General features: G+C 39.5%; 3 protein-coding genes and 3 long non-coding RNA genes across 8 annotated transcripts; 3 read left to right on the top strand and 3 right to left on the bottom strand.

Moving 5' to 3' along the window:
* Positions 1–69,666: 69,666 nt before the first annotated feature.
* Positions 69,667–150,408, bottom strand: VEGFC (vascular endothelial growth factor C). Its single transcript, XM_031440348.2, has 7 exons — positions 150,132–150,408; positions 99,552–99,765; positions 97,897–98,087; positions 84,028–84,179; positions 73,716–73,822; positions 73,074–73,407; positions 69,667–70,189 (listed from the first exon to the last, which is right to left on the bottom strand). Exons 1-7 carry the CDS (start codon positions 150,273–150,275, stop codon positions 70,075–70,077), a joined length of 1,257 nt encoding a protein of 418 aa, XP_031296208.1. The 5' UTR covers positions 150,276–150,408; the 3' UTR covers positions 69,667–70,074.
* A 4,880-nt stretch (positions 150,409–155,288) lies between these two features.
* On the top strand, positions 155,289–414,915 carry LOC135318854 (uncharacterized). Of its 2 annotated transcripts, none has more exons than XR_010377240.1 (3): positions 155,289–155,407; positions 249,334–249,421; positions 414,776–414,915. It is a non-coding gene; the product is annotated as an uncharacterized LOC135318854 (long non-coding RNA). The 2 variants fall into 2 exon arrangements; XR_010377241.1 differs by lacking the exon at positions 414,776–414,915 and adding an exon at positions 350,042–350,092.
* Positions 414,916–425,482: 10,567 nt separating this feature from the next.
* On the top strand, positions 425,483–463,954 carry LOC135318853 (uncharacterized). Its single transcript, XR_010377238.1, has 4 exons — positions 425,483–425,615; positions 439,390–439,563; positions 448,675–448,851; positions 463,869–463,954. It is a non-coding gene; the product is annotated as an uncharacterized LOC135318853 (long non-coding RNA).
* A 76-nt stretch (positions 463,955–464,030) lies between these two features.
* On the bottom strand, positions 464,031–472,242 carry LOC105084417 (uncharacterized). Its single transcript, XR_004132843.2, has 3 exons — positions 472,195–472,242; positions 471,359–471,451; positions 464,031–464,092 (listed from the first exon to the last, which is right to left on the bottom strand). It is a non-coding gene; the product is annotated as an uncharacterized LOC105084417 (long non-coding RNA).
* A 4,319-nt stretch (positions 472,243–476,561) lies between these two features.
* NEIL3 (nei like DNA glycosylase 3) lies at positions 476,562–507,625 on the top strand. Its single transcript, XM_010974543.3, has 10 exons — positions 476,562–476,788; positions 483,034–483,161; positions 491,989–492,123; positions 492,425–492,638; positions 494,894–494,968; positions 496,531–496,697; positions 499,087–499,256; positions 500,706–501,123; positions 505,455–505,629; positions 507,061–507,625. The coding sequence occupies exons 1-10, from the start codon at positions 476,633–476,635 to the stop codon at positions 507,229–507,231; spliced, it is 1,809 nt and encodes a 602-aa protein (XP_010972845.3). The 5' UTR covers positions 476,562–476,632; the 3' UTR covers positions 507,232–507,625.
* Positions 507,626–555,965: 48,340 nt separating this feature from the next.
* On the bottom strand, positions 555,966–565,675 carry AGA (aspartylglucosaminidase). Of its 2 annotated transcripts, XM_031440341.2 has the most exons (9): positions 565,452–565,670; positions 563,771–563,924; positions 562,896–563,008; positions 561,769–561,881; positions 560,414–560,528; positions 559,464–559,539; positions 558,560–558,667; positions 557,708–557,841; positions 555,966–556,343 (listed from the first exon to the last, which is right to left on the bottom strand). In XM_031440341.2, exons 1-9 carry the CDS (start codon positions 565,591–565,593, stop codon positions 556,243–556,245), a joined length of 1,056 nt encoding a protein of 351 aa, XP_031296201.1. In that variant the 5' UTR covers positions 565,594–565,670; the 3' UTR covers positions 555,966–556,242. The 2 variants fall into 2 exon arrangements, with proteins under 2 accessions (XP_031296201.1, XP_031296202.1); XM_031440342.2 differs by lacking the exon at positions 555,966–556,343 and having other exon boundaries at positions 559,486–559,539; positions 565,452–565,675.
* Positions 565,676–576,716: the final 11,041 nt, after the last annotated feature.

The following is a 576,716-nucleotide window of genomic DNA, read 5'->3' as shown; positions in this document are numbered from 1 at the left end:
CTTGAAGGCATATTAATGTGCTTCAGATGTATTTGATGGAGAAAGTGGAAATTTTCTCTGTTAACTCAGCTGATCAAAAGATATGGCCATGTTGGGTCCTGACCAAGCTAAATCATTGTCCACGTGGGTAGCATCTTACTCTAACTGAAGGTCAAGTTCCTGTCCAAAGCAGTGGTCCCGGAAGCACAGGCCTGTTAAGCAGTGGGCAATGCAGCCTCAACACACTTGCTCTTTGCTAACATTCTACATATTCTCCCCATGAAATACTCTGATCAGGAAAGCCAGGTTTGGGTTTTATGTGAGCTCATATCAGCTCTTTTCAAATGTCTCAACAGACAAAAAAAGTTAAATAGAAGAGTGACTTAATCGCTGTGGCACCAAACAAACTCCGTTCTCTTTCAGTGCTCTCGGGACATCGTGGAATCCCTAGCAGAGGGGAGGGCATTGCTGAATATTATTTGCTTAGGCATATTCTTTGTGGTTACAGCGTTCTGTTTTTAACGATGATAAATAAGGAAATTATTGGCTTAGTTAAAAACCATTGGGGGGTTGCAGGTCTGATGCTGAACTGAAACTTCTAAAGCGTGGGACATGAGGGACATGAGATGTGTCGCTTTCATTCTTTCCTCCCCACGTTCCCACCATTTTTCTCAGCTTCCCCATCTTTGTTTTCTCCTCCACCTGTGGCTTGTTCACTCCTCTCTCATCTTTCTCCTTGTCCTCTGTTAATACAGGCAACAGCAGGGCAGACAGAATTGAGATTCTCTTGAGTGTCAGTTTTCCTGTTTCACAATCTGATTATTTTCCAGAGTTACTTTATGATGTGTGGCTTAAAGTCCATCTTCATGTTCAATTGCCAAAATAGTCCTTATAGCTTTTATGTTAAATTTTACATTGTATAATTAAATGGCGATCATTGGTTTAATGTGTAATGAATTGTTTAATTCACATGTTAAAAGGTGTACTTACAAAAAAAAAACCCTGCCATTTATTCTCCACTGAAAATGTAGTAACACTGTTACACATATTTTAGTTGCCAGATTGGACTGACTGGAAAACAATGAGAAAAGACTTTTTAAACTTTTCTCATCTCAGTTACAGATGAGACAGGGCAGTTTTCTTTCAAGGGGATGTTTTTTAGAAATGCCATAAATCCCAATAAATTTCAATCTACTAAACTGCAAGTTTTAAAGCCAAAAATGGATGGAAGGGTCTGTTTGTTTGTTTGTTTGTTTTGGTACCTTTGTGATTGTTCGAACGTTAGAAGCAGATGAGAAGTCCTGGAACTTAAAATGAGACTAGAACACACTAGATGGTGCTGTTATCCTAACTGCAGTCGCGCGCTGGAGATGGTGCTGGTTAGAATAAAGCCAGAATAAAAGCAATAATATCCAGGGTGCTTACTGGATTTTGTCTTACACCAGAGGAGACACTAATGTTGGATTATAGAACTCGCTTGTATTTTACTGAGAAATGACTTGCTGAGGCTTTGCACTAGCCTTGTGTGAGTAAACACATACGGGTGTGTGTACATGAGCGTGCGTGTGTGTTTGGGGTGGGGCAGCTCTTGCAGTTTTATCTGATCTCATCTCCCATGTCTTCCTTAAAGGCACACAATATCCCAGTCAGCTTTTCTTGGGCACGGCTGATGTCTTCCCATCCGTTTGTCCCACATTTTTCCTTCTGTTTGGGGCGGCTCCATCCACTTCTAATAATGTCTTGCTTATTGTACAAGACCAAGTTCAAATGCCAGGCCTTCGATGAAGCCCTTCCTGATGGCTTCAGTTATTCTTTCTTTCCTTTGAATTTCCATAACTCTCCCTTGTACTCTTCTTATGCACAGCATACTCTGCTTTGTATTATTTGCATGCTTTTCTTACTCCTTGAGAACATGAGCAATTTCTTATGCACATTTTCCTCCCTCCTCTTCCTATGTCAACCTTTACATAAAGCACTACGTTGTGAATGTGTCTGGTGCTCACAGCTGTGCATGCAGTGAAGGAATGGAAGAATGAAGAAACGAGTTGCTATGAGAAGAGCATTTGTTCTGGGTACCTCTTTGCTGTCCGAGCTTCATCACTCTGCTCTAGACCCTGAGAAACTGACCTCTATTGATTACATCAACCATTCTTTCCCAGTTGGCATGGCCAAGAGGAAGCACAACAAGAAATATGAAGATAAAAGTAGAGGTATTTATTCTCCCTCTGAGCAAGCAATGGGTTGGCCAAGCTGCATGTCTCCCTTTAGCCTTGATAAGTATGTGGTAACAACTCCCTTCCTCTGACCCTTGAAGCCCAAGGGTAAGAGTTCTGGACGCTTCACTGCCCCTTTATTAAACTCCCTGCAGTCACTTGTTTTGAGTGTGCCATGACCCATGTACAAACTGTGACCCATAAAAGACCCTTAGAAAATGTGTTATCTCATCTAAGCAATTAATCTTTCTGATAGTGACCAAGGCCTCACATCCTAAAGGACAGTTTATATAACTGAGATTTGATTTGACCTTCACTCTCAGGTCAGGAGACAGCCTACTCTGACGAACACTAAATACTTAACTCTCATTTGCTAAGGTGTCCAAAATAAGCATCTTAATTATTTGAGAACCTTTACTAATTAATGACAGCTTTCCTTGTACATAGCCTGAGTGATATTTACATATTTTCTCGTTTTAAAACATTCTATGTTTTTTTTTTCTGCTGACGCAGAATCACTAACACAAACAACTAAAACAATGGGTTTCAGACCACTTCCTGAGGGACCTAGAATTTGCAACTTAAATTTTGCTTCAACCTAAAAAATGAAATGCATTTGACTCTTAAGCTTTTAGTGAGTATCTGATCAAGATGTGCATCAAGGTATCTGATATTATCTTAAAAGGGCAGTATTAACCACGTCATGTAATAAGATTCAGATGAAAATCTCTTCTGCTCCCCCCGCCAAGAAAAAGACTTAACCCTGGGTGAGAAATCCATTCTTTGACTCTCTTCCAATATAGACAATAGCGTGTGAACTTTCTTCAGCTATAAAACAGCAGTAATTTATGGAACTCACAGAGGTTTTAAAATGATTAAATGGCACAGCAGATACATAGCATCCTGCTCAGAGCTGGCAAAATGTGTCACATGTACCCGTTCTTTCCTTTTCCGTGGTGTCTCAGGGTCCCCTCAAAGCCCAGGCCTCCTGACCTCAAGTTCAGGGCTGGATCTGCCTTACTGAGGGTGCCACAGTTTGCCTCAACATACATTCATTTCTTTTTTCTGTTATAATTTTCTTTTTTTGCAAGTATGTAGAATATAGCATATCAGGAAAACATAGGTTGCAATATGGGTTTTACTCAATATTAGAATTTCTACAATTATTTTGTCTATAAGCATATGCTGTCAGTATTTTAGACATTTGTTCTTCATTTCCCTTCTGATATTTATAAACTATGAAATAAGAAAGCCATAGCCTTTGTAATTATATCATTTGATCTTTCCCTCATAATTTGCTCTTTTTTGAGATTGTGAATTAAATGACCTGTTTGACTATATTTGTATCTCCGGTTTAACCAATAAGGACATTCAGATTCTCAGTTGTCAGTAAGCTGCCTCTTGACTTTCCTGACCCATCTTCTGAGTACCAGAGCCAGAATCACAGGGCCAGCCCCCATCTTCCTAGACTTTATGTGAGGTTTCTGGGAATTAGGATCCAGCCCAACATTTAACCACTGCATTTGGGACCTCACGCCTTACTGCCACTTCCCCAAAGCCTTCACACTTGCCTGCCTCCTGCCTGGATCTCACTGGTTATGTACCTAGAACTTCTCTTCTCCCTACTTTCATGCTCTTCCAACCTTTCCAAAGCCTTTGCAGACTTTGCCGACCAACTTCCTAACACCGGCCACCGAGCTCTAGAAGGATGGCCTGTGGCCTGGTGTGCATCTCCCAGAGTCACAGGCACGTCTGCTTCACTTTCAGGATTCCATTTCCTACTAATCTGACCCATTCTTCATCTGACCAAGTCGTAATTCTGGCATGGGTAGATAAAGCAATTCTAGGGGAGGTGAGTTTTCGAGTTTGGTTTGAATGTGGGCATTTGAGTCAACTGGTATTCCTGGTTAAAGGAAATTTGTAGTTCTTCGTCAACTATTCAGTCTACTTGAGTTGAGTTAAAAATAGAAAACACATCTTGGAGATGGGAAAATCAGTCCAATCAACCCATAGTCAAGGAGCCACTGTGCAACCTGCCTACTTCTAAACCATGACATGGGAAAGAAATAAAACTATCTCTTGTTCAAGCAGATATGTTTCTAACAGCTTTACTGAGATAATTTACAAACCGAAGTTCAAAAGAAAATCAAATTACAACAACCTGATAGGTGCAATTAACCATATTTACTAAAATATCTCTCTGAATACTTGTGAAAACTTACCAGGCTGCTGAATAGAATAAAATACTCTCTTAGTTGAACTTCAAGGATTTAGGAAAATAAAGACTGGTAAATGTGATTTTAAGAAATCAACTTTTAATCTGAAAAATCAAATTAAAATCTTTCCTAGTTCTGAAGATGCTTTCAAGGACATAAAGAACACGCAAATGACCTGCAGAATCTATCTGGGCTGGTATTTCTAGGTTCCTGACTCAAAGAACTATGGAAAAAATTTTAAAGAGATTTATTGAGAATGTTGGTCTCTATACCCTAGAAAGAGATCCAAATGGCCACATCAAATAGTTCTGATAGGAGATTCCATTTCCATTTCCTCTTTGCTGGGAATGCTGACAAGACTTGGTCGTCGTGATTGGGAAAATGACACTGCCCTGGCCCGATTGCCTCCCCTAACGTTCTAATTCTTGTCTGTGCTCCACCAGTGATGTACTGAACTCCTAACATTTAGCTACTTTCAGATTCTCCATCTCTGTTGATGCTCAAAGTTTGCCTCAAACATTAAACATTTACTGCTCACTTTTTATCCACATTTAAAGTGCCCTGGAGAGTGCCGGTTGCCAAGTTGGGAACGTTATCATGGGAATGGCTGTATTCCAAGGTCTCTGCCTCCCTGAGCTTCGTTCTCAGCTCTGCCTGAACTGCCTGCTTCGCTGCAGCAAAGAGGAAGGTTACAGTCCACACAGTCTCATGAGAAGAGTTCCCTCTTGGCTTGAAGTTCAGTTTGTACAGAATAAATCAAACCATATTAAGATGCTTTTCATTTTACACAGTTTAACATCCCTCCTGGTAGCAATGGTTCAGGGAAATATCTGTTTGTATTTTTGCCTGAATTTTTTGCTCATTATGGTGCAGGTTACCATTATATCCTAAGATAAACCTTGTTATCGTATGAATTACAAGAACCCTGTTTGGCTATGGGACCTGATTAATTCAGCACATTTCGTTGATGATTATAAGTTTTAAATGTACAGGGTTTTTGTTGTTGTTCTTATTTTAGGCTTTTTTTTCGTATTCACAACTTCCAGCCTCACTAGGAGAACATCTATAGGAAACAACACTGTCTGTTCTTCAGTCTGTAGTTCAGAATATAGCATGTTTACGTTCTTCTGAAAAAAAAAATGCTTGAGATTCTATTCACTATGACTCTGATCAAAATTCCTTGAGAGATTTTCCTAATCTGTCATATGTTAATCTTCCATGTCCAAAAAGATAACAAAAATTTAAAAAACTAACTTATTAACTAGAGAAGCCAGTCACAAGACTGGTTTGTCACAAGAGAAACCAGATCCAAATTCATCATCGAAGTCTGTTAAAATCTTGTTTAATAAATTAAGAGGTGGAAAGACACATCATGGACTTCAGATGTCTCACTGGGTGCTCGAGCTATTGGCAACGATTCCCCACACAACTGGAAGTCTACCAGTACGGAACATGTTTAAGCTATTAAGTGACTGCATAGCTTTGATTGACAAAAATCCTAATTAAAACGTTTCTGGGAATGGTTTTGTTTGTTTTGGCATGAATGATTATAAACTCGTGTTGCACTGCAAGACAGGACCAAGCAAGCATCACTGCAGCCACCCTTGTCAGGTGCTTCTTGGCCTGGGAGCACACCTGCAGAAGACGAGGAGCAGTACCTTATCCCAAAACGCTGGCATGTGATAAGAGATGGGATGATTGCAAGGAGGATATCAAGAAGAAATGCCTTCAAGTTTCCCTAAAATACAACCTCAACAGTACTGAGTGGGGGTGAATTACTGAGAAAGAGCAATAACATGTAACAATCAACCTGAATCTAAGATAAAGGTGCAAACAGTGTTCGATTGTTGAAAAATATTCTGAGAGCCGTTTATAGCCCCAGGAATATATATTTGTATATACTATATATTGTAAGAAGTATATTATATACCTGGTATATAATGGAAAACACAATTTATCTTTTCTACTGGAACCATACATATATTTAGTGACATAATTAAATAAAATTTATTGTTGTATATTAAGGATCTTAATTGTATTTGGTGAGTTTAATGAAAGCAGATTTTTATGAAACTGTTTAGTCAAAATTTTGAAGTAAATTTCACTTGAATCTGTTACTTTAGCTTAAATCCTAAACTCTCAGCTCTTGGGTTTGTGTGTTTGTGTGTGTGTGTGTAAGGTTTCCAGTTCCTATGGAGACATTTACCTATAGCCTCCTTCTCCACTTTTCTTCATAAAGCCTGTTAGTTCTAAAACCTGCCCTCTTTATTCTACTAGACTTATGTTCTGTACAAATTGATAATAAAGACAAAAATCATAGTTAAATGAACACTAGAATAAGGTTCTGAGTGATTCAATGTCCTGTGCCTTACGTGGTTCCATGAATGTGCTACGATGAAAGGAGAGAAACACCACCTTTAATCTGCACATAAAACATTTTGATGTACTCAAGAGATTTTGGAAAAAGAGATGTGCTTGCTGCTAAGATGTTGACAAATGATTTTGTGCAGAGATTGGCCTCTTAAAGCTGGCATATGTTTGCTTCCTGAGGGCTCTGTGCTGCCTTGATGTATCCCAGAGTGTCGTCGTGGTAGGGTAGGGATGCAGACTCAGACTAACTGCATCTCACTCTCTTACTTACATGTGCTCTCTCTTCCCGCCACCCTCCCCTACACAATGACTGTCTTTTGCTGAAGTCTGAACCTTAGCATTATTGCAGTAATGTAGTTCACTTGAACCAATAACTTGTCAGGAGACATCTGTTCTGTTATGAGACATCTCTCCTAGTAAAGCATCAATCATGTCTCACTTGTAAAGCAAAACACATTTTGGGATCCCTAGATAGCAAGATACTGCTGAGAAAACAAACTGTGCAGAAATATTAACTGTGGCACGTTAATAAATGTATGCTGAGTGTTCGTTGTTTGTCTCCCATTGGTGCCATGTGATTCTGACAGTATGAGCTGCTGACCTCTTGTCTCTGAAACCACAGAGGACTGATCAGTGTCCTCCCTAAAAGCATTGTAACGGGCTGTTTGCCATGGAGATCCACACAATGAGAATACGATGCTGCATTTTAGGCCCTTTGCTCTCCAGTGCTAGAAACAGAATTAAGTAAACTGTTGCAGTTGTCTTGAGTGACTTCCAAGGCTTGGACTCATGTCAAGCTACCTGGGAAGTTTTAGTCAATCATGTAGGTCTTTCCGGGCACTTAGACGCTTTGCTTCATGGATATAAAATATCTGGATGACGGACCTGAGCCTCTACTTGACATCCTGATGGTTTTGTACTTTGCTGTCATGCTCACTGCTTACATTTATAAAATAGGATTCTCTACTTTGAGGCCCAGATGATTACTTTCTAAATTCCAGTTGCCTTCACATACACGGCATGTGTTGAATATATTGCTCTTTGCCTACATCAAGGCTTGAAGTGGGGTATAAAAGAGAAATTAATGTAGTTTGGATAAATATCTCCATGCCAAAAAACCACCTTGGATGTTGTTAGAGCTAAAAGTACTGTGTCAGTCAGCATCCAGCCAGGAAAGCAAAACCATGTGAAGTGTTTCAGGTGGAAGGGAGCTGGATACAAAAGACTTGTGAGAAGTGGCAGAGAAAGGGAGGAAGAAGGCAGTGCCCAGGGAGTGGAAAGGAAGGAATGATGTGTGGAGAGCAGGGTCCGCTGGTGCTCCAGGCTGGATCCCTACAACCTGCACCTGCGCCTGCAGATTTCTCTGTGGACTCTGTCACTACCACAGCTGTGGGGACCACGTGGAGGGAGGCTGCAGGCAGCCAGTCCCTGCTGCCCCAACAGTGACAACCAGAAGCTGCCATCAGCGTGCACTGCGGTGGCAACCAGAGCAGGAAACTTCTCCATTCCTCCTGCTTTCCAGTCTCCTGACCACGTGGTCAAATGACAGATCTGAACAGGAGCTGCATGAACCAGGAGGGAAGTGTAGGAAACGTCCTCTGCAGACCAGCAACCCCGGAAGCCCACGCAGGTTACAGAGGGCCAGGGATGGGGCCAGAGACAACGGGGAAGCAAGCCACTCAAGTGCCCAGGTAGAGACGATGGCGTTTTGCTCAGTCAGCATATTACACTCATGAAATCAGATTATTACTGACATCAAAGACAAGTTACAAACGTTGGGCATGAAGGGAGGTAGAGAAAGGGAGGGATGTTAGAAAAGCAAGTGGTTGGTGGAATATGTAAATGTAGGAAAGACATTTTCCTGTATAGCTTTGGCCTGCCTTTTCATCAAACTAAGACAGCAGAGCTTTTAAAAATTGTTTCTTTTACTTTCTCAAGTAATACATAAACTCTCCTAAGACATTAAATTTTTTAATTTAAGTAAATTTGACATACAATATTATGTTAGTTTCAGGTGTACTGCAGAGTGATCCGACAATCAAGTGTATTATGAAATATTCACCATGACAAGCCCAGCAACCATCTGTCACCATACAAAATTATTCCACTACTATTGCCTGTATTTCTTATCTTGTAATTTATTTATTTTATAACTGGACTTACATATTTTATAGTTGGAAGTTTGTATCTCTTAATCTTCTTCATCTGTTTAGCCCAACCCCCCACCCCCTTCCCTTTGGCAACAGCATTTTGGTCTCTATATCTGAGTCTGTTTCTGTTTTGTTTTGTTTTTAGATTTCACATATAAGTGAGGTCATACAATATTTGTCTTTCTCAGTCTGACTTATTTCACTTAGCATAATATCCTCTAGGTCCATCCATGTTGTCACAAATGACAAGATCTCATTCTTTTTTATGGCTAATAGTCCATTGTATATGTATTCCATATATATTCAGTCATCCATTGATGGGCATTTAGGTTGCTGCCATATCTTGGCTATTATGACTAATGCTGCAGTGAACTTAGGGCTGTATGTATATCTTCAAATTAGTGGGGTTTTTTTTCAGTAAATACCCAGAAGTGGAATTGCTGGATCACATGTTAGTTCTATTTTTAATTTTTTTGAGGAACCTCCATACTGTTTTCTGTAGTGACAGCACCAAATTACATTCCTGCCAACAGTGCATGAGGGTTCCCTTTTTGATGATAGCTATTCTGACAGGTGTGAGGTGATATCTCCTTGTGGTTTTCATTTGCATTTCCCTGATGATTGCTAATGTTGAGCATCTTTTCATGTGAAGACATTAAAATTTATTGATGCAAGTTAATCCTCCTTTGATTACCCAGCCAATCCTAGTCCCTTTCCCAGAAATAAGTGTCCTTTGATGTGTATCCAAAGAGGCTGAAATATCCTTTAGCAGGAAAAGTGACTTTAAGTAAAATGTACCATCATTACAATATGGAATATTTATGCTGCTTTTTTAGAGGACAAAGTAGATGTGTAAAATTTTCATGAATAGCAAGTGAAAAATTGAATGTGCAAGACAGACAGTATGTTCCATTTATGACACGGAGAATGAAGTCTTATTTTAGCTCCAGTGGTGCCTCTAATGTTGTCTTCCCCACGGCTCCTGGTGTACGTCTGGGTCACCTCTCAAATGGACTCTGACTCCACACTCTTCCATCTGTTCCATTTCTGATTCTCTCCGGTATGTCCCACCACACGGTTGACCAGAAAGAAGAGTTAGAGACTTGAAAAAGAGAAAACAAAAGAATAAATGAAAACAAAGCATGGCTACTGGTAACATCCTAGAATTCCTCATTGTTGCAAACAGTTCATCATGGGAAATGGTCTTAAAAATGCCATGGATTCTCGGATTCAGTCAAGAAGTTCACAAATATGTTTTGATTCGTTCTTTCTCCTTTCCTTCCTTCCTTCCTTTTTTCCTCCCTTCCTTCCTTCCTTCTTTCCTTATTAGATCTGTCTATCTCCATGCAAATAATTAAAGTGTCAATTAAAGGAGAAACTTTGTGAAAGATAGTGATTAATCTCTGGGTAAAATCTTTGCTAGATTCCTACAATTACATGCCTAAGGGAAGGATCAATGAAGAAAATGCAGAAAAGTTCAGTTGCATTGAACTTCATTAAACAGCTTAAGCAGCAAGGGACTGTTCCAGTTGTTTCAAGCCGAGTCTTCCCCGAAGCTGACTGAGATTAGCGTGTTGTCAGGGCGTCCACACACAGCATGCTTCCAGGAAGCAGAAGTGAGGGGCTAGTGGAGCGCAGCCGGGAAGGAGGGAGTGTCCATACAGGATGCATCATCGAGTTGGTAATTGCTGCATATGACGGATGCCCATTTTCACCGCGACTTTCTGAGAACCTTCACGACGACGTACATCTCAGAACTGCCAGTCTGAAGGGTGAAAGAGAAAAGAACTTGCTTGTCAGTTTCTCTTCTCCATTTTTCAAGGATTGTCTGGCAGGTTGTCAGTTCTTCTGCATTTTGGGTTGTGAGCCCTGGTTTGTTCAGGCTTCCCGTGCACGTGGTGGGACAAGATACTGGGAGGAGGCTGGAAAGGGTGGGGCGTTTCCCGTTATACCTGTGCCGAGACCATGGTGGCTCACGGGGACCTTGTCACCCCCTGTTGCTGACTGTGAGGCAAGAGAACTTGGACATCAGGGGTACTGATCCATAATTCTTGAACACTGTCCAAATTCATCACCTGACTCATACGTTTGTGGGTGAAGGAGAGTGCTGTATTACACTGAATGTATACGTGATCTGCCTTTCTTCTCCCTTCTGCCGTGATAGGGTGGATGGATTCTAAATGGGCACACATTTAAAATATTCCGCAGTCTAAACATGTATTTGAAAATATGAAGTCCACTCCTTAAGAGCAGGAACTATGTTTCATCTATTTTGCAATTCACATGATTAGTGAAGGGACGGGCAATCAAAAGCACTCAATAAATATTTAACTAGGGGTGTCAATAAAAAGATCTTCAAAGACATTTAAAAAGTCAGATGAATCCACTTCTTTTTTGTTATATTCACTATTTTGTTGTTATTTTTTAGATTCCACATGTAGCTGATACCATACAGTACTTGTCTTTCTCTGTCTGACGTATTTCCCTTAGTATAATACCCTCCAAGTCCTTCCAAGTTGCTGTAAATGGCAAAATTTAATTCTTTTTTATGGTAGTGTATATACACCACATCTTCTTTATCCAGTCATCTGTTGGTGGACACTTAGGTTGCTTCCATGTCTTGGCTATTGTAAATAGTGCCACTGTGAACATTGGGGTGCAGGTGTCTTTCTGAATTAGCATGGAGAACAAACTAGTGCTTACCAGTTGGGAGAGGGCAGCAGGGAGGGGCAATACAGGGGTAGGGGAGTAAGAAGTACAAGCTATTTGGTTTAAAATAAGCTCCAAGGATATATTGTAAGACATGGGGAATATAGCAAATATTTCATAATAACTATAAATGGAGTATAACCTTGAAAAATTGTGACTCACTGTATTGTACATCTGTAATTTACATATTCTGCATCAACTATACTTCAATTTAAAAAAAATAAAGTTAAACAAACAAACAAAAAAGTAAGGTGAATCCAATCCAGTTGCTCCTTGCACTACCATGCAGGTTTGAGGGGCCGAAACTCTTCTCTGTTCATTGTCTACTTTCCTCTTCCTTCTGATAAGTGTGAAGGCAGAAGGGAGGGGTGAATGCTAGAGGAGGGGTGTAGGGTATTGTGGTAGAGTGGAAGAGAATTAAATACTCTGCCAAATATGCTGGACACTTTATAAATCATGTGTCCTGACCCCAGTGAATGGTGTTGGCTCATGTTCAGGCTTTGTTTTTCTCCTCTAGATTTCCTGTCTCATGATCTCCAAAGTCTGCTCATGAGCTCTCAGTCAATTACTACTTTCACGTCCACCCTTTTCAGCTCCTATCTTAGATCATAGCATGAAAATAGTTGTTTGTTTCAGAAGTGGTATGGGCAGAGCTAGAAGTTACGAAGTGGTATCTGGAACTTGCTGTGGGCCACCCTGAATTTCTTGTTATCCTGCCACTAGCTTCTCCACAAACGGCCAGATTTCAGAAAAGTAATCACTTAAATTAGTCAAGTGCAATTCTGAATCAAAGAACGCTGAGTCTCTTGGTTGTCCACACAGCCCCATCTGAGAAGGATGCTGGCTTCTCCTGCTGTTGATCTGTTTATACCAAACTGACTTGATATTTTTATCTGTTTACGAAGTGGTGCAAAATGTTTACATAGCAGTGACCTGGTTCTGCAGATCTGGGAGTGCTGTTTGCAGTAGAGTGTTTTCTAATCTTCCATGAAGCTCTGATCGTTTGCATTCAGTGAGGCCCCCGTTCCAGTTGATGGGAGCTGTTTGGAGAATGGCTCCACTTCAATACCAGCCTTGTTTCCTTTTGTCTTCGAGGGAGTGGTTTTAGAAGAGCTCCCCATGTACCAGACTGCTTGTCTCTTCCATTAGATTTGATTTAAATGAAACACTTTGGATTTCTGAAAATGTGTATTTTTAGCCATGAAGAGTTTGGGATTCTGCCTACACTGTGCAACAGCAGAAAATAGACTAATAGGACCTCTGGTTTGCCACAGTTTTCTCAGAACCATAGTTTCCACTGAAGTGTATGCACCTCATCTTTTGTCTCTATAAATTATTCCTGGATGTATCCTTTGAAAGAGCAATGAGGTTTCGGTACATTTTAACAAGGTATCATCCCCCAGGATTGGGGAACTTTTCACTTAGGGCGAGGTCGTAAATCTTGGTAAGAAAGAAGCGAGCACGGCCTGACTCACCTTGCAGGGCAGATGGGAATAATGAATAATGACTATGACAGCATTTTAGAAGCAGCAGGAAACTGATTATGTATCAGGTTAATATCAATGCACATTATATTTGATTCTAACCCTGAGCTCTGTTCTTGACTTAAATTCATGAGCAGGAAGTGAAATGTATAAAAAGCACCGAAATGGAAATCACAGGCTCTATGTTGTCAACCCCTTTAAGTATATGAATACTATTTGATAAGTCTCTTATCTTTTCAGGACCTCAAACTCCTCACTAGTAAAATTAAGTGGCTGAGTTAAGTGATCTCTAAATTCCTTTCAGCTCTATGACTCTTTGTAGCCACAGCACATATTCCTGAGGAAACAGAAAAGCCTGATGTCATCCTACCCGTTTATGAAAATTCAGCTTTTTATTCACTTTATTTTCCGTTGTCTTGATAGAAGACCTCCTAAAGTGACTTTAAGACATATCCCCTTGCCTGCTAATTCTTATAGCAAAATAATCACATCATATTGGCTCTATGATGTATTATGAAAAAAATCAGCTTTTTAAAGTACAGGACAATTTCCACTTTAATTTAGCAAATTTAGGTAAAGGGGTTCTGGGAATATACAAGCCCCAGCTGTCACTCCTAGCCCCATCCCCCACTCGGGCCAGCAGAGCAGGGGAGGATTGATGATTGGAAGGAGGTGAAGTTTTGTTACTTTTCAAACTGCCCTTCTGACCGGTGTCCCAAAGCTGTTTTCACAGATCACTAGCTTTGTGAGATTTTATAGATAAGGCATGAGAGAAGTTCCACGATGAAGTGAGTTCATGAAACATTGCACTTAATGGATGCAAACGGATTTCCCTACTGTGTAACTTTCTCAGGACTTCTAGACGCTAACGTGCATTCTCCGTCTCCAGCAGAGAGAGGGCGCGTGCTCCACAAGCACGACTGACCATGAGACCCTTTTATTTGAGGACGTCTCATAGGACTAGGTTCCTTGGAGTGCTTGACAAAATTTAGTTCTTGTTTTTAAGGAACTGAAATAAACCGAGGCAAGTAAATATCCACTGAGACGCTAAAGAAAGGGCCCCTTTACGACTGTGATAATTCACCAGTGTGTGCTACTGAGATGGTACAGTTGCCTCAGTCTGAGCAATAGTGAGGATTAGCTCTGTATTTACCTAAGACCCACCTCAGCAGTTAAACTAGTTTGCCTTGCACGGAGCTCAGGATACCACCAAGGGTATGTAGACATTTCATAAATGCTTTGGATGCTGAAGCTGAAAAATTGTGAGACTGGGTTTTGTAGCTGATTAATAACAATTGTATGGTCGCCTTGTTCCTTCCCTCTTTTCTTCCTTCCCTCGGCAAACACTCATTGACTGACTAGTCCAGAGTCTTTTTCCAAGCCCTAGTGCTGCATCATTGACCCCTGAGATGCAGACCCTTCTGCAACAAGCCATGATTTGGTAGGAGAAGCAAGGGTGTATTTTAAAACTGGAATACGAGGTGACAAGTGTAACATTTAAAGCAAGTACAAAGCAGAAAGCCAATGAAGAGAAGAGAGAGCGGTTAATTCTCAAAGAATGAGAAGGAATGCTTTCTAGAGAGAAGCCTACCTGAGTTTTGAAAGCGGAATAGAAGTTTGCTCAATAGAACCTGCCACCAGTTGATTCTGGTACCAAGATTAAAAATGTCAAAGGCGAGATGATGGGAAACAACTTGATGAGATTGGAGAAGCGTAAGGCAGTTGGTATTATTGGAACATGAGGAGCCAAGTTAAATGTACAAGGCTTGAGAACATGGCAAGGGTAGAGTAATAAAGCTTTCTGTGCTTTATAAAATAACTCAGAGTCTGACCCAGTCATTGAAGAACTAGGAGCGGCTGTTAGAAAGGGAGATCATGATGAAACAAGACCTTAAAAGCTGACCTTTAAAGCATTGAAAAGAGGCTAGAGGCGGGGGAATCATCTATCAGTAGGTGTTACAGTTAACCAAGAGAAGAGGATAGACACCTAAACGAAGGTATGAGCAGTGGCCACATATTTGGATGGGACATAACTGAGGTATGGTGGTGGAGGCTTGATAATACTCGTTACTGTTTAGGTCGTATGGAGTAATAGGGACTGGGGAGACTGCCAGGTGTAGGGCTTCTTGCCTGGGAGACTGGTTGGATAATGATGTTTATAATGAGATAGGAAAGTACAGACAAATGGACATCATGTTCAAGTGTAAAAATGTAAGTTCATGTTTCACATGTAAAATCTGAAGTGCTTTGGGGATATACAGGGTGAGACCCTAACAGATGGTTGGTTACATTTGCCTTAAGTCCCGTAGAACCGTTTTGTTTAGTTATATATTTACATGCCTTTAGGCTGTGGATACAATATGCTTGAAATAGAAAATATAGCCTTAGAAGAGAAAACTAAAAGAGACAGAAGAATGAGGGCTGTCATTGTGCCAAAAACAAAGATGTAGAATCATTGAGAGGAGAATGAAAAAGTTCTCGTTCTGAGATCTAGGAATGTGAAATGTGAAGCCTTGGGAAAAGAGAATTTTAAACAGGGAGATGTCCAATAAGAAAAAAAAAAAAAAGAAGCAGCAAAGATCAAATGCCTCAGAGAAGTTTTCTGTGATAAGGTTGAGACTTGGCAACATTGAGTCATTAGCGACCTTTGCTAGAATGATTTCAGTGAAGCTGGATTGCCTCAAGTGGTTAGATACAGGCAAGAACAATGAGTTAGGGTCATTTTTTTCAACGAAAGTTTGGCTAAGAAAAAAGGAAGAGAAAGATAAGAACAGCTAGGGAGGGATGAAGGGTCAAGGGAAAAAATGTGTTTAAAATGTAGTTTGTGTTTGTGTGTGTGTTGCTGTGTGTGTCAGAACGAGGAAGGAAGGAAGGGCCAACGTTTATAGGCTGCAGGATCTGTAAGCCTCGGCAGGTAATACGCTGTGTGCAGGCGTGTTGGGAGGTGATGGAGTGTCTTGTGCTTTGTAGGGTGTTTAGCAGCATCCATGGCCCCTGTGCACTGGATGCCGGTAGCATCCTGACCAGATCCTAGTACAGTAGCATCTCATTGTGACGATCAAAAATGACAGCACCAACTACCCTGGGGAGGGAGGCAAAATTATTCCTGGATGAGAACCACTGGGCTAGAAGAGAAGGGCAGTAGAAAAGATTGCCCATATAAGATACAAGAAATGAAAGAGAAAGAAGAGAAAAAATAATGCAGAATGCATTACTGAGGTAGGAGGAGTCTCTGGGACTCAGAACAAGCCGTTTCTTTGTATAGAAGAGACCTATCTTCCTCTGACACCAAAGTGAAAGAGAAAAAGAGGATAAGGATGCCAGGAAATTTGCATTTGGGGATGGAATGGTAGTCAGGAAAGCAAGGGATGACTTCTCTTTCCTCTGTGAGTTAAGGAAATGAGGTCATTTGGTAACAACGAACAAGCAGCAATGTGGGTGGGAGGAATGGGGAAGTAGAAACCATTCAGAATGATGAAGCTGGAGTGAATGTGAGGGGAAAGGCCCAAAATTGTAAAAGTCTTGAAGAATGTAGGCGAGGTCATCTATTTGGAAAGCATGCACTTGGATGAATCCCAGTTCTAGTGCATGACTCTTCCTCCCTTCGCCACATCTAGCCTCCTGATTATAGAAATGAGGAGGGCTGCCTGTAGTATTTCTACAGTGTTGGGTGGCTGTGGGTCAGGTAGGGAAGACGGCAGAGTAAAACAGCTTGGATCACAGACAGACAAATACAAGGTAACCACACATCTCTTCAGAGATTAGTGGATCTTAGGCAATACCTGTTCAGTGGTTCCTGCCCTAGAGTCAATCAACGGAAAGTTGTTAAAAAAAAAAAAAATCAAATGTTAGCTCTTCAATCCTTAACTCCAGAGGTGCTATCTGAACATTTGCATGAGACTGAGTATAGTTCATATTTTAAAAGCCATTTGAATAGCCTTTTCTGGTTACTGTATTTTCATATTTAACTACTTAAAAATAATTTGCTTACCTTTTACCTGTTGATTTGCCAGATATCTTTACATACTAAAGAAATTAACCCCATGTGATAAGTATTACAGATATGTGTCTTGCTTTTCTGTTTGTCTTCTGACTTTATCTTTGGTTTTATTCAGCAATTTCTAAATTAGTATGTATCAAATATATCAAATGTCCTTCCATAGAAGTTTTGTGACATACTCAGGAAAGGTTTCCCCATACAGATATGATAAAACCATTCTCTATGTTTTCTTCTAAAACTTTATAGTTTTGTTTTTTATACACTTACATTTGTAGGCCATCTGGAAATTTATTTTGACCTAATAAGTAAGCTGGGAATGCAATTAAGTTAGGTTTAAGAGGGTATCAATCACCCAAACATAATTTATTAAATGCAATCTTCATAATATGGTTCTGTGATGCTACTTTTTCCATAAAAATAAATGCACACAGTTATTTGGGTCTGTTCATATACCTCCATTAATTCCATTAATATGTTTGTTTATTTTTGGATATGAGTATACTTAAGAGCTCCATGAGTAATAAACAAGATGATAGAGTCACTGATTAGGCTTAACTGCTCGTTTTATGATGAGGCCCAGAGAAATTAAGTGGTTTATCGGAGATCATCCAGGTAGTTAGTGGGGAAGCCCACTGGAACCCAAGAGTCATGTTTCTCTGTTGAGTTCGGGTTACACTAATGACCTTCTAGCTTTTTATGAACTAATGAGTTATTCTGTTATCACACATTGACTAGGTCTGAGATGAGTCTGTCATCTTGAGTGATTAGTCATTATGATTAGTCATTAGTCACTAAGATGACCAGATGTGGGAGTCCAACAAATGGCTGATAGGAAGAGAAAATGTTTCGAGAAAATGACTACTCAAAAGGCATGAAAGTGCCTTATTTTTCATATTATGTTGCAACTGAAGGCAAAGAACTGTGAATTCTTGGGGTTATGGTGGAAATATTGGATTGAGATTGTGTGGCCATGGAATTGTAACTTGGAGATGTGCCCAAAGAAGAATAGATAGATATTTAACATTGAGCTAAATGTTCAATGGTTTGTGTGAAAGTGTTTCTCAACAAAAATTATCCATTGGTTTCAGTTCTTGGAAGACTTTTCCCTTTGTGCTAGTATAAAGAAGAAAAAAGAACATTCTGTTCATTTGTTGTTCTTTTGTAGTTCTTGCTCCAGAGTTATAAAATCAATTTGAATTTCTCAATTTAGAATGTATTAATATTATTAAACAGATAGGTATTGGACTATAGTTCTTTGAAATTATTTTTAAAATTTAGGAAAATAAGTGACCCACACAACTTTTAGAACTGTCCCCAAATGGTAGAGAAGTTACTTGATCATTTAAGTGTTTGTGTATGATTAACAAATCACCATACAGGTCTTTGAATATATGAAATGCCAATTACACGTCAACTGTGTTGATAAATCAAAGTAGGAGATGAAGGAGTGGTTCAAACTCCATTAAATCCTGAGCAAAGAGATCATTTAGGGTGTCATTCCCAGTCAACATGAGCAGATATGTGCAGTAGTAGTAGAAAGATTACCTGCATAGACTTTACCCTTGCAGGTCGTGAGGGTGGGATTATCATGATGGGATTAGTGCCTTTATAAGGAGGGACCAGAGAGCTCTCTCCACCAAGAGAGGACACGCTGCAAGTGAGGGAGAGACTCACCAGGAACACAACTGACCAGCACCTTGATCTTGGATTTCCAGGCTTCAAAACTGTGAGAAACGAATGATCTAGGGAATTTGAGAAAGTTTGGGAGGCATCAGTGAAGGTTCCATAAGCTGAGTGGCAGCAGCAAAAACAAGAAGTCAATGGCTGTAATGTCAAACAGAAGTTATCTTCAAGAACATGGTAGTGAACTTCCTTCACCATGTGTCTTTACAGACCTGAGTGAGACATGTTTGTTGGATAACCCCAGAGAGAGAAGGCTACTAATGGGTATAAATATATTAATTTAGCTAAAACGGTCAGATTACCACTGGATTCCACCAGTTTCCTGGTCTCACCCACATGGCGTCTCCCCTGGCTTTGCCATCCCATCTTGTGGAATATCGAGTTGTCACTATTTTGTTCAGTGGAAAATAGCAACTCGTCACTCTAGTTAAATAAAGGTAAGTAAAATGAAACTTATTTTCATTTGCTTTACTTTCTTCTTGTAGTCTGAGAATTTCTTGACTCAGTCCTTCATTCATTCACTTCATTCTGTGAAATCTTTTCTTGGGAACGAGAACAGGTCTGTGGGATCTCTGACACCAAAATAAACAAACACAAACAAACAAGACGGATTCCCCCGGGTGGATTCAGATAAGAATTTTGTGGCTTTCTCTGTTGTAGATTTATGGTCTTTTGCTCTCGTTCAACCTCAAGAAAAGTAAAAATCTGTGTACAGTCTGCAAAGATTATTTCCATGATGACTCTATTAAGTACCAGCACTAATCCAGGACATGGAATTAGAGTGAGAGAGGACATTTTTCCTACCTTTATTTTAAAAGACTCCCTATTTCTTGGCTGAGGAGGAGAAACAGGCAAAGAAACATGGATGGTGATGAAAGCAAAATGAGGCCCCATCAGCCTCGGGGATGTTTTTCGAGAACATTTTATCCTTTAAAAAATGTTGCTCTTGTTTCATTGCCAAGGTCAGTGAGAACTTGGATAATCCCCCAGGTATGAGCTAACTGTTTAAATGTGACCTGGCAAGTAACTTATTCATTCCGTGCTCTTTAACTTGAAAGTATTTGCAGCATTTCTTATTCATGATATGTTAAAATACATTTTACCACACCTGCTCACTTTTGTCCTATGCTTTTTTGTTCTAGACAAAGACAGTAGATACATTTTCTCTTCAGAACTGCACAAATGTACTTTGTATGTGGCTCTGAGGAGGAAAATTCCACATAAATTGTCCAAAACATAGATGGAGGATAGGTGGATTTGAAATGATTCTTCAGCATTCAACAGCATTTTCAAAAAAAAAAATAAATAAATAAAGAGAGAGGAAGGTAAGCAAATGAAGTTTAGAAGAACCACAGAAGGATCATTTGGAAAAAGAGCCATAAATGTGTGCGGATTTCTGATGTGGACACTAAAAAGAGAGCATCCCACGTCTTGCACGGTGACTGGCCCACGCAGCAAAGGACTTTCGTGCCAGCATTGGGAAGTCTCTGCCACCAGGCTCCTACGTCCTCTTTAACTGGGCACATTTAATGGGTGTAATATCCTTCCATGCCAGCCACCTCCCACCCTCCTCCGATGGAGAAAAGAGTGGCCACAAACAGCAGGATGACAGCTCTTCATGTTGCAGTGTGTCCCAGGGCCGGTACCTGGCTCAGACTGGGTGACCCTAAAGCAGACATCCCTACTGTGAGGACTCAGTGACGTAACCTGTGAACGGAGCCTCGGTGAAGGCACCTGCCTTTTAGCCTCTTGGCTAAAACGGTGCTGTAGGCTCTTCTCACTACGCGGAGCAGCTGTGTCCCTGGACAGCCTGGCCACACGCAGCCGGGACCATTTCAGCTCTGTCTCGGGAGTTCTCTTTTCTCTCGAGGTCTAAGCCAGACCTGCCTTCAGGCTGCTTCTTAGAGACATTACCACCTGTCCTCCGTGGCAGAGACCTCCTACCAGATACAGAGGACCCAAATTGTCTGACGTTATGTAAAAACGTGTGCTTTCCTTAATCTCCGCAGATGTGTGCATTTGAGGTCCTGAAACTCTGTTTTTGGTTTCAGTCATAAGAGAGCACCTTATAAATATTTATCCGAAGGGCAAATTACTCTCGCTATTGGGAACGTTATGTGATAGCTTCTCTGGGAGTTTGTTCACTCATCCCCAACCCCCTCCCCTACTGTATACTGGCTTCCAGGTGCTGTGCCCCAGACCAGGAATTACAAGATAAATAGCCCGGACCAGGCGTACGTTCCTCCATCAAGGAGTGTTAGGCTGTTTGGAGAAATAAGAAGCAAACATAAATGTCAAGTGGAACATTTAGTTGGTATGTGGACTCCACAGTCACTGATGACTCCCAGACATCAGGCTTGTTTGGATGTGGTGAGGTGTTTGGATGTGGGAGGACGATGAGCTGAGTGCATGAGGACAGGCGAGTGTGAGGCTGAATGTGGCTCCCCGGGGATTGAACGTCCTGACAGTCTGAGGACGAGAGCCTCTGGGATTCACAGAGTCACTCTGCTTTGTGGCCCGGTCGCCAAGCTTGCCCAGTAATGCAGAAGTGGAATTATTTTAGCGAAACAGAGTTGTTTTCGGAATGGAGTGGAATCAGGCCTGTGATTTTTGGATACAACTGCAGCCAAAACTGCACCATCAAGAGACGTGGCGGATGGTCACACGGCCATTCCTAACTTCAAAAGCTGAGGAAGTGTAATCCTTTCCTGTACCGGAAGCAGGACAGGGCCAGAGACCGCACACCTGTAGGGGTGCCTGCCGCCCCAGAGAGCACAGCTGTCTTATGGTCCGTGTCTAGTTATCCTAACATGGTGAGTTTCTCTGTTATTTTGAGAGCATCGTATCGTGGGGGTTTATCTACTTATATACCAGGTTATTTTTGATGGTGTAATGGTCGTGGTAGTTGAAAAATTATTTCCAAGAGATTCTGAGGACTAATATAGCCGTACTATACCACAGAGAGGACGTTCATTAGCTCTGCCAGGCACCTCTGGGCACTACCAGTCTGGCAGTCCATGAAAAATGAAAGCTTCGGAATATATAACTTTGGGCTGCAAGGCTGCACAAAGGCTGACTAATTTCTAGTTCAGAGCAAGCCGGGGTGTGGATAGCCCTTGGCTCCCAGATTCAATTGGAAGAAGACGCAAACTGATTCTCCATGTTGCGTAGTCCCTGGGATTTGTTCCCTTCTTCCTGAAAAGCCGCCCAACCAGAGCTTGGCCTGGTAGCTGTTTCTTCTGATGGGCACATGCCCTCAGGCTGTGCTAGGCTTACCGCTCTGGAATACGGCCTTTGTTCATATTTTGGTCCCATAATCCTCCACTTTCTTTTCAGTGTCTTAAAAAATATTAACTTCCATTTCATTGATGCAGTTGGAAGTTGAGTCAAACGATTTCATTTGCTGTGAAGCAGAAGCCCCTGACCAAGGCTTTTTCCTGTCTTAGCTCTATGGACATTATGTGGTGGATAATTCTTTTCTGGAGGGAGGGCACAGTCCTGGGTCTTGTAAGTTGCTCAGCAGTATCACTAATTTCCACCAACTAGATGCCAGTAGCAACACCTACCAGCCATGACGATCAAAGTGTCTCCAGACATTGCCACATATCCCGCAGCGGGCAAAAACAGTCTTGCGTTGAGAACCACTGCCCTAGAATATTGATAGTTTAATGTAAACATCTCTAAAAATATTTGCATTGTATTAGGAATGAAAAATAATTGTATTTTGTGCATTTGCTTCAGATTCAGCTTTGTGATGTTGAAGAAGAGTGCCTTAGAAATCCAATGGGAAATTACTGAATAATGTGCTGTAGTAGAAACATTAACTTAACGTCTGGGCCAGACAGAATTGGATTCTAAAGCTGCCTCAACTACTTGCTTTGACAGACTGCTAATTGCATGGCCTCAGGCAAGTTACTTAACCTCTTCACCCTTACCTTTTACTTCTGGAAATTACGACCCTCAAAGGGTTGTTTGTAAGTCGTGCCCTTCAATTATTCCGTCGCAGCACGTGCTACACGTAAGTGCTAAGTAACTTCTTTTTTCTTTTTCAGGTATTTCCTCAAGTACAGACTCTTTCACCAAAGGCTTTATTGTTAAAAAGTTGGGGAAAAGAATCCCACTGAATTAAATATGGGAATCCACAAAATACTGTATTTCATTTGGATTCTTAAAGAGCCTTCCAGGTGAGCCTCAACTTCAGTATTGCTTTTAAAAAAAAGTATGGGTTGGGGAAAAAAAGGCAGAAATATTTTACACAAGGCTAAAATACCACCCTCCAAAATGTGTACTTTATCTTGAGGTTTTATTGCATTAGTGTATACGGGTGGGAAATGAGAACTTTTTTTGTGTGTAAGACAAGTAACAAACACAAGTTTTGTTTGTTTCCTTGTCAGCTCAAGTCAGAGAAGTCAACGTCTCCTCGATGGTTCTAGAAAGAAAGCCTCCTGAGCACGGGTTGCCAGCACCGTGGTAAGTGGATTCTACGTGTTACCTACTTGATTTTCATTAAGAACATCTGGAGTAGGTGCTCTCGCCGTTTTACAGATGCAGGAATCTCAGCGTATTGAAGCTGTATATCCGCACTCATCCAACTCAGAGTAAATAATCCCAGCTCTGCTTGTGTCGGGTCCAGCGTTCTTAAACCAGACATCACGCTGCCTCTGATAACCAAACGGAAGAGGAGAAATAAAGACATATGGACACCAGAGGGTACTGTCCTACTGGAGGAAGCATGAACCTTGTGGAACACAATGGGAAGGGTTTTGGGGGAAAGACAGAGGTTCAGGATCTGAAAAACAGAAGTCAGAAATAAACAAGGGAAAAGGGATGGAAGGTGGGCCCAGAGGCAGGGTTTACAGAAAACTCCTAACACTTATCAGATTAAAGGAAACATCTTTATTTTTAGTTAAACAGAAACTCCCACAACATCTATTCAATTTTCTGTGTTTAAATATAGGATTATAAATGATACCCTCCTGCCCACCAAGAGTTTACTTACGGGAAATGAGCCTCCCTTTGACACAGAGACAGGCTTCTTAATCATCAGCTGACTCCGACATTTGGACGTTTTTGGAGCCAGGGAATTATATTTCAGAGCTTCTGCTGAGCGCGGGAGTGCTCAGTGGGCATTTTGTCTCAGCTAGAAGCAGAGATCTTGGCTCACAGATCTTGGATGGAAAAGACCTTTGAGACTCTCAGGTGGATTTTCTTGCCAGGCCAGAAGAAGTAATGAAAGCTGTTACGCGGAGCCTCTGAAGAGCGTCCTTCCGCAGCAGCTGCTTAGTAATACCTAACACTTCAGACCGTGCCTGTCACGTGAAGATGAAGTGGACCCTAAGCCGCTTCAGAGTTCCACTCCCATTTAACGCGGGATCAGATCTGCTGTCCCTGTTTAGAGCGGACACTTTCTCCCAAGAATGGTGATAAAAGGGCGAGAAAAATGGTGAACACCTGTTTAGTTAGGGTAACTTTTCCCTCTGGGCAGCTACGTATTTCTGAATAGTTTGGTTCTCTATTTACCACCTGGTATTAGATGGAGTTTATCCTCAGATATGTGGACCTCCAATAGGGGCTGAATTTATAGGGTTATAGGAGTTTTTCAGGAGAAACCAGAAGCTGATATTTAGATGTGCTATTTCCCTAGTTTTAGTTATTTGCAGCCACTTCCCATATTTGTAGGTACGCACAGTCTTTCTGTGATGTCAGCAGGTTCGAGGGCTGCCAAGTTTTACACCACTAAAAGCAAACAAATTCAGATGAGACTGAGTTTACCTAGGCAAGCCTTCTGAATGTCCCACAATAGAAAGAGGAGAAAAAAGAGTGAGATTTGGAGCCACACTGTTTTAGGAATTAATGGCTGTGTGTTTTGGGGCCAGTTACTTAAATCTTTCTTGTCCTCTGTTTCATTGTTGGAAAAATAGGGTCATGGGACCTGTCTCACTTGTGAGGAATGAATAAAAGTTCACAGTATGTGGCTCAAAATATGCAAATGAGCATCAGCTCAATTCACATTTCAATCCTTCAGTAGGTTCCAGAGATGATCAGTTTATTGAGAGAGTGATCAGAGTTCATTTTGGCAGCTCAAGGAATTTGGTACCCACGAAAGTTTCACGTAGAGAGGAAGAAGGGGGTAGAAAGAAACATGATGTGAGACTATGAAGAGTTGGGCTTAGTGCAGAGCTGATTTATGAATGAAAAGTCAACTCTACCCGAATTCAAAGGGATTATTTGTTTTCCCGTTCCTCGTTGGTTCAGTGAAGCCAGCTTCCTCAATCATTGCCTCCTTCCCTCTCGTTTCTGGGGGTTTGGAGTTTGATGGTCAGTCACATCCTCCGTCCTGACAGCAGCCTCAAGCTCCTTCTCCCTCAGGCAGTACCCGGACCTCGAGCTCCTTCTCCCTCAGTCAGTACCCGGTCCTTTGCTCTCCTCTGCAGCCTTTGTCTGTGAGGGTGCTGAGGATGCGTACAGCAGAAGTGTAATCCAGACTCTGCTGAACTTGAGAGACGATGGAACTTGAGAGATGATGAAGCTTGAGGAAGCTGGTGCCCATCAGCAAAGGGTTACCTTCCTCTGCCTGCCGTTGTGTGTGGCCATCGTGCGGCTGTTTTGAAGTTTCCTAGCAACCCACTGCCTTCCATCGTTCTTAGTTTTCTCTGAGATGTCAAGGAACAGGACGGGAAAGCTGCTTCTGAGTGGGATTCAATCCAAAACAATAGGGGCAATTTTTTTTCCAAGCTGGGGTCCACTGCTGGGATTGAAGGGTAACTTGGGATTGAAAACTGGTATAACACGTGAATGATGCTTTTTAAATGAGAACACTAGTTTCATGAATTCTCTCGATCTATAAAGCCTGAATTTTTAAGTATATATTTTAAGAGAATAATGTGTGTATACCTACACACACCTACATATTTTACTGCCAAATTATAAAATTCAGGCATGCTGTAGAGTATCCAGAAAGTCTATACATTACAAAAAAACAAATCTCAAATGGAAGTACTATGTGGAATCCAAATCTATTTCAGGAAGGTGGAACAGATGGCAATTGAAAACCACTCAACTGTAACTCTAATGAGTATCAGAGTTCAGTTTGCTGCATGGCATGCAGATAGTTTATTTGCTATTTGAAAAACCAAGTTTAAAATAAAATTGAATGTATAATGACGCTTAGATTTGAAATATTTTTCATGGTGTTGTCCTGATGTTCTAAACCTAGTCATTGATTGTGCTCCTTGATTTTAATTCATCCTCTGCTAAACTTCCTCCAGAACTTCCTCCAACTAACTACTTTAATCCTTCATTCATACAATTATATTTGAATACTTGCTGACCTGCCACGTGCCAATTGGCTCACAGAATTTCCAGTGAGTTTCACTGTCATGATTTTCAGCTTGCTGTGCCTTAGCTCCAGAAGGCTCTTAGCTGAAGTTCTGTCAGTTACAACCTGTTGAATATTGGTATACAGTTGGGATTGCTGCTTAGAATGAATAAGCCTTTAAGTGGCTCTCCAAGAGCAGGTAACTGTCGTGAACTCTTTCGTGCAGTGGGAAGCAACTCTTCCAGCAGTCATTTGAGATAAGGATTTTCTTGTAAATACCACTCTTGTATATAAATTTAAATTGAGAAAACATTGAAAAGATGCCTTTATCACGTAATGAGGGAGTTGACTTTTATTTCTATAATATACCTCTATTAATGGCCTGGGAAGGGGTGTGGGCATAGTATAATAAAACATGTGATGGGGGAATTTTTAAACATGATATATCTAATTATAAGACCCATGAGCGAGCCCCCCAAAAGCAATTTTATTTCTGTAAGCTATTTTCTATACCTCAGTAAGTCGTACTTTAAAGAAGTAAAGTCTGGTGTGAACTTGAACTTGTACATTTAAGTTAAAAATCTTAGTCAGTGATACATTGCAGAAGATAAGACGCAGTTTTCTCTTCCAAAACATATATACACTCCTCTCTCCACTCCTTTGGCTAGTTTGTCCTATTTCATGGTATGGTTGAAATATTTCAAGCAAAGATAACAAAGTCAAGTTCGAGATCTTCCTAGCACAACTTGGGGAGATGCCAAGCCTAGCAGCTTGTTGTTCTTGACAGGTACAACTCCATCAGCTTCTTAAGGGAGAGGAAGATTTGCCGAGCATTCCATAAGGAAATGGAGCAGATGCCTCGTTGAGTTACAATCACTGAGCTATATTCCTTGGCACACTGCGTTGTATCTTTTTATAGCACCATTAAAAAAAGGTGGTGGGATGGAAAATGAAAGCAGATCTTAGTAAAAAGGCTTCTATCTGGTCACTCAGTACTACTAGAGATTGTAAGATTGCTGGGACTCACCCTAGAATGAATTATCTTCTTTGAGCTCTTATTAGCACTCTAAATAAACACAACATTGAATTGTGGATGTAACTAATGTTGCTAGACCTTTTCTTTTGGCAACTAACAGACTGTGGGCTGTACCAACAGTCAAGACATGTCCCTCAAGGATATTTCCAATGTGCATCGTTATTATTTCACTGTCAGACTCTATAGCTCATCCTAGGATGTGGGCTAGTCGTTTCTGAATTAGTTGTACAAGGTTTTAGTCTGTGTGTCATCAGTGAGTAAGGATGGGAGCTTCTCCAGGGATATAGCCTCAGACACTTGTCAGCCAACCTTCAGCTTATCTGAGGCTTTTAAGTGAAAACTCAACATTTAGAAAATCAGCATTGCTTTCCTTTGGCATAGCTGCCTTCGCCTTTACTCTGCTCAAGAGAGCAAAAAATTGGGGAAAACACCAGATTGTCCTAGTAGACTGTATACTTAAAACAGGAAATATGTTGTTTTTTTTCTTGTATTGCTTGTAGGCATCAGGCAGCTTCTAGTCAACCATGCTGGGCAGATGGAAATCTAAGCTATTAAGAATTATCGGCTGAGGAACACACTTCACAGCTGCCCATTTAGTTAATGTGGACTATTTTTAATGTCATTTTTAATGCATTAGATATTATTTTGCACAGACAGTGCCCAAACATAAGCCCATCATCACAATAAGATATAATTATCTAGAAGAAATACTTAAAAAGTAAATGGTCATTCCTGCTATTTTAAGACAACAAAGCCAAGGTATACCCATGAACATTTGAACAGTGGGTTGAAATATTTAGAATCATCATTAAAGCCACCTACAGAAAATGAGTTAATTCTAGGAGACATTTTACACAATGAAAGTAGTAGGCACAGGTGGGTAGGGACAGTGTTTGTAGGTGTCCTGCTCGAAGCCTGGGGCATGCTGGCATTTTCTTCATTTTGCTAATCCAAGTGAATCAAGCCCATGACCTCATAGTACAAGGTAATATGCACAAGAGGTTATGTTACCCCTGTTCAAGTGCCCTTAAAGACATGTATGGGTGGGCTCAGAATTCCTGATTGCTTCCCTAGGCTCACAAGATTGTTCCCTCTCCATTCACAAAAGCAAATTTCTGCAAGTACACAGAACAGTGGAATGGAGTTTAGTTAATGACCAACCTTGTCAAGCCATAGTGACTCCTCAGTCTTTGCCTGGTTACAGCTGGATTCTCAACAGTCTGTGGCTGGGCCCTCTTCCTTCACTGTTTAGTATCCTAAATAATTGGGTTAGATGTATTTTACATTCATCAAATCACCATGTAAGTGTTCTGAACTATAAATAAGGAGCTAGCATTAGTCATTCCAACTGATGAATTTTTACTGTCAAAAATAATCAAAGCAGAGGGAAGTCAGAAATATAAAACAATTTTTGCATGAAAATGATACTTAATTCAGTTTTATTGCATATATACGATTTGCATAGAAAAAAAGTGACCTGACTAAAATTCCATGACCTTGATTATGCTATAAATATGAGATTATGGTTCATTTGTGTTTGGAAACTTTGCTTTGGAGATGAATGGACCCACTTGGATCCAATCCACAACGAGGAGCAGCTGAAAAACATTGGGCAGAAACTTGGTTTAGGGGCCAAACAGATAGTCTGAAAAATTGTTTCTTCCATTATCTTGTATTACAGCCTTGGGCCCATCACTTCATCAGTTAGCCTCAGATTTTTTTTTTTAAACTCTAAATTGGTCTTTGTTTTCTCATTTTCCTCATGCAATAGTTTTAAATTGCAGAGTTCATGTCAGGATTAAAGACATAATGTATGTAAACACGTGGTGCACAGTTATGTCTCTGAGGAGTAGTCAAGTGCACTAGCTAAGAGCGCAGATTCTAGAGTAGCAGTGCCTGGGTGTCGATCCTGGACCTGCCTCTTATTGTCTCTGTCCTTAGGCAAGTTTCTTAACCCTTATGCTACATTTTTTTCTCCTATATAAGAGGAATAATAGTAATGACTAGGGTTGTTATGATGATTAAATGAGTTATTATATGTAAAGCACTTAGAACAATATTTGGCATGTAGTAAGTATTCAATAGCAGTGACAAATATTTATTATTATAAATAAGCATTATGAATTCTACTGCTCTTATGTCACTTGATGGCGATGATAACTTTGCAGGTCTGGGTTCTTGCTTTGCCTCTAGTTTACATTTACTTGTAGCGTAGGATCCCGGTTTGAGAGGGATGACTGATACAGCAGCAGGCAAGAGTCACTAGGTCCTCCACCATGGAATCACATATGGTGTTTTCTGGAGCCCCCTTCACCATGAACTTGTGCTCAGCTGGATACCTTGAAGGTCAGCAATGCACAGAGGAAACATAGTTGTGATGTTAATGGGAGACTGTGATGGTTAATTACATTATGTTTCAAGTTGACCAGGCCATGGGGTACTCAGACATTTACTCAGACATTATTCTGGGTGTGTCTGTGTTTCTGGGTGAGATCAAAATTTGACTCAGTAGACTGAGTAAAGCAGATTGCCCTCTCTTAAGTGGGTGGGCCTCATCCAATCAGTTGAAGACCTGAATAGAACAGAAAGGACTCTAAGAGGGAATTCCTCCTGCCTGAAGACTTTCAAACTGGGTCATTGGGTTTTTCTTGTCTTTGAACTCAAGCTGAAACATTGGCGCTTCCTGGATCTTGAGGTCTTGAGCCTGCGGGTCTTCAGATTAGAACTATACCATTGGCTCTCCTGGGTCATGGTCTTTGGACTTGAACTAGAACTAAACTGTCAGCTCTCCTGGGTCTCAAGCTTGCTGACTCACCTTGAAGACCTTGGGACTTGTCAGTCTACAAAAGTGCATGAACCAAATTTTATATATATAATCGGGTCTGTTTCTCTGGAAAACCCTGACTAATACAGAGTTGAAGAGAGTTTCATTTAATATTATTTAAATTTTTTCCAATTAATCTTTCTCTCTTGCCTGTGGAATTACTCTTTCTAACAAAGATTTTATTTTATCAAAAACATGTATCTAACACTATCCATTCATTTATTCAGCAAAAATGCATTTAGGGTCTATTATATACTAGGCACTATGCTAATCTCTGGTGTGTAAAAGGGAAGATGGTTCTTACCCTTGCAGAGATTACAGTCTGGGAGAGGAGAGAAGCAATGCAGGAAGTACCACATTTATCATTTCTATACTTTATGTTTTTCTGAGAAAGACATCTTCTGCAGAGATGCCAGCTAAGCTGAGCACTGAAAGATGAGAAAGTTTTGATCACATCAGCAATAAGAGGAGGGGAATTCCAGACAGAGAGCCTCTCGAAAATCCAGAGTGGGATGTGGGCATGCTGGGGAAGTTGAGAGGAAGAGTTCTGGCTGAGTCATTGTGGACTCAACGGAAACAGCAGGAGGAGGGGTCAGGAGGAAGGCAGTGGGGAAGGAGGGCATGGTTTGGAGTAAAGAGACGTTTACAAGAGATGAATGTGGAGCTGTGGAAGGATTTTAAGTGATGGATTAACATGACCCAATTCATGTTTTTTAAAAAAAATTCCAGGCTACTGAGAAAAGAACTGATTGTTCTGGGCAGGATGGAAGCGGGAAGGCCAGGGTGCTGGCTGGGTGGTGCAGTGGATGGTGGGGATGTCGTGTCCCAGGTGAGAGTGGCGGCGGTGGCAGGTCGGAGAGAGAAGCAGCGTTGGGAAGTTCATGTTCTCTAGATCACTGCTAGTCCTCATTCAGACCTCGTCTTCACACAATTTCACTTCCTTCAGAGGGATTCCTCTCTCACAAGCTGCCCAGAATAGATCAGGGACCACCACCACCTCCTTGTTGCAATTTTCATGACACGTCACAGTGGGTTAATTAAAATTCTTAAGGGCAATTTATCTGTTTTTCTCAGCATTATATTTCTGGGCTCTAGCAGAGTATACAGCTTACAATTCTAACTCAACACATTTGTTGAATGAGTAAAAGAAAGGAGTACTTTATACTCTGTTAGGAAAGAGAGAAGTCCGCATTTCCAGAGAAATTGTAGGAAATGACCGAAGCAGAGAGTAAGAAGCTTGTTGAATCTGCTGTTCAAACTTGGTTGAGACATAAATTCTAGAAACATTAGGTGGGAAAATCAGGCCAAAACATAAATGTCTTAGTAGTGAAACAGCCCTTGACTCTGAGCGCTGGTGGGACATTAGACCAGAAGGTGGGATCCTGTTGAAAGCACTCGAGTCCCTCTTTCTCTCCTGTGCTTTTCCTGGTGCAGCTGCACTGACCAGCAGCGGCCAGTTACACCTGCCACAGGCGCAGCCAGGCCGGGGAGCTCCAGGGCTTAGGGCTTTGGGAGGCACGCTGCAGGAGCAGCCCTGATGGCAAAGCAGTGAGGACGCTGCCTCTGAGAGCTTTGAAACCTGGGGCGCTTTTCTCTGCAGCATCGCGCAGCTTTGATCGAGGCTTTGCCTGCCTTTCAGCCTGGGGACCAGTCCCTGCTCCCAGTAAGAGCAGGAGTCTTTACCGTCAGGAGTACCTTTTTCTCCAACTTTTTTCTGCCAGTTAGAGAGGAGAATCAAGCCTCCATTGCTGAGGATTTATGTGGCTTCTGTGTGCGCTGTTTGACTGGTTAGTTCACGTAACCTGTGTGAATGACTTATTTCCCACTGGGTTAACCAGTAGCTTAAATCAGGCAACATTGTTGTTGGTGGCTTTGGGTTAACAGACTGTGGTCAGGATTCAGGATCAATAGTCAGTGTGAAAAGACAGATCACTTAGATTGAAATACGTGCTTTTTAAGCCTGTGTGGGAAGAAAATGTGTAAAGAGGGTTCATGGCAGCCTCCTCTTCTGAAAAAAATGAGGAACCTCAACCTGTTAGCAGCGACCTGTAAACTGGAAAAGGAACGTGTACCGAAGAGCACGCAAAAGCTCGCACCTGGAAACCACCCAGCGTGCTTCAGCAGGCGGATGGGTAAACGCACCGCGTCCGCTCACACCGTGGAGAACTGGACAGGCAGCCGTGCTTCACGGGGTGAATCACAGCAATCCAGTGTTAAAGGGAAGAGTTAAAAACAGGTGCAATGTTTACATTTCCATTTCAGGAAAATACATATCGTGAAGCCACATAAAAATGAAAGCAAGGGGTTCTGGATGGTGGCTACCTTAGGTTGCCTGGAGGCAATGACGGCGTGGAGCCAGGGGAACCCCAAGTTCAGATGTAGATGACCGTCCTCCTTTTAGCTCTATTTGCACAGTAGAGATTTGTGGGTGCTAAGTATATTGTTAGAAAGAAGGGGAGAAGAAAAGGGAAGGAGAAAGGAAAGGAGGGAAAAGGGGCCTTGCCTGTGTCAATATGATAAACCCAGTTTATGCCCTCAGGTCACAAAGACACAGAACACACAGCCAGTGATCAGAAAGCCTTTTCTTGGAACACCAGGCAAAGGTCTTGTTCTCACTTTACCTGGTTAGCCGGGATGGGCTGGGGACCAAAGCCAGAAGAGAGTAACTTGTTTTTCCTGACCCTCCTGCCTGTATTTCTGTGCATCTTATCAGAGTTGAGGCCATCACTCTTCGGAAAATCTTAACGGAACGAGTTTACCCTACGCTGTCACTGCATCCCCCTCTCCCTTGTGTCTGTTCTGTGTCCTACAAGCTCCACCCTCTGGATGTCTCCCCAAGTCTCCATCCTTGTCCACCTTGCAGGCCAGGCAGCCGCCTCTCAGCGGCTCTGGTCGCTGCCCGTTTCTGATGCTGGTCTTGTCTTCTAAAGAGTAGCCATTGTTTTCTGTCTGATGGGAAACTCTGCACCACACCCTGCTCAAAGCCTTTCATGAAAGTGTAGGCTACAGCCAGCACCTTAGGATGGTGGGTGAGACCTTTTGTAAGCAGGCCAGCCTCACCACCCCCCTCGCCCGCACTGCCAGCAAATGGCCGTTTTACCCTGACTGTCACGACCGCTCTTGTTCTGGTATTTGCTCTCCTTCTTTGCTCCAGTTAGTGCGCTCCTCTCTCTGTCTCCCTGACCAATTCCTGCTCCCCCTCAAGTGGTGCCTTCTTCATTTTAGGAAGGGGTTGCTTCCAGACATTCCCCAGGTACTGCCTTCTTGGCCTCTCTCTGCCCCCTGGGCCCCCCGGAGCACGTGGGCTGAGGGCAGTACCGTCGTGAGCCCAGCGTCCACAGCAGAGGGTCTGACGGCCTGTAAACATCCGGTCAGTGTGTGCAGAGCAGGTGCACGGGTTAAAAACAATTCTATCTGCTTGACCTGCTTCGAGGATAAAAATGGCTCTTTTCTCATTCCTTCTTCAGTTGAATATATTTCTCAGCAGAGAATCCTGACAATACTCCTTTTCTCAAAATAAATTTCAGTTAAGCGTTGTGGACTAAAAGCTCAGAAGACTAGAATATTCTCTAAGGTAGAAGTAGACAGGATGTATTGAAAGTGCAACCACATTTTGTGTAAAATTTATACTATATTTTTTAGCATACAGAAATGCTCCTCATTGTTTCAAACATTCGTATCAATGTTTAAGCAATGGTTTAACTAACAGTGGTCTGTTTATTCAAAATACAATGTGTTATATGTATACTGTCTAATTCTAGAGGGACCAACAAGGGGGAAATATGTACTCATGACAATTATAGTAAACAAATCCATATTTGAAAAGTAGTACCCTCAAATTATAGTGCTACCAAACTCCAGGAGGATCAATTGAACAGCAACTATTAAACTAAAAAGAGCTCCATCAAAATTACTTTTAAACGGAGAAAACACAGGTGCCTGTTGTTCTGGGGTTGTGGATATTCAGGGGTTTGCTGCTGTGAGGGCTGAATGAAGCCTGGATGTGACTCGGGATTTCTGAGACCTCACGGCTTAAACCTCCTTCTTCCTTGGGGATTTGATGATCCAGATGGACCCCTGGTACTTTCAGGCCTTTGTGGCTGCAGGTGGAACAGCAAGAACCAAAGGGCCCCCGCAGGAAAGGCTGGAACCTGAATCTGCTTTAGCAACTATTTGTCTGTCGTGGTCATTTTCTTTCCTTAGCTTGTTGGGCTTTCCCTAGTCTGACGGAGCTGCCATTCAACTTTCATAAGCTCTTTGCCCACAGAGGGGAATCTGGTTTCGACAGAAGAAAGTGGTTCTTTTCAGTTCTTTGCCCACGTCTTCCCCCTCTTCCTGCTGAGTTCTGATATGTGTAGCTCATGGTTCTGTACACTCTGGGCAGCTCATTGTCTATTTCTCAGTAGCATATTTCCTCTGGCAATGGTCTCTGAAGTTGCGTTAACACGTGCTCCATGAAATTTAGGCAGTATTTGAAGTTTCAGCTGAAGCTTCTGAATCTCTTTCAAACTCTGAATTTTTGGTCTGCAAAAATGCTCACTCAGTTTGAAGATTTTTTTTCTTTTACTTGTCCTGTAAATTCTTCCTTATTTGATGGTCTTGTCTTCAAATTTTTTTTGAATATTTCTTTCTTGCCTTCCAGCCTTTTAAAAGAAACATTAACAGCATCAATTAGTTTTTTCAAGTCAACTTCTGACTGACAGAGTAGCTGAATCTCCGTTGTCTAAAGTCACTCTTTTTCTCTAATTCCAAGGTGCTGTTGTCCCTGGAGATCAGGCACATTGACAACCTTCAGTCCAGTTTCAGTTGGAGATTTTAACTGGCTCTCTTTCTCATTCATGACCTGCTTCATTTGTGTGTTTGGGTTTTCAAGCATGTTTTTCTGTTCCTTCAGCTGGAAGGTCCTCTTTGCTTTCATGTTGCAGTTTCCCAGGCAAGCAGTCTTAGACTTCTCTGAAGATGAGTGATTTCATTCAAATCATGCAATATTTTCTTCTGAAGTTGCATTCTCCTGAGATGCTAAGCTATTCTTTGCGTAGGTCACTGGGAATTAGAAGGATGTTGGTGCCTCTTCCAGTGGCTGGCTTTTCCTGAAGTCTTAGCCATCATCAGTCCAGGAAGATTTTATTATTTATTATTTATTGTTTGGCCAAGCAGAGTACCTGGTTTATTTCTGATGCAGGTGAATCTCAAGACAGTGGCAGATTCTGGGACAAGGGGGTGGGTGTAGGAACTGGCGCTGGAACGCCACCTTGCTGGCCAGGAAAGCATGGTCCTGCACTGTCACGGTACTGTCGCTGTCCAGCACCTAATGCCTAGCGCCCAGCGCTGTGTGCCTGCTGGTACCCCGCGCACGCAGAAGGGCGATGCCGATGCAAGGTGGGGATCTGGGTCCCCTGCCAGTCATGGTCCTCTACTGCTTGCTGGCCAGCAGTATCCAGTGTCGCCCGCGTGTCCTCCTCCTTGCACTGGTCCAGGCCCCCTGGGGACAAGCAGAGCAGGCAGACCTGCCCAGAGAACTCCTCACCCACCTCCAACAGGCAGGTAGGCCGGGGAGTCAGGCAGCGCCGCCCGTCTACCTGGAAGGACCTTGAGTGGCCGTCTTAGGGAACCAAGGACTTTCTAAACAAGGTCGCCCTTCGTCACTGAGTTCACCTGGTCCCCCCAGCCAGACCCTGGGCTTTGCCTGTGGCAGGGCCAGGTTTGGGGTGGGCTGGGACTTGGGGTGTGAGAGGCTTTGGTCGGCCAGGCCTGCTGGGGGCAGCTCTCAGGCTCTGAGTCCGAGTCTGCAGTCCCGGGAGGGCAGGCAGGGGGCCGAGTCAGTCAGGGTGGATGGCGTTTCGTCCTTGCAGCTGCCGGGGTCATGGGTGGTGGCGCATCTGACGTCTTTGCGGGGCTCAAACTGCCTGTGTGTCACAAGGCCCAGATCGTGGCTCAGGGAGCCTCGTGGTGCCCGTGGCGGAGGTGACAGCTCCTCCTGGGAGGAGATGAGGCCTCCCTCTTCTGTTCTTTTTTGAGAACGTGTACTGTGTCCTCAAGTAAAGACCTGTTCAGGTTTTTATTAAGTGCTGCCAAAGCCGGAGTCTGTACCTGGACAGGACTGGCTTCTGCCCTTGGCGACTTGAGGATTTTGTAGGCTTGTGCCATTGACTTTGGGATAGTCTTCAACTCAGGCAGATAATCTTATGGCTGATTCTCTTCCTCTCCCGAAAGCATGTGGGCTTTTTGTTATGAAAACAGCCAGGGCAGTACGTAACCAGGATCTTCCGGGGACACCCAGAGAGACCTGGGCCTTGTCTCAAAGATTCGGACGGCACCAGCAGAGACCCCACGGCTGCTCCAGGACCGGCTGGGGAGACATTTTTGTGAGGTCAGCAGGCCCTCCCTGGCTCCAGAGGGCACTGCCGTTCTCCTCTGTCGGCCAGTATCCTGTCAGCCACAGCTGACCACACGGAGCTCTGTATAATGCCCTGTCTCTAACGAAACAAGTGACCGGCAAGCCGGACAGACCATCAGTTGGGCTGGCGGAGGGGAGACCGGCCAGGTTCTATAAAACAGGGCTCGCATTATGCTGCCGGCTGTACCTGTGGACAGTGGTGTTACTTGTGGGGTGCATTTAAGGAGGTGGAAAGGGCTGATTGCAGCCAGAGTCCAGCCTGGAACTCAGGCCACTTTGCCCCGCCCCTGCCGGGCCCTACAGCAAACCTGGAGGATGGAAGCAGTGCCAGGCCTCGCCCCCTCCTGCACACGAGCATGTGCATGTCCAGGCACCATGGAGGGGCTGTGGCACGGACTCATGAGACCACGTCCCTGCGTGAAGCTCAGTCCCTTGATTTTAAGTGTCCTTCTGCAGCAGGGAAGCCTGCTTCTAAGTGCAGAGGTCACAGGGCTCCCCCTCCCCTGAAGTCTCCCATCCCCGTTGTGCTGGTCGCTCAGGCGGGCACAGCACGGTGTCATCAGAGGGGCTTTGCACTTATGAGAACTCCGGGAAAATCAGTGACACTGGCAAGGTCTTAACATTTTATAGGTTTTCCGTGGAGCTGGTTTGTCCTGTTCAACCCTAGTTCCTGGATGGGGTGGCACTCCTCTTGGGGAACTCAACGGCTCGGGCTCCCTCCTTCAGGTGGCTCCTGCCATCTTAGCACGTGCCTCCCAAGGTGGCCATGGGATGGTCTCCAATCCACTGAGGCATCTCAGAAGTGTGCCTCAGGGGAGAGACTGGGTCCTTCTTTTGGCTAAATTTGCCAACTTTTATTTTTCAAACCACATCTCCTTCTCCAGCTTCAGGCTCAGAGACTCCTTGCCTGACACCTGGGACTCTGCCATGAATGACTGGTCCCCAGGGCCGCTCCCAGGACTCTGTCTGTCTGTGTTCTCATCTGGGTCAGAAAAAGGCCTCCGGGCGTCTGGGTAGGGTCCACTCTCTCCACTGTCTCCTCTGGAGGGAACATGGATACGTGCATCTGTGCTCACAAACCTGCACTGAGGGTGTGTTCTGCTCACAGTGACGCTTCCCGCTGCTGACACAGAAGGAGACCCAGGAAGGATGTGGTCTGCCCAGGAACGCAAGGATGCTTCTCTTCCTGGGCCCCAGCAGCTGGACCTCAGGGCGTCAGCTGCACAGTCGTACTGCAGACCACAAGGTGCTGAGCACCGAGAGGTAAAGGTGCCTGGAGTAGCAGAGCTGCCCCGAGGGGCCGCCAGAGCTCAGGGCTGATTGAGTAATCCTCGTGGGGAACCATCAGCCCACAATGTGGAGGTAACGAGGATGTGGGGGCTGGGAAGCCTGAAATCCATAGGGCAAATGGGCAGGCTAGAAGTGTAGATAGGAGCTGATTACACAGTCTTGAGTCTGAAATCTGTAGGGGGGGGCCAGGCAGGCTGGAAACGCAGGCACGCTTTTCCAAGTCTTAGCCTTTGAGGTTGAATTCCTTCTTATTTTTTGATGTATAATATTACTTCCATATACCGGACAAGAGGCAGACTTTCAAAAAAGGACCGAGGATACTATCACAAGCAACTACAGGCAGAATGAATTTGGAGAGAAGAACCTCCGTTCACGAGTCAGAGGGACCGCCCACAGTGTATCTCAGAAAGCAAGGGGAGAGACAAGTGCCCCACTTGGCCTAACCCTGAGAGCACAGTTTAGGATGGCGATGGCCTTCCTGAGCCCCAGGGCCCCCACCTGAAGTCTCTAAAACGCAGTCCTCTGCCTTGGGAAGGGAGAGAAAACGATTACGGCTGTCAATCCCGCAGGTTCCTTCAGGCTTGAGAAAGGAAGCCATCGCCCCTGGTGTGGGGAGTAGCTGCTGGTCTGGCTCTAGCTCCTTGAACTTGAGTGTAGGGGTTTCCCAGCTCAGTGGATGTGACAATACGTAGACGCTGACGCGGGAGCTGTTGACCTGGTTGGCCCCGAGGCCTGCTCCGAGCAGATTTCCTGCAATGAGTTGGGTCAAGGAAAGTTTTTCACTGATGCTTAATTTATTTTATATGGCCACGTTGCCGTCTTCCGTCTTTGGGAGTGCCGTGAACAAAACACTTCTCAGTGCTCGCTGCCCCGATGTGAGACGCGTCAGTTTCTTTGTATAGCCCCGGTTCGCCTGTGAAGGATGTTTGTTATTTCAGCAGCCTTCAAACAGGTAATAAATAAATTTCCACTGGGTTGGCACTTCCTCTCATTTCCTGAAGGAGGGGCTGATTGTTCTAACAGCTCCCCAGGGATCGTCCAGGCTCTCTCCAAATGACCGCAGTGAGCACTGTGTCTTCCCTCGTGGCCTGTCACATGGAAAGCCCAGGGAAGGGCATTTATGGCATCAGCACCAGGGCTGGGATGGCCTGCCTTGGAATTGTTCTGAAGCTGGAGAAATCACTGAATGGAGTTACTGCAGAAAATGGTAGAAGATGCCTAAAATAAAACCTGTTGAGATGCTCTTTTAAGAATACGGGACTTGCATCATGGCATCTGCAGAAGAATAGAAAGGCCTAGCAACTTCTGGAGAGCATGAGGGCAGTGTGACTTGGAGCATAGCTCATCCTGCCTGACGCGGGACCGGCAAGCGTTAACCCAGGTTTGCAAAGGTCAAGGTGGCTTCTGGAAGAAGACTGCTTCCCTGCAGAGATGCATTACAGTTAGATGTGAGCGCATGTGGAAAGGAAGGGAGCAGAGATCTAAAAGCTGTGCTGCTGCCCACTCAAAACGATTAAGTGATTATGCAAAAGAAGATTCCTCAGAAGTGAGGAATGTGCCGGACTCGCCTGCTTCCAGGCCTGAAATAAGGAACTATAATCCGACAGTCACTTAAATGGGCATTTCTTTCAAAACTAATTCCCTGCTTATTTTGTAAATGAGCCCCAAATTGTCAGTCCCAGTAACTCTCTAAACTTTCCTAACACCCTAATTTCAGCAATTTAATTATATAATTAAAAAGCGATCAAGGTAACACACAAAAACAATTCCATACAAATTATCTTGAGGATTCACTGGGTCTAAAATGGCAACATTATTGGAATTATTATTAACATGAGTTTATGAAATACTTATCCTCCTAAGTGCCAAAATCAATGTTCTCTTTTAAGCTTTTCTGTAAGGGGATGATCAACTCTCTTTTCTAAAGAAGAGAGCTAGGAAAAAAACCCCTCTTTTCCTGCCCCAAATTTGAGCTGATTTAGATGTTAAAGATTAGTGACTTGGTGAATGCTATATTGTCTCCTTTTTTTTTTTACTGCAAACCCTATGTTATTTTACTCCTTTCTCATTGCCAAATCATTCAAAAATAAGTCTCAACTATCTAGAAAATATAGATAAATTAGAGTAGAGAAGTAAAATATGCTGAAATGCCAGCCCCACACCACAGCACTATAATTTTATCATGGAAAGAAGCCCTAGTCCAATTATATTAAATGCTACAGACATTCACTGCAATATAGCAGTGGCACAACCTTGGCCCATGGGGTGCATCTGATGTGAGATTATTATGGATAATTTACATATATAATTTTTTCCAAATGCAGGCTTAGGAGTTAGTCCTTGGGTCACACCGTTGGTTCTGTCAGTCACAGCCATGTGAGCGTTAGCAAATTACTCTTCTATTCTCCAGTTTCTTCTTCTGATAAAATGTGAATAGCAGTGCATCTACTTCATAAGGTTATTGTGAAGATTATATGAATTAATACTTGAAAGCACTTAGAATACTGCTTACCTTCTAGTATGAATTCAGGACGTTTAGCCATCCTGATAGTGACAATCATAGTAATGTACAAGATAAATAACTTGGTTAAGTAACTCAGTGCTTATAGAAAACTGAATAAGGTCTAATTCTTTTTTTTTTTTTTTTGGACTTACTTATTTTATTTATTTTTTCAACAACTTTATTGTGATAATATAAGGTCCAATTCTTGCCTTCAGTGGGTTTCTAGTGGATAAGACAAGTACGTACATGACAATAATGTAAAGATAAGAAAACTAAGTAGGAAAATTCTGAAGAGCTTGGTACTACATCAGGTTCAAAGAATCATTAATTCAACAAAGCATTCATTCGTTCATTTCAGTTTGATAAATTATTGATCACAATACAGTGTTAAAATGAATATATGCTAGTTAATTGCAAGGAAATGTTTAATACGTAAGTAACTAGTAAGCCAGGATGTCCCTCAAATGATGATCTTTAATATACGTAACTATCAGATATTTTAAAGATGAAGTTTTATAGAATTTTTTTCCATCAAGGTGTTATCTTTGCTTTCATGATGATTAAGTTTTATGGCCAATTTCATGTACTTCAGCATGCTTCTGTTGCTTATAGTCCTTTTCCATATATGCATCAACTATTGATATTTGTTGAAAGCCTCCTATATATTTACCACTATAATTGCTGCTCAAAAGAAGTGGAGATATATATATATATATTTATAGAGGTATAGTCAATTACAGTATGTCCATTTCTAGTGTGCAGCACAATGTCCCAGTCATGCATATACATACATATTTTTATTTTTGTATTTTTTTCATTAAAAGTTATTACAACATATTAAACATAGTTCCCTTTGCTATACAGAGGAAACTTGTTAAAATCTATTTTTATATATAGTGGCTAACATTTGTAAATCTCAAACTCCCAAAGTTATCTCTTCCCACCCCCTTTTCCCGGTTACCATAAGATTGTTTACTAAGTCTGGGAGTCTGTTTCTGTTTTGTAGATGAGTTCATAGTGTTCTTTTTTTTTTTTTTTATTTTAGAAGTGGATATATTTTTAAGTGTAACAACAAGATGAAAGCCCATTAGAAAAAATATTGCAAGTTTTGATTATGTATGCAATAAAAACAAATTCCAGTTAGCAAAAAAATTATAACAAAGCAATTGAATAAAAATACTCTCAGTGTGTCACTCTAAAAGAGCTAGAATCCTAATTCTGGTTTTTAAAGCCCTTTCAAATCAATAAGGAAAAATATTCAGAGTAGAAAATGGGTTGGAACATGAGAAGACAGTTTACAATTTTAGAAATACAATAGTCACTAAATATATCCAATGTGTTCAATTTCATTAGTGATAAAAAGTGCCAGTTTAGCTGAAAATTAAATGCACTGTTCAGCTGTTATATTTGCAAACAATAATAACTACTGTTGATGAAAATGCAAAGAAATGGGCACTCTTGTCTGGTGGAATCATAAATTAACACAACCCATTCGAAACCACATTTCTTAGGAATTTTCTATTAAAATAAATATCAATGTATATAAATATCTATCTATAAGAAACTTCTCTAGAGAATCTTATAATAGGGAAAATAGGTTTGTTTAGGAAAGGATGTACTTTAGAAATGAAGTGAAATTAATATTTATTGGTACTGAAGAATGCTCACAGCTGTTCAACATCCCACTTTTAGGACCAAAACGTTCCATCCCCTAAGTGTTTCAGGAATGCTTTGGGGCCACTTACGGCTCACAGCTGAGTTCCCCTGGGAACTGGCTCACTAAGGTCGCGCACACTGCTGGGGGCAGCCAGCATCCTCTGACTCATCGATGCAGGCAGACAAAGGTCCAGCTCCCTGTTTCAGTTCTGGGCCACTCTGTTGGGGAATCCCAACTCAAGATTTCTTCTAAGACTGCATTAGATTTTCACTTCTCCCTCTGGCTTATCCTGTTTCCTTCACTTCCTTATAGGTATTGTTCTTAATAGCCCAATAAACTTCCTCCAGACACATCTCCATCTCAAAATCTGTCTTCCAGGAAACCAGCTCAAGACAGCTGGTGCCAGAAGGGGACTGAAGAGGAAACCAGCGGTGGGCTGGTGAGTGTTCAATGAGTGGCTGTCTGGGAAAAATACGCCGTGATTCGCAGCACTTACCCATTCCCGTGGTGTAAAGACGCCCGCCTTGGAAGGTCTTCCTGAGGACAGAATTGGGAAGGGGTGTATCCATTTGCTTCTCGTGTAGTGGTGCAGTCAGCTCCAGCAGTCTCCAAGAAGGAGCAGGCTCTATCATGAGATTTGGAGCTCCATTACTCACCACTGACTGCTTGCAGGCAGTGAGTACTCCACCCAGTTAGCAGGTGGCGAGTTAATTGCCCCAGGTCTGTTGTAGCACTGCGGTGGTGAGGACTTTCATTCCTGGTGAACTGGGCTGGGCTGTGGGGAGAAAGGAGTGGTCTGCTGTGCATAGTGGTGCCATACAGGTGTTTAAAAGTTGGGAGCAAATAGTGATTATGAGAACAGTGGCTTAGATGGCTTCTCTTGAGTACCATGGGTGGACTGGAGAATGAAAATGAGAGCCTGAAGGGTATTAATCGCCAGTTGAAACAGGTGTGAAAGTCAGAGGGTCTCCTTGGCCGCAGCTATAGGGACCTTCACCTCTTGCATCCAAAGAGCAGAAAAACAAGCTGACTTACTTATAAACCCAAGGACATAATTCTGTTGTGAGTGTTTCTTGGTGACTTTTGGGTTTCTCATGCCAGAGGTAAGCAGGCAAGGGGAGAAGTCACATGGGCAACTGGCTAAGGCAATCGGCCGTGTTTATCAGGAGCAGTTAAGGCTACTGCTCTGCCACGTGAGCAGAAAAGACCGTCTTTGACACCTAGGTCATCTGCTAGGCATCCTTGATCGTCATTCCCTTGCCCACGTTTGACTAGAAAGGGAAAAGGGCTGCAGCCACCACCTGAGACAGTCATGGAATTCAGAAGCAGAACTTCAGGGAGGGAAGTTTGGGTCCCTCCGCTAGATAAGCCTCCTCGTTTAGTGGAGCTGTGAGCCCAGGATGAGAGAATCTAGAACGAGTATTGACAGAGGAACATGATGGATGTCACGGGTGGTCCTGAAACCAGGTGCCGCAGGAGGGGCTGGAGTTTGTTCTAATAACCTAAGTCCGGTTAATTTCCTCTCATGCACCATTTAGCGGCATCTCTGACCTCTACCCACTGTCTCCTTACTTGTGACAACTGATAATGTCTCCATAACATTGTCAAGGGTTCCTCGGGGGACAAAATTACCTCCAATCGAGAACCACTTATGTAAATATACGTAAGAAGCGAGAGCACAGAGGACAGAACAGTGACGTTTATTTGACTGTATCAGGAAAGGCTTCAGGCAGCAGGTAATGCTTGATGCTGTTAAGGACTCTAGCAATCAGTACACTTGGGGGAAGGATCCACAGTGAGCCATTAGTAAAAGAAACTTGGAAATGCTGTTTATTAAGCTAAGTCATTAGATGGGACGATTTCCAGGTGAGTTCGTTTGTAAACTGAGGATCTTTATGTTTGTTTAGATTTGTAGGATGTCAACATAATCAAAAAAACAATCATTGCTACTATCGAGAATGAAAGAACCACACATCTTGATTAAATTGCCCATTTTAGTGACCCTGAAATGTCAAACAAGGGCACAAATGCAAAAAAGGGCACAGATGTCATGAGTGGAATTTTTCTTACACTTGGATTTGTGACTGCAAACAGATGGTGGAAAAGCCTAAGAATGGCCTTGTTGAAACTATATATTCCAGTGCATATACACAAATATTAGATTCTAAGTCATATTTTTGGGAAATATTTGAGCTCTTTTAATATTACCCCTTCTCTTCACCCACTCTCATTTTCCTCTTTAGTGTGCATTTTTATGTAAATGTGTTGCACACCAAAAATTGATGCTAAACTCAAGACCATGCTTATATATAGTCAGTATCTTGATAATTAGAAACAACCACATGATTGATTGTAAAGCTGTTTTTCATTCACAGTCTTGGTCCCCAGTAAATACAACACCACAAGTCACCTTTAGACAGATCATGCCTTTTCAGACTTCTTACACTAAATACCAGATCCTTTACACTGAACTGCTCTCTGCACCATTCAGAACATTTGTATTCTTGTGGCCAATTCTCGTTTCGTTTTCCACATCTTTGTTTTTATGACGTGAGAACCTCTGAAGTGAAAAGAACGTGGACTCAGATTATTTTCTCATCTGGGATGCAAGGCGTTCTTTATGAGCCTCAGTGCTCTGCTTATCAACTCTATTCCTCCGGGGGAAGTTCTCTAGATGACTTTCACCTTGATAACCCAGTTGATAAAGTCGGATGGTAATAATAATCACAAACTGAACAAACTGTGGGAAAAGTCACTCAGTTCAGGCTGGAGACGCAGAGGCATTTCTCACGTCCTACGTTTCCCCCCTTTCCCATCAAGAAGACCAGGGAACGATCATTTTGGGGTCATCTGCCGGCAGTGTTCTGTTCTTCACGTAAATTTTGGGTAATTGGAAATATACTAACATGTAGGATTACTGTCTAGGCCAGCAGGCCTTTAGTTGTAACAGTGCTCTTTAACAGTGTTTTCTACATGTCGGTTTCCAGTAGTAATTCCACGTGAGGATTCTCCACCAGTCATTTCAACTTGGGGCTCGTGGTATGTTGTAAAACCACTGATAATGTGAATTTTTCCACTTACGCCGTCAAGAGAGCAGCATTTAAAAATGCCACCATAGGACTTCACTTCTGGGAAGAAGAAAAAGACATACTGTTCCCTATTTCTCCCTCTAAGGACAACTAAACACAGGACAACCACAGCCATTATATACAAAACAAACTCTGAAAACTGGAGAGAAGAAGGACTGGCTGGGAAGCTGGGGGCCCCATGATCAGAACAGGGGTGCATTCTCCAGGTTTCCTTTTAGCCTCATATATCCCAGACCTGGAGATGAAGAAGTCAGCCATCCAGACCCACCAGCAGGTGTGGACAGAGAAGCCCCAGCAAAAGTCTCCTCTCTCTCGTAAAGGGACAGGGAAAGGGCAGCCTAGCAAGAAAACTTTCGGACAATAACCACTCTGCTCCAGCCAAAAACCACAGAAAAGACTGGCCCCACTCCCACCCATGCCAGTAAATGTGGAGTGAGTAGCCTAGACCTCCACCCTCGTCAGGCTGTAATGAGGGACCCAGCCCCCCGGGAGGGCGATGTCCAAGAAGGTCAAGTAAGGGGCTGGAACTTCCATCTCTGCCGGGTGGTAATGACGCGCCCCTCCCCACACGGTGCAGGTGAAGATGGCTGAGGATCAGGGGTTCCAGCCCCATCAGTCAGCAGTGAGGCAACGCTCCCACTTCCTGCTGAAGTGACGTCACTGGATTTTCACCCCAACCAGGGACAGTGAGCCCCACTCCGTGGTGTCAGTGGAGGACAAATGGGGAGCAGCAAAGAAGGAATTCCTGCCCCTCCCGTCGAGTGGTATCAGTGGAGACCCAGAGGGAAGATGGAACTCCTGCCCACCCAGAAGTGAAAGGAACCTCTCTTCTCCCTTCTCCTTATTGCCCAGTTGTCTACAAAGCCGGGTGGATTTCTACCCCAACCCTGCAGTGACACGGTGGCACGCCCCACTTCCACTGTGGAAGCAGTGTAAGGGGAAACCAGCTGACGCAACAGGTTTAACTAAACCCCAGGGTCTCATCACTTAATACACACTGTTTTCAGGTTTTAACTGAAAATCACTTATCATACCAAGATCCAATTTAAATTAAAAAAAAACCCAACAACAAATACGTACTACCAACAAGATGGTAGTGATATTAGAATAATCTGAAAAAATTTTAACGCAACCACCATAAAAGTGCTTCAGTGAACAACCATGAACACATTTGAAATAAATGAAAAAATAGAAATCCTCGCCACAAAGTACAAAGTATCAGCAAATAAATAGAAGATATCAAGAAGAAACAAATGGCAATCTTGGAACTAGTAATATTAAAAGTGAAATAAAAAGCTCAGTAGACGGGATTAAGAGCAGACTGGAGAAGACAGGAGAGAATCAGTGACTGGAAGATAGAACAAGAGAAATCAATCTGAAAATCAGAGAGAAAATAGACTTGGGGGGGTGGAAATGAGCAGAGCCTAAGGGATCCCTGAGACTGCAGCAGAATGTCTAACATTTGTGTCGTAGAAGTCCTGGGAGGCCAGGAGAAAGAGGGTGGGGCTGAAAAGGAACTCGAACAGATAATTGCTGAACACATTTACTATACAGCAAAAGCTAAAACTGATAAGATGGATGAGATCACGTTACCCAGTTTCAAGATTTACTGTGTAGTTACAGTAATCAAGGCTGGGTTGTATTGGTGGCAATAGAGATACAGGGATCAATGCAACAGAATAGAGATCCCAGAAATAGATCCAAAGAAATAAGCCCAACTGATTTCTGACAAAGTTACAAAAGCAATTCAAAGGGAAGTCTAAACATACTTTTATTTTTTTCTCAAAAAAAAAAAAGGGGGGGGACATGAATAGATGAAATAAAACAAAATGGTTTCTCATCTGCTTGGCAAATCCGCTGGGTTTACCGAAACCCATCTCCTCCTGAATCATCAGTATGTCTCCAAAGTTTATTCGAAGCCTTTCCTGAAAAGGTCACCATGTATAAAATTTAATGTCGTGGCTTCTCGAGCTGTTATGGAACATCTAACATATAAGGTACATCATTTGTTCAGGATTCAAGACAAGATATTTCTCACGGATGCCAACAAAGTGGCAATTTCAGAAAGTCTCTTAGTATTCAGCAGTTTTAACATAATTGCAGAGAAAATGAATATTTTACATTTGTATGTCTAGGGAGTTCTCATTAATCAGTAATGTTAGTTATAGAAGGAAATATTTAATATTTATTTTCTTCAATAAGTTCTCCCCCCACTTTCTTTTTTTTAAACAAAAGAAGTCGTTTTAGTAACAGTGAGATGGGAAGAATAGAAAAAGAGGTGAGTTGGGTGATATTTTCTTGAGACAAAAGTACAAAGTCCATTATTAAATTAATTCTCCCTTTTTTTCACCACCGACATTATTCATCTTTCCTTATGAAAGTGAATTGTACAAATGTGTCATATATATTGACCAAGTTTCTGGGAAGTTGGGAACTTGAACTTTTTTGCCACCAACTTTGCCCAAATTGAATTGGATATTCCTTTATGTTCTACAAAAATCAATGAGAATCAGTGTAAAATCTATTTATCCTCCTCACCTATTACATTTTTTTCTTGACCTTTACACTTTCCTGGTATCAGAAAACTCCATGGAGCTAACAAAATGTCTAAAATTTGGCCTCACAATTTTGTCTGGTAATAATATTATCACATTGCTTCTTTAATTACTTTATTTGTCATCCTAAAAGTTGATTTGGGGGTGAAGGCATACATCTTCTCTCTTTTTCACATTCACATACTTTCCAAACTTACACCCGTTTCAAATCCTGTTTTCTTAGACATATGGAGTCGTATAGAAATAGACATACATAAATTTGTGTGCAAAAGATTCCCAAAGTGTTACTCCTCTGTAGCACAATGAAACACCCGCAGATCTCAGGTTCTTGTACATTCGTGAAATGTGCATGTTCTATAGCAGAGAAATCCGTTTTTACAAATTGACACAGTATTAGGGAAAGGTGTATAACTTGCAAAATATTTCAAGAGTAGTGTTTCCATCTTAGACTTGTTGAATTTTTCTGTGAAAGAGGACAGATTTATGAACTGCCTTAGCACACATGATGAACAGCTTAATCTAGTATCTCTTACTTTTAACCAGCTGCCTGAGGCCACACAATATTCTGGAAAGAAACTGAAAAAGATCAGGGAATTTGTTTTAGCCTCTCCCACTTCCCCAAGACTTGTTAGGCATTAAGTAAACCTTTGTGTTTCAATTTCCTTGTCTTGTAAACTTGATAATATTCGCTCTGCTAATCTCCTACAGATCTGAAATAGATCCGCACTTGTTACAGGGTTGGCAGTGTTCTGAGTACTTTACATGGGTGGCAGTGGGGAAATGGTGATTTATATTACTGCCCTCAGGTAGAGACTCGTACAGTGGTGATACAAGCAATCTGATGAGATTTTTTAGTTGGTTTTTTAAATAGACTTTTGAACCTCAGGGCAGAGTAAGTGTCATTGCATGTCATTGAGAAAAGCCTTTTTTTTTTTTTAATCTGTATCTATTGAACAGCAAGAGCGATGGTTTCCCATCTAAACAATAAGCAAAGAATATAGAGTGAGGGCTGTTCCCGCCCCTTGGCTCACTGGGGAAAAAAAAAAAGAGAGATAGAAAAGAAAAGGCTTGATAAGGTGCATTTGCTTCTGGAGTTTTGAAAACCATGTCTGTGTTTCTCAGCGTCCCCCAAGGGATCTCAAGTTGGTTGAAAATGAGGTCTCATAGAGTCGAGTCAGGGACTGACCAGCAGCTGGGGAACACCAGGAAGTCTGGCATCTCAGCCCAGGCCAGGGTGCCTGGCTGACCCCACCCACGGGCTGAAATGCACAGTAACTCACAGAGGGCTCCCTGTAAACAGATGTCCGTATCCAGCAATACATGGATATCTCCCGATGCCAAGATGAGATGTAGATTCCTCACAGTCGAGAAACTACCTACCTGGGTGAATATAAGGTCTGGGATGACTGAGTTCTTTCACGGTTGGCCAATATTTATTTTTGTCATCAGACACATCTTGCCTCAAAAGAGATACAATCATAGTGTAGAAAAAGATTGTATTTGGGGCATTACTGAATAAATAAAATGAAAGACATGGAGGAATCGTGAATGCATACGACTCCATGAAAGAAGCCAATCTGAAAAGGCTATGTACTGTAGGATTCCAGCTGTGGGACGTTCTGGAAAAGGCAAAACGATGGAGACAGTAGACAGATCAGTGGTTGCCAGGGGCTGAAAGGATGTGAGGAGGACGGATGTCACAGGTAAAGCACAGAGCACTTTTCAGGCGGAGAAAGTACTCTGTGACGCTGTAATGATGGATACGTGTCGCTTCCTGTATTTCCAAACACAGCCTGTATGACATCAGGAGTGAGGTCCAAGGTAAACTAGGGACTCCGGGCGATGATGTGTCGCCAGGTTCATGAGTTGTAACAAATGTGCCCCCTGGCGGGGGTGCTGCTCCCGGGGGAGGCCCCACGTGTTGGGAGGCGGGAGTGTGTGTATTCGGGACATCTCTGTACCGTCCGGTCAGTTTTGCTGTGAACCTTAAACTGCTCTAAAAATATAGTCCTAATGAAAAAAACAGGTGACAAATTGTGTTATTTCTGGAATATGGTACTTCTTTACTGTCTTTATAGGAGACCATTTAATTTAAGGGAAATAATGTGATTTTCTGGTGAGGAATAGAAGTATATTGAAAAAAGAAAAAAAAGAAGTATATTGAGAGATTTCTGGAATACCTTTATAGAAAAGTAAAGTGCATTTTATATTCCTATAAGCTAAGCTCTGAATAAAAATTTCAATTGAGAAAATAAAATCTATGCAGAATTAATCGAAGTGAAAAATTCTGGATAAAACTAAGGTGGATATGTCAACTTCTTAAATGAGCTAACATTTTAAAAGGTAACTAAAATAGATTACAGATAAGAATAGATTTTCCTGATCTGTTGAGAATCCGTTTTGTCACTTCCATGGTAACTGAGAGAACTATTAAAACATTTAACTCAGTTTCAGTATTTAAAATGTGTTGATTACTATGTCATAACGTTAGAAATAATTTCATTACCTTTTTATACATGTGGCTATTTTTCTTAAATTATTAATGTTTTGTAATGTCTAGCAATGTCAGTGTGGAAACCTAGAGAAAGCAAAAAGTGTAAATTAATACCTACAGACTTGTTGTAATAATTGAGTTAGAATTTCTTGAATGAATCCACACTCTCCACCCACCCCTCCCCCAATACAGTGGTTTCTGTGAAATTGAAATAGAAGAGAGCTGGGACAGAAGGTGGAAGGGACTGGGTAGGGAGAATTGGTAAATGAAAGCAGAAGTGAGAAAGAAAAAGGAAGATTTATGTTCTCTATTCAAGGGGAACATAACTGCTAGCCGGGTACAGTCATCTCCAGTTTAAACTACAGTCTATCCTGGGGCCACCTTTGCAAACACCATGTGGTTTGTCACCTCTAGATCTCCTTGCAACGGAGGAATTATTTTTATTCCCTAGTTGAGCTGGAAACTGCAGGGTTCCATCATGCAGAGAGGTTTGAAAGTCACTGATGTTTTAGTGACTTAGTTAAATTTTGTATAACATTTTGTTTCATATAAGAAAAACAGCTAAGAAAATCTGTCACCGAAACAATGTATTTAATAATGGGTAAATGATTATATTAATAATAGCATTATTGCATAATTAATTTATAATTATATTAATTAATAATTAACAAATAGTAACCACATATGGATTATCATATAAATAATATAAATAAACATTGATTAGGACAAGTTGACTCAGAGAAGACTCTAAAAAGGAAGATGGTTCAAGAGAGAGAGAAGTTTCTCTAAAACAAAACAAATTCTGATAATAATATCTTTAAAATGATCCATGTGAGCAAGACATCAAAGCCAGGATGTTGACCGCATGGGAAAATCTCTGAATGGGCACCGACTCGTGTGTTTCACACCCGAGCGGTGGAGGCTCCCCATTAAAGCAGGGTGCGGTAATCTCTCGGAGACACGAAGCTGCACCTGTGGTTCATGGTCTCTGACTCACGGTTTAAGAAACCGACTTTGATTTTTAAATGCGCACTTACAAAACCAGGACTAGTCAGGAGCATCTGGTGTGTTCTGCCACTAGCTTCTTGTAGAGCACCGGCTACGCACAAAACCGCAATATATTACTGATGGTACCCTGCTCTGCGTGACTGCTCGCCACACTCCGTGCTGGGTGCAGCGGGGTACACAAAGGTGATTGATACACAGAGAAATAATCAACGAATGAGGTGTGAAAAGATATACATTAGCATGTCTATGATGCAGTTGCTAATGAAAATACAGCTTATGAGATACTACGTGCAGCATGAGACCATTTTTGAAGTGTGTATCGTAACAAAATTTAAAGCCTGTCAGGAAGGTTGCATCAGAACGTTAACCGTGAGTATGACTTGGCGATAGAGTTAGAGTGAATTTAAAATCTACTCCTATGTTCATTTATTTTCTGAGTGTTATATAATGGAGTTACATTCTTTTTATAATCTGGTTTGATATGAAAATAGTTTCTGAGATGATGTGGCATTACTAGAAAGGTAAGATATCAATAAAGTGAGGAGGATGGGACAGGCCAGCCCCAGGCAGGAAAGTGTTGTGTGGGGAAAAGGCAGCGATATTCAGGGGTAGTTGAGGTCCAGCCCAAAGTAATCAAAATCTGGGCAGTGGTGGAAAAACCCTATGGGGATTTCTGTGGAGCACTTAGAATGCTCAAAGGATTCTGCTTCTGATCCAGAAGGCAACGTTGTACATGCTTAGGCAGGTAATAGAGTCAGAGTAGTGTTTTAGGAATATTCCTGTACTTGTGGTGATTAACTTGAAATATAGTGGAAAATGGGGGAGAGGAGCCTGGATAAAATAATGCTAAGTTATTTGTTCTTTACTGAGAAGAATAAAGGATCCTTAATCAGGTATACAAACTAATTTGAGAGACAAGCCAGCTTTACCGAGGATAAGGAATAAAACTAATATAATAAGTAACATCTAATTGTACTACATTCTCCCTGAATAAGAGACCTAGGTGTTTCTCTGTAGACCTTAGGAAAACAGCGCCGGTTACACAGGAGTTAGTTTCCATATTCTAGGTCTTCCTTAATAAAGTCTTTGCCATATAAACTAGTTATAAAAACTAGTAAAACTTCCGTCTCGTAAACTGACAGTGTTTCTTTGACTGGCACTTTGGATTGCTAGTGACTTTGCAATGAAATAGAGCTTTCAGCCCCACATGAGTGCTAAGTAGCTTGAGTTCTTCCACTGGAAATACACTGGCCAACCGAAAAGAATAAGCAAAGAATCAGAGAGAATTTGGACAAAATATCCAAATAGGAAAACAATTTGCCTTTGCCTCTTGAAAGCTAATTTTAAATTTTATCTGCATTTGTGTGACTCCTCAATATATAAATGGTCATTTTTTATTAATAATCAAATTTCTAATTTTTGAATTCACCTACATTTCCAAAATTAGAAAATTTCCAAAAAAATTGAAAAACTTGTCTTCAATTGGGAAATAAAATTTTAGAGTTCTCCTTGGTAATCTCAGTAATCTATTTCCCAAATCCTTTCAAGCTTCTCTTTTTTTTCGCTTTCCAAATGCCAATGATGGAAGCCAGCTCTGTGCTTCCAAATTTCTGGAATAGTTGCGGATGAGTCAAGGTAAACGCCAGCTTTCTGGTCTGGTCTTGTACAGTTATTTTGGTGGTAGTTTTTCATACTCGGGGCTTTTGAATCCATTTACAGGAGAAATGCAGCTTTTATTCACTTTTATTGTTTTGGAGAAAATTCACTCAAGCAAGACATGTTTTCCTAAGCATCTTTTTTTTTTTTTTTTTTTCAGTATCGGTGGAAAAAAACCCAGAAACATCTGTTTTCCTTCAGATCTCTGTGACTTTCCACATCCATTCCTCAGTTATTACCAACAACTGACTATAAAGTAGGTGATTTTTCTAGGATGCTCTGTACAGAAAAACAGGAATAAGTAAACTCGGGAAGAAGACATTTCTGAGCCCATAAGACACGCACTTTGGATTGGCAAGCAGTTCTCAGTTCTTAACCAAACTGTGACTTTGGTTAACTTGCGATTTGAATCTGGTTTGTGCTTATCTCACTTCAACAAGCGGTGCCCATGCTTTCCAGGGTGGAAACGTCTGGGAGAGGTGAGAATGACGCCGAGGGCAGCATTATGGCCCAGGGGTTTGTGTGAGACCTGGGGCCTCTGCAGTAGGAGATGACTATTCTGAAATTTTCCAGACGCTCCATTAGCCTAGTTAACGATCCTAGAGGAGCTACTGAAATTGTCCCCAAATTTCATCAACAGAATGGGAGTAAGTACACTTAACTACCTCACTGGCATTTTCTGAACCATAACAAATATGGGTATAACTCACTTTATAAATTAACAGAGGAAGAGGTATGATTAATACCAGAGTCCATGCTTCAAAAAAATAAGATGGTTCTAACACTAACAGAACCTTTCCAGGGCTCATTGGCATTACAGTTGAAATCAAATTTACCAGAAGTGTATTATTTTATCTCTTACACATGTCAAGTTCTCCCACTAAATATACACTGATATGAACTGGTGTAGGCCAACTCCATAAATACTGGTATACCCCAGATTAAATGTAAACACTCATCTGCGGGTGATTTATTGCTCGGCCTTAATTTGAGTATTACGTGAAGCAAAGGTTGACACACAATGGGTGCTCATAAAAGGATACGGATCAAAAATGCTGAATACCTGAGGTGATGGGGTGGACAGTGTGTTCATAGCTCACCTGTAATTTTATAGAAGGGCAGAGCTTGGGGGTCTCTTTTGCATGCTCACTAGGTAAAAAAGCATAGGATGAGATTTTTTAAATACTTATCAGCGCAGAAAATTTTCATAAAACCCCTATGTAATGTGTATTATTTCCTCCTTTCCTCCCCAAATGTAGTGTGAAAATGGCTATGCCTGTCTGCAGAGTTGGTCAGAGGCAGAAGGGGACCTCAGAGTATGCTTTCTGACTCTGGGACTCAGACCCCGTTGACAGGCCAGTGTGGACGAGTGAAGCTGGCGATCAAAATAGGGAGAGATGAAGGCAAGTGAGTGGATCTTCCCCCCTTTTTTTAATAACGTGGTTCACTGACGTTAGGATGACTCATCAGGTCACCGTAACACAGGGAGGTGACAGACGCGGGCCCGGCCCATCACAGGAGCCTGTTGGAGCTTTCTCCAGCCAGTTGCCGAAGACTAGGTCACAGCGGTTCTAAGCATGAGAGGGGTTCTCTGCGGGGAGTCAACTGCTGCTGAGAACAGCCCTCCAGGAGGAAGGGAATTCTGCCAGCAACGTGAATGAGCTGAGAAGCGGATTCTTGCCCAGACCCCCAGGGAGTCCAGCCCAGCCAGCATGAGCCTTGAGGGGCCTGAGCAAAGGAGTCAGCCCTTCTGGACTTCCGATCCATGGAGGTGAGTCAATAAGGAGGTGGTGTTTGAGGCTCAGGTTCTGGTCATTTGTCCTGCAGCAATGGAGACCTCATGCATTGGGTGAAACTGTTTGCACTTGGGGACACACGACACTGTTCCTCACGATACAGTCATGAACTTGGTTGCCTCATTGGAAAGTTGCATCCATTTGTCATTGTTTTTTAGGATGAAGAGACTTGCTCATCTGGAGTCTTGTTCCCTTTACGCAAGCAGGTAGGCATGTGCCGGGCGGGTCAGAATAGTAAGTTGATTGTCACCTTTTAAAACATTTTTACAAAGAGGACATAATTTGTTTTAAAACCTAGTATTTCTTATATACACCAATCATGAGCCATGTTTTCAACAAGACCTGGGCGATGGTAGCCTGCTGCCTGTCCGATGCACACGTGTGCATCTGTGAAAGGAAAGGTGTTACCGCGGAAAAAGCATCTTCTGTGCTGTTAGGAATTAAAAATGCTTTGAATCCACTGGACTATCTGGCAACTTTGCTAGAAGGCTTGTTTCCATTAAAATGGTTCGGGCTGAACCTTTCTTTGACAATTTAAAATTCCTTTCCGCTCTCCCTCCTCCTCTCTTCCAGCCTCCTTGCTTAAAACATCACTGATATTTTGGCAACTCAGGCAGACTTGACTACTTGCTTACATTCTGTCAGGCGTCTGTCTAATAATCACACAAAAAGATCCCGCCGGGCACCCTTCCCCACGCTGCCGTTGTGCGCATACTTGACTTTCCCTTATTCCTCCTGAGCCGCGTGTATCACACGTAGCGCTAGGCGGGCTCGGGACCCGTTCCCAGGACCCCCACGTCCCATGAGAAGCCCAGGCTGACATTGCTGAGAAGCGCCAGCAGCATCAGTTGTAGTGCTCATGTCTGTTTACCTCTCTGACGTTTCTTTTGTCACTTCTTCCTTTACTTCTGTCCTCTATGATCTGTCCTCGTTTTGGTTATGAGTGCTGGGTAACAAAGCGTCCTTGTTTATTACTGTAAAACTGCGATAACTGTCTCACGGTGCCTGATGCTATGGGTCAGGAATTCAGGGAGGGCACAGCAGGGGCAGCTCGTGACCACCACGTCACGGCCGGAGCCTCTGCTAAGTTTCAAGTATCTAAGGGCTGGAGTCTCCTTGAGGAGTCTTCACTCATGTGTCTGGTATCCGGCCTGGGGTGACTCAGAGGCTGGACTCAGCTGGGGCTGTGGACAGGGGCACGTACCCGCGGCCTCTCCATGTGTAGCGGAGGCACACGCCACGGGAGGGGGATCTGGGAGAGAACGTCCCAGAGGCAGTGTCCGGGGAGGGAAAGGCTCAAATGGCCCAGACCATAAAAACCGGTGGTGTGAGTCACCCAGCTTGGAAGCCACAGAGCAGCACCTGCTCTGCCCTCCATTGACCAAAACCACCACAAGCCCACCCAGAGGTAAGGGCAGGAGCACAGACTGCATTTCCTGAAGGCAGGGTCGCCAAGCACACTTCAGAAAAGCGTTTTGTGTGGGATGTAGTTGGTGGCCATCTTCAGGAAATACAGTACGGCAAATTTGACCTCAGGCCACAATGATTCAAACCTCACAGCTGCAAATAAAGTGACTCTCTCTTGGGACACCCCCCACCCTACCCTGCCCCACAAAGTCTCATTCTATTTTTGCTTCCATCTCAGGCGCAAGGTCCAAAATCTAAATCAGGTTGCATGGAGATAAGACATCTTGAATGCAGTTCCTTGAGTGTGGTGTCTCTCAGTGTGACCTGAGAACAAAAGAGACAGGTTATCTGTCCCCAAAACAGCAAATATGCAGTGGTCAAGCATTTAGGATGACCGCAGTGGACCCTCTTATTTAAGGACAGAATCACTGTCCCATAGCAGTTCTGAAATCCAGCAGGTCCCTTGATGAAGGCTTAGACCTACGGCCTGGAAGAGGTGCTCGACAGACTTGGGACCATCCTGGGCTGTTTGTTCCACCCCCTAACACCTTCTTTTTCATAAGCTGTAGCCCATATTTACAGCTGAGCAGATTTTTGTTTCTTTATTTTTGTTTTTCTCCTGCATTTTGTCTGTAGAAGTTCAGAGATTCAAAGACTTTTAATTTTGTACTATCTCTGTTCCTTTTTGTCTCAGCAAATACAATTTCTTTAAAACCTCTGTGGATTTGTTGTATGTCAACTTATGAACCTCACCCTTTAGACAAATCTATATTCACGAATCTCTTAGAGATAAGCCCATTTCTACATTGGACCCTTTGTGCAACTTCTGTGGAATAACATCCTTAAGATTTAATTAAAATCCTAATTTGTTCCTTAACAGAGGCAGCTGAAGAGCATTCGAAAGCTGTCCGTCTGAACATGTCCACGGGTCAGGAACGTCCGTCCTTCTGAGGTCTTCTTGAGGCTTTCACAGTCGTACCTAAGGTGTCATCTTTACTCAGAGTCGTTGTTTTCCTGCTAGCATTTGAACCAAAGATCCTTTCTTATTTAAGATCCTTCTGTTCTGAATTGCTTTCTTAAGCCCTTTGTAGTTGCTCTCGATACCTGAGGGTCGTTCGTCTGTTAGCTCATCTCTCTGCTCTGCCTTCTGCCACAACCAGCTAGAGGAGCCACACACGCACCCACTCCTCCCCTAAAGCCTCCTTCCCCAGCTTACAGAGGTCACTGGTGTATTTTTTTAAACTATATTCACATTTTATTTCTTAACCTGGATGGCAGGTACATGGGTATCTGTCATATTCGTCTTTACATGGTTTGGTGGGATAGATTTAGAATAAATATTTCAAAGCTAGCATCGCAGCCCTGGCGTAAGGGGAGATAAGAAATCAGGTCTAATGAGGCCTCCCCGCCTGGGGCGCCTGCGGGCTGACAGCAGGTGCTGGTTTCCCCGTCTCCCCAGCTCTCCCTTCCTGGGGGGCCTGCCTCTGTGTGCCAGGGCGTGTGGTGCAGACGCAGACTCACAGAGGCTGTGCCGGGCCCCTCCAGTCATCTCGAAGAAGCAGGCTCCCAGGGCAGGGCTGGGTTTGGTGGAGGAAGCAGCCCGCATCCTGCCCTGTCCACCGTAATGTACATGTTGGTGTATTTCCAATTTTCCCCAGGACTGAGGCTTCCTTTCCTCTAGCTTCCAGTGACAATCTCTTCAACCTCTTTCGAACCTTCATGGACTACCTTTCTCAGGGCTGCTGCTTTCCTGTCACGGCTCTCACAAATTATCACAAGCTGAATGGGTTGAAAACAATAGAGATTCCTTCTCTCGCAGCTCTGGAGTCGAAAATTAGTCTCACTGGGCAGAATCCAGGTGTCGCTAGGGCTGAGTTCCCTCTGAAAACTCTAGCAGGGAATCCATTCTTTGCCTCCCCCAACTTCTGTGGTTGAGGCTGATCCCTCCCATCTCTGCCTGTTGTCACATGGCCTTCTCCCCTCTGTGTATTGTGATGGCTTTTAAGTCCCACCTGGATACTCTATAATCCGCCCTCCCCCATACAAGATCTTTAATTTCAGCACGTCTGCTAAGAACTTTACATAATGAAATAGTCTAGGATCCAGGAATGAGGATGAGGGTATCTTTGGGGGGCTGTTGTTCAGCTTACCACAGGCTTTCCAGACTTCTGCCTCACACAGAGTCTAAAAACAAATGCTGCCTGTTTTAGGTTTTGTTTGGCAGTGCTTCGTTTCCTGGCACCCAATTCTATTCAGTTTACTATTACTGCATACACAGAGCAGTAATAGTAAAAAAAAAAAAATTTTGTAATTTGTTAAAAAAAAATCCTGATCTTTTTATTTTCCTCATAGACTCAGGCAGAGCGCAGCAAGATGTCTCATCTCTGCTCCATAGTGTCTGGGGCCTCTGTGGGGTCAATGTGATGGGGCCTCTGTGGGGTTGATTGGAGTCACACATCTGTCTGCATCTGGGCTGGGATGACCAGTGTGTGGATGGAGCACCAGTGTGTGGCTTCTCCATGTTGCTCAGGCTCCTCCCAGCGTGAGAGCATCTGGGGAGCCATGTGATCCCACTGTGCTTTATTGGCTGAACAGTGAGTCACACCATCATCATCCCCACCACCATCATCATTCTCACCACCATCATCATCCCCATCATCATCATCACTAACATCATCATCACCACCATCATCATCACCACCATCACCACCATCATCATCACCACTAACATCACCACCACCATCATCATCACTAATGTCATCATCACCACCAGCATCATCATCACCATCACCACCATCATCATCACCACTAACATCATCACCATCATCACCATCACCACTATCATCATCACCACTAACATCACCACCACCATCATCACCACTGTCATCATCACTAACATCATCATCACCATCATCACCACCATCATCATCACCACCATCACCACCATCACTATTGATATTTTTGTCCAGTCCAGGGTGGCCACAGTTCTGTAGCAGCAAGGGGTCCAGCACCTTCACTTCTGCAGGTGCTCCTTTCCCAGTGGGTCCCTTGGTTGTGTCACCTGTGTGTGTTCTTGATTTGTAGGCTCTCTCCCTGCTAACATCCTGGTTTGTTCCATTTCTTTGGCGTGTAGGAGTATCCTGATAGCTTTTGTTTGGTGGTATGTGACCCTTGAAATGCTCTTTGTGTGCTTTGCAGTCAAAACTCTGTTCAGCTGAAACTGAACATTGTTTTCTGTTATTTATAACGACATGGGAGCAAGATTAGATCTCTCACATCATTATTTCAAATTTGGCAGATTCTTGAACTGCATTTGAAATGATTAGAAGAAAAAAAGCCCTTTTTGAGCAAAATACTGCTTTGTTCTGATTTTGGAGTGCTTTTGCACTCAGAACAACTAAAATATGTATGTAAGTGTATCAAGAAGTTGATATTTCTGAATTCTAGAAGTTGCCTTACTTCTCTTCAGCTTTTGAAGAACAGTGTTCCAAAGGACATTTGACTTGCTACCTGGACACAAACCCTTAAAATATGTGGGTCAACAAATACTGAAATAAAGGGCTGATGCAGGCAACTGCAAACTAAATAAGAAGAGGGTAGTTACTGATATCAGACAATGTAGTTCTTTAAGATGAAAAACACTGAATAGAATGCTGAATGAGGATATTGCATAAAACATTTCCATTCCAGTTTGACATAAAAGCACATCACTTTAAAGGGCAAAAGTATCTTCTTCATAATTAAACAAGTAGTTGAAATTAGTGCCCACTGACCATGTACACAAACAGGTGCCAGATGCTTCTGTTCAAACTATACTCATTTGGGAATGTTCTGATCCTGAGCAGCCTGATATTCTGGTGTCACTTGGTAGACAGCTTTGGGTATAGTATTTCCAGTATAGAAACAGATGAATACTTATGACCAGTGTTTCAATTTATTTAATGCTGTAAATGATAAAAATATACCGAGTCTCATTTGTCAATTGCATGGCTTTTGAACAGTGCCTTAAACTAACTTGTCATTCCAGTGACAAATATCCTGTACATCAATGCAAGACACACTCACCTCCCAAATGACAATGACATCCACCCTCTTTCTCCAGTAGTTGAACTTTCTGACGCTTTTTCTACAGCTTGAGTTGAAATTCACTTGTGACCATTTCATTTCTAATTGAATCAGACTCTGTGTTACACACAATAGTTCTATCAGGCAATGTATTGAAAACAGGAAACATTTCAATGAAACCCATTCCTTTAGTCTGGGGCAGCTGAAAAGTTCTTTTTAGATATTATCTCAAAAGTTAACTTGTTGAGTTTACTTGGCTATAGAGAAAGCATTGCAGAGAATATGAAATTACATAGAAATGTCTGGTTCAGTATGAAGAGAGCTATGTGGCCCAGACCTCATGAGACCATGAGGGGTTCAAAGTTATTTTGTTCTAGAAAAGCAGACTTGGCCAACAGGCTGCACATATGAAGGAACAAAAGCAGCCAGGAAAATAATAGAGTTGACAACCTGGCAATATCCTTGCAGAGCTTGACGGGACACAAGATGGAGAAGGTGGTGTCTGAAATTCTGAAACTACATTTCATCCACAGTAAACTATGGGCAGAAAACACAGATTCCATTGGTGATGAAGGAAAAACTGGCAGACTGCACTAAATATTGTTAAATTGAGTAGATCAGATTAACCTTTGAATACTTCAGTCGGTCTGAGGGGCAAACACACAAAATAAAATAATGGTTAGAGAGGTATTAAAAGTTGTATCTAAAATCAAGCTTGACAGCTGAAGCAATGGCTCCCCAGCAAAAGGGCACATCTGAGGGTGGTTGATTAGGAAGTTTTCTCAGAGGGTTAACATACAAAAAGAGGAAGACAACAAGGAAAGAAAGAAAAATAAAATCTGAGATGATTTCTCCTACGGTTCTTCCTTTCAAATATGACTTGTTCATAACATTATGTGAAAGAAAACTACATGGAAGGCTGCCCAGCATGATGTTTTAAATCTACTGTGTCATCTACGACTGACTTGACTTCTGTTTGGAATCACACAAGGTGTCTATTTGAGTTACAAAAAGAATTGATTTTCTCAAGTTTATAGAATTGTATGATCTAAACTTGGTCATCTCCACGTGGTAGGTTATTCCATGAAATGAATGAATGCATATTTATTCAGTGTTTCCAGTTGAAAATAACCATAATATATGGAAAAATTAATATGAACTCCAAGAAAACTGAAAGTTTAGGAAAGGCTCAGTCAAGGAGAGTCAATAAGAAAACCATGTCCAATTCTGTCTGGGTAAGCCAGCTATCAACGTTTGGGGCAAATGTAACAGAAGAATTTTCTTTTTTTCAGTTTGCCTTGCAAGTGACTTTAATTTCTTAATCCCTTCTAATCAAATAAAAACTCCAAAACTCCAGAGATTATCCATAGTAAGACCCTTCCAGGCCAACAGGTTTTAATCTTCAGGCACAAATTATACCACAAGCAGAGTCTAAAGACCCTTATTATCTTAATGTCTTTAAATTGGACAATGAAAATTAAGCACCTCACACATTCCACACCTATTGCCAGAATTAATGCCAAAGGGGGTGTGTAATTTGCCCAAAAAATCTCAACTGAGATTCTGTTCACATTTTCACTCAGAGGGTCCTGTTTTCCCCACTCCTTCTAATTCTCCTCCCACCCTCCCAGAGGGTCCTGTTTTCCCCACTCCTTCTAATTCTCCTCCCAAACTGTTTTTTTACATTTAACAGAGAGGTTTTATATTCCTATGTAAAGACCAACAGCCCAAAATGCCGTTAGAGAGGAAGACGCACTCTTTTAATTTTCTTAGTAGAAAACATCTTCCCAAGGAGCCTTTGGAAGTTATCTGGTTGGTGGTGCCAGTGCTGGTGTCAGTCCTGTCACCATCGCTGAGAGTCCCTCCCACTCAGAAGTCATTAAGACGGCCATTTCCAAGTGCAGGCATGCTCACCCTCAGCATGTCGAGAAGACAGTGTAAGGTGTGACTTCTTCCAGTAACTGTGTTCCATAAGCATTACGGTCCTAAGAGGCAGCAGGACTTGGGCATAAAATACCACCTGCCCTCTGGCGGCCCCTCCATCACTCACTTCTCTCAACTTTGTAATGAAATTCTTCTGAGGACCAGTGAAGACTGGCACATGATAGGTAGTGCCTGGGGAGAATTCACCCAAACTAGAGGGCTGAATGGATTTTTTAAAAAGCTGGCGATGGACTCAGTCCTTTTGCCTTCTGAAATAATGTAGACAGGAGGACCTGAACAAAACAGACAGGCATGGTGGAATTCTCCCACAGTGCGACCACTGGCTTGCGAGACCACCAAGGCACAAGGCAGCTCTCCTCTTTTGTCTTGATGCTCATTTGGAAGTGACTAGGATAATACTCTCCCTTTTTTCCATCCTTACATATATTTCTGAGATTATAATTTCTAGAAAATGCCAGTCAGGGAGGTTGTGGGGTGATGGATGTTACGTCTTAAGAGGCAAAATCTCTGTGACTTCCAGGGGCTGAGAAAATTAGGCAAAGGAAGAGAAAGGAGGGGTGCCTGCTGTGCTTAAGAGATCACAGCACTGATGAAAGGATCAAAAACAGGTGGATAACAAAGAGTAGATGGCCTTGGAAGCAAGCAAGATGGTGTAATAATACAGAACAGATACACAGAGCAAGACCGCAGACACAGGAGGGGATAAGTATTTTAAAATATTGATGGAGCAATTGACTAAATAATCGAAGCAAAAGTTAAATTAAGCCACACACTAAAATAAGTTTCTGATGGTTTAAAAAGTTAAATTTTATAAATGTCCCCATTAAGGAACCATTTAGTTTTTTATAATAAGATTTTTTCTAAGATGAAATAACGAACATTTTATGTCATAGGTGCTCTGGCAAACCTACCTGTAAGTTTGTTTTCTCCTCTTGATCATTTTACTTCCTTATACCAGATATTCTGCTACTCTAGGAATTTATAGGGACACTGACTGTACAGTGAAATTATCCGTGGGGACAACCTGATTGTGCCTTCCAGGAAAACCAAACACCCCTCTTGGAGAACCATGGAAGAAAAAGAGGCTTGAAATTGGACTTGCCTGTAGAGCGTTCCCCGACTCCAAGGAGCGCAGATTCAGTTCCCATCCCAGCTTCAATCTTACGCTACCTCGTAGATGTTCTTTGTGATGACTGACACCATTTTCTCTGTCACTTTCATCATCCTAAAATATCTTCCGACTCCTGCCAAAGGAAGGAGGCTTAACATAAATGAAATGAAAAAGAGCAGAGAGAAAAAAATGGTTTGACTCCATAAAATTTTTATACACAAAGACAACATGAACTGCATGACCAGGCCAACAGCGAGCCAAGGAAAATACGCGGACAAGCAGAAAAGTCAAAATTTAAAAAGTATTACTGTTTAGAAAGTTCAAACAACTCGATAAGCAGAATGATTCAAAAATTGACAAAGACTGCAGAGAGCGGTCAGAGAAATGATTTGTTAACATATGAAAGTATATTCTACCTTGCTATTGATCAAAAGAATTACAAATTAAAATAAAAAGATATCTTGTTAGCCCTCGAATTAGCTGAGATTTTTTTAAGGATAATATTAATCGAGTTATGATGGAAATTTATTAAAGCTCTCTCAGAATCATAGTGACAACCTTTCCAGAGGACAGTACTGGGGCCTTGTACCAAGATCCTTAAAAGATTAATACTTTTAACCATAGGTTCTACACATCGGAAGTAGCCCAAAGAAATACACCTATGACAATAATGCAAAAAAGAATTACAAGTTATAATTGTAATAGTAGAACTGACTATTACAAGCTAATTAAATAAATGTTCAAATGTAATAGAATCACGAAAAAAATTTTGTGATTTCAGCTATAACATTATGCTGTAATGCAAATTTGAAATATTGTAAAAGAAAAAGGGATGCACAAAAATTAAGCACTAAATCCATGGGACAAATCTGTGTAAATCATATGATCCCACTTTTGTACTTCGTGAGAATAGTCATAAAAATGTACACCAGGTGCCATCATGATTATGTTTGTACATAGGCCACTTTAATTTTCTTATAGATAAACATCTCTCAATTTTCTACTATAGCCAGGTATTTTTTCCAGAAATATTACGTTTAAAAAGACAGGAGATGAAAGAAATAATAGTGTATCATAGACATTTTTAGATAGATTCTTATTTCATGTTATCTGCAGTCTTGGTATTTTTTTATCCTGCAAGATAGAATGTGCTTAGCATCTAGCACCCTAGTGCGATGTTTTCTATCTCCTTCTTTTCCTGATCCTTCCCCACCACCACCACCTTGAACCGACTTAAAGCAAGTGCCAACTGATGCTAATAGGGAGGATCTTGTGGGATCTGACTAACAGAGTTGATCTTTCTGCAAAGGAGTAAACAAATGTGGAGAAAATGAAATAGACCATCACCTTACGATGTGCCTGATTCCAAAGCACGTGCACACAGGATGAATGAGGTTTTGAATACATGTTTAGTGAGCATCTGTTACCTGCAAAATCTACTGTTGTGGCCCTTATATACACTGTTGCATGGGAGCTGAATGGCAATGCTGGTATCAGGACAGATTAAGGAACTGAGGCTTAGTGAGGTCAAGTGATCCTACATCTTTTGAAGAGAGTCAGGATTCAGACAGTGCTCTTCCTACTAAACCAAGTGAACTTCTGCTAAAACTGTTGATTTTGGTCAATCTATTCTTTTTTTGCATTTTATGTTGAGATAATGAGATATGTAGAGTATTGCTTGGTAATTATTTAAACACAGTTTTAAAATACTGTTATTTCTATGTGTGGGTGTTTTTCCAAAATGGTAAGATCACTTAGAAATGTGGGTACCCAGCCACCCTCAAACTTTGAATTAAAGTCTGCAAGGTTTGTGGTGGGCTAATCAAAATTCATAGATGAGTGTTTTATTTCAAGACCAGCTTAGTTCCCTAATGTGCACCGAGTGAGTTATTACAGAAGAGTTTGATATGGTTACAGTAAAATAAAAATTATTCCCTGAAGGCTGAATCTTATTGATAACATCTAGGCTTTCTTGGGATTTGTAGTACGTGGAAGACGGTCTATATTTTTAATTAACATTACAGTAGAGGCCTGTTTACTTTTAATTTGTCTGTCAGCATGTTAACACCATATGTGCGCACATTCTTTGGTCTGCTGAGCTTTACAGTTTATTTTTCAATTACTACCTCCCCTCCTCCAAGCTGTCATAATTCCAAACTTTGATCTTTAACCCCTCTCAGCAAACCATGCTTGAAACACCTAGATTGAGACGTCTGTTGCTCATCTTTTAGAAGAGGTCCTCTGGATTTCCATAGATCTCTATACATTTATTTTTTGGGGGTGGGGGAAGGAAAAGAGTAAAAAATTAAATTCAAATCTGCTAGAAATGGGTGAAAATTCCCAACATAGCTATTTTTGAGTTATGGTATTTTTTTCTCCAACAACTGTTTAATAGTCACATCTAATCTTATGAGCAAGTTGTATATTAAGGACACAGCACTGCCTCCTTTGTTCAGTTTAAAGCACAGGAACATTATGCATTTCTCAGTGACATTTTCCAGATCATGTGCCCTTTAAAAATGCAGTAAGAATTCTCTCACAGTTAATGTTTGAGAAGTGCTGATTCAAACTGAATTTCTAAGGCTTATAAGTAAAGTGCATTTTATTCAAATGAAGGAAATTCCCACCAAAATTATATGAGAAATTCTTAATCGAATAGAAATTTGAATACAAAAATCCATTTTTTTCTTCTTTTAAAACTATTTATACATTTTATTTGTAAAATTAAGTATTTCTGCTGGAGACAATGTCGAGTTCTTTCTTACCCAGCCAGTCACGATTTAGTGAATTTCAAAGATGTTTTTAAATGAGGGTCTCACAGTAGTTTCTATCAGCTCAGAACAGCTGTATGGTTGTCCCTGTGGTCAGTCCCCGGGCAGCACTGGGCGTTCCGACCTCTGTACTTCCGGACACGTAGATACCAGACCCTGACGGTGAGGCCCAGTTTGGAATCAAACTCTGTCATCGGAATCCCAGCTGGAACTGTGCTGGAAGGCAATTTCTGCTTCAGCAGCCTCGCCTGGGTGAAACACAGGATGTGTGCCTCTGACTGAGTTTTGGAAGCTGTGGGCAGGAGTCTCAGTTTTTGCTTTCCTGTGAAAGTTGCTTGGGTTTGTTTTCTGAGATATTTACTTTTTCCAATAGTTGAAAGAAAATTTCCCCAGTCTCCAGGTGGGACCACCTTTGATAGGAAGAAATCAGGAAGACTAATGTTTTGAGCTATCTGAATTAGTTAGAATTTAAGAAGTAGATTTAGAATAGTATTAAGGGAGACAGAGTTTTCAGTTATAATTTCTTACAAGAAACAGCTTGAAAAGATTAGTATTTCCTCTTAATGGGATTAGTAACGTCAAGATTGTGGCTTCACAGAAGTTTGTTTTTTTGGTATGAAGTCCTTGAAAACGTCCTTTTCCTTTTGTCCCCCACTCTGTGTGAAGTTTAGTACAAACTTCATAACTTCGGAGGCAGAGTGTCTTACATTACTTATTTCAACTTCCTCCTTTCACAGATTAAGAGGCTGGGACTCGAGGATTTTGGTGATTGTTGAGCACAGATTAAGGACAAAACAGAAAAGTCAGGATTACAAGCTGGCCTACAATCCCCAGTTCAGTGTTCCTTCTATTACGGTAGGTTTTTTTTTTTTACAGCAATGTGTTGTTGGGTATGGAACAAAGAGAAAAGAGCATGTAACATTTTGATTTAAAATTTTTTTCAAAATATCAAACCCAGTTTACAGTTTCAAGTTAACAGACAGCTATTCCCTACTAAAAAGAATAGCCAAGATACCCCACATTCAAACACAAACAGATTAGCTAGTACGTACTTTACAAGGTACGTGCTGGGGACATCTTCACCGGTTCTCTGGGGAACTCTGTGGTTCCTTAGGATACGATCATTGGGTCTATTCAGAACTTCTGCGATTCACCTAGATAAAAAAACGAGACCTGTCAACGCACTCTCTCTTCCACTGCAGCAAAGGGAAATACTATTTTTATGTTATTCTCACTTTCGGTTCAAAAGGTCAAGTCCCTAAAAAGTGGCCTTTGAAACATCTGCTCACGCAGCTCACACCGTCAGGGAGGGCAGAGGAAGGCAGGAAACGCGGAGCCGGGAGACCTTTGTTCCCCACCTGGCCCAGCGCTCCCAGGCAGGTGAGAGCAGGGACGCGACCGCCTCAGGAGCTGCGTGAACCTCGGCAGCAGGAACAGGTGCTGTCCTAGGAACCCTCTCGCCTGGTGGGTCGGCTTCAGAATTCCCTCAGGGCAGGGAGCCCCAGAGGCACCCTACGCTGTGAATGTGAGTGAGCGACCGCTTTTCCTTCGCTTAAAGGTGTGCACTCGGGGTATCCGCTGATGGTCACCACTCAGACTTCTGAAAGTAAAAAAAATACAGAGGACAAAGATTATTTTTAGAAATTCTAATAATGGAATCTGTTTCACTCCAACAGTTAGCCAATGTCAACCCCCCCTTCCAAAACAAACAAACAAAATCTGGAAGCCAAATCTTATAACTGCTTACCAAAATATTTTGCTCCTTGAGTCTTTTCAACGAAGTATGTGGTGTTAGGTTTCTAGACATAAAATTCTGTTTAGAAATTTTCCATGATCTGGATATATTAACTGTTGCCGAAAGCTTCCAGCGTTTCCTCGCCTTTGTCCTTTAGATTCCACTGGACTGGTAGCTGGCGACTCCTGCAGGGTTTACGAACAGGTGCACGTATATTTTAGCTTCTTGCTGAATCCCATTTGTTAATGTTCGAAGTGACTGTTGAGCTTGCTGTCCAGTCCATCTTCTTAACTGGCACCAGAAAAATCTCAACTATTATCATGTAGTGAAGTGAGATTTTTATGGTCCACATAACATTGTTTGCAAGAATCTCTGGCCAAATATTGTCTTTGTTGATGTTACTTTTGCTTTTCATCAAAATTATTACATCTCCAGGGACAAATTAAATGCTATTTTTTCTGGCATGCTTCACGCTTTAAATTTTGATCTAGTGATTTTTTTTTTTTGGCGTACCCATATATTCTGAGACACTAACTGTGAACACATAGTTTAAGATTTTTTTAAGCTGATGGCTTGTTAGGGCTTTGTTATCAGGTTCTAATATTCTCTACCTGGCCTCAGAGGGGCTCATGTGAAACTTAGAATAGATTTTCTTTTCTAAATTAGCTAAAAGATTAATATAATTAAAATGTATCAAGACTAAAAATGATTGATCAGATCAACATAACAGATTGCATAATGTTTGTTTGCTTACGTCCCTGGCTGAAATGTGATGATAGTTTATTAAATGGAATCTCAGCTGCATTGAATAGATGGTGACCATTTTATGCACAAAGGGAGTGTGTCTCCTCATCGGGTGGAAAGATGTTACTGCCTGTGAGTCTGTGTTTCCCTCTGTGATGACCCCTGAATTTGTTCTCTTGGGGAAATTCTGATAAAACTGCAGCTGTTGTCAAATTCACTTACCTTTTCTTTTTATATTGTTAGTATTAGTTGCTGTTCTCAAGTTTGGAAATTGGCTGGACTTTAGTGGTTCAGAGACTGTACAATGCACGTATTTTCTGCCTAAAGGCTTCAGATTCATCTTTACTAGAAAATAGGAAGATGGTCCATGAATGTATAATGAGAGAATGTAAGACAACTACTTCTTTTTCCTAACACACAAAAAAGCTGACTTTATGACCTAGATGTTAACATCGTGCAGAGCACATAACCAGAATTCAGTAGACGTTGCATGTAACATTGTTTTGAAAGTCAGTATTGAAAACTCAGTGTTTTAATATTTTTGGAACATCAACCTTCTAATCAAATACTTTTAAAAAATAAATCATTGTATAGCAAAACACATAGATACTAATATTTTGTGCTATGCGAAGTAGTCTCCTATACCATATTAAAATGTTTTTGTTGTATTAAATGTGTAAGGTTTAAGAGACTTAATTTTACATACCTGTAGATTTTTTTCTCCTTTCAGGACTACTTATTTTTACGTATTTGCTAGTAGCTATGTGTTTTTATTTGTTAGTATCCGTATCATACCAGAAAATAATCAATCCTCTGTCACTTACTTGGTTGTATTTATGTAGGCAAATATTTGTTCCCAGAAAAAAAGTATTTTAGTGTGCTGTCTTTTTAAACAGATGAAACAAGCACTTTGTGTGACTGAAATGTTTCCTTTTTTAACACATATGAGCATTTAGATGTCATTTCTAGTTTATTTTATATGTGATGGATAGGGGCACTTCAGCTTACAGAAAGTATTTTAGCTGGTTGGAAGAAGTTAAATATTTGGAAAAGATTCTTTTTGAGTAGAATATTTTAAAGCCACTTTAATACATTCTGAGAGATATTATTCCAGGTTAAGTCTGCTGCCGGAGCACTGAATAACTCTCCGTCAAGTGGACGTGCTAAGCAGACTGTCTTCTCAGATGATATGTTCCCTACTGATTCATCGGGCTATAAATTCAAGAATGCCACGTGCTGAAATGTTTATAATTCACTAACTCTAGTAAGGGGTGAATTTAACTAAAACGGAACAGCCATTGCTGTCCCTCTGAAGCCTTCTTTTACAGGCCCGCATTCTTCCACAGCAGTCAAAACCTGACATCTGCCTAGAGGAAAAGGAAGAGGTAACAGGGAGACGAATGTTTTCACAATCTCAAGTTTTGCTCATAGGGTAAGACGGTAATGGACTGAACTTACCAGCTTATCATACAGTTTTCATTTTATTTTAAACATATTTTGCATGATATAAAAATACTGATCACAGTGAGCTTTACCAGTTGTTATCGCTATAAAAATGAAGGCGGAAACAATATTTTTAGTGGAAATAAATTATATAGTCATTATTCTTTCTTTTTTTTTTTTTTTCTTTTTTTTAAATCACAAGAGAAAAACCTCAGATGTTCGGTCACTGGCAGAAAACCAGCATTTTAAAGAGGTCCTTTGCAGATAAGCTCCAGTCCATTTCTGTAACATGTGTCCACATGGTTCAGGAAACTGACTTTCAGCTTTGTTACCAGGGTCCCACAAAGTGTCTCTGTTCATGGTTCTAAGGTGGTGATGACACAGTTTCCCATGCTAGGAAAATGACGAACTAGAAAAGAGGACCATCTCAATTCATGTGCGGTCTTTTCCAGTAAGACGGGACGCAGCGACACACTTCTTCACTAAATGAAAGTCCCTGCTCGCAGTGCTTCACTCGATTCGTACAGGGCCGTCTGTAACAACTGGGGGACAAGGAGGAACATGCTTCCGTTAGAGACCAAGGAGATGAAGTTTGTTCTGCTACGAATGCACTTCTCTGCTTTTCTAAGTTTCAAAGTAGACCAAAATTACTCATTTTATCATAAAATTGTCCTTCAGTTTATAAAATGCTAAAGTTTGTGCCTGGAATTACAAACTTTAAGAGGAATGGAAAAACCTTTAAAAAAAAAGTCTTGCTTGCAGATATAACAAATGGGAGAACGAGGTGTTGTTAGCATGAGCTCTTTTGAAGTGCTCTCTGCCTTGTGGATGAAAGTAACATAAAACATAAAAAATTCTCAGAGCAAATATTTAGCGTGATCACATAAGCGTGGCAGAATTCACAAGAATCTGGGACTCGTTTGGAACCCAGACTTCGGAGTGATTAAACCCAGCCATTCTGGCAGGGCTGTGGTCCGCAGTGAGGGCCCCACCCTCACTGTGTCTTGGCAGGGCCGGCAGCTGGCTGGCTGCAGGCTGGTGGCCCTCCCTGCCTTCTACACGTGGGCTCCATGTGACAACAGTGAGGGCCGGGGGAGGGCCAGGGAGGGACCATATTCATTGTGGGTAGAGTCCCTCTCCTTACCCTGAATGTCCAGTAGTGGTGAAAGGACAAAAGACCCAAAAGCCAATAACATCATTGGCCCTGTTGCTCCGCTGAGCGGCAGCTACTCTGAAGGACTTTTTGGAGGGCGTGTAAACATAACGTGGCAGTGGGGATGGATGTGCGGAGGAAAATGCCAGGTAACCTGGAAATCAAAAATGCTCGACAGAAAAACCATGCGTGTGATTCTGAAATTTAAAATTTCATTTCTTTTGCTCCAGAAAGCATACCTAGTTAAAATGGTACTTATTTGTTTGTTTATTTTTACTTCTAAATACAAACGCATCACTGTAAGGCCACTGGCACTGCTTTACTAAAACGATGCCATTCTCAACGGTCAGTGAGACTTGCTGGCTCAGGCAATGACCCACAGAACGTGTGCTCTGCCCGCCGCACGTTCGGAATAAATAGGAAGAGGAAATGAGGAGCAGACATATTTTCAAAATACTAAACTCTTTTTTTGCTTCAATATACGCATAAAACCTGGAATTACATACTTAGAAAAATGAGCATGGGGAGAGTTTCAGCACATAGAAAGCCATTAAGAAACAATGTATGATCTGAGGAGCAACACAGTGATAGAAATCTTTTCTACCGAGTTGATACAAGAATTCTGCAGAAAAATATAATGGCTGGTTAGTTTTACGTGAACAGGAGTTTCAGGCTTTTCAATATAAACTGGGTTCACTTGGATTCAGCATGCAAAAGGGTTTAATAATCTTTAATAAGATTTTGCGTCTATATTCTGCCGCATTTTCGAAATTATCCTTTTGGTAATTAGAGTAGGGTATGCAAGTACAATTGGAATACAGTTATTGCTCAAGACAGTCTAAAAAGGAAATAAAAGGGTCCCAATAAGGTCTTCTGAAATGATCAGGAAGGAAAATGTCATCAGCGAGACACCTAGGTTCATGGACGTCTCCTTAATGCAGCAGCTAACGTGTCAGTGTGGATGGAGCATCGGAAATACACATTGTCATGGGAGCACAAACTCTTGACAATCAAAAAGAAGGACACTGCATTTACTGAAGAAAAAAGTAATAATGAACATTCATGCAGACACTAAACCGTACGTCAGCGAAAGCTAAGTTTTAAGTCGTGTTAATAGTAATCATCTGCTGAAAGGGCGTTATTTCCATCTGCAAAGAGTGGGAGAAGGAAGAGATCCCAGTGAGGGGGATGGAGAACAAGTGGCCCGAAAACTAAAGGACAACCAGGAACACGCAACGTTGTCTCAGCCAACGACGAGGAGGGCCCAAAGAAAAGCCACAGAAAACACAGGTTACGGAAAGACCAAATTGTCCCCTGGATTTGGGGACGAAGGGCCTCCTCATACCTTAAACAGAACATTACCATGAAATCAGGGCACAAACCAGGTTGCAGCTGGTTGACCAAGTGAGAGAAGAAAAGAGGTGAGCACACAAATGCCAAATGCCTGGTTGGGAGACAAGGACAGAGCACGGCTGCTAAGGAATGCTCAGAATCAAAGTAAGATGCAAACAAAATAGAAGAAATTTGGGCACGTTTATAGATCGAGGGGAAAGGATAGCAGTTGAGGACATTGTAGGTATGGAAGAGAAAAGGCGTGGCCAGCAGAGCAACGCTGAAGGAAAGTGGGAGGAAATGTCAAAATCCCAGGCCTGGCTTATTCCCAGATCTAAGAGGAGGAAGTTCAGGGATTCACACCGAAAGTGTTTTGAGTCCAGGGGACTCATTTTTCTCTTGGTGAAGAAGGAAGCAAAATCGAGGTTTAAGGAACGTCTTGAGTGACCTTTAATAACATATTACTTCGTTTGTCTAAGTCCATTACAGAGTTAGCTTAACTATTTTCCCTTCCAGATACCACCCTGTCCCCTGTAAGTCTGGTGCCACGGACCCTGCACCTAGAACAGCTGTCCGGAGTGACAACTGACGGCATCACCGTTGTTGGTGGGGGCAGGTGGCACCGCCTGGAAGATCCTGAAAATCCTCCACGGGTGGCCGTCCTAGGCCTCTGTCCCCTACGTCACGCTGAGAGCTCAGCCTCAGCCTCTGGGGCCGTCAGGTTTGCATTCCGAGCTGGGACCTGGGTTTGGTTCGCAGGGCTCCTGTCTTGCTCTCTGAGGGGAGCAAACACAGTCTCACGAGCGTTTAGCATTGGTTACAAAATATCAGAATTCACCCTCCAATTTTAACCGGTCCCATTCCAACAAGGGACTGATGTTTTGGTTGAGAAAACGATTTCCAGTAAGAGGACATGAATACTCTTTAAGAAGGCCCCTTACCTGCATGTTTGATGCTGAAACTTCTTTCCTTTTAAGAAGCATTTCTGTGGCGTTTCTGTACATTCACAGACACATTTCCCAGGGTTCAGGGGCTGGTTTCTTGGGCAGGTTCTTTTACACACGCACTGGCACGTGTTTTCATCAAACTCTCTGTTGGCCCCACACGCGCTGGGGAAGAGTCTGTTTTTACAGACACACTGGCACGAGTGTCTGTCCAGCTCCCTGTGGGGCCCACAGCTGGGAGGCCGAGGCCCGCCTCTGCAGACACACTGGCAGGTCTCCTCGTCCAGCTCCTTGCGGGGCCCGCAGACGTCGTGGAATCCGCCTGCAGGGTCTAGACAGACACAGTCAGAACATCTTTACTCTGCCTTACCTGGTGCTGGGGGTGGTGTGAAACGATAAAAAGCCATTTAAAAGTGTCTTCCTTTCCATGTTGTTCATGAAAGGGTTGTGTACGAACCCGGGTAAGGTCCTCTACAAAGACATTCAAAATAATACCAATACGAAGCAGGCGATGTCCTGTTTTGTCGTGACTTATTTCAAAGCATGATGACATTGGACGGGTGACTTTAATGTTACAATATGTGTTAATCAAAAATAGAGACCCCAGGCGTGTAGTCTGTAAAGCATCAGTTGGCTTACCGTCTCCAGCGTTAGAGGGAAAAATAAAATCTTGCTGCGCCAGGCACCTGCAGACGTGACTGTTCCATACGTAATCCGTGGGGCAGGTCTTGTTTGCAGCCTGGCACCTGTGGGAGAGACAGACGGGCTAGGCAGGAGTGTAAGCGGTACACAGAGCATCTCTTTCCTTACCTGTGAATTGCAAAATCGATGCATCCATGCTTGTGAAAAAGCCTTAAGATGATGTAAGAATATGTGAAATGAAATGGGAACATTCCCACACACCAGCACAACCACAATCCTGCTTATCATCTGTACGGAGGACAAAGATGCTTTTCTAATAATTATTTCATTAATTATTTAAAACCTTCACTCGACTGGTTTGCTAGCTATTGCTTTTTTTGCTAATTAAAACCAGCGGACAAAAATTTAAGGGTATGTGTGCTAGAGAATAGAATTATTGATAAAAATCTTATTTTGCCATTGATCTCCCTTCTGAAATTTTAAAAGATTAATCTTTCCAAGTATGTTGTTAGATTAAATTCTGCATGCTGGGTGACAATTACTGCTCCTGTGCCCTGAACATCATGGTCGGCTATTTTGTGCATACAGTTTTTTGGATTCTCATCTTCTCTACTTTCTGGCACTGGGGTTTTTATAGACTTGCAAATTCCCTGACCCTCCAAGTCAGTACTTAAGGAATGGAGACACACTACTGCCTCTGTCTGGCATTAGTTGGAGCTGAGCTGAAATGGTATTCTACCTGTGTGTTTTCCTCTTTTAAATTTAATTGTTTTGGTATTTGCTTGGATACAAGGTTGAGAGAAGTATGGTAGGTTGAAACAATGGGAATCTAGGAGTTACTGCCTTTATCAGTTTGTCATATTTAAATTAACAGAATTAGAACAGAGAAATGGGAAAACGTAACCAGGAACTCAGTAAAAACGTCCGTCAGTAGTCACTGGTCTCATTAGCTCATCACAGCCACATTTCATTCACAAACAAAAACACAAACAAAGCAAAACAATGACAACAAAAGAACACCTGCTGAGGGCATCAGAGGGCTGATAAGACATCAAAATGACTGACTGATGGCCATGTTTCAGGGGAAGAGGGGCAGGGCTGAACAGCTGGAGTACAGGGGACTTTTGGGCAGTGAAACATTCTGTATGAGAATATAATGGTGGCTGTCATTATACATCTGATAAAATCCATGCAATGTGCAACAAAAAGATACTAATGTAAATAATGGATTTTAGTTAATACGGTATCAATATTGGCTCATCAGTGGTCACAAACGTACCACACTAAGGCAAGATGCTAGTAACGGGAAACTAGGGGAGGAGAGTAACGGGGAACTCTACTTTCTGCTCAGGTTTTCTATAAACCGAAAATTGCTTTTTAAAAAAGTTTATTGAAATTTTTAGAAAATGACTGGTAGATTTGGTCTAATACTATGGACATTTATTAAAAATAATCATCAAGGTGATTTGGATGAACTTGAAATTAAGCTTCACAAAATCTCTGCTCTAATAGCCCCTTTCTATGGGTAACATTACAGACACAGCCTTAGTGCAGACAATGTACTGATGAAATCTGCTCTGCCATGTACTTTTTGCTGTAATTTCTGCCAGTCGGTTAGTGAGCCATAGGAAAGCCGTGCTTTGCATCGTTATCTTTTAGGAAGCAGAAACAAGACGGCCCAAAGGCCTGAGTTCCATTGGTAAATCCATTCATATCACAGGTAGGTGCTCAAATGGTATTAGACAATATTTAGGTCATCAGCTTTGTAGGGAGGGTGAATAGACATACTAATTAAGGTCTCAAAAATAACTGCATATGGACCTAAGGGGGTTGAACTTGCAAAAAGGACATTTTCAGGGCAAAATAAAAATGCATGCTTTAAAATGCTGGGGAAAAAAGGTAGTTTCTGACCAACTGGTGCAAGATTCTGTCCAATTTAATTGGCAGATATTTTACCCCTGCATTCCTGCTCTGATATAGTTTATTAAAATTAAACTATAATTGCTATTCTGTTTATCTCCATTTTTAAACAAAGCAACACTGTACAATTTTCAAATTAAAAGGGAAAAAAAAACAAATGGGAAAAAAAACCTCATGGACATTCAAGCTTTTAAGCATTAGGACTGAGGATCTGTTACAGATTAATAGTCCAAAGACACTCAAATTCCAAGTCAAACGTTGTCTCGGCTATAAAATGACTGTTTCTTGGAGAAAAGATGAGTTCTCACAAGAATGAAATTTTCCTAATAAGCTTGAATAACTCTAACTTCTTAGAAGAAAGTCTGCTTTATTGGGTATCTTAGTAAAACAATGTCAACATTTGTGTAAAAGAAATGAAAAACAGTAAACAAGCAAAATCACAAATTAGCCTTCAGGTTAGATTTATCAGTTTTCTCATCTTTTTTCACTCCTCCGTTCTGTCTTTCTGACCACAGCATGACCTTCTCCCAGAGACTGAGAGAGCCTCCTAGTCAGGCTGAAATAGTACACATCCTCTAGCTTCACTACCCATGAACGCAACTCCAGGTACCTGGGCCATGTGAACAGTCTGCCTTTCCTCTACCCAGAAACTCCCTGTGCTTCTCCACCACCTCTAAGAGACACGGCAGGTGAGACGTGGGCTGGTGCTTCAGCCTCCAGGAGCAAAGTCTTACGCTGTCCTTGTGATTTATCTCCTATTGCTCTCTTAGATCAAAACCCGACGGAATTATTCGAGTCTATTCCCTAGAATGTGCTATTTCCTTTAGGAACACTGTCAATGAAAACCGATTAACTAACCAATAAATTTACTACAGGATAAAGTTAACTTCACGGCACTGTCTCTCAAATGTGGTAAGTCATTTGATTTTGTTCTTTTCCCAATGGGTGGTATCTTGCCTTCCCTATGGTATGTTGTCACAGAATAAGCGTGAAAAAGTTCTTCCTATCTATCTATCCATCCATCCATCCATCCATCCAGTGGAAAACTATACAGCTATTGAACAAACTAGACCTACAGATATCAATATGATTATACACACTTTTTTGAGACAAAAAAGTGATGTCACAATTTTAACTTACAAAATTTAAACACTCACATCTGTACTATGTAATCTCTTGTGGTATGTCAGTACACCCACATGCCATAAAAGTAGGAAAGTCTAAATGAAAATAATACAGTTTCTGAGTAGTGGTTATCTCTGGAAATAGAGGATGAAGAACGGTGACTGGGGCTTTGGGTTGTATCTTAAGTGAATATGACAAAATGTTTCTTAAATTTTGAACTGGGGTAGAAGGATATGTCATTTTTTTTTGTCCTTTATTTGTAGGTTTTTTTCTTTTTAATTTAAAGAAATTAAAAATGCAGTGATGACAGCATCCCCAAAGGAATGGACTGGCTCCAGATTTAGCCTGGATCTGCTTTGCTACATTTTCAGTTGTGTGATGTTGGGGAGTCACTTGATCTCTTGGCTTCAGTTTCTCCTGAAATTGGGAACTCCTCTCTCTCTCTCACTCTCGTTTTCTCTCCCTCTTCCTCAAACCACACCCTCCCTCTCTGTGCCTAGCACACAGTAGGTGATTAATAAACACATGTTATCTCTATCTCATGTCCTTCAGCTCATGGAGTTGGTCCTAATCACTCTGAAGCTTTTTCTGATATTTGATCCTCTCACCACTTCTTTCCTTGAACTCTCGTTGGCTTTTGCAATAGTTTTTGGATTTGGTAATACACCTCTCTCCCAGTTGTTATGCCTAATTCTTCTGACTGCCTTCCCTCACTCCATCTCTTGCATGTCTGTTGTTTCTCCGTTTCCTAAATATTCATATTCCCCATGATACTGTTCCTTGGTTGGGTTCATCTCTTCCAGTGGCTCTAAGTACCAGTCCATACTGGTAGCTACCCTGTGTGCATGCCCCCCAGTGTCTCCCTGCTCCATGTTCACTGTCTCCTGAACGTTTCGCCTTGATTTCTTAGAGATACCACAGAAACCTAACGTACATGTATGTGAAGACTCAGCTGTCCTTTTCAGCCCTGTGCTTCCCGGGAACAGGCGCTCCCTGTCTTTCTGAACATCATCCACGCGGTTTCACCCTCCGCTTCTCGCGCTTTGTCGTCCCACACACGCCACTCCCAAGTCATACGCTTTCTTTTGGTTCAAGTGTCTTTCCACCTGTTTTCTTCCCATCCTCACTACCCACTGCCTTGGTTCCCACTCCTATCATTCCTCTCTTGGATTATTTCCGAAGCTTCCTCTCCAATTTTTCCAAGTCCTGTTTTGCTTCTCCAGTCTACCTACTACGTTGCCTCCAGGCTGTTCTTTCTATAACATAAAGTGTAAATATCCCATCCCTACATGTATCGTCTAGAGGTTCCCGAGAGGCTTGACGAGAAGGAGAGAAGAAGTCCACCCTTGGGGTGGAGCATGCAATTCTGCTTTCTCTCTGAGCCCTGCCGACAGTCTCCATCACACTCTGAGCTCCAGCCGAACATCCGGCACAACCTCCTCTACCACATGAATTCCAGTCTTCTGTGTACAGTCTGACTCACTCACAGGATGTCTTTTGGGGCAGCAATCCTGTCTATCTTTCTATTTCTGTAGCCGAGCACAACAGTAGCACCTAGCAGGCACACAAAAACTGTTTGTTGAATGACTGAGTGAAGCAGGGCATTGTGTATTATATACTTACTATGTTAGATAGATTTGTGTGTATTTGTACTCTGGTACATAAGCTGCTTTAGTTAAGAAATAATATTATCCATTTTAAAAATATCCTACGTTTCCTATTACACTACTATGCACCGAGAAGACTCAACATAAATATGAATGAGTGAGTGAACACTGCCTCTACCAAGCAGAAGATCCTAAGGCATCACTTCTTAATCACAGGTGGCTCCCTCCATAAAAGGAGAGTCTCCATTTTGAAAGGGGCCGTGGAAATTCATGGAATTCAATTTGCAGGAAAATACAAGAAGAAATCATTGGGAAAAGAATAATCTGTGAGAACATCAATATGAAAATTGATGGCTAACTTTTCTGTTAGAAAGACCCTCTTCTGGAATTCATGATTTTTCGGTGCTGCTGACACTGAGACTGCTCAGTGGAACCCGTGTTGTCCCTGGACCGTGAGTGCCCTGCGGTCAGACGCAGCCAAGCTGGTCTCTGTCCTCTCTCACGGTACCTAGAGACATCCTCTGTCCATTTTAGAGGCTCAATAATTATTTTATGCATGACTCACTTTGTGGATGGTTCTTTTAATTACTTAGTTATGCTTGTTCATAAATAATGCAAAACAGATGGTCTGTTTCTTATTTAACTTCATAAAAATGTAAATAGTGTATTGTCCATTTGGAAAAGACATGCCTTGTCTTCTTCCCGACCGTGGTGCGTGAGGGCAGGGAGGGAACAGAACTGGGACATTGTTGCCTCTGAGTGAAATTTCAACCCCTACATAAAGCAGTGCTGGGTAGCCCTCCCACTAGTGTCACCATAAAGATCTTGGGACATCTACCATTTTGAACCTAAAGCTAATTTCAAAATGACAGTTAATAAAAGGGGTCTTTTTCTCTTGGCATTCAAAAATCAGTTTTATGGAGGAATAATTTGCATCCAGTAAAATCTCCTATTCTAAATTCATTGTCTTTTTACAAATGTACGCACCCATGTAACTATCACCACCATCAAAATATAGAGCATTTCTATCACCTCAGAAAGTTCCCTTTGCTCCTCCCAGTCAATGTCCACCACCAGCATCTTCAGGTAACTAATGAATTGTTTTCTCTGAGTCTAAATTATATTTGTGTTTTCTAAGGTTTCATGTAAATTGAATCATACAGTATGTATTCTTTGTAGCTTAGCTTCTTTCAGTTGGCTTACTGTCTGTGAGATCCATTCATGCTGTTGTGTGTATCAACAGTTCATCCTTTTTAGACTGTTCAGTAACACTCCACTGTGCGGACACACTACAAGTTGTTTATTCATTTACCTTTGAGGGCTAGTTGGATTATTCCCAGTTATTGGCTAATAAAGCTTATATGAACATTTGTCTACAAATCATTGTGTGGAAGTATGTTTCTATTTCTCCTGGGTAAATACCTAGGAAGAGAAGTTATCGATCACATTGTAAGTATGTGTTCAAGTTTACAAGCGTCTGCCAAAATGTTTGCCAAGTGGTGACACCATTTTACATTCCCGTCTGTGATACACGAGTGTGCCAACTGCACCACGTCATCGCCCACACTTGGTTTTGTTCGTCCTCTTCATTTTAACCATGGTGCTGGCCTTTCCTCTTAACTCTTAACAAAGGTAATGATTTTAAAACACAGTTTTGCATTTATCAACATGTACCCATGTTACATTATCACTGTAACAGTTTTTTAATTAAATTGTGAGTCACAATTCATAATAGGTTGAGACCAACATTTTAAAAAAGAGAAACAATAGGAAAAAAAAAGTATTGGAGTGCATCCCATGGAATAAGGCATGCCTTTGTAATGGGAATATTATCAACGGTAAGGAGGGGGAAACTGGGTGCTGGGGAGGAGGAACCTTAGATCTGACAGTGGCCTCTGGCCCTTCAAAACCAACAAAATCTCATTCTTTAGTATTTAATTTCTACTGAGTTTTACTGGCTATCACATGAATGTTGGCACTGGAAGATACCCCAAGTGTATGCAGGACAAGGCTACAAAGTTGTAGTGAATAAATGGCTGTGACTGGAGGACCTCCCCTGGGCCAGGTGCTCCATCTCAGAGTCACAGAGTGGGGGGTGCCTGGGTGTGTCCGTGGGCTGCCTTGTGGCCACTGCTTATGCTTGATCCTTTTTGCATGTGACTTGAGCTTTAAGAAGTTTTTTAAGTTTAGAATTATCTTATTATTCAATTCTACAAAAGTTACTCAAACCATTGCTATGTCAAATGCTGAGAAGAAAAAAAGTCCAAACTATCTAAATGAGTATCTCGTAACTATACAAGTTTAACATCGTTTTCTCATATGGAGCGGAAGTTTAAAATTTTTAATTTTTCTAAACATTTTTAAAGAAATTATTGAAAAAAATTATTTTACTTTTGCTGGAAAATGATTATTTAGAATGTTTTAAGGATTATTATGTTTGCATTGTTATACATTTATACCAGTTGCTAATTTCCATATGTAATTTGATACATTACCATTTATATAAGTAAATAAATTACTTTAAATGTTTCTCAGCAAACAGTTATACAGTTATGTTCAATGTTAATCACTTTTACATTTTTAATTAAACTTTCACTGTAAAAATTTTATTTTGTCATTTTCAATCCTACAGTGAATAAAAAAGGATGCTTTCTACTTCATTTTTAATGTACAAAGCCCAGATATACTTTAAGTATGTAAAGAGATATAAATATGTCTGGTATTAAAATTTCATAGGGGAGGTGATTAGAAAAAAATGTCTGTAAAAGAATCCTTAGGGGGTGATAATGAAAAAAAGTTGAACAGCACTACAATACAGGAAGTATTTTAAAACAATACTTTGTTTACTTTTATAGGACTAACTATATATTATGGTATATAGTTGTCTACTTTAAATTATGTATGTAACATATATGACACACATCCATATTTATACATATGGATATTACATACACACGTAGTTATGTGGATACTGGCTTGGAATAGAAAATACATTTCTTATTGTATGTAGTAAAGCATACTGAAAAGCACACAGACAAGGAAATGAATCCAACATGAATCTTAACGGTAATAATCAATCTGCCCTTTACTGACTGACCGGTAGATGGCCGGGCACTATGCTAACCAGTCACTGCAAAAGCATTCAGTATTTCCTCCAATACTCTTTACATCCTTACATTTCAAATACAAGCAAACTGAGGTTCAGAGACATGAAATTCCCAATCTTAAACTGCTAACTAGTGGCAGACCTTAATTCAGCTCTGGCCTTTTCTAAGATCCAAGCTCTTTTTGCTCTAAACATTTGTCTTTTCTTGACCTTAAACAGGATTTAGTATCGTAGTTATATGAATAAGTGATGATGGACACATGAGTAAAATTGGCAATTGCTCTGAGCTATATACAGATAAGTAAGTTATTTTATTTAACAAGCCATTTGTTGATCAGTGCAGTGTATCTGTTTAGCCCCTAAGTTTAGAGTGTGATTACCTGCTTCATCTGTAAAGTAAGGCTCTTACTACTACTAACTTCATAGATGATTTTTGTCAAGGTTAAATGAGACCGTGTGTGTTACAAGCTGAAAGTAGTAATGGCTTGATTATTTTTAAGTGTTATTAGCTGGACACTATAGAAGACATAAACCTACCTAAAACACTCTTCCAGTCCAGGTTCACGTGCAACTTGTACAGACCCCTAAACATCGGTGCAAGGACAAAGTAAAGATAGTCATCGCTCTGGGTATTCCAGACGGAGAGGTGGCCGTGGCATTCAGACAAGACAAATGCAGGAGAAAGACCTTTACCTGAACTCTGAGAAACGGAGAGGGCTTTGGAAAGGCAGAAAAGAAAGGAAATTTATTTTAAGCCAGGCTGGAATAGAAACAAGATACAGAGCAGGAAATGAGCTTAGTGTTCGGGGAATCAGACTTTGTGAAACACAGACTTGGTGAATAATGGGAAGAAAAACGAGAAAAAAAGGCTGATACCAGAAGAGAGAGGTGGAAAATCTGTGCCCAGTTTTTTCAGAAGCCGTTTCTGGTCAGATGAATGCGATGATGCCTTCGAAAGCTTACTTGCGACATCACAGAGGAGCTGGGGACATAGTTGATACAAGGAAGCTAGTATCGAAGCCACTACATTAAATCAGAAATGCAGACCGAACAAAGCGGATAAGGATGGCAGTGACGGAAGTGGAACTGAAGTTCAGGTCAGAGCGGATGTCTCCCCTCTCCCCTCAAGTAATCAACAGTGTTTGGGGACATTATAAGGAAAGAAGTAAGTAATGACACCTGTGTGATTTCAAGGCCTCAAAGAATATGAGAGAACACTGTTCTGAATAATGCAGAGGTAAATAAAAGGGCTTGATAAATCTTTGATTTTTCATGTGTTATGTCTGATATAAACACAGAGACATAAAAGAGACTTAGATAAAGTATTATAAGTCACCAGTATGGTCCTCCTGAACTGTAATTGTGGAAACCGTCAGCATGTAGATAAGGACTGACGTGCTTAGAATGGATGAGTTGCCAAGGGAGAAGGGTGACCAGAACTCCCAGGGCTGTGTGCATGAAATGGCAGGTCCTGATTCAGGGCCCTTGTCTCCCCCTGCGTCAGCGTGAATGTATGCACAGATGCCTGTAAGAACTTCTCTTTCTGTCTGCCAAATCAGGTGATCCTTGAGTTTTTCCTCCAGTGTCCCTGGAAAGATAAGGCTTCCTGTATGTCACACTAAATAAAGCAGCCCCAAGAGAACCAACAGGGAAAACTGCTAATTAGCACATCACGTTTATTGTCAAGTCCCCTAAAGTGCATGGTTTCTAAAAAAGATCTTCTGTAATATATATGTTTGCCCATCCATTTATTTATGCCTTTGTTACAAATGCTAGAGTTATGTCAGGTTTGTTTACACGCACATTCCACATGCACTGTCTGTCCTAAAGAACAAAGAGCTGCACACTCATTTTGGGGGCAGAACGCAGAAAGTTCCTAGATCTCAGACGGCAGGCCATAATAATTCATTATAAACTATTCAATACCTGGTGGTCTATCTAGGTCCTTCTATAAGATCTACTGAAGCACATACAGCCATTTACCAAACTAATAAATAGGATGGGAAGGAAATCTGAATGGCCAATGTTACTTTGTTAATTAGAGGTAATAGTAAAAGAAAATTACTTCAAGTATTAATCAATACCTCAATATTCAATCCGTGCTGAAATTAAAAAAAAAAAAGATAGAGAGAGAAAAACAGATTGAGATTGGAGAAAGGAGACTGAATGCTAATATATGTAAAATAATTTATTTATATTTACTTTTTGTTGTGGACCAAACATTTTGGGCTCAAACATTTTCAGTTTTAGTATCTGTGAGTTTGCACACCCAACTTCATGAACGCTGAATGTGGGATGCTGGTGTCTTATGTGTCATTCCATAGAAATACTTCTTACATATTGTGAGCTATTTTGTCTGTAGCGTGGGTTTTCCTGTTTCAGTTTAATTTTATTTTCATGGTGTGCTTTTAAATTTATCTTCTTTTTTATTTGGTGCAGAAGTATATCATAGCAGATTTCACAAAAATTCTTTTAATCAACTGTGCTTACTTGGAAATAATTTTATATTAGTAGAGGATGCAGAAAAAAAGCAGATTTAATTCATACTCACTGTGGTAGTGTTGCTGGCAGGGAGCGTCTAATAATGGAATGGACTTGTCTGTAAACATCCAGCTTAGACATGCATCGGCAGGAAGTGTGATTGGCAAAACTGACTGTTACTGGTTTGGGGCCTTGAGAGAGAGGCACTGTAATTTCAAACAACTACAAAGAAGGGACAAAAAGAAGAAACAATTACATAGATGCTATAAAGCATTTTTATGGTAAATGTTGGAGTCCAAAAAGAGTGAGATTAACTCTTTATAATTCAGTAGTGCTGCATAATATATGAAGGATGCTAAAGGTTTTATTTTTATGATTACAACATAAAACTGTTTTGCACCAGACGCAATCTGATCAATATCCTTTATCAGCTCAATATTATTCTGATCAATATCCTTTATCAGAATAATCAATAGTCCATATGCTTATCTCATGTCCCTATTATAAAGCATATTAGAATTTTGATAACCAACTAATGATATCGGAGCAGAGATTGACACACCAAGGTGCTCAAGGGAAAAAGGACCATCTCCAGTCCTAGATTATTCCAGGGGCTTAAAAAGTGGCACAAACATAAATATCTTTGTGATGTAAGAGCAAAGCTATTGGTCACACAACCTAGAAATGGTTGGCTAAGTCCTATTTTATGTAAACCACAGACATCAAATACAGAGACGTAAAATTGATTTTCATTCCAAATTAAATTTCAAACTCAAAGTAGCCTTGCAGGTATCTGAGATAGCTTATGAATTTATTATGTTTAAAAGAAAAATAAACACAGTCATGATTTAACAGGTAAAGCATTGTTTCTGCTACGCTGACAAAGGCATTATGAAAATATAAGTTTAAAATAGGGTAGGACATTATACATGACGGTGAATTAGTTTCAGCATTTAGTGTAACTAAAATCTCATTCTGATTGCCTTATTTATGGAGAACTTCAGTTTTCCTCTTCCTTCCTTAAAAACAGTGTTTTAAGTTGAATACACAAATATATCAGTGATTAAGTAAAATGTAGTGGATTTAAACACCAAGGGGTCTGAAATCTAAATGATGATCAGTAATAATGGTAAAAGTGAAATCCTGGCCATTACCTGCCTGATAAGATCAGTTCACTGTCATTTAACTATAGTTGAATCACACATTATCTGGTACCTTTCTGGAAATCTAAGTGGTGCTAAAAAGAGATGACACACTTCAGAGCCTTGTGGTTTGGCTCCTTGCTGTAATTTAATGCCGACAGTTGAAGATCATTGAAAATATTTAGGGAATAGAATTAGTTGCCCATTTTGTCCAAGCCTACAGGAGGATTTATTGAAATGAATTTTGAAGAATGAAATACGGAAATATCTAAATTATAAAATGCACCCTTTCTTCACTTGAAATGTATTCATCGTATTTTCAAATAAAAGTTCAGCTCCTCCTTAGCAAAGTGCTTCGGGAGGAACGGACACAGGACCACACCCAGACAGGGTGCTGTCATTTGCAACCCCACTAATAAGTTGTGTGAACTTGGAAAGTTCATTTAACTTCTCAAAGCTGAATATTTATTCAAAAACCAGTCAACTGAGAACAAAATTTGACCCATTCACGAGACTTTTAAAAATTATATAAGCTAATGTATATGATTGTGATGTGTTGTTTCATTACTGCGTAGATGGGAGTTATTATCATTTGCATATATTCTCAAGATTCTAGATATTTTCCAAAGTACTTTCTGTTCTACACAAATAATCTCAACACATGACCTCGGCGTAACCCAGTATTATGATTTTGACCAGTTTCCTCTAAAGACATTTGTTTATGTGGTTTGGATGAAACCTCTTATTAGGTAAAATGTCCCATTGGTGAAATCCTTTGCACTAGGTAGAACTATTGTAAGATAGATAATTCTGAACTATCTACATACACTACAGTTTTTCTATTATGACACCTCTGGACTCTACATTTAAGAACCAGCATTGCAGAAGAAATAAAAGGAGGTTTAGAAAATAAACAATTTTTAGAATAAATTGCTTATTTAATTTTTATATTTATATGATTTCTAAATTGCTTAAATTCTGTCATAGTGGAAATGGCAGGAAAATGTGCAGGTCAGCTTACGAAAGCCGAAGACTCTATGTCTATTCGGCAGCTGAATACGCACCTAGAGCTTCAGAGAGCCGCTGGAAGGCCACTGGTATTAAAGGGAGAATTAAAGCCTCGGGGACTGCCCAGATTACTTGGTGAGGTCATTCTGAATGAAAACAGAACATGTCTAATAATGGAAATCCGGGCAGTAGGAACATGTAAGGGGTGGAAGAAGGCAAATGAACCAGTAAAGAGGTCTGGGAAGAGGAGCGACCCGACAGGCAGAACCAGAGATGGTATCATAAAGCCGAAGACAGGAGAGCTTCAGGTGGGTGTGTGTGGTCGCAGGGTCGAAGGCCTTCAGGGAGGACGAGGACGCAGTGAGGACAGCGGGGCACCAGCGCGGCTCTGAGCGCCGTGGCGGGGCAGGGGCTGCGGGCAGGAGCGGCCGCAGGGCGGACGAGCAAGGAGAGAGGCTGCGCCAGGCTCGGAGAGCCCGGCCCGGGGGGCACGGCTGCCGACAGCGCGCGTGCGGTCGCGGCGGGACGTGCTAACTGTCCGCAGTGACACAAGGCAGAGCAGGGCTGGCAGTGAGGGATGAGGCACCATTCGCGGTCACAGCTGGTGCAGAAGAGCAGGGAGTGTCTCCGCCCACAAACCTCAGCAGCATCAGTCCTACCCTCAGCGACGGCTGCCCTTCCAGCTTCCACCCTGGCGTGACTGCCGGAGGGGGGAGATCGCAGGGGGCGGGCGTTACCAGTGACCGTGGGCAGACGCCGGCCACTCCTGGGGGGATAATGTCCACACTCAGGCCCCGCCCCGAAGCGCCAAGCGTGCACTCAGGAACGAGGGCTCTGGAGAGTGTTCTAGGGAGATGCAGGGAGTCAGTAAAATGCACATTAAAAAAGCATCTTCCTCTAAAATAAGCTGGTCCCTCACTCTCAAAGGGTGGAGGAAATCTGTGTGGGTGAGCACACTGACTAAAGGAATAAAGGGACAGGTAAAGAGACATTTAAAAAAAAATCATGTTTAGAGAACTGTTTTTTCCCCCCTATAAATTGATGATTTTCATAAAGCATTAAAATTGTGGTGCAGTTTAAGACAAAAAATTAGAGTTGAACTAATTAAATAAAACAAAATTATCAATATTATAGAAATGTCTCTGGTTTGAATGTAGGTAGACAACTGGCCAGCTGAATTCAACTAATTTGATCAAAAGGAATAAGCAGTCTAAAAATGAAAGTAAAAAACCTTTTCTTGAAACACATCTGTTACCTCCGAATTTTGACCTGAGTGTTTCAGGTAGTTTCCTTAACTTTCTACTTGCCTGTGTCAGTGTGGAAAAACTTAAAGGTCCAGAGAGAAGTGTCTTTGATCAACACTAAAAGAAGAAAGATATGTGATAATTGAGTTTTATTCATTTATCAACTTCAGAAAAATGAGAAACACGTCCTCAGAGTGCACCACACATGTGGGCATCGGGACAGGCTTGTGCCTACGCTAGGTGTGCCATACACTCAAGGGGTCTCGTTCATTTTCCAACTTCTTTCTGTACTACTATTCAGTGTACATATTGACGACTTTTTTTTCACTTAAAATGATTAACTATGGCTTCTACTCCTTTTTGTTTTCTTCTTTACACATCAATTTGTAAATTTTATATTGCAATATTTAGTCCCTATGTTACTAAGGATGTCCATAGGCCTTTTTTCCTAATCAGATAGTATGTGCTCAGAAAATGTAAACTTCTTTTGAACTGAAATATATTAACAATTAGAATCACATTATAAACTCACATGTCTACATAAACAAACAAATAAACAAACTTTTCAAACAACTGGCAACTTCCCTTTTCTACTAGGGATTTAAGAATAACAAGATCTTAGTTTTAAAAACAGACAGACATCAGCTAGAGTCCTGCATCTGAAATTTGCTGCTTCTGTGACTTGGAAAAATTACCTAACTTCCCTCAGCCTCCGTTTCATTATCTATAAATTAGGGATAATAATGGCAGTGATTTCATGGTGGGGTTGCTTGGATGATTCTCCTTCTTCAAAACTAAGCTGAATCTTTGTTAGAGGAATTACAATTTTTTAACTTGTTTAACATCTTTCTTTGTTTTCAGTAACTGTGTATTGAGAATCTGGAAGACACCAAATGCCTTGCCAGACTCTCAAGGTAACAGTCATCAATCAATGACTCTTTGCTCCTCTGTAACTCACAGTGAAGCGAAATGAAAGATGAGAGTGAATTAGAGGAAAAAACCTTATATATATATAGATACGTATTTATATATAAATATATATAATGATACTAGGTTGGAATTTTAAACATATCAGGTAATTTACCACAAATGCTGTTGGTCAGTAAGAACCTGTAGTTTAGGGGTAGAGTGCATGCTCAGCATGCACAAGGTCCTGGGTTCAATCCCCAGTGCCTCCATTAAAAAAAAAATAAATAAATCGAATTAAACCCTCCCCAAAATAGGAAAACATTTTTTAAAAATAAGAACCTGCAGTTTAGCCCCCTTATAAAATCTGTGCTTGTCATTATGTAAAGACCCGAACCAACACAGTGAATATAATTTTCTTTCAAAGAGTCAAGGTCTATCCAAACACATCAGTGTTTGAAACAATAAACAGATTCTTCATACTTTAATATAATAAAACCCCTTAAACTGCTGTCAGATTGTTCTGGGCTTTAATGTTGCAAGACAATACCTTCTATTCTAGATCTGAGCTCACAGAGCGCAACATTTGTGTACTATGCTCAGCGTTAGCTAATAATTCCATGTATATGCGTGTGATTAGTAAATACTAATTGATGGTAACAATTATAATTTGATATTTTGAATATGGTTTTCCTAAAATAGTTTTATGCCATAAAGGGAATTGTTCTTGAACAATAGATGGTGTTAGCTTGTATATAATTTAGGATCTAAATAAAAATAAAATTCATTATGGAGACTGATGGTGATTCTCTCAGTAGTTGTCTGTTAAAACAGTTGCTGGTTTTGGAGGAGATCAAAAGAATTTACATAAAGATGGCATTTAAACAATGCTGGAAACTGAAAAATATTTTGATTGTGTATTCTGTAAAACTGTAATAAACAAGAGGAAATGACAAACATTTCCAACTGAGAGGCTCCCATTTGATGTCTACTGGAATTCTTTAATAAGAATATTTAACAGTCCATTCCCACCAACAAGAATGGACTTCAAATAAACCACATTTTGAAACAATAGATTGTTTACACCAGCATAGCAACAGCTCTTAAGTAACAATTCCCATTTCTACTTATCTTACAGGCTATTCAAGAAGAAGGTGTAGAACTTCCTTATTGAGAAGGTCCTGGATGACAGTTTAGCACCAAATTCTAAAGAACACTTGTGTGAATACAGATATGACACAAAAAGTTCCTTCCTTTACAACTTCTTTATATCCCAAAATACGACCAGTTTCTCTTCAGAGCATAATACCTCACTACCCTATTTAATTTAAATAGTCTAAACTTGGGTCCATTAATTAAGTATAGATGCAGCCTGTAGCCCCTGGAAAGATGGTTAATAACTGTAAAGTCAGACAGAAAAACTACATAACATTTAAAGAAATACTCACTAAAAATGGGAAAAGATTCAAAAATTGAGGGTTTACTATTAACAATTCAACTGAGAATACTAACCACCTGGCCAGCTATCAGGGGTCTATAGAACTTAAATTGAGACTGGGAAGAACATGAGACAACAGGTCCTAACAGATTTACATCTAGTATTGAATTAATTTTACATGTTGTCTTACTTAAAATGTAAATACAGTGCCACAATTAAAATAAAAAGTCCAAACAGGGGTTTTAGAAAGACTGAATAAAATTTGTGGACTTGATCAGAACCTTCGGTTGGAAAAAAGTGGTATGTTTAATAGATGCATTCATTTTCTTCTTAAGGCAAATGTTATTCTTAAACTTCTGATAACGGGTTTTCCACATCTGGATAAAACCTGATTTCCAACAACCGTGCTTGCCAAATACTACTTAGCTAAAGATTCCAAACAAATTGCATTCCACTTGTTAAATGCATATGCATGTGATAAATTAATCCTTCAGACTGGCAGCATTCTGTTTAATTAATGTAAGAACTATCTCTGTTGGCAGTGCAAAACAGTACCTCTAAGTTTCATTCCAGAGCTGAACATTGTACTTAGGTTTACTATGAATTTTGCAGTAAAAGACAATTTTAGGAAACAGTTTAACTCAAGTATAATCAGGAATGCTTTTGGTAATATATAGGCAATTACATTATGCCTTTATAAAATAACACAAAATTAGAATGGCTTTTTCTTTTTAAGATGGCAATGCAGAATTATAAATAGTGTGGCTCATGCATATCTGAATGGGGAAAGGATGTTTCTCAGACTGAGGGAATTCTTCCACTGGCACTGGTGAACACACACCATTTCCTTGGTTCTAACCCCAAGATGTTCAAGGAAAACCCGTGGATTTCAGTCCTATCTTCAGTACCAACATTTAAATAACTTTTTGTCCAAATGTTTGACTCAAAAGCAGGTGACTTTCCTCTGCTTCTACTTTAGTCAAATAATTTACGTTGTGCAAAATTCAGTTTCTAATTTTTGGTTATACGTCTTAAACATACAACTTCTCACGAGAAAATATACTTAGAGCATGTGTTTAGGAAAGAGGTCAACAAGACATCCGATCTGTGTAGCTTTTCAAAGTCACTTAGATATTCGTCGGGAAGGACTTTGAAGCAGTTGGTACCGATTAGCTCGCTCTGGAATGTTTAGTGCATGTGTTTCTACTTTTCAGCTAACGGCTGGCTTCCTCACACACGCTGATAACCTGCCCTTCGTGGAGCCTCACAAAAACATTTTCTATGAAGTTTTTAATAAAAACTTGGGTTTTACATTAGGTACATAAGGTACATTGTCCTTACAGTTTATACAATTTTAATTGGTGACTTGTTGCCAAAAGATGTGTCTGGAATTCCTGTAACAAAATAAAACCTTTTTATTTTCCTTCAGAAAATATCAGTAAGAGACCTTGTTTTATGTTTGAAAGAAACTGTCACATGCTCCCATTTATACTACATCGAAAATATAATAAAACACATAAACTCAGGAAAAAGTGTTACCTAAATACAGGCTTTTACAAGCTGTAACATTAGTAAAAATATCAAAGACAGATGCAAACAGTGCCTCCAGGAGTTTTCACGTCTTGCTCCTCTTGGTTTGTGAACCTCTTGATAAGCACCACATAGTACGTGTTCCACCACACTTAAGCTTAACTGAATTAAAATTCCAGATTATCCCTTTTACTGTAAAATAAAAGCCAAGTGGATTTTTTGGGTGGGAGAAGGGCATGATATTAGAAAACCAAAGGGAGAAATGGAAGGTACTGTCAATGATGGCACATTGGCTTTCCCTTGGGATTGGTTTTCCACCCACTCTCTCCAAGACGAGAATTCTCTACGTAGTAACAACCACATCAAGGCTTCAAACAGTATTGATCAACATGAGGTTTCCTCTCAAACTGAGAGCTCGCTGCTGCAGACTTCTAGAATTAGATGCCCAATCTCCTCTACCTGGATACCACTCGGATGCTTCAAAATCAGCCTATTCAAAACCCTACCTTTGACCTCAAATCTGTGTTTATTCTATTTGGTACCTAGTGTGCTAACTACTGCACTGTTATGCCCCATGGTGATGCTCAAAGACAATTTTTGCCTTCATGGAGTTTAGAGCATAGAGAATAAAACAATCTGCCAGACAGATAAGGCAATGATGCCAAAATATGGGCAATCAACGATGCTCCTGGACCACAGGACAGGATGCTGTGAAGGTGGCAGTTATGCCTCGGCCTAAGGATGAGCAGAAATTAGCTACATAAGTGAGGATGTAGGGATGGTGTGGAAGGAGATGTTTCAAACACAGGATAAAGTATTGGAATGACTTGGAGGTAAGAGATGCTGACGCAGTTTAAGGGGTAAGAGAATTTGGGTACCCGTGGGAAGTCGTGTTTGAGGGGAGGAAGAGTGAAAACTGAGGCTGCAGATTTAAGTAGCAGCCGGATCATGAAGGGCCCCGGAAACCATATTAAAGGATTTAACCTAGAGAAGACCCCTAAGGAAGAGTGCCATTCAAAACATTTAACAACTTAGAACGTTCGCATCAACTGATTAGAACAGATGCTAGCTTGAGCAAGCCAATTAGAAAACACTGGCTTATTAATACACTTGCTGGATGCTGGCTTAGTCTCAATACGCAACATTACTCAAGAGGCTGGAGCAGTATCTGATTTATCATTTAGAAAAGAAAAAAAAAAAAAAACCTCGCTGCTACAATGTGGCAAATGGACTGGAGGGAAGTAAAAATGGAGGTAAGACAGCAGTTAGTAGGCTGGGGCATGTGTACTGGTCCAGGTGATGGATGGATGTGACCCAGACCAGAGAGGGGTCACCATAAGGAACACGCTGACGGGTTCCAGAGATGTTTGGAAGGTAGATTTAACAGGAATTATTGATTGGGCTTTTGGTGAAAGAAAAGAATAATTGGATTCACCGACTAGAAGAATGGCATCACTTACTAAGACAGAGAACACTGAAAAAAAGAAAAAGATTTATTGAGTTGCTTGTTTACTGGTGAGGGTGGAGTGGGGGTGGGAAAACAGGTGTGACGCTGACCGACTCTGACCGGTCTGGGGGAAGACAAGACACAAAGATGAGTAGGGTGTGTGGAAACCATAAGAGAGAGGAGTCTGAGGTAGAGATAAAGATTTGGAAGTGACCATGAAGAGCAAAAAGAGAAGACGAGGGGGTCCATGGAAAGGGTGTGGAGTCAGAGGAGTGTGTTCTGGAGCAGATCCCTGAAGACTAAATATCTTGTTCCCCATTAACTTCAAATTCCAAAAATCTGCAAATCTTTTAAAAAACTGAAATGCTAAAATGAATCTCCTTTGCTATTATAATGATATAAACATTTAAAACTCACTGCTTTGCAGATCAGAATTTATAAGGATTGTAATTATTCCCACTATCACAAAGGATCGAAACAAAATTTGAAAACATTATAAACCAACCATAAGAAACCGGACAAACTTCAAAAATTCTGTCGGCAAATCCTGATTTTCTTCATACGAACAGAAAATTGGGAGGAGGCAGGTACAATGAATAATATCACCATCATAAGCATATTGTAAAAGTAATCCTAAATTCTGTGAAGGCTGGAGGTGAAAGAAGATGAAACACAGCAAGAACTAATTCCATAAGATCTAACGTAGACGTCATTTTCTTATAGGAAAAAATACCATATTTGACATGTATGTTCCGAGGCTACTGGATCAAATTCTATTGCAACCACACAGCACTTAAACCTAGCACTAAGTGCTCTTCTTGGCTCTGAAGACTTACAATTTCTGAAGCCTAACCCCCTAGAAGACCTCCACCTTGACAGAGCAGTTTGTATGCTGTCACACGTACGACATTCTCTGTTCCTCTCCTTCATGTAAACACTTTTACTCTGAAACCAGTTAGGTGACTAGGGGACCGAATGGGACCAATATAGGGAATACATACACAGGGGTCACAAAAAACCCACAAACGGTTAACCGAAGATGAAATCTATATACTTTGCTTACTAATAATGCACTGATTTTCTGTTTTCCAAGTTCAGATTTTACCCAAGGCTCTCCCATCTGGCACACGTGTCAGCATGTGTTAGTAAACCCATAGTAAAAGAAATAACAGAATGCTGACTTCTGCTAATATTAACTATGAATGGGGAAAAAAGAATCCTCTCTTCTGTTTATTAAATAAAAGATATTTTTTAAAAAGGCTGAGCTATGATTTACAGCACATACTTTTGTTTGGTAAAAAATAATCAATTCATTTAAAAATTACACAAGTGTGTTAATCAACTCTTTTATTATTATTAAACATCAAGAAATTGTTTTAAAATCTGATTCCACACTTAAGGATTAGGGGTCAGAGAACTAACTCCCTGAAACTGGGGGGGAGGAAATGCTGTGGATGTGTCTGTATTTTCAGTTTTCCCCTGGTGAGATGGTCTGTGGTTTTTGTGTGGTTCTGTAAGGGGCTGTGCAATCTGTGGTAGGCACTCGGGTCACCAGTGAATGAAACAGACCTATCTGCCTTTATGAAGGTGACAGGCATTAATCAAATAATGACTGTATGATTATAAACTACATGATTGTACACTATAGTATATGCTTTGAAAGAAAAGTATCAGAAACTAAAAAGCATTTAAAAGAATTACTGAATCTAATCAAGGAGGTAGGAAAATCTCCCCTAGGGCTGCCTCAAGCCACAAGACACGTGAGATGTGAAGGTCTGATACCTTCGTGGGCAGCGAGGACGCAGAGGGACGTGCAATGGCTCTGGGGCAGCGGGGGAATGGGTTCCCAGGACCTGAAGGAAGACCAGGGCACAAAGAGTAAGGTCAAGGGAGAGTTATGTTAGAGGATGTTGTAGAGGAAGGCAGAGGCTGTGATAAAGATTTCTGTCTTATTCAAGGAGCAATGGGGAATCACTGAAAGGCCTTTATACTGGAGATTGTCAACACCAGACATGTGTTTTTAAAGATACCGGCTTGAGGGCCGTTTAGAGAGTGGATTAGGAAGGGGAGACGTGGAAGCAGGGAGAGCAGAGAGGATGTCATTTCATTGGTCGGAAAGAGCATCACATGTGGCTTGGACCTACAGTGATGGTGCTTAAAGACACTTAGGGGATAAAGTGAGCACTTGATTTGGTGAGAGACTGGATTTGTGACAAGAGGTGTCAAAGACAATCCCTATGCTTCTGACTAGAGATGAAGCCAAGCAATGTGAGAGGTAAAAACTAGAAGACGAGGTGCTTTTTTTTATGGCGTTTTTTGTTTGGGGTGAGTTTGGTGTCAGGGAGAAAAATCTTGCCTGAGGAGCTATTATACAAAACATTGGAGCATCAGTATCTAACAAAGATATATTTTGAACTACTTACTTTAAATATTAAAGTCATATTTAATTAATATTCTATAAATTGAGACATTTAAAAAAGGATTCATTTAAAAGTTTTTCTCTGTATTAAACTCAACAAGGCATAATCGAAGAATTTGTGGAGGAAATTAGCAATGAAAAATAGCTTGGGATAATGTCAACTGGCAACTTACTTTCACCGAGTAAATAAATTAACAGTAAAAAAAAAAAAGCACAGGAATTTACAGAAATGCACAAAACACACACACATACATAAACATCCTAACACTACAATGATTGTTACTCAGACCTGTATTTCTGTAATATAAGCACTTCAAAAATAAAATTTCATCTAACAACTAAATCCAATAAGGCAATTTTGAAATGATAAATAATCAGCTCTTAATAGATACATTTTGCTTTGTTTGATGAAATAATTCTTCAAAAATCTGTCTTTTGATTCTACTCCATGTCATCCCAATTTTAAAAGAGACACAGCCCTTTGCTTTTTGGAAAAAGCAACTAGTATATCTAGACCTTTTAAAAAAATCAACCAAATTGGTATTTCACTTAAATCAAGCCCTATGATAATAAACAAGACTGTCTAGGACACATTCTACATGGCTTAACTGAATTATTTAAAAAGATACACAATCGAAATTATTCCAATTCCTAAATCACCCATATTTATTTTCTCTGACTTTTAAAATAATAACCTTTTTTCAAGAGACTCAGAAGGCCAAAATTCCTTTTCTAGAGCTTGGCTTAAACATTAAAGCAGCATCATTTTTAATAATATCTTTTTAAAATAAATATTACAGTTTGGAGAATATCCTACTGGCATAAGTATTCCTATTTGATTTAAAAAAAGTGTTTAGTTCCAACAGTTACTAAAAAATTTCTTAAAAACTTCTCTTAAGGATTCTGAAAAGATAAACACACAGTATCTATGAACCCTATTAAATTAGTATATTTTATTCGTAACAGTATATAATAGAAAACTCTAATGTGTTATCTAACAAATGCTCAATTATTGTTTGATAAAAATATGGGAGGAGAAATAAAGGCGAAGTTTGGCTGTGCCCTAACTCTACAATTATGTTATCCATTAAAATGTCAGAATTTTGTCAAGCACTGAAATCTTATCGCATCACCCACAAAGATAAAGTTTCTAAACGCATGAATATATTTAGATTCATACTGGTTTTCTTGTTAACGTATGCTAGAATGAGCCCTATGTTATCTCGCTGTACTTATCGTAATAATAGAGAATAAATTACTTTTGAATACACTTAACCAACTATGATAATAAGAGGAAAGACTTAAGACCCCAAAGCATCACCTTTGATTCTAAAACTTTTTCAGTCTTTAGAGTTTAGGCAGAGGCAATAGAAAACTCAGGTTTCTAATGTACTTTTTGCAAGTCTTCGTATCTGAAGTAGATTGTCCCTTCGTGAAGTGTGTGAGCAATACAAAGATATACGATGCTTTAAAAAAAGCAATTTGGATTGTACAACAGGACAATGTCTCCAAACCTAGAGACCAAATGATCATTACAGTAAAATTTTTAGAAATTTTCAACCAGATGGAAAAATGCAGTTGAAAGAACTGAATTAGTAATCTTTACTTTCATTTCCACTGACTTATATTAAAACAGGACTAGATTTTTGTTAGTGGGAACCATGTAGCTCAGCTGAAGTTTGTATGAGACAAAGTACAGACATTATTTAGTTGAAATGTCGATTTGCTGTTGTTCCACATTGAACACATCAAGTCTAACATGACATTTTTAAAATACTCTCATGTTTCATTCTAAAGGTCAAAGGACAGTTCCAAATGTAGCCAGATTACCTATGCTATTCTCAGCATAGTTTGGAAAAGCCTTTTTGAGCAATCAGTTTTGTCTTTCAGGGAGAACTTTCAGCCCAGCCTACAGCTCTGGGCTTCTCCAAAGATTTCTGGGCAGAAGCCAGTGGCACACACCATTTTAAATGACCCTCTAGGAATCTCCCATCCAAATGAACCTTAAGAGAAGGTTCTTGGTTATTTATTAGAAGCTTAACATGTAAAGGGATGGGACTTGACTGGTTATTCAAGAAAAGGAAAAGGGATATTTCCTTTGCTTTCTAAGTGAACACAATGGATACGCTCAGCGTGATGGCTTATTTCAATACTGCACCGCTGTTTCACAGAACACACACACATATACCAATGCTTCTTGAATATATAATTTGTGCTGCATTTCTATAATCAGAAGGCTTAACCATTTAGAAGTAATTTATTGCTGAATGAAAACATTTGTCTTTCAAGATCAACATATGTATGTGTCTACATGTACCCAGGCATTCATGTGCCTTTTTATCATTTTCTCCACTTGGCTTTGATGCCATAAATAAACAGCTCATAAAGCATCAATTACTTTTTTGTGATACTCTATCATCAAAAACATAAAATATGGAAAAATTAACTTCATTCCCCACAGAAAATATAAGCAACTCTGAACTGAACTAAGTTACCTTTTTTTATATTATTATTGAAGTCTAGTTCGAAAACAGCAAGTTTCTACTGTCTAGCACAGGGAACTGTACACAATATCTTCAAGTAACATACAATGAAAAAGACTATGAAAAGGAATATATGTACATATAGGTATGACTGAAACATTATGCTGTACCCCGGAAATAGCCCAACATGGTAAACTGACTAGACTTCAATAATAATAAACAACCAAGTGACTTTAAAGGGACCAGAGTTGAAGCCAAGGCCGCCCCTTCCCCCACCCCGGGCTGAGGCTCTGACGCGGGCCGGGCAGGGCCGCACACCTACCGTCTTGCTGAGGTAACTTGTGCTGGTGTTCATGCACTGTAGCCCCTCACTGTTGCAGCAGCCCCCACATCTGTAGACGGACACACATGGAGGTTTAAAGAAGGTGTTTGTTGCTGCTCCAAACTCCTTCCCCACATCTATACACACCTCCCGTGGCATGCATTGAGTTTTTCTCCACTCATTATCAATACCTGTCGGGTCACAGGGAAGGTCGTAAGTCATACAGAAGCCACCAAGGCGGAAAAACCCACAGCAGCTGGAAGTCACTCACCTTTGATTTCAGAGTTTAAAGTTTAAGTAAAATACATAACTTTAAAGAAACAGTTGACGGGATCCTAAAGTGCCCTGTGAATTGGAATATGATATGACATTTAACAGAGCAGCTGAAGGTATTTTCTAAAATAAAACTAATTTCTACAGCCATGTAACAAGCTACATTAGGGTTACGCTTTCTTACGACACCAATACTCTCCTGCACTTGTTTGGTTTTCTTTACTTAAGAAAATGAACGTTTAGCACGTAGGTGTTTACAAAACCTGCAGAGATACAGTCATGCTCATTTGCTCTAATATGCAATATTTCTGAGGTCCCAAAGAAACTGTAAACACGTTTAAATTTTCTTTTTAAACTGAGATGTAAAGAAAATGGTTTTGGTTTTGGACTCAATTCAAAACTCATTTTCAGGCAGGCGATTTGGCACCATTGGGTAATGTCATGGTGGTAGCTATTTGAAGTGCAAGTGTATTTTCCATCAACTGGGACATGTATCTTGAACTGTTTTGTTCAGGAAATTCAAAATTTCCTGTTCCTTTCATGCTCTCTCTTGGAATTCCATTTCCAATCAGCCAGTGCTTTACCTACCGCACTGCTGACTCTTTAAAGACCGCCTTACAAATGATGTAATTCTTAAATATTCTAATTTATTTCCCCCCATTTCCTCTAAAATAAAGTTTTTGGGAAAAAAAAAGCATAAACTATTGGTTATTCAACCACGAAACCATTTTGTTCGTTTGCTTTTGTTCTCCAAATAATTTGTAATTTCAAATCTTTACAGCAGTTAACAGCTAACAACTGACAGGAGTTATTCTGTAAAAGTAGCCCACCCGTTGATACTAAGCCATTTTGTGCAACATCATAAATTGTTTGTGACTCTTTCTTCGACATCTCTCGGTAGCTTTACCAAAGTCCAGCTCTTGAGCCAGTTCCCTATCAAGCAACAAGCAAGGAAATGTGCAGTAGCTGACAAGATGATTTAGCAACTAAGCATTTCTATATCCAAATCTAAATAAAATTTATCTGTAATTTTTTTTCATGATACAGAATGTTTTAATAATTAAACTGGTATATAGTGTGTAAGATGTATCTGTATGTTTTAAAAATTCTGCGACTGGATACCACCTCAATTACAAAAACATTAAAGTGTGTTGATATGCATGTACCTCCCTATCTTTACTTTTCAAGAAATCATCTTTACTGCTCACAGTGAAATCATAAAATTCTGTACTTGTAAAATAATTCTTTATTTTCTATTGTATTTACTTTTGGCTCTGAAGATACTCAGTGGTACTATAAATGCTGAAATTAAAGGACAAAGCTGGTGATTTTCAATGGGTTGAAATATGAAGCCTACTCTGTATTTTCTTTCCCATACTTACTTCTCAAGATCTCTGCATTATAATGAGCCGCGGCAAATTTTAGAGTCTCTTCTGTTCTTGCATTGGCGTTGGCCTGTTCTTTATTGTACTGCCAGCCTCCTTTCCTCAACTGACACTTGTACATTTTCCAGTATTCAGGGTAGAGTACAGTCATGAGTTCATCTACACTGGACGCCGACCGCAGCTGCTCCTCCAGGTCTTTGCCTGCATAAGTCTGTCAGAGAAACACGCAAGATCAATTACTTATCAGACTGAGAGATCTGGAAACAGATGCACTAGAAAACCTTCAGGCTTAATGTTACATATGCCAGATCCCTGTTAAATATTATTAATTTTCTAAGTACTTAACTTTTCTTGGTAGAATTATATTCATCTTTTAATTCAAATCAATGCCAAAATTAGAATGAAATTACCACAATTAAAATGTAAAATATATATTTGGCTTTTAGGACAAACATTTTGAGACATCAATTAAAATATTTTTGAAGTTGCTTATTTTATTTATAGCTGTTTTACAAAATTGGTGAATGTATAAGTTTGAAAAATTACACAAGTTTGTATTACCTTCCAACATAAAGTTAAACTGAAATCCACTCTAATGCTTTGCAGTTAGTTATCAGCATCAATAATTAAGCAGGATGCTTGAAATTAGGAATCTCAGTTTTATGGAAACCATTTTAGAATAAGTATTGAAGAATGGAGTGGGATTTTAATAACAGCTTCACAGTAAGGCTGTATTTTGGAAGAACCTCCCAATATTTCCAGAAAACCTGATCAAGATTTATCCTACTACGAAAAAGATGTGAAATAGTCCAGAGAATATTATTCTGCCTATAGTTAACTGTCTATTTAAGAGTATCTAATTAAGTAGAACACTCCAAGTTATATTCAAGTAGTTACCATACCCAGAACAAATATAATTTTTTTTCTAATTTACATTTTGAAATTACAGGAAAATGGGATGTTGTTTAACTTAACCCGTCTGCAAAGTGAAGGACCTCAGATGTTTAACGTTGTCATGATGATCCCAGCCTTAAGTCTAAATCTGTACCTAAATACTTTGGATATTGGTTCTCAAAGGTTTAGCCTGCATTGGAATCAATCAGAGAGCTGTTAAAAATGCAGGAACCTGCCCCCACCTCCCCAGCCAGGCGTCTTCAATGGCACTGTCCACATTCTAATACGTTTTCCCTTTCTAATGTCTGAAGTACAAAATTAACATATTTGCTTTAAAAATCAAAATGCTATTTAACTGAAAGTCTTTCCACCACTACTTTTAGTAACCCAAGTTATTCTGATGTAGATTTTTGTACTGCATTTTGAGAAACATAATCTCATGTCATTTTCTTACGTTATTACAAACCCTCCCAGGCAGTCGATTATGAAATGTGTTCCTCCCTATTATATATTAAAATTAGTTGTGAATTTTGGCATTTTCCCCTTTCTTTACTTCTTGTTTGAATTGAGAATATCATTTCATCTCTTTAGGTCTATGTCATAAAAATATTGATCCTGACACATGGCCTTCTGGAAGGTGCAGGATGATTCCTGACATGTCACACAATGACACAAAATACAATCCTTCTGACGAGATGGAGAGTGGGATGGAGAGGAGGTCTCAGCTTACATGAAAGAGACAAAACATCCTCACACCATCTCCCCACTAAATGTGTATGAAGCATCAGTCTCAAGAAAATTCCACATGTGACACAAAATTCAAGAATCAAACAATGTTTCGGAATCTAAAAGGATTACTACCGGAGAGGAAGATGATAAAAGCACACGGTCTATTTGCAGTCACTTCTGCCTGGAGGAAAACGTCACAGGTGGGCTTCTACTGGCCCCTGCTTGCCTGACTAGCCCTTGAACACGTGGAGACACGAGGCTGTGTAATTGGCGAGTCCCTGGGATTCTTTGCCCCATGACTCAGCTGGAATCAAAGTCAGGTTGTGATATAAACGGACCACACGAATCTCACACGAGACAGGCAGACGTGTTCCCTCTACCAAAAAGGAGCTGCAATACAACATAACAGTGTTCCGTGAGACTATGAAAGATACACAGCAAACTGTTAAGAGGGAAGATCGTGGTGGGAAGGGACTTTCAATTAAGTACGATTTGAAGTTTCAAAGAAAATCACTCACTCTTGTACTTTAAAACTGAACAATAGAAAGTAGCTCTAACAATAGTTCTATCATCAGAGAAAACGTTAAGTTACCCAACAGAGAAACAGGAGAAAAACATAATTCACAACAGAGAAAGTACAATGTAAAAAAAATGAAAAAAAATACTAGAAAATAAAAGTTATTACATTTACACTCTTAGGCTGAAAAAGGCCCTTCTAAAAGTGAATATAAAAATAAATAGCAAACTATCTTTACGGTGGCAAACACTGTAAACAAAATAAAAGACAGACAAATAAAGTAGGAAAACTGTTTGCAATATACATGACAGACGGAAAAGGACTAATATTTTTAAAATATTGCATGAACCTGGCAATAAGAAAATATAAGCAGCTGCTTCAACAGAAAAATGGGCCAAGTACTTGAACTGCATAGTCACAAAGAACAGATACAATTAATGTGTTTGATGACAGCAAAAGTGAAGAAAACTATCGTTCTTTCCAGTCCTGGTGAGAGGGTAAATTTGTACAGCTACTCAAGGAAAATGTGTTCTTTCAAGTTGAAGGACCTTAAAAACAAGCTCCGTTTTAGAGAGCTAATTCACTTTGGAATTACATCTCCTCTCCAACAGAAGCGATAATGTGCCAGAAATGTGTGCAAATTCATCATGCGGCTGCCTGTGGTTGTGAATATGAAAAAATACCTACACAGACAATAATGAGGAATCAATGAAATAATATACACTACAAACAGAAATTAGCACAGAAAGTGATGTCTTGAGGAGAGATACTACCACTTTTATGGAATCACACTTCCCAGTCATAACCTATTTCGAAGAAGTTGAAGAGGTCCCAGTAACCCAGAATGAGTTCTGAACCAGGGACACAAGAAACTCTTTTCAGGTAGAACTTCTATCCATATGAAAGTCAGTTCTTTCTCAATGCTTTCTTGAGTCTTTATGTTCACCAATGTTGTCCAGAATTTTCAAGATCATTTGCTTGAATGTTAATATATTTTTCCAAAGTGATTTGGCATGTCTTAAAATAGAAAGTATCTTACAAATGGATATACAACTGTAACAAAGAAGCCTAAAATGATCTAAAAATAAATCTAATTTTGCCTTCTACCTTAGAGGGATCAATTGGGAAGTTCCAGTAATTACTCTGACATAACTTCAGCATGGACGTATTTTCAAACAGTAACCCACGTGACATTCAGTGGAAGATTCTGAGATGCTATGGGAGTCAAAGTGGAGTGAGCAATGTTGAAGGCAGGGAGCTACAATCAGGCATCCAGCCCTTCTGTGATGATTCATACACCTAAAACATATTCTCTTCTTACTCTACCAGGGGGGAGGATGAAGCAAGATCTCCGATTCTAGAAGTTACACGATGAGAAAGAGCTTTGGAAATTCACTATATAATTCTCTGTAGTCATGATGACTCATAACATGAAGTCAACACGTGAGGTGACCTTGAAAGTGGCCCCTGATCAACTACATGTTACACACATAGCTTACAAAACTGGTTTTCCTCTTGCAGCTCTGTGTTGACCAGGGGTGTGCAGACGTAGGGAGGAAGCACGAGTGCACGTAACTGATACTCCCAGAGCCAATGAGAGGTGGGAGGCCTGAGCTTTCATCTAGGATCAATCCAGCGATGGTCCTGGATTTGTCAGTAAGTGGAAATTAGCTTTTAGAAAACCTGCAAGTCCAATGTCAATCGTCCCTTTGAACAATTGTAAGTTAACCTCTACGCTGTATGTATATTATATATATATTTAATATATAATTTAAGAATTATAATAAACTATATATTAAATATATATATTTAATAATTTTATGAAGTTGAAAATTCATAAGGAAGTGCACATACTTATATTATGGAAAATTTCCTTTTACCTAAAAGCATATACTCTTATCAAATATTCATGATCAGAATGGAAGGAATGGGCAAGAGTCCATCACACAAAGGTTTGATCACACTACATATTTTTATCAAGTGACCAAAAAGGTCATAGGCAAATCTGTCTAATATAGCTATATTTTGGGGGAGAGGGAGAAAAATTACTTAAGGTTCACACTAGCAAATAAGGGATATTTATATTTTTCTTAAACTGTCCATATGCTATTTTAAAAAGTCCGGCTCAAGTAATATTTTATATTTGAAAAAAAATGTTTATTTCCATGGACAATTTCATAAGATAAAGTAAAGGGACAATGAATCGGTTAAATTATCAGTTTAATAAGGTAAGAAATTTACTAAAAAGTTTGAAAAGGAAGTATTTGTCATGTTATTTGTCACATACATCATCTCTGTCCTAAGAAACCAAAATATCAGTAGAGATCAATCTGTCATAAGGCAGTTGGCAAGGTAAGTAACTACACTATCCCTGGGCTTCCTCCTTTCTTCTTTGAAAACAAGTTCCTATCGAATCATTAGAATAAGTGGTTACTGAAGTTATTCTGGCCCTAAACTAGCAAAGAAACTTGCTTATCCAGTCTTCCTTATTTAACAATGGCAGCTGAAAAACAGATGAACGTGTGGGTCATTCTGTTTCCTTCGGCGAACCACTCATGGTAATAAGCAAATCTGTAAACTGTAAAAGTATATTCTAGCCTTTTAAAAATGCCTTTTTAAAGCAAAATCTGGGCTAGGTGGCATAATGGAGAGGGTCTGGATTTGAGAAATTACCCAATACATAGCTACAGGATTCACTTTTTAAAACACCCTGAGGTAGAGAATCGTAAAGAAATATGGAAGATCAAATGATATCCTGCAAAGGAACAGAAATTTGTGACTGCTGTACATAACCTTAGCAAATCGTTTTACCTAATTTTTCAGTGAAGGTGTCAGAGTCAGGATTCTTTCACCCACAGGTCACCCATCATCCATGTCTACACCAACCTGATGTGCCACAGATAGGTAACCCTGGAAGCAGGTATTTAAATTTTAGTTTAACACTGGAAGTTTTAACTTTTAATTTAATTTTTGCCTACTCCTCTGAAACTTTTATTGTAAGTGTTGAAAATAATGCCATAATGAAGAATGGACTCTTTCAAATCCATTGTTGATAGCATAAATCAAGTATCTTTTAAAAAGAAAGGTCTTATAATACCAAAGATACTATATGAAGCTAAGTATATGCCCACCTTTAAGCCATCAGTTCTGTTCTAGTTACACAGCCCCCCAAGGGCATACTATGTCCATCGAAAGACAAGGCAGCATGTAGACTAGATAAACTGCAGAAGTCCACAGAGTGGAAAATGAGACAGCAGAGACATGAACTGCTTCTTACAACGAAGACGAACGTACAAACGTAGGACTGAGAAAAAGGACCCCACACAAAATATTATGTGCTGTATGGTATCATTTATGTAAAACTTGAAAAAGATTAAAAACCAATTATGTTGGTAAAAAAACAGAAATGTAGAAATGTAACAAAATGGTTACATTTGGTGGAGAGCTATAACTGAGAAGGAGGACAAAGAAACTCTCCAGAATGTGGTCAGTGCTCGGCATCTTGGTCTCAGTGTGACTCCAGGGAGCGGTTTATTCTGTCTGTAAAAATCCATCTAACTGTCCTTGTGACCTGTTCACTTTTCTGTATGACTATTACTCATTAATTAAAGCTTTTTATAAAAGTATTATTAATATTACTTTCATAGTAACATTAAATAATTATTATGCTAATGCTATTTTCCTCTTTGGCATTTTAAGGACACAGCTTGATGGACTTGGGGGCCTCTATAACTAGAACAGAATTGATGGCTCATGAGGGGGGCATATACTTAGCTTTCTTTATAAATAACGGCCAAACCATTTTCTAAAGTAATTATTCCAATTTATAATTTGCAACCCTGAGGACAGTGTATACAAGTTCCCTGGCGCCATATCTTTGCCAACAACTAGCAGTGTCAGTTTTTAAATTTTAGCCATTGTCATGAATATGGGATAATATCTCATCGTGGTTTTAACGTGTAGTCCCCGGATGATGGATGACACTAAACACTCTTTCACGTTATTTGGACATTGCATTACTCTAAGAAGTGCCAATTAAAAGCTTTTTATCCATTTGTGTTACTTGTTTTATTTGGTACTGATTTGTAAGCGTTCTTAATGTATTCTGGATATAAGTTCTTCGTCAAAAATGTATTGTGAAGTATTAAAAACATCTTCCACTAGGAAACTTGTATTTTTACTCTCTACATGCTGTTCTTTTATGAATTAAAATTCTTAATATTAATGATGTCTGAATTTTTCTTTATGGTCAGTGCGTTTGGTGTATTTCTTTTTTTTTTAAATCTTCACTTACCATAAAGTCATGAAAATATTATCTTTTATTATCTTCTAGAACTTCTATTATTTTAGTTCTCACACTTGGACCTACAATTAACTTAGAATTGATTTTTTAGTATAGTGTTAAGTAGAGGCCAAGATTCTCTCTTTTCGCATATCTAACTGATCCAGCACCTTTTAATGAAAAGCCCATACTTTGGCCATAGCAGTGTGTTAGTTCCTTTGCTGTGACCCATATGGCTATTGATGTTGGGTCTGCTTTGGGACTTCTGTTCCATCGGTCTTTTTGTCTGCCCTTATGCCAGTTCCACACTACGAGAGCTTTATAGTTAATCTTGACATTAAGTACATTCTGTTTATACCAAAATGCCCCCAATTTTAATATCATTGATGTACAAAAGCTATCTGCAATTCCATCTTCTTTCTTTTCTGTGAGTCGTTTCAATTATGCTGTTTGCAATAAATCCAAGGTATTTGAAGTCATTAAATAATATAAATCAAATACAAAGCTGAGGATAGCTACAGTTTAGTGACAGTAGTAGTGGTGGTAAAAGCAGTAAATATGTGGGCAATAATTATACTAAAGGATAGTCATTAAACTATATAAAAGGTTCAATTATCAAAGCATACTTTAGCATTAATTCTTACTCACTTAAAACCAGGGTTCCTTGTGAAGTCCTGTTTTGTTCCATCTCATGCACACAGTCCTTAAAGTCACATAATGCATAATGCGCACACAGTACTTAAAGTCTAACAAGATATCTAACTGAACTCTGAGTTTTCTAAGACAGATCATGTTTTGGAGAACTACACATGCATCATACAGAATAACACCAAGAACATGTGTTTGGGGCACAGATATTCCCATGTTTGAATCTCAGCTTCACTCACTATGTGTGTGATCTTTGAGGCTCATCTTCCCACATGAAATACCAAGGTTGTTGTAACAATTAAATGAGCTTCTTTGACATAAAGTATGTAAATAGCCCAGTGTTTGTTTATAGTAAGTTTTTAATAAGTGTAGAAAATGATGATATTAATAATTCCCTGAGCCTATGATTTCCCATTTATAAATGCAGGTAATAAAATGTACCTTGCAAAGCTTGTGTGTGTGTGAACGAGACAGTATTTGTAAACGTAAAGCACATAGAGAGAAGGCTGGGACACTAAGCAGTCACTTGTCTCTAGTAAGGTATTTTAAATAAATGGCAAAGGAGGGAAAATGTTATGATTCTACAACTGTTATTGCAAAGTCAAAGACAACATGCCAAAGACTGTGCTAGGCACGCTATTTATAAACAAGGTTTCTCCTTTCATTGAGTTTATATGAAAGGAATTATATATAGTTTTCTGAGCTGAGAATATTGATAAGATCCTCAAATTTGCTTTTTCCAAAGAATTTGCCAATTTTAAGGAATACCTGTTTTGTATATTGCAATTATTTCCAGATGACTTTCTTGTTCCTTATGTGCTTCTGTGTCTAAAAGATTCCAGATTATTTACTAACGTGTCAGGGAGGGGAATTTGTTGCTATGAAACAATGTTGAGTAAAACAAAGTTAAATTATTTAACCAGAAGTGCTGTGTCTAAAAACACAAAAATTCCATCTTTGCATTTTTACTATCCTTTGAGCTGTTAAATTTCTCTTTATAATTAAAACCTATTTAAGAACTTTTTTCAAAATAGCAAAACCATACATTCCACATACGCTTTTATTTATAAATTCATTTACTCAACTACTCATTTTCTTTGATACTGATTTTGGACCATGATTGGAACTCTGGCTCTGGAAGAGGTTTGAGTGTGTGTGTGTGTGTGTGTGTGTGTGTGTGTGTGTGTGTGTGTAGTGGTGGTGGTCGTGGTGGTTGGTTGGAATGTGCTAAGGATATACACTCAGTAAATAAACAAGCTAGAGAAACGACGTAAGTTTACTGCCACGTCTAATTTGGCATAAAGGACTCGCAAAGTTCTTCTGAGGGCAGTATCGCTTATCTTTGGGGAAACCACAGACGCTCCTTTATTGAACCAGGTCTTCCTCAATGCCTAACTGTGACCTTCAGGGACAACTTTGCTCAACCCCGATGAAGTCCTGAAGAACAGTCTTTCTTAGCGTTTTAACAGGTCAGAATAACGTCTTTTAACGATGTTCACCACCAGTTCATTTACCCCAAGCAATTTATTCCCAAGCTAATTTCAAACCATGTCCACTTACTTCCATCCCTCCTTCCTGCATTCAGTGCACAAACTTGCCCCGTACTTTGGAAAGAACAGAAGATGCTACACAGCACCTCACTTACACACAAAACAAACTGTGTCTCCTCATCCTCCCCAAAGCCAGTGTCTCTTCAGGTGCTTGGATGCTTCCTGCTCTAGCAGTAGCAACACTTCTCCTCCTGTTCAGCCTCCCTCTCTCTGTCTGCCTCGCTCTCTGTCTGTCTGTCTGTCTCTTTTTCCAGTAGTGTTCCTGTTAGCATAGGAACTGTGGCTCTCCCAATCTTTTAAAAATAAATACAAACAAAATCATCAACAAGCAGAAGAAAACCCTCTCTAGGTCCATTTCCCTGCTCTCCTTCACAGCTTCATGTCCACATCTGTGATATTCCTCCCCTCCCAGCCACTCGTCAAGGCTCCCACAGTGACTCTGCGGGAACGGGGTCCTCGAAACTTCCGTGCAAGCTCTCTGTGCCCATCATCCTCTCCTCTGTCCTGGCGATCACCCGGCTGTTAGTCCATCAAAACCCGAACCCTGAGGCCACGCTCGCCTCCTAGTCCTTCTCCCTGAGTGACAGTTGTTATGAGTGACCTTTGGACGTCTCTCTCACATGATCCCAAGGGGCTGAGTTCTCAGGGCTCAGAAGTAGTTCCCCTTACATCCTCCTTACACGCCTCTCTGAGTATTCTCATCCATTCCCAACCCTGGAAGAAACAACCTGGGTCCAAGGACTTGACTGTGGATAACCAGACCAAACTTCCCCTCATAGGCACCTGCCGCTGGACTTCTCACCATCTTGCTCCTGGCGCATCTCGGACGGGACCAATGGACCTTGTCCCCCAACTCATCTCCTCCCTGGTTTTTCCCACTTCATTAGAACCTACTAACCTACTGCTCATTCACAAGTCTGGGAATTAACATGTCTTATCTCTCTCTCCCTACTCCTAAATATATTCTATCAGCAAGACCTAATAATCTTACCTCCAAAACACAGCAATTTCCCCCACGTCCACTGCTGGCCTCCTAGTTCAAGCCTCCAATATCGCTTACCTGATTTGTTGCATTAGCTTCATAGCTGACCTTCTCTATTTTCCCCCCAGTTGAGTCTCCATGCACGGATCAGAAGAATCCTTGATGAACACTCATCGATTGAATGAATCCTTGACTGAACACTCACGCAGGCTCCTACGGCTTTACTGTTCGACTTCAAATAGAATCTAACCACCCACTCTACGGCCCTGAGCGATCTGACTCCTGTCAGTGCTCCCATTTCATCTCCTACCATCCCCGCTCTCACCCACAGAACTTTGGTATCTCCAAAACACCAAGCTTTTCGCAAGTTTAAAACCTTAGAAAAGTCCGTTCCCATTGCTAGAACTGTATGTCCCGGCGTTAACAAGGCTGGTGCTGTCTCTCCTTTGAGCTTCAGCTGAAAGGCCACACACTCGCTATGGCTTCCCATCCCCTGTAATTTAATAACCTGATGGATATAAGCTATTTTAGCGCCTTATCTGTTTCCTTCATATCGTTGCAGACGTTGTAAGCACTAGTTATTTACTGCCCCGCATGTCTGCTGCACTGCCTACTGTACACTGCTTTTTGTAGCATGTCTAGAGTATGTTTTTAGTTAAGGAATAAATGAAGGAGCAGGACAGTTACAAGCAGTTTCTTGTCATTTTTCATGTCATGGAAGAACCTTTTAATAATAGTTTCCTAAAACCGAAGAGAAACATTAGAAAATATTTAATGGTCATTTAACTCAAAGATAATGGCCAAAAAGTAATTACTGATAATGATGTATTTGTTTTCTTAAAGTGACTGAGGTATTACTTAGGAAAGTGTTCCCTGCTTAGTCTGAATCGCAAAATAAGAAAATAAACACAATTTTCTTTTAAAAAGTAAGATTGGGAAAATGCACAATATTTTAACTTTAATTATCTCATCATGTTAACACTTAACCTCTTTGACAAGATTATGTCAATGGTAGACAGTAAACAGGAAATTCACACCTTTTCAATTTGAATATTTTTCTCTTTTATTTTCACACTTAAAAATCAATATGGATAGTCAGCTCTTAGGAATAGTTTTAAAATCCTATCTTTTAAAAATATGAATGCAAGAAATACAGAAAAAAGGAAAGACAGAAAGACTGACTCAAACAGATCTCATAAAAAATAATGAAGCAAGTATTTATTCATGCAAAGATTAATCAATTAAAACTGGATTAATGAAGACCCCACTCATTTTATATTTTAAGTGGAAAAATTTTAAGCACTTAATTGCATTCTCCTCCTTTAGGTAATGCAAGGTGAATTAAAGCACAGGGCCTTGGAAATCATTCTGAAAGTCAGTAGTCTGGGGCGTGAACAGGAAAGAAAGAATTATGTTCCAACTGAAACATTTCACCTTTAGCACTTTTCCCACCCCACCCCACCCCCCATATCATAAGTTATCAACTGGATTGCAGGGCTCTACATGGCTGCTGTTAATTTATTGTCTTTTCCTCAAACTCTGGAATCTAAAGTCCAGGACCTTGGAGAACCATCTTTCTCTCACCACCTCTGTGTATAGTACGCAGAGCCTTACTGGACTGTCAAGTACCCTGTCCGCCCCCAACTTCTTATTAGTTACAAAACGAAATAGTTAACAACAATCTGTTTCATCGGAATGGAAGTCCTGCCACACTACAAAATAAAAGTGGAACAAACATAGGCACAGAGGTGGTTTCAAATGACCCAAAGCAAAAAGGATCCCAAATGAAAAAGCAAAATCAACAACCACAAAGTTCACAGAAAGTCTGTGGGTTAAGGACCATGAGTTCAGTATTAGTGAGAGTTAAATGTTTAACTTATATATCCTTCCCTCTGTGATGGGACATCACTGCCATAACATTTCTAACGTGTCGATTCTTACATCAGTTGATGAACAAAAGCAGTCATGGGTCACGACACGGGCGTGATGAAGTGACATAAAATTTTCCATTTGGTTGGTTTCACTTTCCCGATAGAACTGGTGTTTCTACACACATATTGTCAGTTTATTAACAATATTCACTGGCATCAGAGCTAAAACCAAGTCAATCGTGAATGGACAATCAATCTTTCAACTTCTAGTTAAATGTGGCAGGCTCAAAGCAGGTGCATAGCTCTGCTCCCTCCCAAAGCTCTACTAAAAGAGGGGGAATGTATTATAACCACAAAGGCACAAACAACAGGAGAAGAGAGAATGGCAGATGAAAGACACTGATGTACTTTTTAAGCAAAGAAATACATAGAGGTGTAGTCAGAGCAGACAGAGCTGAAAACCGTGTGCCTATAGTTGGGAATGGTTAGAAGAAGCAAGTCATTTTATGCCTCAGATCCACAAGTACATTAACTCACAGGTACCATGCAAAATGGAGGTGAAGAGACAGATAAAAATGGGGAGATTGGATGAAGTTAAAGACTAAATTTGGCCCTCAGATCTCCCATTTACTGTCTCCATCCAGTTAAGCAACTAAATCATCACAATCCTAGCTTGATCCTAGAGGCTCCTTCCATGGAGGAACTGAAAGGGACAGGCTCCAAACCCAGAGTCCCAGTTACAGCCAAGAGCAAGCCGAGACTTACTGAAAAGAAGAGAGGATTAAGAAAAGGTCTGCACAGAAAGCAGTGAACTTGCAAGTTCCCTGCCTCGCTTGGCCCCATGCTGGCCGGTAGCCAGACTTACACTCCCTCAACAGCCCAGCCACCACCACGGTGCACGCCTGCCCCCGCTCCAAATCAGAGAAGTTTTTTTTTCCCTTGGAGAGTCTTTGTGGCCACAGAGAAAAGATATATAGTTGCTTACAGAAGTATTTCCCCCAGTGGGGGGAAAAAACAGACCTCTACCTACTCACTCTATGTTAAATCTTCTCAGCTGACTAGCGTCACAACCTAGAAGGAGCCTCTACGGATTTTTTTTTAGTGACTCAGCCTTGTATATAAACAATAACAACCACAAAGGATGATAAGAAATTTGAGGGAACTCTCCAATGTAAAAGAAAGAAAGAAAACAAATGGAATCTAACAAAACCAGAAAATACAGGAAACAGAAAAAAACGTAATGAAAAACCCTACAGCAGTTTCTAGATATCATTAGAGACATTATTTATGAAACAAGAACATCAGAAGAAATAATACCAAACTGAAACAAACACTTTGAAAGGATAAAGTGGGAATGACACACGTCCCATCTCATTAGATGAGGCCACTGTTACTGATACCAAACATGCTGGAAGGTATCAGGTGCTGAAACCTAGAATACTTGGTTTAAGTTTACACAGTGAGGGAGAGGGAAAATCATCCATCTCTGGTGTGAGTGACAAAGGGTGAGCTGAGAACACTGTGGGAAGATCCATTTTGGACGGGGGCAAATATGATTCATTTTAGACATGAGAGTTTAAGACATCCATGTGGAAATGAGGTGATGGTAGGATATGTGGTTCTATTGATCGGGAGAAGCCCATCCTGTAAATTTAAATACGACCGTTATCAATGTGTCTGGTTGGAAAATGAAGACACGTGTGAGGTTAAGAAGGGAAAGAGTGAGCAGAGAGCTACAGAGAACCTCGGCTGGGGAGCTCCAAGATCTTACATTCAGATTCCAGGGGATGAACCAGTGAAACAGCAAAAGGAAAAGTAGGAAGAGGTGTTGCCATGACATCTAAAGATAAGAGAGTGTTTCTGAAAGGAGGAAACGGGTTAAAGCACTTACATCCACACTTTTAGGATCAAATGTAAGATCGCATTGCAGTCTTGCTACTTCACCTTGGTAAGACTGGTGATGGAACGTGCTTTTACTTTAACGATTTAAATTTTGACAGTATATAATAACTTTCATTACTCAGAACAGTAAAAATCTGTCCACCTTTTGGCTGGAAAAAGATAGAATTCTGACTCAAAGGTCTTTGACCCAGTTCTATTGCTTACACATTATAATACAGAAAAAAAAAAAGAAAAGAAAAAGAAACAAAATATTAGTAGATATAAACCACCACTACCTTTCCTTTTTTCAGCACTGGATGCTTTGGACAGAGGCTTTTAGAGGAAATCTTCCCAGAAACTAAATTCTCTTATCTTTGCCTATTTCGGTTTGTAGGAATTCAGTGCAGCAAGAGATTGTGAAACGTTTAAGAGCTTGCAAATGCAGGATTCTGAATGCTGACACTTTGCATAGAATACTGTAAGGTTTCATCTTGGAGGACCTAAAACGGACTTACAGGTGTGAAGGGACATTGGGTCAGGTAGCATCGCACCTACTGCTTCAGGAGGTGCTCGCCGTTTGGATCACTTCCAGGGTTACTATTTGAAAGAACTATAAAATTGTCTCAGTGAGGTATGATGATTCTTTCTTGTACTCTTTTGAAATCTATACTATGTAAATTGGCACATCTACATAGCCCTCTATAAGATCTAAAATAGAAAAGGCTTTGGAAATTGGCCTTCCCTGAAATAGATGTACCCGTTCACTCCAAAATGGATTTACCTCCACTGTTTCCTTCTGGAGAAAAGGCACCATCTCCACCTCGGAGCCTCATCTCCCCCGTGGAGACTCACGCCTTACTTTCTGGTGAGCAGAGAATTCTGTAAGGGCTCTAGGTCTGGAAGTTATTTCTTGAATAAGAAGAATATTGGAATAATTTGAACCTAAATCATTAATACCAAAATAAAAGTCTGCATGCTTTCAGACAATAAATGGATAGTTTTGAATTTCACTGTTTGTTAAAGTTCACCCATATTTTAAGCAAGCTTTTCATACTAAAGTGATCGTATTTTGTTTAATTATCCTTTAGTTAGATTTTGTGGTGTTTTCTCTTGAATTGTAACTTTAAACAGCTATTAATCTGTCAATGCACTCAATATAGAAATTAAAAGCCTAGATTTTTATTTATTTATTTAATTACTTGTCGGGGGAGGTAATTAGGTTTGTTTATTTAACGGAGGTACTGAGGATGGAACCCAGGACCTCGTGCATGCTAAGCACACACTGGAGCACTGAGCTATATCCTCCCTCCCCTAAAAGCCTGGATTTTTAGATCTAGCCTCAGAGGAAAAAATCAGCTACATATATATTGTTTAGTCTCTTTATGCCTCAATTAATTTGACTGTAAAGACGATATAATAAATGCACCTGCCTCATGAGTTCTGGTGGTGACTAAAAGAGATGACATGACTTAGAATCCAGTATATTTCCTGGTATACATAATAAACACTACATGAGTGTGAAACTGTTTTCTCTGAGGCTCTGAGAGAAGTATGTATTTAAAGTTAAATTTATATACCTGTAAGGAATGAAAGACTCTATCTTAGATATAAATACTCATTTCAATGAGAGTATCTCTCATGATTTTTAAAATGTTCCTTTTATAAAATCCTTAAGTATTTTATAATTGCTTCAACAGTTTTCATATTCCTAAATAGGGTACTGCTCACCAGATTAAAAACAATTCTTAGCTAAACACATAGAGATAGAAGAAACACTTAGAGATAGAAGAAAACTAGAGACTAAATATTTATCAATGAGCTACATAGCGAAGCATAACATTGTATTTTTAAGGATGCATTTAAAAATAATGATTCTTCTAGTTCAACAAATGATAATTGCTTTTAAAAATGATTCTTAAACAAAATCTCTAATGTATCAGTGTACAAATTCTGAATAGTTATACAAAACATGGACTATTTACAAACCTGAGTGGTAGTATTAATTAAAGACAACCCACTTTGTCATATTAACTAATAAACATCCTAAAAATAAAATGTAAACGAACATTTAAAAGGAAATGTAAATGACCACAAAATTTCTATGAGGGGGAGGTTATTATTATGAAAGATGTTTGCTTGAAAATATTCTATAATTGTTAATTTAACAGAAAATGTTAAATTTGAGAGGTTTTTCAGATCAGTAAGATATAGATTAATCCAGAATTTATTCAATGCTTCTAAAAAAATAATTTGTCTTTTACTCTTCATGTGGTTCATGTGATCCTTATAATTAAAAACGATTTGAAATGGAGAAATACCCTTCTTCACTTGATAAAATAGGTCACAAATAACAATATAAACCAGTGTTCTGATCAGAAGAGTCATAAAGATAGCCTAGTTATAAAACTTTTATAGGATAAGTTTGCTTTTTTCCCCAACAAAACACTCCCTGGAAGATCACATGAACTCTTCATAATTTATTTTATCATATTTTATTCCTTAGTGACTAAAATAATCCACGGTTCCATTGTGTGTAATTATATTACCAAATTTAGTTTAAAACATACTTCTATACATTTTAAGCTGCAGATGGAAAAGAAAAAATGAGCAGAATGTTTTGCAAACTTTGAGAGACATTGTTCCACATTCTGTAGTTGCTGAACAGAAGTTCATTGGCTTTGAAGATGATAATAAATTGAACAGAAGTCTCTAATGTCCTCTTGACAGAATATGATGCTAGACTCAGGCCAAAGCTGGGAATACACTAAAGCCTGAAGTCTTGGGAAGAAGGTTTGGACCATTTTAAGAGATAAAACAGAACCAGATAAGTAACAGGTAGAAACTTCTGAATCTTGTCGGCAGGCTAATGTCAGGTCATGCTTTGTAATTTTGTAACTTGCGACGGACAAGTAAACTTGGAGAGATTTTGCAAAAAGGCTGCTCTGGGTTGACGTGCATGTAAGCTGAAATCAAATTTAAGAGTTTAAAGTCACTCTGTGGATCACCTTATGGAAACAAATCGGACAGGGGAGTTTTTGCAAACACCACACTTGAATCACATGGTGACTTGACAGTTTGCACACTGATTTATGGCACTCCTCATCTGTTTATAGCTTGATGATGGTGAGGCTGGTCCTCAAAGAAATCAACCCCAAGGTCCCTTAATCTTGTGCAAGAAAATGTAAGTGAGCTCCAGGCTAGGATCAGTGTTTCTGTTTATAAGTTGTTTGGGGGTTTTGTCCTCAGAGTCTGTGCAAAGGGCTAGGAACACACTACAACCATTGGTTTAAAATTGTTTTCAGAACACAAATGAAAAAATTATCTCATCATTTTATAGTTGTGTAGACACTTTGATCAAAACCAGCCTTCCATAATAACTGGGATACTCACACTATTTACCAGACTTGGCTCCAATGACTTTGGCTGTTATTATATTTGGCATCATTTCGATGATTCAAAAGAAAAAAAAAAAACCTCTCTAGCTCATGGAGACATTTTCTAAAGTAAATATTCCAAAAGTGTCTACAGCAAAAGAAACCTCATTTGTCCCAAGTTCAGATAATTTGTTTTCATTGCACATTAAATAGTCTTCACATAAAGCAGGACCTCAATGACTATTTATTGATTTAAATGAGTAACTCAATGATCAAGGCATGAACAGCAAGCACTCAACCAATGTTTGTTGTATAAAGTTATTAACCTGTTAATTAATGAGGTCTTTGAGAACTCTCTGAATTTGAGAGATAAGCCAAAAAAGTAAAAAAGGGAGCTAACGGATAAATATTTAGCTTTACATCCTTAATTTATCAATGTCACTACCTAACTACTACGGGTTGGATCTTTTTTTGCCACATAGAAAAGTCTGAGTACTCATTTTTAAACCAAAAGCTCCATGTGATGTATTGTCTTTGTAAAATCATCATCTTACATGTAAATTGGAAAGTGAGAGAACACGGGGAAGGCTGTGTTTGTTCGACTTAAATCCTAGGACTGTAGCGTGGAAATGCTCCTAATTGTAAGAAACAGAAAAAAAAAATTCTCATGCTAATTCCAGCTGATTTAGTTGTTGGAATAATGACTTAGTTTACGTAAAGCACTTTAGGGCCCAGGGCTGTACCAGCTGGACAGTCAGTGTTGACAGAGGTTGTTCTGGGACACTCCGTAGGCACATTAAAACTTGAGACCTCCAGGCCAGAGTCCGCTTTGGGGCTTGATTTATCCGGCGTGGCTCTCCTTAGTAACACAGCAATTGGGAAGCTGCCAAATTGCTACTGAATTATGCTGTGTATGTGATGCCTTAGACCTCTAGTTCCTAATTTTTAAACTAATAGGAATGTGCAGTGTGCTGTACATCCTAAAGCACATCATGCTATGAAGAATGAAAAAGATAAAGTGTAACCATCACTTGACAAGCCATTTAACGTGTATTTTAAATGGAAATGTTTGGTGCAACTGTTACTGATCATGCTGCTCCTTAGGGAAAAAAAAATTCTGGACTGTACCCAAGATCTACATAATGGAAAAGAAAGGTAAACTAGAGTGATCATTATGCTTTTTCTTGGCATGTAACCGTATTTAGGAAGAAAAGCTATAAATGATGTAGCATTAAATTAATTCTCTTATTTAGTTAAGTGTTCCTTCTTTTTCTTTCTCTTTCTTCATTGTCCTTAAGTGCATGGTTTAAGGGAAGACCATGAATTTGGGATCAGACAGATCTTGGTTGGAATTCTAGTTCTTCTGGTTCCTTTCTGATTTATCGCCGCATCATTACTAACCATCACTCTGAGTCTCAGTTTTATGTTTAAATGTGTTTTATAACAACTATCATCAGGGTTGTTCTGAAGATTAAATGCTCAGTGTGTTCCACAACTGCAACATCACCAATCACCATGAATTTGGTTGACACTAATCATTAAGTCACAAAATTCTAAAAATAACTCTACTCAATCAGTTCTATTCAAATTCTTCCATGATTAGGGGTGTAAGTCTTGCCCATAATGACGTGAAGGTCCAAGAATTAAATTCATTCCAACAAACATTTATTTGGCGAGAACAGGGCCAGGTGCTAGAGACAGCAGGTGGACAGCGTCTCCTAATTTGAGGCAGCAATGATGCTGACATCAAAGCAACCGAGGTCAGCTAACCACAGAAGGGAAGAGGAAGACCAGATACTAAAGGGCAGGTATTGTCAGCGTGGGACTGGCAGCCTGGGGAAATGAGGAAAGTAAGAAGAGGTCATGAGGGAAGTCAAACAGCGGGAACGGGCCAGGAGTCATGTCACCCGGGTTGAGCTCAGCTGTCCGTTCTCACTGCGCGCCCTCTCCCTCCTGTCCCTGGCAAGGCCATCTGAAGGCGGGGGGCTGAGGGCAGAGCAGACGGTAAGGGCTTGTCTTCAAAGTATCTATTTTCATATGAATAAAATACAAATGCTGAAAATACTCAGGACAAGAAAATCTGTAATAAAGTGTGTATGGAGTATTAGATATGCCCTGCTTACTAAAAAATTAAAATAATATCCAATAAAAATTATACAATATAATCATAAAATAAGAATAAATGATGAAAAACCTAATAATGACAATAGACTATAAACAGGATGTGTCACGCACAGTTATATAGCCATTATACATAAATTCTATGTACCATATAGATAATACACATGTACAAAATAATACATAATATATATGGAGTCATATATCTTCTATTGATGCAATATACACCATATATAACATATGCATGTACACTATATAATTCTAGAAATCCCGCAATTTTATAATTTGCTCATCCCCAGTTATACTGCAGCCTTGATAACTGGGTGCGAGTCTCATACTTTCTGTCTGAATCCTTCCCCACACAACCAGCATTTCTCCCTGTCCAGCTGGTAAGAAGATACACAGACTCTGGTCCAAACGCCAGGTCACCAGGATGAAGATTTCAAAGACAGAGAGCTTGATTCAAAAACCAGCCACTTATCCTTGTGGGTTTCCAAACGCCCCTTTCCCTTGGGAAGCTTTGTCAGCTCCTTTGAGTCCCCCAGATGCTCATCACTTACACATCCACTGCTTCCACCCTCACTATATTAGTGATTCTAAAGCTTTTGTCAAAAAATATACATATATGTTATATATATATATACACACACACACACATATATATACACACACACATATATATGTTTAATATATACACACATATATATATGTTAAAAAGTAAACATCTGGGTCCACCTCCTAGAAATACTGATGTATTATTTCTCTATCACTGGACGTTAGGGTAGACGTGTTACAACTGAAGGCTGCAGACTTTGGCTGGATGATGCTGTGATTTCTACGTGAGTAAAGCAATCGAGAGGAAGTTGGTTACAATACTAAAATTCACAGCCGCGCATCGACAATATTAAACCACTACTGAAATTCCAAGCAACCGTCCAAATTACCAGAAGTCACCAGGTATCAGTTATTCATGTAAAGCCACTGAAGTAGGGCAGACACCTCATGTTGATAAATTCTTGTTTGCTTAATTTATTAACTAGATGCAGAAATTTGCTTACTGCTTGAGCGCTTAGCTTCCAGGGAGACATGCACTGTAAGACTATGTAGACAGGGAGGTACAGTGCCTCACTGCACGCTGAATAAGGGATATGCTTCAGCTCCAGGGCTCCCGTTTCATAATTCAAAGCTTTGACATCAGGAAAATACATCACAGCATTGTATCCAGTGATGTCGTGGGTGCAATTTAACAGCACAGTTACATATGCTTTCAAAGTGGAAGTGGAGGGAAATGAGGTGCCCTTTTTAAAAACGAATCCAGAGGGATACAGACGGAAGTTATGAATGGAATACGTGCTTCTCCACTTGGGCACTGGATTAAAATGAACTGATGTGGATTATTTATACATGAATAATGATGCCAATCTTATTTTGAATGATTAGTAACAGTAAAAATAGAAGCAGAAATAAATTAGAAACAAATTCACTTTTTTTTTTTTTTAAAGAAATGTCATGACCAGTCTTCATTCAAAAACTATAAAGACTGTGATTGTAAATTCTGGGTCAGAAGCAAAGACTGGACGTGTTAAGTACACCATGCAAATAATGATGAGGTTCTGTACAGGTTACAAGGAAAGCAGACGAAATGGGGGTCAGGAAGCAAGGAGAAGCTGGCTTAGACCGAACAATACTTTGCCTGGATACACCTTGATCTTAGCCTAGTATTTTTTTTTAAACATTAAAACAAGTTCTTTGGGATTGGCAAAGGTTTTTTATGTATGTATCAAGACATTTAATAAGTGAACAAAACATCCCAGAAATTTCAGGCTATACTAACACTGCACTAGGTTAGTTTCGTGTAAATCCCAAATTGGTCAGTCACGTTATCTGATGACGTATGTAAAGTGTGTTTTAAAATAAGAGAGGATTTTCTGTGTTTTAAAAACAGCTCTTAGATGTTGAGGTGACAAGTAATTACCTCACTATAAAATAACAAAGCAAATCGACATTGTGGATAGGGCATTAGGTCTGGAATAAACGAAGACCTGAATCCAAATTCAAGCTTGATAAGGTGAGAAGCTATAAAATCTACCGCACCTGGGGCTGCCTCCTAACTTCATTAAGCCTCTGTTTGTTTAACTGTAAAATGGGAACAATAATATCTATATATTTAGGTGGTCTGTGAACTAAATATAAAAAAGCAATTAGTAAAGTGTCTGGATACTAGGTACTAGATAAATAGCATACATATAGATTGAAAGAAATAAAGAAAGAAAAAAGGGAGAGGGGAGGGAGAGAGAAAGAGAGAGAACTAAATTAAATGAACCAATGCCACATTTCATGTTATGTCTCTCTGCTTCAGATTTCTCATCTATAAAATATGACTAACAAGAAAAGCCCATTTTAACTTGCGTTCTGTAAAGTTTGATACGAAATTATTGCTAAATATAATAATGTTTCTTTAAAATAATTTCCATTCAATTGTGTTAAAACTTTTGACCTGGTTCTTTCCTGGAACGGACAGGTCAGTCTCCTCAATCTTAAAGTGGAGGCCTCGACACAATTAATGGAGAAACACTTAGATATTTTAATGCACTAAACAAGCAGAAACTGTCAGAGAGACTGTCCAGAAACCTGCAAGTGCCAGGAAAACATGGGACACATTTTATATGGAAAATAGAGGCGTGGAGAGTAAGTCCTTTTCTGGCGGCTTTTACACAGCTCATCCTGGCACCTGTCTGATCTCCTGACGTTCTGCAGTCTGGGTGTAACAGAGACACGGTCTAACGATATTCTGGCTCTAAAGATGCTAATGACACAGACAACAAAAACCCCATCTTCTCCTTCACTCTCATACCTTACGATGGCATCAAGTCATTTAGATACAAAGGGATGAAATGCAAAGCAGATCATTCCTTCTACTCGTGATAAAAATGGAAATTTCTTCTGCGCCTTTAGTCAGTTCAGTAGTCTTGCAAAGATGAGGACATCCTTTAATAAAAGTCTTCCACGTAAGATGTAAATGTGCACGTTTTATATAACCAAAAAAAGAAAAAAAAGACCAAAAAGGGGTGCTTCACATCCATAAATAAGAAACATGCCTTTCTCACAGAAGAATGGGAGCTTGGCTAATAAAAACAGAGGAGGTATAGAGAACAAGCTGACTTCCAAGTCCATCAGCTCTGCTGCTTACCAGCTAAGCTGGTGACCTAGAGTTCTCAGTCTCCTCATTTGTAAAATAATACCTTTTGTAAATCTGTAAAAATTACAACAACAACAACAAACTATGCCCTGATGCTATTTTAAGGACCAAAACTACAGAGCATGACATACAGTGTGTTCAATCAATGTGGGTTTTGTTACAATTTATGGATGAAGGTCAGGAACTAAACACAGAAACGGGTCCAAAGCAGCTCACTGACATTGACTGCAACGAACCCAGATCCGTAAGGAGGAGAGATTTTGACATACCCTGGCCTGCCCTGCCTCTTTCTGCTGCCTCCAGCCTTTCCTGCTGAGATACAAAGTGACAGATCGCAGCTGTGGCATTCTTAAGGGCTGTCTGATAGTGGTCCTGACTGAAAATCAAACAGCAAATTGTTTATTATTGTTTGGTTTGGGGTTTATTTTTGGTTGGGGTGGGAAGCGGCAGGGGATGTCAAAGAAGGGCTGCATTGCCTCCAGGATAAAAGTCCTGAGCACCAGCGCTTGATGTCAAGGGCTTAAGAAGAGAGAAGGCAGTCACCGCACCTTCTGGAATTCATTAGTGTGTGGATTCCTCACCCCTGATCCTCGTCTGCCTGGGGAATGGCTACAATGCTGCTCGCAGGCACCTCGCTGGGTCACTGGCAGCTAGGATGAGCCTTTCACCAGAGACAGTTTGTTCTTTTCTGGGCCCCCAAAGAGTCTCTGCTAATATTAAGACAGATGCAAAGGAAGACGCAGAATCCAATTTTGCCAAAGTTTTACAGAAGTTACAATCAGAAAACAGTCTTCTAATTCCTCTGAAGTAGATGATGCAGAGTTCAATATCTGATCGTCCACTGAAATGTTTTTTCTCCTACATAAATGAACTCACTTAAAACATTTGTAATAAAGGGATAGAAAAAATGCCATTTAAAAATGTATGATAGAAAAATAACAATGAGATTTTTCACTCAGTAAATAGTCGGTCTTTTAACATAGAGTCATGGCTTGTGCAATGCAAATATAACATATACTTGGCCATTCTGATTCAGAAACACTAAGAAATCTGTAAATTGACTAGAATTATGTGGCTTAATTCGTATCCTTTGCTTTTTTGATTTCAGAGATCAGCTCCCTGGCACTACTGTTTGCTAACAAAGCCATTAAGACTGCATGTAGTATTTTGTAGTCTAGAATGTACTTTCATGCCAACTATCTAAATTGATTATTACAACAAACTCCTGAGACAAGCAAGAATATTGTCACTGCATTCCAGATGATGAACCCAAAGCTAAGAGAAATTAAACATTAACTGAGATCAAATAGAGAGCAATTAGGCAGAATTCCAAACCAGCTCTGCTGTCTCCCATTCCAGTCTTTCCAGTGTTCAAAACATAGCATTTATCACCACACATATACTTGGAAATTGATACGATTTTTTAAAAAAGCAGGTCAATATTTTCTTTTCTCGAGGGGACACAAGCAGCTATGAGTTTGGTTAGGTAGCATGATTTTCCTGTCGCTGCTGGAAGAAATTACCGCCAACTTGGGTGCATGTTCTATACCGATTCCCAGAGCTCCCCAGCGGAATTAAACTCCAGATACTCACAGTGGTGGCTGCCTTGATAATGGACCATTTATTGGATCCTCTCCTATCCTGTCTCTTCTTATCGTTTCCTTATCAGTGTGCCCTGGAATCATCTCCCCAAAAAACTCCTTACCTCAAATCTCCATCTCAAAGTCTACTTCTAGAGGAACCTACATTAAGACAGTCAGAAATAACAATATCCACTGATGCACACGTATCCACAGTCGTGTAACTACGCATGCCCCGCCCATAAACCTATAGCTTTGTGATGAATGCATTACTACATTACTGAATGGCCAGCCTGATATTTTTAGGTTGGTAACTGAGCTAAAAAGATATTAAGACTAATATATCCAAAACAGATAAACAACAAGTTCATACTGTATAGCACAGGGAACTATATTCAATATCTTGCAGTAACTTACGGTGAAAAAGAATGTGAAAACGAATATATGTATGTTCACGTATGACTGAAGCACTGTGCTGTACACCAGAAATTGACACAGCATTGTAAACTGACTATACTTCAATAAAAGTGAATATATATATACACAAAAAACATATATATATTATGTATCCAATAAATGTGTTCTTTGTTGTATAAATACTATATTCTTGTGCCAGATATTATTTTGTAGATACATACTTTGATATTATAATTTAATTGAATAATAACAATATAACTTAATAAAGGTTACATTACAGGTAAGGCTCTCTCCAACAGAGCTGAATTCAAATTCTCACTCTGCTACCGAAATCACTTGATAATCCCGGGTGAAGGTACTTGCCTCCCAAATCTTTGATTTTTTTAATCTGTTACATTACAATAACAGAATTAAACTTATAATGATATTCTGAGAATTATATAATATTTTCGTATTTAATAAAATACACTGAACGCTCATAAGCATTTTTTGAATGTTGGATATGATTCTAGGTTCTGAGCATTCAGCTATGACAAAGTACTCCAAAGTGCCTGGGGTTTTTACTAGGGAGGTAGACTTGATAAAGAAATAAAACAATAAATAAGTAAGAAAATGAAGCAGTGATGACAATAAACTGAGTGTCACGATAGAAGCGGGGCGGCTACTTTCAAATGGTTAAGGAAAGGAGGTCCTCCAAAGAACTGATACTGAAACGGGGACATCAACAACAATGAAAAAGGAGCAGCCGTGCTCATCTAGGAAAGAACATGTGAGGCTCAATGGAAGGAGCGTGTCTGCGTCACAGACAAAGGAAAAGGAGACGCAGTCTTCTGAAAAGAGAGGACGAGGCATAGTGTGGTGGAGGAAGTCAGAGAGGGAGTCAAGGGCCAGGCTGTGATAGGTCTCATTTATAGTCCATGGTAGGGAACTTGGACTTAGGTCTAAATGTGATGGGAGGCAGAAACACTGGTAAGTTGAGACTGAGGAATGACACCATCTCATTTACATTCTGGGAACACAGCCTGCTGCTGCTGTGGAAAGGTTAGATTCAAACGGTGTAAAAAGTGAAAGCAGGTCAAACAGGTCACGCTGCGATCATCAGAGCAAAGGGTGACTGCGGGAGCTGAAACAGCAGAGAGCTGGCTGTTGCTGCTGTTGGGGGGGACGTGACGTGGGGGACACTGTGTGCTATGAATTCTACTGCATGTTATTTTGCCATTAATGTGTGAATAAAAGACAAGAGAATAATATCCTCACATGTATGAGGATTCAAAAATATAATCTATAAACTCCCACATTTTCCCTTAACATTTGTTTCAAAGACATCATTCAGCTGACTCAAAACTGAATCAAAATAAAGAATTTACATTATAAAATAATTGACAGTGAGCTTGGAAATCATTTCACAGGGAATTGAATCTAAATACTTGTCAATGTGGTTGTAAATACATGTACAATGTGGTTGTGAAATTCACTGACATGTAAATTGCTTGTGTAAATTACACATGGTTACATATACTGTCACATGTGTGTGATATACATGTGTAATGTGGTTGTAAAACCTTATCCAATTTTTCATGAAGAAGAGATAAAATGTTAGAAGGAAATGTAACAGGAATTCCACTCTGTAACAAGCTTTTACTGTTTTCATTTCTTATCCAATACTCGCCTTCGCAAGTCTACTCTTCTTTCCTACAACCTAAATAAAACTTTTGGGTGAAACATGGAATGAAAGAAATAGTCCTTTCTCTGGCCGATTTTTCTCTCATGCATAGGCTTTCAAAAAGTCCTATTTATTCCCCAGAAGTATGCCATTCCTTAATAATCTGCTGATTCCAAAACAAAGAACTGTATTTTAAAGAACTGAACAAACACCGTATTGAGGCAGCTCTAAGTGGCATTGATCTCACTTAAGATGCCATCTAAACTTTTTATTACTCAGTACCAGTACTAGTGGTTTGTAAATGGTAAAATCACTCAAGCAAGGTCAGCATAAAGCAGTTTGGCAAGTGACAAGTCCAACTCAACGAGCAAGGTCAGGGGTCCCGGGAATTTAAAGTGATTTGCTCTCTACAGTGAAAAAATTCTGTAGATTCCTGCTATTGATCTAACAAAAGCAAATAACAGTTAAGAAACAATAAACTAAACAGTGTTATGATGACTGATCTTTGATGGAATGTCCTCAAATTGCTAGAAAATTAAATTCTACAACTGATAAGTAAATATATTTATCTCTTCTTGCTATACCTTTTCCCTCAAATACTAGTGAACGTTCTATCTTTAACCTAATATCAGTAAATAGAAGAGCAGGTGCTATCATATAAACTCTTTAGTGACACATGACATGCGTGGGTTTTCTGGGGAACAAATACGGAGTTTTTGTAGGTGTTCCCTAAAAAATAAACCAAGCAACAGACTCAAAAACCGGTCACAGATTTATAAAGATGGAAGGATCTGTAGTGTTGAATATGCATCAGGGACAATAATGAGTTACTCTGTGTGTGTGTGTGTGTGTGTGTGTGTGTGGTGTAGTCTCTGCCTCTGTCAGGCACCTTCCCCAGGCACATCATACACAGCCCATGTAACTACACAGCCCATGTAACATAGAGAAATAAACATATACTTAGCACTAATGCTACTTATATCTTACGGGGCACAAGAATAAGAGAGAGAAGTGCTCGCAGGCTCATCAGAGGCAGATGGTGAGATCAAAGAGGAGAGAGAAGGATCAAATGCGTGGACCGAGAGCACTAGAATTCAGTCGGAATTGGAAGAAGACACTGCCAGGGAAGAAAATCTGGTCAGAGGCAGAGAAAGCTGAGAAAGTGACAGGGAGTGGACCCAGCTGTCTCTGACCTGTTAATTGGTTTCGTTCAGAATAAATGTATTCACTATGACCAAGCAATTTCCCATGCCTTTGGGCCAGCCGTGCTCAGAGAAGTGAAAATCTTCTGTTTCACCCCATGCGTGTGATTAAAGACGCTCATGGCTGTGCAGCTGGCATCTGCAACCAACGTTGATGTCAGAGGCAGACTCAGAATGCTAGTCCCTAAAGTCAGCAGGTCTGAAAGGACAATCTCCAAATCTCTTATAACATATATTAGTCACTTATGCTGACAGTTTGGTAGAAGAGATTCTTTCTGAAAAGGTGCGTCCATCCATTCATCTTTCTATTCTATCCATCTATCAACTTACCTACATACATACGTACATATGTATACTTGTGTGCACATGTGTGAGTGTATGTGTCTCCATATACGGTGAAGATCTGATAAGAAAGTAAATTTTCCGAGGAAGCCAAAAATGATGTGAAAGAGGGAAATCAGAGACGAAACAGGCATTCAAGTGGTACTCACCCTGGGCAACAAATTCTTTATGTGCATTTTTCCAATTAATCCGCACAAAAATCATACGAAAAATGTCTGATTTTCTGATTACAGATGATAAAACTGAACTTTCAGTGGGTAAGTATCTCAACCACAGTGAGTGGAATTCAAACCACGAGGCTATCCAAAAACTTTGTTCCCTTAGTCATTAAGCCATACTAACCGCATGACAATTATTAAGGTGGCTATTCAGTGAATTCCACTTGTAACCAAGATGGAGCAGCTTGTGACAAAACAATGCTCCTGCTAAGAACTAGCAAATATGAGATAAAATTAGAAACAACAAACAACTACTTGAAGATAAAACTGTAGAGACATCTCAGGCTTTAGGGGCCAAGATCTCAGGAGGAAAAAAAAACAGAACTCAGAGAAGTGAACTGATATTTTGAGGGCTACATTTTCCCTTGAGGAATACGTCAGTCCATGGATGGGGAAAAAGGGACAGAGGTTAATTCAAAAACTGCTGTCAACTCCAAGCAAATTAAACCAAAGGAAGCTACATCTAAAAGTGTAACAGAACGACTTAAATCCAAGACAGAAAACCTTAAAAGCCAACCGTGGAAGTCATTTCTTGTTCAAAGAGAACATACTAGGACTGATCAGAAGTTGACGGAAAAAAATCTTTAGGATATGGAAAGAAAATAAATGCCAATCTAGACTAACTTACCCCAAAAAAGTTAGACAGTAAAATACAAAACAAATACCCTTTTCAACAGTTTCAAAAATGTCAAATACCTAGGTACCAACAGGGAAGGTGTGCAAGGCCCCTACGCACACACACACAAAACTTAAAAAAGTTTTTATATAATTGAGAGAAATATTTAAAAGACCTAAATAGAAGGCTCAATATTGCTAATATGTTCTTTTTCCTCAAATCTTTCCCCAATCTTCTGATTCAATGCAATCCCATCCCAGCATATACCACCAAGGCAATATTAAAGAAAGACAGATTGGAAGTGCTTGTGCCATGTATCAAGTCACTCTGAGACTGGCCAATTCTTAGGGAAGGCTCAGCTAAGAGCATGCCTCTGACATACAAACTAACCCACCCAGAGCCTGGCCTCCTTTTCTGGCCCAAATACTCCAGGAGGCAATGTTCCTCTGCCTTAATCATCCCAAGGCCAGGTGCCAGGCAACTAGACCATCTCTCTAGTTTAGAGCCACTGAAATTATTCAAGCTGCCCAGTTCCTAACTGTGCAAGCTGCCCCTGGGAAACCCCAATAAAGGTTCTGGTCTCAGCTCCCCCCTGGCCCCTACTTTCTTTCTCCTCACCAAAACGTTTCCCCTGGGACCTGCATGGCACACAGTGACCCCTTCCTGTGAGTTAATAGACTTTGTTCTCTTGAGCCGCTCTTGTGACTCCTCTTGCGGCCACACTTGATTGACTATTGTATAAAAGAACACAGAACAAGGAATCTTGCTCATTATACACTGGCTTTAGCAACGTGGAGGTCATTGCTATCTTGGAAAGAGCAATGTGTTATTTATATGTAATTAACATGTATTGCGCTAGCAGATATTACATTAATAAATGGATATTTAGATGAACTTTATTCCATCTGTGGACCTTTAATCACAAAAACTCAGTTAAAGACTCTGAAGGCAAGATTGGAAATCATACTGATGGATTTAATGATTCTGCCAGACTCTGGAGAAGGGATGAATATTTTACTGGTAGCCATTGTGAGGCAGGGATTTATAAGAGTTTATGATGCCGTAAAGTATACACTATTTTCCACAGTTTACAGAAACTGACTTAGAAGTGTTAAGATTATACATCTCCTCAGGTGCAGTGCTAAATTCAAATCCAGTCCTGACCCCAAAGTCCATGCTGTTTCAACTATCCAATGTTCTCTAAAAATAAAATAAAATAGAATGATTAAAGAAGGCATACTTGAATTATCTGGGAATCAAATTTGGGCCCTTTCACTCCCTGAAAACACTATTTCCTGGTGACCTATGCAAAAAAAAAAAAAAATCAATAAAACATATTCCTACAAGGCCTGGGAAGAAATGTCTATTTGTTGGAAAGAAGTTTTCAGGCAATTAAAAAAAATCTGATAGTTACATATGATCTTGAAAACAGTAATTCTAAAATAAAATTGAACTAGGTTAAATACCCAAACTTCCAATTATAGATGGTTCTTACTCCTCTTTTCCCATTAAAATGGAAATATTTAGAAAAGTTAAACAAACAAAAACCAGGTTAACTTCCGTCCCCAGCTGCCTAGTGACTTCAGTCAGTATTACTGCTTAAAATCAACAGGCTACGTTAAAAAAAAAAAAATCCTTTGAATTAGTAAAATCCCTTTCTAAACACCTAGCAAGCATATTTGGCTACCCATAAAGTCTCCTTTCAGACTTGCCATGTCATTTCCAAAGCAAAAGGGTAAATCCTAACATTTCCAACATAGTTATTGTGGAAACAGTTTAAGACATTAGTCACTAGAATGATTTCCTAAATATATTTAGCAGGTTTATTTGGCTACATATGAAGCCTCTTTTCAAACCTAACATGTTATTTCCAGTGACCTGAACGGGGTATTTCCCCGAGGAAGCAGAATGGAATAAAGTCTCAGTGCAGACTTTCCAAACAGAGAATGAAAACAGTACCTAATATGTTTTCAACTTTGAAATTATCCGTTTCTATTAGAGTGTCCTCTGGACCGCTGGCCCTGAAAAATAACTGAGCTCCTGTTTAAGCCAGACAGTTGAGTTGGTTTAGAGTGATCAGGATACAGAGTTCAATGAAAGCTCTGGGCATCCCACTGGAGCCGGTGCACATTAACGTCTGGTTTCTTCCCAAACGATGAGCACCTTCTCCAGGGCCCTTCTATCCACAGAGGAGCCGATCGTGATGTGACTTCCGAGGTACCCATGGGAATATGCATTCCTTCATTCCCTCTGCCCTAATGCAACATATTCTTATCTTTCACTGAAATGAAAGCGCAAATAACCTATTAACATGCAAAATCTACTTCCCTCAAGGAAATTTACTTCAAAAACAAAAATCAAAACAAGAATCAGTGCTTAGAATCAAATAATTAAATTCTAATGTGGACTATTTTGAAACATCAGCATGTGTGACAATTGCCCCTAAGGCAGATTAAGAAGAATAATTTAAAACGTTAAGGATAAATAATCCAGTTACAGGGGAAAACGTTTAAAATCATATAAACTGGTCCAATCTTATTAGTGTATCAGATGATGGTCTATGGAAATTAAGCAAGGTAAATACTTGAACTTAAAACATTCTTACAATAGCTGTTTTCTTCTCTGTTTGCAGTGTCTTTTCATGTCAAATTCCCATTACGTTTGATACAGTCTGCTTATTAAAAAAATGTGTTTAACACATGTAGGATTACAAATTTGAATAAGAACATCGAAGGGCAAAATATTAAAGATAAATGAGGAAATAATAGAGAAATTTGCCCCAGGTTTCCATTAGCATCAGTACAGGTTTCCATTAGCATCAGTAAACACATGTTTACGATTTTATGTTTCCTGTTTTCCTTTTTCAGTGAGTAAATGTGTAAGACACAGGAAGAGATGCAGGCAGAAACACTGCAGGGCACAGGTGAAGATCCTTGTATCCGGTAGAGATACTGCGGACACTTCCCCAGGGAGAAGTAACCCCTGTTTCTCCGTTCTGAGGATGACACAGCTGAATCCGTACCGGGTTTACTGGTAGCGCGAAGAAATTTTAATCATCCATCTCCCTCTTATGCTTACCTCTTCCCATTATCTCACAGTGTGTGATCTGGAAATCAGCACAGTAAGGTCAGGATGGTGGCATTCCCTGTTATCAGAGTAGCCTGTGATCTGACAAAAGCTGCCCCCACTTTCCAGACAGACGCTGGGAAGTGTCCACCGACATCAAATTGGTCTCACAAAGGGAACAGCTCAGTGGGAGGAGAGAAGGAACATGATGGCTGAAGAAAGCCCCTGCTGCAGTTAAGCATTAAACAAGGGAGATAAATCCATTAGAAAGAAGTCAAGTGAAATTAGAAAATTTTCTGTTTCCAACCTTACAGAAAATATAGAGTAAAAGGAAAACCAACACCAACATATTAAAGAAAAAATTTAAATAAAAAAGTTGTATTTCTTAACGTGGTGTTATTTAATTTGTCTTATACTGAAATCTACATTACTTGAATGTTTTTCAAGGTCACTAGCTTTCCCAAGTTTTCCCCTTCTGTTACTGAACCTAATTTTGACATCACAAAATTAGTGAATTTAAACTCTCGTAATCTATAAATGTTTCACATAAGAATTCTGCCTCCAAAGTAAACTTTAATCTTTTGAATAGTCAAAAGGTCTTATGTAATAACATTCACATAACTTAAAAATCAGTACTTCAGTAACATTAATCTTTCAGTTGAGTACGTAAGGATGACACCATGTTTGCAAGCGTGAGAAAAAATGAGAAATTTGAGGGGAAGAAGAAATCAAAATTAGAAATCATACTGACACCATGTTACAAACCAAACACTGCTACTCAAAGTCCATTATCCTTTCCTTCCTTACAAGGGGAGTCCCAATCCTCAGAAGTTGCCTACACTTCATTTCTCAGCTTCTCTTGCAGCTAAGGATGGCCAAAAGATAGTTTTGTCCAATAAGAGTAAGTGCAAACCTACTAGAGATTTCTGAGAAAGCATCTGCTTTCCTGTTAAGACACCAGACTCCTGTCTCCTAATTCCTCCCTCCTTGAAATCAGACACAGTGCTGGAGAGGAATCACCTTGCTGCAGTCACAGGGGGAGAAAATGTGGGAGAGTCTGGGACCCTGACAGCGTAGCAGAGCTGCAGGTTGTACCAGCCCTTCACTCCCTGCTGGTGCGAAAAATGAACTCAAATTTGTTTAAGTCCCTGTGGTTAGATTGTTGGTACCTACAGCCAAATCCCATTTTAAATGATATTCTCAAAGTAGGTGTTGAGCTCACCAGAGGCTGAGATAAAATTCTTTTAGGTGGGGGCCATAGCTATAAAAAACAAAAACAAAAAACACCTTTCTAGCATCAAAGAACAGAAGTAGAGGAGACGCCTTGGGAAAAGGAGACAAAGAGAGAACAAAGGTGAATTTTTTAAAGTGCAAAGGCAACTGCAAATAGCAGAGGTGGTAAACAGTGGTGCAGGAAGAGTAATGGGGAAACGCAACCATTCTTGCTTTAATTATAGCTGAGTCATTCAGATGAAGTTATGTATAATGTACTTTAATCAGTACAATAAATTTGAATGATTATACTTAAAATTGCTAACTTTCAGAAGTTCAGAAAATTCACTTATAAAGACAATCTCATTTCTTTAGAATACTGAATAAATGGCAAGAGGCTTTAAAAATAAAATCGGTAATACATATTACATATGGTTGATTTAAAAAGTCGTTACTTGCAACTCGAATAATTTGTTACAGAACTATGTAATATATAATTTTGCATATAATTTTAATAGAATAAAACTGCATGTTAAGTAAAAACTCTAGGTGATATCCTGAATTATCAAACTCAGCAATGAGTGTGAAAATTAATTCTGAGGGTTAGATTTTGAATACGACAGAAAGTAATATGTAGTTAATTATCTCCAGAAGCCAAAATCAAAGAATTTTTATTTCAGAAGACTGCTTATGATTCAGCAAATGTATCATTTATCACTATACCAAGTATCTACATGTGTGGAGTTTGTGGAACTTTTATTTTTGTGGGGAAAAAAAAAGTTTGCATATGTAAAATGTACAATAGGGGAATATGAAACTGAAAGTTTAAATATCAAAGGATTCTAAAATTTTTAAAATATGACCTATTCTAGAAATCAAAATGATCCTCATATAAGCTGGGTAAGTAAAAAATACACTTCAAGGTGCAGATTATGTCTTGAAGGAGTACATGAGAACACATGCTTTACTCAGCATTACTTCTTCTGATGATCGCACCACCACAGACGCATCTTGATTTGCATTAGACCAGAACTAAGACTAATCAGGTTTTAATAACCGATGTGGTCAAAGCGCCCTGAGCAGGGGGGTGCACTGTAAGAATACTGCTCGCTCACAGAAAGTCTAACCATCCATCAGATGGGAAGTAATGTGGCAGAAGGGAATTTAAGATCTTTACCCAGGGGTGGAGGATAATAAATGCACAGCTCTAAGGGGAGCAAGTAACCCACCAGGACAAGGCTTGTCAAGCAGAAAACCTTTCATCCTTCCAGATTACTACAGCTCCGAAATCTTATAGTTGAGGAAAAAAATATCTAACTGAAAAAAAAAAGTGTTTGTACATAAACTATTGTTATTTAAAAAAAAAACTTCCACTGAGGTTATATATCCGTTATTTATTATTTGATGGTGAATTTCTTCCCCAAATGTTAACCTAGAATTCTTCATTAGCATTAAATGGGCTGCACAGATTTAAAATTTGTGTTGGACAGAGTGTTTCTTAAGAATGAGTACTCTGCTTATTAGCCAACCACACTTTTGGAATCACTTCTACACATTCCACTGAGTTTTATAATTGCAGTTAAAATAGTTCACGTGGCATCTGTAAGTGCTTGTTGACAGATGAGCAGATAGTTGTATATGCTGTGGATGGTATTTCCAGCTGTTTTAAGTTTAAATTAGCATTCTTTCCTAATTTCCCTTCCTGATGCCTTGATGACAAATTCAGGCTTGTAAAAGCCTAGAATCAAACACAATTTTTGAATAGTCCAGGTGTTTAATTATTCAGTAATCTGATGGAAGAGATGAAAATACGTTTGCACATTTTTTTCCCTGTCATTTCTGAGGCTTGCCACCCAAATTCCTCTCTCTCTCTAAATCCTATGAGAATTCTCTCCCTCTGTTCCCTCTAGTTGCCATTTTCCAGTTAGAACTGGTCAGGGGTCCATCCCAAGCCACTAACACTTTCAACAGCAATAAGGGAGAAAAGGTATTGCTTTCCTAGCGGAACACTTACTTATTTGGAACATGGTTACCGGCTAAGCCTTCTTGAAGTATTTACAAAATGTAAATAACAACATTTTAAAAGTCCTTCAGCCAGGCAAAGAACGTTAGATTTATAAAGATATTTAATTATTTTAATTCAAAATCAATAGATTAAGGACACAGTACAAGTTTAGAAAGTCTCTCCATCGTCTTGGGCTCACATTAATAATTTTAAAGATATTAGTCTACATAAGTCTAAAAGTGTTCTTTTGATAAGCATAAAGCAATTTTTTTTAATGATAAGAGATTTTCTAATCTCTAGGGAAGAAAGTAAACAGGAAGAAAGGCAGTGCCTATCAGAAAAGCAGAAGTTTCCCTAAAAATCCCCACTAGATTTTGCCTTCTGGATCTCACTGGCCAAAACCATCCTATGGCCAATGCTAGCTCCTAAGAAAGCTGGGAAACACTTTTTTAAGAAAACAAAAAACTGGATACAGGCGACCTCAAACACAGTTTGGTCCCAACTACATTTAAAATTTCCAATGATCCTCTGAATTTCATGTAGGAAGTAAGAACCAGCAGGGCCTAGGCATAAATGATCAACTCTGAAATGACAAAAAGCAGCACTCCGCACCCCGTGATACCTCACAGGTGCTGCCGAGGCCGCCCGCACACCCACCTTCCAAGAGCTACAGCAAAAGGGACGGGGAACCTTTAGGGACAGAGGAGAGTCATCTCTGCCTGGTCCTGACCCCCCGTGGACCAAACCCCAGTGCCAGGGCTGTCTTTTATTAAGTAAAACACAACGCTGTGACCAATGATCATCATTACTATTGTTACTAGGTTATTAGTATTACTTGGGTTTTGCTATATTTTGTCTGGCTTTGTCTTTTTGTTATGTATCAAAATGAACAACTTGGATTGTTAGGTTATAAAAGTTTCATAAAGTGTTACTCTTTATCGTCATTAGGTTATGCCTCCTTTTTTATTGAAGCAGAGTCAATATACAATGCTGTGTTAATTTCTGGTGTACAGCATAGTGATTCTGTTATATATATATAATAATAATATATATATATATATATTCCTTTCCATATTTTTTCATTATAGGCTATAACAAGGTATTGAATAGAGTTCCCTGTGCTACACAGCAGGACCTCGTTATTTATCTAGTTTATACATAGTATTTAGTATCTGCAAATCTCCAACTCCCAATTTATCCCTTCCCACCCTCTTTCCCCTCTGGTAACCATAAGTTTGCTTTCTTTGTGTGAGTCTGTTTCTGTTTTGTCAATAAGTTCATTTGTGCCATTTTTTACATCCCACATATTAGTGATATCATACGGTATTTTTCTTTCTTTCTGGCTTAACATCACTTAGTACGACCATCTATATTGCTGCAAATGGCATTATTTTATTCTTTTTTATGGCCGAGTAGTAGTCTGTTGTATGCATATATACCACAACTTCTCTATCCAGTCATCTGTTGAACATTTCTTATGTATCCTTTCATTAATATTTTTAATTATGAACAACTCAGTTAGTGTTCATTTCATTAAAATATATTTCATACTTTTATATTTATCTTTTAAATACATAAAAGTTTACATCTTGAAATTTTATAGATTTTTTCCCCTCAGATCTTATTTAGTACCTTAAATCTGGCACACAGATAGCAGTAACTGCTTGGTGAACAAATTAATAAATCTTAGAAAGTGACAGATACAGATATAAAAGCAACTCTTGGTCTACATGAGGTATCAATTTCACAGTCAGAATGTGCCTAGAAATCTAGTTCTTTAGCTCTTTCTGTTTGAAGTTATAATCAAAGTCTAAATAATCCTTTAGATCTAAGAACTTGATGTCTAAAATGAAATAGATTTTTATTTTTCCTGCAATTATAATCACCAAAATATTGAACTTTAATCAGAATAATGCATGACTAGGAACAAAACGACAACTGGGGAACAGAAGACAGTATGACTTCACATGCTGATGGTCTAGTTGTGGCCAACTCAGTTTTCTCATGGTACATGCATTCACGGGTGAGCTTTGATGACTAAAACATGCTGGAAGTTAAATTTCTATTGCTATTTGCTGAAAGTCATAATTGGAAGCAAGAAAGACCAAGCCAAAAGTAAAGAAAAAAATATATTTAGGAAAAAAACAAATGATAGGACCCTCTTCTACAAAAGACTGCCCCTGGAGGGAAAATTGTTTCTTAAGATGCTCTAAATTCCTCCAACAATCAGAGCCCACAATCCCAAATTGTTTAGCAGTATGACATCTGTTCTAATCAAATGCTGATTAAGTAGGAATTACCTAATTAAATAATTTTTATTAAATCATCTGGCCTTGAGAGTAATTTACTCTGCTGAACACCTAAAGACCTACAAGGGCTACTGTAAACTATGTTCATCTCTTAATTACCAATCTTATTGAATAGATGTCAGGTTTTGATAACTAAACATAACCCAGATATATTTTAACTATGCTTCAACCTCCGGATGCAAAACATTTGCTCTGATCCAAAACACCTTCTGCTCCACATGCATAGGAACCTACCTTCTCAGTTTCCAGTCAGTGTCTCATTTTCAAATATTCTGTCTCCTCATAAACTCTAGACACATCCCCAAAATTCTCTGATTTCAAATTGTAGCAATGGAATGAATCAGTCTGACAAAATTATTATAAATTTTACATGCTGCCAAAGACTAACTTCCTTCCCCACCACAAAAACCAAAAACCAAGCAAACAAACAAATTAAGTGAGAGTTTGGAAAAAATTCTGGTTCTTCACACCAAATGTATAAACTATATATATACACATACACACACACGTATATATACACACACATTTATAGATAGTGTGTACTTCTATATTTATTGATGCAGTATATACACTAAGTTTTTCAAGCCATAAACCAGCTAATATTACATTAAAATCGAAGCCATCATAATCTAAAAAGATCATTTATGGATCCAAATAGTGCGAAGGTGTACTGAGGTGAAATGACAACAGGGAGTGTAAAATCAGATTTCCCAGAAGAATTTAAGTTCAAATTTAAATCTTACTCTCAGAAATTCTAATCTCACTTTTATAAATGTTAACATTCTTTGTAGCATGACATTTATATGTTGTAGTAAAAGGTGGTATAAACAATGAATAACTCCTGGCAGCGGTGGGCATACATATTTTGTAATGAGGAAAACTTGTCTGCAGTGTATTTAAAAATATTTAACTGCAAAATATTATACATGAGTAAAAAGATGGAATAAAGGGAAAGAAAGGGATGTGCAATTTATACAGAAGAGGAAGTAAATGTGTCTGAAATTTTCGTTTATAAAAGAGTGTTCCTATATCTGTCAGTCCCCAGGGTCATGGCATCAGGTGGAGTACTTTACTTTTCAGTGAAATGTTAATCTCCAAGTCAGGAATCTTTTTAACCTTCAAGGGAGACCAGGATCCTGGAATTACCGTACATTTTCCCTACCATACACAGGGCAGACCAGCCCATGTCAGTGTGAGAACAGAGTACTAAGATAGTAAGAAGGAAATGGATTTAATGAACTGAAGTGATAACAGTTTATGCTTAGCAAACTAGAAACTGTTCTAAAAATAAGACTGAACCTGCATATGGATAGAATGCAATGTTCCACCAAACTACTGGTAAACTCATGCAACTTCAGAGATTTAGGTATGTCCCATTAGGTCCCAATGAAACTCATAGTAACACATACTGAAATCCATGCTTATGATATCTTGGTGATAGTTTATTAAACATTGAAAGGTTTTAAACATACGCATATTTAACTGGAACTCTGTTAAGTTCAGACTACTGGCAACTGGCTGGTTGGCATTTTACAGAGACATCTGTTAACACTCATTATAACCCATTCACTAAGCAAGTCTTTCACACTCACGTGTCACACACAGCGCATGAGGCACAGCACAGAGCTCACTGGAATATCACAGATTTAATGTTAGCAATACATATCTTAGTTTATGAGTTACTATTCTGATTTTTTAACAGAAAGTCGAATTTACACTAGTCTAAGTCCTTTCCTTCCTCCTGGGAGGAGGGAAGGAGGGGTGGAGCTAATAGGTGAGACGGATCAAGTGTATGTGCTCCAATCTCTTCCTACTGTAGACATGCTGTAGAGGTGCAATAAACTTAAAAATCAAAGCTAAGGGCAATTTTAATTAAAAAAATTGGCACATTAAGGCAAATCTGAGTCTCGGGTGCTTTCTGCTAGAGAAAGTTGGAGGGTCCCTGGTGTGACTTGCCCCCAGTTTAAGATTAAGAAGAGTCTGCACTGTCAAATCAGCATGACACCAAAAGGTAATATCGATTTTAAACGTTTCCACCTTTCATTCATTAAGTCATGTACCACGGTATACCATACTACAGTAACATAACTACATACTGTCATCCCTCGGTATCGGCGATGGGTGGGGATTGGTTCCAGGATCCCCGCAAACACCAGAATCTGTGGATGCCCTTATATTACAAACGGCGTAGTACCGCGGCCCTCCCATATACAGTCAACCGACTGGGTGACTGTGAGGTGGGAACCTGCAGATACAGAGGGCTTGGCTGTATGCTATGCTCTACGGCCATGACATGGGTGTGTTTTCCTAAAGTAAAATAGAACCGGTCTCTAACACAGCAGGATGTTTACTGCTACCAATGTTTAGGAGGGAAAAAAAAACCATTTGCACTAAAATGTATGACATCATTATTTGCTTAATCTGTGTATCTAAAGCAGCTTCAAATTACCCAACTTTAAGTTGGGTAATGTTCATGACTCATGAATAATTTGGCCTTGATAAAATTCTAATTTGGCATGGATGGACACCAAAATCAAAAGTCTGGGACCCAAAGAGAACAAACAATGAATCACTATCATTCCCAAAACTAAAATTTTGCCTCTGAGACAAAGGAATTTGTTTGTTTTTTAGGGAAGTCATAAATGTCATGACCCATAAACAAACATGAATCTAAATAAGTGTTCCATTTTTCAAAACGTAAACTTGGAAGAAGACTTTAAAAAGGATAAAGTAACTAAATGCACACAACAGACACAAACAAAAACGAAGGAATTAAAAATATTCCATGTAGGCAATGATATTGCAGTAAAGCAAATCATAGTGGTTTAAAACAGTTTCGCATCTGGTATTTGATATTAACTATCTCCAAGAAACTTTGAGTGAGAGGAAATAACAATCTCCTTTTACAGATTATAGGAATTTAATGATAGAATTCATGGCAGCAGAGTGGTCACTCCATCTGAAACTCAAGATCATTTTCTTTAAGATTTCAGTTTAATTTGCCAAATGTCTCCATTCTTTGTTTAGAATCGAGGGGGTGGTTTGATATTGTAGGGAAAGACAAGACTCCATTTAAGCATAAATAAGGAAAAGAAAAAGTGTACTATTTTCTTAAGGAAAGGTTGTAGGGCCGTTAACAATATGTCTTTTTAAGTAAGGTAATTATTTTTGCCATTTCAGGAAAAGGCATTAAACTTTTGAACACCAGTTGGCTGAGGAGGTGATAAGCGGTCAGTTTTCCATACTCCCAGCCAGTTCCGAGGAGGGAATAAATGCTACCTGTCTTGGAGTGGCACCAACTCTTATTTTAGAATCTTCCTGAACAACCACAATGTCAAAGTCTGCTCTTTTGTTTTGTTTTGTTTTGGAAAATGTTCACCCATTTCAAGCATTTAAGCAAGATGGAAGCAAAAGTATTATTAATTTTATGAATATTTCCTCTATACAAAAAAGAATATTAAATAAGCAATGTTATTTTAATCCTATTTCTGATGCCCCCCAAAATAAGCATAGCTGTTTTATTAGAAAAATTAGGATGAGAATGAAAAACTACTGTGAAGAAAATTGCTTTACATTACAATTTTAAATTGAATAATATAACTGGAGAAATATAACAACACTTAAATATAAACCTTCATTTTATAGAATTACATACAGTTCTAGTCCTAAAATAAATACAAAAAATCACTTTTAAAAAAGATCGTACCAGTATCTCATATAGATTTGTATGGATAATGTACATGGATATGTAAAGACTTGTATAGATAATGTATTATCTAATTCTTTATTCATTTACATATTGCTGAGTTATCTATTTAGTGTTCAATCCTTCGTTTCAGATTCAGTCTGCAAAAAATTCTGTATACATGTGTGTGTGTGTGTGTAATATTTGATCAGCAGTTCCTAAAATACTCCAACTAACATCCGTACTGGAATCCTAAGGAAGTGAATGCTTTCAAGATGTTATTGAGTAAAAACATGTTCTTCGCTCTTGAAGAGCTGGGAACTGTGTCCACCACTTACCCTGAATTTCCTCTTCTTGCCCACTCACACACTTCCAAGGGCTCCCCCAGGACCATCAAGCACCAATTTCAGCACCAAGAAATTCACAGTGTTCACTGACTATCATAGAACCCTCAAGCAAAATCAACTGTTATGAACAAATCCGGGAACTCAGGTAACCCAGACTTACCCTAAGAGAAGGAAAGTATTTACTCCAAGATTCATCTCAGTGACAGCACAGACCAGACACTTTGCTGGTTGCCATTCTAGAAGAGCACCCCAAAGGAGAAGGGCAATCATGCTTTCTAAACAAATTTACCCAAGTTTAACTCTCGCAAATAACCTGGTACCATGACATTTTCATTATATTTTATTTGGTGAAAGTATATTTTTCATCGTTTCGATATTCTGGGATGATTTCACTGTAAATTTAGAATGCATATGAATATCTCTCCTGTGCCAATAAATAATACAAAGATTTGAGATGTTTACATATTAAAGTAGCAACGTTAGCCTGTTTTTAAACAGAGATTTAAAGTTGAAGGTAATTAGGCTTTGAAAGCATTCAGGATGACTTCATGTGAAATTATATGGCATTATAATGCTCTGGGTACCAAAGTCTTTTTTACCCAGTGACTTAAGGATGGAGCACTTTAGGGCACGACCATCATCCCCTTCTCCTGGATTTGGTGGTCTGTGGCCGGAGCTGTCTCCGTCCAGCTCAGACACAAACCCAGGCACGCAGGAGAGGCAGAAGTGTATTATAACAGATCTACAGTACATAGCCTTGCTACATTGAATGATTAAACACCTTGGATTTTCCCCAACTGTCTCAAAATCAAACATGCTGTTCCCATATTGTAGAATTCAGGAAAGCTGTCAGTAAGCTTATAATAAAAAACATGTCATAAGTTAGGTGGGAAGGTGCTGAAGAATCACTGTGAAAAATATCACAGCTACATCACATGCCTAGGAATAGTACTTAACATCTATGGTATTTATCTGAGGATGCAGCCCATCTGTTTAACAAAAAATGTACAGAATGCTTACTATATACCAGTCATAATTCCAACAGGGATTTTATACCTACCTATAGATATTTTAAGTATATATAGTATATACATGTATTTGTTCCCAACCTTCACCACTTATAATAAATGCATTACTACCACGTAAAAGGTGGAGAAAATGGTAATTTGGAGACCAAGTTTTAGGGTAAAATAAATTACAAAATAAATGGCTAATTAAAATCTTTACAAGTATAGAAAATGGCAAACCATGTCTTTCTGAGTTACTCCAAAATAATTATCTTCTCCTTGCTTGTCCAAACCAGGACAATGCTGAAGCTGACCTTGTTGAGTAGTCTGACTTTCAAACCCTGAAGTGTTGTTACATGAGGCTGTGCATCTGAAGACTCCCTCTTTCATTATGTCCATCTTATAATAGTCGTCTTTTGAGGTTGAGTAAATTTTTCTGCCACATTAAAAAAAATTATAAGAGTAACTACAAAAGAATCATACGATTCACTCAATAACTCATTTCTGCCCCTTTTCTGCTCTTACCGCTAGGAGGAATACTTGTAAGCAGATGTGCAATGAAGGAATTGCCAGGACACTTTAGTGTTCTCTCTCTCTTTTTAAAATTTCCAGCTAACTTAGGAATAAATATAAACCATGGAGCATCTAATCTCATATACTATGATTTTTAAATATTCTTTCAATAGATTGTCTAAAAATGTTTGGCTAGTCAAGAAAGAACACCTAAAGCTACTGTCGGCGGTTTGAAGAACCATTAAGAGCTGTGTGTGTGTGTGTGTGTGTGTGTGTGTGTGTGTGTGTGTGTATCTAAGCATGACCACTGTTTACACTTCTTGCTCTGTTTGGAATTCCAGCCCTAAGAGCAAAGATGACTGTTGTTAATATATTGTATAAATGTTTCTGGACAGTACGGTGATGGTGCTTATGTAAGTTAAGTGGTCATCACCATCATCAGCAGAAACCCGGAGCATACAGAGGACTTCAAATAACGTTTATGGGTCCCAGACATGTCAAGGAAGCTTGCAGTTGGAAGTGGCTTCTGGGAAGCTGTTGCCCAGCTTCTAGTCCACTTTTCTTGACACTTCTGCAAAGTGATGCCAGGGTAAGCTCCTGAAAACACAACTCTCAGCATATCACTGAAGAATCTGCAGTGGCTCCTGTTGCTTTCAACCCAGTCTCAAACCTAATTCCTGCTCTTGGGTTTCTTACACTTTCCACAACATTCCCCTAGGATTTCCTTAAAGCTCAGGACTCTTCAGCCAGAGGGGTCTGTTCCCAGGTGCCCGCTGACCACCCTGCCATTACTAACCTCTCTACTTAGCTCTCACACTTCAATATCCTCTCACCCTTTCTACAACCAGCAAACACCCACTTTTCACAACTGACACAACATCATCCCACCTTTCCTCTGCCTGCCCATGCAACCCCCAGAAGCCCAGCCAACAACTTCTGGTAAAGCAGGAGACTCTCGTGCAAAATCTCCCATACTGTCTGCATTCATGGTTTAGCTCTGGTATCATAGCTTAATTTCTGGTATTTTTAATGAGTAAGTTTCTTGTTTCTCAAAAACCACAATATGCTTGTTATAAACAGGAATCACTCACTCTACATTTATAGACAGGAATCAGTCACTCTACATTTTTGCATCATTCAGTGCATTGTAATCTCCTGCTTAGAAATGAAGCTGCCACTAGTGAAAATTAATTAAAATGCCCTTGAATTGAAGTAGATTTAAATATGAGAACTCACAAGGAAAAGCACATAAGCCTGCTTCTAACAGGGAAAGTGGAGGTGGCGGTGTCCCTAGGGTCTCCTTTTTGAGTCCTTCAATTTCCCTTCCAGGCTGTCCCTGAGGTAACAGGTGACTGAGGAAGGGAGCCCGTGGAAAAGACCAGCTCTCCAATCCAGTCCCTTACCATAAGCCCTTAAATTGCATGAACTTCAGATCCTAGAATTTTTCTAGAAATGCAGTATGTATACATTTTAATTCTCCCCGCCTCCCCTAGCAGGGTCCGTGGCAGCATCTCATAAATAAATACTTTGTCTTCAATGAAGTTTAGATACATTCAAATTTAGAGTATAAATGAAGACTATAAATAGCTTTATGTCAGGTCAGATCAAGGTTGTAACACCAAGTAATTTATGAAAATGAGCTTTGGGGCTTCAGAATTTCACAAAAGGAATCATCAGGGATCCCTTCTAACATGTGAAAGCCACTAGGGCGCTATCAATACCAGGAAAGGGGAAGAATCCACCAACATAAGGTTATTTTAAGGCACCTATTTGATTCAGTGACGGATGCCCAATAAAGCAAAATAAATAAAACACAGTCTTTTCTCTCTCCAACAGTTAAGCTACAAATTCTAGGGGGGGGAGAAAAGTAAATTTGTATAGGAACCACTGGAATAATTTGCATGAGTACATTTCAGAAGAGACAATTACCCGGATAAATCTAAACTATTTACAGTAAATTTTTGAATTGCATTATAAATCAAGTTAACTATTATCTCTTATTGTTTAAAGTTCTCTGCTACGTCGGTCTTTTTTAATATGAAAAGTTAACAATACCTTAATCCACAAGTTACACAAATCTGAAGTGACAAATACATGTCTTGAAACACAGAGTAGGCCTGTGCAGTGTCTGGAGGATGCATATCTCCAGGAACAATCTAACTGGTGAAAAGTGGAGCCACACATGTACGTGGGGAAGTTGGCAGAGGCATGACGTCTCTGCCACTCAGGTCTGTTCTGTCCAAATCCAACCATTCCTGAAAGGTCACTGGACGTAGGTAAGATCACAATCTTCCACTTAAGTTATATTAGTTATATATAAGTATGCAGCCATTCCTACGAGAGTGCTATGGACGAGTTTACGATCTGTTTTTAATCAGAGGGCACCATGAGGTAAACCCTGGAAGGAAGTCCAAGTCTCTTCCAGACTGACCCGTTGTGGGGAACTGGGGCCTAAAAAATCGTAACAAGGGGGCCCTCGCACAGACCAGCACTTCTCTCTGTCTCCCTGCACACCGCGTGGCTCACAGGAGGAAGGGAGTGTGGACTATGGGTCCTTCCCAAACCTTGAAGGTGCAAACCCATTACCACACTTTTCTAAAATACATGATGCAAAAGTTTTTTTTTTTTCAAAGGAATAGAAAAGGAAAAGTTTTACTCTTGCTCCTAAGTCATTTGGGTCTTAGGTTTGTCATCTTTAATGAAATATACTCACATCTATCTCACGGAGGTGTAGTGAGAAACAAAGTGAAATTAACAGATAGATCGTCAGGCCATTGCAGGCACAACCTAATGATGTAGTATGTAAACGTCTACTCTGGATGTGGGCACGTGTGGCCCACCATCCAGATCCACCATCCAGAGGGTGAGCTGAACCTGCGAGGAGCCCTGTGGCTGCCAAAGATGGCAGCAATGCTGGGGCAAACAAACCCTCATTCCTCTCGCTCCAGCTCCCGTGTCCTGAACCAGCCGGGGAAATGGCATGCCAGGATGCACCCAGGCTGATCTCAAGGAGACAAAGACCTCCCTCTCAAGGGCCCCAGACCTGGGGGGCCGGAAAGAAATGTCCCAAACCCACACCCTCCACCCTTCTCAGATCAACTCCGAAGGACATGAACAGAGACGCACTGGTCTCACTGATATCGGTAACTAATTGCTTCCTATAAAGCAATTTTGCCGATTATTAACTGTCTAGGGAACCAGTAGCTGACATCAGGTGTTTACAGTTCAGAAGAAGGAATGCAAAGAAGTCGAAACCCAAATGAAAGATGAACTGAGCTTTTTATGTCCCAAGCCATACATCCCCAGCAAACTTCAGAGTAAGACAGGAGATTGGCCACTTAGCCATATAGGCTAAGGAATATTGTAAACATCACAACCATAGAATTGCCATTAAAGAATCAGATACCTGGGAAAAGGGGACAAGACTCCAATCCTTGAGTTACACCATCCTTTGTCCTCCTCTTAGGGAGTCAAACACTGAGCCTCTAACATAAATTGACGCAGAATGAAGCAAAGAGGAGATTGTGCAAAGGTTTCCGCTTTCACAAACATTCCACGTGTCCCTAATATTGAACTTCCTTTCTGAAGATTGATGCTTGGTTGCTGTCAAGAAGCATGAGAATTTGAAGTACATCAGAGGAACGTCATGGGTACTGCAAACATGAAGCACGGAGAAGGCTGCAAGTAAGTGGCTAAAAGTTACAGCCACATGTATGGCCTATTTTTACTTGAATAAAATGTACCTTCTCATTCCCGATGCAGCATAACAGGATATGCATACTGTTAATTTTCCTTTAGGGATTGTAATAAGACCTGTCAAATGCTCAAATAGTCCTTTAAAATATATTACACAGTTTAAATCCTTCCCATGCTTGACAATTATTTTTCTTTAATGGGATGTAAGCATGTAAAGCTGATTTTACTTCTCCAAAGAGTCCTAAGTTTAGTAAAGTCTTAAGTGACTTATGGAATCATGCCTCCATCTTCCAGCATCCATCCATGAAAACTAGTCTCTTCTCTTCCTGGAAGTGCCCTAATCCTACAACTAGAACCAACATTTTGCTATGATTAAAACATTGATGCGAGGTTAATTTCTTCCACTCCCTTATCTTTCATACTAATCAGTCACCAGATCTATAGTGTAGCACCTGTAACAGCTCTTCCTTTGTTCCCACTGCCCCCGCTCTATGCTGACTATGCCTCACTGCCCTTCCAGGCTATTACTATGGCTTCTCAACTAGATTAGGCCCCAGGCAGTTCTTCTGACCTCAAATAAACCCCGTAAATTACTTCAAATGTCTTCATACTATCTATGCCTTTCAGGTGCTTCCGTCATGAATAACCCCTCCAAGACCCAAAGCATGATATTCAAATTCTGTAAACTGGTTCAGGCCATATACATTGTAACCCCATCCACCTCGACAAACTTACTCTTACTTAAGGGTCTTCACTGTTATCCTATATAATCCCACAGCTGCACTCAAATAGTTCTCCTTGTCTTTTCACCTTTGCACACCGTCCAAGACATGAAAGGGACCCCTGAGCTTGATGCAACCATCTGCTGGAAGTTCCTCCCCAAGTTACAGCTCAAGTTCTGCCTTATGTCAAGGCACCCAGACCAACAAGGCCACATGAATGACTCTCTTGCCCAAACTTGAAGACACAGACAATGTTTTGGTATCCTTCCCCTGATAACTCACAGTATTTTTGTGTTACAGTCTTTATTTTTGTTCTACCTGAGTTGTAAGCTCCTTGAAAAAAGAAAAGATGGCTTCTGTCTTTTAAGATGCCCCATGCCTAATACAGTACATCGCAAACGTGACAATTATATAATGAAGATGATAAAAAACAATGAAATTAGTCATTGTTACACATGATGGATCAGTGAGTCTAAGACTGTCATTGCGCATGAGAATGACTTAGGATGCTAGTTAAAAATGTATATTCCTAGACTTAAGTCCATATATTTGGTTGGTCTCAGGTAAGGAGAACAAAAAATTAAAGATCTCTAGGGAACTGTGATGCAGTTAGCACAAAGATGATATTTTGAAAAACATCACCACTGATTAACTTGACATAAAAAATAAAACAAATACAAAATTATGCAGAATTTTAAAAAGATGGAGAAATAAATCTGGTATGTTGCAAAATGGTTGCTATTATTAGAAAGTCTTGTGATAGTCACTATGTGTATTTTTACTATGTTAATTAAAAATAGCTATTCTCATTAAAGCAACTGATATTAATATTAAGCTGATCTATTTTTAGCACTGAAACTATAAATGTAGGTATATTTAAAGTTATGCAAATGACTGAAAATAACATGTTATATTTTTCTATGCAATAATATTAGATTTTCTAGAGTATTCACTTCATTGACACAAGACTGTAAAATCTTTAAGCTTTCTTTTGTTGAGTTCAATCTTTATTAACAATGGCATTTGTGATGTAAGATATGCTTTCCTTGCATTTATTACTCTAAAAATATATAAGGATCTAGGTGCTTAAACTCTCAGTCCAACCAAGTTTTTTGGAATAAAAGGATATTTCATGATACGAAGTAATGAAGTAGTTCTTCCTTTTGTGAATCATAAACCAACTTTTCTCCTAAAACCAAACTCAACTCCAACTAGAGTCAGCTCTATCTAATCTCATGTCAGCAAATGATTGTAGTTAGTAAGCTAGTGCTTTTTCTATGTTCTGTAGTTTTCTTTAGTTTAATGATAATTTTAAATATTTCCTATTTTTCCCCATCATGCCCAGTTAACTTTAATTCTGTAATAGACCATACTTTGCTTGCCTTACTTTACTGATGTTGACTCACTTGCACTAACATCCTTCAGAAAAACACTTTAGGGGTTTTTAGTAAGTCATATATCCATGAATAATTAAAAAGAGGAAGCTAATAAAGGCAAATTTGGGTCGAGGGACAAGGAGATCTTGTTTCCACTTGTGATTTTACCTCCAATTTTTTGTATGGCTCTGGGGATGGGGTGAAGGATGGGATGGCTAAACTTGGTTCATAGCTTGCGAGCTGTTTTCTATTTTTTTAAATATTAAAAAATACTTCCTAAGTGTAAGTTATTAAAAAATCTCTATTGGGGATTATGTATATCTAGAGTCTTCTATTTACTTTCTGAAATTTCCTCTTGGAGTCTATGCAGATCACAGAGACTTAACAATCAGCTCCTGTCCAGGACTAACATCTCAGTGAGTTGCTCGTTTAGTCCACTAGGGAGAGACATGGAGTCTCGGGACCCTGGCATTTTTATGGCCACTAGACAGCAGTTTTGCTGAGGGCATTAACCACACATGCCTTCTACAGCGTCTACCCAACCACTGGGGAACACTTCAGTGCAGGAATAACACTCTGCCCTGCGGTCTGTTGAACTCGGAGACTTAAAACGATGTTCCATCGTGTGGTAAAGAGTTCACACTACATACAGAATACCAAACCATATTCACCATATAGAACATATAAAGATGGCCAAATACGAAAAGCCCAGAAAAAGTGCATACATTTTCATGGCAAAGGTAAAATCTGATTACCAGACCAATGAAGACAATTTTGAAAATGGAAGTAAACGAACGTGCACCTTCCAACCACACACCTGCACATCACACACGCGCGGTAAGCACAAGCGCATGCGCACACACGGGTACATCTATTCAGGATCCACCCGGCAGTTAGCGACTTATACCAGCTCTTGGCTTAACAGGACAGGCTTCTCATTTTACTTCCTACTTCACCCTTTCTCACTGTAAACCAAAGTGAGTTATCATAGGCAAGAGAGGAGTTGCCTTACTAAGTCATACTTTTAATAAAAAGTTTGAACTCTGCAGAAACAAAATGAATCGATATCGTGAAACTCAAGACATTCAAATTATAGGACATGTTAGTGAGTCTAAAACCGCATTTTTTTGTGGCATTTGAGGACAGGGAGACTTTTTCATGACAACAGTTCTACCAATGTAAATATTTGTGTTGAAAACTAGCTTACAGTTCACACAATGCATTCTTTCCTGCTCTTTCATGTCCAAGGTTTTACTCATTTTTTTCTTGACTCCATTGAATGACAAATTCCAATATTTAATCCCCCCCCAAATATAAGATACAAAGGTATTTTGGTTTTTAAAAATTAGTCTTCTCAAATTTTTTTTTAATGAAGGTACTAGGGATTGAACCCAGTACCTTCCTGCAAGCTAAGCACACACTCTACCACCAAGCTATATCTCCCCTCCCTAGGCTTCTCAATCTTAAAAGCCTATTTCAAAATAAAACTGGAAAGGCAATTTAATTTCTACCCATTCAGTATATGTTAATCAGTAAAGTCAACTCAGGGTTGACAGATACACACTTCACCTGCCATGAGCTGAAATAAAGCGCTACAGTATAGCTCCAGCCAGGGGTCCTGCAAGTGTGTGAACCGAGACTTCCCATCTTGTGCGGGACATAAAACTTCTTCAGGAGTTCAAGAACTCTGTGAAGCATTCTCTCCCTCCTATGTCAGATCTGAACTTTTTAGGTAAGTATATTCTCTTTTAGAGGTGCAAGTAAGAAGCAGGCACACATACACGGTATCTGAAAATCAGAATGCCTCAAAAGTATCTTCGCAATATTTCTCAGGCAAAGACTTAAACATCTCATTTAAAAAAACAAACCAACCAACCAGCGAACAAAATTCCCCTTACTCTACTGTGCTTTCCGACCAGATTTCAGAAATGCAGAGTTTATGAAGCTGAAAAGCCAAGCCTGATTATGATCTACTTTAGATTCTGCATCATCTCAAGTTTGACCAACTTCTCCAAGTGAATTTGAAGTCTGATGCCCTCGAGCCCGGTTACTAAATTCCTTTACACTTTTTCTAAAATCGCGCACAGCGCCTCATGCTCCATGTAAGAGGAACACTCCAGGAAAACAAGCCTCGGATGACTGGTTATCCAAGCCCCTGGAGCTGTTTGGAGTCGCGCTAATCTGCCAGGAAAGAAAAGAACACTTCGGATGGGGTTGAACTCGGGCTCTCCGGAGCCGAGACCCCCGCGCGGGGTCGAGACCCGCTGGGCGCACCGGTGGGGACTGCTTCCCAGGTGGTCACGCGATCGCTGTCACCAGCCACCTCTCGGGGCCCTCCACTCGTATAACTTGCTTTCCTATTTAGTAACAACTTTCTTTGAAAAAAGGCAAAGAAAACTTTTCTCCCAGAAAGCGGACACTCAGCTCAGTAACTGTGGCTCCAACATGCACAAGGTGAAGCACGAACCCCACACTCTGCACAGGTTCTGGGTCCTGGGCACCCAAGCCCCGCAGCCCCGCGCAGTCCCATGCCGCAGCGCGCCACCGCGCACCTACCTTGGCCTCGCCCGCGTCCGGCTCCGCGTCCGAGAAGCCGAGTCCCGACTCGAAGGCGGCGGCGGCGGGCGCCTGGCGCGGACCCGGGAGCAGCGCAGCGGCGAGCAGGGAACACGCCAGAGAGAAGAAGCCCAGCAAGTGCATGGTGGAAGGACCGCGAGCGCGCCGGGTCCGCGGGCGGGGCGGGCGCGGGCGCCCCTCTGCAAGGCTGCGCTCGCGGCTCGGCCCTTCCCCGAGGGCCGGGGGGACCCCGCGGCGAGCCGGCGCGGCGGGAGCGGGTCCGGGCTCGGCGCTCCCGACGCGGCGAGCCGCTCTCCCGGCCCGGGCCCGCGGAGGCGACAGGGTCAGGGCAGAGCCTCACAGGAAACCGGACATCCGAGCTCCCCGCGCGTCCGCAGCCCGCGAGGTGAGGCGAGGGCGCGGGAGGACGGCGCCTCGGCGTGCGCTCTGGGGAAGAGGGAGGCCAAGCCGAGCCGCCCCGCGAAGTTCGGGCCGGCAGCGCCCCCGGAGTCCGCGAGCCCCCCCTCCCTCCCCTTCCCCGAAGCGGGACGAGCCGGGCGGCCGGGACGGCGGGAGCGGCGGCGGCGCCGGGGTGGGAGGAGGGCGGCGGGGCACCGGGCGGCGAGGCCGGGGAGCTCGGGGCGCGGGGCCTCGGAGCGCCGGGCTGCGCGGCGGCGGCGGCGGCGGCGGCGGGCGCAGGGGCAGGGCATGGCTGACGCGCCCTCTGCCTGCGCTTATGTGAGAGAAAGCGGCCGAGGGAGGGAGCGTGCCGGGCCCGGCCGCCCTCCCCTCGCACTTGCCTCGGAAGCTCTCTCCCCGGAGCTCCCCGCGGCCCTCGCCGCCTCCCGGCGCCCCTCCTCCCTCCCCCGCCCCCTCCCGGGAGCGCGGCCCGAGGCGCGGGTTCGTCCCGGGGCCCGCGCTCTGCGCTCCGGCTCTGAGGCGACGGCCCCGCGCCCGTCACGGTGGGAGCGGGAGTAAAGGGGTGTGCGGGGAGGGCCGAGCCGCCCCTTTGTCCTCGGTGGCCCCCAGCTCGGCTCCGGTCCGACGCCGGTCAGCCTGGCCCCCAGCGCTCGGCTCGAGGTGTGGAAAGAGCCCGAGAGTTCCAGAAGGTCCGAGAGAAAGTGGGCACCGTGACGGGGCCAGACGCCGGTGGTCCTGGGAACCGGCCGCTGTCCGCTGTCCCCTCGTCTGGGCAACTCGAGGGGCCTGGGGAAGCCAGAACTAGGGGAGCCCTGGGAATGCAGTCCCGGCCATGGGGGTGAGCACCTAGGATCCCTTCGGAATCCAGAACTTGTGGCAGGTGGGGAGGACGGGCCAGACTCTTCATGGAGAAGCTTCTGCAAGAAGTTGGGTTTAAATGAGAAAGGGAGTGAGACACACACGCACACACACACGTGTAGAGCACATTGCAGGAAGGGACATCTGCAGAAAGCGACAGCATCTTCCCCTTGGACAATCACCCAGGGGCTGCGGGCGTGGTGCGGAGGGGCCAAGTGGCCTGGATGCAGACGTCCAAGGTCAGGGGTTTCAAGAGCGCACAGAACAGAAAAAGTCTCACACATACTCCCGAGTAACTTTTAAATGCAGTGGTCATAAAATCTTAGGTGGAGAAGAGACCGTCGTATCTGATTCAGTGCTCCACAAGTTCTGAAACTCCCCTCAGCCCTGATTGACTTGCAGCCTCACATAGCACCTAGGGCAGGGAGCCTGCTGATCTGTGTGGCTGCCCATTCCCTTTCTGATGGTCAGCGTGGTTGAAAAGTGTTTACTTCTGTTAGGTAGTTAGATGGGTGAGGGCAGGGAGATAGGTGGAGGAGAGGCAGGATGGTCTGGAAGATGGTGTTATGCCCGCATTCAGCGTAAAGCGGCTTTACCTCCTCCAAAGGATACCAGCAAGAAAAGGGGTTAGAACCTGACAGCTGAAACTGCCTGGTAGCTGCAAGGACTTAACTGGACATGACCCCATGCTCATTGTAATACAATTAGCCTTGCGCCCCCACCCCCAACCCCCGTGGGTTTTTCTGTGTGCATCATGGGTAAGGACATGCGCAAAGGGGACAAACATGACTAAGCATTCCAGGGGCAAGAGCCGTCAGTCAACCAAAAGACCATCGAGTGAGGGAAGAAGAGACTGGGCATAACAAAGACCACTGCTTTTCCTCCTGTGGATCAACCCGCCTCCCGTTCTGGGAGGTGTACTTTCCCTTTGCTAAATAAACCCTTCAAAATCGTTCCCTACACAATGCTCCATCTCCTGTCTGAATTCGTACCTTTCAGGTAAGACATGAACTGAGGTCTTTTCCTTTCCCCTTTCGGGGTAACACTTCCATCTATCCGTTGCTTCAACTTCTGAATTTTACACCATGAATCTGATCTAACCTCTTTATGTGAATTCATCAAATATTTTGAAAATATGGCATATTCTCCCTACCCCAGCTTTCCTCTCAGCTAAATATCGCAACCCTCACCCCTTCTTAAAGACAACTCCAAGTTCCCTCCTCAGCCATAATCTAATTTGTCCATGTTCCTCTTGTAGTATACTCCTCAGAACGTGACTCAGGACTTAAAGTGTTCCAGCAAGCATGCAGAAAGGGTCCTCCCTGTCCAGACATCATACATTTGCTGATGCAGCCTCAGATGGGGTTTGTTTTCTAGCAGCTGAATCAGTGTTGACTCACACCACACTTAAAAGTCAACTAAATTCCTCAAGATTTTCTTCATGTGGACTGCTGTATAGTCACGGCTGCATCACCCTGCATTTGAAGCCGGTGTACTGTGCCCAAGGTTTGAGCTTTGTTGTTTATCCTTATTGGATTCGCTCCTCTCGGAGTTAGTCCATCATCACAGCTTGCTGAGGTGGTTTGGGATGCTGCTGCCGTGGCTGTGGTAGTCCTCTCGCTATCTAAGCCTGCTGTGTGCCTGTTTGATCAATTTGTCATATCTGTCTTCAGATAACTGAGGAAGCCGTGAAAAGGGAAGCGCTAAGGACAGACTGGGGTAGGATTTAAGCAGACACTGGGGCCTCTTTGTAACCATTCCCTATTACAGTGATTCTCCACTTTGATTGCACTTGAAATACCAAAAGGAGATTTCAAAACCACACGTGCCTGAGTGCACCAGAAGAGATTCCGCTTAATTGGTCTGGAGTAAGAAGTGAGCCTCAGGATGGTGACAGGCAACCAAGTTGGGACTCTGAGGCATTTCCAACCCTCCCGGGGCCTAGCATAGGGTGAAGACCGCGACGTCAACAGAATCAGAACGTATCATATTAAGTATAGTATGTGTTTTATTTGAAATATAGCAGTAAGCACATACAGACTTTTTTTTTTTTTTCTCTCTCAAAAGTGTTGTCTTCCTCCTCCTGTCATTATTTTAAGTAAATGAAATGCTGGCAAAAAGTGTACTTGAGTGAAAAAAAGTCGAGGATCTCAGAAGACAATCCTGCATTAGTGGTTTCAGGGCTTATTTGTTTGATTGTTTATTTGTTTTGGGTTTTGCTTGCTTACCCTCTGAAAGTACTTTCTGCCATCAGTATATTTAGAAGCTTCAGAAGGTTCTTTTTCCTGGTTTGTGAATCCATCACTAGCTTCATACAGGACCTGTTTTACAACAGGTTCTAAGCACTGACTTTTCAAGAAATGTTTCTCAGTGGATGGAAACTGAGGAAAGGGGGTTAGGGAGCAGGGCTCTGATTGCCCTCCCCTCAGGCCCCAGCCAGAGTGACACCTTTTGTCTGTTTCATGTATTCGGTTTCTGTTCTACATGGAGGTGGTGTTTGAAGGCACATGGTGCCAACAGTATATTCATTCTGTGTTTTCCAGTATCCATTATGACAATCTTCTGTAGTTCATTTATTTCTGAATTCACCTATCCTTCCTTCTTGCTTCTTTAATTTTACTCTGTTGCTCTTTTTCAGACTTCTTCATTTGAGTGCTTAGATTGTTTGTCTTTTGGCTTTCTATTTTCTTCTTTTTTTAATTTAAACTTTTTTATTGAGTTGTATTCATTTTACAATGTTGTGTCAAATTCCAGTGTAGAGCACAATTTTTCAGTTATACATGAACATATATATATATTCATTGTCACGTTTTCTATTTTCTGATGAACATATTTTAAAAATATGTTTCCATCTAAATTCTGCTTCTCCTATACATTTGCCACTTTTGGTCTGTTATGCTTTCTTTGTCAAGCAGTTGTATATTTATCTGAATTTCCATGGAATTTTTTTTCTTTAAATGAAAAGTTATTTTATTTTATTTTTTGTTCACAGACTTATGGAATTTTTGTTATTAATTTTTAATTTTATTAACTTAGTGATAAATGATGTTGATTTTAGAAATACATTGAGGCTTTCTTTGTGACTTTGTACATGGTTGATTCCTGGAACTAATTCTCTCCGTGCTTTTAGTTGGATATTAAGTTTGAGTTTATTAATTATAGTATTCAAATTTTGTTTGAAAGTGCCTTGTTGAAATCTCTAGTTATAATTATTGACTGTATTTTCTGTTCCTAACTGTAATTATTTCAGTTATCTCTTTATATAATTTGTGCTATATTGCTCGTCTATGTTCATGATGACTGTATCTTTTTAATCTAACTTTCCTTTTACTGGTGTATAATGTCCATTTTTGTAACTTCTGATGATTTTATTTGAAATTCTATTTCCTCTAATATTAAAGTCTTAGTCTTTGAGAATTGAGACCATCTGTGATCAAGGCTTAAATAAAATGGGACACCTGTGTCAATGTGAATTAGTCATTCCTTCTAGGAAACTTTAGCCTGGGAAAGATAAGATGGTAAACTAATAATTAAGTCCATGGTTTGCTTCAGAAAATGCCCACAAATCTATATACTGAAGACAGAACTCTGACACACAGCCTGCTTGTCAATAGCAGTTTGCTTGTCAAGGCCCTCACTCCCCCATGTCACCAATCCTAAACTACTGCACCCTGAACTCTGCCCAGTCCTGCTCAGTTGCCCACTCTTGCAGACCCACTGTAACCTGCTTGAGTCCAGACCCCAAAGTCCCAATGAGATTCTGCTTCTGACTTAACTCTTCTAAGATGCTGCTTAGAGTCAGTCGAAATAGGATTCTCCCTTACTGCAGTAAGTTCCATTAATGTAACTCTTTTTATTGAAAGGTTTTCTGATGGTATTTTGGGGGAGTTCAACAACCTGGACGTCCTGCTGAGATCCTGTGGACACTTCCCTTGCTGCTGAAGCCTAAGACTGTCAGTTCAGAAACTGGGGACGCCAGGGAGGCCTTCAGTGATGGGGTAAGTCTCACACTGGATCTATTTCAATTTCTCTTCATCAAGCTACCAAACGCTAAGTGTACTTTGTCTCCTAAGATTCCCAATGCATTCCCAAGAATGCTTTGATTATTTGGTCCGATTTGAAAACAGTGTATCTCTGGTGGAAAGCTGCCTTGTCACTAGCAGATTTGTTTTTTGTCACTACTCCTTTCATTCTCCTCTGTTGGTTGTTGATTGCAGGAAGCGAGAGACATTCAGATTTCACAATTGCCTCTCTATTCTATGGAAGAGACAAATGACTACAGCAAAGCAGTTACTTGACTTTGTGTTTCCAACCTAGAGAATTCCAGCCTCTCTCTCCACTATTGGAGGTACTCATGGTACTGGGAGAGTTACTAGAGAACTTTCAAACCCTTGCTGTTTACTCTGAAATCGTATTGTTCCTATCACTTCCAATCTTCATGAAAAGCAGAGAAAGAAAGTCAATGGTGTATTTAAACTCAAATGAGCACTCGCTGACTCTGGCCATAAAAACGTATCACAGGTCTCCCTTTAAGGTTGCATATTCCTCTCCCAATTTGGGGCTCTACCTTGCTTTGGGCAGAGGGGGCGAAACACTTGCAAGGGATTCCTACAATATAATCAGTCTTGCCATCAACAGATCTGAGTTGCATTTGCTTCATATTCTCCCAAGTGGCCGCTACATGACCTAAGAAACAGAGTCTTTGTTATCTGGAAAATACACCAAAAAAGAAAAAAATGGCCTAGGACCCACAATGGAAAGGAATTTTCAGGTAATTCTGACCACTAGGGCAGCAGTTAAACTCGAGAAAGTAAATACCTAGATTCATGTGTCCCAGCTGAAAGGACACAGAGTTTAACCCACTGACAGAAGATATGTGAGTCCTTTTAGGAGATTTAAAATCAGAGATTCTTAAGAATTTTTTAGAGCAGATAGTCTTTGGGTGGAAAGAGCTTCCACCGAAGAGTTTTGTGTCAAGAGAGCAAGTGCAGGACGTGAGCAGCTTCGCCCTAAGCCCTGCAGAGCTAGGGTTAGGTGACTGCGGCCATGCTCAAATCTGCCTGCTTTTTTTGTTTTTTTTTTAAAGCTAGTTTTCTTTAGCTGTTTTTTCACATGATTGTAGCCTTAAGGCTCTGGGTAGATAACCAACCACTGTTATTTCTTAACCAGTGAAAAAGTCAAGGTCTCTAACGTTAATATTTAGTCATCCATTGCTATAACTTGCATGCTAGAAAAATGTGTGCATGATTTGTTAAAAAATAAAACAGTAAAGCTCCGTGTTACGCTCACATTTCCCTGTGAGTGCTTAACAGTTAGCACCAGTCCTTTGTTGGGAGGTATTTGGTTTTATCCATAACTGGATTCAACCACGAACTGGCTTTTTATGTAGAGGAGAACACACCAGGGCAGGTAGCCAAAATTAGAAGCTCCTTAGGACCAGAGGTTTCTACCTCCACTGAAATCACCCTCAAGGACCATTTCTCAGAGATAAAGTCTGTAAACAAGCTTTCATGGAGGAAAGGCTCAGAACGCGAACAAGGAACAGATGGTTTGTATTTAAGACCTGTCTCGCATTTACAGATCTTACAAAGGAGGCTTATCATGGAGGTGACTCTCGACTACCTATCAGATCCACCCTGAGTGACCTTTGGTGAGCCTCTCTCTTCCACATGGAGTTGATGTGAATGCTGTATTAGTTAATTTATGTAAAGAACTTAAAATCATTCTTGGCACACAATAGTCTCTCAGTACATTTTGGAAGGGGCATGAATAATAATTACAAGTTCATATATAATTGCAGTATTATTAATGCCTTGCCTGATATATTAATCTTTCTTTCTTATATTCATTATATTTTTTCTGTCTTTCCACTCTTGTATTTAAGTGATTATTCAGACGGATATAAAACTCTTTTAACACGGATGGTCTTTTCTTAAGCACTTTGAAAATGTTATTCTGCTGTGTTTCTCCATCAAATATCGCTACCAAGAAATCTGAGAACAATAATCGTTCATAGCCATAGCGTGCCTACTAATGTGCCTGGCTGTGTTTTTATGGGTTTCATGGATTGTACTGTATTTGGTACTTCCAACAATCTTGTGATGTGGAAATTATGGAAATTATTATGGTCTGTATTATATAAATGAGGAAACCAAGCTACGGAGAAGTTAAATATCTTGTCTAATTTTAGAGCTAGACCTAGTGTTGGCCAGACGCCTCCTGCCTCCTAAAACGTGTTGGTAGGATGCTTTTCCTGCCCAGGTGATCTGCCATTTCTCCTTGGGATGCTGGGCTGCTTCCTTTGTCTCTGACTTTTGTAAGTTTTACTGTAACATGTCCATGTGATTTATTTATCACCTCTTTGGCACATTTGGTATCTTTCCATGTGAATTCATGTTTGTTTATGTGTCCTTGTGTGATATTGCTGTGAAACTGTGGGTCATATGCCTCCAAATAACTTATGCTGTTTTTCTCCTTACATTTTTCTAGAACTTCTTGTATACAGATATGGACATTTGACCTTTATTTTCATATGTGGTAACTTTTCTTGTACTCTTTCCAGCTATTCATCCTTTCCTCATGCATTCGAGAATTTCTCATCTCATCCCACTGTTTATATCAACGCTTCTCTTCCTTCTCTCTGTGGATATATACACATAGAATTTTCCTGCCATAATACACATGTTTTATACTTCACTTTTTTGACACTTTCCTGTGATTACTAAAAGATTATTGAAATTCCACACGTCACCAATTGGGGTGGTACATCCGACCCTCACACTCAAGAAAGAATATTGGAAAACTAGTTAATAAGTATGATGTTATGATAGAGAAAATCTTGATTGAGTTTTTAAAACTATATGCTTTACAAATATGAGTGGCATAATCATTATAATTAACAACCTGCTTGTGCCCCATCTTATAACTGATTAGAACCATTGGTGGTCATGCTGCTGTTTTTGAATATTCAAGTGCTTGTAGAATTGGTTCCAAACTGCTTACTGTGGGGTTCATTTTCTTTCACTGTATCATCACAGCCTCACCTTTCCAACTTAATTCTCCATTTCTGTCCTTTTATGTGTCCGGTTTGCCAGTGCTGCAAGAGGAATTTTCATTCTCCAGTCACACCAGATAAACTGTCTCACGTCTGGGAGTTTTTCCTGCTATTTCCATAGGAGGAACAGTTCTTCCCAGTCTTGATGTTCATTGAAATACTCTTTTTTTTAAGGTCACGGTCAAATGTTCGTTTCTGATCCATCACAATGAATTCCTTTTCTCCTTTGTCCCACCAGACCACTCTACTATAAATCTTGATTTTCAGTGTGTATTTCATGGTCCATGTGTGTGTTTATCTCCTTGTATGCTGACTTCTTAAGGGTGTCTTCTCAAGGATGAGCTCAGTGCCCGGGATATGATAAACATTTAGTGAATGCTTGTTGCCCTGGTTAACCAGTGCTCGGCTCATTCTTCTTTTCGTGCTCATTCTCTTTCTTCTTTCCTTCTCCTCCTTCCCACCCTCCTGTTCACCCCCTTCTCCAAATCACAGTCTGATAAAAATTGCATTTGCCCCACCTTAGCCCTTGTGTTTAAGTGTAACCAGCTTAAATGTAGGGACTGGATCTCACTCATCATTATCTTCCTTATACCATTAGGGCAGTAGTTTGTTGAATGTAATTAAGAGTGAACAAGGAATTTGAAACAAAACTTATTTATTTACCTATCTATCTGTTGACTGATTGATTCATTTATTACTATTTTTAAGCATTTTTTATTGAGTTATAGTCATTTTACAATGTTGCGTCAAATTCCAGTGTAGAGCACAATTTTTCAGTTATACATGAACATACATACACTCATTGTCACATTTTTTTTCCCTGTGAGCTATCTTGTATCTATTTCCCTGTGCTATACAGTATAATATTGTTTATCTATTCTGCATATGCCTGTCAGTATCTACAGGGGGGTGGGAAGGGATAGACTGGGAGTTCAAAATTTGTAGACTCATTTATTATTTTAACAGCTTTTTTGGAGATATAAGTGGCATACAAAAAACTGCACGTATCTGAACTATGGAATTTGCTAAATTTTGACGTATGCACACACCCATGAAATAATCATCACAATCAGGATTGTGAAGGTATCCATCACCCTCATCCGAGGTTTCTGCATGTCACTCCCTTCTGCTCCCCGGTCTCCAGACAACCACTGATCTGTTCTCTCTCAAATGTGTGCACTTTCTAGAATTACATGTAAATGAAACCATGCAGTATGTACTCCTTTGGGTCTGACCTCTTTTATTCAGCATGATTATTCTGAAATGCATCCCTGTCATTGAATAGATGTAAAGTTCATTTCTTTTTGTTGCTGACTAGTATCCCATCATGAAGACTGAGACACCATACTTTGTTTATCCATTCACCTGTTGATAAACATTTGCATTCCTGTTTTTGGCTACTACCAAGTTTATATGAACATTCATATGCAGTTCTTTATATGACAGAAGGATGAAAGCTTTCATGAAATGATCATGTATATGTTTTTTCCTTTTTAGTTGCTTAATATGGTGAATTACATTGATTGGTTTTTTTTTTTAATGTTAAATGAATCTTTTGTTGCTGAAATAACCCCAAGAGATTGTACAGAATTGGATTCTTTCTTTCTCAGATGTTTGGTGGAATTCACCATTGAAGCCGTCTGGACCTCAAGGGTTCCTTGTGGTGAGATTTTTCATCTATAAATTCAATTTCTTTAATAGATGTGGGTCTCTTCAGATGACTGATTTCCTCTTGAGTAAGTTTTGGTAGTTTTTACCTTTCCAGGATCTCTTTAAGTTGTCACACGTTCATTGGCATAGAATGTTTCATATTATCTCCTTCCTTTTTAAATATGTGCGGTCATCAGCAAGGGGCTTGTTCCTGTATTCGCAACTGGCACCTTCTGTTTCTCTTCCCTGATCAGCCTGGCTAGAAGGTAATCAACTTCATTGATCTTTTCAAAGAATCAACCTTTTGTTTCATGGATTTTTCCCTCAATTTCTGTTTTCTATTCCATGGATACTGATCCTCATTATTTTCTTCTCTTTAGGTTGGGATTAATGTATTTTTAAAAAATTTCCTAAGGTAAAAGGTGTCATTGATTTGAGACCTTCTATCTTTCACAATTTAACGTTTTAGCTATAAATTCCTCTCTGAGTGCTACTTTAGCAGCACACCACACATTTTGATGTGTTGTGCTTCCATTTTTGTTCAGTCAAAAAAAATTTCTAATTTGCCTCTTGATTTCTTCCTTGACACATAGGTTATTTATAATTATGCTTTATACATTCCAAACATTTTTGAATGTTCTCGAGTTCTTTCTGTGACCTTGGATTTACATGGTGAACAGAGAACATAGTATGGTTTGGATATTTTTAAGTTTAGAAAGCCTTGTTTTCTGGCTCAGAATGTGATCTACCTAGGTAAGGGTTCCACATGCACTTGAAAAGAATGCATATATATCCTTCTGTGGTGGGGTGGAATTTTCTGTAAATGTCAGTGCAGTCAAGTTGATTGATAGTGTTGTTCAGTTCCTCTGTATTACTTCTGATTCTTGGTCTACAAGTCCAATCACTTATGCAGAGAGGGGCATTGAAGCTCCAGCTGGATTCGTTCATTTCTCCTTGGCAGTGGTGTCAATTTTTGTTTCATGTATCTTTAATCTCTCTTATGTATGCTATATTTAATCCCAAAAAGACCCTTTTGAGAGTAAAAGGGGCTCTGATAATAATTACACTGTAACAGTAGACATAAACCTCGGTTTGCCCTGGGAGTCCTGGTGCATATAGTCAATCTACTTAAAAAGTGGCAGAGATCTATTTTTTTTTTTTCTTTATGTAACATGAGTCTGTAGGTAAGAAGTACGGGGCTAATGTGATGGCTCCACTTTTCCCAAGGCCACAGAGCCACTCCATCTTTCTGCTTCGCTATCTGTCTCAAGGCTTCACTCTCAAGGTTGCCCTATTACTCCCAAGATAGGAGCTAAAACTTCAGGCTTCATACTCACTGTCCTTGATTTCTCATTCCCACTTGTCATTCAATCATTAAATTCTGTGTATTTCACTTACCCAAACTGGTGCATTGAAAAAGAAAGATTCACAGTGTATAATTAGAAATCCCTTTATTTTTTTTCACTATTACCTGCTTAAACTTACTCCTACCTGTTGCATGAAAACTCATTTCGAGCTCAGTGAATTTTCTGATCATTTTTAAATATTAAAAAGTCTTCCAGTTTATTCTAGACATAGAAACAGCTTGAATTTTGTAATTTATTGCTCTAATTCAGTTTCATGATAATATGTGAAAAAGAATTCCTGTCGTTGTTAAGAATTGCAGCCTTTCTCAACTCTCGGTCCTGGCATGGTCTCACTGCCAGTAGCAGGATGGGCGTGGTTACGGTCACTTCACGTTGCCACTCCCCAGCCTCCGTCTCCCTAGCTTCCTAGCTTCCTAGTTTTTGATGCCTTGAAGTCAAAATGAGGGAAGGGAAAAGAAGAAAGGGGCAATCGGGATAAAAAGGAAGAAAATTATCTCTTGACTTTTACTGGCCTGATAGTCCACCTTCCGGGTTCTCTGAACCTGGCGGATGTCACTCTTGTCTATCGTGGTTATTTTGAAACCCCTTGTCCCAGCAGAAGTGTAGACCCGCAGTTGGCTTGCACCGCCTGGATTCATTACCTTTCCCACTGATGGCTTATGCCTTAGTTCTCAACCAGATCACATAATGCCCCGAAGGAATTCATGGTGATGCAGTGACGCCAACAGACTTCTGCTTTTAAATTAATACCCTTACTACAGTGTTGAAAATGGAATGGAAGAGTTCGTGAACAAACAAGAGTCAGGATTCAATAGTGATAGTTCGGTCAAGAGAGGATACGTGGGAGAGCGGGGGTGGAAGTGGAAATAGGTGGATTGATTGAAGAGAGTTAAAGTTTGCAGAACTTTGTGTTTTACTGGACATAGGAATGAGCAACAGGAAAGCTTAAGGGCTAAATCTCACGTTTTAGCTTTTATCATGGATTTTGGATGGATGATGGTGCCGTTCAGTAAGATACGAAAGCTGAATAGGCCCAGGTGTGTGCAGAGGGGTGACGGGTTCTGAGGAACAGTCACTGGAACCCTCTGTGGACCTGATGACAGGATTTTTGTGCAACATTGAAGCATAAGGCATATTTCAGTAGGTTGAGAAGAGAAAGGGAAGCAAGGAAATAGAGACAGTGAGTATAGCAAATGTTTGGAAAATGTGCATAGGAAGGAGAAGAGGGAGTTTGGGGGTAGTTAGAGTGGGAACGGAGATCAAATTTTGGTACATTCATCTCTAATTAAATATGTCTGCATTGCAATTATGTTTTTGAAGAATGTGAAATTTCATGGACAAATATTCAGGATCAAATGGAAATAAAGTAGGAATACTCATATCTACGTTCACACACCACATGATTGGCGATTTGTTGAATCTGAGGATGAGGAACCTCAGATACACAGGACGACTGTAAAGTTACAGGACTGCTCAGAGGGTCAGCGCCCCAATCCCCATGTTGTTCAACAGTCAACTGTTAAGTAATCTAGAGACGATGTGAAGAATGTGGGAAGATGTGCATAGGTTATGTGCAAATACTAAGCTATTTTATGTAAGAGACTTGAGCATTCACAGAGTTTGGTACCCATGGGCATCCTGGAACCAGTCTCCCTTAGATACTCAGGGACACAGACTATCATTTTTAAATGGCATTTCTTGAATCCAATCCAAAGATTTTATAACCCAAAATTATTGGTAGAAATTCCTTCTTTCCTTCCATCCTGCCTCTTCTCTCCCTCCCACCCTGGCTACCCCCCCTACCTTTCCTCTTTGTTTCTCTCTTCTGTAACTCACTGTCTCCCATCCATCTGTGCATGGCCATCTATCTGGATGGACATCCATCTATATATCCAGTATCTGTTTTTCTCACTTTTTTCCCTACAGAACTTATGTCAGCTTATAGTATTTGAACAGCATATAAATGAAAATCAATTAACGAGAAAGTAAGCTTAGGAAAATATAATGGAGAATGACTAAGAAGGAAAGAATAGAAAGTATGTGAAATAAATGTCACATGTAGCTGAGTGAATTACTTTCAGTGATCATTATTTGTAGCCAGTCAAATGGCTATTTGTGCTTAAATACAAACTTAATATGCTTGACAGAATATATTTAACCAGCTGTTTTTTCTCACAGGTCATTTTTGAGGTTTTAGTTTAAAGAAAACAACGAAGTATTTGTAGGAATTTCATTAGAACAAAATGGTATGCATATAAATATATAGCTGTTTCAGACTTGGAATGATTTCACCCATAGTTGTTATGTTTTAGGATGCAGATAAGCTGCAAAAGAAATAACAGGAAATGCCTCTTTTCTGAAAGAACACTGTAAAATACTGGAGATAACATCACTTGCTGTTTGTGTTGAATAGGTCCTTTAGACTTGACAGCATACATGAGTAATTACGGTTTACCTTATTTTTTTCCTACCGTAATCTATTGTTTAGTAAAATCACATTTATTTTGAGAGAAATTCACAATGTTGTCATGTTTAAAAATGATGATCATATCTAAGAAGGCATTAATAACTCTGAACGTCTGTAAATTAGTTCAAGCCAAAGTTAAGCTGGCAAATAAAAATTCCTTTAAGATGACTGATTGGCAGAAAAATATGGCATGAGTTTTATAATTTTGAATTAATTTTTTTAGCCTGTGCCTACTCACTTCTTTTCCCTGTGTAACGTGAGCTCCTAAATTCACTTAGAAGGAAGAAAGGAGCAAACATGGACAGGAACTGCAGATACCACACACACAGATTCCAGGAAAATATATATTCAAATCCTTCTAGAAGGAAGATACACAGATACCCTGCCTTGGAAACAGCCTTGGTCAGCTTTCTTTCATCACCGTCCTTGAGAAGAATTATTTCTTACATTTGTCAAAATTGTTCATCAGCGTCTCAAACTACATTTCACCTTGAATTATTCTCTGCAGAAGATAAGAGCACCAAGTGACATTCTTTGAAAGATAGTCTCCTCAACTCTAATCACCAGGATAGCTTACATTCAACTTTTTCTTAAATACAGTCTCTTGTATTTATTATTCTTTTACTGATCCTTCTGTATCTTTATTGGGGCTTTGTATTTTGTCCTTATGGCTTCTATCACTTACTTGTCACTTAAACTTTTGCAAGTAAATTCAAAATTAATCTGTTTTCATGTCAGTCAAAGCAATTTTTATTTCAACTAGTAGGGCACCTATGGCATTATTTAATTTATGGCATTATTTAATTTTAACTGCCTACTGGGACTTTTGATTCTCTCTAGGACAGTGTGTCTCAAAGTTTGGTCCCCAGACCAACAGCAATAGCATCACCTGAGAACTTGTTAGAAATACAGATTCTCAGGCCCTACTCTAGCTGCCTACTAAATCAGAAATTCTGGGAGTGGGGCTTGGCAATCTTTAACAAGTCTTCCAGCTGAATCTGGTATACAGTGAAGTTTCAGAAACACTGATTAAAAACCCCCAATACCCAAGCTAAACCCCAGACTGGTTACATCAGAATCTCTGGGGGTGGGGATTGAATATCAGTGATTTTTTTTTAATACTTGGCATTTATGAGCAGCTTTGATTAAGAACCACAACTCCAGGGAGTAATTCCTAAAATGAGATGCTAGGCTTCTGATCATATGATATATTTGTGTCCCTACTTGCTTGATATCCTCTGCACACAGCGGATGGCAGGATCTCCTGTTATATGTGTCGAGGAAATGTACCAGCATGTTCAGACAGTTGTATCAGTAATGCTTAGAAGAAGCAAATACTCAGAACTTAAGTTAATTTTTAATGATCAAATTTGAGATCAATATCTGTCATCAGATCACCTTTACTTTCAATAACCAAATCAGTCCTCAGATTCTGCCTCCTACCTGGTTTCCTCTCCTCCTTTCGAACCCACATGAATTCTGTGAGTAATCTAGCTTATCTTTTTACCCATAGATTTTACTCTGTAAATTTCTTCATCCATGCCACTGGTCTCGCAGAAATTCTTTTTTTTTTTTTCTAGGTAACAAAGCATCATTTTATTTAGTTTATATTAGAAATTCTTACCTGCTTATGTTTCTCTTTTGTTTAAATCCCATTAACAGTTCCTTATCACCTCTGAGAGAAAATGCATGCGTGTTTGTGTAGCTATTTTTCCCCTAGACTGCACTCTGTCTTCTAATGATATTAAATCACTTGGAATTCCTTGAATAAGCTTTGCCTTCATTAATGTGCAGCACATTTTTAAGTTCTAATAAGTGTTTCTTCAATGAATGAATAGAACTACCATTTAGTGTGTTAAAATATAAACAGTGTGGGTTTCAGCTTCCAGTACTGGTGGAGTGGCTTGGTCAGACTAAGCCAGCTGCAGATAACAATTATAAAATGTGTCATCCCTTACTCCCTCAAAACCTCCGAGTATTTGAAGTCACTGAGAGAGCTGCCAAAATCAGACGGAAACTGGAGGAGTATCTACTCTTGAAAGACAAAATGAGTCAGACCTACACTGTACGAAATACTAGGAGAAGCTTGTTAGGCTAGAAGGAAATAACACAATAGATAGAACTTGGATCTGAGGGAAGGAATGGAGATCACTGGAGCTGTCAATATGTAGTTAAATATTTTATAAAAATTAAAAATCTATAAATACACAGTCATGTTTTATTTTCTTAATTTCTTCAACAAAGCACTAATTGTAACATTGAGGGATTTATAATGTGGATAGTTGTAGCGTATATAACAAGAAGAGCACAAAGAACAAGTGAAAACATCACTATACTGTAACAAGTTTCCTTTATGTGGAGTAGTACAATATTAACACTAAGTGGATTGTGTTCATTTAAAGATGCATATTGCAAAGTCTAGAGCAATTACTTTTAAAAACTCCAAAGAAACGCCGAATGCTAATAGAGAAATCAAAGTGAAATACCAAAAAAGAATTGAATTATCCCAAAAGAAACCAGAAAATGAGGAACAAAGGAGCAAAAGACAAATTAAGACCAAAAGAAAACAAATAGTAAAATGGCAGACCTAATTCAAATCATAATGATAATTACATTAAATGTAAATGATTAAACACTCCAATTAAAAGGCAAAGATTTTTCAGACTGATTAAAGAAACAAGACCCAACTATATATTGCCTATAAGAGACATATTTAATTACAAACACAAACAGGGTGAAAATTAGAATTTGGAAAAAAAATGTCATGCAGACTCTAATAATAAGAAAGCTGGAGTGACTATATGATATGTGGGGGGAAATGGACTTCTCGATGACAAGTTTTACCAAAGGTAAAGAGGGACATTGGAATGATAAAACTATCAGTGCAGTGTATCAGGAAAACATAAAAGTTATAAATACATATGATCCTAATAACAGAGATTCAAAATACATGAAGGAAGAAGTGGCATGATGGAATAAAAATAGACACATCCACATGTATTGTTGGAGACTCCCACACCACCAGTAGAACAAGGAGACAAAACTAACCAGTGATGATATACAGGATGTGAATGACTGACTCTATTAATTATGTTGGCCTGACACTATTTTGACACTATTAATCATGTAGATATATATATGGATATTTCCAACATATACAGAATGGAAATTCTTTTCAAGTAAACATGTAACATTCACCAAGGTAGATCATATGCTGAGCCCTAAAAAAGTGTCCTAATACATTTCAATAAATTTTCAAAGATTGAAACCTTCCAGAGTATGTTCTTTGACCATGATGGAATTAGATTAGAAATCATTAATAATTAATATCTAAAAAAGTAGAAAAGCCGAAATATCTGGCAATTTAGAAAAGAATACATTTCAGAATAACTCCTGGGTCAAAGAAGAAATTAAAGGAGTAATTAGGAAATTATTTGTCATTAGGAGAATGGATAAACAAATTGCAGGATATTTGTACAGTGGAATTCTGCTGAGCGTTACGCATGAACTTCTGATCAATGGAACAGCGTGAGTGATTACCTCAGGCATTCTTTGAACGAAAGGAGCCAATGTAAAACAATTTCGAAAAATTAATTCTATGGTTCATTTATTTGAAATTCTGGAACAGGCAAGGCTAATTGCAGGAGAAAAATCAAAACAATGTCCTTGGTGGTGAGGCAGTTGTAACTGGGAAAAGAAACCAGGACATTTTCTGGGGAGATGCCAGTGTTCTGTAGCACAGTGGGTCTGGGTGACACAGCTGTTGTACCCATTTGCCAAAATTTTACTGCTAAAGATTCAGTGCCTTTGTGTGTGTGTGTCTTATACCCAAATTAGACCCCTAATGATAATATGAATAGTCCTTATTCATACCCAGAAAGTAATTGTCATGATCATTGTTACTGTTGATATTATTGAGTGGGAAGTAGGAAATGAATCAAGATGTAGGTATAAGAAAAACAGAATCTTTATAATTATTGAAGCTGAGTCATGGAAGGTGGAAATTCATTGTGCTGTTCTCTTTCCTTTGTATGCATGTGATATTTTCTGTAATTAAAAAGTAAGAAAAAATATAAACCACCTCAGACTTTTTAACACCATTCAGTAATTAGATCATGAGAAAGGTATTGTCAAAGTCAACACAAAGAAACAGTAATGGTCCTTTTCTCCCCAATCCCTTCTGTGGATATTTTTCTGTTTTGTTCAGGAAGCTGTTTTGTTGCTAGTGATTTGAAGTTTAAAAATCTCAATCATAACAACAAAAGATAAAGTTAATAATCTAAATTAATTGTCCACCAATACTATGTTGAGATAGTCCAGAATAGACCACATACACATTATATACAGATCCATCTGTGCTTCACCCAATATTTCACAAAGCTAGTCTGACCCTTGAGAAAGTTACGGAGTAAACTATTTTTATTACATTTTTCCCTTTGGTAGAGACTAGTATATGATACAGAAATAAAACGACTGTGAACAGTTATGTCAAGAATTATTCAATTTACCATTATTGTTTAAGCCGTCTGGGGACTTCATTCTGTTATAAAAGTGAATTAGATTACGCTGACTTTCTTGCTTCTCACCATTCATAATGATTGCTGCCCAGTGTGTAATTCTACTAAAGATCATATCAACTTGAATCTACAGTTCCAGCTTGCAAAATTTAAGAGTATGTTTTATGGTTTTTTATTTCTAGTTGTCCTTGCACTCCAGCCACAATCACTATTTGATACCTTATCACTTAAAGGCTAAATTGTAAAGTTACCTACCAATGACCCACCTGAAATAAAATAGTAGATGCACAGGATAGAGTCAGAAACTAAATTGGCATATAAAAGAACCAGAAAAAAAACCAGTAGGTGGTCATTTCTGCCGCATATTGTGATTCATGATCATAACTGGTCACTTCCTCTTTTTCTCTGCATTTTACATTTGTTTCTCCATCAGGAAGCCCCCCAGCTGGTCAGGATTCATTAAGAGATGATGTCACCTAAACTTTCATTCTGGTAAATTCTGAGCCCTTTTTTTGATCTGCCTATGTGGGTTGCAGTAGTCTTCAATGAACTTTTTCTTTTTTAAAAAATATTTTTAGAGCATTTTTAGGATTATAATAAAATGGAGAGGAAGGCACAGAAATTTCCCAGAGACATCCTGCCCCGATGCATGCCTCCCCGTGGAACATGTTTTACGAAGGATAAACCTACAGTGAACATCATCATCACCCAAAGACCACAGTTTCCACTAGGGTTCCCTCCTGGCATTGCACACTTTATGGGTTTAGACAAATTTATAATGACATGTCTTCATCATTATAATACCGTACCAAGTATGGTATTACATTTTCCTGACTTAAAAATCCTCTATGTTCTGCTTATTCATCCTTTGCCTCTCCTCTCTCCTGGCAACCACCGAGCTTTTTATTGTCTTCATAGTTTTGTTTTTTCCAGAATGCCATAGAGCTGGAACCATACAGTGTGCAGCCTTCTCACACTGGCTTCTTTCGCTTAGTGATATGAACCTAAGTTTGCTCCGTGTCTTTATAGCTTGATGCTCACTTCTTTTTAGCGCTGAATAATATTCCATTGTCTGGATGTACCACAGTTTATTAATCCATTCACCTGCTGAAGGACGTCTTAGTTGTTTCCCAGTTTTTGGCAATGGTGAATAAAGCTGCTGTTAACATCTGTGCGCAGATTTTTGTGTGGACATTAAGTTTTCAGCTCCTTTGGATAAATACCAGGGAGCATGATTGACAGATCGTCTTATATGAAGATGTTTCAGTGACCTTCCCACCCCCAGATAAGGTATTCCCAGGAGGTGGTTCCCTGAAGCCTTGTTAGTCAAAGGGTGGTCTTCCAGCCAACAGCCCGAGCATCACCTAGGAGCTTGTAAGAAATTTGGGATCCAGTGCCGCATCCCAGACCCACTCAATCTAAATCTGCATTTTAACCAGAATCCCCAGGTGAGTCCTGCCACACCCACCGTTTCTTAAACACTGCCCCTAGAGAATCTCTTGAGCTCTTGATGCCAAGTTGCCTGCCTCTGTCTGTAGCAGCATCCCTCTTTCCTGTCAGCCATCTTTAGGTGCCCTCACCAATGTGGTACCTCCTCGTGGTCACGCTGACTTTCTATTTCTGAGACACTTTATACAATATGGGAGTTAGGGGTGCTTCTAACCAGAGGCAAAGTAGCAGCTCTCTAGGTGGAGAGGACTGAGGGGTTGATAACCCCCTACGTCCCCACTACCGTTACAGGTGTCCAACATCCCTTTTGTTTAAGGTAGTGGTGTTGAAATTGCGCTGCGTAGAATGAGGGCATCCTACTGAGGGTCAAGGCACAGCTAAAGCAGATGGCTCCAGATCTCCAGTGCTTCGAGCTGGGCAGCTCCTTCTGTGTCCATTTGATAAATGAGAGTTCCACTTAGGTTTTCTTTGAGAGAGAGAGAAAAAAACAGTTTTTGCTAAATAAAAGAAAAAGTTTAAAATCTCTGGTGTGGCATGTAACCAGAAGCCATTAAATTACATACAGTTCTCAGGAGAGGTAACATATTAACCTATTATCATTTATTGCTTTCAGGAAATATTCAGGTTTTCAGATTCATTACTTAGAGAGATCAGGGTGCTGAAAAGTTAGTTTAGAAAGTTAATTTTTAATGAGAAGAGCCATGATAAGACTGGCCCAACTCTAGTATGTAATAGGGAAATGTGGACAATCAGACAAGCACCTGTGGGGCCAGTTAAGGGTACAAAAAAGATTAAGGGAGACTGCTGGGTGTGTGTGTGTACGTGCATGCACAGATACAGATATTCTGTTACAGATTTTTTAAAACTAAGTTGCCTCTTGGCCTCAATAAACAATATCACGTGGCATGTACTTTTTAGAGAATGGCAGCAGTTTTTCCTAGGGCTCACTGTTTCAAAAAGACAGTTTGCCAGGGTAGCTGGTTTATTCTTATCTTTTGGTCACTATAAATATGTCATCAGATTACGTTTCTCTCTGTTCTCTGTCTGCTATAAAACTCATTGCCAAATATCTGGCCAACCTCTAGCAACGATGTAATAAATTATGTAGTATTGGTCCAGCTTTTCCTTAGCTGCATATTATTTCACGAGTAGTGGCTTCTCTTTGGCCCAGGGTCCTCCTTGGCCTGCTCTCAAACTGATGCTGAATGTCACTTTAGATTTTTACTGTAATTTATCAAAATTTATTGCTAAAGAGTAATTACGTCTAAAAGTTTAAAAAGTGACTATGACTAAGGAAATAGTCTAAGAAATTATTATTTTTAGAAATTATACTTTCTTGTTTTTAGTATGGAAGAGGACATGTAAAGAAAAAGCAAGTTTGTGTGATTAAAAAGGGAGCACTTTCTGTCCTTTGTGAGCGAGAGACTTGGCTAATAGTTGTGGGAGTTGTTATAAAACACTGGTCGTATTGGAGGTTGCAGCTTAAAAATCAGCTCATGTCCCAGATCAGACACATGAATTCTATTACATCAGGTTAATTGGGTGGTGTCTACTTAATAATATATCCTATTTAAAATACAGTTTTTTAAAAAATTTAAATCTCAAGTTAATATTTAAAGTCATTTGTAATATGATGGATGACCCAGCTTGACATCCTCTTCCCAGGTAAGAAAGGATCTAAGTAGGAACTTATTTCAGGATGGAGAAGCCCGAACAGAAATCAGGAGAATAATGTTAATTGTAGTTTGACTACCTTATTTTATAATCCCACCCCAATCCAAATCCAGAATCTGGGAAGGAGAGGCCTGAAACTTATCCCCAGTATTCGGTCCTCGCCAGTCCTCGTCCACTTTTAAAAACTTTGCATCTTCTTAATCATAAGGCTCTATATCAAAACTATGAAAGTAAGCTACCCTGGCTTTTTCATGAATCATCACTCAGCGAGAAGAAAGGATACAGTGATTACATGAAACCATAAAATTTTTAGATCAACCCTGTCCTTAGAAATATAATGTAAGCCACAAATGTGAGCCACCAAAGGTACTTTTAGAACCAGTAAAAGAAGCAGGTGAAATTAATTTTAATAATTAATTTAATATATTTTATTTGACTCAGCGCCTCCAAAATAGTCTCGTTTCAGCCTGAAATCAGTATAAAGTTATTACACGGATGCCTTTTTACAGCCTTTTTATTGTACTAAGTCTTCAGTATCTGGTGTGTATTTTAGAGTCACAGCACATCTCAACCCAGACTGGCGACACTGTAAGTGCTCAGTAGCCACGTGAAGCTCGTGGCTCCCGTAACGCCATGCACAGTTTCGTCTCTCGTTGTTAACTCTGAATTATCTACAAGGTTTCAGTGTTAATGTGAATCACAACTGGAATTTGAATTTTTCGTTCCTTGGTCTCTTCCAGTCAGACTCATTTTGTCTCTCTTCAGCTTTCATCATTCTCCCTTAGGGCCACACTGTGGGCTCTGCATTCGGAGGAAACCTTTACCCTCTGCAGCCTTCCACTTTGGTTCGCTTCTCAGATTACAGCCGCCCGTCTTATCCACTTGGCCAGTCCCTTGTCTTTGCTCTTTGGCCACGTGGAGAACGCAGCCTCCAAACCTTCCATTGTCTCCCTTCAGTTCCCCTCTTCTGCCGCATCACGTTTATTTACCGAGCATGGGTGGTACAAGTTCAAAGAGCGGGTCTGAGGACGGTCTAAGGAACAGATGTCTTGCAGAGCTGCAAACTGCCTCTCCTAATGTGGCATTCTGTCAGAGTGGGTGCTTTGCCTGTGTCCTCTGGTTTCCTCTGCACTAACAGACCCCTAATAGGCCTGGCCACACTGTTTGACTTAAGAGGTGCTCAGGCATAGCTGCTCGCCAGGATTAGCTCAACTTCATTTCAAGCTGCCACATGCCTCTGCACACCCTGCTCCGGCGATTTCAGCAGCCCTGTGGTTCTAAATACCACGTCCCTGCCAGCTCTGGCATCAGCGTTTCCAGTCCTGTCCTGTGTCCCCAGCTCACATGGTTCTTGTCTCCCGCCTGATCTCCCCGGTTGTTGCCTCATCTCTGTGCCTTGTCTTGCATTTTCTCCCCGGTTTCATGTCCTTACTCTCAGGCTCCCCACGTAGGAAGCTGGGAGTTATCCTTTGACAACTTTATCCCTTCACCCCTGCTCTCGTGCGTTGCTGCCAGGATGGGGTCTCTCAGAGGAAATCTTGGTGATCATTCCTGCCTGCTAATCTCTCTGGGGATTTCCTCAGAAGGAAGAGGAAATGAGATCGTGATTGCTTCTTTCACAGACCATACCTCGTCCTTTTACAAACTTTCCCAGCTCTTTCCCAGCAGACCTCGAGTTGCTCTGGGTACAGAGGAGTGGGGCAACAGGCAACCTCTGTCTGCACCAGAGTGTACTCCTCTGGGCTGACTGATGATAGCTGAAACAACAACACAAGACACTTTTAAACAAAGTGACCTAATCGATAACTGAATTCTGGTACTTGTGCTCCAGACATCTCTCTTGCATTTGTCCTCTCTTCTCCCTGTTCATAGTCAGTCCCTTAGTTCTGGCCCTGACCTATAGACTGTTACATGTAACATCAGTACTGCCTCTCTTGGGTCCGGGTGCCAACCCACGTGCCGTGCTCCTGTGAACACACGTAAAAGGATGGATACTCCTCATAGTCTGAGTATGTCAGGTTTGCTTATTCTTTGAAACATTTTGAGAAACAACTTTTCTAAACTTACGTGGAGAAGAGCAGTCATAGATTCTTAAAATCATCAAAGTATGATTATATCCATCAGCACTGTCTTTCAAATTGCTTTTTGCCTGATGGATTGATTTTGTTTTCAGTGACTGAACCCTATGACCTCAACAATAATGAAAGTGGACAATATTAGATTTATAGAGCTTTAAATTTGCAGAATTATATCCATTATAAAGGGAATATCTAAATAAGGAATCTTTTCTAATAAAAACCTAGAATCTAAATGCATACCCTCAAATAGATAAAATGTAAAAAAAAACTGTTTTCTACATAAAAGATTACAAATGTTGGGCCAACGTTATAGACATTTCACATTTTAAAGATTTACATTTATGTGGGAAACTCGCGTTAATTTTTAAATGAAAGAGCTCATTGCTTTCCTATGACAGTTTCAGTTATGGTTAATGTGTTTATTTAAGGAAAACCAACGAGTATGAAGGTAGAATTATTTAGGGGAGTGTCTTCTGAAATGTTCTTGGCAAAACACAGGCAATAAAAGAAGAGGAGTAGATTTTCTGAAAGAAATATTTGTTTTTCACCTGGCATTTCATTGAAGATACTTAAAATAAAGTCCCTTTATTTAAAAGTTGTTTTATTGTTGCTGTTGTTATAGCTGTAATCAGTCAGCCCAAAGGAAGGTGCTTCTGGCGTTGACAAAGGTTGCTGGCTATTCCACTCCTTGGAATCCAGAGCAGCTCACCATTTGCTGGGAAAGAGCTGGGAGACTTTGCGAAACAGCAAGGAACTGCCTGTGGGAAGAAAGTGATTAAGACCCTATTTCCTCTTCCTTTTGAGGAAATCCCCACGGAGATGAGTAGGCAGGAAAGATCACTAAGATTTCCTCTGGGAGATCCCAGCCTGAGAGGGGGTTGAGACTGGCCATTAGGCACAGGGTCAAGACCTAGATTGTTGTGGGGAAGGTCCGATTGTGGAATCAGTTTTCCTGAAGCCAGAAATCTCTCTGGGTCTGGTCTTAATCTTCTTGCCTGATATTAAGAGCATGCTTTGTGTTTAACAGCTATGTGCAGATGATTTTCTAAAAAAACATAAAGGTGGGAGTCCAGTATCTGAAAGTTTAGAGTGGTCAGAGCTGGGGGGAACTTTGGGAGGAGAAGAGTAAGGAGATGTGCTTGCCCGACTCTCCTCCCAGGGCTGCCTTAGAAGGTCTTGCTGGATGAGCAGCGAGAGGCCCACGACTCTCAGCATCGAGGGGAGCCGCGTGCAGTTCGCTGTCCACCCAGTGGTGGCTCTTCCCTGGCTTCTCCTGAGCTGTGTGGACCCGGTACAGCCCTGTGCATCAGGTTTCTATGGCAACGTCATGGCAGAAATTGCTGTGGCCTTGGCTCCTCGAGTTTGTAAAGGCAAAGAAAAAGTGGAATTCCCTAAAACTGCCAGCGCCAAAACATCTCAGCTCAGTTCCCTTCACCAAAGATTCAATAAGGAAGGCTGAGCTTGTTTTCTAGACCCTTAGCTCTCTTTTTCCTCGGCATCTTTACTTCCCATTTTGCCTGAGAGTCTCTTAAAAAGAAAACCAAATTTTAAAGTGACTTGTTAGTGGTACAGACACAGCAGTCCCGAATGCATCAGTGTCACACTAACTGCGTTCGGAAGTGAACATGAGCCCAACGCTGAAAGCACGCGCTGAACGCCTTTCCCCGGTGCATTAATACTCGTAAGCCGCGCGCTTTGAGTGACGAACTCCCTCATGTTTTATCTGCAGTAACCATCACGTGACAGGCAGGTTAAATGGGGCTACAAGAAGATGTATCAGGAATAAAATTAGGAAACACAGCCTTTTCTTAAACGTTTAGAGGCATTCGAGATGTTCCCTTGAAAATTAGGCGTGGCTCACTTTTGCTTGTAGTTAAGTATCAGATCAAGGGCTGAGCCTTTCATTACTGACTGCTGGTCAAGGACTGGGGGCTCCCGTGTCCCCAGCTGCCAGGTATGAGGTCAGCAGGCCGGCCTGGAAGTGTGAGTGAAGAGCTCGCACTTCACTGAGACTCGTGTTCCCCGCTGAGTCCTGTGTCCGTCTGCACGCCGTGGATAAAGGGCATTTTCAGTGCTTTGTGAGATCAAGTCCATCTCTACCTTAAAGCTGACTAATAACAGGGAGTAAGTGATCAGTTAAGAGTATTAAGACCTCTTTCATCAAAGATCAGAGGCTCTGGATTAAACATCCCTGAACTTGAATCAGAGCTCTGCCTGTCACTGGTTCTGTGAGTCGAAGGCTGTTATGTGTTTTCTCTCTTTAGAAAGTGGAGGGAAAACAGTGCACTTTGAGGCCTGTTTAAATGACCACTGCTATGGACTGAATGTGTGTGTCCCCTCGGAAACCATATGTTGGAATTCTAGCCCTCAAGGTCATGGTCCTGGGAGGTGGGGCCATGGGGGGTGAGTAGGTCATGGGGATGAAGCCCCCATGACTGTAAAAGAGACCCCACGCCTATGTCTGTTTTCTTCCTCCATGTGGGGACAGAGAAGCCGTCTGTGAGTGAGGAAGCTGTCCCTCTCCAGACACTGTGTCTACTGCACCTTGATCTGGGATGTTCCAGCCTCCAGAACTTCTCTTAGGCCACTCAGGCAATGACGTTTCATTCCAGCAGCCCCAAGAGGTCTAAGGAAACCACCTATAAAATTTCTTCACACCGCAGCCAAGATGCTTTTAAAAAGGATGATGAGACGGGTATTGGCTTGTTTAAAACATCCCCTCACACTTAGAAAAAGTTCTCACCCCTTCCTCTGATCCCCAGAGCCTCTGATCTGGCCCAGCCCCTTCCAAACTCCTCGCCCACCACTCTCCGGCTCGGTGCCCAGGCCTGGGACTCCTGACCGCTCTCCATCGCGGTCAGCCGCACAAGCCCATGCCTGCCTCGGCTGGTTGTGCAGCTCTATTCTGGTGCATATATGGTGTCTTCTCCTGATCTACTTCTCCAGGCCTCCTGGTGGCCTTCTAGGGCCACGACAGCAAAACCAAGCCTGGATCTCCATGGCGACACTGCCTGCCACCGCCTAGTTGCAAATTCAGTTTCAATGGTATGATTAGCACCAGTATTACCTGCTGTCCCTCGCCCCTAAAATGTAAGCTGTGTGAGAGCAGGGGCTTTTTTAATCCAATGGCCTATACTTGGGGCCTCGTGGTGCCAGATGCAAGGGTGATCCACAATAAAGGTAAATTCTTTCCCCTCACATCATTGATTGAATATCCACTATGAATAAAATGCAGTGTTAGTTTGGGGACTGGAAACTGAAGTCCCTGACTTCAGAAATTTCTGATGCAATGATGAAGTCAGCAACAACAGCAACAAAACTATGAACCTTTAAATGACAAATCAAATTCCAAAGTAGAGTTTTGGTACCTGCCTTGAAATCAAAGTAAATGGACAGGACATGGTGTTGCAGGAGGGCACACATTTTAGGCTGAGGTAACCGGAAAAAAGGTTTTGTGAGACAAGACTGGAATTACGTCTTAAGCCTACGTATTGATATTCTCACAGTGATAATGGAATGAGTGAGAAACTTGAGCGACCAAAAAATTAAGGTGAACTTGAGAAACAGTGATACATTTATACATAGATTATATTTCAGTACAGGAATATATAAGGATATACATAGAATGTGAAATGTAAGCAAAAATACGGTTTTAAGAACTCACTTATAGTTCTATGATTTCTTACCAAATAAATCCCATAAGAAAAAAAAATCTATTTATTCCCCCAAAGAGACTCAGACACTAAACACTGTTGATCAGTGATCATGACCAATGCTAGCATGCTGATACAAATTTTTTTCAATATGAAAATATTTAATAATGCTCTATCAGATAAAACATTGTTTTATTTGGCATAATTTTGATACAGTTTATAAAGCTATATAACCATTGTGTAAAAATAGTTTGTATAAGTGAAAAGATCTTCAAATAAAATAAACAGTTAAATTACTATTACCCAAATAGTTATTAATAGACCTGATGCCTTGCCTTAAAAAAGCCTAATCTGTTAGAGTCTAGGATGATTACACAGTGGAACAAAGCAGTTCAGAAATCAGGGGCTTGGTAGCTTGAGTTTGAATTCCAAAACTCTGTCACATTGTGCAAGTACTTAACCATTTTTGTGCCTCAGTTTTCTCATCTGTAAATTAGGAATGATTATTGTGAAACTAAATCTTACGCTGTTATTAATTAATTGTAAAGCACTTAATCTAGTGCCCGGCACATAGTAAGAACTTTGTAAGTATTGGATGAAACCACATAAAAACGTTCAACTTCAAGATGTCTAGAAATCACCCAAGTGGTACCCTGGAATCTTCCTGATTCTGCTTTAGCCCTAACTCGGGCTGAGGTGATGTGACTGTGATCAAAACAGTGTTGGAGTGGGGTGGCAAACCCCAAATTCTGCATGTAGCGTAGAGAGTGATGGGGTCAGTATTTGGGACACATGAGTTGCTCGGTGAAAAATTGAGGATCAGGAAGAGGCAGAGTGACACCACTTGAAACCAAGGAAGGGAAAGAGTGTGTTGATTTTACCGGGTAGTTTTGGGGACTGTGATGGAGTGGCTGACACTGACCATTCCTGTGAGCCTGGGGTAACGGAGTGGGTGGAAAACCCCGTCATAGCTCCGTAGCTGTGATGGGATCCCTGAAACTGCTCTGTTCTGACTTAGTCCCAGAGCTCAGACTTCACACCCTAGCTCCTCACTTCTTGGATGGCTTGTTAGACTTAAAGGGCCCCTGCCTGTGAATCAGACACGGCGCACACTATCAAGTTTCCTGGCATGGACCCATGGTGTGAGGTAAGATTTGAGAAGAATCCCCAGTTTCTTGGATCAGGAAATTGGTCCATGCCTGCTCCCCATCACTGATGACACCTCAACTCTAGGGAACTTGTCAATAAATAACTTTTGCCAGAACTTTGTAAGAACAATGAATGTTTGTGTTAAGTACGTTTGAGGATACTTGGAAATAAAATAGGAGGGCTGACGAGAGGGATGTCTGGAGTGAAGTACACAAATACTGAGATGCCAGAAAACACACTGGTTGGTAATTTTTTGCAATCAGTTCGATAAATATTTTCTAAGTTCCTATATAAATAATGTGATTTTCTGAGAGTTCACAGAAAATTCTCATGGGAGTGTACTGTCAGAGAAAAATGGACGCATAAAAATGGAAAATAAAATTAATTAAAATAATCATCCATGAAAGTAACTTAGCTGACTTAATGAGTCAGAGCTGAAACCCACAAACAAGTGCCGTAGGTTTTCAAAAAGATTTTGCTCTCCAGTAAAGTAGGCCTAAAGCCCTAAACCAAAATTTGGATAAAAAGTAACATAGGTTATTTGGGGGGGGTGATTAAAGATACTCTTAAATGTTTTGAACTATGTTGGAAAAAGAACTGTTTTCAAAATTGGCAAAATTTTTATCCTGAAGTGAAGCCTTTTTGTCTGTAGTTTACCTTGCTGTTTTAGTTATTTGCTCTTTGAAATGAAGAGGTTGTTCTCTTTATCGGCTATAAATGAATATAATCTCAAATTAAGCACTGCTGTGTTTCCTCTTTAGTTTTCAATTGCAAAATTCTTGATATTTATTACAATTATCTTCTTTAGTGTGACTTTAGAATAACCAACAGATAAAGACATGAACATGGGACGGGGGCAGAGTCGGGCCAGTGGCGGGAGGAACTCAAGCCCAGAGCAAAACTCTGGTCTCACAAAGGCTGACAGAGAGACACAGTTCAGCCTCTTAGGTCTTTGTAGTGACTTCTGACACCAACTGTCTGGATCTGGGCTGTACTTCACAGGTTAGGGACACAGCCCTCCACAAGATTGTTCTCACTTTGGAGACCAGCCACCCGGCCATCTCCACTTCTCACAAGATGGCACCAAATTTGGGGATTTCCACCACCATTTTTCATTTGATGATTCACTAGAATGACTCATAGAATTTAGGGAAGGGCTATACTTACCATTACGGTTTTCTTAGAGCAAAAGGATGCAAATCAGAACCAGGCAAAGGGAGAGGATCATGGGGTGAGATCTGGGAGGTGGGGAGCGGGCAAACGTGAAGCCTCCTCCATCATCCTCTCTGTGGGGTCCCCAGTGGCATCATCTCCTGTCAACTGTGACAGTACTCAAGGAGACACGAACCAGGGAAGCTCACCAATGCTCAGAATTCAGTTTTTCTTGGGGCTTCATTACACAGACATGACTGACAGAATCACTAGCCATGTGACTCAGTCTCCAGCACCCCCCAATCCCCAGCGTCAGACCGATATCACACAGCACCATGAATGCCCCAAGCCTCTACTCACGTGATTGGTCTTTCTGGCCATCTCTTCCTGAGTCATTTCATTAGCATTAACTGTGTAGGTGTCTGTTATCAGTCACCTACTTAGCATCTACCATCAAGTATGGTCTTAGGATATGGACTGAGAGACCCACCGTGAATAACAAAGACTCTCCACTCACTTGGGAAATGTCAAGACTTTAAAGACATCCACCTAGGAACTGGGAACAAAGATCTGTTAAATTCTTTGCAACAGTACTATACAGTGAAAAGTCTCTGAGTTTCTGAAGAAATGGGTTCACTGTTTTCATGATCTCTTCCTGCCTTATTTCTGTTAATAATTGCCTTTCTTCCTGACTTCTACTTTCTTTTCTAGGTTTCTTAGTAGTGCAATCTAACTTGTTTCCTGACTCCTAGACTCTGAAACGAGGGAGAGAACTAGGTAACACAGTAATAGTACACTTACTGAAAAGCGGGCACCATTCTAAGTGCTTCACATGTATCTATCTGTTAATCGTCACAACAGTCCTATGACAGACGTATGTTACTATCCCCGTATCAGTTAGGATCAGATTCGATGTATATATCAGAAAATCAAAACAAAACTAATAACAAGAATGACCTAAACATATAAGAGTTTATTTTTTCACGTAGAAAAGTTGCAGAGTAGGTGGGCCAGGACTGGGAGGGTAACTACGCTGCAGAGAACATGTTCTTCCCACTGTGTTTCACCATGTGGCTGGTGCTCCTGTTCCAGACATCGCAGCTGCACTCTGGGCTTCGGGTCAGAAGATGTAGTGACCTCTCCATGTAAAGGCAGTTTTCCAAAGGACCATGCAGCTTTTATGTGTACCTCTGATTTACAAAAGAACAGTCACAACACCCCAGCTCGTCACCAGGGAGGGAGAATCTTAGCTACGTACTCGCACACTCAGCTTGGACAATGGCAAGAGAAAGCATACCTTACTGACAGCCTTAACGTGGGCTTTTCTATTCTACTGTCTTCACTAGCTTTTTTTTTTTTCTCTCCTTGAACAAATGGTTTGATTATTTATATAGAAACTTCCCTGAAGACCCTTCAGTTCTTCAGTGGAAAGCATCAAGAGACAAATTGCGCTTTAAGCTTCTTTGACTCCTCCTTAAAAATCCTAGTCTTGGTGTTTTCACTAATCCTGGACTGTTGTGTCTTGATTCATACCCAGTCCTAATCAAACCCCTGCTTTGAAAGACCTGCCTTAGATCAAACTTCCGGTTCTCAGTGCCAAAGCGTTTGGAGGTGGTGTTCCCCCTTACCATGTAAGCAATAAACTCAACGCTGCTCAGTCAGTCTGTCTGTCTGTCTGTCTGTCTATCTGTCTGTCTTTGAATTTTGTCTTAGTGTTATGTGAGGAGCCAACTGTTGTCAAGAGGCTTGGAAATAGAGTCTGTATTTGGGTGCACGACTAACGCAAATAAAACTGATTTTGTTGCTAAGAGGGATACAAGTGCTGGGCTGGGTAACTCACATTCTCTACCGCTGCATCTTCTCGTTTTGCAGATAATTAACGTGACACATAGAAAGCTAAGTCACTTATCTAAGACCTTCCATTTAATAAGTAGGACCACCTGTCGAATATTTCTTTTTTTTTTTTGTAAGCATTAGATTTGTCATTGTTATCTAAGAGGAGCCTATGTATAGTATCGTATGTTGATTCAGCTAAAAAATAATTACTGTCTTGAAAAGGCTAGACATTTAGGGAAAGTCTGGGGGAAAGGAGCTGCCTTGAATTTTTAGGAACATCTTAATCTCATTTAGAGAAATAATACCTTTCAGAATTAGATGTACTTTATTCAATATAAATTCACCAAAATAATAGAAAGTAAAAATATATACATACAAAGGAGGAAACATAATTGAAGGGCTCAGATTTATGGTATATAGGTAGATTAGAGGTCTGGGGTGGGTATCTAACATAGGGTTAGTACCTGAGTAAGAAAATGGTTTACAGAATTTTCTTCCTTCTGTAATGCCCCTAGAAGCTTACATCTTTCCTCTTTCTAAAGGTTTTGCGGCATGAGTGCCATCCTGTATGTGTGCTCCTTATTAAACGTGAATGTCTTTTGGAAGAGAGCAATATTTGTGTTTCTTTCCCAGTAATAAAAAAAATAGCATTGATAGTGTTTAGAGAGCATATTCTAAGTAAGTGCTTCCACTCCCAAATGCTTCCAGTATCTGTTAAGATCCCACGATTTTCTCTTCTTTTAGGAATAAGCAGATTACAAATTAAATTTACAGTCAGGAAGGTATTCCCAGATGAATTGTATGCAGCCCCAATTCTGGTAAAACTATGGTATAGTACCTTAGTTTGAAAAGAAACAGGAAGAGAGGGAGCCAATTTCTGTGTAATGAAAGAATTTCCAGACTTGAAAGAGGATGTTAAAGGCCAACGGGTATTTCTGAGAGCTCTAGAGGGCAAAGCAGGCCAAGGACTCGAGAAAATGGCAAAATTCTGCCAGCTCTCCAGGCACAAAATGAGTCAGAATGGTGGTGCTTTTCAGGGATGCACTCTGCCAAAAGCAACAGCACATGCATCTAGATCAATATGTATGTAGAATATGTTTTCTATTATAAAAGTCATATATAAACTATATATACATGTGTGATATTTAGCCAGGAGAATATCAAGAGAAAGTAGAAACTTTAAGTTCTATAACAAACTCCAGACCAAATCATGTAACTATGTGTGTGAGACATAGTTAATTTAAGTTGACTATTCCTCTCCAAGCTCCCAAAAAGAATATAAAAATTCTTACTAGAAAGTGTAAACATTTTCCTTCATGAGTATATGGTAGATCGTTATTTACTGGATCAATAGACACTTCTACAAACAACAGTGTACCAAGTGCATAGTACAAACACAGTGAAAGAGCTGGTTCAGCCTTTATGAACGTTGCTTCGTGTACATTTTTTTGAATTTAGTGTCTTTAATGTTGTCAAATTCCTTACCAAAATGTGTTTAAACCTTCGCCAAAAATGCTTATAATCAAAGTCGTGAACCAAAAACACAAAGGCAGAGAATGACTTATGGAAGTATCACAATGCACAGCTTTAAAAATTTTTTAAAAAGAGAATACCTGCAATACTGGATCTGATCATAGTTTTAACCCATTCATTACTAACACATTCGTAGTGTACTATATAATGAGATAAGGAAAAAAAAAAAACAGAATTACTGGAATTCTAAAGTTGGCCTGAAAATTACTTTTGTGTTTTCATACCAACGTATTACATTTATTTTGTATCCATAAAAGTTTGTCCACAATAAGCTATTGAAGTCAGCAATCTGGTTTAGAATATAACTGGGCCAGTTATCTTTGGCATGTTTTTGAGGCAAGAGTCTGTCGCATACTTTATGTACATTCATGCTAGAATTATTTATTTTTTGTCATATATTTTTAATAATTTTCAGACTATGTAAGTGACTGATTTTAGAAAAAAAAAAGCCAATGGTCCTACACGTTGTTATTTTCTATAAAGTGTTCTATAAAAATTAATTCAGTGTCCTCTCCTGACTTAAAAAACAAGTAAACAAAATAATAGAATGCTATCCAAAAAAGAAAAAAACAAAAAAAGCCTTAACCACCTCACAGAAACTTTTAATTGGTTCAGACATCTGTAGGGATTTTGCTTAGAGTGTGTCAGAGAAAATGATGCAGTAAGCAATTCAAAAGTCCATCCCTCCAAAAAGTCAACAAAATCCTGGCAAAAACTGTCAGAATCAACATTCTCAGAAATCTGGAGTCTAACCAATAGCTTACAGCAACCAGCAGAATGCTTAGTGGGGAAAAAAAAAATAGGGCTGACTTTCAGTAAGAACACAGTACATTGTGGTGTTTTAACTTATTCTGGCCCCATTTCCTACTCACCAGCTTAGCAGTGGCCTTTTAGATAACAGCCCACATTCCTGGTACAGATGCCAGTACTGGAGGGGGCAGAATGGATCTCATCTGCAAAGGATTGTTGTTGTTTGTTTTGATTCATATGGTGCCTAGCTAAAAGGGCCATGTTTGTCAAAAGCAGTTACAGGCAAATGTATTAGTTGCTGCAGCCTAAGGCAGTGGATGAAAGTTGGGGGTAAAAATAGACTATCCGAAGAGGTTAGGAGGAAAGTCTAGGGAGTGAGATATTTTGGGGGACAAGAACTGTAAAAATCTTTGACATATTCCTGAGAATCTGCAAGGTCATGTGTATGCCTAGGGCAGTGAACTTGCTCAGGAATGGCCCAGGGAGCCCCCAAACTCTCACTGGTTCAACATTCAATCTCTAGCTCTGCACAAACAGAAAGTGAAGGCTAAGGCAGAGTTCAGACTAGCTGAGTGTGAAAGGCATGCCCCAGACACACAGAGTGGGTGTACAAACACCAGCCAATCACTAGCTGTCCAGTAACTAACAGAAAGGGAACTTCAGTAGCTGAATATGACAAAGAATACAGATTTACAGAATGAGTTCAGAACAGTAACTAAACAAACAAACGGTAAGTACAATAAGGAGCAGAAGACAGGCCCTGGGAAAGGGAGGGTAGATTTCCAGAGCTGCCATGTCATCATATTTCAAATGTCCAGTTTTCAGAAAAAATAATTATAAGGCATACAAAGTAACAAGAAAGTATGACCAATACACATAGCAATTAATAGAAACTGTCTCTGTGGAAGCCCAGGTATTGAACATAATACATAAAGATGTTAAATCACCTATTTTAAATTTGTTCACATAGATGAAGGAAACCATGGCCAAAGAACTAAAGGAGACCATGGGAATAAGTTTTCATCAAATAGAGAATATCAATGAAGAGATAAAAATTATTGAAAGGAACCAAACAGAAATTCTGGAATTGAAAAGTACAATAATTGAAATGAAAAATTCACCAGAAGGGCTCAGTAGCAGAATTGAGCAGGCAGAGGAAAGAGTCAGTAAACCTGAAGATAAATCAATTGAGATTATCTAGTTTGAATAATGGAAATGTAAAAAGAATGAAGAAAAAAGAACAGAGCCTAAGAGAACTGTGACATGCCATCAAGCCTATCAACACAGCTATAATGGAAGTCCCAGATGAAGAGAAAAGGGGGGAAGAATGTTTGAAGAGGTATTGACGGAAAATAAGGATACATCATGCTCAAACTGTCCAAAACCAAAGACAAAGAGAATCTTGAAAACAGCAAGAGAGAAGCAACTTGTCACATCTAAGGGAGGAATCCTCAGTAAAAGAATAACATCTAATGTTGCCTTGGAAGCCATGAGGCCAGGAGGCAGAGGGATGACATGTTTAAAATACTGAAAGGAAAAACTGTCAACCAAGAAATCTGTATCTGGTAAAGTTATCCTTCTAAATTAAAAAATAAATTAAGAGATTTCCAGATAAATGACAACCAAAAAATGACAGACTTTATTTCTAGTAGACCTACCCTACAAAAAGTGCAGATAGGAATCCTTCAGACTGAAATAGAAGGATTCTGCACATTAATTCAAATCCACATGAATAAATAATGAACTTCAGTAAAGGTAACTGCATAGGTAGAGATAGAAGTCAGTATTAATGTATTTTTGGTTTGTAGTTCTTATTTTCTACTATCTAATTTTTAAAAACTGCATAAATCAATGATTATAAATTATGTTGTTGGACACATTGTGTATCAAGATGTAACTTGAGACAATAGCATAAAGGGGGAACAAACTTTTTATACTATTGAAACTAAGTTGATGTTAATCTGAGCTATATTGTTATAAATTAAGATGTTAATTGTAATCCCCAGGGCAACCACTAAGAATATACCTCACAAATACATAGTGAAAGAAATGACACAAGTTTAAAGTGGTATATAAGAAAATATCTATGTAGTGCAAAAAAGGCAGTAATAGGGGAACAAAAAAAGATACAAAACATAAAGATAAACAGCAAAATGGCAGAAATAAATCCTCCCTTATGCGTAATCACATTAAATGTAAATGTGTTAGACTCTCCAATTCAAATGGATAAATAAAAATGATCCAAATACGCTGTCAATAAGGGACTCACTTCGAATTTAAAGACACAGATATGTGGTAAGCATGTATGGGGAAAGATGTTCTATGCAAACAACTGAGAAAAGAGAGCTGGAGTGGCTACACTTATATTAGACAAAATAGACTTTAACACGAAATTTTTATGAGACACAAAAAAGGACATTATATAATGATAAAAGGGTCAGCCCATCAAGGAAATCTAACAAATATATGTGTGTGTGTGTATATATATATATATTTATCAGAGCCCAAAATGCAAAAGCAAAAACTGACAGAGGGAAGGGAGAAATAAACTGTTCAGTAATAATATTTGGAGACATCACTATTCCACTAAAAATAATGGGTAGAGCAACTGGAGAGATGAGCAAGAAGATAGAATCTTGAACAACACTATATACAAACAAAACCAAACTGACCTTAATAGAATACTCCACCACTAAAAGCAGAGTGCATATATTCGAGTGAAAATAGAATATTATCTAGGATAAACCATATGTTAGGCCACAAAGCAAGGCTCAGTAAGTTTAAAATGACTGTAATCATGTGAAGTGTGTCCTCTTACCACAATGAAATGGAATTAGAAGTCAATTAAATTTCAACTAGAAAGAAATTTGGAAAATTCACAAATATGTGGCAATTAAGCAACAGACTCCTAGCCAGTGGGTCAAAGAGGAAATCATAAGAGAAATTTTAAAAATGACTTTTAGATGAATGGAAGAAATGACGTTATCAAAATGTATGGGATGCAATAAAAGCTGTGCTCTGCAGAAAATCTCCATCTGTAAACACCTACATTATAAAAGAAGAGTGATTTTAAGTAAGTAACCTTGTATTTCACCTTAAGAAACTAGAAAAAGAGAAGTTAACTAAACCTAAAAGAAGCAGAAGGAAGGAAATGAAAAAGTTTAGAGTGGAGATAAATGAATAGGAAATACTGAAACAATAGAGAAAATCAGTAAAATTGAAAGTTGATTCTTTGGAAATATCAACAAAATTGACACACATTACCTAGACTGACCAAGAAAAACAGAGAGAACATGAAAATGATCAAGTTCAGAAAAGATACCAAAGCTAGATAAGACATCACAAGAAAAGAAAACCACTGCCAATATCCCTTATGAGTATACAGTCGTCCTCCAGTATCAGCATGAGACTGGGTCCAGGACCCCTGTGGATACGAAAATCCACGAATCCTCTAGTCCCTTACAGTCAGCCTTTGTACCAGTGGGATTGATCCAAGGTTAATTGAATCCATGAATATTGAAAACATGGAAACAGAGGGCTTTCTATACTTGCAAAAATCTTCCACAAAATACTAGCATACTAAATCCGCAGCATATTAAAAAAATTATACATCATGACCAAATGTTATCTCCCGAATTAAAGTGATGCTCAACATAAAAATTCAATTGATTGTAATACATCATATTAATAGAATGAAGGGAAAACATCTCAGTAGACACACAAACAGAAAGGATTTGACAAAATCTAATACCCTTTTGTGATTAAAAAAAAAAAAAAACAGTCCACAAACAAAGAGTAGAGGGAACCTTCTCTCAACCTGACAAAGAGCATTCATGAAAGGCACAGTGTCAAAAACGTATAATGGCAAGACTAAAATATATCTTCTAAGCATTTAGTATGCAGAACATGTAAAGAGTTCTTACAAATCAGCAACAGAAAGACAAATGACCCAATTACAAAATGAGTGAAGGACTTGAGCAGACATTTCTCTTAAGAAGTCTTACAGATAACCAACAGCACACGAGAAGATGCTCAACATCAGTAATCTTCAGGGAGGCAAATCAAAGCCACAGTGAGCAACTATTTCACAGCAACAGGATGGATGTAGTAGGAAAGCAGAAAATGTAAGTGTTGGTGAGAACGTGGAGACATTGAAACCCTGGTACATTTCTGGTGGGGATGTAAAATGGTACTGCCGCTGTGGGGGACAGTTTGACAGGTCTCCAAAAAAGCTGAACATGGTGTCTCTATGTAACCCAGCAATTTCATTTCTACATATATACCCAAGAGAATTGAAAACAGATACTCAAACAAACATTATATATGAATATTTATAGCAGCATTATTAACAATAGCCAAAGGGTAGAAACAACCCAGATTTCAAGTTTCATCAGCTGATGATGAATGGATGAATAATGATGGTATTGCTATACAATGGAACATAGCCATCTAGCCATAAAAAAAAGAATGGATACTGATACACGATACAATATGGACAAACCTTGAAACCTTTTACTTGTAAGTGAGAGAAGCCAGATACATGAGGTCACATAATGGTAGATTTTGTTTGTATGAAACATCCATAACGGGCAAATCCAGAGATGGCGAAACCCAAAGAGACAAAGAGTGGTTGCTTGGGGCTGGGGGGAGGAAGGAATAGGGAATAGCAGCTCAGTGGATCTGTGGTTTCTTTTTTGGATGATGGAAATTATCTGAAATTAGATAGTGGTGATGGTTGCTCAATATTTTCAATATGCTGTAAGCTACTGAAATGGTACACTTTAAAATGGTGAATTTAAGTTATATGAATTTTATCTCAATTAAAAAAAAAACTACTCTGCTTGGAAGAAAAGTCTTTACTTCAGGCATTCCATCGTCTTTCCAGTCCGAGACCCCACAGCTGCCTCCTCTCAAAAGTTTACATTTTCCTACCAATAACTTTTGAGAAACAAACTGCTTTTTCAAACCATTCTGCTAAAATTCAAGGAAGTGAGAGTTTCCAGTTTTGCTTTGAATCAGTCTGGGGTATATTGTGAAGATGAAGTAAATCTGAATAATTCTGAATAAATTGCTGTAAAATCATGACTTTATTGTTGGTTAAGTGCAGGGAAAATAATGAACCACTAAATTTGGATCCGTTTAAGTTGCTGTTTGTGAATTGCCAGACGAGCTATTTATGTACCATAACTTCTTCAAAGTTTCTATTAGTAAAAATTTTTTTCCCAACGTCTGATCGAAGGACTCCACCTGACAAACATTCACAAAATGAGTGTGTCTGTGGCTTCTTGCAAACACCTCTTTGCAATGTCGGTGGGACCTTGTCATCCTCTAGTGGTTATCCTCAAAAGCTACATTCCAAATGGGTGGTCGCTTGAGTTTTAGCTGGTGCATCCTGCCCTGTAGTCTCCATCGCAGTTCTCTGAGCAGTTTATCCTGCGCGGCTTCCAGGTGATCACATCTCAAGTTCACTGAGCCGACTCTGTTTTAACTACGTTCTAATGGAACAAATTACTCTATGAATCTTTCCTCTCTCACTTTTATTTCTCCAGTCTCTTTATACCCTCTTGAGAATATGCCAAAATATTCTGCAAGATTCTTTTTCTATCTTGAGACACAGTTGTCACTATTTGAAGAGGAAATTTATTAGCAGTGTAGATTCATAATATACTTTTCTCAATAGTTAGGAAAAGTAATGATTATAATAATTAGTGGAAAATATTTCAGTCACCATTTTACACCGAACAGCCACAGCAATGTTTTTTTTCACCCCACATGTGGTCCTCTCAAAAAGCATGTGTATTTTGTATCCCAGAAAGAAATTTATCGAGACATCAAGAAGCAGGTTATATTTTATAAGACTTTGTAATTGGACTTACATTTTCTTACCAAGAAAAAAATAATGTGACTGTAAATTCCTTTAAAAAATCGTTTTATGAAGACAGAAACAGCTGTTTGATTTGAAATTTAATAATTTATACTGTAGTAATAAGAATAACAAAGTTAAATGTCATCTCCCTATATAGGGGTAGCCTGTAGGTTTAACCAATTCAGGAGCTATTCTGGAAATAATGTTTTTAGATTGAATATTCTCTTTTGGTACTAGTTCAATATCATCTTTTAATAACTGAAGCAGAAAGGGTCCCAGGATATTGCTGAAAACATCTGGGGCTAGACTTTTGCTTAATATGAAACATAGTAATAAAACCACATTCCTTCTGAAATTCCCTGTATTTGGTTTTTATTTAAAGGAACTGACTTGCATACGTACTTCTAACGTTCAAAACTTACTACTACTGTTATAGGAATATTACATTAAATAGTTATGTGTAAACCCAGAGAGAGAAAAATCCACATATGCAGTCTTGACTGGCTGTTTATCAAATACCACACTCGAAGTTACTTACATGTAAATTATCTACGTTGTCTTTTGTCTGAATTTCTCACTCTCACTGCACTTTCGGGTCATTATCGTAGTAGACTGGGACCACCAAGACGGTGAACTACGTCCATGAAGGCAAGACTTATAAGATAATGCAGTGTGATTACTGAAGTCGGAGTGGGTTTTCTGTTGCTTTTCGATTATCAAGATTTCGATTCTCTTACTTTTTGATTATCTCTTGCTTTTTGATTAACGAAAATCATTAATTTCCGATTATCGATTTTGCTAGCCAAGACATTTGAGAAGTAGTTTTACAATGGTAAAAGTATGCACAAATATTCTCTTTCATCAACATATTTATAAATATTCTCAGTTACTTCTTTTGGTAACATTGTTGACTTACACTGAAAAATCCCTATTATTTGTAAGTGACTTAACTTTTTTCTAAACACTCCCATAGTATTAAAGAGTGATTTCTAAGGGTTTTACTTATACAGTAAGCTGAATTAGTTACTAGACTGTGAACTATTTAAGAATGTCTTACCTACGTATTCTGTATACTGCCCTCAGAGGGCAGTCAATATTTGCTGAGCACAAGTTAAACCGTTTATAATCACTACAGATTACATCTGTTTGGCATAAATAGATTTTTATGTGTTAGAACTGCTTAAAATTATGTCCAAAATGAAACTCTATGTTTATGTCACAAAGAGATATGCAGTTTGCTTTCTAAAGACTATCCATAAATGAATATTCTATTTTATGGCACAGCTGAGCACTGAAAGTCACTCGGTTAAGTGACGGCACTGCTGAGTCCCTGAGCAGCCTCCCAGGAAAGGAGAATTCTGTTCAGTCTGGTGCTGTGCTGTAACCATACTCCTGTTTATCCCAACTAATGAGAAACAGGCTGTCTGGAAATGTGTCTCTGAGGACCATACTGAGCAAATCTTTAGAAAATGAAGCTCTCGAGACTGATTGAAAAGATAACATTTGATAACATGCTGTAAGCAAAACAGTCAAGCTGGAAAGGAGGCAAATCAGATATAAGAGGTACTTGGATGAATCAAGATCTGTAGAGAGATGTTTGCGTGTATGAGTCTGTTTCCCTCTCCTCTTTCTCTGAGGTCTTATCATTGCCTCCCCCGGCCCCCGGCCCGCCCCACTCCAGTTCTGCTGTCCTGCTGGGACGCCTTCTCTGGTCTTCTTATCTCTTCTTGGGATCAGTCAGGCTGTCTCTGCCTCCTTCTCTTCTGTTATAAGGTGTCTAATAGTTTACAGCCTTTTAATCTTCTGGCTCTTCCTGTAGACAGTTTCAAATAGCTTCTGTAGCTGCTTTAAATCCTTTCATTTGAAAAGCCACTAACATTTGAGTAATAGTCTTCATTACTGGAAAGCTTTACAAAGCTGTCCCTTCCTGAGCATTGATTTTTGTCTTTGGAGAAGACCTTTATCCAAAATATAAATTATTTCGCTTAGGGTAAAATGTGTATTAGCAAGTAAGTGACAAGGCTTGTCTATTTTTCTGTGGTTTCCCATCAAACTCTAAATCTCTTGAGTCTCTCTTCTCTATGCTATTCAACTTCTTGAAAGGACACGAACTACTTCCCAGGCTTTAACTTATGTGTAAATGCACCCGTTTCAGATATTTTCACTAATTCATCCTAAGCAGCCCTCTCCGTGCACCAGTCTCATCTGCTCCTTTCCGTCCTTGGCCATCCCTGAATGTTGGATTGTTTTCCCGATGCTACGAAAAGAGTGGAACCAGCAGTGCCTCCACGTTACCAGATGGTCTTCCTCTAGGAGACATTTATGGGTTTTATTTCTCTATGAGAAGGTGAGAAAGTCTGTACCGAACTTCATTTAGCCAATGTTATTATGTGATATCCTCTGGTGAAAAGTATCCTGTAGTATGATAGAAAATTTTCACTAATTTGAGAATTTTTTCAGTATAATACCTGAAGAACATATGAATTTTGGAGCTATCACACATGCTATGCAGGGCGGGGTCCTCAGGAGAACTGGGGTGTCGGCAAATAACTCGGTCATCCGCTTGGAAGGTTGCTGCTGCTACCTCGACTACCATTATAATTTCACATTTTCACGGCACTGTCTCTTTCCATAGCTTCTATTGCTTCCAACATGGTAATGAAGGAGATCCAGATGACAGCATTGTGAACTCTTTAATGCTTCATCTCATCTGTCCTTCACAGTTGCTTAGTGACAGAGGTACAGCAGGTCAAAGATGTATCATATCAATGCTATTTCAGTGGAGTCTCTGAGAGGTTAAATGAATTACTTCATCAAGGTTCCTAGGTTAGTAGCAGACATCTCCTGACTTCTGTGTTTGTGATCTACCATGGCCAGTGGATCCACATTTGTGAGCCATGGACCTTCAGAGTTTTATAGACATTTCAAAGAGGTTCGTACCCACACATACACATCTGTAAATTAAATATATATCTTACAAAAATATCTTTATGAGTATTTTTCAAGATGATAAACAAAATACAAATTTATTTTTAAATTTTATTGGGTTTACAGTAAATTTGTATTATATTTCTTAAGCAATAATTTTTAAAGATAAAATCACTACCATAGTGTCTAGATTCTTTTTTGATGTTAAAAAGGAATCTTCATACCAAAACATGTTGGGACCCACTCATTAAATCACAGTTGGGGTCTCTGGGCTGCCGATAAATCTGAGGAGAAAGAAGGGACCTCTGCCAATAATAACCATGAAGAAAGCACCTTTCTGATTTCTCACTCATCTTTCTGATAGCTTTTATTCTCATCTGTCACACCCCCCACCTCCTTCCTCTATCTTTCCCCTCCCACCAGGAAAACAAGCAAACAAGCATGATTTTTTATTTATTGAACATTACCTACGTTTTTTACTAACAATATGTATTGAATGTCTTTTGCAGACCTGACCGTGTGCTATTCACTTTATATACATCATTTCGTTTTATTCTTATGTCAGCCATGTAAGGTGGATATTATTATTCATGTCTTGAAGATGAAGAAACCAAGGTTCAGAGAGATTAGCTGCTCTAGGATTACACAGCTGGTGAATTATAAATTCATGATTTAAAAGCCAAGTCTGACAAATCTTAATGCCTGCATTCTCTCAAAGATAAATCTTTGTGCTTATGTATTTTGGAGGCTTACATATGAAGCTCAGTGGTTAAGGTAGTTCTGGAATAAACTACCTATACTACTAGGATTTCATTTTGCAGCTTCAAAATTAGCATCTGTTCTTAAGTGCTAGGGCTGTGTCTTTTATGTTCATCCTTGTGTCTTCAGCCATGAGCAGAATGTCTGGCATGTACCAAATGCCCAGTGAAGCCTTTTTAACTCCTTTCCCACTTCCTACATCCACTTGATCAAATCTTGCTTTTGATTCTGTCTCAAAAAGGTCTTTCAGATGTTATTTCACTTTACTCCCATTGTCCCTTTATTTGTATAGGTCCCTGTTATGAACTGAATTTTGTCCCCGCAAAATCCGTATGTTCGATCTCTTAATTCCCAATATGACTGCATTTGGAGGTAGGACCTTTAGAGAGGTAATTAAGTTTAAAGACGATCAGAAGACCATATTGGTCTAATCCACTATGGCAGGTGTCCTGATAAGAGGAAGAGACACTAGGGAAGTACTTACACAAAGGAAAGGCCATGTGAGGACCCAGTGCCAAGACAGCCATCTGCGCACCCAGGAGGGAGGCCCCAAGAAAACCTGAACCTGCGATCACCTTGGTCTGGGACTTCCAGCCTCCAGATCTATGAGAAAATACGTTTCTTGTTGTTTATACCACCCAGTATGTGGTATTTTGTCACGGCAGTTCTAGCAAATGGATACAGTGCTCATAATTTATCATCAAAGAAACTGAAGTCGTTTTCTGATTTTTCCTCTCTCCTATTTTCTTATTAGGAGGGAACCCCTAGTTCCCTGGTCTCCTGTTTTGATGAGGAGACGTCCCACTGAGGAGCACAGCTGGCTGCTTATTGTGTGATTAGCAGATCTCCATCTTTTATTTTCATTCCGAGGAGGTACCCAGGGCATTCAGAAAAAGCTGACTCTGGGCGTCGCCCAGAGTCCTTTAGATAGGTGTTCAGATCAAGCTCTGCCTTTGTCTTTTATTAGAGTATCCTTCCTTGACACAGAAATTATATTTTTAAAAGCATTTGTATATAATTGTCTCATATGACTTGATCCTTAAAACAAATCTGTAATGTAGATAATGCAGAACTCTCCAGTGCATAGCTGAGAAAAGAGATGCAGAAGGTGAGTAAATTACTCAATGTCTGGCAGACACTGAGGGGCAGAAACAGCCTAGGAAGACTCATTTCAAAGCTCACTGCCCTTTCCACTCCATCACATTTAAGAATGACACACCAGATTATATTCATCTGCTGTGCATGGTGGAGTTGCAGCAAACATATATCTAATTTATTTGAATTAAACTGCAGGAGAAGACCCAAGGCAGAAATCATTTAAATTAAACGTAGACTATAGTGTCAGACCTCTTACTCAGCAAGCATATGCCCAGGCAGTGGAGTCAGTCGGGCTTGAAGGAGTAATTTGGGTTTGGTGAATCCTATGAACAAAAATGCCTGACTCATTTCCAGGGGTTTTAACCATTGATAAAGAAGTAAAATGTGTTTTCCAACCTTAAGTAAGCTAGTGATGATAGAGAAATTGAATAAATTAATTTAGGACTATAGAGAACCATTGATTAAGGAAAAGATATTCTTATGTACAATTGGTCAAGGAGAGCTATTCCCTTTTTGTAAATTTCCCTTGGAAAAGTCACCGATTGACCTTCTGTCCTCTCTATCTTCTATTTCTTTTGGGTGAGATTGGTTGAATAGTTGTAAATAGGTTTTCCAGGGCTAGGTCACCTCCTCTGGTCAAACCAGAGAAACGGACTGGGTACTGGCTACATGTTAAATTACCAAGACATAAATACCCAAATGATAGTATACTGGAATTCCTCTATCTTCTTGACAATAATCAACCAGATTATTCAAATGGAGACATTTCCAATCAATTTTTTTTTTTCACAACTGCGACGACTAATTTTATGTGTCAACTTGACTGGGCTAAGGGGTGCCATGCAGCTGTTAAAACGTTATTTCTGGGTGTTTCTGTGAAGGTGGATCCTGAAGACATTAGCATTTAAATCAGTAGAATGAGTAAAGAAGAGATGCTGTCACCAGTGTGGGTGGATATCCTCCAACCAGTTGAGGACCCCAGTGGAACAAAAAGGCAGAGGAAGAGCGAATTCTCTCTTTGTTCTTGAGCTGGGTAGTCCACTTTCTTCTGCCCTTAAACATAGGAACTCCTAGTTCTCAGGCCTTGAGACTCAGACTGAATTATAGCACACTGGCTTTCATGGTTCTGGAGTTGCAGATAGCAGATCGTGGGATTTCTCAGCCTCCATAACATGTGAGCCAATTCACTCAGTCAGTCAGTCAGTCAATATTTATCTTATTGGCTCTGCTTCTCTGGAGAGCCATGATAATATCCAGCTCTTCTGCTTGTTATTCCAGAACTATTGCTAATGCAAATGCTTATCTGCTGTACCCTCTGGCCCTTGGACCTTTGAAATTTGAGACTTTAAAATTGCTGTACCAATAAATAATGAGTCAGAACAAACATACAGCCATTTTGTGAATTTCATGTATTTTGGAAGAATAGATATAAACCTGTCACAAACCTACTGGAATGATATTAAAAAGGATCCGATTCCTCCTTTCTGCATGTCCCATCTATTCTCTTAATCTCTCCAATTTGTTCTTGTAATTAAGAATGTTTTTCAGTAAAGAGCAACAACACATCTTTATCTCAATCTACTATGAAGACATTTTGTTGTATGTCCAGTTTGCCTTTCTTTTCTGGGCTGGCCAGTTGTTGAATATCATGACTAAATTGAAAGGAAATGAAACGATAGTATGGTTAATCTGTTTTTATTTGATTCAGTTCTCTTTATTTTTATCTTTGGCTAGAAACACACACAAAAAGACAAGCTGTCATTTTCCAATATCTTTTTGTGTATTTTGATGTTTTTTCTGGGTGCATTTCATTTCCTATGCCTGAGTAACTGTCATAATGGACAATATAATTATGTAGATAATTTCTATCTCAGCTATAAATATGAGCAGTGTGAAGGGCATACACATAAAAAACAAATGAAATAACTTCCCTGTAAATACTGATTTTGTGGTATTATAAATGGAATTACTACTACTTAGTGAGAAAAGTTTCTAAATAGACTAGAAGTATTTATGTAAGTATCCATAGATGGCCATTGAAACATTGTGTTAGACATACTGAACAACTTTTTGGAGAATATTAGATGATGTTTAAAAACGCTGGAAATATAAATTATTCCAGTTATTAGAAAAAGAAGTCAAAGGAAAGCTATGCTAAGAGAAGTATGGATATGGTTACATTCTTCATGGGAGACTGCCCCCAGTGAGTTGTGACTAAAGTGATTTCGCCAGCACATTAAGAAACAATCCACTGACTCTCAGGAATGACATCATTCTAGAAGCTTGAATCCTCAATGTAAGGAGAGGATTGTTTATTTTCATTTCAAGCCCATCGTGAAAGTTTTCATGTTAAATACATCAGAATGTTATAATTCTAGCCCAGCGTGGTTTAAGTAAATTACAAATGGCTCAAAAAGAGATCAAAAGTAGATTCTGAATTATTGACTGCTTTACCTTTTTTTAATTGAACAATTCTCTCACATAGATACATTCAGTTCTAGGTTACTTTTGCAAAGTTTCCCGTTGTAACTTTCTGTCTCTAAAAAAAGGGAACTAGACATGATACGCTTGACATCTCTTAAAATGCACAATGACTCTGCCTTTCTGAATGCTCGTCCCAGTGTCATGCTTCTAACAGCTTTGTTCCTTGAGTTTCCAAAATTCGTCAGTGAAGATTCAGATACAGTTGATTAAAACTTGTTCTTACAATTATTAGAATAATGATAGTTATATCAAATTTGTGGATGTGATAAAAAATTTGCTTGCCAGATCTTTAATTAATATGACTGTAATATAAAATTTTGTTATGAAGGATTATCTGGTCATATGACTTCTCATAACCGAGGATGGCAGTAGAGGGGTGAACGTTTTAATGATTTTTAAGAACCTGTTTCTTAGAACTCGTGGCATGACTTGCGCCTAAGCCTTCATTGAATACAGTAATAATAGAGTCACGTATTTCCGGCTTAAAGCATTCCACTAGAATTGTTGTTTCTTTGTTTGTGGGATAATCATGGGAAGTTCACCTAAGGTGGAGCGGTAAGTGTAGACAATTCTGGCTGATTGCAACACCTGGGGACAACATTTGGCCTTCCAATAAAGGATTACTCGGTCCAAAAGTTTTAGCACGCAGCATCTGGTATTCAGGATAACATCATGTTTTTCTAAAAACCCTAGTCAAAGGTCTGGCTGCGGAGCACCCCTGAGTACTTGCAGTACCTCTGCCAGCGTTTCTTGCCCAGGCAATACTGCACTGCCATCGCGCCAGCGGTGTGCAGTTAATACCTGTTAATAGCCTACACACTCTTGTAGACTTAAAAAAGTGAGACCTTTTTTGTAGCTTGGGATTAGATGTGACATGAACCATGATTAATTAACAGGCCACATGGATCGCCATGAAAATAATAGCTTCATGGGTCCTTCAAATCTAATCTAGCATGAAACTTTCCGTGTCAGAGCAAGCTCTTGATAGGCACTTGAGTTAATTTGAAATTAGATGAGTTAGGCTTTCTTTTTATTGTATATAAATTAACTCCTAAAACTTGGGAAAATGACCTTCCCCGGGGTGTTGTGATTGGTGATCACAGTGGAAGACTGTTCAAACGTATTTAAAATACTGATTCAAAAATGAATAATCTTTGAAAGCTTTTATTTTTCATGTCCCTTGGAGAATCAAGTTCTGCAGTTATTCCTAAAGAATATATATGAAATCATCCGTAATTTAGGCCCAACGGGAGCAACAACAAAAGAGACAGGTCTGGGCTTAAATTCTTTATCCCTGACTGGAGCTAGCCATTCTCGGTGCCAAGCCCCTCCTCCTAAAATTGGGTTAATACAGATGCACTGTCCCTTATTCACAATTCTGAAACCCAAACACCACTGAAACAACTTTTTCCTTCCTTGGCAGCAATCCTGGCCTGACCTGAACCCATTGTCAGCAAACCTGACCGGAACTGACATGAGGTTCTTTATGGTTTTTCCTTATTTCACTCTGTATAGGAATTTGTGCGTTTCACTGAGGTAGTATTAACACTGTTGGTTGCTGGGAGAGACCTCACACCCCGAACCTCTAGAGCCACAGTTAGCCAGGGGGATTCCATGTCAAGGGGTTATAACAGTTGTGAGTGTTGGTATGCAGGGTAAGGAAGCCATGGATACTGCTGAAGAGAGCCTGGGACAGAGCAGATGTGCCACAGATGCTCGTCTCCATGTTCCTTCACAGAGAAATGTGCTCTGCAAAATTACATTCACAAGAGACAATTAATTTCCTTCCTTAAACCCCCATAGAAATGTGATGACATCGTTAAAAAAGAATAATTCCAGTTCAGATCTGTAAGATGTAACAAACAAACCACAGTAATTAATTTTGGAGTTTCTACCATAATACTATAATTTTTTAAAAAGGGTATGCCAGGGGTAATTTCTAGTTCCCTACCTCACTGGATACTCAGAGAATGTGCAGTATATGGTGACTAACACACACTGGAGGACCTCTGGGACCCTGAAATGGTGGAAATGACTCCAAAAAAAAAAAAAAAAGAAGTAAAAAGTTAGACAATGGAGTAAATTATTCAGAAGGAAAGCCTAAACATTTCAACTGTTTGAGTTTTTAAAAATGAATTTAAAAAATGGTCTAAAGGGCACATATTTGGAAAACACCTAAACCAAGGTCAGTGAGAGAACTCCTTAATACTAAAGTGAATAACCTTCGAGACAAGTTTTTCTTATTCATCAATTCGAAATGATGATAGGACCATTTACCATTCTGCTTCTAAGACTGACCATCTTCCAAATGCATCTTGGCTGTTGCCTTATGCGTGTGAGGCTCTCAGTGCCTAAGTCCGAGTCAACTGTCCGAAGATAACATAACGAAGCAGTAGCAGCAGTTAGCAAGCTTTGCTTCATCAGCGGAGCTAGTGCTCTTCCCATGAGTATGAGTATGAGGTTAAAAACGCACAAAGAGAAATTTAGGAAGGAAATTAAAAAGTGTTCTCCGAGAAGTCTTCATTTCCAGATGCACTGTGGCATATAGCAGTCACGTCAGTAATATTAATGTTCGGCCAATTAACCCTTCGAGAAAGCTCCAGAAAATCAGTGTAGAAGAATTTAAACTGTCAAGAAATGGGGCATGCAGGCGTGTTACCTTTCCCTGTAGAGGAGGCGAAAGATTACATTAGACACATGAGATTTTCATTGAAGACTGTATTTCAGTGTTAAAAAGATCTCTCTTTTTTAACAACATCGACTTGAACAGATAATCCAATTATAATGAGAGGAATATTAACGAGGTCTAACATGGTGAAAATTCGACAGTGGCATTTTATATCCCAGAGAACGGATGTCATGACCTCTGCTCCGAGTGCTCCCTTACAGAATGTCAGGACCGTCTTACTGTGTCGCTCTAGACAGTAAAGAAGAGGAAGCTAGTTGGCTGTTGATGAGGATATTAAGCCTGGTTTAAAAAGAGAATGGAAGTCAAATGTTTGTGGGAGTAAAAGAGAGCGAAGTAGAGGACACCAGTCTTTCTGAAAAGAGATTTCACCAAAAAAAAAAAAAAAAAGAGTTGTAATTAATAGCCACCATTTCCTTGACTTGGTGACTCACAGACTTCTAAAAAGTTTCCTTATATACTCCTAGGAATGTCTCAACATGTGCTTTGAGGAGTAATGTGCTGTATCAGTGTGATGGTTAGTTTTATGTGTCACCTCGGCTGTAGTCGCCAATGATTTAATCAAACACGAATCTGGGTGTTGCTGTGGAGATATTTCGGCCATGTGGTTAACATCTACAATCAGGTGACTTTAGATAAAGGAGATGACTAGATAATTTGGGTGGGCCTCATCCAATCAGCTGAAATCCTTGAGAGCAAAAACTGAACTTTCCTTGGGGGAGAAGAAATTCTGCCTCAGTCCTGCGACCATCACTCTTGCCTGAGTTTCCAGCCTACCTTCCTACCCTACAGATTTCACTTTGGAAGCCCTCACAGTTCCGTCAACCGGTTCTTTAATCCTGTTTCACTGGAAAACCCCTGACTCACATCACTTTCAACCAATATGTTCTATGTCATATTCAGGAAATGTGTAGACAGAAATGACAGAAAATTTCAAATGCCTGGCAGTTGAACCATTCTCAGTCTTTCATGGTTGTAGACTAATACCTTAAATTTGTCCTGAGAAGACAGGGACCTTCATAAACCGAAGGTTGGTGTATTATTCATTCTCACTGATCACTGAATAAGATTATTGAGGACTTGATCAATTAAAATTTATCTTCCTAATACAGAAAGTTTCTTCCGCCACATATGCTCTTTTTTAAATGGTGAGAAAAAATTGGGAGCTCAGGTCCCTGGCTATATGAATATAATGCCAAACATCTGCGAGAAAATGAAACAGTCAATGCAGGTACATAGCATTGCATTGGTCCAGCATCCAAATAATGTAAATATTGCCGTGATTAGTCCCAGGCAAATTAAACAGAAACACGTTTTTAAAAAGTAGTTAGTCTACAAATCCTAAAACGTCATACAGGCTGCCTGTCTCAGCCTTGCTCTGTGTATGAGCGTAAGAGAAAGTTTTGAAACTGAACGAGCTTGGGACTGAATTTCCCATTGCTGCTTTCTGTCTGGATAAGCCAAGATGGTCAGTTGGTCACTTTGCGTCTTAGCTTCCTCATCTATAAAATGGGGGTCATGGCACCTACTTCCAGTTGTGAAGATACACAAGGCCCTGAGTTCAATCCCCAGTACCTCCATTAAATAAATTAATTAATTAAATAAACCTAATTACCTCCAGTTGTGAGGACTGATGAGATAAGACCTGGCATCGGTACTCAGTAATGATAGCTTTCAATCTAGTTTCTTACTCTAATTATTAGAATTTGCTGGTTTGACATCTGTATTTAAGGCAGTGGAAGCCAGGCCAGTGAACATGGTGGGAGCTTCTGTCAGGGGAACAAGCCTACACCTTCTTTCAGTCAAACTGCCTGTGTTTCTTGGTTCCCTCTTTTGCCTTCTGTCCACTCTTCCTTGAACTTGGTTTCTTTGCACGTACATTATTCTGATACAGGTTTGTCTCCGCATGTCCTTGTAATCCCCCTGGCAGACGGTGACAGCTGGGCTCAGTTCCCCTTGCGCTGGCCTTGCTTCCTGCCCCTTGTTTTATCTCTTTCACTTGGTATTATTGTTCTTTCCTGATGCAGTGCAGCTAAAATGTAGCTCAAGATGCAAAACATTTCAAAATAAATTTCCATTCAAGATTATTAAAACTTCATAGGCATAACTTATTCTTGCTTTATATTTCATCGTGAAAAAGCTAGATTTTTATTATTTGAAAAAAATGGAAAATCTGCAGGAGCTAAACAAGGATCACACGTGTGTACTAACAAGTAGAGTGTGTTCTGTGTAATCTCTGCAGCGGTCACGTACCACGTCCTCACAGATGTCCCAGTACATAATGTGTAATGGGGAGTGACAGTAGGTAGACGTGTATTACACTGGGGACATAAGAGTAATAAATAAATGTATAAATCCGTTTCATTCCTTCCATTTGCAGTCTGTAGAAATTAAAACTAAGTCAGACCTCGTGTACCCCCTTTTCTATTTGAGGAAAATGGTTGATGATGGGCCGTTTTGCCTGGCTTGCTCTTACCAGGATACTCATGTCATTAAAGACAATGACACTAATGAATCTGATACGTTCCACTTCTGGCCAAGGTTCAGTCGCAGGGACTGGATTTTCCCGCCTGCTAAGACAAACGTGAAGCGGGCGAGATACATGAAAAATGCTTCGCAAGACACTGGACATCAGACAAGAGGCAGTGATTTCTGACAGACAGAAAACAAACAGGGCAGTCTTACAGTTATGTCAGTGTACTGCTGTCATTGAATTTCCAGCCTCAGGGCAAGGCGGGGAAACCCAGGCAGAAGCCTGTGGGGCCCCCTTAGATGGAAGAGGCTGAGTTAAGGATCCATGGAAGGCAAGGCACCGAGAGTCCAGACAGAGCATTTACTGGGGAAAAGAGGACTGAGCAGATGAGGAACTCTGGAAACCTGGGTAGGTCTCCCCTGAGTATTCAACAAACTACTGACCAGGGTGTGCCGCGTGGGAGCAGACTTCCGGAGTCTGGGGGAAGGGCCATGACAAGAACCACAGGGGCTGGAGGGGTAACTGCCTCCACAACCAAACCGAAACCCTCAAGAGTTACGGGGCCCTGGGCAGAGTAGGCCAAAGAGCCTTGCCTCTGTAGGGTGGATGATTTAGCCCTGGACTAAGCACAGCTCTGATTCCACTGGAAAAAAAAATCTTAAAAACAAAACCTTAAAGTTTCAACCTGTTTCCAAGTAACATGACTGTGTTCCAAAACAAAGCACAAGTGTATTTATAGGATTCCAAAAACATCTAGCTCCTAATAAGATAAAATCATTATTTTCTGGCAATAAAAAATTATCCAGCATGTAAAATGTGGAAAGTGTGACAAATGAGTAGGAGAAACAATTGATCAAAAATCACTGAGAACTGACGGAGACATTATATAATTAGCATACAGATATTAAATAGTTATTGTATGTATATTTGTACAATACATTCATATATACTGTATTTGAAAGTTAAGTAGAGAAATGGAAGATGTGAAAAAGCTATAATGAGATCAAAAATTACCCTACAGAGGATTAAGGGCAGATTAAACTTTTGAGAATAAAAGATTAGTAAACTTCAAGACATAGCAGTAGAAACTACTCAAAAGAAATATATAAAGAGAGTTTTGAAAAAATACCCACAGCATCAGTAAGCTGTAGGACAATTTCACAAACACATATGGTTAGAGTTCCTGAAGAAGAGAAGTGTGTGGGGCAGAAAACTATTTAAAGAATTAGTGGTTGAGAAATTTCCAGATTTAATAAAACTCATGAACTCATATACCCAAGAATATGAATTAATCCCAAGTGTGGAAAATAGTATGGAGGTTCTTCATAAAATTACAAATAGAGCTACCATATGATCTAACAGTCCAACTCTTGAGTACATATTCAAAAGAAATGAAATTACTATCTCAAAAAGAAATCTTCATTTCCTTGTTTGGTGCAGCATTATTCATAACAGTCAAGATATGGAAACAACCTAAGTCTCTGTCAACAAGTGAATGGGTAAAAATTATGTGTCACACACACACACACACAACCACTGTTCAGTCAAAAAGAGAAGGAAATGTTTCCATTTGCAATAACATGGGTGAACCTGGAGGGCATTATGCTAAGTGAAATGAGCCAGACAGAAAAAGACGAATACTACATGGCATGACTTATACGGGGAATCTTAAAAAATAAAATTGATTTTATAACAGAAAGTGGAATAGTGGTTTTCAGGAGCTGGGAGGAGAGGGAAGTGGAGAGATGTAGGTCAAAGGGTACAACCTTTCGGTTATTAGGTCAATAATTTCTGAAGATATAATGTACAACATGTGATTATAGTTAACAATACAGTGTTGTATACTTGACATTTACAGAGAGTAGATATTAAATGTTCTCAGCATACACATTAGGCTAAATGTGAAATGGTATAGTATCTCATGGAAGTAGACTATGATAAGTTACAGATGTATGCTATAAAGCCTAAAACAACCCCTAAAATAACCAAACAGGAGATAAAACGGCATTATAAAACATTTAATTAATCTGAAAGAAGGCAGGAAAGATGGGAAAAAGGAATAGAAAAATAGAAAACAAATAGCAAGGTGATAGATTTAAACTTAACCATATTAATAATCACACTCTAAATATAATTGGTCTAAATACTATGTCAGAGTTTGTCAGATTGGATGAAAAAATCTAGACTTATTATTCATAATATGCTATATGTAGACTCTGCAATGATATCATCTCTTTCATTGCTGATATTTGAAATTTTGTATCTTGCCTTCTTTTTATTGATCAATCTGATTAGTTTTATCAGTTTTATTGATCTTGTCAAAGGCCTTTTAGTTCCAATGATTTTCTCTTTTCTGAGGGGATAGAGAAGAATGTGATTGATTTCACTCCTGTTATTAATTTGCATTATATGACGAAGATGAAGGAATAATTGCAGATGTAGTTAAGGTTTCAAATCAGGTGACTCTGGGGTAATCTTAAGGGAGATTACCCTTGGTGGGTCTGACCTAATCAGTTAAGAATTAAAAGGGATTATGTCCAGCCTTAGTCAGGGACTCACAGCATGAGAAAGATTCTACTGCTGGTCTTGGGGAGGTAGGCTGACATGTTGTAAGAGGTTTATGGAAGGGGCCAGGTGACAAAAACCTAGTGGCTTTATTCTCCATGAGCTGACATGTTCCTGGCTGAAAACTAGCAAGACAACATGTCCTCAGTCCTATAGCTTCAAGAAATGGAATTTTTCTAACAACAGTTGATACTCCCATATACTGCTGGTGGGAATGGGAAATGGTACAATGTATTTGTAAAACACTTGACGGTGATACATACAGCTGTCATGTGATCCAGCATTTCCATTCCAAAGTATTTACTCAAGAGAAAGGAAAGCATATGTTCCTACAAAGAATTGCACATGAATGTTCATGGCAACACTGCGATAACCACAAACTGGATACAACCCAAATGTCTATCAGCACATGAGTGGTTAAACCCCCCAGTTGTAACGCCACACAACAGATTACTTCTCAGCAGTGAAACAGAATGAACTGCTGATACTCTAACAAATTAATCTCAAAATAATTATACTGAGTGAAAGAACCTAGGCCACAAAAAATACACATTTTGTAAGTCAATTGATACAAAATCCTAGGAAATGCAGGATAAACCATTGTGACAAACAGCAAATGAGTGGTTGTCTGGGGACCCACGAGGGGTGGTGGCAGGGTGGAGAGGGGCAGGAAGGAGGAATTAATGAGGCATCGGAAGATGTGGGGAGTGACACATTTGCTCTTTTTCTTGACTTTGGTGATGGCTTCAGGGGCATATACTTACGTTAAAATGTGTCATACTGTGCACCTAAACATGTGCCGTTTATTGCATTTCATTTTTTTTTGTACTGCATTTCAATTTTAACTTTATAAAACAGTTTTTAACAATACGCTTTTTTGTTTCAATTCCTGAATTTGCTGTTTTTCGGTCCCCTGAACAGATTCTCAAGCTCTTCAAAGTGAAAACAATGTAAGTGCAGTAGCTTGGTCTGTACCAAAGTGTGGCTTAGCCTTGTTCAGTGGTGAAAACCTGCTATTTGCCTTTGACTTTGGCTTGACATTTGGAACTGATAAGCTATTTAAGTGTCTTCTTTTTTTTTTTTTTTTTTTACTTAGCTGAACTTACTCTACATGATCAATGATTGTGAGATACTACAGGTTGGCATCAAATTGAATCTCAGGAACAAGAATGAGACATGTCATGCTGAGTTATCATTAATATCTGACTACATACTTTCAAATTTATGTAGACATTCTAAATGAGCATCAGATATAACCCATATTGGAATTTTATCAGGCAAGTAAAGTATATATCAGTGTTATAGCAAGATTAAAATCCATAATGATTAATGATGATTATGAAAGCTATTAATTCTATGTACAAATTAATTATTGAGAACTTTCAATCGTCAGCTAGCAAAATCCACTGGCAGTTAACTGGTGTGTAATGAAAGGAAACACAGATAGAAATTCGGTTTTTGTTACCATGAAATCCAATTTAATTGCCCTTTTGCTGCACTGCTATATCCAAGATTTAGTGGTAATTTTTTCCCATGTGATTGTGTGAAATAGGAAATTCAAGAAGAAAGATAAAAACAAACAATCTCAGTGAGGGCAATAACCTTAAATCTACTGCTGAAAATACTTAAGACTTTTTTCAGACAGGGCAGAAAGCTTGTGTGTGGTGTTGCTACAAAGAAACTGTACCAGTATCATTAACCCAGGCTTCAGCTTAAACAAGAATTAGAACAGCGATAGGTCTACATCAGTCGCTATTCTTACAGAGAGGAAGGGAAATGTAACAGCTTAATGGGAGTATTACCAAGAAGTCTACTCCGTTCTTGAGGATGCCTGACCCTCGTAAAGCTACTTATTCCTACTTTTCATTTGCTGTCTCTTCTCTCCAACATCTGAGTCCCTTTGCCAGTCAGGGGGCCCTTCTAGTCTTTGTTTAGTGGAGAAACTAAATCCTTTGACTCTCTTGCTAAATCTCTTACCCCGTTCTTTCTCCGTGAGTGGGACCAGTATGCAGTAATTGCCTATGTGGGCTCGGTGGACAGACTTCCCAGCATTGTTGTGATGGCTCATTAAATGAATAAATACATGCAAAACAACTAGGAGATGGGCAATAAAAAATTATTTGCTATTACAATTACATATAGCTACTTGCTGTGTTTTAGACCTTTCTCATTTGCATAACTGCACCCAAAAGCACAGTGGGGGTTTTAAATTGCGGACGGTGGCTGGGGGGTGGGGGTGGGGGGCAGGTATTCTTTCAAAGTCAGTTAAGGTAAAGTATATGAATGTACCTTGCCCATAATACGTGTCATAACATGTTTTCATGTTGTGGAAAACATGACTTAGAATCATAGAACCTGAGTGTGAATTGCTGAGTTTTGAGAACTTACACACAAAAAATCCATCTCTCAACCTCATGGACGTCCTATGAAAATGGACACATCAGCAACAAATTCATAGACTTGCTGCCAGGAGCGAGTGAAATAATACATACAGAGAATACGTAAATTTTTGTTAAAAAAAACACACAAAACTATCTTTTCTCCTCTTTGTTTTCCTCTGTAGGCTTCATTTTACTTATCTGTAAAATCAGGAAATCCCATTGAATTATCCTAAAGTTTTCTGATTCTGTGTTTACGCTCAGAATGACCTTTCCCTTCTCTGAACTTCCAGAAGAGCACTTTAAATATATGTAACCTTTGGGTCACTTAGCACTTAAACGTACGTGGCCTGGGGTCATCCTCTACTAGTGTCGTCTGAGTCTCTTATCTTTCTTCAGAAATAGCCACTGTATTGATCACTTCCTTTGTGTAGGTTGCCGTGCCAAACAGCGCTGAGCATACACTGGTCCATACCTACTTACTGGCTTATTTAGTGAATAAACCCATAACCAATGAATGAACAGCTACTGGAAGGTGCCAGAACTTTGAAGAGTGGCTAGCACTACATACGTGAAAGATTAATTTCCTTCTATTCTACTGAGTCCTGAACACCTCCCTTGGGTCATTGAATGTATTTCATGTGTTCATTTAAAAGCATAGCAAGGGTGCTCCTTTTCAAGGTCTTAGTGATGGATTTAATGAAGAGGAAAATGGAGGGGTCTAAAGCATGACTCTCAAGCAGGAGATACAGAATGCAGCTGAATGCATTGAAGCGTCTCTTCAGGGCTTCAAATTTTCTGCCCTGAATAACGTTGTATCATTTTACTTCAGCTCACTTAGAAATTTCTCATTTTGAAAGTAACTGAAGTTAGTGTTTTTGATAAGTATATATTATCTCTGATTTCCTAACCTTTCTTCCTTAGCCAAAACATGAAAATATAAGGTATAAAGGATCACGCTTTCTGATGTATAGATATAAATATGTAGAATCTCTTTCAGTGATTTAAGCCTGGGGGTTGGTGGCGCGGGAGGCTGGGGAGGTGGCGGTGGACTCCAGGTTGATTTCCTTCATGTTTGTGCAGATACTTCTCTCTCTCTCTCACACTCTTTCAGTGCTTACATCCTAATGTTGGATCATTTACATCATGCATGATGGGGTAATAAAGTTTACTATAGAGCAACTAAAAATTGTCAGAATTTGTGACAACTTGGATGGACCTAGAGGGGATTATACTAAGTGAAATAAGTCAGACAGAGGAAAACAAATGCTGTATGCTCTCACATATATGTGGAATCTAAGAAAACAAATGAGCAGACAAAACAAAGTGGAAACAGACTCATAGATACTGAGAATAAATGAGCAGCTGCCAGAGGGGCGAGGATGATGGGGAATCGGATGGAGGTGGGTGGAGTGGGGTGCGATGCCCTGAGAGGCGGTGGCAGGGTTCTAGGAGAGAGATGGGGGTCTATAGCAGATGGGTGTCCATGAGTGCAGAGAAGAGTGTCCAGAACGCCAAGCTATTTGGGTGGTAGGACAGACGAGACTGTAGATGGTGGTGTACCTGTGAAGTGTGAGGGAGATGAAGGGCTGGGAAATGGTGCCAAATCGATGGCTCGAGTAACTGCACACGGGATTACTGTCTTCCACTGAGACGAGAAACACAGTAGGAGGTTGGCGGCCAAGAAGATATGATTTCAAGTTGGGACAATATCTTTGAGGCATCGAAATGGGATTTTCAAAAAAAAAAGGAAAAGAAAGATACAAATGGGATTTTCTAGTAGGCAGTCAGATACAGATGCAAAGAAAAACCTGAGTGGAAGAGGAAGACAATAGAGGGCACATGACAGGGTCCTGGAAAATGCCTGCATTGAAGGGGTACACACAGGATGGGGACACTGAGGAGTGTTCAGGAAAAGCACGCCGAGATTAAAGGCAGAAGAAAGAGGCTGAAGATCACGTGGGAAGGGAAGACCTGGGGAGCCCTGTGGAGTTGGCTTGCTGGTCAAACCGGACGAGTCCAGAACCTGGTTGGTGAGACTGGGCAGGACAAGAGTGAGCGGCCAGCGCAGCAGACAGACTGTGGGGGATGAAGGACTGACAGCTCTCTTTTCTCTATGAATTAGGAAAGGAAATGAGTAACTAACAGGGTTAATAAAATGGAGGTTTAAAACAGCCCTTCTGGAGATCTGGCAGATATGCTGAGACGAGAACAGAAGGCTTGGGTTTGCTGAGCTGTGTGACCTTAGAGCCTGTAACAGAAGCAGGAGAGGAAAATGAATGTTGCGAATGGGTGTCCAGTGAGTCCAGCCCAAAGTACATCGCGCCAGGTGTGTGAGGAGGAGGAGAAATGGATGGATTCAAGTTTGGGTTTTTCAGGTGGATCCTATGAGAGACAAATAGAGCAAGAATATAAAGGAAGAAGTCAGGAGAGTGCTTGAATTGATAACTTATGGAAGTCAAAAGACAAGAAGAGGGTTCATCCATAGGTGAACAGTAAAGAACCTCGATGTCTTTAAAAAAGCCAAGAACAGCAGCAGCAAGGTCAGCTGAGAGAGTCCGATGGGACAGAAGCCTGGTCGGTCGGCGGGGTTTGAATTCACGCTCTAAATGCCGGAGCTGGATTATCAAGGTCAGCGAGAAAGCAGTAGAATTTCATCTTAATATAAAAAACAAGTAGAAGCCATCGGCGGTTTTCAAATGGATGTGCTGGGAGAAAAGAAAGTAACAAGAAATGTCTGTGGGTAGACTCTTCCGACAGCTGGTGGCAGTGTTTTGGAAGCAACAGAGAATGGAGTCGAGTATTGAAACCTAAGTCATGGTTTTTGCTCATTGGTTTTCATCCAGGGTCATCCAAGTGTTGTAATATATTGATTTAGGGCTTAATGAGAATCATTTTTGCTTTAAAATGTATTTGCCTTTTGCATATCACAAAGTCGACCTTTAAGCCATGACGGTTAAATGCCAGGCACATTGGTGCCAGGTGGGAACAGTGGTTGATCCAGCGCGGGAGCATGTGCCTCGTTCCCAAGGCACACTGTGCACAAGCTTGGTGCTCGAGGAGTGCGCCCTGAGGCATGTTGTCAGTGAATTAGACGAGGCAGGTGTGGAAGCCCGGGGTCTCGGTTTTAAGCTGCCCTCCTGGTTAAGGAATCACAGCTTGTTTCCACAAGTGTACTTTTGCAAGGGCATTCCAGACAATGATGCCAAATCACTTTTCATAAATCTTCTAACATTGTCTAATATGAAGTCAACAGTGCTTGTAATTATAGAAGAATTAGCAGAGAGCTGCCCGAGGCAAGAAAAGAGTGAACTGAACTTGGCTTGGAATTGCAGTCCTCCCAGGTACATTCATTCAGTAGATTAGAGAAAGATCCTAATTCTTTAAGATTTTGAAATCACTATTTACTGTTAGTTTTAACAGGGAAACAAATCTGATGCCCTTAATGAACGTGCCAAGTCTGTAGATTTAAGATAAATATCAAATCCCACTTTTTATGAACTTTTTTTTCTTCAGAAAAAAAAAAAAAGAATTTATCAGGGAAAAACAAAAGAAAATAACAGTCAACTTTAGCCCAGGATCCATTGTCAGCGATTGCATGAGCTCACCCCCCTTCTGCTTCGTGGAGTGTACGCTGATTGTTTCTTTGGCTTGCCTGTCCCCAGAGTTCAGAAAGTTAGGGAATGTAAAATAATGTAAGGGCAAGCTGCTCGAGTTTTAAAGGACGTTGTTTGAACGACTGTTTTTATTAGTTAAAAGGGAACGACCTTGTCACAGGGAGATCTAATTTCTTTTAATCTCTCTCGTTTGGTCCCTCCTCATGAGTTTTTCTAGAATTACTGACTGTCCGTTTAGGTTCTGTTTGTCTTACATTCTCTTACCCCAGTCTCTACTTTGATTTTTTTCCATCTAAATAACTGGATCTTAAACTACAATAAGTCCATTTTACCCAAACTTCTTTATTATTGTTGTTTTTGGTTGCAGAGTTTTCAACAACAGTGTAAAAAACAATTGTCAAGGCTTGTAACTTGAGAAGTTGCACTTTTTAGGTACTCAGCTCGGAGAAGAGATAATAAATTGACTTCTGAGTATGAATTTGGCTTATTTTATCCAACTGTTGTCCAGTAGATCGAATCATTTTTGAAGCATCTGACCACCTCTCTCCCCTCAGGACTCTGCCTTGATCCCTACACAGTCAGCCCAAAAATCTCATCTCCAGATTTCTTTTCATCTTCAATTTGCATTTACATCCTTGGCTTCTTCCTCTGTTCCCACTGTACCCCAGCCTAGGTCAACTTTACAGCAAAAGATTGTTTCCTTCAGCTCTTTCTGTGTTTACAATTTTTCATTCATCCTTATATCTGCTGCAGACTTTTCTTTTCCCCTTAATTTAGTGCATCAGATAAATTTCCACCATAAAAATAAAATCTGTCTACTCCAAAGGATTCCCTAATTAAATGGAGGTAAGAAATACTTCAAAATATTAAAAAGACTTCCAGTATGTGCTTGTAGTTCCAAAACAACAGATTGAAAAGTGGGAGTTCCACCCATCCATTTGGAACTTTTTGCTGGTGGTGTTTGATTTTGTTTTTACGAAGTTGATTGATTTGGCAAATTATTTTATGGTCTAGGCAAGGCTGTGTGTTCACGTTGCCAACCAACTGGCCAATCCATTAAAGAATCCCTCTGATGAATTTGTTCACATCATAAAGACAAAATAATTTATTGATGGGCCTTTTCATTTTTAAGTCAAGACGTTGGGTGTCGTGTGTATCAAAGATATGTGGAATGTTTGCTCTTTCTATAACAAAAGACATTGTAAGCAGTGGTGTAGCTTTTATTGCAAAATTTCTTTAGATGTTGTACAATTTTGTGTGCTTGTGATGTTTCTATTCTATAATGACTTGTTTTCAAGGAGCTTAGCACGTAATAGATGCTTACTATTTATTAGGGTGATAATGAAGTGCCTTTTCTTGCTGATGTTACTCATTATAAACTTTGAACTGCTGGGTTCTATCTGCCAAACTTACTTTCCAGATTCCTAAATAAATAAACACATTCTGAGTCTTCTGTCTCCTATACAGAAAGATTTTATTTTATGTATTAGTAATGATTCATCCAGAAGGTCTTTGGCAAATGTTACATGAACAGAAACGTTGCCTCTTCCATGTTTTACCACAAATATAGCCCTTACATTCTACAGATATGCATACTGAGGCTCAGAGAAATCAAATTAATTGTCCATGGTCAAGTAATCATTAATGACAGGGAATGTGTGTAAGCCTGGATTTTCTCATTTTAAGTTTAGAATAACATGGGAATAATAAAACCACAGTGTGGCTGGTCTTCAAAGAAGCAAGAGAACATTTTGTAATATGTTCTATGAGAGGAAATTTCATGAAGAAAGTGGCACTATTTAAATTGATGGGCAGGGTTTCAAGAGACAGGAATTGTGTGTGTGTGTGTGTGTGTGTGTGTGTGTTGGTGGGAGCACAACCAAACTGAAAGCCTAGAGATGGGAATGTATGTGGCAAATTTATAGGCATAATCTACAGGTTATGTTAGGCAGTACTAGGGGATTGGGCTCTAAAGAAAGGTTGGTTTTAGATTCCAGAGTACCTTAAATACCAGTTGAGAGAGTTTAGACTAATTAGGAGGCACTAATGAGTAAGGACAGGTTTTAGATTGGAGGGGAAAATATGATTAGAGTTGTGATTCAGGAATACTAGTAAGATCCATCTGAACCATGGGACACTTGAGAAATCCAGATTCGGTGGAAGGTTTCTGCGGTCATGGGAGCTTTACATGGCGGGTGGCTGTTCTGGGCTGACGGCAGTGAGGGGGCAGAGAAGCAGCAGGTGTGCAAGGCTTCCTGAGGTGGAGGATGGACAGGGCAGAGGTTACACGCATGTTGATCCCATAAGACACGGAGAATCATGGTCTCGTTTCTAGAGATTAGGGGACCCTAGGGGACAGAGGCTGATTTATGGAGGGAAAGTGGATTTGATTTGAGATAACGTTCTTCGGACTTAGCAAGACGTGATGTTCCAAAGAGCTAGCAAGTGGTTGCGTTGATGCAAGTGAGGAAGTTTGAGAATCTGGGTTTCCTCAAGATCGGTTTTGTACTTGGCGAAGTAGTTCAGCAGGTGATTCAGTCGTTGACACCTTGTACTGTTCCACCTCTGCCTCTTTCCAAACCCCTGGGCCTCCACTCCGTGCAGCTTTTTCTCTCGTTTTCTCTTTTTCAATCCTAATGAAACCACAGACGCTCCTTGAATCCTCACTCTGTCATAAAGCTTTCCCCAGTCACCCCAAGTGCTGCCTCCCTTTGCTAATCTTTCTTTTCAGAGGCTTTATTTTTTCAGATCAGTTTCAGGTTTGTAACAGAACTGAGAGGCAGGTACAGGGATGTCCCACGTACTCCCTGCTCGCACTCAGGCACGGCCTCCCGCATTATCAACTTCCCTCACCAGAATGGTACTTTTTTTTTTTTAAATCAAGGATAGACCTATATTGACACATCATAATTACTCAAAGTCCATAGCTTACCTTTGGGTTCCCGCTTGGGTTCTGTGGGTTTGGACAACTGTATAATTACATGTATCCATCATTATAATATCATATACAGCATTTTCACTGCCCTATAAGTCCTCTGCACCTTTTGTTCACCTTTTATATGATTTACTGTTTATGAAATTCCTTGGAAAATGAGATAAATGTATTGAATTCTGGAACTGGAGGGTTTATGATATTTTATCTCTTGCTAGTAAATTTTCTTTCTCATTTCCTCTAATGAGAGAAACATCTTCTTTATCCCCCCCAGTGGTATCTATTCACCCCCCACTTCTGAGCGAATGCTCATGCTTCGTATTTTCTTGGGAAAACAGAAGCTCTCAGACCATTTTACCGAATCTTCCCTGCATCCACCTTCAACTTCGTGAAGTTAGAGAAATTAATTCTCTCTGTCTTTTTTGACAGTTACATCTTCTTGAGATGGTTTTTCTCTTAGCTCTGGTGAAATCACTGCCTGCCTCACTGGCCCATATTTGTCTCTTTGGCCACCTTTTCTGCTACCCTGTTTAAAAATATTAAATTGTCCCAAGGCCCATTCTTGGTCCCTTTTCTCTAGATGTACTTATTTCTTAGAAAGTCTCTTCTAGTTCCATGGCTTTAAAATCCACATATGTCATTTATTCCCAGTGACATCTACATACTTAGCCCTCCCTCGAATCCAGGCTTAGATAACAAAATGCCTACCTGACACTTCCAGGTCTAACAGGCAACGGAAACACCTAACACAGCTCCTGACAAACTCTTCCTCCTCTGTGATTACCCAGCTCCGTTTATGGCATCATCACCCACACACTTACCCTAGTCACAGGTCCCTCTTCTTTCTTCTGCTTCTAAATCTAATCGACCAGAACGTGCAGTTGGTTCTACTTTAAATGCACATCTTAAGTATAAGCAATTATCCCGTCGTCCCTCCTGCCTCACTGCTCCAAGCTGCTGTCGCCCATCACCGGCATCACCGCCATAGCTTCCTAACCCACTCACTGTGCTTTTGCCCCCCTAAACTGTGTTCTCCATCCCAAGCCCAAAGTCATTCCGTCACTAAACAGCCCTTTATGGAGAATCCACCAGGCCGTAGGCACTGTCCTAAGCATTGGAGAGAAAGCAGCAAACAAAACAAAATCAGCCCCAAATCTCTGCTCTCTATCCATTTCTATCTTTCGGGGGAACTCAGACAGCCAACACATACACAAATAGACATATGGTATTTCAGATGGTGATTAACAATCAAGCCAGATGGAGAAAACTGAGAGTGCAGAGGTGAGGCGGAATACAAAAATGATTTTATATAGGGCTATGAGAAAAAGATTTGCTCCCGAAGCTGTATTTTATCCAAGACGTGAAGGGAAGGAGGAGTAAATTGTGCAGGTATGAGGGGGGAAGAGCCATCTAGGCAGAACACCACCAGGAGCAGGGGCCTTGAGCAGCTCGGGGGGGTTCCAGGAAGGCGGCCCCCTGTGGGCAGGAGGGCATGGCAGTTGCATCAGTAGAAGATGGATCAGAGAAGTGTCAGCAGGCTACGTCAGGTAGGCTCCTGTGAGTCACTGTAGGGCCTTTAGATTTTATGTTGAGCCAGTGGAGGGTTCTCAGCCACAAACAAACCTTACAACCTTTCACAGTATTGCTCTGGCTGCTACATGAAGAGTAAGGGGCAGGCAGACAGCAAGCAGCAGAGAGGTTTTACACGACCATTATCCAGACTGGAGCTTATGGTAGTTTGGACCAGGTTGCTTGTGCTGTAGGGGAACAACTGGTCAGAGTTTGTGTGTATTTAATAGGTTGAGTCTTTGGGTTCTTTCTGGGGAAGTGCTGTGAGACAGCGAGGCTCCTGGCCTTAGCAGCTGGAAATGCGTTTTTAGGGAAGAATTGGCTAGAATGGAAAGTCTTGACCAAGAGATCAAAAAGTGAACAGGACAAAAATGTTATGCCTAGGACTCTGCACAGTTGGTCCATCCTGTGTTAAGACAAGTATTTGCTCTGTACTCTGCACTCAAGGGACTTTTCTGCTGCACAGATATTTATTGCCAGTGTTTTCAGAATGTCTATTAAAAATTGCATGTGTTGTTCTAGCTCTGTGAGGAGTGTCGTGGGTATCTTGATGGGGGTTGCATTGGATCTGTGGATTGCTTTGGGTAGTGTGGCCATTTGGATAGTGTTGATTCTTCTGATCCAATAGCACAAGAAATCTTTCCATTTCTTTGTATCACTTCTGTTTTCGGAGTATACGTAACCTCCTTGGTTAGGTTTACTTCTGGGTATTTTGTTGTTTTGATGTAATAGAAATGTTTATGCCAGTTATAAAATTCTGGTATTTGAAGTGGGAAAAAAAAGTCAGTGAAGGACTGCAAATGGCAAAGTATCCTTCTTTTTTATGAGTGAGGTGTATTCCGTTACATATATAAGCTGCATCTTCATTATCTATTCAACTACTGATATGCCCTTAGGATGCTTCCATATCTTGACAATCATAAATAATGCTGCTGTTAATAGCAGGGTGTATATATCTTTTTGAATTAATTCTTATTTTGTGGTTGGCTTTATTCCTTTGGTAGCTATGTAAGTTTGCTCTAGAACGTTCTTAGAAACAATGAACAGTACATACATGTAAATTAAAAAATATATGTGCAGTGAAAAAAAAAAGAAAGAAATGAGCTATCAAGCCATGAAAGACATGGAAGAAACTTAAAAGACATATTACTAAATGAAAGAAGCCAGTCTGAAAAGGCTACAAACTGTATGATTCCAACTGATTGACATTCTGGAAAAGGCACAGCCACAGAAACAATAGAAAGATCGTGGTTTCCAGGGGTTTGGGGAGAGGGAGGGAGGGAGGAATGAATAGATGGAGCACAAGGGATTTTTAGGGCAATGAAATTATTCTGTGTGATACCATAGTGGTGGCTACATGTCATTATGCATTTGTCAAAACCCATGGAATGTACATCAAGAGTGAACCCTAATGTAAACTATGGACTTTGGTTGATAGTAATGTGTCCATGTTGGTTCATTGATTGTACCAAACATGCCACACTGATGAGAGATGCTGAGGGTAGAGGAGTATATATGTGTGGGTGGGGAGGGTTACGTATGAACTCTCTGTATTTTCTGTTCAATTCTTCTGTGAACCTGAAACTGCTCTAAAAAAATAAAGTCTATTAATAGAAAATAAAATAAAAAATTGCTCTGTGAGCTACCATAAGATCTTGTGTACATTTCCCTGTGACAATGAATATATATATGCTCATGTGTAACTGAAAAATTATGCTCTACACTGGAATTTGACACAACATTGTAAAATAATTATAAATCAATAAAAAATGTTTAAAAAATTATAAGCCCTCAAACTTGCAATATTAAAAAAAAAAAAGATACACCATTAAAAAAAATTGCGTGTTTTAAGCACAGCTTCATATAAGGTGTTTTTTTGGAAAGCAGGTTCTTACTTTACACTGTTTTGCTCTTTTGGAAGACAGTTATGTCTGACTTCACATCATTTTAAAAGAATATTCCCAGTTTCACAAATCTCTGTTCTAACACAGTGACTAGAGCATGGACGCTCGTATTTGTCAGAGCGTCATGAAGCAGACCAGCTCCTGGGCTTGTTTCATGATAATTACATTTCATAATAATATCCTGGCTGCTCCAGGAGATAGAAATGCTATCTCTGGTGACCTCTGTGCTTCCATTATTTTGTTAAATTAGGCACTTTTAATGATCTAGTTCTTTTTTTTTTTAAGCAATAAATTTGACTATACTTTTTGTAAGCTCTCTCAAATTTTTAAAAGTTGATTTAGATAACTCTTATTAAAATTTAACCTGTATTTTACTTTTGTTTCTTTATAATCTAAGGCTTTTAAAACTCAAAACTTTGTAAATACATTTATCTGTGGAAATTCTATTTCTTGACTGCCAGGATTCATGGATATTCTGGCATAGGAATAAACACATAAACAGAATCCAAAGAACCTAAAACAAAATGTTTAAGGAACAAAAGTTGTCAGTAAATTAAAATGGTGTCTTAACCTTGACTGCTAATAACCAGCATGAGAACAGCTAGTTAGACCTTTCAGGTGGATCCTGGTGTACACTCTATAATCTAATGCTAATTTGTTTTGTAATACGAACAGCAGTCTTATTACAAAATGGAAGTGTATGAACAACAAAGCCACCCACCCGGCCAGCGTCTTGAAGTCACTTATAATAATGAGCCCGTGGAGGTCTTTTCCTGTGTTCTCTAATGGCCTTTCATTCAGAAGTAAATGATTTGGCAGGTGGGATACTTCCACGCCTGATTTAATATACCATATTCCAGAATGTTTGTGGCTGTGATGCCTTTTGCCACTTTTAGTAGACAGTGGCAGCTGTAGAATTAATTAACGTGGACTCACTTTTGGGCCAAATAACATTAAAAATGGAAATGATAACCCCTATGTTCACTAATTTGGCCAAATGAAATGTCTGGAACAATGCCAGAAATGGAAGTTAAGCAGAAAAAGAATCAAAGTTCTCTAAGCAGGTGAAATATTCATTATAAGGCCATTATGTTAGGTCTTTCTGCTTTTCTCCGAGAGTCTTTTAGACAAATGGTCTCGATAATAGTCCATGTTTAGCAGGTGCCAAATGCATGGTACTTTATACCCAATGCTAAGGGATCCCTTTAGTTGACTCCTGATGCACAAGAAATAAACACCAAAGTGTCTACGGAGATGAAGGAAGAAGAGCCTTTTAGGGAAACATGTCTGTCGTGGGGCTGGGGAAGGGAGAAAATGTGTAGTCGGGGAAAAAATAGAAAAAATAAAATAAAAAATAGATGTAAGAACCAACAAACCAAACAGTTTCGGACCCCTGAACGTTGCTTAAAAACACTATAGTGGCACTGAAAACAGCATAGTGTAAAAATGAATACCACAATGACAGTCATGGTTCACCCTGAAATTTAGGGTTTCTGCTTAATCCAAAGAGAAATTAATTAATGCAGATGATTCATATACTGAGAATCAGCCTACCTTTTTTTAAAAAATTTTTTATTGATTTATAATCATTTTACAATGTTGTGTCAAATTCCAGTGTAAAGCACAATTTTTCAGTCATACATGAACATATATATATATTCATTGTCACATTCCTTTCTCTGTGAGCTACCATAAGATCTTGTGTATATTTCCCTGTGCTATACAGTGTAATCTTGTTTATCTATTCTACAAGTTTGAAATCCCATCTATCCCTTCCCACCCTCTGCCCCCGAGAATCAGCCTACTCTCAATGGAAATAACCAACTAGACAGACTAGGTTTATGCTATGGTCAGCCATATTCCATGCTAGTGCTGTTCAGTATAAATACAGTGTGAGCATATATGTAATTTAAAATTTTCTGGTAGTCACATTAAATTAATAAGTTAAGTGAAATTACTTTTAACGGTATATTTTACTTAACCTATATATCCAAAATAATATTTCAATATATAATTCAGTATTAAAAATCATCAGTGAGATATTTTACAAATTGTTTTGTATTGAGTCTTTGAATCCAGTATATATTTTACACTTACATTAAAAATATCTTAATTCAGATGCTAAATATTCACCTGAAATACTTGATCTCTATTTAGACTGTATAAAACTTGCAGCTGAAAAAGTAAACTCACCCACTGAAATTGTTCTAAAGACACTTAAACGTTTTCTAAACATTGAATCAAGTATCAGTTTTTAAATTAAATTTAGGTTGACTGAAATTGAATCAAATTAAAAACTCACTATTTAGTTGTCCTAGCCACATTGCATGTACTCAATAGCCACACATGGCTAGTTGCCACAATATTGGATGGCACTGTCCTGTATGGATGCTTTGGGCAAGATTCCAAAGCCCAAGTAAAAATGTGACAGTAAAACCAAGGATTCAAGGTTTGGAAGAAGTAGGTATATTTATAAAGGACCTGTTATACACTCGTGATTCAGTGAATGAAGGATAAATATTACCATAGAAAATTATACATTTTTATTTTAAAGAAATGAGTTTTAGTTCTGAATTTCATTTACATGGGACATATTGCCCTTATTACTTGACGAATAAGATGTTAGTATATGTAATAAGTGTTAGGTGATAGCGATGCACGGTATATTGACGCAAGAAACTTAGAGAGAAGTGAATTGTTTGAAGTAATTATTCTGAAGGTCTACGGCTGCTTTTGGAAACTTTCATTTCAAGGGGACAGGAAAAATGATCTCTTAAACATATAATTGTTAAGTAGAAATAAACTATCTGACTGATTAACTGTGTCCAAAGGGAAATATTTCATTCTGCCTTTAAATTAGGAAAATACATAAATAAGTCCTTAGTACATGATATTCTGTACAGTGACTTTTAAAAATACATTTCTGGGCATATTTGTGATAAGTTATTTTCAGTTCACTCACGCATATTTGGTGTTTAACTATTGAATGGTGGAGACTTTTTGAACAGCTTTTGAAATGATATAAAAGATATGTGGCAGAAGTTTTTGAACTATATGTAGGTTTGAATTGTATGTAGCTTTGAATTATACGTAGTAGAAGTTGTCTGTAATTGAGTTGTGAACCTGCCTCTTGTAACTGTACCTGGTTATTTCATGTCTTAGTTTCTGTCTTGCCTAATTTTATGCGAAAGCTAACATGAATGTTTCCCCAAGAAAAATGGTTTTTTTAAAGTACAGAAGTACTTTGTTTCCTAGTTCATAAATCCTGGAAACGTTTTTGTAAATAATGCCCTAAAACATTACATAATAATTGCAGTATTTAAAAGTTATAAAGAAGATAAAAAGAGTGTTTTTCTTCACATTAACAGTAAATTTTATTATCATAGATACAGAGGGAGAGAGAGATTTCTAGATAAATCTAATGTATGATTTCCAAGATACATGGTTCATATATATTTTTATGTTTGATCCGTATCTCATCTTTCTGGGTCTTCCAGGCCTTCTCTGTCACCAAGCTTTTCCAAGCAAGGAAGGTCAGGTCGGGAGGTGAAGTAACTTACCCGTGCTGGCTTGTTAGCGATAGAGCTGGAGCCAGAACCCCAGCTTACAAGCCAGGATTTTCTCCACAATTCCTTAGAGCCAAGTTGCAAAGTATTTTTAGCATTTCCACTCACTCCATGTCATTGAGAGCCAACAAATAATGATTTACATAAGGCGATAAAACAATGTATTCTACAGAGAGAAAACTGGGCTCGGGTAGTTTTGGAGAAAGAAGCAAACTCTCTTAAATTGACCTCATTATTTGAGCGTCTTCCCAGGAAACTTCTTTGTAGGCATGATTTTTCCTGACTATGCTTATATAGCCGTAATGAGTTTATCTTTTCTGTATTTTCCTTCTGACCTTTCTTGGGCATGGGGTAGCAGTGGAGCTGTGCGAATAGCCTTTCCGGTCTGGCTGTGGGTCACTGCCCCAGGCTTCAGTGACAGAACCGCTGCTCAGGGCCCCGGGCTTCTGTGGTTCAAATGAGATTACAGTTTGAGCAGCAGCGCAGCTCTAGAAGGCTTCACTCTGGTCCTGTTAGACGCTTCCCGTGGGCCAAGATGAGACACGTGGTCATAGCTTCGAGGAAGGAGTCCAGCCTTCTCTTTTCCAGACTACACTCCAGATACCTGGACCCCAAACTCCCTAACAACTCTTAGCCTGCTTCTGGAACCTGGTTTGTTTTTTTTTTCCATATCAGTCCTTCTTGCATGGGTCACACCACTGTTGTGAGCTCTTCAAGCCCTGAGCTGGCCAAGAGTGATGCTTGTGGTGTATGTGGACCGTGTGGTGGAAGCGACAGCTGGGATGCCCATGCGTGCATGCGTGTGGCCACCTGCAGGGCAGGACAGAGGCAGCCCTGAGAAGAGGTGGGCTGTGTTCCTGAGAGTCCCAAGGAATCTAGACGTCGAAATTTGAACCTGATCCTCTAGGTTTTATGAAGCGATATCTGTTATGAGTTATTTCATTTAAAATTGATGAGCTTAATGAAATGTTAACTGACAGTCAGACTTAGCATCCAGTTAACTGAACGTGTCTTCATCCGTGACTGAGTAGCAGGACCAGAGGGGATGGTGCAGGAACGTCTTCAAGTTTCCCTTCTATTTCTGGGAGAAAGAAAAGCCTCTCAGGCAGTCGTGAGAGGCAGGGGTGTTCTTTCTTAAGCACTGGTACAGAAGTGCTGTGACTCCTATCAGAGACTTCATGCTTCCTTCCTCTAAGTAGGGGATGTAGGAGATCCTGAGGCCCAAGTGAGATCCAAGAATCACAGGAAGAGGAAAGATGTTCCCAGTGAGAGGGGAGTGGAGTGAAATATCCAAAAGGGGAGGAGTAATTCAATTTCAGGAAAGCAAGAGAGATAAAGTCAGAGAAATGAAGTATCTGTCAGGCTAACTTGAAGAGAGGGGAGGTACGGCTGCCAAGTGAATTTCTGGGGGGATTGCTTCTCTGCGGGATGTGTGTGTGTGTGTGTGTTGTACATGCCTTTACTTGTTTTCTGGGTGTGTCTGGGTATGCCTGCAGAGACTGTCAAGTGTGGGTTAGAATCTTGGTGTGGATGATAGTTACTTGCTCTTTGTGAGCCCAGGGGGAGCTTTACCAAATGCAACTCTGGCACAAAGATCTTTACAAGGGAAGGCTGTATTTATTTTTCATTTTATAAGGAAATGTTAAATTCTAATGAAAAAAAAAAGTCTGTTTCTAGGTATTTCCATATAGCTTGCACCAAAAATATTTCAATAAACCTTTTCTTTCTGTCATCTTGGAATTTTTCTCGTACTGAATTGAACTCTCATTTCAAAGAAGATTTCTAGTTTGAAATAAGATCATCCCCACGTGACTATAGCGTTCATCAGTGTCATACATTAAGTTGCTAAATCACATCTTAAGCATAATCTTTGGATTATAGATTTCTGTAACAACCCACTTGGGTTTGAGGAAAACTTGCTTCGTGTTGCATCTGGAATTTAAACTTGGAATTTTCATTTAATGGGCATTCATTCAAGATGCTTGTGATTTAGATTTTTTTCCCACAGCTAATACAACATCAGAATGAAATTTGGTTCAGGCCACTGGCCTTGCTTCCAACCATACAAAGCATATCGTCAGATAAATCAGTGAGTGAACCAGTCATGAGAAAGTAATCAATGTCAATATACCAGCTTTTTCACCTGAATTTGAAAGAGACCCCCTTACTGTCTGTACCGGGGGGGAACCACTCCCATTGCCCTGCCTAGGCATTTCACGTAGAGCTGTAAGCCATTTTCAATGGAGTTTTCTATAGCTTGAAGCAGTGCGCTGCAAAAGTAGCTCTTACAGAGCAGTGAAGTAGTATGAGTCTCACCCCATTTCCAAATGTTTATTGTGCTTAGACATAGTCGTACATTTTATTAACTTCAATAAATATTTTATAATAAATATATAAATAAATAAATGTAGTAATACATGTTATCAGTGATACTGTTTGTGAATAATATTATACGTAATACTTACTGTCAAATTATTTATCCTGTCAAACTCTTAGTTTGTAGTTTTACCATGGGCTACTCACAAAGTAGGTACCAAAATAGCTAATAAACACATGAAGAAGGACTGATCAGTGATCAAGGAAGTGCAAATTAAAATACAAGAAGATACAACTACACGCCCTCAAGAATGATAGCAAGTCAAAAAGACTCTCAGCACCAAGTGTAAGAACCTTCCCTCACTGCTGGTTGGTGTGTAAATCGATACAAAGATTTTAGAGAGTTGTAATTGTCGGGGAAGGCTGTGAACATGCGTACTCTGTGACTTAGCACCCCCATTCCCAGTTCAGTAACCAGTGGAGGTGGGTGCACCGGCACCAAAAGAAATGCACAAGCAGGTTCATAGCAGCATTGCTTACAAACAATGGCAGATCTCAAGGGTAAATGGATGCATAAAATGTGGTATATACTGGATTAAACTGTAGAAACATATTGGATGCAGAAGCCATACACACCAGAGGGCACACCATCTGCGTCCATTTATAAACATGTTCTCAACAGAAGAAACTAGAGGGTTAGGAGTCATGGTGATAGTTGCCTTTGGGAAAGAGGGAAGGGATGGGGGTTGGTAAGTGTATGGGCAGCTTCTAGGGTAGTCACGTAGGCACCTGCTTTTCACTAATTCACTGAGCTGTGCATTTATGTTTTTTGGGCTTCTCAGTGTTACCCATTGTTTTAGTTTCCCCGGGCAGTCATGACAAGTACCTCAAGCTCTGTGGCTTAAAACAACAGAAACTTACCCTCTTAAGGTCTGGAGGATGGAAGTCCAAAGTCACGGTGTCAGTAGAGCCACGCTCCCTCTGAGACTCTGGGTTGGATCCTTCCTGGCTTCTGGCTGTGGCTGTTGGTGCTTGCTGTTCCTTGGCTTCCAGCTATATCACCCCAGTCTCTGCCTCTGTTGTCACATGGTGTCTTTCCTTTGTGTCTCTGTCTCCATATTGTCTTCTTATCAGGACACCAGCCATGCACAGCCCCTCTACTCCAGTGTGGTGCCATCTTTTTTCATTACACCTGGAACGTCCCTGCTTCCCAGTAAAGGTTACATTCTGAGGTGCTTGAGGTTAGGACATCAGTGTTTCTTCTTTGAGGATACAATTCAACCCATGACACTCATCAAAAATAAACAGAAGAAAAAGTTTTCACCTTACTACCTAGCTGTTAATTTTGCTATATCCACTTTCAGATTTCTCTCTCTCCATGATCTATTTGTGAATCATACTATACACAGTGTTTTGGATCTTTTTTCCCACTTAACACTACACTGTAAAAATCTTTCAAAATTACCAAACATTTGGCATCATATTCATGCTATGTAATATTCCATTTTAGGGACTACATAATTTTTTAAACTAGTTAATGATATTAACACTTCTGAGGAGAGCTTCCTAGTCGCTCAATCATTGGACATATTCAGCTATTTTTTGAAGTAAATTCCTACATATAGAAATTTTTGTGGCATCAATTACATGTCTTTTGATAGCTACTAACAAATGGCAGTGTAATATACTTCTGTCAATTTCCATTGCTGTCAGTGGGGTGTGAGAAAACTTGATCATCATATCTACTCACTTCAAAACCCAGGGTTACTATCCTTTTTCACTTTTACTAATTTTTATCAAGAAAATGACATCTCAGTCTTTTAATTCCCATAATGCTCAATTTTCAAAACTTTCTTGCACATACCTATGCAGCTCCTCCAGTTTACAAAGGTCCATTCATTCTTCTTTGTATACTGTTTCTTTTGCTTAATTTGGAAAGTTTTGAAGACCAAATTTTTGTCACTAGGTCTACCATTTGACATCATTCCTAGCCTTTTTAGTTTTAGGATCAATCAACTATAAAAATAAAATCAGAGTTGACAAAAGATTGTCACTTAAGACAGAAAATGCAAACCGGTTAAGAAAGCTGGTTTTAACCATTACTTTTTAAATAAAAAGCTTTTTTAGAAAAAAAAAAAAAAGAATGATATAATTTCAAGTTAAGAGAGTGTTCATTACCTCAAATAAATATAACTTTAATAAAGCTTACTATAATTGTTCTTGTGTTTCTTATACTTTGACAGACAACTGAAAATTTTATTCCAGACTAGCAATGTTTCTCAGATTGGTAATGATTATTATAGGGCAATAATGCCACTGTCCAGCAGGCCACATTCTCATAAAGGCAGGCTGCTTGAGAGGTCTAGCAGGGTAGAGTTTGGGAGGTGACTGGTTTCATTTTGGTGTCAAAAGTATGATCCAAAGATGTCCTTGGAGTGAGGTGTTGTCAGTCATGGTTACGTGTGAGTGTGCATATTTGTCCTTGGTATTGTCATTATGGCCGCTGAATCGCCAAGTGTGTCACTGGATCCTGAATGTAGATGTAAGAGAGCAAAGTCTCAGCTTGGAAAGAAGCCCACTCTGAAGCCATGCTTGTGGGCTCCCTTGGAAAGCATCCTTAAAAGCATTTGTTCCCTAAGGCAGCAATCAAATGTCGTGCTGATTCAACATGGCAGGTGTCCTCGAGAAGGAAGGAACTGCCCAGCAGGATTCATCTCGACTCTTACTTTTAAACTTCACTATATGACATTGCGTTACCACTTCACGTGTCCTCTTGCTTTCCGTAGATTTTTCCAGCTTTTGCCACTTACTACGAGAGAGGATCTTTTCCAGCGTGAGTTGCCCATTACTCTCTCGTTAGCAAACTTCTGTGGACAAAAGTGAACAGTTCTGGTTACTGCTCTTTATCCTTAGCTTGTATCTGGCCTGTTGCCAACACAAATTCTCCTGCTACCATCTTTCAAAATGATTCGAGTGTATTGTGGTTCATGCCAAAATCAACATGAAAATAAGGCACAGCCTAATCATTTGGGTTGACAGAGCAATAATATATTGTTGTTTTTCTTCTGTCTGCACATGGCCTTGCACTTCGGCACTTTCTCTCTCGCAAGTCCAGCCAAATCACGCTTCCTAAGACAGGCTTTGCTTTCCTCTGGGTGTTTCTTTGGATGTCCCTTTGGTATTCAGATGTGAATTCCAAGAAGCCGCTGTAGATCTTATTAAGCATTTTTCAAATGGAGAACAAGTTTTCTCCAATCTTGATCCTTTCTTTAATTAAGATTAATTCATTCTGAGTCAAGTCCAGTGCTGGGCCAGTGGCCAGCACGTGCAAGGTGCACAATATAGATGATTACTGATAAACTGAAAGCTGTTTGGCAGATTCACAGGAAATGAGCTAAATTGCTCAGAAATGTAGTATCAACTCGTTTTTACCTTATTCAAGAAGACACCTTAAACACCTGTCACCAGGAAAGCACATGATAACGATCTCACACTTAGGTCAGTGTTTTCTGTGCTCAGCCTGTAAAAGAGCATTTAGGAAAGGCTTTATTTTACATGAAATTGTCAATTTATGATGCTGCAACCCAAGTCTGTTAAAAAGTCAGTATTGCAGCTGGAATAATTTCTTCCAGGTTTAGTATCCCTTTCCTCAAAACCACAGGAGAAGTTATAACAGTTGTTATAAATAGATTTATGATATTTAGCAAAAACTAGAATATTTTCAAACTGGAAGAATATAATGATTTGATGATTAAGATTTAGAGAGAGTGAGTAATCCTCTGGCCTGGAAGAGGACAAGATGACAATTTCACAAACAGCACCTTGAATAGATACATCCAGCGAGTTATTGTTTCCACTTCCCTTCAGTTGTGGTTGAGGGGAGTGATTCCTATCATGTTCAGAACTTGTGTGTCCTGGGACTAGGAAACAGCAGAAAGGACTGGCCACAGTGCTCTGTGCTGCCCCATAGGACGTGGGGCAGTTAGAGCTCCTTATAAACCTTAATCCTACCACCGTATTTTAGCCAGTGTGCCCACTGTTTGTAACTGGAGCATTGTGTTTAGGACACAATGGGGTACTAGGGCAGGGTGCCTAGATTGGTTTAGTTACATGATATGGAAAACAGTCTGACATTCCTCACGGGCTAGAATCTATATTTAGTATCTGATTAAATAAACTTTCTCTCCCAATTCCTATTTCATATCTGTCCTTTGGACACATCTGAACTGGAAATGAAAAAAATCTCATGAAAATAATTATATACATTAGCTAAAATGAAATTTATAATTGTAGGGTTTTGCTCTTGTTTGTAATAAGTGGTCTCATATATAAAATATAATAATAATAATAATAATAATAATAATAATAACAACAACAACATCTATTTCATAGGAGTTCTGAGTTCAGATCAAAGGGAGATAGCTAAAATCTCTACCTTTAGAATCTTCTACTTCCTAGGCTATGCCTTCTAGATACCAAAATCTGAAACTAGTTAATAATTTCTGAGGATTTATGAAGTTTTAAACTAATTGGCATTTTTATAATTGAATAAAATATAATTTAATTTGTGTACAAAGTTAATGAATTTCTAAGGAAGACTGTTCAGTTTGCCTACTCTGGATACTGTTGGGTGATTGGTAGTAAAACTGGTCTTCACATCAAACGAAAATTTCATTTTGATGGTAGAAAGATTCTTCCCTATGCAAGCAAGAGTGGGCTTCAGAAATTTTTTCTGAAACAGGTTTCAACATTGGCTCCGACACACAGTACCCTGTGAGCTGGAGAAGTCCTTTAACTTGATCTGCTAAATGGGGCAAAGACAGTAGAGGTCTCATAGGACTGCTGGGCAAAACTAAGTAAGGGAGTAAACGGAAAGACCTTACTGTCATATCTGACGAGTAGTTTCTTGGTCAGTGCTTTCCATTATTATGTGATGCCACATGTTTAAGCAATTGTCTTAAAATAAGAATAAACTCAGGGAGGACTGAGTACAAATGAGGTTGTACTCATTTGTCATTTGTCAAAAGTGTATTTTTGTACCATCTAGGTTTCAGACTCTGCCAAAAAACTGAATATAAAGAAAAGAAATAAAAATCAGGTGTTCAGAGGAGAAGAGAGGAGATTGATTAAGCTAGTACTTAGGTAAAAATTACTATAAAGGAAGGAAATACAGATTTATTTCCTTTCATTTCATCTTAAATTATTGGATTTGTACCCCTTTAATTTAGTTCATACCAAAAGGCATCAAGATCTACTCCAGGTTACTAATGGAAAAATGTATCACCTGGCCACATACCCATTGCTAAGACAGAATCCCACAGAGATAATGGGGTCTAGCACAGCAGTGTTTCGGGGATATTTAGGAAAAGAGACTGTTAATATGAGCTTCTTCTCTCAGCTCTACTTACTTGGGACTCCAGATGCTTCGATCTTTTAAGAGCCACAGTAGAAGAAAGTGAAACAATTGTATTTCCCTTTTTATGGTCTCATTGATTGCAATCTCTTTTTGGAAGTGTATTGAATAATGACTTTTAGAACATTTTAACCCCCATGTGCCTCAGAACACAATTATGCAGTAGGGTATTCTGCCTTGTGCTTTCCTATATGAGTAGTGTCCATGATGAGAGATGCTTGATGAAAACATATTATTTTGTCTAGTTCGGTTCCCTGGAGGAAGAACATTCCGGATCCTGATTCTAAGGATGATTTTGTGCAGTATGTGAAGAAGATTAGTTTTACTGTGATTACCTCAAATTCTTTTATGTGTAGAAACACCCCTCTTCTGATCAATGATGAATGGAATAGAACCCAGCCTGTCCCCTGGCTTTTCTCTTTTTACGTGTAAAACAGACAGCACATCTTTAATACTGGCTTTGACGGATGGACTCAGGGACTAGACATAAACTGCAAAAGCCATGGAGTTCAGTGGAGAAGAGCTGTGAGGCAGGGAAAAGCCCCCATTTGGTTTCTGTGCTTTCAGATCCTGCCTGTGCCTGTGACACTTCAGCTTCGTTAGGAAAACATTCATTATCCTGCTTGAGTTTTTACATTCCCAGAGAGTACACTTAACTCCTTATGGGTTGAGTGTATTTTTTAAAATACTGTATTTGTTTAATTTAAAAAATTTATATGAATTGTAACATTTGTTTTATAAAATAAATCCATAAGTTAATACAAGCAGTTGAAATTTATTTGGGTTTATACTAACAACTCCTTATGCACATTTACTTCATTCAGTTAAATTCCATTATCAGTCAGTATGAGTAGAGAATATTTTTAAGATAGGAAAAGTGGAAGGTACAGTGCAGGTCCTCACAAATTGTCATGTCAGAAACTTCTGTCACTGTTACTCTAAGCTCTCCTTGTCCTCTGTTCCTTTTGGGAGTCTCTGGCCATGCTTACTGAGACAAGTGTGCAGAAAAGGGTCCAGCGTTTATGTCTCAGTGAGTGTTGTCAACATTGCCATCTATCCTGGGCAGAAGAAGAAGCAAATTATGTGACATATGTCCATGCCAACTCATGAAATATGTTTTCTTTCCATTTTTTGGATTTTAAGAAAATGTTTAAAGGAAGAGTTCTGAACCATAGCACTCAAAATAGAACAGATTGATTTTTTTAAGCCCAAATGTAAATTAATCCTTTTTTCTACTATTGAAGGCAATATAAATTTAGTAAAAAACAAACAAACCAAAAAAACCCCGCTAGACTTGAAGCTTTCCCTCTTACTGTCGGTGTGGTCCTATGGAAATTCACCAACCTGAGCTCATTTCCCTTATATTTGATGAGATTCTAAGAATAATACAAATCTGTGTGGACTGCATACTTAACTACAGAATGATGGGCAGCAAAAGCTGATTCATAAGTATTATTTAACCTAAGTTGTTTTGATTACAACTTACGTTGAATTAGTTTATGCATTCAAAGCATCACAACTGTCACAAAAAATAAGGAAGGCAGAAGCTGTGTCTTCTACCTTTTGTATTCCTGTAATTTTTGACACAAAACTGGACTTCAAAAGATTCTTACTGAATTATAAATCTAGTACATTTCACTAAATGTTAACATAATGAAATTGGATCTGAAAATATTAGTGACAAGTCTAGAAAGATGTTACAATAAATGAATAGTCCAAGGAAAAACTAATTTATAATCACTAATTTTACAGTAATTTGGAAAATTGATACTGAGCAGTCTGGCTTCTACTCCTTTCCATGACAAGATTTACCAAAAACATTCGAGTGAAATCATCTCTAAATCAGTGATTTATCTTGACTTATAAAATAATAGCCTATTTAGTTTTAGGACAGTTATTCAATTTTAGATCATTTTAATTGTGATATTTAATAGTAATTTGGGCAGGGACTTTTATAGTTTTAAATTCAGGCTATTGTTTCCAAGAATTGCATTTCTAAATTATTTCCTGGGGAAATCTGGTCTTCTGTAATGTACCAAATCCCAGAACAATGCTAAGAGATACAATATTTACTACTAGCAGTCCTTTTTTAGACATATTTTGTCATACTGTTTTAATATTCCTATATTAAGTCCTATTAACCACCCAAACAAGAATCTGAGCTTGAGGCTGCAAAAGAGTATCATTGGATATGTCTAATTTGTAACTACAAGGCGCAGAACTAATTTAAGACTCAAATGCTTTGGGGAGAGATATAAATTATTTATAACGTGTCGGCCAACTAGTCAAGATTGGGTTTGAAAGATGGCCAGAGAGCACTTTGCTGGCTGCATTTCTCCCTTCCCAGCATCATGAACCTCTTTTCAACTGATTTTATGTTTGTGTATGTATTGTACATAATATATAATCAGTATATAATATATGCTGTTTATCTATATGGATAATCAAGGAAAATTTGTTTGTGTAACACACAGACACACAACTCTTGACTTACGTATGAGCCAGCCTACTCTACTTTGACTATCACTGTTAAATATTTCTCTCCTGGTCTCTCTCACTGTTAGTTTGTTCATCTTCCTTGACCTCTAGCCCCCAGTACTTTGTGCTGTGCAATATGGGGTTTGGTGATGGCACGGAGGGAAGAGGAAGAGAGGGCATGGGAGGGAAAATATCTTTCAGTCACCTTAAGACCACTGTTGCTCCTTCTGTCCTTCCCATCTTTAATTTACATGCATTTTGTAGGCTACGCAGTCTGCTTGAGAGTATAAATATTCATCCACCGTCATCTGTCTCTCATTCATCTATTTATCTGCCACCTCTTTAAAAAGGAGACTTGAGGCAGTGTATCAAAAATTACACAACAGAATACAACTTAGAAAGATTAGGAAATTGATTTAAGGGAAAATTTGAATAGGGAAATAAGATGGGGTGATGATATTTTAAGTTCAAGAAAGTGCTGCCTTAGGTACTTAACTAAAAGTGGGCTATGATTCTGCTTCAGGAGTTTTCAGAGAAGTCTCTAGAAAAAGGAGCAGAAGGCTTCCTTGAGGCTCCTCCTCTCCCATCATTCCCCAGCACACACTACTAGGTGGTGCTCTGGTGAGGAGAAGGTTGGGGGGGGCATTCCTCAGCCCTGTGCTCACAGCCCCTCTCTGCCCTTCCCCAACCCAAGCTCCTTCCCATAAATATTGCACTGAAACTCCAGTCCAGTCCAATTCCTTATCTTACTCAGAGCATCTGTTAATACTTAACCTTCCTGGGCATCTGTTCCATTCTTCGCCTTGGTGTCCTTATGCCAGGTCCCCTCGTCCCACCTGCATTTCCTAACATGAGTCTCTCACTTCATGACTTTGTCTCTTCTCTTTCCCGTGTCAAAGCAAAACCTGCGCCATCAGCCCACACAGTCATGCTACCGGTGACTCGGATCAGGATGGCAGTTGGGTGGGAGGAGACAGACACTTCTCTAAAATCACAGCTTGGAATTGTATAAATCTACTTGTCCCTCCTGCCCAGGGAAAACGACACCATCTATATCTTGCCTGAGATCTAGCACACGTTCAGAGAAATTTATTATCCTCCAGCTAAGCTAACACTTGAAGAAGCCGTGCTTTGGCTTTGAACTATGAGACACTTTTATGCCCTGCGTGAGTAAGCAAGGGTATTTCAGGTGGTACAAAAGGTCTGCTGAGCACGTAGCTTTCCCAGGCGCCCAGGTAGCTCAGGACCTCCGTACTAACAAGGAGAAACAACAACTTACCCTCTGAGCTGCTTCTGCAGAAGTACGTGTTATTTTTCTCCTCCCTGAAAAACAGGGATGATGAGGTCTCTAAAGACTTAACTAAAAATAGAAACAAAAACAGAAGACCGGAGAAACAAATGATCAGATGTCTTTTTCTCTCTTTGGCTTTGCTCCCAGCTTTCTTAACAATCAAATGAAGGGAAGATATGTAAATATTATTCATATTCCTTACTGTAAAAATTGTGCTCACCTCAAATATCTAGATGACTGTCATAGCAATAAGTAAAATTTTCCTTGATTTATCTCAAAATGTACTTTGTTTCTTTCTCTTCATAGACACAGACTCAAATTATGTAGAGTAATACTTCCTTAAGATTTATGATGAAATAACTTTTAAAAATAGAAATATTCAAAAATGAAAACTTTAAAACCATTAAAAATAGTATTATAGTATAAATACAGCATTATAATATAACACTACATTATACTATAATAATAATGCCAATAGAAATTAAGATCGGAAAAGAAAACTTTATACACTATTCTGGGTCATTGAGAACTCAACCTGTTTTTACTTTTTTGTGTTTTCATTCAGTCTTTACTCACAGACTTCATAATCTATACAGAGTTAAAATCAAGGGCTAAACATTTTTTTAAGTAGCATTGTCATTTTCTTATTTTGTACATAGGTAATAAAGTTTTTAAAATTTAATTACATGGTTAATACACGAGGTTAATGTTTTATTTTTGAGAAATATGTATAGCTTGGACAGGAAAAAATGATATTTTATGGTAGCGCTTGATAAACTAAAGATCCAGGATTACACAAAACTGTAATTTTAGTTTTTACAATCCAGGCTACATATTTTTTAAATTTATCTTTCCATTGCTTCCTTGTCATGTGATATCCTGTCACACAAATTTTGCTGAAGGCAAGACCTTTAGGATTCCACAAGTACTAGGAACACTTATAGTTAGGGTTTTATGTTTCCCTCTTTGAGTTTATTGATTCTGCAACATTTTCATTAACTCTTCTTTTACTTTTTCAATTATAGTTCTAATTGAAACCTGTTTTAGTAAACTTTTTTGTAAATTATAGGGAAAAAATGTTTCCCAATCCATAATAATGAAGTCTACATATGAGCAACAAAAGCTCGACTAGGTTATGTTGGAAAAAAATAAGCCGCTTTGCAACTATGTATGCAATGTCCCTTGTGAGCCATCCATCTAAGTGATATTAAAAAAAAATGTAATATTCTGAATTATCTGGAGTTGATGGGAGAAAGGTGATGAGAAAAGGCAGGAACTTGGATGGTAGTGCACCTAGATTTGAGTGTGTGTGTGTGTGTGTGTGTGTGTTGTTTTTAGATTATTTAGATTTTAAATAATTTTTTCACTAGAAAGTTAACTTCCCTCTTAGACACTTGTATGAAAATGTGCCAAACTGAGGTGTGCTTCTGTACACTCAAGAGGAATAGCTGATAGAAGAAAAATAAAGAGCTGACAGATGAAACTGTGAGTGTATATTATAGTCTCAGAAACGAGATGAATCTGTATGTCCCAGAAGTGTCGTTAAGTGTGTAAGAAATCTTAGAAATAAAGCCAAGAGAATTAGAGATGAAGGAGGATTGATAGCTGCTATGCTCTTCCTCTTAAGTTTCACGTTATCTGTGAACATCAGTGACTGTGTGGTTAGACACAACTCAGTATAATTACTTAGTTATCATGAGGTTAAAGCTTTGACCTTCTTGGATTCAAGGTTATTGGTGGTCTTACTGATAAAGAAAGTATCATGATAATTCAAATAACTTCCAACTAGCCACTGGTTCTTCTGTCCAGGTACTGTGTTTTACACCCACGTTTTCATTTAATTCATTTATAGTTATCTGAAGTAGACATTCTTAACTGTGCTTTATACATGAAGAACTAGTAGGTAGTGGGTCTGAGGACACTGAAAGCCCTTGAGACTCTAACATCAGAGTGACAAGAGCATACAATACAGCAGGAGAATTGCTTGGCACCAGCTTTTTGTCAGTGTCAGTGAAGTTCCGAGAGGCTACAAATTTCCAACCATAAGAAACAAACTTACATCCTTAGATTAGTGGATAGTAATAGAAAAAAAAAGATTAAACAAGAATTTAGGAATTTTTAACATCATTGTTCTGAAATTCCAGTTTAAAATTGTTTTCTTATGACCCCTAGGTAATTATTAATATTTCTGCTCTACTAATAAATAATTATAAATTTCATCTGCTTTAATCGTCTCCTTTTAAAATAAAGATTTAGATGATACCTACCAAGGATAATAAATATTATCTAACAAGATTTTACCTACTAGGAACATAATAGCGTATTTTCATGATAACTTAACCTCAAAATATAGTGAACTTTTTCAAGTTTAATATAAATTTTTACAGTTTAATATAAAGATATTTTTCAAGTTTTTGTCTGGTAAGTTACTGAGTGTCATGTTGTCTCTGATTTTAAAGGATCTCCCAGCCATTGGGAGCACCAACAGGGACAAAGTATCATTTGGTCACAAGTGCTTTCTGTTTATTATATTTCTATTTGTGCTTTATTTCGTTTCTCTCATTTCCTGACCAGATCCCAATGATATCAGATATTGATCTCTGTGTATATATGTATATATATATATCTCCTGACAATAATCAAGTGCTTGTTAGTAAGTATTTATCCAATCTTTTTTCAGCATAAATTTACAAAAAGCTTTTGGCCTAAATAAGAGAGCCTACCAGTTTGTCCGAGATAGGCTCTGGGAACATCTTCCTTTTTGTAGGCCCATTTCTCTGTTTTAGAGTCTGGAAAAAAGACCTTTTCCAGAAAGTATATTTCCCTTAGACAGTAATCCATAGATAAAGTGCTGTAAAACTAAGCCTTGTTAGTCGCAGATTATCTGGCAGCATGACCTACTAGCTCAGCCTTCCTGCTGAACTTCATGTAAGTGGCCCCAAACACCTTTTTTTAAAGACTGGAGTTACAGTTTTTCTCAGAACATGTAGGCATAATTCATAGTTGGCTAAAGTATTTGGTTTTGTGTTATTAGAAATTATAACAAATCACTCATTACATAGAAAAAAATACATTTTTTGTATATGTAGCATCCAGAAAAAGAAAAGTTAGCTCACTCCTTCCAACTTGTTTCCGCCTGGTCCGCTTGACATTCCTTCACCTTTATTACCGTGATGATAGCCACCTGTTTAAAGCATCAGCATTCACAGGCATTTTAACTGCCCAGTACAACTCATTTGTTCAGTGCACATAATGGTATTACTTGCCAGATTCATACATGACCCCAGTAAAAGCTGGGAGCGTGCGTCATCTTAAATTTCATGGTATAGAATCCAAGAGTAACACGAACATGAAGGGAGTTGGGACAAAGTCCTCCTCACACAGATAATTCTGAGTGATGAGTTTGACCCATCACCTGAGAATTTTGCAACACAGACAGAATAGGAAAATTTAGGACATTTGCTAGTGTACATTTATTGGCAAAAAATAGACTTAATTTAAATACGTATTGTATGTGTGGAGTGTAATTACTGATTACTGATTAAACCATAAGATTAGAGGGAAGCTAAAGAGACTGTCTAGTTCAGACCATCATCTCTGGGCAGGTCTATTTCAACACATAGAAACTACTACTGAAAGGAAGAAGGAAAGGAAGGAAGAAAGAAAGGAAGGAAGGAAGAAAAAAGTGCGTGCAGTGGAAGCTTTGCTGGGGCATCGCTATGGCATTATAATGGATTTAGGGGATTTGAGATTCATTCTACGGATGTTTCATGTGATATACACAAATATTACCAAGCACAGATATTACTAACTAAGTTACAGTAAGTTCAGGAGAAAATGTTAGCTGCTGGCAGGAGCATCCTTTATGTTTATAATATTTTACCCCAAACTATTCTACTACAGTTAAGAGATAAATTATTGCAAATGAATAAGAAGCAAATACGATAAACAGAACCATATAACCTACTTGACTTGTGTTTAGCATAAACGTAAGCATTTTTCTTTTGTTTATGATTCCTAATTGCTGTCTGCCTTTTCCTTCCCCTCTCATTCACAATATATGTTGTAAAACTCACACCCTTTTCACATCTTTGATTAAGACAGTTTTACTATTGCTAGTTGAGTCCTTTGATACTTTTAAAAGAAATGCTAGACAAAACACCGTCTCTGTAGGAAATTCCTAAACTCTAACCTTTCAGGGTCATGGAGAGCAGTTGGTTGTTTTGGAAAGTGACCTCAGTTCAGCTCTTCTCCAAACAAACCTTGGGATGTTATCTGTGTGTTGTCTCAGGATTCTGCACTGCTAATCCATGGAGATCGACAGAGCACGCTTCATTGGGTCTTTCTGTGAACGACATTCAGAGGGAAGAGAATATATAAATGACTCAGAGAGTCTTGCAGACTTTCTAAAACCTCCACCATGATCAATAGAAATCTATAAGATGACATCAAAATGAAATATCAAATTGGAGCTTACAAAGCTAACATTTTTAACTTTAAATTTCTAATTAAACCTGTACATTTACTATACTAGCATTCAATAATTAATATGGTCTCCAGGTAGCTATTCCGGAAAGAGAAAATTTGCACAAAAATCTTTCAGTGTTTTAAGTCTAGACGATGTGTTAGGTTATCTTAAAATTGCAGAACGATTTCAGTGTCATTGAACAGCTTTATAACAATAATTAACTTGAGAAGTTAACTTGCTGAGTAAATATTTTACAATTTCACGTAGCATGAGATAGGCTGTGTGAAAAAAAAATGATGTTTTATTTTCTTCCCTGTGAACTTTAGTGACATAATCACTCATCAAATCAATGTGGTTTATTGGGGTTGAGGGGAAAGCTGCCCAATTGTAGAAGTGTGTGGAGAAAACATTTTAGCTTCTGTCTGTGCTACAAAGCAGCTCCACAAACGTGTCTGCTGTATTATGTGCCATTTTCCTCCCAAAGATTCAGACCTGAAGAGCCCAGTGTGCCCCAGCTGTAAAAGCACATCCGCCAGTTTAAATTGGATTGACAGCTTCTGATAGTCAAGGAGGTTTCAAGCCTCCAGACTCTTTCCACACTTAGTAGCCAAACAAGTCACATTCCAAATTAAGTTTAATCTCGAAAATTAAGGTTTATATCAGCATCTAAATGTTTAGGATCAGTTTACCTAATATATTATTGGTGCATAATTTCAATATATATTTATTTCCATTGTGTTGCTATCGTGCAATGTGATTTGTTTTCGATGTATTGATTATTGAGTTGCATTTAGACAATTTTCAGTTAACCCACCAACTTATTATTTGAAATATGGTGAGGTTAGATCACCATAGTGATTTTGTTTGCTGTGTAAGAGAACTTGAGCTATATAATTTATATTTTCAGTTTAGCCTGCTACTGCATGGCAAATGCCAAATGTGCCAAAGACATGATGGCATAATTTGTATATACAACTTTGTAAACCACATTGTATGTTTTTTTCCCCTAAGCAGTTCCACAATGCCAAAATAAATTCTCTAACATTAGACACCAGGAGGCAGAACCATCTGTCATTTTCCCATAAACAGTGGCCAGACGGTCTTGCCTTCTCCACGCACTTACTCCTGTGTTATTAACGCAGCGTTAGTAAAATCCAACTGTGTAAGGCTCAGATTAGTCGGCAGTTCACAAGGACAAAGCTCTACTTTGCTGGGCCTTATTAGATGCCCGTGTCTACGAAGATCAGTGTCGGTGGAAGAATTTTAAAGGCAGACTGTTTTGAAAAACTCAGTGGTGTTTAGATTTAATAGCACAAAGCAGTACAGTGTGACTACAGTAATCTGTGGCTGTTTTGATCAGAAGATGCTATTGAAGACCCTCTATGTTTTTAATGTAGTAAGATGGTTTCTTATTTTGCTAAAGATTAAAGCACAGTTTGAAACTTCTGTTCTTTGAATCAGCAGCCTAATTTCCTCACCATGTTTCTTTGCCTGTTTGTGTGTGTGTGTGTGTGTGTGTGTGTGTGTGTGTGTGTTTTATGGCTGGGGGAGGTTCCTTTTATTCTTCTCTTTGAATGAATACGGTGCATTGCATCCATGTTTCCTACCTCTTGGTGCAGCACCGCTTTCAAATGGTAATGATTCTTTTTTTCCTCAAACAATAACATTTTTTTTAAGAATAAAAATATTCTTAATTTTTTTCTTTTGGGAATTGTAATCATTGACAGGGCAAACAGAGCTGAAATTTTAAGAATTTCACTTAAGGAACTTTGTTTTTTGTTTCATCAGAACATTACTAAACCAAATTATCTTTTGATGCAGAGGTTTTCACTTATATTAATGACACAGTAAAGTATTGATATCAGTTGTGAGGGCAATGCAAGACATTTCTTACTGTTAACAGTGGATGGCATTCTGTGAATTGGCTTCAGATCTTTGCGGTAACAATGACAGACTTTTTCAAATGCATTCCAGGGTGTGTTTCAGTTGAGAAAGAAGGGTACATTCAGTGAAAGTGTGCCAGAATTGTGCAGTGCACTGAAACCACCTTATCCCCATTGGAGGCTGGAGTGAGTAACCATCACGGTGTATGTACCATGAATGGTTGATGAAACTATGAATTATTGTAGGACTTTTGAGATATTATTTTATAATTTACACTGCTTTAAAAATGTGTTTATGGATCAAATGTTGACAAAGGAGAAGACAGAGAGATGAAGAAACAGGAGTAATGTCAAAGTGTCTGGGGCGTTACAACCAAATCTCTACGCGTGGTAAGGTGTTCCAACAGTAACTGAAGACTACAAGTTGCTGTCAGGGACTTCTTGAATGAGTTACAACCATCATCCTGGAAGAAGTCCAAAAGAACACAGGGAACTTTGAAAATGTATTATAAAAACTTAAATGCATTAAAACAGCGTGGTTATTTCATGTGAATTAGAGTGATACTAAGAATGATAGCAGTGATTACAAACTCAGAAGAAAAGTAGTGGTGTAATTTAGTGTTTAATGTTTCTGTTCATTTTCAGACATGTCAGAGATCTATCTCTAAAGTCTAAAGTTTCTTATGCAGAGAACAAATCATAAGGTACTTACTCTTCTGCAAAAATTGGACTTGCTTATTTTATTAGTGCTACCTGTGAGGTAAAGACCTGAATGAAATTATATATTTTTAACTTTAACTATGGAAAATGCCAAACATATACAAAAATATACAGACTAATGAAGACACATGTACTCTTCATCCAGCTTCAACTGTTATCACTTCAGAGCCAATCTTGTTTTATCTCTTCCACCAACCATTTCCCCACAACCATATTATTTAAAACAAATCACAGATTATAATATCCCATCCATAAATATTTCCATATGCAAACCTAAAAGATAAGAATTACTTTCTCATGCTATTGCAAAATAATTAATTTACCTAAAATGTATGATAATTACTTTTTGATAAATTTCAGGTCAGTGTTCAAATTTCCAGTGACCTCATGAATATAGTCATTTTTCCACATTGGATTGGGGAATGTTTCAAATACTGTCAATATTTCATAATGATTCAGTGTCTCACGTCTCTTTTAAATTTTCCTTAATCTCTGCCTCTCTCTCTCTTTCTTTTTCATGTGCAATTTATTGTTGAAGAAGCCAGGAGGTTATCCTGCAAAGCATCCCACAGTCTGAATGTTACTGATTATGTCCCTGTGCTGTAGTTTAACATGTCTCCCTGGACTCTGATCTGGAGAGGTGGCCACACTTAGATCTGTTTTCTTCATTCTTTGGTAAGAGTAGGATCTTGAGTGGTAATGTGATGTTTCATCAAGAGGCCAATGATACTTATAATAAGTGCCTTATTCTGTGATGTTAGAAATATTTATGCTCAATGCCAAGATCTTTCAGTATGTACATAACAAGGCTGTTTTCATTCTGTTATTCCTTTTTAATTTGTTAATTGGAATACTTCTAAAAAATAGAAGCTTTACCTTATCTATTATTTGGTTTTCTGGTGGCACTATGTGTATATGAAAGCCTGGATAAATGTTTGATTATATCCCTTTATGTACCAGCTATTCAGAAGTATGACTCAGTTCCCTGTCATCTGGAGGTCAATCTTTTATAATTTTCTTGGTAACTGTCCTGAAAGATGTTCTAGGATTTTCTTGACCATTTCTTGACTAAGACCTGGAGTCATCCATTTTTTTAAAGGATGCCTAGCTCGTTTTAGTAAAAGCAGACCTTAGAACTTGATATGAAGTCTGGGTGATATCAGAGCCCCTTGTTATTGAGTGGGTCATTGTTTCTAGACTTCTTCTTTGGAGGGAGCTAGGTAATACAATTTTAAGATAAAACATTTCAGTAGTTTATATTGATACTTGCAATTCAAAACAAAGACCATGGGAGTTTTGTTTAACCTCTTTTATTTTGCATTTTTTTCTTCTTTTTCCCAGAGAATTTGAATTTTCAATAATACCCAAAATTAGCACACCATAAATTACTCATGTTTCACTCTACAATATACATACAAAATCTCATAATAACAATACCAACACCACTTGCAAAAATTGATTACTGAAAATAGTTTAAGTTTTTTTCCCAGGATTTTTTTGACCTTCAAGTTATATCCCTTTGGCAATGTCTAGTCAGATTGTTATGTTTTAACATCATTATAATCACTCTGTCGCTAACTGAATACCTATTTACTTTCCTTTTTTTCATTTTATAATAGATTGTTTTAGAGGAGATTTTTAAAATTGTCTTATGGTTCTGTAAAAATTTTTATATATTTACAAAGTCAAATCTATAAAGCAAGATATGGTCTAAAACGTCTAGCGTCTCTCATCATATCCACCCTATTCCTTGCCTCTTGCTTTAAACCTTTTTTAAAAAAATTATCTATTCTTTCATTATTTGTTGAATTAAAAATCCAAACACACATACAATCAAGTTTTTCCCTTACTTACATGAATAGTGGCTTATATATCTATTTCTCTCTTGTTTCCTTTTTACAAATTCCTTGTATTCCATATGGGGCTGTATAATCCACAGTTTATTTCATAATCTCCTGCTGATGGACGGGTGGATTGTTGCCAGTCTTCTTCTATTAGAATTAGTCATTTAGTAACTGGCCATGAGTATAAATCTCTTCCTGTTTGGCAGGGCATAGCTGGAGTAGTTTTCCAAAAATGGAACTGTTGAGTTAACAGTTTCATGCATATATACTTTTTTGACATCTTGAAGCCATTTACATTTTTATGTGAACTAACTGATAATTATTCTAGTTCATTGTTCTAAACACATTGATCTTTTTCTTCTCTTATCTGAGGGTCTTTATATATTAGGCATATTAACATTGGGTCTGTGATATACATTGCAAATATTTTTTTCAGTTTCATATTTGTCTTTCTATTTTATGTATGGTCCTATTTGCCATGCCAAGATTTTTAAATACCGTCAGTTTTTGTAACATCGTATTATGTAGCTTTACTCTATTGTCTGTTGATTTTGAGTCAAAGATAGGCCATTCACAAGCTACGGAAAGTTTCACACGTGTTGTTACTCCTGGCATACTTTAAGTTGCACTTTTTGCATTTAATTACTTTATCCACTTGGAATATTTTGGTGTCTGATGTCAGGAATTGATCCAACTTTTCCTTTTTCCAAAAGGCTCAGGATTTATTTTTCAAAGTCAAAGACAATCTACAGTTCTCTCAAAATATAAAACAGTCACTCTTTGATCTTGTTTTAAAGACTATTCGTCATTGACCACTCTAGGTCAGAAACTAAATTTTTTTCAAATCCTTTAGAAGGTGAATTATCTAGTGTCAATTTATTGGATTGGCTTAACTTTTTTACTTTACTCTGAAGTGTAGATAATGACTTTTAAGGTTAACCAGCAGCATTATGTAACATTCCTGGTTTTCTTTTGTCTTATAGCCAGGATTTAGCATTCATAGCATTTTCTCCTATAGTTTACAGCCAACCACAGACTTATTTAAAGGAAAATTCCACGCTGTACATGAACTCATGACATTTCTTTGTATGATACAAAATTGTCCTGTATACATTTTCTACAATGGGATGCATTTTAAAAGCAGTAAATAAAGTGCCAAGGGAATCATCATTTTTATTATTCCTTTCCAACCGCACATTTAGAGTCAATTAAGGAGGGGAAATTATGATCCTCCCTTTATACATGTTAGATGAGTGCCTGTTATGTGTGCCAAAGGTGCTGAGCCCACAGCACCTTTCAGTCCCTTTGTCTGCCTCTCCTCACTGCCGCATTCAGGGGGTGGGGAGAGAGGGAAACCAGGGGACTGGTCCTGAGACATGGGTCCAGTGTGGCCACAATTAGGTGTTGCAGTTTACCCACGATAGTTCATAAAAACAATGCTCGTAGCTATATTTACCGAGCACTTAATATATTCTCAGCACGAAGCCAATGATTCACATGTGTTTCCCATTTAATCTTTAAAGCCCTCCTGTAATGTAACATATTCTACACGAAGAAGCTTTACTCAGACCAACTATATATATATATTGCCAAAGATTGTATTAGTAAATAACATGCCTAGAATGTAAATTTAGATCTATTTGAATTAAGCCTGAGTTTTTAACCACCCTGTTGAATTTTCCATGATCATATCTCTGAAAATAAGCTCAAGCTAAAATCCTGAGTATTTGCCAAGAGTCAAATGCAGAAACAAAATACAAACACCAATCTGAAGTGATTAAGTCTACAAATGGGAGAGGGAAAGCCAAGTGCTGGAGGGGAACAGCTTCTTGGTGGGTGTGTTCCAGAAGAACGTTGGTTACCCTCTTTGGGTAACTCAGAAAGCACTGGGGTGCCCATAACTCAGTATCTTTGACCTGGAGTTTGATTTCTGAGGGTTCGGCCTGGCATTTACATAAAAATTTAGTTTGGACATATTCTCAAGATTAGATGGGAGTTTCCCCAGGAGTTTTTAACAGGGGAAAGTAAGATAATATTCATTTAAAAATCAAGGTTGAGGTCCATCCACAGTTGAATATGTTGAATCTTATTTTTATTCAATTACTTTTGTTTGGAAAAAATAATTATTTCTGCAAGTAAGTGTTTTAGTTCAAGGATGAGGTGAAGTTAGAGGGTTTTTTGAAATTACTTTGCATAATAAAGCAGAAATTTGTATGTGCCGTAGTGAGTGACTGTTCTGTATTATGGAACCCCTTACGTGGGGGACAGCAAATACCATTCTTTGACTTCTTCCACAGTATGTTGTTTTGTTTTGTTTTAAGTTTCTTAGCACTCTTGGTGTGGCTTCAAAAATTCTCTGCGGTGTGTCATAAAATGATTTTTGAAAGCAACTTGTAGTTTATTAAAAGTTGGCCATTGGCTACTCATGAGGCCTTCTCATTTTTCCTGTTAAACAGAACAGATTTGAACAACTCGCAGAAGTTTAGAAAAAAATGAGACAGAAAAAGCTTAATTAGTTGTACTTGTAAATTTACATTTTTGACTAAAAGACAACCCTTTAAGGCTTTTTCGAAATGAGATATATGTAGGAGCAAATGAATTTAAACATGAAGTGGCAAGGTGGTTTTGAGAAGCACCTGCATGGATATGGTGAAAAACATTTGGAATGCTGTGTTGGACAAATGAACACACATTTAAAACACATACTTTATTTTCAGGAAAGTGAAGATCAGAAATCTTGCACCAATGGCTTGACTTTACTAAAGTGATATTCTATTTTTCTATCTGATTCTTATTGGGACTACTGTGTCACTGAATTATTTCCATGTCCAGGAACTGTCCTGAGAAATAGTGCTTTCTGAAGAGGGGAGGGTATAGCTCAAGTGGTAGAGCACATGCTTAGCATGCATGAGGTCCCGGGTTCAATCCCCAGTATCTCCTCTTAAAAATAAATAAACCTAATTACCCCCCTCCCAAGTTAAATAATACAATAATAAATTAATAAAATATTAAGAGAAATAGTGCTTTCTGCTCAAAACAGTTTTTTGACAATGCCTGAAATTATTTAACACATCTTGTTCCCAAGGATAAGTGCCATATTTAGCAGCTTTTGATTTTATTTTGTACTTATTGTTTATTTTCTTTATGTCTTCAGAAAAATTTTAATATCTTATTATTTTTGGTATGGAAAGCCTTCTGAAATAATTCTAGAGAATTTATTTACCAAGATTCCATAGCTAAGAGAGATTTTTACTGTTAAGTCCTTAAAAAGAATATCTTCAGAAAATAATTCACTGTCATTCTAGTTCATTTAAATTTAGTGTAATGGAAGAATTACACAGTAGATAAAAATCTTTTCTTTAAAAAAACGGGGAGGGAATTAATTCTTATCTATTGAAAAACAGTAAATTCCATCTTCTCACCTGAAACCTCACAGATAAATGACTAAAATTTCTTTGGTGGATTGAGAGAGAGTAACTGAAAGATGGAAACAAAAGCATTTATTTGGTCAAGTCGGAGGAGGCAAAGGAACTTTTCCAGATCTTTGACACCATTTGAGTACATTCGAAATGATCTTGCCAATGCTAACGGGAGCGGCATGTGTTTCAAAGGACACAAATTATTGTGTCTAAACGGTGGGAAATGGGTTATGAAATGAGTTAAACTAGTCAATGGTTTGGTCAGAATGTTTAAACCAGACAGTGGCAGTTTTCTTTATGGATTAGTATTTGTCACTTTTTAAGATACAGCATTTGGTGATGATTCCTCATATTTGGTTGTTTTAAATGTCTTATTGTGAGAAAGAAAAACATGCTAAAATCTTTATCTCAGGTGAAAAATACAGATGACACAAACTGATTGATTAAATGAAGCCCCAAATTTTAAATAACTGATAATACTCAGTGTCCACAAAAGTATGGACAGACAGACGTCCTCTATTCTCAATGCTGAGACAGTAAAAGTGTAACTAATACAGTATTGTCATAGGTCATTTTTAAATTATCCTGTTTACTTGCTGAAGGTCTGACCTAGACATTCTTCTTCTGAAAATCCATCCTCATTTTACTTCATACAGGTGTGAAGGATGTATATACAAACATATTCACTTAAATTTTGTAATAGCCAAAAAAAAGAAAAGAAAGGAACAGATAACCCATATTTTACCAGAGGTGGTTATATAAATTTAGGTTTATCATGCAATTACATGCTGTGTGGCCATTAAGCATAAACTAGATCTATATACTTAAATGTGGAGAGATGGATATGACAGATTACTGAGTGACAGAAAAATCTTTAATATCTGTAGCAAGAATATAAAAATTATATAAATTATCTTTGAAAATAGGATTTGCATGTGATTGTATGTGTATTTGTTTTGAGAAAAGCATCTTGTACCTAATTGTGTGTGGTTTGGATTTTTATAATAAATTTACATTTCCCAATAATTCTCTTAGGAATTTGAATTTTTCTTAAAGATTTACATCTGTACATTATTGAAATAATTTCCATCTGGTAGCAGCATGCTTGATTTATAGATAATGTGTCAGAAAGGAAATTTTAAAATGAAATAAAGCTCATTTATGCTAAACTAAGAAAACTAGGATGATAAATTAAAAAACAGATCAGAGAGCAGAATTTTAATGCATTTAATTATCACGCAATGTAATAAGAGAAACTGTGCTAAGGAGAATGAATAAAGCTTGATACAACTCTTTGGTTTTGTAAAACTTGAACAAGTATCTTTCAACATCATTTCTGTTTATCATCTCAAACAATGTAAGAAATACAGAAGTAAAAAGGGGTAGATTAAGGATTATAGAGGTAAGAAAATCAGGTATATATTATTTTTGCGTGTTGCATATATTTATTACAAGAAGTTTTAACCACCTTCAGATAAACACCAATTTTAGCACTATACACATTCTTTAAAAACTAACAATAAAAATTTAGTGTCCATTGAAAGGCATTACTGTGTGATTTGAACTGATTATTATAATTTATAATGATGATATTTCAGCTTAAACTCTAGGCATCGAAGAGGTTCAGAAGAGGTTCAGTACTTAAAATTTAAGATTGCAGCAAAGTCCGATCACAATTTTGCCCCAGGAATTGTCTACGCAGGTCAGGTTGGCAGCAGACCAAACCAGAGGCCTACAGACAGTGTCTGTGTTAAGATTTCAGGCTTCAGGGACAAGTGACCAGAGGGCATATTCTAGCTCAGACTCTAATTGTGTTTCAGTTTTCGTCATCCATGAAACGATCTCAGTCTCCTACCTTACAGTCTTACACTCTTCAGTGTCACATGCTGCTTGAATCTAGTTAGTCGATATAAAATTGACAAGGAAGCAAACAGGAAGTGCCAATTAAATATGTAAGGAAATGGTTAATCGCTATGGTCTCATTGCGCTAGGGGCTAGTCACGGAAAAACGCAGCCCGATCGAAAAGTGTAGATATTGTACTGCAAGAGTCTCAGACTCAAGTCGCTACAGGCGGTTTGAACGAGTGACAAGCACTGGATACAAGGTAACAGAAACGGTGGAGGTTGTAGCAGATCTAATTACACCCAGCTGCTTGTTACCACACGGGGCTGTGGATCCATATTGAAAGTTTTTTTTTTTTTTTAATTTTCAGGAGAAGGGAAGAATTAGGAATAATGATTCACAAAATTTCCCAATTTCTAAAATATTATGCTGGTTAAAGAAAGCATACCTGTGGGTTAAATCCAGGCTGTGACTTGCCCATCAGCAACCCCTATTTCCAGGATTAAGTCTGCAAAAACAACCAGAATTAGTGGTATAAAGTCATTTCTCCTTTCGGTGGGTTTGTGGCTTTGAAGATCACATCCTGGAAATGAAATGAAACAGAAACCTATTTATCACACTTACTCAATGTCTGAAAGGAAAACGAAAGAGAAAATTGTGGACCTGATTTTCTTGAATCAACTACACAGCTGCAAACGTGGGAGATGATGGTTCAGCTGATTTGCAATACTGAATTTGTAGTCTCGTGTGTACTGTATATTTCAAGGATAATCAGTTATATGTAATTTTTGTGTGTAATCATGAGACTCAGTAATACCTGTTTACCCTGGCTTAATGCTAGCTCTGTAAATTACAATTCTCTCATCAGACTTTAGGCTTTTTCTTTGCAAAAAAAGAGAGAGAATGACTTTTTCAGTTATACAACTAGCTTTTACATGTAATAAAACTTCCTCTGGCTCTTCACTTTACAAAGGATGTCTTTATGGTACTGTGTGGCCAATAGATTATTTTTGATATGGTTTCTTGCTTGGCCATTACTGGCTTCAAATTGCGTCCAATTCAGACATCTAATAAAATGGATGCATTTCTCTAATTACCTTAAATCAAGGGACCTAACTGATTCTCATTTCTGAAATTTTAAAACTTGCAAATGTTAATCTGTAGTGTTTTACTTAAGTCAATATAGATGACATCTGTTCAGTGTCCCACAATTTAAGTATAAATATACTTAAATTTATCTTTATGATTATGTACTAAGGTCAGCATGCTTTCTAACTTTATAATCAGTATTAAACCGTATAGTATAAACATTAAACACCTGGGCGTGAAATTGAGAACTTAATAAGCTCTCATTGTCATTCGAGAGATTAGAAAGCAAACACATTGATGTGAAGGTAAATTTAAGGTTGGGTATATTGAAATAAAAACTTGCTGTTTGACTTCATCGATCTGTTAGCAAAATCAACTGTATTTCATTTCCTAAAGAGATAAACAGTGCATCACCCCTGGATAAGTATTTCTAATATTTTGAATTAGAGTTGTACAGATTGACTTTTGTTGCTGTTATTATTTGTGGTAAAAGTATTAGTATTAATATTGTTAGGAGGAGTCAACAGTTTTTCTTAAAAGACCAAATAGTAAATATTTTAGGCTTTGCAAGCCCAAGGTCTTTGTTGCAACTACTCAGTCATGCTGTTCTAGCCGAAGGATACCATGGAAAATGCAAAAATCAGCCAGGATGCCTGTGATCCAATAAAATGTTATTTACAAAAGCAGGCAGTTGGACCACAGGTGATAATTTGCCAATCCTTATATTAACATCACTTTATAGTTTCTTAGTGTTTTCGCGTATTCACAGACTCATTAGCACAGCAGCCTTGCATTAGCTAGATACGGATACTTTTTGCAGAGGAGGAAACAAGAGCTCAGACTACTGGCACGTACTAAGCAAAATAAATGAGACTCAAGGCTCCAGATGCTTCTGAAATCTACTGTCTTCAGAAAGTAAGCCGCTCTGAAAGCTGGTATTTATATGTTACTTAATTAACGAGAGACTTTCTTTCCACTTAGCTCTGAACTTTGCCGTCCCAGACCTTGATGACAAGATGACGGTACAAGCTAGAGAGAGGCCGCAGCTCAGACCCCAGCCAGTGGATCTGACGTATGCTTGGAATTTAAGAGTGCAAAGGCTTAGCCACAGTCAGGAAGATTAGCGCAGACGCGGCAGACTGGACGGCTGCTGTTACTTCATTAAGAAGAGTCCGTTCCTCACCCAAATTTTTTTAAAATACTTGTTGAATAATAAATGAATAATATGAAGACATGATTAAATATGTCCTGAAAGAAATGATTAGGAATAATAACAACATAGTTTATGTACAAACTAAAGCACTTGGACTCCATTTATAAATAACAATCACAGAACAATTATTGAACACACGCATTGAGTCAGATATTGTACCAGAGGCTGAGGGAATCCAGGAAAAATTCTTGTGCTCGAAAGGCTAACATATAAAGGGGAGTCATGGGGATTGTTAAGGGCAATCGAAAAGAAAATGTATGTTAGACATGATTAAAAGTATAAGTTTTTAAAAGGTAAAGGACATGATAGTCTATTTTTAAATCTGTATAATTGTCAAAGTATACGTTATCTTTTTAATCTACCAAGTGATCATCAGCTAAAATGTTGCATGTTTTACTGAGGTGGATATCTTTCAAGAAAAATAGGTAAATTAAAGAAGACTATAGAAAAATAATCCAAGTTTCAACGTGAAATAAAAACGGATGCTAAATACCCAAGTCTTTTGACACCGCAAAGAAGGTTATTCTCATGGTTATGCGTGCATGTCTATTCAGTCAGGTGTTCCGTTGTCTAAGCAACTGGTTTAGTCATTTATTTACTTTTTGCCAGAGGGTTGGTATGAGGGTCTTTTGTTGATGTTCTTAAAAGTTTTGAACTTAACTCTTGCTTATTTTTTTTAAAAAAGCTTCCTACATTTTTAATAACGTACGTTTGAACTGCATCAAATTAACTTAAATTAAAATAAAGTAAAAGGGACACACCACAGTGTACTTTTTAAATTTGTTCTTTCAAGGATACGACGTCTGAGGAAAAGTACAAGATGAAGAATAGTCTCTCTGGAACGTGAGGAACAGGATGGAAAAGGCCACAGACACGCCAAGGTAAGCCAGGAGTGTTCCGGCAATTCCTGGTTTTCCTATTTAAGCCTTTATTTCAGTTTTACCTTTTTAAGGCAAAGGGCTGTTCATCTCTTTATGTCCTTTGATTATTGAATTGTGATCCTTGAAGTCCACGATTCAGTTCCTCAGCCAAGAGATGAATGAAGTAATTGCTACGTTTTGTGGTTGCATTGCTTTTCCTGGAGGTCATGAATCTTCGTGGTTGTTGGGCGAGAGGAAATGCAGGATCAAGAGAGCCTCAGGCTCTGGTCCTAAACTTCGGTGGCTCAGGTGTGATTTCTGGCTAGTAAGCCGGCCTCCCTAAACTTTAGTCATCCGCCCGAGAATTCACAGCATCACAGGAAACCAAGAAGTACTCAAGACATTCCCTGAGATTTGAAAAGGAAACTGAATAAAGTCAGGTTATAAATGTGCTGAAAAGGAGTAAGAAATAAATGGTTAACTCAAAAGTGCTGTACGTAACTAATAAGAATTAACATAATTTTCTGAACTGTTTCCTAGTTCACATGTTAGAATTTTCAAAATATATTTTACTTTTCCTCAACAATCGTATTGCGATTAATACTGAAAAAGTTAGAAAAGCATGAGGATGTGAAATATACCAGAAAGCACGTCTGCTGTTTAGAGAGAGGACTTCTCTCCCTGCTGATACAGTAATAGTCAAAGATTCGAGTGTTTAGTGATTCACTGATTTGTTAAAAAACTAGTGGCGGCATTGCTCCTGTGTGCCACGTGTGATCACGGCTGGCCGCGCAGTCTTTTTTCCTCCTTCACTGGTAAACTGAGAATTATAATTACAGCCACCTCATAAATGTGCTGTGCAAATTCAATGTATGAATGCATGCGACGCCTTTTAAAAGTACTTGGGGACAAAGTAATAATACTCAGTAATGGTACGTATCTTATTATAATTAAAATTAATGTTAGGAGAGATGAGAGGGTTTAAATAATTACAGGTAAAGCATCCTGGGCATTCAAAAGAGAAAGAAATGATTTCTTCCGAAGCGCCCCCGCCTCCTTCTCTAGTTCTGTTGTCTTCACTCCTCCTTCCTTCCTTGTCACCTCGGAGGGTAGCCTGACTGGGAAAGAGCTGGAGTTTTCACTCACACAGACCTTGGCGTCTCAGGTCTGCCCCTGAGAGGATCCTTCAGCAGGCTGCTCCTTCTCCCCGAGACCTGGCTTCTTGTTATAAGATGCGTAAAATGTCTGATGCGTGATGACATTCGTGAATGTTGATTTGTCATAAGAGGCCCGTTTTAATAAAACGTTAAGATTGACTTAATGATGTTCTGTGATGTTAGGATAAAAGAAGATTTTGAAAATCAAAGAGAATTCCTTAAGGTACTAATAACTCAATTGACTCTATTAAGACATAAAGAATACGTTGAAGAACATAATAAGGATTACTTAAAACTCATTAGTCACGTGTGGTGACCCTGAAAAGTCAGAATTGTAACTCACAATGAGAAAAATACTATGTTGGCTGTGGGTCTGTCATAAATGGCCTTTGTTATGTTGAGATATGTTTCCTGTGGACCCACTTTGGTGAGGGTGGTTATCATGAATGGATGTTAAATTTTATCAAATGCTTTTTCTGAGTCTGTTGGGATGATCATGTGGTTTTTGCGTTTCCTTTTGTCAGCGTGCTGTATCATACTGATTGACATGCATATGTTGAACCACCCTGGTGACCCGGGAATGAATCCACCTTGACCATGGTGTATGGGCCTTTTTATGTGTTGTTGCATTTGGTTTGCTAAGAGTTTGTTGAGGATTCATGCTGAGCAAAGTAAATGCATTTTATTTTATTACCACTATGATAAAAGGGGCTAGAAGATCTCCTTTCTAAAGTCCGGTTGAGGCTTTAGCATCGATTTTATGAAACTGAGTGAAATCAATGTAGCTAGTCCCCGATAAGCTTTGGATATACCGCTTTTATAGAAACAAACACAGAGTAAAATTTAAAAAGCGATTTTTATAGGGTATTTTAAAAAATCTACTTCATCAGTCTCAGTCTATATTTAATTTATGTACTTAAAAGCAGACTAGATTTTTATTTGTCAAGTTCACTTTTTAGAGGAACTAATATTAAGATCTAAGTACTTGCAATAATAAAATAACTTAACAGATTTTACTTAAATATTTACGATAATTATTTTACAAATTTGTCAATAAGCTATTTTAATGAATTCTAAGAGATTTTATTCCTCCCTTTTTCTTCCTTTCAAAAAGAAAAAAAGTTAAGTTCACCCATTTCTGCCATTGAAAAAATTATTGTGATTAATTGCTCTCATCACATCTGGCCAACTCTGATAATATAAGCCATACGGTTTACATACTGAGGTACTTCTTAACAATGAAACTTTCTCTTCTGAGAGTTGAACTATAGTGAAAAAAAAAAAAAAAAAAAAAAAAAAAAGGATAGTAACTAGAGAACACAGCATGATTAAAGACCAAAGTTTAAAAACAAAGTTTAGATTTTCATGTGGTATAACTTTACACCATTTATATCAGTTTCAATATTTCATCTTACATCCCAAAGGATTTATGAGTGATTCAGCATCACCAACGGACGTGATCTAAAGTTGAACCAGCGTTAATCGGAGCATCTTTTTCTCAAGTATAATACATGCCTATTTTTACAAAGATTACCATGAATCATGAATTTTTACTTAATAGAATATGAAATATATTCGATTTTATTTTATGTGTGTATGTGAGTAAAACAGATATAGATGTGCCACTCTACTTATTTATATATGTTTATACATATCTATATTAATTCCTCTGTGCTAGTTCAGATTCAGTTTTGTACCCTTATTATCTGTCTGTGAATGATTGTCAACGTTCACTTATTTAACAGACCTACAACATTGCATTATTCTTGGGAATAACACCAGTTAATTTATAATTCGTAGAAAAAAAGTGATCCACTAAAGATATATTTTACTGACTAGATTACATTTCATGGGTTTGTATGGGTGGCTAGTCACAAAGTTCTAAATTCCTCTTCTAAATTCACATCAAAAGTGGAGTCAGAGTCGTTATTTCAATTCACTCAGTCAAGGCAGCTTTCAAGCCCCACCACCTGCCCCTCCTGCCACACAACCTGGTAAGAAACCCCAGGAGCTCCCTCCTTTAGTGCCTCTGGGAAGTTCACACCACTCAAGACTAGGATCCAACAAGGGACCCTTCACCCAAACTCCACCCCTTAATCACATTAAAAGCCAAACCAGTCTCCTTACCCTCTTCCCTCAAACCACTTTAGGACCTGACATGGGGCCTCTCGTCTCCCCAGAAAACCTCGCTAAGTGAAGAGTAAACCTTTTCATACCCTCTTGAGGCAAGTGTGGCATCGTCAGCCTTGACATCTGAGCAGACCTTAGCTGGATGTCCACCCAGTATTTTCAGTGTCCACAACTGGTATTATTTAATGAGGTGGTGAGTAAAGAGGGAAGAGAGGGTTCTAAGGAGAAAGGAATTAACCTAGTTTTGGTCATGATGGCTCTGAAGTGGTCCGTGGATATTTAGTGGGTATCTCACGTGCACGGCAGCCACAGGTATGGAGATTGGGGATGGGTCTGGGCAGGTGGCAGTTTGAGGTCATCACACGGTAATCAAGGGTCTGGAGAGGAAGGGATCACTCAGGGGGGTGAATAGAGTTGGGAAAAGAGAGGGCCGGGCCATCGTTTCTGTTGAATTCTAGTCCACGTCGTTCAGTGCTCCTTCTGCTCTTCAGTGTGTCTCCGTGAGACATTCTTCTCAGTACAGCATTCAGCCTTCACTGAGCATCACTTAACTACAACCTAAGTTCAAGTCACAGAGTTAAACAACTACTTGACCAGTATTTGTTTTTAATGTAAAATAACAATTTTACTTCAGCAGATAGAAAAGAATGATGCTTCAAAGTATTGGTTATGCCAGGCTAAAATATATCATTATGTCTATAAGACAAGAAACAAATCATTCTAGCTGGGTAGGGTCTTACGATCAATTGGAAACACCAAACAAGCTAGACCTGTTATTTAGAGCTGTACAGTTATATCTGAGGCTAGTTAAATCTGCTGCTTATTAGTCAAGTTTAAATGTAAATATATATTCAAAAATATACAGGGATGAATTCTAATACTTAATCTTCTAAGTCAATCTCTAAAAATCCTGTTCTCCACATCATAACCAAGACAACTAAACAAAATTTCAAGCTTGGGTCCCAGGCATCAGTAATTTCTAAATCTCTCCGTGTAATTCCCATGTGTACCCGAGGTTCTGAAACATCACTAGAGGTGAATTGACATTGGTAGAAATAAGCAACATTTAAGTTTTAATTTTTAAATTTATATACTGTTTCAGAATGGATTTAAAATATTGCATATGGCTCTGCTGATTGAAATGTAACTGCTCATTTGTAAACAAATCTGTTGATCTCCTGATGCCTCAATATGTCCATTTATATGGTAAAAAAAAAATTGTGGCTTAGAGGGATCAAGCAAAGTACGCACCTCGTGACTAATGGAGAAGTAATTTAATACCAAGTTTTTCTGGTTAGTTTCCATGTTAATTTACCTAGGCAGCATAGCTCAATGAGTCATAGATTAGCAATCCAGGATTTTGAATATTTTGTTCATGAAACACCCTGAAAATTTGCCATATTCCATTTTTAATAAGGCATGAATCAGGAAGCATTATACGATGTTTATACCCTTTTCTTATAAGTGCAACTAACTTTATCTCAATAAAAAGTTCAAATATTTCTACCAAACAGTCATGAGTATTTTCAAATCTATTATAATGTCTTCCCACATCCATAGCTTTGATTCTTGAGAAACAGTCATAACTTTAGACAACTTCAGATATAATTTCTGACCTCTTATACCAACAGGTTTGACATTTTAGTTATTCTTCACTTGGTAGGAGGAAATCCCCAGAGTTTCTTTTTTATGAAACAGCTACAAAATATTTAGTTAAGCTACCATCCAAACATCATCTGGTCAATTTTTGTTACTCAACTACGGGGCCGTTAAAGTCTCTAAGTACAGGGATCATATTTTAAGAAGGAAAAATCAAGCTCTTCCTGGAGAGTTTTCAAAGGAGAATTTAATGGTTTAATACAACTAAGATGATGATTCATATGCTAAATTGGGTTTACAACTTTGTATCATTATAAAAATTTTATTTGGGTTACAAAATCTCTTGGAAAACAATCAAAATATAATTCTGGAAAAAAATACTATAATCACATCGTCCAAATAACTAGATTTGAGCCACAAATAATGGTCAATTAGGTATTTCTGTTATTAAGAATGACTTAAATTTGGCATCATATTTCTTTAGGTTATGCAATAAATGTGTTGTAAATCATTTTTCTCTGAGATAACTTTTCAGTCTATAGTTTGAGAGGCAAAGATGGTAAACTAAAAATATTTGAAACTGTTTAAATTAAGTAAGGTAAATTTTTTCTATAGTTTTTCAAATGCTACCTTGCCAAATTTTTCTGAATATTTAAAATATATTCATCTTTCCTCTTCTAAGATATAAAAGCTAGGAATATTAACTAGCTAGAAGTTAATAAATTCAATGCTATAGCTTATGCTGAGTGAAGAGTCTTGTTGACTTTTTAATTTAAAAATATGTAAGTGATGATGGAATACTTTAAATTATGAAGTTACTACTTACGACCTCAGAATCCTGGTTTGAAGGGTCATGCTGATTGGTCCAAAAGTAATTCCGTCTGTTTGCCAGTGATTGGTCCAGGACCCCAGGCCTAAGCTAGTTGGTGTACAGAATCTCCTGGACATGTGAATTGGTTCAGATGTTTCAAAAAGTGCCTGGAAGAGGATAACAGATGAGAAGCATCTTTTAAGTGAATGGATGTGATACCAAGTTTAACCCCAGTGGGATATGAATTTTGGAAAATAAAGTTGTTTATTCTTAATAATGAACCTCTGTAAAAAAATAATTGCAGTGCTTCTTTCTATAAAATTTTTTATCTATGGAAATAAGGCCAAGAAATTGTAGAACCATCTTCTGCCAGCCTGTGGAAGTTGTCAACACAGAAAATAGAGGCAAGAAAACCTCAGAGAAATTAAGTTAAAAATTAAGGAGAGTTAGAGACTTGACTGACCCTTGATTGATGGTTTCCAATCAGTGACTATTTCACTTATTTTGCTCTATTATTTGAGGCAGTTTAAGTTGGATTTTTCTGTTACTTATTTCCAAAAGCATAATTTTTGGATATAATCTCCCTGTGTTTGTATAGATGTACTGGCAACTGTACACTGCCGAGTCCTCTGTACAATCTCTGACCTGCAGCCTATCCCAGACTTTTTTCCCGTGAGGATTCTCACTGCTTCTTGTCTCCAGGTAACGGAGGCAAGAGGCAATACTGCTGTTAATCCATGTTTCTGCTTCAGATCCCCCTCTCCAGTTGTCCCCCAGATCTTCCCATCTCCTCATTACTGCCCCGGCTCCATTCCAGATCATCGTTCCATCCCTGACCCATCGTAAAAGGGTCTGTGCCTCGTGAAATGTAAAAGCACTTAAAATACCAAGCAGTATTCACATTCTTTATGTCTTCTGAAAAATAGTCTTAGAAAAATGTAAATAATTTAAATGAGTTTGAAGAATACATGTGGAGTGACAAACACACATCATTATAAACACTTTTTGTTTAGTTTCTAAGAGGGCAGTCATTGCCTATGTCTGACAGAACTCCTTAGTTGAAGTAGCCTTTTCATTGTTTGCAAATGAAATCTAGAGTGGGTTGTCTAAACATTTATAAATCCACTGTTGGTATCCACTGGGTGAATTCTCATAGAGATTAAAAATGTTAATGTAAATAAAAGAGGAAAAGCCATTATAGAGGTTAAAATAGGTGATAATTTAAAGTTCAAAGACTGACCAAAAAATAATAGGAAGGTAAAACCATCCTTCAATAAACAAGAAAAATATTTCACCATTTTGAGGGATTAAATTAGAAATACAGTCCAGCTCTTCTGATGTCACTAATAAGTAATGATACCTACTTATTTTTTTTTAACAAAATCTCTTATGAAGGGCAAATAGTAGAGCTGTAGTAAGTTTATTGATGTCAATTTTGTTTAAGTCAGTGCTATGGCCATAAAGCTTTCAGTTCAACAATAACAAAGAAAATGGTGAGGGGATCAATGAACTTTGGATGCAGTGAGAAGAGTGGAGGATTTCGGTATTTGACAAAGTTAATGAATGTCTCCTATGAATATTAATTAGTAATAAAAAGTGTTCTGCCTTTGATTTTTTATTTGATTCTTTTAAGGTGGCTGATAGGCAATGGTTGCATCAAAATGATGATGACATCAAAATGTATTACTTTATTTTAAATCATGCTTTTTTTAATCTGTTTTTCAATTTTGAGAATAGAATATGAAAAGTAAGATCCTTATTTGAAAACTCTTCAGTTGAGGATGGGGTGTCCACATGGTCTACTTTCTTTCAGCTTTGACCATAATAGAGGTGTGGCTACCTGTCCTTAACAATCCCTAAAGACCTTTGACATTTTGTCTTAATGTAGGCAACAAAAGTTAGCCCTGAAAGTGAACGTTCTCACATTATGAGGTAAACAAATAACACTATACTGTATAGTTTACAAACTATACATATGGTATATGTGTATTTATTTATAATCTACTCTATGCCATGTACTCTAAAATTAATTACCATTACACATTGCTAAGGTTTTAGGAATAATCTTAGTGGTTCGAATTGTGTCTGTCTTATTTCAGGCTTTCTTTTTGTCTTCTGTCCTGCAACTCTACATTCTGGTTATTAGAGCTTATATATTAAACACAAACACATAATAATCCTGGTCTATAAGCTATGTATAATTAATACTACAATACCCAAAATTGGGGGCTTTTACACATAGATATTTTTAAAAAGTGTTTTAGAACACCTAGTTAATCACTCCTTACAAGCTGCTTCGACTTTCAACCATCATTTTTAACTTAATCAGTGTAAGACCATTAAAGGATAAAATTATGAAAATTCTGAAAGATACAAGGGAAAAAGATCCTCTATGGCTACACCCAAGATGTAAAGACTGAGATTTTTGTATCTTTCTATGTGCTTTCTATGCTTATCATGTCTAATAATGCAACAAAATAACATGAGATTTTAATATTAGAATCTATATAATCTGTGAAAGTTCTTCTGATGTTTGAAATCTCTTTTTTAAATGGTAGTACTCTCAACGTATCTGAGTATCTATTTGTTAATGGCATCAAGTAACAATCTCTACCCTTATTGGTAATTCATATAACTTTACTTGCATATTTAAAATAGATTATTCTGTCTGTTCCTGTTATTGGCAGCTGTGTTTATTTCTGTTTTCTTTACCCTCAACAAGGTTATTACTTCATATAATCTTGAGATCTAACTGTAAATTTACAGTATAATTTATATGACTAGTACTTAAGCTTAGCCAGGTAGAATTCTCAAGGACATAACTCACTTTTAATTAAATCTTTTAACATATACCACAAACCAAATGGTCAAATAAGACTGCACATTTTGGCATCTTCTTAGATGTTTGCAGCTAAATATAGTTTAGATTTGGGGTAGGGGGTAAACCAATCCTGTCTTTAGTAATGAAACACTAAATTTGAAAGTGGAAGTTTGGCTCCTGTTCCATTCTGTCACTAACTCACCAGATAGTAACTAGAAGTCAGATTCTCTCCCTAAAGAATGTGATGAACAGTGAAGATCTCTGACAATTCTTGGATGGCAAATCTCATTTTATAATCATCATGCCTCCAGAGTAACTTAGATCTGTGAAAGTTGCCTTGCAAAAGGTAAAAGAAAAATTGTAATTTTAAAAAAGAAAGTTGATGTAACTCTATCCTGCATCCTTTAGTGACTTAAATATTTATTGATTCCAACAAACTATGGATTCTCCTACAAAGATGATGCCAGTAGTCAGTTATTTCCACATGTGCTTATACACACACACACAGACACACACACACACGGGTATCATGTTAGTATTCAGTGCCTACAGGTATCGGTGGTCAGCCTAGTATACAAAGTGATAAGGGTATTTCTGGAATTTTTGAGAATTTAATATTATAATAGTGTTCTTCTTTCTGTTTCCTCAAGGGTTTTCTGATTTCCCTAGTGTGATAGGATGAGTAACAGTCCCTCAAAAGATAGCTGTCTTCTAACCCCTGGAATCTGTGAATATGTTACCCTACGTGACAAAAGGGACTTTATAGCTGTGATTAAGGATCTTGAAATGAGGAGATTATCCTGGATTATCCAGATGGGCCCAATATGATCACAAGGGTCTTATAATAAGAGGTAGACAGGAGGGTCAGAGTCAGGGAAGGTGACGTGATAACAGAGGCTAGAAGAATGTCGGATGATGGAAGCAGATGATAGAGTGATACAGGGCAATGAGCCAAGCACTGCAACAGCTTTGAGAGGCTTGGAAGACAAAAACCAGATTCTCCCCTAGAGCATCCAGAAGTTGCCTTGTTCTTCATTTTAGCCCAGTGATACCAGTTTTGAACTTCTGTTCTCCAGAACTACAAGAGGATATACTGCATTGTTTTAAGTGATTAGTTTTTAGTGGTTTGTTTGTTACAGCAGCAAAAGGAGAGTAAAACACTTAGCATCATATTTTCTCCCTTAGCTCTCCAGTTTTATCAGGTGATGATCCCAGTGAATCATTGTCTTCCCAAAATATATTGCCCCATGGGGAATCTCAAACCGGCAGTCTATCTATCCTTATTTTGGAGGGTTTGTTTATTCCAGAAAACTCTACACGTTCATTTGCATTCATAGAGTACATGCAATAAATTGCTTTTGTCTTGGCTTTCAATAGACCGAATTGTCCCTTTTCTTTCTCTTTTTTTTTTCCTTCACACTAAGCAAAACTGGTGAATATAATCTGAAAGATGGTAGCTTTTGCTAGGAGACATATGTCTGTCACAATAATATTTGGACATTTCAGCACATAATAACAATCTTTGGTCATTTTAACAGATCACATCTTCAACACATGGAGAAGTATCTTTATGCCTGTGTATGTGTTTTCAAAAGCTTATACATTTTTCATGCATATAATGCTTTTGCCTTTCCTTTTTATATTTTAATCTTGATTCCTGAAGTGTATACAAATAGTGTTCAAATAACTACAGAAAATATATTGTTAACTTGATCAATTAACTTATTAAACCATCGTTTTCTATGGAGAAGCTACTGTGCTCCACGTAGCAGTGAATGCTGTAGTAATTGTGGTCCGTCCCTCAAATGAATAAACAAATGTTGGCAAATTGGGAGGAAACAGTCTTGAAGACAGCCAGAAAAAATTTAACACAATCATTTTGACAAAAATTATTGAAAACTGTCTGGTAAATAGAGTAGCGGATTAGAAACACCTGATCTTTTGTTTCTGATGTTCCAATAAGATGTGTATGAAAATTCACAGGAGGACAAAAACTGGAAATACTAGTAAGAAGGAAACATCATGTTTGACCCTTCATTGACTGGATTTGATAGAGATGAATGTCTATAAAGGGATAGCTTTGTAACCACTCCAATCTCTACCCTCTCCCATAGAACATTAGAGAGATTCTCCAAGAAGATGTATCAGACTTTGACTCACTCTTTGTATGCTGCTACCTCTGTGAACCAGGGGCATTGCTTGCCAAAAAGAATAAGAACAGCGAAAAAGTGATGCTTCATCCTTTATCAAAAAAAAAGAAAGAGAAAAATATATATGCATTTCTAAGTCCACTTAGAGTTAAATCTCAGTACCTGGCATAGATGGTAAGAAAAAGGGATGAGTGAAACACATGGCACCTTTGGATGTGTAGTCAAGTAGTAAACAGTGTGACACAAAAAGGGACAGAAGCAGCAAAGCTGGAGGAGCAGAGAGCCCTCTGGATGTGGTCTTCCAGTTACTGTGCTGCATCAAACCCACAGGAGACCTGCACCTCTTAGCTGGTGATCTGTTCTTAATCCAGTAGCCTTACGCAGACGAATGAATGCTTGCTAATCTATGATCATATTTTGACCTAAAAATTAGAAAACATCTGAGCGTTGTCCTTTAAAAAAAGATGCAAGGCTACATATGTTCTGAAATAGAGAAGCAGAGTCGTAACTTGAGAACAGCCTGGAAGGAAGGCCGAGACGATGCTCAAAATGCAGAAAACCATCAGGAAACAGTAAGGCACGAAGACAATCAAGACCGTGCTGGGGTGCAGTAAAGAGTGAAATTGCCACCGGAGAAAACTTAAACAGATTTTGGTAGGACAGACCATGGAAAAATCATCCAGCATTAAAAAGGCCAAAAAGAATGAAACACTGAGACGGTTACATTTCTGGAGCAGCGAGAACAAACATCAAATCAAAGACGTAGAGAGGATCCCAAGGATGGAGCCTGAGCCACAGAAGCAGACAGACCGTAACAGTAAGATGCATTTCTAAGGTCAGATTGTCTGCATCCCTGCTCCCATTCAACACCCCCCCGGGTAGCTCCATTTTTGCACGTCGTCAGCTGTAAACAGAGCTTCCTTGATTGCTGTACAGTTTTTTCACTGGCACAGCCATTTCCTAACCAAGAGAAAATGAAACAATTCTTTTCACTCTGGGTCACCATATTTTCTTTCCTTTTATTCTGGCAGTTGGTTATAGACTTAGGCCTACCACCCACCACCTGTCAGAGTTTCTGCTGCAAGAAGTGCCCTTCTGTCCTCTATGCTATTGTGTGTGGTGTTTTCTTGTCATATCCCGTCTACCCCAGTGAAGTGCCGTTGCTAATAAAGCTGTCAACCTGTTTCACGGCTACTTAAAAATGTGTTACGTATTTAGCTGAAATCTTCAAGCATTGCTTTCTACCCAGTATACTGCGGGGGTTGTGTTATTACTGGTAATCTCATTTGAAAAGTATTATTATCAAATGGAAATTTAAAAAGAGGAGGCCAGTTATGTAAAGAACGTCTGTGTGCGTGTCTTAATTATATTCCAGCGTTGTCCTTCTACTTGGCAATAACCGTATTTGAGTTTGAATACCAGAGTACAAGGACATTCTATTTTTGTTTCCAGCATTTGCATTACATTAATTGACGTTCTCAAAAAAGGAAAAAAAGAAATGGTCTGTGTAAGGTCAATAGTTAGCATTTTTGTTGCTCGGACAATAATATGTTTACAGTGCTAACTGCAGTTAACATTGTCATTACACATTAGTCTGATGTATGTGTTTCTCCAGTTGCCTGTAGACAAAAAAAAGCATGCTTCACTGAACTGGTTTATTTAAATTTCTGAGAATAAGTTAACGGGTTACACACATTTCATTGTCCTAAATACAAGGACAAGGACTAACCTCTCCTGTCTAATGCTATTTCTCTTTACTTAAATCCTATGAAAAAAAAAAAAAAGAAATGATTTAATGAACACTGAATTAAGTTTACCTCTAGTAAGATAATAAGAGCATTTGTTTATCATACTTCAAATATGGTGGTTTGAAATATGATATCTGAGCGTTAAGTCTCTATAGTTTCTTTATGAGATTCAGAAGTAGATTTGGATTGATTTCTCCAAAGTCGAAGTATAATGCTTGCTTTTTCTAGTAGAGGAATGATTGGCTTATTTATTCAGTGTCTCCAAAATTTAGATTAAAGATTAATTGCAGCGATGAATAACTAGACATTATGTAATCAGAGCTAGAGTATGTAGGCAAAATTAAAGATTCAGTATTTTCTCAACAGTATTTTCTCCTCGGTCTTACTGTTTAACCACATGATTTCCACATATAGTCCAAGAGTCACCTGAGTAAAGCAATAACGTGTTAGTAACGTTCCACCAATACTTCTCTGAATCTGTTTCAGTTTTCCTATGGCTGTCTGCCTTCTGGTGATCTCTGGTCTCCCTGCAACAGTGTCAGCATATTTATGGTAACAGAACTGGAAAGAAAAGACTAAGGGTGATCGTACAAAGCCCAAGTCAGAGTGGCTGTTGGAGTTTTATGGGAAATGACGTTACAGCCACTTTTCTAGGTTCTGACGAGTATGCAGTTAGCTCTTGTCGCTAACGTGTTTCCCATCCCTGGTGATTAACAGTGTTTCCCACGGCAGGCTGCTCTCTGGAGAGTGTTAAACACACCCCTGAAAGAAACAGCCCCACATACCTAGTTGCACCATTGATGGCACTAAAGCCAATCACGAAAAGTCCAGCCTTGACTTTACAACTTGACATACAAGTAAAAGAAACAACTCGTGTGTCCTGAGGTTTCCAGAGATTCTAATTTAATGCCCTTCTTACAAGCTCTGCTCTTTGTAGACACAACATTTGAAATATATTTCCAAACACTTCATGCTATCTTGAAAAATAAAACAAGGAGACTTAACTGGGAGCCTGTAGCACCAAGTCCGCTTTTTGTATGAAAAGGTACAAACAGTGCTTTCATGTGGAAATAAGGGAACCGATAGCCAGCTTCCAAAGTGACTTCCCCTGGATTCACTTCGCTGGGACTCCATCACAAAGCGGCTGAGGTTTCAGAGAGCGACTTCTCGTTTTGAGTTCAGGAAGCTAAACCTCATTCAAACAGCAGCTCAGTTGTTTCTGTATTTACAGTCTCATGTGGGGAAACATTGTCTTCAGCCTTTAACTCCCACAGACATCAGCTGTAACGCAGTGAAAGGGACAACTTCCTGCTCACACTGGCAGAACAGTCCGGGAGGAAGGTACTGGGTCCACTGTCCAGTGACCCAAGGCACAGTCTTTCCATTTCTTATGTAAATAGAATAAACACGGAGTCTGTGCATCTTGATTGAACTTGACACATAACTTCTTTAGACCCCCAATTTCCTGTGTCTCAGATGCTCTTATCTCATCTTCCCTTTTTAACATCTTTATTAATCAGGAATTCTTGGGCTTCTCTTTTTGTGAAGTGCCATTTAGATAAGCTTTTTCCCCGCTGAGTATTCTTTGGAATTTGTATCCAGACGAGCATACGTATTTGTGATTTGATGTCGTAATGTCACATCCTTGGGCTCTAAAAAATTTACTTGGTTTTAGCATTTTTATGCAGCTGCTCTTCAACTACAGAGTCACGTAGATAGGACTTTGTTTTTGCGATGATTCGTTTTGCTCTTTAGAACTTAATATGTGAAGGATGTCAATTAACACTGCCTCATGGACATGACTGTGTTGAATTTTTGGCAGTGCCTTAGTTCTGTGCTTTCAGACGTTGGCCTTAACAAAGCTGCCTCTTTTCTTGTGCTGTTTCTTCTTTGACTTATTCTTTTGACGGTTGTAAAAATGGCAGAATATTAGCCATGAATAATTTTAATGGTATGCAAAACCGGTAGAAATTTTTAAGAGTTGTGTTAGGAAAAGTAAAGGTTATTAAGGTTTTCACATTCAAAATTTTAAATGCCAACAAATCACTGTATTTGTTGTTTTAGAAATTCCAGAATTGTTAGTCTTTTTATTTTTTTCCACCTGGAAAGACTCAATCCTATAGGATTGATCTAGCAAAACCTATCCAAAGAAAATTCAGACAAATTCATAAGCTATCACCAGAAGAGAAGTAACACTGTGATAAAGCATACAATTAGATTTTTTTTTCTCTAGGAAAGAAGTAACTTTAAAGGAGTTGCTGTACAAACAGTAACATGAATAATTATTTACCAATTTGTGTATCAAAATTATACACTTTGAACAGAAAATTACTAATGTTGGAGAGTGCAGAGAAAAAAAGGCAGAAAGAAAATTTAAATTAATAAGTTTTTCTCAACATGCAGCAATAACCGTTAAAAACTGACCCAACTGGAAATGTCATGCATCTTACAAGTGTGTTAGTTACACAAGGACACACAGATGTGTAAAAATTCACTGAGCTGTATGCTGAAGTTTCATGAATTTTACTATGCATATAATACCTCAAGGGAAAAAAAAGTTTAAAAATTTCAGCTCTGCAGCATTTAGTAATACATGCTCAATATATGACTAAAAATATGCAAACTATATAAAAAGGATGGTTTTAGCAGTGACAAGTGTGATGGCCAAGTTTTAGAAGCATCTCAAGTGTCCATTATGAAATTAACTCATTTTTGTTTTTCTGCATAATGGAGTCCTATACAACTATAAAGTTATATCATTTTAGAGAAAAATGTTCAATGACATTTAAATATCTTCACAATATGTTAATTATTAAATCAATTACAAAAATAGGTCTACAGCATAACCTAGCTTTTTAAACCAAATTTGTGGATATATTAGAAAGCAGACGAGTTTCCTAGAAGGTGTGCACAAACCTTTAATAACGCTCATAATTTTGGTGGGATTAGGGGTGATTATTTTCTTCTTTGGGCTTTTGTGCATTTTCCCAATAGACTATAATAAATAAATGATTCTGATAGAAAAACATAAAAGGAATATAATTTTAAAATATCCATTAGGAGACATCATTATTACTCACTTCTCCATCAGTGAAAGAATGTATTTCTGGCCCTGGTTCTTCCATCTCTGTGATCAGCTCATTCCCAGTGTATCTGGGGGGCTGCTGTTCTCCATCTGGTCCAAGTGGGAATAAAACAGTACTTTGTGATGAGGTACAGGAAACTGGTTTCAAAGTAAATATGAAAACACTGCTTTTTCACAGTAATGTTAATGTGCTTGACAATGTATTAAAAAAGTGTTGAATCCTTAATGTCAGTAAAGAGAGTGTTATACTGTTATCAGTGGGTCTACTTACATCATTCTAGCTACCTGTGCAAGGAATAATTTACAACTGGTATGAAAAAGTAGAACACTTAAAACACCTGGGACATTTTTGGCAAGAAACCACTAAGAGAGACTGACTTTGACCTTTTAATGGATAACTGAAAGGTGCCATGGCTTCGGCCTGGAGTAGGGGGCAGCGGGTATGAAAGGAGAGAGTGAAAAAAAAAAACACCATGGAAGCTGGGATGGGCGGTTCCTCTCCTCGCACCTGTAGTAACTCGCACCCCAGGCCTGGGAGTCCTGGGAGTAAAATCAGTGCTGGGGGGAGCTCTTTGCTTGCGAGGAATGAAGAGATGAGATGGTGACTACCTAGTTCACATCAGGTTGTCACTTTCCCACTGCACCACCACCCCTCCTGGCTCATCACAGAGCGTCTCTTTTGTCTACAAGTATCTCCTTCTAAAGCAGCCCCTCCTTCAAAGGAGATCAGAACCTAAGCAGTTGTTTGTGGAGTTGGGGGTTACTGACATGGTATCTGGCGCTGCAGAACCTGAGAGTCTCCCACTGCATGCTCCCTGAGCCCATGAACAATGACTAGACATGGTGTCTGGCCTTGCTGCACATTGCCTGATAGAGCAGCCAGTACCTCCCAGAGGAAAAATGAGTTCACAGACCAAAATATTATCAAGACATTTGAGGAGCTCAGTTTTTTCAAAAGGCAAACATCTCGCTGTATTATAGATCTCAGCCAAACTGGAAATACTACAAGAGAAGGAACAAGAAAGTAAAATTAGCCTAATAAACATATTAAGAGAATCGACACAACATTGTAAACTGACTCTACTTCAATAAAAATGTATATATATGTAAAACATATTAAAAGAGATGGAAGAAGGCATTAATGTGAAACAAGAATAGAAGACTATGGAAGAAACATAAAAAGGAGAGATATGAAGTAAAAAAATAATACTTTAAGTAAACAGTGTAATATAAGTAGCAGACTCTTTAGAGAAGAAGAATGAATTAAGGCATCAAAAAACCACTTAGGAAAACTCCCTCGGGGAAGGAGGAAAAAGAAAGTAGAACATGTAATAGAGAAGCCGATATGCAAAATTAAAGTATGGTTTCATATCTAGACATGAGTCCCCAAAGAGAGAGAAATGAAATTTCAGAAGAAGAAATCACTTTATTTTAATGGAGATAAATTTTCCATAATTAGAAGGGCAAAAAAATTAAACAATCCAGCTGAGAAGGCCCCTTAGAGTGCCAAAGCAAAGTAGTAAGGAAAAAAATTGCAAGCACCTACTCAAATCATAGTAAAATTTAAGAATACCAGATTGTATTAGAAACAAAACACAGAGATAGACTGTTATTTACACAAACCGAGTATTACTTTACTAGCATGTTTTTCAACAACTCTAGATGCAAGATGACTATGGGTTAGTATTTTCAAAGTAGTAAAGGAAAATAATTCAGAACCTAGAATTTCACAGTCAGTCCAGCTACCCATCATTTGCCATTATTATTAAATAATTTAATGAAAATTACTTCTAGGCATTCAGAACCTGAGAAGTTTTGCCGCACAATGACCCACATGGAAAACAGTTTTGGATAAAGTAATTTAAATAAGGGGAAAATAAAAATCCAGGATATGTTTAAAGATTTACGATGACATAGTTCCCAATATCTCCATACTTAACAATAAAATCTATGGACTAAACTCCCTAGTTGAAAGATGAAGATTGAGAGTTTGATTTTAAAAGGTCCAGATACAGGTCCTTATTTACAAGAAAACGCCAAAAGCATAAGAGTACTAAAAAGTTGAATATAAAGAATGTAAAAAAAAATCAGGAAAACACTGAACAAAAGAAAGTTACTATAATGTGTTAAAGCCAGATAAAATAAACCACCACCAACAGAACATGAAGCTTGGGGAGGCTCATGACCTAATGATAGTACGTTCTCTTAACTAAGAGGATGTAGCAGTGTTAAAGATTATGCATCTAAAATGGTCAAGAAATATATGAGACAAAAGTTGACAAAGCTATAGGAGGAAGTTCCTAAAAGATCATGATGAAAACATTTTTCTTAATCGTTATTGACAGGTGAATAGATTTCAAAAAATAGAATATCTGAAAAATACAGTTAGAGTGACCCACTAAAAACACAGAGTTCTGCACCCCATAATTTTTTAAAATACATATTTTCCCTCTAGCTCTTCAAACATGTATAAAACATGATCAATACTAGGCCACAAAAAGTGCCAAATTTCAGTGAATAGATCATATAGTATGTGACTTTACAAGCCAGGAGTGAATAATGAAAAGAAAAATAGCTTTGCTTTTCCAGCTCTCAGAAGGCAAGGAAAACGCAGTGCAGTAATAACCATCACAGACAGCTGCCTTGTTTTGGTCTTCTCTGTCTGTCTGGTTGCTGTTTTGCTATTATCACTGTTTTTTATAAATGATGAGAATTTTTGTTTATCCTTCTGTCATTTGTGTTTTGCTTGCTTTGCAACTTTACTGCCCCTTAACCCTCCCAAAGTCTCCCTCTTTACATCTCATATTGATTTTCATTTTAAATTGTAGACTAAGCCCTTCAGAGTTTATATCATCATTAAAATGGCCCATGTAAGTTTTATGCTGCAAACTTCAGAGTTTGGCCTTCCTGTGTTTCTAACATCAAAACAAAGACAAAAGAAAAAGCAAACAAAACAAAGAACAAACTTGGCAACTTAATGCAATTATTCAAGAGAGTTAAACAGCCGTATAAATGGAGCATTGGTGGATATTTATAGCTGAAACCAATCACGGGGAAATGGGAGAGTTTACAAAAAAATTTTTTAAATCATTAAATGTACAATTTTAATCTCAGATTCTGCAGAGAGTGACAAATTAGAACAAAACAAGCTATGGGAGTATGATATACAGTTTCCATGATGAACGCTAGCATAGAGTCTATGACTTAGTCAACAGGACAGTTTTCTTTCCTGTGACAAGTTAAGAATTTTTAGAACTCGAGAGGAGTGATTAGCACTGCCGTGCCTCCCAGGAATTACTCAAAATTACTCTTCTTATCCTTGGTTCCTAAGTTTTTACTTCACTTGTTCATTGCCAGCTGGAAGCTAAATGGGGCCACAGAAACTACTCTTAGAAGTAAATGAGAATTCATGGAGGGACACTGAGCTTTCCTGGCTGGTAGTTTGCTTGATTAGTTGCATATAGCATGTGCGCTCGTGTTGTTCTGAGATTTCTCTTGTGCATACTTTCAGATCATGTGTCCCTCTTCCCATATGTTTCTTATCCATATCCTTTCTTCCCCTTGGAAGGAAAAAGTTCCCTATGACAACTGAAGTTATATATTTAGTTCATTTATATTATTTGCTCGAACATTCTTGTTTTCTTCCAGAATGAGGTGGAATGTAACCAAAATATATTCCTGGATCAGCTAAATGTCATCCTCACTTCTCTCCACTAAAAGCTGTGGTTTACTTTGCAAGAATCTGTGCCAGAGGCCAGAGGAAATTTAAGCTAGAGTCTCAGTTAAGATGATCTACTTTTTCTTAATCCAAAATCTCTCAATCAAGATGACGTTACTTTTCTAGATATGTGTGAAAAACTCTACACACATGCACATGCGCATGCACACACACACACACACACACACACACACGTGCAGTCACACACACATGCACAAAGCGTATGCCACAACCTGTGACCGCACATATATTTACAGGAAAAAAAAATTCAAACCCTCAATTCATTTTTGAAATTTAAGACAGTCTGTGAAAACAGAGTATGTGTGTTCACAAAAGCTCTTATTTATAGTTTAAACCTACTTTGGCTCTTCTCTTTTTTCTTATTTCACTTTTTCATAATGAGAATAAATTTCTGCTTGAAATTTAGGGGACATGACTGCAAGTTTTATTTTGTCCACATTTAATTCTATTAATAATATCCTCAACCAAGTGAAATCCTGCAGAGTGAATATTGAACAATCAATTCAGCGTTGTACAGTCCAGTGTCTCACTTAGTAAGATATAAGATCTTTGTGCTAGTTAATACGCTATTTTTCCCTCTGTTGCAAATCCGCTGCTTTGGGATGCTAGGTGGGCACTCTGCAAACCACACTTTCCTTTTGCCGGATGATTCCAGCTGTGCCCATGGAGGTGGTAGAGAGACAGCAGTCACCCAGAGAAGAAGGGGACTCTTCATCCCTGTTTTTAACTCTGTCCCATCAGAGTCTCCCAGCACTGCCCTCTCCCCTGGCAGTGGCCAGCTGGCAGTTTTCTCAGCAGCTTGAGAATCAATACACTCCCTAAGGAGCATCAGCCCCAGGTGGCTGGCTCGCCCTTCTCTTCCATCCCAGTCCCGGCTCCCTGGAGGCTCTGCTCTGAGCTTCGGAGGCGCGAGCACCAGCCTGGTGGTGTCCACTTCAAAGATCTGAGTCTAAGCTCCTACCGATTTCTTAGTTTCCAGACTCCTCCCTATACTCTCTAGTCCTAGGCGTGGCTGCTGGTAGTTGCTTCCTGAAGTTGTCAGCTCTGTGGTACTCCAGTGTTCCCTGTGCTGCCATTTATCTTCTCCAATATCTGGTTAATAATCCTCTATATTAGATTTTTCCTAGAAAAATGAATAGTGCACTTCCGGCCCTTTGACTCATAACTGGAATAATGCATTTTGTTCTCATGTACGGTCAGAGCCTCCACCCCTTACTGAAGGGTAGACATTGTAACACCTACATATCACCTATGTAACACCTCCATATGACAGAGAGCCGTCAACAATTTATATATTTTAAGGGAATGACCTTTGTAACTGAGGCTCCTAGGCACATGATTTGGAAGTTATTAGTAGTACATCTTTTAAGAGTATTTGCTAAAATCAAAAGGGTATTGTAGTTAAGACAAGTTTACTAACCAACTTCTCCATTGAATCTGTTCGCTATATGTGTTATCAGAAAAAAAAGTCATTGAAATATACGGTTGTAAAACCTACAAATTACTCTGTCTATTTTGATCATAAACACTGAGAAGCATTAGTCAAATAACATGTTGATTGTTTTGTTTTCTATCAGCAACCAAGGTATATAAATAAGTATATATTAAGTTACACTGATTAAAAAATAACTATCTGAAACTAGGCTGGCTGTACTATCACACTTAATTTTTAATCTTTTTTTTAGAGCAGTCAACACAGTAAGAGACAAACCAATCTAAAAAGTCAAAATTACATCATTTTCAGGGACACGTTAACCATTGGAAGTTCAGCCACAAATTATTTATAAAACTGAGGAAATACACTGACGCAGTCCAGTGTCTTTCTAATTTGTAAGGTATATACCTTCTTCTCACTGGGAACACGTTCTTTGTCTTACACCACCAGAGCCCACCAGCGTTGTCTCTGACCATGCCACCACCCTCAGGCACCTGCCCTGTGAATAGAAATGCAGCGTATTTTAGGTCATGACGTAGGCGGGTGGTAGACATCCAGGAAAGCACGGAGAGGGGCAGGGGGAAGAGGCGGCAGGAAGCCGGGGCGGAAACAGGGACACATGCTGGAGGCTGGTCGTCGCCTTAACAAGTGTCTCCCCCTTGTCCTTACTCACGGAACCTGTGACGACAGTGTCCTCAGTCCGAGGACTGTGCACCACCCCCCCCAGACGCACGTGAAGCCAGCTTTAACAGGGTAACTAATTTCAGCTGATGAAGTGTCGTCAGAAGTGTTGTGTGGTCCTTCCAGAGTGTTCAAAGAGCAGTGGGTGGAAATTACACTTGGGGGTCGAATAGGCTAGACAGCAGCAGAATAATGACATCTGCGGAAAGCCACTGTGAATCCAGATAAAATCCAGAGGTGAAGTGCTTCCTGGCGGTAGAGACAGGAACTGAGGAGGGAGCTGGACAGCGCTGGTCAGGCGCTCAGCTGAGCTGGAGGGGAAGCTGAGCTGATTATGGCCACCGGCCAAAGGGAAAGAGCTAAGCCTTTAATCCCTTCCTGAGATGGTGGAAGCAAGAGGCTGAAACCAGAGAAGTGTCGACTCCCCCGACTCCGGTTCCCCCATGGCATGGGCGCCCAGTGAAGGTCAGGAGGATCTGCACAGATGTGGGGGTGCCCACAGTTGAGGACACCCGGAGCAAAAGGCCCCCGCAGTTTTATGGACCATGGGGTCGGGTGAGGTCAGGGGAAGTGCAGGGGGGCGGTGCAGGGGGTACAGAGAGACTGGGGAGAAGTGGCTCCCCTTCCCTCATAACGGAGATCTTGGCAGAGCCGCCCAAGGTCTCAGATAAAGAGACCTGGGAGTGACGGCCCTGGGGCTGGGCATTTAAATACGAGAAGTGCATGGCCGTCAGAGGGTCCCAAGTCCTTGACTGCAACTCCCTTCAGAGATTTCACTGCACTGCCTGTGCCCCAGATTCAGATCTGTCAGGGAAAGCCTTGATAATTGCCTATGGTCAGGCTCAAGAAAGCACACAGAGGTTTTCAATCCAGAGCCAGACTCTTCAGAGGTGAAACAATTTCTGCATCGCCTTTACCCGGAGTGGATGGCTCTAGGCAGGCCCGGGGGCTTAGAGTCTAAGCTTTGAGTCCACAGAGGATGCCGCTGGAGGGTAGCAGGAACAACGGAGCTAGAGTGGAATTCATGAGCCCCATGCATGTGGTCAATTTTCCTCTGAAAATATTTGCCAAATTCTGGGCCTTATGGGGCAGGAGATTTAAAAACTGGGTAGGAAGACTCTGAAAAGCATAACAGAGCTCACCAGTCTTATCAAACAGTAATTGCAGGTCAGGACCTGAAGCTGGGAGGGCTCATGGAGAACACCCGAAGCTCTTGGTTGGTCCAGATCAGACCAGCGTAGGATAAGCATCAGTGGGGCCATAAAGCAGCTGTGACTCAGGACAGTTTGAACTAAGCCTCTACTGTCTGAGCACAGTAGGAAAGATAAATACCGTCTGGAGGAACATATCATCTCCTTAAGCCTCTTAATTTGTTTTACTACAGAAAAACCAACATTTAATGAAAATTGATAGAAAAAATTAATATCAAAATTAATATCAAAGCCAAAAGTAAAATAAAATAAATAAAATAGAAACAGGCTCACACATGATTGAGATACTGGTGCTACCTGACAAAGACTTCAAAATAATTATGATCAGTCTATCACAATGCTAGAAATATGATGGAAAAAATGGAGATTTTGGCAGAGAATTTGCATCCATAAAAGGAAAGATGTAGATTTCTAGAACCGAAAATAAATTATCAAAGAGTGGTTATATCAGCGGGATGAAGATAATGGAAGACAAGATTACTGAAACTACGTTAATACAAAATTTAAAGGTGAAGTACATTGAGAAATAAGGAACATTACAAATAGGGGAGTTGTAGGAGATTTGTGAGACAAATGAAAAGGTATAATATACCTGTAACTGGGAGTTCTAAAAGGAGAAAAGGGAAAAATAAGGCAGAGGCAACATTTTAAGAGATAATGGCAGAATTCTGCAAAACATCAAGCGATGCATGGAAGAAGTTCTGCCGCACAGGCAAGATAAATACAGAGAAAGCCTCTCACCCTAGGAAAATCACAGAAAAGCAAAGGCAGTGAACATCGTTAAGCACATGAGGAAAAGAGGCATTGCCTTCAGAGGAACAGCAGTGAGAGGTGGAGCTGAATTTTCAGTAGGCAGTGTGGAAATCCTAAGATAATAGAATAACATATTTAAATTCCTGAAAGATGATAACTGCCAATATAGAATCCATTTGTCAGCAAAAGTTCCTTCAAAAATGAAGTAAAAAGACAGATGTTTTCAGGGGAAATACTGAGATTATTATTCCGTTTACGGCCAGTGGGGGTGCCACAGGACAGCATGAAAGCTGGATGTAAGCAGTCTGTTATCTTTTGAAGACATTTCTAGAATGAAGAAACAAATCCTTGGCTCTCCCCACATTGTTACCATTTTTGGTACTCTTTGTGCACTTGTGTAAATCCCTATTTCTATCTGGTATAATTTCCTTCTACTTCAAGGAAGGACTTCCTTGAACATTTTTTTCTAGTGAAGAACTGTCGGTGATGAGTTCTTTTAAGGTTTTGTATGTGTGACCATACGGAAAAAAGTAGAGCAACTGAAACCCCCATGTACTCCTGGAGGGAATGTAAAAGGTACAATCATGGTGGAAAACTGACAGTTTCTCGGAACAATCCACAAATAGTCTTGATCCTCCCAGTCCACTCCTACCTGGGTGTTTATCCAAGAGATACGAAACTTCATGTCCAGAGATTTGATACAAATGTTCATCATAGCTGTATTTATAATACCCCAAACTGGGGATAACCCAAGTATTTACTATATATATTTATACTGGGGGAGTGGGTAAACAAAGTGTGGCATATCTACACCAAGGAATAGTCCTCAACAACAGAAAGATGATTATTGGTGTACACAATAGATGGATACACTTCAAAATTATTCTGAATGGAAGAAGTCAGGCATCGGTTTCCATTTGGGTAATCTTGTATTCAGCATTTTTTGTACTACATTAAATTTCAAAATGAAAATGATAACATTTTCTATACCTACTCTTTGATACTTTCTACTTTTTTCTCCTTAAATCATTTAATTTTACATAAACATTGGTAAATTAAAGTTGCTTATAATTGGGGCACACTGAAATTTTTCAATGTGTTTTTTAATTCATCTGTATTTATTACAACCTTTTAAAGCAAAATGTGACTTGAGCCCTACATTTCCATTCACAAAACTTGCTGAGTTACTTTTCAATCGTTTTATGTCCTCAGTTATACATAGAAATTAGTTGTTCTCAACTAAGAGTGGAGTATGGTTTTCCCCTTTCCTTCCAAGGGACATTTGGCAAGGTCTGCTGACATTTTTGGTTGTCACAGCTGGGAAGGTACTCCTGGCATCTGATGGGTAGAGGCCAAAATGTTACTAGGTATCCTATGATACACAGCACAGCCCCGCCCTGGCCCCAAGCAAGAAATTATCCATTTATAATGGCAATAGTGCCAAGGACAAGAAACCCGATGTAAATTATGTATTATATATGTATGTATATATGTATGATGTATTATGTTGAATGGTAAAGAAACAAATGGAAATGAACTAATATAGAAAAATCTGTTTTAAATTCAGAAAAAAATACAAATACATACTAAGTTAATTTTGTTTCTTAGTCATAGAATAAATAAAAATTCATAATTTAAGCTACTTTAGGAAGTCCACCCATCTAGTATAATGCAATATTATGGCAATTTTTTTTCAAATAAAAAAGGCTTTTTCATTCCACAGAACAGAATAATTTTTAAGGAGACTTAGAATAACTTCTAAGCATGTTTCCAACCAGCAGTTACATTTTTATAAAGATAGGGGCTCTGATTACATTTTTTAGTAATTTAAATGATCATATCCTAAAGTACCTAAAACAGTGCAAATCTTCATGTGAAATGCTCCCTCTCAATCCCCCAGCTCTCTTCTCAACACGTATCTCTCAAACCCTGTTGTTTTCACTATTAGGTTATTAGCACAGTTTTCATGCAAAGAACAAAGCAAATCTAAGGAAAATTATAGCATAATAAGAATTTACAGTACATTATGAATATTTTGGTATTTCCCCATAAAACCAGATTGTTAGCATAAAAACATTTCATATCAACTTAGTTAATATTTTTCTGAAGATGGTAAATTCAGATGTACTGGTTAAATTCAGACATATTTCTCACAGTAAATTTTAAAAACTTGTATCCTGAAGACAATCTGGACCTTCAGAAATGTCCTGTATTTATTACTATTACTTTCAAAGTAAAAGTTACTTGCCATTTCATTATTGTGTTATCAATCTGGGATAGTCATTTAGGAGAATGTCATAGCTTTAACTCTGTTGATGTATTCTAAACCGACTCTAAAGTTCCGACATAAACATCATGGCACAAGACTAATTGAAGATAAGATATAGGGTATCTTTCTTAACGTTGTTTTAGTTTGCCCAGTGGGAAGGGAGAAACTCTGAAGCTTAATCCTGTTAATTAGCTTTTGGCAAACACAGCTACAAACAGTTTAGAAGTCCTATCTCACTCCAGTGTATGGAAGTTTAATAAAACATGCTGATAGCCGTAGCTTGCCCTTACTGTTCTATTTTTAATCACCCTTCCACTCATTATTGCTGGGGCTCCCATTCTGCAAAGCAGAGAATTAGAGGAAAGGTGGGGCTGGGGTTTATTTTGTAAAGATTAACTTAAAATGTTTCTTAAAAGGGCAACCACACATATCACATTAGCTGTACAACATCTTCTATCAATTTATGGCTTTAACATATTGTGGAATCTGAAGCATCTATGGGAAAATAATGTCCAAAGTTGACTTTCAATCATGGCGCCATGAACGGTTGAGTGGCTCTAACAAGTACAATCGAATGCACCAGACACCTAGGCGAGTGTTGCTTAAATTGAACCTAGTTCTTCTAATCAACCTCAGAGAGCACTGTAGCTCAGTGTGTTTAACCCAGATGGAACAGCCGATAGAAAACACTACAATGAAAGAAATTCAGGAAGAGACAAGCCTAGGAATAGTATTTGTAGTTGTGCAAAGACATCAGAGAATGCAATTCCCATGAGATTTGTCTGTGTTCCATAATTATTTTTAGATGGCAAAGGAAAGCTTTTACTTTGGGCATCTGGATGAATATCTCTAAAGGAAGAGTGTATATGCATGTTGTAAATAAAATCACTAGGCCTCCAATGATAGGGTTAATTGTCTTAAAATAATAGGACCATTGCCCGCACGTGGGCAGGAGATTTTCCATGATGACGTTTAGCTCTTCATGTTTTTGCATCATTAAAGTATATTAAAAATATCCCTGCACATGAATTCCTGTAGCCAACTGTACCTCTGATATTTCAGTCTTTCTCTTTTCTCTTCTTGTTTTCTCTTCTATTAGTTGTTTCCCAGTTTATTTTGGTCTCTTCTGGATTCTATTAACATTTATTGAGAACTTACAAAACACTAGGCATTGTGTTAAGCACTTAAAAATATTTTTTCCTTTCATTCCACAGCAACCTCATGTGACAGTACTATCACATGCCACATAGTTGTGAAAAATGAGGCTTAAATAATTACTCATTCATAGTAAGTGACAGAGTTAGAATTTAAAAGCCCAAACTTTGCCTCCCTGCCACTTCCCGTGCCACTTGCCGCTAACTACCTCCTCACCACCATGCCTTTCTTTTCCCTGAAGGAAAGCAATGTTGCCCAAGTCACGGGATTCAGAAGTGTATTTGTAAAACCCCACGCTGGACTTCCTCTTTGAACCATCTGAATTTCTTTGATATCAGAAGGAACTGGAAGTAGGGAATTTAATTATGGGTAGCTAGATAGCAGAACATGGTAAAGTAGTACCACTATTTTTATTATAAACGGGATGTAGATTACTTTTGCCTAGCTTAAATTGCCTCAGTTTTTAAATTTAAAAATGGTGGTTGACACTGTCAGCTCAAGGGGAAACTGAGATTATTCCAGGGATGTTCTGGACTCCTGTCTGTTTCATAGTAGGCCTCCCATCCAAGGGAAGTGCCACTCCTGAAAGGAAGGCAGACACTAGCCAAAAAAGAGAAGGTCACTGGGCTCCGCATACAGAACATCTGTCAAATTCGGGGCAGTACAGTTCCTGGGATCAGATGTTGCCACCATATCCATCAGTGCAGATGCTAGAGAGCTGGTGACTTAGAAACTGATGTGTGGGTGTCTGGCGGGAATATCTGTGGCTCAACATACTTTCTGAATGGCAGATGTTACCCTAGTTGTTCCCTTTCTAGAGAATTTCGCCATTTATTGTTATTTATAAATAAAGCAGCATTTCTATGTATTTTAGTTATATATTCTCACATGGAATTGTCCTATACTGGGGTAACATACCCACCTATTGGTTTCCTCATTTTTGCCTTTCTCCAACACAAAGGAAGTCACACGCGAATGGCTACTCTAACTCTGCGTCAAAATAGCCGAAGCTTGCCGTAGAAAGGAATCCAAACCATGCAAGGCCCTGGTAACTCTTGCAGAGTTTTATCTCTGAACTTTATTAATGGTTAAAGCATCTTTGAAGGTTTAGATAACTCGGGAACCTGTGATGCACAGGCAGTGCTGTCTTAGCACATTGTTTGCGAACATCTGCTAACTCTGTATTTGCAGGAATGCTCTGCCGGGTTGAGTCCAAGTTGAAAGATAAACTCTGCTGTTCACTTCTGTAGCACAAAGGATTTCCATACCATGTACCGTGGCTGCGTGTGACAGTCATGTGGAACATTAAAGAGTGACAGCCCAGTCATCTGAAATAGTTTAGGTAAAAGGGAGGAATTGTTCGCAGGATAAGATCACTCATGTGGTTGAAGGGAGGGCAGACTTAGAGCCAGGCGGCAGGAGCCGTGGGGACACAGGAAAACTCTCTCTCATCATCTCTCACGTGGGCTTTTTTTCTTTCTGCCGCGGCGCAGCTTCTAACAAACGACAGGAAACGTGGCTTCCACCACCCATGACCCTCAAATCCATGAGGCCCCTACCACAGAAGGATTGACTCGTGCCCAGGAGACCCAAAGAAAGACTTGGACTCCCCAGCTTAGGTCACAGACTCCCCAGCTCAGGTCACAAGCCCACACCACCATGAAGTGACTGTGGCCATGGCAGCATGCAGCCTGTGCTCGTAGTCAGTACAGCACAGCCTTAGTGGGCGTCGTATCGGTCACTGACATACTCCGTTGCCAGGTACGACTCTGAGTAATGCGCCTTTGGTAACAGACCTAATCTCACAGTCCTGGAAGACAGGCACTGCTGTTATCAATCTCACGTTGCAGGCAAGACTCAGCTGAGGCACAGAGAGTTTAAGTAACCTGTTCAAAGTTTGAGTAACTTGCTCGACGAGGCAGCACAGCAGAATCCGGCAATCTTTGAGCTTCAGTCCTATTTAAAACAAACAGAGGTGAGGGCTTTTGAGATCCTGAGTATGGTGTAGTTTATTATATGGTGGTGCTTGGTGGGGGAGCAGAGTGTTTTCTTAGTTCATCATTTTACCAAAATCTGCCTTGGCTCAGTCTTGTGCTGGCCCTAGGATTTGTCTCCAGTTGTCTGTGCGTGAGTCCATTTAAACCCAAAGCCCCCAAGCTACAAGAGATGGGCAGATGTCCTTAAGGCATTTCTTGGCTTTAGAGCACTGTTGCTTTTGTGAGTTATGCTTCCTTATTATTTTTTATCTCCTCTTTTCCAGTCCAGATGTACATGTAAAGAGATTTTATAATATTTTACTTAGCATAAAATTTGATCTTTACCAGTAGAATTGCCAGAAGATGAAGGCCTATTATACATTATATATGTAAACAGCAGCAAAGATTGTTCATTAAGAGTGAACACTTAGAAAAAATTGACAAACCTATTGTGTTATCAAAGATATGGACAGAAAATATCTTATTCTTCACAGAAACATGATATGAGAAGAAATCTGTACCTATAAAAATTCCATATTGGTGGCATCCATCAATTAGTAAATTTGCAAATTATTTAGTGCTTATAAATGGCAGGCACCTAGTAGAAAATCTAAACGTGGAGGTGGCATTATTTTTTACCTTAGTATCGCATTCATCTGTGTTTTTTAACTGGCCAAGGCGTACTCATGTATGGTTTTGGATGTAGATTTTGTATGAGTGTATTGAGGTTGGGTGGTTTGTGTCTGATTTTCTTGAAGATGGGCAAACTGGGAGATGAAGAAGACAGAAGAACAGAGTTCTTCTGATACCTTGGAAATAAAAGCAAAGATAGGAATTATTTGAGGAATGTTAAAAGTCAGTTCAGAATGGGTGCCTTGTAAAATAAATAGAAACAATCATCTTTGAGGTACATACTGGTTTACAGTTCCTTTGGTTGTAATGCAGCTGATATTAGCATCTAAGGGAAGTAAAACCCTCTTCTGTTTTCATAAATATGTGGAATATATTGGAAGACTAATGCTTCTGGAGAAAGCAACTAAAATTTTTATGTAAGATATAAAAAAATACCTTTTCTTGTATCTATTTGTTGACAAGAGAGTCAGGAATGCTAAGTCCAGGGCCTGAGTGAAGGTGGGAACACTCAGAGGCTTTGAAATTATTTTCTTCCTGATCCCACTGAACTTGAACACATGTTTTCACACCCTTTGCAGAGTTTTATGACAGAAGTCGTCAGACTCCCCCACCTCAATAATTCTCAGACTCCAAAAGGGCCATAGCCCAAGGCCGCAGGAGAACTGGAAACAACGCCATTCTACCACAGAGGTCTTCAAGGAAAATGCCTGTGCGGTCATATTTCTCCTGAACAGAGAGGGGGAAAAATTCCCATGAGAACATGTTGTGATAAACCTGTCTTCTCAGAGGATGACAGCCTGAATTCACACATGTGTGTGACACGCACACACACACGCTAAAGCTGTGAATGTGGCTTAGTGAGCCTGACCTATACCTGCAGAGGCAGATGCCAGCCTGTTCTGGAGAGTAGCATCCCAGGCTTCAGATACTTCTGCATGTACAGTTTCAAGCAAATCGAACACCTGATAGTAAAATAAAAGCATAAAAACATATAAAGAAACCAGGCACTCTGAACAATGCTAGAAGAAATGACAATAGCAAAATCTGGGGCCTGGGTATCATGAATGGGAATTATAAGCATCTTATAAAAGTAGAGAGAACTTTAAAATAATCATAAAAAGCAAGAAGATTGGGGGAATTATTTTTTTAATTCCTAGAAATAAAAAATAATAATAATATTTAAGGTTTGAAAGTTGATGAAATCAAATTAAAAACTGAAGAAAATAGCCAGAATTCAGCTCAGAGTAATAGAAGAATAGAAAATAAGACGAACAGATTAAAGATATAGAAAAGTTAAAAGGCTTAATAGTTCCTGATGGAAAGGAGGGGAAAAAATGGGGTAGAAGTATTATCTAAAGGTCTAATGGCTGAGAACTTCCCAGAATTTGAAAGACACCCAAGTGTGTTAATTCAAGAAGCCCAATGAGCTTTAAATAAAAATAAACACTGTGTAAAAAGAAATAACTAAAAAAAAAAAAAAAAAAAAGAAAGAAATCCACGCTTAATGCCATGATAGTGAAATTTAAAACACCAAGAGCAACAGCCTAACATTTAAAGCAGCCAAAGAGAAATTCTGATTATTGAAATGGAGCAGTAATTAGACTGACATCTGACTTTACATTAAGAAAGTGAAAGCTCAGATGCAGTGCAGTAATATCCTCAATATCCTACATGAAGATGACTGTTGATGGCACACTCTGTAGCCAATAAAAATAGTCCTTTTCAAGAAAGAAGGAAAAATAAAGACAAGTGTAGATAATCAAAAACTGTGGTTGCCACCAATAAATTCACATTAAAGAAATTATAGATAGAAAAAAATACTGTTTCTAGGTAGATGGGCTGAGAGGTTAGCTCTTACAAAGCTAAGAAATCTGTGCATTTATGGGGAAGTCAAAGGCAGCATTCACAGGCAGAGGCTCTAAAGAGTGATTATGAGCTTAGACTCTGAAGCCAACAGTGGGCACTGAAAACCTCACTCTGTCATTTAACGGGTGTGATCATGCGAAAATTAATTAACCTCAGTCTGCCCTTTTCTTCTCCTTTGTAAAATGGTGATAATAACACTATTTCCTTTGTGAGTTATTACCAGGAGGATGTGAAAAAGTATTGGAAAAATATCTGAAACACAATATGTGTTAGGATTAAGACCGTATAAAACAATAATGGTAATGTAGTGTGGCGTTTAAAAGATCTTAAATTACACAAGAATAATAATAGCCTTGAAGCCAGGAGTCATGGATGTAATTAAGTTGTTTGGAAAAGGGGAAAGATACTAATTTTTGGCTTAGGTAAGTATGCGTGTTAGAATTTCTAGGGAAACCAGCAAAACAATAAAAATAGAGTTGAATACCTTCCAAAAAGCAAAGGGAAAATAGAATGAGAATCCTTTGGAAAGCTGTCTTGTGAGTGGGTTCAGCCAGTGAGAGGCATGGGAAGGAGACTGGAAGTGAGAGGAAGAGGGAACTGGGGTGTCCCTCCATGCGCTCCCTGCCTTCCCCCACCACAGGCTCGCTGTGGCTCCAGCTTTGGCCCGCTGACCCAGTCGGCTCTATAAACCTGCTTTCTCGTCTGAGAAAAGAAACAAGTTCCTGCTGTTGTTTCTACTGTCTCCTGAGTAGTCAGTCTTTTCCGCTACCAGTGTGACCATGCATTAGACTGTGTCTGCTCAACACTCTGGTTTGTTACCTTTGTTGGCCCTTCCTTATTACTATGCTGAAAGATCCATCAAGGTAAACTAGCAAAAGACAGGAAGTATTTAATAAGTCCTTAATCCCTGCTCTGATTCTCTGCTTACTGAGTCACTTTCTAGCCATAGTGAGATTTTTTTCAAATGGCTTCCTTGAAAGAGACAGTGTGCTCGTTATGTCTGAACAAGTCTGTCAGTCTTCTGGATGTTATTTTCTTGAGTTTCTGTAAATTTCAAAGGGCAAATCCACTATGAGTACTGATGCTTAAATGTCTCATCTTATGATCAGACCCAGAAGAAGGGTTCATTCTATAAGTGAGGCATTTTAACTGATAGCCAATTGGTCTCTCCCAGTGAGCCAGCAACCAGTACTGTTTATTTAGATTTCTTTGTGTAGGTTGTATTTTTGTTTTAAAGGGTGCTACAAATATTTTGAGAAAGATAAGCACATTGGTATTCCTGGTAGAAAATTCAAAGAACACTCTTTTTCTGATACCACTGGAAGTGTGGCTCTTGGAGATAATAAATGCTCTCTCTATCTCTCTAAGGGCTATATAGACTTTAACAGAAAAACAAAGGATTTTAAAAGCCTTCAAGGACAGGACTTTAAATATTTTAGAAAGATCAACTCTTTTTAAAAAGCACTTATCTTTTTATTAGGCAATGTAAAAATTCCCAACTCTAGCTGGTGTATTTCTATAAACAGATGGAAAAGGCACTTTCACAATTATAACTGAACTTTGTTAAGATGTTTGCAGCTCTTAATTAGTGTGCAAAACTTGGATGCCAGTGCTTTCCTCTGCTCAGTGTATTCTCAATACATTATAGTCCGCAGTTGCTTACTGATGGCAGTCAGGAAGGGCCCAGAGGCAACGCCAAAGGAGACGGCACTGAAGGGAAAAATCTTCACGAGCTTCTTAAATGACATATTCCTACCTCCATGGCCAAGAATTCTCAACACAAGATTACATGACAGAAACTATTTTTGGTAAAATAGTAAATTAAAAACGGTTGTCTTTGAGTTAAAAACTGTACGATATTGTTCTTTAGGCACCTTGTGGAATGCCAGTTCCTTGAGTTGTTTTTTTAAGACAAGAAATTAGAGATCTACATGGCAGATAAAAACATTCAGAGTTTTATATTCTTAATGTAGAAAATTTGATGGAGTAGAAAAATAATGAGAATATAAAATTAGAAAACTCAAAAGACACATTGTGTAAAACAGATGAATATCTGAAGAGGAAGACATTTATAAAATCATCTAATAATTAGTTAAAAGATAGGATGAATTGGGGATTTAGAGGAGCCATTCATTTAGAAAGCAAGACAGCTAACTCTCTCATCTGCCTCTTCTGTTATTATAGAATTGGGTCAAGATTGATTTAAGTAATCAGTTGATGAATCTTTGATAAAATAAGTGTTGAAAGAGAAAAAAAAAATACACCAGTAAAAATGATAGAGGATCAAAGTGTTAGAGCAGTGAGGAGCATTCAAGAACTGTTTATCTTATGTATTAAATGCTCCCACATATACCAGAAGCAATTTCAGGAGGTGAATGACTAGCTCACCCTGCCAGCAGCAGAGCCAGGTTTAGAATTTGGGGTACAGGAGCCAGCAGCCTCCAGTGTCACCTGGGAACTTGTTAAAAATGTAGAGGCCCAAGTTCCACCCCAGATCCATTCCACCTGAATCTGCATTTTAACAAGAGCCTGAGGTGACTCTAACCACATTAAAAATGCTCAGAAGCCTTACTCAGTCGTGTCCCCCATTGCTCTTTAGTTGTTTTCCACAGCTGTCCTGGTGCTTGAGCGTGCAGTGTCCCCAAGGGCAGAAATTTGTTCTCTGCTTGTTTGTGTATCTCCTGGCAAGAAGTCATAGCAGGAGCAGGACAACATCTTTTATTCTTGTGTCACTTTGTTTTAGTGAACAAAAATAAAATGCTTAGGAAAAAACATGGCCCTCAACAAATATTCGTTGATTTGTGAGCAGGATTTATTTTTTCAGCTTAATAACTAGAACATTTGACATCTACTGCGCCCCTGGAGAGCAAAGTCTTTTGAAAGAAATGGAGCCACCAGTGTACTAATTTGATTGTATGGATTCTGTAAGATCACGATGAATTGCAATGGGTGGAAAAAACCATCTCAAGAAAGTCACTTCAGATACCTTTTGGGAAATAGGCAAGATAGAAGTAAACTTTTTAAAAACAAACTTGATAATCCTGGCACAAAATGTGCGGTTATTAAATATTCGTTGAGTGGATAAAATGATCAAACCTGCTTTTACTGGACATGTATCGCTGTAACGTCAAAATATTAGCTAAAATTTGGGGGAAGTGAACTCTCTGATTGAATGTTCCTGTGTCTTTTGGTTTTGGGCCCCTGCTGTCTGCCTAGCCTGAGAAACCGAAGGATCTTAGTTTTCTTAAGAGAGCAAAGTTTATGTGATTAATTTTCTCTCGTTTCAGTGTCATGTCTCTAGACTGGTGGGTTCATAGGTGGTGCTGATTGTCAGGTGCCCAAAACTCCATGAGGAAAACATGGCTGTAGGGTTGAGCTTACACAGTTATGGATTTAGTGAGAAATACGCTGGTTTCAGGAAACGAGTAAGAAGTGACTAATCATCCATTTACAGGACACCAAGAGGAACACCTGTCCCCTGTCTCCAGTCTCAGCTTGTTTTTATAGACTCTTCCTCATCTGATTCCCTGCTCAGTGTCCTTAAACTTAAACAAAACTTTATTCCTTGAGCTGATTGGGTTTAATCTATAATTATCTATGCATAACATTTTCATTTTTCATTTTCTCCTATCTCAAATGTCTTGGAGAGGAGGGACACAGAGAGGGCTAATGTTTCACAATCAAAAATTGTTATTAGGATGTTTTCCTCAACGTAGAGTTGTTCTTTTCCAAGGAAAAATTTTTCTCCATCAATGTGAGGAACAGAAATCATGATATATTTCTAAATGAATTCATATAGTGAGGGCCAAGTTTGTGCTAGCTACAACAACAACTCACACTGGGTAACAATTTGATGCATAATACACATAATTCCTAAAACAAGGAAATGAAAATAATTTTAGCTAAACAAGAAGATGTATGATACCCTACTGCCAAAGTCTAACAATGGTACAGTAGAGATGAGAAAGTTAATTGGATAGCAGAGGGGGAAAATGTAATGTAGAACGGAGTAGTTGGTTTGGCTGAGGAAGGAAAATGTGAGCTCAGCCTTGGATTTGAACATGGGAGCTGAGGTATAAGACATGGCAGGTGGAGGTTGACATCATGAAGAAAGATAAGGAGGAATAAATTGTCATGCCTGATTGTGGAGCAGTTTGTAAACTTACAGTGTTTTCATTCTACAGTGACTGTAATTTCAAAAAGAAGCAAAGGATATATAATTTTAAATTCACATACATGTAGGTCGTAAATACGCTTTGATAATTTTAATTATTTAAAATGTTCCTCTTTGATCTCATTCACTGTTTTATAAATTTTACTCAGAATCTCTCACTTACAAAAATTTTGTCCGCCATCAATTTTCCCTGATGTATTAATACAAAAATGTTCAGTGCTGCATTATTTCATGTAGTCCCTTCTTGGGAACATTTTGACAATCTCTCAGCTAAAGCCAAATTTAGCATGACTTTCAATATGATATATTGTCTCATACTCTTTATTCCTAAGTATACTTCTACATACGTTATTTTAATTGAATTTACATTAATGTTAGATGAAGAGAAAAATAAAGACAATAACAAAGAAACCTTTAAAAATGAGCAGTTATCATGGCCTATGAATAAGTTACTAAAATCTCAGTGTGGGCCTCAGCTACGCATTGAAGGCTGCACATTCTGTTGAAGGAATGACAGAAAACAAACATTATTTTGACTGCCTGAATACACTTTATTTTTCAAGGAATTAGAATCAGGTATCTTTATTAGAGCTGTAGGAGAGAAAGATCCTAAGATTGGAGAAGACTATTTCTAAAAAAAGATTTTTCTTCTCTTAAATATTTTGCTTATCTACTACAAAAGATCCTGGAAAGGTGCCAATCTTAGATAAAATCTTAAAGCTTTGATACAAGAAGAGAATGGATTCTGACAATCAGCAATTTGATAGTGTATGTAATAATGAAAATGGAAAAAAAAAGGGAAAAAAAAAAGTAAGAACTGAAAGCATGTCTCTTAACTAGAAAAATTAAAAAGAAATTTTATAAAATTAATTTAGCATGAGTCCAAACTTGTGTTAACTTTAAAATTCATGACTACCACAACAGTGCACATTTTCAAAGCAAGCCCTCAGAAACTCTTCAAAGTCCACACAGTCTGTGGGGAATTATCTCGCAAAAACGAATTTTTAAAGATGTGTATTTAAAGCGTGCCTGTGAATAATCACTTTTTAAAAACCTTCCAAGATTTCAGAGGAAAGGAAATTTTTACTATTGGAAAATTATGTTTCTTAGAGTTTGTTTTACTAAAAGCAGCAGTAAGTATTATTCAATCCATTTTCTAAGGAATTTTGGCAAAATTCTACAGATATGTTTATGTGATTTAATGGTAGTACTCAGCTGAAGTGTTTTTCTTTTACTTCAGTGCTTATTGTTATTGAAATTTATTATAAATCCCAAACAATTTATTTTTATTAAAGAAACAAAACTGAGTGTTCAAACTTTATAGATATTTGAGTTGTATCTATCAAGTGAGAACAATCAATGAAAAGTAAAATTTTTACTAAAATGTGTTTTTAGTATTTCTTTATTTCTACCAGGAGACATATAAATGGTGTGAATTATTTTCATGCTTTTCAAAATTTGTTTCAAAAGCTGAATTCCTGTGAATTATATGAGGACATGCAGCAACAAAGCTCCGCCAGTTGACACACGGAGGTGGTACAGTCTGAGGGTCCTTCCTGCAGAGGGACACACATTTGGTGTGGCTTTGTGTGCTGAGAGTGACTAGGCTGGGACATACGAAAGGACAGCAGAACACTTGGAAGTGAAGATGCTGAAACAGCAGTGCCATCAGGTCAACTTTTCCATCTGGCTCAATTTGGCAACCATGTATATGTCTCTGTTTTGCCAGAATATGACTAAAAATTAAACATAAAAATTTTTGGAGCTAAATCTTGGGCAGTCGAGAGTGATCTTAGAAGGGGAGGACACAATATATTTCTAATTAACGTAAACTCACTATTGGTTAAGATTTTGTTTCCAAAGCTTTATAAAAACACTTGATTTGGCTGTTGCTAAGAGATTTGTAAATTCAATAATATCTACAATCATAAGCAAATACCTTGTTTATAATAAAATAGTGTAAGACAGTAGACACCGTATGTTGTCATACTTTTGGCACATTATCACTAAGATGACTTTATTAATTTCTTCAAAAGCATGTGTATAAAAATTCTGTTAGCCTGAAACCATATTTATAATCCACAAGCCGAAGGAAAAATGTTTAGCTCTGTTATTTCTAAACAATATATTAGAATTCATTGGCTTTCAATTCTTAATCAAGTTACTATTTAACATTCTTCTACCTTGGTCGATTTATACCTCACAACATAAAAAATGATGATATTGGGGGCGTTGACGGTCTTGAGAATAGATCTATAGCCATAAATTCTGTGTAAACCCAGTATAAATTTTTAGGAATTTTGATATCTGTAAAAGTTGCAACTTTTTGCCTATACTTCCACGTGGGGACCTTATAAATTAACTATACACTTAACAGTACAGTGATCTAAATGAGTAATCGAGAATTTATTTCTTGCTTAAATACCCTTTCATTAGTGTAAGCTTCCTTTATGCATGTGCTAACTAGCCCTCAATAAACCAAGTAGCTACGGTTTCTGAAAAATATATACTAAGCCCATTTTAAATAAACAGATTTAAGGGGAAAGGGCACTATTTCTGCCCCCTTTTCTACCTTTCCTGGACTTGTGTTACTTACTCCCTCGAAGCAGGAGGGCTGCTGATCTGATTCATCAGAACTTGAGTGACTAAGTCACAGTTGTTAGTGGTCTGAATCAGTTTACACATACAGAGGAGCCTCCATGAAATTACCAGATTTCTCAGCAGAAACTCTGCAAACCAGAAGGGATTAGGATGACATATTTAAAGTATTGAAAGGAAAAAAACCTGTCAGCCATGAATACTGTCTATGGCAAATCATCCTTTAATGATGAAGGAAAAAATTAAGGCTTTCTGAGATAAACAGTAGCGGAGTGATTTCATTACCACTAGACCTGTTCTACAAGAAATGCTAAAGTGATTCCATCAAATTAAAATGAAAAGGTGATAAATAGCAACATGAAGCTGTATGTAAATATGTTTCTCCAGTAAAGGTAAATAAGGGACAAATACAGTAATCCATACTATCGTAACTTTGGTGCATATAATTTAAATGACAAAAACATTTTTATAAAGTATAAATCTATGTTAATGATTACAGTATACAAATATAGAATTTGATATCAATACTGTAAATTGTGTGGATGAGTAGAGATGTAAAGGAATGGTTTTTGTGTGCAATTGAACTGAAGTTGTTATTAGTCTAGAACAGAATGTTGCAACCTTTCAGGGGATTTCTCTTGTTCTTTTAATTGGGAATGGTTTCTCTGCTTCTTCATCTTGCTCATATGTCTCTGGTACTGTGGCTTATGGAGTATCAGTTATCTATTGTGGTCCTTAAAGGAGTTTATTTATTTATCTATTTAATGCCTATGTAGGAATAAAACAGATTTTTGGCGCCTTTGTCTTTTGAAGAGGACAGTGTTCTGTCAGAGTTCCGCAGGTTCTCTGGTTGGCTGAGTGGGTCCGTAGATGTGAGTCTTGGTGTATCTGTGGGAGAGGGTGAGCTACCTGCGTCCTACTACTCCGCCGTCTTGGCCTCCTCCCCTAGAATGTTGTAACCTTAAGATATTTAATGTAGTTGCAATGGTAACCACAAAGGAAGTATCTATAGAATATACGCAACAGGAAATGAGAAAAAAAAATCAATGAAATACAAAGTAAGGCAGTAAGAGCAGAAAGGAGGGACCAGATAGCTACAAGAAATGCAGAAAACAGCTAATAAAATGTCAATAGTAAGTCCTTCCCTATCATTAATTACTTTTAATGTAAATAGTTTAACTCACCAATCAAAAGCCATAGATTGGCTGGCCATAAAAACCGACAATATGACGCCATTTGCAGCAACATGGATATTCCTGGAGAATGTCATTCTAAGTGACGTAAGCTAGGCAGAGAAAGAAAAATACCATATGAGATCGCTCATATGTGGAATCTAAAACAAACAAACAAAATACAAATACAAAACAGAAACAGACTCATAGACATAGAATACAAACTTGTGGTTGCCAAGGGAGTGGGGGATGGAAAGGGATAGACTGGGATTTCAAAATGTAGAATAGATAAACAAGATTATACTGTATAGCACAGGGAAATATATACAAGATCTTATGGTAGCTCACACAGAAAAAAATGTGACAATGAATATACATATATATATATATATATATATATATGTGTGTGTGTGCGTGTTCATGTATAACTGAAAAATTGTGCTCTACACTGGAATTTGACACAACATTGTAAAATGATTATAAATCAATAAAAAATGTTAAAAAAAAGACATGGATTGGCTGAATAGATTAAAAAACAGCATTTAACTATATGCTGTTTATAAGAGACTCATTTTAGATCTTGATTGAAAGTGGAAGGATGGAAAAAGATACTCCACGCAAATGGTAACCAAGAGAGCAGGGGTGGCTATGCTAATATCAGACAAAGTAGACTTTAAATCAAAAGGTTTTATAAGAGACAAAGAAGGACATTATATAATGATAAAATTGTCAGTTCACAAAAAGATATAACTGTTGTAAATATTTATGCACCAAATCTCAGAACTCCTACATATATGATACAAATTTGGACAAAATTGAAAAGAAGAGTAGACTGAAACATGATAATAGTGGGAGACTTCAATGTCCTACTTTCAATAATGGACTAACAACTAAACAGAGGATCGGTAAGGAAACAGGGGACTTGAACAACACTATCAATCATTTGGACTTAACAGATATATACAGAACACTTCAGTAAACAACAGCAGAAAATATATTCTTCTCAAATGCAGATGGTTTATTCTCAATAATAGACCATGAGTTAGGCCACAAAATAAGCCTTAACAAATGCAGGAAAATTGAAATCATGAAAAATATCTTTTCTGCACAATGGAATAAAATTAGAAATTAATAACCTAAAGAAAACTGGAAAATTTACAAATATGTTGAAATTAAACAACCAGTAAGTCAAAGAGGTTGTAAGGGAAATCAGAAAATACCTTGAGACAAATGTAAATGAAAACACAAAAAACCAAAACTTACAGGTTTCAGTGAAGGCATTGCTAAAAGGGAAGGTTATAGTTGTGAATGCATACATTAAAAAAGAAAATCTCAAAAAAAAAAAAAAAAAAACCAAAAACCTAACTTTATATTTCAAGAAATTAGAAAGAAGAAAAAAATTAAACTCAAAGTTAGCCAAAGGAAGGAAATAATGAAGACTACATCAGCGATAAATAAAGAATATAAAAATATAGAAAAAATTAACAAAACTATGAATTTTTTTAAGATAAACAAAATTGACAAACCCTTAGCTAGACTAAGAAAAAAAGATGTGAGACTCAAATAACTAAAATCAGAAATGAAAGGTAGGATATTACAACTGATGCCACATAAATATAAAGGATTATAAGAGACTACTATGAATATTGTACTCCAACAAACTGAATAACATAAAGAAATAAACAAATTCCTAGAAACACACAATCTACCAAGACTAACTCATGAAAAAATAGGAAATCTGAATAGACAAGTAACAAGTTAGAGATTGAATCAGTAATCAAAAACATCTCCACAAAGAAAAGTCCTGGAGCAGATGGCTTCACTGGAGAATTCTGCTAAACATTTAAAGAATAATTTACACTAATCCTCCTGAAACTCTTCCAAAGAATAGAAGAGGAGGGAACACTTCCCAGATCATTCTTTGAGGCCAGCATTACCCTATTACCAAAACTAGACAAAGATACCACAAAAAAAGAAAACTATAGACCAATGTCCCTATTGAATAGTAATGAAAAATCTTCAACAAAATACTAGCAAACAGAATTCAACAGGCCATTAAAAGAATTATATACCATGATCAGGTAGAATTTATTCTTGGAATGCAAAGATGGTTTGACATGAAAATCAATCATTGTGATCAATTGTATTAATAGAATGAAGGATAAAAATCATATGATCCTCTCAATAGACAGAGAAAAAGCATTTGACAGGGTCAGTAGCCTTTAATAATTAAAACGAAAAACTGGAACAGAAAGAAACTGCCTAAATATAATAAAAACTATTTATGCAAATTCCACAGCTAATGTCATACTCAATGGTGAAATACCTGAGGTTTTCCTCAAAAATCAAGGCAAGAATGTCCACTCTTGCCGCTTCTATTGATATAAGATTAGAAGTCCTAGCCAGAGCAATTAGGAGGGTATGGCTCAAGCGGTAGAGCTCATGCTTAGCATATACAAGGTGCTGGGTTCAGTCCCCAGTACCACCTCCAAAAACAAACAAACAAACAAATAAACCTCATTACCTCCCCCCACCAAAAAAACCTCAAAAAATATAAATAAATAAAGTCACCTAGAAAATGTAAAGAAAAAACAAGTTAAAAATAAATAAATAACATTAAAATAATAAAAAGAATCCAAATTCGAAGTGAAGAAGTAAATTATCTGTGTTCTCAGATGACATAATATTACATGTAGAAAATGCTAAAGATTATATCCACATGCAAAACTGTTAGAACCAATTAACAAATTCAGCAAAGTTGCAAGATGCAAAATCAACATACAAAAATCAGTTGTATTTCTATAGGCTAACGACAAACTCTCCTAGAAAGAAATTGAGAAAACAACCCCATTTACAACAGCATCAGTAAGAATAAAATACTTAGGAATAAAGTTACAAAGCTACCGTAATCAAAACAATGTTGTATGGACATAAAGACAAATAGACCAATGGAATAGAAGAGAGAGGCCAGAAGTAAATCTCTGTGTATGTGACCAAATGATCTTTGTCACGGGTGCCAAGACCACTCAGTGGGGGAAGGGGAGCCTCCTCAACAGATTGTATTGGGGAAGCTGGATATTCACGTGCAAAAGACTGCAGTTAGATGCTAATCTTTTTCCATAAACAAAATTTAACTCAAAATGGATTAAAGACAGAAATTTGAGACCTAAAAGTCTAAAATTCCTAGGAGAAAACATAGGGGGAAATCTTTATGACATTGGACTTGGCAGTGATTTCTTGGATATGACATCAAAGCCTCAGGCAACAAAAGCAAAAATAGAGTAATGGGATTACATCAAACTTAAGAACTTTCGTGTATCATAGGAAATAATCAATAGAGTAAAAGGCAACCTATAGAATGGGAGAAAACCTTTGCAAGCCATGTATCTGACATGGCACTCATATCTAGAATATATAAAGAAATCCTAAAACTGACTCACTATGCTGTCCACCAGAAATTAACACAGCATTGTAAACCAACTGTATTAAAAAAAAGAGAGAAAATTCCCCAACCAGACGAAACTAGTGAAGCCATGTAAACCCGAACTCCATCCAGCTTAATAAGTAAAATTTAATTTAGGTTATTTCTTGTAAATGCTTCTAATAATCATAAACGGAACTTAAGTTGTCCTCCTACAACGGTAGAAAATAATCACTTTTAACCAATCCCCTGCTGGTTGGAAACTCGCGTCGTAATAACCACCAATCTTGGTGAAGGTTAAACAGCCTTATCCTTTTCTCTGTGTAAGCTGTCCTGTAAGGTCAGGCCTCTGAGCCTCAGACCACTTGGGGGTTTGCAGTGTCCCTGTTCGAGAACAGTTTGTTTCTTGCTCAAACTGTTTATATCAAGTAAAGCTTTCTGATTTTTTCTTTTGACACTTAGATAGTAGTTAAAAACAATATTTGTATTATGTTTGCTGTTTCTCTTTTGCAGCTTTTGGGGGGAAGCGTTTTAAAATAAAATTAAAGTGTGCTGTAAGAAATGAACACAGAGTAACTCAACAGTGCAGATAGAAAAATGAAACAGTAAAAGTTTGAATGGGGAACACAACACAGTTATTGAAAACATGGAATTGCCTTGTGGATCTGTGTGCCTTAGAACACTGAGGAAAAGTAATGTTACCGGCTTTACGACTTCGAGAAGGGCATGGAACCAATAAAGCTCCCTTATAGCCATGTTTCCGTTCTGAGGTCACGCTGCACTTGCAGAAAGGGGAAATATCTTTTGATCATTCCTCTTCGTAGTTTGTACTATAGTTTTCTAATGTATACAGAAATGGTTGTTTTAAAACATATACTATTTTATTCTCTTCATTGTAATATCTGAAAGTTGCAATACAGCCTTTGGACAAAGTCAATCAGATTTTTTTCTCAAGTCACATAAACATTTCTTGCCCTTTGCCTGTCCTTCAAACCTATTCCATTTTCACTTTTCCCTTAAAAGTAGGGACTTACCTACCACTGAACCAGTCATTTTGGCTGGGATCATCCAGCCACATGAGATTGTCCTGGATTTGTCTTCCTTCTCCTTAAATCCCACATCGTATCTTTCAACAAATCCTATGGTTCTAACTCCAAAACACATCTCAAGTCAATCTAATTCTTTCTATCTTCACAACCACCCCCTTGGATTGTTCCATCATTATCTCTTGCCTGAAATACTGTGATGATTTCTGGATGCAGGTTCCTGAGCAGAAACACATGGGACATTCGAGCTTGGTAACTGGAGAGGATTTTTAAAAGGGGTTATTTGCAAAGCTGTTGGTAGGGGTTATGCGAAGGCAACACGGGGTGGTGGAGTGGAGTGCTCCAAGAACAGTCACAAGGGGGCAAATGTTGAAAAAGGGTTGTCAGCGCCTGGGCAGAGAGCTGAGTGATGAGGACCATAGGGCGGTTACTTTAGGTGTGGCACACTAGCTGAGAATAAGCCTGGGGAATAAATGCCTTGATATTACTTCCTCCATTTCTCTCATGTCCTGCCCATGATCCCCGCTGGCCAAACAGAGCTGGAAGCCACAGGCAAAGGGATGCTGCCGGGCTGCGGCCCATGTAGCCAGGTCCCCGGGCTCAGGAGAGCGTGGGGCATAGTGGAGAATGGATCTATTTGGATCAATAGAAATACATCCCCACGATCTCCTGTCTGACTGCTGATTTCTACTCTTAGTCCCCATCCTTTTAGCATCTAGAGAGATCTAATTCAAGGACAAAGTGGATTTTCCCTGTCCTCTGCTTGAAAGCCATCACCCCCTCTGACCCAACTTAAAATCCAGAACTCTTAGCATCCTACAAGGCCCAAATAGCGTGGCTCACACCGCCCTCTCCAGCCTCACTTCAGTTCACTTCCTCTTATGCTCACCCCGTGGAAGTCACCTCGTCCTCCTTTGGTTTGCTCTGACACAGCAAATTCTTTTCCACCTGTCTGGACCCTCTGCCCTACAACCTTTCTCTTACTCTGCCCATAGCTGAATTGTTCTTAAAGTTTCCACTTCAATGCAGAACCCCCACCAAAATTACTTGCCTGATTATTTTATCTTACGTAGGTCCAAGCATCCCTCTTCATCACTCACTATCATATTCTGTTTACTAAATTATTTCTAGACCAATTGCTTGCTATTTTGTTTGTATGCTCATTTATTCTCTCTCACTCTAAACTCTGTGTAGTTGGGGATCGTGGGTACCTTATCACTGTTACAGCATTACGTCCTGGCTCGACCCCTGACATACATTTGGGAACCAAAAATACAATTAAATTAATAAGTAAGTGAGTAAATGAATGGTTGCACATTTTTTTTCAAAGTTTCTTGTAACAGCTAGTGAGCTGATCTGCTACCAAATACCTGGCTTAGATGGATTCTAAATTTGTAAACTTGACCTCATGAGCGCCACCCACCAAGTGACTGAGGTTCGTGGTTTGGAGTTCCTACAAAAGAAATACTCTTGTAGCTTAGCCACAAACTCCCTTGTCCCCCTTGCTGTGGGAGTGAAAGAAGGCAGGAACAATGTAAGGGATGAAGGTCAGACTCCTTGAAGCTGCAAAGGATACGGTGATGTGTCTTGTGTGCTGATGGTTCATTTAATGCATCACCTCCTCCCGCTGAAAAAAAGAGAGAGAGAAGGATTTGCAGTCTTTACAGCTGGCACACCTTCTCCTCCTCCTTTAAACTGTCAGCCCCAAAGAGCAGCCATTTCCTTATAGATTTATAACTTGTAACCTCCATCCTCTTCAGCTGTGGAAGAGTAGACTAGTCATAGTTTCTAGAGAATTTAAAGCCTGTTCAATATTTTATTCAATATTTGAGCAATGCTCTGCAGCCCAGGGTCTTCTAGGGATTATCAGAGATACAATAGAAAAGCACTGTTGAATCACGAGCTTCCTGGGGGCGACGACCTGTTCTATGACTGACACACGGAATGCTGATGGTGCAAGCAAGATATTATCAGCAATGGCGAGGTCATAGGACCCCATATTTCAAAGGACACAATCAGTCTTCTCTAGCAAGTGAGAAAAGCACCTGTAACAATGACTAAGTGTCCGTTCAGGAATAAAAGCCTCTCGTCATGATTGTAGAAGGTGATCACGCTCGCCTTCCAGGACGTGTAGTTTCTTCTCTGTCTCTTTGTGTGTGTCCCCTTCTGTGTCTCTCTCTCTTTGTCCTCTGTCTCCCTCCTTTCTTTCTTTTTTTTTTTTTTTTTTTTTACAGAATAGTATCTTCTAAAAACCAAACACACAAATAAGCAAAAAAACAAACCCTTTGTGACTACACAGGTCATGGAATGTATCATATGACCCACACTGAGCTATTAGGTTGTCTTTTGACTTAGTTGAAAAGTTGGAAAGGTTTTTATGTTTTCTTGTTCTTAAAAATTTCCCTAAATCATTATGTTTTAGAGTTGCTGGAGGACTCAGTGATGAGCCATTCAGAAGGTGAAACCAAAGCAAACCAAAGCAAAACGCCTGGCCAGTTATATAACACCCTCGGATGCAGGACAGACTGGGCAGTGAAAGCTCTTCTCCAGCTTTTTAATGCTGTTAATTGGTTCCAGAGAAAGACTGACTGTACACACACACAGTCAGCCGACCACATATTACAGACCCAAGCCAGCGAACAGATTCAAAGCAATTACAGCTACAGAGCCATCAACTTTACACCATCTATTTCTGACGTAAGAGTTTTTAAAAATTCATATGTAGAATAAAAGTGTTTCCATGTACAAAATTCAGTTCATGACTGAATGGAACCCTTGCATAGAATAAAGAGCTTAAAGTAACAGCTTGTATCATATTTGTCCTCACTTCCATTAATGTTCTGAGATAACTTTCCTGCAGTAAATACTGAAGGAAATTAATAGCATTCTTGCAAGGAATCTGATACAGCATCTACAAAGGAGAATTAATGAGAATATTTTATTTCTATAATTAACCAAAATGTAAGTTCTGAAAAGGTATTTCTTTTTCCACCCCCAAATTTTGGCAACTATAAATAAAGGAGCAAAGAACATTCCTTCATTATTACTCTTTTTGTTGGTAAAGGTGGGAGAAGTGATTGAAGCCAAATTCCCCAAGTGACTTAAGAAGATAATATTTTGTTAAGGTATTGAAAGGTCCGTTATGAAAGTTATGAAGGTTATGAAAGTGTCCATTTTGATTTTTTAAAACAAATCATACATCTAATAGTTGATGTAGAAAAGTAATCTCATTACCTAGTTTATACAGATCAATAAGGAAAAATGCATTGGTTACTTTGACTGAAAGCCTCTGTTTTATAAGCTAGGAAACACCTAAGAAGTGCCATGTATCGGTTATGTTTATAAGCTAACCAGGGTCAAGAACTCTGAGGATATGAGATTTTAAACTAATTGCAGTTAACCAGTTACTCTGCCAGTTTCATTGGTGCTGGCAGGTGACATGAGACTCCTGGATTTGAGATAAAGTATTATTCACATCACAGAAAACAACCAGAGCCTAGCACATTCGTATTGGTTCTCCCAGCTTCCCACATTCCATGGGTGTGATGCAGATGGGTCCATGTGGATGCAGACAGGTCCACGTGTGATGTAGACAGGCCCACGTGTGATGCAGATGGGTCCACGTGTGATGCAGATGGGTCCATGTGGATGCAGATGGGTCCATGTGGATGCAGATGGGTCCACGTGTGATGTAGATGGGTCCATGTGGATGCAGACGGGTCCACGTGTGAGGCAGATGGGTCCATGTGTATGCTGCACATGCAGTAGACTATATCACAGCTGAGAACATACACATAGAACCTTCATCTTTTTATGAAGGGCAAAAGCAAACCTGGCCTTTGCTCTGAAAGAAGACATTAACTTTATTACACTGCTGGAAAGGAAAATTTGCCCTTTGCTCCAAATGGAGCAAACACTGTATTTTTCAGGGCTTTTCACTGAACACACATTTTTGAAAGACAGTCTGGGACAACAGGGAAGTTAGTACTTTGCTTGTAAAATGTTCAGAGACACAAGAAACAAATGGCTCCCAAGAATCAGGAGTAGGCTAGTCCTGGAGTGAACTCACAATAATATTATAAGTAACTTCTTAGATGTCACTGAGATGTTTTACCCTCTTTTAATCATATATTCAGTGAATGATAAAGAAGCAACCTCATTTTATATCTGTGCCAGAAGTAAAAATAGAATTGTAAATTTCTTATGAATTCATTGTATTTTACATTTAATATTTATTTGGTTCTGGACATTCAAGAAATGTATTGGGTCAGTGAGTAAATGAATAGTTGCTACGGTTAATCAGGTGTTTACTAGTGGGACAATCTCCAGAATCCCGTATCACTAGACGACCTTTGATGCCAAGGTATTGAAGCGAGGAGAACTAATTTATAGCCAGCGAGCATAATTTTTATGGGCCCTCCCATATAATCTCTGTATTTTAAAGCCAACCGGTTTGGACCCTTAACTGAGCCCGTGGACTCCCTTCAGAGCAATACGTAGATTAACGTGTGAGTGACTGGAAGCAAGTGTGCTCCGGGGGCTGGCAGTTTGGGGGCCACACCAGCCAGCACAGCTTCCTGAAAGTGTCAGAGCTTTACACACTTCTGCACGTTGTACTGCGACCCACTGGGGGCACTTGAGTCTCTGGAGCACCTCCGAGGCCCGGCGCCTGGTCCAGTTCTGCCTGCGCCACGCGGCCCTCCTCAGCCGCTTCCCCTCATCTGCCACAGAGCAGTGGGTGAGCCCAGCTCACTTCAGCCCTCTTCGTGTTTGGGAGAAATCATGTCTTCTTCTCTCCAGCTGTTCCCAGGGCTTTCTCCTTCCCACGCTTCTCTCTGGGAGACCAGCCTTACACGCTCACAGTACAGGAAGAGCAGCCTTGGGGTAGCTTTTGCAAATGCTTCCATGGCAAAGGAATCAAAGGATCTTAAATATTTTAGTAGGATAGGGAAAGAAATAAGATGCAAGAAACAAAACAAAAATTGATATATCAAATTATCACGTCAAAAATAAGTTTATATTGCTGAAGGAAATTGAGGTTGATTCCTTTGGTTTTACAACTAAAAATAAACTGAACCCTGGTCCAGGAAGAAGAACTAACAGTTTGGGGTAGGACTTGAGCTCTGGGCATCTGTCCTATAACAAAGCCCTGAATGAATCTTGTCTGGGGGGGAGAAAAAAGGACTGCAAAGTAAAAAATTTTTAATTCATTTAAAAAATAAATTTTAAAAGGAACAATGTTTTGAGTGTAATAGTTCAGGAGTAGAAGTTTCACACTAGCATTGGTATGGTTCTTGCAAGAACTCTTAAGAGGAGCCTCCGGGCTCACCCCGCAGGGCTCTCTCCCCGTGTGCCTCTCCGTTGACTAACCCCTGCTGTGTCAAAAGGGCTGTGTGCTCAAATAAAGTTGGAAAACATCTGATTTTTTTTTAAAGTTAATTGTTTAATGTACAGCAGGACTTCTAGGGAAAGACAAACCTAGCCTGCTTCTGCCTGGCCGGCAGGCAGATGCTTACTGTCTTTCAAGTCTCCACTTACATACTGACTTCTTCATAAGCCTTTTCCAACATGCCTGGAACCCTCTGCAGCCTGAGCCACCACAGCACCTGATACATCGTCCTCAGTGCAGAAGCTACCAAAGATTCTCACAGTCAGCTGCTGCTCACCTCTTGTCCATCTAAATGGTCTTCATGTTTGTATTCAGAATCTCTGGTTTGATGTCGTGCACACAATATGCACTGGGCATGGTTGTTTAATTCATAATTGCTTGACGAACAAGAAGGGTCCGTGAGCAGGTGGGAGGAGGAGATGAGTGCATAAGGAATAAACATCCCCTTTGGGGATAGAAGGAGGAACAGCTTTGCTTCTAAAATTGGTAATAAGCGGGAGAGACTGTAAAGTAGATATAAACACAGTTGTGGTTCGTTCCTGCTGGCTCTGTTTCTTTATGGCAAAATGGGGTAGGGGGATGCACAATGGAAGGAGGAGTGCGTTTCTAAAGCTTTAGAAATGTAGTTTAGGTTTAAAGTAGTTGTGGGAGATGGAGGAAGGACCTAGCTGGAAACACAGACAATAGTCTCTCAGTGACATCTTAAGAACCTATCTGCGGCAGGATGACATTAATTTTTAAAATGACAAAGCAACAAGACTCAGACCATCTGGGGCAAGCATAGTGACAGTCACCATTCAGTTAGATGAGCACTGTCCCAAGTAGGTGGGAGGCCACGACCCACCTGCTTAGCAATATTCTCGTTGAGGGATAGTTTCCGACATTGTCTATTCACAGTTCATGGACAGCTTACAAGAAGAGAATGTAAGCAATTAATCCTTAAGTTGCTCCACTAACAGACGTCTGGCACTCAACCAGCTGCTATAAATTTTTGAAAAATATACAAGGAGAGGAAATTAGTATGAGGCAGTTCTAATTGTAAAACAATAGATAGTCTGTAGCAATGAGGAGTGTCCAGCTCTCAGAGATAGATCTTCCAAAGGAGGGTATGGAAAATTGCTTTTGATCTAAAAATGTGATGAGTTAAATTTTTATACCAAGCTCTGGAGCTGGGTCATGGTTTGATTCCACTGGAAAATTAATGTGTGTAGTAGGAGAATCCTGAATAGTTATCACATTTCCTTTTCATAAAATTGGATAAATGTAATATTATTTTGCGTAACTTTGGAATAATAGTTTAGAAATGTGAATTTTTATCAAAAAAAAAGAAATTTCCGCACCTCTTCATGCTTGAAAAATGTGATTCATAAGCATTACTAAAAGGTTCCATTTTCCTTTTTACTTAAAGGGAAAATGACTTGTGGCGACTCATTTTAGAATTGCAAACAGCTGGATGATCAACACCAAGTTTGTATCTCTTGCGTAGGTTGCAAGTTGGAAAAGGAAAATTTGTTGTCTTCTTTGCGCATCCCTAAAGAGGATCTTAGAGTGATTTATAGTTTCGTAACTAGATACTTATGAAAATCGATAAAATTCTACTGGGGACTTAGCAACTTCCAGTGTAAAACAAGATTTTTCCTTCATTATTTTGTTCCAAAAATTTTAAGAGATGCTATAATCCACGTTTTTTCCTGAAGCATTCCTAATTGAAGAATAAATCATTTAATGAATTAAAATTATTTTCCATGACCTGTCCTCTTTTTTTTTTTTTTTTTTTTTTTGCTGTTAGCTTCATATTATCTACTACCGAGCTACAATTACAACATAGGCACTAGAGACTCATTCCGGTAAATGCATAATATATTTTAGTTTACTAAGAAAGATTTTAAGGGAAAAAAATCTTCTGTGTTATTCATTACCATGGCCAAAGACTTAAGAGAAGGTGAAGTCCACATCCATGTTTCTTTTTATTGTAGATAGTGATTTCCTGGCCTCTTAGCTTAACTGATACTAATACCAACTAAAACTAAATAACTAACTAAAGACATTGATATGCATCTCCATTATGTGTATCTACTTAATGCTGCAACTCTGGGGTTACAGATCCATTTTTATCTCCAGAGAAATTTCTAATCCATCCATACAATATGGAATCATTACATGAAGGAAATATGAGAAGTTACTTCAATCTAATTCTAGGAAAAGAAGCATGGTACTTCCTGACCAGCCCTGTGTGAATAGCCTTCCAAGCTGGAGAGTATTTCAGTGTAGAATTAACAAAGTGGCCCATTTTGTTAGAATCAGAAAAACTCAACTAGCCACACTCGTCCTCTCAAAACCGCGCATGGAAAGTATCTCTTTCCTTCCCAGATGTCACCCACGGGAAGACTGCCCTGTCTCATACCCCTTCTTCACTCTTTCCCGCCTCTACTAGAATAATTCCGCTTCTCACAGAGTGAATGCTCCGGGCCTCAAAGATAAACAGACAGGAAGACCAGAGAGGCTCACCTTCACACACCCAGCGTTAGCTGTACCTCCAAGACTCTAAACCTGAGAGTAGGTCTCCTGACACCCCAAAGAGGAGGACTATGTGATACCCCAACTTATAGCATCCTGAGCCAACACAAAGTAGCAGAAAGCAAACACACTCTGAATCAAGCCAACAGAGCTTAAACATGCTGTACATCTTTTCCTTTCCTCTGATGGCAGTATCGAGCAGTACAATAGTGTAAATACATCTATGTAACTAGAGAATTTGCACATTTCTGCACTTACAGACACCACAATGAGGAGCAGATTGGTAACCTGTCAGGCTGGAGGACCAGAATCATAGACAATGGGTTCTTTATTTCGAAAGGAATGACTCTATTCATGGGAAATTATAGTTTACTCTTAAATAACTGTATATACTTGTACTCAGAGACACAGTAGATCTAAACAGGGCCATGGTGATCATTATGTTGTGGACCCCCGGAAGGATCTTGAGGACTCCAAGGCCTCTGTGGACCACACTTTGGGAATCAGTGCAAAATATCATAATGATGTGTTCTAGGATTTCTTTCTTTCCCCTTTCTTCTTTTTCTTCCTTCCTCTCTTCCTTCCTTCCTTCTTTCTGTCTTCTCCACATTCCTTTCATTCGAGTTAGACATAGCAAAATATTTGTATTCCTGGTGGTGTGGGTGGCAGGTCTGACCATCTGTTAGCTGTGTGATCTCAGCTGGCATATAGTGGAAGTGGTCGGAGCTGGTGAAGAGTTGGTGCTCTATTTTCAGATGCATCAAAATGCACTGGGCTCCCAATTCCCAGATCTACATGGAGGCTCCACTTTTAGATCTATGCTTTCCAACATGGTAGTCACCAAGCACACTTGAAATGAACACTCTGAGCACTTGAAATGTGGTTAGTCTGAAATGAGATGTGCTGTGAATGTCAAATACCCACCAGATTTTGAAGATGCGCCAAAAAATGTGTAAAATATCTCATTAACATTTTAATATTGATTACATGTTGAAGTGTTTATGTATGGTTTGGATATATTGGGGAAATTTAGATTATATTATTAAATTAATTTAACTTAGTTTTTAGAGTTTGTTTTTTTTTTTTTGGCTTGTGGCTACTAGTATTTAAACTTTCATATGTGGCTTGTTTTATATTTCAGTTCGCTAGTGTTGCTATAGCCATTGGCAATAATGGGATTAAACCAACTTCCATATAAATTAGGGATCATAATTAAGCTGGTTATTTTTATTAACACAGGCTAAAGCTCTGTCAGTTTTCTACGGGAAACTATTGACATTTTATCTCCGTTTTAAACCTCTTAAATAAAATACTCTTAATATCCAGTTGGTGGATATAGATAGGTATGAGGCTGTGGCTATATTTTTTCATTAATACGATTTATTTTTCTTAAGAAATACATAAGTACACATGCATGTGCATATGTGCTCACACTCACTTTTCTAATAAATTATGGCAAAGAGAGAAAGAAAAAAAAGAAGCATCAGTAGCAAAACTTAAGAACCAATGTTCAAGATTTATGATGAGTACTATTTCCTTCTTTGTTCAACTCATCCTCATGATTATGGAATATCGATTTTCTTTTACCAGGAGATTTAATTCTGACCTGAGTTTATTTTATATCACAGATTAGTAGAAGGCACAATTGGCCAAAGAGAGAGTGTTGGAAGAGACCTTTGGGCGCGCCCCCCCGCCCCCCAGGGTGCTGGAAACACCAAATGGTGGTGCTGGTTTTGTACAGACTCACTTTAAACCATTAAAAATAATTCTTACTGGGAAAAAAAGATTAGTAGAAATGAGATATTTGGAAAATGTCTTTATGACATATTTTTCATTTTAAAATGAACTTTGAATCAGACACCTATTTTAAATGTTTACTGTTTCTGTAACAGTGAAAGTTAAAAAGAAATCCATGTGTCTGTCTCTATATGGCCACCTACAGCAGGGATTGTATCTGTTAGGAACTGGGAAGATATGGGTGTCTTTACAAGTCCAAAACATCTAAAATTCACCCACCCTGTGACAATCAGGCCAAGAGACTTACTCTATGGGAAACGTGGTGATGTGGGAAGAGGCGGGAAGTGTGGTCAATCCCTGACTCTGACACTTCGCAGCAAGTTACAGCGCAGTCTGTTCCCTTACCTCAAAAAACGTATACAGTATCTCTGCCTCACAAGGCTTTTTTGAGACTCTGGACAAGATGGAACCATCTGTGAAAGCATCCAGCAAAGGGTGGGAGGTGCCTGGAGACACAGAAGGCACTTGGGAAGTTAGTTCCTTTTCCTACTTTGCTTTTCCAAAATTAGTAAAATGGATGTCTTTCCTGACACTGGTTTTCATTTCTACTTTTATCTCTATCTCTTCTTTTGACCCCAGGAGCCTCCCATCAATTCTCCATCTCTCACTCTGCTTTTTTTCTGATTAAAGTTTTTTGGGTTTTGTTTTTTGTTTTTGTTTTTGTTTTTGTTTTTGTTTTGCCCCATTCTCTTGCACACTGGTATCTAAGCAAACATTGTGTTCTTTGGGGTAAACAGAGTCTCTTAATTCTAGTTCTTACCTCAGAATTTACTGTTCCAGTTCTCTGATGTGAACTGGCCCTTAATAATGTATGATAGGAACCAAGAATATTTGTGAAATTAGCTTTTCAGAAGGAGCATAAAAATCGAAGATGAGCTAGAAAGTTGACTTTATTACGTTCTGTAATGGCTAGGAAATGTTTGGATGGCTGCAAGTGGCATGATAACTTTCAACCTTTTTTTAATTGTTTTAAAGAAATGCATCAAGTCTCAGAATTTTATCATTTTTGAACAGGACATAAATGACATCAGCCACATTAACAAATAGCCATATGGTCAGAGCTTCAGAAGAATCAGACAGGAGCCAAAGACCTCCCCGCCCAGCCCCCAGCAGAGTAAGGATAAGGGAAATCAGAGGTTGAAAATCTCAGAGAAATTTGATAACCTATATTGTGAACTTGGCAGGTTAGATGAAACCAGCTGACTTTTCCTACATGCTTATGAATTTAGCCCAGGCAGACGCATGTGTTCAGGGACATACCCGAGGTTGAGATCATCTTGAACACCCTGAGACTGGCATCAGAACATTTAAGCAGGGCAGGTACAGAACAGAACTGATGAAAGTGTTTATCAGAGGTGCAAATATTTTTGTTAATTATTCGGGACTGCATTATATAATATGGCACCTTAAATTTTAACTTTATTTGGTGTCTTTTAATTTTCTCAGAGCATATGACACCCCTCACATGTTCAGATTAGAAATGGTAACGTGTGTGTACGCGTGTTCCAGATCACACGCATTCCCAGCTTTCTGTTCTAATACTAGCTAGTGCTCCAAATAGGGCCAACCTGACATGACTAGACGTATTACCCTTTTCCCCAACCCTATGCCATAAATATATGCATTCTTATCTGCTCAATGCCATGGGAATTTCCTATGAGGGCTGTACTCTGTGAAGTTTCTCAAAGCTTTCCTCTGATGAGAAACTGTCCATGTCAGTATGAGAAGCATAAATTTCAATCTAATTAATGTCTAGCAAATGGTCACAGGATGCCTGCCTTTGTATGAGAACATGTTGCAAATATACCCCAGCTCGGCTGTGTATCCTGTATCTTTAACAAGCTTGAGGCTCCATGTACTAGATGGACCATCTTAGAGATAGCACTTTATCAATTAGTAAAAGAGACAATTAAGGCACTTTTCACTTGCTAAGTTCCTTATGGCTTGATTCTTATAATGGCATGCCTTAAGTTGAGGATTTTATTCATATGATAATCTCTTACATTTTCTCTAGAGCAGGATATCCTTTCATGTGCTCCAAATTATATTTGTTTATTTTTCTTTTGAGCATCTGTTTCTAAAATGATTTTTGTTATCATTTAATTTCAAACATAACACAGTAAACAGAGAACTGTAATGATGCCAAGCACCAGAAATGTGGTGAGTGTCTCAGCCAAGATAATTAGATCATCTTTTCAAATATCTATTAGCTACATTCTTGGTGTGTCTTCATCGCATTTATATCTGGGAATATTTTCATTTTAGTAATAAAGGAAAAAATACTTCTTTTATCTAACTTCATTAGGAATGCCTGTGATAGTTGAGCTGGTATTTAAGACAAAACATTTCCTTGTGGAAATCCCTTACAGAGAAATTTCAAAAAATTATTCAGTAATGAAATTTCACTTGACTTACAGCGATTCATTTTAGATATGTCCACCTTCACTTTGACCGTTTACCAGTTGCTCTCCCTGGGCCTCACTCTTCTAACTGACCTTCCTTATAAGAGGAGCAAACAGTAATTAATCACTAGCACTTCCCTTAATCTTTCCTCCATCAGGACAAATCCTCAGAGAAAACAGTACGAAAGTTATTTGGAAGGAACGGGAGAATGTATTTCATACCTTACATCTTTGCTGCTGAGCTTTCATTATGGTTTTAGATACATTGTGTGAGTCTTTGGGAAGGTTTTAATTTTATCTGTTAGCTTCTAATTATTTGCAGAGATGGTTATGCAATAAGAAATATCTTGACCAAGTGTTTTGGTTATACTCTGCCATGTAACAAACCATCCCCATATTTGGTAACTTAAATCAAGAAATAGAGTCTGCTTTGCTCATGAATGCACATTTGGGACAGGGCTCCTAGCTGACTGCACGTCTCTGCTCCACACAGCATCCCCTGAAGAGGCTTCTAGGCAGGAGCTGAGGGATCTACGTGCAGCTCTGCCACATGGCTAGCAAGTTGGTGCTGTCTGCTGGCCGGGGCCTCTCCCAACTGGCAAGGTCATTGTTTCCTTCTCTGTGTGGCTCCTCATCGTCCTTCTCACAGCACAGCAGCTGGGCTTCAGGGATGAGTGGTCCAGAGACCTGGGTAGAAGCCATAGGTCTTCTTATGACCTCGCTTCACATCCACTGCATTCTCTCGGCCGAACAAATGAGCACAGCCAGCCTGGATGCCAGGGGAAGGGAATTAGACTCCCTCTCTTAGTGAAAGGAGTGGGAAGGAGTTTGCAACCATGTTTAGTCTCCTTGTCAGCTGTTCCGATGCCACTGATTACCCTTATCTCACATCTGAATTCAAAGACATTTTTGGCAATGGCAGTCCTTGGATTCCATGGTATTTTCTACCAGCTTTGAGTTGACCTCATCTGTCTCTAACTGTTCTCCATCTTTTCAAGAGGGGAGGAGTTCAGCTCCTGGATGAGCCAAAGAGTAAGGGGGTATCATGCACAGAAATGGAGTTTTATTTAAACCAGTTATAATCTCTGTTTCCAATCCCACCATTCTCATACTCCAATAAGTGGAAGGCGGGATATTATCCCAAAGAGTCCATACCAAGAGAGTCTCATGAGGAACACTCGGGAACAAGACAGAGAAGGCTGGCAAGGGAGTGTCAGCTGCCACCGATCTCAAGGGGGGTAGGGAGCCCTCAAACTAGTCTTAAACAGAAATGGATTCAGACAGTGAGAGAATTCATCACACAGCAAAGGTCAACAGCTTGGTGTCAAGCTTCCCCCAAATCCTTACTGACAGGCAGCCTTTCTTGTGCGGTGGGAATGCAGTCAGGTCACATCATATCTGAGGCCACAGCCTTGGGTGGTCATCGTGGACAGGTGTTCCTGAAAGAATTGTCCTTAATCATCTCAATCAGCTGACTTAGTGTACCTCTTGCCTTTTACAGAGAAACCTTTCAAATCATGTCAGGCATGGGAACTCCCCTCATTACATCCAACATTCAGATTTTTGTCACACTCAAAAAATAATTCTAATCTTGTTTTATATAGCCATCACTAAAACCTACCTCGGAGCATTGTTGGAAGTCTCCATTGTATGAGACTGTCATGGGATTTTCCCCACAAGGTACATAATAGCTCATCCCCTCCGCTTCCTCCAGTCAGCGCCTTAGAGATAAGAGGCTTCTCAAGATTTTGGCTCCAACCCTCTTTTCTCACACTCCACACTTTCACTGCATGGACCCATTTACTCAAATAACTTCAACTATCACTTCTACATTGGTGGCTTGAAAATTTGTATCTCAAGTGTGACCCTTTCTCTCAGCTCTTCTGGGGCCATAATTTTCATTTGAATGTCTCTTATGTAATGTCTCTTATCTCAAAGTCAGTAGAGCCCAAACTGAACTTATTTCTTATTCCCCTCTCAAGAAAAACTGGTTTTGCCATTTTCCTGTTCCTGACAAGATTATTGCCTCTATATCCACTTGGGTTTTCTAACGATAGCGCTAGTGTCCTGTGGTTCTCTCTGTGCACCTGAGTCTAGAAGTTTAGCTCAGAAGTGATCTCAGGCTCAGTAGTCCCGACTCTCCTTTAATTCCGACTTAGCTCTGCACCTCAGCTCTTGTGCGTGGCCCATTAGAGTAGCCCTTGACTGCTTCTGCTCTATCCTGACCCTTCTAATCCATCCTCGACACTCAAGATAGCATTATCTTACTAAGTGCACATCTGATTGTATCAGCCCCCTCTCTTACAATTCTTTATAAGTCCAATTACCTTAGCTTATTTGCAGCCGTGATCTGGCCCCAGTTCACCCTTTGGTTTCATTGTCATCTTCTCGCTCTTCCTTCCTCCTGAACTCTGGCCAAAACACAGTTCCCTTAAAGATGCCATAAACTTTCACAATTTGGACTTCACACACTTTATCTACTCTTTCATGAAATTCCTTTCCCCATGCCAACGCTGAAAAAACCCCTCTCATCCCCAAAGACCCAACTCAAAATATCATAGGCTTTGTGAACCATGGCTGTCAGACAGAATTAATCATCTCCTCTTCTTGTTCCCATGGTACTAAATAGCTCCACTCTGGCACTAAGTAATAGTTTCCACATATGTTTTCCCCACTGGGTTAGACAAGGCAGGTTTTTTTTTTTTTTAATTTTCATATTCTTATTTCCTTGTGTAAGGCCTGACATATAGTATGCACTAAATGTTCACTAAATGTCAATTGAATTAATGAAGAATCTGGAGTAAATGATGGCTAAAAATAAATTTCTTTAACATATTTTTAAGGGATTGTGAACTGGTATACCCTTTTAAGAAATCAAGAGACTTTACTGTGTTCATACTTTTTTTTTTTTTCACATTTGGAAATCTATCCTAAGGGAATCATTCTAAATATGTAAAAGGATTTATCACAAACAAAACAGCAAGCTCCTTGAAACCAATTTTTTCTTTTTTATCCATCTTTGTATACACAGCATTTAGCACAATGTTTAACATAAATTATGTATTAAATCCATCAACCAATTAAATAATATTAACCAAAAATTTTTATCATAAAAAATTACCTAAAAGTACACATCTTCAGGGAAATGGTTGATTTTCATACTTACACTTCATGGTATATTATCCAGGCATTAAGAAGAAACCGGTCACTCTATCCTTGGCCTTTAAAGAATGCTGGGCTCCCCATGAATCCTTCTCCAGTGTCAAGTTCATGGAAGGATGAAAGCTCAAACCTCGTTTTCACTCACCTGACTTGCAGCTTGCCTTCTCATCCTGCTTGTTCTCCCTTCCTTACTGCGCTTTTCCTTCGATCTTTATGTGGTTCTCCATGTCTACTCAAATCATATTTTTTAATAATCATTTTTCTAATAAACTGAAAATAAGTGTTGTAGTACTGGTGCCAACACCATTAACCATAAGAGATGATGAGTGTTGGGTGTTTGCTATATGCCAGGTCTTACGTAGGTACCTGTAAATTATCTGGATTACCTAGAAATTTTCCATTTAATCAGCACTGAGGTGACCGCCCTGCTTAAGGTGTGGGAGACTGGAGTCATGTCTTTCTTGACAAATATTTATGTGTCTTCCATTGTTCTCCGGGATTAGAAACTCGTAACTCTTCCTTATCTCCTAATTTATACCGCCCTAGAATAACTTGCAGCCCTATTATCTGAAGTGTTGCCTGAATTATTTGCTTCCTTAACAGGTAGGGCTTGTATGATTTTGATATATCCAGGTCTAATGATGCTGGAAATGAGTGGAATCCAGCTCTGTGTGCCAGGGTGTTAAGAGTTCTTGCAATAAATGCCTGCGATCTCTGTAGGGCTCGTGGAAGATGGGTCCTGGGTGTTACCGAGAGCTCACCAAAAGAAGATCACATCACTGCCTAACAGCAGTTTGCACATACTTTTCTAAATTTACAGCCGTAATTGCATTAGGTTGTCTTTTTTTTTTTAATTTATTTACTTCCTGACCCTGTGCTCACTGCTCATGTTGAATGTGTTACACTGTTAATGCTGGGATAAGGTTGTGAGATGCTGTAGTGGATGACAGAGTTGTTTTATTATTTATCTTTCACTTAAATTTGTTTTTCATTTATATTTCCTTTTCTTTTTCATTATTTCCTTTATTTTTATTTTCACTTAAGTATGTGCTCATTCCCCTGTATGTCACATGTCTCAGGACCAGGAGGTGAGCTGAGAAATATAGGGGTACTTGGCCTCTGCTGTCTCCCCACTACAGCATTTTAACAATTACTAATTTTTTTTTTCAGATTAGGAACAAGCATATTAACAAATCCTCTTTCCCCCAAAAATCTCTTCTGTGGTCCTCTTATCTGTCTACAGTATCCTTTCCTTCATCTTATTTCCGCTCAGTGACTACAGTGGAAACTGTGTCCCTAAGGTCAGCCAGGTGTCACTGAGTGCCAAGAAGTGGACAGTGCACTCAGTTATGAGAGCACAGATGATGGAGAGTCTGCTTCCCGTTGAATCTGGGGGATTCTAGTGGGCAAAGGAGGAAAGTCCAGAATAGAAGGGAGTGGAAGGGGTTTGGGTCAAGGGACAGCACATCGCAGCACGGAAAGGTAACCACAGGGACTTACATTTTGTTATGAGAAAGGCATCTTGGATATCTTAAATGTCGTGGTGTAATTGGCTGTCTTTCGGGATTCCTTTTACTCCAAATGCATAGTTCGAATGAATTGCATTTCCAAGAGAAATCATGGATTAGATATAAGAGTGGCCCTTTAGTGGATGAGGGGTGGTGAGGAGAAAGCAAGGCGGGGGGCTCTCTAGAGAAGGACACTTAGAATCTGCATGTATTAGCATACCTTATGCTTTCAGACAGCTGTTTAGCAGTAGAGAAAGGATTCAAATGAATCTCATTTGGAAGCTGTGTTATTTCCATCGTTTCTCTGTATTGTCCTTTTTCAAATTTTGAGGATGAGACCTACATACCATCAGCCCTCCCTTAGTGCAGGAGAAGGAATAATAAACTTAGTCAGAAGCAACAGGGCACTGGAGACATTCAGACAGTAGCAATCACGGAGAGGTCTGGCAACAGGAGCCAGGAACCCAATTATAAGAAACTGAGACATGCAAGGAGGAAAGCCTAACTCCAAGGATGTCCTTCGGAGGAAATGTTAGGTTTCAAAGATCTGAAAGTAAACACCATTAATGTAACTCAAACTGTATCCTTGAGGCTAGAGGGATGTTGAGGCAGGGAGCCAGATATGCCTTTAGTTACGGTGAAAAGAATGTTTCACTTGGTGTCTAAAATTAAGGGTTTAGCTTCCAGCTCTTCTTGCCACTAGCTGTGTGACTCTGGGTTGAGTCATCTTATCTCTTTCTAGTTTCTCTGAGCTGCAGTTTCCTTAACTACAGATAAAGGTGGTATCTGTTGGACCACTGTGTCTCATGAAGAATAAATTTTCTCATTACAGAGATCAAATTTGTAAAATTTGACAAATTGGAGGCTGTGCTGTACAATGATGCTGTCACCGTCTTGTCCACATTTACCTGGCTCATCTCTTAGTTTGAACGTAACCCTACCCTGACTCATTCCCTCCAGGTGAATATCTTTTCCAGTCTGATTCTCAAGGAGACTCCAGCCTCGTTAGAACCCGCCTTTCTAGCATAAGCTCCTACTGTTTGTCACCATCAAGTACTTCCAGCTAAGGTGGCTGACTGGCCATGAGTTAAGCACATCCAAACTATCATCTCTAATTTTCTCACGTGATTATTTTATAGCAGGTACAGATCTCAGCCCACAAACTCAGCTTTCAAGATTTTTAACTTGATTACACCCAGATTTAACTTCATTAAGAGACTTTCTTCAGGCAGAGCTAGAAACTTAATCTCAGTCAAATTGTCCTTCTTTCTCCCCCCAAAACATACAAAATTGAAAATTGTTCCTCCCTCCTCTCCCTCTCCACAAAAAGTTAAAAAAAAAATCAAGGGTTCCATCTACTTTCCAGAAGAACTCATCTGGTTTGGGTAGTCATCTTTGCAAGCTAGAATTTTCTGAGCTCTCAGTTGCCTACCTGGCACGGGGCAGGTTTGAGTCTCGGTTTCACGCCGCGCTGGGAGCATGAGAGCCTCACTCCCGCAGGGGATCTGGGGATTCTGGGCAGCTTTCTCAGACTCGTCAGCCTTAACACTCCAAACCCTTTCAACTCTGGGATTTTGTTCTTTTCCCAGGAAGTTCCTGTGTATAAGCACAAGATCTCTGTTTTCAGCTACCCCACACTTAAAAAGATTAGTGAAAAGGACACTCCTGGCTCAGTGTCCACTCTCTGATTCGCACCTGCATGCTTCCCCTCCCCGGTTTAGAAGAGCTTTATCTGGGCTGCAGGTGGGCAGCAGGGGTCTGGGCAGGGACTCCTCTCTACTTTCTTACACGTTTGTGGTCTTGGACGTAAGCTCTGCATGTTCCTTTTGAGGGTAGGATTTTGAAACGCTCCCTGTTTTTCGTGTTATCTCTGTAAAATGGAGAAGTGGTTTAGAGATGGAGTGAGGCCCAGGATTCAGCCTGCTCCTATCTCTGGTTGATTGCAACCTTCTTGCCACAGAGATAACTTCAGGAAATGCACAGCAGAGTCAGCCAGTATGATATTACTCTGGACAAAGTGAGTGCTTCAGAAATAAGCCTGGCTTCATTCAGACCAACGGTACGTGAGGGTCTTCTGGGCTAGAATATTCCTCATTCTTCCGGTCCAGCCTATAGAAGCCATTGCTCTTTCTCCTTTGGGGTGATGTGCGGAGCAAGTGAGACATCTGGCACTGCTGCAGCCTTCTTGCCACCTTGGGGGGAGACCATTTTAGGATGAAGCTGACACCATGAAGGTGGAGCTCAGAGGAGAGAGAATGTCTGTGACTCTGTCATTAAGGTGTGGTAGCACCAAAGCCTTGCAACCTTCCAGTTATGTAATACAGTCAGTTCATTTTATTGGTTAAACTGAATGGGGTTAGCTTTTGTGTTATTTTTAACAGGAAAACTCACCAGTGTTATAACTGCTATGTTACTATTAGGTATCTTTTAGTTAGCTTTTCATCTGTTGCTTCTTTTTCATCTAACTCGAGTGTACATTCTTTGAGAGCAGAAGCCACCTCTTCTGTTTCTATTTCTAGCACAGCACCTAACACATTGTAATGACTTATGAATATTTGTTAACTGGATCATAAAGGGGTCTGGCATGACTAGATAGTTTAGGCCACCAGTATAGCCCATTCTAAAAATGGTTTAGATGGCTCTGAATTCTTCTGAAAACAAAATTGAAAACAATCCTTTATTTAAATCAAAGAGTGGTTTATCCTTGACTCAAAACTGGTGCTTTTCAAACTACATGGTTTCCTCGCCCCTTCTTTAAGGTGATCCTTTTCTCCCTAAACACTGTCTTCAGTTTCCTCAAGGTCTGGCTCTCTGCCCAGTTTCCAAGATGGCCAGTGTCCACCCATTGACAGTGGACACACTACATCATCTGGGCAGTAAAACCAGTCATTGAAAACAAAGGTTGTTTTTACTTTGTTATGTTTCTTTAAAAGTATCTGAGGGTTTAAGGGATAAATTGGAAGTTCAAGATTTGCAGATGTTAACTACTATGTGTAAAATAGGTAAACAACAAGTTCATACTGTATAGCACAGGGAACTATATCCAATATCTTGTAGTCACTTATGGTGAAAAAGAATATGAAAACAAATATATGTGTGTTCATGTATGACTGAAGCATTGTGCTGTACACCAGAAATTGACACATTGTAAACTAACTATATGTCAATAAATATATATAATACCAAAAAATGAGCAAAAAAAAAAGTATCTGAGGGTTCATACATTTTCCCTCTATGATGGCAGAACATAAAAAAAGGCATTGTGTGGTCAAATTAAGCATTGCCAAAAACCCCAAATATTTAGGAAATTTTCTCGATGTGTAAACATTGATCTCAAACTTGTTTTGCTTCCTCTGGGGCAGTAAGAGCATGGGTCCTGGCCCAACTACAGACCCTTTGATTTGCTCAGCTCAACCTCATAACTGCTCATGAGAAACCCCTGAAGTAAAATTTATCATTATCTCCGTCAAGTTGTTTGAAAAGTAAATGTTAAGTGAAATAGTTTCATCATATGTTGCAGCTTGTACATTTTCTCCTGTCCTAAAATCCGAATACTACAGCCGAGATCCAGCCAAATGTCCCATTTGAAGCTTTAAAATAATGTATTCATTGAGGTAACCAAATCTCTTGTAAAGAAACTCACGTTGGATTGGAGTGTAGGTGATTATTGTTACTTTTTTTTTTAAAATTGTGGAGTCTAAAGATTGCCAGTTTTTCTTAAACTCTTTCAAGGTTATTTTGTCTTTCCCATTCTTGGCCTGCAGTGTCACAGGGAGCTACCCTCTGTCCTAATTCAGTGCTGCCTCATTGCAGAGGTTTTCGCTATCACTTGCTTTCTGCTGTTTTTCATGAACCCCTTGTTAATTTTCGAGACAGTTGACTCTAGGCTAGAAACTCTTGTCTTATGCCTGTATCTGAAAGACCAAACGGACAAGCATGGAAGAGCTCCAGTTTCTGGTTTTCCTGTTTCTTTTGTTTGTTTATTTTTAGTTTCTGAATATTACTGAGTTTTCTGTAGAAGTTCATACAACAGCCACAGTTTACTAACATCATAACAAAAATGATTTTGAAACCAAATCTTTTCATAAATTTCTCTCTGGAACCTCTGATCCAGGGATTTTAGCCAAAAATAAGCATATTTGTACAGGTTTTAAAATACAAGGCACTTTGTACCATAGCTTCTGACACCACAGAGGTGTGAGCGCCAGTGAGACACTGCCTTTCCAGAGACATGAAGACTCTGAGCATGTTGTTTATTGTTTTCTTCCTTTTGCCTTTTGTCTCTTTTTCCCCCTACTCTTCTTTTCCACTTACAAAACTAAATGAAGCCTATCCCAGAAATCTGGTGGTTTTAAAAAAAAAAGGCACGGTATTATATGACTCACTTAAAGAAGTTGAAAACAGCCCACTTGAGAAATCGGAAGGCAGAGTGACACTGGGAGAGAAGCTGAGCCGGGAGCGCAGAGAACTAGAGGGTCAGGTTTGCAGTAATGGTTGTGATGCTAGACAAGTGTGTGATAGCCATCCATTCTGATTTCACTAAGTACTGGAATTAATCTGTGCCAAGCCCCGCACCAACGGCTATGACTACATGCAGGACAGGAAGGCGGATGGTGTCTGTGGTCACCTGGGTTACATTCTCGTGGGAGAAACACTCTAGTACATGGGCAGTTACATGTGGTCAGTGCTACGGACAGAGAGATAAAGGACTTGCGAGGAACTATGGTAAGGATGACACTCCCCACCTTAGGGGTCAAGGAAGGCTTTTTTAGAGAAAGATGCCCTGTACTCAGAAATTGAATAGTAAGTATGAATTTTGCCAGGTAAACACAGACAGAGAAAGCAAGAGGGCAGAGGGTGAAGGGAACTGCATGAAGTTCAGCATGCATGTATCACAGAGCAGGTGTCTACCTGGAGATCCGGGAGCAAGGGAGCAACGTGAGGGGGCTGGATACGTAAGATAAGGCTGGACAGGAAGCACGGGCAGGAAGTGCTGTTAGAAAGGGGGCAGCAGAAACCGACAGCGTAGAGGGACTCTTGGTCAGTGCTGACAGAACAGTCAGGCCAGAGAACAGGAAGATGGTGGGCACCAGTCTTCAGCATTTGGATTGAGTAAAACATCACATTCAAGAAAACACGTGACACTCTTCCTTGTCTCTGTAGCAATCTTTATTTCTGTTTGATTTCACAAGAATAGGAAAGAGTCAGAAACAGCCATTAAAAAATAACAACAAAGAAAATGCAAATTCCTTGAGATTAACAACTCAACTCTGTTAGCTTTGTCCTGGAATTCTGATACTAAATTTTCCCCACTTGCGAAAACAATGAGGTTTGTGCAAACCATGGTAATTAAGTGGTTCGTGGAAGCATAGAATGGTAGAATGGAAAAGATGGTGAGCAGATGGTTGAAGCTGGGTGTTTTTCGGTGCCTTTGTTTTCTCAATATTAAAACCGTCACATGTTAACATGTTAATATATTTTGGTAGTCACAGGAAAGTGGGAGAAAGGAAAAATATTCACCCTCTTCCACTATCATTTTGGAGTATCCTTCTGGAACACATCTTTAATAAAATAGATATACTTGTGCTTTATGTACAAGCTTCTAAATTTATTTCTCTTAGTGCATGTTATACATAGTTTTCTGTGGTATGACAAGTCCTTTATAATATCTTAATGACTTGTGTAATATACCATAAAGTGTCTCTGTACATATATACACATACACACACATGTATATACCATCTCCCTAAAGATGTGTACACTTAGGATTTTTACATTCTAGACAATTTTGGGTAGTATTATTTAACAGGTTGATTAAGAAGTAATTCATGCTAAACACTGTGCTAAGTGCCACATGTACAATGATTGGTAAGAAGCAAAAATTGGTTGTAAGGAATTTGCTGTCTTCTTGGTCAAAAAGCCCTTCCCATATGGAGGATAATTCCTTTAGGATGGATTTCCAAATGTGAAAAAAAAAAGTTTGAACTTAGTAAAGACTCTTGATTTCTTAAAAGGGTATGCCAGTTCACAGTCCTTTCAGAAATACGTGAAAGAAATGTGTTTGCTGTTATTATTTAATCCAGACTCTTTTCTTTATGACTGACATTAAACTAACTCAAACTGGGGTAAGTTAAAAGAAAACAAAGTGGTGGTGGGTGGGGGGACGAGGACATTGGTATAAGCCCGAATAACTGAATGAGGGCGGGTAGTGTCGGCTCTGGGCATTGAGAGACCCAGTGGCCCAAACAAGGCATCTGGGCTCCCTGCCTTCAGGCTTCACAGCCCTGGTCTTCCCTGTGATGGCTTCACTCAGGCAGGCTCTGTCTATGGGGGAATAGAGATACTCCAGGTTTCCTCCTCCTCATTGCAAGTCTAGCCACCAGAGAGCTGTCTGCACATTTCAGTAGTTCCGAGAAATGTTGACTTTTATTGGCCTGACTTGGTCCTTGGAACAGATCCCTGTGCCATGAAAGGATATCTGCTGATGGACAAGGCCTGGATTTCACGCTCACTCCAAAGACACGAATGAGCATCTGAGAGGAGAGGCTTCATAATTGAAACAAGGCTGAGTCTGCTCCCATCAGAAGAAGAGGGAGTGGGTACTGGGGGCGCAAACGTGATCCCCACCGAAACTGGTAATGTCATCCGTGAAGCAGATGAGAAAGTCGAACGCAAGAGGTGGAATAACTCAATGTCCTCCCGCTAACTAGGCACAGCACGGAGAACAGGGCCCAAATCCATGTCCTCAGACCTCAGTGATGTTTAGATGATGCTACATGCCCTCTTTTCACTGTCAGCAAATAATTGGGTACCTGTCACATGTAAGGTCCTGCTCTTTAAAGTAGCTTTAAATTTAGTTGGAAAAGACATTAAGCCACCTGCTAAAGGACATAAATAGATAGATAGATAGATAAAGTGGAGAGAGGCAGAGGAGAGCCTTACGAATGAGGTGGCAGACGAGGGTAAACCAAAAATTAGACTGTCTTTGTTGTGATAACCAAAGAGATTTTTTTTTTTTGGCAGGGGGCCCTAACATGCCTCCGAAGAAACCCTTCCCCTGAGAATGTCTCAGTCCCCTTTGCCCCACCTTGACGAGCATGTGGCCCTGGCAGCCGTGCGTGGACCACGTCACTTTGAACACCAAGCTCAGGCTATGCTATGCATCCCCCCCAAAATCACATGTGGAAGCCCACATCCCCAGTGTGATGGTGTTTGGAGGTAGGGCCCTTAGGAGGTGACAAAGTCATGAGGGTGGAGCCCCCATGCATGAGATCAGTGCCCTTGTAAGAGGAGACTCAGGAGAGGTGGCCTCTCTCACCTCCACCAGAAGACACATCAAGGTGATGGCCATCTGCAAGCCAGGGGGAGACTGACCACATCCCACCATGTTGGGATCTCGGACATTTCAGCCCAGACCTGTGGGAAACAAACGTCTGTTGTTTAAGCCACCCAGGTTATGATTTCTGTTCCAGCAGCCTGAGCAGACAGGGATTTGGTCAGAGGCGGACACCTGATCCAAACTGGGCCAGTCGAATTCCCTCCCATAGGAACTTGGACAGAGCTATTCGAGACAGTGCTACAGTCTCAACAAGAAACCAGAACTCCCCAGAGGGCTGGGCTTATGTGCAGTTTGATATTCAGACAAGCAGCAGGCTCAAGAGATTACCTGGCCCTAGAGAGACTCCTGGATCTCTGTCGGCTTCTCAGTTTGCGGTTCTGGCTCTTGTGAGGCAGTCAGTTTCTGTGCCTTTAGGACGTTACGTCAGCCCCCATCCTTCGCTGGACTTCTTCAGCTCACTTTCTGGTGTTTCCAAGAAAACATACTGAGTAGACTTTGGTCCTCACGCTCATCTTTTTCTCAGTTGCCATGAGTTGAATCCTAATACTTCCTTACATTACTTCAAAATCCTAAGACGGATCTTGTTGCTACAAGGTTCTGTTGGTTTAATCTCTTTGCTTTCATTCTTCCATAAGCTCCAAACAATTTACAGTATAAATAATTTTGTTCATGGTGTAGTCTTTTCAAACAAGAATAAATAAGTTTCAGCTAATGTGTCCTAAGAAAAGGAATCATTTTTTCAAGCTGGTTAAAGTTTTGCCTGAGTTTCTAAGAGAAGATGCAGTTTGTTGCTCGTAAACAACAATGGACAGTTCTGTTTGGAAGGAATTTTGCTAAGTATTTTACGTAAACACGTCTTCCAGTAACATAAATATCTGCCATTAGCTGACTACTCTTCTTATGCACGAAGCTACCCGATACAGCCACACAAACTCTACCTTTCCCAGGGAAGACCCCTGGGTCTTGATGAATTGCTCAGCCAGAGGCAGGACCTTAGCCGGAAGCACTGTATCTGTACGTGGGGTGCACGCATCCAGGGAAAATCGCGTCCGGTATTCCCACATTCTTTGCCTCAAAACTTTGTTTAAAAATCAAGTTGATTTAAGTAAATATCAAATAAATACCAAGGGCAGCCGTGGTAACAGAACATCGCAGAAAGGCATGCACGAGGATGTAAGCGGTGGGGGGAGCATCCGGAAGTCTTTATTTTGTTCAAGAAGATAAAGCAGGATTGTGTGATTATTGCACGAATGGGGAAATAGGGTCCCCTCTTTTCCCGGGGTCCACCCACCACTACTTCCCTCCATTTTTCCCAATAGAGAATAAAGGGGACCACGGAAAACTAGTACTGGTTTACCTACTCAGGAAGCAAATACGTGCTGAGTAAAGATCGTGTGCTAGCCTCAGTACTGACCAAGGCAGTTCGCGGCGGTGACAAGGGGCACGTGTTTCTGTGACGTCTGCGCCTTCACTCTAGAGGAAGATGCGGGTACTTGCGCAGGGACGGAGGACACAGTGGAGCGTGTGCAGCAGAAGGGGAAGAGCACGTGGCCCAGGGAGCAGAGGCTTTCAGGCAGAAAGTCACATCTTTTCTGGGCATATTCAGGCAGGAAAGGTGGAGAGGGATGGAGACCAGTCCACGCACAGGAAGTGCAGGATCAATCCCCGGAGACAAGAGAGGTCTGGGAAGGTGGTGAGTCTGAAAGTTGTCCAGTCGGCACCAGATTTGCTCAAGTCCGAGGTGCGCCGCCCTAAGTAGGGGCCGGGAGGGGAGCCAGCAGGCAGCGGTAAGGGCTGAGGAGGGCTGTGAGCCCCCCTGAGATGCTGGCTTTACAGGAGGGGTTCAGGCGGGCAGTGATACAGTAAGTATGTAGTTAGAAAGTTTGTTCTCAGAGGATTGTAGAGAGGATATTGAAAGGGGAAAAACCTCAAAGCAGAGAGACCAGAGACCAGATATAGACACTCATCCAGGCTGAAAGGACTGCAGGGAGGCAGTGCAGGTGGACGGATTTGTCAGGGACTGCGTGATGCTTTTGGCACCTGAAATGCCAGCCCTCTGAGCGCTCAGCTGAACGGGTATCCCCGTGTCTTTCAGCATCACTCCCTGTCACCTGAACAGGGCGGTATGCCACTAGGTCACAGCAGAGGCAGGATTCCCTCTTCCTTGTTAGTTGCCCACCTGGAAAATAGATTTGTGACAATCCCCTGTCTCCCTTCTTTCTCCCTAAAAGAAACATGATTTGTTCAGAGAGACCAGGTGGCCACAAAGCTTCTGCTGGCAGATTTCCTTGCCATCAGTGTGGCCCTATGATATATTCTAGCTACGAGAGGGCAGTCTCCTGGGTGGAGCCAAAAAGAGAAAAAGAGGCAGGAAAAATTAAAAAGCCAACTTGCTTTGTTTTGTTTGCTCAGGACCCTCCTTTCTGTCTGTGAAGCACACGTGTTGCCTGGAGGTAGAGCTGCCACCTTGTAACCATGGAAACAAAACCCAAATACTGATGGTGATGCAGAGAGGAAAAGGGAAACTAAGGCACAGATAACTTAGTGGAACCACCTCACCAGCCCCATCTGTCTCCCTCCAGGCTGCTCTTGTGTGAGGAAAAATCAACCTTTGCTTGATTAAGCCCCTGCAGTCTGTCTCTTTTACATTCAGCTGAAAACACAGTTACACTAGCCTTTTTCTTTGCCGTTTGACAGAGCCCTGGTTTTCCTTTGTATTTTCAGTTTTTTACTAAAGTAGTAAAATGAGTGATGTATAAATGAACACACCAGCCCTCCACCTCAGCTTTCCAGGCAGATCTCTGTGAGGGAAACACTTAGGGTGATATCCTCGAGGTCTTCTGAGAAGCTGGGATAATTTTTCTCCAAAAGACCTTGTAGAAGTATTCAGTTCCCTTTCAGAGCTCTGGCCATTTATAGTTTTCACAGTCACAAAGGGAGAATCAAAGGAAATTGGATTTATTCAGGTAAACAAACTCTCTCATTTCCACCAAGTAATAGAGAAGAAAAAAAAGGAAGATAAAGTTTAACTTATTCATTAAACGTGACATATTGTTCCATCCTGCAGACCTGCTGACTGTTTCAGAGACCGCGTCTTGTCCTTGGAGTGGTGCAAGCCCTGCGTGAAGTCTGTGCCCCTGACCTACCAAACCCCAGGGGCACTATTCACTCACTCAGGTGATCTTCCAGTAAACACGAAGGGCCTATACCAACTGCTCACGTTATACTGGCTGTTGGAAATCAAAGACCAGCAGAAGTTCCATCCCTGACTTCAAGGAAGGTACCGTCTGCCACTTAACAAGGGACACTTAACAAGCCACCTGTGGTACAAACCCCCGCACAGCCCAGCGGGCAGGGAGGAGGGGTGGGGGCTCCAGTCGGAGGATAACCACGTGCCCACAGAAGGTGCAGCTCCTGAGTGAGTCTGAGTCAGCAGCATCATTTGCCAGGGGAACAAGGTGTCACTCTCAGCCCCAGGGAGCAGGGTCATTAAAGGCACAAACAGTGACAAAAGGAACATGTCAGGGGCTTGGATGGACATGAGGAACCATGGACACACAGGAAACAGCAATGTGATCAAATCTAAATCTGGGTGTTAGAAGGACTATTCTAGAAGCATTGACATGGACAGTCGTGAGGTCTCTCCCTGGACAAAGAGAAATGATTTACTGTTGCCACACAAGTTTCAGATCATGAGACCTTAAGCTTCCAAGGGTAGAAGCAGTCTGAGGATGAGAGAGCAAAACTTTAAAATGCAGAGAATGTACATGAAAAAAGCTTAGCTCCTGACGGGCAGCAGATGGGAAGGCAGTTCCAGAGAGAAGGCCCACGTTTCCTTTTGGAGGACGTGGTTCATTGTGGTTCTCCTCTCTGAAACAGGAAACGGAGAGGAAGGAGTAGGTTTGAAGGTTTGAGGGAGAAAGATTCTCACTCCGGCTTTAGGCTGGGCACTGATGTGGTCTGGTGGCAGGTGCATTTGGAGGAAAACAGAGTTCAGTTCAAACCCTAGCTCTGTGGTGGAGAGTATGGCCTCTCTTCTCCTGTTCCCTCCCTGAGCCATGATTCCGCCTGTAAAATGAGGGTCATAATTCCTCCCTTGCAGAATCATTTTCTCCAGCACTTCATGTAAGAGGCTAACAGTGTGACTGCGACCATCATTACCTTGGCGGTGGGGTCCCTACGTGAAATCCAGGTGAAATTCTTCTGCGGTTGTTGGAGAGCAGAGAGACGTTAGTGCGTATGTGTTTGTTGGCACCAAATAAGTGTATTAAATTTATGTTCATCTAAAATAAACAAATAAATAATAAAAAATAAATTAAGTTAGTCTAACAGTAAGAGGGACGCAGTGAAGGTCAGGAAAGGGTGGATGTCTTCAGCAAGGAAGGAAACATCTATTTTACAGATTGCTTTGTGCCCAGCAAATGTATCTGCATTTTCTCATTCTAACCTCACTTGAACCCAGAGCTCTTGTCTCGAATTCAGCTAATAAGAAAAGTGACATGCAGGGACAGGAAGTGGCTTTCCCATGGCCTTAACAGCCAGTAGGTCCTTCATGGAATTGAGTCCTGATTGACCACAAAGCCAAGCTGATGTCACCACGCTAGTGTGTGTGTTTCCCCCTTCTCTGTCCTTTCCCCATTTGCCACCAAACCCTTTGCTGGGGCAGCGACACCGTCAGTGACGTGCTGCCGGCGGCGTGGCGCCCAGAGGGGTAACAATGCGGGCCTGGGAGAGCGTGCACCAGGGTCAGCGCTCCAGCCCCAGGCACGTTGCAAGAACAAACAGTTCTTAGGTCTAGGAAGAGTGCAGTGTTGTTTTTCTGGAAAGTAAATCAAATAAGATTAAAAAAAAACCCAAAAAACAGAAAACACAGTGCTTCCTTCTTCAATCAAGAATAAATGCCCCGCGGGGACTGGGCGGGGTGGGGGGCGAGGCGTCTCCCTCACCCGCCGAGGGGTCCAGAGCAGATGCGTTTGCTCTGTGCCTGCAGCCCGAGCGGCGGGAGGTGCACTCTGCCCTCTGCTGAACGAGCTCCCGGCTGCGTGGGAGCCACTTCTGGAGGGAGTTGGGTTTTTTCTTTTTTCTTTTTCTTATCTTATGCATAATTTTTTTATTTCTACGTGTTCACCTGTATCACATCACAGATTGGTAAAAGGCAGCAACCTTTAACCTTCCTTTAAAGATACAGAAACCAAGGCAGACACGCAGACACTCGATCCGAGCCAGATGTGCTGCCTTCACTTTAACGTCTCTATAAAGTGACTGCAGTGCACGTGCTTCACTTGGGGGTTTGTATAAAACGAGCCCAGGCCCAGTCACTGACTCAGTCTTGGGCAAAGCCCATGAATTTGCATTTTTAACAAATAAACACATACCCTGAGATAGGTCTTCCACAGAGCATGTTTTGACGAACATGCGGATCTACAATCCCCTGGTGTCTCCCTAAGTTTTATATATAGAAAGCTGATTTTCCGGGAACTTTAGTTCTTAATTTTCTCTTTGCCTGCGTAACCCTAAGCCATGAAGTCACCTCTTGAGTCTCTGTCTCTTTGTCTGTAAAGGCTAAGTGTTGTCCACATAGAATCTGACCCTTTGTTACATCTCTGTTTATGAACAAAAGCATGTAGCCCTTGTGTGTTGTATTTAGTTTATGATGCATTTCTCAAAGACCTCATTATTCATCATAAGCGAAAATAAGCAAACTGCCAGACAGGTCCCCTTTCCAGAGGGTGCACAGAAAAGCAGGTCTTAGAGACTCGGTAACAGCTGGTAAGGGCAAGACCTCACTTAAGCCTGCATCTTCTGACTTCAGACCCAATTCTCACTGTGCTACATTCTCTGCCACCAGCAGCTTTGCACAAAATTCTTACCCCATGTGTTTTTAACTAAGAAGTAAAGGCATGCTGAGTTCTCTCAGTGCCCCAGGAAGCTTTGGTCAAACTCACGGGAAAACTCTGGAATGTTTTCTCTATTCTTCGTATTAAAGAACCCAGCTTCTACAGAATGTTCTGTGACTTTGTCAGGTTTATCATTTGGGCCTCTGGGTACCCACAAAGTATAGCTGCTGCTCTAATTCCAATCAATCTCGGGCCCAGACACATCTTGAATGTGGACTCCCATGACAGGGTAAATTTAAGAGTTTTCCTGGCTAGAAACATATTTGTTTTTAATTTGATATAGAATCCCAGAGATTACATTTGACCAAAACATCACCGTGAGCCTCTTTCCCCCTGCCTTGTAAATCACAAAAATGTAAAGATTATCTCTATATGATTTATACTAAAATAAATTAAATCTTGAGGTGGTTTGACAGATATAGAAGTATTTATTGACAGTTTGGTTCTTATACTTGATGTGTTGAAAAAGCACATCCCCTAGTCCTTTTTAACTTCTGTGTCTCTGAACACCGAAGTAAGAAAGTGTGTTAAGGGATGCAAATAGAAAAGAGAACTGTGGCTTTATTTTAAGAATTTTAGGTATTTGCCATTTCCTAGTTCACAGTTATTCTGGTAAATGTCTGGTGTCCCTCTAGTGAAGGCATAGAAGAAAAATTAGAGCATATATTTGAGGTGTGTTGCGGGATCCCTCCTCAAAAGGAGACAGTTTCTCCCTTAATCCACATGCTCTGGATCCATGAACTGGCTCAATTCTAGGAAGTGGGTGAAAGGTTGTGAGTTACTACTCTGATGATCCTGGTAGATTTCTGGCCACCGTGCTGGATTCTTTGTCAATGATTTAGCTCAAGCGATAACCTTCTATGCTGCCTACTGGGTATTATTCCACTGTGTGGGACAGTCCCAAGTGGGTCCAGAAAATATGACAAAATTGCATGAGCAAGTGTCCCAGATGCACGCTTGCTGTTTTGTGGCCTTTCCCTCAACTCACATCTGTGACTTAGCGGGAAATTCCTCATGACCAATGTACTAGTTATCCAAAGAGGAAAAAGTTTAGCCATAGGTTATTTTATTTTATTTTTTTGGTCAATCGCATCAGTTACTTCTGGGAAGAACTGGACGCAGTGTGTTCCAGCCCATTCAAAAGTGTCCTTGACAAATGGCTGTGGAATGAAATTTTCCCATAGTAATAATTACAGGCATATATCTGGCTGTCCACATTGTTTTGTAGAAAAATAATTTGGGGTATGAATTTATACCGAATAATGAACATTGGATAATGATTTGACCAGTTGAAAAGAATAAGACTGGAGATACCTTGGGGAGGTGTTGAGTTGTGTCCCTTGGAGTGGGCACACGGCGTGTAGATATGTGTGTTTGTGCCAACGCCCACAACGGGCATCTGGTGCAGGGGACGCTCTCAGTCGTCAGGACCAGGAGACGCTTATTGTCTAGATACTGAGTAATGTCCCTCTCTAGCCAGAACAGTGATGCTCAGTGAAGGCTCTAAACAGACACAGCAGCATAAAATTCCCTTCATGGTTGACACGGATACAGCGACTGCTGATACTTAGTGCCCTACCTACCAACAACAGACATCAACATAGAACCCCCGGCATGGCCCCATTTTGGGAGTGATCAGGAGAGATCGGTTACTATCCAGCCATCTGGTGGCAAGTTGGTTACTTTGGCTTCCTTGCACTGTGTTGTGCAGCAATATGTCCTCCTGGGAATAGATGCATATCACAGAGTATCACAGAGATCTGCTTTCCTCGTCTGCATGGCTCCTGCTAGCATCATGACCCTTTTCAGGAAGTGCCCCTTGTGGTAGTCCGTGCAACATTATTCTGACTAAGGAATTTACAGAATGTTTGCTTCCTGCCGCTACAACCCTGGGCACACAACCCTTCCACGAGGGATCAGGCCATGGTTCCACTGATGTAGAGGCTAGGACTGCTTTCCAGCCGCTTGAAATTCCTCTTACTACTGAACAAATGGGCAGAGAGAGATTGATTTTTATTAGTAAAAGGAAGTTGGTTGGTTGTTTACAAAGTGGTTAGGAAGTTCTGTGTCTAGAATCCAGGGTATTCTTTGGAATAACTCTTAATAGTCCCATGACCATTAATAAAACTCAATGAAAGGCTGTGACAAAACAAGATAGAGTCTACAAATTCAGGGACTTGTTAGGTTGGGGAAAAAATTTCTTTGAGCAACAAAGACTGATTAAAATTTAGCCTTGAAGCAAAGATCAAATCAAGGCTAAAACTGTTTATTCCCATTATTAAAACCCTTTGAAAGGATTAAGGTAGCACATAGTCAATCCTTTCAATTGGATAAAACAGCTCAGGGAAAAGAGATTAAAGGTATGGATCTCCCACCTCAGACTGACTGACCTAAGGCCTATAATTAAGTTGAGAAAAGGAAAGCATAGGGCAGGAAGCAAGGAAATATTGTAAATCGAAGAAATGTGTCTAGAAATTCTGGATGTGGCTATTGGCACATGTAACTGACTAAGTCAAACATTTTAAAAACTACTAAGGTTTTAAGAGCATTTACTGCTGAAGAAATTATGAGCACGGACTCAAAGTCTCTGTATCTGTCTCTCTATATATACACACACACATATGTACATGTATGTGTATGTATATGTGTGTATGTACATGTATGTGTGTGTGTGTGTGTGTGTGTGTGTATGTGTGTGTGTGTGTGTGTGTGTATGTGTATGTCTATTTAAGAATTAAACTGACTCTTGGTCCCTAGCTTTCTGGGAGGCTGTGAAGCCAACTAAGAAAGCTGCTTACCCTCCAAAGAGGATGTAGCATCCCAGTCTCATTTCCAGACGAGGCTATTTTATCATCCAAGGAGGATAATAAAAAAGGAATAAACCATCAGAAGGAGTAGCCAAGAGCCAGGGAGAAAAGGTGAAGGGGAGACCCTTCCAGGAACCAGAATTACAATCTAAACTAAAAACGTTCTCTACTCTCCCAACATGAGGGGCCCTCATGACATTTCTCCAGCATAATTTCAGAATTTCTACAGGCCGCTGACTCCTATGTGTTTCCCGTTTCTCACCTTTCCTGATGCTGATGGTGATCTGTTCCTGGTCTACCATTGCGTCTTGGGGTTGGCAGGCGGGGAGCTTGATGTTGGATGATTAATTGTTTGTTTGGTACATAGATCCCTAGACAAAGAGATCTGTCTGGATGAACAGAAACTTGGCATCACATGGAGGTCATGGACATTGAAGGAGATCTGTAACTTGATGGGACTTTGCTTGGGAAATGTGTTAGTTTGTGTTTTTATTGTTAGAGGGAGAGGAACTCAAATATTCAGTGACCAGAAAGGCAGACTGTTTCAGTCATGAGTGCTGGTCGCCACGTATTTTTTCATCCCTTTGAGGCACATGGACCAGATTATACTTCCTGGCCAACATGAAGTTGCTTTGGCCAATGAAACTTCAGCTGAATTCTGCTTATCACTAAGGGATGGACAATTTCCATGTCAGGCAGTTTGCCAAGCCCTCTTTTATTCTCTGCCATAAATACCCATACGCTGTAATTGAATAGATGTTATATCTCAGAGGACCTCTCTGAGAAGAGTGTCAGCTGACCCATAATGGACATGTGGTATGAGAGAGAAATAGATCATTTTTTTTCAAGCCTCTAAGGTTCAAAGTTATTTCTGGTTATTACCCAGAACATTCCCTCATTTATTTATTCAAAAAGAATCATTACCAGACTTGAAAGAGTCTGTGTCTTTCCACTGACCTCATATTTTAATCACTTGTTTTACCCTCTCACCTTTTCCTTTTCCTTTGAGGATCATAGAAGATACAGTACTTTCTTATCTCAAACATCAGTTCCTTGAAGATTGTTGTTATGATTACTCTTAATCTCATAGCTTCTACTTAACATTTTTACCCGGACCACGTTGATATTTGTCACATAGTATGCTTATAAGTAAGTCATTTCTTAAATATAATAAAACTCAAATCTTTGAAAGAAATAGTAAGAATAAAATCAAGTTTGAACAATTATGTCACGGGATATACACAGTTAAATGATATGTGCTTATCTCTTAAATCAAATCAGCTATTTAAGAGTCATCAACACTAAGACAACTTGCAGGGTGGATGTAAGACCTGAGAGGTGAGACACGTGGGTTTCCTCAGCCACACTTACAATGAAATGCACTGAGAAGAAAAGCCACCATCACATTTTCATATTTTATTGCCAAGAACAAAGAGTTCTAGGCTCTCCTTTTACTGATATTCATCATTCTTCTCTAACTAAACCTTGGAGCATCTGTGAAAATAAATCTCTTCCTTTCCTTTTTTCTTTTCTGTTTACAACCAGTGATTCTCATGCAACCATACACAGGAGCCGAGAATTTGATCCAATAAAGGAACAAATTACAAAAAGCAAATAACCGTGGACTTGTGTTTCCCACTTCTTCTCAAGGACCAGGAAATGGAAGACACTGGATCAGGGAGATGTTCTCTGCTGGTTTAATAGATGAGGTGCTGGGGCACATCTCGGGGGTGGGGAGGTCTTCAAATGTGTGCTTTACAGTCCCTTCTACATTACAGTCCACAGATGTAAGGGAACAGAGTCACCTGCACTGAGTCTGGAAAACCAGCCAGAGAACTGCAGAGACGCGACTGCAGCTAAAGGTGACACTGGCCAGTCATTTCTGCCAAGACCAGCGAGTGGTTCCAGCTCCTTTATATGTCAGAATCTTCTGGAGAACTTTTCAAATAAAGAGGTTGCTTAATCCCTGATTAGATCAGCTAAATAAGAAGTTTTTATTAACAACCTCTCTAGGTGATTGTTAACAGGTAGCTAGGTTTATATGAACATCTGACGACTGGTCCTTTAGCAGACACTGGAGTTCAGTGGTTTCTATTGTGTTTTAATAATGAATTCAAAGGATCACATAATTTGAAGAACTCAAAGCCTAAAACCATCTCACTGGAATACAATTCCCTGCCCTTCTAGTGCCTCTCCCCTCCTTCACCAGAGGGCTTGGATGGAGACTGCACACCGGCCGGCCTCCCTAGTGAATTTTCCCCTTGCGGATGCTTCCCCTACGAGCCCGATCAGAAGGTTAAAGAGGTGATTATAGTTCATAAACTGCGGAATGCAATTACCTGACAGTGTCTATCAGAATAAAAGATGGTCAAGAGACAGTTATGCTCCCCTTAAATATATTAAGTTGTTAAAGCATATAAATATAATGCCTCAGCTAATATCCCTTGCAGTGCCAGGATACAGATATATAGAGACAGTTCATATTTTACACTTAATTGACGTGCAGTGATAGGCTGGGTTCTCCGTAATTGAATAACTGAGTCGTCTGATGTGCTTTGGGTCATAAGCTTGAATACTCTTGCTCTGATTAGTTTAAAATATACCTGCTAATGCCTTTTTTCCCCCCTTTCTACACAGATATGGGTGGTTTAACAGAGTATATAAATGTCAGGGAAGTCCTTTGGTTATGAACAATGAGTCACAAAATGGTTGTGGACATCAGAGGTCATTCATTGTGGTTCTAGGGCATTTTGAGACTGATTAACATAGAACAGTTGTGAATCTTCCTGGCTCCTACATCCGAGGAATTAAAGGAGAAAAAGGCCATCAAGGTATTTTTCGCTTTCACGCTTGGCTACGTGAAGGAATCCTACACAAATTGTATGGCTTCAGTTTGGGGGTAGTTAGTACTTCATAAAGACGCTTAGCTTCTGTGATTACAAAGACAGGCAGAGATACACAGCCAAAACCCAAGCCTTTGAAAACAAGCCCTGAACAGGGTATTCACATCCCCATTCAACAGCTGACAACATTACGACTCATAAAGGCTACTTTGCCACCATTCAAGCTCAGGACTTCCTAAACCCAAAGCCCACACATTTCCCTCTGTGCCACAGTGCTGCTCTAACTGTAGAAGGGATGACAAATAAAACGAATAAACAAAGGCCTGAGATAAAGCCTCAGAGGAAGAAATAGGCTATTGATTATGATTGTTAAGAAGCATGCACAAGCTATTCATTAGTACCATGCAAGCTGCGTTTTTATAGATGAAATGCGATCAAAATCTCATGTGCGCCCCAAAAGCTCCTCTGAGGCTATCACACATCTGAAACACATGGTTCAGTGACTTAGCGAGGCATTCTCCACAGTATTCGTGCAGATGTTGAGACATCTTACAAACTTATTTTGTAACTTAGTGAGCTTGTAGATGAAGTATAATATTTTACTCCCTCATGAAGATATGGGCAGAACACTTCTTGGGATGACATTTTGCTTTGAGCTTCGTGAACATAGAAAATTTAACAGGTAGAGGTGAATTCTCCTTAAAAGGTTTTAAACAGCAAATATCAATCTTCCTGTTAGTTTAGAAAATAATTTTTTGTGAATTTTTTAAGAATGTTACTTTGTCTAGAAACCTTAGATATAAGCGTGTGTATGTATATTTTCAGAAACCAAGCTTTAGTCATGTAAAAACAAATACAAGAAAGATGAAAATTGTTTGCTGACTGCCTCTTAAGGCAATAAGCTGCTTTAATGTGTATTCAACACTGATATAATGCTTTTTTTATTTTTTTTTAAATTTTTTTGTTGGGGAGAGGCAAGTGGGTTTTTTTGGGTTTTTTTTAGTTAATTTTTTAACAGAGGTACTGGGGATCGAACCCAGGACCTTGTGTGTGTTAAGCGTGCACTCTACCACTGAACTATACCCTTCCCCCCTCAACACGGATATAATACTTAAAAAAAATTTTTTTTTCTTATTTTCACATGTCTGCATTTTCGGAAGAAATTCAGAGTGGGCATGTACCTCACATCCTTCCATTCTGTCATTGGCCTAAACTAAAGGGAGTGCAATTTAGCAGGAGGTTTTATTAGGACTGTTGACATTCCCTCTCATAAAAGCCCCTTGATCTAACTTTTTTATTCTTGGGAAGAATGTTTTCGTGTTGATTTATCTATCAGTTGTTTAGACACCTTCCAATTTTACATTCCAAATAAAGTGTTACCTCTTACCTTGATCTCACTCCTTCTCATCTCCCCATTGTCAGCCTCCACCTCCTGTGCCCTAGGTAACACAGCATCATCCATCACCCCCCCCCCCTTTATGATGGGCTTCTTAATGGCCTTAACATTCTCAAAGGGACCCTTTCTTTCAAACTAATTTTGTTCTTTTTACAAGCTACTGTCCAGCATTTTTTAGCCCAAAAATATGAGGGTAGCCTTATTTTGTCTGGTATATGCTAAGGCACACCAAGTAATTTCCCTTCTCTAACTTATCAAATGCCCAGCAAACACTGTGTAAATATTTTAAATTTGAAGGGTTGGGGGTCATGCATTTTAAGAATACTATTTTGAAAATTTTACTTTATTTGAAGGCTATAGTGAAATAATTTAAATTATTAGATCTTTGTAGACATCGTATATTAAATTTCACTTTGCAAGTCAAATATTTATGAAAATAGCTTTGACAGTTATACCTTTTAGAATTTACTAAAGACCAATAAATTCACAGCAACATTAAGACAAATATTATGAAAAATAACATAATTTTACATCTTTTGCACATATATTATGTATGCATATATTATATATTTCACGTATATATGCATATAATTATGTTAAAGATTTATGTATCATGTTTGATTATAGGTGAAATTTGGGGAGGGCTCTTCATAATGGAGGCAGAAGGATGTCGTTTTGTACTAAACTGAGTGCACTTCACATAAAGGGAACTACACTGCATTTCAGATGAGGTGCTCCTGTTCTCAGTCTGAAAATATTTAGACCTGGGTTCTCTGCTTGACTCTAACTTTAAAAAATATGGAAGCTTAGGTTTTTATGTAAGCTGATACAGTTTAATAACTATACATTTGTGTTTTACCTTGTTCTACGAAATAGTTGATTAAACATTAGATGACTTTGTTGTGAACTAAGGATCAATGAGGTGTTATACGCAGACTGGGTCTTGTAGGTGAACATTCCCTGACTGCCATCTTCTGCAGGAGTCCTCTCGGCATATTCTGTGATTCCAAATGCAGCCCACTGTCCTCCACACAGTCCTCTCTTCGTCTTATTTACTTGCACTTGAGTATATGGGATAATGACCAAATGAGCAGAATATGACTGCAAGAATTCAAGACATCAAGGTTTGGTGAAATTAAACATAAATCACTTGCACCAATTTAAAATTAAGTTCAAAATCGGCTAAATGATGCTTATGAACATGTTTAATACTGCAAAACTTTCTGCTTTAAGTGTTTTCAGAAGGACCAAAATAGTGATGACATCTGAATTTTTTCCCTTTGATCTAGTTGATGTGCTCATTGTCAATAAAACAAACTAAACTAAAGCCAAATGGCAGAATGTTATTATGTAATATCAAATTTGAGTTCCTCACGTATCTTAAGTCCTATGGTAATACAGAAATCTTGGAGATTTTTAACAGACTTTTGCTGTGGTAATAGTGCTGATTGTTTTAAAATAAGAGGAAGCTCTAAGTTCATTGCTAAACGTGGGTCGTACCAATGGGAATGAGGAAGAAATTTGTACCAGCAGATTCTGTAAAAAGAGGTAGACTATCTCGGAATAGAGCACTTAGAGCACTTTTATAAGAGTTACCACAAGGCTCAGCTTTCAGTCTGAGCCAGCTCTTAGAGCAGGTCTTCTTAAAGTCCTCTTCTCACCAAGTACGTTTAAAATGTTCCTGACTTTGCTGCAACACACAGAATGCTGACGGGAGAGAGACTGTAACATGTTTTTGCAGAAAGAGCACTTGAAATGGGGAGAAAGACGTCTGCAGCAATTCCCAAATTAAGTATTTAAGCAGCCAACATTTTGCAGAATGTAATCAACGGACCATTCCACATTGTAACGACAGCGATTTAAACTGAACTTCAGTATTCATATTTGCACAAAGATTTATCTGTACCAAGAGTGACCAAAACTAGATTTTAAAATATATATGGGTATGTGTGTGTGTGTGTATATATATATATATATATATATATATATATATATATATATGTATATATATATATATATATTCATATATATGTGTATGCATACATACATATGAGTGTGTACATGTGAGTATGTGGATATATTCATATATATGTGTATACATTCATGCATGTGAGTGTATACACACACGCGCACATACACACATTTATACAGTTTCCCCCACTACCCCGAAGTAGAACTTTCCTACGAAACTTTTCTCAAGTCGAAATGGCATAACATGAAGAAGCAATTAGCGGATTAGCTAATTAGCATCTTGCTCGCAGATGCACGGAGTACATCGAGGTAAAGCTCCGGTGCTTGCGGGCACCCGTTGGGGCGCGGCGGCGGGACGCCGAGGGCGGCTCCGCGGGGGAGCCTGGCGCTGGCGCCGGCGCCGGCTCCCGCACGCTCAGCCCTCGCTGCTCCGCGGTGGCTCGCTGCGAGCCAAGACCTGAACGCCAGCTTGCTGTCCGCCTTTCCTCCCAAAAGGGAAAATCCTCTCTGGATTTCTTTAACTTAGAGAAAACAGGTACTAACAGAGTCTTTCATTTAAAGCAAAGTGGCGTAAAGCAAAGTTTGGAGAAACGGGGACATGAGTATTACCAAAGGAAGAGTGTAGGGGCTCTCCCGCCCCAGCGTCAAGACTGCTTTCTAGGTCCCAGCTCTGCCACGTCCTTCCCGTGAGCGAAGCACGGACTTCCCTGAGCCAAGTTTCCCACATCCTCGCTGGGAACAAGCCACAGACTTCCCTGAGCCCAGTTTCCTTCCAGATGTTATTTTAAACAGCAGCCTACCCCACTGCATTATTTTGAGCACAGCACCAATAATTAGCCCTTCAAAATATCAAGCATTTTTAATATAGCTTAATATCCGGAAGTGAAGACAGACTATCAAAGAGATCTGTACCCCTATGTTTATTGCATTATTCACTGTAGCCAAGATATGCAAACAATCTTAGTGTCCATCAACAGATGAATGGATAAAGAAGTTGAGATATTTACATTTATATGTACACACACACACACACACACACACACACACACACACACACACACACACACACAGGAATACTACTCAGCCATAAAAAAGAAGGAAATCCTGCCGTTTGCAATAACATGGATGGAACACAAGGAAATTATGCTTAATGAAATAAGCCAAATAAAGACAAATACTGTATTACAGCACTTACATGTGGAGTCTAAAACAGCTGAACTTGTGGAAACAGAGAATGGAAAGGTGGATAACAGGTGCTGGCTGTGGGGGAATTGGGGAGATGTCAAAGGGTATAAACTTGCAGTTAGGTGATGGAGAAATTCTGGAAATGTAATGCTCAAAATTGTGATTATAGTCAACAATACTATATTATAAACTTCAAAACTGCTGTGAGACTAGATCTTAAATATTTTCACAACAAAAATATAATAATTATGTGACATGATAGAGATTTAGCTAAAGGTACAGTAGTTAACACATTACAACATATAAATATATCAATCAACGTATTATATACCTTAAACTTACACGATTGTTATATGTCAATTAGATCTCACTTTAGAGAATAATTTTACATATGAAGTATTTTTATTCTTAGTAGGGCTTAATTATTTCTAAATATAATGGTGTTTTCAATATTTAGTGACTAAGGGATTTAGTAAACTGTATGTTTGTTAAATAGGGGTATAACTGTAGTTGCATTTTCTGACACATATATGCTAACATTTTGTTCACCCTCTCCCAGTGGCTAGAACTTTTCCTGTCCCAGGTAGAGACACTTAATAAACATTTTTTGGAACAATGAACAAAATATATCATTTTCAACTTATTTAATAAAAAATAAGAACAATAAAACACCATCACACAGTCTTCATAAATTTCTGTGAAGCCGGGGTGCTCAGACATCTGGTGCGTGGGCAGGGTAGGGAGCTGAAGCATTGTGCTCCATTTTTCACATTCACCGTCCCCCAGAATTATTCTCCCCTCTCTCTTGATTTTGCCATCCTGGTTGTGGGCTGGACGAGACGGAGGCACAGAGCCGGACAGAAGGGAGGAAGGACAGTACTGAGTACATGTTCACCCTGTCATCACACTTCACCTTGCGTGTTATAAATCTCGTAAACCTGAGCATCTCTGGTCTGAGGCTCCTGTGATTGTTCTTGGTCCCCGAGTGACAGTGATTTGTATAGGCCGGCTTCTCAGCTACATGGGTTTATGTAGAGGACACTGTTGTGTTTGTATGTCCTGCAGAGAAGTCTACTTCATTAGAGTTACACTCCACGTGAGCCGTGTGGGCTCAGCCGTCTGAGTGTCAGATGGAAAGCAGCTCATCAGAAGAGCAGGGTTACACGACATTGTCCCATAGCGCCTCTTGGAGTAGAAGAAAGTGGTCGACTAACACGAGATGGCTCGCAACGCGGCAAAGAATGTGAAGAATTCAATCTTCTGGAAGACGCACAGGGATCAATGACGGGGCAAACTTGAAGACTGAGTTAAGAAAGAAGGAAATAATTAGAAGAACACACTGAAGGGATTTAAGACGAGGGGAAACTTAAAAAAGTCAGGGAAAAAGTAAACTGGAAGCCTAATGTTATAGGGGAAGAAAATAAAGCAGAAAGTGAAAAAAAAAAAAAAGGCTGAAAAGGAAGAGAGAGAAATAAAGGAAAAAGAAAATAAAAAATAATAAAAATTAAAATACAAGAAATTGAAATCAGAAGAATTGTTTTCGTACTCGCATACTGTATTTTATGTGGTTTTCTTTGTGTGGAAGGGGAATCTGGAAGGAGGCTCTTCTTTATGAAAACCAGATCAGCATCAGCATGCAGTGGTTCATATACGTGATCACAGCGTGCTCTGCTGACCCGCTGTCATCTTTGGAGGGAAAGAATGAACAGAAAAATACAAGCCAATAACAGACTTAGTATACTCTGGACTTCAGTAGACACCTTCCATGAAATTTTGGGGGGTTTTTTGGATGAGCTGGTGAGAAGAGGGACTTACATCGGATGCAGCCGTTGGCAGCGTGTCCGTGCTCAAGGAGCACCCACTATCCAGGGGGCAGTGGGGCGGCAGCAGAGGGACCAGAACCTGCTGACAGAGTCGCTATCTGTTCTGAAGTCTGACCGACGGGGCCAGGCGCCCAGCAGCCCCGCAGGTGGGCATGAGTCCTGAAGGCAGTGTAAGCATGTAGGCCCATCAAGGTGGTTTTCTGTAGGGCACCGTTTTCTCCCACAGTTGCTCCAACAGCTGTTCACACTGAGCTTATCCCCTTCCAGTTGGGAAGAGATGTCACCGCCCATTTGTCTTTGCATGGAGTAAACTTACTGCCTGGAAAAAAAAAAATCACCTTATAGATTGACTGTTCAGCCGCAGCAAAGGTAGCTGACGGCAGAGGCATGGAAACCCGCAGAGGAGAAGGTCCCCGTGCGGGCACTTCTGACCCTGTGAGAGGAAGACTGCTCAGGACTTCCAGGCTCTACCCTCCGACTCCCAGAGTACTTTGATTTTTTTTCGGGTAGGTCCCTGTGTGTGTATAACACCATTTTCACAGACAAACCTGGTATTTTGTTTTACATCCAGTATGAGCTCCCAGAGTAAGGAAATATTTTACATTTATTTATACAAAGAAAACTGAAGGAGCGAAGATTCAAGTCACCTAGTGTATTATCGCCCCTTGCAGGAAGTGTGGGCTTTAAGACCACACGGAAGAACAGATATTCCAGGGCGAAGCCTAGCCGGGGTAAAATGGAATGGTAAAAAGGGTGGGTCAGTGGTTGAATACGACACCAAGTGCTGTCAAAATCTAAGCTGTTTAAAATATTTGATTCTTCTGGTCAGCAGTTTTGCTTTTGAGTACTGATTTCCAGGTGTGCATGCTAGGGTCCTCCCTCTGCTTTTGTGTGCAGTGAGTCATCAGATCTCCCTTGAACTTGCTTTGTATCTGTCCCCTGTCCCCAGCGACACTGCACCTGTTATGGTTCAAGTGTCCGTAATCTAACCTGAACCACTGCAGGTCACTCCGTGCTGGTCCTCCTGACACTGGTCTTGCCGGAGAGACTTCAGTCACTCTCGTCTCTGTGCTGATTTCCTTCATAAATTTCTACGAGAGCACACAGGACACGAAACTCTTTATTACTCCGTGTTTCTTTCACCTGCTCAGGCTGTAATCACCTTTAAATAAGGAAACAGATTTTAATTTTCATCACTGAAGACTCTAACATAGTGCCTGTTACAGAGTAATCCTCAATATATACTGAATAAATACTATATATTATACTTGTATTATAAACTCTCCTATTATTTCCCAAAGTGAAAAGTGTATCCTCAGTCGCTCACTTACTTGCATCAAGGCTCCGGGTGTGTGTACACACTCTCTGATACTGAAGTGTAAATTGTGTTCTAATTCATTTCAACACCTCTGAACCACTGAGAGGGTTTGATTCTGCTAGGAGTGTAAAGCAAAGATTACACATTTAATTATTTTATTCATGTTGGTTGAGGATAACCAACCATCTTCAGGATAAATTATAAATCACTCGGAATGAAATCCAAATTGCTTTCCATTTCTCCAGCCTCATCTCCCACTAGTTTCCCAAGAGCACCCTCTTCCTGAACGCCTGCAGCTCACTGAGCACGGGTTCCCTTTCCTGCCCCTTCGCGTGTGTCACACCCTCTGACTTCTCTCCACGGCTTAGCTGTCTCGAGTCTCCTTGTGTTTCAAGCTCCGATCCAACTGTTGGTGTCTGTGTGCACCTTGCCAACCCCATTTCCACAGCTTCAGGGTAAACAGAGTGTCCCTCCTCAGCCCTTCTTTGTAACAATTCTCACTATTTAAAAAAATCACTATCATAACTACCGCATATCAAATTCAAGTGTGTAATAATTCATGTGTGTCTGCATCGTCTAATTTAATCCCAACAACAGACTATAATGTAATCCACGCTTCATTGACAAGGAAATTCTTCCCCAAAGTCATATAACTAGTAATCGACAAATCAGAGAGGGGTTTGAACCCAGTCATGTCCACACGACTCCAAAGCCCCTGTTCTCATCCACCTTGATATTTGCTGTTTGATATTCAGGCTCCCCAAAGCGCGAGTTCGTTCAGGGCAAGAACTGCGTTTTTGATTTCTGTATCACCTGTACCTGGTACATCATTTGAACTTGAAGTCATTCCATATTTATTTACACATAAAGCGTGTGTTTTCCAGTCTGCAAGTATTAGCTTTTCTTTCGTTGGTTAGTTATTAGGTTTGGCCCCAATTTAGATTTATTTCAAGGTTTTTGAGCCCAATACATCATATTCTCATTAATAAATGAATATTATGTATTTTTTATATCCCAGTCTCCTTCTTGGCATAAAATGCTTTTGTTGTCATTCTGTGTCATAAATAAACTATGAAATGTTCCCAGGGACTTTCCTTTCTCAAGTTCCTGCTTCCACAATAAGTTTTGCACATACAGGTTCTGGTCCTTCCTGGCACCTACATAAGGTCTTTTGTGTGTGATTTCTTTCGGAATTTACCTTAATAGTTGTTAATCACACACGGCCTCTTAATTCTCTGACTTAAATACCTTGGTTCCAAAACCTGTTTTTTCATTCTTCAATATCCAGTGCTGTCTCACGTGCCCTTTCTTTAATGAATACTGTTAATTCTTTGTGGGCAAGTCGCCCCTCCTCGCTACTCCCAGGAAAGCACACCCTTGCGAAGAGTCCATGCTGCTTTCAAGTTTTATTCTTAAGAGATTAAATCAAGGGTGTCCACTTTCAAAAGTCGCCCTTACCAAACCCAAGGCACAAGCCACTCTCTTGCCCCCACCCACTACACATAGTTTACTACTTGGAAAGTTACACATTCTGTTATTACCCGGCCAGTGAATGAATAGTTGCCCAGAATGGTCTTTTCAGCTTCCAGTTTTTCAGCTTGCATTACCTGACAGTGATGTCTGCCCGTCATTCTTGCTTCCCAGCCCTGTAATTGCTCTTTAGCCATTTACTCAGCACCATGTAAATGTGTCACGATTGTCATCACATATTAATCTTTTTGTATATAGTCCATGGTTTTCATTAAAAGGCAGCTGTGATGTGTATAGCAGTTAGAGATCATCTGAAGGAGAAAAGGAACCGTGGTAAACATTCCACCGTCGTTACTCAGAGAGATCAGCGATGATGCTCAGACAGAAGGTGATACCCACGGTCAGACAGTGAGCGCCACAGAAAGGAGGTGGGACAGTTTTATGTGGCAAAATGAACAACGACAACAAGAACAAGAAATTACAATTAAATAATGGGAAGTGAAAAGATATCTAAACTCCAGAAGGTTCAATGACTAGCATTTCTATCACTCAGAATCTTTGAGTGTTCAGTCTTGCATTTTAAAATAAGAAATTGCCCATGTAAAATAAAACACGGAGTAAGAAGTTAGCCCCTTTCTCTGTCCTTCCCAAAAACATGCCACTCTTTAGGCATAGCACTGTTCACAGTTTTTAGGTTATTTCATAAGATCCACTGACACTGGTATCTTGAAATACCTCTGTAACAAAAGTTAAAACATGTGATCTAAATTCCTACTTGAGTATGTAAGAATTATATACAGCTTTGAATGAGCAGATACACAGAATATTAGTTTTGGAAAAGAAACTAAGAATTTATATTGTCAACCTAATTAGCTCATTGTCCTAAGCCCAAATTCCACTGTATCATTTCCAGTTATGTTATTCATTCTCTCCTGAATTATCTGCTAATGTGTGACAATTGAAAAAATTCTATCTTTATATTGTTAAAGAAAGGAGATTTTCTAGGTATCACTTTTAGTTATAATTTATATGACTAAAATGACACGGAAGTCTTTGAAATACGTGACTATATCAAATTAACACAGAAACACTATTTTTGCTTTTGTTTGAAAAAGTGGTCTGGTATCATATTCTGTTGTTGTTATCGACATAAGGAAAACCTTAGGAAAAGTATTTACTGCAAATATTATCTTTAAAATGTATATAAATAAATATTCTAAGAATACACTTTATTTTAGTGTCAAGGATTTTGGAGTAAGGGGAAGGGAAATTACACCTTATATAAGGCGTAAGTGGTCGCAATGCCCCAAGCCTGACCTGAAATAAAGTATTTCCAAGAGAAGCTGACATGCAACTTTGAGTGAATCTTTGGGAATTTTAAATTCTATTTTTGTCACGACATGCAGTGACTAAGCAGTGAATTGTGTCTGAGTTGTTCGTTAATACAACCAGAATAGTTAGACTGACCTCCAAATGGCCTTCTGGTCAGCTAGACAGCAGTTTAGGTTCTGCCTCATTAAATCACTGAGCAGTGGTATTCTGCATCCTATATACACAGCCCACAGCGCAGCCAGCCAAGGCAGAATGTCTCAGCTCTTACCAGCTCATCTGGGCTAGAGCCTTGTATTAAATGATGTCATTCAGTGTTTGCTGGAAGAAGAAATGAATCACTGGTAAAAACAAACAATCATATTCTGTTCTCACTTAATTATGAACATTTGGATTTTTGCTTGACCAAAATGAATGACTCAGGAATTACTCAGTATAACTCTTTCAAAGTCCAGTTTTATGACACACACCACTTTCTTTGATTAGACCACAGGACTGTCAGGGTTGTAAAAGAGATGAAACAGTGTGACAGGTTATAAAGGATAATATTAAAAATTCCCATCCCTCACACACACACACGCACACACACACTCACACACACACACACACACACACACACACACGTGTGAGCCAACTGAAAATGTTGTGTTCTTTTGTTTTGTAAAAATGAGCACAAAGTTAGGAATCAACATCAAAATCTCTAATCATGTGCAAGCATCTTGGTAATGACAGAGAGTGCTGTCACCAGGGCTTACAGATAAAAATGTGGAAGATCTCACTCATCTCTTTGCCACAACGAAAATGTGTCTTACACCTCGTCCACTTTTCTTCTTTCCTGTTTCACGGATGGATATGTATAAATACATATGTGTACATATACAGACAGATAATGTAATCACCAACTTAAACTGAGTATGTCAAAGAATAACTGAAACATATCATTAAAATATAATAGTATAACTATTGTTAGGCTGTATTAACCTATGCACTCATTTCATTAAAAAAAAGCTACTGACTATCTAAACTTTCTTTGTGTTCTACATTCATTTATGTGTGTGTGTTCTCATGTGAGTGTATGTGTGTACATTACTGTTTCTGACTGTGGGCGAAAGCAGACAGTTAATAAAATTCTCAAGATCATCTAAAGATCTTTAGTAAAATTATTTCTCATTAAAAACAAATTATCTCAATTAGTTCTGAATCTCCTCTGCATGCTTGTGAGGCTGATGTAGCATGGATTTGAAAACTCAAGAACTAAGGTTACCAGGATCAAGATGAACGTAACCTTTCTTTCAGATTGCTTACAGTTTTCGTCCAAAGGCCAATAGTCCCCATCACTTAAAAATAATAGTGACTGTTATTTATTTCAAAATAATTTTTGAAAATAGTAAACAACTGAAAAATCAGAAGTGCTTCAGTGCTCATCAGGGAATGATGTATTTTTCAGTTTGCTCAGTGTTACAGTATCAGAGGGAGGAACAAAATTCTATTCAAATCATTTTTATTCAGCAATATTCTCATAAGATGTTTTGCAGATTTAGGGTGTGTTTTCCCAGTCCATTTCCTGAATAAACCTGACTAATGTATCTTTTTTTTTTCTTATTACAAATATCATTATTGTGAAAGTTTTGTGCATAAAGCCTCCTAGGAATGACACACTCCAATCAAAGGGAACGGGTTCCATCTATTGTTTATTTATAACTTATATGCCAGGGCCAGAGCTAATTATTTTTCGACATTATCTTTTTTAATTTCTATGAAATATTGAGAATTAAGTTTTTAATGATCTCTGTTACAAAGGAAGAATATAAGGATTGGGGGGATTTCTTTGTTTAAGATCAATCACCTAGCTAGTGACAGATTTAATACTTGAAGTCATGTCTTGAGTTTGTAGCACTAGTTCTTAATCAGTTCAATACATACAGTGCTAATATCTGAGTCATTGCTTGGAAGAAAGATGGGCAGATTTTCTCTTTTCCAATTATGTTCCTAAAAATGTATTTTTGTTATATATTACACATCAGTGGAATCATAAGTTTTGGTTAAACGCCATAGTTTTCTAAAGTGTTAGGAACCTGTCAGTCCCCCCTACCAGTCACTCTAGCCGAGCTTAAGTTAGTTAACACATATCAACTTCAAATTAAATGGACTCCCCCCTAAATACCCTTGAATTTGGAAATAAGACATGCACAGGACTAGCTCATCTATGGTCTTAAGAGTCAGGAGGAGAGTTACCTTTAGGGGACTGGTGGGAATGAAATGGCACACAGTTAGTTTCTGAAGTGATGGTAATGTTTTGTTACTTGATCAGAGTGGTAATTACTTGGGTCCATTTTTGCTGAAGTTTCCTGCTATAGAGTTATGCTACATGCATTTTTCTATGCATGTGTTACACTTCCATTGAAAGTTTTCTAAAAATTAGTAACTGTCTACACAAGCTCTTTGCTTTTGGAAACAGCACTTAAGGCTATAATGAGTGGTCTACACTTTAAATTCTGGGAATGCTCATCTTTCTCTTAACCTGTTAGACCAGAGCTAGTCATTGCCTTGTCCTGACTCCCCAGCATCTGTTTTCTGTAAACAGAACTGATTTTTTTTTCTTTAGAAGTTCCTGTTTATTCTGATGGCCAGACCTGTGGTCACGGTCAGTGGGCAAGGGTACAGGCATGTAGCAGAGGTAGCAGATCAAAAGGAGGGATGTCAGGGGCTTTTGACTAAACTCTGTTTCACATCTTTTGTTTTCGTGAATTCAGCTTGGCTTTTGCCCAACTAATGGTTAAATTTGAGGGCAGGTTTAAATTTTGAAAGAGATGTCTCCAACTCGAAAGTAGCCATTAGTTACTAGGATAGGCTGGTAATACTAACAGTCACCCAGCTAGGTTGGTGTGCAGGAAACAAACACACATGGTTATCATTACATGAGTCATTCAAAAGATAAAGCGAATACTCATCCTTTCCAATGAGTATATTAAACTTCTTGGATACTGACAGGGAAAGCATCTACTTAAATTAATTCATGAAGTGATACTTCTGGACCACCAACTCAGATAGTTTCTCCTAAGAACAGAAAATTAAGCTTTGCTTTCCCAGTGTTCATATTATTGTGGTGCAGAACCATCAGATCAGTTATGAAATCCAAATGAAAGGCAGTGATGACCATGCTTCTGTCTACCGTATTTATTATGTTGAATATTTACATTTGATGGTTCACTTGCACTCAGGCATAAGAAATCTGGGCTATTCTAATCATATAGGTATTTGAGTCAGGATAAAGTGAGAGGTCATGCTGTTCCTTATGAATAAGTTAATATGCCCATGAAACTTCACCCGGCTGAAGTGAAAACACAGCCTTAGACCATCACTAAAAATTCAGCATAGTAAACAAAACCCGGACGTTATGAGTTAGTCTGTATTATGTAATAGAGTGAAATGTTCTCTTTATTCTAGTAATAATGTAAGTATATACCAGAGTATCTAGAAATATGTTTTTCAACTTTTGAATCATGAATATATATCACATTATTATTACGATCACTATTCTTAAAGTAACTCTTAAAGGAGAGAATGAAAAGTAATACAGAATCAGAATTCATTGTGATTGTTTTCAAACCTTTGGCAGAGAAAAAGAATGACTCAAATCACTATCTTCAGTAAATACATTATTTGGCTTCTTCTACTGGTTTCAAATTCTCTACACATTTCACAGCAATGTAATTTTATGCATAAATACGATCTATTCCCCAGGCTTTACAGAGGATTGTGTACCAATCACAATTATTCCTAATATACGATGTGCCAATATACTTTTGATTTTTGAGTCATGGGCAATAATCATATCATATCCTTTCAGATGAAAATAAAGAAGTAGTATTAAAGTACTAAGTATGGATTTTAACACAATGTGTAACATTTCATATGTCTTAATATTAAATTTTCACTCAGACTTAAACTCTCTAGCTAAATAAAAGTAGAAAACGGAGACATACAAATAACCTAAATTTTCCAAAACAATTCATGCACCAACAGTGGATGCTCTGAATAAAGAAATTTGGATTATTCTTTATGTGGGATTATCTGGATTTTGTTTTGGCACGGTGTTTAAGGGCAAGTATGAATTAGGCAAATACTGATTTTATCATTAGGACAGTTAAGACCCGGATTGAACATTATAATATGCTGTATGTTAGGTCAGTCAATGCTAGTGAAGCAGAATCAATAGTAGTGAAGTAGTAACCATTTTGACTAAATTCTCTGGGTCAGCAACTTCAGTCACCCATGTAGAAATGTGCTTATGGTGTGATTAATCTCAGGGGCCAAGATGTTAGGTATTTATTGAAGACATTACTTCGGCCTCCAACAACCTCTAAACTTTGTATAAAATTTTCCAGAGGTGCCTAATTACACCTAACTGACCTAACAATTCTCTATTTTACGAAACATGTAATTTCCAGTGCATAAACACTGTCAGCACTAACTGAAGCATTGTCTACATACAGTGAAGTCTTATGCCATGAATTCTTAGAACTGAAAAATCCAAGGGGATGCTCTGACAGTCAATTCAAAAAAGCCCTGTTAAGTATAAATAACAGTGCATCATATAATGGTTCTGTAATTAGAATGTGAATTTTTCTTTGAATAAAGACTAGTGCTTGTTACCTGTATACTTAAGAGTTGGTGAACTGAATTATTGCACAGAATATTTATAAGGAATATAAATGTGTTTTCATAGAGCCATATGTCAATAGTAATGAAAAATCACGTTTGTATCTTTTTAAGTAACTGTCACTCTCTTAATTTATACATTTCATTTGTGCCTCAGTTTTCTCATTTGTAAAAACAATCATTTGACCAGAAGATTCCAAATACCTTTCTTATCGGACCTACTAAAATCATGCCACAAAGATATTTCCTTCTTGATTCCTCTATTTTTATGTTGTCATTGATGTATTAAAATGACAGTCTTATCTTAGATTTTTATTTATTGAGTAGAAAAATAAATGTATGGCAAGTTACCAAGTAAATGACCCTCTCAGACATTGGAAGCCTGCCAAACTTGCTTTTAATTCAAACTGTATTCAGAATTTGTGGGACACAAGTACTATATTTATGTGATAGGAAAATGACCTCTTTCCTGATTTGTTCCATGCCCTGTAAATCTGAGAAAGGGTGAAACATAATTTTCTAATAAGTAAAACTTCCTTTGTATAAGTTTCCCAGAGTCATAGATCATATGTGTATCTGTGTGTGTGTGTGTCTGTGTGTATATGTCTCTGTGTACACACACACACACACACACACACACACATATATATAGGAGGGGGAGGAAAAAAAAGAATGAAAGAAGGAAGGAAGGAAGGCCCAACAGTGACCATAATAGGAAAGAGAATGTTGCAAAAAAAATATATAAGTAGACAGATAATTTATTGAGGTCGGAGCCAAAGAGCTGGGATTTGCCCCAGCATTCTTGTGAACAAACTTTATGACCTCCAAGAAACCATCCTTATATGCTTACATTTCTCATACACATAATATACTTTTTGTCCAAGGTTGCAGATTTTGTTTCCCAAATGTCCTCATTAGGTTCTCTCAGAAATCACTATTTTTTTTAATGAAAAATTCATTTTATATCTCTAAACTCATTATAAACCCGTTGGTTAGGAGTGTAATGAAGCAAAGCCTGCAAGTGTGAAAAGGAGTGAGATGGGCCATGACACTGTTGGGATAAAACATAATGGATTATAATCGTTGACCACCTCAGGTGTTTTCTCATTTCTAATTTTCCTATTACGTCTTTTTTGTGAGTCAGGTACATTTGAGTGTTACTATCACTGTTTTTGGTTTTGGTCAAAGTTCACACTAACTTTAAGTATTTCATGTAACCTCATTAATCATGGTCCCATACTTTACACTGTGGAAACTGTGACCCCACTCACTGTATCATCAGAGTTTTAAAGTATTTGCTTAAGTTACATAAGTGAGTGTTTTAAACTGAATAACCCAGGAAAACTATCAGTTTTTCTATAACAAAAACTGTAACTTTGCCTGTGAAGCTTGGAAGTATTGTACTTCGTATAAAATTTAGCGTTTCTGTTACGGTGATGGGAGGTAGAATTCATACTTCAGTGTGTTTCAAGGTGAATAGGAAGTGAGAAGGTAAGAATATCAAGCAGAGAAAACTTTTTCTTCAAGTTTGTGTCTGAACGAGGAGAAAGAAAGGGGGCAGTGGCCAGTGGAATGAGGGAGCCAACTCACTGAACTTAGCTCTTGCAGAGACCTTTTCCTTTTCTTCACTTTTTCCATCTTCAAGTTTAAAGGAGGTAATCAATTCACAGCAAGCACATCGAACACACTGTGAGTATTCGATAAAGATTAATTCAGTGGTTCACACAGTCTGGTCCGTGAACCTGCTGTCCGTGAGACTCTTTTCGGTATCTGTGAATTTGAAACTATACTCATAAAAATACAAGGACATTATTTGCCTTTTCACTCTTGTTCTTACATGAGTGTGCCGTGAGTGTTCCGCATGCTATTTGAGGTGTAAAATTGCACTAGTTTGAACGTAGAAGCAGATATAAGGATCCAGCTCTCTTAGCCAGACAAGACTTGCACAACGTAAAACAGTGCCACTTGTCTCTTAAAATATTTTTGTTTTGGAAAATCTAGTTATTTATATAAATAAGAAATGAGTTTATTGTTGTTTTAAATACATTTATGACTAATTTTTTTAACATTCTCTCTTTTAACTCTCGTATGATAAATATTATAGAACAAATTTTAAAAATTCTAGAATTCTCAAAAATTTTTAGGAGTGTAAAGATGGTATGAAAACCAAAAGATTTGAGATCTGCCTAGTTAATTGGTACTATAATTATTACTTTATGTAATTGTTTTCTAAAGTGCAGTGTTTTGATTTTTGTAGTTTAATAAACAAAGGAAAGTTTGAAACTAAACGTCAAACCTGAAAGAACCATTTTTCTTTACCATGTTTATGCCTTATTGAACCTTCCGTTATTTATTTATTTTGCATATCTATCACATAAAATAGAAAATAGATGATTTTTATATAGTAATTGGTGAAAGCTAAAGACTGTTCAAAGTAATCTGGTATAGAGTGTAAATAGATTATTAAAGTGATTTTTTATTCATTGATTTTGACCTGTGAATAGAATACTGTTGGGTGAAGAAAAAAGTGGTACTTGACAAACTACAATGAAGGACTCAAGTTCAGCAATTTCTTGTAATGCGTATTTGACATTGCTTCTTAAAGAGCTATAAAGTCTAACTGTATAGAATGAACTTGTCAAGGAATACAGTATTGTGATTATGATGAGAATTGTTCAGATCTCTGTGAGCTTTTTAAAAATGTTTTCATTTTAAACTTGGAAGATTTTGATTTTTTCTTTCTTTACTAAAAAAAATGCATCAACACTTCCTTTCTCATATGGATGCCACTTCTGTGTAGTTCATCTTTAAAGACTAATTTCTTAATTATAAGAATAATAATGATTCTAGTTACTTTGAGATAATATTAAAATATTCAATGCCAAAACAAATACACACAAAATTCAATGCCAAAACAAATACACAAAATCTATTATTTCCCTAATACCAGCACATGGTCTTGATTATTGTAGCTTTATAGTAGGTCTTGAAGTCAGGCCAGGTCATTCCTCTGCCTTTGTTTTTTTCTCTTTGGCATTTCCTTGGCTCTTTCGGTTATTTCACTTTTACGTATAAGCTAGAATCAGTTTGTTGAAATTCACCAGAAAACTTTCTGAGATTTTGATAAGGATTGTGTTGAATCTATACATTAAGTTGATAAAGCTGACGTGTTGTCAACGTTGACTCTTTCTATCTATGAACATGAAATATTCTCTATTTATTTAGATCTTTGATTTCATCAGACTTCTGCAGTTTTCCTCATATAAATTTTGTACATATTTTGTTAGATTTATACCTAAGTATTTCACTTTTTGGTGCTAATGTAAATGATATTATGTTTTTATTTTTGAGCTCTAATTGTTCATTGCTATTATATGGGAAAGCAATTTTGTCTTTTGTGTATTAATCTTGTGTCCTGCAACCTTACTAAAGTCGCCTGTCAGTTCTCATGGTTTCTTTTTGATGTTTGCTCTTTAGGATTTTTCTGTGTAAACAATCATGTCACCTGCAAACAAGGATATTTTCTTCCTTCCTGATCTGTATACATTTTATTTCCTTTCTCGTTGGATTGCCGACACACCCAAGACCAGGAGGCCCCCAATCTGTTTGTTAGTATAGCTCAGCAAAAGCTCCCTCGCCATCCAGGGAGCAAGAATGCCTGGCATCCTGTTCTCAGCACACTTGCAAAATTCCTCATGCTGTGGGTCTTCAGGACAGCTTACAAACAGAAAGTGTTAACACTGAGAAAGTGGGAGAAAATCTTAACTAATTAACATGCATGCATTTGTTAAAACATTCCTAGACCTGGGAGCCCCAAAGACACATTTCTTACATCTTACATTCTGTTGTATTAAAGTCAGCAGAAACATATAATGTACAAAGGACGAAGAGTATCATGTCAAGATTTCCCCTCCTATGTAGTCTTTAAATTGACTGTGACAGAATGCTAAACCAACGCTGATCACGGTGACAATACTGGCAACTTTGAAGACCGCGTTCCCAGAATGACCCCCCCTCACCACAATATATACATATTTTGCTTTCTAAATCAGTAAACATTAATCCTTTATTTGACAGAACAGTAGTGTCTCTAGAAAGCTGAATTATATTTGCCCCTCTTTCTGTTCATGACTATTACTTTATTTCAAGGAGTTAATATTATAAAATTGGAGAGGTTATGTTTGCTATTAAATGCGATTTTGAATTATCTGGCTTTTGGTTTGAATTATTCTTTTTGCATTAAGAAATTTTCCTTCAAATCTAAGTTCATTCAGATTTACTCAGAATTTTTATGAGAGAAAAATGGTGAAATTTTCTGATGTGTCCCTGAAACTCATCAAAATGATTGTGATTTTTCTCCTTTGGCCAACTATACGCAGGATTGAGTGATGGGTACCCTAAGACAGTACTTTCAAAGGATCTTAAATAAGTCATAGTGTATTTTTCTTAATTTCTGAAATGGATCCAACAACATATTATTGGAGGAATCTTGTATCTATTTACATGTTATAATAGTCAGAACTTTTCTTTTTATGTCGATCCAGGTCCAGTTTTGTAATTGTCTTGTAGTGACTCCGTAAATAAATGAACTGAGTGCTTAGTTTGTATTCACATTTATGTAACCAGTCTTTTCTCCTCCAATCCATGAACCACTGCAAGCTAGGTCATCCACAATCTTCTAATCAACAAATGGACCCCATTCATCTCTCCTCCTACTGGAATTTTTATCTACTAGGTGCCATTTTTTAAAACTCTTTCTCTCTTGAAACTTGATCTTGTCTAGACTTTTTCCTTCTTTGGTCCTTCTTAAAAAATTAATTTATGTTATAAAGCATGCTTTGTCTGCCAGTTCCTTAAATATCAATTTCCACTGAAGCATGGTCCACCACTGATTCTAATTCTACTTGTTCTCGCTGGACAACCTCATCCAGTATCATAACTTCGACTCTTAGCCATAGGATGGTATCTCTGTATCTCCAGGATGCCTCGCCCCACTCCCATTCTGTATACCCAGCTTCCCAATGGATACATTTACTGACATATTCCAGAGAATCCCAAACTCCAAATGTTCTTCTCACATCTACTCCTTCTTTATGTCCCTAATCTGCCATCCATCAGATTTTCCAAGGCAGAAACTCGAGTTCCCATCTTTCATTTTATTTATCCCAAATAAACACACTAATGAACATTTGTAATTTCTGTCATCTTTTCTCTGTATCTACTACCACTTACTCTCTGAATTCCTATTTTAATTAACTAGATTTTGCTATCATTTTCCATTAAGTCTTCTTTTCTCCACTAGCCTTGTCTGCAACCTTTTTCTCTTGTTGTGACAGTAATAATTTTCTAAATTCTAATTTGATTGTAACACCCACTAACATACAATACTTAAGACCCAATAACCGACAAGAGAAATTAAAGGTCTAATTCAAAGTGATTTACAAAACCATGTATTGTAGACGAAGACAAATAGAGGTTATCATGTTATAAGTAAAATTTGAATGGACAATTTGATAATAAGAGAAGTAAAATTAATTTATACATATGTGGAGATAGGATTCAAATCTGACCCTAAGCTTCCAAGTAGTTAAAAAAAATGAATATCATATATAAAATTGAGCCCCTTTTCGTAAGGTTTTTTTTCCTTAGAAGAAAATAGATACTTGTAATACTGTGTCTTAAGACAAATCTCTCCCACGGATCCTTACAAAAACCAAAGTAATGTTATATAATGGTTCACACTGACACTATGCCATAAAAAGATTGCATTTTATCATGGAGCATAGTGTCAGTGTGAAATTCTCTAGCAAAAAATGATTACATGATGAGTCAAAGCAGGAGTGTCTACCTGGTTCTCTGGTCCTCTGGTGAATCACTTTCACCGAAGGATAAAATTTGTTATGTTTGAAATACTCTGTAAGATCATGTACGTGGTCTGCAAGCAGTGCTAACTCCGTATTATCAAACTTTTTTTTTTTTTTTAAGATTTAGGCAGCAGCAAATTTCAGGTTATATTTCCTAGCAAGTGCCTACAATACAATTTTTTTTTATGGTTTTAATTAAGGACAGATTTATTGTCCTTGATGTTGAACTTGAAGGGTTGTAAGATTTAAAAAGACATGAGTTCATTTTTTTTTTTCAATTAAGAAGACAAATTGGCTTGTATCTGAACAGATTGCTTTTTAATTCCCTGCAGAATTTGTCAGAGTGAGTACCTGCAGACAAGGTCAATATTCCCTCAGAAAATAGTTTGAGATTATTCTGGCATCCAAACTGGTAAGTAAATAGTGAATTACTTAGACTGTAATACATAAAATGTGAATAATGGAAACAGGAAAAGTGTAAATATAATAATATTATAACTATAGTAATGACAGGCATCAAAAATCTAGAATTTTATGTATATTCTTGATGAATTTCCTATTTTTCTGCAGGCGTAGTTTCTCCTTTGCTCTAAAGCTTTGAAAATTGGATATATCTACTCTGTGTCTAGTCTTTTCTCTCTCCTACTTCTCCCAAAGATGAATATTTTGACTTTATCACAATAGGTAGTCACTCTACTGTATTCACAGTAGTAGTGGAAACCCCACAGAGATTAAACCTGATATTCTATGGTTCACAAAAAAATTTCAGTCTTCTTAATACAGCGCTAATGGCAAGATAAATACACTGCTTCCAAGCCAGCCTGAAGCACAGTCAATACATTTACTTGTGTAAATTTCATAATAAAAACCAAAATAGTGATAGCCAAGCCATTAGGAAGTTGCTTAGATTGCCAGAAGGATATTGGATACTTTTCAGTTTTGCATCTTTCTGGAGAGAAAAAGGACAAAACACTCCTTTTATCCTTTTAAAAATCTAAAAAAAAAATTGTTTTTGTATCTACCTAAATCTTCAGCGTGGTCATCTGAGTGACTTCTGACTTAGTGTTTGCACATGTTGATTATTAAGATGGCCCAAATCCCAAATCAGCTCTGCTACTCCAAGCTAAAAATGATTTTCCTAAGTGTAGCATAAGGGTTACATTACATTAACATTCATGAGCTGAAGGCTAGATATTAAATTTGAAAGAACACCTCTTACTTACGACTGTATTTATTGATTGGCAAGTTAGGTCTTCAAGTCTGTTTTAGACTGAAAACTTGCTTTAGCCTGTCCTGAAAGGTCTCCCTCACACATTGAAGATATCACTGGCTTGTTTATTGGCCTACATTATCCTGTTATCTCTGCGTCAAAGACTTACTCTGGAGCTTACTGTCTAAGCAGTGCTCATTTCACTGATTGTTCCAACTGGAGTTTGTTAAAAAGCTGCTCACGCTCTGAGTCACTGATGAGAACCGTAGTGTTGTGTTAAAATTTTTAAGAGTTACTCCACAAATCACACCCTGCGCTACTACTGCTTTAAACAGAGTTCATGCCGTAAGACGGAAATAACTGATGGTTTGCAAATTACACCGTGCAGCGGGTCTCCTGCATGTTTGGCTTTGTGTCCTTGGAGTGATTTTCAGCATCGTTAAGCAGAAAGCACATCATTTCCTAAGTAACAAGGAATGAAGCACACACAGAGATTGACTTGGCATCTCTTACATAAACTTTCTGTTTTAGATTTGCAGAATTTACATAATATTGGAACAACACATTACCCACACATATTTGTGGTGTCAGTTCAATTTCCCTACAGTGCCCTTCTATGGTCAACCTAGCCAAGGGTTTGTCTGCCTGTTAAAATTTTTGACATGATTTTTTTTAATACAAAAATAGTCTTCACTTAAAAAAAAATTGATTATTTTTAGAGGTTTTTTTTCCCTACATGATAGATGTCTATTTGAAATGTAGGAAAATTGGAAATTATCTAACATATTTGAAAAATGTTTTTATAAGTGTTTTGATAATCAGTAATTTTTGAAATATCCACAGCTGTCCTACTCTAAAATTTGACTGAAACTATATAAAGGAATGATCACTTATGTATATAGGAGTTTTATATATATATATATAAAGATTTTATAGCTTTTCTTTTGTAGGCCCAAACTCAAAGCCATATTTAAAGATTTGTTAAAGATGGTTTTGTCTCTGGCACTCTAAAACTGTACACCCGTCTGCCTTTGGAACATCTCCACTTAAGCATCTGATCTTTAAAATAGAACTGGATATATCAACTATCTAACTGAGCAAAATTCTGCAACTCTGTATTTACCCACTAACTTTGCTCCCATGGGAAATGGGCTTTTACCACGGAAGGGTATTATTTTATTTATCGTGTTTGCAGACAGCGCCATAGCTACTAAATCATATTTCATGATTAAAATTGCGATCCTTTGGCCAATAAGAAAGGACATAATAAAACCCCTCTCCTTCCCATAAAGAGTGCAAAGAAGCTACACACTTGCTTTGCTGGATGTCAGGAGTCAGGGTGGTGAATGGTTCTATCTGTACAACTAGTACCTCTGCTTAATTACTAAGCTCAGTTTCCCCCAAGACAGAGTCTAACTGCGGAGTTTCATTTGGAAGCTGATGTCTGGAGGCATCAGTAAAGGGAGGAGGAAGTGACCCTGAGAAGGGAAGATTGCTTGCGTTGGTGATGTAACTGGAGTGCAAGGCTCTGGGTTCTGTGATTTTGAATCATCTCAATTGAAAGCCAAGGTATTTGACCTGTTTCTTCATTTTTAGAAGTGCATTGACTCCTGGGCACGTCTAGCCTTTTTTCCCGCAGCAAACACTGTACGTCCGTGTTGGGAAGCCCGAAATAAGCAATGGGATAGGCTTTCTGGTGGTCGTCCCCCAGTTCAGCCTGGGGCCCACGCGCAGCCTGCACAGAGGTGTGCGTCGGTTTGGCAGAACTGTTTCTTTCCAGCTTATGAGCGCCTAATCTCTCTCCACGCGGCAGTTTTCAGTCTCGGTGTAGTTGGTACTAAAATGCTGATCTGCTGGGAAGTTACTGCTTCATGACGCAGCAGCAGTTTTGGGTGGGACTGAGAAGCTGGTGAGGCATTTGGTGGCACCTTGATAGTTTTGATATATCTCATGTGAACACATGGAGTCTGATGACAAATTTGGGCTAGTAATCATATATAGTGGAAATGTGACACATGACATAATACGAAAATTGTCCTTCTTTCCACCCTTCCTTGGATTTACTGGAATAGCCAACATGTGTCAAGTAAGAAATATTTTTAAAGAAAATTCTGCATTATATGTTTTCCCATCAGTATATTAAACGATGCCCAGAAGTACAGTGACATCTCTGAAATCTCTCCCTGAATATATCTTGTATAGAATTACTTTAGTTCTCATGTTAAAAAAAAACAACTTTTTTTAATTTCAGGCCACCTAGTATTTTGAGGGCAAACATGCCATAAAAAAAGATGTGCTGACACTTCAGTGACAGTCACTGAAATAATGACACATCATGAGGAAGGCTGTGTCCCTGATGGGGGAAAAGGGAAAACACTGTCGAGTGCTTGGCGGCATTTCTTCCTGCTTGATGCAGGTCAGTCTCTCCTTTGCAAAATTATTTAAAAAAAACAAGTAGCTGGAATATACTGCATGGAGTCCTGGGCCTTTCGTCTCCAGAGCTGACAGTCAGAAGTGGTCAAGACAACACCCAACCAGCCACAGACACTCAGTGCAGGACAGAAGTGCCAGCCACTCTGGTCCTTCCTTCCCGTGACTTCCCTGACTTACCGGAACACCAGGGAACACACGTGGGACGTGCTGAGTGGCGCTGTTCTCTTCAGGGTCCGAGCAAAGGCATCGGACCATCTGCTGCAGCTGCTCATAGGACAGTGATCATGACCTGACCTACTTCATTCGTGGGCGGGCCTCACCTGAAAGCACCGCCTTCACTCTGTAGCATGTTAATTCCAACTTATGCACGTTACAAACGACCAACAGGTCACATCCACGCTTTTTATAGTTTTTCCTTTGACTCACATCAAAGACTAAGACCGTTGTCCACAGTGGCATTGTGTATTTCCGCAGGACCACCGCTCCAGCTCTGCCACTTGACCCTGCCCCTTGGACACCTCGTCCTTGCATTTAGTCCCACGGCCCCAGAAAGACACTGCTGGTTGAGCTGAACACGCTTGGTAGGTATTGAGAGATGTCGGGTCAGAGCCAGAGTATCAGATGTGGCCCTTTTTTTAAAGTAAGAATTTCTGGGATTTTTCTCCCCTTTCTATCTGGTTTGTGCTTGTGGGTGGCCTTTCCTTCTGAGCTTGGAAGCTAAAGCCTGATGGGATCCAACCACGTCACATCTCATTCGAGTCAGCATTTGTAGCAGCAACAGCGTTCCACATTCACTCGGCTGCCCATAAGCTATTATTAGTGATTTTCCAGAGGTTAGTGGCTCAAAACAAACACCCTCCCCCATTTTCCTTCCTCTGCTGCCAGGGAATCTCACAAGAATTAAAACTATCCTACCTTAGGTTTTGGACCCGTTTCCACACTACCTGGAGAGTTTTTAAGGGATCTCACTGTGGAATTTGCAAACCGCTAATCTACATTGTACTATTCTTGTATGAAAAGTTTGGTGTTGTCACTGGTGATCTGAGTCATTTAGTCAGCAACAAAACACGCTCACCACGCTGTATTTGTGTGTCAAGTAAGATTAGGCACCTGTCTCTATACTGAAGTGTGTTGGCGCTGCAAGAGAACACAAAACAATGAGAGCTGTGATCTTACTCTATTCCAATTTCTTTTCAAAAATCTTATACAACTTTTTCTAAAAGTTATCTTCCTTCATTATTTCAAAAGCATTCTTTGTTTTTAATAAACATTTAGTTACCCAGGTTATAAAGAGCAGGGAATGTTTGTTAAGACAGTGTATTATCTAACCTCAAATATTCGAAAATAATTGTATGAATAATTCCATTGAAATTTTGAGAAGCTAGGTGTTCATCAGTTCATAGTTGACTTCTAATGGCCCAATGTGGTTAAAATTAAAAAGAGTTTGAGGGAATGTTTGGGGCTTGAGTTTATGTAATTTCAGCCAGCATTATCAAGTTTATTTTGGTTTTATTTTGTTTTCTGATTTATATTATGTGGGGATGCTGGTGGTTTGGGAGAACTCTAAGTACCATTTCAAATTCTTTGCGAAGTGCTTCGTGAAATAGTCCCAGTGTAGTATCATTAATATTTAAAACAAAAAAGCAAGATCTTATTAGAAGATAATTAAAATTAGGAAGTCAGTGAAAGCACACATTTATGCCACGTTGCCCATCCACAAGTTACAACTCGAGTATTAATTTTATAGTTGGAATCAAGTATAATTGTTCAGGAAATGCATATGTTTCCATGGCAATGACTTGTATGACAAAAGATACTGCCTTCCTGATCCATCCCATTTTCTCTCAAAGGAGCTTGTAAACAATAAGGCCATTATTTGCATTTGTGTGCCTGCCTGTGAAGCTGGGTCACAGATACCTGGTTTATAGTGCTGTGGACACTGTCAGAGTGACTGGGTGAACTCCTAGGACTCAAACTACGTATTTAGACACTGCTTTGTCTACAACTTGCAGAACTTTCAGCTTTGAATTACAATCTCACCCTATTTCAATTCATACATTCACTTAACCAGTACTTACAGACCTTCTTCTGGGCACTGTCCTAGGTGCTAGGTATAAAGCAATCAACAGACTGTTGGAGCCTCCATTTCTTGTGCAGCTTCCAATCCTTCAAGAGGAGGTGGACTAAACTTAAATGAATAAATAAATATAAAGTCTTGGGTCGTCGTAAGTGCACCCAGGGTGATGTTCAGAGAGTGGCTGGTGGAGGCAAAATTAGATAATGTAGTCGTGAAAAGTCCCCAAACAGGGATCAAGTTGAGACGAACACTGAATGATGGGACAAAACTAGCCAAGTACAGACTTGGAGAAGGGCTTTCCTGGCCGTGGAGGAAAAGGTCAAAGAGTGAGAGGTAAGAGTGGGCGTGGCCTATTTAGAGATGGGAAGAGGGTGGTGGCTGAAGCGTGGTGACAAAGGGGCAGAGCAAGATGTGAGTCTGAAGACGGGCGAGGACCCGCTGTGCAGGCCTGGTAGGAGTTCTGACTTCCCTCCAACTGAAATGGAAAGTGGTGGAGAGTTTCTGGTAGCAGAGGAACGTGTTTTGACGTCCATGGTTAGTTATCACTTTGTAATCCACCTTGCAGACTCTTCTAAAAAATCCTAAATATTGTTTAATGATCACACTGCCTGTTCAGAAGTCTCAAATGTCTCTTCAGTTCCATCAGAGTAAAACGGCAATTTTCATAAACGGTACTTTTGACCTTCCACAACGTGGAATTTGTGGAACTGCTCCCCTCTTACTGAGCACAACTTCCCTCCATGCGCACCTGACGCTGCATTCAAACTGTCTGGTCAGGATCTCCCTAAATGGATTATTTCCTTTCTTGTCTTCATGACCCTGTCCATCACCCCACCCTCTGCCCTGCTTCATCGCTCATGTCTTCTTCCCCAGACTGCTCGCATTCTGTCCCTGCTGTCTGAACATTTATAGGACAGCCACAGATCACTCTTGAATAAATCCTTTCCCCCTTTACCACTCTTTTGGCACTGGTGAAGCCTGTCTTTGCATTTTGGTACATGAGACCAAATAAATCAACACCTCAGTTTGCTGATCAGTGACCATGATCTTACCTTCTTTTTCTTCTCTCATCACATAATCCTTAATATAATGGACACTCTTAAAAGCTTGGGGGAAAAAAGTGGTGTAACTCGCCCGTGACCAACATGTGCTTATCTGTCTAAACTGTTGTTAAACTTTGAAGCAATAGGCACCTTTCCGAGATGGCCAGTTGATCTGGGGTACAGTCCATGATCATGACATAGAAAAAGTTTTTTAAATATGCTGAGGGACTGAGCCAATAGCGTTGGACTCTCTGGCATCATTTTTAAGAATTCTGTCTAACAATTCTGGAATGTTCAGTGTTTTTCTTTAGGGAAATAAGGAACAACACCCGTGAAGGGATCTATTAATTTGTCTGAGACAGTTTCACCTCAAGCCCCAAAATTTTATAAATCAGTGGAATGAGTTCATTTTCCTCCCAGATATCTGTTTGGAACACAAAACAACCACTTGCTGGAGTTTAAAAATAAATCAACATGGTCAGCTATGGCCTTTTCCAGCATTTTCTGTCAACCTTAATAGATTTAATTAGCTTGTTTTGCTTCAAAATAAACTACGAGAAAGTCTTCAACACTGGTGACTCTACTCTTTAAGGAGTAGGGAAAAAATCAGTTCTGCTGAGATAGACAACCAAGGAGTGACTACTCAGAACAGACTCAGATGACACTAGACTCTCTGGCACTAAATGTAGAGCTGACCACAGCTGAGTTTTTCCATTTGCAGTTTTAGGAAAACAGAACACTTGTTAGCGTGTAGTCTGTTGCCCATTGTTACAGTATATAACTGGGGAAAGTATTGTGATGTTTGGGCATCTGATAATAATACATGCTATTCACTAAAATACAATTTTCATCAGTAGTGTTTGGATTATGTAAAGCATAAGTCATCCCAGAAAATAAAACTATTTTGAGACTAATGATTTGATCTCATAGAAAGTCAACACCTTTATATTTAGTACATTTCTACTAATGAATCTTAACATCATGTGAAATAGGTAACTGAGAAAGGATCCTGGTCTGTGGTATGGAAGAAACACACACACATGTGCACATGAGGGGGAAAATCTCATTCAATATTTTTTAATATTTCTCAATCTCTGCTTTAAAAAAAAGGATTAAAAATAAATTTAAGTGGGAGAAAAAAGAATGGGCTTATGATGTTGTGATTGGAATTTGTAGTATGTTCTACTAAACTGTTTCTGCATGAAAGTAAATGAAAGGAAGATCTTTTCTTCCACAAATAAGTGATTGCTAACATTTTCTTCATGCACATCGTCAGAAACAAGATGACAAAAAGGTCAAATTCAGCTCAGCTGAAAAATCACAGCTTCTAAATATTTATTTAGTGCTCATCTTCCTTGGGTTTCCTCAAGAGACTTCTGCCAAATTGGAGGAACATTTTTCTTGCTGGAACTCAGGCTTCCCCAGCCAGATGTGAAATCGATGTTTATGAGAATGCACAGCCCAAATTATTCCATGAACAGTTTAATAACACAAATATTATTTTCTTTTTTTAAATGTTTTCTACATTTGCCGTCTCTATGATGGTACTTTAGGAGATGCAGACTTTAACCTAGACATTGGCTTAGCTGTTCCTGTTTCGCAGTTAAAGCAGATGGTTAGTACACGTCTGGCTATGGCAGACTTACTCTGGCCATACTGCTCTCTCATCCTATGCATACGCATCTACTTCTTAGCAAGAGTATGGAAGATTGCTGGAAATTTTATGCCCAGGAAACGTACCTGTAATTACACAGCCAGTGAACCCAGGGAAGACTCAGGAAGGAAACTCCTGGATGCACAGAGCTAGCTTTCCTACAGGAGACTCCTTAAGTTGAGCAAAAACATTTCTTCCTCATATACATAACTACTTACCTGTGTTTCCTGAAGACTAACATTCTGCAGGATGATAGGAAATCTAGCTGCTTTTTTAGGAGCTTTAGGTTCATTCTACAAGCTTTTAACCCATCACTTGTGATCATTTGTATGTGGTTGGGTTAGCATATTTCTTTAAAATAGCCCAGACTCAACCAAAAGTAAAAGTGTGACTTCAAAGAGCAGAGCAAAATCCTTATCCTAGTGTTATTCAGACACTTTCCTAGTGAATTCCACGTTGTAAATGCCTGCATAAAATCAATTGTTTTCTCATTTTGTATCATCTAGAAGATGACAATCTTGAAATACCATTTGGGTTTTCTGCACAGAGGAATATGGTCTTTGGAACCCTACTTAAGTAAATCAAAAAACCAATAATGATTCAGAGAGTGATGGAGCAGTCACTATGGCACACAGCAAATAAAATGTTTTTCCCATTATTATACCTCTAAGTCCTCTCAAGTGAATTTTAACCAAATTAATTTCACAGCATTTCTTCTATAAAACCAAAAAGTACTTCAAAATTTTGTAATTTTGACAACTATATTATTTCTCAATACTCCAATTTTTATTTTTAAAAAACAGTAAAACATGGACATTTTTAAAATGAGATTTTATTAGAAAGGAAATTATAAGTAAATAGCTAAGCATTTGATGATTAGTTAATAATTTTTGTTTTTTACTGAACTTCTGTATTTGCCTACCTTGGGTGAGGAAAATCATCTAGACTGGATTTTACTTTGTGCTGCCTTCTATATTACGCTTTATCTGTTTCTTTAGCGATAAGGATAAGAGCATTTATAAGATCCCTCTTAAAATCATCTAACATCCATCATCTGTGACATGATTATATTCATACAAAATGTATAAGGACCTATAGATAAAGATAGAGAATATATATTCTCTTATTTAGCAAAAGTTTAGCAAGTAGGCTGATATAAAATAAATCAAATAGCTCAATAAAAACTGAATATTACCATACACATTTTTAAATAACATTTTCAAACAGATATTTTCAAAAGTATCAAAAATAAAATACTGTGTATAACCATCAAAGAAATAATTACAAAACTATATTGAAAGAAATGGAAGAAGTTCTAGGTAAATGGAAAAAATACAGCACAGTTTTGGACTGGATGACTGTATATTGTAAAGAGAACATTTCTCTTCAAATTGGATCATTGATACACAGTAAGCCAATCAAAATCTCAGTAGGGTATTCCTTGGGATACTTTATACAAGCTAATTCTTAAATTTTCATGAAATCACAAGAAGATCCAAGAATATCAAAGAAGTGAATTAAAAACAACTATTAAGATGAGGACATTTGTCCAAACAGATATAAAGGTTTATTATGAATCTATAGTAAATAAATGGTATAGCATTTTGCTGAGATAGAAGAGCTAGTGGAATGGGATGAAAAAACGCAGCCTCATGCAGATATGCATACGTTTGATTTATGACTGAGCAGGCATGGTAGACACCATAAAGAAAGTGAAAAAGTAAAGCACAAATTATGCAAATACATTTGCAAAGTATCTAACTGATAAACATATATTTTCAAACACTAGGAAGTAAAACAATCCAATAGGAGAATATTTGAAAACCGTGGAGCCTTACACAGAGTCAAGGAAATGCATATTTCAGTGAGATAGCTTTTCATACCCATCAGTTTGGAAAAAAAAAAACTAGTGTGAAAATATAAAATTCTGTAGGTGATGTGGTTCAGAAAAAAACAGTGACTTCTAGAGGGATGTAAACTGGCACAACTGAACTGAAAAATGACTTAGTCTTTACCTATTTAAGTTGAACAAGAGCAAACCAGACGTCAAAGCAATTCCACATCTGTACGTAAGGCTATTACACCAGGAGACATACAAATATGTTCACAGAAAAACTGTTCATAATTGCCCTTAACCAGGAGTAATTACCATAATGGAATGGTAAATGCACTGTGGCATATTTATACCATGGAACACTCTGGAGCGGGGAAGTAAAAGAACCACAGCTAAATACATCAGCAGTGATGAATCTAAAAAATATAATGTTAAGGGAAAGAAGCAAGTTGCCAGTGAATATGTCTTTATAGGATAAGTACATTTATATAATGTTGAAAAGCAGTCCAGACTGAACAGTATATCATTTACAAATAAATTCATTGACTAAATCATTTTTTTTAAATTAGTGGAATGATTGCCATAGAATTCAGGACAGTAGTTACATGTTTGGTGGTCTACAGAGACGTGTAAGTAGAGAGAGGCACCAAGAAAACTTCTAAGATACAAGGGATTATCTAGGTTTTACTCTGAGAGAGATACATTTAAAAAAAATAGTTACATCTAACTGGAAGAGTGCATCTTTAAAGATAACAATGTTAAGAAAATAGGAATGACATGATATCAAAATAAGAATCATAAAAAGAATCTTGAATTTACAATTCTGGAAGATGTCAACAAATACTAGAGGTAGAAGAGAAATGGGTCGGATGCAGCAAAAAGTGCAGTCTCATTTTATTTAGGGAGGAGGTCACAGATTTTTAATAATTGATAAGTACTGACCAATATTCCCATCAGTATTCAAACAAACCCAGATTTTCCCTCTCTGTAAAAAAATGGGGTTTCTCTGACATCACTTTCTGTAATTGCCACCTTGTCTTCCCTACAATCACAAATTTAAAAAAATTTTTTTCAACATATCATAAAACAAACACACCTTCTGTCAAACCAGTTTTACTGCCAATGTTACTCATGTCAATAAAGAACACAATTGCTTCAGTTGCTCAAGATACAAGATAGAGCATTTATCTTTCATGTCTCCCTCTTGCTCATTCCTACATATCATTAAGTCCAGCCACTTTTACACACTAACAGTTGTTCAGTTCATTGATTTCTTCCCATCCATGATTTTGTGCTGTGATTTCTGCCCCAGCCTCGAAGTGGTCTCTTTGCCTTCAGTCTAACTCTTGATGAAGCCATTGTGTGCAGTCTCAAAGGCTGCCATGCCACGTCCTTGGTGATCCATCTATCCACTGTCCCACATTAAAGTCCAAATCCCTTCATGTGGCTTTCAAATTCTTTCTACTATCTGAAAAACACTGTGTCTTCAGCCTTCTCTGCCTTCTCTTTCCCTCTTAATTTGGAAATTTAGCAGAAGCCAGTGTACCTAAATTCTTCAATTGTGCTTTTCGAGTCTAATCTCCTCTCACCCCTCTTCTTTTTAGTATATGCGCTCCTTGCAGAGTGGGTAAGTATTTTGCCTATTAGGCACAAAATAAAAAATCAACTACCTCCGCCTGAAACATCTACCTTTTCTCTTTCTTTTCTTCTTCAAATTATAAAGTCTACTCATCCTCCAGTCTGTCTCAGTGTCATGTAAATGGGAGCGTTTTCCTTAAGTCTTAAAATAAGGACTCCCCTGCCATCTATTCCTGTGACACCTGCACTCCTCTAGTACCGCATCTGATTTATCACAGTTTATGTGCTGGTTTTGATTATCCCTGGCTTCCTTGCATAACTGACAGATCTCTGGAGACCAAGGTCTGCAGTTGCCTTATTTACAGTTGTTTGCCCAGTGGCTACCATCGTGCATATATGCAGTAAACAATAATGCTTGAATGCATGAATACATGATTAAATACTTGAATGAATTTCTTAGAACATGAAAGAGATAATAGTTTCTATCTTCTGTGGTAAATCACAAAATGTGAAAATGGTATTTTCCTAAAATCTTACAGTTAAAAACAAATTACACAAATGCTAGCAGAGTAGAAATCTAAGTGGAAAAAGAAGTTTTTTTTGTCATCTATTGTGCTAATTTGAGAAAACTAAATGAAAACCTGTAGGATATAAAAGGGGACTTTATTTGGGCTCATCAGATTGCTGGCATTATTTTTAATTATTTTATTGTTATTTCAATTGCTTTTCTCTTGTTAACCTCTATTTAATAATGATGATCTTAGGCATTGTTAAAAGTGAGCTCTTCCTTTTAAAATGTTTTTTTTCCTTTGCATTCCCACTCTTGTATATGACTCTACCTAGTTATAATCTTTTAATACCACTGGTGAATTTCGATCATTTAAAACAGCCATTAATTTATAAAAAGTCTCAAATCGTAGTTTAAATTCTTTGTATTCTGCTTCTTGTTGACATCAAGAAGCACGTATCCTATTTTTCACTCATTAATTCGTAAATGGTATTGTCTATTTTTCTCAGTTTCTTTATTTTTAATTGTATATATGTACAATTAAACTTTTTATTTTTAATTGCATATATGTAATTGGAATATACATAGCTAACATGAGATTTGATGCTCATGTACATAGTGAAATGAGTCCTACAATCAAGCTAATTAACATATCTATCTCCTAACGTAGAAAAAGAAGTTTGCTAATCTTCTATATCCATACAGAAAATAAAAGGCAATAACTCCTGGAAAACATTCTTTAAAGTACTATCTTCTCAGTAGATTATTCCTTTCATCTATAAATTTAATGAATATTTATTGGCACTCCAGGCACTGTGCCATATGTCTGATAAACAACACAGTGGTAATGTTTGGTATGTATTACATCTGATGATTTAATTTTAAAAACACAATCCATGTACTCTTAAACAATAGCTTCAGCTCATATTTAAGATGAACTGTAAATATTCAACATTATGAAGAGAATTGAATAGCCAGAAACTCCTGTCTTGTCTAATTGGAATATAAAATTACATAGTAGAGAGACCCAGGGAAGGAACTACCTTGGACCCTCCAGCATTTGGCTGATGACCGTTGGAAGGCAGTGTTATAAACCCCATCATGAAGCAGAACCCTAAGACTCACTTGCCATTTTCCTTACATGAGCCAAGAATCCATACATTACCCGTAAATCCAGAAGAATAATTAAGGCAAGATGACCCCAAAACAGATACTGACACAGTTTTCTCTAGCTGTAATCAAAGTTTCAGCTGAAGATTGGAAGTCATAGAAAATGCAGGGCTGTGTAATCTGAGAAAGAACTAGAAGGGGCAACGACACTCAAATTTTCCTACCTCATTTTTAATGGGCTTCATTCGATACGAAGGATCTAATATGAGGAATTACTATCTATTACAATTATAGGTTCACATATAATTTATAGATGCTTATATAAACCATAGAGTAAGACAGGTAGTCTCATGCAGGTGAGAAAATGCTAACAGTTAACACTAAGTCATTTTTTTAAAGTAAGAAATTCCCATAATTTTCCATTTAAGAAGAAATAGAAAGTTTCCCTACAACAGTTACTCATTTGGAAGATACATGAGAACTAGCAGTTGCTCGGCTTCGGAAGGAATACAGCCTTGAAAGGGTTCAGACAAATTTCTCTAAGTGTGGATTTGCACTGTTTGTTTCACTTCCCATGGCCTGTAGAATACGCAGGGAAGCTTGAAAACAAAACGCATTTCTCTCTTCACCCTGCTCCTCGCCATTCTGCTTATCTCACATGTTTCAAATTAGCCGAATTAACACAACTGGATTTGTTCAGCAGAGAGTTCAGATAGCTGGGCCTCCTAATATGCGTTTTGTGTATCAGGAATTTCGTATATTGTCAAAGACAGAAAAACAGTATTTTTGGTAAACGCTGAGCAAAATGGCAATGGGGGTGATGGCAACAGTAACAAATTTATCAGGAGATGCTGGTAAGAAAAGTTAAGAAAACTGAAAGATGAATGTTAAAACTCAAAATGAGAAAATATTTTGATGGTGTGTGTATGTGAAGAAATACCTTCAGAGCTCATTTCTCTTAGTTAGTCATAGGTTAAACATTTTGTCTTCTACAGTGTATTTAATGCATGCACATCTTTCTGTCATAATTATGAACCATAACTTGTTTATCCATCTACCCCAGGCGTTTTGTTTATTCTCAGTATCCTCTCTATGATCATGAACCACACATTTTTGCATGCATTTCTGATTATTCCCATAGCATATGTTCACTGAGTTGTAATTGCTGGGCCACCAGGCACTGCCATGTCATTTGGAATCTTGGTAGCAGGTTCCACACTGTAATGCCCATCAGTCCCTAACAGGACCACCCTGCCACCTAAAGGCAGCACTAAATAAGCACCCCACTAAGGTTGACCAGATGTTATTTCCAACTCAGCCTTCTCTGACCCCAGAAAGGCTGATTTTATAGAGCTTCCTAATCATACACATCTTTTAGTAGTTGACCCACTGCTCCAGCTTCTTCAATATTAATTTTAAATTAATATTAAAAATAACTAACATGATACATATTTTCTACTTCATAAGGGGAAAAACTTCTGACCTCAGGAAGACCGTAAGTCCATTTAAATTCATTTACACTAGATAGAATAATTTCATATTCTTGAGGAAGTATATTGAATTACTTATTTAGCAATTTGTGTTTTCAGAACATGAGTAATAATATTGATTTCCAATTGAATGAGTATGAGAATTTTTATTAGATTCTAGTTTTGCCTACTTTGTCCGAAATATCCCTTTCCATAGATAAATTGAGAGATTAATTAGCACCTGGAATCATGGCTTGGCTTCACAGATCGGTATTAGATGAAAGTAAAAAAAAAATAATAACTGGCTTCCATTTCTGGATAATAGAATGAACACATATATTTGCCTTACCTCCCTCCTGGAAACATATTCAGTTGACTATTAAAAATGTGCAAATAGGTAAGAAAAAAGAGCAAAAGTGATGTGCTGTGGGAGTTCCAGCATTTCCTTTCCAACTCACTCGTCCTCAAGCTGCCATGAGTATCTGCTGCTGGTGGGCTTGCCGCTGTGTTTCTTCCAAGAAAACAGAGTCTAAAATGGGATTCTGGATATGAATCAATCACCAGAAATCTGGCATTAAGGACTCTGTTACCAGTGGTGGGTGGAGAACAGTTAGCCCATGACTGCCTTAATGATGCAGTTGTTAAAATATTTATCATTGGTGAACCGGGATGGAATCATGGTTGGATGGAGTACGTTGGCTACAGCAGCACTTCTGCACTTGAGAAGGACGAGGAAACAGATTACTGAATTGCGTGGCTGTGACTGAGCGCTGTTAATTCAGTGAAGGGAGATGATGACCAGCCCGGGATGGTTCGTCGCCAATTAAGGACAAAATCTGAAAGCCAGAGGGCCTCCTTGCCTGATTTTAAGGAAGCCCTGTCTCCTGCAAAAGGAGAGCAGACAGAATGGTGCACTGGACCCAAGATTAAATCAGAGGAGTAGGGAAGATTCAGAGAAGATTTAAAGACAGCAGTGTTCACAACAGGGTCAGAGAGATGAAAGGACTCACATGATCCCACACAGCGTATTCGTGTGAAGCCCCTAAGGATACAGTGCAGAAGGAGTAAGAGGATTAAGGAAGCATCAGGGCCAGGAGACTTCCAAGCTGGCTGCTTGGGGTTCTTCTCATTCACACAGGGCTTGCTTTGTCTCTGGACAGAGCCACCCTGTGCAGACTTGGTTCCTAAAAGTTTTCAGCAGAGTCCTCCATTCCCTCTAGTCACCTGGCCAAGTCAGGCTGCATAACCAGCTCTGCCAGGCACAAGCCAGCATTAAACTCACCAGCCTGGCTCCCGCCAGGGAGGCCCCAACTTTAAACAGCAGGTTATAGGCCATGAGTTAGCCTACCACCTTATCAGGCCACGAGTCAGCGCTGTGCTTCCTGGTGTCCCCAGACATAAGCCTAGAACTGAGACGGTCCATCAGTAAATAGCTGACCTCCCAGAATACTTAGCTACAGCCAGTCTCCTATGCCAAAGTCAACTCCCTAGAGCAGGAGGAATGGGACCCTGAGAACTCACATGTGAATCTCTAAGTGGATGCAGTTTAAATTGTTGAACTCCGGATGCCCCTCCTCCCACTGGACTGGCAGAAGTGGCCCATTTCTAAGTAGACAATGGTGGCTCCCACGTGACACCAGCATCATGGCAACACTAGATGTCCCTCTTTTTTGCCCCCACCCCCGCCACCAACAACTACAATTTGGCATCCGTCCACAAACAGAAGTGCCTCTGGGGGAGCTGTGGGATCCAGCGTCAAATGCCAAGGGAGCTGGGCAGAGCCGTGCCCACGGGTGCATGGGGAATAAGCAGACAGATCTTGGTGTGGGCTGTACACCCACTGGCAGGAGCCTGTGAACCAGCCCCTCACAGTTTTGGTCTTGGGGCACCTGCAGAATGCTGACTTGGACAGACACTCACGGACCAGAGAGCCTTTGGAGAAGCCCAGTGTCAGCGGAGAGGCTCCGGCATGCCACTGGAGGAAAAATACAAGAGGAAAAGAGCAACTTTGCCAGCATCACCCTTTCCCCCAAGGCGGCATGGCTTAGAGCGTGAGCCCCGGACTCCCCAACCAGCACACACTTAGGAACAACGGAAAAATCAAAAGCCATATAAGAAAATCATGGTGCTCACATAAAGCTAATTAAAATAGGTCATAATTTCAATAATAGTTGAAGAAATGGAAGAAAAGGTAATTATTTTGACCCTGACCTAGGAACAGATTCTTTGAGGCAACCCAGCAGTGATACTGTTGGTTTCAGAATGAAAAAAATGTCACCCTGGCCATTTCTTAGCTCTACAGAGAGCAGCATGTACCAAGCCACAGTCACTGAGATGCTGTTCTGCTGGTTTTTCTCCTTCTAAAATCAGTCTGTCAATAAAGCATGAAGACAATCTATGGATAAAGCATGAAGAAAGTGTAGCTACAAACAATGCTACCAAGTTGGCAAAGCAAAAATAAAGGAGTAACGGAAGGAATCTAGGAGGATTTTGGAAGCGGAGGGGATATCAGAAGGGAGCTAGCAGAGAGAAATAAGGAGACGTGACTTCAATCAATATAAAATACAGAGATTTAAATACATTTTTAAATTATAACATATAATAAACAAAGGATAAATAGTAACTATCGACTGTATCTGCAGGCAGGGGAGGGGAAATGATGGTGGTCTTGGAAACCAGTTGTCTTAGAAAGTGTGTGAGCGTCAAATGACCCCATAAACTCATTCATGGGATTTTTAAATAATTATATAAAATTCTTTAAATAACTTATAACTGCTTGTGTTTAAAATATTTTAATAGCGTCAACAAATTTGAGGAAACATTCTGAGTACAGATGATTAATTACAGTGTAGATGTCAGATTGAGACACAGTTCAAGTTTCAAGAAAAAAGAGTAATTATGTTGTGATTGCACAAAACATTTATTTTTACTATTGCCAAAATACATGATATCAATTATGTTAGTAACTATGATGAAAACTTGGATATTCCTAGTGAAGAGATAAAACTCCTGTAGGTATTATCTGATCCAGAGATACATTTTAAAAATCCTAGTTTAGAATCAGGGAGATTAAAGGTTACCCTACACGTTTATATGATATATGGGTAGCCTGAAGTCTATTCTGTTCTTTGAGGTTATATCCCAGCTCTGTCCCTTACTGACAGTTGACCTTGTACTTAATTTTCCTTGATCTCAATTTCCTCACCTGTGAAAACAAAATAATTATCAGTTCTTACCTAACAGTGATTGTGACAGTAAAATGAGTTAATTAACATAAAATTTCTCAAAGATTTCTTGGCACAGGATAAGCATGATTAGTTAGCTGTTATCATCATCCTGAAGAAGGAATGAGGCTTTATGAGTTTAATCTAGGAACGAGGTAAATATAGGGAGGTCTGCGACTGTCACGGCTACAGCTGCAGCTGTGTCCATGGGCTGGAAAACTAGCCCACGGGTGCGAGTGTGCATCAGAAAGAGAGATTAATGTAAAAATTGAGTGATTTTTCTAAAATTTTAAAAACAATAGGATACAAACAATACTAACTTGTGTCATAGACAAGGAAGAAAAGGCATGCTCCATCCCCGCGGACCCACTCCAATCCCCCAGTTGTACCCGGCACCGTATGAAGACTGGCACAGTGCCGCCACATGGCAATGAACTTCCGTGGCCAGCACAGCGGCACGAGAAATTAGGATGGCTGACAGGTCGGTCTGAACTGGCGTGATGTCCGGCAAGCAGGTCTGCATGAGGAAGTAGGGAAATGAAAGCACCAGAGGCCAGACGTCCCCCTTCTCTTTCTCAACCTGTACTCTGCCTGCAAGGCTGTCTCTCCAAAACGTACATGCTCTTTCCAGCCACACTCTCTGTGAAGACGATGGCCCCAAATATGACCGTTGCTCCAGAAACTAAATGTTAGACTGTCTCCCAAATTGACAGCTCTCAGAAGTCCCCGAAGTAGTTCAGGAGACATAGAGGGTAAAAATGTTGTTTTCCTTTATCATGAAAATGCCCCCTCTAAACATGTCCATGAGTTAAAAGCCACAGTATCCAACATAACTTATGTTCTAGTATCAGACAGGTCCAAAGAAGAAATCTGTACTTTATGGAGAAAGATATTGTTAGAATAATCCCCTGTGTGATAGTTGTGTAGATTTAATTCTGAAGATAAACAGGTGATTCTAAACAGTTTATAACTGTCAGAAACCGCAGCTTGATATGTCATAATTAATTGAAATGGTATACTTTCTTTCAGTACAGAGCTTCAAATAAAGTAGAATAGTTAGCTCAAATGAACTTCCCTCATCAAGAAAAATTAAGGTTAAATTAGGTTGGATTTGGGTCACTTGCTGAGATAGAGAGTTTGATATTTGTGAAAAATTCTCACATTTCAAATAAAATCTCGAGTTTCCCTTTGCAGTTAAGTTCTGACTAAAATACAAAGCTCTTAAGCATAGGAACCACAAAATGCCCTTGTCTTCCTTCTTTCAGAATTTCAATGTAAGTGCTTCTTGGATTCATAAAACCATTGGAGTTTTTTTATTGGTTGCTTTAAAAATGTTTTTCTTAATAATTAAAAGGAAATAATGGGTTTAAGAAATTGCAGAGAAAATGACTGTAGCCCATCTCTTTCTACTCCAAATCCCATCTGATCACGTTGACCAGGTTTCCTAGTTAATCCTTTTCTAGAGAATATAGATAAACTTTATTATGAAAAAAATAATTTAAGCAGTAAACTTTGATTAATAGCTAAATAATATGTCAATTATACCTCTGAATAAGGAACCCACTTTCTTGATTAGATACAAATCAGCATATTTTTATCTTTGAGATAAATATTTTGGAAGAGGCTAAAGGTGATCATTTCTTTTTTAAGCTTTCTCATCATATTACCAGGTCTAACCTATACATTAGTAGGACAGTGATAATTAGAGGGAAAATCAAATTTAAATGGAACAGGGTTCTCTCCTAGTTCACGAGTAATCGTGGGAGAGTTTATGAGCTTGTAACATTTTGTTCATGCAATCTTCTGAGAAAGCTTCCTGTCCGAGTTACGTTTTGACAGATTGTAGTCATGCAGAAACAAGCTTTGACTCCCCTGTCACTGAGCAGGCAAAGAACTGACCATCTGGACTCCTGGTTTGATAAAAACGTTTAGGGAGTAAGAAAAATCCTGGCAAGTAAAAGAACATACCTCCAATAGAGCTTAGTGGTGGAATCCTTAAAGACATCCTACATTCAAACATTGTTTTATAAACAACGTGGACTTTTCACACACACGTACTCACACACCTTAAAATTCCAGCAGAAGGCTTTGGATTTAACAATTAAGGACAATAATGTGGGTGACCATGTAATTTATTGTTCTAATCAGGACATTATTTTAAGTGTGAAAGGGAGTACTATTAATTATTACACTGGGAGTACAGTGCACCAGGATAATCCCTGACAAATCAGATGGTGAATGATGGTAGTGAAAGGAGAATTGCGGGATGTTCTCTTGGCTAAACAAATCCATGAAAAGATTAAAAAAAAATTGATGGCTGACAAATGAATTCAGTCATAGTGACATTTTTATGTTACCTCTAAAAATAATACCTTCCAATGTTCACCCTAGCTGTGATCTAATAGTTTTATATATTATGAACTTTGGCCAATTTTCCAGACCTGAAAATGCCCTTAAGAGATCGCTTGCCGATAGATTAATCTGAAACAAGCTCGATGTGGTAGCACCAGACCCTTGCCAGATGAGTAATCAATCACAAGCATAATTCCTACAGCATGAACTCCACGTTCTCAGAAGGGAAGCATCATCTTTACACTGTTGAAAAACGTATCAAAACTCAGTATTCCGTGGGAAAAAGTTAATTCTGAGAAACTTTTCAAAAGTATTGTTACTAATTTGGAATTTGGTCTCAGCGCTATGGAAAACTCAGAGGAATACAGAAGTGACCTTTCCGTCTCCTGTGAGTATGAACTCATAGGTGTCCACCTTTTGGTCAGTGACCGTCTCCTTCTAGATGCCTTGGTCTCTTTCACAGGGATCCTATCTCTCCTCCATCTGCTTCTTTATACGATTCATCTTTCTTTCTGCTGCTTCACTCTCATATCTGCAATAAGGTTTTTCCCCCTAGCTTCTAACTCTTTTTAGGAGATGAACATTCTGTTCATTTCTATCTTTCAACATCAACCATGTGTTTTTTCGAGAGTTTCCATTCATATGCAACAGCTTCTAGGACCATTTTTTTCCTAGCAGAACTAAGCCACTAGCTCCTTTTCAGTATTGCCTCAGTACAGTTATTGAAGAGGAACTATATTATTTAAGTAGATTTGAATAGCATAAAAAGCCTTTAACAACAATAATGTGTGCACACACACATACATGTATACCTACGCATATATACAAATTAATGCAAATTAACATGGGCTGTAGAGAAAATAACACTTGATTAGCATTGAGCAAGTACAAAACTGTTACCAGAATAACTATGTTAATCACAAATTTACTGTATTTGAAAGGTACGCTGAGACTCATGCCAGCATCTAAGACACTGTCAAGCTAGTAGTCAAGGGAAGAAAATAAATGATCAGTTATCACTCTAACATGTCAAAATCTTACTTCAAGAAAACCAACTCCACAATTAGTTCTATGTTTAACTCCCTACCAAAGACAGAATTAAATTCCTTAAAAATTAAAGCTCTAAACCTTTCTCGGATGGCATCATTTTTTAATTGACAGAAGTCCACTGAAAATGTTATTTTTCGTTGAGGACGATCCCAGGTGCACTGAGCAGGAAGGCATACATCACTCATCATGTCTACAAACTTTAGTAAGAATAAGGAAGTCTAATGCAGTCATCCCAAAACACTGTTCTCTCCTTTTAAGTTTTTTTCCACGGCTTATTCTGTCAGTAAAGACAAATGGGATTAATTTTAAATTTTTAGAATGATATACTGTCTCTAGGATTGTTTTGGAAGTCTCTTTGCCCCTAAATATTGAAAGTAATTGGAGGTAATTTGATTAATCTGAAATATTAGTACATTAAAAAAAATCCTTGAAAATGTATCTCACCTGAATAGTATAAATCTTTCAACAATGAGAATAGAGTTAAGTGAATTATGAAAACAAAATTATGATACAGTCATGAAGGAAAAATGCAGAGGAATGGGAAACCAGGCACCGTCTTAACAGAAACAAATGAAGACAGATTGGAACACAATACCTCATGGGAATTTATTTAGTTAATCATCACTATCAAAATGAGTTTACCTCTGTCAAAAAAGAGAGGTAAATTCAACACAGAAAAATTATCTACATAATGTGTTTTTTAAAATGGCGTATTAGAGCATAAAAACACATCAATTCTTTCTGTTACAAACTCCCCAGCGAAAAGAAAATAAGATAGGCTGGAGTCTAAACAACACGATATTTAACTAGAAATTTAAATTTGCATAAACAGCTTGCTATGTGTAAGGCAAAAATATCAAAGAGATGAAAATGAGTAGGAATCTTGTTTCTGCATGCAAATTGCCAATTACCTAGTTACCTGATTAATGAAGGAAAGAAATACAGATCATTGAAGAACCAATACAGTTTACACCACTGTATAAACTGACCTTTATACCACTCGTACCCACCAATGAATAGTTTTTATCTCTATATTGTTATGTGCCCGAATCCCAAGTTCACTTCCCTTTGAAAAATGCGCTAAATATTGGTTACTTGCAGCACATCCTGAGCACACAGATGCTATAGTTAAAAAGTATTACTCAGTTTCATTCAAATTATCCCTTTAGTACATAAAGTTTTTTCAACTAGCATGAAAGGTGCAGTTTTAAAGAAATCAATTTGCATTTTCATTTCTCAGCCTCCGTCTAAATCCGTGTGCTTTGAGAGCTGCACCTGACCTCTTCCTGTCTCCGTTTTCCTCACTCCGGCCACACTGCCTCTCTGGGCGTTTCTCCGACAAGCCAGGCACAATGACACCTTCGGGTCTTTGCATGGCCTGTTCTCTCTGCTTGGAACTCTGTTCCCCAGGAAGCATCTCTTTTCAGCATCTGCTCAGAGGTCCCAGTGCAGCCATCCTCCCCACCCTCACCACGTTCTTGATTCTCTCTTACCTTCCTCTCCTGTTTCCCCTCTTCCCACTTCACTCGTCCTTTACTTACATACCTTATAATTATCTCATTCATAAATCTGTTTTTCGTCTTTTCCGCCTGTTTTTCATCTCCTCTGAGTGTCAGCTCCATGGGAAAGGGGTCTTTATCTCTTCTACTCACTAATACATCTCAATTTTCCAGAAATTCCTTTTGCAGAGTAGGCACTCGTAATCAACAGAGATTTGCTGAATCAGTGAATGAGTGAGTGAACGAGTGACTCTCTCACTCATCCTGAATCATACTCAGAATATTGGTCAGGATTTAAAAAGGGCAGTGACTCTCAGCGGGAGACGAATCCTTTGAAATTCAAGCTGTTCCAATTCATTATTTTGGATAAAACTAAAGAAAAAAATTTTTTTTTAACACTTTAGAAGGCAACCGAAAGAAGTAAATGGGAACATAGAGATTTTCCAAATTATTTCAGATTTTTCATGAGCAAACATAGTTAAGACCACTGGCACAGGAAAGAACCTGGAAGGAAATTGGGGAGGATACTGGCCCATTGCTCACCAAATCCATTTCCCTTTTTTATCTAAGAACTAGATTGTTATGGAGACCATGTTACTGAGTTCCAGCCATTAGAGTGTGGGAGACTCTGATGTGCGCTGCCTCCAGAACTAGTCCTTTAAAAACTCCAACCTTGTGGTCTCCATGCGCCTTCTCCTGGGCCGGATGCAAATAAGCATGGTAACCCAGGGAGCCACCCATGGCCCAGTGTGGAACCGCAAGCCTGGGCCCCAGGATCACCACTTGGAGAGAGGTGCCTGCCATTGTGAACACCCGTTTGGATTTTACATCAATATGAAGGATATGCCTCTTGTTTTAAATTATTGAGAATTTGCAGTTCAACTATTATGATAGCTCACTTAACTTTAAGTCACACAGGAATGTTCCCACTGTGTTAAAGGGAAAAATTTTTTCTTTCAGAGACTAAAATTCTAGCATCATTAAACATGCCGATTCCAGATGTGAGTCTGAGAACCTAGCAGATATAAAAGATGTTTTTCCTTGCAGTGCAAGATCACATATGGTAAAGATGTCAATAAATGTTTCTAATAGGCTTCCTCTCATCTTAAGAACTCAGCCAACATTTTTGTGATAATACAGAGAACAGCTGGATTGTTTGAAAAACTTACCTCCAAAAGGGATGAGACAGGAAGCTCGTGAGTTAATTGCAAACATATTCATTGTATCATAATGGGACTATTTTTAAAAGATTCTATGTTTTTTGGAAAAGTTCTTTTTTAATCAGATTTGGTTTTTAGCAATTGATCGACTAAGCTCCACCTCTAGAATCTAAGAGTCTAATCATTATATAAATCCACTACATAAAAAAGGCCTTGATAGTTATTTTTCCGTTGCAGTAAGTTTTCACAAGACAAATGAGTAACAAGTCTTCAATTTACTAGAAGTTGTTTTTTTGAAAATAGTAAACTCCAAAAATAATACATCAATAAATCTGGCTCATCCAGAGTTTCAGAAGAGTTTTAAACATAAAAACCTTATTCTAAAAAGCATAAATTCACATATCCTAGGATAGAAACATGTGTGAAATACAGTGATTTCCTTCACATTTGCTGGTGTAAAACGAGGAAATGGCCAAGGAGCTTAAACTACCAGCTGCTTAGGAGGATGTTAAAATGATATTCTACTTTATTTTTTTTAACATTTTTTAAATTGAGTTATAGTCATTTTACAATGTTGTGTCAAATTCCAGTGCAGAGCGCAATTTTAAAATGATATTCTTTATCACCATCTCCTCCTGGAGACATTTTTTTTTTTGTCAACTAAAATAACTATAATATCTTCAGAAAATAAGGATAAATATTTCAAATAGTGGCACACAAGGTTATGACATTTCTCTTGTGACTTTCCTGCATGATATGTCTTCATAATATTTCATCTTTTTATATCATGTGAAAGGGTAATTGGTTTCATAACGAAGTAACGATTTTTATCAGCAACAGCAATGGCGAAAGAGAGTGTCTCTGAATCTGCAGGAACAGGTGTTGCCTCTTCCTCTAATGTCCCTCTTCCCTTCTGTTCACTCTCAAAAATCCAGATACTGCCACTTGCAATCACCCTATCTCCCTCTTTACACATAATCACTCCTTCTTTTGGGAAAACTGGATAACAACATGCAGAAAATGAAATTGGACCCCACCTTTGATATCAGATCTACTCCAATATGCGGTCAGAATCCGTATCCTCTACCATCTTTCAGGCGATACCTGACTACCCCTGCCTCCCTTTTGCAAGAATCTGCAAAGTCTTTTTAGCCAGAGTACACCCTTATTACTGATATTTCCTTTTAGTAATTTTCTCTCCAATGAACCTTCAGCTGTCCCTTGCTATAAATCCCTACTTGCCCATTTTGTATTTGGTTTCTTTTCCCATATTGTAATAACTCCTGCATAAAATCTGTTTTTACCTCTTAGTTACTGTCCAGCTCTGGTTTTCTTCCAACAGTTGATTAAAAGTAAAAGGATAGAAAATAACATACCACGCAAACTTGAACCAAAAGAAAGTAAGAATACTCAAATTAATATCAAAGAACGTTGACTTCAGAACAAGGAATTAAAAGGTCAATTCAAAGGATGAAAAGGTCAATCATTAATAATGCACAACAGTTTAAAATATGTCTTCATCTAAAAACGAAACTTCAAAATACATAAAGCAAAATCTGCTCAAATTGAAAGGAAAAACAGACATAGCCACAATTACAGTTGGAGACTTTAAAATGTCTTTCTCGGTAATTGATGCAAAAGATAGATGTTCAGCAAGAATATAGGAAATATTTTTAAATTAGATTCATCGAAACCAAAACGTTTTGCTATGCAAAAGACACTAAGAGAATGAAAAGACAAGTTACGGTCTGGGAGAAAATAATTGCAAATCACATGCTTAACAAAAGATTTGCATCCAGGATATATAAATAACTTCCAAAAGTAAGTAACAAGGAAACAAACAACCCGGTTTTTTTAAATGGGTAAATGGTTTGACAGATACTTCAAAAATTACATTTACATATCAGATAAGTGTATGGAAAGATCCTCAAAATCTTCTGTCACAATGATAAGCTGTAATAAAAGCTGTAATAGTTCTCAAAAATGAAATAATATTCAATTGACTAGACTGTTGAAATACTATAACAAAATAGCAAAGTATCAGAAAAAGCTTAATGTCTTACAACAAAATAGTTACAACTTTCCTTTCCGTTTATGTTGTAAAAAAAGATAGAAATGATAGGGTATCTTAGAGTACAGAGTTTTAAAATGAAAATATGTGAAATATTACATCTTTGTGCTTTCTCCTATTTTTATATGTTTGTTGCCAATATATCATTACTGTCCCCAAAAGATAGAACAGCAAATAAAGTCAAATTTGCATTTTTCTCTATGCTATTGCATAATGAAAAGCGTACTTAATATACACAGTCTATGAAATCTGAAGTCTGAGAATTCTAGTAATTTCCAAATATTTCTGCTGTTCCGATACACAGAACATTTTTTGCTATTGAGAATTGATCCTCAAAGCTTAACTTAGCTTAGATCTTAGCATATAACTTTTTTTCCAATTGTAATACCCTGTACCAGTATATTGTACAGAAAAATACATTTTCATATACTTCTAGATAGAGTGTATATTAGTTTTAAAAAATCCAGAGGCAATCTTTAATATTTAAAATAATTTGCTTTGGCAAATACATGAAATTCATTATCTTCATGAATCATTTCCGCAAAGGTATAAAGCAGGCAGTATTTTTGCTGTCTCCATTTTATCTATGAGAAAGTGGAGTGTGGAGAGTCTTGTCCAAGGTCATACAGTTAGTAGCAACAGAACCATCAGCAGCTAAATATATATAAAATTCTTAGCACCATACCTCTCTAATAGTAAATGCTTATTAGTAAATGGTTTTTTTAATAATTTTAAGTGATTGTTTTCATACTCATTTTAAAAAATCACTACTAAAATTTCATTTATTTGGATAAAATTTGGAAAATGATTACAGGCATCTGGGGTTTTTTTTCACTGAAGTATAGTCAGTTACAATGTGTCAGCCTCTGTGTACAGCATAATGTCCCAGTCATGCTTATATATACAGTATTTGTTTTCACATTCTCCCTCATTAAATGTTACCATAAGACATTGAATATGGTTCCCTGTGCTACACAGAAGAAGCTCATTGTTTTTTTTTTTTTTATCTATTTTTATATATAGTGGTTAACATTTGCAAATCTCAAACTCCCAAATTTATCCCTTCCCTCCTCCTTTCCCCAGTAACCACAGGATTGTTTACTATGTCTGCGAGTTGATTACGGGCATCTCTTGACAGCACTGTTTGCAAGGGCCAGTGTAACAATGGGATTGCATTTAATAGTGAATATTTTGTAGTGAATCTGCCAGGCGACCTCAAAAGATGTATGGGAACACAGGAGCATTTCCAGAGGCCAGGAATGGAACATGCCTGGATTGGGAGAGACAGATATAAGCTCCTTGGCTCTGGCAAGAATGCAGATTGTTACTGCTGTGTGCAAGATCACCTGCTCCTTTGGTAAAGCTGAAGAAGGGAATCACATACTCCTCTTCTGCATGCTTTCTTCTGTTCTTCTGCTCATTTTTCCCCTAAATTAAAAAATACTAGCTGAAGTGCGATGAGCTGTTCTGTTATCTTAACATCTATACCAAATTCCTATCTAAATCTCCGATTTAAATGCCATTCTAATCCTAAGTGCGTACCTCCATATAATGGGAGATGTAGAAAGCACTCCCTAATCTTGTCTATAATAATTATTTTGTAAATATAAACAGCCCTCTCTGGACTTTCACTGTTATAAATGAGCTTAATGGAAGAAGAGCTGGCTGGCTAGTATCTAATTACAGAGGCATAAATAGTAACGTTAGCGTCACCTCTGCTTTCCTGCACTGCTGCTCGCCAGGTAGCTTTGGTGACCTCTTGTCCACAGACCAGCGGTCATTGATCTGTAATAACTGCCATTAATTCAAAGACTGGACTTTGCTTCTTAATCTCCTTTAGGATAATGTCCTGATGTTAATTGCCTTAATTTTTTTGCACTGGGTTAATTTTCCTTTTCTTTCAAACTATGGCAAAAGTTAAGTTACACCTTAGCAAAAAAGTCCATCAGTAGCAGAAATTACTGGCTTGAACTGTTACATATCTCTTAAATCTGTCTTGTTATTCTGGTTAGTTTGCCACCAATCATGAAGTTAAAGAAAATACCAACAAGATATGAACAAACCCCCTTTTTTCTGAGCATGTGTCATTTCAAATGTGGCTTCAGTGACTCCCTTCTACATTACGCTCTTCGGTTTTTATGCCAAATAGGAAGATGACATGTCTCACTCTGAGTTTTAAAAGTTGTCAAATATTAGCTTCCCTAGGTTCCCTCCTCCAACAAATCTAGTATTCTTTCCTTGACATGCGTGCTCCTCGTGAAAAACATCTGCTTTCCGTTTGAAAACAGTGTCTGACTGGAAACCCCTTAAACAGCACCCACCTACTCTCTGCCGTCCGTATCCCCCAGAGATCTAGAAGGACATTTTTAATCACCTTGGCACTTGCTTTTGAGGCAGCCAGAGTCCTTGCTTAACACCAGGAGGCAAGAGAACTGAAAAGTGACAGTGAGGGGAGGAGGGAAGGGAAATGCGAATCACAGAACGCAGACTGAGGCACAGAGTCGTCCCCTGTCAGCCAAGGCGGGAGGGCAGGGTTTCATACAGGAGGGACTCTGGACACAGCCTCCAGTGTAGCCCTCATGCCCAGGGTGGCAGAAGGAGCCCACCTCAGAATCTCTGAATGGGTGTCTCGGAGAAATTTACTTAAATCTGTCCATAGAAACCATTCTTTCTCTTTATTTCTAAGAAAGGAATTTCAGCAAGACTTATAAAGCCAATGAGCATTTTAAAGACTAATCTTCACTACCTGTCCCCTCTGAATACCTCACGTAGCTAAATGACTCTTAGAACAAAAGTTAATGAATAACAATAAAATGATGTAAAGGGCACCAGGCAAAAATATTTTCAATCAAGGGAAAGAAGAGTTTTGTTTCAAACTGTGGAATTAATTAACAGGATGGTGGAGATATTTTTTAATTGACTTGGTAATAAAGCCAAGTAGTCAGTGTTTTTTTAGGACCATGAAATAGGCGTGAGCACCAAAACAGAAATGACATCCAATTGGCCATTTCAAAATACTGTGTGTATGGAATTCCCAGTTATGGCAGGGAATTACAGTGCCAGGTCGTTACAGTGCCTCCCTTTGGTCGCACACAAGCACAACTCCAGACGAAATCCAAAGAACGGCTACCCCAGTGGTCTGAAGATTCAACCAAATGAGCAGATTTATAGCACCGGGAACTATATTCAATTTCTTGTAACATCAGATAATGGAAAGGAATCTGAAAGCAAAATATATATGTATGTATGTATATGTGCAGCTGAATTGCTTTGCTGTACACTTGAAACTAACACTGTAACTCAACTACACTTCAATAAAAAATAAAATTAGAAAAAAAAAGTGGATTGTTGAGAGGAATCAGAGCTTGGAGAAACTCATGAAGTGGATTTTCCATTCTTCCCCTCTCTCCTATTTCTCCTGCACCAGGAATCAACTCTGTTACTACTAGGTACATCTATGACTTTGAAATGTTTCTTTTTATTTCTGGTTGTAATCTTATCTTGAGGCCTATTTTATCTTATATTAAAATTGCCATTCTAGCTTATTTTTTATGCTGTTTCTTTCATACATTTATTCTCAATCCGTCATGAACTTTATGTATAAATCAACTTTTAGGTTAATAAGTTTATCAAGTTACATGATACACATAAAAATCAACTTTTCTATACATTAGCAACATATAATGAAGAAATGAACATATAAAATAATGCCATTAACAATAGCTTCAAGAAAGTCAAATACATAAAAGTCAATCTAGCAAAATGTATGGAAGACCTCTACACAGAAGACTTAAGGGGGGAAATTTTTAAAGACCTAAATAAGTGGAGAAATAGATCAAGTTGGTGCTTAAGGAGATTTCAGTATTTCAAAATGTCAGTTCTCTTCTAAATTCTTTAGATTTTATGTATTCACAGTCAAAATCTGGATGTGTATTCTGTGATGCACTGATTTTAAAATTTATATGGAAAGTCAAACAGCCAAGAATGACTAAGCTACTCTTGAAGATGAACAAAGTTGAAGGATTTCCCTACCTGATATCAAGACATGAATCTACAGTGAAAGGAGTGTGGGCTTAGGACAAGATTTGAGCAAAATATACACCTGGGTCAGAAGAGGAAGTTCTGAAGCACATCCGCACACATGTGGCTACCTGACTTACGATCCAAGTGGCACTGCGGGGAGGACCTTTTTTCAGTAAATCTTGATATTTAGTAAATTTTTCAGTAAAGCTGGATAATCATAGAGGAGGGAAAAAGTGACCTTGTCCCTTATTTTGCATCATACTGCAGAAAACAAAATCCAGATAAATTATAATTTTAAATGTGCAAAGTAAAACGTTAAAATTTTAGAAGAAAATATACAACAATATCTTCATGACTTTGGGGCTTGGAAAAATTTTTGAACAGTACCCAAAAACTGCTAACCATAAAAGAAAATTTTAAAAAGATCTATTGGATTTTATTAAAATTATGACCCTCTGGGTTCACCAAAAGACATCACAAAGAGAGTGGAAATGTATCAAGGATTACACATGTTTATGCATATACAGTATGCATATAAATGTATTATATATGTATATGCATATCCAGAATATATAACATCTTCACAGACTGTCTCATAGACAAATGGACAATGAGTATGATGAACAGACTCTTCACAAAGGAATATACTCAAATGGCCAACTATGCTCAATATCATTAATCATCAAGGGAATGCAAATTAAAACCACAGTGCAGCACCGCGCTAAGCTCACGAGAACACTAATGTGCAACACCCCCGTGTGACAATAACAAGTGTGAGCGAGGATGTGGAGCAGCTGAAAGTCTTGTGTAGTGCTCTTGGGACTCTGGACTGATCAAATGTCTTGGGAAAGGATTTTAGTTATCTACCAGCTCTCGAGTCTGATTGCAGCAATGTTAGTAATATGCCCAGAAGACGTGTGTGTATACTCATAGCAGCTTGATTCATGATAGCCATTTAAGTAAGTGTCAAACCTAGAAAAATACTCCTGGGTGATTGAAATCAGAATAGTGGTTACTCTGGGGAGGGAGGAAAAGGTAAGGAGGGGTGTGAGGAAGGTTTCTGTAGGGCTGATAATTCTCTGTAAGTTGTGCTGAGTGATAGTAAAGCAAGTGCATTTACTTAATAATTCATTTTAGATCTACGCATGTCATGCAGTTATACTTCAGTAATGAAAGTTTGCTCAGAAAAAAAAGAGATAGATTACTTAAGACTATCCTTAAGGAATTACATTTTGACTTATCAAGATTTGATTTAGAATCCCACCTGGTTCTGAACTCCAAACCTTAAGTGGCTGCACTTAGAAGAGACCTAATTTTAAAACAGTTTATACTATTGTAGTCAAACAAACTTATGGTTACCAGGGGGAGAGGGGTGGTGAGGGATAAATTGGGAGTTTGGGATTTGTAGATATTATTGTACATAAAACAGACAAACAACAAGGTCCTACTGTACAGCACAGGGAACTATATTCAATATCTTGTAATAACCTATACTGAAAAAGGATAAGAAAAGGAATACATATATATTATATACATTAAAAAAACTGAATCACTATGCTGTGCACGAGAAACAAACATACCATTGTAAATTGACTATATGTCAATTTAAAAATTTAAAAAAATACAAGACAAAAAGTTTGTAACTAATTAATAAATTATATGAATTCCAATTATTTTTGAAAAGCAGTTTAATCCTTCTATGTTGTACCTTATTAACATTTAAAAATACAGAATTTTCATAGTTAACTTTTATTAGGTAACTTTCCTAGTTAATTTAATTATTATTGTATTAACTTTTATTAAGCCTCTCATGTCCATACTGTGAACATATGTACACATCACATTTATAAATATTTATATTCAGTTAACACCTAATAGACCCCAGAAAAAAATTAGAATTAGTGAGAATAAATTATTGAAAAAATTCCATTTTCATCACTATCTAGCTGTGGAACTGAGCAAATCCTTATTCCTTCTAGGTGGCAGGTGTAACAGTGGTTTGAGCTGGGCCAGTCTCTCTGCTGTGTCAGTGGGCTGTCAGGAATCAACAGGCTACCTTACATGGTCACTGAGCTCAATTCTAAATCCAACATACTATGCTTCCAAATTAATAGGATTCCCTGAAAGGAAGTATCTCAACCAGCCTTTTTATTACTGTCTGATATGGGGAATACCTCATTCCCCCCATAATTTGCTTGAATGATCAAATTGTGAATTAATTGAAAACAGGTGACTATTTCTGGCTTGCCCAGAATCGAATGTATTGACTTTCCTCTGTTTGGTTAAGTGTTATTTAGTCCTAAGTCATAATTAATAAACCATGAGTTAAATTTTCCCAGGCATATTAATCACGTGACACACATTTGCTGCCTAAAAAGACACGGTCTTATAAAGGATAACTGTAAATAGAGGAGAGGGGTTAATTAAGCCCCAAATCCACTTGGTAGATTTACATGAAAGTGTGAACTCAGTACCGCAGTCTGGCATGACTTGTGCTTTAACTGTATTTTATTAAGGAAAGTTTAAAAAATCTTCCTTTGAAAAGGCAAATTAACCTGTCTTATATTTAAATGATTTTAATTATATTTTTCAACTCCCTTTTAGAGTTATTTTCAGATGACAGTTTGGCATAAATCAACAAAACATGTTACCTTCAAATGCAGCATGAATTTAAGCAAAGGGAAAAGGTAATTTTATAGAGAAGAGGACAAGATCATTCTAAGCAAATCAAAGAATATGCACAAAATCACAGGGACTTCACAAGAGTGAGTCCAGTTTCATCAAACAGACTAAGGCAGGCATAGAATGGGAGATAAAGCTGAAAAGGCAGGGGCTGATGAGGTCATGAAGAGACTTTCATGGTACATGCAGTCAGTCTTACCTTCCAAGCAATGGGTATCACACAGGATCAGGACAGGAGTGACAGATTGGAGCAGTACTTTAGGAAAATTTAATCTGGAAGATTATTTGAAATGTAGCAATAGAAGGATTTTCTGAGTTCCCCACGGTTTTAGTTACCACCGTGCATACTCTGATCATCCCCAAATATTTATTGCTAGCCCTTTAATTCTCACTCAGTGTGCAAAAATGAAGGTACGAATAAATGAGTACCTGACAGAACTCTCAAGTTCAACATCTACAAAACTCAAATTTTACCCTCGAACCCTTCTTCTGACCATATTTTCTATTCTTCTTAATCACACGACCATCCACATTGCTGTAAATCTGGAAGCTTCACCCCACATCTAATGAATGTCCAGTCTGGGTTTTCTGCCTTTTAACTCCCTCTCAAGTCTGAGTCCTGTGGTCCCCAGTTCCTGCACTGCCTTAGGTCAAGGCTGCATCCTTACAATTGACCTCTAACTGATGTTTCTTCCTTCAGTACCTTTCCTCTTTCATTTATGCTATACCCTGCTGCCCAATACTTTTAAAAATAGAAAATAAGTAAACAATCAAGTACATAAATAAACAAACGTTTGAGGTAGCCAATGCATGTCATTATTCAAGTCCCTCAAGTCTCTCTTGAATCTAACGGGGACAGTTCATGCACTTTAACCCATCACATAAGCAGTGTGATAATCAAAACACGTATCTCCAAGTACAAGACGCACACAGATGGCCAACTGCAGGGCGATTCAGGAGAGAGGCTGCCTGTAAGTGGCCAGTGTGATGTGACTATGCGAACCAACTTCACACGGGCCTGGAACGCAGGCCCTTCGTGATCCTACCCCCTACTCCCTGTCAGCCTGTGCGTGGCTGCTTCCACCCAACCACTGTGTGCTCCATCAATGTGGAGTCAGTCTTCTTTGGGTCCCTGGAAAGTACAGAGCTCCAGAACTCATCTTATGGCCCAATTTTCATGATTCCGTGGCCTATCAGAACAAGCATTTCAAAGCACAAATTTTCTTCTTCATAATATCTTATTACGCCATTTCTCTCCGTTTGCTCTTAGTCATAAATAGTCATTTTAAAATATATGTGTGTATATATATATATGTATTTCTCCATTGTGTGAATCTGTATCTTATGATCTATACATGATATACAAGTGTTTAGGATATAAACATATATGCATACACGTTTGTGTGCATGTGTGTGACATGTTGGAACATTCCGGAACTCTTCTCATTTACACTCACTCTCCTGGAAATCTTAACCTGTCCCATGGCTTCAAACCCCATCTCTCCAGCCCACTACACGGCCTTACAGCCTTCCCTGTGTACCTTCTAAACCTTCACTTCCAAATCTTGGATCAAATCATGTCGTACCAGGAAGCAAACCTTGACTATCCCATTTAGTACCACCCTGTTCCCATCCTGGTGTCCAACTCCCGCTACACTACTCTCTAGAGCACTTAGCGCTTTTCAACATACTATATAATTCACCTATTTACTGGGCTTATTGTACGTCTCTCCAGCTAGAAATTAAGTTCCGTGAGGAATAGGATCTTTGTCTGTTTCATTGTCTGATGTGAACAGGTAAACAAGTGTCGTAATAATGCCCAGTGTATGTTAGGAGCCCAATCACTATTTATTCAATATTGAAAATACAAGTACCTTGAAAGTCGCCTCACATCTCCTTTTTATGACTGAAGAGTGAAATGTCTATGTAATGGAAACACCTCCAGACCGTGTACGCTATCCCCTCTGCTGAGAACGCTTTCATCCACTCAGAGTCCGCACCACCACGCACACCCAGGAACACACCGCACACATAAGCCCTTCAGACACTGCTCGGGTATCGCCTTTTCTCTGAGGCTTTTCAGGCTTCCAGAAGGAGGAAATTGCTGTTTCTTCTCTAAGAACACTGTAAGCTGTACATATTTTAATAGGGCTTTAATGTATTTTTCTTTTGTGTTCTATTTAAATGCCTGTCTGTAGGGTATTTCTATTTAAATATGTATCCTCAGACCATGGGTTCCTAGACCCATGTCTTATTCATCTCTGAGTGGCCAGACCTAGAACAGTCTAGATATTACTTAAATTCATCAAATTAGGAATTAATGACGCACTAGGAGACATGAAAACTGAGAGTGAAATTCAGAGCTGGTTTATAACTTGCTCTTCTGCTAGTGCTGCATCGTGAGCCTCTTAAACAGATGTCTAGCCTTCCAGGGGTCATACTTAGTCCATCAAGGACGAGGTTCCTGAAGGTATGACCACGCCCAAGCGCAACCTTCAGCTGAGTGCTTCTGTCAGTCTGTATTTGGGGGCAGCTTCCGTCTTCCTTTGTCGGTCCACACGCCAGCTGCTCACGGTGGTCCCGATGTCTGCTTATCTTTAGAAATGCCATCTGTGGATAATGATTAAACATTCTCAGGACATTGAGGGTGGTCCTAGGATTTAAGAAATGCCTGTAGCTAAGCAAATAAAGTTTTATCAGTGCCTTGCTATACTTCATGACAAAAGAAAGGTACTTTCAGACACTGTACTCAAACTACGTTGGTGAACTAGTTAATATGCATGAAAGGCTAATTATTTTAATGACAGTTTTTTAATGGTAGGTTGCATCCCTTTTCTGGTTGTCATTCTGTGATATGTTTGCATTTCATTAAAGCAGTAGAGTTTTCAAAAACCAGATCTACACTGAGTGAAATGTGCAATGAGGCCAAAGAATACATAACATGATGCATCTTTTTCAGCCTATGTAGGAGGCCCTTTGTTAAGTTTCATTCTAAGCTGGATGCTTGGTCTAGATTCCAAGGATTTAAAATAAACATTTTAAAGGAAAGCTTGAGTAAAATACTTCATTTTCCAAGTTTAACAACAACATCAACAGAAGTCAACTTGACACAGAAAAATCCCTGAAGAAAGGATTTTAAAGAAAATCTATGTAGTGCTTCATTTTGATAAGGTCAGTATTAAGTAAATATTGCTTGAGGTACTCAAACTTCACATATCCAATAAACCAGTGTTTGCCTTACTTTAAAAAGTGTTTATTTTACACATAGTGTCGTGTCATTCCATAGTGCATTTATGCCACACAGATAACAAATATGTACAAAGAATTGCATCTTTATTGGATTATAAGTGTTGCTTTTTTTTAAAAGAATGCTCACGATAATGACTCTTTCCTCAACAATTAAACACAAAGTTTGGTTCAAAATATAGTAAGTAAACTACATGCCTTATATTCGACAAATATATCAAACTCTGTTTACTTTTTTTTTTTTTTACAGAATTGTTAATTATTTCCATCAAGAATCAAACAAATAAGTTTGGTTTAAATATGTAGTGTATTTTCAAATAAAATGTTGGCTTTAAAAACCAAGTGTCAGTCCGGGCTTTACTAATATCAGACTAAGTATAAAAGTCAGGACATTTTATAATGATAAAGGGCCCAGTTCATCAAGAAGACACAGCAGCTCTAAGTGTGTGTGGCCAGTATCAGAGCTTCAAAACACTTGAGCCACAAACTAACAAAACTGAAAATGATCTGGTGTGTAGAAATCCCAGGAAGTCTACAAAAAGCTACTGGAACATAAAAAACTGAGTTTAGCAAGTTCATAGGATAAAGGTTAATACAAAAATCGATTACACTCTAATACACGAGCACTTGCTGTAAAGCTATTGCAGTAGACAATGTGGTATTTTTTGTATGGGTATAAATATAGATTAATGGAACAGACTGAGACGCATTTGTTGCAAATTGATTTTTGACAAAGATGCCAAGGCACTTCGAGGGAAAGTCCTTTTCAACAAATGGAGCTAGAACACCTTGGTCTCCATCTGGGAAAAAAAAAAATGAACCTCAACTATTATCTCATACTTCACACAAAAATTCACTTGAAATTAACTGTAGATATTAATGTAAAGCCTAGAACTTTAAAATTTGTATAAGAAAGCATAGAGAAAATCTTCACGATCTACTGTTTCTTAGATGGCACACCAAGAATCTAAAATGAAAGAAAAAAAACAATAAATTGGATCTGGCAATTTTAAATTTTCTATTCCTCAAATATGGTAGTGACAAAATAAAGACGGCTCCTGCCACACGTTGGAAGAAAATGTTTACTAAGCATATATCTGAAAAGGAACAGAAGTGAATAAAGAAGTTTTACACATCAACAATAAGGAAAACAAACAAACAAACAAACAAACAAACAAAACTCACAAATAATTTGATAGATCCATAGACCAAAAGATACCTTGGTCAATAACTTTGTGCACAGACACTTAGTATCTTTGTTTGTTAGGCAAATGCAAAGTAAAACCATAATGTGATACCAAAAACACAAACATTAGAATGATTAAAATTAATAAGACTTACTGTATTAGTCAGGAGTCTCCAGAGAAGCACAAATGAATAAAAAAAAAATTATACTGAGTGAAAAAAAAAATCCAGTTACATAAGAGTACATACTATAGAGTTCTATTTATGTGAATCTCTAGAAAGGCAAATAGAATCTATAGTGACAGAGAGCAGCAATGGTTGCCTTTGCCTGGGGCTGAAATGGGAAAATTATTTGGAAGAGCCTAAGGGAACATGACTGGCGTCTTGGCAATGTTCTGTATCTTGCTTGATGTAGTGGTTACCAAGGAGTATATAAATTTGCCAGAACTCACCACAATCTACACTGAAAGCGGCACATCTTATTGTGTGTAAACTATGTTCCAATGAAGTGGACTTGGCATGAACAGAATGCACACAAATATTAGGATTTAAGGTTGATAAAGCATTGAATGCCATTGCATGGAGACAGGGTCTGGAGAGTAAGATTGACTGGTAGTCACAAAGAAAAATGGCTACCATTTACTGAGTTACACTTACTAGGTGCTTTCCACTAAGCCCCTGAATGCATTATTTTGTTTTAGGTTTTTAAATTAACCCCGAGGGCATTACCACCAATCCCACTTTACAGGCGAGGAAACTAATATCTAGACCCTTTACGCTCCCAGACAACACGCCTGTTACTGCGCCCAGAAAAGCAGCAGCGCGAGGCCCGAACTGTGGCCACGTGTGGCTCCAGACTACTCTTGTATTCTACTACAATCTTCATTATATTTCTTAAGGAACAAGAATAGAACCATCGACAAAAAAAAAAAAAAAAAGTCTTAGAAGGATTTTATATTTAGAAATAGCAGTGTGCAATTGAGAAACTAAGATTACATTCCGCATACTTTAAGTATTGCTTAAGTATCGCTAAGAGTTTGGAATCCTTTGCTAAACATTTGCTCTCTGTCTCAGCTGACACAAACAGATGAGAAATAGACAACACAGGGAAGTGTTGTAGTACAGATTCCAGACCTCAGCGTTCCAAAGAAAAGTCATTTACCAAAGAGCGCGTTAAAGTTGCCCGCCGTAGAAGAGACGGCGTGTAGTTGAATGGTTTCCATGCCACGGATGCTGCCTTGGTTTGGGGGCATCCGTCTGAGCCACAGGGAGCCTGGTCTGCTTCAGTAGCTCAGCCCCAGTTGATTCAGAGTCATTCAGTGGGGGCTCTGTGGGGTCATGAACAGACCTAAACCCAAAGGCCTGAAGTCCTTTGTTAACCCTGAAACCACTCCAGCATCCTCAGATTCCTTCAGACCAGTGAATTATCTAGAACCAAGTCTGACCTTCAGAGTTGTTTGGAATCAACCTGAATCTCAAATTAAGGTTTGCTTCATTTCAGCCTTACCTGTGTGCTGTTTTTCATCCAACTCCTAATAGAATGTGTCCACGCAATATTTTGTTAATATTCAGAAGACAAAAAATAAATTTAACTTTTGTTCTCCCAATTCCTTTGCCATATTCTAAATACAAACACTTCATAATTCATAATGAATCTGATTTGTTATCTCACTGAGGAAACAATACAAGACTCTATTTAAGAATAAAGTTGTATTCCATGAAGAGCATATATGGTCTCTCATACGTTTAAGTGTCATTAGTTGAGTTTTAACCAAAAGAATTTATGCTTCTGTTACCAGACAAATATTTGTTTATAAACATGGTAAAACACGAGAGTTTTGTGGATTTTTAAAATATTTCTACAGGGAAAAATCATTGTCCAGAAGAATTTTGGCTGAGGTTCAAGTGAAAAAACACCAATTTTAAAACAGATTCAGTCTATTTGGATCCAGCGTTGGCTAAGAAGAAAATCTTTCTTTTAGATGGTTTAACACTGAAGTGCCCAGCTGGCTCAGACCTTGCTCCTTTTCTCTGTCTATGCTCACTCCATCATCTATTCTCCTGCCTTTAGGTGAACCCCCCTCCCCTATTCATTATCCTCTCGGGGGGCCTTGCTGAATTGTATCTCCTTCCCCTCACTGAACCTTTCCACCAGCATCTCCAAGTAAACATGATCTCAGCAGCTCCACCCAAGCACATTCAGCTGTCCTCTTCACCCTCTGACTTGATTGCAACTCCATCCTTCCAGTTAATCAGGCCACAAACCTTGGGGAGTTATCTTTAACTCCTTACTTTCTTTCCAACTCGCATCCAAGGCATCAGCAAAACCTTTTGTCCCTACCTTCAGAATACATCCAGAATCCAACAGTTTTTCCCCACCTCCATTGCCATAGTCTGAATCAAGCGACCGTCTTCTCTTGCCTGAATTCTTCAGAAGCTTTCTGTCCAGTCTCCTTGCACTGTGCCGTGGTTCAATGCCGTCTGTTCTGCACAGAGCAGCCCCCTTGACCCACTGAGAGCAAAAGGAAGATGCTTTCACTCTGCCACTGAAACCATTTGATGGCTCACCCAGCTCAGTCATTGTAAAAACCAAAGTAATGATAGCGCTCAGAAAAGCCTATCATCTGACTTGCTCTAATTGTTTCTTTTGGCAGGAAAATTCTTTCTTTAGCTGTCTGAATAGCTAACATCACTTGCTTTAATTCTCTCACCAAACGTAACCTATTCAGTAAGGTCTAAGCTGATCACTTAGGCAAATTGCAAATCACACTCTCCTGGCACACCGCATTTCCATTTTCCTGCCCCATTTTTTTTCTCTTCACTGCCAATCTCCTTCTAAAGCACTATGTAATTTATTGTGTGTGTTGTTTATTATTGGTTTCCCCAGGCTAGAAGGTAGGCTCCACAAAAGCAGGACTTTTTGTTTCTTTTCATCTGTCTTTTTTTTTTTTTTTTTGTATCCACTGAGCTGAACACAGTGCTTTCACAAGATACCTATCTTACTGAATAACTGGACAAATAAACTGTGAGGTATGGAATTTCTACCCATTCATTCAACAAATGTATTGAATGCCTGCTCTGGACCAGTCCCTGTCCTAGCCGTCAGGATACAGTAGAAAGCAAAAGATACGTGGTCCCTACTCTCATGGGGCCAACAGCCTATTGAGCAAACAGTCACTACAGAAGTATTCACACAAACAGGTGCCTAAAGAGAAACTGTGAAAAGTGCTGGGAAGGACAATTACAAGGTACCATGAAATAGGATTATATCCGAGAAGACCTCCTTAAGGAAGTAACACATTAGAAAAGGAAAGGCTAAACACCAGTGGGGATGTTAAAGAATATGAGAACGTATGCGCACTGCTCCACAACTGACCAAGCCGGAGAGGTGGTCAGGGCTGTTGGACCACAATTAGTGGAGAGAAGAACAGCATTAGATGTGGTTAATGAAGTCGGCATGGACTGGACCATGCCTGGCTTTGTTGGCTGGGAAAGAGTTTTGCTTTTTATCCTAGATGCAAAGAGAAGACTTTGCAGAGAATGAAGCAGCGTTACAATGTGGTGAGATTTTTGTGGTTGGCGCTCATTCCACCTGTTGCGTGTTCCAGAATGACTCAGAAGAGAACAGAAGGAGGAGGAGGAAGACCCCCCCAGAATGCAATGATTTTAATCCCAGTAGGAGAGGATGGTGTGGTGTACAAATGTGACCTGGGGTGGTGATGTTGAGAAGGAAATAATGAGGTGGCTATAAAGTATACTTTTAATTAGAAGGTCATGGATTCGATATAGAAACAGGTATGATTTCCTGGCTACTTTTGGAAGCAAATGGATGGGTATAGGTAGGTGTGGATGTTAGGATAAGAAACAGGTAATAATATTATGTATCATTAACTGCCTTTGCGGGGAGATTGGGATTAGGAAGCAAGTGATAGAAAAAAAATTAGGTCCGTTGTTCACATTTATTTAAGTTCAATTTTGTGATAACTCTATATTTTATATATTTTGTCCTGAATTGTCCCAGAAGGCTCTGCAAGCATGCCTGAGTCCCCCAGTTTTGTACAGAATGAACAACAGGCTAGATATTTCGTGCACAAAAACCTTGTCAGGTGATGTGTAATATGCATAATGCTGAAACTCATCCCCTTTGGTCTTTAGACCATTGAGCGTGCAGAGTAGGTCTTCCTCAATTCCCACATCCAGGATCCCATTTGGGGAAAATCTCGATCTGCTTCTCTTTCCTTTATTTTAACAGTTACTTGGGCCTGGGTAGAGCAGGTGAGACCAGGTGGGGAACAAGAACTTGGCTTAGAGCAAAGCCTGAGAAGAAATGCAGCTATCTTGAGTCCTAAGAGAACAAAACCAAGAGCAAAATGTCAATGTAGATGAATCGTCAATATGACAAGCCCAAGTATATGACAAGAGTAAGCATTCTAGAGATCCAGACTTGGCCGTGGACTCCATCAGAAACACAGCAGGTATACAGCGATAAAAGGTCACCAACGGAAAAGCCACAGGCAGAAGTGATGTTGAAGTGTCTAGAAGAAGGTTGCTACCTTTAAGCCAGTTTTGGAAAAAAAGATTGAGAAGCACATGCAATTTTGGGAAACCAGTATTGTAAAGAGGTCTGTACAACGAGATCATCAGAGTGTCCACTGCAGAGCAAATCCATCTGCCCTAGTCTTCAGTGCCCTTCCGGGGTACTGGGTGAGAACTGACAGGTGTGGACCACATGAAGCCAGTCTAGGCCAGACGTTGAACTAGATGGACTGTTGATTATATTGGAGAATGTTTCCTTTGGTTCCTTCACTTGTATCCACTCCCTGGTTGAGCAGCTTTGTGTTGCCTGTGCTCTGTTAGTAGACTGACAACCAGTAGACTGGAAGTGTTAATCACTGTCTTGTAGAGTTTTAAGACATCACCAAATGAATAGGTAACATCCTCTTTGCTCTTTTCTTACTGTTAATCATAAAAGTCACCTAAAAAGCATATTAAAGCCTTAAAAGTCATTAGTAAGAAATTGATAAAATATTTTTAAAGTCTTCCTATTAAGAAAGAAGAGCAAAACTGTAGGTTTCCACTTCACATTCTAAATATCTCTTGTCGACGTGCACATTATCAGATCATGTCTAAGGTCTGACAGTATCATTTAAAAAGTGCCGTGTCTTGTATAAGCTGCGATGTATTAAAACACTGTGTTATCACTGCGCTAAATTAGATAAGATCTTTTTTTCTTCATATCTCAAGCTAGAAGTAGTCAAAAATTCTTCAATGAATTCCAGAGAACATTGTGCAATACCAGATACCATGAGTTTGCTCCAAAGCCAAGAGCAAATGATGTCTGGAATTTAGGGTCCTGCCAGTTTTACACATCTTGAAGTGATGAAGTTTATAGCAACATAGACAGAGATTTTCTGTAATAATCTTCAAGGGCAGTTCGGTGCACAAAGGAACGTTGTTTTCACACGTTACCCCCAGCCCCCCTCCTCAGCGTCCTGCTCTTGTATATCCTGGACATATCAGCAGTACTTTCCTGTGTGTCAGACATTTATTCTAAAGTAGCAACACATACCTTTTAATATAACGGTATCCATGGTTTTGCTTAATTATTTATAAGATTTTTTTGCTCCAGGGGTGCAGAATAATATTAAAATTAATCAAAAATTAAGGCAAAAGAACATCAATTAAAGGATTAAGATAAGACTAGGGTTGAAGGAGGCACAACAGGGCCCAACGCTTTAAAAGCTGTGAGGAAGCCCGCAAACCTGGCATTCATTTTTCTGGAAGCCAGTGAGAATGTGAGAGTGCCATCAGTTATGTTATTTCTAAATAACCTAACTTAGTGTTTATAAGATAAATACTTACAAGATAAATATCTATTAAGTGTGTATAAGATAAAAACAAATAGTAACTCAGGTTAGGCTCAGCTATTCCCAGGACTGAGTGAGGCAGGAGGGGCAATTTTTCCTTACGTCCTCATAGACGGGATTCTTACTGCGCGCTGTGGCAGACGAGGTTCTTAACGATATGCCCACCGGGACCACGTTCACAAGCCTAAGAACTGGGCCCATTTCAGTCTCTTCTCTATTTCTCAGGCAAAACCATCTTTTAAAACTAAAGTCTGATGATGTTGCCCTGATGCGTAAGTTCCTTAAAATAGTTTCCAGTACTTTGGGGAAAAAAATTAAAATCTTTATGGTCACATTCAAGGTCCTAGATGTTCTGGCCCTTCCTCCCTCTCTGACCTGCATCTTGATTGAATCCTTCATTAAAGTCGTGCTCTTTTGTAGAATATAGGCCCTCAGAGAACCAGGTGTCTTTGCTTCAGGGTGGTCATCTCATTTCCTAATTCTACATTTATTCATATGATGACGATTAATTTCTGTCTCTCCATTGTAAGCTTCAAGAGACTGAGTTCCTTCTTTGGTTATTTTCCCTGCGCCAGTCATATTTCTGTCTCAATAAATACCTGAATTTCAATAGATGAGTAGATGGATGGACGGGTGAACAAATGAATGAATAAGCAGATAAAGAGTGAGTGTTCTGTCCTTCAGTGATGTTTTAACTTAAGGATAGACTTTAATATTGATAGGAAAGGACGAAATACAGGTCTGTCAGACAATCTTCTGAAACTGTTTTGATCTCAACCAAAATTTTAACAAGTATTGAACATCAGTGAATTTAGAATATAGTTTCAAACATGTTTTAAATGTATCGACATAAAAACATTACAGTGTTTTAACATGTATGACATATCAAATTTTAGGTTCTGACAATTGCCTGACCTGGGTGATTATCTATAACTCTAGATTGACTCATTGGGAAATATCTCTGTGTAAAGCCACTTTGATTTAAATGTCCCATCTGTATTATGGGGGGTGGGACCAAGCTTGCCTGGAAAGGGTTCTATGTGATTATGTTTCCAAAGTGGGGCTCGTTAGTTCAGAGGACATCATGTAAAGAGTAGTAATAAGTAGTAATTATATAAATGATAGAAGTCCACTTCTAGCTGCGTTCGTGCTGTGATTTTTAGAAGTAGGATTTTATCTGGTGAAAAAAAAATCTCAATTTGTGTTAACAGAACTATCTACTATAATGACCTAAGGGCAAATTTAACTTGAATACTTTTCCACTAACTGAAAATTTATTTTAAAAATGTATAGTTCCATATTTGGTTTCAACCTCAAAGTGCCTTTTCCTGGAAAGCCTATCAACTTTTCTCAGCTGTTTATGAATTATTATTACAAGAAAAAAAATGTTGACATTTGTAACATTTACTAGCATTGGTGGCTTGAGAAAAGTCCAAAAACCGTTGGAATCATTTCCAGTTAACTTAAAAAGTCAATGAAAGGCTAAAAAGAAGAAGAAGAAGGTACTTCATGCACTGCACACAGTAGGGATTCAATGAAAGAATTCTGAGATTGGTTGAACTGGTTTGTGCACATGATACTGTAGAGAATTTAATGATGAGTTGGCAGTTGCAGCATGTTGAGGTTAGCGAGATGCTAGTATGTTCCATGTCCTAGATTGCTCACTGGGGCAATACTGCATCAACCGACAAATACGAGGGAGAAACATATCTAGAAACTGTGGCTTTGTTCTAGGTTATCAAGATATCTCTATGATCCCACAAGAGGAAAACATACTCTGTATTACCATAACCTTTCTGATGAAAAGTGAAATATAGTGAAGGAACAAAAATAAAAGAAAATAGGAGGCAGTGGGAAAACGATCCAGATGAATCTGACTTTTGCCTAGACTGAAAAAGGAGATACCTTCCAGTGTTCCTTTTGTCCTTTTGTTTACAAGCAGAAGAGCACCTGTCTCTGTTGCCCTCTTTCTTACTCGGGTACTTTCTGTGGCCTGTCTCTTGTCAGCATCCGTGAGAAGCAGGATCACGTTCCCTGGGACTGATGGATAGGGGTGGATGGAGATGGATGGGGAAGGATGGGGATGAATGGGGATAGTTGGGGATGGATGGGGAAAGATAGAGATGGTTGGAGATGGATGGGGGTGGATGGGGAAGGATGGGGATGCATGGATGATGGATGGGGAAGGATGGGGATGGTTGGGGGTGGATGGGGAAGTAGAATGCAGAGATGCCCACAGTCCTCCTGCTCCACAAGTCTGTCGTCTGTGGGTCTGAAACTGGGGTGTTTCCTGACTTGCGAGTTGACCAGCCAGCACGTTACTGGTTCATAGACGCAAGCAGAAGGCACGAGACTCCTGGGTCAGGGACAAAAGGCTTTATCTCTCACGGCAAAAGCATTAGCCAGAGCTTTGTGTTGGTTTGTGCCAGTTCTCGCGCCCCCTGATTCCACACGAATGGAGCACAGGCCTCACCAGGGAGCTGCACACCAGGTGAGCTGTGACCCGACACTGGAGCACGGAGCTCAGGGGACTCACCACTCCTGCTGTGAAAGCAGAAGGCCTGTGCCTGGGGAGACAGTGTCTCGTCTCTCAAAGTTGTTCACTACAAATACAGCTCGAGGGAGGCTGGGGAGAGGGTAGTCAGAACCCTGCCTTCCTCCCACGTCCAGGAGCGCATTCGGGGACATTCAGGGCCCCTGCCAGACTGCCCCGCCCAACGCGGTCAGAAAGACCCAGGCCCACCCTAACCACTCTCAACTCCTCCTCAGATCCCCGCTCAGGCTCTGGATCCACTCCACTGGCTGTGAATCCCAGCTTCACCACGTATTAACTTCAACACATTACTTAACCACTTCTTGCCTCAGCTTCCCCATCAATAATTGGGACACTAATAAAGCCACTTCATCAGATTAAATGACTTCATACACACATGGCTTTAGAACATCCCTGACACACAGTGAGCTCTGGCTCTGTCCTCGTTTGTGTCCTGACCCTCACTTCCCAGTTCTCTTTTAGACAATTTCACATTTTCTCATTGAGATTTCTCAGTTGGGATCTCAGGGGAAGATGAAGCCCTGATACCCCATGGCCCACATTGTCCGCAGTGACTTAACTTCTCTCTTAGGCGTCTGGAGTGACACTAGCTATGCACCTTCCTTGGAAGAATTGAGGAAATAGTGATTCAAATTGCTTTTGATATTCTGTGCTTCAGATTAGGACTCCCAGTTTAAAAAGCCAATTACCTTTGCCTTTAATGAACAGAGAATTTCACTGCAGGCTGCGTCATCTATCACTGGCCCTCTGTGGGGCCCAGGTCTTGTCTGATCGGTGGCCACCCCTGGACAGGGAACAGTCCGGTGCCATTTGTCTCAGCAGGGTGTCTTGCTCACCATCGTGCAGCCCAGCACCACGTCTGACACCAGCAGATGCAGCAGAAGGATTTATCTGTTCACTCAGTGAAGGTGTAGCAGGGACCATCATTGACAGTTTACCCCCACTTCCCCAACCCCATCTTCTTCTTGGACTTGACTCATTATAATATGAATGATTTTAAAGGACAGCTTTTTTTTAGGGGGAGAAGGTAGAGCTCAGCAGTAGAGCGCATGTTCAGCATGTAGGAGGTCCTGGGTTCAATCCCCAGTACCTCTGTTAAAAAAATCAAATCACCTCCCCCACCAAAATAAAACAAAAAACAAATAAAGGACAGCTTTTTTCTTCTTTTTTTTAATCTCTGTTGCTTGGCTCTGGAAAAAGGAAAATAGAGGACTTGGAAATTCTGTGAAGATAAATACTTTCTCTAAGATAAATCCTTTTTAATACCCTTTGCTAATTTTTGCAACATGGCTGACTTGAGATACTTTATACACATCTGTGGGATCATGGAAAGTATTTTCCAGATACATTGCTTTCCAATGATAAAGATTAGAAAACCCAGGGAAACAGACCATTGACAGATCCTAGATGGTTCCCTTCCAGGACCATGTATTTCACAGGGGCTTTCAGGAAGTCCTGGATCATGCTCAACTCAGATTTGAGAGTTCTGACATGAGACTCATAAGTTTTAAATATCAGGCTGTCAGCAGGCAGAATTCCATTCCACTGTACAGGTTTTAGCAATTGACAAATTACTAGTCCCAGGAGCTGTCACACCTCCATCTGAGGTTGGCCACAGGCTGTCTGAAAACAATTTAAAATATTCTTTTCAAATACGATCTTTTAAAGATATTTGAACACTGAGAAACTCCAGTTGAGATCCCAGAATTCTGATTCGTATAAAGAAGAATTAATTTTGTCTTGAAAAATTTTAGGATATTGTATTATGTATCAACATCAATTATTACAGATTATAAATCTAGATTCCTAAACAAATCAATATAAAAAGTTTGTAAAGAGCAGTTCTGAGCTCAGGGCTGAGTCAGTGGGCATATGGGAAGTTCAGATACATCTGCCCTGCCTTCAAGGAACTTACCTCGGAAGTCTTCCCTGCTGTACCCTCTCATATCTGCCCCCTGCTTACACTAGACTGAAAAATCTATCCCTTCTAAAATCCCTTACTTTAATTGTAGATATATTCTTAAAAAAAATGCAAACTCAATCAGCAAACTAATCAGATATTTCCAAATAACCAAGTAAGTTACACGTTAGAATGATTTTGGCATTTTATTAGGTTCCTACCTAATTCAGTTCTAAACCCAAACCATATTTCTTCATTACACTATTGAATCAGTTATGATAATTATATGATCTTTTCTTCGGGTGAGTTTTAATTCTCTAAGTCCCTGTGAAATCCAGAACTGTTTAGGCTTTCTTGTCATCTTTCAAACTTGTCTGCATTGTAAGCTAACTGTAAAACTGAACCTTGCTTTCTCCTACTTGGAATGCCTCCTGACCAAGAAGCATTGATCTATAGCAGTATACATATGCATGTGTACATGTGTATATAATTTCTCCAACTGCTAGATCCATTGAATAAAGAGTTATTTGTTTTTTGTTTTTAATTTTCATGAGCCACGGAAATAAAGTGCATTTCCGTAAACTCTCATGATCTTGCATTAGAGAAGAAAATGGACTAACAAACTATTGTTCACACAGGGCTCCTTAAAAAAAACAGTGTGCATTTCTGAGTGCTGTAGGTAGGAGCTTGATGGCAGGGTCCTCTGTGTGTGTGATGAATTGAAAGGTCTGTCTGTGGCCCATCTGCGCTCGTTCCTGATGCAATGGTTGCTGGCTGGGACGGAGTCAAGAGGACAGTACTGAGCGTTACATTATCTGTTGCTAAAGATTTCCAGAAGCTCCTTTAAAAAAAAAATTATGACTTTCTTTTTTTTTTAATTGAAGTATAGTCAGTTTATAATATTGTGTTAATTCCTGGTGTACAGCATAGTGATTCAGTTATACATATATATATATTCTTTTTCATTATAGGCTATTATAAAGTATTGAATATAGTTCCCTGTGCTATCCAGTAGGACCTTGCTGTTTATCTGTTTTATATATAGTAGTTAGTATCTGCAAATCTCCAACTCCCAATTTATCCTTCCTCTCCTTCCCCCATGGTAACCATAAGTTTGCTTTCTATCTCTGTGAGTCTGTTTCTGTTTTGTAAATAAGTTCATTTGTGTCATTTTTTAGATTCTACATATAAGTGATGTTATATGGTATTTTTCTTTCCCATTCTGGCTTACTAACACTTAGTACAACAATCTCTAAGTCCAACTATGTTGCTGCAAATGGCGTTATTTTGCTCTTTTTTATAGCTGAGTAGTATTCCTTTGTGTATATATACCATATCTTTATACAATCATCTGTCAATGGGCATTCAGGTTGCTTCCATGTCTTGGCTATTGTATATAGTGCTGCTATGAACATCAGAGTGCATGTATCTTTTTGAATTAAAATTTCCTCCTGATATATGCTCAGGAGTGGGATTGCTGGATCATATGGTAAGTCTGTTTTCAATTTTTTAAGGAATCTCCGTACTCTTTTCCATAAAGGCTGCACCAAACTACATTCCCACCAACAGTGTAGGAGGGTTCCCTTTTCTCCGCACCTTCTCCAGCATTTATCATTTGTGGACTTTTGAATGATGGCCATTCTGACTGGTGTGAGGTGATGCCTCATTGTAGTATTGATTTGCATTTCTCTGATAATTAGTGATATTCAGCATTTTTTTCATGTGCCTACTGGCCGTTTGTATGTCTTCTCTGGAGAAATGTTTGTTTAGGTCTTCTGCCCATTTTTGGATTTAGTTGTTTGTTGTTTTGTTATTGATTTGTATGAGCTGTTTATATATTCTGGAAATTAAGCCCTTGTCAGTTGCATCATTTGCAAACATTTTTTTTCCTGTTCTGTGGGTTGTCTTTTTGTTTTGTTTATAGTTTCCTTAGCTGTACAAAAGCTTATAAGTTTAATTAGGTCCCATTTGTCTATATTTGCTTTTATTTCTCTTGCCTTGGTAGACTGCCCGAGGAGATCATTGCTAAGATTTATTTCAGAGAATGTTTTGCCTATGTTTTCTTCTATGAGGTTTATAGTGTAATGTCTTATGTTTAAGCCTTTAAGCCATTTTGAGTTTATTTTTAACCATCAAACATGAAGAAGGCAGTCTACACTGTACTCCCTTACCTGCCCTTCTTTTCTACAGAATAGTAAAGATTTGAGCATGGGTAAAATTTAGAGATTATTTGTTCTATCATTCACATAAGGAAATTTAAACTAACAAATGTAACTTGTCCAGGATTAAAACTAGAAATGACTGCTGTGGATTAAAATGCATTTGTTAGATTAATTTTTAAAAGGGCATGATGTATATTCACCAGTTTGTTTTTCCTAATATTTAAATATAATGAACTTCAAAGTACATTTCCTTGATGCTTTACCATTTACATGTAGAACTTCCTAGAATTTACTAATTGAGTCAGATTTACATAAATTTACTCCTTCCTTCCCTCCTTCCTTCCGTCCTTCCTTCCTTCCCTCCTTCACTCCCTTCCTCCCTCCCTTCCTTCCTTCCACAAACAATGAGCTGTAAAAATGTTCCAGGCACTGCATTTGTCACTAGAAATTTTCCAAAAGAAAAAATAAAGGAATGAGAAATAATTTTTTGCCCTCAAAAAGATCAGGCAGCTATCCAAAGTGCTATGGTTTTCTGCCATAAAAGATAAAGTTGCCATTAATATTCTCTTACACAGAAATTTTATAGGTTCTTTGGTTCAAAAGGAAATTGCACATCAAGTTAGGTACTTTTCTTTTGCTATATATGGCAGTTAGTTTTTACTGCAAAAAGAAAAATTAATGTAAAGGTAGAAAAGTAATGGAAAACACTTTTTATAGCTGACTCTGCAGAGCATTACATCACAATTTGATTAATACACCTAGTTAACATTTAAGTGTCTTAAGAGAAATATTTTTCTTGTTTACAGCCCACATTTCTTCCTTCCCCTAAGCTTAATTTAATGCAAAAACTCCCGCTGATATAATTGTTAATGCTTGAGAATTTCTGTTTTCTGTTCACAAAGCATGAGATGCGTTTTTATGTGCTGTGTACTGTATGCGTTGAAGCAGCAAGAACATTTCTCACAGCCTTGCAAAAGTAAAACTAACTTGTGTGGTGATTTCAACAGCAAAAGTCCTAGGTTTAATTAATAACAAAGAGCTGCTCTTCCAAAGACTAAGTGAAGATTTTATTTAAGTCCAACTCAGCAAAGGAAATTGGGTTTATAATTGTTATTTGCTATCTGTCATGTAGATTCTTAATGACTTCATTTTATTATCTGGTGGTGAAATTTTACTAAAAGTAATTTTCTGATTGACTTGCATTCTGTGACATATGAATTATTAAAAAAAATAAAGGTTAATTAATCAGACTTTATTGTATATAACCAGCACTGCGCATATTCCAATCTCTAGCAGCAATACTATGTGAAAGTTGGTTCCTGCAGACTGTTTCCAACAGGGTACTTCTATTCAACTTGTGTTTTACATGTATAAGAAGTACACTGCTCCCTAAAAAAATTAAGATTTTTTTTGTCATGAAAACAGAGGTTTAGCATGTTTGAAGGTTTCCGACAGACTCAAATTTAAAATTATAATAATTGCCAATAAAAGGTTCATTTCTTGTGAAAGAGTTGGGTGCAGACTTTATCTTCCTGACAAAGAACATTATTAATTCACTTTAAAAATTTATACCTGCCATCAACTGAAATTAACTAATATTTACTAAGCACCTACTCTATGTAAGGTTTTTTTTTTTTTCTGTCTTCAGAATTCCTAAAATGTGTTCATGTAAGATTATTTAAAACTGCTCAGAATAACTTTCTTATCTTTAAGGAAGGAAGAGAGGAAGGAAGGACTAGGTGAAACAAGGAAAGAAAATATTTAAATGTAAAAACATAATAATCGACACGAGGACTAGCGGTTTTTTGGATTTTTTTAAAAAGATATTAGTTTAACCTTTTACATTCAAATATTTTCTAGCCTCTCTTTTACGAATTAACATCACATAGTGAATTTTAATTTAAAAAAATTAAAAATAGGAAAAGACTAAGTTAGCTAAAGTCTCTCTTCCGCTCATAGGATAGGCTCTCACAAGTAAGTTAATATTATTCATTCATCTAAATATGTGCACTGAGACAGCTGGCAGGTTGTAGCCCTCATTGTATTTCTTCAAGGGACAGCAGCAATCAGGGAGAAAAATAGTTTATCTACTTACTATATAAGCAAATATAAATATTCATTTAAGAATAGACACACACAATACTCATTCCATACTTTTGTTTAGGGGAATAGGGGCATTATTTTTGCGTACTTGAGTACTCATCATGATCTGCGTACAGTGCTAGGTGTTTTGCGTGCATTGTTTTGCTTTTTCTTCACAAATACAGTTAACAATAAATAGTTATCCTCACTTAATAGATAGAGAGATAATGCATGTTAGGATGTGTGTGTTTAGAAATAGTCATGATGTCTGCAAGTGGTTCAGATGTACGTGTGTTTGTGTGTGTGTGTGTGTGTAGATTGTGAGGACACAACTTTTCAATAGTTTGACACTTTTCATAATGAAGACTTGGAGAAAAAAAAATGACAGACGTGAACACTGCCTGAATTCTGTGCCCCTCCCTTCCCAGCAGCAGCGTATAAAAGTCCACATTCATCAGCACGATGGGTGCGGAGAGCTCTCTCCTGGTGGCTGGGATTGCGCGTTCGTCTTCACAATGCATTTGAGCGTATGTTTATGTTTCTGGGAGATTTGGGGAAATAAATTAGAATAGTCAGTCACTTTTGAGGACATTTTGTCAATTATATATTACAATTTCAAATTTTCGTAGGCTATGGCTGAGCAATTCCCCCTCTCAGTATTTCCCTTAGGGGGAAAAAAAATTCGTGCCCACACAGGTTCGAAGCTAGATGCTCGCAGCAGTATTGTTTGCAAAGGAGAAAAATTGGAGCCACTGTTACGTCCATTAATAATGGCGAAACAAGAAGGCCCACATTGTGAATTCATATGTACAAGCACGTGCCATAATTGTGGTAAAGACTGAGAACTAATGACAAAATATACTAAATACTCTACATTTTACCGAAAGTCTAAGCAGGTGAAGCCGACCACCTCTCTTTGGGGCCTCTGGAGAAATGTGAGAACCTGCCCCAAAGCCTCTTCCACTGGGGCCGTGCCCCTGTCTCCAGCCTGTTCTGGGGTGTCCGCAGCAGATCGAGATGATGTCTAAGCAGTTGTACATCGTTTCCTCTGTTGGGAGTACAGTGTTTGGGTCATCCGCTTTCCTTCACCAAAGTGGTGAGAAGACGGGAATTCCAGAGCAATCACCTCTAAAGCTAGGACATGCTTGTAAGGAGAGAGAACTGGAATTTTGTTACTTAGCTGGAACGTCCTGAGTCAGAGAACGTGCTAAATTACCCATAACCTGTGAAGAAAGGAAAGGAGAATTGGAGAGAAGTGGCTTGGTAGGAGACAGGCAGGGACCGAGGAAGCCAAGGCAGTGCCCTGGAGTGCCCAGGTCATCAGAGGTACAGAAGGTGGATTCACAGGCACGGTTCCTGGAGCCGCGGTGATGGTGGACTGGGTAGTCCCGGCTTTGCCAGCACTGCACAGCGTCGGAGGGAAAGAGCAATCCCAGCACAGGGGTGCTCGTGAAGGCCACCAGGACAGGTGCAAGTGGTGAGCAAACCTCACATGCAAACAAATAGCAGTACGTAGAGGAGCTGCCAGAGAGGGAAACGTCTTGTGGGGGAGCCGCTCAGCAGGATGCCCGTGGGCAACGATTATCCAGCGGCGCAGCCCAGCCGTAAGGGAGCTGCAGCTTCAGCCCTTATGTAGAGGTGTTGCCTCGTTTCTCTTTTTCTTCTCCCCGCTCAGAAACAGAGGAGCTAGCACAGTGGAAAAGTGGAAAAATCGAGCAAGTTTCAAACCATAACGTCTCCAGCTTTGGGATACTAGGAAGGCTGTAGTATTGGGGTCAACTGACTCTCCTGCCTGGCCCTGAATTTTATATTTGGCAGTGGCTTCAGACCAATGAACTCAACTGGCTTCACAGCAAACTGCACCAGGTGCACTGACGCTACATATACCCCCAGGACCGAGAGACCCAGCCCAGGACCTCAGCCTCACCTCCCCGTCTTCATGTCTTTAAAGGCATGAGAGTCACCCGCATCTTAGAAGAGGATACAAAGTATAATTGCCTACTGCTATTAATTCCACATATATGTAGCATTGCTGATTATTTTGTCACAAGAATTTGGGGTTTTGGAAATTGGCAGCAACATGAATAAAAACCTCTGAACTGAGAGCAAGAAATTCTGGCTTTTAATTCTAGTTATATAGTTTGGGGGGGAAATATAACTTAACTTTCTTGGCCTCATAATCCCAATCTTTAAGATTTGTCCAGAACAGTTATTCTTAATTTTTTGAATCATGAACTACAGTGAAAATCATTTGAGCCTTTATCATTACATTCTCAGAAAATCGTGGACCTTCGCCCAGGAATTATGCTCAGACATATAAATTGAAAACAATTTGTGTGATTTTTGAACTGATTATGGGCTCTTTGACACTGATCAGATGAAGAGCCCTTAGACAATCTGCCAGATCTTCTCATCTCCAATTCTTCACGAAATTTATAACTTTTGAATCAATCAGAGAGTTTTCCTGGAGGAAAAAAAAATGATTTTCCGTATAACGTAGAAATCGAATAATAAATCATTGGATAAAAGGATATGGCCAGCCGTACTCTTGAGTTGTGAGGTCTCCATGGCTAAGAATGTTGTAAAATAAAGTTTGTTTCCAGTGATCTTTTTAGATCAGAAGTCAATGAGCTTTTCCTATAGATAGCAAATATTTTAGGTTTCCCAGGCCATAAAATCTCTGCCACAGCCACTCAGTTCTACCGTCGTATTGTGAGAGGAGCCATGTGCAGTGTGTAAACAAGTGAGCATGGCTGTATCCCAATAAAACTTTATTTACACAAACAAGCAGTGGGTGAGAATTGGCCTGTTGATTGCTGGCCTGTTTTTTGATGGTCAAAGCTATCTTTGAACTTCTCATTCAGCCTAACAGTCTTTTTACTATTCTGCCCTAAGCTTGAAATATAGCAACACTAAAAATCTACTTGTATCCTGATATTCAGGTATAATAATATCTATAATCTAAATTCCTTATTTTTCACCATACAAGTGTATAGTTGGGAAAAACTGCCAAAAAAAGAATACCTTTTTAATTTAAAAATATATTGTGCTTTTTAGATATGTTAGAACTACAGATTGCAACAATTTAATGCATTGATTTGTCTAAGACTGCATCCAAATTTCTTTTATCCTTTGCTTCGTGAAAGTACGTCAGATAGACCTTTACTGCAAGACATTGCTGTCAATTTGGTTTATTTAAATCCATAATTTAAGAAAAATGAATGCGTAGTCACTGGCAATTTTACAGCCAGACGCACTAGTAGTTATGAGATCCATCCCACTGCTTAGGCCTTTGGAAGTGGTAAGGAGAAAATAATCATTCAGTTGGCTTTTCTGTGTTTGACATATTTTTCTTGAATAAAGGGTAGATGATAAAGGAATCAATATTTTAAATACACAGCATTAAAAATCTTGCCAAATGTCGCTGTTCCTGCACTGGAGTTAGTTGCATCTGTCCAGGGAGTTATGTGTTCTGTTTCTGTGCCTTATCGGTAATAAGGTAGTTCAGTCACACATCTCCCCGTTGTGTATACAAGTTTAATTTTTCATAATTCTGTCCTTAAGAAACACTGCATTCTTCTGAGACTAAAGATTAATAACAACATAAATTAGATTGTCTGGGTTTTCAGGGGATTTCACAGATTTAACACTCCATTCTGGTACATGAAAAAGCCAAGATTCATTTCTCAGGTTAAAGAGTCGAGGTCCTTTTCGTATAGTACTTTTACAACGTCAATTAATTATTTTTATTTCGCGCTTTATCCTGAGATAAAGATTTTGAATACTAATTGAAACTCAGCTCTAGTTACTGCCAAGGAAAACTTAAACCTTAAACCTTCCTTTCCTTATATGTAGCTTTTCGTAGTAACAGTTTAAATAATGTCTTATGTAAAGTGTCTTGGATGAGAAAAAAAAAAAAACCCTTGGTCCATAGAAATTTTATACTCAATATTATTTTTCTATATCTCACAAATCTTCTAAGTACTTGCCACTTTTCCCCCCTTTTCTCCCTTCAAGAATTTAAACTGTGATTTCTCTGGGATCTTTCCCAAATCCCTAAATTTTATGATAAATCCTCTCTCCTCCTGTTACTTTCACGTTTCTAATTTTTATTTTTCTTTTTGTTACATTTTGTACCTCTGTTGCTCTCTGCAATATTGATTAGAAATAGAAAGTAAACAAAACCCAGTAGAACTAGCGGAGAAATGTACTGGTCTGCAATCTTTCGACTTTTCCTGTTTGCTTTATTATCTCTTTTGTAAACGATCCTAATATTTCTTCCTCCCTTTTACGTTTTGCTAATTCAACATTTCTTAGTTCTCTATTCTGTGAAAGCTCATTACTAGGTTTCTGAGATTAGCATTTTCGCTATATTCTACTAAAAAGTACTTTTTACTGGCTTGTTGGTATTTGGTTGGCCTGTTTCAAACATCGATTGCCTCACTTTGGTCTTTATCACAATAGAACTCGACCTACCTAGAGCTCAAGGGAGCAATCAGTGGCAATGCTTTCATATATTTTAGGTGCAAAAATACTGCATCACTATGCTGTACCCCGAAACTTAACACAATACTGTAAAGCAACTACACTTCAATTTTTAAAAATGATTTGATCTGTCCATAGTCATCACAGTGGGACAGAAGGGTAAACTTATTGATAGATGTTCTTAACACTCTGATTTTTGAAAGAGTGGACCCAGCTAGTCATGCCACAAACTTCATTCCATTTCTACCTTGTTCTTTTAAAAGAGCTTTTCTCCCAAAACAGGAAGAGGATGCGCAGGTGTGCACACACCTATAGCAGGTGGTTCACACACGATCTGATTTTGTATTTCCATATCTCTGTCCCCATTTTACAGAGAATAATGTTGAAGCCAAGTAGTTCAGTTATTTTCCCAAAGTCATAAGTATAGTAAATAATGGATCCAAGATTTAATCTCTTATACATCTGTCTTGAAAATACCACGCTGTTTCTCATGTCTGTCTCCTTAAAGAGATGGATATTGCCTGGACCCCATTATAACCACCTAGGAAAAAGGTTTAAGTATTTTATTTATTATAAAGTTTGGGGACTTCTAAATGAATATTACTAATATTATCTTTTTCACTGTTTTTTCACTAACCCTAAGAAAAGCCAACATAATAAACTTATAGACTGAGGCATTTATTTGTTAATCTAAGGAACGTTTCTTGGACGCCTCCCTGCGAATGATACCGTGTAAGATGCTGAGGAGACGTAAAGATGAAACACAGGCTCCGACTTGAAAGCATTGTTTTCATTGGCCACTCCCCCCAATTAAGAGTCTGTTTCCTCATCTGTAAAGTGAATAAAATCAAAGTACTTGCCTCATTTACTTTTTCTCACGTAGTTACTTTTATTATCCCCCATTTTACTGATGAGGAAACTAAGGCACAGAGAAGTTAAGTGACTTTCTTAAGGTCACACAGCTAATCGATGGTGGAGCTGCGATTTGAACCCAGGCAGTCTGGCTTCGCTGTGCGTTCTCAGCCGCTGTGTCACGCTGCCTGCGGGAAGGTCAGTAGACACCACACGAGAAGTGACTTGACGCTGGCTTCTTTCTGTTCTGATGCACATGGGGTCCCAGGTTCCTTGTTACTCCATTTGTGAATCTTACAGTTTTTGGTGCCACTCGTTAAAAAACAGGTTCAATGTCTTATGTGTTAGTCAAAGGAAATACAAGGACTTAGAAAATTTTGTCTTTCTCTTTAACCAGGTTTAAAATGAAATAAAATTACTTACTTAAAAAAATTATAGGAGTAACAATAAGTAACTCTGATCTCAGAGAGCTGTTTTGAGAATCAAATTAGACTATAGGATCCCATAATAGCTTTAGCAGAGAATAGATGCTTGATAAATAATTTGTGCTTTATAAAAAGAAAACTGCTGAAACATTTTTGCATTTACTGCTAGGAAAGAGCTGTCCATGTCTTCCAAGAATGAGGGAGAAAATAGCCTTCTTGTTCTAAATTTGAAAGGGTTTGTGAAATCTCATTAAAACTAAAACTTAACCCTGCACTAGTGTAACAGGGCATGTGTCTCGTTTATTGCTCTGCCCACAGCCGGAATACGGTGCCAAGAGCATCGTACACGACTGAGTTGTCGGGGGGGGGGGGGCGGGAGAAACCCACCTGTGGTACCCAGCAAAATTACAAATCGGTCAATATTTGTGTTAGTTGATTTTATTTGTAATTCTGTTTGGGGAAGCAAAGGCTGAAAAGAACATTCCGGGACAAGGGGAATAAAAGTTTATACCTTTTGAATTCCTAATACGTGCTGTGTAATATGTGAGGCATGTTCTCATGTGTGATCTTATTTGTGCCTTCTGTCGCAATCCTTATAAACGTGGTCAGTGGGCCCTAGGTCAAGCTTTTCCCAGGACTTGGAAATAAGGGAAACCGCATTGCCCTTGACAAGCGCACGGTGACACCAGCACGTACAGGATGACGGCAGGACCACTCGCAGCCACCTGCCAGGCCCCCAGGATGAGCCCACGCAGAGAGGATCGTGAATCGGGAGGAGGGTGGGCGGAACTGGAGACACAGTCATAACTTCCGCTTATGAGCACTTACCCTGCGCCAAGCGGGGCACTGAGAACTTTTCGTTCTTTTCCTAACACTGTGAGAAAGTGGCAGACTTGGAACTTGCCACCTGGCCTGCGTGGCTCTGAGATCTGTAGTCCTGGAATCACAGGTCCTGTCGGTCTGCTGTCTGTGGGGAGCGGATGCCTCCTGGGGCCGTAAGGAGTTCTGATGAGTATTAACTACATCATCATCATCATCATCATCATCATCATCATCATCATCATCATCATCATCATCATCATTATTATTGTTGTTATTGTTATTGTTATTATTTTGGCTACCCAATAGCAAACTCTGTTCCTATGCCTGGGACGTTCATACAGTGTGTGTCTTGGTCGGAGGCCCAGCCAAGCTGAGGCACCCGCCAGGAAGGCACGGTCAAGGAAGCAGAGAAGCAGAAGCAGTGGGGATGTTGTTCTGGGCTCAGAGCGGCTGTAGCTCATCCAGTTTTAAGGGACCTCAGCGTCGGAGGTGCCCTGCTGGCCCCAGTGACCTTGCCAGCTGGAGCCACGGGCAGCACACTGCTGCTCCCCGAGTTCCCTAACCAGGTGTCAGAGCCCTACTTCATTCCTGTTCATCTTCTGATCCCGGCTCCCCATCCTTCCTGTGACCCTGTGAGTTAACCAACAGTTCATTTCCATGAATTCTTATCCTCCGATCATAACGTGACTGACACAGTGTCACAGTCAACATAATTCCAGGAGTCTCTGTAGGGAGGGTTGAAAGGAGCTGTCTTTGCCTCATGCATTAAAATCTTAGTCCTATAGTTCCCTGCCCTTGTTCTTCTTGTCAAGCAAACTTTTGATCATGATTTGCTTCAGTCCATGGAGAAACACTGAGCTAGTCCTGCTGACGGGAGAATTCCCATTCACCAGAATGGTTCTGCTTCCCATCATTGCCGAGTCCAAGCTCATACTGCTCGCTGCACAACAGCCCAATAAATCGAGGGATCAGTTTTGGGGGCAACGAATAGTGACTTTATGCAGAAAGCCAGCAGACCGAGGATATGGAGGACTAGTGTCCCAGAGGACCACCGTGCCTGAGTTAGAATTCAGGTTTCTTTATACTAACAACGGGGAGAGGGTAAAGTCAAACATTTCCTGTTTCCCGTCAGCCTCCAGAGGGGTGGTGTTCATTTTTTGCTTCCTGCAGTCACTCACAGGTGGGCCTGGTCAGGGTATTTCCTGTGAGCTAAACAAAGGTATTTTAGCTTAATGCTTATTAAGGAGGGGAGGCGGGGTTCCCAGAGTTGGGCCACTAAGTATAATGTAAGCTTATAGATAACATCCCTTCGGTGGTTAACAAGCAATAGATTGCAAGTTAAAGTAGAAGAAAGAGATCTAACAGAGTCAGATGTGTTCTTCCCTAGGACGTCGGGTTAATACGTGGATCTTTGGGCTTTCTGACAGTGTCGGGAGTTTGGTTATGTGAATCTGCTTTTGAGAGCTGGATACACTCTGACGTGCTAATCACTCATCTGCCCAAGGGCCAGAACAGAAGGTTTTGGTGGATTCACCAAATGTCCCCCAATATTAGCCTCTTTAAGAAAAAACTGTCCATTTCTCAACATTTCTATTAGCTTGCCTTTCTCTAAACTTTTCCACCATGGAGATGAATACAAACAAACCAGTGTAGAACAAATATCTGGCAATATAACTGTCAAAAAAAAAAGACAATTGAAAGTTTCAGCATTCATGATTTTCATATGATCCAAGTGTTGGAAGTCTACCAAACTGTTAACAGTAACAGAAAATTCCAAGATCAAAACTTAAGTTTTACAAAATGAGGGAAGATCAGATGGAGAGTTAACCTCTGAATTCCATCTGGGGGTGTAGGGAGCCAGAGACAAACTCTAAAATCATGTCGGAGTGACAACAATTAGAACTAGAAAGGACTCCGTTAGTAGATTATAAGGCAAGAATGGTCTGAGGGGAGTTTCTCGGGGACAGGGTTCAGCTGAAGGTTTTCAAAGGGCCACAAATAGAGAAAGGCACTGCAGCTCACGTGTGTGGAGAAGGGAGGTAATCCACAGCAAGTGCCCTCTAAGCTTTCATCAGTTCCTGGAAACGTGATGAATGTGCACAAAATCTGACTAGCGAACCTGAGAGAGGGTGGTCGGCTACAGTGGAAGCTGAGCATCAGCAAACACGGGAGGGCAGGGGCCAAGCTTGGAGCCATGGGCAAAACTCTTAGGCAATGAGTTTTAAGCAAAAGGGAAAGAAAGTGAGTTTTGTAGCATCCACCGATCTCAATCACAAAAATTGTAAACACTGAGGCTGCTTCATACCACAGATAACACCAGTGCCTCCCAGTGCCTCCAATCACTCTTAAAAACAAGTTTTAAAATCCCCCTATCAAGAAAAAAGCCCTTTGACATGGGCCATGGCATGGCATTTATGAATATGACACCAAAGGTGCAAGCAAAAAAGCAAAAGCAAAAAGGTGGGGCTACATCAAAGCAAAAAGCTTCTGCACAGCAGAAGAAACAATCAACAAAATGAAAAAGCAACCTTCAGGATGGGAGAAAATATTTGTAAACCACATATCTGATAAGGGGCTAATATCTAATAATAAAATATAAGAAACTCACACAACTCAATAATTAAAAAAAATCATCCAATTTAAAAAATGGGCAAAGGCCCTGAATAGATATTTTTTTCTAAAGAAGATATGCAGATGACCACCGAGTACATGAAAAGGCACTCATCAGGGAAATGCAAATCAAAATCACAAGGAGAGATCACCTCACACCTGTCGGAATGGCTGTGATCCAAAAGACAAAAGAAAAGTGCCGGGGTGAGGAGGCAGAGGGAAGGGAACTCTGGTACATTGCTGGTGGGAACGTAAGCTAGTCCTATCCTATATGTTCATAACAGCATAGACAAAAGGCAAGACGTGGAAATAACCTAAGCGATCTGTCATCACTGATGGATGACTCGGTAAAGAAAATGTGGCATTATTGAGACATAAAAAGAAGGAAATACTGCCATAAATGGACCTGTAATAATGGACCTGTAAAGTGGACCTGCCATAAATGGGCATGATGCTAAGTCCAATAAGTGAGACAGAGGAAGGTAAATACAGAGAGCAGACTGGCGGTCACCAGGCGCAGGAGGTGGCGGGGCAGGGAATAGGCTGAAGGCCATCAAAGGGTACAAGCTTTTATTTTAGGATGAATAAGTTCTGGGGATGGACAGCTTGGTTCATGTGGCTGTAGTTGCCAGTACTGTGTTGTATATTTGAGAGCTGCTGAGGTAGTAGGTCTTAAGAGCTCTTACCACAGCAACAAAAAAGGGACTGCGTTAGATGTTGGGTGTTGACTCACCTTAGTGTGATAATCATTCAGCAACACATACAAGTGTCAAATCATGTCTTACACCTTAAACGTATGCCACGCTGTATGTCAGCTGTACCCCCATAAAGCTGGGGGGTAATGAATTGCAGTAACAGTGACAAAAGAAATAAGATCCTCCAAGACTTCTGGTCAGATTTACTGAAAATACATGATATTTCGGCTATTTCTGTTTAAATAGTCTTGAAATTTGAGGCACATTAAATAAACTCAGTTTATTCCATCTCTGAGTGAAAATACTCAAACAGGAGTATAAAATTCTCAGGTCCCCAGATAGGGTTTTACACACTCAGCTGTCCAACTGTGAACGCTAATTTAAAACCATTTTCTATATCTTTCCTTTTGTCCATGTTAAAAAGATAACAAGAATTTCATTTTTTGACTAAATTGCCTCTGAGAAGTTAACTTATTTTTCCCCACCCATCTCAGAATCAAAGGAACTCTTAGTTTCAGCTCAAAGCTTATCTTGTCTGTTGTGTTTTGTTATTTAAAACAGCCCACCAAAGACAGCCCAGTATTTTATACCAGCGCCTTTAAAAATGCATGAGGATGTGCTTATACAGTATCATCACAAACTTTAAGGCATCATCCATCTCTAAGAACCATCCTCCTAAATCTGCACCAGTGCCCTCAGTCATTGTAAAGCACACATTTTCTGATTCACAGCATCTTAGAAGCTTCCAAGAGTTTAAGCTTTGAAAGCTTTCAAAATGGTTTATTGATCTAAAGTGCCTGTTGGGAAAGTCTGATTTATGTCTCCCACTTAAGATCGCATTGTCTGTACTCATCTATATTCCTCTGAAGTTTGACAGTTTTTTCCCACAGTTCTTAGTATCTTCACTTATTCCATCATATCTGACATAATCCATCAAAGCTAAAAACCAAATAAATAAATAGATAGAGGAAGAGAGACACACTGTATCAAAAATATAATTATTTCTTTTGTTGTTTTTGGTGGGGAGGCAATTGGGTTTATTTATTTTTAGAAGAGGTTCTGGGGATTGAACCCAGGACCTCATGCGTGTTAAGCATGTGCTCTACCACTTGAGCTATACCCTCCCCCTTATAAGTATTTCTTTTATTCTTGATTTTGACTAAGCTACGTAATGTAGATTCATATTCAAACATGGAGTCAGTAAGAATCTTCATTAACTACAGCTAATCAAGTTTTTCTAAAGTCTCAAAATGTAATTGACACTGAGTTTGGCTTCAGAGAAAGAACTGAACTGAGTTTGAATAGGTTATTTTATTTCAAGAAAACCAACAAAGGAAAACTAATTGTACTCCATTACTGCTACGAAGTAAAGAACTGCCATCAGTGGGTCCTACCCCAAGAGTAATGTTAGCCTTTATGGTTTTATTTCTCAATGCTTCAGTTACTTTATATGCATTATATCTGCATTTGAAATTGCATATACATTCTTATGTCACTGAAAGAAAACGTAACGTGACGACAGGCAAAACCTCTGGAGGTAACCGTCCCATCCACGTAAATTGGATGAGGATAGAAACCAGTGACAACATGGATCTTACAACACGTTACATTGATGACTTCGTTGTATTTCTTTACCCAGACTGTGTTTGTCAGGGAGTCACTGGAACACTGTTCTAGAATTTCTTCCTAGTGGTTCTATACATTGAACAGCAGTAAGAGCCTTAAGAGACGTCTGTCACCTGTGATGAAGCCCACCTGATAAACTCGTGACGTGTCTGAAATTTAAAGCCAAGCAAAAGTCTTAAAGTGTGAATCATGGACATGAAGTTTTGTGTCTTTCTCTGTGTCTTAGTTGTAACGCGTGTCACAATTTACATTTATTTTGTTTCTGGTTTTGTAGTGTTGGTTCGTCCTTTCATTTGATCGTTAGCTCCGTGAGATCACGTAGCTGTCGCTCCCTGTCACGGCCCATAGTGTCACCTGGTAGCTGACGCAGACTAGGTTCCCATGAGTACCTTTTGAAAGAATAGTAAAAAGGATCAGATGTTTGCCAGACGTGTTTCTCATGGGTCAGTTGTGAGGCCAGCCCAGGAGACTTTCAGCACCTCTGGTAGATACCAAGAAAGAGAAGGTATGAGAATACAAAGGAATGGAGTTTATTCTTCAGTGAGGCTGCACAGCCGTATGGTCATTTCTCTGTGCTGTTCCCAAACTTCCTCCCGAGCCGTGGTGACTGTCTCTACCATTATTGTACGTGACCCAGACATACCTGGAGCCGTGGATTCTGCAGGAGTCGCTCCAGTGTGGAGACGAACAATAAAATGAGAAGTAATGACTAGATTACAACCAGACCACGGCCAAATGGTTTGTTTTATGAGCAAATTGCATCATTATGCTAAGAAAATGAATTGTTTATCATTCTAATCCCCTCCCTCGGAATTAGATTTTAACTGCTGTTGTTTAATAAAATACTAATTATTGACTGGTGGTTTCCAATTAAACTCCATGACATGACACCGGGCCTGCAGAGCCCTGGGTGTGGCTTCCAAACTGTCTGCAGCAAAGAAATCCCATTTGGCACTCTCTGATCAGAGTTCGCACTGGAGTTGAAATCTATTTTTCATCCTTGTCTTGGTCACTCTCCATCTTATCATATTAGTGTCAGAGTTGGGATGACATGTTCTTTCTACTACAGTAAAATAGCTGGAATGATTCACAGACACAAAACAGCAGCAAACCAAGATGCATTCCCCGTACGCTTGGAAGGCATATAGAAAGCGTGTCAGGAACTGGACAGACACGAATTTGAGAACATTTTTCATAAGGTGGAAATTGGATCAAAGTGTTAATGTTTATGCTATTTCTAGACTAATGTATAATGCACATTAATCTTGAAATACATTAAAAAATTCTTTTGGGGGGAATTATAAAGAAAAGATGCACCAGAAAAAAAATAAATCTTAGTGGTAATGACTCTTCAGTAAATTAACATTTTAGTGGGGAAAATGACCGTGTGATCACTAATACATTGATTTCTTTACCTGGAATTTTAACAGGATTTCAGGGTAAGTGTACAGAAAAAGCACCACAGGTGAAATTCATTCATGGCTGATTCCAAAGGAAGCAATTACAGTCAACTATTTAAAACCTGGAATTTTCAGGATGTTATTCATGTGTTTATTTTTATTTTTTTCTAATTTATAGGTGAAACACAGAACTTTGTGATAATATGGAGACAAACCATGAAACTGTTTTGCATGACAGAGTCTCGGCAGTTACCCTCATCACTCACCTGTTGAACCATTCATTCTTCAGGAATATATTGATTGAATTCATGACCTTCGAAGAGCTTAAAGTAAGTTGCATATTTTACATTTACAGAAAGGTAATGTCTCAGATCTGTAACAATTTTGGTAATAACAACTATCATACTAAGATACTATGCAGAGCCTCTTGAAAAAATGAATCACATTTAACTAAAATTTTCCCGAAAAATGACATTTCACAGTAAGTGAGAATGTAACTGATTATTTTTAGCATAACATTTTATTTAGGTGAAAAAAAGCTTCCATCATTAAATATTCCTTTTTTTGGCTGAAAATAATGTCACCACTTTTGTACCATGATTATGTAATTTGTAAGCATCAAGGGAAGGTGAGTGAGGGATACATGAGAACTCTGCCCAATTTGCAGTTTCTCTGTAAGTTTAAATTTTTTCCCAAATAAAGAGGTTTTTTAAGGGTGCTCATCACTTGTTTAGCATTTAGAGCCAATCTATGTGAAGGAAATTCATCATGATGAAAATCAGTTTTATTAAGTACCGTGGAGAGAATAGATAAATGGAGAGTATTTCAGAAAATGACTTAACAATGCACTGAATGGTGCAAACTGTGCGTGGACGTCAACAGCTGACGTGCTTCTAGAATGATCTCAACAGAAGAATAAATGTGGACCGTTTTATTGGAACAGTAGACACAAAACCAGCCATGTGTACACAAAAGTGAAATAACTAATAAAGATGGCTAATGCTTATGGACTCTTATTTGCAAGGCACATTAAATCTTCCAGAAAGGGCATGAGTTAAGTATCAGATTTGACCTCTTCAAACAGTCAAATCTCTTCCACAAAGTTACAGAGCTAACAAGAGGCTGAACTGTGATTTGTCTTAAAGTCCTGAACTGTGATTTCAACACAGGCTGATGAGGCTCCAGGCCGGTGCACTTGACCACAGGGCTGTGTGGTGTACCTTTAATCTTTGAGTTTGACATTTCCTCTGTAGCAGAAATGCTGGGTTTGCATCTTGTCCCCTTCTCTGGCTAAGAATGAGGAGCAGCGGGCATCCCTGAGTGGAAAAGACCTTCAGTTTATTGTTTCAGGGCAGTTTTTCTCTTCGACAAGCAGGGAATGATCCCAACCTTGAATTCATGGTCACCGTATACCAACCCAGTCAGCTAAATTGGCCAGAGGACTGTGATGTCACAGGTGTGCTGTGACAGCAACTCAACCTGTCTGAGCCATGGGATCCCCTCCAGAAGTCATAGGCTCCATCCCATATTGGAGGGTGCCAGGCTGAACCACATTCAGACAAGCACAGTCAGTCCCACACACTTTTAGTAGCCATTCAGCAGACCATGTTTTGTGCTTCATAATGGCATTATTTGGGACTTTGTTCTATGTATTAAAAAAACCTCAATAGCCCAAATTTCCAGTCTGTGGAATTTCTAAAATAGCATGTGAAGATTTCTATAAATATAGCCTATAATCTCCATCTTAGTGTTGTGCTTCAATGCAATTCGTTATTCATTAGTGAGGAATTTGAAAGAAATACCTGGTTCTCATCACTTACAGAAAACAGCATATAAAAACAGAAGAAAAGAAGTGCAAAGTTTAATCTGAAGTAACTATCTTGTTCTACTGCTGTTAACAATATTAGCTTTCTTTGAGGTAAACTTTCCTGAATATGCCATAACAGTGTTTAATAATAATATCTTTTTGAATCTAAAATTTTGACATTTGTTTCAAATTCATAAAATGAAAAGTAAGAGGGGCTTTCCAGCCCATAAAATGAGGGGGAAGGAAGACATTAACACGGGGACTCAGCCAAAAGGGATCTGAGCATTCCTAACCCACTGGACTAGAAAATCTTAAAAGAGCTCACTTCTGAGATAAGCAGTACCTAGTGGTGACGGGCAGCCTGGGGAAGTCATAAGAATACTAAGCCAAATGTTAATTCCCCAATATTCCCGCTATTTAAAGCTCTGATTGAAGGAGTGAAAGGGTCATTTCTGACCCTAGAGGGACTTTTTCCCTAGCAGTTTCTGCCAAAACTTGAAATAACAGTCACATGATTTCTGGTCAACATAATGAACTTGCGTGAACCTCAAAAAACGTTGCCAGTTTACTGTCTTTTGGTAATATTCCTGACAGTGATTTTTCAATAAGAAAACATTTGAAAGGCTATGGAAGTACACTACACTCATCATTGTTTCATTGACTTTTATAAAAAGCAGGTTATGTGAAGAACTGGGAGTCTGAGTTACTTTGACTATAGTGTATTTTCTTCAGTTTTTGTTGGATCATTTGTAAAGATCACCCCCCAGGCCCCACTCCCATCCCTCCCTTATCCCCTCCGCAACCCCCATCAACCCCTGCCCCCCACCACTCCAGAATCTCTGATTCAGTGCTAATTAGCTTGATGCCTGCGGGCAAGTCTCTTAACATCTTTGGCCTCTGGTTTGTTATCTGCAAAATGAGAGTTTGTGAGTAGATGAATTCTAATGCACAAATCGGTTTTGAAAAAACATGATTGTGAATTTAAATCTCATATTTACAGAAAATAGATACCGACATTTTAGGGTTTGTGGGAACGTAGTCCCTTACAATGTTTTGTATGTTTTGAACCTCAGCTTTATTTTTCTTTTATCTGAAATGGTTAAAAAGAACTTTACAGATAACTTGAGAGTGGTATTAATCGGTTTACCCACATAAACAATTGCTGAAAGAAACGTAAGTTTGGATATCAAGCTGAAAACTGGAAGTGCCAGGTGATACCCACCGCTTTATGTGTGTCGGCCTGCCTAGTTTTGTACCACTCGGTATGGATAAGACCTTTTCTTAAAGCTCTTTATGCATGATTAGTGAAGCTTTGTCTTAAGACAAGAAAAAAGAAATGGAGGAAGTATTTTATTTATAATTGAGTCAAAAAAGGCTACTCATTAGCTATGCCTTCATAACATTTCATCAAACTAATCCACATACAAAACTCTTTGTCCTTTCTTCCTGTCCTTCTCCATTTTTCTAGACTTCCTTATCCTAACTGGCTGCAGAAACACAATCATGTGACTGGACATAAATTTCAAAATAAAAAGCAGAGGCATTCAGAGGACAATGGAGGTTGATGGAGAGTGTGTTGTGCTCCTTTTTATAACAGGTTCTCCTTTTCCTCCTTTACTTTTTTTAGGGGGGAAGGATAATTAGGTTTATTTATTTGTTTGTTTTTTGATGGAGGTCCTGGGAACTAAACCCAAGACCTTGTGCATGCTAAGCAGGCACTCTACCACTGAGCCACAGCCTCCCCCAGTCCTTTCTCTAGGGTTAGGGCTTGGACCAGGGCTATGAAGTCATCTGATAAATGTTCCCAGGATGTTTTAGAACAGGTTTAGATTTTCAAATTTGAAGAGTTGTGTCCAAGTTCTGATTTACATGTCCGAGGCTTCCCTGGCCCCAAACAGTTTTCACAGTCAGAGTCTTCTGAACTGGAAATTCACAGAAGACCACTAAGGCTCAGGAAGCACGCTCCATGTTTCTTTATGTAAAATATGCTAGAAAGTTCTTGATACCCTTTTGAGAGAGAGCAAAACTGCACTTTTACCGATGGTGATTCTTTTGGTTTTAAGTGAGAATGGAGGGCAGACTCTACCATCTGTGACCAGGGGCGTGGATGCTGCCAGCCTGGCAGCCTTATCTCGGTCCACTGTGGTCACCTTTGGTTCTGGAAATTCTATCAGGGTGCTGGCCTTTCCCACTTAGAAATCTACATGCACTCTCAAATTAAATCTGTGCTTTGCCTACAGAATCACTCCTGTCTTTTAAGTCTCTCGGTGGCGTTGATTCCGCCGGCACTCTTTAAATCAGTCAGGTGGATGTGTGTGGAATCATCTAGAGGGTCTGCCTTCCGTCCGCAGTTCATAGCACTGCTCATCAAGGCCTGACACCTGTCCTCAGGATGCCGTCATTTCTTCTCCAGATTTCTTTTCCATCCCACCATGTGAATCCCAAATCAAATCAACCCTGAGATCCTGGCACATCCATTATTCATCTATGGATGAGGTATTGCTAGCAAAATTTAACATAGCGAAGCAGAGAAAAGGGTAACGAATATGCTAGTTGGAGAGATATAGAGGAAGAGGGAAAAGATGGAGAGAGAGAGAAAAACAGAGCGATCGATTAAGAACACAGGTGAGGTGCAGATGCAGACCAGGTAGAGCCAACAGCTTGGTACGTGCAAAGGTGTAGCAGGAACGCTAATAAGGTCTTTATTCTTTCAAAGAAAGCATTATTAATTAAACCTTGAAGGTGACTGAGGAAGGAAGAGATTTGAGTAGGACCCCAACACCTTCTGGAAGAGATCGAAACTCTCTTCTCAAAGAGAGTTTTCATCTAAGAGGTCCTAGGTCCTCTCCAAGACCTAGGAGTAGAAGCAAGAAGGATCGTGAAGGACAGCAGATTCCTAGGATAAAGTCCCTGTGGAAATCAGAGATTCGGGGCAAGCGTGATGGCCCCTGGCCCTAGAATGGGGTGGTGACAGAGGCTATGTTTCTGGGTTGGTGGCCCAGTTGACTCTGGCCTGGACTCCGACCCCTGAACTACAGATTTTAAACCACAGGAAGTGGTTTTGCTCGTGAGCCACTCAAACCACAGTGTCATAAAGAGTGAACAGTGGGAACCCCAGTCCGTTTGGCACGGAGGGACAATACAGGCAGTTGAACACCGGGGAAGGGACATCCTTCCTCCTCTCCTGAGGACGTGCAGCCAGGCCTTCAGTAGAAGGAAATCCCGCCCGTCTGCCTCACAGCCACTCCAGGGGCTTCATAGCCGCACTTGGCACAGGGTCACGTCAGACCTGCGAGTCCAGGCAGCTGGGACAGGAGTGGCCTCAGAGAGAGTTAGCCCACGCGGTGAAGAGAGATTTCTTTCTGCCTTTGCGGGTTGATTGATCTTTGTAATTGTGTAAGACACAGGAGGCAGAACCGACAGCTGAGGACAGAGGGTGCTTGAGGTTAGGAAGTTTTTGGATTGTCTGTCCATCAAGAGTAGGAGGCCATAGAAAACTCCAACTGTATATTTTAGGACCTGCGTGAGCCAGTTTTCGCACCTGAGCTGTTAAAAGGAGTCATTTTACTTACAAAGACGATGTTGAAGCCCCTCTGGGAGAACTGTCTCCGGAAACAGTCGGCACTTTGCAAACCCCCTAACTTTTCAAAGCTGTCAGAGAGAAAGTGTTCAGTTCTGAGCACCTGAGTCCCTTCTCACCTATGAAAACTCTAACGACAGATGGCCTGAAAGTTTGTGTCTGAAGGGACTTTAACCCGTGGCTCGGAGTTATTTTGTTAAGTCATTACCAGACAATAAACCAGACTTTCTCTTTGTTTACATCTGCCTGATCAGGAAGGGTTAGATGTTTTCACTGTCTTTGAAAAAAGCCAAAGAAACAAGATATTTCCAGCAGTTTATTTGAACAAAATGGCTTCGGTTTAGCGTAACGATTTCTTAAATTCCATTTTTAAGTCCTTGGTGAAGAGAGCAAGTCAGCCCCATTCAGACTTTTCCCGAGCTGCGTGCGGCCCTGTGGCCATTGTTTAGCCAGATTCAGAGGCTCGTGTCATCAGTCTGCAGGGACGGCAGGTCGGGAAGAGAGATGAACTTGGCTGGCAAAGCTGGCAGCCTGAAAATGTTTGTCTCCTTCTTATGCTTTAAAAAATCTGTGTAAAAATGTTTTGCTCATAGTTCTCACCTATCCATCTATAATAAAGATTTGTACATCTTAAATTCTGTCTTTTAAAAAAAATTATAACTAATTTATTCTATAAGTTAATCAATTATGAAATTGAAGCCGACACAGTAATATAGAAGGAACAGAAAGTCAAGTTTTGTAAAAGTTAGGACAGGAGTGAACTAGAGCTAAACGAAACATATGATTTCTGGAAGAAACGGCGTGAGAAACAAGAACATAATGCACTTCTAGGAAGAGCATTTTTTTTTCCATGATTGAGACTCCTGTTGGCAGTTCTTTATTGATGTGAATGCTGACCATACCTATTATATTATTGTGAAATTAAAGTCATATTTTTTATATAAATAAAGTGAAAAATTGGACCTCAAGGTTTGATGTGTCACAAGATGTGTGACAAAATGCATTCACAATAACCAGTAAAGAGCTGCAAACCCCAAAGGGCATGAGCTGTGTGAGCTGGCACCAACTCTGGGATTTGGAAATTATTTTGTAATTATTTCTTTTTGGTCTCTGGCATGTATGTTTCGTGTATTTCTTTCTTTTTACCCAGAGTGTAGTTTTGCGTGCGTGGTGACCACAAGAGAAGAAGGGCACTGTGGGAAGAGTGCTTGTGTGGTTGCCATTGTAATTTGATCAGTGTCAGTAAACAGTATGTCTGAAAGCTATTCATACAAAAATAAACAGCTCTTTAGTAGCTGTTCTTCCAATGCTCCAAGAAGGGAACAATTTACCCACAAGGGAGCAAGTGTATTGAGTACAAAAATAATGCATTGACGAATAACAAATTTTCTCCCAAGACACTGTCTTTTGGGGATCTGCCCCACCACCATCATATTAAAGCATCCCATAAATTGACAGTGAAATAGTGATCACCAGTGATTTCAATAAAAATTTTTAAAACTTGGGCTCATCATGTGGAAAAATCAGGTGAAAATTAAGGGATTATCCTTGGGTTTAAGTTGGCAGAATAATCCAGGATGTAATGTTATCAGTCATCGACAAGTGGTCCTGGGTGCTTCCTCTGTGCCCGTCACCTCAGTCTTGTTTGTCCGTGGATTCACATGTCTCGTTCTCAGTCCTTGATATTGGAAACTGGGGAGTCACACTTGGAGCTCACCTTTTTCTCTTTCTTTTTTTTTTTCTCTCTACCTCATTTCATCATAATTTCACCTCCCAACCCTTTCTGACTTGTGTTTCTTCTTCTCTGTGTCTCCCAGTGCTGGTCCAGCTCCTTTCATCACTCACCTGAACTACTTCACTGTCTTTTTACGTCTCCTCCTAACTAGAATCTTGTTGCCCTCAAATTCATCACCCAAACAGGCACTAGATGACAAAATGCAGGTGCCACAATGTCAGAGTACCCTTGTTTAAGACACCAGAATGACACGTGGCGTATAAAACCTCTGTGATCCAGCCCGTGCTTTTGTGTCTGTACTGTACATCTCATAGATTAACCAGTTTGAAAATATTTAGCATGGTGCCATCCATTATGGTAGCTCCATAATTTAGCATGGTGCCTTCAAAACATCAGAGGAGGTTAATAAATATTACACATCCTAAATAATTCTTGAAGAGATTGGCCTCACTCCATGCCCACTGACACCATGCAGCCAGACTCAGACTTGTCTGGATGCTCTAGCTGCTTCCTCACTCTCCTTCCAATGCCCGACTCTTCCTCCTCTCCTTTGCTAAAAGCTACTTATTGCTCAGGTCTCAGTTTAAACATCCATCTCTTGATGCGGCAGTCCCTTACCCCCTTGACTGGGTTGAATTGTTTTCCCCTGCATGACCATAGCCTTGTTCCACTGCCCTCATCACAATGGTAATTACTTGTTTAATGTCTGTAACTTCCTCGGAGAAGCTCTCCCCAGTCCCCTTGACAAGGGGAAGTATCGGCATTAAACGTTCTCACAGGTCATGGTGGCTCCCTTAGCGTGCATCGCAGGTCAATAAGTATTTGTTGAGTTGAATTGAAAATACATCTCTAGTCTTCAAGGAACGCTGAGGTCTGGCTCTCGCAGGTCCCATATACTCCTAGCTAACTCTTTCACATCTTTTAAGTCTCAGCTCACATGTCAGCAGCTCAGGGAGCCTTTACTAATCAAACGTTGCCCCCTCCCCAGCTAGATTAGACCCCTGTTCTCAGTGCTCGCCTGGCACCTCATGCACAGCTCCATCGTGGCCCTTGCTAGAATGTATTACAGCGAGTTCTTTATGGGTCTGTCTTACTAGACAGTGGTTTCTTTGAGATTAGGTTTGATGCCTTCTTTTGTTTTTTTGGGGGGAGGGGTGGTAATTAGGTTCATTTATTTATTTTTTTTTTATTTAGCTGGAGGTACTGGGGATCGAACCCTTGACCTTGTGCGTGCTAAGCATGCACTCTACCATGGAGCCATACCCTCCCCAGGTTTGATGCCTTCTTCATGTTTTCTGTTCCAAGGGTACAGTTACCAACTCACATAGACACTCAATGACTATTTATTGAATGAATGGATGGATGCATACATGTCAGCTAGGAATGAGATGACCTCTTGCTGCTAAGTAATGTACCCTCTCGAAGGGGAATGAGGGACATCTCAGTGGCAAACCTGTATGGACTGAAGACCCAGGGCCCTCTGAGCCCTCCTCATATACCTCCCCACCCAGACCTCAACGTTATATGGACACAACCCTGAACTGGCTGAAATGGTTTTTGAGGAACCTATAAAATCAGTGCTCAAAAGAGAATTTAAACTGAGTTATAAAAAGTAAAGTTATATTTATTCTAATCCTAAATGTGTAGGCTAAAATTCTATCCATTAGATAAATACAGAGGTGTATAAGTATATAGTCTACCTGCCACAGGTAGACTAATGGTCCCCCAAAGATGACGGCGTCGCAATCCCCAGTGAGTGTGTTACTTTCTGTCGCAGAAGGGATCCCGCGGACGTGGTTAAGTCAACGATCTCGGGATGGGGAGTTTATGCTGGATTATCTGGGCAGACCCCATGGAATCACAAGGGTCCTAATGTAAGGGAGGCAAAAGGGTCAGAGTCAGAGACGCAGAGATACTGCACAGCTGGTGTTGAGGATGGAGGAAGGGCCAGGAGCCAGGGCAGGCAGGAGGCCCCCCTCAGCTCGAAAATCCAAGAAAATCAATTCTCCCTCAGAGCCTCCGGAAAGAACATAGCCTTGCTAACACCTTGATTTTAGCCCAGTGAGGCTTCTGACCTGGAGAACTATAAATCTGTGTTGTTTTAAGCAGGTAAATGTTTGATAATGTGTTACTGCAGCCATAAAAAAAGTGCACATACGTGACATGTATATGATACAGATTTGTATCTGTTTTGTATCTGCTAGCACTCCAGTCCTGTTGCTGTTCCCTTGGGTTATAGATACAGAGCTGGTCATCTGTATATGTTTCAAGAGAATCTGCTTTTATATCATGTATATAAATTCAAAAAATAATTGTCCAGGAGAGGAGGAGGAGCGTGGGAGTGTTTACATACACCACTTTATTTGTGACTATACTTCCCTTACGTCTACATTGTCAGTGCGGAGCTGGAGAGGATTCAAATGTCTTTTCTAAAAAAAAATTATTCATAAAGTTTTCAAAAATTAATTTTCTGGACCTAGTAGAATCATATGAGATTTTTAGCAACTTGGAATATTTTAATATTTAATATGAAACATACCCCAAGTCCCGTACACTGCCCCCGTGTCAGAATACTTGGCTAATGAATGCAATGAATCTCCTTTCCATCTAAGGTATTTTATTTTTAAATAGTCAAAATATTTGTGATTATGTCTTTTCTATGACTTCAAAGTAGATTTCTTGACCTTCTTTACTCATATTAAGGTAACATTGTTTTAAAAACAAAAATAATTACGTTGGTAAATTTCCCTGTTATAGCTGAACTATCATGATTGCTTTCATTGTAAAAAATAAAACTACCTTCCTCCCTGACAGCCAATCACATTCTTTCACAAAAAGATTTCCTCAAATTCTGCATAATTACATGGTACAGATTAAAGACAGCAAAGATAAGTCCCTTGGAATATTTACATAGTGATTAGTTGGCATGCTCAAATGACAAATGAAATACGCTTCAAATCACAACCAGACCGCATTACTTAATCATGGGTTGGGGGTATTGTTCTTTTTACTGGCATAATTGATTCCTTATTGTGTAACAAGAATTGTGCAGACAATTTATGTGAACCATTTATCATAACTTGCATCACATGTCATTTTTTAATATGGTCTTTCAGGAGGGTATGTGGTGAAGCCCACAGAAGACAAATATGAGAAGTGTGGTTTTTTTCATAGTTTTCTCAAAAAAGAAGTTAGTACTTGAAATATTAGTCTCTTAAAATATGTTGGGATTTTAGGTCAGAAAGTCTGAGGTTAATTTTATTTTTCCCCAAGGATTTATGATAAAAGAGAGAGAACTATCTTGATAATTTTTTTTTTTGGTTTTATAACAATCGGATTTATATCCTGAAATTATATTAAGGAAGAAACAGCCTTAAGGATTTAACCTAGAGAAATGAATGAAAGAACTGAAATTCAACTTAATTGATTTAATACGAGTGAGTCTAATCTTCCTTCTAGTATAGACCTCTTAAGGATAGGACCACATAGATAATTCCCAGATGTTATACAATATTCGTTTGTAATGACTATATTCAGTAGGATTATTAAGATTTAAGATATTCCCATGGTATTCCAAACAAGTTATTAAAAACATAACATTCCAGAGGTGAAGAATATATCAGCAATCCCAAAAAGTGTTATATCCTATTAAATATTTTAATTAAATATTAATAGATGATAAGAAAAATGTACTGTGTCAAATATGTCTGAGAAATTCTTGATCTAAAATAGTGATTAGATATTTTCTTTACTACAGGACTTATCAGAGCCTTAAAATGAGTGCAGCAAATTTCCAAAAACAAAAAAGAGAGAGAGAAGAGATAATAACATGCAGTGCTTCGTCAGCTAGGAAATCATCCTGGTTCTCTTCACTTCACAACCCTGACCTGCGTCAGGTAAGGGGCTCTAAACTGAAATGATGGGAGTTTTATTCTTGCTTCCGACCAGGGGTTCTAGGTGTGGAGAATATGCGTTGACTTGAATTGTGGATCTAAACTGAAACTAACTTTAGTGAGTTAGGGCCCTCTCCGGCAGCATTCATTCATCCCTGTGTGGCATTAACCCCTGATTTTCAGAGGAATCTTCCTGTTTCAGTCACCCCTTATTCAGCACATCAGTGAGGGCAGATTCCCACCCTTGTGTGATGGAGGTGGCCAGACACGGGACACCTGACACTGGTCAGAGGCAGTTGACCACTCTCTCTGAGTCCCGTCTACTCACAATCAGGGAGGAAGACACTGCAGGCCACACAGGGCCACAAGGAGATTGCCCCGGGAGCAGAGTGAACAACCCGGGGCTGTGCAAGGCAGGTAGTACCGAGAGGCTTGGTGTCTCCAGAGGGTGGAGGTCCCCCGATTCCTGCAGAAGGATATGATTCGCTTGTCTGAATAATTCCACAGGCTGGTAGGGAGCTGAAATCCACGACTCGGGGCTAAGCAGGCACTGTACCCGGTCCTCTTGAGAAGGAAGGTGGTTTGCCGGGGTGACCTTATCTGCAGAGCAGAATCGGGGCGGGACCTTGTGGTTTAGCTGTGCAAGGCCCACCCGGTTTCAGATGTCAAGGCAGCACCTCATCTTGGGTATAGTTCAGACCCTGCACCGCACTCCCTTTCATCCACACACAGAGCAGGTGGTTTAGGGAAGGCTTATCCAACCCCTGTTCCCAGCCAAAGCCATGTGACCAAGTTTACATTGGTCGCAGCCCCCAGGCACAGAGATGAATTCAGGGATGAGCTCATCACCCAAGTCAGGCCAGTGAAAGTCAGGCTAAGGATCTTTTACTGGGACTTCAGGGAAAGAGGTGTGCTATTTTTCAGTGCAGCTACTAACAGAGAGAGTGATGGGAGCCCAGTGCTCGCAGGGACCACGATGCAGAGCCTGAGAATGAAGCCAAAACAAAGCAGGACCCAGAATCGGGACAGAACCAGCCACTGACCTCGCCGGGTCTGTATCCAGTCAGGCCCCGCACCTCCCTACCTCTGGCCTTTCTGGGCATGCGAAACACACCTTTTCCATTTTTGATTAAGATGATTTGAGTTGAATTTTGTCACTTACAATATTAATAGTTCTAACTGATAAACTAATTCAAGTGAATGCCCGTAGAGCTATCCTGAATGGTTTCAGTAAGAAGCACTTCACTATGTTACCTCTGGCAATACCTTTGAACTCAGCAATGCCCTCATTCATAACTAAACTAAAGCACAGCTTCCCTTTCGAAGTCACCTCATTGAATAGCTCTTCCTGCAATGTTACTGTTGCGCAAGACTGACCAGCATCTCCACTATGACGCAGTCAGTAGACAATCTTCAATGATCATGTGCACAAAAATAAGAGCACGATGAGAAAGAAATGAAGGATAATTATTAATTAGTCGACATTAGAAGGAAATTGATTTGATCCATTCAGAGTCAATCGGGAGATCTCCATCTATTTATAATTTGAACAAATATTACAAAAACCTTTTAAAGACCCCTCATCTCAATAATATGAAATTAGAAATTAATTTTTAAGCTCTGAGCAAGCTGTGGTCAGTTCTCATCAATAAAGAAGGATATGTTGTAAAAGTGAAGGGCAAATCGATGTGATGGCTATTGCTGGGCGAATAACTGGAACCTAAGTAAATCCCATGTCAGAGCTTGTGTCTGTAACTTTTACTGTTTTCTCAAAGAAAACATTCGGGGAAATATCAACTCCCTCTTTGATATTTTCATCCAGGTAAATCCTGCAACTCACAGCCACTCAGCAGTGATTTGAAGCAGCAGAGCTGCTCTTAACATTTACACTTGCTTGATGAGAAAATGTTGAAATACTCACAAGTACACTTATTAAGTAAAAGAAATGGCGGTGCACACTGGCTGTCTCCAAATGTTGACAAAGGACACACAGTTGAAGGAGGCAAACACTTTCAAAATGCTGAGTCGGGTATGAAAAAAAAGGAAGCCCTATAAGAAAAAAAAAAAATGAAACCAGGTGCCTAGTGTGTCTTCATACAGCCTCCTAATCTACACTTGTTTATCTATCGTAAGTGCATTTGATAAATATAAGAGGAAAATACGCTATCAGAAAGCAATTGAAATTGATTTGAATTTAGAGACTCACATTATCCATCACAGGGAGGCGGTGATAAGATGCCCCAGGGCACGAATTAGTCATTCCTGACCATTTGCCTCTGGTGACTCCAGGCGCAGAGGCAGTCACGTATGTAATGTATTTATCTGCTAATTTAGTCATTTACTTGATGGATATGAGGGAATTGCAGAGGAAGGTTATAATGATCCTGGCATATACTTTCCCAGCGTATCAGAAGACTTGCAATGAACGCAGCATATAAAACTTTTTAAATACATTGGAAGTACCGGAAGACGAATTCACTAATAGCATGATAAAAGCGTATCAAGCAGGAGAGGAGTGTGATTTCTTTAAAGTGCTGAGTATAGGTGCAAACAATATACTGAAGGTCATCTGAAAAGTCACAGTAGAAAGGAGATGTCTTTGAAATATTTGAAATGGACTTGGGTGGACCCGTACCTTCGTTTCTCTCACTTCATGCATTTGAGCTCCAGGTGGTGGAGGCTGAACAGGCTGGGGGTGAAGACTTGTGATTTGGAAGGAATTTCTTCCACCCTTTAGAGTCCATTTACAATCAACCCACTTTTGAACCATTTATCCCCCCTCTTCAGAATGGGAATTTCATAAAACATAGAAGGCCTTTTTTTCCTTCTTCTTTGAACAAAATTGTGACTCGGTGGTGTAGTATCTAGTAGGCACATTTTAGAAAAATCCTCTGGCTTCATGAACTTTAAACAAGTACTTATAAGACAATATGTAAAGTAAAACTATCCCTGCTGCGTGTAGGTTAACTGGATTGTTTCAGGGACAGACCTGACGGGAAGGTACTGTTTACTGCTTAGAGTGCTGTATGTTTTTATTAAAACACATAGACAATATAAAAGAGTCAGCATCTTAGTAATAACACTGCATTCCTTCAGTTGCTCTGAAAACAACTTATATTTTGTCATGGATAAGATTTACACGCTTAATTCTCTTGGATTAACTATTATATTTTTCACAAGTAAGGCTATTGTCAACATGGAATCAGAGCCAAGAGTCTTCCTGTACTTAAATGTAGAACAGTATTACTATGGTACAGATGAATGGCTTCCACTGGCTTAATAATGTTTAAGCTGCAAATAAATGCACGTGCTGTGTCTATGGGTTTGCAAATGCGAAGCAGGGGCTCCCTCTGCATAACCATCTGGGCACTGCTTTTGCCTTTTAGTTTTTCATAATACAGATAATAAAACCAAATTCTCTTCAAAATCAGAAGTTGATCATTGGAACATGAGGCTGATTACATGTAATACTGTATTTCCTATTCAGTAAATTTGAAATGATGGTAGTCACAGTCATACATGTGTTTTTGAGAAAATAATCTACTGTTAGGCAACAATGAAAAAAAGACATGTGAATATCTTAAATATTGTAATTGCAAATGAAAAAAATACAGACAAGTTATTAGGCTGAAGATGAATTGGAAATATCACTGGCTACTCTATCTTCATGTTGCACAGGGGGCCACCAAAGAGAGAACATGCAAAAAGATTTGAAAGGTGTTCTAACAATAAGAAAGGAACATTAGTTATGTCCTATACCTAATGTCGCCAACAAATGGATGACTTCTGTGGACGAATTACCCAGTGGTGTAGCTCTCCACATGCTCGCCCTCAACTCCAAAGGCAGAAGTTTTGTTTTCTCTGCTACAGCCCATCCCTGGGTCCTACCAAGTTGGCAACATCCAATCCTGCTTACATTTTTCATCTGCCTCCCTGCCCTGAGTTTCAGACTCAAAGCTGTGACATCATCTCTCATCTTAGTGTCCAGCTTGCTGACCTGAACCACACCCTTTAGACTTGCAAGACTTACAATCACAAGAGTCAACATTCCTACATCAATCTCTCTCTCTCTCAATCTCTCTCTCTGTCTTTCTGTCTACTCAGGCTACCATAACAAAATACCATAGGCTGTGACTTGAACAACAGAAATTTATTTCCCACAGTTCTGGAGGCTGGAAGTCCAAGATCAAGGTCCTAGCAGGGTTCATTTCCTGGTAAGACACTCTTCCTTGCTCACAGATGGCGCCTACTTGCTGTGTCCTCTGATGATGGAGGGGAAGAGAGAGCCAGCTTTCTCGAGTCTCATCTTAAAAGAACGCTAATCCCATCATGCAGGCCCCACCCTCATGACCTTATTTGAACTTAATTACCCCCCAAAAGTCCCATCTCCAAATACCATTGTATTGGGGGTTAGGGCTTCAACATATGAATTGGGGGTGGGGGCTGGGGGAGACACAACTCAGTCTGTAATGTTCTTTCTCTTCTCTATGTATCTATGTATCCATCCATCTATCCACCATACAGCTAGCTAGCTAGCTAGCTATCTACAGATACATAGCTTGTTATTCTCCAGAGAACGCTCACTAATACATTTTAGCATTCCTGGAAAATCTAAATTCCAAAATGGCTCCCTCTGACCAAATCCTACTCCAGATCACCGACTGTGTCACTGTCACTTCAGCTGTTCCCCACCTGCAGTAGCCTTCCAGTCCCGGGGCCACTTTATTCTTGCAAAACTGTCAGCTTCCTTCCGGCTTCAGTTTCCAGCCTCAGCTGAGCACTCAACGCTGCCACTGTAATTTCCTCAGAAGTTATTCCATCATTTCACCTCATCCTTCAAATCACTAAGGTTATCAATAGCTTTTATTTTACCCAGACAATCAGTACTCTTCTGTTCTGTAAGATCTTTGTGCCTTTTGACGCTGTGGATTCTCCTGATTACGCTGTGTCCCTCGACACGATTGCTGCCAACGCAAAGAGTGTGTAAGCATCACTTCCACCACAGGATGCATCCTGCCTGGAGGTCATGGACCTTCACTTAGCTTGGCGCTCCAGTGCCTAGCACTGTTTCTGGGGAGTAGTATATGCTTAATAAAATCTCACTGAACCAATGAACCCTCTCATGAAGAAACATTATACCCCGGTTGATGATGACACAAATGATAGAGAGAAATGGGTTATTATCATTAAATTAGAAATGTTGAGGACAAGGTATGCAGTTAACAATAATACTGCTTCCTTTTTATTTGTGATCAGTGGCAGCAAAGAGTTCCCTTAGCCCCTGAGAATAATGACGTAGAAACGCCATGCACTTCATTCCATCCTACAAGCTAAGCAAAAGGTACATGAACTTACTGTGGAACAAATCTTGTAGGAAAAGTACCATCTCATAGTCTTTAAAATACATTCTCACCAAACATGGTGTCTAAAGAGACAGCCTGGTTCAGAGGGACGCACGCCTGACGGGGAACAGCAGACCTCACTGTGGCTCTGGTTCTGTCTAATTTGCTGTGTTTTCAAAGAGAAGGTAGTTAACGTCCTTAAAATTCAATGTCATTCCTGGAGAAGGGATTGAATTTGATTATTCCTAAGGTCTCTTTGAGCTCGAAATTTCTATTCTAGTCTAGTGAGACTTAAATTTTTAAAGGCCTTACTTCTTACTTACTTTTTTAAAAATGTAAAAATTGCCATTCAGCACTTTCCTTTGCCAAAAAAAAAAATGTTTCTTTGTCAGCATTTCAGGGTATTTAAACATAATCCTTTATGCACTCTAACACACACAAAAAATGCTAAATGCCTGGGGTTTTTTTCACTTCAACTGGATGTTACAATATTTTATGATAGATTATCATATCAAACTAAAACAATGTAAATGCAGGTATGTAATATGTACTAACGCCTTGTACTTATAAGAGCACTTTAAATTTATGTTGAGAATGATGTCCATTTGCCTTACTATTTTGGTATTCTCAAATGAGGATTAAACTACTGCCACTGTTAACATAATTCAGCACTTCCTATCGGATTTATAGAAGAGCATACCATGAAAAAAAGTTCTCAATACAAAAAAAGAATATTCCTAATCCTTAATCAATAGACAGTACTATGGGCAATACTTAATGTAGTCATGTTATACAAGTATGATGAAATTGATGCTTTAAAAGTCAGGAACCAGGACAGAGTATGAAATGTCACACAAAACTAATTAAATGTGATAATTTGGTTTAACTCTCTTAGTCTGTCTTCCTGTCTGTGAAATCAAGGGCTTACATTGGACGATTTGAGATGAAGTATTTTGGGACTCCAAAGGAAAGGAGGGTAAGAAATGAGTGATGGTGGGGGTTAAGGTAGACCCTGAAACACACCCGATTGTCGTAGGAAAGAGACAGAACTCCCAGGCAGAAAGTACAACTCAGATACGTCCTGACTCATCTCTTATTTAAATGATAGAGACAAAACAAATGTTAAAAGTCAACCTGCATAATCTGATGTTTTAGCTACTAGTCAAATGGGGCTGTTAAAAATTTCATTTTAAATTAATTTAAATTAAATTAGAAATTCATTTCCTCAGTCACACTAAACACATTTCAGGCACTCAGCAGCCATGAGTGGCTACCACATCGGACAGTTCAGATACAGAACATTTCTATCATAACAGAAGGTTCTATTGGTCAGCAATGCATCTGCATAATAATAGCAGAATGGGGACAGGGAAATCCAGTGTCTATTTGAGTATAATATGGTCTGTATCTTGCTTAAGAAAGTTAGAAAAAACTTTAGACTTTATTTTTTAAAATTAAGTACATTTGTGGGGAAAAAAATAATAATAAGATCTATATTCCTCTCCATGCATGCAGAGAAAAAGAAGGGTGTGTAGAAAATTATCTGCCAACCCAAAAGAAGTCACAGAAGGAGAAAAATTATGGGCAAAAGGTAGATTTGTTAAGCCACAAGAAACACACACACACACACACAACACAACACATACTGATTTAAATAAGGAAGATGTTTATTTTATGCTCACATTAATCACATGAATGTCCAAAGATAAGAAGTCCAGAGCTTGGTTCAATGCTATCCTGAGAGATTATTCAGTTCACCATTCAGCCATCCCTAGGATGTGGTCCTTATCCTTATGGTCTAAGGACGAGTTCATATAGCAGGTACAAAAATGCTGGAAAGGGCAAAGAAAAAGAAGCAAGAGATCTCTAATAAAGACTCTGGAAGGCTGTATACATTATATCCCACTGTCCAAAATATAGTTACTTACTCAAACTTAACTCCAGGGTGGCTGGGACATGTGATATTTACTGCAGTCAGCCATGTGCCCAGCTAAGAGGTCTGTTCACTCAGAAGGAAGGGAGAATGGTTATTGAGAGACACTGCCAAAGATAAAAACACAAAAGAAAATATTTTTAAAAGCTATATCAATAATTATAATAAATATGAATGGATTAAACTTTTATATGAAAAGATAAAAATTGTGACTACTATCTAACCCGTCTATAAACTTCTTGCAAAGTCTATATATGAAACAAAAACATGCAGAAAGGAAGAAAATAAAAGAATGGGAAAGGTATACTGTACTAATAATAATTAAAATAAGGATATTCTAGTAATGTTAAATTTAGAAAAAATAATATTAAAGGCAAAGGCATTTATAGGGATAAAAACAACACAGAATCTTCCATGAACAGAAACACTATAAGCTTGTATGCACCTAACCACACATCTTCAAAATTCATAAAGCAAAACCAGAAAGAATTAGCAGAAAGTGATAATTCCACATAGTGGGAAATTTTAAAACAACTATAACAGAAGCTGATTAAACCAAATAATCAAAGAGTTAGTGTTCAATGGTGTCTTTCCTAGTACATATGTAGAAATCCTGTATACAAACAACATAAAGTATGTACTTTTTGGTTACATTTTTATCTTCAAATAATTTTAAATTTACAGAAATTTGTCAGAAATAGCACAAATAATCCAAAGAGTTTCATACACCCCTCACCTGGCTTGCTTTTATGTTAATATCTTGCATGAACATAATTATGACGAGTAAGAAATTAGTACAACACAGTTAAGGACTTAATTCGGTCTTCTGCAATCTGTGAGTTTCTCAGTCTTTTCCTTGTCTTTCGTGAACCTCGCACTTTTGGAGAGCACTGGTCAGTTACTTTGTGTGTCACAGTCCGGGTTTGTCTGATGTTTCCTCGTGATCAGGTAGAGTTTGTGCATCCTGGGCAGGAATACCGCGGTTCCGCTGTGCCTTTATCAGTGCTTCCTGTCAGGGAGAACCCATAGTCCTTATTATCGGGCATGTCACTTGCTGAAGCTCGTGTCTGCCACATTGTTTCACCAAAAAGTTATGATTTTTCCCCTTTTAAGAAAATATCTTAAGGGAAACATTTGGAGACCAGGCAAAATGTCCCTGTTTCTCTCCTCATTTTTGCCTAGTACTTTGTGCACTGGCCAACTCTTGCCTGAAATAACTGATTACTGTGGTGATCCACTATTTCTCTCTCTTTTATGTGTATTAATTGGAATTTTTCTGTCAGAGAGCCATTCCTTCTGCCTGCCTACTTATTTATTTGTTCATATTAGTATGGATTCATGGATTTTTTTCTCTAGGTTAAAATCCAATACTATCATTATTTATTTTGTGTCTCAAATACAAAATATTTGGTCACTGGGACCCCCTCAGGTTGGCTCTTTTGCCCTTTCAACCTGCCCCGTTCCCTTTTGAGACCTTCCTAACTTTCTGACACCAGACAATGCTCCAGGCTCAGCTCTGTTTTCCTTGCTTCTGCCTTAGTACGTACCACTTCTCCAAGGAAACTTAAGAATGGTTTAAAGGTTGTTGTCAGAATTATCTTTTAAATTTCATGCTGCCGGAATTGTTATTTCTGCACAATTTTAGCTGCGGGGCTGTTTGTGCAGCCTCTGCACAGAACATCTGCACCGTTAAATGGACATTCATTTTCAATTAGAGCTGTTGAAGGAGAAAAGCGCCTTGAAGGAAGTTAAATATCTAAAAATTAGAGTTCTTAGTCCTCTTCATTTAAATTTTCAAATACTGTATGCTGAACAGTTGCACAAAGATCAGAATTATCATGGAATCTCTAGCATTCTGCTTTGCATTACTTAAATTGTATAAACATTTGTTTGTTCAAAAAGTATTGAATATTCTTTCTTAAGTAGCTGACATACTCTCTGTTAATATTCTAATTTCATCCTCAAATTCTAATTTAACTCTCAAATTTATTGTCCCACGTGTTTAACCATTTGAAAGTTTATAATAGTTTTTTCCCTGATATTAATATTTTACAGTCATTTTTAGTTAGTACAACATTGTGGTTTTACAACAGTAAATAAACATTTTTATTTCCAAATAACAGATTTTCATCACAAAACAGCATAAGAATATTCTTTCTGAGTAACTTCTAGACTATTCACATATATTTGTAAATGAATATTCAAATATTCACAATAAATCAAAATAATAGGTCTTATTTATATTACTGACATTGTAACCCTGCTTAAATATGAAAGAAACCTGTGTGATCACAGAATTATTGATCATACTCAAGTTCAGGGATGCCAGAAATTATATTGAAGTTGGCTTGCAGCTGTTTAGTCTGTTAAGGACCAAGGTTGAAGCCCCACTAAAAACTGGTTTTGGCCAAATATCAAAACCAAATAGAATCTCCATGCAACTCTAATAACTGGAAATAAATCTAACATAAATTATAACAACATGCAGAACAATATTAGTAAGGACTTGCATTAGGAAATAAATCATGCTCATGGTTGAAAAGCCACAATATTATAAAAATATAATTCTCTCTAAATGAATTATTAGCTTCAAGTCAATCCCAAGAAAAATTCCAGTTGGGTTTTTCATAGAACTTGACAGTCTTATCCCAAATTCACACAGGAGAACAGTGAGACAAAAATAAGTTTAAAAGAAATAAGGAAGAACAAGACAAGGGTTTCCAAAGCTATCCTGCGGAAGAGCAATCATTTTCTAATTTGAACAATGATGCCGCCCGGGTTTGCATGGCTTAGAGGGTCTTGTCCTAACAGATGACAAGCCTCGGTATAAACGTGTAAATTAGACCCATGCCATAGAGTTTAGAGGACAAAAATAGACCCATGAATACTTAGCAAATTAATACAGGACAGAAGCAGCATTAAAAATAAATGAGGAGTTTGTGTTTCAATAACTCTTACAGTGAGAATAGATTTTATTATACATATTAAAAAGAAAATTAGGGATATAGCTTGCAGTCCCTGCCAAGCGAATGAGACTTACTCTGTAAAGATTTTGAAAGAAAACATAGTAGATATTTTTGTAGCTGCAAGGTAGAGAAAGATTTCTTAAACATCACTCAAAAGCTCACAATATGAAAGAGAAGATTGACCAGTTTGAATACTTTAAAATTTTAAGTCTTCAACTAGAGACCATATACAAGTGAAAAGACTAGTTGCCAGTTGGGAAAGGCTATTTGCAATTCATGTAATTGACCAAGAATTAGTGATAAGAATATATTAAGCGCTCATACTAGTTAATAAGAAAGTAGACCAACAACTAAAAATGTGAGAAAAAAATGAATAGGAAATCCAATGACAAACCCATGTCCAATAAATGTCTAGAAAGATACTCAAGTTCATCTCTACGTAGGAAGTTAAAAAAACCGTAGTAAAATATTATTTCCTATCCATCAGAATGACAAAACTGGAAATGTTTGATGATGTTAACCATTGGGATGGCTGTGGGAAAATAGGAAACTTCTATATGCTGCCTAAAGTGTAAGGTTGTACAAATACCCTGGAGGGGGACATGGCACTATCCTGGTAAAGCTGTAGGAGAGCACATTCGAACGTGTAAGTAGGTCCTCTTCTGGAAAAACCCAGCACGTGTGGTATGTAGACATGCAGTGGAACAGTCATGTTTATGACAGTGAAACAGTGGACAGACTCTTAACTGCTCATTGAATAAATTGTGATGTACTCCATCAAGAGCATAATGAACTCATCTACAAAACAGAAACAGCCTCACAGGCATAGTAAACAGACTTCTGGTTACCAAGGGGAGCGGGGGTGGCAAGGGATAAATTGTGAGTTTGAGATTTGCAAACATTAATTACTATCTATAAAATATATTTTAAAAAAACAAATTTCTTCTGTATCACACAAGGAACTATATTCAATATCTTCTAGTAACCTAGAATAAAAAAGAATATGAAAATGAATATATATGTGTGTGTACGACTGAAATATTATACTGTACACCAGAAATTGATGTGTTGTAACTGACTATACTTCAATTTTAAAAAGCCCATAATGTATAGTACCTAAAAATGACTCAGGCAGGGAAAACATGGTGAAAACTCAAAAACAGAATACTGAAAAATAAAGGCAGGTTAAATAATGATATTCACAGTCTCATACTATTTGTAAAAAAAAGACTGGAAATATACAAAACATTACATAGTGTGTATTGATTGATCTTAGTGCAGTAATGGGATAAATGCATATGTGAAACTGCCAGGCATTCTGATGAACAGGGTATGAATGAAGGGCGGGAAGGCAGACTGAGAAAGGTCGCCAAGTACTGCAGTTCTTTGTGTGATCTTTTATTTCTTTAAAAAAAAAAAACAAACCTGTATATATCCCATTGTTAAAGATTTGATGAAGGTTAATGGTGTCTTCTTGTGCGATGATTATATTGTTTCGGTACTCTATGTAGGCTTAAAAAAAATTGCTGATAAAAATAGAAGTTTTATCATCTTCATTGAATAAAGAATGATAATAGAGCCAGAATTAATGTAACTATCATGGTAAACACAGATGCAGGACAAAGCACATAAGTCAAAAATAAAATGAAAGGAGTTACAGCGAGCACCACACAGCTTTCCTGCTGTGTATCTGTAAAATGCCACCTTTGACTAATAAAGAAGGTTGCATGGAAGTGAAGCACAGACGCCTTCTAAACCAATCAGCAAACGAGGAGGTAATGTCATTTCCATTGTGCGCTCAGGAAATAAGTTTCCTGTCAAAAATAAAAGCCCCTTGTCCAGAACTAAAATAGCATGGCCATAATGTCCTAACGGCTTAATGAATCTAACAGCAAAGATTAGAGGTTCCTCTGAAATGTGTGAATTAGGAAAACTAGGTCTGATGTTGTAAAGTTGTGTTTGGGTAGGAACAGAGACTTCATTTTTTAAGAGTGAAAATTGAAAGTTAACATCGAGTTATCCTATGAAGAGCATGATACTTGAAATAAATAATCTCTAGTGACGTAAGTAGCCAGTTGCAATGATTTTAATTTGCCAGAGGCATTTATTTCACAGGTAACTGTGATGATTTTCCCTAGGCTTCCCATTGTACTTTCAAGTACGTAAGTTCTGATATTAGCCCAGTGCCAACGTTTCATCTATTTATAAAATCTCATGGACCCCGTTGCCATTTAGCAGAGCGAATACCCATTTGTAAACAAAACAGTGATACATTATAATAGCCAGAGGGCAGAGCTTTGCCTGGACAGAGATTCATCATTTCTTAATGTGGCACACCTCAATGCTTGCACTGTCATCAGGCAGTCTGAAAGGTGCTGGCCAGAGACAGATGACCTAAGCAATGGCTGGAACTTGATCACAGCATCGGCACCTGCAGGTTGACACACACGCAGGGGAAATACTGCTTTCACTCTCATCCATGCTTATGGTTGGCCAAGTTATAACCATGTTTGGACCAGAGGACTTGTCAGAGAAAACTGCAGTCGTGTTCTGTATCAGTAATTGTATGACCTGTTGACATGGTGTGGACAAGTACCACATCAAAAATAATTCCCTTGACTATCTAGCAGAAGTGGGCTTGCCCAGTCATGTGGTACTTCTATTTTTAATTTTTTTGAGGAACTGCAATATTGTCTTCCATAGCGGCCACGTCATTTTACATTCCTACCAGAAGTGCACAAGGGTTCCAATATCTCCACATCCTCAAACTGATAATCAGGATCTCAAAGAGGTATCTGCATCTCCATGTTCACTGCAGCATTGTTGACAACAGCCAAGAGATGGAAACAACCTAAATATCTATCAACAGATGAATGAATAAAGAAAATATGTATATACAAACAATGGAATGTTATATAATCTTGAAAAAGAAGGAAAGCCTGCCATATGCAACATGGATGTGCCTGTAGGACATGAGGCCAAGTGCAATGAGCCAGTCACAGAAGGACAAAGATGGCATGATTCCACGACCTACAAGATCTAAGACAATCAGACTCAGAGAAGCAGAGAGTAGAATGGTGGTTACTAGGGGCTTGGGGTGGTGGAAGTGGGGAGTTAGCTGTTCTACGAGTATACAGTTTTATCTCTACAAAATAAATTCCAGAGATCTGCCATGCAATATGGTGCCCACAATTAACAATACTGTTTTGTGCTCTTAAAAATGTAAGCGGGTAGATCTCAGGTTAAGTGTTCTTACCAGAATTTTTAAAATCAGTCACTTGCAAATCAGCTGTAAACATTATGCAACAATATATAAATGGGTTTATCAAGACAGCCTTTTACTGACTATATGACACATGGGAACCCCCAAATGGAAATCTAGAAATAAAATAACTTGATCCTTGTCACATATGCATTTAATGTCAAACCTATCCCCAAAGGTCCACTGTAGCTTTTATTTATGCCACCAGCAATATACATCTATGAGATAAATGAATCAAAGAAAATGATTTTTTGGTTTTCTTCTTTTTTTCCAGAAAAATGCTTTTCTTCCTATTATTGATTTGATAGTCTGACGAAAATATATTTTGCTGGAAAGTGCCTCTGTTTGGACCAAAGAAGATTTTTCTATTCATATAATGTAGCAAGTTCAGTAATTTCACTAAGTATCAGAAATGACAGCGTGAGCACCGGGAACAAAGCATTATAAGGTAAAGATACAGCTTCTTCATATTCCAAAAATAGCTGAGTTGTAAATTTTAGCACCATGGTTGATGCACATTCATTTCATCACTCACTATTTATATCCTTTTCAGAGCTTTTTGCATGTATATAAAATTTGAGAATATAGAATTTAATAAAATACAAGGCAGTGAGTGAATTTTTAATGTAAATTTTGTTGTGAGCTTTATCAACCAAAGCCATTAAAAAGGCTGTTTCTTTACCAGTGAATTAATGATAGAAGGACGGCCGGTGTAAACCACTCTGCCGACAGGCTGATAATGGAAGCGCAGTTGAAGCAGTAAAGCTTGCCAGCCGCTGATGAGACCCAGGAGAGGGTCCCTAACAGATGTTTCCCTGAGCAAATATATACTTTGCCTCCTCTGATTATGATGGCCTTGAGAATTCGTGATTTGATTCAACATTCAGCTCCTCTTCAGCAGGCTCATAAAAATATGATTCTTACAAAGACTGGATTCTAAATTTTCCTTTCTGAAGAACCAATATATAACATATTTATGGCACTCAGTCCCATATGGTGAAGCCGTGGTCCAGCAGCACTGTTTATAACACTATAATTAAAGTTGTGTCAGCACTTTATTATGAACAAAAGGAGGCAGAGCCTTTCTGTTTTTGTTTTTGTTTTCATTTTGTCAAGCAGCCTCCGTGAGCGGAGTGCCCACTGGCTGCCGTGCTCAGCTCTGACCCCCCGTTTGCCTCCCACAAAGAAGAATTTCTGATTTCTTGCTCTCAGCTGAATGATTTGTAGACAGTTTAAAAGAGCTTTTTTTTTTATAACTTATTTTTGGAAAACAAGTAGACTATTCTTGACAGACAGTTCCACCTTTCAGGCTCTATCTAGTCATTATAATATCCTGGAGACTTCTTCCTGGAACGTGCGTTAGCAGGAAATAGTTGGTGGTTTGTAACAGCGATAAAACTCAATCAAGTCCATATAATTGTAATATATTATAATGCCTATCACTGGCACCTCTGTGGTTTTATTAATATCTGTTTCTGTGTATTAAAACCCTAATTATTTTAATTATTTCTTTCTCAAAATAGGCCATTTTCTAGCTTTTTTATTGGGTAAAAAATACCAAAATATACAATGACACTGTATATTTTGTTGTGTGATATTGGGCAGTTGGTTGAATGGCACCTCAGCCTCAGACTCCCTGACTGTTAGGTGTGGAAAATAAGAACATCAACTTCATCGTCAGTGTGCAGGTCAAACTGGACAGTCCTCGCCAGGGCTGAGCGCGGTGCCTGGCCCGCGACAGTGACCCAGCTGGTCCTCACCACACCCTGCCCTAGAAAGGCTCCATCCTGGTTGTGACCATAAGTAGGCTCCCCATCCTTCCATTGCCTCATCCTGTGGCCATCTCACTTTCTGCCCAAAGCCAATCCTTTTTGAACATCCTGAACTCTTTTTTTTTTTTTTGATTCAAACTCAAGCAATAAATTAATCCAATCAACGACTGCTGTAAGATTAATAAGTTACCCTCTAGGTTCCACGAAGGGCAGAGTCCATATCTGTTTGGTTAACACAGTGCCTGACACAGAGGCGTGTGCTTTGTAAGATACTAGCCCTTAGAGCTGTTAAAAGGTTATGACCTTATGTGCAGTTACACAACTGCCTAAGTGAAAGCAATTCAGTTCTGAAGCTGTGAATCCAGTTTCTGCTCTGATTGGTAAAGTGAAAAAGGCAGCCTTGCTCTGGTATTGTTTTATTAACAGCTTTTACATGAATCTAGTATTAGAACTGATATTAACTCGCATTTTTAGCAGGAGGCTTTAAGCTAAAACTGGAAGACATACCATGTTGCTCTCACGGCACACTAAGCCAACTGCCCTGATGCGGGGATCGGCAGGGACCCAAAAACCCACAGAAACCCTGCGGCAAAAGGGAGTCCAGTATACCTCCCTTCACCTGCTTGCCATGGCCTGAAAATGTTCGTGGCTGTTCAGTGCCTCTTATTGCTGAACACACAGTTGTCCCCAGCACTCCTGATTTACATTTGCAGAATTTCCAGGACTCCAGGAGCCTCTCTTATCCAATTCCATTTAACAGAATAATTGCATCTGTGCATAATTAAAAAGAAGAGGGATCTGGCTAATAATACTTCCCACTTATCTTTTGAGTATTATGTGTTTTTTAGGTCACCTTAAAATATGAATGAACAATCTCCTGTACAATCTGGTGGGAGCCCAGTGATAATTGGGCTGTATCAAAAATTTATCAATGGTGTATTAACTAACGCGACAGCCTTTCACCCGTGATTCCACAGACGCACGAGCATACGTTCTAGGCCGTATTCAGAGGTTTCTTTTCATTTGCATTTTCAAATCTGACAGATGGCAGATTCAGTAATGGAGCCTTAAAAAAAAAACGGCCTTAGTGCTTTATTATCACATTCGAAATATTTCCACACGACCCGATGGGCATGAACATTCAAATCCTGGAAGGATTTTTCTGACTGTTAGCAAGAGATAATTCACAGGTGCCACCTCCCCTTACTAACTGGACCACTCTCAGCGGCTGAAAGCTGCTGGAATCATTAACTGCCTCTGCATTACGCCGTTTCTCTCGCTGTCTAACCTGTCACCTGGCGCTCGCCGCGGTCCTTTCCTGCCTCACCGCCTCTTAGAAATGCCCAGCAGGACCGCTGGGTCCTCGCCCGCCTCCTGCGGCCTGACAGGAGGCTGTTTTGCCATCGTCCTCCAGGGGGCGCTGCTGGACCGTGAGCGGCTCCGGATGTTTAGCGCTGAGTTCTTGCCACTCTCCCTGCCGAGGAAGAGACTCTGTGATGTTAGACCAATAGTGCCCGCCTTTAACCAGCGCTGTAGGCCATGGTTTCTACTTCTGATTCCAAAAGACAGCTTGCTTCTGTGAATGAGATACAAACATCCAGCACCTTAAAGGTAGCTAAGTTCTTTTTCTGGGTGGCGGCCTTTGCAAAAAACGTGCAGTGTCAGTGCAAACCTGTTAGTCTTAGCAGTTCGTTATACTGGTCTGTGTAGGCATCCTTCTTAGTGAATTCCATTAAAATACTGGCATTTGCTTGCCTTTTAGCTCATTAGACTTAATCTGTGAGTGAAGTGGTAAGCCTGAATCAGCTTGTTAGTTCTATTCTGTATTAATAATCATAGTAGTTTACACTATAGTCACATAATTATCATTACTATTGTGTATGGCTGTCTCAGTGCTCCTTACAGCAAATATTGGCTACATATCTGACTACACTAATGTCATTTAACATGTACCTAACCTACAACGAGCATAGATAGCTCGCTGTAACTTTTGTTGACAATACAGGTGAAGCACTTAATAGTATCTCTTTTAGTTCATAGTAACCTGTCCAGATCTTCTCAGTTTGCTTTTTATATACGTTGTATTTATTTATGTTAAAACGCATCTTAATTCAAGAGCAGTTTTAAATACGGTTTGTGTATGCAAAAGCATTTTCCACACGGCATCAGTGATGGAAGTGAACCGGCTGAGATGAGGAAGAGGACATCTGTTAAAAGGGGCGAGTTCTCTGCCAAAAATGCGCCATTAATCATCACGACCATTTATTGCCATTAGAGTATAAAACATAAAGAGAATCATGTCACGGCCCTGCTAAACTCTTACGGTGACGTCCGTTGACATGAAAGCGGAAGTTAAAGGGTCTGCAAGGCCCAGCGTGACCTGGCACCTCCCTCTCCAGCCTCTCCTTCGTTTGTCCGGCTCCCCTCTCCCCAGCCCTGCTCCCAGCTCCCAAGCTCACATCACACTGCCCTCCCCTAAGCTCCTTCCTTGAACAGCACCCGCCTTTCCTGCCTGCTTGGCCCTCACACAGCTCCCCTTCACCAGGTGCCTCCCTGGACTCGCCCCAGCTCCCAGCCACCCTCCTGTCCAAGGTCGTCTTCAATGTCATTTTCTCAGAGTCCTCCCCTGCCTCTCCCTCCCTGGCACTCTCCCATAACACCCTCTGCTGCTCCTTCCTGGCCCTTGTGACATTTGTCATTTTTTAAATTTTATTTATTTTTTAATTTTTTTTTATTGAAGTGTAGTTGGTTTCAGGTGTACAGCAAAGCAATTCGGTTATACGTATACATACATATATATTTTTTTTCAGATTCTTTTCCATTACAGCTTATTATAAGAAATTGAATATATGTTAACCACTATATATAAAATAGATTTAAAAAAATTTCTTCTGCACAGCACAGGGAACTATACTCAGTATCTTATAATAACCTTTTAATAAAAAAGAATGAGAAAATGAATATATGTATGTGTGTGTATATGTATATATATGGAAAGTGCGTTCAGGGTCTGAATATACATATACACACACACACACATGACTGGGACATTATGCTGTACACCAGAAATTGACACATTGTAACTGACTGTACTTCAATAAAAATAAATAAATAGAAAAAAATAAAGAGATTGAATACAGCTCCCTGTGCTCTACAGTAAGTCCTTGTTGTTTATCTTTTTATATATAGTAATGTGTATCTATTAATCCCAAAGTCCTAACCTGTCCCTCCCCCCACCTTTCTCCCCTGATAACCAGCTTGTTTTCTGTATCGATGAACATTTGTCATTTTTGATAGATTTTGTGTGATTTTGTGTCACAATCCCAGCTCTGCCAATGACTGCCTTTGTGGCCTGTGTTTCTCAAGTGTAAAATGCGGTGAAGATTTAATAACTAAAAGGCCCATCGTAATTACCATATAAGTGTTTATACAGTTATTTTCTTCTTTACTAGATATCCAATACTGAGCCCTCAAAAGGTACTCACCATCTGAATTAGTGAATGACAGTCTTTTCCTTGTCCTCGTAGAAAAGTGTAGGGACCCTGCCAGCTCACTGGGATATGGCTCTTGCTGTTCTTGAGTGTTGTGGAATAAAAATGGGGGTGAGAAATAAGAGACACAGGGCACACAGATGGCAGACCCTGAACGCACTTTCCACTTTGTGTGATCAGTCTCTTCCCCTAAACTCCAGAGATTAGAACAAGTCTGGTGTACATTAGGGCTAAGCTCTGTGACAGCTCCTTAATACACTTACTCATCGAGCACTTTTTGAGCACCTGCTGTTCCCTGGGCATTGTTCTGACTGTCAGGCTTGTAGGAGAGAACCACACAAATAAAAACTCAGTCACAGTGGGAAACCTTTTGGCTTATCTCCAATCTTTGTGGATTCCTAAAGTAAATGTGATGAGATATCTTGTACCCGCTTTTCCCCCCCGACCCTGCAAAATTCGAGACCTATTTACTCCAGCTGCCCTGAGCAACTGTGGGACTCCAGAGCTGATCTGGGGTCTGGAACTACAGCCATAGAAAATCTAACTATATTAACGAAGTGCTTCTGGAATTGTATGCTGTGGTAGCGGCTGTTCCTGAAAATGCACCATCTGTGGACAAACGTGTATGAAGAACAATCGTTTAAAAAAGAAAAAAGCTTTTTAAACTGTTGCTCCTGTGGCTTTACTTGCTTTGTTTTGTTTCACCTGCTGTTGACCCTGGGACCTTCTCCCTAATGTATCTGTTTAAATACCAGATCAAACTTTCCTACTGGGCACACTTGGGCAAATTACTAAACCTTTCATTGTGTCTGTTTCCACATCTGTAAAATGGGAATAATCATAATAATATATAATAATATTATAATATTATCATTATTATTATTATGAGAGTTATTGCCTTGTAAAACGCCTGAAGATTAAATGAGTCAATACATGTAATCTGTATACTTCAGAACCTGCCCCATGGCAAGCACTCAATTAATGTTAATTGTGTCATCGAGATTCTGTTTATATACCTCCTGCGGAACCGAGAAAGTCTTCGTTCCAGGAATTGATTTTTATAGAATACACTTGGGAAATATTAAACTTCGTCAGGACATTGAACATGTAGAAAGTGCCAATTAAGTTCATTCTGGCAACTTTAGAAGAAGCCCTGGGTCACCAGACAGTCAGATCAGCCTTTGTAAGAAAGGCAAGGAGATAAAAACCAACCATCCATACTCCAGGGGAGCTTGGAGGGCCACTCCTGGGGCAGGAAAATCCTGTTCCAACCCAGCCAGCCTCAGTGACATTACAAAAAAAAAAAAAAAAAATGTAAAGCTCATGTTCCATGTGGCAAATGGCACAGCCTGGCTGTATTTAAAGTTAGGAGCTCAGAGGGAGGGGACAGCTCAGTGGTAGAGCGCATGCTTAGCACACACAAGGTCCCAGCCTCTATCCCTAGCGCCTCCTCTGAAAATAAATAAGTAAACCTAATTTATAAATAAATAAATCTTATAAACCTCCCACCCCCCAAATAAAATTAAATATTAAAAAATAAAGTTAAGAGCTCTAATATTACTAATAAGATCTCTTAAGTTTTCTCCAAAAATTGTGACTATAAAAATGGGAAATGCAGATAGAATCTTATTGCAGTGAATGCCATCTAACCAAAAGTTGTTTTCCATATACAACGGATACGTTTACAATGAATGCCCTACTTTTAAATGTCATATAAGGCAATGTCATTCTCTTGCCTCTCTCCCAAATAAATTATTTAAAATTCTTTACCCCCAGATCCCCACCCTGTCCACTTAACCCTCCCAGTGAACCACTGAATATCACAATGTAGAAAACAATCTTGCAGACAGAAAAGATGTACAGTTTTATGCCTTCAGTCTTCTTATTTTCTCTACCAAATCATTACGCAAGGCTGATCACCAGGCGGATGGGAAAAAGAGGCCAAGGGAGCAAATGAATTCAAGGGTAGAAGTCAGATGAGGAATCAGGAATCTCGATACACAGATATGCTGGAAATCAAGACAGAAGTAAAACACTCACACGTGTAGAAGTGGGATTTGGTTATGTGTGTCTATAGGGTTATAGGTAAAGCAGGCACAGGGTGGTAGTTTGCAGCCTGGCTTTACCTGTGTGATGTGTGGTTAAAAAGTCCCCTGACACTGAGGAACCTCGTACATATCTTGGTGGTTCACATCCAAAGATGACGTCCGTCCTGCGTGACTGAGGAAGGACTGTGCCGGAATATTCAGGCGTCTCTGTGACTGCTGATTGCCTGTGGTTTCTTTCTCCTGATCTACTGCACTCTACGTTAGTTAAAGCCTTACCTGAGTGTATATCCGCTGGATGCTTGTGCAATGTAATCAATGCACTAACTTAGTGGACGCATTTCTTTTCATTGCTGATTTCAGGGGTTAAATATGATGCTTGGTTCTATGGGTCCTCCAGCTCTGTTGCACTGGAAATGCAGTTTATCCTCACATTCTGTGTAGATCTAAATTCTACAGGAACAAAAATCAGCCAACTCATCTGTTTCATTATAACAATATTTTGAATGTGTGTCATATTCTGAATCTGTAGTTGGGGTCATAATTTTGATTTGTGTGATATAATTAAAAATACTTATTTTCAGTGAATTTAAAAATGCCATGTGAAATAATGTTTAAAATGTTGTACCATGTATCTGTTAAGGTTATATTTCTTCCAAAGATCAATCTACATTGTTCAGAGGGTTTTGGAGGATGGAGTGAATTTGCTAGACACTCAATCAGAAGTGAGATGTAATTTTTTTCCCCGGTGACACCGTTGGTATTTGCAACCCCAGCATGGGCTGACTACTTAAAAGCAGTCAGAGGGCTTTGCCTTAGAAAGGTGTTCTTAAGTGTCAACTACTCCTACACAAAAGGCCAGATAATAATCGAAACCTGACTTTAATAGGTAACCACCTTACTTTCTTTATTATATAAAGGAGATTGTTCTCACATCAGAGCTTGGGGAATAAATACTCTTAGGCAAGAATTACAAAGGTCAATGTATTAACTAATAAAAGTTTGCAAGCAGAAGTTAAAATGTAAAATGCAACAGAATAATTTACCACAAAAGGAAAACATTCAACTAAGATATCAGAAAGTACACTTTTTAGAAAGTTCCTTCTCTTATTTTTTCCATTTCACTGAGTTCTTTTTCAAATAATGAGGAAGTCCTTGCTTGGGAGAGATAAACAAGTATAAATAAAACAAACACAACGGAAGTTAATGTCTGCACCTCTGAATCAGGCAGCTTCGCAAGCCAATTGAGCTTTCTCCTGTGGTTTCTGTGCGATCGATACTTTACATGCTGTGTGTGTGCATTTATCTTTCCGTTGAATCTTCCATAATAAAATGAATCCCCCAGAGCTTCAAAAGTCAATTAGCCTCCAGTTATATTTTTCCTTTTTTTCCCTATGAATTTCTACTTCAGTTAAAAAGGCAGTTACTGATAAAAACAGCAACAACCACAATGACCTAAAAAACACGGGTACATTGGATCTATGTCAACAGATACATCAAGTTAGCCAACCTGTTAGTTGACAGTCAAGGGGTTGCCATGTGGTCAGCAGACTCAGGTTGGCCGGGTTGCCTGGGTGAGGAGACAGGCTCGTCCTTACCGTGGGGGGACTGGATCTTCCATTCCATGTTGTCAAAAGGTTAGCCGGGTCTGGCTGTGCCTGAAATGCAAATATATTAATGAGTCATATGCAGTGATTGGTTGATTGACTTTACTATATCAAGGCTTTGTCAGAAAAGAAAAATGCATTACCATTAAGTATAAAACTAAATTTCAAAATCCCCTTTGCCTTGAGCTGGGTGCCATCGACTTCAGTCTGGAGGAGTCACCCGTCTTAGGAGTTTCATGACGTGTGGTTTATATGTACAAACTGTGAGAATCGAGTCAAGTATTTGCTGCTTACAAGTCTCATTACAAATAGATAAATGGGTTTGATTGTGAGTCTAAGTGAGGCAGTTCTCACTGAGGGGTCACACTAAACCCTGTGATTGGCTTGTTCAACCAAGATCCTACCCTATCTCTACCTGAAATTTGGAAAAACTGAAAACAGCATTTCTCCATGGCAACTAGGGTTCTGGATGCAAATTAAGTTCCTCGGATTAAATGCACTTGAGTGATATTTGAAAAGTGAGAAGGAGGTCGAAACCATTTTCTTGTGCCTTTTGATGTTCTCCCAACAAAACAAGACCATGGAAATGTGGAGAGTGCCTGCCTCATGAATTGTCCTTTTTCCTGCTTCTTTTGTTTTGATAGGCATGGTATCAGAGGCCGTATGCGGTTAGCTTATTGGAACTGGACCCCGATCCCTGCACCAGGGCCACACTCAGCACCAGTGGTGGTCCCAGGGGAATGGGTCCCCTGTGGATCTGCCCCGGATGGTAGAAGACTTTCCTGATGACCCAGCTAATCTGCTTTCCAGTCATCCTTAAGGTCAGCCTATAATTCTCTACATTTAATCTTTTCCTCTTTAAAATATTTAAGTGGAGCCTGTCTTTGCTTTGAGATCTGACGGATACAGCGTCTCGCACTAAAAGCAGTTGTGAACGAAAGTCCACAGTGATGGGGATTTGGGAGGGATTGTGAGGGCTGTTTGGGTGTGAAGCGAGGATGATTCCCCAAACCATTGAAAAATGGAAAACACATGTGTGCTCACAGCACACAGTGACTCATCACATATCCCATTAGTCACTTGAAGTGCAGGCTGGAGGGCGAGGCGTGGCCGACCACATGACCGAGGGGTAGACCGCTGGAAAGGAAATGAAGGATACAGAGCTCTGGCTATTTATCATTACTCTGGAGAGTTTAAAGAAGGAAAAGAAAAAAAAGAAAAAAGGACACACTCTCTGAGTTTTAAATTCTCAGCCCAAGACATGATTAGAAAATTTAAGGACCATTTATCATGACCCCTTGTGGCCACAAAACTGACACAGCCAGAAATCAGAGACAGAGTCGGTTCCTATAATTTGCTAAATCACAGCATAAATTGAATGCAAAGCCTTGCTATGCCTGGTATGTCAAAGCCTGAGCATTTGTTAAGAAAAGGCAGAATCCTGACTCAGGATGTTTTGGTGGGTTCAGATGGACCTGACCTCTCTGCATCCCTGCAGAGCAGTGCAAATCCCTTTGCCGGCAGAACCAGTTCTTCCCTCTCTGATGAAACAAGCCCTGACTGGTGTGGAGACCCTTTGATACCTTCACCTGTCAAAGGAAAGGGATGACAGTGCCTTGCCTCAGCTCTCCTCTACTGCACCGCATAGACACTGCACCTGGGACAAAGTTAGATCCCAGCTCGTCCCCAGGGGACAAATACAGCCTGACATGGAAGGAGGCACATTACACATCAAGATAGACCCATGACTCACCCAATATCTATTGGCAGAAAGCTCTGGAATATGTGTAAGAATGGGTTCCAAGAGGGCTAGACAAAGGAAAAAGAAACGCAGCTATTGATCAGACCAGATATATCAACATGGGTGCACCTCCCAGAGATGAGCTGCTCACAGCGCTCACACAAGCCTCCTGACATGGTGTTAAATGCTTGCTTGGCTGGTAGAGTAGGCTCTGGAATCGGTGGGTGGCCTGCACTAAATGAAGGTGAGATGCCTAAAATTATGGGTGTAATATGGAAGGAGGAAATTTAAAACCTAGAAAGGTAAGAGTGGAATGGATTTATCTGATGAGCCCGTAAATCACTCAATCTACAAGAATTTCTCTGGGGGGGGCTTAGGGCTTACCTGGCCCTTAGAAATAAATTGCTTCTAAACCACCAAGGGAAAAATGGGAACCTATGAGTCCACACCAAAACATATTAAATGTAAATATATGTATATACACATAAATATATTCACCTTCATATATGTGTATACTTATATATTTTGGTATAGACTTTATATAAAATATATATAGTTTTATATATATATATATATATATATATATACACAACATGTACTTATATATACAAAAGGAAGAAAGAAAGAAAGAAAAGAGGACAGGGGCTCTTGCTTTAGAAGGATGCTGAGTGTTGATTGGCTAGTGGGAGGGAGTGCTGGAGTTACAGTAAATATAATAAGTCTTGGTTATAGTAAATATTGGTACAGGCAAGAATCATCAATTGATGCTAAAACCAGGGGGACAGATATTGATAAGGAGCAAAATATTTATATGATCCTAAGTTGTCCCCCTAGAATGTTTATTACCTGCCAGGTGAAGAAATCAACATGCTGACAGGGTGATAGAGATGTAGACAGACATCGTGTGCCTCCTGATTTGACACCTTGAGAAGAATGTCAGATCGCAATGTCCCTTACGTAGTGTTCTGGCTAGGAACTGGAATACGTAACCTAAATTGAATCATGAAGAAATATTGAACAAACTCAAAGCGAGGCACATTCTCTTCTGGTTTCTGAAAGGTGGGAGAGGATTGTATCCTGCATAAATGCTAATGTATAAAAGACAAAGGAAGGCTTTAGAAATGTTCCAAATTAAATGAGTCTCAAAAAACCTGACGGCTAAGTGCGATACTTTCCCCTAGATGACGTTCTGTGCTAGAGGAAAAGCTAGTTCAGTACAAGACATTATTGGGTCAATGGACCAAAATGGGACGTGGATGACAGATAAACAAAAGTATGAACTTTATGTTAAATTTACTGAAGACGATAATGGCACAGTTGTTACATGAGAATGGGTATTTTTCCTTAGGAAATAGGTGTTTAGTGACAAAGGACCAAGAGGGCTGCAGCTTACTCCCAGATGTTGAGGGGCACTGAGTCCAAAGATAAAGCAAATGGAGCAAACTATTAAAATCAAAGAACCTGGGCAAAGGGAACCTTGTTGTTCCTTGGATATGCTTATTTTTCCACCTTTGCTGTAAGTTTGAAATTATTTCTAAATTTTAAAAAATTTAATATTTTTAAAATTTTAAAGATACATACAGCACCTTGAAAGGTGCTGTAAGGTTCGTCCCCAGGAGGCCAGGTAAGAAGGTGGAAAGCCGCATTGCTATAGGCCACTGGTTTCAGTGAGGAGGACCGGGTCTCAGAGAGGAAGGGCAAAGTGGCAACACTTGGCTGCTAGAAACAAGGCGCTCCCGACACCAGAAGCAGGCAGCAGGGACAGAAGGGGAATTGGAATAATTTGCCCCTTTTTCAGTAGCTGCTAATTTACCATAGGATCTCTTAGACTAAAATGGTTGCACAGACAGCTAGTGTCCAACTTGGTTGAATACACTTACAAAACCTAGTGTTGTAAGTGAGCAAAAGCCTGGCTTTGACATCCTAAAGGAGCAGAAGAGCACCTCGTCCCATTCTTAGACCTCAAGCGCTTCTCAAGACCGAGAGTGAGAGGAAATAAAGGGTAGGACGGATTCCCTGTAGGAGGGACCTTCTGAGGCTAAATCTTCTCCCCAGTCTTTCCCGAAAGGAACAGGGCCAGTTCCAAGGGACTGGAATGGGAACTGCCCAGAACTTCCAGGTCTGAGCTGGGATTAACATGGGGGTTTTAAGGGTCCTGTTGTATTGCACCTCTGTCTTCCCTTCCTGAGTTCAGAATCATTTGAGATTTTGACAAAGGAGATTTAAATATATTTTTCTACTAATAAATATGTTGAAAACTTTTTGTCAGACATGGTCAAGCACGTTAGGTAAGAGATCAGTCACCCTAGGCCCCCACCCCGGACCCGACCAGATCCTTACATCTGAGCTCAGCAGAACCTCCGCTCGCACACGTGTTATGACAGTTGCCTAATTAGCACCCCCCCTGGAGGCCAATACCACCGTTGTCATAAAGTCTGGGACTAAACTGAACTGACTGTTCTAGGACCCGCTTGGCCTTTTGACCCTTTATCTACCAGTCACCGACTGAGTGGATAAACTGTAAGGACATGGCATCTGAACCATCTGAATGGTTCACCAAAGTCAAAAAAACAAACAAACAAAAAGTGTAGAGTTGCCATTAAGGGAACAAATAAGCAATACTTACCTAAGGAAGGTTTCAAATTCTATTTGATTCTCAGACCTGGGAATCCATGAGGAGCTATGAGTCACGTCAGAAATATAAAAGGATTACTGATAATGCAAACATTTTCTTCAACCCAACAGCTGTGTGGCGAAATCTTCCATAATAATGAAATTACTGCATTTAATTACATAAAGAGTGGTAAAGTCGCCTTCATTTTATCTCAGTAATGAAGCTTTGATTCTGAAGGTAATCCTGGCCTTTCTCTGTCAAGGCCAGTGTGTGAGCAACAGTGGATTCCACTCCATCTTAGCCACCCTGAGAGGATAAAACAAGAACAACTTTTCACATCCATTATGGAGATGAAAACTATTACTGTAGGGCATATTGTCCTTAATACATTTTAAAATAGCTAGACAGACAGATGTCCAAAAAGAAGCAGCATGAATGTACAGCATTTCATCCCAAGACAGGTATCCAGCAGGAGTTCTGTTAATAAGAAAGGGAAATGACCTTGAATAGACTAGGGTCTTCCTCCCTGGAGAGCCTCACTCTGCAAATTGGTCTGAGTTCCAGCTAAAGTGTGTGTGTGTGTGTGTGTGTGTGTGTGGTGTATATTTAAAAATAAATATGGGTCTGCAAACATTCTTCTGTAAAAGGCCATGTGGTTAATATTTTAGGCTTTGCAGGCCCGATAATCTCTGTCACATGTTCTTCCGTATTACATTTAAAACCCTTTAAAAACATGAAAAACATTCTTCGTGTGCGAGGCATACAAAAACAGACCAGGGCCAGATTGGACCCTAGTGTGCTGACCCCCGATTAGACACATGATGCGTATGGTTTCATTGTCGTTCATTCAGAGAGTCAACAAAACTTTCTTGGACGTTTAATACAATCAGTCGTCCAGTGGAGCCTGGAGGACCCAGCCGTGTAGGGTGTGTCCCCTGGAAGAGCTCGTAATCTAGTAGACTGCTCAAGACAAAGACCGAATTGAAGCCCGCCCTTCATTTTCCCAAAATGAATATCCTGAAATGATTTTTTTTGCAACTTTAGAATATAAATTTTACAGATAAAAAAGTTACTTGTTAACTTCTTCAGTAAACTGGGAAAACCACACACATACGTGAGGTGTTTACGTCTTAGCCACGAGGAGTGTAGGGCGTCAGAGCAGGCGCAGAGGCACAGGGCAGGCCTCCCCTAACACGCCACGTGGTGTACTGACTGCCTGGAGCGGTGGGCGGTTGGACAGCAAATGCAGGGAGAGGCCTTCTCTGCCCTCCCTTTGCCTGAAGACAGAGCCTCCAACAGGAGCCAGTTGTCATAAACCTCCCCCCACCAAGGGGTCTCATCAACCACAGAGGACTGGGTCTGGTCAGGCGAGGAGACCAGGAGTCAACAGCCCCCCACCCCGACACGCTCTGTCACAAACGAGCACACCTTCCATCCATTCTTCTCAGGACCCATTCATCCTCCTAAGCTCACGTCCTCTCCCCTAAGAGGCCCACACTGCCCTGGGGAGTTCTAAGCCTCCTCAGGGAGGCGCTCGTTTAACCCTGGGCATCTTCCATGTGCACATGGAGGTCTGCGTGTTAATCAGATGCCTGTGTGTTTTTCTCTTGTTAATTTGTCTTTTGTCACAGGGGTTTTGGCTAAGAACTCAGAAGGGTAAAGGAAAAATAATTTTGCCTCCCCGACATAGCCAAAACATGTGAACAAGTGTCCTAAAATACTGATGCCATTGCTGGTCCTGGTGCCAAATTCTTACTAATTTCTTGTCTAAAAAGATAAATAAATACACATGTATATGTACCTATACTAAGGCCTAATAGCCCAAATTTAGAAAGCCAGAGAGTCAGTAATTTTAATAACAGTAGTTGTCAAAGAAAAAAATTCATATGCTGAACATAATAAAACCCAAGATGGACTGCTGTATGTAAATGTAATCCAGTTCTTCATGTAAGAGATTAACAGCTTGTTACTGAGATCGCAGTATTTTTTTAAGGGATTTATTAAAAAACATGATGGGAAATAGACATTCCCAAGGGAAAAAAAGAAAGCATTTCATCTGAATCAATCTGAATGGGTCAGTGTTTGGAAGAGTATTTTAGCCTGATGTGAAAAGTCTATCAGCGTCACCCAGGCACCTTAGTTTGTATTTGAGAGTCGTCCTCAGTCCACGGAGGCCACCAGAGGACCATTTGGTGGCTTGTTCTTTTCCTTCTTTTTCATGTTGCCCCAAGAGGCGCACTGAGCAGCCCTTCTCAGCAAAACAACAAGAAATAACCACCCAGGCATTTCTGAAAAAGAACAAAACCGCCCTTTGGACAGCTGAAATTGTATTCGGGAACTGTGTGTTCTGTCTTTAAATGTCATCAACAAAATCGTTGCTGTCTTAGAAATCCGTCTTTGTGATAAGTGAACTCGCTTTCTGTGGAGGAGGCCCCCGGAGAAGGTTTCCATTGCCAGCGTTTTCTGTCCTCAGACCGCAGGAGTTAGAGCCCGCGGACGCTGCGCTCGGCTAAGCTGAGCGGTACGGAAATGTCCCTGGCTTGGCGGAACTTCTGAGCAGCTTTGGGAAGCAGCGTCCCGCCAGCTCCCAGCGGGGTGCCCCAGAATGTTTGGGGGACCCTAGTCCTCTACAGACGCGCATTGGAAGTTGGTGGCCAAGTTTCTCAGCTCTGCTTTCCTGGTGCGTTTGAGCTGAGGACATTTGGGGCTGTTTTGTGATTGTAGACCCCATAAAAGGGCTAGGGACAAAAGCTGCAGGTGTTCATCATACAATCTGCTGAGAATAACGTGGCTTGGTAGGTCAGCTCTAAAAACGTGCACGGCTGGAATGATTTGCCAAGGGAAGCAGCCTGGGGTGACTGGAAAGATGGTGGCTTTCAAGTCAGAAGGTCTGGTTTAAAGCTCAGTGCTGTCACTTGTCACCTCTGTGACCTTATGGGTTGGTCCTTAATTAACCTGCCTGATCCTCTCTCTCCTCATCTGCCTAATGGGGATGATTCCGAGGCTTGCATTCATTCTCTATTTACTGAGTCAGGAATTGTGTGTCAGGCCCTAAACTAGAGACCAAAACACATAGGAAGACGACCACTGCCCTGCCTTCTGGGAAACTGAAATCCATCTGCACATGCTGGTGATGCTCCTAAAAAGAAAGATGCGAAGCGTCAGAGGCGGGTAGCAATAACCGATTCCTTTTCTGGTAATCGGTAACAAAGGTCATGACTCAACACCGGGCTGATCCAAAGAAAAACACATGCATACTCTAGATTAGAGTTTTCTTGCACTATACGAAGTCCCTCAGATAAAGCATGTTTCTAGGAGGTGACAGAGAAATTAATTTGGTTCCTCCTGCCGGAGTCTGATCAGTCCTTTTAGCGTGGCTCCTGACTGCACCGGTGTAAAGCCACAGTGAGACACGAGTCATCTGGGCGGTGAAACTTCAATGTGGATTAAAAAGCCCAATGCTGAATTTCAAGTGTGCATCACATTAGATGGCTTTTGGGATATATTTTTAAAAACTCCAGGAAAAAGTTTAACAAAACTTAGTAATCCTACACCAAACATGTTTTTTTAAATAATTCTACCGAACGATAAAACGATACTGTTTATCTCTTAAAGCCATGTAGAGCTGAGATATTCCAAAGTCCTAATTTAAATCTTATAGATTATTTTTCAAAAAATATAAATAATAAATAAATAATATGCATCTATTATAAAAACTAATTCTGTTATCAAAACCTTATGCTTTAAAAAGTATCATAGAATTTCAGAATTGAATTTGATCCTAAAGATAACTTTCGGATAACGAAATAAAAGAAAGAACAGAGAAGCGAAATTTTTTTGCTTACGTTCCCATAGCTTTTTTAATGGCAAACTTGGGATCTGAGCACGAATGCATGTTAATCTATGTATTCCTTCTAAGGAAGGTTTCTTTTAGTTTATAAATAAATAACATAATATAAAAAAGAATATGAAAATAGTGAACACATGAAATAAATGCCTGAAAAGTATTGTCTTTAGTGAAGGATAATAGTAAAATATTACTTCATCTGTGTAACAATCTTCAGTCATCCATTCTTTGATTTAATACTTTTCTCTGCATAACTACTCAGGAGCCATCTCTGTACACACAAGAGTAGGTGAGGCACACCCCTGCCGTAGAAGGAGCTAGGCACACAGTGAGGTCATATAAAAGGTCATCTATGAGGACGTCAGTACCTTTAAAGGCAGCTTCAGGGTCCGAGCGGGAGCACCACCCATGAACCGTGCTCTGCTCTCTACCTGCAGACGCTCTGGAGAAGGAAGAACTGGGATTTCCTGGGGAGCGGCTGCCCGGAACTGGTGAGGTTGGATGAGTTGAGCCTGGGCTGATAGGAAAAGGTGAACTGGGTCAATTCCAGGATGGCAGCCTTGATTTCCTTGCCCATAAAAGGGTATCAATACCCATCTCATAGGGTGGTTATAAAGAATAAAATAGAGGGACATCACCATGGCAGCGTTAATAAAATACTTATAGTGATTCTAACGCAGTGAAGTCCCTCACCAAGAATGCAGGTAGAAGGTGACTGGCGATGGGAACGTATCCTCCGTGGCAGGCTTCCCCAAGTTCGTCTCGCTAGCTTCCCTCCGATGAGGATAACCATTCCTCGCCCCCTGTGCCCTCCACCCCGCGGCCTCATGTTTCATGGCTGAATTTTTTGATCCATGTATAGCATGATGGTGGGGTTTTATTTTACTACTAAAAACTATTTACCAATTGTTTATATTATTCCGCACCCTCTCTTCATTAATCCTCACAACCCTAGGAGAAGGGAGAACTCTTACCCTCTCTTAGAGGACTTAGGTTAGACAATTTGCCCAAAGTCACAAGGCTCAGTGAGTGAGTACTGGGATTCTGACGCCACCAGTCTGATTCAGAGGCTGGTGAACAAAGGCCCCGTGGCTGGAAGCGCTCCCTCACCTACTATTGTCAAACACCGAGTGGTTGCATATTAGCTTTTCGTGCCGACTGGATGACATTTCTTAATGAATCTGACATAAAATTACAAGGTAAAACCGTGCTCACTATGATGACTAACGCTGTTTGAAACAAAACAAAGCTCCCTTCCACCTGCCGTATACTATTCAAAGTTAAAACAACAAATGAGATCTCCGTTCCCACACGTATTTGCAGTGGTAGATAGAGTTTCCAAGTTCAAACTCTATAGTTCTAATGGCTTTTTTCAGACCTTAATCAAAATACAAGGAAAAAAAAAACCCTCCATATTTCAAAATCCAATTAACGGTGCAATGGAGGAGCTCCCACCTAATCTTCCTCTGAAAATTACTAATATGTAATATAATGGTGCACTAAAATCAGATATCAAGAGAAAAATATAATAGAATTCTTTATGCCTGCCAACTGATAAATATGCTCAATTAAAATTATATGCCCCTCTGTTGACATGTGCTTGGTGATACCTATCTGTGTGAAAAGACATTTTCGAAGATAAAATACTCAAAAATCTCATTTGGGGTCAACATTAACAGATGCATCGGCAGTTGATTCCGACCATAGTGAAAACTAAGTTTGAACATCAGTTACGTAAAATGCTACCTCCCCCAAAAGAGAATTCCATTCTTCTCGTTAGTAGTCATGTATTTTTAAAAACAAACTTACTTATATCATCATTATATTTTGAATTTCATCCATAAAAATTTGTGCGAATTTGCCTTCTCTTCTGTCATACATGTACCTATGAAATGTTCTCAACACCGCCTCATAGTTGGCAAAGACTGAAGTATTTACTATCGGACCCTTTACAGAAAAGGGTTACCGACCCCTATGCTAATTCCAACAAACGTTGACTTCATATAATTTCTCTAAGTTGTCTGCTCTCTTTAACTAGACAGCAGTTCCCACTCCTAGTTCACTTGCTTCCAAAAGCTGTAGGTAAAAATTGCAGGGTATACAACACCGTTGATGAGCTTTCTATCTTTTTCTAAAAAGGTTTCACCCTGCTGACCCATCTCTTCCATCCCCTGCTCCATGTCGCCTCTACAGACGCCCACCGTGTTCCTGCCACTCACTCGTTGTCCACCGCTCCCCTCCCCACCAAAGCCTTTCCTCAGACTCCAGATTTTCCCTTCTCTTTTCCTGACTCTCACAAATCTTACTTTTGGGTGCTGAGCTGTCCTCAGTCTTCACCGTTCTGGGTAGGCAGGGTTTTGGATCCCCAGGGTGTGAGGTCCTGTCTGCCCCTAATCGCTCTGCTCTCTCACAGAAGCTCCCAGGCTGGGTGAGTGAACCCATCAATATGGTGCCATGTTTTATTCCAAGTCTAAGGAACAACTGTTCATGAGCAGGTGAGCTGTGGACAGCTAGCTCCTACGGTCCAAGGAGGGGAGGCTGTGGATGGAGGCAACGTGTACGGCAAAGATTATGAAAAGGATCAACAAGACGCATCCCAGCCCCCACGGCCATGGCCCAGGGAAGCTGCTGAGAGGCAGTGCTGGGGGCCCCAGGAGGATGGGGGGACTGTGGCCATATCTCCCGGACCGACTCCTGACATGTTCCCACTCAGGCTAGCTCCAGAGAATCGTTACCCCTTCCGGTCCCCTGGTGTCCTGCTGGGCGAGTGACAGGAAGCAAACTGCAGGAGAGGGGAGGCCCAGTCATCTTCTGAGTAAAGACATTTACCCTAATAGTAAATTAATCTGCGAAAATAAACTAATCTGCCTAGAGTTATTTTTTAAGGGAAATATTTATGCACAAATGGATGTCTGATTGGTAGCCTGTGTGAGGGAATCTATTTCTGAACGGCATCTCCACCCCCTTGAGTGTTTCCTGCTTAGTCAGAGTGTGGGGAGCCCTTCACAGAGCCACTGTGTGACGTGTAACATCCTTGTCTATGGAGAAACTTCTATTTTACAAGATACTAAACAGGGGCTTAAAGAATCAGAATGTGAGAGGAGTGGGAAGTTTAATTGTCAGTAAGTGTTTAAATGTGGTACAATGAAAAGAAATGACTAGATATTCTTACTAATGGAGAAATAGTACAAAAATAAATAAGCTTAAATCACAAAAATAAATAAGCTTAAATCACAAGAAAATTAATCATACAGTATAAAAATTAATTTTCCTAATGTCAAAGCAAGAATTTCCAAACTTTTAAAGTCATACAGATTGACCGTCTTCACTTACCCCTTCTGATTCATAAACTGTTTTCTCTGCAGTCTTCCTTTAGTGTACAAACCACATGCTTGTGGACTGATAATAATAGCATGTGATATAACGCAGTTTCCAACGAAATGCTCTGTGAATTACATTCCCATGATCAGAATCAGTGGTAAACGGAGCTGGTCTGCTTTACCCCAGAATATCATCAACACTTATGCTCAGATTTACATACTCATAGTCAGCCTGAGCCCCTTCTTGTGGTCTGTCTTGACTCACCAGGTTTCCGCACCAGGCTGGGCCCCCCTTCTTTTGTGCCCAAATCAGCCTGGCACACCTGGGGTCTTGTCTGACCTGCTGTGTTGACACAGGCAGGTCCAACGTCTTAGGCTCCTTGTTTAGTACCTACTTGGTTCTTTACTGCGGGTAATTCTAACGCTTGCTGGTTTCCTTACAAATGGGAAAAATTGTATCATGATTCTGTGATTTAAAAGTATGGAAAGAACCTGACGTTTAGTTCCCATGTATTTTATAGACAGCCATTGCTATTTTACTATTCCTTTATATTAAGTCCCAAGGTTCTTTGTGTTTATGTAAGCCTTCTTTCCTTCACTTGGTCTATTTATTTCAAAAGTGCTTTTAGATCTGCTTTTATATTTTATTTTAGTCTCTATCAGATAATATTAGATGGCTGATCTTTTTTTTTTTTATTTTACTAACCATATAAGGGAAGTGCATAGGCCGGAATATGACATTATTAAATAATCATGCTCATCAAATTCAGTGTTGGAATATCAAGATAGTATGAGGCTAATGAAAAATGCTTTGGAACGCTGCAAACGTGGTGTATCTCATGTTACCAAGTGGGAAATACGAGTTTAAAGCCAGAAAGCCTGGGAGAGGAAACAGGAGAGATTAATGCTATCCCTTTGGGCTTTAGTCTCTAATATAAAACACTTTGCATGCTGAGAACATTTAAAGGACAGAGCTGCCTCTTTACAGCAAATTTTGTAAAGAAAAGAATGTGCAAAAAAGATCTTCAAGATTCCCTTTTTAAAGTTACGATACGGTGCACAGTCATTACAGATGGAATTATTAGAAATAAGGAGACCGATGAAAACCAGGCCCCTGTGAAACAAGGCGCAGCTAGAATCAAGAGCAGTCGCAGTCTGCAGACGCGCACGTCCTCACCGCATTGCCATTTAAGCGAGCGGGCACGCAAGCTTTAACAAGTCGGGACTCTGAGAAAAGAAGAAGGCTACAGAAAAGCCATCTGCAATTGTAAAATACCGAGGGGAGAGGCAGGAGTCTAAACCGTACCCAGGAAATAAATGTGCAGTTAGGAGCATTCAGAAGTAGTGCCAGAGGAGGATGAGGCCGACGTGAACGAGGAGGAGAATTCTGAAAGCACTGCAACAAACGTTAAGGAGGCACGAGTCAAATGGAGTGTCGCCCTAGAAACTGCTGCTGAAAGAAGAGTTAAGAGTAGAGATAAACTATTAGAAAAACCATCACTCTGATGGAGGACGCATAAAGTAAGCGGAATAAAGATGTAAGTATGGACAGGGGAAATAAAGCACGGTAAACAAGAACAGAGTGTCATTTTAGTTCCACTACATTAAACGTGCATAGTGCATAATACACCTTGAAGAAAAGAATATGCCTTGTTCCTGAATTCTGTTAGATTTCCTAAGTCCCTTCGCCTACCTGTGAAAACACCTGTTTCTCGTTGTGCGCGGTAACCACTGATGTCAGTAAGAGTTAAGTTTCCTCCATATTAGTTTAAACTGAATTCACTAATGAGGTTTGGGTTTTGTGACCTCTTGGTGAAATCTTATAACATGTCTCTTTCCTTATTGAAGTATAGTTGATTTATAATATTTCAGGTGTACAGCAAAGTGATTCAGTTACACTTTTGTCTATATACTATGCCACTTCCTAAAGGACAATATACTGTAGTGGAAAGTTAATAAAGTTAGGACCCGGGTTCAAGTTCACTTTTGACCTTCTACCAGCTTATGTGACTTTGGACGACCAATCTAAACTCCCTTAGCATCAGCTGCTTCATTTCAAAATGTGTGCACTAATTATGCCTTCAGAACAATAACTCAGGAATGAAATAGAAAGCATTTAACACTGTCCCCAGGACTGATAAATATTAGCTTTTTTTTCCGCCTCCAGATTCCAAAGTTTCTGGCCAACCTCGAAGTTCGTGATGCCAAGAAAATAGTACCTGCTAATAGGCATGTTGAGAAAATCCATTAATGATGAAAAAACTTGGCTGAAAAGTGTTGGTGTCACTGTTTCATCAGATTCCTTCGGTAAACGGCCACAGTTTAAAAAGCTTTGACTTTAGGTGGCTGACAGCAGCGGACAGCATTGCTTGCAATCAGAGATAGCGCAGTGTGAACACATCTAACAATCCGGAAGCAGAAACAGGACAGTAAACATTTTACACAGTGCATTACCGTGCCCCTCCAGGGCACTCAAAAATATAATCCATGGTGATTATGACAGTGATGAACAGGACCAGGCCCTGCAGTCAGCGCCTAGAGCTGTTAGCAAAAAGCCGTGCACTTAGGAGGGGGAGGCGGTCGCCTCTGTGGCCTCCACCGGGTCCATTTCCACACGCTGGGTTACAGGGAAGTGATTTAAGAAGTGTAGGGCTTTGAGAAGACAGGAAACGGCCTGTTTTGTGATCCAAATAAAATGCTGACAGTCTTTCATGAAACCATTTTCAATTTCTGCCCTGAAACCTTATTTACATTTTTTTCTCCTTCAAGATTCTATCTTAGGGATACTAAATTCTCCTGGTGTGGGGTGGGGGGTGTATTCTGCAAGTTCTTTGATTCAGAAAGCTATTAAGGATATAGCTTCAAAGTTGCTTTAACTATCTTGAGGTAAGGCCAAGAAGGTCTCTATTTTCAGTGAGGTATTGATCAGGAGACAGAGGGAGAAAAACTAAATAAATGGAACCAAAAGAACTGAGAAACGCAACTCTGGTTTTTCTACTTTTTCTACAGGAGGCAAATGGCAGAAACTGCTTGTCACTTGCCACGATCTGTTCTCTCCTTCCCCCCTTGCTAACAGAACTCCAGTTTCATTGGATATTCAAGGATCACCAATGATCCCAGCTTAATACATAAATATCTTCACTTCCCCAAATAACTTTGCAGCAAGGGAAAGCTATGTTACCCGGTTCCAGCCAGATATAGGATATAGGCAGACATATCTGGGGGAAGTAGCCCTTCTCAAGACAAGGCAAAACTTTATGGGAAAGGCTTCTGGACCTTTCCCTTTCTTCCTGCCTGGGATCAGAATGTGATGCCTGGAGGGGCAGCAGCTATTTTGCAAACATGAGTACAGAGGCCACAGGCTGATGAAGGGGGAATAGGGAACAGGAGTTTGAACCGTTGATGATCTTGAAGAGTTTTAGCTGCAGCAGCCCTGGACTTACCATCTCCACAGTGTCCTGTGCATGAGAAAAATAAGCCCTTTCTGTGGTTAAGTCATTGTTTTTCAGGTTTTGAGAAAAATCGGCCCTTTTTGTGTTTAAGTCACTGTTTTTCAGGTTTTCTATAGCTCTAAGCAAACATGATGTTATGTAGAGCATGTGTTATTGGTGGAGTTATTTTTAAGTACATAACTGTTATGTGCACTGGGAAACCAAAAACTTTGTGTGACTCGCTTTATTGCAATATTCATTTTATTATGGTGGTTTGGAACCAAACCCGTGATATCTCTGAGGTCTGCTTGTATTAGCCAATGTGTACACATGCACATACATATTTGTATTTTATATGTACATATATACCCATGTACATAGTATACATATAGTTATGTATTCATATATCTGGATGTTTGACAGGTACTTGCATACACATTTAAACACCTAGGTATGTTTATTTGATTTGTTCTCACCATCAAGAGATATTTTTAAACGGATATGAAAAGAATAGCATCTGATGAGCAGTACGCATCTGAAACCATAAATGTAATTGTCAGGAAGTTCCAAAGCACAGAATCGTAGGGTGAGGGAGATGGATATTTTCAGGTCAAAAGTTGACCAGAGGAGTTCCCCAGGTCTTTAACTTCATGCTGTTAATTCCATTACATGAAATAATTTAAAGCTCTGTTTTTCAAATCTTTTTTAATTCATAGACACTTAAAGTGATAAAGCTGGAAGGGACTTGGGAGATCACCTTGTTCATGTCCTCTGAGTTTATGGATAATGAAGCTGAGATCCTAAAACACAGGTGATTTGTCCTGCGCTGGGAACATGTCAGTGGCTGAGCTGAAACCCAAACCCTTTTCCTTGATCTTCACTCAGGCTCTGGGTCAGAAGGCAGGTGTGTCAGTGGAGTCTCCAGGCTGAGGACCCCTCTCTTGTGATCATTCCATGCAAGTGTCAGCCCTTTGTGTCACTTTGTGTCACTCTGTGGGGCTGGAGAACCTGGGGGACAGCCACCAACATGATGATGCTCATGGTGCCTGTGGTCGGTGAGTAATAGTCATTTGTCTCCGATCCAGGGGTCTCGCGTCTTCTGCCAGAATCTATGAAACAGTAAGAGGTTAATTTATTAGCCTGTAAGTCAGATAAAATCAAATGCCAGGCTGGATATAATAAGCCTCATAGTAAAAGTTGGGAATTGTTAACGCCTTTTCAATGTTATGTGCAGTCACCTGTGGGATTTACATTATTTTTTTTAAACTTTGAGAGAATCACCCATAAAGCCATTTGAGACTCAAGTTTTTACTTGTGGGGAGGTTCTGATGATAAATTCAATCCATTATTATGGGACAACTCAGATTTTCTATTTTGTCAGTTTTGGCAAGTTGTTTTTCAAGGAATTTGTTTGCTTCATGTAAATTGTCTTATATGTTGGCACAAAGTTGTTCATAATATTCCCTTATTATTCCTTTAGTATCTAGAATATATGAAAAAAAAAAGCCAAACTTTCATTTATTCCTGAAAATAGTTAGTTTTGGTTTTCTTTTTAAGTTCTTTGTCCTTATCAAAAGAAACATTTTATTAATCTTTTCAGAGAACTTGGTTTCAGTTTTGTGGATTTCCTCCGTTGTTTGCTTTATACTTCTTGATCTCCATTCTTATATTTAGTATTTTTTTTCCTTTTATATATTTGGGCTTAAATTGCTTGTCTTTCTCTAAATTCTCTTTTATAATTCTTATTTTTTATTGAAGTGTAGTCAATTTACAATGTTAGTTTCAGGTGTACAGCAAAGCAATTCAGTTATACAATCACGTACATGTATTTCTTTTTCTAAATTCTTAAGGTAGAAATTTAGAGTGATCTTATATCTTTTTTCTTTCCTAATTTAAGAATTATCCTTTAAGCACTGCTTTAGCAACATCCCACAAATTTTCACAGGCCGTATTTTTATTACAATTTTACTCAAACACAGTTTTTATTTTCTTTGTGATTGTTCTTCCCTTGACCTCTCTGATATTTAGAAGGGAGTTCTTTAATTTCCAAATGTCTAGGCTTATCTAGATATATTATTGATTTCTAATTTAAGTCTGTTATTATCAGTTAACATGCTTTAAAAGTCAAGCCTTTTAAGTTTATTGAGTATGTTTCTTTCCTAGCATATAGTTTATCTTAGAGATTGTACTATATACACTTGATAAGGGATGTTAAAATCACCATTGGATTTGTCTACTTACCCTGTTAGTTCGACCACTGTTTGCTTTGGGGTTTTTGTTTTGTTTTGTTTTGTTGGTATCAACATGGTTTAGCCTTTAGGTTTCAACTCTCAGGGCCAACATATGAAGAATGATGTCAGACTCACTTTTTAAATTGAAGTATAGTTGACTTATAATGTGTTAGTTTCAGATATACAGCAAAGTGATTCAGTTACACGTATACATATACATATTCTTTTTCAGATTCTTTTCCATTATAAGTTATTACAAGATATTGAATATAGTTTCCTGTGCTCTACAGTAGGACCTTGTTGTTTATCTATTTTATATATAGTAGTGTATATCTGTTAATCCCAAACTCCTAATTTATCCTTCCTCCTCACCTCTTTCCCCTTTGGTAACCATAGTTTGTTTTCTATGTCTGAGTCTACTTCTGGTTTGTAAATAAGTTTATTTGTATCATTTTTTAAGATTCCACGTATGAAAGATATCATATGGTATTTGTCTTTCTCTGTCTGACTTACTTCACTTAATATGATAATCTCTAGGTCCATCTATGTTGCTGCAAATGGCATTATTTCCTTCTTTTTTGTGGCTGAGTAATAGTCCATTGTATATATATCCCACATCTTTATCCATTTAACTGTTAATAGACATTTAGTTTGCTTCCATGTCTTGGTCATTGTAAATAGTGCTGCTATGAACACTGGACTGCATGTATCTTTTTGAGTTAGAGTTTTCTCCAGATATATGCCCAGGAATGGGGTTGCTGGATCATATGGTAACTAGAGTTAATAGACTTGCTTTTGATTTCGTATCCAGGTTGACAATCTAATATACTTCCCTAGCATTTCTGCACGTGTGAGTAATTGGGGAGGGGGTGGTTGTTGGGGAGCCCTGTGGAGGAATGAACTCTTGAACAACAAGCTCTCAGGGAATGTCATTATTCCCTGAGAACCTCAACTCTATGTACCAAAGTTATGTTGAACAAAATCTACTTCTAATCAAGCAAAATAAGGACAGAGGTCATGGTGTGCCAAAGAGCAATCAGAATATCAGGGTAGTGGCAGAACAGAATGGATACTGGTAAATATTTTGAAGGAACATGTGGCAGAACATGGTGCTTGCCTACCCAATATCCACTCTCTACTTCATTTCTGCTAAGAGAACCCTCGTTTTCCTTTTTTATTGGCAATGCAGCCAAAACACAGACAAAAACAAAACAAACAAAACGCCCTACCTGAGAAACTCAGACTCTGTTAAAGCAAAGGCTAACCACATGACATGATTTTGTCAATGAGATGAGCTGAAACCTACCAGGAGTTCCTGTGTAGTGTTACTCTCCTGACATGGGTGTCAGGCTTCCCTATTCTTCCTGCTTGGAACACAGAAGGGACTCTAGAGGTAAGGATTACTATCTTGCAGCCATGAAGTAACCATGAGGATGAAGGAACGAAAAGACAGAATAAATCCAGGATGTTGATGCTCTTACGAGGCCACTACACCAACCACACCACCTATGTCCAGATTTAATATATAAGACAAAGAAGCCCTTATTTGGTTAAGCTGCCATAATTGTGCTTCTGTTTTATGCAGTTGAATGTAATCCCTAACTAATCCCCAAAGCGCAAGTCGTAAGAAACTCATGACTGTGTCACAAGCCAAATGCAAACTTCTGCCTGGGAGTTAACACTTCCACATTTTCTACTCCTCTAGAATAACTTCTATAAAAAATAGACTTCAAAACTTTTTATGTTATCATGCAAAGAACTCAGTGCAGACTTTCATCCATTTGGCATCATTTTGGTAATTGGAAGTCCTCCAGGCAGTGGTTTTCTCTCTTTGAAATATCCCTCCTTTTTCTAAAATGAAGCATTAAGCCCAGGCTATACCAAGAAAGATTGTTGACTGCCCTTCTGTAAAACAGTTCGACTTCCCACACAGTTTGAAAGACAGTACACGGTGAAATTTGTACAAAATTATTTTCTTATCTGGAATCTCTGCAAGTGTGTTTCTGTAACTGCCTTGGCCTTTTCGATCTGAGTTAACATCATGCTTAACCCTTTTCTTTTGGGGAGTTTTGAATTCCTAACGTTCAGTGTGAATCCTTTTCACAGAGCACTGAACCTCAGAAGCAAGTTCTAACATGCATGTGCTGAGGGATTAATCAAGCCATTTACAATCAGGCTGTCACATGCATATCTACTGATACAAACTTCCAGTCCACATCTAAAATAGACAGCAATTCCAGTTGGCATTTAGGATATGACCCCAGATGCCCTGGCTGAGAGTTAATACAGGAATAGAATGCAGTGTTACTCAGCTCTGCTAATCCAAATTAGAACACTTTGTAAAGGTGAGTGTTTAATCCCTGAAAGGCTGTAAAACACATATGTGTGTGCACATGCAGGCACGCACACACACACAAACACACCCTAGCATTTTCCTATCATTTCACCAATGAAAATAGTGGAACAGAAAAAAACCCCAAAAATGTAGGAGTCAATATTTAGCGAGTAAGCACAAAGTGCAGAATTTTAAACATCTAATAGCTTTGGGTCTGATAAACCTTTCAAGTCCAAGAGTTGAGTAATGGAATATAGACCCTATTGTGAATTAATCACTAGTCCAAACTGGTCCAAAACAATAATAATTAGATCAGAAATGCCAAAGAATCCTTCTTGAGACTTAACAGATAAACTCTGAACCCTGTCTGCATAATATGAACAATGTCAAAATATTGTTTATTTTTTAACAGGTTTCAAGATATCTACAAATATTATAAGACTGAGTTTCTCTGTTGACTATGATAGCTGATTAAAATTACATATGCTAAAAGTTTGGCAAAAGGTGACCTTATATTTGTCTGCGGAAATGGACCCTTCTGTTCTGTTAGGAATGTAACTCTATTTTTACTATATTATAACCATTGTGTTCTCACTGAGACATCAAATACAATAGATTGGACACAATCATCTCTTGAGCTTTTTGTTTGTTCCATTACATAGATAGAGACGGACACACATAACAGCTGACAAGTTATCTCCTGGTGTGTGAATGTCATTGAGGAGGCTGGAGCATGCCCAAGAGTCTTAAAGAAGCTCACTATATTTACATCTGACCTTTAGTCAATGATATAACCTCTTTCTATACGGTCTGTCAAGCTCAGGATGGAGTATTTTTCCTTAACCTGTGCATACCTTTGATTGCTTCATGCTAGCGAGGTCCATCTGGTGCTGTCATTTCACAGCTATCAATTTCAATGTCACCTAACTTCAAATCACACCCCAACACAATCCAGCCAAACTCAGAATGTCCACAAGGTAGATACCATGGCATAATGACATGACAGAATCCAAGCATTTCTGCTTTAAACTCCAGGTCCATTCTCAGGCTCAAGACCTTTCCTGGGCTCTTCTTTGTGGTGAGAAGACCTTGGCTCAGTCTCTTCTCTTCTTGTCTGCTGTCACCTCCCCTCTGGTTTGCTTCCACTTCTCAAAATGCCTTGCTGTTCCTAAAAACAGCACCCAACCTGCTAATGTCTTAAGAATTTTCCAGTTGCTCAATATGTAATTCTGGCAATCATTTATAATAACATCACTGAGTCTGCAAGTAAAAATATTTCAAACCTTTTATAGTCTTGGTCCTTGGTCTAAAATGACCAAGTCACTACTTGATCATTGCTACCTGAAATCTATTAAGATTTCTGTTCTGAGCTTCTGTTTCCTAAGGCGGGCTCCTCACTAACCCCCTCCCCCACATTCTGACCCGATCAAGGCAGATCATAGTTGCCCTTTTGCCTCAAGTGGCAATGCTCCATTCTTGAAAAGGATATCTTTGATGTAACTTCTCATGGGAACAAATGTGGTCCCCACCAGAAATCTAATGTTTATAGTAATTGCCTTCCGAGACCTGATTCCTTTTTGTCTTTCAATGTGCCAAATAAAACTTGTTTTATGTTGACATATTTATTTTAATTCTTTTCAGTAGTAATCTGGCAGGAATTGGGGGGGGAAATTGTCTTCAGAAATGGTTGGCAACCAAATAACACCATATGAAGCACTAATATTTGTAATCCTTTCTAAAATTGCCAAAACTCCATATTTCAAAATTCTGCTCTGAAGTGTTAACGCTCACTTACAGTGATTGCAGAAAATATTTAACTGACTAAATAAAATTTCTCTAGAAAATGCCAGATTACAGGCACTGGGAGCCCTCCTTTTCTTCTTCGGTAACTAAATACCTTGGAGTTAGTTGAAATAAGGTCCTTTGGAGCTTAAGTGAAACTTTAAAAGGCAGATAATTTTATCTTGTGAAAGCTTTTCCAGAAAAAGCAAAGACTGCATGAGTCATTTTATGAGCTTAATATCTTAAAATTAGATAAAGACAATACAGAAGAAAAGGGAAATAGCCTACTTCTGAACATAAATGAGAAAATACTAAATAAAATATTAGCCAAATAAATTTATAAGCTATTAAGACTAATACTAAGTGAATTTGTAGGAATGATCTGAGGAATGGTACAATGGCTTACTGACCAAAACTCTATCCATGTAATTCATCACAACAGTGGACTAAAATAAAAATTATTATCTCAGTAGATAGAGAAAAAGCATTTAATAAATTTTACACTTATTTAATGATAAAACAAAAGGAACTAAGAAAACTGGGAGCAAATATGATGTCTTTAACTTGATAAAAGTATTCATTTACAAGACTCAGCTAAATAGCATTTATTGAAGAAATTTTGAACTCAACAAAGCAAGGATATCTTTTATCACAACTATTCAGTGTAGTACTGAAGGCCCTAGCCAACACAATAAGACAAGGAAAATAATTGGTAATGATAAGAATTGGAAAGGAAGAGATAAAACTTTCATTATTTATAAATGATAAGGTTATGTAGAAAACCAAGAGAATGAACAAATTAGTGTATCTGATAAGAGTTAAGTGAAATTGCCAGACACAAGATAAACTTTAAAGATTAATAGCATTTTTCTGCACCACTAGTCTCAAAATACTGGTTCCTCTAAAAGTTGATAAATAAAACTTTAAAAAACATATAATCCTTATCTTTAAAAAGCAAGCCAGCACATTTTATGAGCCTTGTATGACCCCCATATTTATTTATAAACTGCAAGTAGGTACTTTACAAACAACATAATGTAGAGACTAAAAGCCAGATTGCTTTGGGTTCAAATCTTGGTTCTGTCACTCACACCTGTGTGAACTTAGGCAGATTACATAACCACTCTCTGCCTCCTCTTTCTTGCCTTTAAAATGATGGGGAAAAAATTACCACTTAGGATTTTGTGAGGATTAAGTAATTAAATACTTGGAAAGCATCTGAATAGTACCTAGCACAAAGTTGGCACCTCATAAAAATTAGCTATCATTATTATTATTATTATATAGAACAAATGTATTAATATATTAGGTACTATTTGCCTAAAAATTAAAATCTTAACATAAAATAAATAATAAGTGTTTATAGAAGTGCTAATATTTTCTTCTCCTCCTCAATTGGCTGTCCACATTTTACCTTGGAATCCAGGACCTCACATAGAAAAAAACAAATAAAAATATAAGAGAAGATAATTTGTCACTCAAAATATCAATGCAAACTATGAAATACCTAGGAATTAGACCGATGAAGAAAGAAGGTCTTCACAGAGAAACTTAAGATTTCTAAAGCTAATCAAATGAGATCTTAATAAAGAAGGTGTGTTAACATTGTAAAGTTATTAACGGTTTCCCAAGTTTATCTATAAACTCAGTGTTTATATATGATCAATATCTCAGCAGAATTTGCAGAAGAACATGAAACTGATTCTAAATATAATTTGAAAGTTTACACAGTCATACAAAGTTAATATAATTTTGAGAAATAAGACTAAAAGTGGAAACTCATGAGATATTAAGATGCATTATGGTGCCACAGTACTAAAAATAGTATAGAATTTGTACAGATAGACCAATGAAATAAAACAGAGAGACCAAACAGCTTTATATATAAAGGACACGTGTATATAGCAATGTGGCATCAGGCATAAAGGCTTAAACATAAACATACATGTTTTAGCCATATTTCCCTAGGGTATCCTGCATAACACACCATCCCAAAATCTCAGTGGACATTTTAATTTCTCACTCACAAGTTTTTAGTCAGATAAGAGAATCTGCATCCAGTCGACCCAAAGTAGTCCAATCGCCAGTCCTGACAGTGGTATGGTGAAGTCTGTTCCTTCCTAGAGGTAGGAGGCAAGGAAGGGTTAATAATAGCACTGTGGGTAGTTGGGAATAATAATCCATCGATCATAATAAAACTATAAACAAAGTTAAAGAAAAATTGTTGAGAGAGAATTTATGAACTGGAGCGGGGAGTTCAAATTATACTGTAAAATACTGGTTAATTTGAAAAAAGCAAAAGTAAAGCTCTCAGGATAGAAAAAGTTAGCTTATGTATGATGGATTGGAAAAGGAAGTTAGCATTATCCAGGCAGTGTTTCCTGGAATGTAACAAGAACTCACACGTACGAAAAAAAAAAAGTAAGTTTCAAGAAAGCAGAATTTTTTTTTCCCTGCCTTGATGACTGTTGTATCTCCAGTGCTCAGGTAAGTGCCTGGCAATACTGATACCTCCTTACTGTTTATTCTGTCTCAAGACTCCCTTCCCATCTGTCCTTTTCTCCAAAACAGAAATATTAATTTCCCATTGCTGCTATAACAAAGTATTACATGTTTAGCGGCTTAAAACAACACAGATTTATTCTTCAAGCGTTCTGGAGGTCAAGAGGCCCAAAATCAGTCTTACTAGCCTGAAGTCAAGGTGTCAGTGGGGCTGGCTCCTTCTGAAGGCTGTGGGGACCTACAACCTCCAATTTCTGGAGGTCGCCTTCGTTCCTTAGCTCCTGACTCCCTCTCCGTCTTCAAAGGCATCAGTGTAGCATCATCCCAGCTCCTTCACTGACTGGGTCTGTCCTCACATTACCTTCTCCATCGTTGACCTTCCTCCTCTCCCTTATCAGGACCTTTGTGATTACGCTGGGTCCACTCAGATAATCCTGAGTCATGTCCTCATTTCACAATCCTTGATTTTTAATCACATCTGTCAAGTCCCTTTTGCCATTTAAAGAAAAACACTCACAAATCCCACGGATTAGATCACGAACGTGTTGGTGGGGGGCATTATTCAGCCAGGATTTCTCAACCTTGGCACTATTAATGCTTTCATCTGGATAATTAATTTTTGTTGTAGTGGCTTGTCCTGCACACTGTAAGATACTTAGTAGCATCCCTGCCTCTGACTCCTTACATCTCAGTAGTACCCCTTGCCCCTAGTTGTGACCAAATGTCACTGGTTGAGACCCACTGCTTCACAATATTCTGGGGATCACTTAATTAAGCGAATCTAAGCATGTCAATCTGCATAGAATTCTTTATTCGTTCCCCTATTCCTTTCAACATTATACTCATAGTTCTTAACATACCATCTCAGATTTTCCATAACCTGGCTTTGCTGCCTTCTCTTGGACCCATCCCATCCTCACTTCCGGTCCTCTTGTCCTCCAGATAGTCTTGTAACTCCCCCAAGTGTGAAGTTCTCTAGCACCTCCTGGCTTTGTGAATCAGCCCCCACCCCCCATCTGCCTAAAAACCCCTTTCTCCTATTCTTCATGCAATGACTTCTGCTGATGACTCCTCAAAATTTAGCTGAGATGTCTGGGACCCGAGGTCTCCTCCCTTTCTCTGCAGGTAGCACTGTGAGGGTACCTCTGTCAGGGTGCCGGTGTGTAATCCCTCTCCTCACTGCACTAGTTGGTGAGCTCTTTAGATCTCTGACTGATACCTGTATCCACGGACCCAGCACTCCTCCTGCAACAAATAACTTGCCCAATAATGGTTCTTTGAATGAGTGAGTAGATGGTGGATTTCATGCCTCAACTTGAGTACACTCTCCAGGGGCTGAGACTGATGAAGAATGTTGCTCCAAGGTATTAACCAAAAGTAACCTGCGTTTCTATTTCAGACTAGAGACCAATTCTCCTCTCCCTCATGGAGAGCACCCCTCCCAAAGAGATTATTTGGGCCCTTTTGGGAGTGTTTAATTACTATTTAGTTATTATTGTTCCCCAAATTAAGTTCAGGATCAGAAGCTACTTTTGCTTGCTAAATATGCTTAAATTAAAAAATAAATTAGAAAAATCCCTTCCATGGAGAATTTGGGAAAATTAAAGCACCCAATCTTAGATTTCATAAGACTGTGGAAAGGCTAGGTGTGTCAGAGTGGTTTCATGGACCACCTGGAGTCCATGGTTGATTCTGCAATTCAGATTTTGACTTTGCAAGCAGAAAACTCAGCTGGCACTTGCAGCCTTCACAAAGGAGCACAATCCACTGCTTTGCAAAGTTGCATCATTTTGGTATATGCTTCAAACAATAAAAGTGTCAAAAATGGTTCCTGATGCTGTGCATTTTATTATTCTTCTGGTAGTCTAATGTTAAAAGTTTCTCCTAATGGGTAGAAACTGGAGACTCTTTAGTGAATACCACCGAAAACACCTGCACGTAATGTACACTAATGACTGCTTCCTCTATTCAGAGCTCAAATTAAGAGGATGTTCAGGGAGGATGGATGTTATCTCTGTACTTGTTAAATGTATTCAGGTAATTTATGTAAAACACAGAAATTAAAGAAATTTCCCCCATGCTACATTTCTCTCGTTCCAGCTGAAAATCTGCCCACAGACCTTGCAAGAAGGGTAAAAACAAAGTTTCATTATCCAAAATATGTCAGAACTTAATATGCTTAAGGAAGGTTTTTAGATTGTTTTTAGTTTCCATATAAGGCTAACTAAAAGGTGCTTTTCCTTTAATCTGCCATTTCATAAGTTGTTGCTAAAAATACTTGGTTGAGGGCTTGTGTAATATAATTGATGTGGTTGAAAATATTTGGCTAAGACCATGGCATGCTTGGGTGAGTCCCAACTCTGTGACTTTGAGCATGTTACTTAACCTCTCTGTGCCATAATTCCTTCACTTGTAAAATGTACCTGGAAGGCTTCGTAGAGGATATACATTCAATTAGAACTTAAAAATTGGGAGAATTTCAGTAAACTGAGATGAAGACGAGGTTAAAGAAAGGTGAGAATAACAGCACGAGCCAAGAAACAAAAAGCATAGAGAATGTTCTGGCAATAGAAAATAGAATTTATCTTACTTCCTTGAATTTATAGTGTTTCATAGCTTTCAAAGTGCTTTCATCTATGTTATGTTATTTAGAATTAAAGCATCATGGGGAGGTTTATAGGAAAGGTGTATTTTATTTTGCATAAGAAGAAAGTGTGTTTTAGAGAAAGTGGACGACTTTTATAAAGTCATCCAGTAATAAATAATACTTAAGAAGAAATGGAGTCTATACCAGGGTAGATTTGCTTGCAATGGTGAGATGGCTCTTGATAAACACTGCAGATGCCCAGTGCATGCAATCTTGCTCTTAATAGGATGTAAGGAAGGATAACAAAGAGAAGTATCAGAGGACTCAGAGGCTAGTCACATAGCTTGACCTTGCTGGGCACATCAGTGACCTGTCTTAATGTCTTCAAGGTTACTCCCAGCTCTTAGCTCTCTGGAGAATGGTAAATCTAATTCTAATTAAACATTTTATTTGATCCAAATGTGCACCAGTACACAAGAGCCAAAGAGAACAAGTCTACAATGAATCAATCAGATGAAAGAAGATTGTGATGGTTTTAAAATACGTTCGCAAGTTCTTTGATACTCCTCCATTCAAAGGATAAAGTTTAATTCCCCACCCTGACCCCCTTGTGGGCTGTACTGAATGACTGGTTTCTAATGAATGGAAGTAGTGAAGGTGCAGGGGTGGGGGGGTGTCACTCCAGAGACTAGACAATAAAGGCCAGTACAGCTTTCTCCTTGCCTTCTTGCTTGGATCACACACCTTGGGGAGATCAGCTGCCATGTCTTGAAAACAGGCAAGCAACCCTATGCCCTATGGAGAGACCCAGCAAATGAGAAACTGAAGCCTCTTGCCAACTCAGAAGTGATCTTCTGGCTACAGTCAAACCTTTGGGTGACTGCAGCCCTGGCCAATGTCTTCACAGCAACTACTTGAGAAGCACTGAGCCAGAAGCACCCACACAGACCCCTGCCAAATTCCTGACCTGCAAAATAACAGGATAATTTTTTTTAGGTAGCAAAAAATAATCAAGCAAAAGGTAAAAGTGAGTAAAGTGTATAAGGACGGTCTTCCATCAAAAGGCAGAGATTATGACTGAATTTTGGTTGTAGGGAATAGGATTCCTCCTTGATTATTTAGTAACTTGACCTAGAAAAGTAAACAACAATGAAACAAGAAGGTTTACAAAGAATCCTGAACCTGATCCAGCTAACTTTTGACCACTAATCTCTCCCCACATAAAGTTTTTAATACTTCTCAAAATTTTTAACTTCAATTCTCTAGCATGTATGTGTATGTATGTATATAGTTTTGGTTTAACGGCAGCAGACATATGCTTATTAAATCACTTATAAACTGACATTGTTTTAATGTGCTATATTTTAATTTTCAAAAAGGAATTGATTTTTCGTTATTTACAAAATTATATGGCGTCATTAGCTTTATATATTTACATGAATGCATCCTTGGGTCAATTTGAAAAGCTATGCATTGCCCTCAAATTTATATAGAGCCCTGCCTTTTACGAAGCAATTTCAAATAACATGCATCTGGGGCATCCCATAACAGAATGACTGCATGAATTTGAATAGGATTCTTTTAGTTCAGGATCAAAAAATGAAGGGGATTTTAATATAGATACTAAAAGATATTTGGCATATATGGCCACGTTTTCTAAGACATGCTCAACATATAGGAGATAAAAATAAAAGCTGCTCGTTCTAAGCAGTTCTGAGTCCCTCTCCTCCCACTCACGTCCGAAGAGGGCATCCAAACCAGAGGCCTGCCGGACGGTCCGCGAAAACCTTGGAGTTTAGGATAGAGTAAGAGGATAAGGTCACAAAACGTGCACGAGTTGAGTAGCTCAGGGACAAGGACAAAAACATTAAAGCAAAGAAAATACACTTTGAGCTTCTGAGGTCCCAGTTTCCTCTGCTCGGACAACTTAGCCCAGCGGGGTGGGCTTCGCCTTAAGTCCTTTTCAACCCCACCTCCGCACCCGAGAGGTGAGCCACTGCGCTTGCGCTCGGGGCGGGCCCGCTTGGGACGGGCCCGATCCTGCTCGGGGGCGGGGCGGGCCCGGGCGCGCGGGGCGGGGCGGGGCGGGGCGGGGCGCGCGGGAGATTTGAACTTACTTCAGCCGAGTTCAGTACCCGCGCAGAGGCTGAATAGCACCGCAGTTTCCTCAGCGGGGCCCTGCAACTGGTGGGCCTCGGTGCGGGCCCGGGCCATGGTGGAAGGACCAGGTTGTACTCTAAATGGGGAGAAAATCCGGGCGCGGGTGCGCCGGGGCCAGGCGGTGACCGACCTGCGGGGAAGCGCGCTGCAGAGCCTGGGGGTTCCCGGCTCGCCTCCCGCAGCCTCGGGGGCTGTGGTCTCCAGACAGGTGAGCCGCTCCTGTGTCCTGCTAGGGAACCAGCAGGGGAAAATGAGGTAAAAGCCCCATCAGGTTTCCACGGGCCAGAGTGTGGTCTCTTTACTCTGGTCCAGGCTCCCTGGGGCCCCGCATTTCTCAGAGTTTACCTTGACTTCACCTGAGGGAGAAGGCCGAGCTACTGCGCCTGCGCAGTTGAGAACTGCTGGCCCGCGGGGCTAAGGCGGCCATCGAGACGCCCAGGTGGGAGTGACGGAAGGTGCTTTATTCCGTGTCACCCTGCTTAACTGCTTTACAACCCAGCAAAAGATGGTTTCCTTATATCTATAGCTGCATTTTCTGCTGTTAATATTACCAGATCCTTCCAACCTCTGACTTTTTTCTTCGCATTTTTAAGACAATAAGCTTTTAGCATAAAAGTCTAGCTTCTTGCTGAATATTTTGCAATTGAAAATGTATCACAACTAATGTATAATTCTAAAATTGCACACAGAAGATTTAGCCCTCACCTTCCCACTCAACTTAATATTGCTATCTAATGAAGGGGCAGTGAAACCCATTCTGGTTCCCTTAAGTGAATTTATCTCTTTTTAAAGGAAATTGTAGTAGCACAGCTTCTTGCCACTCAGGCATGCATTGCAGATGGTGTGATGTTCATTTGGTAAAAATTTAGAACTTGTACTAAAAATATTCCGATTAAGCCATCATGCCTTAAAAACCCTTTAGACGTACGGATGATTGTATTTCATGCATGCATGCAATATTGTGCTGTACTTCAATTTCTCCTGCAAAGCTTCATCATAGCCTTTGGCCCTGGAAGAAAAGTTGCCTGCTATGAAATTAGCATATGCTTACAACTTGAAAGAAATGAGGTCCTAAGTCTGAGAAAATACATTTTCAAACTTGGAAAAAGTAACTTTTGCATCTCCTTCCAATTGCCCTTGTATTTTACTTATTTTGACTTTATATGTCAGTACTCTGCACCTGTTCTTTTCCTATAGTGTTTCCCTCAAAATCGTTTCCAGGTACCACAGAGATGGATCTTGAGTGGTCTGTTAAGCATAGTAGTGTTTATAAAAATCACTCATTGAACAAAACTTCAACTACCCCAGGAACCTGGGGAACAAAAATTAACACTTCCCCTTGTGGAACCTCTTCTTTAGTTGGGAAGATGCATAGACATTCATTAAGTAAGAACACAAAGAAATATAAATTGATAAGTTCTCTGAAGAAGAGAAATGTGGTTCTATAAGTACTTACAGGAAGATCAGGGAAGGCTTTTGCTGGGAAGGTGACAAACTGAGGCATGAAGGGTGATGAGATATGCAGCCCCTGAGCTGAAGGTTGCAGGCAGAACACTTCAGACAGAACACTTCAGGCAGAATGATGGCCAAGGAAGAGAGCTTCAAATGCATGAGGGGCTGAAAGAAACCTGATGTGGCTGGAAAAGGAAGGTGGTTTGAAATAAGACAGGATTGGGAATGGTGGGAAGGAGCCAGACCTTGCTAGGGACTTTGTATTCATTTTAGGAGTAATACAGGTCTTTGAAGGGTGATGACATCCATTTACACTTTGAAAAGATCACTCTGCTTTGCAAAGGGAAAAATAAAAGACTGGAGGGAAGCCAGAGTAGATACTGCTTCCTCAGTTGGGTGAGGACTGCAGGAATCCTGGGAGGTGTGCCTGGAGCTGGGAGGAGAGTGCTGGTGGTGGAGGTGGAGAGAAACGTACAGAAGCACCATTTTGGAAAAAAAGGCAGTAGGACTTGGTAATGCGTATGACATGATATATGTACAGATATAACTTACATCACTCAACAATAATGTATTTTGTGTTAGGTTTTATGCTTGCTCCTGGGGAATACAAAGATGAACAAGAGAAACTGCCTTCTGTGAGAATCCCACTTAATATTCTAAATTGACATCACCTCATTGGTATTTAGGCCAAAATAGCATGAACATTTCCTTTTAGTTTTTGATTATCTCGAGTGGCAAGGCATAAAGTGCTTTTGAAGAACTATTCCATTTCATTTAGTTATGAGAAACAATAACCCTGTGATAAAGGATTAACCTGATTCTACAGATGAGGAATGTGGGTTTAAATAATTTACTTGCCCAAGATCACATGACGAGGAAGGGGTTTGGTCTCCCTTCTTTCAGACTCCAAAGCCTACACTCTTAACCGACGTTCTCGAAGTTATAAAAGATTTAGTAGGCCAATGGCTAATTCACTGGCAGGAATGCCATATTGCTCAATATGCAGTGGTGATTACTTATTAGCCAGAGAGGTAAGCCTTTAGGATTTGAAAATCAGTATGGAATGAATAATCCCTGTGTAGTTATTGGAATATTCCAAATATTTTGCCATGGCTCCACTTTCTGGGCCTTTGATCTTAAAAACAAACAAACAAACAAAAAAACTTTGTAAACATGAAGGGTCTTCTGCATTTTAGAGGGTAGTTGGATCCATAGTAAATTCCATCAAAACGTGGTAGGTTGTTGCAGACCTCTGGCATGATCCTTACTGTAACAGGTGATCCCATGTTCCCTAGACCTTTATGCCAGAGACTTAAAGCTATTTAAAGGTTTCTGCTACTGGCTTGAAATTATTCGTTTTCACAAGGCAGCAGTTTAAAAATAAGTTAATACCTGTATATGATATTCTTTGGAAGGAAATATGACAGGGAATATGAATGCAAAAGAGAGTTATAGAAATATTAACTGAGCATTTAAAATGAATAATTTAAACTTCAGATCATCATTGTAATGAAAACCAACCCCCCCAACCCCCACCTACATAGCTCCTGCTGTAATGAACCAGTTCTTCTGGTATCTAGCCTCCCTCTTTGCTCCAGTTTGAAGTTCATAGGGAACACATTTTAAGGCATGACTCCTTGCAATAAGTGATCCTCATGTTGAAGAAGAAAGCCAAGCCGTAGAAGGTCCAGCATATGCTAGTTGTACATGCACTAGATTATTTCTCTGAGTTTTGATCCACTGTCTTGGATCAGCATAAAATTATGCAACTCTGTAAGCACACTGCATTCATCTCTGCTGGAGCTTGTGGAACCTTATGGTGAAAAACAACGTTGGAATATAAGTGAACATGTCTGGTTAATGAACTGTGAAGAGTCAATCCTCCGATTTTAATTGTTGGGTGGATATGGTATTTTAGTGAAATCGATGTGTAACCCGCATATCTTTCTAATCTCCTTCCACGAAACAGGGTATGAAACAGAGCTTACTTACAGGCATTCCTTTCCTTTGAAACATGACCTTCTGGCTCCTTAACATCTGATACATATATTTAACATGCTACCTACTCTGTTCATCACGATGTGCCCCTTACAGGGTCTTGAACACAGTAGACGTTTAAGAAATGTTTGGGTGGAGAAGAGCAGAGTTTTGAGTTGTGCAAAAATAGTTTTGATGAAGGATTTAAAAATAAATTTACATAGGAATCGGTCTTTACGAAGATGTGTATGTTTTATGTATGTTAAATGGAAATTCCTATTGCAGGAAAATAATGAAGCCACGTAGTAAACGTTTTCCTCCCTCTTTTCCCTTCTTCATAGTGGTGGGGGGGGTGGATCATAACTCATTTTATGGTGATTTTTGCCGTTATATATTTTGCCAAAATTGCCATTATATGAAGGAATGAGCTAGTCCACAGAGATTCATTTTCTAGCTAAATGAAGCTTTGTTTAAATTCAAAAAGAGGTTTTAAAATTGTATGGAACGTGCATTCTAGTACTTGCTTGTCTTCCTAAATGGATACTGATGACGGTTTCACCCTAACAACTCAGAATCTTTACTGTCAGCATTCAGCGTTGTATGGAGTCATGGAACAAGAGGAACAGAAGACGGGTAACAGTCTTACAGATGAGGAAACTCAGATGATTTTCCTTGGCCATCGGAGCTTTTACCCCAACACTGCAGTATTTGGTGTGTTGTAGACAAAAGAGCATCTGATCATCTTTGAATTGCAGTTCCTTTGTTAATCCTCAGCTGGAAGTGCCTCTACTCATATCGTTGCTTATTTGGTCAGGATTAGATTGGAATGTATATAAAACTCTTCGCTTAGGGCTTAGCAAAGTAAACGTCCTGGTAATTGTTCTTTTTTCTTCCAGATCAGGGCTTTCTCACTAGACCCATTTATCTGAGGCATGCCCTGTTCCCTTATGAAGGGTTTGTAGTCTTTTGTGCCCTCAAATTGTGTACAAAGCATTTAGCCTCTGAGTAAGCACTGAAAGCCTCTGCTCTTACAAAATTTAGAATATATTTTGATGTAAGGACCTAAAGACCTCTATCTGGGGGCTCGGAGATCATTTCAAATCAGGTTCTTTGATCGTTTAAATTGTTTGATAAGTGACTTCTGATTACTGAAAGTGTTGTATGAGGAGAGACTATGATTGTAAATACGGTATTATTTTTTTCTCTCTGGGGAAAGCATATATCTGCACTAGAGTTGAAACACTTATCTATGGAAAAGTCTTATTCTGTTCTGAAAAGTTCATCTTCCTTGTTCGTCCATGGATAGTCAGGATAAATGGTAATCAGCACAATAAATCACATCCTGTCTCTGAAGATATATGTTTTGAGGATTTCATATGATTAAGCCACTTGAAAGTGGGAAGGTGAACCCTTCTCAATCATACTTAAAATTGTGGCAAAGGAGATTTTCATCTCTGTTTCGGGGTGGGGGAAGAGGATGAAATGTTCAAATAATACAGTAACAGGATTATAAGGGTCAACATGAGAAAGTCAAGTATATATTGGGCACTTGTGTATAGTTACAGCAAAGATAAGAGGCTTGTGGAAATTAATTTTTGAATTTGTCTGGGCAGCTGAAGCTTACACGAAGAGGTGATAACCCCAGGCCGTACAGCAGGACAAGTGGATATCCTGTAAATCTTAGGTTTATTGCAAAAGCCTTGCCCAGTTTGTACACAGTAGCTCTCAAAACAAGTGGAACAGAATTATCACACCTTTAAAGATTTGATTTGTGGCTCTCTTTGGGGCTCTGTCAGGACAGCCGAGCTCACTTTTCATTGGCAGCTGTGTGAAGAGACTTAATGGGCTCATGCATTTTAAGTATATTGGCCTTTTTATTTTTTAGTCATCCTCTTATGTACAACAGAACTTATTTCCAAGGGCACGTACTCCTCTTTGTCTTGTTAATAAGAGGTTCAGTAAACATAAACCTTTGGAGGACCATCCACTGAGACTTTCTTTTGCCAAATAGTGAAATCTCCCATGATTAGATCTGTTAGGCATTCTAAGGTCTGATGTTTGACAGTAATTTGGAGAGCATGCAGATGTATGTCCCAGGACACCCTTTGATGTCTTAAGGAATTAATCCTGGATAGAAAGCACCTCCCACCCCCAACCCCCACCCCCTTGCTCTGGCTGCTGTAACAAAATGCCACAGACCGGGGGGCTTAAGCAAGAGGAGTTTATTTTCTCACAGGTCTGCAGGCTGGAAGTCCAAAGTCAAGGCTCCAGATGGTTGGTTTCCGGTGAAGCTCTCTTCCTGGCTCGCTGATACCACTTTCCTCGCATGGCCTTTCCTCCCAGCAGGAAGGACAGGGTGTTCTCTGGTGTCTCTTCTCGTAAGGATACTAATCCTATTGCATCTGGGCCCCACCCTTATGACCTGATTAAATCTTAAAGGCCCTATTTTCTAATACAGTTACATTGGGGGTTAGAACTTCAACATATGAATGTTGGAAGGGATACAATTTAGTCCTCAATCTTTTTTTTTTTTTTATATGTATTATCCTTTTATCCCTTTGAGCTAAACACTACAGTTGTGTGCTTTTTTTTTTTAACAAGGACCAATTTAGTAAAATAAAGAATAGAATGGACCTACCATGTTAAATGCATAGAATGACAGGTGTCTGTAAACCCAGTCTGAGAATCACTGAACTGTGCCCTCACTTTTAGCTTTAAAACATTCACATCATTTTTCTGTGCTTTCTTTTCACAGGCGCAGAGCTATATGGTCCTGGAAGAAACTCATTTTGATTGTGTGCCAATTACCTTTTTTTTTCCCCACTTAATTTTTTTGGCCTCTCTTTCAGCGCCTGCGTAGTCATCTGACAAAAAGTATGTAAACGGCTGTTTACATTACTTGACTTGGAGATTCTTCATCTCATTGGGACACACCTGGGCTTGAAGTAATGGAAAAACATTAAGAATTAAATTCCGATTTTGTTTCAAGCGTGTGTGTTTACGTGTGTATGTATTTTCTACTAGGCTGCTGCACTGAATGGTAATAAAGATTCCAGCCAGGGTTTCTTGAGACTGTTTGACGGACTCGTTTACAGTGGCGTGGAAACTCTGGGGAAGGAGCTGTTTATGTACTTTGGACCAAAAGCTTTACGGTAAGATAAACCTGTTCAATACATCCTATGTCTCTGCGTTTAAAGGTGTGTAGAAGGCTTTTCTTGCAGTTTGTTGCACGGCACATGTAACCAGGTAGAAAGTACTCCATTTTTAAGAGAGCGCTAATAAAGGAGGGTGAGAGTCTATCACGGAAGGCAGTGAGCGGAAGGAGAATCAATTGTGATGTCATCGTTCCTTGGAGGGCAGTTCAATTTATTTCTTAAAAAAATAAATGACAGGCCGGCAGGGCCTCCCCAGGGATCGTAGGGCAACACAGCTCTGCTTTCTCTTCCCCAAACTCCCTACGCTGCTCTTTCCGCCAAATGTTTACTGCGTTTAATGACGTCAGTTTCTTTATGACAGCTTCTAGTTTGGTTTAAATGTCTCTCTAGATTTTTACATTTTTCAGTCTTCTTTCTCTGAAGCCTTGTACAGACATGGAAACTTAATTCTAGAACTCAAAAACTTTCCACAGAAGTAAGCGGTTCTCCGTTGTTTCACGGAGCTTATGGAAATCCCTTGCTAATGCAATGGTTGACTTAATAAAAATGTCACAGTGTATGTAATCACCTTTCTAATTTTTGCAAAAAAACACAAAAAAGGCCCATGGATGACTTTGTCAGTTCTCTGTCTTCTCGGAATGTAGCCTAAGATATGGCAAATTGTAAGGTTTGAATTTTTTTTTTTTAATAAGATGTTGAACCATTTTCACCTTCTTAAAAGACAAGTCCTGTTACTGGACCCCGTGCTTCTAACTGAAGGTGAATAATGGTCACAAAGAGATAATCTGACCATAGGATTATCATTTATCCCATCTCGTCTATTGCATGTTCACAGTACTTCAGAGGTGATGTCACTGCTTTTCCTTTGAAGCCTTCTCTCTTCATTGTCAGCAGCTGCCGTCCTTGGGTGACATTGGCCCTTCGTGGTTTTTCTTAATCTGGGATTGATAACATCAGCATGTGTTCACTGGTTCGCGCTGTGGCGATCTACCACAGGGTGCATTATTGTTGAGGTAGATTGATGTGATTGAAAATTCTTTGCTCTGAACGGAGTGGGATGCAGTGGGATCCATGTCAGATAGTGGAAAACATTGATATGTTATTGATGCTCTCGTGTGAGGTGCAGATTTATTTCTGTAGGATGGAAGGGAGGTTTTTATCAAGTGTTCTCCACCAGACTGATAAGCGGGGATCATTTCTCAGAGCAGGGCTGTCAGTGAGTGTTGCATGAAGTTCTAACCAAGGACAATTGTTTCTTCTTCAAACTAAGTACACGAGTGCCATCCCTGGCGGGTTCCGGTCTCAGTATATGAATGCGGAGCAGGGCAGTGCTTCCTTCCTTGCAATTTCCCGCAGCCTTGACTACAATTTGCGGTTCAAGGTCATTGGCAGATCAGCTGTTTGAAAATGAACCTAGCAACTTAGGAGGATGGATGACTGTGTCAGAAAAATGGGGTCCCTGTGTGAGACTACGAGTCTGTGAGCGTGAGACAGAAGTGCGGTCTTCATTTTTGACTTCTGTTTTCTACCCACCAGGCTGACCTGCACTTTAGAGAACTGATACCGGGAAACGTGCTTACTGATTGCTTATGGTTTTCCCTAAGTAGGCAGCTTTCCACAATTAAAATTGCCTGTGGATTTTAGCGCATCTTTTAGGCCAGGCCATGCATCTTCCTGGGATTCATTTGTCATGAAAGTGAGATATAGGCCTAGTCCTCGGGAAGAGAATCTGCCATGGAAAAATCCACATTTCAGAAAGATACAAATTAGAACATGACAAATTCTTTTGCTAAAAGATGTATCAGAGGGCTCAAGCACTCAGAATAGTGCCAGAAAATAATAAAATGATCTGATGCACATTTATTTTAGGAGTGCAGTTGTGATATTAGATGCAGTTAATACCTGTGCTCTTTCTGAACACTTTACAGAAGCTCTTCATCTGCAACAAAAGAAAAAAGTCATTTCTAATTCTTGTTAAATATGTATCAAATACTCATTAGAGCAAACCAAGAAATAATTAACAAACAAGAATAAATTTATACATTCACAATCCCACTGCTGAATATCATCTCTGTTAACTGTGGATACATGGCTTGCCAGTACTGTGTGTGCGTACATCTGTACATCTGGTCATCCAGACACACCCACCCTGCAAGCTGCTGTTTTCAATGGAAATCAACATGGCTTATATCTTGACTAATGTTTAAAAGATATATATTTTTCAAAATGAATATCTCTTTCCAAAACACTTTGCTCTGTCCAATTTGTGATTTATATGATCTGATTGTTTGCAATTGTCATACGTACTTGGAGACCAGAAACCGTTTCTGAAATATTTTGGAGGCTTTGTCATTTTAAAGAAGCATTGTATACTATAAGTTTCATAATTTGTAATTTATCAAGGTTTGAGTGATATGATCTTCTAAACAGAAATGCAAGAGATAATGTTACAATTCTTCTTAGTTTGCTAAAAAGTCTTTGAGGACTCCATCATATGCTACTTACAACTGGGTTTTACAGCTTAAAAATATTTTTTATAATCTGTCACATGACATATTAGAAAAGTTTGGAGTGTGGTAAGGATTCTGAACTAAATTACATTCTTTAGAGTAGTGAATACCTACTGTTTGTCTTTCCAAAATGCTCACTTTATCTTTTGGGGACAGCATTTCATCTGGAAACTGGTCATCTGGCCACAATAACCACAACATTCAAGTTGAATTTAACGTAATCTTACTTAAATTTCCCTCAAACACAGTCAATCGGGAGAATCTGAGTTCCTTTGTGAACTTTCTCATCTGGAGCTGAGGAGGGTTAAGCTCTCTGTGATGGATGGAAGCTGGGGACATGACGCCTTAGAACTTGAGGTGACCGCTGGCTGGTCAGGAAAGATGGTGCGAGGCCATGGAAAATACAGCCAGCCTCCAAAAGCAGAGCGAGCATCCCAGAGACATTCCAGTCCCTATTTCCTCTGTTCCTAAGATTCAGCTGCATTCCTGCCTTTCTGCCTAAGATCCTGCTGGTCGATTCTTCAGCCCTTCCTAAGAGTCCATGAGCTACCAAATATCTCTTAATGCCTAAACCTTTTTGAGTCAGATTTTTGTCACTTGCAATTTAAGCAAACTGACCATTAGAGTCATCTACAGGTGGGGGCGAGGGTGGGGGTATAGCATGCACGAGGTCCTGAGCTCAACCCCCAGAACCTCTATAAAAATTAATTACATAAAATTTTTTTAATTGAAATAAAATTTAAATGGCTAAGTCTGTTAGCCTTTAAAAAAATAATCTACAGGTAGAAAATACATAGTTTGAATTTTTGAAAGGGTAACTTTTTTTCTGTTTCAATTACATGTTTTCATGCATAACTAGAGAAAATATGGGAGTCTTTACCTCAATTTTCCCTTCTTTGCTTCTTTTCCTGTCTTTCCCTTCCTTCTCTTCTGCACCCGACAGCCTATGAGGTCACTAGTTCTGCCACTTTCTTTTTCTTGTGTCTTTTCACAATACACATCATTTTATTACAGTTTTCCCAATATTTTAAAGTACTATATAAGCCAGTTGTGAAACATTAAGATAGTGCCAAACGGTCTAAAGGAAAAAGTAACCGCCACCCATAATTACTACCATTGGAGAAAAACACTCAACAGGTTTTGTAAATCGTAGACTATACATTGTACATATATCATATATTCATATATAGTTTATAATACATATGCGTGAATTATGGTATTACATGTAATAATTTTTTAACATAAATAGTTTTTTTTGTCTATAGTTGTCTTTTTTCTATAATATGCATGTTGCATTGGTCAATGTCAAAATATATGTGTACATTTATTTTAATGTATGCAGAGGGTTCTGCTATATGGATGTATCATTTTTCAGTCAGCTACCTACTGATTAGCATTCTGCCTCATTTCTCACACTAATAAATAACTTGCTGTTAACATCCTTGAGCACAGTCTTTTACCATTTTGATGTTGTCTTAGGATAAATTCCTAGATGAGGATCTGCTGAAACTTGGTTGCTGGTGCTTTTTTTTACATCTATTTTGAAGGCATAGGGAAATCTACCATGAACAGAAAGCAGAGGCATCTGCAACTGCTCGCACAACGGGGAATGACCCGCGTGTGGCCTGCCTTGGCTCTGGTTATGGGGTGTTTGTGCACACACCTGCAAGGTTATAAAACCCCGGACGCACGTTAACATAAAATCCAAGTGCCGCACTGTAATGCTTGTGCGAGGTTCGAGGTCTCATTTCAGCACACTCACCTGGCATGGTTTTCTCAATTAATAATTGAATTTTTAAATTGATTTTAAATTAGTTGCCTCACAGTTTTAACATCTAGGACATCTTCACGTCTGATTCTGATGAGGGCTTTGTCTCTTGACATGGGTTTTTTTTTTTTTTTATCTTATTTTTTTATTTGTCATAATATTGTTTTGAATCCCAGATATCACATTTCAAAGAACAACAGAGACTAAGTTAAATATCTAAGCCTGGAAATAGTGATGCCTCTACTGCCAGGTCATTCGTGTGGGGGATTGAGCGAGCCTAGTAGGTAGTTGAGCTTGGTTAGGTTTTGCTATGTCTTGGCACCTTTGATGCACCAGCAACTTCAAAAGCATCAGCTGCTGTTGCTCCTGCGTGCCTCACGCGTGATGTGGTGTGGCTGGGGCTGGCTTCCCTGTGTTTCTATTCCACTCTCAGCTTTTAGCAGACCCTGCATGCTCCTGACACAAGGGAATCTCTCTACACTCTTGTCCCCCACCTCCCCCAGTGGTAGACCGCTGCTTATAACTCACATTCAGCCCATACATATATACTGCATAAGCCAAGCATCTGCATAGAGCAATTCCTTATCCTTGGTCCTCTGTTTTATTTATTTATTTTAACATTTTCTTTTCTTTTTTTTTAAGCTCTTTTTTTTTTTCTGGTGGGAGGAGGTAATCAGGCTTATTTATTTATTTGTTTGTTTATTTTCAATGGAAGTACTGGGGATTTAACCTGGGACCCCTTGCATACTAAGCACGCACTCTACCACTGAGCTATACCCTCCCCCTGGTCTTTTGTTTTATTGTTTTCTTTGCTGTTTTTCTCTTTGCTTTTAAGATTAAAGCTTTATATTTTTGGAAGAAAAATGATGTAGATCAGAAGTCTTTATATGGAAAAATTTCTTTATCGCCTTTCCTTTATTTCCTGTATGGGCACCACCATAACGGCCTGTTACTCAGTGAGAGATTCATGATGGGGAAGATGGAGCTTCTGGTTTCTTCTGGGCCAGCCTTCATCTTGAGCAGGCCATGAGCACGTGGACCCAGGGCTGCAGTTTTCCCAGGGCTCCTGCCCCTCTCCTCCCTAAGGCAGCCAAGCTCCTCCGTGTGTGGGTGGTCTCAGGTCACAGTGAGTTTCCTTCCTCTGCCAGTGGGAGCTGATGTCACTTCCCGTCACTGCAGGATTCTGTGGCAAAGCTGACTCCCTACCTCGCCCCTGGAGACAGGTGGCTTTGGCTTCTGCTGGTCTTTAACAGCAGTGCACTTGGCCTGGGCCTGAGAGCAGAAGGGCTTCCTGCCCTCCCCAGTGGCAGGCTGCTTATGCTCGTGACTCAGGGCAAGACCTCCTTTGCAGAAGGAAGTTTCCTGTGACTCCTTCAAGCTTTTTGTTTGTACCTCTCCCTCAGCTATAGGGGCTTAAGACTTTCTAAGACTTATGCTTCATTTAAGAGACACGTTCAAGAAACAAAGAGATAGGGTTTCATGCAGACAGGTGCCAAGCCACCAAAGGTGGCTCGTTCAGGTCCCCTGCCATGACTTACATCTTTCTTGAGTGCAGCTAACTTGTGGATGCCCGTGGAAAGGAGCTTACCAAGGAGGGTGTACTTTCATGTCTGGAGCTCCAGGGATTCTCAACTGTCAACCCAGCCACAATCAGTATTTAAACGTTTGTTGAAAATATTAACTGTTTTCTTCTTATCCATATTTATGGTAGCTGTCTCTTTCGCCTATACTCTGCCACAGATGGAACAATTTGTCTGTCTTTCCGCGGAGGGGCAGGGGCTTGCCACTCTTTGGAGTGTACTTCACCTGGCTGCCCGCAACCTCATGTCTCTCGTGGGCTCAAGGAAATTTATGATTTTGTAAATATTGTAATTTTTCTGTCCTTGTTAGGGCAGGATCCATATTTACTTTTAGCGTCTACATCCTAAGCAGAAGCAGAACTCCTTTTTCCTTTTTCAACACGGTTGAGTCCCTATCTGTTTTTCTAACCTCTTTCTTTGAATTCCCCGTGTCCGTTTTACAGTGTTTATATTAAACTGTTTTACAGTCTGCTGCTCATGTGGCACTTCTGGGAGGGCATTTGACAATTTTCATAAGCCACTGCCTTATTTGCAATGTGCCATTGTCATTAATCTGAACCTGTGACAGCACCATTGTTGGTGCTGTTCATTTTGCTCAAGGATGTTCAGATTATTCTGATAGTGGAAGCTGGGAAGAGTGTGGTGGATGTTTCGAACAGTATCAGGTCTTATTTATTGATCTGTTATAGGCAGTTATTTCTACGTGGAGGAATTTTCTTACTGTCACTTCACTTTTTAGCTTGGACGTAACTTTCACATGAGAACTTCTGTTGCGAGTGGCAGAAGCCCAACTCAAACAAGTTCAGTGATTATTTCTTGTAAGAATATGGGTGTCTTATGACCTAAAGATAGTGCAGTCAGGCTTCAGGTAGAACTGGAAGCAAAGACTAAACACTATGAGGACGCTCTGTATTTCTTAATTCTGTTCCCCACTGGAGTCTGCGTGGTCTGCCTCTGCAGATGGGCCTCTCTTGGCTTTCCTGGTGCCCATGTCGGGAAGTGTTACCATGGAGAACGCCCATAATAGACCTCCCAGTCCTGACGAAAAGCTGATCTCTCTGTGTCCCAAATAAATTTGTCAGGAGAACTCTGATGACTCCAGCTTGACTCGGTGTCCATTCCTGAATCAACTGTGTGAAAGGCATGGGGATGAGGAGGGGACAGTGACCACCCAAGGGTGGGCCTGATGCCCCTCGGCTGGCAGGCAGAGTCACATGCAGAGTGAGTGAGCTCAGGTAGCCAGTGGGATTGGGGTGGAGGGAGCTTGAGAGGATCAAGAGATAGAAATAAGGACCTAAGAAAATTTTCCGAAACTAGATTGATTATAATGAGGAATCTTGAAAAGCAAATTGAACTCTTGAATGCAAGTGTAATATGGACGTATGTCCTGGTTTATAAAAGACCAGTATGCCAATAATTATAACAGTACAGGTATTTACTGTGCCTCAAAATTTTTCATGATACTGATATGTTTTTCTTAATTTAAGATAAAGGGTACTTAACAAAAAATAAACACAAAACTTACTGGTTTATTGGGGCTTGGTTATCGTAATATTTTGCTATTTCATAAAAATAAAATAAGTAAAAAGAATATTTGCTATAAAATAATTATTTGTATACATATTTCCCCCTAGAAATATTTTTAAGACCGAAAAAGGCATACCTACTTGGTTCAGGGTTCTTACTGGGGCTAGTCCTGAATTTGAATTGGGTCTTAACCTTTGAGATTTTTTTATGTGGATGCACTTTCATTATAGAAGGTGATTTAGAATCTGCTTTATGGGCCATGCAGCTGAAAAGATTTCAGGTGTGATGGCTTCTGGGCGTGACAGTTGTACACCTTTCACTAGGGCTGAGGTTCCATAAGCTAAATTATGAAGTACTTACAGGCACACATTTTTCCTGTCAAGAACGATGGGGCATGTAAATGCATTCGTGATTGATAGTAGGGCACACAGAGTTTAAAACGCACATTTTTAAAGTTAGACTGGTTAACCTTGTACAATACTATAACACGGTGCTTCAGAATTAGAAGCACAGAGCAGTAACATTTGCTGCCAAAAGAGCCATATTTATTAACTCAACAAAGCTATAAGGAGAAGGATTTGAAAGGGAGAATGCGGTATTTCATCCTGAGAATCGTTTCTGATCTTCATCATCAGCGGTCTCACAAAACCACTTTTTTTTTTAAACTGGACATGCTAATCAACCCTATAAAAACTGAAAGGCTATGAATTTTTCATCACTGCATTGTGGCTTTCAAGTTAACTGTAAATATTTATAAATCCCCACTTCCTAATACATATAAAGGTAGCAAGAAACTAAGAAAATTGAAGACAATAGCGTTTTGACTTAAGAGTTGTCTTTTGATACAAAAGATTTTGCAAAAAAAAAAAAAAAAAATTTCATCTTGTTACCCCAAAGCAAGGGGGTGGAAAAGAGTAAGTGTCTTACCCTGTGGATCTCATTTTGGAAGAGGTAAACATTTCCAGTCCACTGGGGCTAGAAAAAAGGATGTGAATGTTGGTGGCTTTGTGGATTTCATCAAAACACCAACTATAGGCAATTTACATTTAGCCTTATCTGACCCCAAGCCTTTGAGTCTGAGAAAAAGCTGAGAGACAGTAGGCTGTTCCCTGAATAAAAGACACTTCATCTGACAAGAAAAGAGAACACGGGTGTGTTTTCTTGGGCTTGTTGGCAGGGCTTTATTATTTCCCTAGGAATTTTATTTGTGGGTTGAAAAATTGATTACCACATCTAGTTTTACAAGACTACAAAGCCATTTATATATATATATATAAAATATGAAAAAATACAGAACATTAGCTGCCATTCTGTGCCCTTGACGTGTCTGTTGTAACTAACTTTTCTTTGCTTCTAATCCAAAAAGTGTGGTGAAGGAACAGAAATTTGATGCGTGATATACTTTCTGCCACTCAAAAATGGGCTTGCTTTTGTTCCAGGATTCATTTTGGAATGAAAGGCTTCCTTGTGATTAACCCACTTGAATCTAAAAGTAAAAATGGAGTTTCTCCTGTTTTCGAAGTGCAGCTCACCACAGATCTGATTTGTTTCTTTGACTCATCGGTAGAAATCAGGTAAAAAATTAAAGGAAAAAGTACTTCAGCTGGAAAACTGCGAAGTTGTTGGTTCTGCAGTTAAGTTTGGGATGTCCCATGTGGAAATCCATAACGTTTTCAAAACTGGTTTAGAATTGCTAAAACCTCATTTTAAGAGCCTTCGAATAACGTAGTTTGTTAGGGTGTTTGTTGTTTGGCTGTATAACTCATATGCTGATTAACATAAAGTGTTTATATTTGTATCAAAGCTCATTTTCACTGACACTTTGTGGACTGTAACCAGGCACATGATTAATGTGTTCTGTATTCCTTTCTATAGAAGCTCAACAGAAAGCCAACAGAGGATAAGAATGATGGAAGAATTAGATGTATGCTCACCTAAATTTAGTTTCTCAAGAGCAGAAAGTGAAGTTAAAAAGCAGAAAGGACGGATGCTCTGTGATGTGTTAATGGATCAGAAAGTGTTGCCCGGGGTAGGAAACATCATCAAAAATGAAGCTCTCTTTGACAGTGGTCTCCACCCAGCTGTTAAGGTAAGTTTTAAGTAATTTTTTAAATGATTTCTGTATTTTTAAACAGTGTGAAGGGACTGACATGGAACACTGAAATCAGCGTTGCAGTAACACATTCTCCCCAAACAGACTTCGGGTGTCTTGGCTCACGTCAACTCAGTGAGGCCAACCCTGACCACTCCATTTAAAATTGCTGTGGGCAGCCCCGCCGCCCACGTCATCCTCCCAGTCTTCCATAACTTGCTTTGCTTTTTATTTTCTCCATACCATTGATCATTTTCAAATATAACCTAACATTTATTTGTGATGTATGTTGTTGAAATATGTCTTCCCCTGCTAGAATGCAGTCTCTTATAAGGGAGGTGTCTGGTTCACTGATGTATCCAGGCATCTAGAATACAGTGTCTGGCGCATGGAAGGCATTAAAGAAATACTTGTTCAACGTATGAACTAAGCTCGAAGCTTTCTTTCTGTATCCAGCATGTTAAATTCACACTCTACACACACTCTTGTATTCCTGTTTATAGCTGTTCGTGACATGGGAAAATGCTGTTTTGGTGGAACGGTGACAATGGAAGTCAGGTAGCAGGGACTAAGGAGTAAGTGATCCAGTGAGGAAATGGAAACACAACGTAGAGTAATTGTTAAAATAGCTTAGATTGGAGCAAAGGGAAAATGTTAGACTGCTGGAGAGAGAAGTCAGGACAAGAGCTGGATTTTTGGTGTTTTTTTCCCCTTGTTCTTCAACTGGAGAAACGTTACCTTCTTTATATGCTGACGAAGAAAAAACTGACAGAGATGGAGAGGTTAAAATTGTTATAAAAAAAAAAAAAAAGAATGGTCATTAATAGGAGCAAATTGTAAGAAGGTCAGAGAGGTTAGAACCCAAACCCAGGTAAAAGGATTTTTTAGTTTCCAGGGAAGAAGGCTACCTTAGGGCTTTTATCTAGACCCAACTAGTCTCTACTAACAACATCATTTCTTACATGACTCCAAAGGTACCTATTTATTTTGTGGAATTACTTCCGAGATAGTTTTTGCAAAATCCAAATCAGTAGGAAATAAGTTTTAAAAGAAACCAGTTAATAATTGCTCTAGATCAGGTTCTGTTTTTTCATGCTTGGAACAAGCTAGTCAGATTTCTGTAATATGGGGGAAATGAAACAGAATTTTAAGAAGGATGAGCTTAGAGCTTTTTAAAATCACCTGGACTTCTGTGGAGAGTATTTTTGAAAAAACAAACCCAGAGTACTGTCACCCAGAGCATTGTTAATATCTTTGATAAACTGACAATTTACTTTTTAACATCCATCCAGCTGTTCATCTAGTAAAAGATCATTGTCCATGATGCTTGGCGGTTTAAAAATTAATGACATTTTTGAAGTTTAGCTATTAGCCCCCTAAAAGCACATGCACAATTATTGAAAAAGTACAGTTTAGTATGTCAAGGTGTGATTGAATATAGTATATAAAAAGTGGTAAGAAATAAATGAGTTTAAGAAGTATATATGTTCTAAGCTTTAAATAAATCAAAAAATATGTAATACTTTTAGAAAGATTTTGTCGACTGGATGGTTTTAGATTTTATAGTCCCTGATAAACTTGTTTTATTGTAATATAGATACACATACGTGCTCATACACACACAATAAAGGTATGTCATCAGGTAGAATTTCTTCTGGAATTACCATTGCTCCATGTGCCAAATGATACTTGATTCTGCAAGGGTAACCCTGGGATTTGTGTTAGGCTGTGTCACAAAATTCTTCAGTAAGGTCTGTTTCTGAATTCTCCCATGTGTTCACAAGTACTTTAGCATTAATGCATGTATATAAATTCATGTCTTTTTAAAGCTTGAGAGTGACCTTGCTGGCCATCTACTCTTGTGCCTATTTCCCTCCCTTCCTGTTGTTTTTTTTCCTTCTTTTTCCTTTCCTTTTTTTTTTTTTTCTTTTTCTGAAAATCCAGCAAGACTTTTCAGGGTCAATGACGGGCAATGCTGGGACTTTGAAGATGTCTGGTACAGAATAGATATCCAATAAATACTTGACTTTAGAATTTAAATTTATAAATAAGAATGGTATTTTTTGTCTGTAGTACAATCACTTAAAAATGAAAACACTATTAATGACACTAAATAGATTATACAAGTTCTAAAAGAGATGCGTCTATTTCAAATCTGGTTCCAGTTCTCTTGATAGAACTGGCCTGTGGTATTATGTTCTACAGTAATGAGCAAATTACGAAACTATCCTGAGTCATTTTTCTATTTTAAGGTTTGTCAGTTAACAGATGAACAGACCCATCACTTTGTGAGAATGATTCGTGATTTCAGCATTCTTTTTTACAGGGTAAGAGCAAAAAAAATTTTTTTCAACTATGTGAAATGTCAATTATTTCCCTTTGATTGCACCAAAAATGTGAAGGCTGTATGTAGCCATCTAGTGGTAAGAGCGTAGAGGTACAAGAAGGGAGAGTGACGCGGGCATAATTAACATCTTGAAATTTGGGGTCATAGGTCAGTCCAAACTTGTCTAACTATAATTATATTAGATTATCTATATCAAGTTGGGGAGCAGCTATATTAACTGTTACTTAGACTCTTGTTCTATTTTTGGACATGTGGAAGTAAAATACAGGAAGCCTAGAGGTAGAGACTTAATAGATGAATTTGGAGTAAATAGACTTCACTTCAATCAGAATTTGCCACGTACCACCTCTGTTGTTAATGTTACTTAGGTAACTTAATGTAAGTTTAGTTTCTTCATCTGTGAAATGGGATGATAATATTTCTCTACCTACAACAGAGGCTGTTTTGAGAATATGTCCTTACTAAACTGTAAATTTTGAACGTTGTATATATGCATATATACATACATATATGTGCAATAGACACAGTTTATCTTTAAACCAAGTATCATAAATGTCTTTTTTTCTTTACAGTCCATTTTCTTTATCAAAATGTTTATTTTTACTGTCAGAAAGTCTGGCATTGTAAGACTCTTCATTAATTGGCCTAAACTGTTAATGAGCCTCTTGGTTTACATAGCAGCCCTGAGTATCTGTGGCTGTTCCGGTGTTACACGTGCGCACCTGTTCTCCCAGACTGCTGCTCATTTTCTGTCCAGGTTGTTAGCCATTTCAATACTTTGCTTAAATCAATATCAGTTTTTTATGTAATTTTCAGCTTATATATGGCGAGCCGTATTTCTGGGCTTTTAAATTTTCACACTGCTGATATAAATCCCAAACATTCTCTTTGTAGGAGCTTTACATGTAGGTGAGCAGAGTGGAGCTGTGACAGAGGATATCCATGTCTTTTGAAACAGAACTTATACCAGAATGGAGCATGCTCTCTGCTAGAATGGCATTCGAATTTTCCTTTTTCAGTGAATCTGTAAAGATTAAAAACTAAACACCATCCCTTTTCAGTTCAACAAAGAAGACAATCTTGTTAAGTTTTCCCCCTAGGAATAAATTTTTTGGCTCTTGAAACAAAGTGAGCAGCTTCAGTGTTCTAAAAATAATCAGATTTAAAGCTAATCTAGTCTTTTCCTCATAACCACATAATTATGTCTAATTATAAAAACCTTAAAAGCATGAAAGACATTTTAAATTATAGAACGTTTATATCCCATTTAGATAAGAGGGTAAAGTCATGGAAAGAACAATTTTGAATACTAATAAGTTATAAAATAATGACTTAATTATTTCACCCATATCTTATTTGACAAATATTGCTAAATCTTGTCAATACCATTTTCTCAGATGAAAGAAAAGATTATGCAAACATATGTACAAACATATGTAAATTTTTAACAAATCATTTTCAGAAATGACTTTCAGGAATATAACTTTGGCTCGTGAACAGTGTTTTGTAGATAACATTATAATGTTGTTTGTTTGTTTTCAGTGCTGTAAAGCTGGATCTGCTATCTCCAAACACTATAAGGTTTACAAGCGTCCTAATTGTGCTCAGTGCTACAGTAGAATAACTGTGTGTCGCTTAGGGGAGAATAACAGAATGACATATTTCTGTCCTCACTGTCAGAAAGAAGATCCTCAACACGTTGACATACGGTGAGAAATCTAAAGTATACTGTTTGCCCCACTTCTCTAAATAAAAAGCTATTAATAAGAGAACATAACTGAATAACTATCAGGCTGTTCAGAGCAGAACATCACTCACAAGTCTTTGAACCCTTGGAAGGAAATAGTAAATGGTATCGCCCCAAAACCAGAATGAGCTGAAGATGATTGATGGACCTCTCCTAAATTCAGTAGAAAATCTCTTTAAGGTTAATATCCAGGCTTTCACTTTAATCTCATTTGTAAAGTGATTACCAGGAGGGGTAGTTTAGTCAATAATTGGAAAAATGCAACCAACTTCAAAACTGATTGCTTTATTTAGAAATAATATTATAAAACGTAAGCAAGCTCTCTTTACAGAATTCATGCCGTGTTGGGGAAACAACCGACTACTTATTAAATCTGTACGTGGTGACTGAGCCAGTGGCTGAGTAAATCTATTCCCACTGTGCATTCCAGAGCTGGGGAAGTAACCACAGAATGGGTTCAGGGACCCACTGGACCCACTGGACCCACTGGGAGATGAACTTGAGCTGAAACCCCCACCGATCACCAGACCTCCACAAGCCGAAGTCTGACTGATAGAGACTGAATCTCCTGGAATTAGTGTCAGTTAATAACCAGTGTCCAGTAGTCCCCAAAGGTTTGATGATCTCCTTGTCCCCAGTGTGCACTTACCCTGGTAAGAGGCCATAGGTCCCTTTGGGGAAGGCTGAGCAAAACATTAACAATATAAAAGAGCCAGTCCTCCATTTGTGGCCGCGTGACTCCAGTCTCTGCCTCTGGTTACACTGCTTTCTCACCTTCTGTGTGTGTCAGATCTCCCTCTGCCTCTCTCTTACAAGCACACTTGTATTTGGATTAAGAGATCACCCAGATAACCCAGAATCATCGCCCCATGTCGAGATCCCTAATTCAGTCTACAGAGATCCTCTTTTTTTATAAAGTGTCATTTACAGTTTCCTGGTATTGTGACCTGCTGTCTTTAGGATGCTGTTATCCTGCCTTCTAAAGACTTGTTAAGTTTGAGACACCTGCTACACATCCAAGAAGAAATTGGAAAGAATTTGTTAGTAGGTGGTGAAGACATGGAGCAGTAGGGGAAAAAAAAAATGCTTCCAAAGCTGTTGTATGTAACAATCAACATCCCCTTGTGGTTAACGAAGTTTATAGGATAGAAGACGAGAGTGGTGAAGGTTGGAGCACACTGAAAATCCGAAGGTGATTTAAATTGCATTTACTTAATTATGAATAAATGCATGATGCTGGCTCTCAGAGTAAGTGAGTGGAGGGCAAGGATTAAGTCAAGTAAACAAATTCTACACGGGGTCTGGGGCTCCATGGGAATAAGAAGTCACGAGTGGCATTAGAAGTCAAGGTAAGTAAAGATGAAAGAACCATAATGAGATGTCTTACTTTCACAGTGTCTTACGCTGTTGATGATTTTACCAGACAAGGCTGAATTTAAAACCTGGTATAATTATATGTAAGGAGCAAAATGTTACAACAAGGCTACCTTTGAAAGTCGAAGAACTCATGTTCTGAAATGTAAGATACAAAAGCCTTTACCGAAGGAGCTTTCTTCAGTGTCAGTGTTTGGAATCATGAAAGGAACCCACGACACTGTCGTCGGGGCTTAACCACGCGATGTGCTCTGCAGACCCAAAGCCGCGTATTGAGGAGCGGGACCAAATCAGGGCTTTAGAAAGGCATTTCGTGTAACAACAAAGAGCCAATTAAGAATTCCAGGTAGAGACTCCTGATTTATGGTTGTGGCCAAAAATCGGTCCGTTTTATGGTTTGCTTACTAACCTATTAATTAGACATCCAGCATGAAGCAGTTTTATCCGGAGGGAAGTAACACAAGTGTAGGTATCTTTTTTCATCATTACAGATTATAGATCAACTAATTAATACAGTGCCTAGTAGGTATTGTGTAGAAATTCTAGAAGCACACGAAGTCAATGTAAAACTTTCCTCATGTTTACTTTCAGTGCTCTAATTTCTGTATAACTTTTTTCCTCCCTAATTTGGTTGAATAAAGATATTTTAGATTTGATTGGGAAGAGTCCCACTTACTGAAAACATTAGTTAAGAAAATGTTTCCTAGCAGCTATGTCCAATATTTTTAGTTGGTTTAAAAAAGAAAAAAACCACAATTCTTTGACTCTCAGTTAAATCTTTTGTTATTTCTGTCTTTAACAGCAATCAGCAGAGTGAAAACATTTTATTCCAAGTTAGATAGAACTTCTAAGCCATAGGAAACATGTAGTGTTTGGGTATTAATGGTTCTGAAATTGTTTCTAAAATAAACCCAGAATGTATAAGAACAAGACAAGAATAAAAGTGTTAATGATTACCTTTAAAAATTCTTTTATAGCACACTGCCATTTAGAAACACTACAGTCAGTTGGACATTTAGCAGGGGGGATCCCCTCATGGACTGTGTGGCTCGGAAGTCTGAAGAACAATGGACATGTGAGGTCTGTACACTAATAAATAAGCCGTCTTCTGAGGCATGTGATGCTTGCCTGGCTTCGAGGCCTGCTGGTAAGACTATTGATTTTGAGTTCCTTTCATTTCAAAGAGGGTTAATCGTATAGTCAGGTATCTATCTTGTTCCGTTTTGATATTTCATACCTAAATGAAATGCTTGCTTTCTGAAAGGTTTAAATGAATTGCCAGCCTTTGCATGTTAACCATGCTAATAATTCTGTTGAGCACTTTTTTTTTAAACAGGGAGGGAAAACATGCTTGTACTAAAAGAGTGTGTGCCTTTGTATCTCAAAAAACTGAGATGATCACATCTGTTCTCTACTGTTTCTAATGAATTATTCAATAAAGCTTTGTTTTATGCAGATTTCAGCAACTTTTGAGTTTGTTATTCAGTCCAAGTGTTTCATAAATTGAAAGGGAGGATTTCTGTAAGAATATCTCTGCAGGTGGAATAGAAAAATGCTGAATTCTTTCTCTTCTTTATCCCTCCTACCCCTTGTTATTAAAATCTTTACCCAGACAATTGTACTGATTTCATTGAAATCCTTCAAAATAACTCTTTATAGCTCACAATTTCACGCGTTCAGAGAATGCAAAACCTCAGAGGAAACCTGTGATTAAGAACCGTCTCATTGATGTGGCTTCCATTGTGTTCGCAAAGTGTTCCTTCTTTCTTCAATTAGAGAGGAGAAAGTTCCTCCTTGACTTCTGGACCCTGCATTGTGTGAGCTGTCATATTGTGTTTTGTTCTCTGGGCCAGAAGGGTGGGCATCACCCGTGGTACAGCTTTGCTGGTAGCAGAAGGGACTGTGTCTCCTATTTCTGTCCCTCCCTCTTCAGTCTCATTCAACAGAGAGCCCTCAGAAAGCTGCAATCTTAGATGTCCACATTTATTTAGACATTGTGAAATGCCTTTACACATCTCCTTAATTATTTTCTCGTTATTTTCTCTGAGTATGAAAGGCATATATATTAGCTGCAATTTAGAGAAAGTCACAGTACAGATTCCAAAACCCTAGGATGCTTTGTTGAAACACATGTAATAAATGTTAAGTCTCTGTGATTCATCTTTACTTATTTCTGATAAGCCTTTCATCGGTTCTTGTCATTCACAGAACCATTCCTGATCATCTAGGCACAGGCTCTTAACTGCTGATCTGTGTCACTTCATAATTACCACTGCCTTAATATTTGGCCTATTACAAAACTGACAGCTGAATGATCTTTAAATGCTTGAACGTAATACAAAGCAAATACAAATCTTTGTTAAACCCACCTCTGAGTCCCAGTAAGTTGTTGAAAATTTGCACTTTATAGAATACTTTATTTCCTAATCAGAAGATGGTTAATTCTGAATTGCCCCAGCTTACTTTGCATTATTAGTTCCGTACATTAGGCCACTGTAATCTATGAACTAAATGTTTTAATCAAATGAAAAGATGTTTCAAATCGTCAATACATTATGTGTAAGGAAATACTGCAGAATTACTGGTCTCTTTCCAGATTCAGTACTCAAGAATGAAGAGAATCCTACGGCCTTGAACTACTTAGTCAAATACCCTTGTAATCGTTTTGGAAAACCGAGTACAGAAGTGAAGATCAACAGGAGAACTGCATTTGGAACCACAACCCTTGTCTTGACTGATTTCAGCAATATGTCCAGAGCTTTGGGAAGAGAAGAAAGCCAAAACCAGACACCAGCTGGGGAATTTCCAGAATCTCCTCCTGCCGTTTGTTTCAGTGACACACCGCCCCCCTCCAAGGAGAGAACGAACCATAAAACTCAATTGTCTAACAAAGTCAACCTGTCACCGACGGTCTGCTCTCGGTCTCAGTTATTTAGTCCAGCAAATAAAAAATTGAAAACAACCCAGTCCTCATCACCAGACCACAAAAGGTGCAACCCTGGGTTTTCTATCAGGTATGAGGCTTCCAACCTTGATTTTGGGAAGATACTTGCATTTAAGTTTTAAGAATGCAGAAAAATCATCCCTTGCTAAAGAAGCTGAATTGATTTTGGAAATGTAAATCAAACCCGGAAGGGCTACTACAGTAATTTGCGTCCCTTGCCTCCTCCAGCTTTTAGTGTTAGAGAAGGAAAGGGAGTGAAAAAGAATTTCCTACACCTGTAAAAAGTTGGGGTTTTTTCTGACTGTAACCATATACACGCTTAATACATAATGTTGGGAACATACTGAAAAGTATAAAGAAAAATGATTAAATCCCCCATAACCTTACTGGTTATCAGTCTCCACTGCTAGCAGTTTTAAGTTAGTTCTTCTATGAAAGATATTTCTTCTGAAAGGGAAACTGTCATTCATAGCAGTTTAGTAAATGTCTTCTGTTCTACAGAAAGGGATCTGAGATCCTTGTAGTGACATTTCTGCTAAAGAAAGTGGCTCTATTTCAGACAGCTAAGGGGGATGGTGGCCATTGTTTCAAACCAAAAAGGAAAAGAGCATGTGTACATCTTTCAGATCTGAAATTTTAAAATTATAATTCCAATTGCTGAATACTACCAGACCACATATGTTTTATGAGATTACCAGCTACACGTTCAGGCGAAGACCCTTAATTACTGTCGCTAGGGATACAGACATTGTAATAAGCAATGTCATCCTTGTTCCTTAATGGTTACTAGCAGCTCCTGGAACTCTGTCGGTAATTCTCCCCAACCTTGTTCAGTCCCTTGGTCCTCTCACACCTGACAGCATGCCTCCACCAGGGAGAGACTTCACTCCGCAATTGTCTTGTCCTTCAGGAAGCAGGCGCTGTATATCCAGCATCTCTGAATGAAGGGAAGGTTGAGGAGTCGTCTTCCCCTGTGTCTTTTCTTGCCGGTGGGACACAGAGGAAGACTTACTGGGGTGGGATCTGAAGTAATCTCACTAGGGATTCTGATTTCTGGCTTCGCCTCTGATGAGCTGTGTCTTTGCTGATGGAAAGAGTCTTCTTTGGGCAGCGAGGTGAGGGACCACTGGTGTACATGCCTGGACCAGCTTCTGAGAATCCTCAAAGCTTATTTCATAACAGTTCGGAGATAGTTTTTGGTCAGTGGATGTTTTCATCTCACGTTTCCCATCCGAAATTTAAATTTACCATTAATTAATCTTAATGATTTATCCTTGATTGATTTTTTAAAAAAATGTGTTCATAATCATTTATAATAACTGGTTTGACTTTTGTTCACAATACTTATAAATGATGGGTATCTGAATGTAAGCTATGGGGGGTGGGGTAAACTTTTAACTGCCTGGGTCAGTATACTGCCTTTCACTTTAACCCAAATTAATGTCTCATGATGCAAGTTCATGAAGGAGCTAGTTGAGAGTGTCTGAGTGGGAAGGCCATCCTGTAGGAAAATCATTTTTGAACAGCCTTTTCTGTTGTGTAGCTTAAGTGGAAAGACACAGATGTGATCAGTTAAAAATATTGTGGCTTTCGTTGTGCTCCGATGAAGTATCTTGGCATATTTTTATTTCCTTAGTGCTTTGTAGAAAATCTCAGGCAATTTAACTAATGAATTAGGGATTTAAAAAAACATTAACGTAACCTTAAATTTAAATGATTTCTTCATAAGCCATTAGTAATAGGGTCATATGATTAATCACAGCACACAGCATTACTTAGGAACGCTGCCGTGTGTGTATGTGTTGAATATAAGAACCCCAGGACTGAGACTCTAAAATCAATCAAGATCAACTAGCAGAATAAATGTCAAGTGATGAAATACATTCACCCAGCAGCCCTTCTGCACCCAGCTACTTTACAAGGAATAAATTGCAAATTACTGTCATTTATTTCATTTTTCTCCTTGTCTGGCAGCTACAGCGTTCATCTTGTGGACAGGATGCCACGCAGAAGCTCACAACATAATACGATTAAAGCAGGTGGTCCACTCAGAGAATTTAGAGCTAGTTCATTTTTTTCTTTAATAATTATATGGTAATTAATTTGCCTTTTGTTCTCTTAATTACTGATCTCATCACTGCATGATACGTGCCATGCTGATGAGGCGTATTTTCAGATTGGTCTTTAGATATACTTGAATTTTACCCAGCTACTGGATTATAAATTCTATAGTCGAACCCATTTTTAAGCAGTTAAGAATGCCTGTTAGACACAGTACTAAATCTTTGATCCAATTATTGTAAATACAGAGCAAAACACAGCGACACCTTTTCAAAGAATGCAACGTGTGTTTTTAGGTTGAAGTTTTTCTGAGCTGACGTGAAGGCTTATGTAGATGAGTGAAATGAAAAGAGCAAAATCACTAACATTTTCTCGGGTCTGCTGCCGTCAGGGTTGCCAAATTCCCCTTCTAATCACCAGTCAGGCACTGACACCTCATACATGCTTTTGGGTCACCTTTTGGAGTTTTCAGTCCCCAAGGATGTCAGAACCACCTGGGACCATCCAGGATGAGTCATTTAACCTCTGTTTGTTGGAATCCTTGAAATAACTGCTGAACTACAAAATCTGCATTCGTTGAGACTGATTAGTTCCAAAAAATTTATAGACAGTGTTTTTTTATTATAATGAATCACCCCATCTGTAAAATAAGTTAACCCATGATAAATTGATCAGTGAAAAAATAATATCCGTTTTAAAATGACAAACCTGTGCTTAGTAATCGCCTTGATAATTTTATCTCACCTTTGTTCAGTGTTATTTGAACAATGTTTATTGAACATGTTCAGTGTTTATTAGCATTTATTGAGAGCCCATTATCCATTAAGCACTGCTCTTGGTTCTCATGACCTCTTGAAGTTAAAGTTTTAATACTGCCTCTTTGGGGGCGGAGGGTGTGCTGGTGAGATGAAGGGGGTATGGAAAAGAGAAATCTGCTGCCCCTCACCTTCCCCGTGATGCTAAAATGTAAGCCACCACCTCCACCATGAAAAAGGTACCCACAGAATACCTGCTGGAGAAGTATTTAATTGTAATGATTTCCTCAGTAATGCCCCCAGCTGCTTTCATCCACATACACCTGCGGCACAAACAGCTTTAGAAACTGTCCTCGGCGTGAGTGAGTCCACCCCAGACATCAGGGTGTTTGGGTCCATTTAAAGCAACATATTTAAGCTTCTGCTTTATAAATGAGTGTAAAACAGTTTCATCACGAAAGAGCTCATGTATGTCAATTACATCTCAGTAAAACCAGGGAAAAAAGATCTCACACTCTGAACGTTTCAATTAGATAGGGTGCCCCGAGGCATCACTATAGAAACAAGTATGTGAAGAATGTCATTTAGGAAGGAAGGAATTTACAAGTATCTTTTAAAAATCACTTAAGAATCATACTTTGTTCTTTAGAAATTAACCCCAAAAAAAGAAAGTAAGAAATTTTTTATCGTTAAAAGTGTAAAACTAGGGCTCTTAAGTGGAAGGACTTCTTGTAATTAATAAGAGCTCTTTTCCTCTTCAGTTAGTTTATTTTTTAAAAAACTATTATACAGGCATTGAAAATATGCAAAATATAAAAACAAATTTAAAATAATCATGAAGTTCCTTTTCAAAGAGGAAACTCCACATGTGCAGTTACAGGGGAAGGCCGGCCTCTGGGCCTCATGCACAGTGTGCAGGACTAAACCCCCAGACACTCGTGATCCTCACGGTGGGGGAGGATGAAGCTTCCTCGCTTGCTTGACAAAATACACGTTTCTGCCCTGCCAGGCAGCTGAAATATGATTGCAGCTTTTGCAGTAGCCTTGATCAAAGAAAAGCGTAGAAAGTTGTCTTTAAGGTGGTCAGGAGAGAAGAGTGATCCTTTTGGCCTTGTCAGAGCCATTGATGAGAGTTCGCTACCGATGAGAAAATAATTAGAGAAGATTGTGACTCTAGTTACTTTGGGGGTCAAGGGGTACTGGGACTTGAGAGTATTTTAGGGGAAATAAAATGGCCACACTGTCAGGCTACTGAGTAAGAAAAGAACTAAATATCACAAATGAAAACTGGACGGACTGGATGTGCCAGTCAGCTGTTTTTATTCTCGAGGCATTTAAATTCCTTGCCTAATGTAGATTAAATTTAACTTAGGTACCTAGGTAGCATTGGGAGTGAGTTAGAATTACCTGGGAAAACCGAGCATTTGAAAGAAGCAGGAGTGGGTGTAATTGTGTAAAGTTGGCCGTGGTCCACTTCGTGGTCTGCTTTCTTTGGTCAGGCAGGATTCCCACGTGGGGTGAGGTGGTGGAGATGACCCCTTTTGGCACTGCCATGCTGCAGTTATCTTGTAACTTGTCATTACAGCGAACTTCAAGTTCACGTGACAGATGGTCCAAGTACATCCAATGCTGGCCAACCTCGCTGCCGTGGGCACGGCCGCCCCTGCATCCTCCGAGTGGTGAGGAAGGATGGAGAAAACAAGGGCAGGCACTTCTATGCGTGTCCTCTACCTAGAGAAGCGCAGTGTGGATTTTTTGAAGTACGTGTATCCTTTACCAAGCTTAACGCTAGTGTCCCTGAATACTTCTGTTATTAAAATGTAACGAATAGCCATCTGTTTCCGGTTTTACCTTTAAATTTAAAAGCCATATTGACATGCAGTCTAAACCCTGAATGTTGAATAACTTGAAAGAGTTTCATCACAAAAAGAAAAATAAATCAAATGATAGCTATTTGATTATTCGAGTATGTCATATGTGTAACCACAAGCATGGAAGTGTTGCCCCTTGATTTACAAAGACAGAGAGGTGTTGAGCCACTTACCCAGGTGGCTGATAATCCAGACTGACTCTCCCCAACTTCAGCATTACATCAGAACCTTGAGTTTATACATTTGATGGAGGTACCTGGGAAAAATCCCCTACATGCCTTGGATTTACAATAAGCTTAGCGAATCCTACTGTGCAAGCTTAACCTAAAAAAGTGATGCACGGTAACGATTTAGCGCTGGGTCGTTCTCCACACCTTTCAGTTTATGCGTGTGTCCCTAGCAATGAACGTGTGACCAGAGACAGGAGTCTGAAGCCCTTTCAGTCAGATCTCACTGACCGCGTCCTCAGTGTGAGCCTCTCACTGCTGACTGTGATCCTGAGGTTCCAAGATAACACATCTTCCCAACCACTTCATTTGGTGTGTAATTGGAAAAAGAAAATATTGATTTGTTTCAGTGCTGGAGCAGAAGTTTTCTGGCTGGGTTTATTGAGAGAGAAGTTACGTGTCTTCAGTGTGGCATCTTCCCGAGGAATTTCCCAGGGAAAGTTTGGTAATGATTTTAGAGCTTAACCCCTGCCCAGGAGGGGGCCCCATCCTTCTCAACTTACTGATTCCCCGCACCCCACCCCCAGAAGCTTGTATAGATGTCATGGAGAAAACATTAGCAGTATTCATGGTATCACAGCCTTCTTGGTAGCTCTCATGAGGCCAAAATTAATAAGGATAAGAATAATACAATGGAATCTGCCTGGAATCTGTCCAGGTAATTCTGTTTTGGATTCTTTATTTTCCCAGGAGACTAAGGAAGTTTAGTTTTAAAATCGTAACAAATCTTTGGTCTTACTTAATAGCTTTAGCTCAACCAGACCTCTAGCAGGAAGACTGTTGATTTGCTTTACAGCAAGATCCTGGTAGTTTTCAACTATTTTCAATAAAGTGGAGGAACTTCTGTAAATATGCCTTTAGACAGAAACTCGGAATTATGACAACTTTCTGTGTGATTCAAGCAGATTTGTTAGATGCTTCCAACAGGATATAAGGTTTTTAAAGGGCATCAGCAAATGATGATGTGTGTTTTACAGTGTCAAAGACCAGCAACATCAGCGAAGACACTGGCGCTAGTCATACATGTCCAGGCTCAGCCTGTGCCCCATTCTAACCTCTGTCTAAACTTCGCCATCTCTGTTTCTCCCCGCAGTGGGCAGATCTGTCCTTCCCATTCTGCAACCATGGCAAACGCTGCATCATGAGAACAGTGCTGAAGATTGGACCTAACAACGGAAGGAACTTTTTTCTGTGCCCTCTTGGGAAGGAAAAACAGTGCAATTTTTTCCAGTGGGCAGGAATCAACATTATTCCGGGATGCTAATATTATCTCCTTGTGTAGAATATATAGCATTTAATCTCTTCAAAATGTGTATAAGTGTAAAGTTATTGCAATATTTGAGAACTGTTCATTTAAGTGTACTATCTTTCCATTATATGGCTTTTTTTTTTGCTTTAATGAATGCCATATGTCTTTTATCAAATATATAATATAATCCATTTAGAATGTATATTTAATGCATTTAGTTATGATAAAGTATTTTTAGTACGTTCTTAGTCTCTTGTAACTTCTTCAGGGAAGCAGTGAATTTCTTTTTGTGGGGGGAGAGGTATGCAGTACAATAAAATAATGTATTCTGTCTGTAATGAGTAATTTCTTAGATATCACCACTATTCATAATATATGATTAAAGAAACTTCTTGTTTTTTAAATGAAATGTAAGAAATGGGATCTTCTTTATAGAAATTAATGCTTTCTCTTTTTTATTCTGTTCAACAAACATCAAGTTCTAGATGCTAGGGACATGCCAAACACTTGTATAACTTCAAATGCATTTTCATGGAGAGCTCTGGGAATTCAGAATATAAAAGTAATATATAAGAACAGAAGAAGTTGGCTATATATCTTTAAAAGAGAAGTTGGTTTAAACTTTTCTGATCTGTTAATTTTTTTAAAATAAGTTTATTGCAAAAGCTTAATGTGCTATTATGGTTCTAGTTTTATCTTAACTCCTCTCCTTTTTCTTTTTAAATTTAGTTCAGGTATGACTACTTCCTGAAAGAAAAGCGAAACAGTAATCTTAAGGCATTTCTGCATGTTTGTGGAAAATTCCATTCAGAGCTGGTTCAATCTATTAATAAAAGGACAGTGTAGAGGATGGCGGAAATCCCTTTCTCTTCCATCACGAAAGGGCCCGTGCAGAGCTCTAGAAGTTAACAGCATGTGAAATTACCAGGGCAGAAAATATTCCATCGTGCCATCTGTGTTTGAACTCTACACTGAAGAGAGAGAATTAAAACCAACTTAAGGTCAGTGATCTTCACCCAACAGGGTAATAATAACACTACAGAGCAGACCAAGAACTAGACAGGACCAGTCACGGTCTTAGTGACCTGATGTGAAGTACACAGGGTGTGCATTTGGAAGGAGGTGTATTACTTATGCAACAACAAGGGAAAAGGCCTATTGCAAAGCAGGCTTCCATAAATTCCAGTCTTCAAAAATTAGCAAATGAATTATAAGAAAATATAGGCAAATGAAATAATAGATATCAATATAATAAATTTAGAGACATCTACAAAATATGCAGGATTGATGTGAAGAAAATTTTACTGAGAAGCATTAAAGAACCAGATGGATAGACGAAACAGCATCTTGTTTGGAAAACATGGATGTTTTACAAATGCGATTCTTCCAAAATTAATTTGGAGTTTTAATAAAATTTCCCGTCAAAGTCTCAAGGAGGTTTCTGCTTCCATTATGGAGTAAGCTTCACCTGAATGCAACTCTAGATTCTGGGCAAAAATTAAAAACAATACTGGAGAGTGAACAAAAGCAGGCAGATTCTGGAGGTGGGTAAAGTTTGGAAGGAGAGACCAGCTGGAAGTTATTTCCCATTTTTTTTACAATTTTTATCCTGAGGGCAGAACAAAGTCAGTTCCAACCCAGTCTTTCTGGCCTAAAGAGCCAGCAGACAGTCTGGGCGAGCACAGCCACCTGAAGGGAGAAATCTCAGAAGAGACTCCGCAAGGGAGAGCCTCAAGTTCTGTGTTTAAACTGCCCGTGTCCTTGACTGACCCCTGAACACATGTGTGGGTCAGACAGCACAGAGCAGCTAAAGAGAAAAGAACTGAACCAAGAGTTAATCAGTCACCCAAGAGAATTTGCAGTTTGAATCCAACCAAACCAATTACCTGCTGAGACAAAGGATCAACACTCTTTAGAGGAATATACCAAATCCAGAGTCTCCACCACATCATAGTCACATATTCAGGATTCGATCTGAATTATGCAACGTAAGAAGAACAGAATAATGTGATCCAGTTTCAGAGAAAAAAACAAACACCCAAGACTGATGCCAAGGTGACCAAGATGTTGGAATTATCAACCAAGGATCTTAAAGCAGCCTTTATAACTATGCTCATTGAAGTAAACACCAAAGAGGGACGATACCAAATGGAAATTCAGATATTCAAGAAGTGATACAGAAACTCTGAAATGGAAAATATCTCAATAAATATAAAATACTATTTTTTGCCTCTTAGTTTCATTATAATATATGGGACTGTTTAAAGGGCAAAAAATTATAACATCTTGTGAGATTTATAATGTGTGTAGACATAATGTGACAACTAGAACATAAGGAGAGGTCAAGGAGCTGTATGATTACACGTTTTCTGCATTTTATGTGAAGTGATTCTGCATTACCTCCGATTGTGAAAAGGTGAGTGTATTTATATGTAACATCTATTACCAGATTTGAGAAGTTTTCAACTACTATTTCTTTGAATGCTTTTTTAGTCCCACACTCTCCCTTGTCTCTTTCTGAGGTTCCAATGATACAAAAGATCATTTAGGTTGTTATTACACCACAGATCCCTGGGCTCTATTTATTTTTCCCAGTCTATTTTTGCCTCTTTCTTATTCAAACTGAGTAAATTCTATCAATCTGTCTTCAAGTTCACTGACTCTGTTCTCTGTCATTTTCACTCTACTATTGAGATCATTCAGCCAATTTTTTATTTCAATAATTGCATTTTTCAGTCCCATAATTTCCACTGGGTTCTTTTTTATAACTTCTATTTCTTTATTGAGAGTTTCCATTTTTTTCATTGGCTTCAAGGTAATTTATAATTGATTCCAGAAGTTGTCTTACGGTATCTGCTTTAAAATCCTTGCCAAATAATTCTAGTATCTGATTTATCTCAGTACTGTTATCAGTTGAGTGTCTTTTCTCCTGCAGATTGTGGTCGTTCCAGTTTGGGGCAGGAGAGATGATTGTTTTTATTGTATCCTGGTGGTTTGGTTATTATGTTAGGAGACTGTAGATCCTATTAAATCTTCTATTTTAGCATGCAGTCATCCTGTTTAGTTGAGTGTGTAGGTTCTGACTTCCATCATGGGCTTGATTCCCAAGGACGGTATGGTTTTCAGAGCCCTTGCATGCAGTTCTGGGCTGCTTTATTCTCGTCTTCCTGCGGGTCCTCATCAGGCCCTCTGGTGCTGACTGCAGGAACAGAAGGTGAATCCCTGGGCTGCCCGGTGCTTCTAGGACATCTTCTGCAGAGGGTGTGGCAGAAGCCCCTGTGCTGTGTCTCCTTATGCCACCCGGTAGAGGGAAGCGGGTGTTGTCACTGTCCCATCAACAGCTTTGGTTCCCACAGCAGCAGAACCAGGACAAGGCTGCTGGCCTTCAGGGCCTACATCTGCTCACGGCTGTGCTGAACCTTGGGAAGATGCCGCGTGGTCTGTTGATATTCATCTCTTTGGAGTTTATCTGCCTATTTCTTAATATTTCAAACTAATAGCATATGAATATAAAGGCTTTTCATGTTTGGGGGAAAACTGAGAATGAGACAGAAGATAAAAATGAAGAAGATGATTTTAAGAGCCACTATTTTTGAACCATTATTTTGTGACGGCTGCTGTCGTTTTCCATAGATTATTTTGTTTAATCCTCTTGACTTTATTATTGTTATTTCTAATTTTCCAGTTTAAGACAGCTGGCTTGCTGTAGCTTAGGTCAAAATGTGTCCATGTCATACAGGCTGAAGTTTGGGTGAGGTTTGCATGGCGCTAAGACCCACACTTTAAATAAGCTTCTCTCCTCCCCATTTATTAAAGAAAAGTGGCTGTACCCAGAATTGCATGTCATTGACATGTACAAATACCTAACGTACACAAGTGTAAGTAATTGTGGGATGATGGTAAGATTATGGTCACTTTTTTCTCTAAAATTTGTTAAAATTACTATAAATTTATTTTAAATTTCCATTGCTTTCCATTGCTTTTCTTTATTTAATTTCCATTAAAATTTTGTTATTTTCATGTACTTTCTAAAGGTACTTGTTGTGGCATGTTCTACACCACCATTATTGGCAAGTTGGCACGTGAAATGAAAAAAAAACAAACGTTCTAATGAGTTTCCCAAAAAGCATAACCTCCTTTTTCTTTATATATTTTTCCAGCACTTTATATCTCTTCTGCAGCTTATACTAGTGTCTGCCTGGTGTCATATTATTTATCCTATCTGCATTTCCCAAAGTTCGCCTCCTTAAGGGATCGCATGTAACTTCTTTGTTCTTCACAGAATCTTACCAAGGATTGTGCTTTGTACACAGTAGAAACTTGGTAAACATTTGTTGAATTTACTAGATGAAGGTTTAATATCATGTCAGTCGACTGAACATTTTTAACCTTGTTACCACTATTCAAACATGAATGTACTTAAATGTCATTGAAAAGAGTGTCGCTGGTGTATTATAAAAGAGAAAGAAATTCCCCAGTGTCTAAAAGTTGTTAAGTCTTCCTAGTGATTAAATGAAAGTCTTTTTTTGGCTTTTTATAGAAATTTGCTTACACATGGACAGGCCAAAACTAATCAGATCAAAGGATATGCATTCACTGACAAGGAAAGAAGACATAAAAATAAGGCTACCTTAGCTCTACACTGTGTTTAAGATACAGAGATGAAAAAATTTTGAGTATGCCTCACAATGCCCGTGAGTTTGAACCTCTTCTTCATTTTACGGGAAACCAAATCAACTGGTTTAAATTATTTCTTTGCTTTTAATTCAGTTCATCTCTGTTGAACACGTATTATGTGAAAGATTGAGTGATGGGTGTTTTTAAAGAAGAGCTCGCCAGTGCATAAATGAGGTCGAGATGATACTGCAGGGTGCCACTGTAAGCCAAGTGCGGAGGGAGGGCTCACCCCGATTCAGGAGCTGGAGGAGCGTCTGGAGAGACAGCAGTTGGAGTTTCACGTCGGTGGACAAGGGCGTTCCAGGCAGTGGGTGCGGCCTACGCAGGAATCAGAGCACGGGGAGTGTGTGGGGAGTGGCAGAGTCCTGTGTGGCTAGATCATAGGGGATAGGGAGGAAAATAGAGGCGGTGGGGGGGGGATATCTGTAAGGGAAGAATTGATTCCATCTCATGGCTACAAATGAAATTCCCAAGATGGTCCAGTTCTTTGTTCTGAGGAGATAAAAATGAGTAAGTCACTCTCTCCCTTTAGGGAGCCCGTGGGCAGAGAAGCAAGCCGGTGCCCCCAGGGACCTGTGCTGGATTAGTGACGCCAACAACAAGTCTTCTGAACGAATGAAGAAAGGAATCCATTCTGCAGTGTGGCTGGGGATGGTAGGTATAGTGTTTAATTGCTTAGATTCTAGAGAACAATTGAGTTCTGGAGTCAGACTGCTGGTTCAAAGACCTGCCCCACCCCTTACCTTGACCTTGACCCTGTGACCTTGAACACGGTATTTTGTTAAGTTTTGGATCCCCTGTGCTAAGTCTCAGTTACCACATCTGTTAGATGGTGACCACAGTGGTACCATCTCACAGCGCTGTTTTGAGGGTCAAGTGTGAGACCTAGCTGAAGGGCTGAGCAGTGAGTGTCCCCAGCCGTCAAAACAATGGGGTTCATGTTATTAACTTTGTTATTCCTGCTCCGCCTCCTCCCCTCACAGCTGTTATCATGGGAGGTTTCAGAGAAGAACTAGCAATCGCAGTAGCCTTAAAGAAGGGCTTGGACTTCACCAGGCAGAGAAGGACTGAGGGACAGGGTGGAACTGCACGAGGAGAGCGCCAGAGCGTGCGGAAGTACAGTTGTGTTTGGGGAGACAGGCTGGAACTTTAAAAAGAACGTATTAGGAAGAAGAGGCTGGGTTAGGTTTTATGTTTCCAGCGACACATCAGCAATTTAGAAACAGAAAACATGAAAGAACTGCAAAAAGCCTTCATTCATGAAGAATTGAGAGGCCCACAAGTCAGAGTAACCCAGACATCCGTTATTGTAGACAGAAATCACAAATCCCAACGGTGAGTTTGAACCATTAACAACTCCAGTCACTCACGTCCCATCCTCTCCCTATTTCTGTAGAAGAGGTCTGGCTGTGAGTGCATGGAGACACTGCATATACAGTGTTTCTGGGAAGGCAGGTGGTCAGATCGCACAGTTACACCCAGAGTGGTGGACCCAAGCAGTACACAGGGTCTCACTCATTGAAATCTGTTTTTAAAGGGGTGAATCCAATGCTCAACAAGGCAGAGCAAGGCTCGCCAGAGTGGATGAACCCTGTTGTTTTTGGAAGTTGCAGAATAAAAGCCAAGGGTTTAGGGGTTGAAATACTTTCTATGTATTGCTTGACTCCTATTGACTTCTCTAATAACAGAGTCATGAAGGAGGGAAAAAACAAGAAGTTAAAAGAGATAAAGAAATGAAAAAGTGATTCTAGAAAGAAAGAATAGATCTTGAACAGAACGGAAAGGCAAAGACAAAGAGAAATCCCTACAGCACTTACACTGACGCAGTGCATCCTTTTTTAGCAATCAGAAACACAAATACATGGATAGTCAACCGAAGAACAGCCTTGTAAATTTTTTAAACTACACACTAGCTTTTTGGACTAAATGCTATCATAAAATGCAAAACTGCAAAGCAAATTAGCAGACTCATTACAACCCTTCCACACCTACCCTCCGAGTGTGTCACTGCCAATCTCTAGCCTTGGCATCTTGGTTTACATATTAATAAATACTCTTCTGCTTTTAATATGCATATATCTCTCTCATCATTATATTATTACACTCAGCTTGTTTGGCACTATTTAAAAGGCATTTATTTTGCTATCAATGGCAGAAAACAATTTAGGAAACAGAACAGAGTAGGAAAAATGTTAAATCTAAGTGTTTGAATTGGTTATGGACTCATTAGTTTATTAACTCGTTTTCTGCAAACTTGAATACTTTGAATGCATTAGGAATGATGCAGCATTTAAAAAAAAGTGTGCTCTTAAAATGGTAAACACTGGATCTAAGATCTGAGTTTGTAGTTATTACTTATTTAAAATAAACAAGCAAATTCCATTGAGATATGGTCTCATTTACAGGAATGGTCTATTAGCAGGCGGCAGTGAGCACAACAATTAACCATATCAGCACATTAAAACCTAATGTGTAAACTCCACAAAGCAGCAAACACACGTCCTGCCATGGCCTATTAAGTAATCAGAAATGATTGCACATAATTAGCTCGTGAACAGCTGCATAAACTCAAGTGTCCCACTTTTTATCAGACATGGAGACTTCAAGTGGAAGGGAGGTTTGTCAGCTATGTCTTGAACAGGGTGGGAGGGTCACCATGAAACAAAATTGAGGATGGATTCTAATGCTGGATGGCAGATAACCACTTTGAGTTTTCTTCTGATAATACTCCAAATGTTCACCTGGAAATAATTCCATAAGTGAAAAATATGGAAACAAGGATACTACCAATGACCAAAAAGCTCTTGTAAAATTGGAAATTGAAGTAGGATAACACAAATCAATTTCTCGATTATTTTAATGAGTGTATTATTCGTACTTGCTATTTTTGGTTCAAATCTGATTTGCGCAATCCCATATATCTCTTCTGAATGAGATTATATTCAGATATATATCTGAATGATGATATAAACAGTGAGTATATAGTTACATTTGAATTAATAAATGTACTTGATGTGTATTTCTTTCTTTACAAATGCAGGAACCACACTTTCCTTTTTTTCTGTCCCTTTTTCACTGAAGGAAACGTGCTGGATGGACCATGATAACCATCTGTAAAAATCTGAGGGACTGATATGAAAAAGAATTCTGTTTATTCCGTACAAGTCCAGAAGAAAAACGTCACTAAGAGACAGAGGTTTAATAAAAAGACAAAATTCCAAAAATTAGAGTTCTTAAAATAGAAATGGGTAGACTGCAAAGTGCTTAGGTCCTGCCAGGAATGTCATCAAAAAAATTCAGTGACTGACTTCCTGGATGTGGTTAGAAGGACCTCAGGTTCCATCAAAGGTGGTTTTTTTTTTTTTCCCCTCTGTGGTAAAATCCTAGGAACTAAACCTCTAAGGGAGATGGTTCAGCAATTAGTGAATATGTTATCATTGGTGGTGCTAAACTTTTGGGTGGTATTTTCTGAATACTTGCATCAAAAATTTTATATCATGTGAAATTATATTTATATATGCTTATTGTTTTTTGACAGAACAGTTTTCATTTTATTTTTAAGCCTACCAAAGATAAAATGGATGGATAATAGATGGATGGATAGATAGATAGTCAGGTAGATGATGGCTAGGAGGATGATAGATAAAAGACAATAAACACATAACTAAGAATCGTGAATTTCAGTCACAAAGAATTAGTTCTATATGTATTTTATATTTGTTTTCTCTCTAGATATCCTCATTTTTTTAAAAAGCAGTTTCTGTTTGTTTATTTATTTATGGGGTGGGGGGCATTGAGTTTATTCCCTTACTTACTTGGTGGAGGTAGTGGGATTCAAAGCCATGTGCTCTACCACTGAGCTATACCCTTCCCCCAGATATCCTCATTTTTAAAAGCATTCGTTCAACAAATATGTATGCGCCTTGTCTGTGCTAGGCTGAAAGTATCGTGAATAGTCCCTCGAGGAGTTTGACGTCTTTGGGAGGGAGGAGGAAGCATTTAAAGCAACCATCACAGACCCAGTTTGGTGATACAGGGTGCAAAGAGAAAGCGGGGGAAGGAACTCCCCTGACAGCCTGAAAGACACCAGGAGGTAAGGCTGGGAACAACTGTGCCAGGGGGAGTTTAGGAGGCAGAGAGAAGAGTTTGTAAGAGGCTGTTTGGCGTGGATGGAGGCTGCAGATTATACCTCTGAAAGACAACTCGAGCTAAAATCAACCAGTGCTGCTGGTGGTAATTATTCCTGTGTGGGTCTCTCATCGTGAACTGTTCATTGCTGTCACCCAAATACCCAAGAACGGCTCACTGTAACTGCTTTCTGTCCCCTAGGGCCAGTGCTAGGAAAAGTGCTAAGAAAAATGAGGACCAGCAATGTCAGTCTCACCCTGGGGCCTGGTGAACCCTCCCGGATGGAGGCGCAGGCTGGTTTGCTGTGACGAGCTCTCCAGGTAACCTTTCTACAAGCTCAAGCTTGTGAACCTCTGCTCTGGAGCAGAGTCTTGAGTATGGTTTAGAAAACACTTAATTTACTGTATTAGAATAAACATGAAACAAAGTGTGTTGTGATAATTAGGTAAATTAATTTGAAGTGGACTGGAAATGTGAGGTTGAGAAAAAAAACAGTGAATGGCCTGGAAGTCAGGCCACCTGGCTTCTAAGTCCAGCCCTGCCACAAAGTGATCTGATCGTAATTACCACTGAATGATAACTAATTCCGCCAGGAGACTAAGCTCCTCTCAGACCTCAGAGTCCTCAGCCATAAAACAAGGAGGTTGCATTGAAATATTTCTAAAACCCCTTTCCAAGTATAAAATATTGTGGTTCTGAAAGGGTTTTAGCATTAATTATATGCATAAATAAATAATTTAATCATGCCAGTCTCTTTGCAGATCACTCCGACGGTTTTCACCTCTTGTGTCTTTTGAAAGCTCTCCCACCCTTGTTCTCTGCTCTTTCCTGTCCATCATTTTTAAACCTTCTCTTCTTTCTGCCTTTCTGCTTTTGGGTCAGTGGTTGGTTCATTACACAATTATTTAATATAAGATCCTCTTGCTTTTATACGTATTAAAACTCCCACAAAGACTCCTTGATGAAAATTCCCTAGTAGACTTTTAGATGGAAAAAAAAATAGTGCTCATCTCGAAGTGTGAAACATTCTGTCTTGAATGTCAATAGAACAGTTCACAGGGGATGAGAACTAAGTGGAAAGCAATGTTTCACTGAAGTTGAGATTTCAGGGTGGGAAGGGATAGACTGGGATTTCAAAATTGTAGAACAGATAAACAAGATTACACTGTATAGCACAGGGAAATATACACAAAATGTTATGATAACTCACAGAGAAAAAATGTGCCAATGGGTGTGTATATGTCGATGAATGACTGAAAAATTGTGCTGAACACTGGAATTTGACACAACATTGTAAAATGATTATAAATCAATAAAAAATGTTAAAAAAAAAAAGATTTCAGGGAAAGAATTTAACCCTTCCCTTTAGAATTAGAACCAAACTTCCTTCCTTCTTTTCTGCTTTTCTTCCTCCCTTCTTCCCTCCCTCCCATCCTTCCTTCCATCCATCCATCTTTTGTACTGATTTTTTTTCTGTTGTGCTGCTTTGTCACTAAATCTTGTACAAAACTGATACAGGAAAGTGAATGTGGGGCAAGGAGGTGGCCACGTCCCAGGTCTCAGTTGAGTCCCTAGGATGCACCCCACCAAGTGTGGGTCCTTGGGTTCGCGAAGGAAAGGATTCAAGAGTGAGCCACAGTTGAGTGAGGGTAGATTTATTCAGAGAGATCCATACTCCATAGACAGAGTGCAAGCCACGAGATATGGGGGTTGTTAGCTTTTATGGGCTCAGTAGCTTCATATGCTAATAAGTGGGAGGACTATTCCAATTACTTTGGGGGAAGGGGCTGGGATTCTCAGGAACTGGGCCACCACTCACTTTTTGTTCTTCTGTGGTCAGCCTCGGAACTGCCATTGTGCTTGTGGGTGTGTCATTTAACATGCTCGTATATTACAATGAGCGTATGAAACTCCAGGTCTACTGGAAGTCAAATCTCCCGCCATCTTGGGCCTCAAGGCCCGTTGGGAGTTGAATTTTCCACCACCTTGATGGTAATTGCTGTGTTATTTCCCCTTTCCTTCCTGTCTCAAAACTGTAAACTTCCAAAAGGCAAGATTTGGTAAACCCCCCATAACATTTAGCATAACACCCCAAATAAATAATTTCTCAATAAAAGCTTAAGGAATGCAGACTTCAAGAATCAATGCTTAATGCCTTATCATCTGAGCCCCAGTCAGTAAATCGGTTTTCTTTGCAGTCATGGGAGCATCCCTCTGAAATATTTTCTCTGTATTTTTGCAGGGAGGTTCAGGTTTTCGAGCCCCCTCTTTGCAGCTTCTCCTTCTCCTGCTGCCTTTCTGTTATGATCTGTGACTGGGGCGCTCACATACGGCGGCACGTCCCTTCTCTCGTACGCGGTGTGTGCAGAGTCTCGGCGCTCCCTGTCTGTGTCCTGACACTCCGCTCCTAACACGTTCCTGGGTAGCGCAGTTTCTGCTTGAGTGCACTCGAGACCCACTTAGAGCGTGTGCTTGGTCGACCTAACACTTCTCAGTAACTCTTCTCCGCCTCGGATAGGAAGTTGCAGGAGAATGCTCGATCTCAGCACCGCTTTGCAATCATTCTGCCTTTACGCCTTAAGGTCTTGCACCCCCAGATTGGTCTTGTCTGCTGTAGCTGATTGTCCGGTGCTTCACAGCGGGGCTGCACCCCTAACGCGTCTGCAGAACTCTCATTTTGTTTCTGGAAGAGCACAGGAAATTCTGATCCCTGGTCAACTCCAGGGGTGTGCAACCTGCAAAGCTCTTACCTGTTCTAAAAACCTCAGAAGGCGTTCATCGCTAAAGAGTGCATCATCTCTGGAATGTGAATCGCTGTGTGAACCTCTCTGGGAGCTACTCTTAAGGAAATATTAGCAATAGCCTTTCTTAATAGTCTACGTGGATAATTGTTTTGTCACAGATCAGTTTTGAGCTACTTACTGTCAGTGTTCTATACACGGTGTTAATCTAATTTTACTCCATCTTGTATTTATTCATGTCTTCCTCCATCCCCCTCCCTTTTATAAGACGTGCATAAATCAACCGAAGGGAGTCTCATAAAAGCTGTCTCTAGACCTCAGATTGGTCAGGGACCTCTGCGGTTTTGTTTCTGTCTTTTTTTTTTTTTCCTGTTCAAGTAAATCCTGTGTATTTTCTTCCTAGAAATAGTCACGACTGTAACAAAATAATGAATTGGATAATCAGTTGTTTAATATTTGTCTCCTTTTTTTTTAAAATGAACACCCTATGTAGGCAAGGGTCTTCCCTTATTCAACACCGAATCCCCAGGTCCCGCCATCAGCTTGAATGTACTAGGCGTTCCATAAATGGTTGTTGAATTAACATTATCCTATTACTTTATTAATTTTATTGACTGCTTTTTGGCTGTTATTATAATTCTAAGGATGAAGTCCTTTGGCCTCAAAACTGATAAGGACTGCTGCTTTGCTGATAAGAGCACATGTTACTTGTAGGCGAATCTACACGTGAATAAAACATTTGAAACACAAGTTACTATGGAAACAGCCCCTGGTGCAGTGTGATTCAGAAGCAGCTGAGGCTGCAATTCTCAAGCTGGAGGGGCTGCAGTCACAGACAAACCCTGGCTTTCTGGGCCCCCTACTTCCTCTCAGACACCCCCAGCCTCACTTAATCCATTCTTTCTTCAGGACACTTGATTGTGATTGGAGCACTTAATCTGTGTGCTCCAACTGATGAAGTTACTGCTTGATTGTGGCACAACTTCATCCACTTACTTTGATTAGATTGTTGCAGGAAATAGATGGATACCGTCAAGCTTCTGCTGTTTTGGTTTTTTTTTTTCCTTTTGTCAAATTCCTCAGGGTATTTCTCAGTTTCTCCACATAATCTTTTTGGCTATTCCTCAGGGTATGTCATTTCTACGGATAACTAATCTCATCCATTGCATTTTGGATCTTCCTGATTTTATTCTTGGAGGACAACTTTATCTCCAAGTCCCCTGGTGACTCCCCGCCTCTCCCATAGGAACCACATCTGGGAAATGACTGCTTGTCGAGGCATAAACTGTATCTCCTCTTTCTTTTCCTTTCCTACTGTCTGTTCCTTGTCTCCGAGGAGTGGTGGCAGAGGCTTGCTCGCATATGACTCCCAACAAAGTGTCTGAGGGCTTTTTGTGAATTTTTCATCCCGGGCCTGGGATCTAACTTGCTGTCGGTGTCTTGCATGTATTAGATGAGCAGGGCAGACAGGGCAGAGTTTATTAAAAATAATAAGGCAGGGAGGCTCAGCAAAGTGACAGCTGGAGGCCAGCTGGCCATTTCGCCCACCACACTTGGCCTTTCAGGAGGTCAACAGATGATGGAGTAGGTTGCAACCATTCGTATATTTGACTTCATGGAAACTTGTCCTTTGGATGAGCACTAGAGAGACTTCTCTTGGTATTCAGAGAAACTAAATGTCAGAGACTGTAGCTCCCCCAGAAAAATTTTATATAGTCTAGTGAGGCGTTGTCTAAAAAAAAATTAAATTTTTTCCCGAAAGAGTCAATGGAGTATGAAGGATCTCCTGGTAAATACTAGAAATGTTTTAGTCTGTGAAGGATGGTTGTGTTGGGCTTGCGTGCATGCTGGTACGTTGTCTTCTAGCACAGGAATCCTTGTTTTTCAGCACTTCTTTATCTCTTCATCTGTACAGTCAGGTCCAGCTCCATGCTCTGTCTCCACGCCTAATTGCTTCCAAAGACGAAAGAGAGTTGCCAGTTTGCAAAGTTAAATATGTACAAAATGCATTTTTGTTTTTTTTCGTCATGTTTCACTAACTTAGAGATTCAAATATAATCTCTTGGCACATAACCTAAAGAACTTTACTTGAAAAGGGAAATAACTCTACATTTTTTTAATTCAAAAATAACTTTTTTGATCTGTAACATCGTCATTCCCAAAAGACTTCCCGTTCTCCTCTTCACCTAAATGAGTGGCCACGTCATGTGCACCTGAGGGGTGAACCCATTTTTGGCAGAGTCTGAGAACCCTCACTAACAGATTTAACAACATCTGTATTTTGAACCTGTTACCCCACAAGGTAAAGAACCCAGATCTCGTCATACCTGAAAGAGAAGTTTACAGTCAGAGACAGTGTGTTGTGTAATGAAATATTTTAAAAGGTTTATTTGAAACAGGAAAGGTACACCCCCAAGAACAGGAGGTGGGCTGGTCCGAGGGAGGGAGAGTGATGGTTTCTGTCTCCCCTTTCTCTGATGCCCTCACTTAGAGGTGGTCTTTTGACTGATCGACAGCTCTCGTCCCTGAAGTGCTTAGTCATGTTTGGCCCCTTTGCATATGTCCTTACCCATGACGCACACACAAAAGCCCGTGGAGGCGGGCTAAACTGCAACGTTAATTATAATACACTGAGCATTGGGTCGGGACTGGTTAAGTTCTTTCTGCTGCCACACAGTCATGGCTGTCGGGTTCTAACTGGTTCCTTGCTGGTGTCATTTAGAAGTTGAGTCCTTTTACGCTGGAGGCGGGCACAATGCCACCTTCCAGACCACCCTCCCTCTCCTCCATCCATCTGCCTGGTGCCCCCACTCATCTACCCACCTAACCCATGGATCCAACAATCCCATGGAATTAGAACACCATGGGGCAAGCAAAACATTCTTTTCAGGAGGGAAAATACAGCTCCCCAAGTACAGGCACTAAACTTCCAAAACTTATTTTTGGGGTAAACTCCTACCACCTTAAAAATAAGGATCATATTCTGAGCCTATTTACTTCTTTGAGCATTATTTTCTTAATAATTGTCTGTGATTCCAGACTTCAGGAGACAAAAGCAGAAACAGGAGGTAGGGGGAGAGGTTGCTTTTTGGTGTCCACACTGATAAGAGGCAAGACAGCACAGAGAAGTGCAGGAAACTGCAAAGAGCAGAGATCAAGAATTTTAAATGGAAGGGGCCTTCCTACCTCATTCCGTTTTGTTACTTGTTTGTTTTTGTTTGTTTTTTTATCATTCTGTTTTAAAGTCTTCCCTGTACTATAGCGTGGAATAGTAATCCAGGTTCCTAATGATAACACTGAGTAATCAGTGCAGTGAACATACACTGATAGATGCCCTGTATTCAGCATCACAGTTTATATTCAGCCCAGCACATTTTCGGGCACAGACTATAGGATTTCAACTCTTATATGTTGAATAATACTGTGAAAATAAACTTCGCAGAAAGACAACGGAAATTAAGTACATTGTATTGTGATTTTTTTTTTTTATGGGACCATTTCAAGAGAAGGCTATAAGAAAGTTTAAAAGACATCAAGAATAAAGCAAGTGAGCTGGTAACTGAGAGTTAAAAAAAAGGATGAAAAAGCCATTAAAGATTATAGGAAAAGGTCGAGAATATAGAGCTTTGAAAAATGCAGAGGTAACATAATGTAGCAGCAGAAATCCTGGATCTTCTGAAACTCACAGATTAAAGATTTAAGAAGGCTGTAAATGAGGTAGAGGTAGTATTTGATATAGAAAATGATTAAGACATAAATAAGAATCTCAGCGCAGGCAAGACACTGGTAAGGGCGTATATTAGACGTGTTCGAGGGTGCATGACAGATGAGAAGGCAGAGGAGGAGAGAGTAGGTGCAAGTCCAGGAGAACTTAACTATCGGGGGCCTTGGGAGCCATATAAAATGAGAACTTTCGGAGGAAAAAGAGCAAACCCAAACTGCCGTTTAGCATAACTAGAAAGTAGACTGCATTCTTTAAAGAATGAAGAATGAATTGACATAAAAGAGTAACAGATTCAAGCTGAAGAACTGAAGAAGAAGATAGTCTAGGTTTGAAACCAGCAGAATTGTTAAATACTGTCATCAGAATTACACCAGGAAATCCAAGCTCAGGCTTAATTGCGCCAGTGAAGGAAGTACTTAATGAGTTAAGACTGAGAAATATTTTGAAAATTATGGAAAAATGCACCCAAAAAAGGGTGCTGTGCATAGAGAAGGACATTCATAAAGTGGCCTAAGCAGCACCTTGTTCTTGGTGACTCAGCTTCTGGTAAGTTCCCTCTCTTTGCTCTTCTAATTAAAATGTGTTCACAAAAGGGAAGGATACTTAAGAACTCTGACAAAATTTGGAGAATACATTGCAATCACTCTTGCTTTACTGATAAGAATTATTTTTCCAGATCTTCTCATTAATTATAAACACGGAAATCATTGTACCTGGTGCTTTACGATAAATATTCAAGCAACCAAAGCTGTAAAATATAATCTGGTAATTCAAGTGATTTATTACCACAGCATAATGCTTGAGACATTCCTAGTAACTGAAAACCTGAAATATTTCAAGTGAAATATTTAAAGAAATGAAGATGTCTTTAAACTAAAGAAAACCAAGTTGAGGAGGGTAGATTCTTCTTCACTTCCTCACACAAGTATCATCAAATTAACCCTTTACCATATTCCATTATGTAAGTAGCACAACTTTGTATAATGCTATGGATTTAATAAGACCAGGAGAAAACAAAAACTGGTTGCTCACTGGATTACTTACAGCCCTTATAAGAAACAGACTTGGTACATTTTTTCACCATAACTCTGTCCTTTTATGATGCCTAAGTATGTTATTAAATGATGCCTGTGTGTAGAATATTGTCCTAAGAAACAAAAATGAGCAATTGAGTAGTAAGATGAACATTTTAAAATATGACTTTTTCCTCCAAAAAGATGCTATTCAATTACATGTAACTTGCAAGACATTCAGAACTTTGTGGTGTTCAATTAACTGTCTCGAATGGAAAAGGATGATAACACAAGAAAGCATAGACTATTTCAAAATTCATATATATTTTGTCTTCGTTTTTGAAAGGAGATATAGCTGATCTGGTCATTCTTCTCTAGTTAAAAGAAAATAACGTAGCCAGGCATAATTTTGCGGGAGGTTATAATCAAAGTGCACTGGAATTTAACGACTTAATTTTACCCAGCACATTTCTTGACTACAGAGGGAAAGGTAACCACCCCACCTCTATACATAGAAAGAAAGTCTTGGGAGAGTCACAGTGTGAGGTGCATTTTCCATATGGTGTGATTTAAATAGCGTGGAACTGACCACAGAACAGATAGGTCAAAGGAATGGATGAAGTCAAGCCTGCTCGGGACTGTGAAGTTTCAATTCACTGTGCACGTTTCTCTGAAGTGAACACTGCAAAGAGTCAGCCTGCAGGCCAGCGCTCCTTGACCTGCCCAGTTTGGTTCTGCTCTGCATTTTCCAGCATTTAAAAGTGGAAGATGTCACCTGCAAGTCCAGATTCGTAGATTCTCTTTAAAACCAGACCTTGTAACTAGGGATCCGCATTCCCTGCCTCTTTGCATAGGGTACTTCCTCACATCGTCTCAGCTCAAATTCTTACTGTCTCTCCAACACGGAGAGAGTGCCAGTTGTTCTGAAACATCGCACCGGCCTACACCCATTTACGTCACCTGCCTGACGACACATCAGTGTCTGAAGCTCACTCTCAGGTCCTAGAGGACCAAGCCTGTGCCGCCATATTTCTGGTCCCTCAGTCAAGTCCTGAAGTCCCAGCCAAAAAGTCATCCCTTAGTGCTTGGGGTAACGGCAGAGACCTTCTCTCTGTTTTTCCACTATGGATGTCCGCTGGGATGTATCTAAGCTGGATTTACTTTCTTTCAGCAGCCTTTCAGTTAGCGTGTGGTTTCACGTGTTTAATATCTTTATGTTCTGCACTAGACTAGATTCCTTTTAGATTTATGTTTTGGGGGAAGGAGGGATGCAATTAGGTTTATTTTAATTTATTTATTTAAGTTATTTAATTAATTTAATTTTTAATGGAGATACTGGGGATTGAACCCAGGACCTCACGCATGCTAACTATGCATTCTACCACTGAGCTATACCCTCCCCGCTAGATTCACATTTTAATGCATTCATTCTCTCTTGAATTTTCTTAGTCTGGAGGTTATCACATATGTTTAGATTTTATTTCAAAGTCTGTATTTTTCTTTTCAACATTTTCAAGTGTTTCTTTTCCCTAACTATTTGCTATGTAACGTCTGTGTGCTCTGTATCATGATTTCTTGCTCGTTTTAATCCCTCATGGAGGGTCCTAAACATATTTATTTTAATGTAATTTTCACAGTGTTCTGTTGTTTTTCATTTTTTCTGGAATGAATTCATCTCCTGATGGTTTTGTTTTCTCTTCTTGGTTGTCTTTCCTAGCTTATTCTTTTCCTCATATGTTTGGAACTTCGATTTGCGTGTTGTTCCTGCCTGTTAGTGTGTTCTCTTGTTTTCTTGCTGTCTCCCTCCCCCCTCCTCCTCCCTCCACCCCCATCCCCTCCTCCCGTTCACAACATTTACTCCTTCTCCAGTTAACAGTTTCCGAGTGCTTTCACTTAGTTCTCTCCCCACACTGACTCACAGATCTGAAATGAATTCTCGTTATAATAGTTTAGGGCTCCTGTTCAAATGTCATTGGGATTATCTCAGCTCTGGTCATTGACACAAAGAGCCTACACTCTGGCTGCAAGGCTGTTTGTTTCTCTGACCTTCCTTAGAAGCAACAGTCAATGGTAGTTTTTTCTAACATTCCTCTTACAGGCAGGGCTATCTGACATAAGCGCCTAATTTCAAGCAGTGCACTGGGTTTGGTTCCTGCTTTGATGGGAAGGGGCATCTTTCATTGTATGATCCCCTGAAGAGGGAGATAAAGATCTCAGGAGTACTTGCCTACCACTGCCACTGGGTTCAGCTCCAACTCCCATTTGTCTTTTTGTTTCATATCTGATCCATAAAATGATGGTTTTGTGTTGAGCTCAGTGAGACCTTATTTTTTTTTTTTCTTTTCTAAAATGTGTCATTGCTGTGAGCCTGAAGTCGAGGGCTTGTCTCTAAGAGAAGGTAACAGAGCTTCTTACCTGGAAATTTTCTCATACCTCTCTCACTTTCTAACCAGACACCCTCCCTTCCCCTCTCTCTTCCCCTCTTCCCCTCCCTCTTTAAAACACATGGAATCGCCCAGCTGTAATCAGCAAAGCCTGCTTCATCGCCCACTTCCCCTCTAAACATCTCATTTACCTTCTTTGGTCTTAGCTGGAACTTTGAGGAAACTTGAAACTGCTTTCTGGCAGCCATTTCAAATGAAAACCTTTCTCTTTCACATCCCAATTAGCTCAAGATAAAGGATTCGACTTCCTTGCTCTCTGTTGCCACATCTGAAGTATTTCTCCTCTATCTTCTTTGAATACTTCCAGCTCCTTTACGACAGCTTGTCCCTGTCTTGCCTCATTATTATCGTATGGCGTCTCCTGTGTAGATGTCATCTAGTTTCTCCCCGTAAGTCATTGAGGTCTCCCTCCCTCAGTTTTCCCCGTTCAGTCACAGCTGCATTAGAGCAGTCATCTAACCAGGTTTTGTTCCTGCATCTTTGGTTAGGGCAGCAGTTCTCAAATATTGTGTCCTCAGGACCCCTTCTACACTCTTAAAAATTTCCGAGAACCTCAGTGTTGATGTGCGTGACAAGGATCAGTATTACCATACTAAAACCCAAAATGGAGACATTATGAAAATCTACAAAATATTTAAAACCTTTAAAAATAATAAACTGATTACATGTCAACATAAAAAATTTTGGTGAAAATTAGCTATATTTCTCAAAGACACACTTAGTGAGAAGAGTGATCTATCACATTACATTTTTGCACTGGCTGGCTTAGGGAGAGCACGCTAGATTTTCGTTTCTGCCTCTGAATTCAGCGTTGCAATGTGGTCTTTTACTTGAAGTTCCAAAAGAGACTGCGGCCTCACGTAGCTGTGGCCTTGGAAAAGGGAAGAGGATTTTAACTGCCTTTTTAGCTAATTTTGGATTTTCTTCCTTGACACAATGCTAAATCTTGACAAAAAGTAATTTCTTCAGTGCTGTGCAACATAGAAACTGAAACCATATCAGTGAGCTGCTTGTACTCTGTTACACTGGAATCCACGCACCTGCTTTGTACTTGAATGAATCTTTGACCCATGATGACATCGTAACACGCACTGGTCATTTGGAAAATATTGAGTGACTGATTTATGCAGCTCTTACAAATATTGACCATTTCATTACACAGTATTAAATATACTTATTATTGTAACTATTGATCTCAAAAGAAAAGTCTTTGAGCAGCGAGAAGCTGTTACCTCTCACAGTTGTGCGTGTTAGTATGCCAAAATTTAATTTTCACGTAGAAACTCAAGTTGTGTCACTGGTAATACTTACTGACAGTTGTTTTCCGCTGACTCATCACGCTTTATTTTCAGTACATTGTCCTCCAAATACCCAAGTCTGCGTAATCGTAGTTTGCCTGTTTGTCATTCTTTCAGATAAAACTGGTGTTCTCCACGAACACTGGCTAATTTTAGCTCACAGCTCAACCCATCACACGTGTGTTCCTCAAGACCACATCATACTTCAGGATGGAGCTGGCACACGTTATGTGTAATTCCCGTTTTGTCACACAGACTATTAAAAAGGCCTATATTCATGAGCTGACAATACAATCAATTTTCTGCCTCGTCAAGGACATTCTTAAAAGAAACCGGCATTTTCTTTTCACTGCAAGTGTGTGATGGTGAAAAACAGGAGGACAACTGGCACAGGCTGATGCCGCTGCCTCGATTCATGCTAACATGCTAGCCATCTACCTGTCATTGCTTTTACACCATCATTGCCAGTGTCGACGCAGTGAAAACGGCGAGTGATGCCTCAGCGTTACTGTGACAGGTGGAAACGTCTCAGGAACCCTCAGGACCCAGGCACCACACCTGAAGCGCTGGCCTAATGCAAGGGCTGCCTGGTGCTGGTTGCATACTCAAAGAATGTGGAGAGCTTTTGAAAAATACCTATGCTCAGATCCCAAGCCAGACCAGCGCAATCAGAACCAGGGAGCGCGGGAGCAGGCATCAGTGTTTTTTAAAAGCTTCCTCGGCGTGTCTACTATCAGCCACACTGAGAAAATTGAATCTGGTCTCAATGGTATTTGAACTTGTTTTCAAATCTGTGTTCCTTCTTTTTTGTTTTATGATTCTGACTTTGCCCAAGTTATTTGATGTGCTACGATACTTACCTATCACTCTTCTCGATCATTCAAATCTTATATTCTGGAAGAAAGCTTTTCAAACTTTAAATTAAAACGGTGATCAAGATAAAGCATTCAGGGAGAGGGTATAGCTCAAATGGTAGAGTGCGTGCTCAGCATGCAGGGGGTCCTGGGTTCAACCCCCAGTACTTCCTCTAAAATTAAATACCTTACCCCCCCCAAAAAAATTTTTACATAAAGCATTCAGGAACTATCACCTGACTTGTGCAATTAATTGATGATTGTTTTTTACTGTACTCATTTTGTTAAATTTTTTTATTAAAAAACATCAAAATAAAAAGCTCTCCTCCATTTTTTTTTCTTAAAAAAAATCAGGGGACTAGGTTGGAGTCAAAGTATAGATTTAACTCATTCTCTTGTAGTTACTTACATAATGGGAATGATGTTCAAAAAACTATTCTCTCAGAGGAAGAGTATCTGAATCACACAGAAGATAACACATTGCCCTCTGTGCTGTACCCAGAGAAGTACTAGCACAATTTTAAAATATATCTAACAGTGGTTAAATTTTTAAATGTTTTCTTCTTAGATCACTATAATACTTTATATTGAAGCCATTTGGTTTATTGGAGATTTATTCTACTCTTTCCTTTGGGTTTTAAAATGATTATTGATCACTCCGTGAACTTTTTCTTGGGAAAGAATCCACCATTTTTTTTTTTTTTTGTATTTGCTAATAAGCAACAAAGAAAATCATATTGCAATTTATTAACTTCCATCTTATGCACTTATAGTACTTAGCCTGATTTTGAATTTCTCTGGACAGACTACTCTGGCATCAGTGGACAGAGTTAAGCTTGCTGGCAGAAATTACACGACAGGTCTCTCTAGTGACAGAATTTCCTAATAAATATTAGGCCATAAAGCAAAAGTTAACAGTGTTATAAAAATAAGTTTTCTGCTTGTGACATGTTTTCTTAATGAAAAATGTAAAACTTTTAAGATAACCTATTGTTTTTTATGCTAACCCTTCCACCTTGGACCACACTCTTTTTTCCTTTCCTTAAAACAATAAACGAGGTTGAGAGTTTCAGATAACCAATGGCACCAAGAAGCTAAGGGCAAAAATCCATGAATCCAGCTTGTGGGCCACGGGGCACTAGCCCTCTAGCGTGGTTGATAAAACTCCTTCCAGAATATCGTTTGAACACTTTACTAGATGGAACTTAAGATGGGAATTGGAGGGAAAAAAGTATTTCTCTTCCTTTACGTGGACTGTCGTTCTGAACTGTTATCAAGCTGTCTGACATAACACCAAAGACCGAGTGATGCTCAGAGTCTGAAAGAGAAGGAGAGAATTCCTGCAGGTCAGAAGAAGAGGATAATGATTTTTTAAGAATCTATCAAGAGACTGATGACATGAAGAGAAAGTTCAGGCAAGCAAAAGAAACGGCTGGAAATAACCGTCTCAGGCTTTGCTGGTCTTCTGCCCTTGTCCTTCAGAGCCGCCACAGGGAACAGCTTCGCAGCCTTATTGCCCGTGAAGCAGTTACAATCTCCATGAAAATTTGCTAAATTGACTCTCTGGATGCTTTTGGACAAATAGCACAAGGTCAGGCCTTGAGGTCTCACTGGCTTAACGATAGTTATTCTTTTCACTCTCTTCTCTTTTAAATGATCATTGTTTCAAATAAAGTATTTACTTAAATTATCAGTACATCAAACTTCTATGAAACAGGGAACTACTGGTAAACAAGTCCAGTCGCAGTGCTCCCTTCAGAGACCAGGCTTATCTGGAACTGCAGTCCTGATTGTGTTCCTACTGGGCCACCGACATGCAGCTTCTCAGCAGAGTGAATTTGAGCTCAGGACACTTTTATCTGTGACAGGGCCTCGTGCCACTTTGGGAATATCTTGGGGGAAAAAGTTACATCTGCATATAAGTTTGTATTTTGTTGCCTTTTCTTCCTTGCAGAGGGTTACCTTACGATTCATTAACCTGTCAGATTATTTGGTTACTATCTGTTTCAGTCATTTCTATTTAATTTTTCACCTCCATTCTTCGTGTTAACTGAGCAAGTGTGACATTACTCTACAGATTTCTTATTCGAAGCATCCTGGCTTATTTCCATTTTTACAAGCCCTTTTTCCCCTCCTGGCCCCTTCCTCCCTTCCCCGCCCCCCCCACCCCACCCCTGCTCGCTAGTTCTCATCCTTATTTCAGAATCACAGGGAAGGGTTGTAGATTTCTGACCTTCCTTCCGTGCTTACCGTGTCCCAGGCTTGGATGTACATACATTTCTTCTTCATTTTCACAATCATACCCTGAAGTAGATTATCATTTCCCCCAGTTTGCAGGTGTGGTACCTCAAGCTTAGAAAGAACACGTGAATTGACCAGGTTAGTAGGTGGCAGAGTTGTAGATGGAACCAACCTGCAGTGCCTCTCTCCCTGTGAAATGAGATTCCCAACCCTCTGTCTGTGAGCCTGCCTCTAACCAGAGCCCCAGAGTGTCCTTCCTTTAAAAAGGAAGTTAATATTAGGTTTTTTTTTTAACTCATATAAATGATATTAACCTCAAAAGAATTGAACTGTATTCCAAATAGCACAAGCTTCCCTTAATGGCCCCTTCCAGGGCTATTATCTATATTTTTATCCAAAGCCATCTTGAAGTCATTTATGTTTTTTATACTCAGCATTTCACAGAGTAGAATTTTCAGACGTTTATCATTCATCCTGTTAGACTGCTCCTCCTTTTAGACCTTCAGGGGTTCTCCACTCATCCCTCTTCTCTGGCATTCCACGGACTTGCTGCCTGCATCTGGGTTCACTCCCTCTCCTCCTCTTACAGCACCGGCCTTCGTCATCTCTCGTCTCAGCCTTGAATTCTCAGGGTTGTAATTGTTAGTCTGTTACTGCACTGCTGACCCTCCTCCTTGATATCTTTAATTGCCCTCCTTTGGATCCTTTTCCCATCGACTGTGTTCTTCTGAAAGAAGAGATCAAATGGATTTCACAAATTATTTCTGATCTGAAAGCTTTGTTTGGGAACTACTGTGAAGGATGGATTGAAGAAAGGACACGAATCCGAAAGTCTCAAAGCTCTGCTAATACCTAAGAGGTGATGAGGTCGTGCTGGGGGAGAAAACTGGCTGTTATGCGAGGAATGTAAGTTAATGAAAGGAACTTAAGTTAAGACACAACTCTTAGCATTTGCCCCCTATATGGCCTTGAGCTAATCACTGAAGGTCTTGGGGCTTAATCCTTTTACTTGAGGGAGGAGAGCTATCATATCTGCCTAACCTGTTGTTTTGAGCGTTAGAGGAAATATATTCATTTAGATTTATAGGAAGTACTTTAAAAGTTGTCATTATGACAATCTAGATTTGGGCAGTTTGGTTAAAAAGGGAGATACAGGGAATGAAGCAGACGAGAATGAAAAAGAACGAGATGTTTAGCCGGAGAGACTGGGGTCGTTATTAACACACCATGAATGATTTCAGGACTTCTAGGTTTCTAGTTTGTCCCTAACCTGCCACACTGTACGGGACTTGGATTCTCATTTGGAAAAATTAACCATCTTTGAAAAGACAGAGTTTTGATAATACTGGAGTATTATTTGTCAGATAACTTGTGCTGTGAGCTTCTCTGTGTAAGAAGCTGGGGAAGAGGGACAGTGACTGGCAGAGAAAAAAAAACAAAAACAAAAAGTTCCAAGCTGGGCAGAGGTAGGAGGAGGAGAGATGGGGGTGGAAGGTGGAAGATGGTTTTTTTATTCATAGCTTACCCTTTTCTTCGGTTTACTCCATGGGGTTTTCAACTAGTGTACAGATTTCCTGCTGATTATTGATTCTGCTTTACAATACCTGCATTTTATCCTAGTTTGTTTCCTAAAGTTGAGAAATCAAGTGATAGATCTTTTTTTAAAAAGTGTTCGCTGTCCAAGAATTCATTGATTGCTAGTATATTATGGCTTAATTCACAGGTGCTTCCAGCGAGGATTTCTGTTCACGTCTCAGGTTCAAGGCTCTCACTCTTTATCCTTCCCTAAATTATTCTTGCCCAAAGGAGAGATTTTACCAATAGAGCAGCAGGGTAAAGTCTACATTATAAACAATCGCTGTGTTTTAAAATTTCCATTTCTCCCTATCACTACTCATATGTCTAGCTTAGAATAATCTATCCTTGTTGAATTTCTGTAATATATTTCATTGCCATTTAAAAATATATATGTTAGATAGACTAACACCAAGTACATACTTTCCACAGTAAGATTTCAACACCAGATGCTTTCTGCTTTTCCCTGTATGATGCTGTTCCTCTCCGTCTCTCTGTGTTCTTCCTATAGATTTTGTAACCTGCAATGCTCTGCATCCTTTTTATCTTCCAAGCATCTGACATTCAAATTACATCTAGGCTTTCCCTTGCTCGTGAAACATCCTTCAGTGTGCTTTCATTAGGGCTTTTAACACGTGTTTTGAGGAATTGATGCTGCCTGACTTGGCTTTTCTGTTTCCTCCCACAGTTCAATGGACCAATATAATAAGCAATTTCATCCTTCCTGTTTTCCTTAAATACGCTACAAAATGTCCTCATTATTTGTAACTGAGCCTTGGAATCTTAAAATATTAAATTTTTTTTAAAAGTTGAGGATTCCCAGAATTTTTAATTCAAGAATCATTTCCCTATATTTAATTGATTTTATCAGAAGCTAAATTGAATCTTGTTTCAGATGAAGTTCACCTTTCTTTAATTAGTATAGTGAGCACATAGATTCCCTGAAGATATATGCAGTAAAACTTTGGGTTGCATTTATTTTGGATTGCGTTTATTAAGTGGTGTCTTAAGAAACAGCATTCAGAAGTCTTGGGTTTAGTTCTTCAGTCTGTTAACCAGAATTGGCCATCAGCCTCTCCAGTGGCACGGTACCTTCTCTGGGCCACCAAAATCCTTTGGTCAAATGGCCCCTGTTCCCTGTGTCACCGCCGTTGTCGTCTGACACATCTGCATCTGGTAGGGAAATCACATCCTTCAGTTTTCACCATTATTGTAATTCTAATTGTTTGTAATTCTACAGTTCTTCCTATTACATAACTATTTCAGAATTCCCTTCCTTAATTAACATTGAAGCAACAGCTAGAAGGTAAGTCATATCGAAAATACCTGTGTTCTTCCTTGTCATCTGGAGGTCCACCTCCCTCTCCTGTTACGCCGGCAACCCCGAGAGAGTGCATGTGCTTCTGATTCTCTCAGTCAATCTCAGAGTAAAAAGCATGCCATGTCATTCTGAGACAAACAGACAATGTCCCATAATGAAAAACTGTTCAGGTATTCCCAAGTTTAAGACCTTAGACCATAACCATCATAAAGCTTGATTTTTATAACTGACCTATTTTGGCTATTATCAGGGTAAACGTACTTTTGATGAACATTCGTGATTGTTGAAAATGGAGAAAAAAAAGAGGGGAGCAGCAGCAGAAGACCTCTGAGAGACAGAAGTCCACCAAAGCTGCACACACAAGGCGCTGCCTGCAAGGATTCAGTTAAGTACAGGTAGGGAGACACAAGGATGTACTTCTCAGTTTGCTTCTTCCTTACTCTCCGGACTCTCCTCTGATCTATTTGGAGGATTTGTTCTGAAAGGTCTGGACTGGCTGTGGGGCCATGTTACAGTTCATTGGGTATTTGAACTAATCATCACTGTATAGATACATCCTGGGAGGAATTACTCATATTTCACAATATACGGAATATTTTATTTTAATGAAACAACTGGTAACCAATGTAAAGAATTATTTAATATTAGCAGGTTTCTTTCAGAAAAAGAAGACATTGGTATGAGTTAGAATTTTCCAAGTACTTTTCATACAACAGTTAGGATGCTGGTGAGACATAAAGAAATGTGTTTGGTAAGGTGGTGAGTTTGATAAGGTGGTGGTTCTAGGCAAGAGGGACCCCTCAAGCAGAGGCACAGAGATCGGGCTTCCATGGTGTGTGTGCAGAGGGCTGGAAGAAAACCCACTTGATTGGATGGAGGCCATAATTTGAGGACCGTAAGAAATTATATAGTGGAAGGGCAGATTGATATAAGATGTTGAGCGTGAAATGAGATATTGAGATGAGATCCAATCATTTGAGGAACTAGATCTAACCCTATAGAAAATTACTGAAGCATTTTAGTAGAGATGTGTCTTATAAAGGATAGTCTATAAGCAATGTACTATATAGGTTGAAACAGGAAAAAATGAGAGCATTTGCAGTAAATTGGTCATGAGGTTGATAATATGGGTCTAGGCTCGAGCAGCTACTCTGGGAATAAAAATAAAGAGGGTGAGGCGCACTACAAGGGAAAAGTCAAGTACACTGGGTGTCTGCTCTGGAGCCAAGAAGTTTGGAAAGAGATAATGCTAAGGAAATAAACAATCCCCAATATCATGTTTAATGCATTGTTTTTCCTCCTTAATTCTCAATATAAGTTTTACAGTTGGGGTAAAACTGAAATGAAAAAAAATTACACTGGATCCTCCTGGGGAACAGAATAGGACTGAAGAGTCAATAGTTTTAAGGCATGGATCTGTTGTGATTCTGTGACTCAAGATCTCACTTGTAAAACTTGATCTATGATCCTGTTTGCTTGTGTATTGACTAGCATTTTTTTCTGACTTATATATTAAAGCCAAAACACAATAAACTTTAACAAGTGGGATTTCAAAATGTCATTAGCGCTAGTTCATTAGTTCCATCAAATGTTTTTCATTTCAATGAAAAGCAGAAGCAGTGTTCTATTTTGCCTTTGCTGCATTCGTTTAGGGCAAAGTCCCTGTTTTCCAGTTTTTTTCTTCTAGTGTTAGAACACAGCATGTCATCCCCTCTTTCAGAACATTTCCTGTGATCGACTTTCTAACAAGGACCTCTATGACTGCTGCTCCTGGAGGGGAGAACTGGTTTTAGGTAGAGCCCAGGCTTGAAGAGGAATTATTTTGTTGCCTGAAAGACTGGATTTCCTTAGAAAACAATTTTTTTTCCTCTAAAATACTTTTCAGTCACTCATTTATCTGATACTTCACTGGGTAAGAGGGCTTAATAGCCACCTGCTTGCTGTCTTATTATTTCATGTCAATGTAAGTATAGGCAGGAAACATAATTATATCCCTAGATCCATTGCTACCATCTTGACCAACAGTAAGGGCAGCACTACAAACAGTGCTTCTGTTCTGACTCTCCCAAAATCATTCTCGAGTGCAGAGCTGCCTTAAAACCTGCTTCTTCTTTCCATTTACTCTTCTAAGCTTAATTGAACAAAGTCTGCGTTTAGGTATTGAAAATGCTACATATAAATGTGCTATACAGGGAGATTTCGAAACTTGTGGATCTGTTTCACTACCTTTGAACACTGATCTTATTTGGAATGTGATAATAGTTAACACTCATACAGCACTTACTGTGTCCCAGGGGCCATTCTAAATAGTTCCAAAATGTTGACTCCTTTGATCCGCACAGGAACCCTGTTTTATTATCCCTGTTTTCCAGATGAAGAAACTGAAGCCCAGAGAGGTGAAATAACTTTTCCAAGCAAAGCTTTAGAAGCAAGATTTTGAAGCCCGGCATTTGTTTGCAAGAATCCTGGAGAGGTTTATCCCAGGGCAGGAACACCAGCACCACTGAGTAGTAAGGAGACAGCTGCAGGGTGAGTGCAGGGAGATCCGACTCCAGGCACAGCGTCCGCAACCTGGTCAGAGGCTCTGAGTGGCCCAGAAGCAAGAAGGCTGACCCTCAGGGGACCACGTGGGTCTGTGACATACACACATTTGAGGCATCCCGAACTGGTGATTCACAGAGCATCCCCATAGGGTCATCTTGAGGTGTCTCCGTGTACCCAGGGGAGCTTTGACGACCTGGGAATCAAAGGACACTAAGAGTTATTGAAAGGGAATTCGTCACCAGGCAGCCAGAATGGGGCTCAGAGACTAATTTAAGTTTGTCTTCAAGTAAACAACGCTCCTTAGCACACAGGGGTTTGTGGATTCAAACTTTCACTCACTTGAGTGGAATCAACTTTAGAGCCACATACAACCCACTTTTCCACCACCTGCTTGTAAAAGATCCCCAAAACTATAAAGCGGAGCAAAAATCACCAATAGTTCCCTAGGAGGCAGCACACGTGTCATACGTCCACAGTTCCCAGCGTCTCTACATCATCACTGTCCTCAAAGCTAGACTTTGAGGAATCAACCCAACCAGGTTTATTTTTAAATTGAAAGTGCCATATGTTAACAACATTAAAAAGCAACCGTGTGTCTCCCCAGGGAACTAACTCCCATGACGGTATCTATTTTTACATATCATCTTTCACTCGCATAATTTTACATATTTACAGCCGTATCTTGTAGACTGTCCCATCTCTTTCTCAAAGCCCATGAATGTTAATTCAGCAAAGTATCTTCTAAACTTGAGAATACCTGAGAAAAATATGATTTGCATGCTCTTCAGTTCTTAGACTGATAACTTTTTGCCCCTTTCTGTCACTGCCATATGTTTTCTTTCCTGAAATACCTTGGCTTCTCCAAATAACCTGGGCTTTTGAAATAGCTCAGACTTACTCTGATCAAATAACCAAACCAGCAGATTCCCCTTCGGCATTGTCACGGTTGCTCCTCCTCTGTTTGTTAGTAACTGGATGAAAAGAGGACCAGGTTGGAATCCTCTCTTCACCTGCTTTTAGGAATTTGTGGGTAAATTGACCAACCTTATATAGTTTGCATTAAAATGTGACAACCATTTTAAATATTAATTTTAAAAATACCAACCCTATCTACCTTACAAGGTCGTTGTGAGGATCAAATTATCCAAATCTGTGGGAACACTTCAAAAAATTCAACACAGGACACAAATGTCAACTGTTGCATATGACCAAGTTACATATCTTAAATGTAGTTGCATTGGCTTTTGCCAACTATCATTTCTAAGCAGCTAAACTGGATTTAAGAAATGATTGATACATGGAGTGACCTGTCGTGTGTGGGTCCCATTGTCTGGAAAATGGCGTATCAACTACAGAGCATCTTGCAAGAGGCAATATTACAATTTACAGCTTAGCACCGTCAGTTAAAGGGAATACTTTAAATCCAACTAGGTGAGCTGTCTTTCTACTCAGTCTTAGAAAAAGGTACTGAACTGTCATTGAGAAAAACCTTAGTATAAACTTCATAGATGTTTACTCCATTATCTTTTTTATCATTTATGCAGAAGTCACGTTTCACTCACAGAAAAGCACAGGACTGACCACGGAGCAACAGGAGTTACAAAGAGCAAGCTTTGTGGTCCTGTTTTCTCTCTTTGGAATTATCGTTTCCTTCTGTTGTTACTCTGCGTGGACCTGACTGGTTTTAGAATGGCCTCTTCTTAATCAAAATTTTTATTTTGAACATAAAAGTAAATTGAGCAGTTCTCTTATCTTAAAATTACTTGATGGAATCACTTAGAATTTATTTTACCTCTAAGGGAATGAATTGGTTTAGCAGGGTTTTTTTTTTCAGTTTTATTAGAAAATTTATCATAAACTTATGTGAGAGATATTTGGCTCACATTAAGTCAAAGGATTATATGCCAGCTATATTTCAATAAAATTTTAAAAAATATTTTCTTTCATGAAATCAGAGGGGGAAAGTGCCCTTAGAGACTGTGGTGGTTAAAAATGAAAAGCCACAAGTCATTTGTCACTTCTGACATAGAAAGGAGCTTGGGACGGCTCTAACGAACAGTGTCATGGAAGAGGGGCCATGGTTTCCCAGGCCAGATCGTAAACGGTCGTGCCTTCTGCCACGTTCTTTGAGATGCCTTCTTTGAGGGAAGTCGGACGTCATGGAAGAGGTCCTGTTGCACGGAGACAACACATATTGGAGAGGCATCTTTGAGGAGATCCAGAGAGACAGCCCCAGCTCAGCTCCTGGCCAATGGCCAGTCTCCGGTGCAGACACGTGAGTGACCCTCGGGGACACCTTGCCCCAGGGGACTGCAGCCCCAGCTGACATCTGAACCATGCCGGCCTCAGAGTCCCTCGGTCACACCTGCCCAGCCCAGCCCTTCCCAAACCCCTGACCCACAAAGTCGTGAGCAAAATAAAATAAAACACCTCCAGGTTTGGGGATCATTTTCCACTCAGCCTTGTTAACTAGAACAATAGCGCCCAAATTAATTTATGTGACTCTTGGGTAGTTGGTAAGGCTAATGTACAATTTCAAACAACCCAAGTTCCTCCTGCTGGTTTTATCATTCATTATGCAAGTGTCACTTTAATGCCTTGGTGCCTTTGTCTATAAAATGAGAGTATCTCTTAGAGTTATTATAAAGTTCAAATGAGAATACATGTAAAAGCCATTTCGGAAGGGAGCACATGTAAAGCGTTCTCCTCATATACTAGACTCTTAACCAATAAGTAAAAATTATAATGCCAATAACTTATAATAGAGATGTTCCATTAGTTTCTCCTACAAATCAAATTTTCAAAGAGATTTTTAAGGTATTTTCTTATTTTCCATAATAATCTTCATTGCTGGACTGAAGGAGTAAAGGAAGACAAAGTCCATAAAAGCACATGCCCATTTAGAGTTTCGTTTTCTTTCCCTTCTTATTGTGATACTCCTCAGCGTGATGTATTATGGGCTTTAGGGGTGATTTGTTCTCATCATAAAAATTTCCTTCAGGATTATTAGGGCCTGTTGTGGGATGCTTAGGACTGTCTGAAAGTCATTTATCATTCAGAAGTTATGATAAAACCACTGTCAGGCAGCTTCTCGACACTGTCATATTTGCACTTCTGGAAGACAACGTAGTGAAAGAACGTGGGGGGAGCGACCTTGATGCTGTCACGTTGTACTGTTGTGATAAATTATCATCAAGGCTAGAACTCCTTAACATCAATCCTATCAAGAATCAACTGCTACGATGTCTGAAAAGCTGCACTCCCACATTTTATTTCTGACAATTTTTCCCTCCGAGCGTAAGTGAGCTGTTTCTGGTGAGCATGGTTGTGGATGGGCATCGGAGTGTACTTTCAAATCACTGACATTTACTAAGTAAGGCCTTTCGAGAGATGAAGGCTGCCTGCTTCAGACTGTATTTCTGGGACTTCTCCATGTATTAGCTAGACTTCCTTTGCTGCACCAAGAGGAGACTTGCTGTACAAAGAAACTGAGCTGCCCCCTGAATGAGCCTCAGGGGTCTGAAAGGCTGCTTCAAATGGAACATTGTGCTTCTCTGTCTCAACAGGTGACCGGTATTTACCATTTTCTAGAGTCACAGGTTACACAGGACCAAGCAGAGATGCCCTGATCTTCCATCATTCCAGTGATACCACCTAGCTTACACTCACGTACGTGCTGACGGCGCAGTGAGTCTGTACCGCAGATGCCGGTGAGCATGCCTCCTCTTTCTGAAAACAATAAAGAAAATAACAAAGTCATCCTTTAGTGCATACGTAAGTAGTCAAGAGTAGCGTCTTGGCTGTCACCTAAGATACAGCTTTGCTATTTGAAAGCAGGAACAAAATAGCACAAAGTACTTTTGAATTACAGACAAGGAAAAAATACTTCTTTCTTGTTCCTGCCAAGACAAACATTTAGAATAAACTTTTGCTAAAGAAAACTTTCTACATAGCCCAAAACATGTTTTTATCTTTTTCAGATAAATATTGAGAGTGCCAAGAGAGTTTGAAAGGAACCATAATTATTACTGGAAGACCGAAAGGAAAGACGATTATCTTAACAGGAGAAATATGCCTGAGTATGAGTGGTAACTGGATGGCTTTTTTTTTTTTTTTAATTCAAAAAATGCCTAGGGCATATGCTGCATTATATTTACTGCAACATTTGCATGGAGGTTGCCAGAACTCACAGAAATGCTTTTAGTTGTACATCATTTTGAAACTCTGTATGTATAGAGATGATTGTGATCATTATGGGCCAGTTTTGGTAATTACTATTCACTGAAAAGTATCAAACCCCCTGTTTTCCACGCCTGGCTCCACCCAACATTCAGATCTGGTTTCTAAGTCATCACCTCCGAGAGAATCTTTCTGATCAACCAGCCTAAATCTGCATCCAGACCCTACCGTCAGTCTGAGAAGATCTCATTGTTGTGTTTGTTTATTGATAAATTCTCCATCCCCTCCCCCCACCCCTACCTACAGAGATTACTGGGGAGGAACCTTGTCTGTTTCTTCATAGCTCTGCCTCCTGGGCATGGAACAGTGTCTGAGACAGAAAATCCAAGAAGTAATCAAAGAATAAATGGGTCATTGTTATACTGTTTTGAGGCCCCAGCTGGGTGCTGTGCTTTCAGATTTTTTACCACCCACAGGGTTCTTGGTCGTTGTGACTGTTCCCAGCAGTGCACTGGCAAAATTAAGTTTTCTTGAAACTCATGGATCACAAGTAAAATCGTGACTTGGCTAAACAGGAAGAAGGCCCCTTCATATTTCCGTTCAGAGTTACAGTGCTTTCCTCTTTCTTGTGATATTGCTTCTCTTGAGTTGATACTTGGTTTTAATTCTTTTCCTGAGGAGAGAGAGAGAGAAAGGCATTCCTGACCACTCTTGGATACCTGAGCAGTTCACCCAGTTCCTAAACCATCTTCCTCTCAGCCTCCCCTTCCACTGCATCACACAGCCTCCAGCAACTTGTGTGTCATGTCTGCTGACGACCTTGTTACACAAATGGACGCACATGTTGTGTGTGTAACATGTGTTGCCTTTATTTTGGTCTCATAAATACATAGAAAGTAATGATCAGGGCACAGAGAGAACACAGAACTATGGAATCTCACTCTTTAAAAGCAAATATTAATTTTATAAGGACAATTCCAGAAAAACAAACCAAACTTCTCTATTTAGTGATTGGACTAGGACCCATGGAATCTGAGTTATATCAAATTTTGGATTATTTGAGCCACATCAAGTTTTAAATCAGTCAAGCTTTCTGAACTGGGGCAGAATTCTAGTAAATGTTCCAGGGAAAAATACACACACATCCCTCTCATCATTAGCTCCAGAAGAATTCTGTATTTTTGTTTCTGGTATCATTTCTAACACAGATCATACTCCCATTCACGCAACTCCCTCAGCTGTTCCTGAATTTCTGCTCTTTTCAAATTTTCTGCAGAAGCAGATCTCCTCAAGGAAAAATCAGGGCACTAGCAAGTGCTGTTAAGCACAGGAGGTGACCAAGGACGGAGCCACACATTTGCAAGTTGCAGGGTGTGATTCTCCCCATAGGTAATGGTCTGTTACCTTCTGTGTCCCTAGGGTTCTCCTAATTCCTCTTGCAGATCCAGCCCGGTTACTCAGAGCCTGATGTGTGCTGTGAAGGACAGAGAAGGGTGTATTTAGGGGGAAATGTCGGCTACAGGAAAGGCTACTTGGCGTTGGTAAGTCTTCATTGCTCTGCGAGCTTCAATTCTTTTCCCTGTTTATCTATGTTGCAGTTTTTCTCAGGTCTGTTTCTGTTAAAAGACGAACCAGTTTTCTTACTCTGTTTTCCTTTTCCTTCTTATCCAGTTCCATCTCCCATTTCTGTTCACTAAACGTAAAGCAACAACATTACTGTATGGTCTTTTGGCTCCAGTAAAGGCCGTGTTGATTGCTCATTAGTTTGAAAAGACTGGGTTGCAAATAAGGGAGACCTCTTGAGAATGATTAGGGCAGTTTTCTGTGTCTGGCAATGCCGACATGTTGAGTTGAAGAAAACTGAGGACCAGAGGTAATTGTTTCTGACCAAGTAAGTACTAAGAGGAAGTCAAGACAGGAACTCTCAACTGAGAGTGTTGCATTTTTCATGGAAATGCCAGTAATCAACTAAATGAGAGTTAGGACCTAAGGCTATTTATGTGTGCAGGAATTCTGTCACTAAAGGAAAAAATATACTCAACATGTTGCTGAAAATGATTCACAGGTTTCTGTTTTTGATGGAAAAAGATGAATAAGTCCAAAAATCAGCACCCCTGTCTGGTAGAAGCTGTGACCCACTGTAGCAGTTCAGACACATTTACTGTCTCTAGTTTCCGTTCTGTGAAGAACTGAAAGAGCCCAGCTTAAACCACAAAGCCTCGTGTAAGGGTTTCATATCACGCACCCTGATATCACACACAGACACAGCGATACAACCTACAGGGCAAAAACTCACATTGAACACCCAGCCGCCACTTTCTGCCGAGTCCGCATGAATAGCCACCGAGTTCCCTTTTTAATCTTACCTCTGTGAGCAGTTCCTTCATCTTACAAAGTTTTGAGTGATGCGTCCTGGCCTCAGAAATACGGATAGCTTCTTGTATTTTAAGTATGATTCAGATTCCCTCAGTGTGGTAAAAAGATAAAGGTGATACCGCAGGAAAGACAGGAAAAGTTGTACATTTGAAAAGCAATAATCAGCTTATAACACAGGGAAGTGCATTCAGTATCTTGTAACAACCTATGATGGAAAAGAATCTGGAAAGAATATATGTATTCATATATATAACTGAGTGACTTTGCCATACACCTAAAACTAACACACCACTGTGAAATCAACTATACTTCAATTAAAATAATAATAACACATCCGAAACTAGTAAATGTTACGTTATATGTTAATTATAAAAAAATAATAAGGAGAAGCTATTACGAAACAAATGCAGAACTAAAAGAAAACAGAAGTCAGCTTTACCAGATGACCAGAAACTGTTCCTTGTATTGAAAGGTTTCGAATGAATCACAGGTACCTAGGCCTTCTTTCACTAATTCACAACACTAAAAAATATAAATGTGAGGACATACATTTTCACTAGATTTATCCAATCACTGTCTCAAATCTCTCTCCCTGCGGCAGTGAGAACCTGGTCTTTCTGGGATATGATCTACTGTCTGACAATAAGAAAAAACGGTGAAGGATTCAAGGGCCATGAAGAAGACCTTCCAATATAACTCTCAAATGTAGAATCAAATCAAGGAGAACATTTCGTTGACTTTCTCCATTTATGTCTTTTCTAAAAACAAAAGTTGACTTTTGCATCATCATCTTAGCAAATTTGGCAGGAAAAAAAAATCCAATTCAGTTATTTCAAAGGAATTCTACCTGTTTTAAAAAAAAGGAAGTTCTTGGAGACCCATCAATGACAAGAAATATTTTTCAAGCCCTCCCTCAAACACTGTCACATTTACCAGGTGACATTTTCTTCTACTTCACATAACTTACCTGACACAGTAGCATATCAGCAATATACTACAGGGAAGATAATTGGAATCAAGAAAGCTAATCCACCTTTCTGCTTCAACTGTCAGAGGGGGAGGAAAAAAATGAAGTCACAGCAAATACTTTTAAAAGCACAACAGTGGAATGTCAATTTCCTGACTCAGCAACAGAAACAAAAACGGCAAATCTATTCACAAAGCCGTAGAACTTGCCACATCTGGTATTCGGTGGCATAATGTGCTTTCATGGCTAACTTGAATGGCAGTTGTAGGAAGGACAGATGTGATAAACCCCTCGCCCCACCCTCCAAGTAAGGCTGTGACGCACCGCATGTACGTACACTGTTCAATAAATTCCGCCGAGTTAAAGCATAAATCTAGTACTTTGGTCTAATAGAGCAGAAGTTTCAGGAAAGTGATTTCCAGTGTAAGAAAGGACGATGATTTCCAAATCTTGTAGAAACCAATGTCACTTGGCCACAAAGTTCATCAGGGAGCAAAACGGACCCAGGCAAGATCTTAACACCATGGTATTCACGCACTCCCCGCCCATCCCTTATGCCGTAAGCAAAGATTCCCGCACGTTAGACCAAAACAAGCACGCTGATTTCAGAAACTTCCCTGCGAGGAAGACAAACAAAAAATCTGACCTGATGACTGTTTTATTCCTATTTATGTCATATCAAGAAGTAAATCTTTGAAGGTATAATTATTTTGCCAAGGACAATTCCCAGAAGATGTTTTTTCTTCCTCCATCCGTCTGTCTGTCTCTCTGGAAAGGAATTCCCTGACTTAGGGACATCTACCTGCCTTACCAAGGGACATGCTGTTTCAAAAGTTGGAGGGCATTCTCTCATGGGAGAGAAAATATCTAACTATCCCCTGGGCTAGCAGCCCCTGGATAAAGAAGTTCCTTTCCTGGAAGGTGGCGGAAGGTGGCAGTGGGGCAAGACCGACAGCCAGCTGCCGGGCAGCAGAGACCCCTCACTTTCCCTCCATCCCACCACGGCCGCCTCCGACCTGTGCAGAACACCCGAGCGCGAGTTACTGCGGACTGCTCCACCGCCTGTCACATCTTACTACTTAATTGTCGTGTACCGATAGCAACAGAAACCACTTCTCGGTCACTAATAAATATGTTTATTGTGAAAATTTTAATGTAATTAATTCTGCCTCTAACTTCAAGCTTAAGAGAGCAAGATCCATGTGCCTACAGGTACCACCATGAGGAGTAATAAACCTACTTTTCCTCTGCCCTTTAAACTTGAAACCTCCCTAGGGGAAGGGTTCAGCTCAGTGGTAGAGTGCATGCTTAGCATGCATAAGGTCCCAGGTTCAATCCCCAGTCCCTCCATTAAAAACAAACAAGCAAACCTAATCACGTCCCCCACAAGCAAAAGAATAGTAATAATTTAAAAAATCACCCTTATGGACCTCCTTAGCTACTGTAGAATCCTGTACTCCTGCAGAATTCCTTTATGACCAGGTCCAACATTGTTCCATGTAAGAGTTTTATTGCTTCTTTTTTTCTTTTATATGAAAATATCTGTTGATTTCCTACTAAGTTTAAGCATTACACTTGAAACAGGGGAGTCAATACCTAACACAGAAATAATTTTCTGTCTTAGCATCCAGTGTCAGATCTGAGCCCTAACCTTTTGGGCTCTGGAAATGCGATTTCTTCCCTAAGATACCAGCCGTGGATGCTCTTGGCCTGCTCTCCCTTCTGTAAGTAGTTCCTTCATTAACGCCTCTCCACTGCACTAACATGGGGTTAAATGCAGTATCTTCCTGGGATCCAGACTAATACGGCCTTCAAATTAAAAATATAACAAAATTTATATCTCTTAAAAGTTGTGTGTCAAAATTCTGAATGCCTTCTAAGATTTAGAGCCGTCTCCAGGTCCCCAACCTCTCTGCATTGTCAAGGCTTCCATCCTACCTAAAGATGTGAATTCCATCCTCCCTTACTTCCCCAGGATTTATTGCTTCTCTACCCTGCATTTCTCACTTTGCCCTTTCTACTAGATCTTCCTCGTTGGCTTTGAACGTGCCCAGGTCCTTCCCATCTGAGGGGAGAGGAGCCGACCCCGGGCCCTTCCCTCTCCCCTCCAGGTATTGCTGCCCTCTCTCCACAGGCACCTTTATTAAACAACTGAAGTTTATTTTTCTTCATCTTCCTCTTCCCTAGCCTCCGGTCATCTTTCGCTCAGTCCATCTGGCTTCTGCTCCAAGTGCCTCTTAGTATCTGTCTCCATGGAAGTCAGGGGGGATTTCTGTGACCCTGAATTCAGTGGATAGAACTGCTTTCCCAACACTCTTTTTGAAACACAGTCTGCTTTCCTTTGGACAAGTGTAAGGAGAAAAACAAAGTAAGAGGCTTCATTGTCCCTGTTGAAACTAAACGTTTCCTCCCTCCTTTTTGTCAGAGCATTTACTTTAGAAAACTTGTAAGCGCTTCCTCCTTCCTTTGAAATGTATATAAATCTTTCTGAACGCTCGATAGAACTTTGGTCAGTTTAATGACCCAGAAATGTCTTCAGGAAGGACCTGGCAACCATCTCTTGGAAATGGAACGTCGAGCGACACAGCGCCCCGTCTCCAGGGCCGTGTAGGACGGTGGGAGCCCAGCGTTTGTGGGCGTCTTGCTCCAAGTTGAAAAAGCACCTCCTGTCAAAAAGGTATAAGTTTGTTTTTCCTCTGGATAAAGCCAGTTTGCTAGCGCAAACGGTCACCCTCATGACAAAGGTAAGTTTGGGATGAACTCTCTGTGACCAATGGTGAGGTCTGCTTGTTCATCTTGAGAGCACACGCGAGACGTGTTGTCTCCGCCTGGCTGTTGTCGGAAAGGCTGGTCTCCTGCACGGTCTCGCAGCCTCCGCTCACCACCAGGGGGGCGGCCCTGGGCCTGGAGCACCTCCTTCCCAAGAGACCAGGAGTGCAGGCGCCCCTGGTGGGCTTATCTCCTTGTGTGGAAATACTTCCCTTGTTTCAGGTTCCGTAAGTGCTCTTTTGTCTTTACTTGAACCACTTGTGTGTGTGTGTGTGTGTGTGTGTTACCAAGAAACGTTTTATTTGGCTTGCACTAGTAGCTTTTTGTTAATTGAACAAAATCATGTTTTGTTTTTGCCACTTAAACATTACTACACAGTCCTATTCTGAAAGATAAATGTCCATTAAAAACAAAGCAAAAATTAAAATTCACAACCTTAATTGCCTAAATCTGTCATTTAAAGGAGGTTTAAAGGAAAAGGGGGGCTAGTGTAGGAGGGGCTTTCTTACAAGCTTTTCCACGTGTCACATTTTCTCCTTAAAACAAAGGTGAAATAGCTTAAACAGAAATATTCATGAAAGGGAACTTTACAGAATTGTCAACAATATTGAGACAACTTCGAATAAAGACAGAAGAGCACTTTATGGAACCTGTGGCCAACCCCACGTGCCATGTGGCCAGCCCCCCTGGGACATCCGTCCTCCTCAGGGAGGGGCTGGGCTCCTGCAGTGCATCAGGAGAGGGGTGCCCATAGGTGAACTGCCCTGTGTCGGCACCACCAAAGATGCAGCAGGCAGAGTGCCAGGCCTTCTGTTCCTCGTGGCCAGCCTTGTGACCATCTCTGCTCGCTTCCATATTGTGGCATCTCTCCCTGGGCTTGGTGAACTGTGCAGGGCATCCTGCTGTCCTGGGGTTGATGGCTGGTGCCCTCTGCTCAACAGCTGTGCGCCAGGGTGTGCTCTGTGTCTTTGCAGCCTCTTAGCAGATTGCCTGGGATGCCAATCACATTCTGTCCTAACGCTAATTCTGCAAAAGAAGGATTTTCTTTCTCTGCTATCTTTCTGGTGAAGATTTCTGGGTTGGGGGAAGATTTTGTTCTCATTTCCCTAGTGTTGGTTATCATGGACCCTCCTCTTCTGCCATTCTGTGCAAGGCCATCCTGCTTTCCGGCAATTACATATTCCTCACTGCAAAATGATTTTCCAACATGTGAGTTTCCAACTTGTGACTCGGATGACATTAAAGCCAAGGTCTTCTCTGTCCCCTTGCCACTTGCTTAAAATACTTCAGTGACTCTTAAGATAAAAGTTAAAAGCAGTAAGACAGCAAACAAAGGTCCGCAACCTTGGACATCACCTTGCTCCATGGTCTCTGTCCCCAGCCGTACTGATCTTCCGGTTCCTCAAGTGCACCATACACCCCAAGTCTGGAAAAGTCTCTGCTCCCCAGCACCCCCACCCCACTTTGCCTAATTAACCCCAACTCACCATTTGATGCTGACTTAGGTATCACGTCTTTGGAGGAAGCTTAGCTGCCATTGGCTAGGTCAGATCTCCCTGGCATTGTTTGGAGAGCATTGTATGTGGTGACTTCGGTAACCCCACCGCAGGTTCTGTTGGGGAATTATTTGATCGCTGTGCCTTCTCCATTTGACAGCAAGCTCCAAGAGAGCTCTTTTGTTTTTTTAACTGAGATGACAGTTGCTTATCTGCTACTGTGTAAGAAGTCAACACAAAACTTAGTGGTTTAAAACAGAAATGAAACTTTTTCTGTAAAGGGTCATAGGGTTAATAATTTAGAGATTTCTAAATTATTACAATCACTCCACTCTGCCCTTGTAGTACAAAGGCAGCTGTCGACAACACACAGGAGCATGGCTGTGCTCCAATTCCATTATTGACAGGCACCAACATTTTGAACTTCATAGAATTTTCTTGTGTCAAAAAATATGATTGTTATTTTGAGTTTCTTCCACCATTTAATAATGTAAGATCCATTCCTAGCTCACAGACCATACAAAAACAGGCGGTGGGCTGGATTTGGCTCATGGGCCAACAACAACCTTTTTATTATCTTTCACTGTTTGGGGAGATGTTGAGCAGTAGTCAATTTCAAAGAGCTTTATTTGGGGCCTTAAGAATTACAATTTGAGAGACATAGATTCAGATAAAACCAAAAGGGGGTGCAAGGGAAGGAAAAGAGTCAGGGGCTTATAAAGACAAAAAGCCACAAGGTTTTTAAAGTTGCCAGCGGAGTCCTGTGATCGACTCTGACAGGTCTGGAAATATTTGTCCTAGAGGCATCAGGAGTTGCTGGAGGGTGGGGGTCGGATAAATAGACAGGCTGTCATAAGTGATTTTTGGAAGCGAGTCCGAGAACTATTTCGAGGTTCTGGCAGATGTTCTAGATGCCTTCATTAGGATAATGAGTGGTCAAAGGTCCGATGTTTATCCAGGTGAGACGTGTGTAAGTCACTTCCTCGGTGACCTCCCAGCTCCGTCTTACAGTGCTTTTAGTGACACTGGCTCCTTTGTAATTTACCTCCCACAGGGGTTAAGAATTAAGGCCGAGATTGATGGGGTGATTCTCCTGTTCCTCCTGATGTTGACGAAGGCTACTGGGTGGTGCCTGGTTTTGGACATGCTGGCCGGGAGGGTCCAAGACGGCTTGATTCAGACACCTGCCCCCTGGGTGGGACAGCCTAGGCAGTCAGTCTCAGCCACGACTGTGACTGCAATTGCTGAAATGGCTTTCAGAGAGGTTTAAGAGGACCCGTGCACCTTTGGGCGGAGGGCAGGCCACTTCCCACGTGTAATATGAGTCGGGTGTGGAGAGGACGGAATGCTGCTCATCAGCAGTGACAGAGGAAGTACCACAGTGTGCTTTCCCGAGCATCCTCACAGGAGAGTGCTTATGCTAATGCACACGGTCAGGTCTTGTATAGCTGTTCAGTTTTCATCTGATCATTTGCTTTTTTTCCTTCATCCTTCAATTGCCTTTTCTTTTCAGTTCAGAATAAGCCTGCCGAGTACATGCTGAAGCACAGTCCCATATTAATTTATGGGCCGTGGTGTGGCTTCCTAGAAATGAAATGATCTGGTCCCATGAAATCATAATCACTGTCGCAGCCAGCAGGTGCCAGAGTTAAAGTATTTCCAGTGAAGTGAACAAGAACATTGAATAAAACCAGGGCTGGGGACTGGCTGCATTTCAGTCCGGGAGAGGAAAGTTCCGAACTGCTGATCAAAGCTTAGCCAGGGGAGGCAACTCTGTTTGGCTTTAACTCAGCGGGAAAGGCAGGAACTTCAAATCCATGGTCAGTTCAATTCAATTTGTGAGAGACTTACCCCATGATTTCTGTATTGCATACCAAGCGGAGAGGTTCGGAGCAGGCTTATGAAAAAAAATCTCTCAGGTGAAAGACATAATATAGAAATTGTCTCCTATGCAAGTTCTTTCAACGCTCCCTGACCCACTGAGCCCTTCTCCCAAAGCGGATCAGAATCTCAAAAGAAGGGAAAGGGACCCCTGGGAAGGCATGTGTGTTTGGAGTGGACGGCTCTGGTCCGCTTCCCCGCAGAAAATGTCTCTGATGCGGCGTGAGTGGTGGGAAAGCCCTTCCTATTAACTGCTGGCCAAGAGTTGACCGAACGAAAGCAGGTTTGGGGAAAACCCAACCCTGGGTGTGCTGGGATGAATGAATTTCCTGAATGTACAAATGGCTGTGAAGAACTTTTCTAAAATCTAAGAACAATAGACGTGAGTAAGGACATCTTGAAATGCCTGGCAAATCCAAAATAAGTTATCCTAAGGCATAAAGAGTAATATAATTAAGTTTCGTTCTCATTATCAGTGGTGCCAATCCAAACCAACCTCCCAAAGCTGGCAAAAATTTGACATGTACCCTAACAGGAGAGGGATGTTACACCCACAGAATGGTGAAGAGAAACAGAATGTCAGCCCAAATAATAGATGAGAAAAGTTTGCTGATGTAGTATTAGGTTTTGAATGCCTGATATGAAGACCTTGGCAGGAAATGTGTCTTCTTAATGATACTCAACTTACAATAATATTAGAATCAACTTGTTTTCCTTGAATTCAACTTAGAGTGTCAGGCAGAATATTTCCCCTGTTTTAATTTTTAGTTTAATCTTGATTTGGAGTGCCAGTTTTATTTTAAAATGATTTAAAAAGTGGTGTAAAATAGCTCTGTTAATGCCTACGTAGGATAACGTAGAAGACTGAGAATTAAACATACTAATGCCGACTACAGTGCCACCTCTAAGTTTAATTCAGTATTTAGAGACACCTTTAATTACAAATGTAGTCATAGTCATCTTAGCAGCGGGGCCGTCCAGAGACGTACACAGAAAGGTCTGTGCGTGTTGTGATACAAACAGGGAAAGGATGGGAAGATATTCACAAGTCTAGGGTAAGAAAGGAAGGAGGAAGGTGAGGGAAGATTCTGAATTGGGCCAATACATACTCAAGCACAGATTCTCTGCAGGTAGGTAACAACCCAACAGGGAGAACAAGGAGGAAATGGTGTCCATGTGGCAGGTGTGTGTATGTGTGTGTTTCTGTTTTTTCCTTTACAAGGGATAATGAAATTGTCGTCTAGATTTGCGAGATGACAGAAAGAAACCCCTCAGAGGCTTTTGCATCTGATACCTTCTGTCAGTCTTCCGAGAAAGAATAGCTATGTGAATATTTTCTTAGTGAAGACCTCCAATCCCTTTTCTTCTTTCCACCAGTTTTGTCAGAATCACAACACAAATTATTCAGTTTTAAACAGCAAAGCTGTTCATGAATAGGACTGCTAATGGAACACTTGAAAGCCCTTCTCGTTTTGACAAGCCAGGTTCACACAGTATTTGTGGGCACAAGAGCAGGGTTTGTTTTTATCTGCATCTAGACAAGTTACCCCAGGAAAAGTTTTGTGCATGAGTTTTTTTTTTTTTTTAAAGAAATACCATCTAAGAGTTTTGACAGTGTTCTCAGCTGATAATCCTTAACCAATTAAAGAGGACCCACAAGAGATCTTGCTCATAAAAGATTTACAGAAAAGTCACAGTGTAGTTGAATTCAAAATGAAGAGTGGAAAGGTAAGTGAGCATTTCTGAATAATAACATATTCAGGAAAAGACAAAACATATCACCTCAAAATACAATGAAACAGCATTTTAAAAGATATCTTGGGAGACATTGCTCTCCCCTAACAACTCTTTAGAATAAACAGATTTCTTCAGGGTTACTCTGAACGACTAAAAGCACTGAATAGGTAATTGGGTTGACAGTCACCCTGTTTTGAGACAACACTCCAGCAACAGCTTCATTTTGATAATCTGAAAAACAGAAACGTTAGCTTGATTTTTTTCTAGCCGAACTGATGCTGGTAGAGGAAGATTCCAGTTTATTTATTTCTAAGGGATATTGCATATCAAAGCCTGGGTTAATTCCATTTGCTGCCACTTGTAAGTATTGGTTTTTAGAACATGATGCTGCTTTTGCAAGATTTGATAATTTATGTTTATTTTCTTCTCAAGTTGGGGGCAATGGCAGTAGGAAATGAGGTCTGTGGCAGGAAATGAGATCTGTAGAATCATAGAATGTTGGTTCTGCAGGAGAGAACAGGCAAGGGAGGGGAATTAAGAGCTATTAAATTCCCGTTGTATGCCAGGCACTGTGGTAGGTGCTTCATAATTTATAAACACCACAGTCTTATAAAGCATGTACTAATAGACCTAATTTGACAGATGTGAAAAAGGCTCAGAGAAGTCAAGGACTTTCTCCAGTGGCACATAGATAACGCGGTGGCAGAAAAAGCATTCCAATTTAGGGCTATCAAATTCCAGTGTTATGTTCTTCAGAATTCACGAGGCTGAATCCCCAGGGAAGAAATTTGGCATCGTCTAGTTCGGTGCTGCAAAATTCTAAATTCATATGCATCAGAGGAGAGTCTTGTGAAAACGCAGTTGCTGATTCAGTGGGTCTGGGGTGGGGCCTGAGAACCTGCATTTTAAAATTAGCTCCCAAATCCTGCTGCCGATGTAGGTTTGGGGACTACACTTTGAGTAGCCAGTCTCTGGTTTACCCTTTTGGATTCTGTTGTGGAAATCTGTGGTTCAGAGATGAAGACCCTAAGAACGCAGCGTGATAGGGAAGAACAAAGCTGACTCCATATTAGATCTGTTCCTTTGGCTCCAGCCCTGGGCTCTATTTCCAGTGCTGAGTCCTGCTGGTTCTGCACCTTTTGTAAAAGAATGTTGCCTAGAACCTGAAATGTGCAGGAGAGTCTGAAGGCTCTGACCTTTAAGGGTAGAACACTTTCCCATTCATTTAAAGGTAAAACGTTGCAGATTAGAAAATAATATTTGTCTTGTTGGAAGTTTATAGGAACATCATGACCTGACCTACATCACAGCTGCAAGAACAAAGGATTCCGACACCAGGAGGTTTGCACCACCAGTCACGCCCCCTCCCCTTTTTAGTATAAAAGGAGCCTGAATTCTGACTTGGGTAAGATGGTTCTCCAGGACATCAGTCTGCCATCTCAGTTTGCTGGCTTCCCAAATTCGCCGCTGCAGGTCTGACCTTCAACACACCCTCAGGGCAGAAGTCAGGAGCTCAGGGGAGAAGTCAAGAATGTGGCACTCTGTGCTCCGGGAAAACTGGTAGAACAGGCTTCAGACAGATACTTTCAGAAGAAATTTTTTATGAACCTGGATTCTTCCCATACTTAGAAAAGCACTAAAACCGTAAACTAAGATATCCATTCCCTGTGATGAGCAGCAGTGTTCTACCAAGGTGTGTGCTTGGTTGCACGCTTGTTGCCAAAATCACATATGCACTGACTTCCCGTCTTTGGAGCAGTTCTTCAGAGCTCTCTGAGAGGCTGTCTCCTGGGCTACTGTCCTCAGTGAGACAAGGAATAAACTCAGCTTACAGCATTTATGCTGTGTGTTTTTTTGTTTTTTGTTTTTTTTTTTAGGTCGACAAAGTGTGATGCACAAACAAGTCATGGAAAGACGTCCCTACAATTCTTCTACAAGCGTCAGAATCTCAAGTGTCCATGGCCAGGCAAGTACAGGAAAGGACTCCGTGGGCCTGGCAGGGTGCCAGCAAATGGGAGCCTCCCAAGAGGCAGCCCAGACGCAGCTCTCAGGGAGCACGAGGAAGGAATCAGGACTGGCGGTGACGCAGACTCTGCAAAGACCTCAGCCAGCCCTTGGAGACCTCTGAAGCCTGGGTGGCCTTGGCAGAGTAGGTCCATCTCCAAGCCAAACAATAGAGATATTCTAATGAATTCAGAAAGGCTTAGTTCAGCCTGCACTCTTCTATCAGGGAGTTAGGATCTCACTACGCAATCCTATTTGCACCTTCTTTCAATGATTCTTTCCTCCTAGAACATCGACCCTCCTCCAGGGAGCTGGGAGTGGTGGGCGGGGGCCTCTCCGTGCAACTGTGGATAATCAGACAATTATGCATTTCTGCTCTTTATACCCACAGTGCTACCAGGGGCTTCCTTTCCCTCCGCGTTGTAAGTCTGCCACAGGAATTCTAATTGACTTGTGTAATTTGGCTTCAAGATGCTCCACTGAATAGGGGATTATCTTGTTGGCAATAGACTGTGAGAGAATCTTATTGAATGATATCAACTAGTGGTTCTCATCCAATACCAACATCTGGGTGAATGAGGCAACTGGGTGAGCCACATCCACTTAACATAAAGGTGGAGCCCTTGTAAGAGTTAGATGCCCTTTTAAGAGTGACAAGGGAGATTGCTCCCATTCTGCTGCCAGGTGAGGACGCAACAAGAGGACAGCCATCTGCAAACCAGGAAGAGACCCTCACCAGTTACCGGAGCCGTTGGCATCTTGATTTTGGACTTCCAGCCTCCAGAACTGTGAGAAACAAATGTTTGTTGTTTAAGCCAACCAGTCTAAGGTTATGTGTTGTAGCAGCCCAGACTAAGCACCTAGTAACTTAGCAAGAACATGGAATATTAAACAAAACCTATTTTGTTAAAGAAGATAGGCACCTGGGGTTATCATTTATATATGATCTAATTTCTTTAGAATTATATGAACATAATGGAGGTTATTGAGCATTGTATCTGATCTAGAATTTGAGAACCTTATAGACTGGTATTGCTGAAGGAAAAAGAAAATGAAACACCAGCTTCTTGAAGGACAGAATTAACTAGTGGTTTCCCCCTTCAAAGGATAAGCCTGGTTGACAGAGGCAGACACAAGTGACATGTTCTCGACACTAACTAGTTATTTGGCCTTCTAGGTTATGGATCGCCTCTCGTTTATTAGTCTCAGCTTGCTCAGCTACAAAATACAGGAGGTAGACTCAGGGATCTCCAATGTGGATTTCACTTATAAAACTCTGATCCTGTGAAGCATGTTTTATATTAATTGAGTGAGTTTTAACAAGCTTTGATATATAATGTGTATCTACATGCGTGTGTATAATTTTTTTAATTCTGGTAGAGAAAGACTTACGATGGAAGCATCCATCAGTAATCTCATCTCCCGTCTCCACTCCTCCTAAGGAATCACCCTTAGTGGCTTCTCCTGGTGGAACCTCCGTAACATTAAGAGGGACGGATGCTTATGCTACTTCTCTGATTAATCAAGTTTAGATGATGGAGATTCTGCTTACATCTCCCACTGTATACAGTGATACAGCTGTGACGGAGGCCAGGCTCGCACAGCTCGCCACACAACAGGCTAGTACACTGGGAGACAAGGTGTGGGGACAAGGAATAGTGACTTTATTTGGAAAGCCAGCAGACTGAGAAGATGGTGGACTAGTGCCCCAGAGAACCATCTTACCCGAATTAGAGTTCAGGCTTCTTTTATACTAAAAGGGGAGGGTGTGTGGCTGGTTGTTGCAAACTTCTTAGTGTCAGAATCCTTTGTTCTTGCAGCTGTCCTCCTACGTCAGGTCATGACGTTCCCGTAAACCTCCAACAAGACAAATGTTATTTATTCTCTGTTCTGTAACCTTTTATCTCAATATGAATGGAAAAGTGTTATACCTTTAAAGGTCAGAGCCTTGAGAATAGGCTACCCCTACACATTTCAGGCTATAGGCAACATTCTTAACCTGTAGCAAAAGCAACAGAATACAAAGGTTGAAGTAAAAGAAACCGATTCACCATGGAGTCAGATTTTTCTTCCCTATTCTGTAGTTTCTTAATTACCTATAAACATTTATGCCTTTGTTTGTTTCATTTTCTGATTTTCCACTTTATAAGGTGAAAATAGTAATCTCCCTATCCTTTATTGGATCTTTCTTCCCATTTCCATCTCCCATCTTCTATTATTTATATTGTCTTACTGTTACACATGTCTACAGGTAGAGTTACAGTCTAGTCTGTAACCAGATTAAGTTTTGTGTTGGATTCTAACACAAATGTTGAAATGAGGATTCCAACCCTACCACTACCTTCTCAAGGGTGTGTGTGTGTGTGTGTGTGTGTGTGTCAGAGAGTAGGGGGGGATTTCTATGTATTTTTTCTTGTCTTTAACTCTACACTTCACTAGTTTCCTGTATTCTTACTTACTTTGACCATGTAATCTTTCCAGAGTTTGATAAGCAAATCAGCTCTTCCTCATGAGTTCTGGGCATAGCCTCCTTCACTCTGTTTTCTGTGACATCTCTCTTCTTCCATCTCCCAAATTTTTTGAAGTCTTCCACTGGGCCCCTTGCATTTCCTTTGATATAGTGGGCTTATTTTTTAGTCTTCTTCCTTTTAAAAATCATTTTAGAGCAGCAGAGGGAGAGGAAACAGGAACGTGTGTTTATCATCTTGACTCATAAGCTCCCAAAACACTATTATTAAATAGTAGCAATTTCTTGAAACACTGAAACGGAAATCCAAATATCACTTAAAATTTAAATATATTCAAGATTTAAATATATACAAAATAAATACATACTACATATTCATTTTCAGGGGAGATACAAAGCTTAAATAGAAACAGATAATTTTTAAAAAGGCAGATATAGAAAGTGAAAATGCTGTTTCAGCATAAAATTTATTTCAGGGCTTATTTCACACAAAGGAGTCAGACTAGACGAGGCACGTTATACAGTGGTGGTTGAGGAGCCTTTTCAGCCTCTTTTCTTCTTTAAATGCAGATGCTGACAGAAAGGACGGGTTAGATGCAGTCCACTTTCTCCTCAGTTGGCTGACTTTTTAGAGAATTATACACCATGAAGCTAAATTGAGTAAACGCTGGCAGTTTATTGCAAGCAGCACCTGGGGCCAAAAAAGAGAAGGTTGTTTGGTGACATCTAGAATGGACATATTTACATCCAGTATGGACTCAGCTGCTCCACCTGGACACTGGCTGCTGGTACCTGATGTCCAGTCAAGACACACAGACCTGGACGTGCGTCCTCCTTAGCACCGATTAGCTGACAGTCCATCTCTTTGAACCTCAGAACATAGGCTGAGTTTTTGCTCCTATATGGGTGCTGTCATTGATACTATTATTTTACTGTTTTCATATCCTTTTCATGGCCAAAACAAAAAATTTCAGGCAGATGCTAAAAACAGTCACTAGAACATTCCCTTCATGCATCCGTAATCCTCCCCTCCCCAGGCTTCCTGTTCTTTTCACTCCTCTGCTCTGGCAGAAAGTGAGGACACTCATTTATCAAGATGCTGTCAGACAACAGTGATTTCTTCCCCTGCTCAAGCATCTGGACAGGCCCCTTCAAATGCCATTACTTTAAATATAAGGAACTGGTCAATTTTAAATTCATCTACAATTACATAATTATCATTTTACATCCTATTAAATCCAACTTTGAGCCTTCTAAGGTCTATTTCCTAAGAGGCAATCAATGAAACTGACTTATTTTACACATAAAGCCTTTCCCTGCCATAACTTATATTGACTTTCGTGTTTCAGTACTTAAAAAAAAAGAGTAAGGAATTCCTCAAACAAGTTTTTCAAATACCAGACTGTGGGAAGCAAAAGATCAAAGCACAGTAATAAGCAGTCTAACCTAGTAAGTGCTATTGATCAGTGGGCTGTGTAGCCTCCCGTCTGAAATCTCACTAATGAGGAGCCGCATGGTTGATCTTGAAACGCACTGAAACTGTGATGGGCTCGTACAGAACGTAAATGAAACAAAGGACATGCCTCAAATACAGTGCAAAAATAATTGTGCCAACGCCTTTGGTTTACTAATTAGTAATACATTTTGTACCTTGGAGCCCCAAGATCAAAATGACCGAGACATTTAACTAATGAACGGAAAAGAAGTGGGGAAGGTAATTTATTCCTGCCTACTTCTAATTAATAAAAGCATTTGACTAGGTCAGCCCATCTCAGCATGTACCTGAGCTGAAGGTAAACTTTACATAGGACAGATGTCAGTGGTCAGAGCTAAGAGCCAAACACTGGATTGCACCTACTGCCAATCAACTAAAGGAGGGGTTCAGGTGTATTTTTAACACTTTGGGGGTCCTCACACATCAACACTTAACGTTTATCCAGTGCCTACTCAACAGTCTGTTTCTTTTCCACAAGAATAAAATACACGACAATATTTTAAAGTGTTCTCATCAACATTTGCAGATTTGCACATACATGGATTCCAAGTAAAACCTACCATAACCTCCAGTCACGTTGGCACATATTACCGCCCCGAAGAAGTTTGGGAAATACTTCTGGATTCTTGCAATCACTTTCTGGCATGCTGTGGTTGGATCTTTCCCTCTCCTCATATATTCTACAGCTTGGTAGCTGATGTAGACAAAAGGTGAAACTTCAGTATCAGCATAAACTCACTCCAAATTTGGTTCCTTGAAGTTAGAAATCTAAAACCATCAAAATTGTCGTGTTTGATAGAATACAGTGCACATAAATGAACAAAAGTCAGAAACTCCTGTGGGAGTATCAACAGGAAAGCAGGTGAACCGTGATACCATGTCTGTCTTTTCAATGAATCCACCCACTCCTTTCAGCTTAGGACGATTATTTTTGACTCTGGCCGAGTACCTGTTACTTAGGGGTAACAGCCAGAAGTCAAAAAGTCTAGAGGTTATATTTAAATACGAAATGGAGCTACAATCAGTGGGGAAAGTAACAATCAATGAGCAAAACCTCTAGTTGTAATGGCTGGGTTTCAGTAATTAATTGTACACAGACTGCCTTCTCTATTTTGATCATCGGTTACCACAGTTCCTTTACTCAGTGGCCTGACAGCTGTTATTTAAATGGTTCAGGAGGATACTCATCTGTGAAGCAGCGCGAGCAGGATTCTTCTGTTTCCGAGGACCACGATTACTTAATTTGCATGATTAGTATTATCGAAAGGAGAGTGTGAAGAGTGGGTAAGCGGGGTTTCTAGAAAGCGCTAGCACACAGAAATTCGGGTTACATGGCACAGACGATTATTTTCTGTCTTGCCAGGTGGCATCTTGTCTAAAGAGCTCTGAAAGTCACAGATCTAAGAGGTCACCTTGGGAGGAAGCGCATCAGTATGTCACCGTCCCCAGTGGCGGCGGCGGCTCCCGCGGTGTCGTCGGCGTAGGCCCCTGACCCAGGTATGGGTGAGTCTCCGACTCGGCTTTGTAAGGGTGCAGCACAGGGATTCAGGACAGGAAATCAAGTGCGAAAACGTTTTATGAGATGTTCCTACTTAGCCACTGTTCACTGTTTTAAGTCAATTCATCAAAATACACAGAAAAAAGACTGCCCTCAGTTTTTCACCTTAGGTTTTTGGCAAAGGGCACAAACTACGTGAGAACCAGATAGTGCCAGCCTCGTGCAGCCGGAGGCTGCAGGCTCTCAGGGACCGGCCTCCCATCCCCACCCTTACGACCTCACTTCTGGATTGTCCCCACTTACAGTCTATTCCTGCTTTCTAGCTAATGTGCCAAAATTTTACCAAGGTTTCTCCTTGCATTTAACCTTCCCTGCTTTTCTACTCCTTTGACATAAAACCCAGAAATACCTAGAGACCCCCTGAAATCTGGCTCTGGTCTTCCCCTCCCGCACCCGACAGAGGTGCAGTTTTGCTTCCAGCCCTCAGAAGCCCTGAACGCAGGTGTGGACTACTTTGAATCTGCTAGAGCCTTGGCTGGCATGTCCCCTGTCCCTCTCTGAGGCTCAGGGTCAGCTCCCAGCATCTCTCTCCCGGCCTCCCCAACTGCTCTGGCTTCATCTGATCACCGCTGCCATCCCTGAACTCTGCAGCTCTGGCCGAGACCCCCTCTCCTTTGCACTTAGCAGCTATCATTTGTTTTCTTTCCCACTTGTTCATCTCAGCTGTGCTTTGCACTGTGCACCCCCTGTAGCACTCAGGACATATTGGTTGACACACAACACATACTTTCAAGATCTGTTCTTTTAGAAACACTAACCCAGGTATTTTGAATTTTATACCATTTGTAGATGTACCAGCAGCAGTGTGTCCCATCTTATCAAGGACAACCATGCCTAGAAGTTAAAAATATATGTATCATTGTAGGTATCAACTCTGAAGTGTAACTCAAATATAACCAAATAACTGAGCAGTTGGTAATATAAATATCCTCTTTCATCAGTATCACGTAGAAGACAATAGGAAACAGGAATACTAAAAACTATAGCAATGGTATAATTTATGCTTTGTTTTTGCTTGAAGTATAGCTGATTTACAATGTTGTGTTAGTTTCGGGTATACAGCAGGTGATTCAGTTACATACATACATATATTCTTTTCCTTTTTCCCATCACAGGTTATTACAAGGTATTTAATATAGTTCTCTCTGCTACACATTAGGTCCTTGTTGTTTACCTATTTTATGTACAGTAGTATATGTTAATCCCCAATTTGTGCTTTTTAATGACCTGGTTTCATAGCATCATTTTGTAGACATCCCATATCCTCACTCTTCAAATTGCTCACTTTTCCATGCCTTTTCAAAGGTAATACCAAAGGAAATCACTGCTATGGCCTAATAGAAATTTTCAGTACTACAGCTTGGAAAGATCACTTGAATGTGGCAAACAACACAAAATTACTAAAGAACTAAATGTCAAACAAATTTTTAAAAATCCCCAAGTGAACAGTGATTAGACTTATGTATAAGGTAATCTACCAAGATGTACACTGCGCTAGGTGTCTGCTATGCTGTACTATGCATAGATGTTCTGAAAAGAATGTGTGTGTGTATGCATGTGTATATAGAGAGATTTTTTTTTCTTTAACTGGCAGTTAATCAAAATCACCTTCTGGCACATGAATAAGGATAAAGAAGTAAAGAACTACAGGAAGGCAGTTTAAAATGGCTGAACTTTAAACACAAAAACTGTATAGAAGGCAAGTTACCAATAGTATCATGACCGTAACCATATCCTGTTTCTTTGTGGATAGAACCATCTTGCTTAAAGACACTGCGTGGTTTGTAGGGTCCACAGTATTTTGAAGAATCTGGTATCACGTTCTGTAAACGAGATTTAAGATTTTTCAGAAAGGGTGATTTTAGAAATCAGCAAGTAGTTACGCACAATCACTAAACATTAGCAAGAAACCGAAAGGACATCGGGTAACTGAAAGATAAGAATTAAAAGCCAAAGATTAGCTAAGTTTTTGTGAACAGACATATAATTTTACTAAATACCTAGTCTAGCCTCAGAATTACATAATATGGAGTAGACATCTATATTATCTGGGAAAAGATCCTCAGGTTTTCTCTTTATATGTCAAAAATTCTCAGCACAATGGCAAATATAAATAATTTTTTAGATTAGATTAGATTTTTTAGATTCCTCAAAGAAATTACTACCTGACCTTTAAATTTTAAAGTTTATTCCCTGACCAAAGAGAGTTATTCTGAGATTTAGAGCAAACTCTATTTTAAAACCACAAAATTTTCAAATCTAGGTTCATGTGAACATATTCTAAATTATACTCTCAGATTCTTTTATGAATCTTAAAGACTCAAGAAAATAATCCAGATTCATGAATTCAGGTTGTGCATATGGGTTAGTATCAAAGCAAGAAGCCCACCATTCATGTCTCACTCCCTAGTGCACTGGGTGCCTCCTCCCGTGCCCTGGTTCCATGCAGTAATCTCTTTCAAGTGACTCCTTGGTTACTCAAAGGAAATTAGAATTTGGTGGAGAAACAAATGAGAGACTGAGCTACTCCACAGAAGGACTCTGGATGGCAAAGACAAACTGATTTATGCTGAAAGTCCCGTTGATTTAAAGACAAATTACCTTCCTAGTAACATACTAGACACCTAACAGTACAAATCTGCAAGTTAAGGGCAAGATACTGGATACATCTCACATAGATAAAATATATGAAATATTTCAGACTCATGGTTTCCAAATTCTGTGAGGGTATTTTTTTGTTTTGTTTTGTCTTTAACATATGGAACTTTTATTACAAGGATACATAGCAGAGCAGTTCTGAGTGAGGCAGCCCGTCTCCCCACGGCAGAACCTTCACAGTCTGAAAGTACTGCCAGGGACCAGAAGTTCCCCACTCTGGATGTGGACTGGATGCAGCCAGGGAGCTTTCAAGAACATCCACACCCGGAGGCAGTTTAAGTCATTGGTTCTAAAATGCAACCAGGATGCTCACCTAGCACTGCAGGCAACAGGGAGACGACTAGAGCAGAAGGGATGTCAGGTAACATTTCAAATCACTTACCTTTACAAATCATGCATACGTACCCTCCAGTAATTTGGCTGACAGTTCTGAGCAAGCCAATCTGAATGGAGAGCCCGAGAGTCCTTGGTAGATAAATCCTCGTCCACAAACCCCATGCTCTGGGCAAATTTGGTGGCTGGAGATGGGGAAGAAAAATGTAAATGAGTTAGGTGTCCTCTCTCAAACAAAACAGATGCACAGGAAGTGTGCTGGATCCGCTGTCTCCGAAGTGGAGCACAACCATCCTGGGGGTGAACAGAGACTTTCTCAGGCGTGTTCAGATGTGAAGTTTTACCGGCATCGGTTTCTAGATCTTAGCTTCCATCTGTCCTTCCCTCCTAACACCAATCTGCTGAGACCCCCGGCGGGTGTTTGATGACAGTTCTCCTTCCCCGCCACCCTCTCCCTCCAGCATCTCCCTTCTACTTCACAAAAGGAAAAGCACACCTCTGAACAGTGAATCTTATGGACTGACCTGGGGTGTGACGCCCAGGGTGTCAAAAAAATGTTGAGACACCAAACAAGGGGACAAATGGATTCCACAAAAGAGTAACATCCTTTGTTTGTCAGCCAGTTTTCCATTCTGTACTTCAACAAAACGGAAGGACGCCTACTAGAGTTGTCTGCTAACACATCATTAAAATCATTAAATCACAACGACAGATGGGGTATAGCTCAGTGGTAGAGCATGTGCTTAATATGAATGAGGCCCTGGGTTCAAGCCCTAGTAACTTTATCAAAAAAAAAAAAAAATGACAAATCACTGTACGATTTTTGGTTTTTATCCTGGAAGGTATTCAAGTCAGTGCCATCATCAGAGTGAAACCCCTTACATTCTCTTCTTATGTCCTTGGGTCTCACACCCACAAAAACTTAACATAAGAAGAGAAATGCCAAATCCTGTTTCGCTCCAGCAATGATTCATCTACTGATGATAAACTGATTTATTGAAAATCCTATTTTAAAAATGAATAAAGTAAGATTTAGAAGTGAAGCAGCTTATTAGAAGTTAAATGGATACTAAGTAAAACAGCTTGAATGAATTTCAGCTGAGGTCTGCTTTTATCCACTATTCTATACTGAGTCCTTTTTCCATAGTGAAGACTACAGACAAAAGACGACATAAAAATTGAAAACAGTTACAACATACCTGACTCTCCCACTAAAAGTGTGTGTGTTGTGTGTTCCAGCACTTTCCGTGCCACACCAATGGCGTTTTTAATTCGTCTAAGATCACCCACTGCTCCTACATTCATAGTAGTGCTACAGGGAAAAAATGCAGTAAGATTTACTATGGTATTTTTATAGGTCCGTAGATTTTAAAAAAATTATTTTAAGCTATAGTGTTTTGTAGGATAAACTCCACCATCTTAACACAGAAGTGACCGCACAGCCATGAAGTTCACCCAAATTCTCACAATCAGACATACTAAGGAACAAGCAAAATTGATTTACCATGTACTCCCAAAGCACTGAAACTCTCAGGTTCTCCTGGCTCGTTTGAAATATGGCTTTTGAAAGGGGTTTTAAGGCTTTAGGTCGGGCAAACCACAGCATCTGTGGTTGGCAGATAAACGACAGTTTACCAGGTCAGAGACATATTTTTGTACCTTGGGGGCTCTCCCTCTTCTCAAGAGACACGTACCTCCATGTGATATTTCTATTATGATGATGATTTTTTTTAATTGAAGTATAGTTGATTCACAATGTTGTGTTAGTTTCTGGTGTACAGCACAGTGATTCAGTTATATATATATTTCAGATTCTTTTTCAATATAGGTTATTACAAGATACGAATATAGTCCCCTGTGCTATCCAGTAGGACCTTGTTGTTTATCTGATCTTTTCATTGAGGGGGAAACTCCTTGTGTTTGGAAAGCCAGGGACAATAAGCTGCAGGTTGTGGCCTGGGACAAAACATCCGGATTTGTCCATCTTGCTCTTAGTAAAGACTCAGCAACCATAAATGTAACTCAACGTGGAGCCCAGGTGCAGAGATAAACGAGGTTCTGAGGAGCATCTTACCCCTCCATGAGCATGGCATCCAGCGTGGTTTCTCCGGACTCGTCAGGGCTCCCGCCGAAGCCCACAGTGCCGTCACACTGCTCCACCTCACACGAGGCACAGCCGCCCTCCACCGCATCCAGGCTGGAGCCTCCGAGAGCTAAGGTCTTCCATGCTGGTAATCACATCCCGAGAGTGCTTGTTTATATACTGATTTTTTTTTCCCCAATGTCAAATGCAACAAACGAAAAATGTCCTGAAAACTCATATTTAAAAAAAGAAAAAGTTTTCACGTTTACTCTAAGTTAAACTGAAATGTTAATTTATCAAGTGCTACGAAGAAGCCAGAATGATAGAGACAAAATTATCGAACACAACTGTTTACAGTGAAGAATTCAAAGACTTTGGTGTATTGATGTAAAGTGAGAGGTTTTTTTTCCCCCACTTATTAGTACCTAATTCTACTGTGTGTGGGAAAAGTAGTCTATTCTTCAGTTTCAAAAGTTAGAATTGAAGTTGTAACTGAAGTTACAGCTGAAATAAAAGACAAGTTGAAGATTCATTAAATCATAGCCTCATAAATTCCTTCTGCATCATCAGATTATTAAAATTATACATAAATAATGTTTCTATTATTAAGGTAACACCTATCACAGCAGACTCAGCAACAAACCGTAACAGCAATGAATTACAACGTTGGCTTCACACGGATTGATTCATTTAGTCTTTCGGGTATTGTACAATTACTATCCTCATTTTGAACAGGAGGAAACAGACCCAGAGAGGTTAAGTAATTTGCTCGAGGTTACACAGCTAGTAGGTGGCAGAGCCAGGATTCAACAGTAGCCAGTTTGGCTCCAGTGGCCATGCTTTTAGCACTAAACACTGTCCTGCGGAGCCCCACACGTCAAAAACGAGAGGGGAAAAAAGGTCTTCAATGGTCAATTTCTTCACTGATAAAAACAGAATTCCTTGAAGGGTGGTGTTACTACTGGTAAGTAATTTAAAGTATTACTACTGTAAGAACAGGCTTGAAAGTATAATTGCCTGCAAACCAACATCACTTAGGCAGCTTAAAAAAAAAAAAAACAAAACAAAACAGACAGAGGCTTTGGTTCCAGCAGTGAAATCAAAATCTCAGGATATCTGAGGCCCAGGCGCGAGTATTTCTGAGAAGCTCCAAGGATGATTTTAATGTATAACCAAGACTGGAACCCTGTATTCCAGGCGGCAAACACAGCGCGTATGCATGTGGCAGAAAAAAGTAAATGTAAAAAGAGTACGCTTTGTTAAGTATCACTCACTGGCAAAGCTTACAGGGAGAGGGGTCCCGGGGAGACGCGACAGGTTAGGAAGCGGAGGTGGACACACAACCCGGGAAAAGACTGGATGTCAGGCGAAAGACAGCCTAGACGCCACTGGAAGGGTCTCAGCAGAAAGGCCACAACTGCTCCAGGTCGTCAGCAGCTTGGAAAACACAGCGACTGGAGGCTGAGCAGACGGAGTTACCCAGCCGCTGAGGACCTAGGGAGTAGCGGCGGGGACGAAGATCCACTGCAGGGGACGCCGCTGCGACGCAGGAGGCGCAGGAAGGGCTGGAGGGAGCCCGCCGAGGCCCGGCCCCGGCCCCAGCCCCCCGGGTGAGGTCGGCACTCGTCCTTCCCACCCGCAGGCTCTCCCGGCGCAGCCCGGGTCCCCGCACCTGCTTCGGTTGCGTTCCTAAAAGGCCAAGTGTTGAGGACCAGGGGCAGCGGGCTGGAGCTGCGCACGGGGGCTGGGCCGGGCAGCAGCAGCAGCTGCAGCTGCAGCACAAGCACGGCAGGGAGGCTCGGCTTCGGCGCCATGGCTGTGCGCCGAGCGGAGGAGCGCGGAAAGGTCGCGGCCGCCGCCTAGGGTCAGCGTCGCCGCGGCCGCCCCGCACCCGGAACTTAGGGTCTGCGGCGCCACGCCCACCCCTTGGGGCGTGGTCCCACTCCCCTCAACTCTCGCGAGACGTGGTTTCCTGGGGGCCCACGGGAGGTTTAATCCCCGGCGTCCGTGCTGAGGCGCTCCTTAGGCTCTACGCCGGGTTTCTTGTTTAATATTGGGCTGAAAATTAGTGTGAAATTACGCAGCCGTGGGTTGCACGACCCTAGGAACTTTTAAGTTTGACTTTCACTTAGGAGTTTTCACATATTAAAAGTTGAAGTTGGTAAGTTTGGCGAACCCACCCCGTGCTCTGTGGGGGCCCGGCCTGGAGGCCGGGGGTGCTTGCCGAGTGAGGTGAAGCGGCCCGCTTGCCACCGGGTGTGTTTAGGTTTCTCCCAGCCGCGCCTTCGGTTGTCCCTCCACAGCAGCTCTTGGTAGGACGTCCTCTCGTTATAAATCCCTGAGGTGAGGGTAGAGGAGAAACGCGGGAAGCGGGGACCAGCCCTCTGCGCAGCTCACTGAAGGGCACCTTCCCGCACCTCCAGGGCGGGAAGCTGCCTCCGTGCCTTTCTGAGTGTGTTTTATCTCGTGCCTGGCACCATTAGGTGCTTAATAAATGTTGAAAAAAGGCGGAATGGAGACGTTACCTTGTTGAAAGGTGAACTGAGGCATGTTAAAGATTTTGGAAGCTTTTTAAGTAGACATATAAAGAAAGCATAATTATTGTTGGAAAGTTAGTTTATAACCTTTTACTTGTGTCTTTTTAATTTACATGTTCCTAACAATTAGGTTTAAATTTACTCTTGGAAATTTTATGAGACATTAAACAGCTAATCATGCTTTTAAGTTATCGTTCTCGCTGACAAATTCTGTAATAGAGAAAACGAGCCTGACTTTTAGTAAACTGAGGTAGAAGAGTAATTAATGCTGGTAACTCTGAAGACATGCCCGTTTTAATTAAATCAAGCAACTTGAATTAGCTTTTATTTAGCAAAGATTATCCTAGATCATGTGAACTTGAAAAACATTTGCGTTAGTTTCTCTATTTCTGTCAGGCTACTTGATTTACATAATGTTTGTCTTTCAGGCAATTAAATAGAACTCCTTACAAATTAAATTTGGCAATACTAACTGGAGGTTGAAAAAAATCCACGCATCTGTGTAACATCCAAACATAGACATAAACATACAAGCAGATGCAAACAGAGATCTTAGAGCTTTCGTTTGATAATTTTAGACATGAGACAGGTATGATAACGCCAAACTCACTAGTTTATAAAAGAACATTGGATCCAAATTGTGTTTCTGGCAGATGGAATAAGTTAAGGTGACCTGTTCAGATAGCTTTTTACTAATATTTGTGAAACTTTTTTAAGATTTTTCATAGGCCTGGTTTTCAAAATAGACATTGCTTTTTTTTCTCTCCTTCTATTAAGAATTAACTTGGTTTCTAGAGAAGACCAGTTACATCTCAAAAGGCACAGAGAATGCAAGTTCCACCGAGAAGCACTTTTGTTCCCTATGTCCAGGTCATTTACAAAATCTCCAGGTGTTTTGAGCTAAATTGGAGAGGTTTAGGGATTGGCTTAAAAAAAAAAAAAAAGGATGAATGTGCTTTAAATTGTTTCTAGAGTCATATTTCTGTTTTTGTGGAAACTGGAGTTGAAACACAAGTACAGATGTTTTTAATTCCTCAAGTAATTGGGTTGCAATCTGAAAGATTCCAAGAGGCCGACCCACCCGTCCAACTACTTACCCCCAATGTGCTTCTCTATCAGGGAGAATATCTTCAACTAAAATGGAAATCACAGAGTCCTACATTTTAGATTTAGAGCTGTGGGTCTTTGGAATGTTTAAGTAAATCCTTCCACAAAGGCTTCAGAATATTTTTCTTTCCCTCTGGGGACATAGTTTCAGTTTAGAGGAGAAGACCTAGAAAAAGTTGCTAACAGGCTCTAAACACCATCTTCCAATTTGGTCAGCTTCTCACCACAGAGCTGCTTTAATAATAATTTTTAAAAATCCTGTCGAATATCTTGTCTGGTTTTACCTGGGGCAAACAGTAAATGTTCCTGGCAATACTGAACAACTCTTTGGATGCAAGAGGCATCCCCCAAAAGTACAAAACTTACTACCCTCCCAAGCTCCAGAGCCACCCCCAAAGATAATCAAATGAAGGCTCAGACATTCCCCCGAGAGCTGGCAACAATCTGTGGACTCAGGCTTCAAAGGGGTGCAAGCCATGTCTCTGCCAGGCCATATTTGAGGCTCCCCAACCTGATGGCTGCAAAGCCAAGTTCTCAGGACACAAACAAGACAAACAAGCAGCACAGTTGTCCCTGGCAGAGAAAGGCCCAACAAACACGCCTGATAGCTAAGTCACAAGTCACAATTCAAAGATCTAATTCTCACAAATGTCTTTTTCCTGCCAGTCTAGATTTGGAAAGGAAGGGACAATGTGAAATTTGACCTTTCTGTCTACCAGGACCACAGTAGAGGTGGGGGAAAACTGACTTTGGTAGAAACCCTCTCTTTGCCAGCTGACTTTGCCAGTTTCCCCAGGATCCCATCTGCAGGCTCTGGAACAAGTGGGGGTGTCCCAGGGGGTTTCCCCCTGGTCCCCAGAAACTGTAGAGGAGGAAACATAACGTTTCCTCCACTGTTTCTGGTGATGCCTGGCTGAGACCCCCTTTCCTCTAGGGCACCCCTACATGGATTAGCTTGTCTAGGTTAAAAGTGGCCACTATAATTGGAGATTATCTTTGGTGAGTTGAATCTGCTTGATCAGCCTGATGTCTAAATTTAATTCACCTGATGCTCCGTACTGGTGCAGGTCCAGCTTGAGTCAGACTCAGAATCTGACCCCAGACCCAGTCCAGTTTCTAAGTCAGACCCAGCCTGACTCCAACCAGTTTCGGGACCCAGTCCGGACAAAAGAAATGCTCAAATGAAGTCTGAAAGCTCAGGATCCGATCTGAGGGGGACTTGCCCACGACCTCCAGAGCCAGTGAGACAGCCCAAGCTCGGGGGCTCAGAAGGTACCATGTTTCCTTGCTTTTTGCTCCTGGGCACGGGGGCTGGTGGCGGGGGGGGGGGGGGGGTGCGGTCAGGCGTGTCCGTCGGTTCTGAACTCTCCTGGCACCAGAACTGTTAAAAGATAACCTGATGCATATTAAATTTTTTAAAATTTATTTGAGCAAAAATCAATTCAAATCAGGCAGCAACTAATCTAGCAGGTAGAAAGCAGCTCCGAGGGGCTGCACAAAATGAAAACTTATAGGCGGAACGGAGTAGGAACGAGGTGGTTACGCCGGCAAAAAAGCAGGTAGGTTGTTTCAAGGTTGCTTTCCCTTAGGGGACCTCTGGGGTCCATCAAGCAGATAACCCAGCTAGTACTGATCAGGCGATTCCTGATTGACTGGTTTAAGATTCCATTTCTGGGAGAGCCGAAACTGTAATTAAGTCAACCCTTAGTGTGGTGAAGTGGAGCTTTGCTCATTTTGATAGCTCGGTTGCTTGGGCAGATGGCCAAGCATGAACCTTTGGGGCCCTGGGATATTTGCCTACATTTTCAAGGGAAGCCACATCATCAGATAGTTTTCAAGAGCATCTGTAAATCTATCTGGACTTGTAAAGTATTAACTTGGTAGGAACTATGAGGTTTACGAAAACTTCTTTGACTAACACTTGGAGAATAGTTTGAGTTTTAGTCCTAGAAGTCACCTCCTATTACTCTCAGGTTTTCTTTTGGGTTTGCATATCACTGGATCCTTATGTTTTATTTTGAGGTAAATCTAAATGAAGGGACACCTGTCAGTCAATTAGGTAGAAGACCTTGAACAAAGGGTCCACAGTTTTCCCAGCATCCTCTCCAATTCTTTATTCTTTTAAATCATTAAGTATATATAACAGTAGAAATATGTAGCATCACTGAGCAATCCAAATAATTCATTATACATTATTTTTATTTAAGTTTAGAATGCATTACAGAACTTTCTTTGGTAAAATGCTAATGTTTCTAAGTGGAACTTACTTATAACTAGCAATACTTCAGGAGGATTCTCAAGGTCTGGATTTTAAAATGTAGGGCAATTCGTGTAATCTTCTCTGGCCGAATTTTCCTCCTCTGGTGAGATGGAGAAAATAATAGTGTTCTTCCTTGTGAAGTTAGGGTAGTGAGTTAGGATATGTGAGAGAATGGTAGAGTACTACAAAAAAATGAATAAAATTCTATTGTTCAGTTGGCATTTACCAAGCAATTGATGTCAGGGAGGAGGCAGTCCAGAAACATACAAAGCAGTGCAAAGAAATCAATTTGACATTCAGAATTTTCCACGGGAATAATAAAGAGTTGGCTGGATACCTATAATGCATTTTAAAGACAGCACTTAGAATTTTCTTGACTGTCTTAAATGGGAATTAAAAAGAATGTTTCCATCTACTAAAATTTGGTTTAAGCATTTATAAAAAGGATCCATGGCAGGGGTTGTGAGATTTCTGGCATGTCTTAAAAACAGCATCCTCAAGCCTTACCGAGGAGCCAGCCTCAGATGGAACCTTAAATGATGTTACAAATAGAGCCTTCCTGTGTGGGGTTGTGTGTGTGGGGGGTGCAAGCTCCCCTCCATTTCCTCTAAACTTCATGGCTTTCAATGTATCAGTCTCAGAAGGATGAAGAGTTGAGTCTCCTGATAGCATTTGAAGCTGTGGTTCCACAGAGGATTTAAGGCTGTAGTTGCAGGGAGTCTAGGTATTTCAAATCTGAGGCTTAAAAAACTAAGCCATCCCCTCCGGCTTTTGCACTGATGCTGTGAAATCCATTGGAGAAACATTTCCATGTTTTGCTGCTCGTTCAAAGCTGTGAGCGTGACTTGGCATTGAAATAATAATTTCTTGTTCAAAAACGCCCCGCTGAACTACTACCTGGCTTGTCTAAATACCGGTTATTTCTTTGATTGGCGTATGCTCTTGTCAGTTTCGCAAGGAATGATTGTTGCTAACGGTAGAGGTTTGTGGTATGGCGTTTCTCATTTACGTCCATTTTTACATTGATCCTGGGACACTGGATGATACTACCTGATTGTGCATTCTGGACATAGACTCATTATGCAGAAATAAGTGTCATCTTATTATTCTCGAAATAAGAAAGTATTCTTCCTTTCTGAAATGTATTTTGGGGGTTCAAGCCTGTAAACCGGTTTGTCAAATCATAGGAGATGCCGTTACAAACTTTTTTTTTTTTTAGCTTGTTAACCTTTAAAAGTCATCTTGGTGACTTCCAGGACCAAGATTCCGTAGTAGACTATTGTCCTGTTAAGTGATTTCTTCTCAAAATAAATTATGAACAACATAGCTTCAGTTCATTTTAATCCTGGGCCACTGCCATAATACAGTCATCGTAACAAGAATATAGGAGACCATTCTACCTGGTGGAATCTGCTTCTATGACAGTTGTTTATAATGTTATGATGTCTTCATGAGTGTGATCCATTACAATAATAAAGGCTGGGGACAACAGAACAAACTTCATGGTGTCTTCCTACCACTTTAAACATCACTTTGACATCGTTGGCTAATGTCACAGATGGTTTTAATGAAGAATTTAACAATAAAAGCACAATTCTAAAAAAAATGACTCACAGCAAGTACTCTTACCACTTAAAATAATACTTTTTTGTTGATCATGATTTAAGTGGGAAAATATTCTCATATGAACAAATGTACCAATTCATCACTGTGACAATCATGTCAGTTTGTACCTTGGTGAATGGGTGTGTGTGTGTGTGTGTTTAATGGAGAGTCAACAGGTTGGGTGAGAGGAGGGTTTTGAGTAACTGGAAGTTCTCGTGAAGGTAGAGTTCCCATTTGGGTGGATGCCAGGGTGGGACAGAGAGTGGGAAGGTAAGGAAATGGTAATCAACAGCCACAGATCTTTTCACAAATGCTGACTGTTACATTCTAGGCTTCGAAGTCAGGTTCAGTCCTCCAGTTGAGGAAGAAACTTACAATCTGCAGTGGACTTAGCCTTAGAAACCCCAACAACGCTTCCCTTTTTCTTTTCTTCTTTCCTTACCTCCTACTCCCCCACTTCTGTTTCCTGCCTTCCTTCCTTCCTTCCTCCTTCCCTCTTCTTCCCTCTCCTCTCCTTCCCTTTCTTCTTTTCCAAAGTATTTACTGGTTGCTTATATGTCTTGGGAATGTTTTTATGTGGTGTAGATACAGTGATGAACCAAACAGAGAGGTTCCTACTCTGATGGAATTTATCTAAACTACCACCCAAATATGTAGAATGTTAAAGAGCAGGGAAGCCCTGGAGAGAAATAAAGCAGTGTGGTGGGGTTGCCTGGGTGGGACGTGCCTGGCGAAGGTGATGAGAAAGGGTGAGATTCTAGATGGGTTTCTAAGGAAAATCCTGTAGACTTGCTTGTGGTGTGGATACGTGGTGTAAGGGAGAGAAGGAGGTAGGTTTGGTACCCAGGTGTGGCCAGCTGCGTTGGCTGGCGTGACCAGACACAACTCAGGGTGGGAAGTGGGATAAGAGCTCCCTTTCTGGCTTTGGGCACAGAGTGACCTGGGGCTGATTTAATTAGTGTGCTGCCTGGACACATCTCTGTGCCTTAGGAGACAGGATCTAATCACTCGCCATGGTCTCATATTCACCGGAGTGGTTGCTGGGGTTGAGGGCATGGCTTCATCGAAGTCCTTCATCAGAGGTCACTCCTTCTAAGTGCACCTTCCTCCAAGGAGGAGAGTCAGAGGAGGAAGTTAGGGGGAGATCCTTTCTCCTGAGTGCTTCTGTTCCTTCTCACGTTTAGACTATTCATTGAACCCTTGACTTCTCCACACCTCTGCTCTGAGTGACTTATCTGAGTGATGAGCTAGGGAAGACTAGACTGGACAGACTCACCTATCTCTCTGGAGCCTGAGCTGCTCACGAGGTTGGACTCCCTACCTTGCTCTGTGCCTGGTTGTGTCTGCCCGGGAAGGTCGGCTTCTTCTGGGTTTCCTGCGAGGAAAACTACTGGACTCACAGTGAGGGGATATCCTCTGACTCCACCTTGATTTATCATGACAGTGATCTTCAGGCCTCTGGCTGCTACTCCTGGGTTTCATATTCCGGTTTCCTCAGCACCCTGGTGAGGGGGGGAGTACCACTGGAGAACCACACAGCATCATGGTCATACCGCCTTCTTCTGTTTCATAGCAGTTTCCAGAACATATTCACATGTCTGATCTCATCTATGGCTCCCATTTTGTAGATGAAGAGATTGAAGTTTATGGAAGTTAGCTGACATGACCAAACTCATCATTATTAAAAGTAGCAGTGAGAGAGACAGAGAAGATGGTGGAGTAGAAGGACGCTCGCAGGTCACCCTCTCCCACAAATACACCAAGACCCACATCTACAGACCCACTCAGCCAACCAGAGCACCTGTGGAACTCCGACAGAACATCGCCCTCTTCAAAAGATAAAGACGCCAAAAATCTGGTAGGAGAAAAGGAAAAAAGAAATAACAAAAGGCAAAGCAGCGTGGGACGGGTCCCGCGGGGAGGGAGCGGCAAAGGAGGACTGGCGCTCGCTCGCTGGGTCTCCCCTCTCCAACTGAGAGGCCAGCGGGACGGAGGGGGAGCCTCCGAGGCTCAGATCTGTACAGAGCAGCCCTTGACTGACAGAACTAAGTTAAACGGGCACAGAGCGTCCCCCCAACACCCAGCCTGAGATGCGGCCAGCAGCGGCGGGCAGGGCCAGGCTGCACAAGCCGGGCGGAGGACGGGGGCGGCTGCACGGAGGCAGCCCCGGGGGAACGCAAGGGGCTGCGCGCTGTGGCTGTGGGTGCACAGGGCAGAACAACCTGGGCCCTCCATAAAGCAGCAAGGTTGATGTGCTCTCGGGGGAAGGGTGCACACCCCCATCTCTGAAAACCCGCGGAAAGTTTTCGGGGGAAGAGAGGCGGGGCTCAGGCACAGCCACCATATCCTCCGGCGCTGAGCACCCAGGCGGGGGCGGGGGCGAAACCTGCATCCGCACCGAAGGGCTTAGCAGCCTCAAAGGCCAGACTGAGACTGGCCTGCAGCCCGGGTCAGATAGGATCCTTCCATCCTGGTCCCTCAGAGAACTTGCGCCACAAAGACAAACAAGGAGCTGGGTTCTGGCTCGGAGCAGGGACAAGGCTGTCCCTCGGTTTTCCCCGAGCCCACCTGCGGAGCGCTGGCCAGGGCGGAGCGCCGGCCAGGGCGGAGCGCCGACCAGAGCAGCGGAGCTACCGGCGGCGCAGGTAGAGGGAGAGCGCCCCCCCCCCCCCCCCCCCCCCCCCGCCTTTCGGGCAGGAACACAGCCCCTGACCGAGGTGCTGGGAGGGGGCACGACCCGCCCTCCTACCTGGCCAGTCTGCAACATCTGACTGCGGCATCCGGAGGGGCAGCGACCCGCCCGCCCACAGCAGAGGAGAGCTACACCTGACCCAGTGTTAGGAGGAAGCGCGATCTGTTTGCCGACAGGTGCTGGGAGCAGCACAGAAGAGGGCGCCAACGGAGGGCCTCTGAAAACAGCAAGCTGAGCTTCCAAAACAGGACGAAGACAGAAAGACTTCACATTAAAAGCACACAGACTCCAGGAGAACACCGACACCCCCCCCCCCGTTTTTTTTTTAAATCTGTTTTTACCTGTTCTATTTTCTATTACTCTCTTAATTTTTACTTCTTAATTCATTTCTATTTCTCTTGGGTTTTGATGTCCTGTTATTGATTAGACACAGGTTTCAAATACATCTATTCATCTCCCCCCCTTTTTTTGTAAAGGTTTTAGAAGGACGTCTCAACCCGATTAATACTCTGCTTCAACTCGCTCTTGTATTATTCATTATACACTGTTTTCAAACCCTCTTTCTCCCTTCTTTTAAAATTCTTTCTTTCTCTCTCTTATTTTTTTTTCTTTTTTCCCTAAGTTCTATTCCTAAATAGGCATTAGATAGATAAAATACTTAAGGACCAAAATAAACAACTGATACTCCATAAACCACAGTGCCAAAGAGGTATGAGCAAGATGAAGAAGCAGAAAAACCTTTCCCAATTAAAAGAACAAGAGAAATCCCCTGAAAGAAAGATCAACGAAATAGACATCGATAGCCTACAAGATCAAGATTTCAAAAAAGGAGTGATCAAATTGCTGAAGGAATTAAAAGAGATAGTGTTTAGAGATATAAAATATGTCAAAAATGAAATTGAAGCTATAAAGAAGAGCCAAGTAGAATGGGTAAACTCATTGACAGAGATGAGGAATGATCTAATAGCTGTGCAAAGCCGACTAGATAATGCAGAGGAACGAATTAGTGATCTAGAAGACAGGGCAATAGAAAGCACCCATTCAGAAGAACTACAAGATAAGCAAATAAAAAATAATAAAAATAACATAAGGGACCTATGGGATAATATAAAGCGTCCCAATCTTCGCATAATAGGGGTCCCAGAAGAAGAAGAAAGATCAAAGGGGATTGAAAAGGTTTTTGAAGAAATCATGACTGAAAACTCCCCAAACTTAAAGAAGGAATCAGATATCCAAGTACAGGAAGCTCAGAGGGTCCCAAACAGGAAGAATCCAAATAGACCCACACCAAGACACATCATAATCAAGATGGCCAGAGTCAAGGATAAAGAAATGATTCTAAAGGCAGCAAGAGAAAAGCAAAGAGTAAGTTACAAGGGAACCCCCATAAGGCTCTCAGCTGATTTCTCTACACAAACACTACAGGCCAGAAGGGAGTGGCAAGATATATTCAAAGCCCTGAATGAAAAAAAGATGCAGCCTAGGATCCTTTATCCAGCAAGGCTATCCTTTAGGATAGAAGGAGAAATAAAGAGTTTCACAGACAAAAAACAGCTGCAGGAGTTTAGCAACACTAAACCCATGCTAAAAGAAATATTGAAAGGGCTATTCTAAATAGAAAAGCAGCAGGATGCTACAGAAATGAGAAACACACAACTGGAAAGGTGATAACTCATGAATTACAAATAAAGTAAACATGAAATTATAAAAGAAGACATACAAATCACTGAGAGTGGGAGAGGGAGGCAGGGAAATATAGAATTTTTTTTCTTTCTTTTTTAAATTTTTTTAACAGTAGGATGGGTTTGAGATCATGTTACTATCAGTTTAATAAAAACAGTTATAGTAATGGGTTAATAGATTTACAAAAAAGGGTAACCACAAGCCAAAAATTTACAAAGGAGTCACAAAAATTAAATAAAATCCATGATAATACAAAGGAAAATTACCAAACCACAAAAGGAAGAAGAAAGGAACAAAGAGGATATACCAATTCAACTGCAAAGATAAGTTCAAAATGGCAATAAACACACATCTATCATTAATTACTGTAAATGTTAATGGACTAAATGCTCCAGTCAAAAGACATAGAGTGGCAGACTGGATAGATAATAAAGCAAGAACCTTCAATATGCTGCATACAAGAGACCCACTTTAGGGAGAAGGACACATATAGATTGAGAGTGAAAGGATGGAAAAGGATATTCCATGCAAATGGAAAAGCCAAAAAAGCAGGTGTTGCAGTACTGATCTCAGACAAAATAGACTTTAAAACAAAGGCCATAAAGAAAGATAAAGAAGGACATTTTATAATGATTAAAGGAGTGATACAAGATGAGGATATTACACTCGTTAATATATATGCACCCAATATAGGAGCACCTAAGTACATACAAGAATTACTAACAGAGATAAAGGGGGATATTGGTGGGAATACAATCATAGTTGGAGATTTTAACACTGCATTAACATCACTAGACAGATCTTCCAGACAGAAAATAAACAAGGCAACAGAGAAATTAAATACTACAATAGAAAAACTAGATTTGGTGGATATTTTCAGAGCATTACACCCCCCAAAAATAGGATATACATTCTTTTCAAGTGCACATGGAACATTTTCCAGGATCGATCATGTACTTGGGCACAAAAGAAACCTCAACAATTTTAAGAAGATAGAAATTATCTCAAGCATCTTTACTGACCACAATGCCATGAAACTGGAAATCAACAACA

This window comes from Camelus dromedarius, chromosome 22 (genome assembly GCF_036321535.1).
Source record: "Camelus dromedarius isolate mCamDro1 chromosome 22, mCamDro1.pat, whole genome shotgun sequence".
Taxonomy (NCBI): Eukaryota; Metazoa; Chordata; class Mammalia; order Artiodactyla; family Camelidae; genus Camelus; species Camelus dromedarius.
This window is presented reverse-complemented; position numbering and strand designations above follow the sequence as displayed.

Excerpts from the sequence above, each read along its gene's own strand:
- NEIL3 (XM_010974543.3), top strand. The coding sequence starts at position 476,633 with ATGGTGGAAGGACCAGGTTGTACTCTAAATGGGGAGAAAATCCGGGCG. Across the intron at positions 492,124-492,424 it reads GACTCATCGGTAGAAATCAG|AAGCTCAACAGAAAGCCAAC; the intron begins GTAAAAAATTAA and ends TCCTTTCTATAG. Across the intron at positions 505,630-507,060 it reads CGCAGTGTGGATTTTTTGAA|TGGGCAGATCTGTCCTTCCC; the intron begins GTACGTGTATCC and ends TTCTCCCCGCAG.
- VEGFC (XM_031440348.2), bottom strand. The coding sequence starts at position 150,275 with ATGCACTTGCTGGGCTTCTTCTCTCTGGCGTGTTCCCTGCTCGCCGCT. Across the intron at positions 99,766-150,131 it reads CGGACGCGGGCGAGGCCAAG|ACTTATGCAGGCAAAGACCT; the intron begins GTAGGTGCGCGG and ends TTTCTCTGACAG. Across the intron at positions 73,823-84,027 it reads CTGCCAGCAACACTACCACA|GTGCCAGGCTGCAAACAAGA; the intron begins GTGAGTATGAAT and ends TCTCTCCCACAG.
- AGA (XM_031440341.2), bottom strand. The coding sequence starts at position 565,593 with ATGGCGCCGAAGCCGAGCCTCCCTGCCGTGCTTGTGCTGCAGCTGCAG. Across the intron at positions 559,540-560,413 it reads TTACGGTCATGATACTATTG|GCATGGTTGTCCTTGATAAG; the intron begins GTAACTTGCCTT and ends TTTAACTTCTAG. Across the intron at positions 558,668-559,463 it reads ATAAAATTCAAAATACCTGG|CCGAGTCGGAGACTCACCCA; the intron begins GTTAGTGTTTCT and ends ACCCTTACAAAG.